The sequence below is a fragment of the Melospiza georgiana genome, chromosome Z (assembly GCF_028018845.1).
Source record: "Melospiza georgiana isolate bMelGeo1 chromosome Z, bMelGeo1.pri, whole genome shotgun sequence".
Classification (NCBI taxonomy): domain Eukaryota; kingdom Metazoa; phylum Chordata; class Aves; order Passeriformes; family Passerellidae; genus Melospiza; species Melospiza georgiana.
In genome coordinates, this window is record NC_080465.1 from 74,768,113 (window position 1) to 75,291,178 (window position 523,066).

The window sequence follows — 523,066 nt, forward strand, 5'->3', positions numbered from 1 at the left end:
CTGCGTGGCACAGAGCAGTGGTGCCTGACAGCCACCAGAGAGCTGTAAAGCAGTGGGAGATCAGCACTCTGCTAAAACCACAAATGTTTAAAACCACCAATTCCCTCCACTTCCTGAGGTCAGGGAGGGCTTTTCTGTGACTAAGGTGAGGGGAATACAGGGCAGCTGGGTAGTCCTCCTGATAGCATGAAATAGATGTGGGCACTTAGTTTCCCCAGCACGTTCTCAGCAAGCATGCAGCAAACACTGCTGTCAGGGAGCAGCTGAGGAGTTTGGCAAGTCTATTTGAAACCAAAGAAAAGGTCAGACTGTAGGATGTGTGCACAGGTCACAGGCAAATGTGATGCCCAGTCAGAAACAGTGCAAGGGAGGAAAATTTTCCCTCCACGTATTCTAACATTTGGGAAATGAGTGCTGGTTGATCACTCTTTCAGGTTTTTTAAAAGCATCTGAGCAAAGTATGTTCACTGGCATTTAGAGTGTCTTACAGAAGCTGGCTATTCCTAAGCAACACACAAGAATCATTTGCACAACCCACAGTGCCATGTCCTAACCTCAGAATCTGCAGGCACAGTTGTGACAAGACAGATGAGTGACCAAGAATTTCTGTGAGCAGAGGAGATGTGAGTTCAATCAGCTGCCAGATTGGAGCCACCTGTAAATCCCATCTGATCTATTGTGAAAAAAGCAAATCTGGCAGATCTGAGCCCCAGCAGCAGTTCCCAGAGCAGGAACTATCTGCTCCCTCGAGGAACAGCCAGGGACACTGAGAAACAACAAATAATCAAAACAACAACCACATACAATTTTCCAATGTCTGATACAATCTTTTTTTTTAATGGGTTATCCAGCCAATCCACATGACTATACCTTCTTAAATATTTTATTATATCTGTTCTCCAAATTTTATTTTCTCTACTGAAGGTGAGATTTGACCAAAATAAAATAAAGCTGGCTGTGAAAAGCAGCCCATCCTTGACAGTAACACTGCTGCACGCCCCAAAAATACCAACAATGGGTTCCTCATGTGCAACAGAAACTATCCAGCTGTTGTCAGAAATGGTAACATTTTTCTCTCTCCTTTGAGGTTTATTACCTAGTTGCTGCTTTAATTTCTTGTGTGAAAATGTGCTAAATTAACACTTTAAGTACCATCCCCTTCCTACTGTTTGATATTTCACTGACAACTGCTACAAAAGGTTTTTACTTCAACTTGAACATACATTAAAGTGTCATAAAAGCGATCTAAGAGATTTAGAGAGCTTGGCCATGTACCATCAAGTAAACACAGAACTAAAATGGATTCACTTTTGTATTTAGATGCAACAATGACTATTAATGCTTATTAGCAAAGGCTTGATACTTTATTTCAATAATTAACGGAATTTAAAATAAAATTCAGTTTGCTACAGAACTCTGGTGAAAATCATTTTAGGTAAACATCATCAAAATGTCCATTTAATTGACTGCAGAAGATTAAGTGGGGCTGGAAATCTGTACAGGAATTTTCACAGGGCTTGTTGGTGTGGAGAGTTTCAGGAGCCCTGACCCACAGCTGGACTGACCCTTCCTGGCCTGGAGAGCAGCCACAGAACGCTGTCAGCACGGGCTCTGTGCTCCAGATCCGCAGCAGGAGCCACAAGGCCGGGCAAGAAAAGCCCTGGGGCACTGGGGCAGCCCGACTGCAGGATCAGGAGCCCTCGGCTGCCATGGGGTGAAGGGTGGCCTTGCAGCACCAGAGCCATCTCCAGGCTGCTGCTGTCCAGAACCAGCAGAAGGCAGCCCAAAGATGCTCTCGTTGAAAGCACAAGCACCAGTTCAGGCACTGCCTCTACACTTCTCACCAGCCTTCCCACCCAGGCATACAGACCTCAGACAGAACCCCTGACAAAGGCACAGCAGGGACATAAATCAGTGTGACCTGACAGCCTAAGGAAAAGCTCTGAAGCCGTGAGTGTGACCGGGGATGCAGCCAATCTTCTCACCAGCCAGCAGCAGGGCAGAGCCCAGCCTTGCTCCAGGCAGCAGGACCACCCCCAGCCACGATGAACTGTGCCTGGACAGTACCAGATTAACAAGTGCTGTACAGCACCCTGAACATTGAACTCTGGTCACACAGGCTCTCTTGTTACACATTCATTCAGCAGTTCCTCTTGTCTAAGCCACCCCCTTAACCCCTCACTCTGGTATTTTCTTCTCTGAGATGCCAACATAGCAATACCCTTCATGCCTTCAGCCACCCAAGGATTTAAATCCAGAAACATCACTGCCAAAGCAAGAGTGGTGTCACCAGGGTAGACTTGGGGGGGCACAGTTCTCTGAAATAAGACCTTGCATCTTCACAGCTGACACTTCCCATCTTCACTTCCCCGAGAGCTCAAAAAGCAAAGTGATTCTTCTGTGGGGTTAAAAGCCAGTCCTTAGAGGGAAACTGCGAAAAAAAACAACCCACACACTAATACAATCAGAGATTATTTTATTTATTATTTCAGAGGTTTGAACTAAATAGCTGTTTCTTTGCTGGCAAAGACTTCTTGCCCCTTCCAGACTGTCTGGTATCAGATGGGGACTTGCTGGGGTAGCAATTCTGAGAAAACCAGAACGAGCAACACAACCGAATGCTCTCAGCAGTGATGGCAAAGCAGTCTGAATTTTGTTTTCAACATTTTCCAAATAATCAGGATCCCCATTTCCTCACTTGACTGTTGCACTTCTCACCTGGGAAGGAAGAAAAGCTGGGCACTACCTGCACTCACAGAGGCAGCAGCTGCTGTCCTGCCAGCTGCTCAATGTCCTTCTTAGACAATCTTTATTTCAGCTCCACCACTAGAAAATGGTGAAGGTCAACACTATGGGGTACGTGCAAGGCAACCTGCCCTGCTCCTCCTCATCATCCCTGTCCACAGCTCCTAGATCCTTGCCAGCAGATCCCCATTTTGCATCATTTTAAGTAAACATTTAATTCACACAGCTGGGCACCCCACAGAGAATTCCATGCGTGCCCACTGGGCCCAAATTGGATGTTTTGGTCATAGAGAGTTAACAGCATAATGGAGACAAATGCCATCCCCTTCGGAGTCCTGATGAGCTGAAACCTCCTACTGAAAAACGTACACTGGTGCAATGGGCTGAGACATTTTGCCCTCCAGCAGTCCGATGCTCCAGTTCCAGGCTCTAATGTGAGTTTGGATCCCTAGGCCAGGGTTTTGCCACAAAACAGAAATAAGCCACAGAGAAGCAAAGCACCTTCTACCACTGCAGCTGCAGCCCAGAGACCTCTGGTGTTCACCCAACAGTGCTCACACATGCCCACAGGAGCTGGCAGCACCTGGGCGGGCAGGATCCAGCAAGGTCCCCGTCTGCTGAAGCCAAAGAGCATGAGAGATGGGAACCATGACACTGGGAGTTACATTGCAGGGTTTTATTAGTTGTTCTTCTGCAAAATCAAAATATTTAGCAAATTAGAGATTCCTCAAGACTGCTGATATTTCATGTATTTAGAACTTGATCAATGTACAATGTAACACTTTGAACTACCAAAAACAACCCCAAACCTGATTTGTAGTACTAGATATTATTATGTAATTCTATAGCAGTGTGAAAAATTGAACTAATGCAGTGAGTATATTTGTTTTAAAGAAAGTGCTTGAAAGAAATCTCCTGCATCACACTGTGTATTATTTAAATCAAAAAGATTAACTGACTTTCTAGCAGGGCATTGTCTTAAAATATCCTACAAGCCTGGGGGATTTAAAATACTGAGCCCCAGCTCTCTGCCTTCAGGTTCAAGAACCAACACAAGTTGCAGGTCTGGGTCAAGTTCACAGCTTACCTGCTTCAAGGGAACCTACCACTCAGCACTGGACACTCGTGTCTGGCAAAAGTGTTGGATGCATGGGTAAAAAACAAAAACCAAGAGGACAAAAAAAACCAAGGTTCTCTCTTTATGCATAGTGACAGTTTCTGAACCAGTGTTTTACTAAGTTACAGACTAACTTTCAACCAAAAAATAAAATTCCATTGCACTAAAGGTCAAATTTAACCAGGTAATCTGGACTGTGACACAGTCAAGTAATTCAGTACAAGCAGACAAGACACCATGAAAGCAGCTTCAAAGAACCAAAGCATCCTAGTTTCAGAACCAACTTAATATTCTTCTGTCCAACTCCAGTGCAACAATGAAGGGGGAACCACTCCATCTCTACCTATGTACAATTTCCAGTCGAGGCTGGGCAGTCTCAACTTTCCGTGGCCAAGCTGGAAAAAGGAAACTTAGGAAAGGACACTTTAAAATTTAATTTAAGAATGAAAGCTGGCCCTCAGTGGAAAGAGAAATGCTGGAGTGATGCACGCAGGCAGGCTTGCTCAGACACTCTCCCTTGTATGCAAAAAGCTGGACTCCTTCAGCTGAGAGCAAGTCACACTGGATGTGAAAGTGGTGGGGCTGCTCCTGCTCCTTGCACGCCAAGAATCCAGGAATGTGTCTTCAGCTGGCTCCTGCACGGGCCATTAGATCTTCCAAAGCATTGTGTTGGTCGTTGTTGTGTAATAATAAGACCTCCTTAATGTCTTTGAGTTCAAAGCCCATTTCTTTAAATTGACTCATTAACTGGAGAAGTTCTGTGATCTGAAAGACAGACAACCTGTTATTTGCAAGAGAAAAGCAGATGGCTCAGTCCTTTGTGGAGGTTTAGCACAGACCTGTCTTCAGCACCTGAGCATGCCATGATTGTGGACTCCTCCTCCACAAGCACAGCCCATTCCAGCTTTGTTGGGATAAAGCCTGCTCGCACCAGAGCCACCAGAGCTCTGGGCACAGCAGCCTACAGGGACCTTCAGTCCCCTGTTTGCCATCCTTCACTTCCAAAACCCTCTTCAACCAGGGCGCCACAGCTCAGTCTGCCATGGTGTGTCTCTGACTCTCTTAGAAGTTAATTTATCAACCTGGCCCAGCATGGGATCCCAAAAATGCTGATTAATGGCATCCAGCTGCCCCATCCAGCAGCTCCTGCTGCACTTGATTTTTTTTTAAAGTTACTTGGACTTCAGGAACAGTGCAGTAGTCCTTGCTATCAACTGGCTTCTCAGATCTAGGGCAAACTTGGGGGATTAGCACAAACCCCACTGTGTACATACAATATTTCCAACATCAACCCTGAATTCTCCCTGAGCTTTGAAAAATAAAACAGCAAGAAGTGAGTCAGCTGATCACTTTTATGAACCCTCGCCATTTACAGTGCATCTGAGCCACTACATGAGAAGGAAAAATCCCAAACAAGCAAGCAGGTTGAAATGGGCAATCAGGAGATTAGCAATTTCCAATTCTGGGGCCGAGCCAATAGCAAATGGGTTTCTCAAACTCAGTTACTTTCCATCCTTGCACTGCTATTGCTCTGTTTATAAGATTATCACTCATCCAAAGGGGCAGGAAGGCATGTATCTATTTTTGAGGGAGCTGGGTTGCACCTCTAAAGACTTCATGTAATAACTTGTCACACAATAGGATGGCAGACTTTAAAAGATCCTCCTGTCCTCTGCCCTTGCTACTTGCTCCTGCTGTACCTGTAGTGCTGGTAAAGCAGCCAGACAATGAACCAGACCCCAACACCAACACATGCATTTTCTAGCTTCTTCCAGAGCAAGCCCTAACCCAATTTGCTGAGCAGATGCACTTGCACAAGGGAGAAAATTCATGGCCAGGGCAGGCTGGCAAGGTTTGAAAGACAATTTGCAGCTGCTGAAGTTAACTGTATCTGTACCAAGCACCTGGCCCACAAGATAACTCTGGGTATTCAAAACAATACGACCACAATAAGCAGGGTCTTAAAAAAATCCTGTCCCCATAAAAATGGATGCAAATGAGACTAATAGAATAGCACAGAGAAATTCTAATGCTTTAACATTTTTAGCTTTATCAACACAAAGATGTCCTCTGGCAGTCAGTTTTGGAAACAAGGCAGCATTACCATGAAAGCCAGAATTACACCAGCCAAAGGAATTGCTGCTGGAATTCCCTCTCACAGCATTTTTTCTATTCCTGCACACATTGCACCCTCACCTTCTCCTCTGAACACTGGTGCATTTCCAAAGCTGCTTCAACAAGAAGTGGATCAAAGCCCTTCTCACAAAGCTGTCCATGTGCAAACAGGTAATCCAAAACCTGTGGGGAATGAAGAAAAACTGTGTTTGCAGAGAGGCACTTGCAGCAGGCAGCTGAAAGTCATCTTGGTACACACAGAGGGGTTGAGCATCATTCTACCCAGCACTTCACCAAGAACAGAGACACAGTCCTTCCTAGCAGAGTTGAGACACTCCTTATAAAAGAGCTTGTGCAGAGAAAGCAGACAAACCCTTCTGTCCTGCTGAGTTCTCTGACCATCCCCTCAGTTCTAGTCAAAGCAGCCTCAGAAGTGTATCTTTAGCCCTCTGATGGCAAAGTAGAAGTTTCATTGTGCTTTTTATACAAGTTTTAAAAATGAAACTGTAGGTCCAGCAGTCAGGACATGTCTACTTTTAGCTTCCTCTCAGACAGCCACAAGAGCTGATGCAATCTGAGAGCAGTCAGCCTTTGAAGATCAGCTCAGCATATCGGCAAGTGAGCTGCAAATCCCAGCTCACGCACACAGAAACTGCTGCCAAATTTCTTATCCATCATCAGCTTTAAGGGGCAGGGTCAGGTAGGCAATGCTAGGTATGTGAAAGAACAGTGCTTGCAAGTAGAGCAGGATTTAAAATCGCCCTCCTAAAGGACCTTTTTTTCCACTTGATAGCTCAGTTCACTCCAGCGCACAGCTTAAGCCACTCTCCATGTGCAGGGAGAGAGCCAGCAGATCAGTCCCACAAGCAGGAGTCCCTGGGACATGTTCTGTGCAGCATACAGCCTGCTGAGGGCCAGCACAGGAGGTTGGGCCATCCTCTCCCACTTTGAAGTGCTTGTTTGAAGTAGATCCAAGAGCCACGCTCTGCCCAGCAGCGCTTTGTGCCCAGTGACCTGGTTTGAGCAGACACTGGAGGCAGTGCTCGAGCAGGAAGGAGCAGCACCAGGGCACACAAGTCGGTCAGTGGGGCCTTGCAGGAGTCTGTCAGAGCTGCCTTAGGCCTGCAGGGGCCAACCTCTCCACAAGGAGAGATGCCAGCATTGTAAACCCTCATGCTCAGAACAAGGGAGGTTGGCTGCATTTCTGTCACATGGCTCTTAACACAGCACAGAGCCATGCTAAGCTTCCTTTGGATGTGTTTGTGGCTCTTGGGGAGACCCAGAATCTCTCCCCCCAGTTTCACATAGAGCAAAGGGCCCATCCCAAACTCAGCATGGCTCCAACCCAGCACCACAGCTGTGGCTGACTCTAGCACTCTCACCAGAAATAAGCACAAGCTTTAGATTGAAACCTCCAATTGGAGTAACAGTATTTCCCCTACCCACTCTGCAGACCCAAGACAGCTTCCCAGGAGAACCAGCATCCAATCAAGCATTTCTTTGCACTGCACGAGCTCTTACCTGATCTATGTTCTGTCCCTTCTTCTTCATGGCTTTCAGGACGTTCTCAGGCGAGTAGCCCATGTTGACCACAGTCTCCACACAGTGCCTCTCGCTGGGGGAGAGGCTCTGCTGCAGCTCGGCCGTGAGACCGCCTGGCCACTTCATGCAGCTGCTGCTTTTGGGCACTTTAGACACTGCAAAGTTTTGGTGTGTTACCTAAGGGGGAAAACCCAGAGGCTGAGGTGATGGTCATCTCCTGCATCCCCACATCCTGTTTCTGCCTAGTGCTGGAATCAGGATACCCCATGTAATTAATTCAAAAGGTTTTCTAGAGTGCCCTTGGGAAGTTACACACTGTGAGGATGAAACCAAGTAGCCTGATTCCCACCATACTCTTTTAACCCTCAAAGCAACAATCAACAACCCACATTCTCCACAATAAACCCTCTCCTACTGGTGTGACCAAAGCCTTTGAACACCCAAGCCCTGCAAACAGTGAAGGCTGGGATACAGCCAAACCCTGCACCTCAAAGGAAGCACAGATTGCTTCCTTCACCTCAGGTTTACTCATGACCTATGGTTTTCTGTACTCAAAGGAGCACCACTTACCAAGATTACCATAAACATGATCCAATGCAAGCAAGCCCACAGGGCTATTTGGAAACTTACCATAGGGCTTTCTGTTTCCTGGTAGTCTGGGTGTACCTGCTGAACAACACACAAATAAAACAAGTATAAACATCATGTACTGGTCAGCAGAATTTGCCACAGCTGGGCAAGGAAGATTTTATAGAAGATTCTACCACAGGATGGGAGACTTTAGGGTCTGATCTGGCTTCTACATACAAGATGCTGACATTACCCATTGCCTGCAACTATAGAATCATCCTCATCATACTGATCATTCCTCCTCTCAGCACTCTACAAATGGATTATACTCCAAGAAGGATGTGTGTACCCCCACAATAATTACAAAACTGTTTATTCTGTCACTGTAACAGCTGCTTGTTCACACAGCCCCAGTTCAGCTCCTCACCAAGTCTGCACTGGCTGAATAACAGTGACAATTTTGAAGTCATTGCCTAAAACTTTCTCTGGACTTTTTGACTATGTGAAGGGGTCAGAGAAAAATACACCTCTTTACTATTCCCAAAGCACAGAACTCCACACACCACACAGAAACTATGTGTGACACTGGCTCAAAAGAACATGTGAGTTTTCTGCCCAGCACTTGTCCCACTCCCAGCACACCAGCAGGGCTGGGTCATGTTCCCTGCTGCTCACCTGCTCTGCTTCTGCAGAACCACCCCACCACTTTGTACAACCTTGGCCAAGTTAACAGCAGTGCAAAGCCATGCCTTGGCCCCACAGAAGCTGCACGTTTCAGTTCAATACATTCAGAACTCCTGCATTTTGAACAGTTAGAACAGACTGCAAGAAATCACTGTGGGCCAAGAACTGCAGTTTTTAGCATTTCTTAATGCTTATTATGCCAGCACAGATTGCTTGAAAGGTTGTCCACATCCTTCAGAAAGGCCTTCTTAATGTCCAAACTGAACAACAAAAAACCCTCTGCAGAAGACCAATTCTGAAAAGATCCACTAGGATTTTGACAATTTCCATTTGTTTATTCCCAAAGACCCCAAACCACCACCAAGGAAGTTTTGTTCTGCATTCCCAAACATCTTCCAGGGTAAGGATTTCTCTTCTAGAAAACCAACCCTGAGACATCATATTCATTGTAATGCACTAGGGTATCCAAGAACCTATTCTCATGGTTTTTCAGACACATGCTCTCTCCAGAGACTTTTTCAAGGGCAAAAAGCACTGGAATGTAGGATACACTGAAATAGGAAAAATAGCTCTGAAGTCAGCTAGTGGGTTATCAACGGAAGGATGATGCTTTGTTATTGACACTGCAGCCAGGAAAACCAAAACTGTTTCTAATACCAGAGATTCAACAGTCTGGGAAAGCCAACTCCTCCTACACAATCTACTTGAGTTTAGTTTCAATCTCCTGTCTTTCATTAGTCATTTCTACCTCTGCTAAAGCTGCAAAAATCAACATGCTGAGATTCAAGAAAAAGTGAAAGTGAGGAGAGGGGATCACCACAGAACCTATGCAGCCTCAGAGAAACTATAGATTTCTTTCCACCCAAAGATTCCTAGATCCAATTCAGTGGTAAAGCAAAAACCCCCATGGTAACTGCAAATTCAAAGTTACAATTTCTAACCTTGTGAGGGGAAAAAAAAAACACTATGGAATACATTTGGATATGAGCCTTCTGCTCCCAGCCATGGAGATGACTGTGATTTTGTTCTAGTGTTTTCATACTCTGGGGATTTTTGTTACATTTAATTAAATTCTTTTGTTGCATTTACTTAAATTTCTTGCATATAAGCCATCATTTTTCAGTGGAATTATACTATGGAAACATAAAACAAGTATAATCTGAAGTCCTGGAACTTAAACACAAAGAACTAAATTCTGTCACCATAATTATTTCTTGGTTCACTACTTCCAAAGCATAAATAGTTTCAAAATAATGAATTGATCTTAGTACTTGTCCTAATAAGTCTATTTTCTTTTCCTATTTTGCATCTTCCCTTACAACATTGTCAAGAATACACATTCCCTTTTGGTCTTGAAAAAAATTTAATTCAGAGAGATTTTAATTTTTTGAGTGTAAATTCAGGCATCTTAATGCCAATCTACCCAGCTGTAAGTGATCTTTCATCCCCGGAGATGCCATGTGCTCCATAACTGAGGCATACAGGCCCCTCTCACACCTGAGACCTCCAGCAGTCAGCAGGTGCTCAGCACATTGCTGCTCCTGCCACAATTAACAGCATTGAATTTGTTCCAGTCATCAACAATAGCTGTTCTGCTCTGCTCTGTCAGATACACTATTTCCCAGAATATTGTACTTCACAATTATGAGTGCATTTATCTAACCCCGAAAAGAGCTGTGAGGACAAAAGGGAGACGCAGCATCACTTGTTTCGCAGCACATGGTGTCGCACAAAAACCTACAGCACGACACTAAAACCACAGAATCACTGACACACTGCCTCTATTGGACAGAGAAAAAACTCAGATTATTTTGGAACAAGCAAGAGGATTTGACTACACAGCTTTCACTAGGCTTCAGGAGTTCTGGGGTCTGGATCTGCAGTTCTTCGTAAAAAAACCCCACAAACTTAATCTAATCTCTGTTCTTAGTCACAAAGAGACAAAACAACACCTGATGTGAAGTTACTGTCCTCAAAGTAATTTTAGAACTTGCAACAAGATTGACTCTTCATTTCCTCAATCTCGCATCTCAGAGCTGTATGGTGAGCAACTGTAACATTAAAAATACAAGATGATCTTCACGCTGGTTTTGGTCTCCACTGAGCAATGACTCTACCCTCCTTCACAAGAAAGGGCAAACACAAGGTTTCACATCACTATCTTTTTTTCCTCTTAAGGATTAAGTTTTTAAAGGATGTCAGGAAGAAAACTGAAGCTAAAAAAAAACAGTCTTACTTCACTGCAGGTCAACTGCAAGCACTTTTTTCTTCTCTGAATGATGCTGCACATCTGGGTGTTTTAACCTATTACTACTTCTATTCCTTGAGAAGCCTGCATTTCCCATTGTTTCCAGCAAATAAGCAAACTAAGGAAGAAAACCAGAAGAGATTTGACTCAAACCCTAACAGCACTTCAGAATCTGATACACCTCATCTGGATAGGACAGAATGCAGGACTGTACACAGAAGATGCCTTATATGCTTAGCTCAAAGGTGTGCAATTATCAACAACAAAGGAGAGCTGAATAGCTAAAAAAACAATCACTGGATTTGGTCTAAAAACGTCAAATTTGGGGCAAAATGCAGGGTAATAATCTGAGGTTTAGAACTACTGCCACAGAGACCTGTTGGACTGATCAATTTACCACATACATTAAGAGGATCTACAATTCACTCCTAGCAAAGGAAATTACAACCCAAAGCAACAGGGCAATTTAGAGGCAAAAGCTGCCTCTGCACCTCCACCTCTCACACCAGCTCCACTCCATGTTTACCGTAGTTGATGTGCTTTGAGATGATTCTTCTTCTGTACAAACAGTCGAAACAGCCAGGGAAGACAGCCTGGATGAAGAGGATAATGTCTCCCTGCCACTGTCCTCATTTAGAGCGGAAAGACCAAGCATGTGGTGTCCATTCAGTTCACTGGCTTTGCTCTGAGCACAGGTCTGCAAAGAGCTAAGCAAAGTGCCGTTGCGGAGACAGGTAGTGCTGTGGAAAGTGCTCGTGAGCTTTGATGATTTCTGATCCCCTTCATCGGAGTCAAGCTTAGGGAATGACAGGGATTTGATATTGCTCACCGAAGTGATGGGGGAAAGGGACACTTTGGAAGACAAGGACATCTTTTCACAGTTTCCCAACTGTGGTAAAGTGATAAAGCCATTGGGTTTGTGAACGGGTTTGAAGTCCAACGTGGCCTTTTCTATGGATGCCAGAACTTCCTCATCTTGCAACACAGACTCAGACCCTCCTTTAGGCAAGGTATTATCTAACAGCTGGGCAACAATCGGCCCAGTAGTACCAACATGAATTTCAAGGATATTTTTTAATTCCTCCTTATCATCAATAGTTTTTAATTCCAGTTTGTCAAATGGGTCTTCTTCACATTCAAAATCAGCTGGGTTGAAATCTGCCTTTGGACGAGGTGGACTGAGGACCTTTTGCTTCACAGAGCTGGTGTTGGCTGGAGTAGGAGTCAGAATATTATTGTGTTGCAGGCTAGCGAGGATGGGGTTAATAGGAGGAGGCATGACTTCAGGGCAAGGTCCCTCTGAGAACCCCATCTTGCTGCTGTCCTCTGGAGCTACTTTTGAGTTTGCTAGAGCTTCTTCTGCCTTGCGTTCAGCTTCTCTCTGGGCAGCCTGAATTTTTTTGATGTCTTCAGCCCACTCGATTGTTTTCTTTTCCAGTGAGAAGTCATACTGAATGGACATGGAGGGGAAAGGAGAGAAGGGGAAGTAAAAAAATAAAAAAAGAGAAGTTATAAGGATCATAGCTACTTCTAACAGCAATATAAATTAATGCAAAGAGAATAAGAGCTACATGAATTACTAGGAACAACAACATTTTTAAACAGCCTGCAGATTGACAAAGCTGGAAGACAGCAGAAGTACTTAATTTTGCCACTAACAGTAAAATTTGGCTGCAACCTGGATTAGAGAACTGTATTTTGCCTCCTTCCTACATTTAGCTTTGCTTTAGAACTACTCATCATCCCAAGATCAGTTTCACAGCCCTCCCACCTTCTTCCCCCAGGACAAGGGAGGTAGCAAGGGGAAATCTAACGAGTTATTAGATGAACAATCACACTCTGATGTGGCACCACTGAACTATCCCCAGTCCGCAAGTTCTACAAGTCATTCAGCAGAGTATTTGTGCATCCAAAGGCCAATACAGTAATACTCAGTTTCCCCCAAAAGATTCCTAAGGGACTTGATATTACAATGTTACACCCATTGGTTTAAGGCAGTATTTTCATTGCCACTCGAGTGTAGTGCCTCCCCAGCCAAAGGGGATATAGTGACTACACCAATGACAACACATACAGGCAGCAGCAGATTTTGCTGTAGTTACTGATGTGACAGGATCTCAAAAGCTCTTCCCATTTAACATCAGGTCCTTTAAGGCCAGATCAGCACAGGGAGGCATCTACTCACTACCAGTGTACTGACCACAGAGTGGCTTAGCTGTAAAGGGCATAATTCTGAGGAGCCTAACTCCATCTTAAAATATCCACATATTTTTTTAATACTAAAAATATGAGTAGGAATATGCATTTTTTTTTAAACAGTGCTCATTACAGCTATAACAAGAGTCAAATTCCACTGTGAGATGCACAGTCCACACTGTGCAGGGTGACCAGGCACACTATGCTGTATGAGCTCCAGCTTGGCAGAAAAATGGAGACACAGCACAATCAAGCCAGCAACAGGACACCAGTATCTGCTTTGGCTCTCCCACACCAGCTTAACTGGGTGGAAATAGGGGTACTAGGAAAATCAGGTAATTGTTTAATGTTATGAGGGAAAAGCCACGAAGTAGGATAACAGGGCAATATGTAGGGCAGGGAGAGAACAAAAACAGCAAGAAAAAAGCAGAACCACCTATGGCAATATGTCACAGACAAAGTAAAAACAAGCATCAGTTGGGACTGGTCAAGGAAAATCATGGATCCAAATGAGAAAACATAATTCAATTAGACCTCCTGTATCACAACCTGCATTTGGAGATTAGATTTCCAACAGCTGCACTAAAGGAATTGATTTTATGCTACTAGTAATTTATTTAAGCAGAATACTAGCAGAAACATGCTCCTCAAGACAGGGAAGCCATCCATGTACCCAGCTGTAATCTGTTTGCCCCACAGCTAGGAAAGAACTCTCATTCAGAACTACCCAGGAAATAAGAACGGAAAATTGTCATTGCCTGGGTGTATCAGTTCTTAGGATTTATCCTATTAAAAACTACATTCATATTTTGTCAAGGTAACATTCAGCACTAACTATAAGCACACAAAACTACTGTGCTTCTTTGAAACAGACTAAAACAAATGCTTAAAAATAAATGCCTAATGGTTTTAAGGCAATAAAAATTAGAAGCTTCCTGCATGACGCATCATATTTTACTTTTCTATATAGCCCAACAGATCTTCTAGAAATACAAGACTGTGTGCAAACTGTGACAACTTGGAATGTACAGCACAGCACCACAAGTTGGAGTGAGGGGAGAGAGCAGGAAGGCAAAATATCACTTACCTGGGCTTCTCTGACAAGCTGAGAAGAATCAGACAGACAGAAACCAATGGGTAATCCAACCTTTGCTGGGGTTTTGAACTTGTCTCCTATCTTAAATGGGACATCATCAAGGTAACTGAAAGGCCCTGAAATCAGAAGCAGGAATTGTATTAAGAAAAAAACCCCACAACTCACAAATTTCACACTTTCAGTTCAGGCTCACATTGCTGTGTTTGGGAGCTATTTTATCTCCACTGCAGCATCTACACCAGATATGATATATGTAGATATATGTATGATATATGTACGATATATGTAGATATGATATACAACACAAATGGACTTTGAAGCTGTTTGGACCTCAGTGTCTCTTAGTTTAGGGAGTTTGGTCAAAGTTTGTTTAATTCCTAAATTCTAGCCCATAACTGTTAAGAAAAAAAAATAAAAATAAAGGCAAACCCCTTCACAACCACAATCCACCATATTTTGACATCAATGCAACCAGTATCTTAGTTTCCTTTGTGACAACACTATTCCTACACAACTGGATGCTGAAGCTCTCCTGAACACTGTATTCTATCTCTATAAAAAGTTGTGCCGTTTTTTTTTTTTGTCATATTCAAAGCAGATTTTAAAATTACTCAGCTTTAGAACAACTAAGACAAACTACAATCCAGGTTTTGACATACAAATAGTAAGTAGCATTTGGACAGAAAGTGGTCACAAGTGCAAAGCAATGAAGCAATGTCATTCCACTTTAAACAAAACACAGTGAAATACTAAAGCTATTAACAGAGCAACTCTAATTTTTGAAACAAAGCAATCTAACTTTATCGAGCCCTACATCTGTTGTTTTTTTCTAGGATGACATTTTTCCAGCAAATGCACAAGGAAAAAGCACTTAGAGCTCAACCACCTCCAAATAGCCAGAGTATTAGTGTGCTTTCCTTGAGCAACTGTGAAGTAGTATGAGAAAGCCCAAAATACAAACAACTTTTCCATTAACTGAAAGTGGTCTCTGGGGTCACTCATCCAAGGTTTTGGAATCACAGGCAAGGTTTTTGACATGTGTAACAACCTGAGGAGTGACTCTAGGCCTCACTTGTAGCTTCTCCCTGAGTGACACAGATACAGAAAGACATTAGTGACAACATCTAAGATGGTGTTCAGTGACCAAGCCCTCCTCACTCAGTGAACTGTGACTTGCTGCTTTTATCTGACCCATTTTCATACTCAGATGGCAGTATAAATACTGTTTATGTTCCCTCACTGTTGATTCATCTACAAGGCAGCCACAGACTCCCAGAGGCTGAGCAGCTTTTATAAACAAGAACATCCTGTCAATTTGCAGTTGAAGTCTTATATGCTGTCATTACTTGAGCTCTCATACTATGCACACGCTGGGTGGTCACAGAGTCCTGGTAGGACACTTTGAAATTATCAGGATGAAAGACCTGTATCCCTCCTGCGCCTCCAGGATGAAAAAAAATGCTCCAGGTAGAACATGACAGTGTTTTCAGTGATCCTTACTGGGAATCACATATCCAAGCACTGCATAGCATGGCATCCAGACAGCACCTCACTTGGCCAACACTACCACTCTTTGCAACACAGCATCCAAGTTGTGCTTGAGCTGCCAACTTGAGAGCCTGATATGCAAAGCATTTGCTTATACAGAAATAACTGTGGCAGCCTCTGCAGCCAGAGTGGTAAATCATGGCCAGGTCACAGACAATCAGATCTGCCAGCTGCTGCTACCATGACCTGCTAGTTCCACTGGCACAAGTCCTGCTCTACACCAGATGATCCAAGTGCAGCAAGATTACTTCTCCACATGGAGAAGCTCAAATTGTTCAGCATGCAAATCCTTGTCTTATTAGATCTACTGACAATATGTAGTGGTCTACACTGAAGCACCTACCAGCCACAGAGGGTACAAGCACAAACTTTGCTGTTTACATACCAGCAATCCTGTTTTGCACAGCAAATAAAAAATACTAAGCCCACCTAGCTAGCAATATTAAGCTGCGAGCTTAACTCCAGAAGCTTGACTAAGGAATAAAAACTTCCTACTTTCTTCCCCAGTATACTGATATTTTTAATAACAACCCTTGCTAACAACCTCATCCTGAATATAAGTATGAGAAAAAGCCCATAAGCGCATATTAAAACACCTCAAATGGTTTAGGACATTCAATGGCAAAAAGTCTGAGGCAAAATACCTCAGACTTAAAATTCAGCCCAATCAGAACAGCACTAGCTTGGTGAAGCTAAACTCTTATCCAGAGAGCCAAGAATCCTTTTCTTTCTGTAAGCAGATCAAGTGCACACACTGAGGAGTAAAGGGTGCAAATTGCTTTCAATTCCACATTCTAGAGCAGTAAGAAAAACCTACATAAAAAAGGTATTATGAAAGACATTGTTACAATAGTCACAGGTTTAAGTGAAACAAGTCTTTACCAAACTGTTATTTAGTAAGTCTGTTAGCCAGTTCATCCTTGTATCAGTTAAAAACATACTGAGTAATTTCTGAGAATAGGCCTGGCAAAAGTATACTTGTCAGCCCGACCTCTGTACTACACTCCTGGCACAACAAACTACTGTAAGAGTAGGATTTCTCTCCACTTCAGTGTAACTCATAGAAGTGTCCAGTTTGGCACCAAAGTGGAAACACTTCAGAATAAAACAAACAACCAAAACAGGCATGAATGAGGAACAGTTTTGAAACCATGTGGAAGGAACTTAGTTGCTATGGTCACACATATCACTTAATTGATGGAAATAAGAGTTTAAAAGCTTTGAAATTGCATAGCGACAGCAAAAATACAACTGAAATATTGAAGCATCACACTTGGCATAATCCACGTAGGAAAAGGGATTCCTTTCCCTCCACTCATACCTTGTGTTCCCATCTTCATCTCCATTTGAACATGGTCCTGAACAACCTGCTTTAGGTGACCCTGCCAGAGGTTTGGACATGACAATCTGCAGATGTCCCTGCCAGCCTCAAACATTCTGTTCAGTGACAGCCCTCTAACCTCTAATAAGCAGTTCAACAATAATCACAAGAGCTACATCAACTATATTGACTGATTTCATCAGCCTGCCAGAGACACCGAGCTGAAGGCAGCCATGGGGATGGACGCTCCACAGTAAACCAGAACTCATTTAGTGAGATAACTCTGGAGTAGACTGAAACAACTGCCCTGCTGATCTCTTAAGACACAATTAAGACAAGGAAATTGGTCCACTGCTCCTCAGAAACAGTACTGCAACAGTGTGATTAGGAACAGAGGGTACACAAAGGAGCACACAAGTTAACCAGGCAGCTCACAGCACCATTTGTTTGGACCTTGTTATTTTCAAGCCAGCAGCAGTTCCACCACACCATACTTTTCTGGGAAATATTTAAGACATGTTGAATTCTGGCCTAAGCAGCCTTTATTAGTCTGGTTAGGTGAGGAGAAAAATAAAAACAGACATAAAAGACAAGCAGATCAGAGTGTTCATAGAAACTGTTTTCAGACACAGGAGCAACTGCTGAATAGCTGTCAAGTACCAAATGAAAAAATCAGTTGTCTTGCAGCAAAGTCACTGGGCCACAGCAAAGGAGACCACCAAAAAATGAAGTTTTGATACACTATTTCTATTTATCCTTAACCTAGTATTTAAGTGAGACATTTCTTATTTTGTACTATTCTTACTTCAACTTTACACTTGAAAGACTAAATAAAAGGCTCCAGGAAAAACTGAATTCCCCAGGACTCATTTATTGCAAAAATTATCCAGAAAGATCAAGGCTGAATTTCTAAAAGCATCAGTTTGGATAGCCTGAAAAGTTACTGATTTGAGGAATCCACATTACATACAACAAACTGAACTTTAATGTTCCACAGCAACATTAATTACATTGAAATTACACCCCATTTTCTTAAAAACAAGGACATTACAGGCAAATAACTTTCATTATACCAATCACCTGCATGACTTTATGCATCTCATATGCAGAAGACAGGAAAATAGAGTCTTTTCTTCATCAGCCTTCTGAATCAAGTTTGTCCAATTTAGGAGAGAAATTCATGGCTGAGCAAAAATGAAGCATAATTCAATGTTGTATTAAAAGCTTCCCTTTCAATTCAGCTTCTCATGTGACTTCCACAGGAAGATGCTACAGATCTAGTGCCCACTTGATCAAACACCAGAGCAGTTCAGCTTTAATTTTGAAGGGGAATTTGTTGGGGAAGAAGAATGTGTTATTCTACCCATGAAGGAACAGGGAACAGCCAGAGACTGATTTTCAGTTTAATCAGAGGACAAGCAAACACAGCATCAGCAAGCAGCTATGCATGAAGGAAGCCAAGGCACTTCGTTCCTAACAAAAAACTACTCAGAGGCTGAACAGATTAGTCTCTATGGACTGTCTAGGCTAGGACATTAGTCAGCAGCAATAGCAGGATTCATCCTATTGAAAAGACAAGGATGCTAAATCTCACTTACCATGAGAGTCGGATCCCAACTTCTTAGAAGCCATCTAGAACCTGAAAAACATTTTAAAACAGCTTGAACAATTTTGTATATGTAGCACAGAGTGCATTTATGCAGTTCCAGAGTCTTATCTCCAGGTTATGGAATACATTGCAGACACCTGATGTGCCTGCTCCTAAGACAGATAAGCAAACATTTTTTAGCCTTGAAACTAATTGAGTAGAGAAATAACTTTGAGACCAAGGTCTGCCAATTGAAACAGCAAAATAAAGCCCCAACCAAAAAACCAAAACAGCCAAGAGCCAAGACACAACCAAGGTGAACAGGAAGACGGAGTTACAGATCACAGCACACAGAGGCCACTCTGTCCCAGCCTCATGAAGTGCACCCTGCCTCCCTTGGCATTAAGAATAGCTCTTCCTACTGGAAATACCAGGCTGATCCTCTTCAGTTTAATCCCTGCTGCTCTAAAAAAGGGATACTACTGCACTGGGTATGCAGCCAGTTCGCCAGCATGGCACTCATCTAGACACACTGGGAAATGCATAAAACAGGTGTAAAATAAACAGTACCAAGAGAAAGACACCTTGGATACACACAAGAAACCAATGAGAACAGGCTCCATCCACTGCCTACAACAGTTAGCAACAACTTAAAAAATGTGGATGTGAATCATTCATAGCCAAGATGTTAAACATAGAAGTGGCTAGCCAGCTTTTAACAGAGAGCAGGCCTGGCTCAGCAAAAGAGTTGATCAAGATAGAATTAGCTGTCAGCTAAAACTCTGCTCCAGGATGCTTATGGTATACTCAATAACATGGGGTTTTTTGCTAGATTAAAAGTACATCACAAAGTACTACAGCATAATTTGTAGAGTAACTCAATTTATTTTTAAGTGCTCCTTGTAACATGACAAGGACTCAGAGTTGCCCTTTGTCTCTGAAGTTCTCCATCTCAGACTGAAATGCCAACAGCTGTTCTTCAAAACCATGGAGACCTCTGGTACATCCCCACAGGCAGCAGAGCACAACAACATGGGACAGATGTAACATTAATGCCCATCAATCCTGTTATCAAGGACTCTTTTGAACACTGTTCCCATTGCAGATTCCAACTGCCAACATTACGCATTAAAGGAAAGTGAGGATTACACAGGTTAGCTATTGCTGTTGCAGACAGGACTGGGGACAAGAAGAGCCAGTTGCAAGTACTCTAGGAAAAATCCCTTTTGCAGTGCAAAGATCCCTTTCAACATTATATTGAAATCAACAAATGAACCAGCCCTGGCTAATGGGAAACCTACACAAAGCTAAAGCCAAAGCTGTACGAAGATCACCCACGTGCAACCAGACTTTGTGAAACACAGTGGGCAGATGCTGGGCCATGGGGAAGTGAGTCATGCTGGGCAAGCCCAGGTGCACGCTGCACATAAAAACTGTGTCATCCTGCTTAATGTTTGTCAGGTTCTTTAAAGAACTCAACAACCTCTCTCACCAGTGCTATTATGTCTGAAACTATTCCACTAAGTCAGAAACTGGTTCTGGCACCTTGTTCTCAGAAACAAACAAAACATTAAGGCTTCCAAGACAGAAAGAAAAGAAGGTGAAACAGTGCCAAGCCTGCCATCCAAGGAAGGATGTCAAGGGCAAAGTCACCAGACTACCCAGAAAAGCTGCATGTCAACCAGTGAGGCTGAACAAGCCTTACCGGTCCCCGTGCCCAGACTGCAGACAACAGCACAAAAAACAGCTGCACTTTCAGACCCAGGCTTCACTGCCAGACAAGCTGTTGTGTTGGTGGTTCCTCTGTGTGAGAGTAGCAATTAGGCATTGTTTTTAGTGAAAAAGCCAGGTGACATGTAGAGTCATATAGCCTTCACATCCTCACCAGTTCCCTGTTTGTCACTGGAGACTGTGTGCAAGCACTGCCTGCTCTCCACTTAACTTGGGACAAAACCTCCACACACTTATTTTGATTTTTCAAAGTTGTTTTTTTTTTTTCTCGTTACTATCTCAGACTAAAAGGAATTCTTTTTTAGAGGATTCCAAAAACTTCTGATTAGAGAAAGTAACTTTATCACTTTGCCAGGTTCAGTTAATAAGGATGTTTGCTCAAAGCAGCACCATTTACTACAGGTTACTGCTCCAGGGACACAACTGGCAATGTGTATAAATGCCAACAACCCAAAACTGCACATCCAGATTCCAAGGAGTTTTGCAGTAGCCTATCACTCTGAAGCTGCATAAAGTTTCACTGTCACCCCACATAAGATATATGTATCTTGCTTTTGCTGATGCTGTAGTAAAATCCTAACGCTGACTTAGTGTCTCCATTACCTTCAAGATGCAGTGGAAAAATTATTCCTCTGCCATATGCAACACCTTAATTAACCACAGAACTAGCTAAGGCACATAAAAAGCAAGCTAGTCATGAAATTGATCATTTCAAGAGCCAGTCACTTTAGATTCACATAGCATTTGAGTTTATATCACACAGGTCTTGCCGATGCACTGTGAGTGTGCACTTAAGACAACATTACTTCAGAAGGCACTTGTCAGCAAACAAAACTGTTAAGGACTACACACAGTAACACAAGAACAGGCTGCCAGGCACATTTCATCACCCCCTTCCCAAAGGAGTTTTAATTAAAATAGTGTCTTATGACTGATCAGATTTGACAGGCTAGTCAGGGACCACTGTTACAAGCATATTGCTGCTGCTCTGTTGTCCAAGCTGGGAAAACACTATCTGCATCCACTTAGGCAGTTACTCATTTGTTACTATGATTCTGGGCATTATCTTAACATTAATTACACTGTGCAGTAAAGATTTGATTATTTTTGCTACCACTCATTTTGAAATTTAATTTGAAATTTGGACTGCTTCCAAAGCTTTACTCTGATCAGATGATGGACAAGTGCAACTCTACCACGGTTTCCTTTGGTCTCCAGACTCCAGAACAAGATGCTGAAGGACACTGCCACAACAGCACATGGTGGTACAGATTTGGCCTGGTACCTTACTGCACACTGTAAACTGACAGAGGACAGAAAAAACTCACACCACCTTTCCTGCTCTAGAGGAACCGGTTAGTTGCATAGAACTACAGGGTGCTCATACAGCCACCTACAAGCTCTCTTTTATAAATGTAGACCTGTTGGAGAGTTTTTGTGCAGATGTGGCTTGAGGGAAAAAGTCCATAATCATATGCAGCTGTAAGCAGTAAGTTCTCAGCCTTCTCATTACGAGAAAAACAAAAGCACTGCGTCCTTGATCAAATTATGAAAAAAACATGGTGAAAAACATGGAGTCTTTGAATGTAGTCAACAGCAAGATATAAAAAACAAGTATTAGTCTCAACAAGAAAACCACAGGTATTAGCAACAAAGGAGGGGTTGGCACGTAATCTGTAACCAATGATGAGCTCAGTTTTGCAATATGTATGAGCTTAATTAACACTACTATGAAAGTGTGTAAGCTGGATCAATAAATTTGAGACAAAGATCATCAATAGGATGTGCTCGTCTCCCTTCACTTTCCTCATAGACCTCCTTCATTCTTGGTTCTGTACAACTCTCCATGGAGAGGATCAGGGCTGCAAGAACCTAAAAGTTACAAGGAACTCCAGCAACCTGATGTGAACTCTTTCCTGCCCATCTGTATAATTTTTCCCTTAGTAACACTGAGGCAGCAGGTCAGGATTCACAAAACCAGCCAGTCAGAGTAACATAGCATAGCAAGAGCCGAGGATGAGGGCAGAGGACCTCAGAGTGATCATGACAGAAGGGGAGGGGGGACAGGGAAACAACCACAACAACAAACAACAACACAAAGATGCAGAAACAGAAGTGGCAAGGCAAAACTGATGACAGCGACAACTGGCACAGAGAGGTGATGAGCTGGAATGGCCTGAAGAGACAGAGGTGACCAAGGCAATTCACGGGGCATGTCATCACTTAAACTTGAATGGCATTTAGTTGCACTGCCAGACAAGGAGAACACAGAAATATATGACTTGCTGCAAGAGGCAATGCCAAAGGGAGAGACTCATCAACAGAAGAGAACAAAAAAATTATTACAAAGCGCAACTCATGAAGAGCTTCTGGGAAGTAGGGGTGGTTTTTTGCTATTATTTACATGTTTCTTCATTCCTTTTCCTGAAGGAGTTCTGACTAGACAAGTTGGAAGCATCCTACCACTAATAATACCTGTAGCTGCTTTACTCATGATAACTTAAACCAATTTAACTATTTGGCAATAAGAACTGGACTCTTGCTGCTGTATTCCTGAGTATAGGGGTGCAAACATGTCTACATTCCAGACCATGTGCATTCTCTGAAGTAATTTCCACCTAAAATTCAATAAATGAAAAACTAATAACTTATGGGTAATAGAGAACTTGAAAATGCTTCAAGTTATCAACCATAATCAAATCAGCACATCTATGATTTTCAGAGAAAGAGACCTGATCTCACAATTTCCATTTCACCTGCTAATACACATTGGGTAGTCTATACACTACTAAGGATGCACCATTTAGTCTGAAAACTACAAACACAAAAGACTGAAAAAGTAAAAAAAAAAAATTCCTGCCTATGTTATTTTATGAACTACTGATTTTACAGTAAAGAAAAAAGCAAAAGTCACTTTGTTTCAAGAGATTGATTTCTAATGATCATAGGTGTTCAAAATGTAGACATTGTTTTCAGTTTTCACTGCACCTACTTGTTTCAGTACAAGCGAAGGGCTATAACCAACATCAGGCTTCTGTATATATAGCGTCAAACAGCAAAACCAGAAGAAAACAGTGCATGTTGCTAAGACAAAACAAAAGTTCTCATCAAAGCTTCCTGTCTATGCAAGTGTTCAACCACTGCTACACAGCTCAGATCTCTTACGACTTCTCTCAGCATAAAGCTGATAAGTTCACTTCAGTACAAAACAGATTTATGCTTTTACTGCAGTATCCAAAGAGATGGCATCACCCCAAAACATGCAGCAACTGCTTCTGCTTTGTACCTCTAAGAGTTCTGCAAACAAGAGCACATGGAGGTACTCCTTTGCAAACACGGACAATTATGTTAAACCACTGGTAACAGCTCTCTGGATAAAGCTGTAAAACTAGATGCGATGTACTGCAACATGCCCAAAACACACCTCCCCAGCTCTCCTACCAAAAAAATAACCCAAATCAAGCAAAACAACAATAAAAAACAAACCAAAAACTAAAGCCAAAAAAACCAAGACCCCCAAACTAAAAACCCATAAAAAGAGAAAGAAAAACCATCTCTTTCACTAGACTTAACAGAAAAGTAACTTCTAACTTGATCTACAGTAATTACTCTTAAGGGCTACCAAAGGAGATGTGGTAGCACTTAATCCAGGAGATAAAGTAAATTAAATTTCTTGGTCAATTTTAAGATGGACATAAACAAACCCAAACCCTCCTTGAAGACAACACTCAAAGTTGCTATCCAACTTTCAAGGGACACCAGTGAAAACAAATCCAATGATATCTTTATCTTATGGGATACAAATACAAGTGACCATCATCCTACATTTAACCATTCAGAGCAGGGCTCACACAGACAAAAGGGGGCTTGAGGGAGGAAGTGTGAGGTGTCCCTGCTGCATACATATCCCGTGGATCAACAGTCCAAGCAGCTGTGATGAGAGACCTAAATCTGAGGAGCAGCCTACATCAAACTAATGCAGTTTGTTATTAACTAATGCAATGACTGAGGGGCAGAGGGATACGAACAAAGAAAATGTCACTTTTAAAGCATTTTTCATTTTTCAAATACATAAGTAAGAAGGAAAGGGAGAAAAGACCCTGACAAACAGGACTGTGCAGATCACAGTACTGGATTACAAGACAACACTAGTGATGGCCACAACATCCATTATGTAGTTTTTCATGGGGATGTTCAATTGCATCTTCCTAGCAGTGATAAACATCAGGAGACATTGATTCTTCAAACTGTGCCACTGCTTAACGTGACATAGTGGGCAATCAGCCTTTTGCTACAGGACCTCTCTGCTGGGAGCTCCCACACACTCTCAGAGAGGCATGGCATCTCTCTGTCATTCCATATGGATTCAGGGCACTGACATCAGACACCTGCAGTTCCAGTTACCTCATATCATGTCCCACTTTGTTCATTAAAGACACTCGACTTGTTACAAGCACATACTGGTTGGCTGGTTAAGAATTTAAAGGTTCATAACTGGTAACAGACAGCTCCATTCCTGTAAGATCCTGACTCTGTGTTTAAAACATAAGGTAATTTGCCATACACTTCACCCAGAAACCAGGGACAGCCCTACAACGGCTGTGCAAATGAAGCACACTAATATACCAATTTTTTAGTCACTTTGTGACTTATCAGCCATACAAGTTCCCCACACAGCTGAAGTTTATACACCACACAAACCTCTAGAAATACAAGTTTCACAGGCAACAGGACAAGGAAACAGAAAAGTAATTACAGGCAGCCTCGAGGTCAAAGCAGATCAAGGTAAGCTTTTCCTTTATCCAGACACTGATATGCCAAGCAACAGCATGGAAAATGCACCTATTATAAATGCACCTATCATTTTTAACTGGGGCAGCAAATGGGTAACCTTTTTAAAAAGGACTCCTTCCAGAAAACTCAATCCTGTCACAAGAGAAAACCATCTGTAACAAACATCTAAGGCTGGACTGATTTCCAGACTCCAGAAAATTGGGCAGTAGTGCAGGTTCTGTTCATCCAAGAACAGATGTGGACTTCAGAATGCAGTTTAGTGATTTTTACCCAAATTATTTAAAGATCACATAAAGAAAACAGCTGAGAGAAAAGACAGGTCTTCTTTTTTTTTGCTTCAAGGCCAGCTTCACTAATCTACAAACTACAACATCAGTGAGAAAAAGAATGGTAAACTAGAAATAGAGGATTAACTTCCCCTCCTTGAGGCACAAAAGAAGCAGGACAGAAATTCAAGAGATAAAAATATAAATATAAATTTACTATGCAATTCCTACATTCTAGGAAAAAAAATGGAAAAGATGACCCAGGACTCAAACCAGCAATGAGGGCTGCAATAATCTCAATGCAGTAATGAAACAAGCCCCAAATTTGATGAGCAGAGCAACTGTTTTTAACTGCTATTTTCCTATAGCTAAAGTTTGGATAGCAAATACCTATTTTGGGAGTTTTGGGGTTTTGAGAGTTTGAAACTGTCAGACGGTAAGCATCTGGTAACTATCAACAAATGCAGCTACTTCAGTTTAATTACCATAGGATTTCATACTACTACAAAAGAGTCAATTTTTTCTAAGCCATCTTAACACTAGCCAGAGCCAGGAATGTGCATTAACTTTCCTCATTAATCACAGCATTTTAGAAGAAAGCTAATACTTCAATATAACCCTTCTTGAGGGAAATTGCTGATTGCTAGTTTCAACAACAAAATAGCCCACTTACTGTTCTTTTGGTAACGATGCATGGAGAAGCATGGAATAACCTGAACATTTAGAATGTACGCCTGCAACCCAGAATATCATAAACGAATTAAAATGCTGCTCTATTTGTTGCAGTGGTACTTCAATATGTAACAAGCTGATTCTGAAGTACTTGAGTATTATTAATATTTCAGACTTGTCTCACTTATGAATGAGAGCTAGACAGACAGTCTCAAAATGCACAACAGAGTAAAACAGCTTTTAATCCATTAATCACAACATATACTATTTTTAATTCAAAAATAACAATCCCTGCAGTTTCAAGCTTTTTCTTCTTATACTCTTTAACCAAGGGAGTAACAGGTAGCTGATCTGGTATTACTTAGAAATAAATTCAACTCTGTTGATCAGGACCTAACAAAAAAAGTCAAATACCAATAGCAACACAAACTCAAACTATTTTGGTATATAAGGCAATTCGTATTCATTAATTTTCAACAATTATTTATTAACCATAACTTAATTCATTTAAACAATACATTACAACAATTAAATTGCTATGTAAAATGTCCATTCCAAAGAAATCCATAAGGTTGTCATCTTCTCCCTGAAAAAGCTCAGAAGAGAAAATTTAACATTTGTTGATAATTATGATTTTGGTTATAAATCTGGTGAAATATTAACACTTATGGAATTGGTTTAATGAAGCAGACAAAAATCTACCAAGAAATGCAGTTGGCCAAAGTTTTTAAATGGAAAAATAAAATCTGCCAGCAGGTCAAACATCACTTGCAGTTCCATGTATTGGATCTCAGCCAAAATATGTGCCTCTTGTACTGTACAAGAATAATGAGAACAGTGTTATACTACTATAGATGCATCAATTTTTCCTTTTATACTTGGGTCACATGCACTACCCACTCTTACCACACATTTAACATTTCCCCAGCAAAATTCAGCATGGTATTGAGGGGAAAAAATAACCTGTAACATTAACTATTCCACCTCCAAACAACCCTGCCTGTCCTGCAGCAAGCAGGCTGAAACATTGATATTCAGCATGGGAACCACTGTTTCAGACCCTGATTGCACACTCAGCCCAAGCTGTTTCAACACACATCAGGCCAACAACAGACTTTTCCCATTCCTGAAAGGATCTCTCCCATCACGTGGTTACAACTCTTAAACTATTTCTCCCATCTGATGTCCCTGTTTCACACTGACACATCTTATTTCTCTCAACTAAAAGAGGCACATTCTAAGAATATAAACTCCCTGCAAACTCACTTGACTCAATCATGGCACATTTGAGTTTGGAATGGACGTTCAAAGATCATCTAGTCCACACACTCTGTACAGGCAAGGGTATCTCTTCAATCAGACTGCTTAAAGCCCCATTCAACCTGTCCTGGAACAGCTCCAGGGATGAGTTATCCACAGCTTCCCAGGGCAACCTGTTAAGTTCCTCACCACCTTCAGTTCTTCCTTATGTTCAATCTCAATCTTCCCTCTTTTTAGTTTCATCTCTCAGTGTTGCCATTTTCCAGGAAAGATCCCAATTCACCATAAATTAATCTTTCTCCAAATACACACTTTTAGGTACATGGAAGGAAAAGTCCTAAACACTTCATACTCCTGAAGCAACTAAGAGCTGGTCATAGGACACCTGGAAAAGTGTGGTCTCCAAAACATTCATTTGTGAAGTGACAATAAAAGCTCATAGCATCTTAAATCTCACTGATTTTCAAAATATGCCTCATGAGACTTGGTTAGCCTTTGCCTTAACAGTACTGTTGTGAGAAACCTGAATTGTATCCTAGGTGCCACAGGTGTGACATTCCTCACAAGCTTATTTGACATTTTCTGGGGTTTATGCATTTCTCCAACACATCATCACTAGTACAGTCTTAGCTTTCAATGCCAGCTCATTTTGTCCTTAATTCATGTGTCACTCCCATTTAGCCAACAGGCATCTGTCTTCATCTAACCCATTTTATCAAGACTGAGGCAAGAAAACAAGCATAGACAGAAGCACGTATCACATGCCAGGTTTTGCAGCACTGAAGGATGAAACTAAAAGACCAGGAAGAAAACACACCTTATCACTGTTCATGAATACTCACTTGATCTACTGTCATGTATTTGCTGAGCTGAGGCCTCAGGGACATACTCCTTACCTAACCAACTCAACAAAACAAAGGATTCAAACTGAAATTCAAAAAATGTATCAAGCAAGTGAAAAGATGGTCCCATTGCAGTAATGCCTAAAACCAACCTTGCTTCATCTCCAGGCATAGTATCAGTCAATCCTGCTTTCAAGTCTTCCCACTCAGTCCAAACAAGACTGAATGATTGCATTAAAAAGATGAGCTAGATGGGAAATACTATCAGTAGACAGCACCAAATTAAATTTCACTACCAGAAGCCATGTTTTCAAATGAAAAAATTCACTTGTTTTAATTAACAGGGAACTGGTGCATAACAGCATTAAGAGCAGGAAACTGATTTAAAATTAAGAGTAATTTCTTCATTATTTCTTGCAATGGCTTGTAAACTTTGGATGGGCTGGCACTGGTATAAAGATGATGTTCTGCTCTTTAAAAACACACAGCAATGGAAGCATCATTACCAGCTATCAAAAAAATAAATGCTCTGTATATGAAAACAGCAGCAGACACTTGAACAGCTCAGCAAACTGGCGGTACCCACACTGAGTATACTTCTGAAACAATTAATTTGGAACACAGGAAGGTAAGTTGCCTTGAGCAAGCTTGTCTAGTGTAAAAAAATAAAAATTTGCCTCTGAATAATGAAGTGAAACTGAGACTGCCCTCAACTATAGCGGATCTATTACAAAACAAGAGCATCATAAGTAAAGGAACTGCTTGTTGTGTTTTATATCAGAAAAGTTCATGGGCCCACACTACCTGAGGGCAGCATATTCAGTCCTGAGCACAAACATCTTCCTTGCAATCTCTTCATTTTGTACTTCTCAAATAGTAAATGCCCCTCAATTAGGGGCTGTTTAAATTGAAATACGGTTCAGTCTGTAATCCAACTACAGATTGAAAAATTCAGGAATGGAAGCCAGAAGCCAGGAAAAACCAAAGAGACTACACATCTGTTAAACATGGTTTGCTCTGTGTGTGCAACTGCTACAGCTGAGGTTACTAGCAGTGAAGACACACAAACATGCAGACAACTCCCATCCTCCAAGAGGGAAAGCAGAGCAACTAGTCAATCCTTGAGATGTACTTCTCAAAGATGCTCCAGCTGTTACACTCACCTTCACATGCTGCTTCAGAAAGCCTTTCTGTACCACAGGTCTCATTCCTCCCTCCCTGCCACATTCACACAATGTACTTGGAAGATCCCCAAGCTTCATAGAATAATCTCCTTGCCCACCTACCTTAATTCCTACTGTTTCTACTTAAAGTGAGCTTTAAGATTTAAATTTCCTCACTTAAAACAAATTGAAGGGGTGTGCTTTCCCTTTGTGTGAGACAGCAAGTCTGCCCTCCCAGCACTGCAACCCTACTTGCAAACCCTGCCAATGTTTGGCCAGGTAAGTTTAAGGAGTAGTCTAATTCTGCACTTAGAGAGTGAACTGCCTATCACAAATGCACAGAGCAAAATCCACAGATGTGCAAGGTAGTAGGAGACGCAGACAGATACATGCACACAATTACAAGCCTCACAACAGTAAGGGCAAATGGATACTGAACTTCCAGTGCTCAAGTGGAATGGATAATAGAAAAGAAACCAAAGACAAGGAAAGACACTGCTTTGAGATGAAATCTGATACCTGCAGGATATTTATAATGCCAGGAATTACACACTTCTCATTCATTTTCTTTCCCCTGAGGGCAAAGTAGTTTTGCTGACATTCCCTTGTATCCTCTGCACCACATGGCTCTTACAGGAGACTCCAGAATACCTGTCAAGGTACTTAACCAGCAGACAAACTGTCCCTGCTTTGCAGGTTTGAGAATAATGCACAAAGTTGAAGCAGTTTGCCCACAGTCATCCAGCTCAGCCAGCAAAGTCAGAACACAACCTGTGTTTCCCAAATCCCAAACCCACAGCTACCCCAGGAATCTCACTGCAGTCTCACGTTTGGAACAGTATCTATTCCCTACCAAATTACTCCTATTCAGTCTTTTTCATCTCACTATAAAAGCCCAAAGGATGCACTTCAGATATGAATATGAAGTTTGGCGTAGTCCAAACTTAAAAACAAAGTTACCACTTCCAATTAATTTAAATCCATAATTTTGTTACATACTATGTAGCCTGTCTCACTTGGTAGCACAAACTTTTCCCCTGCACATCACAAAGTTCTTCAGCAGATGCATTCATTACTGTAAGCCCCAGAACACTTAAAGCAATGAATAACTAAATAGAAATGGCTCATTTTATGTGCAAAAAGAAACCTTCAGAGATGCATTAGCTTAATTTTCTCAGGACATTTTGACAGATCTGACTCAGTTTCAGCAATCTAGACTTACTTTATTTTATAACTAGACCAGACAAGGTTGCTGGATGAAGCTGCCCCATGACCACAGTTCATCCCACAGATTCTCCTCTCCAAACATTTCAGGCTGGCAAGAAAACAACTCTCTGCTGACAGCACAGAGATCTCTTTCAGTGGGCCACCATAATAACCATGACACAGCAGTAAGATGATTTTTTTTGTTTAAGAAGTGGCAATACTGTGGGCTGACCATTCCTCCTCTGAGCTATCAGATTTTCTACTGTCACCTGAGAATCAGTCCCAGCCTGCTCCTCTCATAACCCATATGTCTGGTTCAATCAAGCTTACTTTAGGAAATTAATCTAGTGCTGCCTAACAACAGAACATGAGTATCATATTCAGATTCCTGTAAGAACATCAAATTACAGAAATTTGCTTTGAATGAAGACCAGCATAAAATGGATACACAGCTTCTCTCCCAGCATGAAGGGAAAGTGAGAAATCCTTTCCATTACTTGGCAGAAGTGATTTATCCAGAGTACAGGCAGATCCCCTGCACTAAACACGGTTACATTTCAAGTGCTCATCTCCTCCAATATCGTAACACATACAGAACATCCCCAGAGACAGGGAGGCTTTCAGAACTGTACAATAACTGTGTATGCAATATGGGAGCTCAGTATGAACAGGATGACATTACTGTGTCACAAAAACAGCCATCACGGCCATTTTGCCACCAGAGTTCCCAGAGTCCACCTCCAACTTGAAAAGCAGCTCAGATCACCTCACCATTCATGCCAAAACCAACTTCTTCACCTTTGCCTTCCTTCATTTATTTTTCATCTTATAATACAACTGTGGATTCTTTGAGGTATATTTATTAAGGCTTTTCAGTTGAAGACCTTCATATAGATGAGATTACAGACCATAACAGCATTACTTTTATATTCACACTTTAATCTGATAGCTCTCCCTTTGCACACAAATTCAGAAACATTCAACAGTGTTAATTAAAAGCAACAAGCCATTTTACTGTCTTTTCTTGGGTTTTCTTTGCAAAAGAGACAGTAAATTACTAATCACTCACTTTCAGGTAAGTAAACAAAAAACATGTATTAGGTTCCCTCCCACAAGCAAGAATAAAGCCTCTGACTACAGGTACTTCCCCCCACCCCCCTTCTTAGTAAGGAATATAAAGGTACTTGCTGGAAGCAGTTCTTTTGTATATTGTTACAAACACAACAACCAAAATGAAACTCAATAATCCTTCACCTATTTTCTACCAAGAAGTCAGACTGTCAACAAACTGCTTGTGGTGACATAATACTTAATTAAAAGATTAAAAACACATTCTTTTCTCGGAGGCTATGCAGCATAAAGCTTTTCCGGCCCTTTTCATCAAACACAGTTTTATTCCAGATGATTAATAGTGACTTTATTCAAGAGTCCCTTCCCTGCTACATGTGCCTCGTATATTTCTACGTCAAATTATGACACAGTACTATGCAAGGACACCACATGAGGGTATTAGTCATTAGGGTGGAACCCAGGGTGGCTTTGCTGTATCACAGAAGGAAACACTTAAAGTTTTAGCAGGTACTTTGGCGAGTGTTAATAAACTAGGAATCTAGTTTTATTTTAGTGCTCACAATTGATGAAGTGTACCAAACTGAACACAAAAGCACTTCCCTGTGTCTGAATTAGGCACAGGACTAAAACGTGACACAGCACAACTGGTAACAGGCACACTTTTGAAACACACCTTCCTGAAATCAGGGAGTAAATCTCATCAGTCATTTCAGTCATAGCTTCCTCTGCTGCTAGCCTAGAGATGACAAATGGTGCAAGCACAAACATATGCATAAGAAAAGGGCTGAAAAATAAAATCTTTCACATAACCTAGTAGATAGCTACCAAAAATGCTGAGCTCCAGTAACAGCAACCAGACAAGAGCTCACAACTCTTTACTACTACCTTCCCCTACACCAACCAGCAACAGCTAAATCCATTAATTGTACTCATATGGAGATAGTCCTCCAGATGAAGAGCTGACTCCTTCTTGGAGAGGACTCACCTTCTTCTGATTTAAAATGTTACTCTCGTGTAAGAGTTTCTGACACAAAATGCAGCTGAGAATATACAAGCTCATCAGTTACAAGCTGTAATACTACTAATGCAGCAGGGCATTTTGAACCAATCTGCTTTCCTTCTAGAAGGGAAGATTTAAGTCTAAATTAGAGCAATGATACTGTGTTCCCCTTCTGCTATAATTCTGCATATTCTGTTTCAAGTACATTACAAGCTTAACAGATTCTGGAAAGATCTTGTAACTTTCAAAAATGAAAAAAAATACAAACCAATACAAACTGAGTCTGGGCATACAATCAGTCCTTTAAAAGTTTCCCATCCACAGGAAAGACAGCATTTCTTAACATTTAAGAAAAAAAGCCTTTGCACGAAAGGATTTTGAATAAATATAAGACTTGAGAGAGGGAAAGCCCCCAGTGCCCAGGTTCAGATGGAGACCTCAGCACAAGGCTACATTGACTGCAAGAGGTCATTAGGGACACAGAACATGAGCTTATTCAAACCAAGTCAGAGGGTCAAAGCATTAAGCAACGCACTTGCATACCAGAGAGGATTACCTACCTAAGTAGTTAACACACAACAACTGTGAGCTCAGGCTTGTATCGATCAACTGCAGAGTGGTGTGTGCTGCAAGATCAATAGCCTTGCCTTCCCACTTAGCAGCGTAAGCACACACAATGCAGGGATGAGAAACCAACCTTTGATGCATCCTAGAAGACCTACTTTTTCAAACAAGAAAACTATTTATAAATTGTAAAGAACCCTTCTTTGCCTTTCCTTCAAAGAACTGTTTTCACAAACAGCTTCAGAGCTTTCCAATTATGGCTCCACTAGATCTTCCTTACACTGACATTGATCTGAATTGCACTGATCAATTTTAAATAGAATCATGCCTTTAGGTAGAGATCGCTGTAAAATGACAGCTGAAACTCTGAAATTCATGATTGAAGAGACTGGGAGTGATTATGCTAGACAAAATACCAGAGAAGGTTGGAAAGAAGTTCTATGTAATAAGGAAAACTAAATTTTTCACAGATCATTTTATCAAAATATTCAACCCAGCATCAACTGTAAAATGCAGGAATGGGCCACTGTTAAAAACTCATGATGCAGAGACTGGATATGGACAACAATTATCAGTTAACTAAATTGGACAACGAAATTATCAATCCCTAGAGTTTCTGAAAGCAACAAGAAACCATGAGTTTACACAAATTAAAAAGGAGGATGAGTAAGGTGACACCTTCTGTGCCATTACAGCACTTCTGCCCCCAGCACCAGCCAAAACAGCTCCAGCTGTCACAGTGTGACAGATGAGGCTGGATTGGTCCAGAAACCTGACTCCATTCTGTCAGTTACAGGTTTTTGTCTCCAGGATATAACAAAACATCATAACGGAATAATGGAGATGGAGCTCTTCCACGAGTTTTTGATGATTTTTCACCCTTATGATTTTTCTATTCATCAACATAAACTATACAGTAAATCTCCCGGCTGGCCAGTATACTCATTTTTCCAATATTCTGAAAATTTAAGTTCTCTTCATTAAAGAGAAACTAACACCTATTGATTCACATATGTTAAATATGAGAGTTTTTGGTTTTCCCTTTACAGTTTCATGTCTCTTTCTTTCAGCTCACACTTGAATAGCACTTTAGTAGCAGCAACTTCTTCCCTGACTCCTTTGTGCCATAGGGCATGGACAGGAAAAAAAAAATCCAAAAAACAAAAGGAGATATCAGGCCAAGTACAGATGGTGAGGCAAGGAAAGGACCAGCACTTTCAGGTTTTTTTCTGAGACTAAACCCACAAACTTGCAAAAGCTGTTTAAAAATTACACAGTTTTTTGTTTCTCTGCCCTTAGAATTGAGGTTTTTCCCTAAAAGGTTTAAGCCACGCAGTGGAAACAGTAACCTTAAGAACCACTGGCACTTCTGAATTGCAGCTCTGTGCGCACAGGAAACTGAAGTCATTGAGCAGCAGTTCTGCGCGGTGCTGTAACCCAACACCGCCCGCACACGCCCCAAAATGCTCCTCGTACACCTCAGCCCACCCTACTGCCCATGCCTGCTGCACAGTCACACAGATCGCCCTGGGGAGAAAAGGGAAGGAGGCCAAAACAGGTGTTCCCCACTCTTGCCTGAAAAATGCCAGGAAACCAGGAGTGCCTGTACAGAGGCAGAGGGTCCCACGCTCCAAGGCTGATAAGGGAAGGCAATGAAGAGATATGGCTAACTGCAGCACTTCCTCTTTTCCCTCAACACCCTGGATCCCAGCTGGAGCAGGAATAAGATCCCTCTCACCAAGCTCCCACAAAGACCTCTTGGTCCCTTAACAGGCTGTGGGATGCAGCAAGCCTTCCATCAGCAGCACAGCAGGAAAGTTACACCATCCAGCACAACCCAGCTGCCCCTGAGTTTGGCAACACTCACTTGCCAAAGCGAGTCACGTAGGAATATCGACCTCAAAGTGCTAAAATCCAACGCAAATTCATTTTACTGGGTCTGGGATGGCAGCTATAAGAGTTCCACAGCCAAGTGCCAGAGTCCATCTGCTTATCTCCACTCTAATGAGACAACATCAGTGTCGTAACATTTCTATATGACGAGGGTTTTTTTCACTTCTTTGGATTTTGTAATGATGTGGGGAATAAAAATAAGGCAGCTATTAATTTCCACCTATTGTGATTTCTTCTACTAATTAAAAAAAAAAACAAACAGAAAACCAGAACAAATATATCCCATTAGTAGGATAAATTTTGAGCTATCAAAACACAGAAAGAGAGCCCTTGAATTATACAAAATATAAATACATAAATAAATGCACTGAATCTCTTACTTTTAGTAAGCAACAAACTAAAGGGATTACAAAGCATAATCGGGAAGTTGAAACAAAGCATAATCGGGAAGTTGAAACAAAGCATAAACTAAGTATACATCCCTGGGATGTTTGCATCTCATACTCTGAGAAAGATGTAGCCAAAAGCAGAATAGCTAACTGGAAAAGATCCAGAAATTGGTGATCAGCATAAAAAGAGAAGTGTAGGGCTACAACCCACGAAATAAAGATCTTTAGCCTACAAGGAGATGCTGCGAAAGAGTGAATGCTCCGTGATTTAGCAGAACTCTAAAGTCACAAGCAGTATAGGAAAGATGAGCACCGTGATTTGCACAGCACAAGAGGCAGAAATTAACAAGTTACCTGAAGGCAGACTCGACACACACCACACCCCCAAAGAAAATCAGATGTTTGTTTTGGTTCTTCACCGATTTAGTTACTGCGAAGAAGCACTTCCGAACATTACGGACACCAGCAGCTTACTCGGATTTCAACAGCCACCGAGCAAACTCATCAGGGGTTACGAGGCAGAAACACATTCCCTTAACTCCGGCGGTCCCGGAAACTGCTGGAAGGCAGGAGCCTGTGGGGCAGAAGCGTCACCCCGCCTTGCCCCGCGAGCCCAGCCCCGGGCCGAGTGCCGGCACCCCCGAGCGGCTCTACCGACCGGCAGCGGAGGATCCCAGTCCCCGGAGAGGAAGAAGGGGCGCGGTCCGTCCCTAGCTGCCCCCGCCCGGTACCTGCGGCCCCCGCGGTCCCCGCCCGTACCTGCGGCGCCCCAGCCTCGCTGCCCTACCCAGTACCTGCGCGCCCCCAGTCTAGCCCGGTACCTGCGGCCCTCGGCCCCGCTGCCCCGCCGTGCCGCGGTCACCGCCCGCCGTCCCTACGGGCCCCGCTCGGCGCCGCCGGACCCGGGCGACGCCATCTTGTCTGGGCCCCGCCGGCGGGATGGCGTCACGGAGTGGCGTCACCTGCGCCCGCCGGGCCAATCGGGAGCGGCGGGTGGTGACGTCACCGCAAAAGGGAGGGGCGGGGCGAAGTCAGAGCCACGCCTCTATTGGGGGCGGGACCGGGGGGCAGGGAGTGTCCGTGTGTTGTCCGTGTGCCCGTCCCCGTTCCTGTCGCTGTCGCCTGCCTTTGCCAGCCGTGACCCTGTCCCATCCCTGCCCCTGTTCCATCCCCTTACCAGCTGCTGTCCGTGTTGCATCCCTCACTCTGCCCTGTTCCATCCCTGTCCCATCCCCTGTCTCTGCACTTGTCCCAGTCCGTGCCTGTTCCGTCCCCGCCCCTGTCCTGTCCTCTCCCTGCCCCTGTTGCTGCTCCTGTCCCTATCCCTGTCCCTGTCCCTACCCTTATCCTTATCCCTATCCCTATCCCTGCCCCTATCCCTGTCCCTATCCCTGTCTTTGTCCCTATCCCTGTCCCTATCCCTGTCCTTGTCCCTATCCCTGTCCCTATCCCTTTCCCTATCCCTATCCATATCCCTGCCCCTATCCCTGTCCCTGCCCTTACCCCTGTCCCTATCCCTGTCCCTGTCCCTATCCCTGTCCCTATCCCTGTCGCTGTCCCTGCCCCTATCCCTATCCCTGTCCCTGTCCCTATCCCTACCCCCTTACCAGCCCCTGCCCCGTTCCCTGTGCCATCTCTGTCCCTGCCCTTGTCCCTGTCCCTATCCCTGTCCTTGTCCCTATCCTTGTCCCTACCCCTATCCATATCCCTATCCCTGTCCCTATCCCTTTCCCTATCCCTATACCTGTCCTAGTCCCTATTCCTATCCCTATCCCTGTCCCTGCTCCTGTCCCTACCCCTATCCATATCCCTGCCCCTATCTCTGTCCCTGTCGTTACCCCTGTCCCTATCCCTATCCCTATCCCTATCCCTATCCCTATCCCTATCCCTATCCCTGTCCCTATCCCTACCCCCTTACCAGCCCCTGCCCCATTCCCTGTGCCATCTCCGTCATGCTCTTGTCCCTATCCCTGTCCCTTTACCTGCTCCGGTCCCTGTTCTGTTCCCAGCTCCTGCCGTGCCCGGGAGCTCCCGCAGCGCTTCCTGCCCCTCTCCCTGCTGTGTCAGGGCTCCCAAGGGGCTGATGAGGCTGGTGAGTGGGACACAGAGAGGCCATTTCACCCCACACCCTTCAGCCCCTTCCCTCAGCTGCCACGGCCAGCTCACCCTCCCCAGGGGCTCAGGGGACATTCCCGCTCGGTTTTCAGGTTTTGGAGCAGTCCTTGTTCCGAAATGGAGGGGTTTTGTCCCAAATGGGTGTGGTAGTTGTGTGTGTGAGGGTGGATATGAAGAGGGGAGTTACTCATGATAAATCACGACTGAAAACGGCCAAACTTGTATTACTGCTTGTACCCTCAGAAGAAGCTGGAAAGCCTGAGGGGTTTTTTATGGCTTCTTTTTCAGTTTGGCTTCTCACAGTACCTTTGTCTTTGGCGTTGGTTGGATGAAAACACAGAATAAAGGTCATAAAACCAATGCTGTACACATCAGGAAAATATGTACTGATTCCATGTGACTTGAGGCACCATCAGATATCAGGTGACCAGAAGCTGGCTTTTCCTTAAAGCCAGCCTGCATCTCACATGTTTTCCTTGTTTCTCTACCCAGCAAAACCACTGGCAAGTAGTGGTTGCTGGGTTTGGATCATATGAAGCTTTGCCTCTGAAATCACAGAAAAAGAGTGTATGAGCCACGTAGACATCAGAAAAACCACTCGTCCTTCCACATGGATCTGAAAGGGGTACAATGAAATGCAAATATGTACAAATGTTATCTTTTTAATTCCCTAGCAGTAAGTGATTTCCCGGTGGAATGTGTGGGAAAATGTGGGAGATTCAGGCCTCCTGAACAACTAACCAATATGATCAAGCAGAAGCCGCTTATTGTTTACATTACAGACATATTTATGGATTCTACAAACTACTGAGTATACACTTCTTGATTGGTGCCTTTATCTTGTTAACTTGTTTTCTGCCTGCACTTCTCAGAGTGTGTGTAAAACACCAGCCCAGGTGTTTTACAGTCCTGGTATCTAGTCCTTGTGGTCTTGATATGCTGTTTCTCAGCCTCTTCTTTCTTAATTTATCACAGTTTATGTTTCAGTAACCTTGATGAATTCCTGAGGCTTTGATAACAAACTTAGGAGCAGGCTGGCTGGTGCACACCATGGCCTAACCCTCACAAATACATTGCAACAGGAAAATGACTGGGGGTAAAATTAGAGAAAACTGGGGAGTTACATTCATGTTCCAGCAGAATTATAAGAGCAGAATTATCACAGAAAACAGAGGGTGAGGCGCAGTTATCGCAGTGGGATGTGGTCAGCATGCCCAACTTCCCACACACAATCCATGCTAAAGGGGACTGAAGGGAGGTGGAGCAGACTGGAGACACCAGGGCCAGGCTCTGTTGAAATCCTGGCAAGAGGGGCGACTCAGTGGTGCAGATAAACTGGGTAGCAGCTGAAAAACAAGGAGGAAAAGGGGATGCTTTGCTGCTGAACCAGCTGCTGTGGGGAGGTCACAAATGCCCACCTCCACCCCTGAGGCTGCCTCAGGTGTGACGCTGACATTACCCACCTCCAAGGTACAACCCTGGACATGATGCATGACTAGAGATACTCTCCTAAAAATAGAGTAACTAGGGCAAAAATAGTATAAAAGTATGTTAAAAATGGGGAGAAGTTAGGGAAGGTTCCACTGTAACTTCTGGGATTGACTGACTGATCAGGCTGAACCTGTCAGGACTGTACTCTATGTATGGTGATTGTTCATCACAATTGCTCTGAATACGTTTTTGCAGCCAGATCCTACCACCAGCAATCTTTGCACCTTAACCTGTCACAGTTTTCTACTACAATAATAAAAGATTATTGTTCTGTAAACTGTCTCTCAAGCTGTGAGTCCTTCAAGAGCATTAACAGTGCACAGAATACTTGAGTGTGCAGCCCCGGGAGAGGGCCTCTCTAATGCTTTTGGTGTGCATTCCTGGGTCTTTCCTGAGGTGCCAAGAGACCAGATAAAGGTGTAGAAACCCTCAAAGGGGTTTTTGTGTTTCCATGTGACCCTGAAAAAGTCAGCTGAACCACCTTCTGATCCAGTAGACTATTCACTATTCAGTGAAGAGTTGGACATTAGGAAGAATTTCTTCACAGAATGGGTGATTAAACCTTGGGAATGAGCTGCTCAGGGAGGTGGAGGAGTCACCGTTCTGGACACCTTTAGGGAAAGACTGGACATGCGCTCAGTGCCATGGTCTGGTTGACAGGGTGGTCACTCATAAGTTGGGCTGGGTGAGCTTAGAGGTCTTCTCCAACCTAACTGATTCTCTGATTCTGTTCCCATAGTGGGACCCTAATAGACTGGTCGGGCACAAGTGTCTCGGTTTTCCTGGGGCGCTGACAGTGATCAAACACGAGTGGTTTGGGAAAATCTGTTTCCTGGGAGGAATTCCCGAACCCCACCTTGTACTGAGCCCTCCTGGCCGCAAGGGGGCGCCCCACCCTCACCACCCTGGCTCCGCTGCCATGGCAACGGCAGAGGAGGCGCGGCCAGCTTGACGTCCTGCTAGGCAACAGGGCACCGGGGCGGGGCGGAACCGCCGCCGCAAAGCTGCGACTTCACTGTCGTAAAAAGAGAAAAAAAACCGAAACCCCGTGGTGCTGTAAAATGCCGTGAGGCGCGGCCGGCGGGGCTTGAGGGACAGAGCCCGGGCCCGGTCCCGCTCCATATGCCCCGAACCGCCCCGTCCCACTCCATGTGGGGCCGCTCCTCGTCCACAGCCTCCTCATCCTTCTACTATGGCCCGGAAAACAGTTAGCAGGAAGCGGAAAGCGGCGGCGGCTGCCGCCGCGGGGACCGGGGGACTCCAAGGGGAGCAGGTAAGGGGTCAGACGGGGGGCAGGGGAGAAGCGCTGGTTCCCGGTGGTGGGAAGGGGGAGAAGCGCTGGTTCCCGGTGGTGGGAAGGGGGAGAAGCGCTGGTTCCCGATGGTGGGAAGGGGGAGAAGCGCTGGTTCCCGGGGCGCGGCGGACGTGGCTGTCTCCGGGAGGAAAGAGGTGACCCCGTCCGAGTGATGGGGAAGGAAGGTGTCCGGGGGGGCTGGGGCTTCTGGGCGGCGGCAGCCACGGTCCTGGTGGTAGCCAGGGATGAGGAGCCCCCGGTCTCGGTGTCACCTGGGAGGGACAGCCCCGGTCCTGGTGTCACACCAAGAGGGGCAGCCCCCAAGTGCCGGGGTCACCGGGGAGGAGGAGCCCCTGGTGCCAGGGTCAGTGCCCCGCTCTGTGCCCGCGCCCCGGGGCTCGCGGGGCCCCGTTGGGCTCGGCCGTTGTTCGGTCGCTGCCGCGGAGCGATGATGGCCGGATGGCTCTGGCCCGGCCGGAGGAGGCCGAGCGCCGCGGTCGGTACCGGGGAGTCACCGGGGTGTCACCCCTGCGCCTGCCGGGCTGCGGGGGAGGGCTGTGTGCGCTGCCCCTCTCCCGTTCCAAGCGCTCCGCTTTTCCCGTGAGCATTGGGCGTACCAACGGTGCCGAACCGCCACCGACTGTCGTTATGTTGACGCCGTGTTACTCCTTTAGCAGATGTTTATGTTTAAGTCACACTGCTAAAGGTTTGTCAGCATTCCCGAGTTAATTTCCGTGCGCGGCGTTCCAAAGGCTTCAGGGTTTTGCCGGGGATATCGTTGAATTTGAAAGAGTGGTGTCTTAAAAGTTTGTTTTAGTTGCTTTATCCAGTGTCTAACTTTATTATCCACAGTACGGGTGGGATCACTCTGTTAACAAAAGGAAAAGGCTCCCGCCGGTGAAAAGGTCTCTAGTGTACTACGTGAAAGGGAGAGAGGTCCGGATGCACAATGAGTCCAGCTACCACCGCTTGTTGCATGGATACGCGGCCCAGCAGCTCCCAAGCCTCCTGAAGGAGAGGGAATTTCACCTCGGAACACTCAATAAAGTGTTTGCCTCCCAGTGGCTAAACCACCGACAAGTGGTGTGCGGGACAAAATGCAACACGGTGAGTGCCCCCTCTCGCTGTTTTGTTTCCCTCTCCTCTATAATTATTTCACCTCCACCCTCAAACGATGCTTACCATAATCAAAGTGCGTGGATGACCAGGGGAAACCTTAGGAATTAGGAGTGGAGTCAAAATCGCGCCCCATTAACTTTCAATGAAAGCAGTGCTTAAGTATGATCTGTTCTCATCTGAATGTGTGGCACTGTAAGCCCCAGCACCTCTGGAAGCCCCAGAGGCACCTCTAGAAGCATCTGTGTGACCTTACAGAGCGATTTACACATGGTTGTCGGATGAAGAGCCAACAGTGGGATTGGATCTTTCCTTTTGTCCTGCAGATGAGAAGCTAATGGACAGATATTTGTGTCTCTAATGGTGGCTGTCAGTGCTTGGCCAGACTTGCTGTTAAGGTTCCTTTTTTCTGTTACTCTCAGTCTTACACAGTTTGGTTTTACATGTGGTTCTGTGCTGATGGCTTTTAAAAGTTGTTCTAAAACTGTGGTTCAACTCGAGGTATTTGTCAGAGCAGCCAGAAATGTTCTGAGGTTAAAAAAAAAAAAAAAATTCAGATCTTCTGTGTTGCTTGTTGACTTCATAATTATTCACTCTAAAACCGTTTCCAGTGTTTGAATAGCTTCTGTGGTTTATATATCTTTACATGCTTCCACAGAAACTGACAACTCCTCAGGTTCTTGAAGTGATGCTTTGACACATTTCAGGGGAATATTAAAATGGTGAAATGGTGTCTAATCCTGTGGGATTAGTAAATGGAGGAGACCATATTTCGTAGGTATTCACCACCAGAGTTAGCAGTCCAAGGTCATTGGCTGAGGTTGCAGTTTCACGCAAGGAGTTGTGATTGAATTGGTGCAAAATCCTAAACTGCAGGTTAGTTGGTGCCACAGATGGGAATTGAGGGTTACAAGGAATGAATGCATAGATGCAGCAGCTCTTAAATCTCAGAGCGTATCAGGTGCTGCAATTGCTTCTTTGCCTCAAGATCCTTCTGTGCCAAAGCCTTGCTCAGTGGTCTGACCAGCCCAAGGGTTAGTGGGCTGTTTTTTTCCATTTCTGATGAAACCTTCTGAGATGTTCTATTATTATTCGCAGTTGCACAGGGGGAGGCTTTTATGCAGTAGCTCTGAAGAAGCAAGGCCGAACTGTATAAACAAAGCAACCTTTTAACAGCAATAAGCTCAAAATAGAATTTCTCTGCCTACTTTCTCCACATACGTTCATCTCCTCAGCCAGTCAGCAGCCAGCACTGCTTGTGGTTGTAGAGCTGCTTACGGGAGACAAACTCCTGCTAAAACACAAGCTCCCAAAGATCTTGCTTACTCTAGCGAGATGACTGTGTGTTTTATGGAGCTGCCACGATTTTGCTGTGTTCTGTAACTTTTGTAGCTCAGGCGCATCTGCAGCGAAGATAAATGGGCAAGGGGGCTGTTAACGCAACCTTGCAGAAAATTGTTTGGAACCAAGCAATCATGAAGCTGAAGAGGGATTCAGTAGTATTGTTGTTCCCTTTGCATATGCTGCAACCAAGAGTGTTTGTCCACAGCCAGACTTAATGTTAGAGACAGACCTCCTCTGTCATTGAGCAAAATAGTGATTGCAAAAGAAGTTCCTGAAGCATTGTGAAAGATCCTATATGAATTATGACTGCTGTAATAGCTGTACCTTGCTTGCTTTGTGCTCGCATTTGAACAAGTAAAGCATTAAACTCTACACTCTAATTACGAGATTTTTCTCTCTCATCTCCTTAGTGAGTGACCTATTAAAGAAAAATGCCTTTGTGATTCTCATATGCTGAAGTTGTGGCATTCAAGTTGGGAGTAAATTAAAAACACCTTGGTTGACTTCAGTGAGGTTTGCTGCATTGGAGTTGCCTTTAATTAAAGTTATTGCAAGAGAAAAATATAAACTATAGCAGTTATTTTGATCAGGGCTTGACTGTGGCACTGAGTGCTTTTAGCATTTAATTTATAAATTACCCTTCACTGTGCAGTGCTAGGAGGATTCAGTGTTCTTAATGACAAAACAAAAATATGCTCTTGTCATAGAGAAAGAAGTTTGGGTTTAGTCACTTGGCAGTTACTATAAAAGTACTGAAGAGAATATGGAGTTTTCTGTCAATTACTCTTTTTTTTTTTATGACAATTATAATTTGTTCAGTTATATGGAGTAACTTTTTATCTTTAAAACTATTCCAGGGAGTGAAATAACTTTATTCTACTCCAGTGGACCATGGTGCTCATAGTTGAGCAGTAAATCAAATATTCCAGATATTTGTGTTCTGTAAAGGTGCATGCTTTTTCCAGTTGATTTAAAATTATGGGAACTATTGCAAGCATTCAAGCACCTAAAATTTCGAATTAAATCACCCAGACTTTTCACCTGGGCTTTGCAGAGCCGGGATTCCTGTTTGTAAGAATTTCCTAGACCTTGCACGCAGTGGGCTCCTTAATGTTTTTCCAATTCACATGAATGAGCAGGGAACTTTGTAAGGGTGCAGACATTTAGGGTGTGTTCTGATAGGTATCTAAATTACCAAAAACTGATGCTGTGAAGATACATAGAAGAAACTGTCTCAGAAGAAGATATGGTCTGTAATCTGCAGTCTTCTGAGAGAAACTTATGAGACTTAGGTAGGAGATAGGCTTATGGCAGACAAAAACATAGAACACGAAGTTCCTGTGTTTTAGTTTGTTTTTTTTTTTCCTCTTTACTCTTTCAGGAAATTATGAAGAATAAAGTAGCATCTAAAAAGTAGTTTCTGTAATAATTTTTCAGCTCCTTTTGTTCTGTTAGTTATGTGTACATGTTCAAGATATAATCCTTTCTCTAATTGCAAAATTAAAGATGAAAAGCTGTAAGAACTGCAAATCATTCCCTAAATACAAGAAGCTAATTAGTTTCCAATTGCTTGAGAATATATTTGCTTGGAATCTAGTTTGTTTTTTTTTTTTTCTTTTTCCAGATAAGTGCTATAGATGTATTTGTGTTTGAAAACTTCCTTTCTGAATGCTCTGAATTGATTTCCAAGGCAGCTTCTCCAAGGCATGCTTGGGTTGGTTTCTGAATGCTGGCTGAAACCTTTTCTGTCTTTAGCAGATTGCTGTGGTGTTTCCTTGGCTGCCCTGCTGTAGGTCAGCAGCTCTCATTTCCCATTAGAGACTTTAAACTTGTTTCAGGAGATCCTGTGTCTGTTCTGTGCATCTCATACAGTTACAGCCTGGTCTTGTAGTCCTGAGATTGTGGTGAGAGTGCAATGGGAAGTGCCTCCTCTCTCTGTGAATGTGAACTGTCTATGAGGAAAATTATTTCCACTTGCTTTGCAAGTTAATGTGTCTTCTGGCTTTGCATATATGAGGAAGCGTTGAGGTGACAGCTCATTTCTGATCACATCTAGAAAATGAGAAGTCTCCTCCAATTTGTAGCTCTACTCAAAGTCCAGTGAAGAGTGACTGAAACTTGGTGTAAATCAACTTTTGATGTCTGTAGTTGATATCTCCATTCACATGTCTTTCAGTGGCTCATGACCAGATAGCCTGGTGTTGGTTTCTTGTCTGAAGAGTATTTGCTTTTCTGTCAACTGCATGTGACAGAACTGTTTGGCAGTTTCTGTTCCAGGTATGATATGAGTTGTAGGGATGCCCTTTAGCAGACAACGTCTGTCACTTCTCCATCTTTTGCCATCTGTCAGCATGTATTAACTGTCTCCCAGCCCCCTGAAATTAAACATGGAGGGCCAAATGCAAATAAAAAATTATAAATGTGATTTTGGCACTGCACAAATGCAGTAACATCAAAGTCTGTGGCTATTATCTGGTAGTGCTTCAGAGTTTGACAGAAAGATGGAGTGCCTCATTTCAGGGTCTTGTCTCTGGAAATGTGAATTCAAAGTCAACCAACTTGCTGGCTGCTTTTACTTCTCCTCACTTCTCAGGTGGTTTCTTTATATTGTGGATTGTTTTGCTTGAGACCCTTTCAAGAAGGATGTGCAAGGCCATTATGCCCTTGAGTTGCCTCTACTGCATAACCTGTTTTGTGCTAAGATTAGTGCATGTTAACGTGGCTGGCGTAGCTGCCTTTCCCTGTGATGTTCGAAAAGTCATATCAGGAAAATGAAGTCCCAGGTACTGGAAAAGGGAAGGCATTGTATGTCTCTGGAGAAGTGGTAGAAAGAAAAGACTCCAGGAGCTACTGACCTGCCAGCCTCCCCTCTGTGCCTGGGAAGATCGTGGGATCTGCTTTCCCCCTAGAAACTCTGCTAAGGCACGTGGAGGACAGGGGGGTGAATTGAGGCAGCCAGCATGGCTTTACCAAGGGTAAATCCTGCCTGACAAACCAGAGGCCTTTTGTGATGGCAGGAATGGACAAGGAAAGGGTTACAGATGTCATTTATCTGGACTTTTGTGTACAGCCTTTGACACAGTCACCCACAACATCATTCTGTATAAATTGGAGAGAGATTGATTTGATGGATGGACTGTTGGGGGGTGAGGCAATAATCACATCCAGAGAGTTGGTTGGATAATCACATCCAGAGTTGGTTGGTTGGATGAGTGGAGTCCTTCACGGATCCGTACAGGCACCAGTGTTGTTTAATATCTTCATTAAGGGCATATATAGAGGAATCCAGTGCACTCACAGCAAGTTTGATGGCAGCACCAAGCTGAGCGGTGCTTTGACACAGGATGGGATGGGATGGGATGCCATCCAGAGACATCCAAACTCAAGGAGGGGGTCCATGGGAACATCATAAAGTTCAAGGCCAAGTGCTGGTGCTGCCCCTGGGCTGGGACAGCCCCTGGTGCCAGCCCAGGCTGGGCATGAGCAGCCCCAGAGCAGCCGTGCCCAGAAGGGCTTGGGGGTGCTGTGGGTGAGAGGCTGCACATGGCCCAGCCATGGCACTCCCAGCCCAGAGAGCCAAATGTGTCCTGGGCTGCACCCAGAGCCCCGTGGGCAGCAGGGCAGGGAGGGGATTCTGCCCCTCTGCTCTGCTCTGCTGAGACCCACCTGGAGCCCTGCATCCAGCCCTGGGCTCCCAGCACAGGAACCACAGGGACCTGCTGGAGCCAGCACAGAGGAGCCACCAAGGTGATCAGAGGGATGGAAGATCTCTTCTACAAGGAGAGGCTGAGAGAGTTTTAGTAATTCAGCCTGGAGGAGAGGAGGCTCTGAGAAGACCTTATAGTGTCCTTCCAGTACCCAAAGGGAACTTTTAAAAAAGATGGCTTGTTGTGACTGGAGAAGAGGTGATGGTTTTCAATTAAAGGAGTCACACTAGATACAAGGAAGATTCTTAAGCTTTACCATCAGCGTAGTGACACACCCGCATGGGTTGCCTACACAGCTGATGAGTGCTCTATCCATGGAAGCATTGAAGGACAGGTTGGACAGAGTTCTGAGGGACCTGGTCTAGCTGATGTCCCTGCTTGCTGCTGGGCACTTGGATGAGACAACCTTTAAGGGTTCCTTGCAACACAAACCATGCTATGCTGCTTTATTTTGATCTTCAGCAGAAAGTGGACATACCATGCCCATTTGGTAAAGTGTCCATGTTTCTTTGGGGCTTGGCATATATTAGTAAATATGTATTGCTACAGAAAAAAGAACCTGATGCCAAGTGTTTTATGAACAGAAAAGAAAGAGATTTATCATCTAAAATAAAATAATAAAACTTTGAATAAAAGTCAAGGCTGAGAACTTGGAAAAATCAATCACTGCTACTCAGGTGTGACCAGAAATACTATTGATGTAATAGCACAATAAGTATTGTCTTCTTTTGTTGTTTTGTTAGCAAAAAACATATTTGAAGGACCACAAGTAATAATTCTCCAACTTGGCTGTGGGAGAGATCTTTTTGTGACCAGCCTTAGTTAGTCTGGAGTCATGCCTCTTGCACAAGTGGATGTTCCCACCTGCTCGTTTTGGCTAGCACTGGCTATGGAGCTAGGCTAGTGCTTGTGGCTAGGGAGTCATCTGGATCAGCTTGCTGCTTTGTGTGCAGACAGGTTTTCTTGTAGGGTTAGTTTCACCAAGATAGATACAGTCGACCTTGCAGCTACTTGAGCACTAGTTATTGTCACAAGGGTGATGAGACTGTTTAGGTGGATGGTGAGGAGGAGGCAGGTAGGTTCTCAAAATAACCTTAAGCCAGTTGTGAAACTTGAATGTGATTGAGTCTCTTTTAGTGACTGCTTTTAGCAGGGCAGTGTACTTATGTTGGGTTTCTTTCAAAAGTTACTATGAATGACAAGAATGTGCCCATGATTTCTGAGAGCACTGTGTGAAGAGCTGGTGCACAGAGCATGTTGTGAGCTCTTGCACAAAGAATGAACAGTCTCTTTCATGCATGCCATTTGCGCCTTTTAGATCTCCATCCATCTTGCTTGTGTAATAAAAACAGGATGGTGCCCTTTATTTTTGTTTTGATTGATTTGTACAACCAACTAAAAGATAGGGTAGGGTTTGGAACTGTTCATCTGCTGTTTTTTGTGCAGGGGCAGCAGCTGAAGACACGAGTCTGTGCTGCCTTGAGATGGCATTCATAGACCTCTTTTTTAATCTTGCTGTTTATAGTGAATGCTTTCAGTTGAAGATACATGGGAAGGGAATTTATCTGTATTGGATTGTTAGCTTTCTGTGTGTTTCTTCCCCCTAAATTATTGTGTCCTGAAAGGCAGGCCAAAAACATGAAAAAACCTGGTAAACCATTCTGCTCTCAGTATTGCATATAAGAGTATGATGTGTTTTGCAGTTCATACTCTCATCCTTGGATACTCAGTTTCCTGCCGCAGTCTTTACTTTTGGCAAGTTGATTAATGAACTTCCCACATCAGTGAAACGAGGTAGTTCCTTGATTAACTTGATCATAAGCAGGTTGGACAGCCAAGAAAACAGCCATATAGTAATTGTAGGGAAGCCTTTTGCTAAAATGAGTTCTCACCACTTCTGCAGGCTGAAAGAAAAATAAGTGTACAGCTATCACTCTCTGCAAATGTGCAAAGATCAGGAAGTTTCATGGCTATGTCAGCTGTAGTACCTAACCATGCTTGTCTGCCTTGATCCTTGAGTGATAGCACTGTTGCAAGCTGTGCATCCAAACTGCTTTAAAAAAAGGAGGGGAAATTGATTTCTCTCTTCTGTGTCATCCAGCCTGTTTCCTTGTTAGAACACAGTTGTCTGGCATAGAGCATGGCAGCTGAGTCTGCTCTGTTTCTCACAGATGAAGTGTGGTCCTTGCACTTCTGCCAGATGGCTGAAGCAATCCAGATTTGGTAAATCCTGGATGTTAAGTTGTTTGGCATAGTAAAGACTGACATGCATGTTTTATTAGAAGGAAGAACCAAATTTTGTGCAAAGCTTAAAATCAAGAGACAAATACATGCAATTCAGTGTTTGGAGACTGGTGGAGTTTTTTGTATGTCCAGCGAAAACATTGTGGGCTGGGTTTTAGTTTTTATACAATGAGTAGCTGGGAAAAAAAATCTTATTTCTCTTTGAGATAACTGAACCATACAGTAATTTTCTCTGTTATCAGGAGTTTGTCAAGACTTTTAATGTCTACTCTGCTTAGAAGTTGTTGGCAGATGTACTTATTTAAGCAGCTGAAAATAGTTTGTATTTTATTTATTCTGGTGTCTTTAAAACTTCTGAAATGGTATTGAAATTTTCTGCTGGGTTCTTCTCTTGTTTCTTAACATTTCTCCCTTTTTGGCTTTAAAAATGTCTATCGACTGTGGCTCATCTTGGCTTCTGTGTGCTGGATTTATAGGGATGATTTCTGGGCAGCCAGAGGTGCAGCTTTCAAGTGTGAGCTTTTGCTTCCTGTTATGCCCCAGGTGGTGTAAGAATCTCTGTGTGTAGGCAGTGGTTGCTTATTTTACTCAAGGGAGGTGATGATTGTTTTTAAACTACTCTTTGGCCAAGTTCCTTACCAAGCAAGTGGAGAAGTTATTGCTCTGACCTTTACATCCAAAACAACATAGCCAATCCCTTACATGTGCAAAGTTTAAGTTCTTTATCTTTTTAGTCTGATTAGTTTAGAGTTTAGGTAAAAGTATTTTGCGTTAGAGTAAGTTTTTATAAACCAACACAGGTGTATGACGAGGGTGTCAGACTAGAGAATGCAAAGGGGTTTTAATTTCATTCGTCCTACCAGTTGACTTGCACTTCCAATCATGAATCGGTTACAGCTGAAGCACAATTCTTCTGAGTCCATGAAAGTCCTTAAGTGTGGATATGTTTTCCTAATTAGTACAACATTAGGACCTGCACCTGACACCTGCAAGCTTTAATCCTAACTCATGAACTGTTAATTTTTTTTTAGGGTTTTGGGTTTTCTTGAGTAGTTTAAGGGGGATCGGGGAGGCAATTGGGCATTTCTGCTGGAAAGAAATACTGGGGATGAAGGGAGATATGCACTCATATGGAGAGGACAAGGGAGGGTGAGAGGAGAGGAAATGACTGATCCTGATTCTTCAGTGCAGGTATTAATTTTCAGGTGGTTAAGGCAGAAGGACTGCTGTGTGCATTGCGTTCTTCCCAGCTGTCTCCAGCAGTGAAAGCTTTGTAAGGCTTGGGAAGAGTAAGGAGTGCCTCCCTCCTACTCAGCTACACCAAAGCTGTTGCCATACACCACATGTTTGTGCAAAATAAAAAAGTAAACATGAAAATGCAGTCTCTGTAGGAATCATCTGTTTGTGCAAAACTGCTACCAACAATCAATTGTAGGATGAAGTTGATGCATAATTCTAGACACAACAGACCAATAGCAACGAGTGGATTTCATCTTTTCTGTGGAATGTGTATCAAAATTTTATCAGGTTTTGATAGTATGTTAGTATTCTGCTAGTTCAGTACTAGCAGAAGTAATAGATATGCTGCTAAATTATCTTAATGTTATTTTTCCTATGATTTTATTAAAGAACAGATCTACACTGTCTATGAGTTCACCAAAAGCAGCTTGTATGTATAACTTTTCTCTAAGAACCTCTAGATTTTCTTGTGGCCTTTTAGAAATGTCTGACAAAGGATTTCAGAACAATTTCCTTAAGGTGTGTATTTTTAAAATTTGTATTGAGGGTTTTTGTTGTTACTGTTGTCATCTTTGGTTCACTTCCAGAGGTTTTGAGACAACATTCTTGGTTATAGAAGGAACAGACTAAAGATGATGTAGAATTATAAACCTGGGCTATGGATTCTAGATCACTTGCCTTAGTGCTAAGTCATCTTCAGATCCTCCATTTTGTTGCTTCACTCATGTTCCCTTACAGGGCTTTGTCTCCTCTGTTAGACCTATTTGACTGTCAGTGCAGCTGCCCTCTGAGCCCCATCTGTAAAATGACCCAGCCCATGAGCCTCCCAAATGAAAGTGCACTTTGGCAGGCAATGTAAACCTTTGTTCTGGTTTAAATTGTAATCTCGTGGTTGTATGTGTCTGAACTGACATAACGCTGGGCATAGGGTCTGTTTGAAGAGTTGTAAGGCTTTATAACAGTTTTCTGGCAAGGTGTCAGTGACATACTGCTCTAATTTCTTGTCTTTTTGTGGAGTGAGGTATATAGCTAAATATCTTTCTTTCAGATGTTCACACAGGCAGTACTGTATTTAGTTACTATTCTCTGTTTATCACCAGAAAATAAATTCCACTTGCATAAACTGTTAGTCTGTCCAAGCCAAAACTTTATGGTAACTGTGTTACTTGGGAGGCAGGAAGAATCGTGCTAAGCTCCATGGGGCTTAATGGCTTTTTTGAGGTGGGTTTCTTCCCTCACTCTGGTAGGTGGAAATTGAAAGACAATATTGTTTTGTCGTACTGAACAGGGAAAAGAGTTTTATATTCAAGGTCTTTTTATTCAAGAGGGAAACCTCCCTTGACAGATTTCTCTCCTCTTCCTTCCATTACTGTGAAAATGAAATTGGATGATTGATTTAAACCCACTGTAATTGTTACTTAACCTGTTTTGAGAAGGAATTTATGCATTTTTCAGCAATCCCTGAAGCATTTGTGGATTTCAACTCAAAAATAATGTCAGTTCAAAATAGGAAGGATATTTGACCATCTTGTTTTTCTTATCTGTTTTTTTTTTTTTTTTCCCAGTTATTTGTAGTAGATGTCCAGACTGGTCAAATTACCAAGATTCCTATCCTGAAGGATCGTGAGCCTGGCATGGTGAACCAGCAGGGATGTGGCATTCATGCCATTGAGATCAACCCCTCGAGGACCCTCCTGGCCACAGGTGGAGACAACCCCAACAGTCTTGCAATTTATCGTCTGCCTACACTTGATCCTGTCTGTGTGGGAGATGTAAGTGGGAGTATCTGGGGAAAATGTATTCTCTCACTTAAAAAGTTACCATTTTGAAGTGTGTTTGATCAGAGCAAGGTTAATATTTAGGAGTCTTGTAATGAAGTAAAGTTCTGAAAACATTTCTGATTGAGTTGTCGTTTCTGTTGTGGTATCTTAAATATAATTGAGTGTTCAAACATGTGAGTGGATTTTCAGGGCTTTGGGTCAGATTTCTTCCTCACCTTCATTCAGGTCTACTTTAGCTTACTTTTCAGCACAAAAAATGTAACAAAATCCTAAGTATTAAAGTCTAACTGTGGTGATGAGCTCTGAAACTATTTATAGTGAAAAAGCTCTTTTGAGAAATGAAAAATATGTTGCAAGTTTTTAAATTTTTCCTCTTATCCCAGTGCAGCTTCTGAAAGTATTATTCCAGAGAGGGAACTTGGTGTTGAAGATCAGTTCTAACCTTGTGGCTTGTGGCAGTTCCATACAAACTGGTACTGTTTTTAAAACATCCTGAGGCCTTTTTAAAATGGCCAGTCTTTGAAAAAACAGGCTAGAGAATATAGTGGTATCCTGTGAGTGCTTCTCTCTCATTTTTCCTTTTTATTCAGAATTTCATGTAGATGTTAACTGCAACAGCAGAGGTCAGGTCAGAGTTTCTGCAGCAACAGATAACCAGCTAAAGCAAGACTTGACTGAAGATTTGCATGACTTGCTCTTCATTTGTGTCACTTTTTAGCTTTTTAAACAAAACTAGAGTCTTATGATCCTTTTTTTCCCCCCACAGGTTTCTCACACACTAGAGAAAAGAGTCTTGAAACATTAATCTTAGGTCATGTATTGTAAACATAAGATTTTGGTTATTTTTTATAGTAGGATATGTGTTGGAAGAAAGAAATCCAAACAAATAGATACTTTACAGAAGAATGCTGCTTTCAGAATGGAAAATGTGAGAATCCTGGAAATTCTTAGAATTTAGATTAATTTTTCCTTGGTCAGAGGCCTGTTTTTCCAAGACCTGTTTTTTTTTTTTTTTTAATTAATTGCACACTTCAAAAGCAGAAAAGTTAAAATTACTGCTAAGTACTTGAGGTGTTCCAGCTTGATATTGGAATCTTATCTGTATGCTTTTAATGTAGGTCTGTCCTTCTGAGCTTGTACTAAAAATTGAAGTGAAGAATACTTGTCTGCTTTGAGACTGCTCTTGATTATAATGGCACAGAAAAATCTCTCTCTCTTCTTTTAGGATGGACACAAGGACTGGATTTTTTCAATTGCATGGATCAGTGATACTATGGCTGTTTCTGGTAAAATCATGCTTTTTCTCTTGAGTTGTTTTTTTTAGGCCCTTGTGTTTTAAACTTTCCTTCTCTCTGAATGTTATAGTGATGCCCAGTATTTGATAAGTGTTAGGAAGGCACTTATGTTGGGGGCATTTAAACAATTCCTGGACTTAGTACAGTGCTTCATTTTATTTTGTTGTTGGGCCTTAGTCTAGATCTGATTTTCCTAGTATTAGAATATTATTGTGTTTCTAGTGAAGGGGATATTTCAACACAATGAGTTACAGGAAAAGATTCCACATAAGAGGAGTAATTTCAAGAGGGATGTTTGTTATTGGTTAATAACTTCAGAACACTTGAGATCAATATTGGTTTCCTGAAGTAATGTGGAAGAGTAATGAGAACTCAGATTGTTTCATCAAGCTCTCAGTACAGTTGTTTGTGTATGTGTATATGTATATATGCACTTACACTATGGCAGTCAATACAGAAGGCTGTAATAGAGAAACTCAATTAATGACTTTTTGGTGACTAGTTGGATAATCAATGTAGCTTCATAAAGAATTGCTTAGGTAAAGGTAAAAATAGTAATGTTTTGTTGCATTAATTCAGCCTTTCTGTGCTGAAAGGGTGTACTGTTCTGTACTCAGAGTTGTCAAACTGCAGGTGAGAGAAAATCACAGTAGTCTTATATAAAAGTCACATATTTGAATTGGTTTAGTTTAGTAGGATTGGTTTAGTTTAGTAGGATTTTTCTTCCAAATCCAAAAAGCTAATCCCAGAATTTCATTTTTGAATTTAATATAAAACTTGATCCTGCAAGTCTCTACCCCAAATGTCTACAGCAGTTCCCTCACATTCAAGCTAGTAAGCTTGAAGAGAACAGCACAGGTGATTACAGATGTCCAGGGGAAAGATAAGGGCCTGATAGATTGCATAGCATGTGAGATGGAACTGATGGAAAGGTCAGGGGTGGATGTGTGAGTGGAAGTGTTCTCTACTGCCATATTCTCTGCTGTGGTGCTTATAGCAGGATGGATGTAGGTTCCAGTCCGCACATCTCAGACACCAGGGAAAACTTGTTGAAAGCAATTAGCAAGACTGGTTGCTAAACTGAATTCTTTAGAACTCACCGACAACCCTAATTAAGAAAAAAAGACAACTAACTTCTGACATGACTTTAATTGTACAGATTTCAATTACATCTCTATCTGAAAGTGTTAAGCAGAAATACTTGAACTCCACTCTAGACATTGAGGATATAGCCAGTATTTTTATGGCAAAAAGCTTCAGATTAGATGAATAATTCCCAGGATGGCATGAGTTTAGGGTAGCAAATGATACTCTGCTTGGCTTCATGACTAACCAGTTGAACAACATACATAGACTTTTTCCCCTGCCAGGGCTATTAAAAGGGACAGCTTCCTCCGAAAGTATGTCAACATGTTTAGAAATTTTACTGCTGAGTATTCAGCCTCCATAACAAACAAGATTGGGTGCAATTAAAACCAATGGCATGTAATGGAGTGGCAAGATGTTGTGCTGCTGGATGCAAGTGCATTAGGATGCTCCTTTTTGTATTTTTCTCTAGTAGGTGACAGTGGCAGATGCCTGAATCCATCTGTGAGGGGGAAAAGCCACCTCTGCTGTGCTGGACCACTCCTGTTGCAACAAGATGTTTTGCTTTACTGTCTTTGCAGCTTTTCCCCTGTGAGATAGCAAAGCTGATAAGTTTAATAGACTCATAGTTATATAGCTTTTCACTTTATGTAAAGAAATTGAGGTACCTGTCAAATCTGTCAGAGCTGACTTGGAAGTGAGTTGTCTGAACACCAGAAGAGATGTGTATAAGGTCTTGGATTAAGTCTGTATTGATCGGTGAACCAGAGGCATTCAGCTTTCTTGGTGCAATGTTCTTAACATTAGTGATTCATATCTTAGATTAATGTCTTCAAATAGAAAAATAAAATAAAATAGTAGAAAAATAAAATGAGTTATTGTCTGTTTAATCTAAGTTACATTCTTTGAGAAGTGGCATAGGTTTTAGTGAAATAATTTTTCTGATAGATTTAATCCAAAGTGGTACAACTGTGATTAGAAATAAATGCTTGTGTTCAGCTCACAAATTACTGTGTACTCAGCCATAAGCATACTGACAGAAATCAAGTAAACCCAAATTGGCATAAACCCAGCTGAGGTTATTGTGGAAATATTTTGCATTGGTTTAACAGACTGGTTTACCAAGGCTGAGAGTGACAGGCTCAGGCTGAAGCTGTAGTGTTCAGTCACTTCTGAGTTCATTCTGTATATGAGATGATGATTGTTGCACAGGGTTGTGGGTTTTGATGCATCCTAATTAGTTTGAAAATATATGAGATTGGCTGGCTGCTTGGAAACCATAGAGACAGTTGACAGTGACTTCATAATATTCTGAACTTTACAGCTCAGTAAAATCATCCTTTTGTTAATATATGGGCACTAACAGCGTGTTGTGTTAGATTAAATTAAGAGTATCCTTTTTTTCAGACCCTATTGATTAATTATTTTCTTAGAAAAGAGGAGTTCTGTATATGTGGAATGGACTATTCATATGTGGACTATTCATCAGGTTCCCGGGATGGTTCGATGGGTCTCTGGGAAGTCACAGAGGATGTGTTATCCAAAAGTGATGCCAGGCATAATCTCTCTCAAGTTCCTGTCTATGCCCACATAACACACAGTGCTCTGAAGGATATCCCCAAGGAGAACACCAATCCTGACAATTGCAAAGTCCGAGCACTGGCTTTCAACAATAAGAACAAGGTCAGTAAGACAAGCAAAACAGTTGATAAGTCCTAAAACTGTCCCTGTGTATTGGAAAAACTAAAAAGTAACTAAATAGAATATGCCAGAGAAGCAAGTTAATATGTTTTTCTTTGATTATTTTGCATCCTTGTCTTTTGAAGCAGTGGTTTTAATCTGCAACGTCTGCTTCTGCCCCAAGTGAATGGAGGAGTCCAGAAGGGAAAAAAAACCAACTCCAGACATTTTAGAAGGCACAGTTTTCCTGTGGGTTTGATTTTAGATTTGCGTCTTAAGCAGGGGAATAAAGAAATATTTACAAGAAGACAAGAAAGCACCAAAATATCTCTTGCAGCTTGAATCCCATTCTTTAGTGCTCTTTCTGCTTTCATTCATGTTCTGTGAAGACCAGCTCACATCAGCAGATGAGGTGACTGACTCACAGGGCAGGCACTAGTGCATGCTTTGGGGTTATTTTGTTGGTATTTGACAAACAGTAAATGTCAATCTCCCCCATCCTGATCTCCTGTTATTACTAATGGGTGTAGCAATTCGTCCTTCACCACTTTTTTTTTTCCCTTCTGCACTCAGAGAACAGAAGAGGTCTGAAGCAAAGGTGGGAGTGCTGTCTGAAGCACTGATCCTGTAGGCTTTATTTTTCACAATAGCTGTTAGTTACTCCTCCATGGTGGAAACTTGATCTAACTTTTTCAGTAGAGTAGTGCCTGAAACTTGCTTTAGGCTTAGAATCAGTGTGGGACCTGTTGAAGAGAATTGTCAACTCTAGATTGTACTGTCTCATAATTTGTTATGTGATTGCCTAGCAAGATTTATGGTTTTGAAAGTTATTATTTACTCTTTTGCTAATTTAGATTCTACTTGACACCTGAAGTACTGTATACCATTCTATGAAGATCAGTATAAAATAAAAATTATCTTGATAGAGCCTTTATAGGATTATGGATGAATTCAATGCAGACTCTGCAGCCTGCCTAGAATAGAGTGTGAGTTTGTAAGGATAGCTATAATGCTATCCTAACTAACTCTCTTCTTTTTATTTTCCTTCTAATAGGAGTTGGGAGCTGTGTCCCTGGATGGGTATTTTCATCTTTGGAAAGCAGAGCACACGCTATCAAAGGTGCTTTTCTGTTTGTTGGAGTTAAACTTCAAAAACTGCAAGCAGTTAAGGCTGTTGACTATTCTTGATTTCCTTCAAATACTTGAAGAGCAGCAGTGTCTGTAAAACACTTAAAAGTTCTATGTAAAATGAAATGTCCTGAAATTTGAAGCTTGAAGAGGAGAGAAGCTCCGCACTCCCCTTAATTGAGAGGACAGCAAGCATTCTTTACTTTCTGCTAGTTTCGGGTTAGCTGAAGTGAAATATTGCATGGAGTGCGGTGGATACTTGATCAGTAGAATTCATAAAGGAAGTTGCACTTATTTAAGTGTAATGGCAAATCACACCCAGTGAATGTGATATGCTTTTTTAGCTGAGAGCTGAAGTTGCTGTGCACCTGCTAAAGATATAGCAGCAGCTTAGAAGGATCTAAAACAATTTCTTGAAATGTCCATTTTTCTTGGCTTCGGCCTTTATTGTCTCAGTTTGCTTTAGATAAGACGTGCCGTTGCTTTCAGGTTTTTTCCTTCTGGGTCTTATTTTTCACCTGCATTTTGTGTTTTATTTCCCTGCAGCTTCTTAGAACATAGTTTACAAAACTGTTTTGTTAACGCCTTCGTCTTTTCTTGTAACAGGTTGATTTTTATTTTTTCTCTTTCCAGTTACTTTCCACAAAGTTGCCATACTGCAGGGAGAACGTGTGTTTGGCTTATGGTCAGGAGTGGTCAGTGTATGCAGTAGGATCACAGGCACATGTTTCTTTTCTGGATCCAAGGCAGCCTTCTCACAATGTTAAATCCGTCTGTTCCAAAGAACGAGGCAGCGGTAAGAAACCTGGGAAAGGTGCTTCAAATGGTTTGCTTGCAAAGTAGCTATTAAAACTCTAGTAAGTCAAGCTTCTAATGCACAAGAAGCGCTTTTTAGTGATTGGCTAAATAATAAGCAGTGTATGTATAGATTTGGGTTTGTGACAGTATACCTGGAGCAACCAACAAACCAAATGTGACCAGCTCTGAAATCTAATGAAGGACAACATCACTGCCATTAGGAGCAACTCAATTGTAAACCATCCAGATATTACTGAACTTTCAAAAGTGTGCATTTTTACTTCTGTGTACTTTTTACTGGGTCTTATTCTATTTTTTATCATCTCAAAGCAAATGTAGTCTTTTTACCACTATTTATACTGTTCTTGCATTCTTTTCTATGAATTAGAAAAAAGGCATGTTGCCTGCTTTGTGCTACCTAATTGGAAGTATGTGCTGTGAGGAAAAGCTTGCTTTGTAATTTTAAAGCAGTGACTGAGACTTCTGATTTTCTGTGTGATTTGATTGCTATTTCCTTTTCTCATGGATGCAGTATGTCCGGTTGAACCTTATACCAGGGCCAGGCCTGAGGGCTTGCAGATTGCATGGTCCCATAAAGCTCTCTCCATATTCTTTACTATCAGGCATGAGAAGGCACAGTGAGTGCTATATTAATCCCAGACCAGTAAGTTGCAGTCCTTACTTAGCTTGTCTCTGGGCTTCCATCTCTTCTTCAAGCAGGTTACCAGAGGAGGACATATGTTGGCAAAGATAGGAAAGTTTTATTTATGCAGCTACTGAGCGGTGTTGTCTAGATCAGTGTCAGGGTCTGCTGCTTTCACTTATAGGAGAAGTATGTATAATGTCAGGAGAAATCACCTGAACATCTTACCAGCAAGATTGCTTGTCCTCACTTGCTGTTAGTGAGGATTCTGTCCAGGTCCTCACCCAGACACTGCAGTGTGGTGGCTGCTGCCTGAAACCTGCCTCAAGTATGTGATCTTCCATATTGGGGAATAATGTGTGTAGGGAGTACTTTGAGGGGTTTCTCCAGTTCATGTCTGGAGAAAGCCTTTGTTCAGGGCTGTTTTCTCTTCTGCAGAGTAGGTGCATCTTTTTATTTGGCATGGTGGTGGAGGCTCGTAAATAACAGCAATTCCCAAGATACTGATTGTTTGCACTTTATATTGATCTCCCTGGGACTTGGAGTGGTGTAGCACCTTTAGAAAGCAGGGTCTTTATTGATCTGTGGACTAAAAGCTGATTTCAAGTGCTTTGCAGTGGTACCTGAATGTGCTTTAAGTTTCCAAATGCACCTGCTGAATGTGGTGAGTCCATGTTAACTTCAGTTCACTCGTGTAGTATACAAAAGCAGGTCACAGAAAGGTGGTGGCTCAGTAAGGCTGGAGCTGGGGCTGGCTGTAACCCTGTTTACACAGGAAAGTAATGAACGCTTTTTAGTACATCTTGTAAGTGTTGCTTTTCATAGCAGCTGTAAAGGGAAAGGTGCACCTTGGACAGTAGCTCTTGATCCACGAAAGCAATTGCTCTCTGCTTGACTGGCCTGCAGAGCCATGTTATGTGCCCTGTCCTTCATGTCCTGAAGGCAGCAGACAGTGCTTGTATGGCATAGGCTCTGTGATTTCTTGTTCATGACGTTCCACTACATCTTCATTTCTTTCCGGGATCTGTAGAACCGTTCCTGCAGCATGGGAGTGAGGCTCAATATACTTACCTAAATTACTAGGTCCACCAGTGGTAGTGGGCTGGGAGTATAGAACTTACTGTGATAGGTTCTAGGCACAGGCTGTACTTTTAGCTTGATGGGAATGATTAATCTGAGGTACTTCAGCCCCCTAGGAGACAATTTGAAATGCTGTTTTTGAAAGCCTGTTCTAAATACTTTCTTAGTAGCGGGTACATCATGGATTTCTTTGGTAAATTTCTTTGGTTAGAGAAAGATCCACAGTTGTTCTGCATTTTATAGCTTTCTATTAATACATTTAATTGAAAAGTAAATGCCATCTGCCTTGATACTCCATCATCTGTTTGTGTGAAGTAAATGTTCTCCTGGGTGGCTTGTCCAGAGCATTTCTTGGAGCAAAAATAAGAGTAGGTCCACTCTTGTGCCTTTCTCCTGTTATAGAAGTGACTGCTCTTGCTGACTGCAGAGGGCTTAAAGCTTTCTTGTGTGTCTTTGCCAGAGCCACCCAGATCTGTGTGATAGAGTTGGGGGAAGGTCTTCTGCTGTCTTAAGTGCATTTGTAGCTCTCTGAATTAAAGTGAAGATTGTTATATGAATCTCATAATTTATTTCAGTAGAGAGACAGTGGTTTCCCACCCGTTAAGCTCGCAGCCAAGACTTCACCCCATATCTGGAGCAGGACAATGTGGCCTTGCCTTGTTCTAAGTCATCTCGAATGCTGGTGGCTGTGGATGTCACATCCAGTGGCAGAGGTAGAAGGATGAGGACATGTTTCTTGTTAGAACATTTTACAGAGGGGAAGGGGAAACTCCCTGATTGCATCTGCAGCTCCAGGTTGTCTGCTGTCACATGCACTGCTGGGAATAGTCCAAGATGATACAAGTTCTGTGGCATTCAGCCCTGCTTGGTGTGGTGACAACACTTGGCATGTGAATGTAGCTGACATGACTCACATATTTCCTCTCCTGTTTGAATGCTTGTTTAGGTTGTAATTCAGTGGTACTCTAAAGAGAGCCTAAAAAGCCCTTGGGTTTATAACCTGGCATTCTGTCAAGAAGGAAGGAGAAGGAAGAGTTGTTTGGAGTAGAGTAGCTACACAGAACAGTATTTGCACAATAAATGGAGATGAGATAACAGGATGTTTTGCAGGTTGAAAATTCTTACATTCAGAATCTCCCCAAGACTAGTTCCAAGGGATCTTTGATTAGCTGAGACCTCAAATTTAGATTTTATAAGAACAAAATTTACATTCTGTTCAATGGAATGGAATAACTGAATTGTGCTAACATGTTTAGTTTGAACTGTACCTTCCCATGTACTGGTGGAACGTGGTGTTGTTTAGATGGCAAGAGTCCTGTTCTGTTTTCTTTCCTGGCTGAAGTGCTAAAAATGCCAGCTGCTAAAATTCAGGTCGGCTTTGAGAATGGAGTGGAGACAGATCAGGCTCATTAATAGTTCTGAAGGTATCTTATCAGCAAAGTGACTGGTGATTATTATGGTTACACTTGCTTACAGCTAGCCTGTTGATAAGCACAATGCTCTTGGTGTCAGCTGGGACTTTCTTTTCTCAGATGGTCATTTACTGCAGATTAGCAGGTAGTTAGGGTGTGAGCTCAGGGAGGAAACAGGATGATGTTCTTCCCTCTGTCTGCTGCTATGTACTCTCTCTTGGTGTGTTCACTTAAAGGCTTGTGCAGACAGAGCAAAGGTTCTCTGGACCCTAATTGGCTGGCAGACCTGAGGGCTGGTGAGGACGAAGCTTCTTATTATGAACCATTGGTGTAGCTGATGGTCTCAAGGAGGAGGGCAGTCACGTATGCAATCAAAGCTGCTGTTTCAATAGCATCAGTGGGATTTGTCTGCACTGCTCTGTAGCGGTGGGAAAACTTGTGTTTCCGAGAATACTAGTAGTTAATATTAGACATGAAGCAACAGCACTACAGAGCCAAAGCACCCCTGTTCCTTACTGCACTGTCCATCTCTTCTCTGTTTGACAGGTATCCGCTCAGTGAGCTTCTACGAGCACATCATCACTGTGGGGACAGGGCAAGGGTCCTTGTTGTTTTATGATATCAGAGCCCAGAGGTTCCTGGAAGAAAAGCCCCCCCGTGCCTGCTATGGGCAGAAGCAGAAATTAGGAGGAAGTGAAATTTTGAAGTTGACAACTGGGAAAGGCTGGCTGGTAAGTAGTTTGTAGCTGTGATAGAGGTGGGGGGGAAGTAGACCCATTATATGGGAGTGGCACAGAGCATGAGCAAGTTCTCTTTGGACCTGTTGTGTGAAATGTGTCTCAGTCAAACAGTATTCATGTAACCAGTAACTAAAACTGAAGAGCAAGAAGTGCTGCAGAATTGCATTCCACAAAAGCTTTATGAATACTGAAGGCTATTTGTTTGAGTGTAAGGCATAGTGATTACAGTTCTTAAGCATGGATTCATAAATGAACTAGATTTTATTTCTTTGTATTTTCAAGTGTAATCTAACTTGTAGTTTTCAGAACCTCAAACAGAAAATCAATTGTCTTTCTTTAAAGCCATGGTCATCTAATGTGGTACTTGAAGCAAGAGACTTTGAATTTAATTGTTTGAAGTTTTAGACACTGTGGCTTCCTAAGGTAATGCCTTGGCGGCAGGCACTTGAGTTTGGTTTCCTGTATGTTATCAAAAAGCAGTTAATGACTTTGTTTAACTTAGCTCTGTTACCTTTTGTTGTATCAGTGCAATGTCCCGTCACCTCCCCATTCCAATGCTTGACCAAAATGTCCTTAGAAAAAGGTTCAGGACAACTCAGGTATCTTTTAGTTGACTTCTCTAAAGCTTCAGGACTGTTAAGAGAAAATACCCTTTTAGGCTCTGTAAGCTATCAAATGCTTTTGTGAAACAGGGTTTTGGGTTTGTTTGGCAACAATAATGATCTAAACTTTGCCTTAACAGAACCATGATGAAACCTGGAGGAATTACTTTTCTGACATAAATTACTTCCCCAATGCTGTTTACACCCACTGCTACGACTCGTCTGGAACGAAACTGTTTGTGGCAGGAGGCCCTCTTCCATCAGGACTTCATGGGAATTATGCTGGTCTCTGGAGCTAATGATAACTGTTCATTCTGATGCTGATCTTTACACAGATTTCCACTTTTCATTTTTTAAACAACAAAATTGTGTGATGCCATTGATTCCTGATCTAAACACAAGTTATTTTTTTGGCAGAGTTTTCTGTTGGTCTCCAACAGTTTTGTACATCTTTTTGAACTAGTTTTTTGCTTTAACCTCCTTTATCCTTTATATGGAGGGGTTTTGAAGTCCTTTTTTATTGTATTTACTCCAAATGACTCTTCCCTCCATTTAGGCTGGCTTGGCCATGTGTCCCCTCCTCTACTTTGCTGTGAGGTAGGATTTCTTTCTTATAGAGTGGTTGCTCCTGAGCTTTCTGTGAAAGTCTTGGGGCTGCATGTGTGCAGGTACTTTGTGTCAGTTACATTACCTGGAGTGAGGACTACTTGTAATTAAAAACTATTAAAAATATTTATAAGAGATAAGCTACTACTTTATCTGGAGAGCCTGGCCCTGGCCTGGGCTGATCATATTTTTTAAAAGTACAAGTCTAATGACACTGTTTTTACATAGAGGGATTTTAATCCATCCCTGGAGCCCAGGGATGGATTCCTTAGGGGTATTGACCATCAGATCCGAAATGCAGGAGTTCTTAAAAATGCATTTGTGTTTGAATAGTAGTTTTCAGCAGTGCTAGGAGCAAAAATTGGTCTGTTTCTTCACTGCCCATCCCAGGTATCAGCTTGCACAACTGGAGTTTGTATAGGCTGTTCTGCAGGGTGACATTACATTGAGGGCTGCAGAGATGCTGAGAGGAAATGGAGGCTAGATATTCAAATTAACTAAATCTATCTGTTCTCCAGATGAGAAATGGTTTCTAAGTATGCTTGTTAGGGTAGCTTAAAATCTCTTCGTAAACTGCCTAAAACCTTGGACCTTTTTTATCCCAGGTTGTGGAAATTTTTCCCCTTTTTGCTGTTCTGGTTGGCCATCTGCTCAAAGAAGCCAATGGAATAAATAAAGTATTTTTTTCACCCAGATTAAAGAGTGCATCTCAGACTTTACTAATACAAGTGAGCAGCTTTCTGCATAGGGAGGGTATCTTGGTGTTCCCTCACTTTGCGCTAGCATATGCTTAGGAGAGGCTCAGGCTTTTCCAGAATCCCCTGCTGCCTTCTGTGTTCAGACTCCCTCCAACTTCATCTGGCACTGGGAGGGGAGAACAGATCCAGTGCCCATCAGGTCCAGCTGCGAAGTGTGTGCCTCCCAGGGTGATGGTCTTACCAATACTCAGCTAAAATATAAGACTCCAAGGTGCTCCTCCTTTTGGCAGGCACCAGACTCTCAGCTTGTTAGTGATGCCTCTGCTCTCTGCTGGAATTAATGCCTTTCCCCTGACATTGGTGGAGCAAAGTGTGCCTGTGCCTCACAGCTTTGGTGCCACATTGTTGAAAGCGAAGGGAGACGACCCATCTTTGTTGTTGATCAGCATCGACTCTGATTTATTGATCAAATCAGCCACTTTTTATAATAGTGTTAATTAACTTCATGCACATTGCAAAATCCGAGCTCACGATAGGTTACAGAGAAAACTCTAACCCCTCCTTTTGTTTACAATACCCGTAGTTGTTATTGAAACCAAAATTAGTGTTCTCACTGTGATATGAAAAGTTCTCAAAACCTTCATATCTGTTCTCAAAACCTTCATATCTGTTCCCAGAGCAGCCAAGGACTGTTATGAGAAGACTGTCTGAGAATCCTGCTGTTTATAAAAAAGGTGCCTGAGAACCTAGTTATTTACAAAATCAAGCCTGCAAACTGCTGCTTTACAGCTGCCTTTTACTTTCCCATCAGCTGTCTGCCTTCATGGCCTCTTTCTTTAAGCCATGCTTGAACCAGGCTCTCCACACCACATGAGCAGTTGATCAAACTGAGAGAAAAGACAAGGCTGGGACATGCTCTGTTCTCCCATCTCTATGAGAGATCATAGCTACCACTGCAGTTACTGGCCACAACCCAGAGCTAATCTGCATTTATCTTTACAGTCTCTCTCATCTTCAAACTAGTATCTTCATCAGTAACCCCAAGCAGTCAGCAAAAGGCTTAAGTTCCTACTGGTATGGAGACCTGGATAGAAATCCTACAAGGAGTGGGCAAGTCCCTCTCATTGGGGTGGAAATCCTGGCAAGAGAACTCTCTCCCAGGTGTGCACCTGTCCCAGAGGTACAATTAGCACTGAGCATTAATACAGGTGCTTCACAAGCAGATCTTCCAGTGTTTGATAATACCATTGTGGCCTGGTTGCATAAACTGCATCAGTTCAAGGTACTGTGTGTGTGGCTAGACAGGCTTTTTTCTGAAAAGGTAAAATTATATACCATGAGGTAGCTGCTTTGGTTATTTTAGGGGCTTAGAAAAGTGGAAATATATGAAGAAAAACAAGTCTTGGAGAAGAATGGCAGGATTTTTGTCCTTACGGCTACTGGGTAAGATAATTCTGTCACAAGAAATATGTTTTGCTTTGGTTTGTTTGTTTTTTAAATTTGGTTTGGTTTGAAGTTTTTTGCTTTGTTTTTTTAAAGAAGCTAGATACTTGAGTCTACCTGAGTGTCCTCCAGTTCTGCTGAAGCAACAGGTAATATCTGGGCATTTAGTATCAGCAGTGCTAAAGGGGGACTCCTTGTCTGGAAATTCTAGCCCTGGTGTTGATCTATTAATTGAAGCATATTTTAGGCCATGATAGGAGGAAAAATAGTACGTGTGTGGCCTTTAAACAAAAAGGCTGATTTTTCTGCAGTCTCTAGGTTACTGAAGAGGCACCACTGGAAATTGCCCCTCCCTACTGACTGATCTCCACAAGTACCTCAATATGTGTTCCTAAATCCTGGTAATGTGAGTGCACTTTTCTCCTTTTTTTTCTTCATAGAAGGCTCTGCACAATTCTCAGATTAATCTGGAAAAAGATGTAAAATGTCTCAAGTCTCACATGCTTTTGTGTATTCTGTTTTCAGGGTGCTTTCTTGCAAAAATAACTTCTCACAGTAAGGGAGCCATCCTTGTTCTGTATAGAAATCCCCACAAAAAAACTAGGAACCAAACCAGATAGTGCTGCAAGCACATAAACAATTTGGACTAGAGATAACTTAATTTTTAGCTAGTTTCAGTGGTTTTAAATGCTTACAGCAATATAGGTATTAAGTTTCAAAATATTTCTGTGGTTTGTCATACAAAACTTTTGTTCCAATCACTGTTAGAAACGGAGGCATAGAAAGATGATGATGATATGCCAATTGCCCAAACATAAGTAATAGGAGAAAAACTGAATTTTTTGTACTTTGATTTTTGTTGCCCTGTTGGGTTAGGTATCTGCTGATCATGGTTAGAAGTGAGTGGGTTTCCCATCCAAGTGCAGGAATGGCTGCAGAACAAGGAGCTTCCAGGCTCTGCAGAGAGGCAAGTTGAGTACCTTACTGTTCAAAAGCCAGATATATCCCTTCTATGGAGTCAATCTGGTGACTGCACTTCAGTAGCTTCTGGAATAGCTTGCTGTGCACTGCTGAGAGCTAATGACATGCATATAATCAGACCATCTTATCTTTTCTACTGTTTCTTCACGATTTCCCTCCCTTGGTCTTTCCTGCTGAATGCTTTGTTTGAGGTTGCCTCCTCCAACCCAAATCACACCAGTCTTTGCTGTAGCAATATTGTCCTTGCAGAGGTGACCTCTACTGAGCAGGAACAGGCTTCCTGGCATTTTGTCAGCCTGTGCTCAAGACCTTCAATTTGCTTTAGTTTAACTAGGTATAAGTTAAAGGCTGGCTCAGACTGTTGAACGGGGCAGTAGCCCTTGTACATGTTGGACTGAAATGATTACATAATAGCAGTGTGTTCCACATGGGCAACATACTCTGGTTTATCTCTCTTGAAGGAGAGAACTTTTAGCATAACATGCCTTCAGAGTGGTTGCTATTGAGTTCTCAGTCATGTGAGATCTTGTGTGCTACCAGTAAGTTTAGGAGACTACCATATTAATGTAGATATTTTTGGGTATTACATTTTCAGCATTCATGATAGGTAATCAAACTAGTGACTCAGTAGTGGATTTCTTAATACCTAGCTTGTAAATACTGATTAGCAACTCCTCAGTAACAGCTGGATGGTGTGTCATGGGACATTACTGAGGAATCAGAAGCTATTTTGCATGTTGGCTTGAGCACAGTAACAAGGGTTATGCTCACCCTCTTCACTAAACACCTTATTCCTGTAACTCCTCCAGGTTTCTCCCTGGAGTACAGTCAAGACTTCTAGGGAGAATTGCTAGTGCGCTCCTCTGGTGCTTTCTGGGATTGCAGTAAAGAAGTGAGTCCATTTGTTTGATTCCCTCATCAGTGCTGCTGGGGTTAGTTTGAGGTGAGTAAATTACCAAAGAAGAGTTGATAGTAGGTTCATGTTCCTAGTCTCAAATGTTCATTCTCCTCACAGATGCATTTTTAAGAACATTGCAAGAGTGCCCAGTGATCTTGCTGGACTTAGTCTGTTCACAAAAGTTATACTCATATTGTGGGTGACTCTTGTGACTGTCTTCATGAGAGAAACTCCTGAATTGCATTAAGGGGTTTATATTTGCTGCCTCCATTTTAGGTCTTTGGCGGCTTTTTGTATCTTAAGGATTAAGATACTTGGGGATCATTCTCTTCCAGAATTTCATCCTGTTCCTTCACCTGAGCACTTGCTTTGTCTATAGCTTGCAGCTGAAAAATTAGCAGATTAAATTTATGATCTAGCTATGTCGAGTGGTGCTTTGCTGTCTTAATTTGTGCCACTCAGCTGAGAGGCATTTACAGGCCTTTTGAACTGCTGTGCCCTCACCTGATGCAGGCATGTGAAACAAAGCAGGCTTGCCTAGACCCTTCACGAGGTCACTTGTTTGCTTAGTTTGCAAGAAAGCAAGGGCAGGTGGGCTGTCAGTTACTGCATGTGGGAAAGCAGCAGCATCTTTCAGTAACCAGGTGAGAGGTCTGTTTTTAGTGGTCTGTTACCCTTATTTTCAATAAATGCACTTTTCCAAGGTGTCTGATATGTTTTTACGTAGCTACTTTTGCAATTGCTGCTATGACTGAATTACTGGACTGGGGTATAGCTTGTTCCTAAGGAAGTCTGTTGCAGAGCTGTGTATTATGCTGGTGGAGTTGATCCTCTGGCCAGCCCATGCTGAGCCAGGAACTCTTGAGCTACCAGGCACAAATTTTTTAGCCAATTGAAAATCCCTGTATGCCCTGCTGGCCACCCACAGTCTGAGCCCAAGGTATGACCTCAACTGAAAATGCATTTCTGAGTGTTATGGTGCCCTCAGTAACTTACTTGAAATACTCAAGCAGACACCCAAGGACAAGGGAGAGTGGAAGAGAGAACACAGCCACATCTTGTGTGAGGTGCTCTCCTTTGTGCATGAGCACTTTTTGTGGTGAGGATGGGCAAGGAACACCAGAAAAACATAAAAGGCAAACAGTGTTTGGTATGGCTTTCGGGACTCCTGAAGAATTTAAAAACTAAAGGGGATATGTAAATGCCTAATCAGAAACATCTTTGAGAGATTAAGTATATATCCCTGACATTCCTGTGTTATTTTAGCATCTCTGTTTTTATTTTAATAACTCTGTTTTTATTACAATAACTGTGTGTTATTTTTCAAGGATAAAATTAGGAAGTATCTTTTTGCTTGTGATGTTGGGTTTTTTAATGAAAGCCGTGTGGTACTTGGCTAATTAAAAGAATGCTCTTGCAAAAAGGAATCTTCCCATTTTCTAACAGCCTTTCCCACTAACACCCTGCTGGGAGCAGTATGGTCTAAGAAAGTGCACACAGATTTAAAATGGAGTTGGCAGAGTTGGGAAAATGTGGACTGTCTTGACTGTTTCTATACCCAAAAACCTGCCAACACTAGATTGTATACAAATTGTGGTTGCTGTACTGAAACTGAGAGGGTGTATAAAAAACCCCTTGCAACATACTGCAATGTCTTCAGTCCAAGATTCTTTTGAATTGATTCTTTTGCCTTCAGGACAAAAGATTTAAGAGTCAATACAGTGTTTTCTTAAGAACTGTTTTTCCAGATTCCCTTACTAAAAGGGAAAATTCAGGTGCTGAATCTTACAATCACATTAAACTGATACTTTTTATTTGCCCATTCACCTGGTCTCTTTTCATTTTCAAGGCCTCCCACAGTCTCAGGGTATAAATCACTATGACTCATCCAAATAGCACCAAAACGGACCAACCAGAGGTTAATGTGCCTTCCTCTTCTGGTACCTTGATCTTTATAAAGTTATCAAACTTGTCACTGTCTTAGGGCTGGGTACATGCATTGTCTTTTTCTAAGATGTATGTGTTGAAATTGCAACAGGTTTGTACTGTTATTTGTGACTTGTTCCATTTGTGTTAGGTTGTGCTGTAGACAAATCAATGCGCTGGTTGGTCTTGGTATCAGTCTTGCCAGTGACATCTGTCAGTCCTTGCTTTTATGTTCATGTGTAGATAAATGCTGGATCTTTCCCACTGCCTATGGTGCATAAGATGCACAAAATACACAAGGTGTTTTAATATGTGCAGTGATCATAACTTGTTGCCTGAAAGTAGGATGTTCTACAGTGAACTGTTTTTAATGCTTTTTTCCCAAACATTTTTAATAAGATCCAAAGCCTTGAGGAAAAAAAAATCAGGACTTCCTGATACTTGATGGCTTCTGTTCTGAATCCAGGGTCTGATGTTTGTTAACAACTACTCCAAATCCACTCATCTAACAGAGGCTTTCTCAGCTTGTTTCTGTCATGAGCTGTATCAGAAACAGCACTGAATCCTGAACTGTCACAGAAGCTGTCAAGCAAAGTAGTAACAGCTCTCTTCAAATATTACAGTGCACATTTTTAAAGTGTAAGATAAACGTGTTCCAAGTTATTGATGCAACTTGCAAATGGAACACTGCGAAGTTGCAGATAGTATGTGAAACCAGCCTATCTGCACATGGGGCTCAGTGTTCTGTTACCTTGCAAATTGTTTCTCCTCTCTGAAAAGGTGTTTTTTGTTGTTGTTTTTTTCAACACAAAGACATTACATTTGGCTTAGTTTTCTAAAGATATATGTGTTTACAAACCTCAAACTGACATCTGGTATTTGGCCTGAGTTTCTAACTCTTATGAATTTAGAAAATACAGTACAATTGATACTTTATGTCTCATAGGAGCATGGAAAGAGGAGCATATATATCTTCACTTGCTGTGGCCTTCCATGGACATGTCTATGCATATTTAACTGAATTACAGTATTGCACTCTGTTGATCCATGAGGTTACCTTTGTATTTAGAATCAGCACAATTAGTCATCAGTGTATTGACATTAATTCATGGTCATGGAGCTCTAAGGTCTGTGTGATTTCCATGCTAACAGTATCTGTTCTCTCTGTACGACAGTGCAGACTTACTGTGGAGTTTTTTTTTCTTCATGGTAATTTCAGAGTTCCTTTAAATTCAGTGAGGTGCTGTTTTCAAGACAGTCACTTTTCTGAGTAGAGCAAATGGATTTAACTACTTTTCTACCTTTAGCATTTTCCTCTTCTCTCATTTCTTCCTAGTTCACCTGTAGTGATGAGTTCAAAGCTGTCTGCCTACTCTGAAAATTATCCAGTCATAATAAAAGAAAACCTGTAGCCCAGGGTGGCAAGATCACTCTGTGTTTTTACTGTAAACTTCTGTGGCTGGATGCCTGTCTTGCAAGTGGAGACTCCGCCCCTGCACAGTCTGCAGAAGCTGAAAACCTCTTGCACCCATATTGTTCGGAGGGTATCAGCAGATCAGGAAGTGGAGGTGCCCTGTGCCTTCATCCTTCACTTCAGTTTGTTTATCAAACTGATCTGGAGTGGTTTAGCCAGAGAACTGGCATCTTCAACTGCTACTCAATGTCTTGATGAAAGGTTTCATTCAGGGCAATACCAGGAGGGTGAGCTGCTGACTTGATCCCATATAAAGGCTTCCTCCAGAGATTTATTTTTTGGGGAGTGGAATTATAAGAGTAGGGGTATGAGCAAAACAATAACCCTGTGCTCAAAAGAGAAGAGTTATTCTGATGTACTTTGGCCAGCAAGAATGACAAAGGGGTGAGCTGGCAATGGAATGTTTGAAGGGTAGGCTTTAAGGGTTTGTGCCATCATGCCTTAGATCACTGCAAATTAGTTGCTCCCAGAGCTTTCAAAACTAGTGGTAATCCTCCTTCAGATGAGATGTGAAGATGGCATGCAGAAAAACCAGTTTCCCCAGTGGTCACTCAGTCTTCCCCTCAAACATTCAAGGTTACCAGTGCACTTGTCTCTGTTTTCATGAGTGACTATGATTAATGTGCTTCACGGCTGCCACCAACCCCCTCCACCTGCTTTGTGCAGGGATGATGGAGTGAAAGGGCCTTGTCTGCATTGTCCTCCACTTGGCTGGCTGTTGACAATGCAGGGATGTAACAGGCCAGTTATGATTTACAGCTTCAGCTGGTTGCTCTAGGCTTCTCTCACATTGCAGATGTGATAGTGGAGCTGTTACAGAAAGAGCTGGTTAAGTAACTTCCGGTGGGCTTTGCCCCTCTTGTTCAAATTGCTGTCTCCAGTCTCAGTCTCTTGTCCCAGCCTCACTCACATCATGTCACACTGCTGCTTGGGACTTGAGCAAGTTCTTTCAGGGGTACTAGTTCAGGTACCAAGTTCTGCAAAGCCTGGGGGCACCTGTTAGAGCCCTACAACACTTGTGCTGGCTTAGGCAGTGGTTTGCTGAACTAGGATCTTACTCAGAGTGTCCTTATTCTTTTTACTCAGCTCTTGGTATCTTCTTGGACTGCCATATCCCTTTCAGTCCAAAAAGGTTTGCTCCAAAGTCACTCCTGTTCCATGGAATTTATTCCTGTACTGCTGGTTATTGCAATTCTGTGGCTTTTGTTTTTCTTATTTTTGTTCTGGGGTTCACTGCAAATGTACAAAACCATATTGACTTTCTCAACTCCTAAACATAGTACAGGGGCCCGTCCTGAGGCATCAGAATTACTTGTCTACTCTCAAGGTGCACAGAAACAAGGATCTCTTAGACAAACAAGGAAGAAACAGCTGCGTATACACAAGTAGAAAGGTATCTCTGAGTAGCTTAGGTGAGGGAGCAGCTTATGAATTTTAAATATAAAAGCAGTAATTGAGGGGGATTTTTGTTTCTTTTAAAAAAATTGCTTTAACAGAAAGTTAGGTGGTATTTTGTGCCAGTTGCTGGCTTAAGAAAGTAGCACGGTAAACTGAGATTTTCTGTCCATCAGTGCAAAATGTGCCTCCCAACTATAATGCAAAGGCAGTCTCTGTTGCTCTCTTACTTGCAATGGAAGATTATCTGAAGACTGATTAAATGTGTTTCTTGCTCTTATATGTAATCACCCACACAACAGTCCTTGCTGGTCTTTCCCAAGCACTATTCAACACTATCCCTATTTAAAAACAAAACAGAGACTGCATTGAGTAGTGGAACCTAATGCATTTCCTTGGTTTCAGAGAGACCCTGGAGATAAGAGTCCAGGTTCCATGTGTTTTAAATGTAACTTCAAACCAATGCAGCTGTTCTCTCAGACCAGTGCAGCTTCCTACCTTTCCTTCCATTTACATGGGAATTTAAAAATAAACCAAGCAATACATGAGCCAGTTGATGTCCTTGCAGGTGGAACATGTTTGTTTTTTTTTTAAATTTGAAGATTGAGATTTCTCTTGTGGAAAAACTTATTCTGGATGCAAAAGTGTGGAGCTCAGATTACAGCTCTTCCCCCAGCATGATTAAATGCAATTAAGTATTCTGGACTCTTTTGAAGAAGACTATGTAAAAGCTGTGAAGGCATAGACTGGAACTGATAATTTTAAATTTTAGGTCATGTGTGTGTTGCTTGACTACATGGACAATGTAACAGTGATTTTTATAGATTGGTTTCCATGTGTCAGTCACAAATAATTTGCTGTTTGGAGGAAAACTTCTAGTAGATATATTTCCAGATCAAATTATGAGCCTATTTTCCCTCTTGCATTAACCGGGTTACTGTGTTCACATGCCAGAAAGATATTGCTCTTTGAAGAAGCATGTTAGTGTATGTGGCAATGCCCCATGCACTTTTTAAATACCTAGACCTGTACATTCTCATCTGAGTATCGTTAACCATGCTGTAGTCTGACAAATGAATCTTTTATTACTGCCCTGTTACATAGATACTTGTAATTAACTGCGGTTTGTTTTTTTCCACTACTTGAAGTTGTGTGATCTGAAAATTGGTGAACAAAAAGTATTTGTGCATCTTACTATGGGTATCTCTAAATAAAATGTATTTGTATAGTGTGTTGGTGTGGCTGATATTTTCCCTTATTTGCTAATACCCCATTGCAAGTAAATCCACAGCAGTTTAAAAGCAAGTGGGCTTGGGTTTCTTACCACAGCAGTCCAGCCTCTGTGTGGACATGACTGATTTAGTGAAAACAAAGTGAACTGTTCTTTTTCCTCCACCAGTGAGTGGATTGATAACCCGAGAGCAGAATCTCAGCTTTTTTTTGGTTGTTCATGGCCTAAACATTAGTCCTGGTTCTCTGTATAGCTGTAGCAGTACTCATTACTTCCACAGGAGATTTATCTATTGGCAGAGTTGGGACTGTTACAACTTCAAAGCATCTCCTTCCTGTTCTCATCATTTGATACCTCATTTGCTCTGAGGCAAGAGTTTTCTTTCAACCACTTTATTTTTCTAAGAAGGACCTACCTCTTAGAAGTGTTGAACAGCACAGATAAATGTAGCTGGACAGTCAGGTAAAGGACTACAGGTTTTAGGGTGATCTTGCATCCCAAAACTGCATCTGTAGCGTTTCCACATATTTTCATTGCAAAGGAGAGTGAGGCCTTTACACAGCTGTCGTATTTCACTGTCTACACCTAGTAAAGTTATCTTTTCAGAAGAAGAATGTCTGAGACGTCTAAGTTTTATGCTGGAGGTTAAAATTTTGTGCCTAAAATCCGCTTCTGCCTGCCTGTCTGCACCCTTGGCCTCATCCTGAGAGGCTAGTTTCCATGATCATGGACAAGCTCAAGCTTTGTAAGTTAAGGTTTTTAAGCTAAGTGGGAGACCGTGTCTCTGGCTGCATCATCTCTGCTCCCCATAGTAGGTATTACTGATACTTGTGAATGCTGGAAGGGCAGACTTTAAAAAGATATAGGAACACTAACATAGTCATTCTACTGAGCCTTCTAATTAAATTGTTTGAGAGATGCAAAGGAAAGCCAAAGCCCCTGGCCTTGGAGACACACAGAAAATGATGGGTTAGAGAGGGCTTTAGCAACTGGGGTTACTAACTCCCCACCAGCCTCAGATGCTCTATTGAGTACAGCAGTCAGTTGGTGTGGGGCCTGTTAGCTGACTTAGAGGACCATAGATGAGCTCACAAATTCCAAAGCTGTTCGTATTAATTGAACTCCTCTTAAATGCATGTCCAGCTTAAATCTCAGCAATAAAAAGTCTAAATTATCCCCAAGCAGCTAATTTTAGCATTAATCTGTTTTGTCCCATCACCTGTCTTGCAGGTCCCCTTGCTCTCCTATTCACAGTGCAGATGAATCAGTTTGTTTCCCTATGTAAGGCAGCTCACCATTTTTGGGGGAAGAGATTTTAATCTGTTTCACAGTCAGTCTTCACTTCTGCTAAAAGGTCTGGTTCCCTCGGTGCTTTCTCACTGGCCATGCCTGGCATGTGATGTATGGCCATTGTCATTCCTGTCTGTGGAACCAAAATGAGACCCACTGCACTCCTTGGCCTGGAGTCTGCAGCTGGTCTGTGGTGTTATCAACTGTGCCTTCACTGTATGCTACAAACATGTGGCAGTCAACATTACCCCTTTCAACACTCAATCTGCTGCCTGCCTCCAGCTTCAGCCCAGCTGCTGCAGGTTTCCTTGGCTGTCATCACTTCCCTTCTTGAGTGTATTTTGTTTCTGATCTCTGTGACTTGGGGCCTCAGCTCTTGCCAGCTAGTTGACACTGCTGTTGCTCAAGGAGGAAGCCAAACCAGGATAGGACTTAGAATAGTTTCACACTATTTTATTAGTTCTTCCTAGCCATTGCTGTACTCATCCTGTCTGTTTCTGAATGAAAAATCAGGATAGTTTTTCAATTGCATGGTGCTTTCAAGGTCCAGTAAATGGTCCAAGAAATAAAGAGATGCCAGGACATAGCGCTTGAAATGATTTTTGGTCAAGAGGTGGCCAATTTTGGAGACATTGAAAGTGAGAAAATTCATAGTGTATTAGAAAACAAGAATCTCTGTGCTTTGTCTCCCAGCTTCCTCAGTCCCTGTCAAGCCTCCTCTGAAAGAACAGATGTCAGGAGGGCTTCCACCCCCTAAAAAGGCTGAAGGGACCATGTGGCCAACATGGCTTTTGGGAGGTATGGATCAGCTGCTCTGCCCTGCACAGAGGTTCTTACTCTTTCCTCTTCACTGAGCTGTACCATGAGCTGGCAGAGGTGAGAGAGAAGCTACAGGCCACAACTGCAGAGCTGTGATCGAAGGGTCAGCTAGACCTTGCTTGTACTATATGTGCCAAAGACACAAACATAGTGAGGGTCATGTTCCACAGATGCTGAAGTGTCAGCAAAAAGATCTGTAACCCCTGTAATTAGTGTCTGTGGGTTTTCTTCCTCTGTGTTGTCAAAAGTTTTCCTGTCCTGGGGGTTTCCTCTCTTCTACAAACCCACTGCAGTGCCTGATGCATGTTGAGTGTGAAACACACAGACTCAGTTACAACAGAAGTTTTACAGATTCTAGACAACTGGAAAAAATGTGACTAAAGGTTGTCTTTGGGGAGACAGACTGACACTGTTGCTGCAAAATTCCACCCCGATAACTGCAGTGTTCTAGGCAAGTATTGACCTAGGAAGAAATTCTGGCTAATTTCTCCATGTGTCTGAGCCCCAAGAAAGGTCTTGGAGCCAAAAGTGAGAGGAAAGGTTGGTCAGTACTAAAATAGTAAGATTCACTTCCTCATGTGCTATGGTGGCAGCCTGTGTACTGCTGCTGAAGGCTGCTGGACACCACACTGCAGCCAGCCAGTGAGGATGCCAGTGGAACACTATTAAGCTATAACAATTAATGATCTTGCCACTTGGTAAAACCACTTCGTGGAGATTTTTTTCCTTCCTGGAAATAAATTCTAAGAGTCTTGGGATGCGGAGACTTGCCATGTGTATTTATAGGAGCATTTTTCCTATTAATTGCAGGAAGCCAACTTTAGCTTTTTACCAGTATAAATATGCTTTGACTCCAAAAAATCCCTGTTACCTTGTAGGCTGTTGCTGTTGGACTTGGTGTTTATTTGATTTTGCGGAAAGCTTTTAGTCCTGTGCTCTGGGCTGCTCAACTTGCTGCTTAAAGAGAAGGGAAACATCTGGAGCTTGAATGCATATTGGTCCCAGGACCTAGGTCACAACACCAGTGACTAGACTCAAGCTGGACTTTGTGCCAGTGATCACAACCCCTTGAACGCAGCAGCTCTGCAGTTCTCAGTGCAACTTCAGTGTCCACAAACCCAGTCTGTAGTCCATCAGTTTGTCCATGAGATTCTTTTAGCAAACACCACGGAAAGCTTTGCTCAAACTGAACAACATCCCTCTCCTCTCCCTTCATTTATCAAGGCAGTCATCTCATCACAGAGGGTGACCAGGTCAGCCTGACATGACTTCCCCAGTGTAAATCCATACTGAAAACTAGTGCCAGTCACCTTCTTGTCTCCTCAATGTTTGAGGCTTTCAGTATTACCATCTCTGCAGGGCTGGGTGGAGACTCACCAGCCTGCAGTTCCCTGGGGTCTCCCAAGCTCACTGCTTTGTTCTTGCCATTGCCAGTTACTGCATCTACAAACAGCCCTTTTAAAACTGAAAACAGATGGCTGACATTTAACCAGAGTTGGCAAATATCCTTGGACACACTATTCAAAACATTCTCCTAAAATCACAGGATAAAAATGCCTGTAATTTATCCTAAGATGAAGTTTGGGAAAAAAACAGCAAATAGTGCACATCCAGCTTCCACTTTACAATACTATTAGTTTGTTACCATTCATTACAGGAACCTTTGTATTACCTGGAGTAAGGGAGGGCTGGGATTCCACTAGGCTTGTTAAAATCCAACTGATAAAGACAGATGGTCTGTAAGTGCTGCAAGAGGCAGTGTGCAATACTGTACAAGGATGTTTAAAAGACCTTCAGTGATCATCTACTGCAACTCTGCCTCACCAAGTTATTTAAGAGCTGGCCAAGGAAACTTCTGTCTTCTTGGAGATAATTTAATCTTGGGGAGTTTTAAGAGGTAGGAAGCATGACATTGTTAGAGCAGTGACCAAGCATCTGTAGACTACTTTTTCTGATGTCACAGACAAAATAATGGAAAACTGATAAAGGACTAAATAGATAATTCAAGGCTAGATACACAGCTAATGTCAAACAACAGTGTTGTATGGAAAACAAGTCTGTTAACAATAGCCTGTTTAATTCTTAGAAACAGTTGCCTGGTAGAGGTAACAGTGGGTAGGCACATCAGAGAATGAAATCAAGGAACATGACAGAACAAACTCAGCACTCACCATTAGAAGGGCATGCACTAGACAGGTAACCCCACTAGCATCCTTCTTAGGTGTTTAAGTAGGGCTCTGCAGGATGAGTATCAGCCTCAGACATGTGGAACTGTCTTGATAATCTGGAAATAAATATAGATTCAGATAAAATGTTTTCTGGAAAAGGTTGAAAGAATGGAATATAACAGTAGGGTTAAGGTGATCATGCAGAACACTTTCAGATTCTGGTCACATGAAAATGTATCACCTTTTTCATACAGTCAAACTACACAGAAAACATGGACCAAGGTCTGCAGGGACCACCTGGAGAAAAGGGTCGTCTCCAGGGACACACTGTCTCTAAAGAATGATCAAGCAGCCCAACACAAATTCCAAGGATGATGGACTAACACAGGCCATGGATGTTAGGAATTGAATGGCCTGGGATTTATGAAGGCTGGACACAATGACATCATTATCCTTCCTGCCTTCACCATCATTAATGGTATCTCTAGGAGAACAGCTTGCTTCCATAATGTAAATGGCAACTATTTCAAGTACAATTGTTGTGGAAGCTCTGCTTGTGCAGGCATATCAACACAATCTAACATGTTAGATCCCATTTCTTGGCAGCATCCCCACAAGCTTCACCCCACATCTAAATGCAGCAGCAATCCCAGGTATGCCCAAAGGTAAGATCTCTTGTTATAAAATCCTTGTAACAGTGAGAGAACACTTTGCCACCAAAATTTTCAATTGTTGCATTATACCTAGGGAGAATTCCATATTGTGGCATCCCACTCTTCAGGAGAAGGGAGCACCTAAAATTTGCAAATGCTCATGGACAAAAGAAACAGCAAAAGTCAGAGGGTCTACGAAATCTTACGAAGTTCTATTGGTAGATTACACACTCTGCATGGAAACTGTTATGTTAGTCTCTGACATCCTATAAGCACAAGGCAGTGGGTTTAAAATAAAGGAGGGAGCTCAAAGGGAACAGAGAAAGAGAGCAAGCTGTATTAAAGAGGAGGAGAAAACAAGGGAAAAAGAGAGAGAGATCAGCAGTCCTGGCTCCATTGCTGATGCAGATGATGGAGTGTTCAGGGTCCTGGGGTGCACACACAGGGCTTTGTGAGGGTACCTTTTTGTAGATAAGTTTCCCTCCCTGGAGACAAGTTTCTCCCTTTCTGTGTAATTTAGTTACTGTGGAAATGGGTTGGAGGCTTCAGGGTATTTGGTGGTCTCCATATCCTCCTACATGCCTGCTTCTTGACCTCATTCCCACACCTGTGCTGTGTTGTGCTAATCTCCAGGAGCCAGGATAAGGATGTTTGTCCCAGAAAAACACTGCTCTACCTCCCTGTGGCCCCTTCTCCAGCCACATTCTGTTCATTCTCCCGGTGTGTTATTGCTAACAATCCCTGGCTGTTAGTACCAACAATCCTTGGCTGGCTCTGCAGCCACCTGTCTATCAGTGTTTGAGATTAGCCCCATTATCTTCTGGGCTTCTACACAGGTTCCCTGCAAACTTAAAGCTCAAAGTCAAGACTGGTTTCTTTATACTGAGCCTCTCCCTTGCAGAGCTTGTGTACCTGGATTATGTTGATTTTCTGAGGCTAGTGCAATGTATTTTGGAAAAGGGTAGTGCTGTTGAAGAGGTGTCATTGGGGTCAGGGCTGTGAGACCAGTTTGCAGCGAAGAGTAATATTTTATTAGACCAAGTGATGTAAAAAAAAAAAAAAAAAAACAAACAGGGCACAAAGAAAATAAAAACTTCAGAATAAATAGCAAAAAACTGCTCCGAACTTCAGTTCAGTGAAACCAATTGTCCAATGAGCCTGAGAGGGAAGGGTTGGTAGTGTGGAAAGTGGAAGACAGCATTAGCAACAGGGAAGATAGTACTGCCTGAGCTTGTCAAGAAGAGATGGCTTTATTGCAGCATAGAAGTAGAACAGACTCCTGAACTAGGAACAGGGAGATATTCTTAATACAAGCAGTTTTCCCCAGTCACAAATATGATAGGGAAGGAGAATGCCAAAGCACCAGAACAGTGGTGTCCAGCCTGTGGTATGTGAACTGCAGCCTATTTCAGAAATCTGCAGAAAATGACTGAGAAAAACAATCCTGCAGTAAGCTGAAATAGCCTATCTGGATTTGCACCTGCACCAGACTGTTATTTACTGGCTGGAAAACTGAAGAGGTTGCAAATCCTTGTAACAGCATATAAGAATCCTGGCACAGGCAGTAGGCAGAATTTGCCTGCCAGGACTGGTCAAACGTTGACAGTGTTTATTGCAGGGCCTTCTCTCCAAGTCTGATGTACTGAATCACAGGATCTTTTAGGTTGGAAATGACACCTGAAAGTGAGTCCTGTGACTGATCAGCAACTTGGCAATTAGAACAGAGCACTGAGTAACATGTCCAGTCATTTCTTGAACACTCCTACCACCTCCCTGGGCAGTCCATCCAAATGCTTCACTACCTTTCAGTGAAGAAATTCCTCCTGATCAATATTTGGACTGAAGGTCTTTGTTCCCAAGCCTCCACCACATTATTCCTTTACCTCTCCTCTGGAAGCTTTCTCAGTACAGTATCCCATTTTCTCATTTATATTTACTCCATGTACAGCAGAAAGAGTCTACAACACTTTGATCCTGGTATCCCTGCTCAGTTTTCTCCCATTCCAAATGCTCTTGGGCTGAATTCTGTGTGATTTTCAGAGACACTTTCCAGCTGGCACTACAGCATCCCAAGAGCTCTTAGCCTTTGTTGTTTTCTGCTGCACACCAAATTTCCATCTTGATTATCAAAGGATTGCCAAGCCATGATGGAAAAATGCTAACAATACTGATTAAATCCACACAGATTATGGAGCTGCAGACATGTTTGTCACAAAGCTTGTGAAACTTTGTTTACAGCTGTAATTAATTGTCCCTCTGCTATAGTAATAAAACAGAATATCAACAGCTGCATGAAAAAAATCAACAATACCTGTGCACTGTTTGGTCTGAATTTCAATTTAGTTCAACGGACCCTCTATCTTACTGAGAAAAAACAAGAACAGGAAGATCTTGCAGCTCCTCAGCAGTAGGATCTGTTGTAGCTCCTGCCCATCTATGCAGTAAGCGTCAAGGATGCAGACTCGCTAAATCTGTCTACTTCATGCGGAGAAGGCAGAAACATGAAAAACACAAATTAATTTTTAGATACTGTTTAGATACTGAAATCTGAAATCAGATTTCATGCCCTTTCTACTTTCATGGAGAATATGGGCTTAAGGGATAGCGGATGAGCAGTAAAGGATATCAGACCACAGCAAAGGTCAAGGACCATGGGACATCATCACTGGTGGCAACAAGGGCTGAACAATCTGAACATCACCTTCACCAGCCCTGCCTGCTCCGCACCAAGCAGAGACCAGCTTCCACACAGGGTAAGTAAGCCTGGCTTTAATATGTCAGGCCTTGCAATGATGCCCAAAAGGTAAGGACCCATTGCATTTTCGGCAACCAGAGGTGCTGTACACAATGGAAAAAATACACAGCAAGAAAAAGCCTAAATGGAAGAAACATTTTTGTTTGTGGTTTGGTTTTTTGCCCCTCCTGACTCACAACCCAAACCCAGGAGTCAAGTTTTATTGACTATCCTTTCTTGCCATCTGTCCTGTCATTGTTTAGACTGGCAGAAGCTGCACCAAGTTCTCTGACACAATTCTGCTGTGCCATCCCCTCCATATTCTCTATTAATCCCCACCGTACTTGACTTTCTCCTCCCGTAGTGCGGCTATCTTTTGTCCTGGAGTTCTCCATTTGTGTCCATCCTCTCAAAAGAAGGAGATGTTTAAATTGATGGAAGTGTAGAACTGGTTCCAAAATGCCCTGTTCCTAAGCGACCCTGGTCCCTCACTGGGCCCCGTCATGGTATCCCTCAGAGGGGCTTCTCAGGGGGTCCCTCACAAGGTGTCCATCACAGGGTCCCTCATGCGGTCCCTGAGAGAGTTCCTCATGGAATCCTCGCATGGGCTCTCACGGGGTCTCTTGAGGGGTTCCTCAGGAACTCGTGGGTTAATTCCCGCGGCCCCTCCCGAGGGCCCCTCTCGGTGTCCTTTACTGGGGTCCCTCAGGGGATCCCTCAGCCCGCCCCCCGGGGGTTCCCTCACGCGCCCCCGGGGAGGGGCTCCGCTGCTGCCCCGCCCCTTCCTCCAGCCCGGCGCGCGCCGAGGGAGAGGCGGGGACCCGGTCACGTGAAGGCGAAAGGAAAGGGGCGGGGTTTCCCCCGCGAGCGCTGCACACGTGGTCACCGGGAGGGGGCGGGAGGCAGAGGCGGAAGGAAGGCGCCGGTGGATGGGCGCGCGCGGGCGGTGCGTGAGGGGCGCGGGGCGGGGCTGCGCGCGAGCGCGTCGCGTTGCGTGGCGTCACGTCACGTCACGTCACGTGGGGAGTGAAAACGACCCCGCGCGCGCGTGGAGGAGGAGGAGGAAGGGGGAGGTCACGTGACGGTCGCGGGCGCCGCCGCCGCCGCTTTGTGAGCGCACCGGGCAGGTACCGCGCGCGCGGGGGGCGCGCGGGGCCCCCCTCACCCGCCCCCGTCCCGGCCAACGGTCCCCGCGCGCGGCCGCTCCCCCCCCTCAGCCGCCCCCGAGGCCCCGCGGGCCCGGCCCCGCTTTGTCCGCCCGGCGGTCCCTCGGTCCGCGGGTCGGTCGGTGTCCGCCCGGACCGCCCAGCCCCGACCCGCCCGCCAGCGGGTTGGACGGGGGGACGCGGCTTTGCCCTACTTTCCGTGGCGGCCGCCCCGGGGAAGCTTCGCCCTGGCCTAGATCGCCGACCCCCCCCCGCCCCCTCCGCCCCCCTCCTCTCCCGCTCAGCAGGGCCGCGGGTGCGGGCAGCGCCCACCTGGCTGGAGAGGGGTGCCCGCTTGGCCCGGGAGAGGGGAGTTCTGACTGCACCCCCTGACATCCGCGGGAGGGGGTCCTGCACCGCGTCCGCCTTCGAGGAGGGGTTCTCATCTCATCTGGGAGGTGCTGGTCTCCTGCAGCGAGGGTTTCCCTCTGGCGGGTTGGTGCCTCTGGCTCGGGGGCATGTGAGGAAAGCGGGACCAGCTGGAGGAGTGGGGCTGGCGGCAAGTCAGGCTGAGGGGAGGTGGCAGCTCGAGAAGTGAACGAGTGGATGATGAAGTATCGATCTATGACTTTTGCAGGGCTTTGCTTCCATGTTGTCTTGCTCATCCCCTTTCGGGGCATTCCCTCGCTGGTGGTGGGGGTCACCCCTAGAGACAATAACATCTCAGCAGCTACAGTGGGTTACTTGAGGACGTGACAATGAATGAACCGTTCCCTCTATGAACCTTCTCCAGTTTAGTCCTTCCTTGCCATCGGCTGTGTTTGGTTGCTTGGAATTGGGTGCCACGGCAGGGCTCACTTACGTTGCCTTTAAAAACAACAGAACGCTCTTCTGCGTTTTCTCCTGTTGCTGAAGAAAATTGCAGCAGGGAAGTGAACTGGGAGGCATTCCTGTGCAAGAAGCTAGATGCAGAAAGGACCTGGTGCATGTTTGGGTCTAATGACAAGGGTCTGAACTCTCTGATGTGGAATAGGTTTAAAAGCTTGTGCTGGAATGTCTGCAGTGCTGTTGGGTGCCACCTGGGAGCAGGGTGGACTGGTTTGACGCTTCTCTCTTGTGAGCGTGCTAGCACCAGGAGTGTGGATGTGCAGAGCACCCCTGTTTGTGTTCGGAGGAGCAGGATGTTTCGTGGAACAGAAACTCGGGGTTTGCTATGGGGCTGTGTGAAGGAAAGCTGTGGAAGGGGAGTGGAGGGGCTGTCCTCGCCTGAGAGCAACTGTTTTTTTCCAAGTAGAGAAATTGGAGCTGGATGTAAGGGAAGGGAGGGGGAGCAGTGCTTGCCATTGAAACAGAGCCCTTCACAAAAAATGGCAGCGACTCAGCCTCCTGGCTTTTGCTTCTTTAATATTTACCAGGCCCTTTTAGCAATTCCCTTGGTTGTATCACATTCTCCAATGGAATCTGGATTCCTACCTGGCTGACTCAGTTTTTATACCTGGACCAAATCTCTCTGCAGTGGTTTGATTTAACTTGTTTAAAGAATTTATTTTTAACCTTACAGTGGGTAAGTTGAAAGCAAGCAAGGCTAAATCACTTTGCAGAATTAATAATGTTTTGTGACTCCTGGAAATGAGCTGGCTTCTGTTTTTATGACCTCAATAATCTTGGTAATCTTGGAGGTGGGCAGTAGTGGGAATTGGACAAGCTCTGTTCTACTTTGTTCAATTTGAAGTTTTATCAGTGTGTTGATTTTGAGAACTGTCTGTACTAAAAAAAACATGGCATTTCTGAACTTGAGACTGTTTCAGTTGTTTTGGCTCATCCTCCATAAAGCTCCTGGTGCCATGACTTAGAGAAGGGTTTGATCGTTTGAGGGGACAGGGAAGCTACAGACTCACCACTAAAATCTAAGGAGGCTTGGGGGAAAACCAACAAAATAGTCTTGTCTGTGCAGTTCTAGAACCTAGAAGTAGATTGTTGATGCTTTATATTTCTTCCGTGAACTTTTATTTTAGGTGATTATTTCCTTGTAAAATGCCATTTTTGGTACACTTTGTTTGTTGCTGGTGTTGTCCTCTTGATATTGGTCATAGCAGAGTAACATACTGGTGAGCAGTGCTTAAAAGGTGTATGTGTCATGTACTGTTAATGCTCTATTAATAATCATCACTGAGAGTCTTACTATTAGTAGTAATGCTTACATGCTGTTTCAGTCACATTTAGTACCGGTACTTAGAATAGGTGCTTCATGAAAGACTAGGAGTAAAATTTCAGACCTGTTACGAATCTTTTTATTTATCTTTGTTTCTTATTTGGTTGAAGCACAGGGGCAGGACTCGGAATGCCTGAGTTCAGTGCTTTGCAACAGCCTTGTGTGAGCTTGCTGAAGGAGAAGCCAAGTGACTTGTCCCCTTTGTAAAATACAGATTAGAGAAATCGTGTTGTATTTGTAGACTTCAGAATTATTGAATGGAAGGTGCTTGAGGAAATGCAATTGATGTGCACTGCAATGTTTTCCTGCTAGAGCTTCTGGTGAATTTTAGGTTTATTTCTCAAACAGTCTGTTTACTTGTAGCCCACTGGGTCCTCTGTGCATTTCAGAGAAGACCTAGTTTGGACTTGCACTGTTTTTCATATAACTTCCCTAAACAGGTTACATTCATTAAAGTGAGAGCTGGGATGAAAGGTTGTGAAATGCCTCCTTTGCAATTACTTCAGGTTTATATTTTACAAAAACTGTACAAAGGGTTTGTCTGTTTTGCTCTAACATGAAAGTCCAAACTCTTTGATTTTGGCCATCTGCACTGGGAGTCTGTTGGAACTCCCCATCCGCCTAGGGCTCCTGCAAGACTGTTCCTTCCACAGGTGTGGTACCCTCAGCCTTTCTCTCCCCATTACTTCTCAGTCCCTCAAGGAGTAAACAGCGACTAAAGACAGGCAGTTTAAAGGTGGTATGGTCTGATGCCTAAGATCTCATGGCTTGCTCAGCCTGCTTTTACTACATCATAAATATTTTTCTGAGCATATTGTTTTACTTATGTTTTCTTTACATTGTAAAACCTGTAAAATAGGTTATGTGAACAACTTAGTGCAGCTCCCTTGGATGGAGTTGTTTCTATTCTCACTACTATTGAAATTCTATTTCTTTTTGTCCAGCTTTCTTTGTGGAACCTGCACAATATTGTGGCTTCTTTTGGAAGTAAAATTGTCAAGCTTTTTTTCCCCGCTCTCTCCCCAGGCTTCTTAAATCAGTCTTCCAACAGGTGAGCTTGGAGGACTCCTTAACCTGGCTGAGTGTAGCATTTTGCATTAAAAACAATGAAATGTTTCCCATGTTGAGAGAGCTTTGATCTTTCTTGAGACTTGAGATTTGCCTGAAGTAATACTCTGATCGTGAACTCTATGGTTTTGTTTTTCTGCTATATCATACAGGAAATACAGTTTATTGCTGTAGAAGATGCAGGTTCAATGGAATTGGTCTTGCAGAATCATTCAGTATGTGAATCTACAATTAATTGAAGAAAACACAAATACTTTGTTAACCTCCAGATTTGAATCATTGTACTTTTTAAAACTGTTTCAGTGTGGGGGGAAGAATGCTTACCTCAGTCTTTTAGGCCACCCTGTGGTTGAAGTTGTAGGATTTGAATTCACTAGTTATGACCATGTTCCTGAATATTTTTAATGGTTAGCTATAGAGAAATGAAGTCTTTGTGCAGTTTTATTGCATCTGGCATTGGTTTAATCTAGAACATTTCATTTGTGTTTCTTAATACTGAAGTAGTGTTTCTGGAAGTAGGATGATACTTTAGAGACCATATTGAGATTGCTTTTAAGGAAGGAAAACACACTATTTGTTTCTACTCCATTTGTATTGTTTAGTGGTTTGAGGTGATGGATATATAGTAATATGGAATGAAGCATATGGCTTCAGAAACATTTTTGCTTCCTGTTTTTAAATGTTAACTGAATCATGGCTATTTTGTCCTCAGTGCTTGGCTTTGTACTGTTTCATTATCTGTGTTTGTCCACTTTGAAAGCTATTGCTGATTTATTTTTTTTTCTCTGCTCTTCTTTGATTTTCAAAATCTTATGTTGTCTTACACACAGTTTCAGCAACAGGAATCTGAAAGGAATCCTGGTGCCAAACCTTGCACTGCTGTTGGGCTGTACATAGTATATTGTATTCAAGAAACTCTGGTCCATGCATTTGATGGGTTGTGCCCCAAGGGATAGATGTCTGCTTGTGTTTCAACTTTCAGTCACACATTCTGGAGATCACTGACTTGTGATCCATTTTTGAGACTGACATAAGGGAGACCTAAGTTAGTGATGTTAACTTTGGGTGACTAAGTGTGATGAGGGCGAAGAGTACTGCACTTCCTTGTCTTGTGCTTCACTTTCTTTTATTAGCCACTGAATGAATTTCTGAATGTTTTGAACATGGGTTAAGTGCCAAGGGGTAGCTGTTGGAAATTTTTTTCAGAGAAAGATTGGAATAGACTTATGAGGTTGGTGAAGTTAAGTTATTGAGTACATGCAAGTGTTTGTTTTTTCCTTAGCGTTTGAGTAAACACTTTCTGATACACATCTTCAACCTCTTGGGTTTCTTTGCTGTTTATTGATGTCCAGATTAGCACCAATGCCCAGGAACTCTTCTTTGCATCTTAGAAAAAGATGCTTATAATCTTTTTTTAATAGTTCTCTGTTAATGACGGCTAGTATAAAACTCGTTTCAACTTCATACCTGTACTCCAGGTTTTGTTGTTTACCATTTTATTTGTTGATGTAATAGTGTATCTTTCTGGATTTTATCCCAATGGCTTTTAACATAACTGATTTAATTGAAAATTCTCTTGATTTTCTCTATATTACTGTGGGAGAAGAAATGCTAGAGCTTGAGAATTGTCTCTAATGGAGTTTGTGGGGTGTTTTTGATAACAGCTTTTCTGTTAAAGGACTTTCTTGCCTTTTTCGTTCACTTCATCATGGGCTGGCTTAGGCTGACAGGGAATTCTGGAGGTGTTCTAGTCTCCCCTTGCTCAAGCAGCACCATGTACAGCAGGTTGCCCACGGCTTTGTCTGAATGTGTTTTGAATATCTCCAATGGAGACTCTGCCGCCTCACTGGGGAACCTGTGCCGTGCCAGTGTTTGGTTGCCCTCAAGGCACAAAAGTGTTCCCTGTTGTTCACAGGGAGCATCCTGTATTTCAGCCCTTTTGCTCTGGTCCTGTCACTGGGCACTGCTGAAAGTAGCCTGGCAGTGTCCCTTTCCTTCAGGTACTTAGACATATTGGTGAGGCACCGCATCCCTCCCTGGCTTTTTTCTCTGGGTTCAGCCACTTGGTGTAGTTAGAGCTGTAGTCCTTAAGGCAAACTGAATTTAAATGTCCTTACTGGCCTTTGAGAAAGACGTGGATTAAGCATTGAATTTAGTATGGGTGGTGTGGTATTCACAGTAATTAATGATTCTTGGTTGGTTGAGAAATGGGTGGGTTCAGAGAAAGTACTGTGAAAATGCAGTAAGAGGAGTATTTCAAATTTGAATAATTTCTGTGCTTGCAAATGAGGACTAATTGACTGTCCTGGTTCTAGCTGAATTGAAAACAACAATTCAGCAGTCTGTGAGGGAAGAAATAGGTTGAACACTGTTTTATCACTGTCTGACAGTGATAAAATTGCCCAGGTCCTTTGTATGTTCTGTCTAGGAATTGCACGGATTGCAAATGATGACTTGAAGTGCAATACATTGTTTAGGAGAGGTTAGACTGAGTGCTTACTGCATGTCAAACTCTATTTTGTGATGTTATGTACATCATAAGTATTTTTAAAAGTACTTTTTAATGAGACTAAAGCCCACACTTTGCAGAACTATGGGAGTCCAAAATTAGAAGCCAACTGGACCAGCCTAGTTTTTGTACTCTTGCAAGCCCAGACACTTTTCCCAAAAACTGCAAGACCTCCACAACTGTAGAGAAAGGTTGAAATAAAGTTAGATGGTTAAAATTACTTGCACAGTTAGGGTTATTGAATCTGGGAAGTGCTGGGATGAATCTTGTAGAACAGTCAATCAAAATGAAACATCACTGAGGAGTAGTTTCTGCTAGGAAACCTGCCTCAAATATTTGGATGACTTTGCTCCCTTGCTGATTCTGTGGATTACTGGGGAGTGCTTTTGAGAACTTTCGCCATGAGAGAGAGCAAAGCACGAATGTGTATAACCTATATTGTCCTCAATAAAATCCATTAAAATGGCAGATCAAGAGAAGATGTTCAAGTGTTTCATTAGTTATGAAATTACTCACTCACTATAAAATATGATAAAACATAATGCAAGAAACTGCAAAACCATCAAATTTTAGTTAATTTTACTACTTAAATAAAAATTGAACACAAAAGCATACTTACTGAAGCATCTTGCCTTTGAGGCAAAAGCAAGGTGATGTTGCACATTTGAGCCACACTGTGGTAACTAAAGGCCTTTCTACCCAGCAAAAAAACCAGCTGTTTGAAACTGGAACTGAATATAGGGAAAACAAATGAAAAAGTTGAGCAGCTGGAGTCAGCATAAGTTTTCTTCTTGGGACTTTGTTTAGGAGTGGTGAGGGGCTGGGAACTGCTTTTATGGTTGTAGGTCCCCTTTATTGACAGACCTTGATTGAAAAGCTGATATACAACTCTTTCTCCTTTTCCAGTTGCTCCACAGTACTGGAGAAAAGTTAGGATTAGTTGTTAACGTGGACTTTTTATGATCCTTTCTTTGTCTTAACAGACAGGTTCTAATGCAGTGTGCAAAGGGAGAAGGACAGAGTGAGTTGCTTGTGGAGGAGGAGGACGAGGATGTGGCTTGGGGCTAGTTACAAGACAGGTTTGCGGTGGGGGAAAAAGGGGGAAGAGTTTGGTATTCTTGATCTTGATATGATGCATTGCTACTTTGATTTGTTTGTTCAAATTATTCGGAGCCTGGTTCATATAAGTAGAATCAGTAATGCTGGGGAACCTTAGGTGTGTCTTAACAAACAAACAGAATTCCTGCTTTGATGAACTACACTGAAAGTGGGTAATGAAATAATACCAGGAATGGTTAGCCATGGTGGAGTACTTGGGGGAGAGAAAGGGGTCTCTGTTCTCAACATCCCATTTGGCTGTTAAATCTGCCTGGTGAATTCTTTGACACTGAGACTATGTTTCAGTCCTTTGAAACGGTGTTGCTCTGTTAGTGTGTAGCGACTGTCTCTCTCTCTGGTAATGCCGACTGCAAAGCTGTGAGGTTGTTTTGCATCCTACTTTTGGTAATCCTACAAATGTGTTTTTGTTCTGCATTTATGTGTAGTGTAGCATTGACAATTTCCTCTATCCCCCAGAAGCTTATATATGAACAGATATGCTGGAAAGACAGAAAATTTTTTTAAGGTAATACTTTTTTTCTTTTCTAAAATAAAAATGTTGAAGGAGATAAGCTATCTCTTCTGGCACTCAGTAATTCTGAGGAAAGTTAATTCTCCTGGTAGATTCTCTTAGTCATTCTGTTGAATAAAATGAGAACATTACCACCTCTTACATTTCCTGAAAAATCTCAGCTATATGCTTCTCAAGTAACCTACTGGGTGAAGTAACCTCATGTAAACATAGGTCAAACATTTTGCTAAACTTTGCTAGAATGTATATATGAACTTTATTTTGTTATAGTTAAAACTTAAAAGCATTAATCTGGAAACATGGCAAAGCTTGAAAATGGAGCTTCACACTAGGCTGGTTTATCTCAATGCATGTTTGGCCATTATAACTCTATTGTATTTTATACTGGTATGGTGTTTATGGCTGGAGAGGTGTGGGGCTCTGCTTTCCTGACAGCTCAAAGACCAGCTGGGAAGAAGTTATATGTTTAGTTCTTTCAGAACTAGGTGTATATTGACCTCCCAAGGATTAAGTTTTGGGGATGTATCAAAACTTGATGAAATACTGACCTATAACATGTATTCTTCATCTCTCTTTTTCAAAAGTTTTATATATATATATATATTCAAAATAACCCAAATTTCTAATTTAAATAAAAGGTGGAAATATCCCCTCTGTTTGTCTTTAAAAAAATTAAAAGATTAGGATCTCTATTAAGTTTCAGATGAGTTTAAAAGAAAAAAGCTCCTCAAAAGGTCCTCGTGAAGAAGATGATAGGAAAGCTTCCCAGTTGTGTTAAATTCAAAACATCACAGCTCCAAAAGACTTAATGTTAACCAAAAAAAATATCATGTGTGTCTGGAACTTACACTTTGAATTCTTTTACACAATTGGATATCTTGCTAAAGCTCTAGAAGTGTGCAGCTAAAGAAATACTTGTTTATAGTGTAGTTTGGCATCAGTGTACTTCTAGCGATTCAACAACTTGCGTTTCAGTCATGCTAGAATGTTTGCTGACAAGTGAGTTCCAGATAAACGTTTATTTAATTTTAGTCGCTTCTGAAGTAAAACTACAGCGTTTAGTGTGTTCACATTAGTTTGTAAGGTTGATTTTTGATTCACCACGTTTTGTCCTAGTTTTTCTTCTCACTTAATGTCATTACATTCCTTGATCTCTGTTTTATTCCTCATTTGATTTTGGTAGGAACTGATAAATCAGTCAAACAAAGGTTTGTGTTCTCAAATGTACTTGCATATTAGAATATATATGAAAGTCTAACATAATCTCAGATATGGAAGGCCTTACTCTTGGTGCTGTGTGTGCTAGGAATATTCTGGGTTTTATTTGTTCTGTATACAAGAGTTGAGATTTTAGAATGGTTTTCAGGGAAGTTATGTCTCTGGCTCTTAGCGTGAGATAATAGATTTAAACATACTTTTTCTTTCCCATTCTTCTTTTTTTGGCAAAATAAAATCTAAAACGAGCGCAAAATCTTTTACTTGAAAGTATTTACAACTCTTCAAATGAACTTTCATGAATAAGTGGAAGTAAAAATTCTACACTTTTAAGTTGCTGTTTTCAGCAGTTGTATGTGTACTCCATAATGTTTAAATGCAGTGTATTGAGAGTTGTTTTATCCCATTCTGTCAGTCTCTTGCATTTGATCCTGTGCAGGAATTCCTGTGATGTGGCTGCAAACTCACAGTATCTTCCAACAAATCTCAAAAACTCAAGCTTCAGGGCAGTGTTCTTTTGAATATCAAAACTAAGGTCATTCTAACGCCTTTTTCCTAAGAGATTTAGAGCATAGCAACAGGGTTGGTAAGTACAGTTTTTCTAATGTTAGATATCAAAAACTGAAGGAACCAAAAGGACAGTACCTACCTAGATGAGGCTTGTATACTTTCAAAAAAACTACCTTAAAGCCCAGCAGAACAGCAAATTTCAGTGTTCTGAAAGTGAGACAGGGGGTTTTTAGTAATTTATTTTCTGCTGATTGCAGTTTTGGGTGACTGCTATCTCTTGTACTTTTTTTTCCTGATCAGAGGAGGTATGTTACATTCTTCCTTTTAAATGTTTATTTTTACTTTATTCTACTGATTCAGGTTCTTACTGGTTTTCAAAAGGCCATGTTTTGGACACTGTACTCATTGAACTTGAAAAATAGTCTTGTGTTAAATTGAGAACACATTTAAGGCATCATACTGTTCTACATTTTAAACTTGTCTGCTATTGGTTTCTGAATTTATTTACAGTGTCATCTTGGCTTTTTCAGCAAGTGTGCTTAACAGCCCCCTGCTGTGCTAGAATTTTTTAACAAGGCTCTGTAAATGACTGAAAATTATTACTGTGTTTAAAAAGCTGTTACTTAAGTTTGTAATGCAATTTTTAGGACTTGTAACGTTTTATCTTGATTATTCCTTGCTCATCCTTTGCTTGCTTTCTGTGTACATACAGCTTTCTGACTTTCTTGGAGAAAACTGATGTTTGCAACACATCTTCTGAAATGGTTTTAAATATTGTCATTGTCAAACCATTTGTTTAGTGAAGTTTTTATAGAGGCAGTATGCTCTCTGTAGCTGGTACCTGTAATATTTCAGTGTTGTTGCTAGAGTTGAACACTGCGGTTAGTACAATGTGTAATTCTGGGTGCAGTCTCAGAATTCATATGTGTGCTGATGGTGAGGCGTACAGTTAGAATAAACAAGCTGTTTCAGGAGCTGTGTATAGAGTACAACTCCATTTTGTTTCAAAAAGTGAGTAACTTCATCTTGCAGGAAAGTATTACCGCGCCTGAGTGGGTCACAGCTGGTGAGAGAGAGATGGTGAATCTTGTTTCTTGAATCAGAAGGCTTGATTTATTAAGATATTATATATAATACATTATTACTATACTAATAGAATATAGAGAGAGGTTTGCAGAGCAGCTAGGCTAGCTAAGAATAGAAAAGAAAGAATCTACAACAAAATTGTGTTCAAGGACTCAGTCCCCTAGCTTGCACTGGTGATTGGCCCTTAATTATAAACATAGGAAATGAGCCAATCAAGGTGTCCCTGTTGCATTCCCCAGCAGCTGATAATAATTGTTTACCTTGTCTTCTGAAGCCTCTGGCCTCCCGAAGATGCAGAAATCCGAAAGAAAGGATTTCTATGGAGAAATGTCTGCGACAGGAAAGTGCTTGGTCTTTCAGACTTCCAGTGGTAAAATGGACAGGTCACTATGAGCTTCTTGGAATGTTTTAGAAAACACATTTTCTACTTAGGCATTTTAATATTGCCTTGCACAGTGTATAAACTTGGCACACCTGTGTGGAATCGGGGACTGTGATCCATTGCTATGCTGTACTCAACTAACTCGGACTACAAAAATATGTTAGAAGGGAATGTTAACTTGAAGATAAGGGAATACATTAATATGAAAAGGAATTTTTTAATGGCCTAACAATAGGAAGGGAGTTTTGAAGAGAAGCTTTATATGCTTGTTCAGATTTTGTGAACTTAAAAAGACAATATTACTCTTGCCCTTGTGTGAATTTTATTGTGAGCTGGTTTGCCTTGGAAAGAAGGGGTGGAAGAGAATGACAACTTCCTGCTGGAGACAGCAAACAATAAAATTTAAGTCCAACCAGATTAACAGAAGAAGATACAGATGGAGTTGGAACACTGGCCATGGGTCTTAGAAAAAGCATACAGGTCATTCTCCACCCCCTTTAAGTTTAGAGAGAAAGTAAATATTGAATTAAATGCAGTAAAACTGTAGGGAATTTGATGCTTTATGTGAGCACCTTGTCTCTTTGGTATCTTCCTCATAAAATTTAAGAAATGAAGATGTGAGGGATGAATTTAATTTTGATTTAATTTCAAGGAAGAGAACAGCCTGGATGACTGAATTCCTGCTGTTCAGTTGAGTTCTGCATAGAGGACTTTTTATTTGCCTGCTTCTTTCTAGCATGTTTTAGGTTGTAAAGATAATTAATCCTTCATCTCTTTCAAAAGTTTGGTATCATTTTTGTGCAGATGAGATAGACCTGACCTCACATGAGTTCTAGACTGATGAAATAGCTGAATTTACACATGACACCAAGTTGAGAAGATGTGGTTGTGAGGAAAATAATACTCAAAATCAGGTGGGAAAGCTTGGGGTAAACCCAAGGTTTCTGACTGAAGCAAGTCAATATGAGGATTAGCATCAGAGATAACTTGTCAAACCAGCTTGTTTAAAGCTAGACAAAATGGTTGTGACTGTAAGAAAGAGCAGTCCAGAGGTGGCAGGGAAATGGAAGTGATTTTTGATGGCTTTCAGTTCTTGGTGCTGTTTTAGTTTTTTGTTGTTTTTGAGCACCTGACAGTAAGTTTGTAAAAGGATTTCACTCACTTCTTAGAGTGTTTTTTAACTTTAAAAGGCTAAACTGAGCCAAATGGCTGATAGTTTTCATTAAGATGTGATGTACGGTGATTGTGAAGACAGGAAATGGTTAACACTACCTTACAAACTATTGTTTCTTTTCCTCCTTCTGAGACTTTAAATTCCGAGACAATGTATGTCACTGCAAAAACAAAAAAACAACCGGGAAAAAAAGCTTTTTTTGTTTTGGTGGATATTCCTGCCTAAGATTAGTCTTGAGAAATATAATCTGGGACAAAAAGTATAGAAAGATGTTCTGGAATATTTTGCTTTATTTGAAAGTGATTTTCTGCCAGAATCCTAGCTTTCTTTTGTCTCCTGAGTATAAGAACGTATCACATCCAGTGGTTTGTGCTGGTAGTCTTCCCTTGGTGTCTAGTTTGGAGGTTGGGAAGGTTCAGGAAGGATACTGAGCTGTCTGGTGTTGCTATGAAAACTGAAGCTACAGTCAGAAATCTGCTATCACATTTTATAGATACAGCATTACTGATTCCAGTGTGTATTTCCTTCTATATCACTTGTGGCTTGTAATTTCAGCATTGCTTTTTTTTGTACGTGTTGTAATGTGATCTGATGAGTGGCATAAGTCTGAATTAATCCTGCCATCCAAAACTTTTCTGTGGTGGCACTTTCTACTTTGTCCCTCACTGTCAATTCTAGTGTGAATCAAATAGGGGCCTTTTTTTGATGAAGTTGAGTGTGTTTCTGCAAGTGTGAGAATGTCTCTGCTCTTGCTCTGCTATTTTTAGTCCTCTTGCTTGTATCTGTTTCTATTCAAAGAATTCCTTTGGAAGCTGTTCCAGGAGAGAGTGGTTTGGTGACGCTGGGGGAGGCAGGGAAAGTGCAGGCAAGGAGCGTGTTTGTGATCTGGCAGCGAGATGTCTGAAGTGCAGGGCTGCTTCCTTTGTGACACCTTGTTTCTGAGCAAACTGTTCCAAGAGAATTCCCCCTGCTGAGTATTGTCCCGCCAGCTGTTATGTGGTTCTTGGTGTCATTTGGAGTGCCTGGGTTTCTACTTGGATCTTACTACTCAGTTTGTTTTTCTGCAGAAACAGCAATTCATTTTAGAGGCTGATCAGGTATAGGCTGTTATATCAGAGCAGGTAACTGAAGTATGCATTTCTAGCATTTAATAGCCAAAGTCAGCTGTTCCCAGTACTTGTTCTTCCTTGCTCTTTTTTTTCTTGTTTAATTTTCTGAAACAGTTTATTCTGGATTAGCTTTCCTAGTAAGTTGGTTTAAAAGTTTTCACTTGTTATTTAACAGCTTTTTTTTTCTTTTTTTTGTGGTTGCATGCATTAGTCATCTTGTGAGTACAAGGCAGCTGTTGATTATGATGGTAGTGGTAAGTGGGGGTGATCCAGTGAAATGTTTTTTTGGTTTTAAGTGTTATATCTTACTGTTGATAGTGTTGACAAACTGGTGGAAGCCTGAGTGGTGTGTTGCCTGACAGCGCAAGCTTTAACTGTTCGGGAAGTGTCCTGCTGACATTGTCCCAAGAAGGGCAGGAACAAGTGGTTTTGAGACAAATCAGTCACAGTTAGCACAGGAAGGTCATCAACCCTGTGCAGCTTCAGTGGGGTACTTCAATCTTATCTGAGATGTTTTGGCCACTTTAATATTTTTTTGTGTTGTAGTATTGATGGCTTAACAAGAGTGTGGCCTGAGTTCTTATATACTTTCATGTATTCTTTGAAGAGAACATCTATAACTTGTGTAGTTGGTACTTTGCAGCTGTTTTCTCACCTACATATATATGTGTGTGCCCTGAGCCCACCTGGGCTTTTTGCTGACCCCAGAGTTCATCTCAGGCTGGAAAGCTTTGCAAATTATTGCAGTCTGAAGAGGCTTTGCGTTGTGATTCTTTTAGTGGAGAGAGCCATTCAAAGAACTTCCAAGTCACCCAGCTCTGTTTTCCTCAATGATTTCCTCCTTTCCCCCTCAGAGGGGATGCTGTGAGTTTTAATGAGCTGGCAGAGTAAACAAACCTTGTCAAGGTGGGGCTTTTGAGGGTGGATGTTTAATTGTGTTATTCCTCTAAAAGTGAAATCCATAGATGACTGGCAAAAGTACTGAATATTCAGTTGTGCATACAAAATCATTGAAGATTGTTATGGGTGAATAAGTTGCTTTGGACTAGTTTGAATCTATTTTAATGTCTGAAGCTGAATGTAAACATACAGTTCCATAGCTGGGGGAAAAGACTATTTTGGGTTAACATAAGCTGTGTCAGTGTGGCTGTTCTGATGTTGCTTATACCCTCCTGTTCTTTGGATAAAAGCACCTCCAAATCTTAAATATACTCTTCGCTGCAAGTTACTAACTGGATGCTAACAGGTATCTGAGAGGTTGAACATGAAGTGTTCCTCAGTAAACATGATAGAAGCCTCTTTTCTTCCAAGATAATTATATATTCAAATGTATACTTTTCTTCAAAACACTCCTGAGAGGTTGGGGGTTTTTTTGTATTGTTTTTAAAATACCTATAGAGAATTGTTTCTAATTTTTTTGATTGCATGCATGGGCTTGACCAGGACCAAGTAGTGCTCTACTGGATCCCAGAAAAACAAAATATATTTCTACCTGTGCTGTAATGGTGCCTGTCTACTAAAAGCAAGTTCCCCCTTTCCTCATGAACTTGATCCCTGTCCCTCTTGTCAGATTCAGCAGTTGTATAGCCACATAGTTTTCCACTGGATAAGCTTGTTGAACTGACTGATTGTTTTGTTTTAGAGGCTTTAGTTCGCTCCTGGGTGAGCCTGCTGAACCGACTCCCTCTGCAGCTGCAGGATCATTAGCCCAGTTGAAGGAAAGGAGCAATTTTTTGTGGTTAAGGAGTGGGGGAGCAGGCATGCCATTTCTGGTGATTGCTCACAGTTGTGTGGTATTAGATGTGAGCTGATACTTGATTTTAATGGAACAAACTCTTTGGGTTCTGCCCAAGCTATGGATTGAACTTCAAGTGAATATAGAGCCAGGTCCCAAAGGGGAACTAAAACTCCAGTCCCACCATGAGTTTTTTTGACCTTAAGTGTGCTCAGCCATCCTTTACTTGCTTGACAGACTTCAGGAGAGCTGTGTTGGTTCTGGTTGCAGAGGATAATGATTTTCAACTCTAAAAAGCCTGCTAGTTAGTTTTTTTTTTTTCCCCTGGCTGTAATAAACCTTTTTTTTACTAAATACTAGTTAATGTTTTTTCTAATCCTCCTAGTTAATGCAGTGAATTATTCAATTGGAGTGTCTGGAATCCCCCTGATGGTTGGTTGTCAAAGAGAATTCCTGTTTCCTATATGTTTCATTTTTTCATTTTTATTTGGGCCAGTGCAGCCTTTTTTTTTTTTTTTTTCTCCCCCTGTTTTGGTCCTGGTAGGTTTGGGGTTTTTTTGGTGTGGTGTGGTGGGGGTTTTTTTGGGTTGGTTGTTTGTTTTTTCTTTTTTTGGTCTCATGGCAACAGCTGTGGTCTAATCTCTGTTACCGAGTTCTGATTGTCCCGGAGTATGGTGCTTAGAAAACAATGTGCAGTTTGTCTGTGTCTCTCTGTTCCTTGCAATTTCAGTACAGTTAATCATAACTGCTGGTAACTAGTGCATTTTGCAGGCCCTTGCAAGCATGGGTCCTATGCAAACATATTAGTTCAGGGAGCAGAACCTGATTCCTTGTGGATACTGATGTCTGAAACATAAGGTCAAGTTCTCTGAATGTTTTAGGACATTCACTGCCTTTGATTGTCCAGAGTCACTCCGGTGCATACAGACAGCAGTGGAGCTGGGTGAGTTTTGCTAATCAGTTTTTCACAAGTCTGAAGATTGACTTGGCTGATTGTGTGGAAGATAAAGTCCTAGGTGGAAGTTAGTCAGACTTCTCTGATTTTGATGTGATTGATTGTTTTACCTATTTATTTTTTTTTTGTAAATACCAGTTAAAGTTGCATTTCTTCAGAAATTTCTGTATGAACAAGGGTATAAGTTGCCTCAGAAGCTTCAATATTTTTAAAGAAATGATGAGGACAAGTCTGCAGGATGTCTGTTGAGTGTAGCTGGTAGATTTTGCTTAAAACTAGAGAATCACCGCTATATACTGAAATGTGAAGCACATCTCTCAGACACACTGGGATAATAGGAAAAAATAGAGGATTAAAAAAAAAAAGTTAATTATAATACCTAACTTCCATGGCTGAAACATGCTCTACTACTAGAAAATGTGTTGTGTTTAGTCCCTTTTCCACATGATACTTTTGGCCTCTGAATATGTGACCAGCTTTTACCTAACTCCAGTCTTTTGAGGAGGAGCACTTGCTCTTCCAAAACTTCTACCAAGTGCTGTATTTTATTTGTAAGACGTCTTTGTGTATTTGTTTGTCTTACTTTGCATAGCATATGGTTAGGAGTACTAATCCTTAAAATAAATTCTTTTTTTCTGGTATTAAGGAGAAATTTCTGATTTTTGCAGATGGGAACATGTTCTTAGCAAGTTATAGATTTGCCTAGTAGGATAATTGTTTCAAGTAACAACTTGGAGGGCTTTCAAAAGATGAGTAAGAATAGTCACTTGGTTATTGGTTATAGTTTGTTAACATGGCTTGTTTATGTATTAGTTTGTGTTTGTGCTGGTACTCAGACTGTCCCCAGCAATACTCTTTCCTTGGTAAAATATAAGAGCATACAGATGGTAAAGTTTCTCTCTCCTTTAGTGTTCTGCCAGTGATGCAGGGCAGTATTTTTCCCATTTGCCATAGAAGACTGTAGGATGAGACATGAATCCTCCCAGGATCCATAAACTCACGTTCAGTGTAGTTGCTTGGGGCAATACAGACCCTGAGCCATCAGCATGGCTCCCGAGGAACATCTGACTCCTGCAAACTCTTCCTGTTTCCATCAGCAATAAAGATGGTGAGATGCTCTGGACAACAGCACTCGGCGAAATTACATCGATGCTTTGCAGATGTAATTTTTTTCTGCTGTTTTTTTTCTTCCTGCTCATGTAGTCCTACAGTTGGAGCAGTAAAATCTGAGCTCACTGTGCATATACAGTAGTTATGCCCTCCTGAGGCAGTGTCCTGCAGCCTTTTCCCAAGCCTGTCACTGAGAAATCTTTGACTGGTAGCTTTATATTTTAAATATAAAAAAGCTATCACATTTTTAAGGTGTTCAGAGAGGTCTTTCCATGGTTTATCACAGCTCCTTGTCCAGGAATCAAGAAAGTAACTTACTTGAGACTGCCTCAGGAAAGCAATTGAAACTGCAGGTCTTTTTTCAACTGATGGAAGTGAATATTTAACTACTAGAGGAATCTTGAAAGTTAGTTGCTGTTGCTATTGCTGTGTCTGTTCCTGGAAGTTCAGTAATAGATTTCCTGTATCTTAGGGGCTTGCGACCATGTCAAATCAACTTTTGTCCTCTGTATTTCTGGGTTTTCTGATTTCTAAGTCTAAAAGGCTTAGAGTTTTTGCTGAAGGAAGATAGAACAACATATCACAGAAAACATCATAATAGCTTTAAAAACCTGCTATTTTTGTTGATATGTGTTCAATTAATCTTTGATTATTTGCCTTTCTCTTTTCCTTTTAAAATCCAAAGCAGAAACACAACTAAATGTGTTGGATAAGACAAGGGGTGAAGACTTTGGAGGTGGGGAATTTGGTAGTTTTAGGAAGGGTTAAATTATAATATTTTGTTCCTGCCTTTTTAAGCTAGAATAATCCTTGCCATTCCATGTTGCACATTTCTGGAGCTGCAGTTGTAGTATAGGTCGTTGGACTAAAACATGCTGTACAGACAGAAAACCAAAATAAAAGACAGAGTTGGGATAGCTTTCATCATAGATTCTTCTGTTGCTTTCCATTTGTAATGGAAATTTTTTAACTGCAGTCATAACTGATGATAAAGGTGTTTTTAAATGCTAGTTTTGTTTGGGTTTTGGTTTTTGTTTGTTTTTAAATTAGTAAAGACAACCTTGGTCTGTGGGTACTAGGTTACATCAGTGAAAAAAGAAAAAAAGTTTAGAGGAATCCTGTGCATATTCATTAATGGTCATGAGAATAAAGGCACTGCTTTATACAAGAATTTTGGGAAGCCCTCTCTTTCTTTAATACTTTCTCCTTTTTTTCACTAGTGCTCTGTATCAGGATATAGAAAGTGATGAAAATAGTATTAGTTTCATTTAATATTTTATATGTTTCTTCAAATACAGCTGTTTTGGTTACTTATTAGAATTGCAGCGTCTGCAAGGTCAGGTATTAACTGCTGATGGGGAACTTCTGCACTGCACCCGATGCTGACATGGAAGCTGAAGCATCTGCTTGCCTGAATATTTTTTTAATTTTATTAAATAGATTTTAATTAAGAGTTTTCTTCTTCCCAGTCTCAAATCATATTTCCTCATTTGATCTACAGTTAAAATTAAGTTCATCAGTTTGTGATATCCTGCTCATTACTGTGACAGCCGCCTGCCAAACAGACTTGATGAAAACAACAAGTTGGAGAGAATAAGAAGCTGCTTTGTGAGCAAGAAAATGTTCTTGTTCAGCCCCATTTAATTAATTAATAATATCCCACTTTGGAGGCAGTGCCTCCCTGACTCTGCAGTAGGTGTGGTTGGGTGCAAAGCCTCAGCCTCGTGTCCCTGCTCAGGGCAGTGTCTTGAGATGGAGCGTAGCCCTCCAGCTGCTGTGTCTGGACACTGCCCGTAGACAGTGGGAGCCAACTTAAGAGGAAGTAAAAAACAGTATTTTGAAAGTTCTCTTTTTATCAGGCTGCCAATTGTGCTTTTAAGAAGGCTAGATTGTGTCTGGTGGATTGTAGCATGTCCTTGTTGGCTTGTTAGGAACTGTCAAACTGAGTATGGGGCTCCACACTTGCCTGAGGCAAGTACAAGTCCATCCTGCTGCCTGTACCTTTGCTGGCTTTTTTTTTTTTTTTTGGGTTCTAACCTTCCAAATAGTGCTGCTCATGTACTGCACAATCAGGAGAATGAAGATCTCTTTTAAAAACCCTGTTAAGCTGTTCAGGTTGATTGAGCTGTTCCCACAGCAGCATGATCTTTCTGGGCTATGTTGTCTCCCAGGAGTGTTTCAGCCATTTGTGTGCCTGCCCTTTTTCTTAAAGTATCCTTTTATCTTGAAGAAAAGGTATGGCTTAAGCAAATGGTGGGAGACACATACTAGGAAAAGAAGAAGAGACACAATCTGCATGAGGAACCACAGATTGCCTGGCTGCCAAAGAGTAGGGTGTAGTTGAGCACGTGCTTTGCAAACACACAGAAAAAATTTAATATAAGTGTCCTACTGTCCTGTCTAAAATATGAATCATCCATCATACTTTCAGTGGCTTTGGTGATATTGGGGGAAATCACAGTGACAGAAATATCAAAATTCCTAGGTACGATAATAAATATGATGTTAATTCAGAAATTATGAACAAATTGAGACCCAATGGAGTTATTTTCTCAACAAATCTTAAGTTGCAATGGGCTGATTCTAGACAACCATGTATGAAACTATAAACTTGTCTTTCAGAGAAGTTATTTCTCTCTTGTGTGCTCTATTCAGAGTATTTTGCATTGCTCATTGTGCTAGTTTGAATTGTGATAAGCAGTCTGATCCTTGGAAAAAGATCCCAATGAAACAAAAAGCTAACTCAAATGTCATTATTAGTCTATATAAATTGAAGTTTTTGGATGTTGTCAGTCCAGTCAGCAAAGCTTATAAAGCAGATTTTAACATAAACAGCTGAAATAATACTGCTGCAGACTCAGCTTAAAATGTCCATATGTCTTTAATGTATCAGTGAATGGCCATGAGCAGATAGTCAGTGTTAAATGTTCAATTTGCTGCCGAGAGCATCTCCACATCTACTTTATACTTTGCTGCATTCCATAGAACATGGTGTCAGTAGCTCAGGTAACTTTTTGTTTTGGCTGTATCTGGCGTTCTTGTCAGGCACAATGCTCTGAAGGTCTGTGTGTTCTGGGCCTTAGAACACAGTGCACTTAGACTGCTTTAAGGGACTGTGACATAGATTGGCTTTGTTCAGTGCATTCAGAAAGTTGTAGAAACACAGTATTCCAATACAGTTTATAACTGCAGTCAGTTCCTGATCAAGTATGTTTCTTATGGAAATACACTTTCCTCTCAGACATTAAAGCATTATTGAATGCTTTAGCTAGTACATAAATAGATTCAATGTCAGGGTTCGATTTTGACCAACAGAAATGTATTTTTAAAGAAGAGATTTAGGTGATAATGTAGTTAATTGTCCTTTTGATTGTAGGCGAGGCTCTGGAATACCATAAATTGGTATTTAAACTGAAGCATCTCATTGCAGCTTTAATTGTTTAATGTGCATTACTTGTGACTGTCAGTGATTCTGTTGGACGTTGAAGAGGTCCCAGTCCATGATATTGCAGTGTGCTCATCTTCCTGAAGAAAGAGGAGACTGAGGGGGTCCTCATAGCAGTCTACAACTTCCTTGTAATGGGAAGAGGAGGGAGGAGAGGCAGATACTGATCTCCTCTCTGTGGTTTCCAGTGACAGGATCTGAGGGAATAGCCTGGAATTGTGTCATGGGTGCTTTTCTTTGGGTATTATAATAAAAGTTCTTCACCCAGGGGGTGGTTCGGCACTGGAACTGATTCTCCAGGGAAGTGGTCACAGCACCGAGCCTGACAGAGCACAAGAAGTGTTTGGACTATAGTCTTGGACACATGGTGTGACTTTTGGGAATGGTCCTGTGCTGGGCCAGGAATTGGGCTTGGTGATCTTGATGAGTCCCTTCCAGTTGAGCTTATGTAACTCTGTGGTTGTTGTGCACTGAGCTCAGTGCTAGGCAGCTGTTGCCCTAGCAAGTTTTGTGCTGAGGCCTGCTCATATAATGCAACTGCAGCAGAAGCACTTTGCTGTTTGTTTGTATGTCTCCTTCTGCCCAGGTACACCTCTTGCAAATTGTCCTTACTTCCAGAAATTTTCAGTTTTACTTTCTGACCTTTTGGGGACAGAAACCAGGCAGTTGAATGTGAGCATTCTAACCATTTGAAAGATCTGTTGCAGTTGCCATAGCTGCTATAAACCATGCTCATTGATTAGTCCTGTGCTAAATGCTCTACAAGCAGGGGGAATAATAATGTCTTGTTTCAAAGTAATTTTAGTACTAGAGAACAAATGAGTATGAAAGCTGAGAGCCACAGATGGGGTAACAATGATGTGGGGGGTGGATTTGGGGTTTTTTGGGGTTTCTCTGTTGCCATACAGCCACAGTATGTTTAAAGCAGGGTGATAGGTAGTTTTATAAATTGTTTCTGTAAATATGAGGAAGAATAAAGCAAAAGTACTGGCTTTAGAGGCTGGATTTAAACCTAATCCTAATAATTTCTTTTATAAATGAAAGATGAGAAGCAGAGTTGCAATTGGCCATGACCTCCATGAATGTGCAGGAAAAGCAGTTTTGTTAGTAGGGAAAGGAGGAAGTATCTAGTTCATGAATACGATTTTTATGTAGTGTTCTGAGTGGATGTGACAGCAGTTAAATTCCAGGCATCAGAACTAGACAGCAGGTATTATAGAAAATTGAGTGATGCAGCTGGAGCTAAAAATCAGAGTAGCCAACAGAAAAGTCTGTATATTAAATAACTAGAAAAAGCTGTGAGATCTAGAAGTAAAAATTGACACAGATTCCAGTCAGTGGATAAAAAGGCTTTCTATCCACTGCATTTCCCCTTTTAGTGTTAAAAACTGCAGTAAATCCAAAAATAGTGTATTAAAGCTGCTTTCTCATGAGTCTCTGTAGAGAATTGGTAGTAAAGGCAGGAGTTCAAACTATTGTACTTATGTTATTTGGTTATTGAATCAGTATCCACCTTAACTCATACTCTTTTTTTTTCTTTCAGATTTTGTATTTTGTACATACATTGTTTTGTATATACTGTATATGATGACTTCAGTGGGCAGTGAACGTACCCGGGGCACTCGGGACAAAATGCAAATTTCAGCCGCACAGCCGACACAACCACAGAAACAAGTAGTGCAGGTATGTGCTACTGTATCAACTTCTTTGACTTGAAAGTGAGAATGTAATGATACAAGTTCCTTCCCTGAGTCAGTAAAAGCTGAAAGCAGATGGGGCGAAAATACATGGTTTATTTTGGAAGATTATGCTTGATTACTTGCATTAATTGCTCAGTAATGCAGCACAGTGTTAAGTTATTCCTGTGTTGTCTTTAAATGAGTTTTGTGTTCTTCAGCAATGTCTCCTGTCAGTGAGGAATTTGATGCCTGTGTCAGGATTTCTTTCCTGTGACCTCACAGTCCTCAGATCTCAGCTCTTCTATCTGCCAGCCTCCTGATGCTAGATGATTTCTGGTCAAGGGAGAAATTTGAATGGGTAGGAGAAGCTTCGTTAGATGTGTGTTGTGATCTACAGCATGATTCAGTGTCTCTTCAAGTCACAAAATCCTAAATTTACTGTGCAATGACCCCACCGAGTGAACTGGTCATCCCCTAGCAGACTAAAATTTTCAGTATCTGTTAGATGGATATTAAGTTTCACCCTACTGATACTGATTTTTGGCAGCAGTAATTGCGTGCTTGTCTGGGTTACAAAGAGTGCAGAATGTTTCTGCTTCTGGCAACTCAGTATTCTTTTGACAGATACATCTCAGAATTAGTCTGGTCTCAAAAACTGTCTCAGTTCTTTGCTGGCGTGTGTGTATCAGTCTGGAGGTGATACACACATGAGCTCTGTAGAGAACTACTGCCTTCTGTTGTTTTTTGGACTAGTCTTTAATATGGAGACCCTCTTGCTCTGTTTTGCACAGTATTAATCATGTGACCCCAAACCCTGATCATCTCCTTGAGCTGCAGCGCTTGGCATAGTGGTGACTCATGCTAATGTGTGGATTTAGAAAGTGACTTTCAACAAGTGAGTTGAGTTTGGTTTATTTTAAAATAAGGCTGCAGGAGTATAGTGAGCAGCCTGGCAAAAGTGGTGGCTTCCCCTTTTCAACATTTTGCAAGACAGCACTGGAGTGGTTTGCTTGATTGGGTTCCCTGGCATGAGGTAGACATAGGCAAATAGGAGGAAGTCCAGTGAAAATCTGCAAAGATGGTTGTTAGACTGAAACAGGAAAAATGAGGGGTGGCTCAGGGATCTGTGTGTTTTCAGCCCACTAAGACAAGTGTGTTCTGTTCAGGTACCTTATGAAAGGGTATAGGAAAGGTAGAAACTAACTATTCTCAGAGAGCAAGTGGCACAAGCTTGAACACTGGTAATTCCTGCTCTTAAAAGTAAAAAAAAAAATTACCGAGAGTATGGTCATGGTGTATCTCTGTAGGACCTTTCCAAACTATGGGATTCATTGATTTTAGACGTTAAGACATTTTCTGCATTTTGTCCTTTTATCCTGTCTTTTGCATAATAAATACTGGTTTGATCACTTCAGTGGAGAAGGTGGTTATTTCATACATAGTAGTTATGTTTTAATGCTCCATATATTTAATTGTTGAGATACTAGATGGACCTTTCTGCTTAGTCAGTCTGCAGATCAGCAGAAGTCTGGATTTACCTGTTTAATCACCAATGATTCATTTTTCTCAATGTAGAATAGTATTTTCCCAAATGGATATTCCTGTGTCAAAATATTACATTGATCATCATGTCAATTATTTAACAAATTACATCATGTTTCTACTACATTGCTTCTGGATAATAAATGTGCCATTTTATTGTAAGATGTATGTCTATTACTGTCACTTAATCTTGAGTTTGGCACACTTCTGTTTTCTGGTAGCTTGAAGCTTTTAGTTTAAAATTTCTTCCACTCTTCTACTGAAAAGGTACTATATCTTGTAAGGTTGAGTAAAGTTCAGGCTGTTTTGATATACTACTACTTTCTTAGTCACAATTAAAGCTTAATTATATTCTTGGTTAGGATGCTAGAGCATCCATTCGAGCAATGGCGCCTTCAAAATAAAGAGCCACTACATGCTGGAGGAAAGGCCAGAATTCTTTGTGGCAGTGGTCTGATGTTTTTGTAGTCATCTGGTGGTTTTTGTTGTTGTTTTTTTTTCCTTCTGAATCTTCAGTTCCATCTGGATGAAATCCACTGGCATAAATATGAGTGGTATTGCACCTACAAGTTCCTAAGCTCTCTGCTTACACAGGAAAACTGGAGATGCTGTCACATATTCATAATTCTACTTGAATTAGTATGTTTTTGTTTTCTAACGAGGGCTTGAAGAAAACATTTGTTTATGGAAAAAATAAATCTTAGTGGATTCCTGATTTTTGGTAAGATATGCCATCATATCTCTACAGAAGTTATATTGTCTGAATGTCTTTGCTCTGGTGATTTTCAAAGAAAATCTCTTCACTTGCTTAAAAGTCTCAGTGTGTCTGTGGAGGCTGTAATCAGAGTGAGAAAATGGATCAACAAAACTTGAATTCCTGAAGCCAGTAGACATTTTGGTTCTGCTGTCTGCTGAGTTCTCAGCAGTCACCAAGAACAACCTCCTTTGCTCAGAGCACCACACTGACAGGGTTCTGTGGAAGGTGGAACTGGGGAGTTCCAGAGCAGCCCCTTTTACCCAGTGGAGTGACATATGAGGCTGTCAGCATGACAGGCTGAAAAGGTGAAGTAACCCGGAGTGTACAGCTGTTAGAAATGCTAATTCTCTTGGAGCGTTGTCTCTGAGCACAGATGTCACTTCCCTCAAGGAACTGTGGCAGCTGCAGTAACTTTTCAGCAAATAAGCAGCTGGTGGTGTTCGTTGGAGTAATTTTTAGACTCTTCTCAGCATTTGTGCATGGGGGCCTCCTCTAGAACTTGGATTTGTGGTAAACTCTGAAAGCCAAACAGTCTGACTCTGATTAGATCTAACCTTGTGAGGCACAGAATTTCACGTGTGTATCCTGTAAAGTGGGATGGCAAAAGGTGAGATCGAGCCAGCTGCTTAGGGTGAATCCTTTCCATCAAAAATTCCAGCAGTTGAACTGATCCCATTCAAGAAAGAAGAACCTCTGCAGGCTCAGCAGCCGCATAGTGAGTCCTAGCTCCCTTCAGTATCAGCTTTCTCTATATGCAAAAGTAGCCTCTTCCCTTTGAGCAGAAGTCAAATGAGGTCCAGGATCTTGTAGTGCACAGTGTTCTTTGGTATTTTCTTGGGTGTGCAGTTTATAGGCTGCAGATGCCACACTGTGAAGTGATGTGTGTGATGTGGTATCTGTGTTAGAGTCCTTTCTCTCTCAGGGGCAGCCGTAGTGTGTTTAGATTTTTTGTACTTGACTGCATCTCCTTCAGTCTCAGCTTTTGTGCAAGTTGCCAGTGTGCATTTTTGTCCAGAAATGTTGCAGAAGCACCAGGTACTTCATCAATAGCAAATTGCTTTACCAGTTTTCTGAGACCAGTATTCACTTGTAAAAAAAAACAGTGCAGCTGTTCATGGGCAATGTTTTGAGACATGACCCAAGTCTTTTTAAGTGCTCATTAAAACTACAGAGTCAGATTGTTGTTGGGAGAGCTGTGGAAGAGGATGGGAACAGGGATCATCAGAGATGCGGGTAATTTAGAGATACTATTGCCAGTTTGTTACAATAAAACTCTTAATACTGGAGTAGTAGATCTTAAATAAAAGTGAAAGCATTAATGTAGCTAAAATGTAGTCTTCCCTGGTCCTTCTGTGGTATTATATGGTAGTCTTGTCAGTACAGGGACCTTTAACTGTATTTCAAATAGATTAGAATTTGTTAAAATTGCTTCTATCCCAAATAACATTTAAAACTATAAATGGGAATGGACAAGATATTGATCCTTCCCCCACAGCATCTCTGTGCTTGTTGTGTTATGTTCTTTTTTAGAACCCATAGGAAAAAGCAAGGACACTGGGATATACTTCTAAAAAGTATAGTTACCTTTTGTGTACTTTATTGGATATTATCTTCTTTTCAGGCAACAGCAGAACAGATTCGCCTTGCTCAGATGATCTACGATAAGAATGACGCAGATTTTGAAGATAAAGTGAAACAAGTATGTTTCTTATTGGTACAAATTTTTTTGTCCCACAATAAAATGTTCTAGAACTGGCTTCCATTTTGGAGGTGGAGCATCTGTTTCTGGGTTAGATGAAACTTTTTTAAGAAAGACATAAGTTTAGCTAGGAAAAGGTGCTCTTATTGCACTGTAAAGTCTTTTTACAAAAAATTTTGTGGTAATACAGCTCTGACGGTGTGGTTTTCAGTGTAGGAAACTATGTAGACCAAACTTTGTTGACAAACCCTTAAGCCAAACCATCAGACATCAGTTTGTACTGATGTCTCTTCCTCAGTGTATCTCTCTAGTATGGTCTTGATGATTAATGATTGTCAGAATGAAGAATGCGTTCAGCTTGTCCTCAAGTACATGCGAGAAAAATGTCACCTGTGTAAGCTGAGTTTGCTAATATCTCGGAAGTTTTCAGGAAAAGTAAAAGTCTAATGATAGCTTAAAGATAAAATCAAGGTGTTATTTTAAAAAATAAATAATCTTACCTCACAGATCTGTGTATGCATTAAAATTATAGAATTCCAGTGTATAAATGAAATCTCTCATCTCTACGATGGTGAGTGTTGGGTGTTAGATAATCAAGCTTTCATTATCTACTTACACCTGAGACCATTAATTCAAGCAGTCCTGACAATATGGATGTCTCTTGTGGTTATTGTTGATTTTGTCTTGGTGAATACATCACAGCTCATGAAGAACCTAGGAATGCACCCAGGAGGGAAGAATTAGCTTGAATGCATAAATGCAGCAAAGGAGCAAATTTCTTGGTTTCTTTTCATCTCTAAAACTTCCTCTGAAGCACTTTTTGTTGTTAAATGCTTTTTGTTGTTCTTGTTACAAACTAGTTCTGTTGACCTGCCAGAAATGGTATCTTGTACTTTGTGAAGCCAAAGGACCCTCATCAATAGTGGTTGTGCCTGTGCTGGTGGGAAGGAGATGAATTAAGTTCTGCATAGAATTTGTTTTACCTTCTGCATATGTATTTCTAGCTCATGTAGGTTTTGTTCTTTAGATGAATTTCCTGAATGCCTTGTGACACATACTCTTCAGGATATACACCATGAGTTCAAGGAGCATAATTCAGAGCTAGATCTCCTTAATCGCCTTTGTGACTGTGGTGTGGCCTTATGCTGAAGTGGATCAAGGGAGCTAGTCTGTCTGAAAGATAATGTATTTCTTAGTCTGGATGGTTTTCCAGGCAGATCTGTTCTCTGCCATGTCTTGCTATTTGTCTTTTCTCACACTGGGATAAAGAGGGGCAGTTTTAGTGGAGAAAGAGATAGGATGATACTGAAACTATTGTTGTCCTTTACACTTTAACGTACTGCTGATCTGGCAGCATTTGCTGCAAGCATACAGAACAGAAAAAGTCTGAAAGAATACTTCCTTGATTACCAATTAACTTATGCTTCTTCCTCTCTTGTCTGAATCCCAAGCAGATCTGTACAATGCAGATTACTTTATTCAGGATATTAGTTTTACTCTGACATGGTAGCTATGCACTTTGTTATAATTTGTGGTTATACTAGATCTTACTTTCTTATGATGGTAATTTAGATATTTTAACATGTCTGACTTTTACTGCCAGCTTATGGAAGTGACGGGGAAAAACCAGGATGAATGCATAGTGGCACTACATGATTGTAATGGGGATGTGAACAGAGCAATCAACATACTGCTGGAAGGAAGTTCAGACACGGTAAGTTTTACTTCTATGTTAAACTACGCCTTCTGTTTGCTGTGATTTTCATCTTCTAGAAGGACATTGGGAAAGTCATGTTTCACAAATTTTCAATTTCCGTGTCTCCATTCAATTTCTTTTGGAGGAAATGGAAACTAGGGCGGCTTCTCTACTGCATGCATACCTTGGAGAAGGCTGAATCTGGAAAATGTTGTGGGTGTTCAGCTGGTCTATTGCAGACTTCCTATGCTTTCATTTATATACAGCAGTTTTAACTCTGCAGCAGAACTCAGTGCTCCCTCAGACACAGGCCTGTTTCTTGCTGCAGGTTTTGTAGTTACTGTGTAGACCCTCCTGAGGCCTGAGACCATTACAAAGGTCAATCTTTGTAAACCCAAGGGCAGGCAGGTATTTTAAGTTACGCACATTCTGTAGGTGTGGGTTGCCAGTTTTGAGGTTGGAGGAGATGTCCACATCTGCAAGTTGCACTGGTAATGCTACTTATGGCAGAAAAGGATGCAACAAGTAGTTGCTTCTTTAACTGTGTTGCTCATTTGCATGACTTAATTGAAACACAGGAGGAGGAGACTAAACTATGTGTATGCAACAACAAATAATGTAGCTTAAAAAGTTGCACAGTGGAATTTTTTTCCCAAGAGATACTAAGAAAATACGTTTTACTGCAGTTGAAGTTTTTGCTGGAGAGATTTCTTACAGTTTGTTTTTAAATTAGTTTCTATCTCCTCCAAATTGGAAAGGTAACCTGGACTTCCTTTCATGATGCTGAACACTCAGTATTTCCTGTGATTTGTCAGGATGTGTACTCTGGTTTATTGTTAATGAGGAAACTCACCCCTCACACACCCTTAATCTGGGACACACACTATTTTGACTGAGGGGACTTTCTTTTCTATGTCCTTATAATTTTTTATCAGAGTTGAGGTCTTCTAAACACAGAAGTGTGTGATATTGACAGACTGGAAATAGAGGAGAGCATTTCACTTAAATCTGTGTGGGTGATATGCTGTGTTCTCTCAGACTTACCATGTTTGCCATTTTTTAGTTGAAAGTAGTTTTCTGATTGGTAGAGAATATTAAATCCTTTTTTACTTCAGCAATTTGTTGTAACTGATCATGACATAGAAAAAGCTTTCTGAACTCATTCATCAGCTACAAGTGATACTGATATGTTCTGCACTTTTGAAAAGTCCTTCTTAACCCACTGTTCTCTGTAGACAAAATACAACTCGGAAATAAATATAGAGAACTTGAAGGAGTCAAGGAGGAAGGAGTATTAATTGATGGGTGAAAAAATTTATTTTTGAAAGTTTGTCGGCCTCCAGTTGGAAGGATTTGTTTTAAGGCTGTAATACTTGAGAACAGTTTAACCATGGATTTGACATAAAGTTGTAAGCTGAGGTACTACACATTCTGAATGAAGATTTCCAAATCTCTTTTTCTAGTCTCATTCTACTTTGATGCACTTGCAGTATTTTAAACTTAATTTGAAAGTTTTTTAAAATTTAAACTTAATTTTAAACTTAATTTGTGTCCATTCAACTGAAGGAATTTGAAGAGTAAGGAGTGATAGTTAAAATGTCTATAGTTTATTTGTTACTCAGCCAATTTTGTATTAGTCTTTTTTTGTTTGCTTTTGGGGTTTAAAGCTGTGATCTACAAGCTGTAAGTGTGTGACTTTGTAAAGACTTTCCTTTTGCAGCAGTTGTAGCAGTCTGGCTTGGGCTAGTTAGAGGCTTGTGTATGAGTAGAGAAGGACATGGTTTCTTTGCCGAAGCTTGTATTTATTTAACTTCTTAAATCCATTTTATGCTCAGCTGTGTTTTACTTACTAAACCTTTGAAGATAGAACAAAACAGAACTTTCAGGTTGTTATTCTTTCCATGTAAGAACAGGACAACAAGAATTATCTGTTACAGATTTTCTCAAAGGTCAGACCCACTGCTATCATTTGGGTTGCCTCAGGCATTGTCAGCTGAAATTTTAATAAGTTACCTCCCTCAGAAAGAGAGACAGCTCAATGTCTGACAGATCCCCATGCTCAGAGGTAGCACCATCCTCTATTTTAAACGTCATGCTGACTTTCTCAAGGCTTTCCTCAAAATTGTATTGTAGGAAAGCATGGATCTGATGCTTTCGTGATCATCTTTTTACTGATCCTTCCTAAGTTATTTTGAATCTCACTCAGGAGAAGCTGCTTCCTCTTCATCTTTGCATCCTTATCCAGTTTTGGGTGTTTCCTGAAATGGTCAAAGATATTTTGGCACCAAGCCCATCAGTGAATTAGTGCATTCTGAACTCTACAGACTTGGCTGTTCAGTTGTCAGTGCAGGTATCTTTCCTCCTGAGAGGTGTGTGAAGCACTAGGAATGTTTCAGTGCATTTATACCAGCTGTGGTAGGTGATGCCATGTGGTACTTACTCGGGGAAGCAGCTTTCTGCCTCAGGGATAAGGTGGTGGTGTTCAAATGTGTATAGTTTTGTACCTCTGATCAGCTCTGGCTAGATTTCACCAAAGTTGGTTTAATGTTCTATACTGGAGGTGGAACTGCAAAGTGATTTCACCTTTCTTTCTCACCAGTGCTATGCCAAAAAATGAGAGAGTAACAGTTCTCTTTGTTCTTATTCTCTCAAGGAAGACTTTATAACATTGTGTTTGTAAACTGCTTTGTTACCTGCTTTCTTCCTTGCACTGGCTTCCTAGGCAGCTTGAACTAGCTGGCCATGGTCTGGCTCCTCAGGGCTGCTGAGTTGCTGTTGGTGGAATTGAGAGATAAGACAGGACTTAAAATTACTGGTAGACAACCTTTTTTGTTTGATGTAGGTGCCTGTCATACATCATACTTCAGTGCTTCACAACAATTTGTATGTGCAAATATTCTGATATTTAATATATTATTTGAGCTGTAAGCTCCTGGAAATGGGGACATACATGTAAACCTCCCTGCCACCTTAATGATTTGCAAATAATACCTTTTCTTCTTCTTACTTGCTTTGCAGCTGTGGCTTAATAGACTAACCATGGAATTGCATAATATATGAGTTGCTGAGCTATTCTTGGCAAGTGTTTTAGTAATTTTATTTTCAACTCCTACAGATACTCCTGTGGAGCTTATAACATCCTTGAATTTATTTTGAAACTGAGTTTAAGATTAAAACAGAAGCCTGATATTTGGACCTTGATCCCGTGTCTTGTTTAGACATAGCTTTTCCTGTGTTTTGCTATGTTGGATGGTCTATAGCTGTTAAGAGTGGATGGTCTGACTTGCTATCAGTTCTCCCAAGCTGTTGTTTTGCCATTCTGTCTTCTGGGACTTAAATTCTAGTGTGCCTGGATGAGAAGTTTTTCTTTTCTATTTGGCACTTTTTTTTCCCTCCTCTTAGGCCAGATACTTAGTCTCATCAATCTTTTGTTCAATGATACTTACAAGGGTTTTTTGGTTTTTTTCTTTTTCATTTCCCTGGGAGAAAAAGATAGCTTTGTTCATGTTCCCATGCTAGATTTATGGATGTATTTGAGAGGAAAACTGTTGCGTGCCTTGCAGATGTTCTGTGTTACAATAGTTCCAGTCTTCCTTGAACTAGTAAAAGTCTATTATAGCCAGAAATATTTGGGGTTCTCATATTCCCTAAGACAATCAAACTTAAATTTTTTTTTATCATCTCTTTGCAAAAATACAGCCTGTCTTTCCATTTATATCAGTGTCGTTTGCATTTGTGACATTATGCAAATACCTGGTTTTTTTCCATGAACTGGAGGGGTGTGGGGTAGAAAGTGGGCATTGAGAGGTCCTCCTTTTTGACTTTTGTGTCTAATTCTATTCTACCCAAATAGACTTCTTGGGAGACTGTAGGGGGAAAGAAGAAAAGCCTTGGAAAGGAAGGTTCAGAAAACAAAGAGAACAGAGAGAAACGAGGGGACAGAGAAGTGAGTCGCGGACGGGGAAGTTCCAACAGACGGGGAAGAGGAGGCAGCCGTGGACGAGAGTGTACGTATAGGGCTTAATTTTTAAAGATTGAGACGCTTTTCTTGCAGCTGGAACTGAGTGAGCTAAGAGCGAGTGCTTAATGGAGCAAAGTCCGTCCAACTATAGCTCAGCGTTGAAGGGATCATAACTTGTTTGTGCCACAGGTATGCTTGGTCTGTCTATGTGACTTGGTTTTGGGATGGTCTGTACTTGTTGAGAGACACTCAGTGTAACATAAGTCTCTGGTCTCGTTTGATTAATTGATCTTGTACAATTTGCTCTTCTTCATGTAAGTTTTAGAATTGACTCTTTGTAAGTCTGCATGAGAACAAGTATGTCGCTGCACAGCTGATACACTTTTTTATTTCTTTTAATGAAAAAATTATCCAGCTTTGACTCCATCTCCTTTTATGAGTGGGAGAACCTGAAGATGTTCTCATCTTCTCATAAGGGGAATGAAAACACTGGGATGATTATTAATCTCTAAATATATTTCTCACATAAATCAACCAAAGGTGAGTTTCTGCAACAGAGAAAATTCTTTGTTAGTTGAAACATTGAAAGCTTTGCTACAGTTGCAATAATACATTGTACAAAAGCAAACTGATGTTTCCAAGTTAGAGAGAGTCAAAATAGATCATGATCGGATACATGTTGCTTGTTTTAGCTAAGTTTTGTCAGCATTCTCAGAGCTGTGCGCATTGTCTCTATTGGCTGTTTGCCACACTGATGGATGAGAAAAGAAATCAGAATGGATACAATATGTTTAGCTTTGCATTTATAAGCAGGAAAAACATTTACAGTATTAGCCAACTCATGTTATTCATAATTGGAAGATATTCAACTATTGTGCCAATATAGATGCTGTGAATTTTTGTAGGATAGAGTAAAGTCAAGATGAAAAAATGTTAATAAAACATGGAGCTGGACTTAGAAAAGTATAAATTAGATCAATCAAAATGAAAGCCAAGGGCAAATTTTTTTTACCAGAGACAGATGCTGCCTTTCTCTTTTTGTAAACTAGAATGAAAGAAATTTCAGGTGATTATCAAATCTTGTTTTTTTTCTTCCCAACTTTATGTCCAAGCATTTTTGTTTTTATTGTTGCTATTAGGAGAAATGCAGTACAAAGTCTCAGCAGTGAGTGTTTCAAGAGGCCAGTTTTATTGGAGTTTTTTTTCTCCTTCAAGTAGCCAGCTCTATTTCAAAGCACCTTGTCGGGAGTTTACCACAAACCACTTAGGTTGCAGACCTTTTTTAGTCCCTTACCTTAACCCAGTCATCATTGTTTTAAATAAAGAGGAGAAATCTGTTTCCATGCTTCTGCAGGGATGCAGTATGGGCAAAAAGGAGAAGAGTTGGTGTTACTGGTTATCCTTTATTTTTTCACTGTTGTCAACCAGTGCATTATCTAGGAAACACAGAATAAGGCAGCTGTCTTTACTATCTCATTAAATAGTGTAGGCTGCAAAACATGGCGCTTGTAGAGGTTTGTCTCCTGATGGACTTTTCCTTCTTATATTTTGCTTCCTAATTGTCCAGTACAAAGGAAACAAGGAAAGATAAATTGCTTCTAGAGGCCTCAAAGAAGAGGGGTAATTGAGATCTGTTGACCATCCCACCTGAAAATTTTGCCTTTTGTTTTGAAGGGTTCGGGTTAAGCAAATGGCTGTATTGTCTCATGTAGCAATCTCTAACGCTTCTCTTAAGCTGTCCTCTCTCCACAGTTAGAGCTGAAGAGAATGGAGTGGACAACAATCAAGGAGACAGGCCTTCAGACCGTGGGAAACGTGGCCGTGGGAGAGGTGAGATGGTGGCATTGTTGTGGGACTGGCTCTGCTTTCATGTCCTGAAAAGGAACTTTCCCATTTGTTTCTTTAAATGCTTCTTCTTAAGCATTTTTTGTTTATCCTTTGATTCCATATGCACTTCAGCTGCCTTGTGCTTGGGTACATCCCATTCCCTTACCCTTTATCATTTCTTGGTGTTGGAACAACTTAAAAAAAATTGACAGAGATCACTTCTATGGTAATTTCCTGTGTGGCAGGCAGCTGTGCACTGGCTATGGAGAGCTGTTTTCCCAGACTGACTCATGCCAGCCTCCTGTGAGTTGGGAGTGTGCTCACTCAGGGTTCCTCAAGATGTACTTCAGCAGCAGGAGAGCACAAGATTCCATCTGTATGGCTCTTGGGGAAGGATTTGGTGTACCTTTTCTTGTAGCATTTCCTTGCGGTGTCTCTGGTTGTCAGGCTTGCCTTCTGCTTTTGGTAGCCAATCAGAGAAAGAACAAGCCACCTTAGAGACATTTTGCTATGAAAAGGAATTCGACATGGAAGAGCTGATGAGAACTGTGGAGAAGGAGTACTGTGGAGTTGTAGGTACAGCTCCAGTCCTGTCGTATAGAAGAGGTGGGAAAATGGATTGGATGTGGAATCAGGTGATATGTATTTGAATTGGATTTTCACTGGTTGCAGTGGATAGAGGCTTGTTTATCCTTAAAGTCAGAGGAATGAAAATAAATAATCCATGTATGGTGCAGATTATGGGTGGACGAGTGTATTAAATAAGTTAAGTTGACGAAATGTATAGCAGAACTAATGTACTCTGCAAGTACTGTCTGACTCCAGAAAAATTCTGCCTTCAAAGGACTCCTTTGTCTTTGGAATGTCGGGTAACAAGGCATTCAGAGACAGGCGCATCCAGCTTCATTGTCTCCAGATCTGCATCTTGAAGGTGTACAAAGATGCAAAGAAGTAACTTCCAAAGGTTTGTGTGTGAGAGTGCCTGTGAATCAGCAAAAACCCAATGGTGTGTGCAGAAAAGTAGCTCTGCAGGACAAGGTGTGGTATAGGTCGCAGCTATGATTTTTGGTATGTTAACAGTTTACACTTTCAGTAGGTAGAATGTGAGTCTTGCAGTTACTTATTTTATAAAATAATCCTTTATTTTCAAATTATAATTATAAAAGTAGGACTTTTTAAAAATGGTTCAGTAAATCTTAGATATTAATTTCAAATGCAGTGGTTTTTGCTTTAACCTCACAAACCATACACTGCTTTTGTTGTCAAAACTGTAGCTTTCTAGATGAATATAGTATATCTCAAACTTCATAATCAGATCAAAATGACCTGTCTAACTGAAGAAATAGAAACTGAGTTTCTAATAGAAAAATAGAGTTTCTATTCACTGGTTTTGTGTACACAGTATTACTATATGTCTCTTCTAAATATTTTAGACTGTACTGTGAGCAAAGTATATTAATGAAGTGTCTGTCATAAACCTGTTGGCCAATTACAGGATCATTATATTACAAGTGTGTGTATTCCATGGTAGGAAGTACCTGATTAATTTTACAGTGCAAACCCTTGAAATCCTCAGGAAGTTTTAGAAATCTATGTAATTTGGTTCTTATAATTTCAGGGATACGGGGCCTTCTTTCTTTGGATATTAGTAGAAATAATAATAATAAAAAGCTTCCTGCCAATTTATTCTGTAGTCTTTCTTTTCTGTTACACAGAATAGTGAAATGAGAGATAACTCACTTCAGCTGAAAGTAAACAGATTGCTGGTAGTCACCACAGAACCCATTTTTAGAAATGTTTCATGCAGTGTGTGTGTAGAAATTTAGGCACTGGATATGAAATAAGGGGTCAGTTAATTATCTGAACAACACACTCTATTTTAAGCTACCTTCTCAGGCAGGAGTTATCTTACTGGCTACCTTCTAGGAGATTTGCTGGGCCATCATATGTATTACTCCTTCACAGTATAAAAACATAATTTTAAAAAATAAGCAACTGAAAATAGCTAAAATGGGATTGACCCAGAGGTGATAGTGTGCTGTTCACTGAGAAGGAAAAACCTTTATACTGAATATTTCACATTTGGTGTGTAAGGCACTAGTTTAATCTGACAATAGATCTTCCATTAATGACCATGTCATATTCCTTGTAACTTCAAAGGGTGGTAGGTAAACAGAGTGCAAACACCACTGTGTGGTGGTATGCAGGGCATCAGGGATTTGAAGCATATACAAATTATTGACTGATTAACAGAATGTAAAAATATATCACAGCATGTGTAACAGGACACGTCTCAGCTATAATTGCTCTAAGCTAAATCTTTGCTTGTTAAACTAAGAGTGTAGACTTTGTATTGAAGTCAGGGAATATCTTGTTTTAAGATGCCTTCTCATCTGTGCTTCCTTTTAGAACCAAATTTCTTGCATTAACCTAATTGAAATGTAAGAAACACTGTAATGGTAATGAGTAGTAATTGTATCCAAGTGATTATATTTGTCAGTTTAGCAAGGATTTGTGACTGTTTAGAATGGAATCTCCTGAAGAAACTAAGGAGGCAGATGGTTATGTGTTAGGATTATCAGCTATAGAAACATTTTCTTATTTGTATTTTAATCACCTGCAGTGTTGTGTAGAAGTTGACAAACTACAAGCCCAGGTTATTTTTAAGCTGCTGTTTTTAGGGTTCTTGCATCTTCAATTTTAAGTGCAGGTCTGATTCTCCCAGTTCCTCTTTTTCATATTGAAAAGGATGCAGAGAGAAAAAAAAAGGGGTGTAGAGCTAGAAGGCTTTTGAAGGTACTGGGAAGTCTGCAGTTATGGGGTGTAGGGAACAAGTAGTGTACGATTTTTCTGCCTGCAAGAGAGGACTGTGTGCATGTATGGTAGAGCTCTGTTAAACTTCTGTGGGGGCATCAGTTGATCATGCCAAGCAAGTATGCAGTAGAGAGAATATTAAATGAGATCAGCAGGTTACAGCTTCAAGATGAACTTAGAGTTGGTTCTTCATACATGAAGTGAATCTAAGGAACTCCTTTCAGTAAGATAATGTGGTGCAGGAAATGTATACATAAAAAGACTTGGAAATTGCATCCTAAAAAAGAACCACGGTCAAGAAAAAGAAAAACCACCAAAGATTTTGTTGTATGTAAATTATTTTTGACTAAGGAAGTCAAAGCCACAAATAGTTGAAGATCAGGAAAACATCCAAAGAAACTACACTGTGATTTCAGTTCATGTGCTCTTCCCTGGATATCTAATTGACCATGGCTTATAAAGGAATAACAGGTAGGTGGGCTTTCAGGCTTTTTTTTTGATTCAACATAGAAATTGTTATAGACTCAGGTATAGTAATTCTCCTGGTTTGCAAAGGCAAGATAGATTTGTTGCTTGCGCTTCTGTTTATCTCTTTATTTTGTTATTCCAGAACAACATGAGCATTCCATAAATGTGGGTTCTGCCAGGGATTTTTTCTTACAAAACAGATATAAAAATGAAAGGGAAATTGCTGTGTTTTAATTCCAGCTCTTGTTTTGTCTGCCAGCTATATAGGAAAATAAAATAACTTATCATTCTCATAGATATCTGATTATAATCCAGTTTGTATTCTTGATTGCTTTTCATTGTTTTTAACATAAAAAGTATACTATCCTTGAACAAATTGAATTTCTGTATCCAGAATTGCTTGTATAAACATTCGCTATGTTTAAAAGCTTAGCCCAGTTGGCACAGGATATGTCTTGGATTATTTTTGCCAGAACTAAGGAGAATGGTGTTTTTTTATAAAACGTGAATGTGGACCAGACCTTCTGGAACTCAGAATTTGAAGTTTGCTTAGTTTTGCTGTGCCTCATTCTGCATTAGTTAAGAAACTGTCATGTACTTTTTTTTTGAGATTATCATAGTTTAGATGTAACAAGTCACCTGTTTTCCTTTAAATGTAATTTTAGAGTTGAAGATTTTCAGCATGAATTGTAAAAATGCTTTCTAGAGTAAATGCAGTATATAAAACTGATTAATTGCTTCTTGCTTTATGGTGACTAATAAAGACAAAAGTAATTTGAATTATTAAATCCAACTTGGGTGTTTGTTCTGGTAATATGGAGTACCTAGAATATAAAGTTTCTGCACTTTACCTCCTTATCTCTGAAGGATTAATAAGCCTCTGTCAACTAGGTTCTGCTGGGAGGATGGCACTGCCAGAGCAGAGATGAGGCAGTTCACTTGCTGTGTAGTCAGAAATAAGCACAAATTTAGAGTGTTGCTTGCCCTTCCAGCCTTCATTTCCTTTTTCTTGCAGCTGTTCTTCAGGCCATTTCTTAACCTTGAAGTAACTTCCTCTAATTTAAACCCCGAAAATCTGAATTTTTAAGTAAAAAGCACCTGTGTTGCAGTGGAAGGATTTAGGTCTAGAAGCTCAGCAGATGTGATTTTCTGCAGAATAGGTTGTTAATTTAATGGGCTAGTCCCATCTGAGTTGTGCTTTTACACACCTTTCTTGTACTGCCATGAAGTGTGCATTTTCTTTGGGGGAAGAAATAGTGTGAATGTGGAGAGCAATTCTTGCCACGCATGGATGGTACCAGAGTGGAGAAGTGGTTGTGATGAGTGTTTTGAGCACCTAGTAGGTTTTAGTGAAAACAGAAAAACTTGCCACCTGCCTGGGCTATATATAAGTGCTGACCTTTCTAGAATTCATTCAGAAGAAAAATGCAAAGAGTAAGGCAGCAGTTGACAGTTGTAGGAGGTTCCTCTGAGAGATACAGGGGCACTCCTTTGGTGACATGTTGTGCTTTCTAGAGAGGTGTGCTGCTTACCAGGGGCTCTTACCAGGGATGTCACCGAGACTGCCAGGCTTCTTGCAATCCACTGACTGCTACTTCCTGCTGTTGTTTCATGGAGGCACAAGGGGTACAGCCAGGAGCAGTCTGAACAGCATCAAGGGGAATTACAGAGCCCTGGGTTTGGCGTAAGACACTCTGCAGCAGCTAGTTTTTGCAGGTAGTTTTTTTCATCCATCCTTCCAGTCAAAAACAAAGGGGGTCAAAAGGGCCAGTTGTGTTTGGAGAATCAGCAGGTGATTATAGGCCTTGTGCCACAGCAGGGGGACTTCACTTCTTAGACCGGAGGACTCTCTTTGAGAAACCTGGTCTTCTGGGGACTGATGTGTTCCATCTGTTGGAGAAGGGGATGAGTGTCTTTGGTTATCCTGGCTTCATAAAGGGCAAGTTGTGCCTGACCAATCCGGTGTCCTTCTGTGATGGAGTGATCATAACAGTCAACGAGGAAGGGCTGGCATCATCTATCTGGATTTCTGTAACGCCTTTGACATGGTCATACATGACAACCTTATCTTACATTAGAGAGAGAGGGATTTGAAAGTGAACTTTTTGGTGGATAAAGAATTGACTTCATCCAGTTAGTTGGATGCATCCAATGGTTCTGTGTCCAGATGGAACCTGGTGACAGGTCATGTCCCTCATGGCTCTATTGTGGAATGTTGCTCTTAAATTAATATTGTTATCACTGACAGAGTGAGATTGAGTGCACCCTCGGCAAATTTGCAGATGATACTAGGCTGAGAAGTGCAGTTGACACACCTGAAGGATGGGGTGTCATCTGAAGAAACCTGGACAAGCTTGAGGAGTGGGCCCATGGGAATCTCATGATGTTCAACAAGATGAAGTTCAAGATGCTGCACTCGGGTCAGAGCAATCCCAGGCAAAAATACAGACTGGGGAGAAGAACTCCTTGAGAGCAGCCCTGCAAAGAAGGACTTTGGGCTTCTTACAGATGAAAAGCTGTCAGGAGCTGCAATGTGTGTTTGCAGCCTAGGGCTTGTGGGGCTGGTGAGGAATGTGAAGGTCAAGGGCAGCCTGGGCTGCAGTGACTGTGAAATGGTGGAGGTTGAGATCTTTGGTACAGTGATGAGGACACACAACAAGCTCACTGCCGTGGCCTTCAGGAGAGCAGGCTTTGGCCTCTCCCAGGATCTGCTTGGTAGAGTGCCATGGGATAGAACCCCAGAGGGAAGTGGGGCCCAGGAAAGCATGTTAATATCTAAGGATTCCTTCTTCCAAGTTTGGGAGCAGTGCATCCCAACCAAAAGAAGGACAAAACTTCCCCAACTGCATGGATGAAAAGGAACTCCTGGACAAATTCAAACACAAAAACAAAGCCCGGAGGAGGAGGAAGCAAATAAATGTAGCGTGGGAGGAAGAGAGAGGTGAGATGGTCTGAGCAGGGTTCTGGTTGGGAATCCTAAAGTTGTATTGTTGGTGATGAAAGGAAGACAAGGGAAAATTTGGGCCCTCTCTGTAGGAAAATGGGAGTCCTGGCTAACTGGGATATGGAGAAGCTGGAGGCACTTAATGACTTTTTTTGCCTTGGTCTTTTCCCACACATGAATTTCCAACCACATGAATTACAGAAGGTAAAGGCAGGGGCTGGGAGAATAACCATCCACTTTAGGAGAGGATCAGGTTTGAGACTCTTTGAGGAATCTGAAAGTGCACATGTCCGTGGGCCCTGACAAGATACATCTGTGGGTCCCAAGGGAAGTGGAAGAGGAAGTGGCTAAGCTACCATCCATCATATTTGAGTTCCCACTGATGAAAAAAGGGAAGCATAACCTCTGTTTTAAAAAGGGAAGGAAGGCAGACCTGGGGAACTAGAGGTCAGGCAGTCTCACATCTGTGCCTGGCAAGATCCTGGAGCAGATCTTCCTGGAAGTTAAGGGACTTGGAAAGTGTGAGGTGGTAGGTGACAGGCCAACTAACTCTCCCAAAAAAGAAGAGGCAGGCAACATGGTTACTGTAGACAGCAGGGTTTTTTGGTGGCTCGATGTAAAGATTTTCTGGCATTTATCGAGGTGGCAGCTGGTTTGGAGAACTGATCCAAAAGTGAACAAATACTGTTTCCTGGTAGTTGTTCAGTGCTCAGTCACTGGAAAGTGCAAAACTGTCCGTGCACAAAAGAGCAGAGCTTATGATCACTGGTGAGGAAGACCACAATTGTAGCAGTTCTAATTTAAATGGGTTTAAATTACTGTGGGATTGCATGCTTAGTATTTGTGTTCCTGCTGAGAATTCTGAAAGCTTTATCTGCTCACTGGCTCTTTAGTCATGTTAAAAAGCATAAAAAGTTTGTAGATATCCTGTAGGCGTTCACAGTTGTTTTGTGACTAACTTCTTTGTCTTAAAAGACTGTACCTTCTGTTTTAAGGCCATTTTTAAATTTTGACAACTGAGAGAAGTAGCATGAGAATTTCTTGGCATGAAAATTTAAGGATTTTACTAGTGGCCTGGTGGTGTCAAAGAGAATATTAGCCTTTTCCATTGGCATCTTGCACTACAGACCATGATGTACGAAATCCTGTGTCTGAGTTAGATGATATTGCAGTGGTGAACATTCACTGTCCCATATTTTGAGTGAATTTTTCATGTGTTTTCTAACTTTGAATTTAGTAATTTGGTACTCCCTTTTGCCTTTATTAGAAAGGTTCTTTTGTGTTTGTTGATAAAACTTAATTCCAGTTTTGATTGAAAGTGTAGACATAGCATGAAGAAGTTAAAGGAATCCACTTGAAATTCAAATTCAGAATTATCTTTTAAAGTGATCTGGTATAAAAAAATGCTTTGCTGGCTAGTAGTCTAAGACTGCCTATGGAACATCAGGAGCAGCATTTTTTCTTTTTTGCAATTTGTAAAACTGTTGCTTATTAATGTTTTTAGTCAGTAGTTTGTTGTGCCCATTATGGGCATGTATCTTATGTATGCCTGACTTGCTAAAACATCACCTTCTCTTTAGTGTGCTAAGGTTGTTTCTTCAGGGCTTTGCACTTGAGATACTGGGGTGACTTACCTCCTCTTGTAAAATCTCTTTCTTCTTTCATGACAACTATTTCAGTTATCTCTCTGTACCGTATGTCTGTCTCTCTCAAAACTGTTTCTGGTTGACTGTTTCTGTGTTTTGCAGCTCCCAGTTGGATTTGTACCTCATGCTGTCAGAAAACTGTTGATCTTGCTTCTGCAAAATTTCTGTAAATGGTGTTTAATGCTCTATTGATAGCAATTGAAAGTAATTTTATTACATGATGGCCCCTACCATATCCCCAGGTAAACTTGTGTAGCTGGTTCTTCTCTTAAGAAACCTTACTGGACAGAAAGGTAATCCAGAGTGCTCTGATTTTGGCAGAGGATAGCAAAAGAGTAGGTAGGCTGAGCAACAAGGTTCAGTGGACAAGTTGGTGGCAGTTGGGTACAGTGGGGTGTGGGGCACTGTTGTTTGTGGCAAAAAACACACGGGCTCAGTAAAGAAGGGTGGCAAATGCCAGGTTGCAGCAGTTGTTGCTTCTTTCATAACCTCTGTCTGCCTTCTCTCCAGCCAGTTGTGAAAAGAGAGCAACGAAGGCAAGATAATGTAGACATAACAGAGCTGGTCAGTGTCAAACTTATGCTATTCTATGTTCTTATCCCAGCAAAATCCTGTGTGTTGCTAGATGGAAATCTTTTCTCTGCTTTGATGCCTCTAAGAAATCTTGAAAAAGTAGGTCCAGAAATGTATTTTGTCACTAAAACAGTGATCTTGGATAAGGGGAGTGGTGAGAGCAAGAGACAGAAAGTCATTAAAGTGGAAATTTGATAAACTGGTGTTACCATGTCCTGGAGGTACTGCTATTGCTCAGTTTGTGTGGTCTCCTGAAAGTAAGAAGTAATTCTGATCCAACTTTGAACATCCCATCATGGGTAGTTCTGATCTATGGGCATCAGTGCTTTGGTGATTTAGGATTATCATTTTTGTGTGCTCTGATAAACTTGCAGTTGCTTGGTGACTTACAATTGCGACATAATTTTGTCATTAAAATAAACATGGTTTTGTTCTCTGAGTGCAGCTCTTGACCTCCTTCTGTTCTTGTAATACAAAATAATATTCTCACTCCTCCTCAAAAAAACTTGAACAAACTGGGTAAGCCTTACATAAAACCCTGAAGAAGTGGGGAAGGTAATCTATGCAGAAATATATTGCATATAAGAAATATTTAGTAACACTTTTTGTAGACGTTTGCTTTGTATATTCTTGAATAGCACAAAAATTTTCATGCCTTGTTGACAATATACTGTGTGCAAAAATTAAGCTATTAATTGTATCAAGAAGCTCATAAGCTGGGGCTGGTAATCAAATTTGAGAAAACAAATACTTGTTTTTGTTAAAACAAATGAACATTTTTGTGGATGATAACAAGGAAGATGATTTAGGTATTTTCCTGTCAGTAACTGTAATGAAGGGTGAGGCAGAAGGAATGTGTGATCAGAGATTGGCAAAAGCACAGGAGCGTGGACAGGTGATCAGTGTCAGAGAAGGAAAAAAATGGAGTTTTTCAACTTTTTCCTCCCAGATAAGGAGTGACAGAGAATTGCTTGGGAGATCAGGATACTCAGGGAGGCTGGGATTTTAGAGCATCTTAGGCAAGAATGAAACAATCCAGACAAAATTTTGAACAATGTCTAATAAGTTGGCAGTAGCAGTGTTTGGGATGAGTCTTTAGGTAATTTCTTTTAATGACACTACGTGCTACTTCATGAGACACAGAAAAGATGGCAGATAATTGAATATCCTACTGAAATGTTGGGTCTTAGATGAACCCAGGCTTATTTGAGTGTGTTAGGGAAGCAAATTTGGTGTGGGAATTTGGGAAGTAAATTCTATTTAACTTAAACTATGGTAGTTTTGTTCAACTGTGGCATTCTTTAATGTGACAGACTAGTTACTGGTGGCTCCTCTGCTGTTGCTGTTAAATGGTGTTTTCTCTCCTAGGGTTTGGACGTGGCAGAGGGAGAGGAGCGGGGAGGTTTTCAGCCCAAGGCATGGGGTAAGAAACATGCAGAGCACAGATTTTGACAAGGATCAAACACAGTGGCAATATTTATTGACAATGTTGCCACTGTATGTATGGATATTTCTATATGTTTGATAAGCCAATATAGATGCAAAAATTGAAAAATCTCTTAGGTGATGAATAGACTATTTTGGTCTTAAACTAGTGTTTCTAACTAGGCACACCTATAGAATCCTAATGTATGTCTATTCATTGTTAGTATCTTGAACTTGCAGAGCCATACCTGCTATAAGTAGCAGCCACGTAGTGCCTTGGAGTCTGAAAGTTGTGTGCTACATATAGTCTTAGGTAAATTTTAAACCAGATTCATTTCAGTGTAATGTAGAATGTGCAGTGAACGTATTTAAAACTTGAAAGTAGCAATTCTAAACTTGGTTCTGTTTTTGAGGTCTCATGCTTTAGCTGTTTGGACTCATATGGACCTTAAAACAGATTCAGAGGAAGTTATTCAGCAGCTTAAAAATTTGCTCTCAATTTTGTTGGAATAACTTGGCTTATAGAAATGTAACCTCCACTGCTTTCACTCAGTGTTTGCCTTTAATGACACTTCATGCAACATCAGTAATATGATGAACTGGAGTAATGCTCTACTTCTCTAATAATTCTTGTTGTTCATACCTGCAGATGATGAGTTGAAAGAGGTTTTTTCTTCAATAATGCTTTTCCACATTTTAGCTGCATCTGTGTATTTTTGGCATTAGTGTGAGCAGAGCACTTTGAAATAATCTTACTGGTGCTCTGAAAGGACATGATACTGGTCACTTATCAGTCAGCTACCTGCTGGAAAACTTATCTGTTGAGAGAGTCATATTGTTGGGTGTATAAACTAATGCTTTATAACACTGGAAGAAATTGGGAAGCTGTTAAGTGGTTTTTCAGGAATTTATTTGGTTCAGTGTCCCTACAGGAATTTTGTTTACCAGTCTTTTCACTTTTTTCTCTTATTCTCTTTTCTCCCTTTTTATCTCTGTCTGCTCATAGAAGATTTTTTTTAAGTAAAAGCTGTCAAGATAACTTATGTGGAAATCAAGATGTTAAGTCTAATACAACTTCAGCTAAAAATTATGACACTTATGCTCACTGAATGACCCATGTGTTCTCTTCCATTTCTTAACTTTCAAAACTCTAGGACATTTAATCCTGCAGACTATACGGAGTCTTCTGCCACTGATGGCTTTGGGACAAAGTCAGAGATCTGGGAGACTGGTCAGAATGATGCAGATGATGGAACTGGTAAGATGCTTCAAGAAGTGGAAGGATTGGAATGAAGACCTGTAGCATATTACAGCTAAAATAACCATTCTGTTAGTGTTCACTTCTGAAAATTTGTATACATCTTTTGTGACACAGATACTAGATGATTTTTAAGTTTAGCTCTGCTGATGTGCAGAGCCTGTGTCTCTCTGGTGAGAATGAGGGGAGGCATTTTGAAATTCTTTTGTTATAGTACCAATAAACCCTTGGGGGACAAAGGAATTTGAAGAGTCACTGGAAGAACCTTGTATATAAAGAAGTGTTTAGATATCTTAATACTGCTTAAGATCTCACTGAATGCAGTTAAGGAGCATAAGTCCTCCTAGAACTGATTGGTCCACAGGCTTTAGGCCTGTGATATGAATATCTAAGAAGAAAAAGAAAAAAAGTTTACAAGTATGAATTCACTCAGTGACACTGGGATGGCTTTGGAAGCCCTATCTGCACAATGCAGAAATGTAAGGATGCGAGTCTCTGGATGGAGGAGAGTTCCAAGATCTGCAACTTCTGAAGAGGAAAATTATTAACTAAAGCACAAGTAGTCACTTGAATTGAAGCCAAAAAGCCATTGACCTGTCTGAAGATCAAGGCAGATGTGTGTTTCTGTATGAAGTTTCAAGTAAGAAGTACACACTTCCAGCTAAAGGCCAGAGACTGACATAGTTTGAAAAGGAATCATTTGGCAGTGGTCTCATTCAGAAATGAGGGTGGCCTGCTTATCTGTGATGGGAAAAATAGGATACCTTGCTGCTTCCTGTGTTCTGTGATAGAAGATGAAGGCAAAGTAAACCATGTGTTAGAATGGAGAAAGTCATATATGTTTTTGTCCTCACTTGGGAGCCATTGAATGTTTTTCTTTTAACTGCAGCAATGGGTAACTCTTCTGATCTCTTCATTGGTAAAGCCTACTCTGGTGATTTTTTTTATTGACTCCTGTGCCAACTGTGGAAGCTGATCCTGAAGGGCACAGTGTGCTCTGTTGAGCTCTACTGTGAGCCACTGAGATGCAGCTTTCTAAATGTCTTACAAGCCATTTTCCACTTAACTAGAGAAGACAACAACAGGCTCAAAGTTTAGGGAGGCTTACTAAGCAGCTGTCTTGTCACTCTGATTGCCTTCTCAACCAGTGTGGAAGAGTGGCTTTGAGTATATTAGTGGTTGTTAATGGAAGCATTATTGCCAAACAGGTATCTCTCTAAGGCATTACTTAAATGACTTGGTGCTGTAGCACAAACAGAAATACACCTTTTGTTTTCACTCACATTAGTTTTTCAAATAAGAAGATACCTAATGTTTTGAAAACTCCTTTGGAGATTCTTACGTTATTGTTTGCTACCTGTTAGCAAGGGGCAGGGGGTGTTCTCACAAGCATTTCAGAAGCTATAAGGTTAACTAAAGAAAGAAACATCTGCAAGAAAGGTGTTAGGAGATTGGAACAGAGGTAGAGCATCACTGGTTTGTTACTGCTGATGCAGGTGTAAGGATATAGCTTACTTATGACTTGTGCTCTACTTCCAAAATGAACTCAAGTGTTCTGAGACCCTCCCTGCTAACTCAGCAGAGGCAGAGCCTCCTTGTCCTTCATTCTCAGTGTTAAGTAATGGAAGAAATCTAGGAATAAGAGTAGTTTGGTGTGGGTAAACACATCCCTCTAACAGTATGAATGTGTCATCGTGAGAGGTGTGCTGCTGACAGAGTGGTGGCAATTCAGAGTTTTGATGTGTGGAATTTCTGTTTGGATGTCAAGCGCATATTTGCTGTGCACGTCACCAACAACTGCACTGGACTTCAATAACACAGCTTAATGCATGCATGGAAATTTGGGAAGCATTATAGGAAGAATGTGTGAGAAGGCATTTGAGAATTTTCACTGGCCTTGTCAGATGAATGCATCTTTGAGGTATGAATGAGGGGGTGTCATTGTGAGGTAGTTCCTGCAAAATTACTTGGTTGGCAGAAAATTAAAGTAAACTAGGTAAATGTGAATGTTCTTGTTGGGTGTTAAGTACCTTTTTGTTGCTAATCTTAATTTACTTTCAAATGAAAAAGGTACAATAAGTGACAAAACAACAATGTCTCTCTAAAGAATGCTTTCTTTTATGGTGTTGTAGGCAAGCTCTAGGAATGTCTGAAAGAAGTCTCTGGGCAAAAGGAATAACTTCAGAAAGAACAGGCTTTAAAATTGAAACATCAGTTGTCCAAGTGGGTAGCACTTTCAGCCTTTTGATGGAAAGCATCTTGAGGGTTTTTAGAGGAAGCTGCAGCTGGGGTGGTAATTTTACAGCAGAAGAGACTGCTGGGAAGGAACATGGAAGCTGTGCTGGGGAGGACAGTGTCAGACAAGGTATGGGGCTGGAAGTAGTTTGCATAAAGTTGAGCATGAATTGACTTGTTAATCCCAAATATTAATTTTCAGGTTCCTCCTCCTAAATTCACATGATGCATTGTTAATTACAAATCAATGACCCAGTTAAGTTCCCAATGGGGGGTCAGCTAAAGTTTTGAATGTGGGAACACATATATGTGTATGCAAAACTGTAAAGCTTGCAGTGGACTTTATAGACGTCAGGTAAGAGTTTATACAGGAAGGACAGGAAGAAAATTGCTCTATTTATTCCTCATTATCCAGTCCCATTTCTTATTTAATCTCAAAAGAAGGTAAAAAATATTAACTCCTGCTATCTACTTGAAAACCTAGTGTCTTTAATCTGCAGTTACATTAAAGAAGCAGTAACTGGGTAACTTAGAGAGATAAGATATCTTTACTTACCAAAATATTTTCTGGAGACATTATACCAATATAAACTCTTCGTGATATTCTGAGTTATGTACTAAGTATTTCTTTCTTTAGCCACTGCTTGGGAAATCAGTATTTTCGTAAAAATAAATATAATGTTTGTTTCCAAAATGCAATTTCTGTCATGTGTACTCTGAAAGTGCTCTAGAACCTCATGTCCTGAATTATTGCAGATGCCAGAGGCATCATGATAGCTTGAATAGCCTTTCTAAGTGCACCATTGTGTAATCCAGTAGAAAAGCCAGCTGGTTCTGTGAAGGTAAAATTTAGTGTTGGCTGAAATACAGACTGAAGGGCAAGTCTTTAATAGTTCATAACATTATATCTAATTGTATTCCAAATAATACAGCATCAATTTTCCTGCATTCTAATTTATATAGAAATAATATACAGAGGAAAGGCAAAGGGGAGGGGTAGATGAAGAGAAACAAAATTACTAGCTTCCTCCAAAAAGAAATAAACTTGACCAGTATCTTTTCTCTCACCTTTTTTGTAATGTACAGGGCAGTGGGAGAAAATGAGTGCAAATCACAGCAGTTCTTAAACATAAATTGTGTTAGAGGTGCTCACTTCTCAAAGTTTGTTGTAAAAATGGCCTTGTGTTCTGGTAGTTTACTCATGTCACTACTTTGATAGAGTTTAAGTTTCATGGAAAAACTTCCTTTGTTACCTTAGTTATAAACAGCCTTAAATTACACTGAAACTGAAGAATGACTAGAAATAAATTAAAGAGTAACTCTCAAGAGGGACAGTTGTGTTCCTTGGAACGTACAAGGAAGTTGGTGTTTGGGTTTTTGTTTTCTGGGGGTTTTGTGTTTGGTTTGTTTTTTCAATATCTGCTGTTAAAGTCTGAAGGAACATTTTAAGGAAGCCTTCAAGTCTTTCTAGAATGCAAATCCAGAAGGAAAGAACTAGTACATAAGTTTGGCATAGACCAAGTTAAATTTATTTTGGGGTTAATATCAATGATTGTTCAAAGAAATGGTAAAAATTAAAGAGTGTGACACGGAGAGAGGATAATTGGAGGAACATAGCTGAAGATTCATCAAAAGATGTATGCTGTTTTTATTGGCCTGATAACTTTCTAAACTGAACTTTTAACAAAGAAAAAGAGGAAAGGGTCACAAATAGCCACCTAGGTTGAAGCTTGTATGATAAGGATCTTAGAAAATGCAAAACATAATTTTGATGGAAAACAGAAAACTCTTGAATTGTAATGCTTTGCAAAGCTTGGGGGAAAGATTGGGAAGAGGATGAATGAGTTGCAGTAATGCCAGGGTGGATTTTGGACTAAAAAGGAATCGATGGGCCTGTGGCAAAATCTGACTTAGATCAGATCAATAGGAGAAAGACATTCAGAAACTGAATTTTGTGCAGAGAAGAGTACTGAAATAACTGAGAGTGGAATGATTGAGTTGGGAAGGGAAAGTGTTAGTAAATGACACTAATAAACTTGGCAGCTTGGATAAACTAATAAAAGGGTGAGAGGCTGTACACAGTATTTAAAAGAGTAAACCCTCAGGACTAGCTTTATAAGAGAGAACAACAGACAGTTGTTTAAGTTTAATGTGAGGAAAACATCACAAGTATTATTTCGAGTAGGTTTGGTCTTCCAAAGCTGGTGGAAAATACACAAGTGTCTGACTTGAGGTACCTGAGCTCTTCTAGTCTTTATTTTGTCAGACTTTGAGCTCTGTTTTAGTGTTCAGGTGTCAGTGCAAAACTTGTCTTCTAGAGACAGACCTTGGCACTGGCTTATGGGAGATAATTGGGCTTTTCCTCCTTTTCAAAATTTCTGTTGAAATGTGTGGATTACTCTAGAAATTTGAAGCATTGTAGTAGTTTTGCTATAGGGTATGGTTATTAGTAAAAACATCAACCCTGGGTAGGAGCCATTTGCTAAAATGTGAGCATGAGATGTTTCAGGCAAATCTATATTGCTCCACAGAGCCCACACAGAGTGGATGTTACCTTGCTCAGGACCTGCCAAATAATTTTGGATTCCAAGGTATAGTTCCCCTCTCTTCCCCCACTGTGCATTACCTCCATGGTCAGCCCTTTTGCCTGGCAGGACTGGCGCCGCTCAACCCTCCTCTGCCAAAGCCCACTGTGGTGTCGTGGAGTACAGGAGGAAGCACCAGTGCAGTTCTGGCATTAGTACCAGCTGGCTTTGATGGTGTTTTTGGGGTGCTTGTTTCTGAATTAATCAGAAACAGACCAATTCCTGGTTAAATGAAAGGAGATGATTGAAGCAGCAGTCTCTTTGCTTTGTACTTGATCCAGGGTGCTGGCAGTGCTACCTTTGGTGCTGGTGTTTTCTTTGCTCGTGGTTGCACAGTTTACACAAAGGCTCTGGTTGTTGTTGGAATAATCTTCACTGTACTGCTGCTGGTGGTCAAGGCCTTCAGTCCCTTTATTGTTCTTGCATGTGTGTACCTGCTGTTTCCTATGGAAGGGATTAAAATTTTGCATCCATAGATTTGGTTTCTGTGGTTTTCCTATTTCTGTGTGCTTCACTGTGCTCCAGAGTTTGCCAAACCCAGTCTGCCTCCAGTTACAGGAAGCATTTTTTAGCTACTGTGGAAATTTAAAGATTGTCCTGCTACCATCATAAGAATTGCTTGTGTTCTAAAATAAGTTGCTCTCTCAGGGGAAGGAATTAGAGTTGTGCTACTCTGAGTGAATTAGCAGGTTGGAAAGTAGTCTTCACAGGCATAGCTTGGGTCTTGAAATTGAATGTGTTGAAAGTAGGATTGTGGGTCTTGGAGCAGGTGTTGGTGGTTGTGTTTTGTTCTGTATTAATTTGTGTGTGAATCTGGAGGATCCTATGTGAGGGTTGAGTAACCTCTCACTGCTGTTGGACCCATAAGAGGAAGTTCTTCCAATGTTTAGGATTAATCACTGGGTGCAGATGTGCGTTCATGCAAATTGAGTCTGGTACCATAGTGGCAAAGATCAAAAATCAGGGGCAGGGGGAGGGAGTGGTGGTGTTTCCCTCCCAGAATTTTAATTCTGCAGACCAGTTTCCTAGAGCTTACAACCATGTTTCCAAATATGTTTCCAACCTCCATGTCCTTGCTTTGTGTTCCACTGATAATGAAAATGGGATTGCTTGAAAAGCAGAAGGATTGAAACACAGTGTTTTGCCTTTAACTTGTAACTTTCTTTCCTTCCCCTATTATAATAGGAGCATGGAAGAACTCAATAGAAGAATGGACAGCAGAAGACTGGAATGAAGATGTAAGTGCAACTGGCTGGATATACCAATTGATTATTTATTCTCTCCAGAGTTTGTGTTGTTTTCAAAAACTAAATATTTGAAGTAATCCATTGTTTCAAGTTTATTTTCAGTAGAGTGAAAATAAGTCATCCCTCTTGCCTCCTCCTGTGAGGTGGAATGTCAGTGTTTGTCCTGGAAATGCGTGAATGCTTTATGTAACGGATATGGAAGCTCCATCCTTACCTAATGATAGGGATGTATCTTTTGAGAGAATTGAAAGAAATTCTTAAATTCCTAGGTTTTCTGTATCAGTTAATGTCATCAAAAGCTGACATATTTTAAACCTGTCTTTAGTTTCCTGAGTGTATGCTAGAGGTGGACTAAGGGCTAAGAACAGTGGAATTCTATGAGCTGTTCTCACCCCTGTTTGATGCTGGTACAATGAAGCGTTTGTTGTAAGGGACGGGTGTTGAGCAATGCTGACTACAGATAGAATTTGTTTTAATTAGTTACTAGAGCTGAATAATTTGCAAATGAATTTTGAAATCTCTAGCCCGTTGTTAGTTTGTATTAATTTTGGATCCTGGAAAAATCCCTATAGCCTAGGAGAAAGTTATTGGTCTGCTAATATTCAGAAAGAGTCAACAAAATGTCAAGATGCAGATACATTAGCCCAAAACATGCGCCAAAAAATAAAAGGGAAAAATATGTTATACCTTTTGTTCTAAAAATAATTGCATTCTATTGCAAAACATTTTAGTGTATTGAAATCTGCCTGGAAAATTTTGGCAGATCTGTTACAGAAGGACCCTTATTGAATGTGGGCTTTTGTAGGAAGGCTATTAGTCCTCCCAATCTGAGGCCAGATACCATCTAGTGCCTCGATCAATGATTGGGAAGTAAAACTAAAGTAATTGCTTAATAAAATGGTTTCAAATACAAAATATATTGGAATAGCCTTTGGAAGTGAGCCAGTCATGTGGCAAGATTTGGACTTCTGCAATATTTGAGCTATTCCAGTGAAAAATACTTTAATATAGCCAAGTATCCATTTGCTTTATAGGAATAAAGACACACCTTCGGAACAAGGGCCTGGTGTTTGGAAAGCAGCAACTCAAAAGTTGCCAGGAATGTAGTGGATGATGAAAAAAGAACAGCTCAGCATGAGCTGATGCTGTATTAAAAAAGCTTCTATTGTAGTATTTTTGCCTGTTGGCACTCTTCCCCATCTCTTAGTATTCTTGAGTTATGTTTATGTATGTGGATTTTCCTGAACTTGATTCATAAGTACCAAACCCAATTTCTCATTACTTTTACAGATGAAAAATTGTGTATAATAGCTGAAAATATCTGATCAAAGATCCTTGAGAAGGGAGATCTTAGTTTTGGGAATCTGAAAGGGTTACTTTAGGAGCATATGATTGACTCTGGTTTTAGTGTAGCAGAGGTGTAGTATGAACCTGTGTCTGGAAAATGGATCCATGCATTTAAGTGCGTAACAAACAGTTCTAGTGGCATGACTATTGATTAAAAGAACCAAGGAAGCTGATCAATTTACTGTCTGAGGGAAAGACCAGGTGTTTTTCTAAAGAATATTTCTGTTTAAATGTTCTCTAGTCAGATACAAGTTATGAGCAAGTCAGTAAAATTTAACATTGTTTGACCCAAGAAGAATTAGGTCTTTGTGACCTAATAGTCCTGTCTGGTCCTTATCTTTTGCAGTGAGTATTAAGCAAGTATAATAGGTTGTCAAGGTGCTGTTAAATAGAATGGAAAGTGCTTGCAGTGAAAATAAGAGGTTGTGTTTTGTTAAAGAGATATTCAGGGTATTAACAATGAAGGACTAGACAAATATTGAGGTACTTTAGGTGGCTCTGGGTTTTGCTCTTAAAAGAAAGTAAAGTTTAACTACTGCAACTATTCCAAAGGAAAGAAATAGAATAAATACAAATTGCTGGAAAGTGGATAATGACGAACATTTTCTGTTATTATTTGAAACCACAACAACATTCATTTTCAAAAAAGGAAAGGGGAAAAAAAAAAGTGTTTTGCTGGAAGTGGTTTCTTTACCCGGAAGCAGCATGAGAAGTTGTTTTAATTTTTTACCCTCACTGCATCATACCAAAACAGTAATAAGCTTTTTTTTAAATTTCTGATTTGTTGATGTTGAGTTTCTGTGAGGATGCTGGAGTATATTTTCCTCTTCTCCTCACTATTCCTATACTCCTTTAGGAGCTGATAGCTAGTTGTCAAGTGCATTGTCTGTTTGGTGATTGGAGAATGATTTTATCCTAGAAACAGGAGCTGGGAAGCATGGGCATATCACTGCAGATGGAGGACATACCCCTGTGAGGCCAGCACCGACATGGCTCACAACCATTCATTCAGTTCTGGGAAAATGCCAGAGCCTCAGTGAAAGATTTGTGAGTGTAGTGTGCAGCAAGCATAATGGCTTGATTTGGAGCTGAAAATACTACTTCTGAGAAATACTAAGTACATCTGTAATAAAACTTTTCAGCTGCCACAGCACGAAATATGTGTTTTGACGAATGCCATAATCCCTGCAGAGTACTGAATTAAGTGCTTGATTGGACCTTTTGGCAGTGAGTTTGCCACAGGTTATAGTGTAAATCTCAGTGTAACTGAGCTGGTAGCTGGAGACTGCTGTTTGCATGCTGGTTCATCTATAGAGAGCATTTTTTCTCTCACACATCAAGCATGCATTTGCATTGTCACAAACATCCTCAGTCTCCTCAATCTGCTGAATTTTTGGGGTTCATCAGTGTTTGTCCCTGATTAGTCTTTTCTTGGTTATGTGAGTATAAGAAACTGTTGACATTACAAAGAATTTAATATTTAACCCAGGGATTGCAGACCATAGAGTGCTGCTTGTGCCATTAGTTGACCTCCTTGTGCCATGTAATGCAGGAATATCATAGTACCCCAGAAAGTACAGTACACATTGCTCTAAAATAAAACACATGATTCAGAAAGTGCTGGACAATAGAGGAAAGCCTTTTTAACTGAAATGTACTTAAGCGGAATGTTCTTTCTTTGTTTTGGTCAGTACACAGAGTTGTGGGCTGTCAGCATTCATCTCAGGACAAGTGATCCAGAAATGAGGGATTAAAGTACTTTGTGTTGGCAGCAAGGGAAGGGTAAGAAATGGAGGGAGGAACTGTATTAGGCTGATTTGTTCATGGTCTCATGTGCTCCTTGTGACAGAGTGCTGGGAGAGTATGTGAGATATCTCTGCTCTGCCTCTGAGTGGTGATTTGCTCCCAGTCAGCTCTTCTGTGTCCTTCTTAAATCAAGGAGACCCCTATCAGATGTGCATGTTCAGGAATCACATGCTCTCAGTAGAGCTGCCTGTGGGATGGCAAATGAAATCGGCTCATGTCTGTGGTGTCCTTTAAACTGCTAGAGATGTATGCAGCTAAAAATGTATAATTTCTAGAAGAGCTGTATCAAATGGCACATTTGAAAGGTGTTCTTTGAATAGGTCAGTTATTCTTTAGTCAAAGACAAGGCTACTAAAGGAATTAAGGATGATTTTGTGAAAAGTAAATTTAAAATACAAACATTGTACATGCCTAGCTCTGTCTTGCTAAACCTAACTTGTACTGGCTTAAGATCTATTCTGATTTGCAAATATTCCTGTCGATAGAATCAAATTAGCCTAGGAAGTTGTAGCTGTTCAACAACTACTTTTTAAACAACAAAAAGTATTTAAAAAATCCAACCACATGGCAAAAAAACAACCTCTTCCTCCAAGGTCCCAACCAGCTCCACTTCCCCAGGTGCCTGTGCGAGTATCTCTTTGTATTGTAACAGCATAGTGAAAACAGTGCAGCTGTCCTCTGTGGGTGGTCTGACTTGTTACATGAGTGTCAGCATGGCTCTCATTTTATCACAGTTTCCCAGCTCTCAGAGCACTCAGTTAAAGACGTTATTGCCTCTCCTAACAGCTGCCGAGAAGGAGCCATGAATGCTGGTTCACTGAACTTACCTGTACTTACCTGCATCTGCTGGTGGTGGCAGCTGAAATGTCAGATGCAAGGATACATAGAATGAGTGGGAGCAGTGCAATGTGTTACCTTGTGCAATAAGATTTGTCAGAGTTGCTCTGTAGTGTCATAAATTGTCTGCACGTTGATGGTAGAATGGCTGTCACATTAATTACTTTCTACTGGTGTGTTTCAGTTAAACTGTTTCCCAAGCTGATGTATTACATTGGTGTACAATTCTATGCTGGTGCGTGTTGTCAGTAGATCAAATATCCTAACCCAGCCCTCTAATTAAATAGGTACTTGATTCTGTGGTGAAGATTTTACTGAAGTTTGACTACATGTTTTTGTCTTTTTAAGCAGAGCTTCAGAGTAGCTGTTTGTAATGGTAGTTTGACTTTACTTTTATATTGAAAGTGCGTGACCAAAATGGAATTTATGCAGATGTTGCAGGAGGGAAATGTGAGCATATGAGATTCTTACTCCATCTCTTTTTCAGCTTTCTGAAACAAAAGTCTTCACTGCATCTTCTGTTCCAGCTGAAAATCATGTGACTCCTGGGCAAAGGTAAGCTCTTCTTCCATGTTTTCCCTATACTTTAAAAACCTTCTCCTTGATTAGGCAATATTAGCTTGCACACATAAAATATTGAATAAAAGCTCTCTCAGAGATTGGTCAAACTCATCTAAAAATTGAAAAAGCCCTGCTTGAAAATTGTTGTTTCTGTGAGTTCCTGAGTTACTTATTTCTGACTGTGAAAGTGGAGACAAACTTACCAAATGTGTGAGCATAACACATCCTCTGCATCAAGACTGCTTACAGACAGGAAGAAAAGTAGCTGGGAAGAAAAATTTTTTTGCTGTTGAAAGGGAAGCTCTGGCTTTAGTGTCCAGAAAGTGGGAAAGCCTATCTTTGTAGATGAAGTGTTCAGAATGTCATGCTTTGGCAGATGCTTTGGATGATTAAATGAAAGCTTGCATTGACAAAAAGGTGAATTCCCTGGTGAACATCACAGTTACAAGCCTTTACTGATGATTAGAGGGTTAAGATCAAGAACCAAAAATAGTTGCTGCCTTCCTTTGCCTGCCTTTGTCTTCAAATGCCTTTCTGGTCATGTTGTGGAATCAGCTGCTTCCATTAGCTTCATGTTCCTGAGAAGCACATTAAAGTATAGTGAACGCTTTGGTAGTTGGATAGCACGAGATCTGAAAACTAGATAGGCTAATGATTCCAAAAGTCCTGATTCTGCTGTACTGTAGCAAAATTTCCCATATAATACGGATGTGATTTGCATGAGGCATGGTGTCACATGGTGTATAATGTATATTTCTTTCTTTCTTAAAGGTAGTATATTCATGTGTTTTTTTTTCTATTCTCCAGTGGATGTCCCTCAGATTGTTAGAAAATGTTTTAGTTCATCCGCTCAAATTGGGGTGGGATTTTTTTGTTTGTTACTTAGTGGCAAAAAGATCCCTTCTCTCTCTCGTATGGTAGACAAAAAGCATCTGAAAAGACTGCTAATCAGTAATAATTCTGTTGCTGGGATGGCAGCCTTAGTATTGCTAGTGCTTTCCCCAGTGTCACTGATGTTTCATCACTGTTCACTCATTCCAGCCAAGTTTCACTTTGTCTTACAGCATTGATTTGGTGACACTGCTTCAAAAGCCGGTGACATCTACCCAAGAGACAGAAGGCAACTCATTTGAGTCTTCTCAGCAGCAGACCTTTGGCCAAGCCTTAGTATTCACAAATTCTCAGCACAGCACCCAGATGGCATCAGGAACAGGCAGCTCCAGTGCTGTAAACTCTTACTCTCCTCAAAGTCTGGTAAAACTATCTTGTGCTTTCTAAATATTTTGTTTTCTAAATGTTGTTCATGAGTAAATATTTCAAGTTAAACAACTTTTCCAGTGCTGGTCATTTCGTGAAGTGTTTTGGTATTTGGTGAAAAATTAAAATGAAGAATATAATTCTTTACTTTCAGCCCCCTTCCCCCCCCTGCCAAAAATTACTTTTTTCATTTTGCTAGTTGGTTATTTCTGCATTTGCATGAAGCAGTTATATTAATTTTTGATTAGAGAGCAGATGTGTTCATTGCTTGCTGATGTAGGATGAAATAATTTGTTTATAGTTAAGAGTTCTAGGCCAGAAAATGGATGTGTTATTTCCAAGCACATAGTCAGCTACTTCTTGTGGAAGCATGCCTATTTCTGAATCAGTTTGAGGGTGTGAGATGAGGTGTTTATTCTCTAAAAACTGGTCCAGCTATTAGTAAGTCTATGATATTTTAAGATGTGTAGGTTCAAATAAGTCAGTATTATTGTGATTACAGTAGTGGAAATTTTTACTAGTCATTTGTTAGTAATCTAGGTCTGAAAAGATTTTTGTTGCTTCCAGATAGCAGCTGTAGGTATTGACCCTATGATTGTGTTCAATTATTAGTTAAAATATTAACTCCACTCCTTCCCCTTTTCTTCTTGGTCTTTTGGTAGTCGGCAGTTCTTTGTTCTGGCTTTGGAGAGCTCAGATCTTCTAAATTGGCAAACTCTACTGGTTCCCAAATCTTGGACCAATTGAAATCACCGGGATTGGGTCAGTTTACCTCTCAACAAACCAATAGCAGTTCTGCCACCACTAGCACAGTTGCTGCATCATCCTGGGATCTAAAACCACCTAGTACTCAGTCCTCAGTCCTCAGTCAGTTTGGTAAGTGCTTGACACAGGTTCTTCTCTCTTTTTCTTTATATTAGCCAGTAGGATTTCTTAATGCCAATGATAGTTTAAAATTACTTTAATTAAAGACTTCTTTAAAAAAAATTAATCCTAGTAATACAATTACTTGCAACATTTTAAATGTTATGCTTATTTGCTAATAATAAACATCACAAGTATATAATAAACTAAGTTTTATTAAGCTTAAGCCTATCCCTAAATGTCATTACATGTTTAAAGTTATTGAGCCTTCCAGGTAGTGACATCTTTGATTTAGTGTGCTTGAATATTTACATGGAATTTTGTTGTTGATTGTTTTTCAACAGATACGGAAAATACTTATTTTCCTTGTACCTATGCTTCTTTTAGCTGAGTGTAAAGTTGTGTACTTGTATTTTGTTTTTTTCCCAAATTCTCTCTTCTAATCATTACATGAATTTTTAATGAGTACTGTGTAATTTCTTCATAATATGCATCACGCTTCAGTGTTCTTTCCATAGTGTGCTGTGAAGGATTCGGGTTACTTGTTTTGTGTTTTTATAATGGTATGAATTTTTATGTAATTGAGTAGAATTAATTGTAACAGTGAGAATGACAGAAACTTATTTTCTGTAGTGTTGTTCCTAGCAGAATCCTCACTGTGAAGAAGATAGCTATTGTGTCTGTCATGTGTGTATATGTTTATGTGTAGATAAGCAGCCATTGGTAGCAATTACTATCTTTGACATGCAGAAATTCTAAAAAAAAAAAATAAAACTACATTTTAATGCTTTCTAATGGACTTCACCAAGTGAATAAAAACCCCTTGACACTGGAAATGCTGGAGATCTCTGTGGTGGTTGACCAGTGCTTTAGGTCACCTCATGGCTTTCAGTATCCAAAAACTATGAAAGGGGAGACTTGGGAAAAAACCTGTTTATATCCAGCATCTCTTTGATTCTCAGCTATTATGAGATGGTAGAAGACTTCCTATTTTTTTTCATCTTCTTCTTTGCAGGGGAAGGGAATCCTAACTCATACTACCTCTAAATTGCAACAACTATTTACCCCTTGGAAGTAATCATGTTATATCAGCTCAGTTAATAACAGTGAAACTTGAAGTGCTTGATTAAAATAATCTGTAACAGTTTTTGAGGATTTGTGTGTGATAATACTGTGACTGTGTAGATAGGTTTGTTTCCGCATTTTTGGAAAAAACTAAATATTGCTTGGCCATTGCTGTTTATTTAAAGTAGGTGTATCAACTGTTGTCCTTATTAGTGTTAGTGTTAATGATCCATGTGAAACCCTTCTGCTGTCTGAAAAGACATGCAAATGCTATAGGATCATAACCATTAAGCATCACTCGGATTCTTGCATAAAGAGTAGAACTGTGAAGAGCAAAGTTCAATGCTTTAATTTTGATATTTCCTTTTTTCCAACACTGGCCAGACTTTAAATCCCAGCCTGAGCCATCTCCAGTTCTGAGCCAGCTGACACAGCGACAGCAACAAATGCAGGTGGTTCCTGTTCCTCCTCCTGGGCTGGAGTCGTCCTCCTCCCAGGTAAAACTCCGAGAGCCATCACCAGTAGACACCTCTACAGCTGTTAGCAAAATATTGCAGCTCCCCACTATCTCTATGGATAACCAAGCAGTGACTGTTCATCAAACCCAGCAGAAACAGATAAAACCACCAAAAAGGAGGATAACTCCTGCATCCAAGGTGGGTAATTGAGTGATAGCTTATCATTACTATACTTAAAAACCATAAAAACTTGCATCAGCAGTGGCATAACCAGCAGGACAGGGGCAGTGACTTGTCTCTCTGTACTGGGCACTGGTGAGACTGCGCCTCAAATCCTGTGTCCAGTTCTGGGTCCCTCATACAAGGAAGATATTGAGGGGCTGGAGCATGTCCAGAGAAGGGAACAGAGCTGGGGAGGGTCTGGAGCACAGGTCTGAGGGAAGCTACAGGGATTCAACCTGGAGAAAAGGAGGCTCAGGGGAACCTTGATCACTCTCTAGAAATGAGGGTGTAGCCAGGTGGAGATTGGTCTCTTCTCCCAGGTCACAAGTGGCAATACAAGAGAAAACAGCCTCAAGTTGCACTAGGGAAGGTTTAAATTGGATATTAGGAAAAATGTCATCACTGAGGGGGTTGTCAATCACTGGAGCAGGCTGCCCAGGTAAGTGAGAGAGCTACCATCCCTGGAACTGTTTGAAAGATACGAAGAGACATGGTGCTTAGAGACATGGTTTGGTACTGCTGGCTTTAATACCTAGACTTGGTCTTAATGTTTTTGTCCAACCTTAATGATTATGTGATTTGATTCGGTGAATGTTTTATAAAAATTGCTAGGGAGAAGGAGAGCAAAGATCTTGGTATGTTTATCTATGAAGCAGGATGTACTAAACTGGATAGTTATTAGGTCCAAAATATTGTGGTGATATCTTTTGCAAGCAGATAGCTGTTTGCTCTGTATGGAAAATGGCTGTTGCTGAGTGATTTTTAGATTCACTTAGTAGCCACAATATGAATATTGGTGGGGGGGGGATGTGCAAAGATGCTACTTTGTTGTTGTGGAATGGTACGGTTTACTCATTCATCTCCAGATTAGAGCAGAATCAGTGGATTAATTTCAAGTTGCAGATGCATGCAAAAGAGTTGTGGCTTTTTTTCTTCCTTTAAGATTCCTGCCTCTGCTGTGGAGATGCCTGGATCAGCAGACATGACAGGGTTAAATGTTCAGTTTGGAGCTCTTGAGTTTGGATCAGAGCCTACACTCCCAGAGTTTGGATCAACATCAAGCAGTGAGAATACCAACCAGGCGACCAACAATAGCTTATATTCAAAATCTGTAAAGTATGTGTGAGTTGCCCTCCTGCATTCTCAGGTTTTCTTGTGGGGGTCAAGTTTGTGCCAAAAACGTCATGACAGGATTACAATGTAATGAAAGGAGAAAATATGATTACTTGTTTTCTGTGGACTGTATCTTAAATGATAATTTTTCTACTCTAATGATAATCAAAATCTGCCTGGATGGGTAGATGTGAAGCTGAAGGCGATATGAATATAAATAACTTTTAAATAAGCTATCCTTTAGAATTTTTTCTCATGTGAAGTTGTCCTGATTTTCAAGTGTTTTGGGGGTTTTTTCCTCACTACCCATGTTTTTCTACAACTGACCCAGCAGAATTGACCTTTTTACCATATATTTATGTTAGTTAGTAGATTAGCAGCAGGTTACAGATCTGATTCTCCTACAGGATGAAAAAATGAGAAAAAAACCTGGGCTTTCTGTATGCAGAAGCTCTTACTGAAATGCTACAACAGCCAATGAGAAGTGCCAGTGGACCAGTAAACCAGTTTTAATTCTTTACTCATTGAAAAATCAGCATCAGTAAAAAGCTTCCTGAAGTTAATTCGGAAATATTAATAGAAATGAATTTCCACATAACTTGTAGTTTTATACATCATATTTAAACTAAGTGGACAATAAAACATTACTGCATGTTTTAAAGCATTTTTTAGTTATTTGTATTATTTATTTTGTAACATTAGAATTCTATTGTACAAAGAATCCTATTGTTATTCATTATATACCAGACTTTATCAATTCTGCTTGTTTAAAAAAGAAAGATTATGATCATTAATTTATCCTTGGAAAAGGTGGAAATAACATGTGACTGAAAAGTGCTTGTATGTAAATTCTTGTCTTGTTTGGGTTGGAATGAGGAAGGTGAATGGTGCTTAGTGCAGCTGATGTTTTGAAGCAGTGATTAGTGACAACCAAAGCATATTATAAATTTTTTTTACGTTCTTAGATTTTCTAACATAAATAGTATAGATTTTTTTGTGTGTTTAAGGTTGTTCTAGATAGCCATATAGAAGCTGATATTTTCATGAAAGTATTTGAAATACCTACCAAGATGATAAATAATTCTTTTTTTCCAGTGATCCTTTGAATACCTCTTTGCCAATATCCAATACAGTACAGGACTCCACCTACACAACCTCTGCCATCAGCTCTTCCAGTCTGACCTGCTCATCCCAGAGCACTAGCTCAGTAACAACTTCCTCCTATGAGCAGACCTCTGTGCATAGCAGGATAGCGTACCAAAGCTCCATGGCTCCGTCTGAACCAACCCCTGTTGCCGTTACGGTGAGTTCATCACAGAAACAGGACCTAGAAAAGGGGGAATAATCTTACCTGTGTTAGGTTTGTATTCCCCTCATACATTAATGCTGTAACCAAACCAAGTGGTATTTTTGATTTCCAAGCCCACCCTCTTATTTGTTTTTGCTTTTCTTGGTGTGTAGTCATTTTTGGTATTACTGTATTTGGGATATAAGAGCATCTGATTTTGTGGGTGTTGACATCTTAAATTGTCTTTTGGCCTTTTTTTTAGTAACGCTTAAAATTCTACTTGAGTTTTCCTCCTTGAACCTAAAGAATTGTCTCTGTATGTAAATATTAGTTATGGTATTTTGCCATAACTAATAACTTGATGGTTTCTCTACAAATGTATTTTATTTACTAAATTTACATGGATCCCAATTTTTTCTTGGCCCCTCCAGTATTACTTTTCTGTTGCATTTAAACCAGTGGGAATTAGTTTCATGTGTTATTTTAATAACCATAAGCAGAGGTCTAATATAGGACAAAAAATCTCTTGGGAGATTCAGACACACCTGCTGTCTTTGTATATGGAATGTAGGTTTATTTTAAAAGAACTGAGTTTATTGAATGTTTTAGGAACTTGTGAGAGTTTGTAAGTTTATTTACTTCTGGCCTTTGTTATGTGTTGGCTCAGTCACACTTGTCTTCTGCACTAGCTCGTATGTACTGGTGAGGATCAAGCATAGACTATCCACTTCTGTACTCCAGCGTTATCCAAAAAACAACTGGTGCTTCTCAAGTCTTATCTTTCAATGGAAAAAAATTGGCGTCTCTGTGTAACTTGGATAGTTAAAATTGTGAGTTACATTAGATCAAAAGCACAACCATTTCCTATATGTTAATGCAGTTCCTTCTTTCATATTGGTGTGAACCTGAAGTTTATGTTATATGCAGTACATGGGAAGGTTTGCTGCTGATGGGTGTATTATGGGCAGTGTATGGGTTTCTCTATGTTGAGGACACCTTGCACTTGAGACAACTTTATGATGTAGTTTTTTTAAAGGCAGTAAAAATTTAATTTTCTGCCTTGTTCAATTTATATGAACATAGAATTTTGCATGACGCATGTTCAATGTGTGATTCAGTCTGAGCATTTAATATACTTCTAAGATGATTTGTTAATTCATTTCTTCTTTGTTTACAGAATGGGCACAGTGGTGTTAGGACACAGGCAACACTTGACAGTAAGTTTTCAAAGCTTGGTTGAGCACAGGACTTTCTGTTCGTTCCTTGCTACTTGCTGTGCACACAAGCGTATCAGTGACATTGGGTTTAAGGCTTTATATTGTTCTCCATGACTAATTTATGGCTGACCCATTTGACTTTATTTGTGCTTGCATAAAATGCTGCTTGCTTCTTGATTACAATTGAAGTATGAAGGCAAGTCTATTAAATCTACAAACCTAAACAATCTTAGAATTAGAGAAGCTGCTTTGCTGTTGGTTTTTGTTTTTTTAATTCACCTGTCAGAAATCATTTAATAATAAAAAAATGCAAAATTAGAAATAATATGAAGTTTTTTAGCAGTTCTTCCAGTTCTGAGTGGGGAAGCTGCAAATATCATTTAGCTGTAGTGAAATGAAGTCACATTCTTTGAGTGCACCTCTCACTAGGTATCATTCTATCTCTGCCCTGTTAGAAGTCTGTGGGAATAAAGGTGAGAAACACATACCCTCTTGTGAGTTTCTTAATATCTTGCAAACAATACTTCAGTATTGACTGGGGTATAAGTGTTAGTTTCTTCATCTTGGCATGTTTTTAATGTAGTGTGGACCTGTACCAGGCCCGCAGCTCTGTACTTGGAGTTAAAGTAATTAAAGTATAGTATTCACTCTTCTGATCTTTGTGCTGCTCCATGGAAGTTTTCAAGGACAGCGGTGTGAATTGAAATCTTTTGGAATTCCAACACTTCAATTTTAGGTCTAACCTCCTCTTAAACATCTCTTCAGGTAGGCCATTAGTAGTACAATGTTTTGTTAGTACCAAGTTGAATTTAAAGGATCAGGAGTGTATACGCTCCAAGTGCACAAAGACAGCTTTTCAACACAAGAACTTTTCTAGTGTTGTGTGCAGAGTTAATAAGCAATATATGAAATTCACTACAGAACCTGTCCTTTTTTTCTACCAAAAACAAAGATCTGAGTACTCCTAACACTTTTGTTTTCTGTAATAGCTTTACTAGTCTCTTTCCCTGTGCCAGTTCTCCTTTGAGAGCATTTTTGTTTTCTTCTTCCATTGAGTCTATTTTATGCATCCAAATGATTTTGAAGTTGTCTTAACTTTTATAAGTACTTTCTTCTTTCTGTATGTGCTATAATATTCTTAGTTGTTCATCTCTCTTGTTTGCTGTTCTTCTTTAATATCCAGATCTTGAGCTTCCTAAATCCTTAATTCAAAGTACGACTGATGTGTTTTACTCCTGACCATCCTACTTGTCTCGTGGTTTTCTTTGTCTTGCACATTGCATTCAGTCATCTTGTAGGGGATCTTAAGATGGTGATTCTGTCCCTTGTGTTAAGGGAATCCTGCTCATAATATATTGGGAGTTTTAAATGTTATTTACTCCTTTTTTATATGAGTTTTACCAGGAGTTATTAGATGATATAGTTACTGCCTTCATAAGCATGTTTGTCACTTGGATTTCCTTCTCTTAGAGGCCATACTTATTACCAAGGCCAGGACCTTTTAATTCCTCTTTCCATTGCAACCCAACAACCTGACCTTGGTCATTTAGCTAAGAAATCAAATCCATAAAGTGAACAAACTCTAATATATAACTTCCAAGTGTGTATTTGATTTTTGTTTGATGACCAATCTAAAAGTGTCTTCACATACAAGTTAGTGATGATCCACTGGGTAGTGGTCCCTGGTGTGGTGTGGGAACATGGCCCAGCAGAAGGTAGGGCTCAACTCTTTTCTGAGTTTTATTGGTGAGTGACTGTCTCTAATTCTTTGTTATTTTTTGTAGGAGTAGAAATAAGTGAAACAGCTGAGAATCATGTTGGGCAATAGAATTTTAAGCCTCTTATTACAGTGTAGTGATCCTATAAACAAGTTTTTATCTGTGTAGCCTAAAAAGTGTAAGATAAAACCTAACACTTTTTATTATCTAAATAAAGTGAGTCAATATTTAACAGCTCTTTAGCCATAAAAAATACTTAATGCTGTGCTCAATTCTGGCCTTTCATTATAGCTTTTTTCATTCTACTTCAGTACACTTTTGACTGAATATACCAAAGGGATAAGTTATCTACCTGTGTACTCCAGCGATCTCAGTCTTCATCCCCAACAGTGCTGTGTAGGTGTGAATGAAGAAGCAGAGCTGTAGGTGAAACTAGATATGTACAGTGCCTTGAAAAGGCAGAAATTACTTGTGTTTGCTGTACCAGAAGTGAGGAATTTTAGAATGACTTGTAAGTATAAATTAGTAATCCAGATAGTGGCAGATGAAGTGCAGAAGACAGTTGTTTACTACATGTGTAGCAGTGATAATTTTAAATGTATTGTAAATAGAGAGCTTAAAGGGGAAAAAATTGTAGTTCAGTTGTGTTTGAATTTTCCTTCATAGACAAATTGCTTGATATGGTTACCAGTTCTTAATGGTCAGATTTTTGCAGACCAAGGGATGAATGCTACTGTGTTCCTGCCATCTGGGCTGGGATGTCAAGTATACTAGAATTTTAATTTGAATGCCTCTTTTTAACTTGTTGCAGCTATTCCATCAGTTGCAGCGCCTAAGACAGAGCCTTCTCCCTCGCTACCTTCAGCTGGTTCTCTGCCCAGTGTGGTGTCTACCACGGCCTCGCTTCTGCCTTCAGCATCGCAGCACGTGGCAGCATTGCCCAGCTTGCCTCAGTCCAGTGATCTGGCCAGCAGCTCACTCTCCCAGCTGAGCAGGTACAGTGGAGTTGTGGTAAACTGAGGGGGTCCATTCTGAGGATAGGACAGGTGTAAGGGTGGTTCCCTATGGGGCTGGCAGGCACCAGGGGTCCCTTTTCTTATGCGAACCAGAATTAGGAGAGAGATTCTGAGAACAGAAGGCAGCTCTGGGCTGCCTTCTAGTGGCAGAGCAGCTGCTGCCCTCACGCTTTCATGATACATATACAACTTTGTGTTTCAAGAGGTTTGCTTCAATCATGCTAGCTAAATCAGCTAAATTGATTCCCCCAGTTTATTTTTCCTCCTTTGTGCCTGCTGTTTTTGTTCAGTGTTATATGTTTGAAACTGTTCTTTAACAGTTTACTACATGGCCAATTTGAAATAATGTAGTCTCATTTATATTTCTTAATATTAAAACCCAGAAACTATTTCACAGGGAAACTGTGTGTGTTTTCTTTTTCTAAGCTATTTCCTTAAGATATTTCAAAATATCAGTTTGATGTTCCTGGAAATGCATCTAGCACAATTCAGCTTATTTACACTTTCTCTCTGTTTTTCTGAATGCCCGTTGCATCCTCAGTCATGTTGATGCCTTAGGATTTTAGCTTTTATATTTTTTGTTTATTTGTAATCCTGCAGTTCTTTAGTGTATAATTTTAAACTCCATATAGAGTATTAACTACTGTCTTCACATTTTGGTTAGACTAAACAACTCCTCTCTAGGTCTGGGATTCAAGGACACCTTGCTGTCTCAGGCCCCGGAAAGTATAAAGAGAAGTGAGGTGGTGGGGAGTAAACATGGGGTAAATTACTTCATTACCTGAAGCTCTAGTTGAAAGATTAACTGCCAGTATGCAAATGGACCAAACTTACAGAAGTGTGAGAACTCGTGACTGGTCATCCATATCTGGGTGTAGCCCCTGTGGAGGCTTCATCTGCTCTTTTTATTCTCTTAATTTTGTCTGACCTCTGGTTTTAAGGAAGCCCAAAAAAGGCATCAGGATGACAATCCTGAAGCCCTATTGATTGAGTTACATTTTTGATACTTACCTTTGTACTATATTTGTTAGTTCAAGAAACTGATTTGGGATATCAGGGAGTTTTTTCCCTGTTTTACAGCTAGGACATAGTTGGGGTTTTTTTAACACTCTAGTATTTTTTTGTTGAATAAATAGTAAATATGTCAAACAAGAGCAATTCCCTTTACATTGGTCACATATCCCCACAACGATTTGTTGACAAGCTGTATAAACGGATGGAAATCAGCTGGGGGTCGATGTTGTTGGATAGATACAAAGTTTCAGCCATCCTCGGGATGCCTGAAATCCAAAATGTGTCTGACTTGGTCGAGCTGATGGCTGTCGTCTGTGTCTCTGCCACAGGTCAGATGGTGAATTAAGACTTACCAAAAGAGCTGGGAAGAGTGGGTGAAGGAGTGGTATAAAACTCTTACTTTTCCCTTGCTGAAATGATGTTGTTCCAATTCCTGCAAAAGGGGTGACAGTTTTGAAAGTTAATCTATGAAACTGTGAAAGTTTATTCTGGGCCCTTGCCTTGAAGAGCTACCAGAAGTATTTGCCCTTAAATTAGGTCATGTAATGAAGGTGTCAACTTTGGTATGAAAACTGTATTTTCTTGTGGCTATTTCCATAGACAGTACTAATCTAATTTTGTTGCTTGATCTCTCCTGCTTCTTATTTAGTAATAAGGGGTTTTTTTGAGCACCAATCTATAGACGTTTTATAGCTTCATTTGGTTACCTTTGTTCTGTGTTGGTTCAGTTTATTGCATACCACATACAGTAGGTTACATTTTTGACCTCGAATATAAGGTATAACTCATCAGTTTAAATGTTCAAATGCCAGTTTCAGTCACCTTTCAGGGAGACATTTGAAGATCTCTGGATGAATTATGGGGCAAGTACCCTGCAGTTCTACTTGGTTGAGTTAATGTTATACAACTCAAAATGTGAGAAACAACACAGTGAGTCAAACCAAAGCACTACCTTACTTTAAACCTGTCCCCCATGGTAAGCAGCTGCAGAGAAAGAATGAGGAACCAGGCTTGTGCTTGTGTGAACCTTGTTTTGATTTTGGACTTCATGTGTCATGGAGTCATCGCTATTTGATTCCTGAAGCAACTGTAGTTTTTCTAAAGATACCGTAAATTGAAAAATACTAATGGTGTTTTAGATGTTTTTTGTTAATAATAATCTGTACTTGATTTTTTTCACTAAAAAAGTAGGGTACTAATTAAAGGAAAAAGTGCCTGTAGAGGCCATACAGGCACATATACATGCCTCTGTGTGTGTATATGTATACACACACTCTTGCATGTAATTTTTTTCTTTACCTTCTCTGTTACTGTAGGTATACACACACACCTAGAATTCTAATTCTTTAACTAATGCCCTACTGCATATCTGTATTTGTTAAAAGTGAAAATTAATTAATTTTATAAAATCTTTACGATTTCCTTCCAGCTCCCTTTCCAATCATCAGACCAGCCTCTCTCCTGCCTCAGTGTTGTCTTCAGGCACATCACATGTGGTAAGTCCTGTTAGTATTGAAACGAGTGCTTGGCAAATAGTCAGTTTATCTCATAATTAGGACCATCTCTTTAAGTTGGGTGTGTCTCAGAACCCCAAGACCCATAAGTGGAGCCTTCAGGGAAGAAGAACTGTCAGCCCTCTAGTGGGGGAAAAGGGATTACCACTTGTATTTGTACTAGATCAGGAATAGCTATGACAGAGCCTTGCCAGTCACACAGCTGAGGGAAATTGTCATGCCACCTAAGGGTGATGAAATTAAAAAAATTTGCTTATAGCTAGTTTATTACAAAACATAACAAAAACAAACTTTAAAGTGGCAATCTGAAATGTCTCCAAAATATGGACTATTAGCAGTCTGCACTGGAGAGGTTTGCTGACAAAATGCAGGTGATGGAATGATATATGTTATGTTTGAGTTACTGTATTATAATTTTGTGATGGTATGGCAATTTAAGTTTAGCTCTCATACAATAATTTTCTTTAAATCACTAAAGCATCATAAGCATGCAACTTAGTTGCTTGCTTGGTACATAGGTAATGCATATCTTTTGCATGAGCTGCTGTTACTTTAGAAGTTTTTGTTGTTTTTGTTTTGGTTTTTTTTCCCTTTTCCCCAGCGTCTTCCACTGTGGTTTATTTGCTCTGTGATCCTCATTCTTTTTGTCTCCTTTTCTAGCACACTAGTATTGAGAACACAACTTCGCTCCAGCCCTCAACAACCTTTTCAACTGCTTCAACCTCAGCCACTAGCACCACCTCCTCGGTTGTCAGCATGGCAAGCAGTATGAACACTACAAACAGCCTTGGCCTGAGTGTTACCAGTGTGTCTATACCAGCTGCTACCACACGAGCAGCTCCCTTAGTGTCTTCAGGTTGGCAATATTGACAGATCACGTGGATAGACTGAGGATTTCAGTCAGCAGGGCTGTCAGTTGAGCATCTCACCCGCCATAACAACGCTAAGAAGTCCACACTGTTCACTCACATTTCCAGCATGCTGTGTTTGCTGGTTTCTGAAATAAAGTTGCCTGGTTTTATGTATTTGAAATACTTGTTAGGGTGTTATGTGGCACTTATATAGCACATTCCATCCCCAAAGAGCTTTATAAATACACACCAGAGCAGTTCTGACTTAGGAAGTCTCGGGCTAGAGAATTCACCCGGTTTATATTCCAAGCTGTGATCAGCTCCTGACTATGAGTTCTCATAAGCTTTAGTTTCAGGCTGTTCTGTGACTTGAATTCATTTGGCAGTATCAAAATATACTGCAGTGTCCTCATTATCATGTGTCACATCCCTACTGCCACTTGCACAGAAAGGAAAGAAATGTCTGGGTCATTGCACAGCAAATAGCGCTTTAGAAGGAGGGTTCATGGAGAAGGAGGGCTGGGAGGCTTCTTGCACTGAAGTAGAAGTGATGCTAAATTCTCTTTCTTCTCTGATGATCCTGAACTGCTAAAAAGAAATCTTATAGAGAGAAGTGAGTGATGTATTACTAAGGATCAGGCTTAGTTACAGAAATTTTTCTCATTTCTATAGCTCGTAAATGAAGTGTCTTATGACTGGCCAAAGTGCATTGTTCTTTTACTGTTCTGCTTCCTAGCACTGCTTCATGAAGGCAGCTGAAACCATTTCAGTCTTCTCTTTGCTATTCCTAGCTGTAGTAAGTCACCCACAAAAAGCATGCTGCCAACATTTAGTGCTTTCCAGTCTGTTGCTGGTGATAAAGGGAATGCATTGACAGGGCACGAAATGAAAGAAGAGAATTTGCTCTCTCAGGTTGAGAACAGTTTCTAAATTTGCCTTCAGGAAAGAACTGAGCAAAAGAGAAGTTCGATAATCTTGTAATCCTTGTATTCTTGTAATTCTTGTAATCCTCTTGGACAAAGCAAATTACAAATTCAGGCTATTCTATGATAGGACTGTTTTCAGGCTGAAGTAGCCTGTGCTTTCCCTCCCTTGAGGCATGGTTAAACTCTTGAGGCTATTTTGAGCATATTCATCAAACAGCACAAAATCTCCTCTTTATAATGTGGGATGGTGCAACTGCCACAACATGTGAGCTGTCTTGTTTCAATGCTGAAGCCTTTTCTTTTCTAAAGGCTTGTTAAAGTGTCTGTATTTTGATTCTACAGGCAAAGCACCCCCAAACCTGCCCCAAGGTGTACCACCCTTGTTGCATAACCAGTATATTGTGGGACCTGGAGGACTTCTGCCTGCCTACCCAGTAAGCAGTTTCATTGTTTCTCTTTGATTTCTTAGCCCTTGGCGCAAGTGGGCCCTCCAGACCTGCTACTGTCTATGCCAAGTCATTTCTGGTGGCACATGTTACACCTGGAATTCTTGTTTCAAATGCTAAAGAACATCTGAAATATGTTCAGTAGAGGCTTACTGTTGATTGTAAACTGCAGAGCTTTTGCTACAGGCCTGATCTGGCTGCTGTTGAAGCTAAACATGTGTGTGGCTGTGGTTTTCAGTGTTAACAGGTTTTAGGCCCTTTGAATAAATTTAGGCTCCTTTAGGCTTGTGTTACTGGAATGGATTTGCCATAGCAGTGACTGAAATGTGCCATGGACACATGTGCCATGATTTGAAAGGCTGCACATAGCTTTTTGATGTCTGACCAGCATCAACGTATTTTTGGTTATCTGCTTTTTGAATCCAAACCTTTATATCAGTAACTTTTCTGTATCAAACTGAATGTGAGGAGATACCCAGGAGGTTGTGTTGTGGTCAAGTCATCAACTCTTAATCTTAATGCTCTTTGAAGTAATGATTATAGCAAAGAGGGCTGTTGTTCTTATTCCCAAATCTGAATGTGCGGTAGATTTTTCATAAGTTCAGGAATGATGTGTCTGTGAAAACTGTGTTGAAGATGGGACAGTCAAACTCTCCTCAGAGCACATTGTCACTAGGAAACAACATCAGAGTGACAAGCCTTTTTAACTTCAGTTCTGCTCTCCTTGAAATGCTGCAGTGCACCATGATAGCACAATGCGACATACAGCTGTAGACCTTTAACACAGACTGGGCTTAAATAAAACTCAGCTCAAAGCCCCAGACTGATCAGCATCAGAAAAAAGTGTTATAATGATGTTGTATTTTTATCTGTCTTTAAGCAGATTTATGGTTATGATGATCTCCAGATGCTTCAATCCAGACTGCCAATGGTAAGTAAATGACTTACTTAATTTTAAAGAAGTTGTCTTCACTGTTGATCATTTGTGCCACATAAATTGATTCATTGAACGGTGGTTAAGAGATTTTCCTTGTGTTCTGTATTTTTTCTTTTGAAATTTATACAAGGACTGTGTAAATTAATACAGAGCAACTGTTCCATCATGCATTTGTCCAGCTGCAAAATCTCTAAATGGACACAAGTGTGCTCTGTGCTAATGAGTGGAGAAATGTCTAATTTTTGTAGCAGCATTATGACATTTTGTCTAATCTAGTTGAAGTCCTAAGTGTTAGTTTTACTAAGAGGTAAGGTTGAACATCAAGTACACAGGTTGGTAGCCAGAAGTGTAGCTGAGATTTTGGATCTGGTCATAGGTATAGATGTTTGCATATGCATCATGGCAACAAATGGAGGTGAGCTGCAGGAGGGAGAGCGTACAAAGTTTTTTTCCTTATCTGGATCCAGAATACAAATGGCATATGAGACAGGCTGAGCTCCCAAATAAATTGAAAAAGGCCCTCAATCTAGATGGCAAAACGATAAAGAATTTTCCTATCAGAAATGTAGGATAAGGAACTTGGAGAGACAGTTTGGTAGTAGGTAGCTGAGAACAGTTACATACTAGAGTGATGCGTTGTATCTGTAGAGGCAGAAATGGAGCAGTGAGGAGGGATCTGAGAAGACTGGATGAATGCCATAATGCAAGGCCCAAATAAGTACAAGGTATTCCATGTAGAGTTTGGAGCAGCCAGAGTCAGATAGTTTAAAGGTGAGTACCAGGGATGACTCAGACAAAGCCCTGTCATACTGCAGACCCTGAATTTAAAAAACTCCAAAGATGAGCATGTGAATAAAGACTTTTACCAGAGAAAGTTGTGGTACTTGAAGAACTGTCAACTGAAATGCATGGAATTATCATTGTGGCAGCAAGAAGCAAAATATTTGAAGTAGCAGGACCAGGAGACACATATTTTATTGTGTTAACAGTAGCTAGATGCCTTGTGACCACCACAGTGCTCTATCACTCCCCACCTCATCTCGTCCAGGGAGAAAATACATCCTGAAAGGCATGTGGAGTGAGATAAGTACAGGGAGAAATTACTTGCTGGTTGCAGTAATGGGCAAAATTACTGCATTGGCTTGGGGAAATTAGTTTAACATGTTAGCAGTCAAATCAGGGCAGTTAGTAAATAGATAATGAAATAAAACCAAATCTACAGAACATCTTCCCTTCACCTCTCATATTTTCCTGGACTTAGTTTCACTCATGATTTTCTCTACCTTCATCTCCCAGGTGGCATAGAAGGATGGGGAATGGGACTGCCTTCTGTGCCTTCACACTTCTGCACCTTCCTTCTCACACTCTTCCTATTCCCATTTTGGTTCCACAGTGTTCCAAAACCTCAAAAACCTCAACACTCGTACTAAATGTTTTATGTTGAAAGAGGCAATCTAATTGCAAGCAGCTCTGACATGGGAAGAGAAACCTTCTCCTAGACCACATTGCACAAAGCCCCATTCAGTCTGGCTTAGAACACTTCCAGGGGTGTGGTAATCTAGCTAGCTCTAGAACTTGTTCATAATCCTCATAGTAAAGGATTTCTCCCTAATGCCTGATATAAGCATACTCTCTTTTAGTTTAGAGATATTCTCTATAGACCACTGCCTATCAATGCAAACGCTGTTCAAAATTAGTTTGCTCCTTTTATGTAAGGTCCATTGAAATGTTAAAAGGCTACAGTAAGATCTTCCTGTAGCCTTCTCCAGTCTAACTAACACCTGTCATATATCTTCGTAGCAGAAGTGCTCCGATGCTCTGCTAGTGTTTGTGGCCCTCTAGTGGAATTTCTCCTGTAAGACCGTGCCTTCCCTGTCATGAGGCTTTCAGATACAATAATTGGGAAGGGAGTTGCAAACTACTGAGGAAAGAAAGGCTAAGACATAATTCTGAAGATGATATCTAACACCTAGTGATGTTTCTCGAAAGATATTGCTGCAAGATGCTGCTTGGGCAGGTACGAGCAAGAAGAGAGAGTAAGGGATACTTGGGGTTGTCAGGGTCTGTCCTAGTGGACAGATGACCTGATGGTTCGTAGGAATGATCTCAGAGTGCAAAAACCAACACGGTACAAGGGGGTTTGCAGTGATAATCAAACCAAATGCAGTTTTATTGAAATAACCACAGCAAAAATGCGATAGAGGGATTAAGAGAAAGAAAAAGAGAGAGAAAGAGAAAGAGAGAGGGGGAGAGGGGATATAGCTACCAACGCAGAGACTAAGTCCTTTGGTCCCATCGTCCAGTCCAGCCGAGGGTCCGCCTGCTACGCTGGGGAGATCTCAAAGGCTCTAGCTAACTCAGAGGTTTTTATTACTGAAAATTGTGAGGGGGAGGTAAACAGATAAAATAGGGAACAGATGTAACAGGTAGTCTATGTTCTCAGCAGTAAATGAGCTTGATAGATGTAACAGGTAGTCTATATTCTCAGCAGTAAATGAGAGCCACTGTTTTCTTGTTCCAGTTCTCACAATCTGCAGGAAAACATCTTGCTTTGGTCAGCTTGCCTCCCCCACACAACTCCCCTGGGTTAGGGGTTTCAGTCCCAGTCCCTGGAAGGAGCAGAGGGGCCTTTCAGGAGTTTCATGTCTCAGTCCTTGGTGGAGAATCTTCTTACATCTCAGTGTGTCTGTCACGGTGGTTGTAAAACAGGTGAGGGTCTTCTGTGGGAGACCACCTGAGATTCAGGAGAAGTCCAGACAGGCCGAGAGGTGGGACAGCTTCCAGAGCTGCTATTGTTGCAAACAGGGCATGGTGCCCTCTTCTTAGCATACAGCAAACAAATTTGTGAAAACAATAGCTTAACACTGACCTTTCAGGTCTCAGAGGCTGTGGCGTGTGACTTTTCTGCTTCAGAGCCAGATTCCAGACTGGGGGGGGCTTCTCTTCAGTGGTCTCCCAAGGACGATCGTGAGGCAGATAAGGGAAAATTCTGACAGACTCTCACAGGGGTCTTACATGGAACACAGCTTTGAGTGGTGTTGAGAGGAGACGGCTTTGCAATGTTCCATAGAGTGGCTGCAGTACTAGAAAGAAGAGGCAATATCAAGTGTTTTGTCATAAGTCTTTATTTGCTGTGGCACAAATAAGTGAAGAGGTAGACAAATAAATATGTGAATAAATAGAAAAAAAGTAGATAATTAGGTCAATAAATACGTGGAGAAGGTCTTTTGTCCATATGAGTAGGAGCAGCTGAATGGCTGGAGATGCAGCGGTTGAAGGCTGCGGGTGCCGTGGGGTTGCTGCGGGGCTGTGTGCGGTCCCAGGTGAGAGGAGGCGTGGGGTTGGAGGTGGCTTTGGGGCGTAGGTGTGTCTGGGTGTGTGGGTGTTGGCGCTAGCGGCGCATGGTGCGTGTGAGGTTGTGGAGGTGCTGTAGAGAGGCGCGAGCTTCGAGGCGGACGTGGTCCCAGGCGCAGGCGCTGTGGTTGTGGGCGTGCAGGAAGAGGTGGATGTCCCTGAAGTACTTGTTGATGGCGAGCAGCGGGTTGCGTGGTCCTTTGAAGGGCGCGGCGTTGTCGGGGAGGCATTGCTCCAGGTGGTGGATGTGGTGCTGCAGCTTGTTGAGGAGGTGGTTGCGAGCGTGGCTGGGCCAGTGCTGGCGGGTGCTGTTGGAGCTGAGGGTGTGGAAGAGGTGCTGCAGGATGCGCAGGGCGGTGGCGGCGGCTTGGTGCGGCTGCAGGTTGTTGTGGAGCAGGCTGGCGGGGAAGAAGGGCGGCTCTGTCAGGTGGCAGGGCTGTGTGTGGCCGACAGCCATGTCCTGGAGGAGGCGGAGAGCGTCACCGGGGAAGGTGTCGTCGTGTGTCCAGAGGTGTTGGCAGGCCAGGCTGCCGGCCAGAGCGGTGAGGAGGAGCAGGAGCGCCGGGGCGGCGTGCGGCAGGCGTGGCGCTGTGGCTGTGGGCGCAGGCATGGTGAGTCTGTGGGTGCTGTTGGGTGCTGCTGGGCAGGAGGAGCCTGGTGAGGCTGGCTGGTGCTGCTGGTGGCTGTGCTTGGGGTGGCCCCGGGTGCGGGGCTTTGTAGGCGAGGCAGCTTTCCCTTCATCGCTTTCTGATTGTCCGGAGTTTCTGCCTGTAGTTTCCAGTCTGTCCCGGTGGCTGTATTGGTTTTGGGGAAGTGTTTGGTTGGGGTGTCCGTGGTTGGGGATTGTGGTGGCAGCGGTGTGCCGGGCTTATGAAAGCTGTGGCTCAGAGGCGTCGGTGTCAGGTGTGGTGGAGAGGGCTCTTGGCTGTTCCCTTTCACCTGCCGGGCCAGCTGTGCGGTGCGTGCTGCGCTGCTGAGTCTGTCTTTGTGCCCAAGCATGCTTTCCACCTGCAAAGGCCTGCTTGTGGCTGTGGTCACTTTTCCTTTCACTTGGTGGCTTGCCTTTATTTTCATCTCAGCCACTGTTTTCCTGTTGTGGTTGCAAGGGGTGTGCGGTGATGTCAGTGGGCGGGCGCTGGCGTTTCCCCTCCTGCGGTCAATGGCCTGAGGCGGTGGCAGTGTTCAAGGGGCTGTGTGTGCACGTGGGCCTTGGAGGCCTGAGTGTGTCCTTGCACGGAGGCTGGTGCTCCTGCTGCTGTGTTTGGGAGGAGCCGGCACCAAGGCAGGCAAGGAAGGCTCCGTGGAGCAGTTGGTGCCAGGGAAGGGCTTTGCTCTTGCTGTTGTTCTTGCTGCCATGGCTGTGGCCCTGGAGCAAGGGTGCGCTTTGGAGATCCATGCCTGAGTGGGTGTGGCGGCCACAGGGCCAAAGAGGACTGTCCCCCATGAAAGCAATGGTGGTGTGTTTTGGCATTGCCAGAGCCCTTGCCTGCAAGAGCGTGTCTAGTTCGGGGCTGGTTAGTCCGTGAGAGGTGTGGCATCCTTGGAGGGCATGGCTCTGAAGAGGCACAGGGGTCTAGAGGACCTCAGGTGTGAGCAAGGCTGCGGGGGCTGGGCTTCTGTGGCTGGAGTAGTGAAGGTTTGCCAGTAGTTTCAGATGCCTTTGCAAAAGCGCCCAAAAGCTGGGGAGCAGTGAAGAGGCATTTGGGGTGTGCAGAGATCTGCAATGGGATGATCAGCCTGGCCTGGTGGATTATGGTTGGATGGTTGCTAGGAGCGGATCTTGGGATTTGAAGGTTCTGTGCTTTTGGGGCAAAGAGGCTGTGGAGAGGAGTGGGTGTTTGTGGCCTTGTGTGTCAGCCATCTATCTCCAGGCAAGCTGCTGAAGTCGCAGAAGGCAAATGCTGAGAGCCCTGCCTGAAGAATGGAGATGCCCAGGCCACGGAAGGAAAAGGCCAACTTTGAGAGCCTCTTAGCAACCTGAATATGTCCAAGTGGATGGCAGATGAAGAGGTGAATGCATGAGTCCTGAGGGAACTTTGAGATGGAGTTGGTAGGCCAGTGTGGATGGTTTTTGAAACGTGGTGTCTGTCAGTGGAAGTGGGCAAGAAGTGGTAGATGAGAAATAGAACTCCCTTTCTTAGATAGGGAAAAGCAGAAGAGTGTGGGAGCTACGGAGCAGTCAGGCTGAGGTCTGTGTCAGGCAAGAAGATGAGGCTGCTTCTGCGGGAGACTGTGCTAAGGGCAGTGGAGAAGCAAGAGGCGATTGGGAGCAGGGAGCATGGCATTGCAAAGTGCAGAGTCGCCATTCCTGGCGGTTTTGGTGCTGTTCTATGGTTAGGGCTCCACAGTAGTGGTGGAGAGGGGCAAGCGGAGTGACCTGGTGTTCCTGGCTTTGTGCAAAGTGTTTGACAGTGTCCCGCATGGCATCCTTGTCTGTGCATCAGAGAGGCACGGATTGGATGGATGGAGCAAGGTGCGGATAAAGCAGCTGAGGTGCAGCGGTGCTCTTCAGCAGCCTGCGGGTGTTTTTCTGTTTGGTGCTTCCGTGGTGTTGGGCAAAGACTGGCGGTGTTTTTGCTCCGAGGCTGCTGCAGGATGCTGCTTGGGCAGGGGCCATTGAGAAGAGTGGTCGGGGGCTGTTTGGAGCAGGGCTTGGAGTCTGTGTTGGGTGGAGATGGCTTTCCCCTGTGGCAAAGAGTGGTTGGGGTGCTGGAGAGAGGAGAGGCAGTGGCAAGTGTTTTGTCATAAGTCTTTATTTGCCGTGGCATAAATAAGTGAAGAGGTAGAAAAAAAAATACATAAGTGCTTAGATAAATTATATAAATAAACAAATAAATAAACATATAAGTCAAGAAATGAATGGAGAAAGTCTTTTGTCCATATGAGTGTGAGCAGCTGAATGGCTGGAGATGCAGCGGTTGAAGGCTGCGGGTGCCGTGCGGTTGCTGCGGGGCTGTGTGCGGTCCCAGGTGAGAGGAGGCGTGGGGTTGGAGGTGGCTTTGGGGCGTAGGTGTGTCTGGGTGTGTGGGTGTTGGCGCTAGCGGCGCATGGTGCGTGTGAGGTTGTGGAGGTGCTGTAGAGAGGCGCGAGCTTCGAGGCGGACGTGGTCCCAGGCGCAGGCGCTGTGGTTGTGGGCGTGCAGGAAGAGGTGGATGTCCCTGAAGTACTTGTTGATGGCGAGCAGCGGGTTGCGTGGTCCTTTGAAGGGCGCGGCGTTGTCGGGGAGGCATTGCTCCAGGTGGTGGATGTGGTGCTGCAGCTTGTTGAGGAGGTGGTTGCGAGCGTGGCTGGGCCAGTGCTGGCGGGTGCTGTTGGAGCTGAGGGTGTGGAAGAGGTGCTGCAGGATGCGCAGGGCGGTGGCGGCGGCTTGGTGCGGCTGCAGGTTGTTGTGGAGCAGGCTGGCGGGGAAGAAGGGCGGCTCTGTCAGGTGGCAGGGCTGTGTGTGGCCGACAGCCATGTCCTGGAGGAGGCGGAGAGCGTCGCCGGGGAAGGTGTCGTCGTGTGTCCAGAGGTGTTGGCAGGCCAGGCTGCCGGCCAGAGCGGTGAGGAGGAGCAGGAGCGCCGGGGCGGCGTGCGGCAGGCGTGGCGCTGTGGCTGTGGGCGCAGGCATGGTGAGTCTGTGGGTGCTGTTGGGTGCTGCTGGGCAGGAGGAGCCTGGTGAGGCTGGCTGGTGCTGCTGGTGGCTGTGCTTGGGGTGGCCCCGGGTGCGGGGCTTTGTAGGCGAGGCAGCTTTCCCTTCATCGCTTTCTGATTGTCCGGAGTTTCTGCCTGTAGTTTCCAGTCTGTCCCGGTGGCTGTATTGGTTTTGGGGAAGTGTTTGGTTGGGGTGTCCGTGGTTGGGGATTGTGGTGGCAGCGGTGTGCCGGGCTTGTGAAAGCTGTGGCTCAGAGGCGTCGGTGTCAGGTGTGGTGGAGAGGGCTCTTGGCTGTTCCCTTTCACCTGCCGGGCCAGCTGTGCGGTGCGTGCTGCGCTGCTGAGTCTGTCTTTGTGCCCAAGCATGCTTTCCACCTGCAAAGGCCTGCTTGTGGCTGTGGTCACTTTTCCTTTCACTTGGTGGCTTGCCTTTATTTTCATCTCAGCCACTGTTTTCCTGTTGTGGTTGCAAGGGGTGTGCGGTGCGGTGATGTCAGTGGGCGGGCGCTGGCGTTTCCCCTCCTGCGGTCAATGGCCTGAGGCGGTGGCAGTGTTCAAGGGGCTGTGTGTGCACGTGGGCCTTGGAGGCCTGAGTGTGTCCTTGCACGGAGGCTGGTGCTCCTGCTGCTGTGTTTGGGAGGAGCCGGCACCAAGGCAGGCAAGGAAGGCTCCGTGGAGCAGTTGGTGCCAGGGAAGGGCTTTGCTCTTGCTGTTGTTCTTGCTGCCATGGCTGTGGCCCTGGAGCAAGGGTGCGCTTTGCAGATCCATGCCTGAGTGGGTGTGGCGGCCACAGGGCCAAAGAGGACTGTCCCCCATGAAAGCAATGGTGGTGTGTTTTGGCATTGCCAGAGCCCTTGCCTGCAAGAGCGTGTCTAGTTCGGGGCTGGTTAGTCCGTGAGAGGTGTGGCATCCTTGGAGGGCATGGCTCTGAAGAGGCACAGGGGTCTAGAGGACCTCAGGTGTGAGCAAGGCTGCGGGGGCTGGGCTTCTGTGGCTGGAGTAGTGAAGGTTTGCCAGTAGTTTCAGATGCCTTTGCAAAAGCGCCCAAAAGCTGGGGAGCAGTGAAGAGGCATTTGGGGTGTGCAGAGATCTGCAATGGGATGATCAGCCTGGCCTGGTGGATTATGGTTGGATGGTTGCTAGGAGCGGATCTTGGGATTTGAAGGTTCTGTGCTTTTGGGGCAAAGAGGCTGTGGAGAGGAGTGGGTGTTTGTGGCCTTGTGTGTCAGCCATCTATCTCCAGGCAAGCTGCTGAAGTCGCAGAAGGCAAATGCTGAGAGCCCTGCCTGAAGAATGGAGATGCCCAGGCCACGGAAGGAAAAGGCCAACTTTGAGAGCCTCTTAGCAACCTGAATGTGTCCAAGTGGATGGCAGATGAAGAGGTGAATGCATGAGTCCTGAGGGAACTTTGAGATGGAGTTGGTAGGCCAGTGTGGATGGTTTTTGAAACGTGGTGTCTGTCAGTGGAAGTGGGCAAGAAGTGGTAGATGAGAAATAGAACTCCCTTTCTTAGATAGGGAAAAGCAGAAGAGTGTGGGAGCTACGGAGCAGTCAGGCTGAGGTCTGTGTCAGGCAAGAAGATGAGGCTGCTTCTGCGGGAGACTGTGCTAAGGGCAGTGGAGAAGCAAGAGGCGATTGGGAGCAGGGAGCATGGCATTGCAAAGTGCAGAGTCCCCATTCCTGGCGGTTTTGGTGCTGTTCTATGGTTAGGGCTCCACAGTAGTGGTGGAGAGGGGCAAGCGGAGTGACCTGGTGTTCCTGGCTTTGTGCAAAGTGTTTGACAGTGTCCCGCATGGCATCCTTGTCTGTGCATCAGAGAGGCACGGATTGGATGGATGGAGCAAGGTGCGGATAAAGCAGCTGAGGTGCAGCGGTGCTCTTCAGCAGCCTGCGGGTGTTTTTCTGTTTGGTGCTTCCGTGGTGTTGGGCAAAGACTGGCGGTGTTTTTGCTCCGAGGCTGCTGCAGGATGCTGCTTGGGCAGGGGCCATTGAGAAGAGTGGTCGGGGGCTGTTTGGAGCAGGGCTTGGAGTCTGTGTTGGGTGGAGATGGCTTTCCCCTGTGGCAAAGAGTGGTTGGGGTGCTGGAGAGAGGAGAGGCAGTGGCAAGTGTTTTGTCATAAGTCTTTATTTGCCGTGGCATAAATAAGTGAAGAGGTAGAAAAATAAATACATAAGTGATTTGATAAATTATATAAATAAAGAAATAAATAAACATATAAGTCAAGAAATGAATGGAGAAAGTCTTTTGTCCATATGAGTAGGAGCAGCTGAATGGCTGGAGATGCAGCGGTTGAAGGCTGCGGGTGCCGTGCGGTTGCTGCTGGGCTGTGTGCGGTCCCGGGTGAGAGGAGGCGTGGGGTTGGAGGTGGCTTTGGGGCGTAGGTGTGTCTGGGTGTGTGGGTGTTGGCGCTAGCGGCGCATGGTGCGTGTGAGGTTGTGGAGGTGCTGTAGAGAGGCGCGAGCTTCGAGGCGGACGTGGTCCCAGGCGCAGGTGCTGTGGTTGTGGGCGTGCAGGAAGAGGTGGATGTCCCTGAAGTACTTGTTGATGGCGAGCAGCGGGTTGCGTGGTCCTTTGAAGGGCGCGGCGTTGTCGGGGAGGCATTGCTCCAGGTGGTGGATGTGGTGCTGCAGCTTGTTGAGGAGGTGGTTGCGAGCGTGGCTGGGCCAGTGCTGGCGGGTGCTGTTGGAGCTGAGGGTGTGGAAGAGGTGCTGCAGGATGCGCAGGGCGGTGGCGGCGGCTTGGTGCGGCTGCAGGTTGTTGTGGAGCAGGCTGGCGGGGAAGAAGGGCGGCTCTGTCAGGTGGCAGGGCTGTGTGTGACCGACAGCCATGTCCTGGAGGAGGCGGAGAGCGTCGCCGGGGAAGGTGTCGTCGTGTGTCCAGAGGTGTTGGCAGGCCAGGCTGCCGGCCAGGGCGGTGAGGAGGAGCAGGAGCGCCGGGGCGGCGTGCGGCAGGCGTGGCGCTGTGGCTGTGGGCGCAGGCATGGTGTGAGTCTGTGGGTGCTGTTGGGTGCTGCTGGGCAGGAGGAGCCTGGTGAGGCTGGCTGGTGCTGCTGGTGGCTGTGCTTGGGGTGGCCCCGGGTGTGGGGCTTTGTAGGCGAGGCAGCTTTCCCTTCATCGCTTTCTGATTGTCCGGAGTTTCTGCCTGTAGTTTCCAGTCTGTCCCGGTGGCTGTATTGCTTTTGGGGAAGTGTTTGGTTGGGGTGTCCGTGGTTGGGGATTGTGGTGGCAGCGGTGTGCCGGGCTTGTGAAAGCTGTGGCTCAGAGGTGTCGGTGTCAGGTGTGGTGGAGAGGGCTCTTGGCTGTTCCCTTTCACCTGCCGGGCCAGCTGTGCGGTGCGTGCTGCGCTGCTGAGTCTGTCTTTGTGCCCAAGCATGCTTTCCACCTGCAAAGGCCTGCTTGTGGCTGTGGTCACTTTTCCTTTCACTTGGTGGCTTGCCTTTATTTTCATCTCAGCCACTGTTTTCCTGTTGTGGTTGCAAGGGGTGTGCGGTGATGTCAGTGGGCGGGCGCTGGCGTTTCCCCTCCTGCGGTCAATGGCCTGAGGCGGTGGCAGTGTTCAAGGGGCTGTGTGTGCACGTGGGCCTTGGAGGCCTGAGTGTGTCCTTGCACGGAGGCTGGTGCTCCTGCTGCTGTGTTTGGGAGGAGCCGGCACCAAGGCAGGCAAGGAAGGCTCCGTGGAGCAGTTGGTGCCAGGGAAGGGCTTTGCTCTTGCTGTTGTTCTTGCTGCCATGGCTGTGGCCCTGGAGCAAGGGTGCGCTTTGGAGATCCATGCCTGAGTGGGTGTGGCGGCCACAGGGCCAAAGAGGACTGTCCCCCATGAAAGCAATGGTGGTGTGTTTTGGCATTGCCAGAGCCCTTGCCTGCAAGAGCGTGTCTAGTTCGGGGCTGGTTAGTCCGTGAGAGGTGTGGCATCCTTGGAGGGCATGGCTCTGAAGAGGCACAGGGGTCTAGAGGACCTCAGGTGTGAGCAAGGCTGCGGGGGCTGGGCTTCTGTGGCTGGAGTAGTGAAGGTTTGCCAGTAGTTTCAGATGCCTTTGCAAAAGCGCCCAAAAGCTGGGGAGCAGTGAAGAGGCATTTGGGGTGTGCGGAGATCTGCAATGGGATGATCAGCCTGGCCTGGTGGATTATGGTTGGATGGTTGCTAGGAGCGGATCTTGGGATTTGAAGGTTCTGTGCTTTTGGGGCAAAGAGGCAGTGGAGAGGAGTGGGTGTTTGTGGCCTTGTGTGTCAGCCATCTATCTCCAGGCAAGCTGCTGAAGTCGCAGAAGGCAAATGCTGAGAGCCCTGCCTGAAGAATGGAGATGCCCAGGCCACGGAAGGAAAAGGCCAACTTTGAGAGCCTCTTAGCAACCTGAATGTGTCCAAGTGGATGGCAGATGAAGAGGTGAATGCATGAGTCCTGAGGGAACTTTGAGATGGAGTTGGTAGGCCAGTGTGGATGGTTTTTGAAACGTGGTGTCTGTCAGTGGAAGTGGGCAAGAAGTGGTAGATGAGAAATAGAACTCCCTTTCTTAGATAGGGAAAAGCAGAAGAGTGTGGGAGCTACGGAGCAGTCAGGCTGAGGTCTGTGTCAGGCAAGAAGATGAGGCTGCTTCTGCGGGAGACTGTGCTAAGGGCAGTGGAGAAGCAAGAGGTGATTGGGAGCAGGGAGCATGGCATTGCAAAGTGCAGAGTCCCCATTCCTGGCGGTTTTGGTGCTGTTGTATGGTTAGGGCTCCACAGTAGTGGTGGAGAGGGGCAAGCGGAGTGACCTGGTGTTCCTGGCTTTGTGCAAAGTGTTTGACAGTGTCCCGCATGGCATCCTTGTCTGTGCGTCAGAGAGGCACGGATTGGATGGATGGAGCAAGGTGCGGATAAAGCAGCTGAGGTGCAGCGGTGCTCTTCAGCAGCCTGCGGGTGTTTTTCTGTTTGGTGCTTCCGTGGTGTTGGGCAAAGACTGGCGGTGTTTTTGCTCCGAGGCTGCTGCAGGATGCTGCTTGGGCAGGGGCCATTGAGAAGAGTGGTCGGGGGCTGTTTGGAGCAGGGCTTGGAGTCTGTGTTGGGTGGAGATGGCTTTCCCCTGTGGCAAAGAGTGGTTGGGGTGCTGGAGAGAGGAGAGGCAGTGGCAAGTGTTTTGTCATAAGTCTTTATTTGCCGTGGCATAAATAAGTGAAGAGGTAGAAAAATAAATACATAAGTGCTTAGATAAATTATATAAATAAACAAATAAATAAACATATAAGTCAAGAAATGAATGGAGAAAGTCTTTTGTCCATATGAGTGTGAGCAGCTGAATGGCTGGAGATGCAGCGGTTGAAGGCTGCGGGTGCCGTGCGGTTGCTGCGGGGCTGTGTGCGGTCCCAGGTGAGAGGAGGCGTGGGGTTGGAGGTGGCTTTGGGGCGTAGGTGTGTCTGGGTGTGTGGGTGTTGGCGCTAGCGGCGCATGGTGCGTGTGAGGTTGTGGAGGTGCTGTAGAGAGGCGCGAGCTTCGAGGCGGACGTGGTCCCAGGCGCAGGCGCTGTGGTTGTGGGCGTGCAGGAAGAGGTGGATGTCCCTGAAGTACTTGTTGATGGCGAGCAGCGGGTTGCGTGGTCCTTTGAAGGGCGCGGCGTTGTCGGGGAGGCATTGCTCCAGGTGGTGGATGTGGTGCTGCAGCTTGTTGAGGAGGTGGTTGCGAGCGTGGCTGGGCCAGTGCTGGCGGGTGCTGTTGGAGCTGAGGGTGTGGAAGAGGTGCTGCAGGATGCGCAGGGCGGTGGCGGCGGCTTGGTGCGGCTGCAGGTTGTTGTGGAGCAGGCTGGCGGGGAAGAAGGGCGGCTCTGTCAGGTGGCAGGGCTGTGTGTGGCCGACAGCCATGTCCTGGAGGAGGCGGAGAGCGTCGCCGGGGAAGGTGTCGTCGTGTGTCCAGAGGTGTTGGCAGGCCAGGCTGCCGGCCAGAGCGGTGAGGAGGAGCAGGAGCGCCGGGGCGGCGTGCGGCAGGCGCGGCGCTGTGGCTGTGGGCGCAGGCATGGTGAGTCTGTGGGTGCTGTTGGGTGCTGCTGGGCAGGAGGAGCCTGGTGAGGCTGGCTGGTGCTGCTGGTGGCTGTGCTTGGGGTGGCCCCGGGTGCGGGGCTTTGTAGGCGAGGCAGCTTTCCCTTCATCGCTTTCTGATTGTCCGGAGTTTCTGCCTGTAGTTTCCAGTCTGTCCCGGTGGCTGTATTGGTTTTGGGGAAGTGTTTGGTTGGGGTGTCCGTGGTTGGGGATTGTGGTGGCAGCGGTGTGCCGGGCTTGTGAAAGCTGTGGCTCAGAGGCGTCGGTGTCAGGTGTGGTGGAGAGGGCTCTTGGCTGTTCCCTTTCACCTGCCGGGCCAGCTGTGCGGTGCGTGCTGCGCTGCTGAGTCTGTCTTTGTGCCCAAGCATGCTTTCCACCTGCAAAGGCCTGCTTGTGGCTGTGGTCACTTTTCCTTTCACTTGGTGGCTTGCCTTTATTTTCATCTCAGCCACTGTTTTCCTGTTGTGGTTGCAAGGGGTGTGCGGTGATGTCAGTGGGCGGGCGCTGGCGTTTCCCCTCCTGCGGTCAATGGCCTGAGGCGGTGGCAGTGTTCAAGGGGCTGTGTGTGCACGTGGGCCTTGGAGGCCTGAGTGTGTCCTTGCACGGAGGCAGGTGCTCCTGCTGCTGTGTTTGGGAGGAGCCGGCACCAAGGCAGGCAAGGAAGGCTCCGTGGAGCAGTTGGTGCCAGGGAAGGGCTTTGCTCTTGCTGTTGTTCTTGCTGCCATGGCTGTGGCCCTGGAGCAAGGGTGCGCTTTGGAGATCCATGCCTGAGTGGGTGTGGCGGCCACAGGGCCAAAGAGGACTGTCCCCCATGAAAGCAATGGTGGTGTGTTTTGGCATTGCCAGAGCCCTTGCCTGCAAGAGCGTGTCTAGTTCGGGGCTGGTTAGTCCGTGAGAGGTGTGGCATCCTTGGAGGGCATGGCTCTGAAGAGGCACAGGGGTCTAGAGGACCTCAGGTGTGAGCAAGGCTGCGGGGGCTGGGCTTCTGTGGCTGGAGTAGTGAAGGTTTGCCAGTAGTTTCAGATGCCTTTGCAAAAGCGCCCAAAAGCTGGGGAGCAGTGAAGAGGCATTTGGGGTGTGCAGAGATCTGCAATGGGATGATCAGCCTGGCCTGGTGGATTATGGTTGGATGGTTGCTAGGAGCGGATCTTGGGATTTGAAGGTTCTGTGCTTTTGGGGCAAAGAGGCTGTGGAGAGGAGTGGGTGTTTGTGGCCTTGTGTGTCAGCCATCTATCTCCAGGCAAGCTGCTGAAGTCGCACAAGGCAAATGCTGAGAGCCCTGCCTGAAGAATGGAGATGCCCAGGCCACGGAAGGAAAAGGCCAACTTTGAGAGCCTCTTAGCAACCTGAATATGTCCAAGTGGATGGCAGATGAAGAGGTGAATGCATGAGTCCTGAGGGAACTTTGAGATGGAGTTGGTAGGCCAGTGTGGATGGTTTTTGAAACGTGGTGTCTGTCAGTGGAAGTGGGCAAGAAGTGGTAGATGAGAAATAGAACTCCCTTTCTTAGATAGGGAAAAGCAGAAGAGTGTGGGAGCTACGGAGCAGTCAGGCTGAGGTCTGTGTCAGGCAAGAAGATGAGGCTGCTTCTGCGGGAGACTGTGCTAAGGGCAGTGGAGAAGCAAGAGGCGATTGGGAGCAGGGAGCATGGCATTGCAAAGTGCAGAGTCGCCATTCCTGGCGGTTTTGGTGCTGTTGTATGGTTAGGGCTCCACAGTAGTGGTGGAGAGGGGCAAGCGGAGTGACCTCGTGTTCCTGGCTTTGTGCAAAGTGTTTGACAGTGTCCCGCATGGCATCCTTGTCTGTGCATCAGAGAGGCACGGATTGGATGGATGGAGCAAGGTGCGGATAAAGCAGCTGAGGTGCAGCGGTGCTCTTCAGCAGCCTGCGGGTGTTTTTCTGTTTGGTGCTTCCGTGGTGTTGGGCAAAGACTGGCGGTGTTTTTGCTCCGAGGCTGCTGCAGGATGCTGCTTGGGCAGGGGCCATTGAGAAGAGTGGTCGGGGGCTGTTTGGAGCAGGGCTTGGAGTCTGTGTTGGGTGGAGATGGCTTTCCCCTGTGGCAAAGAGTGGTTGGGGTGCTGGAGAGAGGAGAGGCAGTGGCAAGTGTTTTGTCATAAGTCTTTATTTGCCGTGGCATAAATAAGTGAAGAGGTAGAAAAAAAAATACATAAGTGCTTAGATGAATTATATAAATAAACAAATAAATAAACATATAAGTCAAGAAATGAATGGAGAAAGTCTTTTGTCCATATGAGTGTGAGCAGCTGAATGGCTGGAGATGCAGCGGTTGAAGGCTGCGGGTGCCGTGCGGTTGCTGCGGGGCTGTGTGCGGTCCCGGGTGAGAGGAGGCGTGGGGTTGGAGGTGGCTTTGGGGCGTGGGTGTGTCTGGGTGTGTGGGTGTTGGCGCTAGCGGCGCATGGTGCGTGTGAGGTTGTGGAGGTGCTGTAGAGAGGCGCGAGCTTCGAGGCGGACGTGGTCCCAGGCGCAGGCGCTGTGGTTGTGGGCGTGCAGGAAGAGGTGGATGTCCCTGAAGTACTTGTTGATGGCGAGCAGCGGGTTGCGTGGTCCTTTGAAGGGCGCGGCGTTGTCGGGGAGGCATTGCTCCAGGTGGTGGATGTGGTGCTGCAGCTTGTTGAGGAGGTGGTTGCGAGCGTGGCTGGGCCAGTGCTGGCGGGTGCTGTTGGAGCTGAGGGTGTGGAAGAGGTGCTGCAGGATGCGCAGGGCGGTGGCGGCGGCTTGGTGCGGCTGCAGGTTGTTGTGGAGCAGGCTGGCGGGGAAGAAGGGCGGCTCTGTCAGGTGGCAGGGCTGTGTGTGGCCGACAGCCATGTCCTGGAGGAGGCGGAGAGCGTCGCCGGGGAAGATGTCGTCGTGTGTCCAGAGGTGTTGGCAGGCCAGGCTGCCGGCCAGAGCGGTGAGGAGGAGCAGGAGCGCCGGGGCGGCGTGCGGCAGGCGCGGCGCTGTGGCTGTGGGCGCAGGCATGGTGAGTCTGTGGGTGCTGTTGGGTGCTGCTGGGCAGGAGGAGCCTGGTGAGGCTGGCTGGTGCTGCTGGTGGCTGTGCTTGGGGTGGCCCCGGGTGTGGGGCTTTGTAGGCGAGGCAGCTTTCCCTTCATCGCTTTCTGATTGTCCGGAGTTTCTGCCTGTAGTTTCCAGTCTGTCCCGGTGGCTGTATTGGTTTTGGGGAAGTGTTTGGTTGGGGTGTCCGTGGTTGGGGATTGTGGTGGCAGCGGTGTGCCGGGCTTGTGAAAGCTGTGGCTCAGAGGCGTCGGTGTCAGGTGTGGTGGAGAGGGCTCTTGGCTGTTCCCTTTCACCTGCCGGGCCAGCTGTGCGGTGCGTGCTGCGCTGCTGAGTCTGTCTTTGTGCCCAAGCATGCTTTCCACCTGCAAAGGCCTGCTTGTGGCTGTGGTCACTTTTCCTTTCACTTGGTGGCTTGCCTTTATTTTCATCTCAGCCACTGTTTTCCTGTTGTGGTTGCAAGGGGTGTGCGGTGATGTCAGTGGGCGGGCGCTGGCGTTTCCCCTCCTGCGGTCAATGGCCTGAGGCGGTGGCAGTGTTCAAGGGGCTGTGTGTGCACGTGGGCCTTGGAGGCCTGAGTGTGTCCTTGCACGGAGGCAGGTGCTCCTGCTGCTGTGTTTGGGAGGAGCCGGCACCAAGGCAGGCAAGGAAGGCTCCGTGGAGCAGTTGGTGCCAGGGAAGGGCTTTGCTCTTGCTGTTGTTCTTGCTGCCATGGCTGTGGCCCTGGAGCAAGGGTGCGCTTTGCAGATCCATGCCTGAGTGGGTGTGGCGGCCACAGGGCCAAAGTGGACTGTCCCCCATGAAAGCAATGGTGGTGTGTTTTGGCATTGCCAGAGCCCTTGCCTGCAAGAGCGTGTCTAGTTCAGGGCTGGTTAGTCCGTGAGAGGTGTGGCATCCTTGGAGGGCATGGCTCTGAAGAGGCACAGGGGTCTAGAGGACCTCAGGTGTGAGCAAGGCTGCGGGGGCTGGGCTTCTGTGGCTGGAGTAGTGAAGGTTTGCCAGTAGTTTCAGATGCCTTTGCAAAAGCGCCCAAAAGCTGGGGAGCAGTGAAGAGGCATTTGGGGTGTGCAGAGATCTGCAATGGGATGATCAGCCTGGCCTGGTGGATTATGGTTGGATGGTTGCTAGGAGCGGATCTTGGGATTTGAAGGTTCTGTGCTTTTGGGGCAAAGAGGCTGTGGAGAGGAGTGGGTGTTTGTGGCCTTGTGTGTCAGCCATCTATCTCCAGGCAAGCTGCTGAAGTCGCACAAGGCAAATGCTGAGAGCCCTGCCTGAAGAATGGAGATGCCCAGGCCACGGAAGGAAAAGGCCAACTTTGAGAGCCTCTTAGCAACCTGAATGTGTCCAAGTGGATGGCAGATGAAGAGGTGAATGCATGAGTCCTGAGGGAACTTTGAGATGGAGTTGGTAGGCCAATGTGGATGGTTTTTGAAACGTGGTGTCTGTCAGTGGAAGTGGGCAAGAAGTGGTAGATGAGCAATAGAACTCCCTTTCTTAGATAGGGAAAAGCAGAAGAGTGTGGGAGCTACGGAGCAGTCAGGCTGAGGTCTGTGTCAGGCAAGAAGATGAGGCTGCTTCTGCGGGAGACTGTGCTAAGGGCAGTGGAGAAGCAAGAGGCGATTGGGAGCAGGGAGCATGGCATTGCAAAGTGCAGAGTCCCCATTCCTGGCGGTTTTGGTGCTGTTCTATGGTTAGGGCTCCACAGTAGTGGTGGAGAGGGGCAAGCGGAGTGACCTCGTGTTCCTGGCTTTGTGCAAAGTGTTTGACAGTGTCCCGCATGGCATCCTTGTCTGTGCGTCAGAGAGGCACGGATTGGATGGATGGAGCAAGGTGCGGATAAAGCAGCTGAGGTGCAGCGGTGCTCTTCAGCAGCCTGCAGGTGTTTTTCTGTTTGGTGCTTCCGTGGTGTTGGGCAAAGACTGGCGGTGTTTTTGCTCCGAGGCTGCTGCAGGATGCTGCTTGGGCAGGGGCCATTGAGAAGAGTGGTCGGGGGCTGTTTGGAGCAGGGCTTGGAGTCTGTGTTGGGTGGAGATGGCTTTCCCCTGTGGCAAAGAGTGGTTGGGGTGCTGGAGAGAGGAGAGGCAGTGGCAAGTGTTTTGTCATAAGTCTTTATTTGCCGTGGCATAAATAAGTGAAGAGGATAGAAAAATAAATACATAAGTGCTTAGATAAATTATATAAATAAACAAATAAATAAACATATAAGTCAAGAAATGAATGGAGAAAGTCTTTTGTCCATATGAGTGTGAGCAGCTGAATGGCTGGAGATGCAGCGGTTGAAGGCTGCGGGTGCCGTGCGGTTGCTGCGGGGCTGTGTGCGGTCCCAGGTGAGAGGAGGCGTGGGGTTGGAGGTGGCTTTGGGGCGTAGGTGTGTCTGGGTGTGTGGGTGTTGGCGCTAGCGGCGCATGGTGCGTGTGAGGTTGTGGAGGTGCTGTAGAGAGGCGCGAGCTTCGAGGCGGACGTGGTCCCAGGCGCAGGCGCTGTGGTTGTGGGCGTGCAGGAAGAGGTGGATGTCCCTGAAGTACTTGTTGATGGCGAGCAGCGGGTTGCGTGGTCCTTTGAAGGGCGCGGCGTTGTCGGGGAGGCATTGCTCCAGGTGGTGGATGTGGTGCTGCAGCTTGTTGAGGAGGTGGTTGCGAGCGTGGCTGGGCCAGTGCTGGCGGGTGCTGTTGGAGCTGAGGGTGTGGAAGAGGTGCTGCAGGATGCGCAGGGCGGTGGCGGCGGCTTGGTGCGGCTGCAGGTTGTTGTGGAGCAGGCTGGCGGGGAAGAAGGGCGGCTCTGTCAGGTGGCAGGGCTGTGTGTGGCCGACAGCCATGTCCTGGAGGAGGCGGAGAGCGTCGCCGGGGAAGGTGTCGTCGTGTGTCCAGAGGTGTTGGCAGGCCAGGCTGCCGGCCAGAGCGGTGAGGAGGAGCAGGAGCGCCGGGGCGGCGTGCGGCAGGCGTGGCGCTGTGGCTGTGGGCGCCGGCATGGTGAGTCTGTGGGTGCTGTTGGGTGCTGCTGGGCAGGAGGAGCCTGGTGAGGCTGGCTGGTGCTGCTGGTGGCTGTGCTTGGGGTGGCCCCGGGTGCGGGGCTTTGTAGGCGAGGCAGCTTTCCCTTCATCGCTTTCTGATTGTCCGGAGTTTCTGCCTGTAGTTTCCAGTCTGTCCCGGTGGCTGTATTGGTTTTGGGGAAGTGTTTGGTTGGGGTGTCCGTGGTTGGGGATTGTGGTGGCAGCGGTGTGCCGGGCTTGTGAAAGCTGTGGCTCAGAGGCGTCGGTGTCAGGTGTGGTGGAGAGGGCTCTTGGCTGTTCCCTTTCACCTGCCGGGCCAGCTGTGCGGTGCGTGCTGCGCTGCTGAGTCTGTCTTTGTGCCCAAGCATGCTTTCCACCTGCAAAGGCCTGCTTGTGGCTGTGGTCACTTTTCCTTTCACTTGGTGGCTTGCCTTTATTTTCATCTCAGCCACTGTTTTCCTGTTGTGGTTGCAAGGGGTGTGCGGTGATGTCAGTGGGCGGGCGCTGGCGTTTCCCCTCCTGCGGTCAATGGCCTGAGGCGGTGGCAGTGTTCAAGGGGCTGTGTGTGCACGTGGGCCTTGGAGGCCTGAGTGTGTCCTTGCACGGAGGCAGGTGCTCCTGCTGCTGTGTTTGGGAGGAGCCGGCACCAAGGCAGGCAAGGAAGGCTCCGTGGAGCAGTTGGTGCCAGGGAAGGGCTTTGCTCTTGCTGTTGTTCTTGCTGCCATGGCTGTGGCCCTGGAGCAAGGGTGCGCTTTGGAGATCCATGCCTGAGTGGGTGTGGCGGCCACAGGGCCAAAGAGGACTGTCCCCCATGAAAGCAATGGTGGTGTGTTTTGGCATTGCCAGAGCCCTTGCCTGCAAGAGCGTGTCTAGTTCGGGGCTGGTTAGTCCGTGAGAGGTGTGGCATCCTTGGAGGGCATGGCTCTGAAGAGGCACAGGGGTCTAGAGGACCTCAGGTGTGAGCAAGGCTGCGGGGGCTGGGCTTCTGTGGCTGGAGTAGTGAAGGTTTGCCAGTAGTTTCAGATGCCTTTGCAAAAGCGCCCAAAAGCTGGGGAGCAGTGAAGAGGCATTTGGGGTGTGCAGAGATCTGCAATGGGATGATCAGCCTGGCCTGGTGGATTATGGTTGGATGGTTGCTAGGAGCGGATCTTGGGATTTGAAGGTTCTGTGCTTTTGGGGCAAAGAGGCTGTGGAGAGGAGTGGGTGTTTGTGGCCTTGTGTGTCAGCCATCTATCTCCAGGCAAGCTGCTGAAGTCGCACAAGGCAAATGCTGAGAGCCCTGCCTGAAGAATGGAGATGCCCAGGCCACGGAAGGAAAAGGCCAACTTTGAGAGCCTCTTAGCAACCTGAATGTGTCCAAGTGGATGGCAGATGAAGAGGTGAATGCATGAGTCCTGAGGGAACTTTGAGATGGAGTTGGTAGGCCAGTGTGGATGGTTTTTGAAACGTGGTGTCTGTCAGTGGAAGTGGGCAAGAAGTGGTAGATGAGAAATAGAACTCCCTTTCTTAGATAGGGAAAAGCAGAAGAGTGTGGGAGCTACGGAGCAGTCAGGCTGAGGTCTGTGTCAGGCAAGAAGATGAGGCTGCTTCTGCGGGAGACTGTGCTAAGGGCAGTGGAGAAGCAAGAGGTGACTGGGAGCAGGGAGCATGGCATTGCAAAGTGCAGAGTCGCCATTCCTGGCGGTTTTGGTGCTGTTCTATGGTTAGGGCTCCACAGTAGTGGTGGAGAGGGGCAAGCGGAGTGACCTCGTGTTCCTGGCTTTGTGCAAAGTGTTTGACAGTGTCCCGCATGGCATCCTTGTCTGTGCGTCAGAGAGGCACGGATTGGATGGATGGAGCAAGGTGCGGATAAAGCAGCTGAGGTGCAGCGGTGCTCTTCAGCAGCCTGCGGGTGTTTTTCTGTTTGGTGCTTCCGTGGTGTTGGGCAAAGACTGGCGGTGTTTTTGCTCCGAGGCTGCTGCAGGATGCTGCTTGGGCAGGGGCCATTGAGAAGAGTGGTCGGGGGCTGTTTGGAGCAGGGCTTGGAGTCTGTGTTGGGTGGAGATGGCTTTCCCCTGTGGCAAAGAGTGGTTGGGGTGCTGGAGAGAGGAGAGGCAGTGGCAAGTGTTTTGTCATAAGTCTTTATTTGCCGTGGCATAAATAAGTGAAGAGGATAGAAAAATAAATACATAAGTGCTTAGATAAATTATATAAATAAACAAATAAATAAACATATAAGTCAAGAAATGAACGGAGAAAGTCTTTTGTCCATATGAGTGTGAGCAGCTGAATGGCTGGAGATGCAGCGGTTGAAGGCTGCGGGTGCCGTGCGGTTGCTGCGGGGCTGTGTGCGGTCCCAGGTGAGAGGAGGCGTGGGGTTGGAGGTGGCTTTGGGGCGTAGGTGTGTCTGGGTGTGTGGGTGTTGGCGCTAGCGGCGCATGGTGCGTGTGAGGTTGTGGAGGTGCTGTAGAGAGGCGCGAGCTTCGAGGCGGACGTGGTCCCAGGCACAGGCGCTGTGGTTGTGGGCGTGCAGGAAGAGGTGGATGTCCCTGAAGTACTTGTTGATGGCGAGCAGTGGGTTGCGTGGTCCTTTGAAGGGCGCGGCGTTGTCGGGGAGGCATTGCTCCAGGTGGTGGATGTGGTGCTGCAGCTTGTTGAGGAGGTGGTTGCGAGCGTGGCTGGGCCAGTGCTGGCGGGTGCTGTTGGAGCTGAGGGTGTGGAAGAGGTGCTGCAGGATGCGCAGGGCGGTGGCGGCGGCTTGGTGCGGCTGCAGGTTGTTGTGGAGCAGGCTGGCGGGGAAGAAGGGCGGCTCTGTCAGGTGGCAGGGCTGTGTGTGGCCGACAGCCATGTCCTGGAGGAGGCGGAGAGCGTCGCCGGGGAAGGTGTCGTCGTGTGTCCAGAGGTGTTGGCAGGCCAGGCTGCCGGCCAGAGCGGTGAGGAGGAGCAGGAGCGCCGGGGCGGCGTGCGGCAGGCGTGGCGCTGTGGCTGTGGGCGCCGGCATGGTGAGTCTGTGGGTGCTGTTGGGTGCTGCTGGGCAGGAGGAGCCTGGTGAGGCTGGCTGGTGCTGCTGGTGGCTGTGCTTGGGGTGGCCCCGGGTGCGGGGCTTTGTAGGCGAGGCAGCTTTCCCTTCATCGCTTTCTGATTGTCCGGAGTTTCTGCCTGTAGTTTCCAGTCTGTCCCGGTGGCTGTATTGCTTTTGGGGAAGTGTTTGGTTGGAGTGTCCGTGGTTGGGGATTGTGGTGGCAGCGGTGTGCCGGGCTTGTGAAAGCTGTGGCTCAGAGGCGTCGGTGTCAGGTGTGGTGGAGAGGGCTCTTGGCTGTTCCCTTTCACCTGCCGGGCCAGCTGTGCGGTGCGTGCTGCGCTGCTGAGTCTGTCTTTGTGCCCAAGCATGCTTTCCACCTGCAAAGGCCTGCTTGTGGCTGTGGTCACTTTTCCTTTCACTTGGTGGCTTGCCTTTATTTTCATCTCAGCCACTGTTTTCCTGTTGTGGTTGCAAGGGGTGTGCGGTGATGTCAGTGGGCGGGCGCTGGCGTTTCCCCTCCTGCGGTCAATGGCCTGAGGCGGTGGCAGTGTTCAAGGGGCTGTGTGTGCACGTGGGCCTTGGAGGCCTGAGTGTGTCCTTGCACGGAGGCAGGTGCTCCTGCTGCTGTGTTTGGGAGGAGCCGGCACCAAGGCAGGCAAGGAAGGCTCCGTGGAGCAGTTGGTGCCAGGGAAGGGCTTTGCTCTTGCTGTTGTTCTTGCTGCCATGGCTGTGGCCCTGGAGCAAGGGTGCGCTTTGGAGATCCATGCCTGAGTGGGTGTGGCGGCCACAGGGCCAAAGAGGACTGTCCCCCATGAAAGCAATGGTGGTGTGTTTTGGCATTGCCAGAGCCCTTGCCTGCAAGAGCGTGTCTAGTTCGGGGCTGGTTAGTCCGTGAGAGGTGTGGCATCCTTGGAGGGCATGGCTCTGAAGAGGCACAGGGGTCTAGAGGACCTCAGGTGTGAGCAAGGCTGCGGGGGCTGGGCTTCTGTGGCTGGAGTAGTGAAGGTTTGCCAGTAGTTTCAGATGCCTTTGCAAAAGCGCCCAAAAGCTGGGGAGCAGTGAAGAGGCATTTGGGGTGTGCAGAGATCTGCAATGGGATGATCAGCCTGGCCTGGTGGATTATGGTTGGATGGTTACTAGGAGCGGATCTTGGGATTTGAAGGTTCTGTGCTTTTGGGGCAAAGAGGCTGTGGAGAGGAGTGGGTGTTTGTGGCCTTGTGTGTCAGCCATCTATCTCCAGGCAAGCTGCTGAAATCACACAAGGCAAATGCTGAGAGCCCTGCCTGAAGAATGGAGATGCCCAGGCCACGGAAGGAAAAGGCCAACTTAGCAACCTGAATGTGTCCAAGTGGATGGCAGATGAAGAGGTGAATGCATGAGTCCTGAGGGAACTTTGAGATGGAGTTGGTAGGCCAGTGTGGATGGTTTTTGAAACGTGGTGTCTGTCAGTGGAAGTCGGCAAGAAGTGGTAGATGAGCAATAGAACTCCCTTTCTTAGATAGGGAAAAGCAGAAGAGTGTGGGAGCTACGGAGCAGTCAGGCTGAGGTCTGTGTCAGGCAAGAAGATGAGGCTGCTTCTGCGGGAGACTGTGCTAAGGGCAGTGGAGAAGCAAGAGGCGATTGGTAGCAGGGAGCATGGCATTGCAAAGTGCAGAGTCCCCATTCCTGGCGGTTTTGGTGCTGTTCTATGGTTAGTGCTCCACAGTAGTGGTGGAGAGGGGCAAGCGGAGTGACCTGGTGTTCCTGGCTTTGTGCAAAGTGTTTGACAGTGTCCCCGCATGGCATCCTTGTCTGTGCATCAGAGAGGCACGGATTGGATGGATGGAGCAAGGTGCGGATAAAGCAGCTGAGGTGCAGCGGTGCTCTTCAGCAGCCTGCGGGTGTTTTTCTGTTTGGTGCTTCCGTGGTGTTGGGCAAAGACTGGCGGTGTTTTTGCTCCGAGGCTGCTGCAGGATGCTGCTTGGGCAGGGGCCATTGAGAAGAGTGGTCGGGGGCTGTTTGGAGCAGGGCTTGGAGTCTGTGTTGGGTGGAGATGGCTTTCCCCTGTGGCAAAGAGTGGTTGGGGTGCTGGAGAGAGGAGAGGCAGTGGCAAGTGTTTTGTCATAAGTCTTTATTTGCCGTGGCATAAATAAGTGAAGAGGTAGAAAAATAAATACATAAGTGATTCGATAAATTATATAAATAAAGAAATAAACATATATAAGTCAAGAAATGAACGGAGAAGGTCTTTTGTCCATATGAGTAGGAGCAGCTGAATGGCTGGAGATGCAGCGGTTGAAGGCTGCGGGTGCCGTGGGGTTGCTGCGGGGCTGTGTGCGGTCCCAGGTGAGAGGAGGCGTGGGGTTGGAGGTGGCTTTGGGGCGTAGGTGTGTCTGGGTGTGTGGGTGTTGGCGCTAGCGGCGCATGGTGCGTGTGAGGTTGTGGAGGTGCTGTAGAGAGGCGCGAGCTTCGAGGCGGACGTGGTCCCAGGCGCAGGCGCTGTGGTTGTGGGCGTGCAGGAAGAGGTGGATGTCCCTGAAGTACTTGTTGATGGCGAGCAGCGGGTTGCGTGGTCCTTTGAAGGGCGCGGCGTTGTCGGGGAGGCATTGCTCCAGGTGGTGGATGTGGTGCTGCAGCTTGTTGAGGAGGTGGTTGCGAGCGTGGCTGGGCCAGTGCTGGCGGGTGCTGTTGGAGCTGAGGGTGTGGAAGAGGTGCTGCAGGATGCGCAGGGCGGTGGCGGCGGCTTGGTGCGGCTGCAGGTTGTTGTGGAGCAGGCTGGCGGGGAAGAAGGGCGGCTCTGTCAGGTGGCAGGGCTGTGTGTGGCCGACAGCCATGTCCTGGAGGAGGCGGAGAGCGTCGCCGGGGAAGGTGTCGTCGTGTGTCCAGAGGTGTTGGCAGGCCAGGCTGCCGGCCAGAGCGGTGAGGAGGAGCAGGAGCGCCGGGGCGGCGTGCGGCAGGCGTGGCGCTGTGGCTGTGGGCGCAGGCATGGTGAGTCTGTGGGTGCTGTTGGGTGCTGCTGGGCAGGAGGAGCCTGGTGAGGCTGGCTGGTGCTGCTGGTGGCTGTGCTTGGGGTGGTCCCGGGTGCGGGGCTTTGTAGGCGAGGCAGCTTTCCCTTCATCGCTTTCTGATTGTCCGGAGTTTCTGCCTGTAGTTTCCAGTCTGTCCCGGTGGCTGTATTGGTTTTGGGGAAGTGTCCATGGTTGGGGTGTCCGTGGTTGGGGATTGTGGTGGCAGCGGTGTGCCGGGCTTGTGAAAGCTGTGGCTCAGAGGCGTCGGTGTCAGGTGTGGTGGAGAGGGCTCTTGGCTGTTCCCTTTCACCTGCCGGGCCAGCTGTGCGGTGCGTGCTGCGCTGCTGAGTCTGTCTTTGTGCCCAAGCATGCTTTCCACCTGCAAAGGCCTGCTTGTGGCTGTGGTCACTTTTCCTTTCACTTGGTGGCTTGCCTTTATTTTCATCTCAGCCACTGTTTTCCTGTTGTGGTTGCAAGGGGTGTGCGGTGATGTCAGTGGGCGGGCGCTGGCGTTTCCCCTCCTGCGGTCAATGGCCTGAGGCGGTGGCAGTGTTCAAGGGGCTGTGTGTGCACGTGGGCCTTGGAGGCCTGAGTGTGTCCTTGCACGGAGGCTGGTGCTCCTGCTGCTGTGTTTGGGAGGAGCCGGCACCAAGGCAGGCAAGGAAGGCTCCGTGGAGCAGTTGGTGCCAGGGAAGGGCTTTGCTCTTGCTGTTGTTCTTGCTGCCATGGCTGTGGCCCTGGAGCAAGGGTGCGCTTTGGAGATCCATGCCTGAGTGGGTGTGGCGGCCACAGGGCCAAAGTGGACTGTCCCCCATGAAAGCAATGGTGGTGTGTTTTGGCATTGCCAGAGCCCTTGCCTGCAAGAGCGTGTCTAGTTCGGGGCTGGTTAGTCCGTGAGAGGTGTGGCATCCTTGGAGGGCATGGCTCTGAAGAGGCACAGGGGTCTAGAGGACCTCAGGTGTGAGCAAGGCTGCGGGGGCTGGGCTTCTGTGGCTGGAGTAGTGAAGGTTTGCCAGTAGTTTCAGATGCCTTTGCAAAAGCGCCCAAAAGCTGGGGAGCAGTGAAGAGGCATTTGGGGTGTGCGGAGATCTGCAATGGGATGATCAGCCTGGCCTCGTGGATTATGGTTGGATGGTTGCTAGGAGCGGATCTTGGGATTTGAAGGTTCTGTGCTTTTGGGGCAGAGGCTGTGGAGAGGAGTGGGTGTTTGTGGCCTTGTGTGTCAGCCATCTATCTCCAGGCAAGCTGCTGAAGTCGCAGAAGGCAAATGCTGAGAGCCCTGCCTGAAGAATGGAGATGCCCAGGCCACGGAAGGAAAAGGCCAACTTAGCAACCTGAATGTGTCCAAGTGGATGGCAGATGAAGAGGTGAATGCATGAGTCCTGAGGGAACTTTGAGATGGAGTTGGTAGGCCAATGTGGATGGTTTTTGAAACGTGGTGTCTGTCAGTGGAAGTGGGCAAGAAGTGGTAGATGAGCAATAGAACTCCCTTTCTTAGATAGGGAAAAGCAGAAGAGTGTGGGAGCTACGGAGCAGTCAGGCTGAGGTCTGTGTCAGGCAAGAAGATGAGGCTGCTTCTGCGGGAGACTGTGCTAAGGGCAGTGGAGAAGCAAGAGGCGATTGGGAGCAGGGAGCATGGCATTGCAAAGTGCAGAGTCCCCATTCCTGGCGGTTTTGGTGCTGTTCTATGGTTAGGGCTCCACAGTAGTGGTGGAGAGGGGCAAGCGGAGTGACCTGGTGTTCCTGGCTTTGTGCAAAGTGTTTGACAGTGTCCCGCATGGCATCCTTGTCTGTGCGTCAGAGAGGCACGGATTGGATGGATGGAGCAAGGTGCGGATAAAGCAGCTGAGGTGCAGCGGTGCTCTTCAGCAGCCTGCGGGTGTTTTTCTGTTTGGTGCTTCCGTGGTGTTGGGCAAAGACTGGCGGTGTTTTTGCTCCGAGGCTGCTGCAGGATGCTGCTTGGGCAGGGGCCATTGAGAAGAGTGGTCGGGGGCTGTTTGGAGCAGGGCTTGGAGTGTGTGTTGGGTGGAGATGGCTTTCCCCTGTGGCAAAGAGTGGTTGGGGTGCTGGAGAGAGGAGAGGCAGTGGCAAGTGTTTTGTCATAAGTCTTTATTTGCCGTGGCATAAATAAGTGAAGAGGTAGAAAAATAAATACATAAGTGATTCGATAAATTATATAAATAAATAAATAAACATCTATAAGTCAAGAAATCAAGGGAGAAGGTCTTTTGTCCATATGAGTGTGAGCAGCTGAATGGCTGGAGATGCAGCGGTTGAAGGCTGCGGGTGCCGTGCGGTTGCTGCGGGGCTGTGTGCGGTCCCAGGTGAGAGGAGGCGTGGGGTTGGAGGTGGCTTTGGGGCGTAGGTGTGTCTGGGTGTGTGGGTGTTGGCGCTAGCGGCGCATGGTGCGTGTGAGGTTGTGGAGGTGCTGTAGAGAGGCGCGAGCTTCGAGGCGGACGTGGTCCCAGGCGCAGGCGCTGTGGTTGTGGGCGTGCAGGAAGAGGTGGATGTCCCTGAAGTACTTGTTGATGGCGAGCAGCGGGTTGCGTGGTCCTTTGAAGGGCGCGGCGTTGTCGGGGAGGCATTGCTCCAGGTGGTGGATGTGGTGCTGCAGCTTGTTGAGGAGGTGGTTGCGAGCGTGGCTGGGCCAGTGCTGGCGGGTGCTGTTGGAGCTGAGGGTGTGGAAGAGGTGCTGCAGGATGCGCAGGGCGGTGGCGGCGGCTTGGTGCGGCTGCAGGTTGTTGTGGAGCAGGCTGGCGGGGAAGAAGGGCGGCTCTGTCAGGTGGCAGGGCTGTGTGTGGCCGACAGCCATGTCCTGGAGGAGGCGGAGAGCGTCGCCGGGGAAGGTGTCGTCGTGTGTCCAGAGGTGTTGGCAGGCCAGGCTGCCGGCCAGAGCGGTGAGGAGGAGCAGGAGCGCCGGGGCGGCGTGCGGCAGGCGTGGCGCTGTGGCTGTGGGCGCAGGCATGGTGAGAGTCTGTGGGTGCTGTTGGGTGCTGCTGGGCAGGAGGAGCCTGGTGAGGCTGGCTGGTGCTGCTGGTGGCTGTGCTTGGGGTGGCCCCGGGTGCGGGGCTTTGTAGGCGAGGCAGCTTTCCCTTCATCGCTTTCTGATTGTCCGGAGTTTCTGCCTGTAATTTCCAGTCTGTCCCGGTGGCTGTATTGGTTTTGGGGAAGTGTTTGGTTGGGGTGTCCGTGGTTGGGGATTGTGGTGGCAGCGGTGTGCCGGGCTTGTGAAAGCTGTGGCTCAGAGGCGTCGGTGTCAGGTGTGGTGGAGAGGGCTCTTGGCTGTTCCCTTTCACCTGCCGGGCCAGCTGTGCGGTGCGTGCTGCGCTGCTGAGTCTGTCTTTGTGCCCAAGCATGCTTTCCACCTGCAAAGGCCTGCTTGTGGCTGTGGTCACTTTTCCTTTCACTTGGTGGCTTGCCTTTATTTTCATCTCAGCCACTGTTTTCCTGTTGTGGTTGCAAGGGGTGTGCGGTGATGTCAGTGGGCGGGCGCTGGCGTTTCCCCTCCTGCGGTCAATGGCCTGAGGCGGTGGCAGTGTTCAAGGGGCTGTGTGTGCACGTGGGCCTTGGAGGCCTGAGTGTGTCCTTGCACGGAGGCAGGTGCTCCTGCTGCTGTGTTTGGGAGGAGCCGGCACCAAGGCAGGCAAGGAAGGCTCCGTGGAGCACTTGGTGCCAGGGAAGGGCTTTGCTCTTGCTGTTGTTCTTGCTGCCATGGCTGTGGCCCTGGAGCAAGGGTGCGCTTTGGAGATCCATGCCTGAGTGGGTGTGGCGGCCACAGGGCCAAAGAGGACTGTCCCCCATGAAAGCAATGGTGGTGTGTTTTGGCATTGCCAGAGCCCTTGCCTGCAAGAGCGTGTCTAGTTCAGGGCTGGTTAGTCTGTGAGAGGTGTGGCATCCTTGGAGGGCATGGCTCTGAAGAGGCACAGGGGTCTAGAGGACCTCAGGTGTGAGCAAGGCTGCGGGGGCTGGGCTTCTGTGGCTGGAGTAGTGAAGGTTTGCCAGTAGTTTCAGATGCCTTTGCAAAAGCGCCCAAAAGCTGGGGAGCAGTGAAGAGGCATTTGGGGTGTGCAGAGATCTGCAATGGGATGATCAGCCTGGCCTGGTGGATTATGGTTGGATGGTTGCTAGGAGCGGATCTTGGGATTTGAAGGTTCTGTGCTTTTGGGGCAAAGAGGCAGTGGAGAGGAGTGGGTGTTTGTGGCCTTGTGTGTCAGCCATCTATCTCCAGGCAAGCTGCTGAAGTCGCAGAAGGCAAATGCTGAGAGCCCTGCCTGAAGAATGGAGATGCCCAGGCCACTGAAGGAAAAGGCCAACTTTGAGAGCCTCTTAGCAACCTGAATGTGTCCAAGTGGATGGCAGATGAAGAGGTGAATGCATGAGTCCTGAGGGAACTTTGAGATGGAGTTGGAAGGCCAATGTGGATGGTTTTTGAAACCTGGTGTCTGTCAGTGGAAGTGGGCAAGAAGTGGTAGATGAGAAATAGAACTCCCTTTCTTAGATAGGGAAAAGCAGAAGAGTGTGGGAGCTACGGAGCAGTCAGGCTGAGGTCTGTGTCAGGCAAGAAGATGAGGCTGCTTCTGCGGGAGACTGTGCTAAGGGCAGTGGAGAAGCAAGAGGTGATTGGGAGCAGGGAGCATGGCATTGCAAAGTGCAGAGTCCCCATTCCTGGCGGTTTTGGTGCTGTTGTATGGTTAGGGCTCCACAGTAGTGGTGGAGAGGGGCAAGCGGAGTGACCTGGTGTTCCTGGCTTTGTGCAAAGTGTTTGACAGTGTCCCGCATGGCATCCTTGTCTGTGCGTCAGAGAGGCACGGATTGGATGGATGGAGCAAGGTGCGGATAAAGCAGCTGAGGTGCAGCGGTGCTCTTCAGCAGCCTGCGGGTGTTTTTCTGTTTGGTGCTTCCGTGGTGTTGGGCAAAGACTGGCGGTGTTTTTGCTCTGAGGCTGCTGCAGGATGCTGCTTGGGCAGGGGCCATTGAGAAGAGTGGTCGGGGGCTGTTTGGAGCAGGGCTTGGAGTCTGTGTTGGGTGGAGATGGCTTTCCCCTGTGGCAAAGAGTGGTTGGGGTGCTGGAGAGAGGAGAGGCAGTGGCAAGTGTTTTGTCATAAGTCTTTATTTGCCGTGGCATAAATAAGTGAAGAGGTAGAAAAATAAATACATAAATGATGTGATAAATTATATAAATAAACAAATAAATAAACATATACAAGTCAAGAAATGAACGGAGAAGGTCTTTTGTCCATATGAGTGTGAGCAGCTGAATGGCTGGAGATGCAGCGGTTGAAGGCTGCGGGTGCCGTGCGGTTGCTGCGGGGCTGTGTGCGGTCCCAGGTGAGAGGAGGCGTGGGGTTGGAGGTGGCTTTGGGGCGTAGGTGTGTCTGGGTGTGTGGGTGTTGGCGCTAGCGGCGCATGGTGCGTGTGAGGTTGTGGAGGTGCTGTAGAGAGGCGCGAGCTTCGAGGCGGACGTGGTCCCAGGCGCAGGCGCTGTGGTTGTGGGCGTGCAGGAAGAGGTGGATGTCCCTGAAGTACTTGTTGATGGTGAGCAGCGGGTTGCGTGGTCCTTTGAAGGGCGCGGCGTTGTCGGGGAGGCATTGCTCCAGGTGGTGGATGTGGTGCTGCAGCTTGTTGAGGAGGTGGTTGCGAGCGTGGCTGGGCCAGTGCTGGCGGGTGCTGTTGGAGCTGAGGGTGTGGAAGAGGTGCTGCAGGATGCGCAGGGCGGTGGCGGCGGCTTGGTGCGGCTGCAGGTTGTTGTGGAGCAGGCTGGCGGGGAAGAAGGGCGGCTCTGTCAGGTGGCAGGGCTGTGTGTGGCCGACAGCCATGTCCTGGAGGAGGCGGAGAGCGTCGCCGGGGAAGGTGTCGTCGTGTGTCCAGAGGTGTTGGCAGGCCAGGCTGCCGGCCAGAGCGGTGAGGAGGAGCAGGAGCGCCGGGGCGGCGTGCGGCAGGCGTGGCGCTGTGGCTGTGGGCGCAGGCATGGTGAGTCTGTGGGTGCTGTTGGGTGCTGCTGGGCAGGAGGAGCCTGGTGAGGCTGGCTGGTGCTGCTGGTGGCTGTGCTTGGGGTGGCCCCGGGTGCGGGGCTTTGTAGGCGAGGCAGCTTTCCCTTCATCGCTTTCTGATTGTCCGGAGTTTCTGCCTGTAGTTTCCAGTCTGTCCCGGTGGCTGTATTGGTTTTGGGGAAGTGTTTGGTTGGGGTGTCCGTGGTTGGGGATTGTGGTGGCAGCGGTGTGCCGGGCTTGTGAAAGCTGTGGCTCAGAGGCGTCGGTGTCAGGTGTGGTGGAGAGGGCTCTTGGCTGTTCCCTTTCACCTGCCGGGCCAGCTGTGCGGTGCGTGCTGCGCTGCTGAGTCTGTCTTTGTGCCCAAGCATGCTTTCCACCTGCAAAGGCCTGCTTGTGGCTGTGGTCACTTTTCCTTTCACTTGGTGGCTTGCCTTTATTTTCATCTCAGCCACTGTTTTCCTGTTGTGGTTGCAAGGGGTGTGCGGTGATGTCAGTGGGCGGGCGCTGGCGTTTCCCCTCCTGCGGTCAATGGCCTGAGGCGGTGGCAGTGTTCAAGGGGCTGTGTGTGCACGTGGGCCTTGGAGGCCTGAGTGTGTCCTTGCACGGAGGCAGGTGCTCCTGCTGCTGTGTTTGGGAGGAGCCGGCACCAAGGCAGGCAAGGAAGGCTCCGTGGAGCAGTTGGTGCCAGGGAAGGGCTTTGCTCTTGCTGTTGTTCTTGCTGCCATGGCTGTGGCCCTGGAGCAAGGGTGCGCTTTGGAGATCCATGCCTGAGTGGGTGTGGCGGCCACAGGGCCAAAGAGGACTGTCCCCCATGAAAGCAATGGTGGTGTGTTTTGGCATTGCCAGAGCCCTTGCCTGCAAGAGCGTGTCTAGTTCAGGGCTGGTTAGTCTGTGAGAGGTGTGGCATCCTTGGAGGGCATGGCTCTGAAGAGGCACAGGGGTCTAGAGGACCTCAGGTGTGAGCAAGGCTGCGGGGGCTGGGCTTCTGTGGCTGGAGTAGTGAAGGTTTGCCAGTAGTTTCAGATGCCTTTGCAAAAGCGCCCAAAAGCTGGGGAGCAGTGAAGAGGCATTTGGGGTGTGCAGAGATCTGCAATGGGATGATCAGCCTGGCCTGGTGGATTATGGTTGGATGGTTGCTAGGAGCGGATCTTGGGATTTGAAGGTTCTGTGCTTTTGGGGCAAAGAGGCAGTGGAGAGGAGTGGGTGTTTGTGGCCTTGTGTGTCAGCCATCTATCTCCAGGCAAGCTGCTGAAGTCGCACAAGGCAAATGCTGAGAGCCCTGCCTGAAGAATGGAGATGCCCAGGCCACTGAAGGAAAAGGCCAACTTTGAGAGCCTCTTAGCAACCTGAATGTGTCCAAGTGGATGGCAGATGAAGAGGTGAATGCATGAGTCCTGAGGGAACTTTGAGATGGAGTTGGAAGGCCAATGTGGATGGTTTTTGAAACCTGGTGTCTGTCAGTGGAAGTGGGCAAGAAGTGGTAGATGAGAAATAGAACTCCCTTTCTTAGATAGGGAAGAGCAGAAGAGTGTGGGAGCTACGGAGCAGTCAGGCTGAGGTCTGTGTCAGGCAAGAAGATGAGGCTGCTTCTGCGGGAGACTGTGCTAAGGGCAGTGGAGAAGCAAGAGGTGATTGGGAGCAGGGAGCATGGCATTGCAAAGTGCAGAGTCCCCATTCCTGGCGGTTTTGGTGCTGTTGTATGGTTAGGGCTCCACAGTAGTGGTGGAGAGGGGCAAGCGGAGTGACCTGGTGTTCCTGGCTTTGTGCAAAGTGTTTGACAGTGTCCCGCATGGCATCCTTGTCTGTGCGTCAGAGAGGCACGGATTGGATGGATGGAGCAAGGTGCGGATAAAGCAGCTGAGGTGCAGCGGTGCTCTTCAGCAGCCTGCGGGTGTTTTTCTGTTTGGTGCTTCCGTGGTGTTGGGCAAAGACTGGCGGTGTTTTTGCTCTGAGGCTGCTGCAGGATGCTGCTTGGGCAGGGGCCATTGAGAAGAGTGGTCGGGGGCTGTTTGGAGCAGGGCTTGGAGTCTGTGTTGGGTGGAGATGGCTTTCCCCTGTGGCAAAGAGTGGTTGGGGTGCTGGAGAGAGGAGAGGCAGTGGCAAGTGTTTTGTCATAAGTCTTTATTTGCCGTGGCATAAATAAGTGAAGAGGTAGAAAAATAAATACATAAATGATGTGATAAATTATATAAATAAACAAATAAATAAACATATACAAGTCAAGAAATGAACGGAGAAGGTCTTTTGTCCATATGAGTGTGAGCAGCTGAATGGCTGGAGATGCAGCGGTTGAAGGCTGCGGGTGCCGTGCGGTTGCTGCGGGGCTGTGTGCGGTCCCAGGTGAGAGGAGGCGTGGGGTTGGAGGTGGCTTTGGGGCGTAGGTGTGTCTGGGTGTGTGGGTGTTGGCGCTAGCGGCGCATGGTGCGTGTGAGGTTGTGGAGGTGCTGTAGAGAGGCGCGAGCTTCGAGGCGGACGTGGTCCCAGGCGCAGGCGCTGTGGTTGTGGGCGTGCAGGAAGAGGTGGATGTCCCTGAAGTACTTGTTGATGGCGAGCAGCGGGTTGCGTGGTCCTTTGAAGGGCGCGGCGTTGTCGGGGAGGCATTGCTCCAGGTGGTGGATGTGGTGCTGCAGCTTGTTGAGGAGGTGGTTGCGAGCGTGGCTGGGCCAGTGCTGGCGGGTGCTGTTGGAGCTGAGGGTGTGGAAGAGGTGCTGCAGGATGCGCAGGGCGGTGGCGGCGGCTTGGTGCGGCTGCAGGTTGTTGTGGAGCAGGCTGGCGGGGAAGAAGGGCGGCTCTGTCAGGTGGCAGGGCTGTGTGTGGCCGACAGCCATGTCCTGGAGGAGGCGGAGAGCGTCGCCGGGGAAGGTGTCGTCGTGTGTCCAGAGGTGTTGGCAGGCCAGGCTGCCGGCCAGAGCGGTGAGGAGGAGCAGGAGCGCCGGGGCGGCGTGCGGCAGGCGTGGCGCTGTAGCTGTGGGCGCAGGCATGGTGAGTCTGTGGGTGCTGTTGGGTGCTGCTGGGCAGGAGGAGCCTGGTGAGGCTGGCTGGTGCTGCTGGTGGCTGTGCTTGGGGTGGCCCCGGGTGCGGGGCTTTGTAGGCGAGGCAGCTTTCCCTTCATCGCTTTCTGATTGTCCGGAGTTTCTGCCTGTAGTTTCCAGTCTGTCCCGGTGGCTGTATTGGTTTTGGGGAAGTGTTTGGTTGGGGTGTCCGTGGTTGGGGATTGTGGTGGCAGCGGTGTGCCGGGCTTGTGAAAGCTGTGGCTCAGAGGCGTCGGTGTCAGGTGTGGTGGAGAGGGCTCTTGGCTGTTCCCTTTCACCTGCCGGGCCAGCTGTGCGGTGCGTGCTGCGCTGCTGAGTCTGTCTTTGTGCCCAAGCATGCTTTCCACCTGCAAAGGCCTGCTTGTGGCTGTGGTCACTTTTCCTTTCACTTGGTGGCTTGCCTTTATTTTCATCTCAGCCACTGTTTTCCTGTTGTGGTTGCAAGGGGTGTGCGGTGATGTCAGTGGGCGGGCGCTGGCGTTTCCCCTCCTGCGGTCAATGGCCTGAGGCGGTGGCAGTGTTCAAGGGGCTGTGTGTGCACGTGGGCCTTGGAGGCCTGAGTGTGTCCTTGCACGGAGGCAGGTGCTCCTGCTGCTGTGTTTGGGAGGAGCCGGCACTAAGGCAGGCAAGGAAGGCTCCGTGGAGCAGTTGGTGCCAGGGAAGGGCTTTGCTCTTGCTGTTGTTCTTGCTGCCATGGCTGTGGCCCTGGAGCAAGGGTGCGCTTTGGAGATCCATGCCTGAGTGGGTGTGGCGGCCACAGGGCCAAAGAGGACTGTCCCCCATGAAAGCAATGGTGGTGTGTTTTGGCATTGCCAGAGCCCTTGCCTGCAAGAGCGTGTCTAGTTCGGGGCTGGTTAGTCCGTGAGAGGTGTGGCATCCTTGGAGGGCATGGCTCTGAAGAGGCACAGGGGTCTAGAGGACCTCAGGTGTGAGCAAGGCTGCGGGGGCTGGGCTTCTGTGGCTGGAGTAGTGAAGGTTTGCCAGTAGTTTCAGATGCCTTTGCAAAAGCGCCCAAAAGCTGGGGAGCAGTGAAGAGGCATTTGGGGTGTGCAGAGATCTGCAATGGGATGATCAGCCTGGCCTGGTGGATTATGGTTGGATGGTTGCTAGGAGCGGATCTTGGGATTTGAAGGTTCTGTGCTTTTGGGGCAAAGAGGCAGTGGAGAGGAGTGGGTGTTTGTGGCCTTGTGTGTCAGCCATCTATCTCCAGGCAAGCTGCTGAAGTCGCACAAGGCAAATGCTGAGAGCCCTGCCTGAAGAATGGAGATGCCCAGGCCACTGAAGGAAAAGGCCAACTTTGAGAGCCTCTTAGCAACCTGAATGTGTCCAAGTGGATGGCAGATGAAGAGGTGAATGCATGAGTCCTGAGGGAACTTTGAGATGGAGTTGGAAGGCCAATGTGGATGGTTTTTGAAACGTGGTGTCTGTCAGTGGAAGTGGGCAAGAAGTGGTAGATGAGAAATAGAACTCCCTTTCTTAGATAGGGAAAAGCAGAAGAGTGTGGGAGCTACGGAGCAGTCAGGCTGAGGTCTGTGTCAGGCAAGAAGATGAGGCTGCTTCTGCGGGAGACTGTGCTAAGGGCAGTGGAGAAGCAAGAGGTGATTGGGAGCAGGGAGCATGGCATTGCAAAGTGCAGAGTCCCCATTCCTGGCGGTTTTGGTGCTGTTGTATGGTTAGGGCTCCACAGTAGTGGTGGAGAGGGGCAAGCGGAGTGACCTGGTGTTCCTGGCTTTGTGCAAAGTGTTTGACAGTGTCCCGCATGGCATCCTTGTCTGTGCGTCAGAGAGGCACGGATTGGATGGATGGAGCAAGGTGCGGATAAAGCAGCTGAGGTGCAGCGGTGCTCTTCAGCAGCCTGCGGGTGTTTTTCTGTTTGGTGCTTCCGTGGTGTTGGGCAAAGACTGGCGGTGTTTTTGCTCCGAGGCTGCTGCAGGATGCTGCTTGGGCAGGGGCCATTGAGAAGAGTGGTCGGGGGCTGTTTGGAGCAGGGCTTGGAGTCTGTGTTGGGTGGAGATGGCTTTCCCCTGTGGCAAAGAGTGGTTGGGGTGCTGGAGAGAGGAGAGGCAGTGGCAAGTGTTTTGTCATAAGTCTTTATTTGCCGTGGCATAAATAAGTGAAGAGGTAGAAAAATAAATACATAAATGATGTGATAAATTATATAAATAAACAAATAAATAAACATATACAAGTCAAGAAATGAACGGAGAAGGTCTTTTGTCCATATGAGTGTGAGCAGCTGAATGGCTGGAGATGCAGCGGTTGAAGGCTGCGGGTGCCGTGCGGTTGCTGCGGGGCTGTGTGCGGTCCCAGGTGAGAGGAGGCGTGGGGTTGGAGGTGGCTTTGGGGCGTAGGTGTGTCTGGGTGTGTGGGTGTTGGCGCTAGCGGCGCATGGTGCGTGTGAGGTTGTGGAGGTGCTGTAGAGAGGCGCGAGCTTCGAGGCGGACGTGGTCCCAGGCGCAGGCGCTGTGGTTGTGGGCGTGCAGGAAGAGGTGGATGTCCCTGAAGTACTTGTTGATGGCGAGCAGCGGGTTGCGTGGTCCTTTGAAGGGCGCGGCGTTGTCGGGGAGGCATTGCTCCAGGTGGTGGATGTGGTGCTGCAGCTTGTTGAGGAGGTGGTTGCGAGCGTGGCTGGGCCAGTGCTGGCGGGTGCTGTTGGAGCTGAGGGTGTGGAAGAGGTGCTGCAGGATGCGCAGGGCGGTGGCGGTGGCTTGGTGCGGCTGCAGGTTGTTGTGGAGCAGGCTGGCGGGGAAGAAGGGCGGCTCTGTCAGGTGGCAGGGCTGTGTGTGGCCGACAGCCATGTCCTGGAGGAGGCGGAGAGCGTCGCCGGGGAAGGTGTCGTCGTGTGTCCAGAGGTGTTGGCAGGCCAGGCTGCCGGCCAGAGCGGTGAGGAGGAGCAGGAGCGCCGGGGCGGCGTGCGGCAGGCGTGGCGCTGTGGCTGTGGGCGCAGGCATGGTGAGTCTGTGGGTGCTGTTGGGTGCTGCTGGGCAGGAGGAGCCTGGTGAGGCTGGCTGGTGCTGCTGGTGGCTGTGCTTGGGGTGGCCCCGGGTGCGGGGCTTTGTAGGCGAGGCAGCTTTCCCTTCATCGCTTTCTGATTGTCCGGAGTTTCTGCCTGTAGTTTCCAGTCTGTCCCGGTGGCTGTATTGGTTTTGGGGAAGTGTTTGGTTGGGGTGTCCGTGGTTGGGGATTGTGGTGGCAGCGGTGTGCCGGGCTTGTGAAAGCTGTGGCTCAGAGGCGTCGGTGTCAGGTGTGGTGGAGAGGGCTCTTGGCTGTTCCCTTTCACCTGCCGGGCCAGCTGTGCGGTGCGTGCTGCGCTGCTGAGTCTGTCTTTGTGCCCAAGCATGCTTTCCACCTGCAAAGGCCTGCTTGTGGCTGTGGTCACTTTTCCTTTCACTTGGTGGCTTGCCTTTATTTTCATCTCAGCCACTGTTTTCCTGTTGTGGTTGCAAGGGGTGTGCGGTGATGTCAGTGGGCGGGCGCTGGCGTTTCCCCTCCTGCGGTCAATGGCCTGAGGCGGTGGCAGTGTTCAAGGGGCTGTGTGTGCACGTGGGCCTTGGAGGCCTGAGTGTGTCCTTGCACGGAGGCAGGTGCTCCTGCTGCTGTGTTTGGGAGGAGCCGGCACCAAGGCAGGCAAGGAAGGCTCCGTGGAGCAGTTGGTGCCAGGGAAGGGCTTTGCTCTTGCTGTTGTTCTTGCTGCCATGGCTGTGGCCCTGGAGCAAGGGTGCGCTTTGGAGATCCATGCCTGAGTGGGTGTGGCGGCCACAGGGCCAAAGAGGACTGTCCCCCATGAAAGCAATGGTGGTGTGTTTTGGCATTGCCAGAGCCCTTGCCTGCAAGAGCGTGTCTAGTTCAGGGCTGGTTAGTCTGTGAGAGGTGTGGCATCCTTGGAGGGCATGGCTCTGAAGAGGCACAGGGGTCTAGAGGACCTCAGGTGTGAGCAAGGCTGCGGGGGCTGGGCTTCTGTGGCTGGAGTAGTGAAGGTTTGCCAGTAGTTTCAGATGCCTTTCCAAAAGCGCCCAAAAGCTGGGGAGCAGTGAAGAGGCATTTGGGGTGTGCAGAGATCTGCAATGGGATGATCAGCCTGGCCTGGTGGATTATGGTTGGATGGTTGCTAGGAGCGGATCTTGGGATTTGAAGGTTCTGTGCTTTTGGGGCAAAGAGGCAGTGGAGAGGAGTGGGTGTTTGTGGCCTTGTGTGTCAGCCATCTATCTCCAGGCAAGCTGCTGAAGTCACGCAAGGCAAATGCTGAGAGCCCTGCCTGAAGAATGGAGATGCCCAGGCCACTGAAGGAAAAGGCCAACTTTGAGAGCCTCTTAGCAACCTGAATGTGTCCAAGTGGATGGCAGATGAAGAGGTGAATGCATGAGTCCTGAGGGAACTTTGAGATGGAGTTGGAAGGCCAATGTGGATGGTTTTTGAAACCTGGTGTCTGTCAGTGGAAGTGGGCAAGAAGTGGTAGATGAGAAATAGAACTCCCTTTCTTAGATAGGGAAGAGCAGAAGAGTGTGGGAGCTACGGAGCAGTCAGGCTGAGGTCTGTGTCAGGCAAGAAGATGAGGCTGCTTCTGCGGGAGACTGTGCTAAGGGCAGTGGAGAAGCAAGAGGTGACTGGGAGCAGGGAGCATGGCATTGCAAAGTGCAGAGTCGCCATTCCTGGCGGTTTTGGTGCTGTTGTATGGTTAGGGCTCCACAGTAGTGGTGGAGAGGGGCAAGCGGAGTGACCTGGTGTTCCTGGCTTTGTGCAAAGTGTTTGACAGTGTCCCGCATGGCATCCTTGTCTGTGCGTCAGAGAGGCACGGATTGGATGGATGGAGCAAGGTGCGGATAAAGCAGCTGAGGTGCAGCGGTGCTCTTCAGCAGCCTGCGGGTGTTTTTCTGTTTGGTGCTTCCGTGGTGTTGGGCAAAGACTGGCGGTGTTTTTGCTCCGAGGCTGCTGCAGGATGCTGCTTGGGCAGGGGCCATTGAGAAGAGTGGTCGGGGGCTGTTTGGAGCAGGGCTTGGAGTCTGTGTTGGGTGGAGATGGCTTTCCCCTGTGGCAAAGAGTGGTTGGGGTGCTGGAGAGAGGAGAGGCAGTGGCAAGTGTTTTGTCATAAGTCTTTATTTGCCGTGGCATAAATAAGTGAAGAGGTAGAAAAATAAATACATAAATGATGTGATAAATTATATAAATAAACAAATAAATAAACATATAAGTCAAGAAATGAACGGAGAAAGTCTTTTGTCCATATGAGTGTGAGCAGCTGAATGGCTGGAGATGCAGCGGTTGAAGGCTGCGGGTGCCGTGGGGTTGCTGCGGGGCTGTGTGCGGTCCCAGGTGAGAGGAGGCGTGGGGTTGGAGGTGGCTTTGGGGCGTAGGTGTGTCTGGGTGTGTGGGTGTTGGCGCTAGCGGCGCATGGTGCGTGTGAGGTTGTGGAGGTGCTGTAGAGAGGCGCGAGCTTCGAGGCGGACGTGGTCCCAGGCGCAGGCGCTGTGGTTGTGGGCGTGCAGGAAGAGGTGGATGTCCCTGAAGTACTTGTTGATGGCGAGCAGCGGGTTGCGTGGTCCTTTGAAGGGCGCGGCGTTGTCGGGGAGGCATTGCTCCAGGTGGTGGATGTGGTGCTGCAGCTTGTTGAGGAGGTGGTTGCGAGCGTGGCTGGGCCAGTGCTGGCGGGTGCTGTTGGAGCTGAGGGTGTGGAAGAGGTGCTGCAGGATGCGCAGGGCGGTGGCGGCGGCTTGGTGCGGCTGCAGGTTGTTGTGGAGCAGGCTGGCGGGGAAGAAGGGCGGCTCTGTCAGGTGGCAGGGCTGTGTGTGGCCGACAGCCATGTCCTGGAGGAGGCGGAGAGCGTCGCCGGGGAAGGTGTCGTCGTGTGTCCAGAGGTGTTGGCAGGCCAGGCTGCCGGCCAGAGCGGTGAGGAGGAGCAGGAGCGCCGGGGCGGCGTGCGGCAGGCGTGGCGCTGTGGCTGTGGGCGCAGGCATGGTGAGTCTGTGGGTGCTGTTGGGTGCTGCTGGGCAGGAGGAGCCTGGTGAGGCTGGCTGGTGCTGCTGGTGGCTGTGCTTGGGGTGCCCCCGGGTGCGGGGCTTTGTAGGCGAGGCAGCTTTCCCTTCATCGCTTTCTGATTGTCCGGAGTTTCTGCCTGTAGTTTCCAGTCTGTCCCGGTGGCTGTATTGGTTTTGGGGAAGTGTTTGGTTGGGGTGTCCGTGGTTGGGGATTGTGGTGGCAACGGTGTGCCGGGCTTGTGAAAGCTGTGGCTCAGAGGCGTCGGTGTCAGGTGTGGTGGAGAGGGCTCTTGGCTGTTCCCTTTCACCTGCCGGGCCAGCTGTGCGGTGCGTGCTGCGCTGCTGAGTCTGTCTTTGTGCCCAAGCATGCTTTCCACCTGCAAAGGCCTGCTTGTGGCTGTGGTCACTTTTCCTTTCACTTGGTGGCTTGCCTTTATTTTCATCTCAGCCACTGTTTTCCTGTTGTGGTTGCAAGGGGTGTGCGGTGATGTCAGTGGGCGGGCGCTGGCGTTTCCCCTCCTGCGGTCAATGGCCTGAGGCGGTGGCAGTGTTCAAGGGGCTGTGTGTGCACGTGGGCCTTGGAGGCCTGAGTGTGTCCTTGCACGGAGGCAGGTGCTCCTGCTGCTGTGTTTGGGAGGAGCCGGCACCAAGGCAGGCAAGGAAGGCTCCGTGGAGCAGTTGGTGCCAGGGAAGGGCTTTGCTCTTGCTGTTGTTCTTGCTGCCATGGCTGTGGCCCTGGAGCAAGGGTGCGCTTTGGAGATCCATGCCTGAGTGGGTGTGGCGGCCACAGGGCCAAAGAGGACTGTCCCCCATGAAAGCAATGGTGGTGTGTTTTGGCATTGCCAGAGCCCTTGCCTGCAAGAGCGTGTCTAGTTCAGGGCTGGTTAGTCTGTGAGAGGTGTGGCATCCTTGGAGGGCATGGCTCTGAAGAGGCACAGGGGTCTAGAGGACCTCAGGTGTGAGCAAGGCTGCGGGGGCTGGGCTTCTGTGGCTGGAGTAGTGAAGGTTTGCCAGTAGTTTCAGATGCCTTTGCAAAAGCGCCCAAAAGCTGGGGAGCAGTGAAGAGGCATTTGGGGTGTGCAGAGATCTGCAATGGGATGATCAGCCTGGCCTGGTGGATTATGGTTGGATGGTTGCTAGGAGCGGATCTTGGGATTTGAAGGTTCTGTGCTTTTGGGGCAAAGAGGCAGTGGAGAGGAGTGGGTGTTTGTGGCCTTGTGTGTCAGCCATCTATCTCCAGGCAAGCTGCTGAAGTCGCACAAGCCAAATGCTGAGAGCCCTGCCTGAAGAATGGAGATGCCCAGGCCACTGAAGGAAAAGGCCAACTTTGAGAGCCTCTTAGCAACCTGAATGTGTCCAAGTGGATGGCAGATGAAGAGGTGAATGCATGAGTCCTGAGGGAACTTTGAGATGGAGTTGGAAGGCCAATGTGGATGGTTTCTGAAACCTGGTGTCTATCAGTGGAAGTGGGCAAGAAGTGGTAGATGAGAAATAGAACTCCCTTTCTTAGATAGGGAAGAGCAGAAGAGTGTGGGAGCTACGGAGCAGTCAGGCTGAGGTCTGTGTCAGGCAAGAAGATGAGGCTGCTTCTGCGGGAGACTGTGCTAAGGGCAGTGGAGAAGCAAGAGGTGATTGGGAGCAGGGAGCATGGCATTGCAAAGTGCAGAGTCCCCATTCCTGGCGGTTTTGGTGCTGTTGTATGGTTAGGGCTCCACAGTAGTGGTGGAGAGGGGCAAGCGGAGTGACCTGGTGTTCCTGGCTTTGTGCAAAGTGTTTGACAGTGTCCCCGCATGGCATCCTTGTCTGTGCGTCAGAGAGGCACGGATTGGATGGATGGAGCAAGGTGCGGATAAAGCAGCTGAGGTGCAGCGGTGCTCTTCAGCAGCCTGCGGGTGTTTTTCTGTTTGGTGCTTCCGTGGTGTTGGGCAAAGACTGGCGGTGTTTTTGCTCCGAGGCTGCTGCAGGATGCTGCTTGGGCAGGGGCCATTGAGAAGAGTGGTCGGGGGCTGTTTGGAGCAGGGCTTGGAGTCTGTGTTGGGTGGAGATGGCTTTCCCCTGTGGCAAAGAGTGGTTGGGGTGCTGGAGAGAGGAGAGGCAGTGGCAAGTGTTTTGTCATAAGTCTTTATTTGCCGTGGCATAAATAAGTGAAGAGGTAGAAAAATAAATACATAAATGATGTGATAAATTATATAAATAAACAAATAAATAAACATATACAAGTCAAGAAATGAACGGAGAAGGTCTTTTGTCCATATGAGTGTGAGCAGCTGAATGGCTGGAGATGCAGCGGTTGAAGGCTGCGGGTGCCGTGCGGTTGCTGCGGGGCTGTGTGCGGTCCCAGGTGAGAGGAGGCGTGGGGTTGGAGGTGGCTTTGGGGCGTAGGTGTGTCTGGGTGTGTGGGTGTTGGCGCTAGCGGCGCATGGTGCGTGTGAGGTTGTGGAGGTGCTGTAGAGAGGCGCGAGCTTCGAGGCGGACGTGGTCCCAGGCGCAGGCGCTGTGGTTGTGGGCGTGCAGGAAGAGGTGGATGTCCCTGAAGTACTTGTTGATGGCGAGCAGCGGGTTGCGTGGTCCTTTGAAGGGCGCGGCGTTGTCGGGGAGGCATTGCTCCAGGTGGTGGATGTGGTGCTGCAGCTTGTTGAGGAGGTGGTTGCGAGCGTGGCTGGGCCAGTGCTGGCGGGTGCTGTTGGAGCTGAGGGTGTGGAAGAGGTGCTGCAGGATGCGCAGGGCGGTGGCGGCGGCTTGGTGCGGCTGCAGGTTGTTGTGGAGCAGGCTGGCGGGGAAGAAGGGCGGCTCTGTCAGGTGGCAGGGCTGTGTGTGGCCGACAGCCATGTCCTGGAGGAGGCGGAGAGCGTCGCCGGGGAAGGTGTCGTCGTGTGTCCAGAGGTGTTGGCAGGCCAGGCTGCCGGCCAGAGCGGTGAGGAGGAGCAGGAGCGCCGGGGCGGCGTGCGGCAGGCGTGGCGCTGTGGCTGTGGGCGCAGGCATGGTGAGTCTGTGGGTGCTGTTGGGTGCTGCTGGGCAGGAGGAGCCTGGTGAGGCTGGCTGGTGCTGCTGGTGGCTGTGCTTGGGGTGGCCCCGGGTGCGGGGCTTTGTAGGCGAGGCAGCTTTCCCTTCATCGCTTTCTGATTGTCCGGAGTTTCTGCCTGTAGTTTCCAGTCTGTCCCGGTGGCTGTATTGGTTTTGGGGAAGTGTTTGGTTGGGGTGTCCGTGGTTGGGGATTGTGGTGGCAGCGGTGTGCCGGGCTTGTGAAAGCTGTGGCTCAGAGGCGTCGGTGTCAGGTGTGGTGGAGAGGGCTCTTGGCTGTTCCCTTTCACCTGCCGGGCCAGCTGTGCGGTGCGTGCTGCGCTGCTGAGTCTGTCTTTGTGCCCAAGCATGCTTTCCACCTGCAAAGGCCTGCTTGTGGCTGTGGTCACTTTTCCTTTCACTTGGTGGCTTGCCTTTATTTTCATCTCAGCCACTGTTTTCCTGTTGTGGTTGCAAGGGGTGTGCGGTGATGTCAGTGGGCGGGCGCTGGCGTTTCCCCTCCTGCGGTCAATGGCCTGAGGCGGTGGCAGTGTTCAAGGGGCTGTGTGTGCACGTGGGCCTTGGAGGCCTGAGTGTGTCCTTGCACGGAGGCAGGTGCTCCTGCTGCTGTGTTTGGGAGGAGCCGGCACCAAGGCAGGCAAGGAAGGCTCCGTGGAGCAGTTGGTGCCAGGGAAGGGCTTTGCTCTTGCTGTTGTTCTTGCTGCCATGGCTGTGGCCCTGGAGCAAGGGTGCGCTTTGCAGATCCATGCCTGAGTGGGTGTGGCGGCCACAGGGCCAAAGTGGACTGTCCCCCATGAAAGCAATGGTGGTGTGTTTTGGCATTGCCAGAGCCCTTGCCTGCAAGAGCGTGTCTAGTTCAGGGCTGGTTAGTCCGTGAGAGGTGTGGCATCCTTGGAGGGCATGGCTCTGAAGAGGCACAGGGGTCTAGAGGACCTCAGGTGTGAGCAAGGCTGCGGGGGCTGGGCTTCTGTGGCTGGAGTAGTGAAGGTTTGCCAGTAGTTTCAGATGCCTTTGCAAAAGCGCCCAAAAGCTGGGGAGCAGTGAAGAGGCATTTGGGGTGTGCAGAGATCTGCAATGGGATGATCAGCCTGGCCTGGTGGATTATGGTTGGATGGTTGCTAGGAGCGGATCTTGGGATTTGAAGGTTCTGTGCTTTTGGGGCAAAGAGGCAGTGGAGAGGAGTGGGTGTTTGTGGCCTTGTGTGTCAGCCATCTATCTCCAGGCAAGCTGCTGAAGTCACGCAAGGCAAATGCTGAGAGCCCTGCCTGAAGAATGGAGATGCCCAGGCCACTGAAGGAAAAGGCCAACTTTGAGAGCCTCTTAGCAACCTGAATGTGTCCAAGTGGATGGCAGATGAAGAGGTGAATGCATGAGTCCTGAGGGAACTTTGAGATGGAGTTGGAAGGCCAATGTGGATGGTTTTTGAAACCTGGTGTCTGTCAGTGGAAGTGGGCAAGAAGTGGTAGATGAGAAATAGAACTCCCTTTCTTAGATAGGGAAGAGCAGAAGAGTGTGGGAGCTACGGAGCAGTCAGGCTGAGGTCTGTGTCAGGCAAGAAGATGAGGCTGCTTCTGCGGGAGACTGTGCTAAGGGCAGTGGAGAAGCAAGAGGTGACTGGGAGCAGGGAGCATGGCATTGCAAAGTGCAGAGTCGCCATTCCTGGCGGTTTTGGTGCTGTTGTATGGTTAGGGCTCCACAGTAGTGGTGGAGAGGGGCAAGCGGAGTGACCTGGTGTTCCTGGCTTTGTGCAAAGTGTTTGACAGTGTCCCGCATGGCATCCTTGTCTGTGCGTCAGAGAGGCACGGATTGGATGGATGGAGCAAGGTGCGGATAAAGCAGCTGAGGTGCAGCGGTGCTCTTCAGCAGCCTGCGGGTGTTTTTCTGTTTGGTGCTTCCGTGGTGTTGGGCAAAGACTGGCGGTGTTTTTGCTCCGAGGCTGCTGCAGGATGCTGCTTGGGCAGGGGCCATTGAGAAGAGTGGTCGGGGGCTGTTTGGAGCAGGGCTTGGAGTCTGTGTTGGGTGGAGATGGCTTTCCCCTGTGGCAAAGAGTGGTTGGGGTGCTGGAGAGAGGAGAGGCAGTGGCAAGTGTTTTGTCATAAGTCTTTATTTGCCGTGGCATAAATAAGTGAAGAGGTAGAAAAATAAATACATAAATGATGTGATAAATTATATAAATAAACAAATAAATAAACATATAAGTCAAGAAATGAACGGAGAAAGTCTTTTGTCCATATGAGTGTGAGCTGCTGAATGGCTGGAGATGCAGCGGTTGAAGGCTGCGGGTGCCGTGGGGTTGCTGCGGGGCTGTGTGCGGTCCCAGGTGAGAGGAGGCGTGGGGTTGGAGGTGGCTTTGGGGCGTAGGTGTGTCTGGGTGTGTGGGTGTTGGCGCTAGCGGCGCATGGTGCGTGTGAGGTTGTGGAGGTGCTGTAGAGAGGCGCGAGCTTCGAGGCGGACGTGGTCCCAGGCGCAGGCGCTGTGGTTGTGGGCGTGCAGGAAGAGGTGGATGTCCCTGAAGTACTTGTTGATGGCGAGCAGCGGGTTGCGTGGTCCTTTGAAGGGCGCGGCGTTGTCGGGGAGGCATTGCTCCAGGTGGTGGATGTGGTGCTGCAGCTTGTTGAGGAGGTGGTTGCGAGCGTGGCTGGGCCAGTGCTGGCGGGTGCTGTTGGAGCTGAGGGTGTGGAAGAGGTGCTGCAGGATGCGCAGGGCGGTGGCGGCGGCTTGGTGCGGCTGCAGGTTGTTGTGGAGCAGGCTGGCGGGGAAGAAGGGCGGCTCTGTCAGGTGGCAGGGCTGTGTGTGGCCGACAGCCATGTCCTGGAGGAGGCGGAGAGCGTCGCCGGGGAAGGTGTCGTCGTGTGTCCAGAGGTGTTGGCAGGCCAGGCTGCCGGCCAGAGCGGTGAGGAGGAGCAGGAGCGCCGGGGCGGCGTGCGGCAGGCGTGGCGCTGTGGCTGTGGGCGCAGGCATGGTGAGTCTGTGGGTGCTGTTGGGTGCTGCTGGGCAGGAGGAGCCTGGTGAGGCTGGCTGGTGCTGCTGGTGGCTGTGCTTGGGGTGCCCCCGGGTGCGGGGCTTTGTAGGCGAGGCAGCTTTCCCTTCATCGCTTTCTGATTGTCCGGAGTTTCTGCCTGTAGTTTCCAGTCTGTCCCGGTGGCTGTATTGGTTTTGGGGAAGTGTTTGGTTGGGGTGTCCGTGGTTGGGGATTGTGGTGGCAACGGTGTGCCGGGCTTGTGAAAGCTGTGGCTCAGAGGCGTCGGTGTCAGGTGTGGTGGAGAGGGCTCTTGGCTGTTCCCTTTCACCTGCCGGGCCAGCTGTGCGGTGCGTGCTGCGCTGCTGAGTCTGTCTTTGTGCCCAAGCATGCTTTCCACCTGCAAAGGCCTGCTTGTGGCTGTGGTCACTTTTCCTTTCACTTGGTGGCTTGCCTTTATTTTCATCTCAGCCACTGTTTTCCTGTTGTGGTTGCAAGGGGTGTGCGGTGATGTCAGTGGGCGGGCGCTGGCGTTTCCCCTCCTGCGGTCAATGGCCTGAGGCGGTGGCAGTGTTCAAGGGGCTGTGTGTGCACGTGGGCCTTGGAGGCCTGAGTGTGTCCTTGCACGGAGGCAGGTGCTCCTGCTGCTGTGTTTGGGAGGAGCCGGCACCAAGGCAGGCAAGGAAGGCTCCGTGGAGCACTTGGTGCCAGGGAAGGGCTTTGCTCTTGCTGTTGTTCTTGCTGCCATGGCTGTGGCCCTGGAGCAAGGGTGCGCTTTGGAGATCCATGCCTGAGTGGGTGTGGCGGCCACAGGGCCAAAGAGGACTGTCCCCCATGAAAGCAATGGTGGTGTGTTTTGGCATTGCCAGAGCCCTTGCCTGCAAGAGCGTGTCTAGTTCAGGGCTGGTTAGTCTGTGAGAGGTGTGGCATCCTTGGAGGGCATGGCTCTGAAGAGGCACAGGGGTCTAGAGGACCTCAGGTGTGAGCAAGGCTGCGGGGGCTGGGCTTCTGTGGCTGGAGTAGTGAAGGTTTGCCAGTAGTTTCAGATGCCTTTGCAAAAGCGCCCAAAAGCTGGGGAGCAGTGAAGAGGCATTTGGGGTGTGCAGAGATCTGCAATGGGATGATCAGCCTGGCCTGGTGGATTATGGTTGGATGGTTGCTAGGAGCGGATCTTGGGATTTGAAGGTTCTGTGCTTTTGGGGCAAAGAGGCAGTGGAGAGGAGTGGGTGTTTGTGGCCTTGTGTGTCAGCCATCTATCTCCAGGCAAGCTGCTGAAGTCGCACAAGCCAAATGCTGAGAGCCCTGCCTGAAGAATGGAGATGCCCAGGCCACTGAAGGAAAAGGCCAACTTTGAGAGCCTCTTAGCAACCTGAATGTGTCCAAGTGGATGGCAGATGAAGAGGTGAATGCATGAGTCCTGAGGGAACTTTGAGATGGAGTTGGAAGGCCAATGTGGATGGTTTCTGAAACCTGGTGTCTATCAGTGGAAGTGGGCAAGAAGTGGTAGATGAGCAATAGAACTCCCTTTCTTAGATAGGGAAAAGCAGAAGAGTGTGGGAGCTACGGAGCAGTCAGGCTGAGTTCTGTGTCAGGCAATAAGATGAGGCTGCTTCTGCGGGAGACTGTGCTAAGGGCAGTGGAGAAGCAAGAGGCGATTGGGAGCAGGGAGCATGGCATTGCAAAGTGCAGAGTCCCCATTCCTGGCGGTTTTGGTGCTGTTCTATGGTTAGGGCTCCACAGTAGTGGTGGAGAGGGGCAAGCGGAGTGACCTGGTGTTCCTGGCTTTGTGCAAAGTGTTTGACAGTGTCCCGCATGGCATCCTTGTCTGTGCGTCAGAGAGGCACGGATTGGATGGACGGAGCAAGGTGCGGATAAAGCAGCTGAGGTGCAGCGGTGCTCTTCAGCAGCCTGCGGGTGTTTTTCTGTTTGGTGCTTCCGTGGTGTTGGGCAAAGACTGGCGGTGTTTTTGCTCCGAGGCTGCTGCAGGATGCTGCTTGGGCAGGGGCCATTGAGAAGAGTGTTCGGGTGCCGTTTGGAGCAGGGCTTGGAGTCTGTGTTGGGTGGAGATGGCTTTCCCCTATGGCAAAGAGTGGTTGGGGTGCTGGAGAGAGGAGAGGCAGTGGCAAGTGTTTTGTCATAAGTCTTTATTTGCCGTGGCATAAATAAGTGAAGAGGTAGAAAAATAAATACATAAATGATTCGATAAATTATATAAATAAAGAAATAAATAAACATCTATAAGTCAAGAAATGAAGGGAGAAGGTCTTTTGTCCATATGAGTGTGAGCAGCTGAATGGCTGGAGATGCAGCGGTTGAAGGCTGCGGGTGCCGTGCGGTTGCTGCGGGGCTGTGTGCGGTCCCAGGTGAGAGGAGGCGTGGGGTTGGAGGTGGCTTTGGGGCGTAGGTGTGTCTGGGTGTGTGGGTGTTGGCGCTAGCGGCGCATGGTGCGTGTGAGGTTGTGGAGGTGCTGTAGAGAGGCGCGAGCTTCGAGGCGGACGTGGTCCCAGGCGCAGGCGCTGTGGTTGTGGGCGTGCAGGAAGAGGTGGATGTCCCTGAAGTACTTGTTGATGGCGAGCAGCGGGTTGCGTGGTCCTTTGAAGGGCGCGGCGTTGTCGGGGAGGCATTGCTCCAGGTGGTGGATGTGGTGCTGCAGCTTGTTGAGGAGGTGGTTGCGAGCGTGGCTGGGCCAGTGCTGGCGGGTGCTGTTGGAGCTGAGGGTGTGGAAGAGGTGCTGCAGGATGCGCAGGGCGGTGGCGGCGGCTTGGTGCGGCTGCAGGTTGTTGTGGAGCAGGCTGGCGGGGAAGAAGGGCGGCTCTGTCAGGTGGCAGGGCTGTGTGTGGCCGACAGCCATGTCCTGGAGGAGGCGGAGAGCGTCGCCGGGGAAGGTGTCGTCGTGTGTCCAGAGGTGTTGGCAGGCCAGGCTGCCGGCCAGAGCGGTGAGGAGGAGCAGGAGCGCCGGGGCGGCGTGCGGCAGGCGTGGCGCTGTGGCTGTGGGCGCAGGCATGGTGAGTCTGTGGGTGCTGTTGGGTGCTGCTGGGCAGGAGGAGCCTGGTGAGGCTGGCTGGGTCTGCTGGTGGCTGTGCTTGGGGTGGCCCCGGGTGCGGGGCTTTGTAGGCGAGGCAGCTTTCCCTTCATCGCTTTCTGATTGTCCGGAGTTTCTGCCTGTAGTTTCCAGTCCGTCCCGGTGGCTGTATTGGTTTTGGGGAAGTGTTTGGTTGGGGTGTCCGTGGTTGGGGATTGTGGTGGCAGCGGTGTGCCGGGCTTGTGAAAGCTGTGGCTCAGAGGCGTCGGTGTCAGGTGTGGTGGAGAGGGCTCTTGGCTGTTCCCTTTCACCTGCCGGGCCAGCTGTGCGGTGCGTGCTGCGCTGCTGAGTCTGTCTTTGTGCCCAAGCATGCTTTCCACCTGCAAAGGCCTGCTTGTGGCTGTGGTCACTTTTCCTTTCACTTGGTGGCTTGCCTTTATTTTCATCTCAGCCACTGTTTTCCTGTTGTGGTTGCAAGGGGTGTGCGGTGATGTCAGTGGGCGGGCGCTGGCGTTTCCCCTCCTGCGGTCAATGGCCTGAGGCGGTGGCAGTGTTCAAGGGGCTGTGTGTGCACGTGGGCCTTGGAGGCCTGAGTGTGTCCTTGCACGGAGGCAGGTGCTCCTGCTGCTGTGTTTGGGAGGAGCCGGCACCAAGGCAGGCAAGGAAGGCTCCGTGGAGCAGTTGGTGCCAGGGAAGGGCTTTGCTCTTGCTGTTGTTCTTGCTGCCATGGCTGTGGCCCTGGAGCAAGGGTGCGCTTTGGAGATCCATGCCTGAGTGGGTGTGGCGGCCACAGGGCCAAAGAGGACTGTCCCCCATGAAAGCAATGGTGGTGTGTTTTGGCATTGCCAGAGCCCTTGCCTGCAAGAGCGTGTCTAGTTCGGGGCTGGTTAGTCCGTGAGAGGTGTGGCATCCTTGGAGGGCATGGCTCTGAAGAGGCACAGGGGTCTAGAGGACCTCAGGTGTGAGCAAGGCTGCGGGGGCTGGGCTTCTGTGGCTGGAGTAGTGAAGGTTTGCCAGTAGTTTCAGATGCCTTTGCAAAAGCGCCCAAAAGCTGGGGAGCAGTGAAGAGGCATTTGGGGTGTGCGGAGATCTGCAATGGGATGATCAGCCTGGCCTGGTGGATTATGGTTGGATGGTTGCTAGGAGCGGATCTTGGGATTTGAAGGTTCTGTGCTTTTGGGGCAAAGAGGCTGTGGAGAGGAGTGGGTGTTTGTGGCCTTGTGTGTCAGCCATCTATCTCCAGGCAAGCTGCTGAAGTCGCAGAAGGCAAATGCTGAGAGCCCTGCCTGAAGAATGGAGATGCCCAGGCCACGGAAGGAAAAGGCCAACTTTGAGAGCCTCTTAGCAACCTGAATGTGTCCAAGTGGATGGCAGATGAAGAGGTGAATGCATGAGTCCTGAGGGAACTTTGAGATGGAGTTGGTAGGCCAATGTGGATGGTTTTTGAAACCTGGTGTCTGTCAGTGGAAGTGGGCAAGAAGTGGTAGATGAGCAATAGAACTCCCTTTCTTAGACAGGGAAAAGCAGAAGAGTGTGGGAGCTACGGAGCAGTCAGGCTGAGTTCTGTGTCAGGCAATAAGATGAGGCTGCTTCTGCGGGAGACTGTGCTAAGGGCAGTGGAGAAGCAAGAGGCGATTGGGAGCAGGGAGCATGGCATTGCAAAGTGCAGAGTCCCCATTCCTGGCGGTTTTGGTGCTGTTCTATGGTTAGGGCTCCACAGTAGTGGTGGAGAGGGGCAAGCGGAGTGACCTGGTGTTCCTGGCTTTGTGCAAAGTGTTTGACAGTGTCCCGCATGGCATCCTTGTCTGTGCGTCAGAGAGGCACGGATTGGATGGATGGAGCAAGGTGCGGATAAAGCAGCTGAGGTGCAGCGGTGCTCTTCAGCAGCCTGCGGGTGTTTTTCTGTTTGGTGCTTCCGTGGTGTTGGGCAAAGACTGGCAGTGTTTTTGCTCCGAGGCTGCTGCAGGATGCTGCTTGGGCAGGGGCCATTGAGAAGAGTGTTCGGGTGCCGTTTGGAGCAGGGCTTGGAGTCTGTGTTGGGTGGAGATGGCTTTCCCCTATGGCAAAGAGTGGTTGGGGTGCTGGAGAGAGGAGAGGCAGTGGCAAGTGTTTTGTCATAAGTCTTTATTTGCCGTGGCATAAATAAGTGAAGAGGTAGAAAAATAAATACATAAATGATTCGATAAATTATATAAATAAAGAAATAAATAAACATCTATAAGTCAAGAAATGAAGGGAGAAGGTCTTTTGTCCATATGAGTGTGAGCAGCTGAATGGCTGGAGATGCAGCGGTTGAAGGCTGCGGGTGCCGTGCGGTTGCTGCGGGGCTGTGTGCGGTCCCAGGTGAGAGGAGGCGTGGGGTTGGAGGTGGCTTTGGGGCGTAGGTGTGTCTGGGTGTGTGGGTGTTGGCGCTAGCGGCGCATGGTGCGTGTGAGGTTGTGGAGGTGCTGTAGAGAGGCGCGAGCTTCGAGGCGGACGTGGTCCCAGGCGCAGGCGCTGTGGTTGTGGGCGTGCAGGAAGAGGTGGATGTCCCTGAAGTACTTGTTGATGGCGAGCAGCGGGTTGCGTGGTCCTTTGAAGGGCGCGGCGTTGTCGGGGAGGCATTGCTCCAGGTGGTGGATGTGGTGCTGCAGCTTGTTGAGGAGGTGGTTGCGAGCGTGGCTGGGCCAGTGCTGGCGGGTGCTGTTGGAGCTGAGGGTGTGGAAGAGGTGCTGCAGGATGCGCAGGGCGGTGGCGGCGGCTTGGTGCGGCTGCAGGTTGTTGTGGAGCAGGCTGGCGGGGAAGAAGGGCGGCTCTGTCAGGTGGCAGGGCTGTGTGTGGCCGACAGCCATGTCCTGGAGGAGGCGGAGAGCGTCGCCGGGGAAGGTGTCGTCGTGTGTCCAGAGGTGTTGGCAGGCCAGGCTGCCGGCCAGAGCGGTGAGGAGGAGCAGGAGCGCCGGGGCGGCGTGCGGCAGGCGTGGCGCTGTGGCTGTGGGCGCAGGCATGGTGAGTCTGTGGGTGCTGTTGGGTGCTGCTGGGCAGGAGGAGCCTGGTGAGGCTGGCTGGGTCTGCTGGTGGCTGTGCTTGGGGTGGCCCCGGGTGCGGGGCTTTGTAGGCGAGGCAGCTTTCCCTTCATCGCTTTCTGATTGTCCGGAGTTTCTGCCTGTAGTTTCCAGTCCGTCCCGGTGGCTGTATTGGTTTTGGGGAAGTGTTTGGTTGGGGTGTCCGTGGTTGGGGATTGTGGTGGCAGCGGTGTGCCGGGCTTGTGAAAGCTGTGGCTCAGAGGCGTCGGTGTCAGGTGTGGTGGAGAGGGCTCTTGGCTGTTCCCTTTCACCTGCCGGGCCAGCTGTGCGGTGCGTGCTGCGCTGCTGAGTCTGTCTTTGTGCCCAAGCATGCTTTCCACCTGCAAAGGCCTGCTTGTGGCTGTGGTCACTTTTCCTTTCACTTGGTGGCTTGCCTTTATTTTCATCTCAGCCACTGTTTTCCTGTTGTGGTTGCAAGGGGTGTGCGGTGATGTCAGTGGGCGGGCGCTGGCGTTTCCCCTCCTGCGGTCAATGGCCTGAGGCGGTGGCAGTGTTCAAGGGGCTGTGTGTGCACGTGGGCCTTGGAGGCCTGAGTGTGTCCTTGCACGGAGGCAGGTGCTCCTGCTGCTGTGTTTGGGAGGAGCCGGCACCAAGGCAGGCAAGGAAGGCTCCGTGGAGCAGTTGGTGCCAGGGAAGGGCTTTGCTCTTGCTGTTGTTCTTGCTGCCATGGCTGTGGCCCTGGAGCAAGGGTGCGCTTTGGAGATCCATGCCTGAGTGGGTGTGGCGGCCACAGGGCCAAAGAGGACTGTCCCCCATGAAAGCAATGGTGGTGTGTTTTGGCATTGCCAGAGCCCTTGCCTGCAAGAGCGTGTCTAGTTCGGGGCTGGTTAGTCCGTGAGAGGTGTGGCATCCTTGGAGGGCATGGCTCTGAAGAGGCACAGGGGTCTAGAGGACCTCAGGTGTGAGCAAGGCTGCGGGGGCTGGGCTTCTGTGGCTGGAGTAGTGAAGGTTTGCCAGTAGTTTCAGATGCCTTTGCAAAAGCGCCCAAAAGCTGGGGAGCAGTGAAGAGGCATTTGGGGTGTGCAGAGATCTGCAATGGGATGATCAGCCTGGCCTGGTGGATTATGGTTGGATGGTTGCTAGGAGCGGATCTTGGGATTTGAAGGTTCTGTGCTTTTGGGGTAAAGAGGCTGTGGAGAGGAGTGGGTGTTTGTGGCCTTGTGTGTCAGCCATCTATCTCCAGGCAAGCTGCTGAAGTCGCAGAAGGCAAATGCTGAGAGCCCTGCCTGAAGAATGGAGATGCCCAGGCCACGGAAGGAAAAGGCCAACTTTGAGAGCCTCTTAGCAACCTGAATGTGTCCAAGTGGATGGCAGATGAAGAGGTGAATGCATGAGTCCTGAGGGAACTTTGAGATGGAGTTGGTAGGCCAATGTGGATGGTTTTTGAAACGTGGTGTCTGTCAGTGGAAGTGGGCAAGAAGTGGTAGATGAGCAATAGAACTCCCTTTCTTAGACAGGGAAAAGCAGAAGAGTGTGGGAGCTACGGAGCAGTCAGGCTGAGGTCTGTGTCAGGCAAGAAGATGAGGCTGCTTCTGCGGGAGACTGTGCTAAGGGCAGTGGAGAAGCAAGAGGCGATTGGGAGCAGGGAGCATGGCATTGCAAAGTGCAGAGTCCCCATTCCTGGCGGTTTTGGTGCTGTTGTATGGTTAGGGCTCCACAGTAGTGGTGGAGAGGGGCAAGCGGAGTGACCTGGTGTTCCTGGCTTTGTGCAAAGTGTTTGACAGTGTCCCGCATGGCATCCTTGTCTGTGCGTCAGAGAGGCACGGATTGGATGGATGGAGCAAGGTGCGGATAAAGCAGCTGAGGTGCAGCGGTGCTCTTCAGCAGCCTGCGGGTGTTTTTCTGTTTGGTGCTTCCGTGGTGTTGGGCAAAGACTGGCAGTGTTTTTGCTCCGAGGCTGCTGCAGGATGCTGCTTGGGCAGGGGCCATTGAGAAGAGTGTTCGGGTGCCGTTTGGAGCAGGGCTTGGAGTCTGTGTTGGGTGGAGATGGCTTTCCCCTATGGCAAAGAGTGGTTGGGGTGCTGGAGAGAGGAGAGGCAGTGGCAAGTGTTTTGTCATAAGTCTTTATTTGCCGTGGCATAAATAAGTGAAGAGGTAGAAAAATAAATACATAAATGATTCGATAAATTATATAAATAAAGAAATAAATAAACATCTATAAGTCAAGAAATGAAGGGAGAAGGTCTTTTGTCCATATGAGTGTGAGCAGCTGAATGGCTGGAGATGCAGCGGTTGAAGGCTGCGGGTGCCGTGCGGTTGCTGCGGGGCTGTGTGCGGTCCCAGGTGAGAGGAGGCGTGGGGTTGGAGGTGGCTTTGGGGCGTAGGTGTGTCTGGGTGTGTGGGTGTTGGCGCTAGCGGCGCATGGTGCGTGTGAGGTTGTGGAGGTGCTGTAGAGAGGCGCGAGCTTCGAGGCGGACGTGGTCCCAGGCGCAGGCGCTGTGGTTGTGGGCGTGCAGGAAGAGGTGGATGTCCCTGAAGTACTTGTTGATGGCGAGCAGCGGGTTGCGTGGTCCTTTGAAGGGCACGGCGTTGTCGGGGAGGCATTGCTCCAGGTGGTGGATGTGGTGCTGCAGCTTGTTGAGGAGGTGGTTGCGAGCGTGGCTGGGCCAGTGCTGGCGGGTGCTGTTGGAGCTGAGGGTGTGGAAGAGGTGCTGCAGGATGCGCAGGGCGGTGGCGGCGGCTTGGTGCGGCTGCAGGTTGTTGTGGAGCAGGCTGGCGGGGAAGAAGGGCGGCTCTGTCAGGTGGCAGGGCTGTGTGTGGCCGACAGCCATGTCCTGGAGGAGGCGGAGAGCGTCGCCGGGGAAGGTGTCGTCGTGTGTCCAGAGGTGTTGGCAGGCCAGGCTGCCGGCCAGAGCGGTGAGGAGGAGCAGGAGCGCCGGGGCGGCGTGCGGCAGGCGTGGCGCTGTGGCTGTGGGCGCAGGCATGGTGAGTCTGTGGGTGCTGTTGGGTGCTGCTGGGCAGGAGGAGCCTGGTGAGGCTGGCTGGGTCTGCTGGTGGCTGTGCTTGGGGTGGCCCCGGGTGCGGGGCTTTGTAGGCGAGGCAGCTTTCCCTTCATCGCTTTCTGATTGTCCGGAGTTTCTGCCTGTAGTTTCCAGTCTGTCCCGGTGGCTGTATTGGTTTTGGGGAAGTGTTTGGTTGGGGTGTCCGTGATTGGGGATTGTGGTGGCAGCGGTGTGCCGGGCTTGTGAAAGCTGTGGCTCAGAGGCGTCGGTGTCAGGTGTGGTGGAGAGGGCTCTTGGCTGTTCCCTTTCACCTGCCGGGCCAGCTGTGCGGTGCGTGCTGCGCTGCTGAGTCTGTCTTTGTGCCCAAGCATGCTTTCCACCTGCAAAGGCCTGCTTGTGGCTGTGGTCACTTTTCCTTTCACTTGGTGGCTTGCCTTTATTTTCATCTCAGCCACTGTTTTCCTGTTGTGGTTGCAAGGGGTGTGCGGTGATGTCAGTGGGCGGGCGCTGGCGTTTCCCCTCCTGCGGTCAATGGCCTGAGGCGGTGGCAGCGTTCAAGGGGCTGTGTGTGCACGTGGGCCTTGGAGGCCTGAGTGTGTCCTTGCACGGAGGCAGGTGCTCCTGCTGCTGTGTTTGGGAGGAGCCGGCACCAAGGCAGGCAAGGAAGGCTCCGTGGAGCAGTTGGTGCCAGGGAAGGGCTTTGCTCTTGCTGTTGTTCTTGCTGCCATGGCTGTGGCCCTGGAGCAAGGGTGCGCTTTGGAGATCCATGCCTGAGTGGGTGTGGCGGCCACAGGGCCAAAGAGGACTGTCCCCCATGAAAGCAATGGTGGTGTGTTTTGGCATTGCCAGAGCCCTTGCCTGCAAGAGCGTGTCTAGTTCGGGGCTGGTTAGTCCGTGAGAGGTGTGGCATCCTTGGAGGGCATGGCTCTGAAGAGGCACAGGGGTCTAGAGGACCTCAGGTGTGAGCAAGGCTGCGGGGGCTGGGCTTCTGTGGCTGGAGTAGTGAAGGTTTGCCAGTAGTTTCAGATGCCTTTCCAAAAGCGCCCAAAAGCTGGGGAGCGGTGAAGAGGCATTTGGGGTGTGCGGAGATCTGCAATGGGATGATCAGCCTGGCCTCGTGGATTATGGTTGGATGGTTGCTAGGAGCGGATCTTGGGATTTGAAGGTTCTGTGCTTTTGGGGCAAAGAGGCTGTGGAGAGGAGTGGGTGTTTGTGGCCTTGTGTGTCAGCCATCTATCTCCAGGCAAGCTGCTGAAGTCGCAGAAGGCAAATGCTGAGAGCCCTGCCTGAAGAATGGAGATGCCCAGGCCACGGAAGGAAAAGGCCAACTTTGAGAGCCTCTTAGCAACCTGAATGTGTCCAAGTGGATGGCAGATGAAGAGGTGAATGCATGAGTCCTGAGGGAACTTTGAGATAGAGTTGGTAGGCCAGTGTGGATGGTTTTTGAAACGTGGTGTCTGTCAGTGGAAGTGGGCAAGAAGTGGTAGATGAGCAATATAACTCCCTTTCTTAGATAGGGAAAAGCAGAAGAGTGTGGGAGCTACGGAGCAGTCAGGCTGAGGTCTGTGTCAGGCAATAAGATGAGGCTGCTTCTGCGGGAGACTGTGCTAAGGGCAGTGGAGAAGCAAGAGGTGATTGGGAGCAGGGAGCATGGCATTGCAAAGTGCAGAGTCCCCATTCCTGGCGGTTTTGGTGCTGTTGTATGGTTAGGGCTCCACAGTAGTGGTGGAGAGGGGCAAGCGGAGTGACCTGGTGTTCCTGGCTTTGTGCAAAGTGTTTGACAGTGTCCCGCATGGCATCCTTGTCTGTGCGTCAGAGAGGCACGGATTGGATGGATGGAGCAAGGTGCGGATAAAGCAGCTGAGGTGCAGCGGTGCTCTTCAGCAGCCTGCGGGTGTTTTTCTGTTTGGTGCTTCCGTGGTGTTGGGCAAAGACTGGCAGTGTTTTTGCTCCGAGGCTGCTGCAGGATGCTGCTTGGGCAGGGGCCATTGAGAAGAGTGGTCGGGGGCTGTTTGGAGCAGGGCTTGGAGTCTGTGTTGGGTGGAGATGGCTTTCCCCTATGGCAAAGAGTGGTTGGGGTGCTGGAGAGAGGAGAGGCAGTGGCAAGTGTTTTGTCATAAGTCTTTATTTGCCGTGGCATAGATAAGTGAAGAGGTAGAAAAATAAATACATAAATGATTCGATAAATTATATAAATAAAGAAATAAATAAACATCTATAAGTCAAGAAATGAAGGGAGAAGGTCTTTTGTCCATATGAGTGCGAGCAGCTGAATGGCTGGAGATGCAGCGGTTGAAGGCTGCGGGTGCCGTGCGGTTGCTGCGGGGCTGTGTGCGGTCCCAGGTGAGAGGAGGCGTGGGGTTGGAGGTGGCTTTGGGGCGTAGGTGTGTCTGGGTGTGTGGGTGTTGGCGCTAGCGGCGCATGGTGCGTCTGAGGTTGTGGAGGTGCTGTAGAGAGGCGCGAGCTTCGAGGCGGACGTGGTCCCAGGCGCAGGCGCTGTGGTTGTGGGCGTGCAGGAAGAGGTGGATGTCCCTGAAGTACTTGTTGATGGCGAGCAGCGGGTTGCGTGGTCCTTTGAAGGGCGCGGCGTTGTCGGGGAGGCATTGCTCCAGGTGGTGGATGTGGTGCTGCAGCTTGTTGAGGAGGTGGTTGCGAGCGTGGCTGGGCCAGTGCTGGCGGGTGCTGTTGGAGCTGAGGGTGTGGAAGAGGTGCTGCAGGATGTGCAGGGCGGTGGCGGCGGCTTGGTGCGGCTGCAGGTTGTTGTGGAGCAGGCTGGCGGGGAAGAAGGGCGGCTCTGTCAGGTGGCAGGGCTGTGTGTGGCCGACAGCCATGTCCTGGAGGAGGCGGAGAGCGTCGCCGGGGAAGGTGTCGTCGTGTGTCCAGAGGTGTTGGCAGGCCAGGCTGCCGGCCAGAGCGGTGAGGAGGAGCAGGAGCGCCGGGGCGGCGTGCGGCAGGCGTGGCGCTGTGGCTGTGGGCGCAGGCATGGTGAGTCTGTGGGTGCTGTTGGGTGCTGCTGGGCAGGAGGAGCCTGGTGAGGCTGGCTGGTGCTGCTGGTGGCTGTGCTTGGGGTGGCCCCGGGTGCGGGGCTTTGTAGGCAAGGCACCTTTCCCTTCATCGCTTTCTGATTGTCCGGAGTTTCTGCCTGTAGTTTCCAGTCTGTCCCGGTGGCTGTATTGATTTTGGGGAAGTGTTTGGTTGGGGTGTCCGTGGTTGGGGATTGTGGTGGCAGCGGTGTGCCGGGCTTGTGAAAGCTGTGGCTCAGAGGCGTCGGTGTCAGGTGTGGTGGAGAGGGCTCTTGGCTGTTCCCTTTCACCTGCCGGGCCAGCTGTGCGGTGCGTGCTGCGCTGCTGATTCTGTCTTTGTGCCCAAGCATGCTTTCCACCTGCAAAGGCCTGCTTGTGGCTGTGGTCACTTTTCCTTTCACTTGGTGGCTTGCCTTTATTTTCATCTCAGCCACTGTTTTCCTGTTGTGGTTGCAAGGGGTGTGCGGTGATGTCAGTGGGCGGGCGCTGGCGTTTCCCCTCCTGCGGTCAATGGCCTGAGGCGGTGGCAGTGTTCAAGGGGCTGTGTGTGCACGTGGGCCTTGGAGGCCTGAGTGTGTCCTTGCACGGAGGCAGGTGCTCCTGCTGCTGTGTTTGGGAGGAGCCGGCACCAAGGCAGGCAAGGAAGGCTCCGTGGAGCAGTTGGTGCCAGGGAAGGGCTTTGCTCTTGCTGTTGTTCTTGCTGCCATGGCTGTGGCCCTGGAGCAAGGGTGCGCTTTGGAGATCCATGCCTGAGTGGGTGTGGCGGCCACAGGGCCAAAGAGGACTGTCCCCCATGAAAGCAATGGTGGTGTGTTTTGGCATTGCCAGAGCCCTTGCCTGCAAGAGCGTGTCTAGTTCAGGGCTGGTTAGTCCGTGAGAGGTGTGGCATCCTTGGAGGGCATGGCTCTGAAGAGGCACAGGGGTCTAGAGGACCTCAGGTGTGAGCAAGGCTGCGGGGGCTGGGCTTCTGTGGCTGGAGTAGTGAAGGTTTGCCAGTAGTTTCAGATGCCTTTGCAAAAGCGCCCAAAAGCTGGGGAGCAGTGAAGAGGCATTTGGGGTGTGCGGAGATCTGCAATGGGATGATCAGCCTGGCCTGGTGGATTATGGTTGGATGGCTGCTAGGAGCGGATCTTGGGATTTGAAGGTTCTGTGCTTTTGGGGCAAAGAGGCTGTGGAGAGGAGTGGGTGTTTGTGGCCTTGTGTGTCAGCCATCTATCTCCAGGCAAGCTGCTGAAGTCGCAGAAGGCAAATGCTGAGAGCCCTGCCTGAAGAATGGAGATGCCCAGGCCACGGAAGGAAAAGGCCAACTTTGAGAGCCTCTTAGCAACCTGAATGTGTCCAAGTGGATGGCAGATGAAGAGGTGAATGCATGAGTCCTGAGGGAACTTTGAGATGGAGTTGGTAGGCCAGTGTGGATGGTTTTTGAAACCTGGTGTCTGTCAGTGGAAGTGGGCAAGAAGTGGTAGATGAGCAATAGAACTCCCTTTCTTGGATAGGGTGAAGCAGAAGAGTGTGGGAGCTACGGAGCAGTCAGGCTGAGGTCTGTGTCAGGCAATAAGATGAGGCTGCTTCTGCGGGAGACTGTGCTAAGGGCAGTGGAGAAGCAAGAGGCGATTGGGAGCAGGGAGCATGGCATTGCAAAGTGCAGAGTCCGCATTCCTGGCGATTTTGGTGCTGTTGTATGGTTAGGGCTCCACAGTAGTGGTGGAGAGGGGCAAGCGGAGTGACCTGGTGTTCCTGGCTTTGTGCAAAGTGTTTGACAGTGTCCTGCATGGCATCCTTGTCTGTGCGTCAGAGAGGCACGGATTGGATGGACGGAGCAAGGTGCGGATAAAGCAGCTGAGGTGCAGCGGTGCTCTTCAGCAGCCTGCGGGTGTTTTTCTGTTTGGTGCTTCCGTGGTGTTGGGCAAAGACTGGCAGTGTTTTTGCTCCGAGGCTGCTGCAGGATGCTGCTTGGGCAGGGGCCATTGAGAAGAGTGGTCGGGGGCTGTTTGGAGCAGGGCTTGGAGTCTGTGTTGGGTGGAGATGGCTTTCCCCTGTGGCAAAGAGTGGTTGGGGTGCTGGAGAGAGGAGAGGCAGTGGCAAGTGTTTTGTCATAAGTCTTTATTTGCCGTGGCATAAATAAGTGAAGAGGTAGAAAAATAAATACATAAATGATTCGATAAATTATATAAATAAAGAAATAAATAAACATCTATAAGTCAAGAAATGAAGGGAGAAGGTCTTTTGTCCATATGAGTGTGAGCAGCTGAATGGCTGGAGATGCAGCGGTTGAAGGCTGCGGGTGCCGTGCGGTTGCTGCGGGGCTGTGTGCGGTCCCAGGTGAGAGGAGGCGTGGGGTTGGAGGTGGCTTTGGGGCGTAGGTGTGTCTGGGTGTGTGGGTGTCGGCGCTAGCGGCGCATGGTGCGTGTGAGGTTGTGGAGGTGCTGTAGAGAGGCGCGAGCTTCGAGGCGGACGTGGTCCCAGGCGCAGGCGCTGTGGTTGTGGGCGTGCAGGAAGAGGTGGATGTCCCTGAAGTACTTGTTGATGGCGAGCAGCGGGTTGCGTGGTCCTTTGAAGGGCGCGGCGTTGTCGGGGAGGCATTGCTCCAGGTGGTGGATGTGGTGCTGCAGCTTGTTGAGGAGGTGGTTGCGAGCGTGGCTGGGCCAGTGCTGGCGGGTGCTGTTGGAGCTGAGGGTGTGGAAGAGGTGCTGCAGGATGCGCAGGGCGGTGGCGGCGGCTTGGTGCGGCTGCAGGTTGTTGTGGAGCAGGCTGGCGGGGAAGAAGGGCGGCTCTGTCAGGTGGCAGGGCTGTGTGTGGCCGACAGCCATGTCCTGGAGGAGGCGGAGAGCGTCGCCGGGGAAGGTGTCGTCGTGTGTCCAGAGGTGTTGGCAGGCCAGGCTGCCGGCCAGAGCGGTGAGGAGGAGCAGGAGCGCCGGGGCGGCGTGCGGCAGGCGTGGCGCTGTGGCTGTGGGCGCAGGCATGGTGAGTCTGTGGGTGCTGTTGGGTGCTGCTGGGCAGGAGGAGCCTGGTGAGGCTGGCTGGTGCTGCTGGTGGCTGTGCTTGGGGTGGCCCCGGGTGCGGGGCTTTGTAGGCGAGGCAGCTTTCCCTTCATCGCTTTCTGATTGTCCGGAGTTTCTGCCTGTAGTTTCCAGTCTGTCCCGGTGGCTGTATTGGTTTTGGGGAAGTGTTTGGTTGGGGTGTCCGTGGTTGGGGATTGTGGTGGCAGCGGTGTGCCGGGCTTGTGAAAGCTGTGGCTCAGAGGCGTCGGTGTCAGGTGTGGTGGAGAGGGCTCTTGGCTGTTCCCTTTCACCTGCCGGGCCAGCTGTGCGGTGCGTGCTGCGCTGCTGAGTCTGTCTTTGTGCCCAAGCATGCTTTCCACCTGCAAAGCCCTGCTTGTGGCTGTGGTCACTTTTCCTTTCACTTGGTGGCTTGCCTTTATTTTCATCTCAGCCACTGTTTTCCTGTTGTGGTTGCAAGGGGTGTGCGGTGCGGTGATGTCAGTGGGCGGGCGCTGGCGTTTCCCCTCCTGCGGTCAATGGCCTGAGGCGGTGGCAGTGTTCAAGGGGCTGTGTGTGCACGTGGGCCTTGGAGGCCTGAGTGTGTCCTTGCACGGAGGCAGGTGCTCCTGCTGCTGTGTTTGGGAGGAGCCGGCACCAAGGCAGGCAAGGAAGGCTCCGTGGAGCAGTTGGTGCCAGGGAAGGGCTTTGCTCTTGCTGTTGTTCTTGCTGCCATGGCTGTGGCCCTGGAGCAAGGGTGCACTTTGGAGATCCATGCCTGAGTGGGTGTGGCGGCCACAGGGCCAAAGAGGACTGTCCCCCATGAAAGCAATGGTGGTGTGTTTTGGCATTGCCAGAGCCCTTGCCTGCAAGAGCGTGTCTAGTTCGGGGCTGGTTAGTCCGTGAGAGGTGTGGCATCCTTGGAGGGCATGGCTCTGAAGAGGCACAGGGGTCTAGAGGACCTCAGGTGTGAGCAAGGCTGCGGGGGCTGGGCTTCTGTGGCTGGAGTAGTGAAGGTTTGCCATTAGTTTCAGATGCCTTTGCAAAAGCGCCCAAAAGTTGGGGAGCAGTGAAGAGGCATTTGGGGTGTACAGAGATCTGCAATGGGATGATCAGCCTGGCCTGGTGGATTATGGTTGGATGGTTGCTAGGAGCGGATCTTGGGATTTGAAGGTTCTGTGCTTTTGGGGCAAAGAGGCTGTGGAGAGGAGTGGGTGTTTGTGGCCTTGTGTGTCAGCCATCTATCTCCAGGCAAGCTGCTGAAGTCACAGAAGGCAAATGCTGAGAGCCCTGCCTGAAGAATGGAGATGCCCAGGCCACGGAAGGAAAAGGCCAACTTTGAGAGCCTCTTAGCAACCTGAATGTGTCCAAGTGGATGGCAGATGAAGAGGTGAATGCATGAGTCCTGAGGGAACTTTGAGATGGAGTTGGTAGGCCAATGTGGATGGTTTTTGAAACGTGGTGTCTGTCAGTGGAAGTGGGCAAGAAGTGGTAGATGAGCAATAGAACTCCCTTTCTTAGATAGGGAAAAGCAGAAGAGTGTGGGAGCTACGGAGCAGTCAGGCTGAGGTCTGTGTCAGGCAAGAAGATGAGGCTGCTTCTGCGGGAGACTGTGCTAAGGGCAGTGGAGAAGCAAGAGGCGATTGGGAGCAGGGAGCATGGCATTGCAAAGTGCAGAGTCCCCATTCCTGGCGGTTTTGGTGCTGTTCTATGGTTAGGGCTCCACAGTAGTGGTGGAGAGGGGCAAGCGGAGTGACCTGGTGTTCCTGGCTTTGTGCAAAGTGTTTGACAGTGTCCCGCATGGCATCCTTGTCTGTGCGTCAGAGAGGCACGGATTGGATGGATGGAGCAAGGTGCGGATAAAGCAGCTGAGGTGCAGCGGTGCTCTTCAGCAGCCTGCGGGTGTTTTTCTGTTTGGTGCTTCCGTGGTGTTGGGCAAAGACTGGCAGTGTTTTTGCTCCGAGGCTGCTGCAGGATGCTGCTTGGGCAGGGGCCATTGAGAAGAGTGGTCGGGGGCCGTTTGGAGCAGGGCTTGGAGTCTGTGTTGGGTGGAGATGGCTTTCCCCTGTGGCAAAGAGTGGTTGGGGTGCTGGAGAGAGGAGAGGCAGTGGCAAGTGTTTTGTCATAAGTCTTTATTTGCCGTGGCATAAATAAGTGAAGAGGTAGAAAAATAAATACATAAATGATTCGATAAATTATATAAATAAAGAAATAAATAAACATATATAAGTCAAGAAATGAAGGGAGAAGGTCTTTTGTCCATATGAGTGTGAGCAGCTGAATGGCTGGAGATGCAGCGGTTGAAGGCTGCGGGTGCCGTGCGGTTGCTGCGGGGCTGTGTGCGGTCCCAGGTGAGAGGAGGCGTGGGGTTGGAGGTGGCTTTGGGGCGTAGGTGTGTCTGGGTGTGTGGGTGTTGGCGCTAGCGGCGCATGGTGCGTGTGAGGTTGTGGAGGTGCTGTAGAGAGGCGCGAGCTTCGAGGCGGACGTGGTCCCAGGCGCAGGCGCTGTGGTTGTGGGCGTGCAGGAAGAGGTGGATGTCCCTGAAGTACTTGTTGATGGCGAGCAGCGGGTTGCGTGGTCCTTTGAAGGGCGCGGCGTTGTCGGGGAGGCATTGCTCCAGGTGGTGGATGTGGTGCTGCAGCTTGTTGAGGAGGTGGTTGCGAGCGTGGCTGGGCCAGTGCTGGCGGGTGCTGTTGGAGCTGAGGGTGTGGAAGAGGTGCTGCAGGATGCGCAGGGCGGTGGCGGCGGCTTGGTGCGGCTGCAGGTTGTTGTGGAGCAGGCTGGCGGGGAAGAAGGGCGGCTCTGTCAGGTGGCAGGGCTGTGTGTGGCCGACAGCCATGTGTTGGAGAAGGCGGAGAGCGTCGCCGGGGAAGGTGTCGTCGTGTGTCCAGAGGTGTTGGCAGGCCAGGCTGCCGGCCAGAGCGGTGAGGAGGAGCAGGAGCGCCGGGGCGGCGTGCGGCAGGCGCGGCGCTGTGGCTGTGGGCGCCGGCATGGTGAGTCTGTGGGTGCTGTTGGGTACTGCTGGGCAGGAGGAGCCTGGTGAGGCTGGCTGGTGCTGCTGGTGGCTGTGCTTGGGGTGGCCCCGGGTGCGGGGCTTTGTAGGCGAGGCAGCTTTCCCTTCATCGCTTTCTGATTGTCCGGAGTTTCTGCCTGTAGTTTCCAGTCTGTCCCGGTGGCTGTATTGGTTTTGGGGAAGTGTTTGGTTGGGGTGTCCGTGGTTGGGGATTGTGGTGGCAGCGGTGTGCCGGGCTTGTGAAAGCTGTGGCTCAGAGGCGTCGGTGTCAGGTGTGGTGGAGAGGGCTCTTGGCTGTTCCCTTTCACCTGCCGGGCCAGCTGTGCGGTGCGTGCTGCGCTGCTGAGTCTGTCTTTGTGCCCAAGCATGCTTTCCACCTGCAAAGCCCTGCTTGTGGCTGTGGTCACTTTTCCTTTCACTTGGTGGCTTGCCTTTATTTTCATCTCAGCCACTGTTTTCCTGTTGTGGTTGCAAGGGGTGTGCGGTGCGGTGATGTCAGTGGGCGGGCGCTGGCGTTTCCCCTCCTGCGGTCAATGGCCTTAAGCGGTGGCAGTGTTCAAGGGGCTGTGTGTGCACGTGGGCCTTGGAGGCCTGAGTGTGTCCTTGCACGGAGGCAGGTGCTCCTGCTGCTGTGTTTGGGAGGAGCCGGCACCAAGGCAGGCAAGGAAGGCTCCGTGGAGCAGTTGGTGCCAGGGAAGGGCTTTGCTCTTGCTGTTGTTCTTGCTGCCATGGCTGTGGCCCTGGAGCAAGGGTGCGCTTTGCAGATCCATGCCTGAGTGGGTGTGGCGGCCACAGGGCCAAAGAGGACTGTCCCCCATGAAAGCAATGGTGGTGTGTTTTGGCATTGCCAGAGCCCTTGCCTGCAAGAGCGTGTCTAGTTCGGGGCTGGTTAGTCCGTGAGAGGTGTGGCATCCTTGGAGGGCATGGCTCTGAAGAGGCACAGGGGTCTAGAGGACCTCAGGTGTGAGCAAGGCTGCGGGGGCTGGGCTTCTGTGGCTGGAGTAGTGAAGGTTTGCCAGTAGTTTCAGATGCCTTTGCAAAAGCACCCAAAAGCTGGGGAGCAGTGAAGAGGCATTTGGGGTGTGCAGAGATCTGCAATGGGATGATCAGCCTGGCCTGGTGGATTATGGTTGGATGGTTGCTAGGAGCGGATCTTGGGATTTGAAGGTTCTGTGCTTTTGGGGCAAAGAGGCTGTGGAGAGGAGTGGGTGTTTGTGGCCTTGTGTGTCAGCCATCTATCTCCAGGCAAGCTGCTGAAGTCACAGAAGGCAAATGCTGAGAGCCCTGCCTGAAGAATGGAGATGCCCAGGCCACGGAAGGAAAAGGCCAACTTTGAGAGCCTCTTAGCAACCTGAATGTGTCCAAGTGGATGGCAGATGAAGAGGTGAATGCATGAGTCCTGAGGGAACTTTGAGATGGAGTTGGTAGGCCAATGTGGATGGTTTTTGAAACGTGGTGTCTGTCAGTGGAAGTGGGCAAGAAGTGGTAGATGAGCAATAGAACTCCCTTTCTTAGATAGGGAAAAGCAGAAGAGTGTGGGAGCTACGGAGCAGTCAGGCTGAGGTCTGTGTCAGGCAAGAAGATGAGGCTGCTTCTGCGGGAGACTGTGCTAAGGGCAGTGGAGAAGCAAGAGGCGATTGGGAGCAGGGAGCATGGCATTGCAAAGTGCAGAGTCCCCATTCCTGGCGGTTTTGGTGCTGTTCTATGGTTAGGGCTCCACAGTAGTGGTGGAGAGGGGCAAGCGGAGTGACCTGGTGTTCCTGGCTTTGTGCAAAGTGTTTGACAGTGTCCCGCATGGCATCCTTGTCTGTGCGTCAGAGAGGCACGGATTGGATGGATGGAGCAAGGTGCGGATAAAGCAGCTGAGGTGCAGCGGTGCTCTTCAGCAGCCTGCGGGTGTTTTTCTGTTTGGTGCTTCCGTGGTGTTGGGCAAAGACTGGCAGTGTTTTTGCTCCGAGGCTGCTGCAGGATGCTGCTTGGGCAGGGGCCATTGAGAAGAGTGGTCGGGGGCCGTTTGGAGCAGGGCTTGGAGTCTGTGTTGGGTGGAGATGGCTTTCCCCTGTGGCAAAGAGTGGTTGGGGTGCTGGAGAGAGGAGAGGCAGTGGCAAGTGTTTTGTCATAAGTCTTTATTTGCCGTGGCATAAATAAGTGAAGAGGTAGAAAAATAAATACATAAATGATTCGATAAATTATATAAATAAAGAAATAAATAAACATATATAAGTCAAGAAATGAAGGGAGAAGGTCTTTTGTCCATATGAGTGTGAGCAGCTGAATGGCTGGAGATGCAGCGGTTGAAGGCTGCGGGTGCCGTGCGGTTGCTGCGGGGCTGTGTGCGGTCCCAGGTGAGAGGAGGCGTGGGGTTGGAGGTGGCTTTGGGGCGTAGGTGTGTCTGGGTGTGTGGGTGTTGGCGCTAGCGGCGCATGGTGCGTGTGAGGTTGTGGAGGTGCTGTAGAGAGGCGCGAGCTTCGAGGCGGACGTGGTCCCAGGCGCAGGCGCTGTGGTTGTGGGCGTGCAGGAAGAGGTGGATGTCCCTGAAGTACTTGTTGATGGCGAGCAGCGGGTTGCGTGGTCCTTTGAAGGGCGCGGCGTTGTCGGGGAGGCATTGCTCCAGGTGGTGGATGTGGTGCTGCAGCTTGTTGAGGAGGTGGTTGCGAGCGTGGCTGGGCCAGTGCTGGCGGGTGCTGTTGGAGCTGAGGGTGTGGAAGAGGTGCTGCAGGATGCGCAGGGCGGTGGCGGCGGCTTGGTGCGGCTGCAGGTTGTTGTGGAGCAGGCTGGCGGGGAAGAAGGGCGGCTCTGTCAGGTGGCAGGGCTGTGTGTGGCCGACAGCCATGTCCTGGAGGAGGCGGAGAGCGTCGCCGGGGAAGGTGTCGTCGTGTGTCCAGAGGTGTTGGCAGGCCAGGCTGCCGGCCAGAGCGGTGAGGAGGAGCAGGAGCGCCGGGGTGGCGTGCAGCAGGCGTGGCGCTGTGGCTGTGGGCGCCGGCATGGTGAGTCTGTGGGTGCTGTTGGGTGCTGCTGGGCAGGAGGAGCCTGGTGAGGCTGGCTGGTGCTGCTGGTGGCTGTGCTTGGGGTGGCCCCGGGTGCGGGGCTTTGTAGGCGAGGCAGCTTTCCCTTCATCGCTTTCTGATTGTCCGGAGTTTCTGCCTGTAGTTTCCAGTCTGTCCCGGTGGCTGTATTGGTTTTGGGGAAGTGTTTGCTTGGGGTGTCCGTGGTTGGGGATTGTGGTGGCAGCGGTGTGCCGGGCTTGTGAAAGCTGTGGCTCAGAGGCGTCGGTGTCAGGTGTGGTGGAGAGGGCTCTTGGCTGTTCCCTTTCACCTGCCGGGCCAGCTGTGCGGTGCGTGCTGCGCTGCTGAGTCTGTCTTTGTGCCCAAGCATGCTTTCCACCTGCAAAGCCCTGCTTGTGGCTGTGGTCACTTTTCCTTTCACTTGGTGGCTTGCCTTTATTTTCATCTCAGCCACTGTTTTCCTGTTGTGGTTGCAAGGGGTGTGCGGTGCGGTGATGTCAGTGGGCGGGCGCTGGCGTTTCCCCTCCTGCAGTCAATGGCCTGAGGCGGTGGCAGTGTTCAAGGGGCTGTGTGTGCACGTGGGCCTTGGAGGCCTGAGTGTGTCCTTGCACGGAGGCAGGTGCTCCTGCTGCTGTGTTTGGGAGGAGCCGGCACCAAGGCAGGCAAGGAAGGCTCCGTGGAGCAGTTGGTGCCAGGGAAGGGCTTTGCTCTTGCTGTTGTTCTTGCTGCCATGGCTGTGGCCCTGGAGCAAGGGTGCACTTTGGAGATCCATGCCTGAGTGGGTGTGGCGGCCACAGGGCCAAAGAGGACTGTCCCCCATGAAAGCAATGGTGGTGTGTTTTGGCATTGCCAGAGCCCTTGCCTGCAAGAGCGTGTCTAGTTCGGGGCTGGTTAGTCCGTGAGAGGTGTGGCATCCTTGGAGGGCATGGCTCTGAAGAGGCACAGGGGTCTAGAGGACCTCAGGTGTGAGCAAGGCTGCGGGGGCTGGGCTTCTGTGGCTGGAGTAGTGAAGGTTTGCCAGTAGTTTCAGATGCCTTTGCAAAAGCGCCCAAAAGTTGGGGAGCAGTGAAGAGGCATTTGGGGTGTACAGAGATCTGCAATGGGATGATCAGCCTGGCCTGGTGGATTATGGTTGGATGGTTGCTAGGAGCGGATCTTGGGATTTGAAGGTTCTGTGCTTTTGGGGCAAAGAGGCTGTGGAGAGGAGTGGGTGTTTGTGGCCTTGTGTGTCAGCCATCTATCTCCAGGCAAGCTGCTGAAGTCACAGAAGGCAAATGCTGAGAGCCCTGCCTGAAGAATGGAGATGCCCAGGCCACGGAAGGAAAAGGCCAACTTTGAGAGCCTCTTAGCAACCTGAATGTGTCCAAGTGGATGGCAGATGAAGAGGTGAATGCATGAGTCCTGAGGGAACTTTGAGATGGAGTTGGTAGGCCAATGTGGATGGTTTTTGAAACGTGGTGTCTGTCAGTGGAAGTGGGCAAGAAGTGGTAGATGAGCAATAGAACTCCCTTTCTTAGATAGGGAAAAGCAGAAGAGTGTGGGAGCTACGGAGCAGTCAGGCTGAGGTCTGTGTCAGGCAAGAAGATGAGGCTGCTTCTGCGGGAGACTGTGCTAAGGGCAGTGGAGAAGCAAGAGGCGATTGGGAGCAGGGAGCATGGCATTGCAAAGTGCAGAGTCCCCATTCCTGGCGGTTTTGGTGCTGTTCTATGGTTAGGGCTCCACAGTAGTGGTGGAGAGGGGCAAGCGGAGTGACCTGGTGTTCCTGGCTTTGTGCAAAGTGTTTGACAGTGTCCCGCATGGCATCCTTGTCTGTGCGTCAGAGAGGCACGGATTGGATGGATGGAGCAAGGTGCGGATAAAGCAGCTGAGGTGCAGCGGTGCTCTTCAGCAGCCTGCGGGTGTTTTTCTGTTTGGTGCTTCCGTGGTGTTGGGCAAAGACTGGCAGTGTTTTTGCTCCGAGGCTGCTGCAGGATGCTGCTTGGGCAGGGGCCATTGAGAAGAGTGGTCGGGGGCCGTTTGGAGCAGGGCTTGGAGTCTGTGTTGGGTGGAGATGGCTTTCCCCTGTGGCAAAGAGTGGTTGGGGTGCTGGAGAGAGGAGAGGCAGTGGCAAGTGTTTTGTCATAAGTCTTTATTTGCCGTGGCATAAATAAGTGAAGAGGTAGAAAAATAAATACATAAATGATTCGATAAATTATATAAATAAAGAAATAAATAAACATATATAAGTCAAGAAATGAAGGGAGAAGGTCTTTTGTCCATATGAGTGTGAGCAGCTGAATGGCTGGAGATGCAGCGGTTGAAGGCTGCGGGTGCCGTGGGGTTGCTGCGGGGCTGTGTGCGGTCCCAGGTGAGAGGAGGCGTGGGGTTGGAGGTGGCTTTGGGGCGTAGGTGTGTCTGGGTGTGTGGGTGTTGGCGCTAGCGGCGCATGGTGCGTGTGAGGTTGTGGAGGTGCTGTAGAGAGGCGCGAGCTTCGAGGCGGACGTGGTCCCAGGCGCAGGCGCTGTGGTTGTGGGCGTGCAGGAAGAGGTGGATGTCCCTGAAGTACTTGTTGATGGCGAGCAGCGGGTTGCGTGGTCCTTTGAAGGGCGCGGCGTTGTCGGGGAGGCATTGCTCCAGGTGGTGGATGTGGTGCTGCAGCTTGTTGAGGAGGTGGTTGCGAGCGTGGCTGGGCCAGTGCTGGCGGGTGCTGTTGGAGCTGAGGGTGTGGAAGAGGTGCTGCAGGATGCGCAGGGCGGTGGCGGCGGCTTGGTGCGGCTGCAGGTTGTTGTGGAGCAGGCTGGCGGGGAAGAAGGGCGGCTCTGTCAGGTGGCAGGGCTGTGTGTGGCCGACAGCCATGTCCTGGAGGAGGCGGAGAGCGTCGCCGGGGAAGGTGTCGTCGTGTGTCCAGAGGTGTTGGCAGGCCAGGCTGCCGGCCAGAGCGGTGAGGAGGAGCAGGAGCGCCGGGGCGGCGTGCGGCAGGCGCGGCGCTGTGGCTGTGGGCGCCGGCATGGTGAGTCTGTGGGTGCTGTTGGGTGCTGCTGGGCAGGAGGAGCCTGGTGAGGCTGGCTGGTGCTGCTGGTGGCTGTGCTTGGGGTGGCCCCGGGTGCGGGGCTTTGTAGGCGAGGCAGCTTTCCCTTCATCGCTTTCTGATTGTCCGGAGTTTCTGCCTGTAGTTTCCAGTCTGTCCCGGTGGCTGTATTGGTTTTGGGGAAGTGTTTGGTTGGGGTGTCCGTGGTTGGGGATTGTGGTGGCAGCGGTGTGCCGGGCTTGTGAAAGCTGTGGCTCAGAGGCGTCGGTGTCAGGTGTGGTGGAGAGGGCTCTTGGCTGTTCCCTTTCACCTGCCGGGCCAGCTGTGCGGTGCGTGCTGCGCTGCTGAGTCTGTCTTTGTGCCCAAGCATGCTTTCCACCTGCAAAGCCCTGCTTGTGGCTGTGGTCACTTTTCCTTTCACTTGGTGGCTTGCCTTTATTTTCATCTCAGCCACTGTTTTCCTGTTGTGGTTGCAAGGGGTGTGCGGTGCGGTGATGTCAGTGGGCGGGCGCTGGCGTTTCCCCTCCTGCGGTCAATGGCCTTAAGCGGTGGCAGTGTTCAAGGGGCTGTGTGTGCACGTGGGCCTTGGAGGCCTGAGTGTGTCCTTGCACGGAGGCAGGTGCTCCTGCTGCTGTGTTTGGGAGGAGCCGGCACCAAGGCAGGCAAGGAAGGCTCCGTGGAGCAGTTGGTGCCAGGGAAGGGCTTTGCTCTTGCTGTTGTTCTTGCTGCCATGGCTGTGGCCCTGGAGCAAGGGTGCGCTTTGCAGATCCATGCCTGAGTGGGTGTGGCGGCCACAGGGCCAAAGAGGACTGTCCCCCATGAAAGCAATGGTGGTGTGTTTTGGCATTGCCAGAGCCCTTGCCTGCAAGAGCGTGTCTAGTTCGGGGCTGGTTAGTCCGTGAGAGGTGTGGCATCCTTGGAGGGCATGGCTCTGAAGAGGCACAGGGGTCTAGAGGACCTCAGGTGTGAGCAAGGCTGCGGGGGCTGGGCTTCTGTGGCTGGAGTAGTGAAGGTTTGCCAGTAGTTTCAGATGCCTTTGCAAAAGCACCCAAAAGCTGGGGAGCAGTGAAGAGGCATTTGGGGTGTGCAGAGATCTGCAATGGGATGATCAGCCTGGCCTGGTGGATTATGGTTGGATGGTTGCTAGGAGCGGATCTTGGGATTTGAAGGTTCTGTGCTTTTGGGGCAAAGAGGCTGTGGAGAGGAGTGGGTGTTTGTGGCCTTGTGTGTCAGCCATCTATCTCCAGGCAAGCTGCTGAAGTCACAGAAGGCAAATGCTGAGAGCCCTGCCTGAAGAATGGAGATGCCCAGGCCACGGAAGGAAAAGGCCAACTTTGAGAGCCTCTTAGCAACCTGAATGTGTCCAAGTGGATGGCAGATGAAGAGGTGAATGCATGAGTCCTGAGGGAACTTTGAGATGGAGTTGGTAGGCCAATGTGGATGGTTTTTGAAACGTGGTGTCTGTCAGTGGAAGTGGGCAAGAAGTGGTAGATGAGCAATAGAACTCCCTTTCTTAGATAGGGAAAAGCAGAAGAGTGTGGGAGCTACGGAGCAGTCAGGCTGAGGTCTGTGTCAGGCAAGAAGATGAGGCTGCTTCTGCGGGAGACTGTGCTAAGGGCAGTGGAGAAGCAAGAGGCGATTGGGAGCAGGGAGCATGGCATTGCAAAGTGCAGAGTCCCCATTCCTGGCGGTTTTGGTGCTGTTCTATGGTTAGGGCTCCACAGTAGTGGTGGAGAGGGGCAAGCGGAGTGACCTGGTGTTCCTGGCTTTGTGCAAAGTGTTTGACAGTGTCCCGCATGGCATCCTTGTCTGTGCGTCAGAGAGGCACGGATTGGATGGATGGAGCAAGGTGCGGATAAAGCAGCTGAGGTGCAGCGGTGCTCTTCAGCAGCCTGCGGGTGTTTTTCTGTTTGGTGCTTCCGTGGTGTTGGGCAAAGACTGGCAGTGTTTTTGCTCCGAGGCTGCTGCAGGATGCTGCTTGGGCAGGGGCCATTGAGAAGAGTGGTCGGGGGCCGTTTGGAGCAGGGCTTGGAGTCTGTGTTGGGTGGAGATGGCTTTCCCCTGTGGCAAAGAGTGGTTGGGGTGCTGGAGAGAGGAGAGGCAGTGGCAAGTGTTTTGTCATAAGTCTTTATTTGCCGTGGCATAAATAAGTGAAGAGGTAGAAAAATAAATACATAAATGATTCGATAAATTATATAAATAAAGAAATAAATAAACATATATAAGTCAAGAAATGAAGGGAGAAGGTCTTTTGTCCATATGAGTGTGAGCAGCTGAATGGCTGGAGATGCAGCGGTTGAAGGCTGCGGGTGCCGTGCGGTTGCTGCGGGGCTGTGTGCGGTCCCAGGTGAGAGGAGGCGTGGGGTTGGAGGTGGCTTTGGGGCGTAGGTGTGTCTGGGTGTGTGGGTGTTGGCGCTAGCGGCGCATGGTGCGTGTGAGGTTGTGGAGGTGCTGTAGAGAGGCGCGAGCTTCGAGGCGGACGTGGTCCCAGGCGCAGGCGCTGTGGTTGTGGGCGTGCAGGAAGAGGTGGATGTCCCTGAAGTACTTGTTGATGGCGAGCAGCGGGTTGCGTGGTCCTTTGAAGGGCGCGGCGTTGTCGGGGAGGCATTGCTCCAGGTGGTGGATGTGGTGCTGCAGCTTGTTGAGGAGGTGGTTGCGAGCGTGGCTGGGCCAGTGCTGGCGGGTGCTGTTGGAGCTGAGGGTGTGGAAGAGGTGCTGCAGGATGCGCAGGGCGGTGGCGGCGGCTTGGTGCGGCTGCAGGTTGTTGTGGAGCAGGCTGGCGGGGAAGAAGGGCGGCTCTGTCAGGTGGCAGGGCTGTGTGTGGCCGACAGCCATGTCCTGGAGGAGGCGGAGAGCGTCGCCGGGGAAGGTGTCGTCGTGTGTCCAGAGGTGTTGGCAGGCCAGGCTGCCGGCCAGAGCGGTGAGGAGGAGCAGGAGCGCCGGGGTGGCGTGCAGCAGGCGTGGCGCTGTGGCTGTGGGCGCCGGCATGGTGAGTCTGTGGGTGCTGTTGGGTGCTGCTGGGCAGGAGGAGCCTGGTGAGGCTGGCTGGTGCTGCTGGTGGCTGTGCTTGGGGTGGCCCCGGGTGCGGGGCTTTGTAGGCGAGGCAGCTTTCCCTTCATCGCTTTCTGATTGTCCGGAGTTTCTGCCTGTAGTTTCCAGTCTGTCCCGGTGGCTGTATTGGTTTTGGGGAAGTGTTTGCTTGGGGTGTCCGTGGTTGGGGATTGTGGTGGCAGCGGTGTGCCGGGCTTGTGAAAGCTGTGGCTCAGAGGCGTCGGTGTCAGGTGTGGTGGAGAGGGCTCTTGGCTGTTCCCTTTCACCTGCCGGGCCAGCTGTGCGGTGCGTGCTGCGCTGCTGAGTCTGTCTTTGTGCCCAAGCATGCTTTCCACCTGCAAAGCCCTGCTTGTGGCTGTGGTCACTTTTCCTTTCACTTGGTGGCTTGCCTTTATTTTCATCTCAGCCACTGTTTTCCTGTTGTGGTTGCAAGGGGTGTGCGGTGCGGTGATGTCAGTGGGCGGGCGCTGGCGTTTCCCCTCCTGCAGTCAATGGCCTGAGGCGGTGGCAGTGTTCAAGGGGCTGTGTGTGCACGTGGGCCTTGGAGGCCTGAGTGTGTCCTTGCACGGAGGCAGGTGCTCCTGCTGCTGTGTTTGGGAGGAGCCGGCACCAAGGCAGGCAAGGAAGGCTCCGTGGAGCAGTTGGTGCCAGGGAAGGGCTTTGCTCTTGCTGTTGTTCTTGCTGCCATGGCTGTGGCCCTGGAGCAAGGGTGCACTTTGGAGATCCATGCCTGAGTGGGTGTGGCGGCCACAGGGCCAAAGAGGACTGTCCCCCATGAAAGCAATGGTGGTGTGTTTTGGCATTGCCAGAGCCCTTGCCTGCAAGAGCGTGTCTAGTTCGGGGCTGGTTAGTCCGTGAGAGGTGTGGCATCCTTGGAGGGCATGGCTCTGAAGAGGCACAGGGGTCTAGAGGACCTCAGGTGTGAGCAAGGCTGCGGGGGCTGGGCTTCTGTGGCTGGAGTAGTGAAGGTTTGCCAGTAGTTTCAGATGCCTTTGCAAAAGCGCCCAAAAGTTGGGGAGCAGTGAAGAGGCATTTGGGGTGTACAGAGATCTGCAATGGGATGATCAGCCTGGCCTGGTGGATTATGGTTGGATGGTTGCTAGGAGCGGATCTTGGGATTTGAAGGTTCTGTGCTTTTGGGGCAAAGAGGCTGTGGAGAGGAGTGGGTGTTTGTGGCCTTGTGTGTCAGCCATCTATCTCCAGGCAAGCTGCTGAAGTCACAGAAGGCAAATGCTGAGAGCCCTGCCTGAAGAATGGAGATGCCCAGGCCACGGAAGGAAAAGGCCAACTTTGAGAGCCTCTTAGCAACCTGAATGTGTCCAAGTGGATGGCAGATGAAGAGGTGAATGCATGAGTCCTGAGGGAACTTTGAGATGGAGTTGGTAGGCCAATGTGGATGGTTTTTGAAACGTGGTGTCTGTCAGTGGAAGTGGGCAAGAAGTGGTAGATGAGCAATAGAACTCCCTTTCTTAGATAGGGAAAAGCAGAAGAGTGTGGGAGCTACGGAGCAGTCAGGCTGAGGTCTGTGTCAGGCAAGAAGATGAGGCTGCTTCTGCGGGAGACTGTGCTAAGGGCAGTGGAGAAGCAAGAGGCGATTGGGAGCAGGGAGCATGGCATTGCAAAGTGCAGAGTCCCCATTCCTGGCGGTTTTGGTGCTGTTCTATGGTTAGGGCTCCACAGTAGTGGTGGAGAGGGGCAAGCGGAGTGACCTGGTGTTCCTGGCTTTGTGCAAAGTGTTTGACAGTGTCCCGCATGGCATCCTTGTCTGTGCGTCAGAGAGGCACGGATTGGATGGATGGAGCAAGGTGCGGATAAAGCAGCTGAGGTGCAGCGGTGCTCTTCAGCAGCCTGCGGGTGTTTTTCTGTTTGGTGCTTCCGTGGTGTTGGGCAAAGACTGGCAGTGTTTTTGCTCCGAGGCTGCTGCAGGATGCTGCTTGGGCAGGGGCCATTGAGAAGAGTGGTCGGGGGCCGTTTGGAGCAGGGCTTGGAGTCTGTGTTGGGTGGAGATGGCTTTCCCCTGTGGCAAAGAGTGGTTGGGGTGCTGGAGAGAGGAGAGGCAGTGGCAAGTGTTTTGTCATAAGTCTTTATTTGCCGTGGCATAAATAAGTGAAGAGGTAGAAAAATAAATACATAAATGATTCGATAAATTATATAAATAAAGAAATAAATAAACATATATAAGTCAAGAAATGAAGGGAGAAGGTCTTTTGTCCATATGAGTGTGAGCAGCTGAATGGCTGGAGATGCAGCGGTTGAAGGCTGCGGGTGCCGTGGGGTTGCTGCGGGGCTGTGTGCGGTCCCAGGTGAGAGGAGGCGTGGGGTTGGAGGTGGCTTTGGGGCGTAGGTGTGTCTGGGTGTGTGGGTGTTGGCGCTAGCGGCGCATGGTGCGTGTGAGGTTGTGGAGGTGCTGTAGAGAGGCGCGAGCTTCGAGGCGGACGTGGTCCCAGGCGCAGGCGCTGTGGTTGTGGGCGTGCAGGAAGAGGTGGATGTCCCTGAAGTACTTGTTGATGGCGAGCAGCGGGTTGCGTGGTCCTTTGAAGGGCGCGGCGTTGTCGGGGAGGCATTGCTCCAGGTGGTGGATGTGGTGCTGCAGCTTGTTGAGGAGGTGGTTGCGAGCGTGGCTGGGCCAGTGCTGGCGGGTGCTGTTGGAGCTGAGGGTGTGGAAGAGGTGCTGCAGGATGCGCAGGGCGGTGGCGGCGGCTTGGTGCGGCTGCAGGTTGTTGTGGAGCAGGCTGGCGGGGAAGAAGGGCGGCTCTGTCAGGTGGCAGGGCTGTGTGTGGCCGACAGCCATGTCCTGGAGGAGGCGGAGAGCGTCGCCGGGGAAGGTGTCGTCGTGTGTCCAGAGGTGTTGGCAGGCCAGGCTGCCGGCCAGAGCGGTGAGGAGGAGCAGGAGCGCCGGGGCGGCGTGCGGCAGGCGCGGCGCTGTGGCTGTGGGCGCCGGCATGGTGAGTCTGTGGGTGCTGTTGGGTGCTGCTGGGCAGGAGGAGCCTGGTGAGGCTGGCTGGTGCTGCTGGTGGCTGTGCTTGGGGTGGCCCCAGGTGCGGGGCTTTGTAGGCGAGGCAGCTTTCCCTTCATCGCTTTCTGATTGTCCGGAGTTTCTGCCTGTAGTTTCCAGTCTGTCCCGGTGGCTGTATTGGTTTTGGGGAAGTGTTTGCTTGGGGTGTCCGTGGTTGGGGATTGTGGTGGCAGCGGTGTGCCGGGCTTGTGAAAGCTGTGGCTCAGAGGCGTCGGTGTCAGGTGTGGTGGAGAGGGCTCTTGGCTGTTCCCTTTCACCTGCCGGGCCAGCTGTGCGGTGCGTGCTGCGCTGCTGAGTCTGTCTTTGTGCCCAAGCATGCTTTCCACCTGCAAAGGCCTGCTTGTGGCTGTGGTCACTTTTCCTTTCACTTGGTGGCTTGCCTTTATTTTCATCTCAGCCACTGTTTTCCTGTTGTGGTTGCAAGGGGTGTGCGGTGCGGTGATGTCAGTGGGCGGGCGCTGGCGTTTCCCCTCCTGCGGTCAATGGCCTGAGGCGGTGGCAGTGTTCAAGGGGCTGTGTGTGCACGTGGGCCTTGGAGGCCTGAGTGTGTCCTTGCACGGAGGCAGGTGCTCCTGCTGCTGTGTTTGGGAGGAGCCGGCACCAAGGCAGGCAAGGAAGGCTCCGTGGAGCAGTTGGTGCCAGGGAAGGGCTTTGCTCTTGCTGTTGTTCTTGCTGCCATGGCTGTGGCCCTGGAGCAAGGGTGCGCTTTGCAGATCCATGCCTGAGTGGGTGTGGCGGCCACAGGGCCAAAGAGGACTGTCCCCCATGAAAGCAATGGTGGTGTGTTTTGGCATTGCCAGAGCCCTTGCCTGCAAGAGCGTGTCTAGTTCGGGGCTGGTTAGTCCGTGAGAGGTGTGGCATCCTTGGAGGGCATGGCTCTGAAGAGGCACAGGGGTCTAGAGGACCTCAGGTGTGAGCAAGGCTGCGGGGGCTGGGCTTCTGTGGCTGGAGTAGTGAAGGTTTGCCAGTAGTTTCAGATGCCTTTGCAAAAGCGCCCAAAAGCTGGGGAGCAGTGAAGAGGCATTTGGGGTGTGCAGAGATCTGCAATGGGATGATCAGCCTGGCCTGGTGGATTATGGTTGGATGGTTGCTAGGAGCGGATCTTGGGATTTGAAGGTTCTGTGCTTTTGGGGCAAAGAGGCTGTGGAGAGGAGTGGGTGTTTGTGGCCTTGTGTGTCAGCCATCTATCTCCAGGCAAGCTGCTGAAGTCGCAGAAGGCAAATGCTGAGAGCCCTGCCTGAAGAATGGAGATGCCCAGGCCACGGAAGGAAAAGGCCAACTTTGAGAGCCTCTTAGCAACCTGAATGTGTCCAAGTGGATGGCAGATGAAGAGGTGAATGCATGAGTCCTGAGGGAACTTTGAGATGGAGTTGGTAGGCCAGTGTGGATGGTTTTTGAAACGTGGTGTCTGTCAGTGGAAGTGGGCAAGAAGTGGTAGATGAGCAATAGAACTCCCTTTCTTAGATAGGGAAAAGCAGAAGAGTGTGGGAGCTACGGAGCAGTCAGGCTGAGGTCTGTGTCAGGCAAGAAGATGAGGCTGCTTCTGCGGGAGACTGTGCTAAGGGCAGTGGAGAAGCAAGAGGCGATTGGGAGCAGGGAGCATGGCATTGCAAAGTGCAGAGTCCCCATTCCTGGCGGTTTTGGTGCTGTTCTATGGTTAGGGCTCCACAGTAGTGGTGGAGAGGGGCAAGCGGAGTGACCTGGTGTTCCTGGCTTTGTGCAAAGTGTTTGACAGTGTCCCGCATGGCATCCTTGTCTGTGCGTCAGAGAGGCGCGGATTGGATGGACGGAACAAGGTGCGGATAAAGCAGCTGAGGTGCAGCGGTGCTCTTCAGCAGCCTGCGGGTGTTTTTCTGTTTGGTGCTTCCGTGGTGTTGGGCAAAGACTGGCAGTGTTTTTGCTCCGAGGCTGCTGCAGGATGCTGCTTGGGCAGGGGCCATTGAGAAGAGTGGTCGGGGGCTGTTTGGAGCAGGGCTTGGAGTCTGTGTTGGGTGGAGATGGCTTTCCCCTGTGGCAAAGAGTGGTTGGGGTGCTGGAGAGAGGAGAGGCAGTGGCAAGTGTTTTGTCATAAGTCTTTATTTGCCGTGGCATAAATAAGTGAAGAGGTAGAAAAATAAATACATAAGTGATTCGATAAATTATATAAATAAATAAATAAATAAACATATATAAGTCAAGAAATGAAGGGAGAAGGTCTTTTGTCCATATGAGTAGGAGCAGCTGAATGGCTGGAGATGCAGCGGTTGAAGGCTGCGGGTGCCGTGGGGTTGCTGCGGGGCTGTGTGCGGTCCCAGGTGAGAGGAGGCGTGGGGTTGGAGGTGGCTTTGGGGCGTAGGTGTGTCTGGGTGTGTGGGTGTTGGCGCTAGCGGCGCATGGTGCGTGTGAGGTTGTGGAGGTGCTGTAGAGAGGCGCGAGCTTCGAGGCGGACGTGGTCCCAGGCGCAGGCGCTGTGGTTGTGGGCGTGCAGGAAGAGGTGGATGTCCCTGAAGTACTTGTTGATGGCGAGCAGCGGGTTGCGTGGTCCTTTGAAGGGCGCGGCGTTGTCGGGGAGGCATTGCTCCAGGTGGTGGATGTGGTGCTGCAGCTTGTTGAGGAGGTGGTTGCGAGCGTGGCTGGGCCAGTGCTGGCGGGTGCTGTTGGAGCTGAGGGTGTGGAAGAGGTGCTGCAGGATGCGCAGGGCGGTGGCGGCGGCTTGGTGCGGCTGCAGGTTGTTGTGGAGCAGGCTGGCGGGGAAGAAGGGCGGCTCTGTCAGGTGGCAGGGCTGTGTGTGGCCGACAGCCACGTCCTGGAGGAGGCGGAGAGCGTCGCCGGGGAAGGTGTCGTCGTGTGTCCAGAGGTGTTGGCAGGCCAGGCTGCCGGCCAGAGCGGTGAGGAGGAGCAGGAGCGCCGGGGTGGCGTGCAGCAGGCGTGGCGCTGTGGCTGTGGGCGCCGGCATGGTGAGTCTGTGGGTGCTGTTGGGTGCTGCTGGGCAGGAGGAGCCTGGTGAGGCTGGCTGGTGCTGCTGGTGGCTGTGCTTGGGGTGGCCCCGGGTGCGGGGCTTTGTAGGCGAGGCAGCTTTCCCTTCATCGCTTTCTGATTGTCCGGAGTTTCTGCCTGTAGTTTCCAGTCTGTCCCGGTGGCTGTATTGGTTTTGGGGAAGTGTTTGCTTGGGGTGTCCGTGGTTGGGGATTGTGGTGGCAGCGGTGTGCCGGGCTTGTGAAAGCTGTGGCTCAGAGGCGTCGGTGTCAGGTGTGGTGGAGAGGGCTCTTGGCTGTTCCCTTTCACCTGCCGGGCCAGCTGTGCGGTGCGTGCTGCGCTGCTGAGTCTGTCTTTGTGCCCAAGCATGCTTTCCACCTGCAAAGGCCTGCTTGTGGCTGTGGTCACTTTTCCTTTCACTTGGTGGCTTGCCTTTATTTTCATCTCAGCCACTGTTTTCCTGTTGTGGTTGCAAGGGGTGTGCGGTGCGGTGATGTCAGTGGGCGGGCGCTGGCGTTTCCCCTCCTGCGGTCAATGGCCTGAGGCGGTGGCAGTGTTCAAGGGGCTGTGTGTGCACGTGGGCCTTGGAGGCCTGAGTGTGTCCTTGCACGGAGGCAGGTGCTCCTGCTGCTGTGTTTGGGAGGAGCCGGCACCAAGGCAGGCAAGGAAGGCTCCGTGGAGCAGTTGGTGCCAGGGAAGGGCTTTGCTCTTGCTGTTGTTCTTGCTGCCATGGCTGTGGCCCTGGAGCAAGGGTGCACTTTGGAGATCCATGCCTGAGTGGGTGTGGCGGCCACAGGGCCAAAGAGGACTGTCCCCCATGAAAGCAATGGTGGTGTGTTTTGGCATTGCCAGAGCCCTTGCCTGCAAGAGCGTGTCTAGTTCGGGGCTGGTTAGTCCGTGAGAGGTGTGGCATCCTTGGAGGGCATGGCTCTGAAGAGGCACAGGGGTCTAGAGGACCTCAGGTGTGAGCAAGGCTGCGGGGGCTGGGCTTCTGTGGCTGGAGTAGTGAAGGTTTGCCAGTAGTTTCAGATGCCTTTGCAAAAGCGCCCAAAAGTTGGGGAGCAGTGAAGAGGCATTTGGGGTGTACAGAGATCTGCAATGGGATGATCAGCCTGGCCTGGTGGATTATGGTTGGATGGTTGCTAGGAGCGGATCTTGGGATTTGAAGGTTCTGTGCTTTTGGGGCAAAGAGGCTGTGGAGAGGAGTGGGTGTTTGTGGCCTTGTGTGTCAGCCATCTATCTCCAGGCAAGCTGCTGAAGTCACAGAAGGCAAATGCTGAGAGCCCTGCCTGAAGAATGGAGATGCCCAGGCCACGGAAGGAAAAGGCCAACTTTGAGAGCCTCTTAGCAACCTGAATGTGTCCAAGTGGATGGCAGATGAAGAGGTGAATGCATGAGTCCTGAGGGAACTTTGAGATGGAGTTGGTAGGCCAATGTGGATGGTTTTTGAAACGTGGTGTCTGTCAGTGGAAGTGGGCAAGAAGTGGTAGATGAGCAATAGAACTCCCTTTCTTAGATAGGGAAAAGCAGAAGAGTGTGGGAGCTACGGAGCAGTCAGGCTGAGGTCTGTGTCAGGCAAGAAGATGAGGCTGCTTCTGCGGGAGACTGTGCTAAGGGCAGTGGAGAAGCAAGAGGCGATTGGGAGCAGGGAGCATGGCATTGCAAAGTGCAGAGTCCCCATTCCTGGCGGTTTTGGTGCTGTTCTATGGTTAGGGCTCCACAGTAGTGGTGGAGAGGGGCAAGCGGAGTGACCTGGTGTTCCTGGCTTTGTGCAAAGTGTTTGACAGTGTCCCGCATGGCATCCTTGTCTGTGCGTCAGAGAGGCACGGATTGGATGGATGGAGCAAGGTGCGGATAAAGCAGCTGAGGTGCAGCGGTGCTCTTCAGCAGCCTGCGGGTGTTTTTCTGTTTGGTGCTTCCGTGGTGTTGGGCAAAGACTGGCAGTGTTTTTGCTCCGAGGCTGCTGCAGGATGCTGCTTGGGCAGGGGCCATTGAGAAGAGTGGTCGGGGGCCGTTTGGAGCAGGGCTTGGAGTCTGTGTTGGGTGGAGATGGCTTTCCCCTGTGGCAAAGAGTGGTTGGGGTGCTGGAGAGAGGAGAGGCAGTGGCAAGTGTTTTGTCATAAGTCTTTATTTGCCGTGGCATAAATAAGTGAAGAGGTAGAAAAATAAATACATAAATGATTCGATAAATTATATAAATAAAGAAATAAATAAACATATATAAGTCAAGAAATGAAGGGAGAAGGTCTTTTGTCCATATGAGTGTGAGCAGCTGAATGGCTGGAGATGCAGCGGTTGAAGGCTGCGGGTGCCGTGCGGTTGCTGCGGGGCTGTGTGCGGTCCCAGGTGAGAGGAGGCGTGGGGTTGGAGGTGGCTTTGGGGCGTAGGTGTGTCTGGGTGTGTGGGTGTTGGCGCTAGCGGCGCATGGTGCGTGTGAGGTTGTGGAGGTGCTGTAGAGAGGCGCGAGCTTCGAGGCGCACGTGGTCCCAGGCGCAGGCGCTGTGGTTGTGGGCGTGCAGGAAGAGGTGGATGTCCCTGAAGTACTTGTTGATGGCGAGCAGCGGGTTGCGTGGTCCTTTGAAGGGCGCGGCGTTGTCGGGGAGGCATTGCTCCAGGTGGTGGATGTGGTGCTGCAGCTTGTTGAGGAGGTGGTTGCGAGCGTGGCTGGGCCAGTGCTGGCGGGTGCTGTTGGAGCTGAGGGTGTGGAAGAGGTGCTGCAGGATGCGCAGGGCGGTGGCGGCGGCTTGGTGCGGCTGCAGGTTGTTGTGGAGCAGGCTGGCGGGGAAGAAGGGCGGCTCTGTCAGGTGGCAGGGCTGTGTGTGGCCGACAGCCATGTCCTGGAGGAGGCGGAGAGCGTCGCCGGGGAAGGTGTCGTCGTGTGTCCAGAGGTGTTGGCAGGCCAGGCTGCCGGCCAGAGCAGTGAGGAGGAGCAGGAGCGCCGGGGCGGCGTGCGGCAGGCGCGGCGCTGTGGCTGTGGGCGCCGGCATGGTGAGTCTGTGGGTGCTGTTGGGTGCTGCTGGGCAGGAGGAGCCTGGTGAGGCTGGCTGGTGCTGCTGGTGGCTGTGCTTGGGGTGGCCCCAGGTGCGGGGCTTTGTAGGCGAGGCAGCTTTCCCTTCATCGCTTTCTGATTGTCCGGAGTTTCTGCCTGTAGTTTCCAGTCGGTCCCGGTGGCTGTATTGGTTTTGGGGAAGTGTTTGCTTGGGGTGTCCGTGGTTGGGGATTGTGGTGGCAGCGGTGTGCCGGGCTTGTGAAAGCTGTGGCTCAGAGGCGTCGGTGTCAGGTGTGGTGGAGAGGGCTCTTGGCTGTTCCCTTTCACCTGCCGGGCCAGCTGTGCGGTGCGTGCTGCGCTGCTGAGTCTGTCTTTGTGCCCAAGCATGCTTTCCACCTGCAAAGGCCTGCTTGTGGCTGTGGTCACTTTTCCTTTCACTTGGTGGCTTGCCTTTATTTTCATCTCAGCCACTGTTTTCCTGTTGTGGTTGCAAGGGGTGTGCGGTGCGGTGATGTCAGTGGGCGGGCGCTGGCGTTTCCCCTCCTGCGGTCAATGGCCTGAGGCGGTGGCAGTGTTCAAGGGGCTGTGTGTGCACGTGGGCCTTGGAGGCCTGAGTGTGTCCTTGCACGGAGGCAGGTGCTCCTGCTGCTGTGTTTGGGAGGAGCCGGCACCAAGGCAGGCAAGGAAGGCTCCGTGGAGCAGTTGGTGCCAGGGAAGGGCTTTGCTCTTGCTGTTGTTCTTGCTGCCATGGCTGTGGCCCTGGAGCAAGGGTGCGCTTTGCAGATCCATGCCTGAGTGGGTGTGGCGGCCACAGGGCCAAAGAGGACTGTCCCCCATGAAAGCAATGGTGGTGTGTTTTGGCATTGCCAGAGCCCTTGCCTGCAAGAGCGTGTCTAGTTCGGGGCTGGTTAGTCCGTGAGAGGTGTGGCATCCTTGGAGGGCATGGCTCTGAAGAGGCACAGGGGTCTAGAGGACCTCAGGTGTGAGCAAGGCTGCGGGGGCTGGGCTTCTGTGGCTGGAGTAGTGAAGGTTTGCCAGTAGTTTCAGATGCCTTTGCAAAAGCGCCCAAAAGCTGGGGAGCAGTGAAGAGGCATTTGGGGTGTGCAGAGATCTGCAATGGGATGATCAGCCTGGCCTGGTGGATTATGGTTGGATGGTTGCTAGGAGCGGATCTTGGGATTTGAAGGTTCTGTGCTTTTGGGGCAAAGAGGCTGTGGAGAGGAGTGGGTGTTTGTGGCCTTGTGTGTCAGCCATCTATCTCCAGGCAAGCTGCTGAAGTCGCAGAAGGCAAATGCTGAGAGCCCTGCCTGAAGAATGGAGATGCCCAGGCCACGGAAGGAAAAGGCCAACTTTGAGAGCCTCTTAGCAACCTGAATGTGTCCAAGTGGATGGCAGATGAAGAGGTGAATGCATGAGTCCTGAGGGAACTTTGAGATGGAGTTGGTAGGCCAGTGTGGATGGTTTTTGAAACGTGGTGTCTGTCAGTGGAAGTGGGCAAGAAGTGGTAGATGAGCAATAGAACTCCCTTTCTTAGATAGGGAAAAGCAGAAGAGTGTGGGAGCTACGGAGCAGTCAGGCTGAGGTCTGTGTCAGGCAAGAAGATGAGGCTGCTTCTGCGGGAGACTGTGCTAAGGGCAGTGGAGAAGCAAGAGGCGATTGGGAGCAGGGAGCATGGCATTGCAAAGTGCAGAGTCCCCATTCCTGGCGGTTTTGGTGCTGTTCTATGGTTAGGGCTCCACAGTAGTGGTGGAGAGGGGCAAGCGGAGTGACCTGGTGTTCCTGGCTTTGTGCAAAGTGTTTGACAGTGTCCCCGCATGGCATCCTTGTCTGTGCGTCAGAGAGGCGCGGATTGGATGGACGGAACAAGGTGCGGATAAAGCAGCTGAGGTGCAGCGGTGCTCTTCAGCAGCCTGCGGGTGTTTTTCTGTTTGGTGCTTCCGTGGTGTTGGGCAAAGACTGGCAGTGTTTTTGCTCCGAGGCTGCTGCAGGATGCTGCTTGGGCAGGGGCCATTGAGAAGAGTGGTCGGGGGCTGTTTGGAGCAGGGCTTGGAGTCTGTGTTGGGTGGAGATGGCTTTCCCCTGTGGCAAAGAGTGGTTGGGGTGCTGGAGAGAGGAGAGGCAGTGGCAAGTGTTTTGTCATAAGTCTTTATTTGCCGTGGCATAAATAAGTGAAGAGGTAGAAAAATAAATACATAAGTGATTCGATAAATTATATAAATAAATAAATAAATAAACATATATAAGTCAAGAAATGAAGGGAGAAGGTCTTTTGTCCATATGAGTAGGAGCAGCTGAATGGCTGGAGATGCAGCGGTTGAAGGCTGCGGGTGCCGTGGGGTTGCTGCGGGGCTGTGTGCGGTCCCAGGTGAGAGGAGGCGTGGGGTTGGAGGTGGCTTTGGGGCGTAGGTGTGTCTGGGTGTGTGGGTGTTGGCGCTAGCGGCGCATGGTGCGTGTGAGGTTGTGGAGGTGCTGTAGAGAGGCGCGAGCTTCGAGGCGGACGTGGTCCCAGGCGCAGGCGCTGTGGTTGTGGGCGTGCAGGAAGAGGTGGATGTCCCTGAAGTACTTGTTGATGGCGAGCAGCGGGTTGCGTGGTCCTTTGAAGGGCGCGGCGTTGTCGGGGAGGCATTGCTCCAGGTGGTGGATGTGGTGCTGCAGCTTGTTGAGGAGGTGGTTGCGAGCGTGGCTGGGCCAGTGCTGGCGGGTGCTGTTGGAGCTGAGGGTGTGGAAGAGGTGCTGCAGGATGCGCAGGGCGGTGGCGGCGGCTTGGTGCGGCTGCAGGTTGTTGTGGAGCAGGCTGGCGGGGAAGAAGGGCGGCTCTGTCAGGTGGCAGGGCTGTGTGTGGCCGACAGCCATGTCCTGGAGGAGGCGGAGAGCGTCGCCGGGGAAGGTGTCGTCGTGTGTCCAGAGGTGTTGGCAGGCCAGGCTGCCGGCCAGAGCGGTGAGGAGGAGCAGGAGCGCCGGGGCGGCGTGCGGCAGGCGCGGCGCTGTGGCTGTGGGCGCCGGCATGGTGAGTCTGTGGGTGCTGTTGGGTGCTGCTGGGCAGGAGGAGCCTGGTGAGGCTGGCTGGTGCTGCTGGTGGCTGTGCTTGGGGTGGCCCCGGGTGCGGGGCTTTGTAGGCGAGGCAGCTTTCCCTTCATCGCTTTCTGATTGTCCGGAGTTTCTGCCTGTAGTTTCCAGTCTGTCCCGGTGGCTGTATTGGTTTTGGGGAAGTGTTTGGTTGGGGTGTCCGTGGTTGGGGATTGTGGTGGCAGCGGTGTGCCGGGCTTGTGAAAGCTGTGGCTCAGAGGCGTCGGTGTCAGGTGTGGTGGAGAGGGCTCTTGGCTGTTCCCTTTCACCTGCCGGGCCAGCTGTGCGGTGCGTGCTGCGCTGCTGAGTCTGTCTTTGTGCCCAAGCATGCTTTCCACCTGCAAAGGCCTGCTTGTGGCTGTGGTCACTTTTCCTTTCACTTGGTGGCTTGCCTTTATTTTCATCTCAGCCACTGTTTTCCTGTTGTGGTTGCAAGGGGTGTGCGGTGCGGTGATGTCAGTGGGCGGGCGCTGGCGTTTCCCCTCCTGCGGTCAATGGCCTGAGGCGGTGGCAGTGTTCAAGGGGCTGTGTGTGCACGTGGGCCTTGGAGGCCTGAGTGTGTCCTTGCACGGAGGCAGGTGCTCCTGCTGCTGTGTTTGGGAGGAGCCGGCACCAAGGCAGGCAAGGAAGGCTCCGTGGAGCAGTTGGTGCCAGGGAAGGGCTTTGCTCTTGCTGTTGTTCTTGCTGCCATGGCTGTGGCCCTGGAGCAAGGGTGCGCTTTGCAGATCCATGCCTGAGTGGGTGTGGCGGCCACAGGGCCAAAGAGGACTGTCCCCCATGAAAGCAATGGTGGTGTGTTTTGGCATTGCCAGAGCCCTTGCCTGCAAGAGCGTGTCTAGTTCAGGGCTGGTTAGTCCGTGAGAGGTGTGGCATCCTTGGAGGGCATGGCTCTGAAGAGGCACAGGGGTCTAGAGGACCTCAGGTGTGAGCAAGGCTGCGGGGGCTGGGCTTCTGTGGCTGGAGTAGTGAAGGTTTGCCAGTAGTTTCAGATGCCTTTGCAAAAGCGCCCAAAAGTTGGGGAGCAGTGAAGAGGCATTTGGGGTGTACAGAGATCTGCAATGGGATGATCAGCCTGGCCTGGTGGATTATGGTTGGATGGTTGCTAGGAGCGGATCTTGGGATTTGAAGGTTCTGTGCTTTTGGGGCAAAGAGGCTGTGGAGAGGAGTGGGTGTTTGTGGCCTTGTGTGTCAGCCATCTATCTCCAGGCAAGCTGCTGAAGTCACAGAAGGCAAATGCTGAGAGCCCTGCCTGAAGAATGGAGATGCCCAGGCCACGGAAGGAAAAGGCCAACTTTGAGAGCCTCTTAGCAACCTGAATGTGTCCAAGTGGATGGCAGATGAAGAGGTGAATGCATGAGTCCTGAGGGAACTTTGAGATGGAGTTGGTAGGCCAATGTGGATGGTTTTTGAAACGTGGTGTCTGTCAGTGGAAGTGGGCAAGAAGTGGTAGATGAGCAATAGAACTCCCTTTCTTAGATAGGGAAAAGCAGAAGAGTGTGGGAGCTACGGAGCAGTCAGGCTGAGGTCTGTGTCAGGCAAGAAGATGAGGCTGCTTCTGCGGGAGACTGTGCTAAGGGCAGTGGAGAAGCAAGAGGCGATTGGGAGCAGGGAGCATGGCATTGCAAAGTGCAGAGTCCCCATTCCTGGCGGTTTTGGTGCTGTTCTATGGTTAGGGCTCCACAGTAGTGGTGGAGAGGGGCAAGCGGAGTGACCTGGTGTTCCTGGCTTTGTGCAAAGTGTTTGACAGTGTCCCGCATGGCATCCTTGTCTGTGCGTCAGAGAGGCACGGATTGGATGGATGGAGCAAGGTGCGGATAAAGCAGCTGAGGTGCAGCGGTGCTCTTCAGCAGCCTGCGGGTGTTTTTCTGTTTGGTGCTTCCGTGGTGTTGGGCAAAGACTGGCAGTGTTTTTGCTCCGAGGCTGCTGCAGGATGCTGCTTGGGCAGGGGCCATTGAGAAGAGTGGTCGGGGGCCGTTTGGAGCAGGGCTTGGAGTCTGTGTTGGGTGGAGATGGCTTTCCCCTGTGGCAAAGAGTGGTTGGGGTGCTGGAGAGAGGAGAGGCAGTGGCAAGTGTTTTGTCATAAGTCTTTATTTGCCGTGGCATAAATAAGTGAAGAGGTAGAAAAATAAATACATAAATGATTCGATAAATTATATAAATAAAGAAATAAATAAACATATATAAGTCAAGAAATGAAGGGAGAAGGTCTTTTGTCCATATGAGTGTGAGCAGCTGAATGGCTGGAGATGCAGCGGTTGAAGGCTGCGGGTGCCGTGCGGTTGCTGCGGGGCTGTGTGCGGTCCCAGGTGAGAGGAGGCGTGGGGTTGGAGGTGGCTTTGGGGCGTAGGTGTGTCTGGGTGTGTGGGTGTTGGCGCTAGCGGCGCATGGTGCGTGTGAGGTTGTGGAGGTGCTGTAGAGAGGCGCGAGCTTCGAGGCGGACGTGGTCCCAGGCGCAGGCGCTGTGGTTGTGGGCGTGCAGGAAGAGGTGGATGTCCCTGAAGTACTTGTTGATGGCGAGCAGCGGGTTGCGTGGTCCTTTGAAGGGCGCGGCGTTGTCGGGGAGGCATTGCTCCAGGTGGTGGATGTGGTGCTGCAGCTTGTTGAGGAGGTGGTTGCGAGCGTGGCTGGGCCAGTGCTGGCGGGTGCTGTTGGAGCTGAGGGTGTGGAAGAGGTGCTGCAGGATGCGCAGGGCGGTGGCGGCGGCTTGGTGCGGCTGCAGGTTGTTGTGGAGCAGGCTGGCGGGGAAGAAGGGCGGCTCTGTCAGGTGGCAGGGCTGTGTGTGGCCGACAGCCATGTCCTGGAGGAGGCGGAGAGCGTCGCCGGGGAAGGTGTCGTCGTGTGTCCAGAGGTGTTGGCAGGCCAGGCTGCCGGCCAGAGCGGTGAGGAGGAGCAGGAGCGCCGGGGCGGCGTGCGGCAGGCGCGGCGCTGTGGCTGTGGGCGCCGGCATGGTGAGTCTGTGGGTGCTGTTGGGTGCTGCTGGGCAGGAGGAGCCTGGTGAGGCTGGCTGGTGCTGCTGGTGGCTGTGCTTGGGGTGGCCCCAGGTGCGGGGCTTTGTAGGCGAGGCAGCTTTCCCTTCATCGCTTTCTGATTGTCCGGAGTTTCTGCCTGTAGTTTCCAGTCTGTCCCGGTGGCTGTATTGGTTTTGGGGAAGTGTTTGCTTGGGGTGTCCGTGGTTGGGGATTGTGGTGGCAGCGGTGTGCCGGGCTTGTGAAAGCTGTGGCTCAGAGGCGTCGGTGTCAGGTGTGGTGGAGAGGGCTCTTGGCTGTTCCCTTTCACCTGCCGGGCCAGCTGTGCGGTGCGTGCTGCGCTGCTGAGTCTGTCTTTGTGCCCAAGCATGCTTTCCACCTGCAAAGGCCTGCTTGTGGCTGTGGTCACTTTTCCTTTCACTTGGTGGCTTGCCTTTATTTTCATCTCAGCCACTGTTTTCCTGTTGTGGTTGCAAGGGGTGTGCGGTGCGGTGATGTCAGTGGGCGGGCGCTGGCGTTTCCCCTCCTGCGGTCAATGGCCTGAGGCGGTGGCAGTGTTCAAGGGGCTGTGTGTGCACGTGGGCCTTGGAGGCCTGAGTGTGTCCTTGCACGGAGGCAGGTGCTCCGGCTGCTGTGTTTGGGAGGAGCCGGCACCAAGGCAGGCAAGGAAGGCTCCGTGGAGCAGTTGGTGCCAGGGAAGGGCTTTGCTCTTGCTGTTGTTCTTGCTGCCATGGCTGTGGCCCTGGAGCAAGGGTGCGCTTTGCAGATCCATGCCTGAGTGGGTGTGGCGGCCACAGGGCCAAAGAGGACTGTCCCCCATGAAAGCAATGGTGGTGTGTTTTGGCATTGCCAGAGCCCTTGCCTGCAAGAGCGTGTCTAGTTCGGGGCTGGTTAGTCCGTGAGAGGTGTGGCATCCTTGGAGGGCATGGCTCTGAAGAGGCACAGGGGTCTAGAGGACCTCAGGTGTGAGCAAGGCTGCGGGGGCTGGGCTTCTGTGGCTGGAGTAGTGAAGGTTTGCCAGTAGTTTCAGATGCCTTTGCAAAAGCGCCCAAAAGCTGGGGAGCAGTGAAGAGGCATTTGGGGTGTGCAGAGATCTGCAATGGGATGATCAGCCTGGCCTGGTGGATTATGGTTGGATGGTTGCTAGGAGCGGATCTTGGGATTTGAAGGTTCTGTGCTTTTGGGGCAAAGAGGCTGTGGAGAGGAGTGGGTGTTTGTGGCCTTGTGTGTCAGCCATCTATCTCCAGGCAAGCTGCTGAAGTCGCAGAAGGCAAATGCTGAGAGCCCTGCCTGAAGAATGGAGATGCCCAGGCCACGGAAGGAAAAGGCCAACTTTGAGAGCCTCTTAGCAACCTGAATGTGTCCAAGTGGATGGCAGATGAAGAGGTGAATGCATGAGTCCTGAGGGAACTTTGAGATGGAGTTGGTAGGCCAGTGTGGATGGTTTTTGAAACGTGGTGTCTGTCAGTGGAAGTGGGCAAGAAGTGGTAGATGAGCAATAGAACTCCCTTTCTTAGATAGGGAAAAGCAGAAGAGTGTGGGAGCTACGGAGCAGTCAGGCTGAGGTCTGTGTCAGGCAAGAAGATGAGGCTGCTTCTGCGGGAGACTGTGCTAAGGGCAGTGGAGAAGCAAGAGGCGATTGGGAGCAGGGAGCATGGCATTGCAAAGTGCAGAGTCCCCATTCCTGGCGGTTTTGGTGCTGTTCTATGGTTAGGGCTCCACAGTAGTGGTGGAGAGGGGCAAGCGGAGTGACCTGGTGTTCCTGGCTTTGTGCAAAGTGTTTGACAGTGTCCCCGCATGGCATCCTTGTCTGTGCGTCAGAGAGGCGCGGATTGGATGGACGGAACAAGGTGCGGATAAAGCAGCTGAGGTGCAGCGGTGCTCTTCAGCAGCCTGCGGGTGTTTTTCTGTTTGGTGCTTCCGTGGTGTTGGGCAAAGACTGGCAGTGTTTTTGCTCCGAGGCTGCTGCAGGATGCTGCTTGGGCAGGGGCCATTGAGAAGAGTGGTCGGGGGCTGTTTGGAGCAGGGCTTGGAGTCTGTGTTGGGTGGAGATGGCTTTCCCCTGTGGCAAAGAGTGGTTGGGGTGCTGGAGAGAGGAGAGGCAGTGGCAAGTGTTTTGTCATAAGTCTTTATTTGCCGTGGCATAAATAAGTGAAGAGGTAGAAAAATAAATACATAAGTGATTCGATAAATTATATAAATAAATAAATAAATAAACATATATAAGTCAAGAAATGAAGGGAGAAGGTCTTTTGTCCATATGAGTAGGAGCAGCTGAATGGCTGGAGATGCAGCGGTTGAAGGCTGCGGGTGCCGTGGGGTTGCTGCGGGGCTGTGTGCGGTCCCAGGTGAGAGGAGGCGTGGGGTTGGAGGTGGCTTTGGGGCGTAGGTGTGTCTGGGTGTGTGGGTGTTGGCGCTAGCGGCGCATGGTGCGTGTGAGGTTGTGGAGGTGCTGTAGAGAGGCGCGAGCTTCGAGGCGGACGTGGTCCCAGGCGCAGGCGCTGTGGTTGTGGGCGTGCAGGAAGAGGTGGATGTCCCTGAAGTACTTGTTGATGGCGAGCAGCGGGTTGCGTGGTCCTTTGAAGGGCGCGGCGTTGTCGGGGAGGCATTGCTCCAGGTGGTGGATGTGGTGCTGCAGCTTGTTGAGGAGGTGGTTGCGAGCGTGGCTGGGCCAGTGCTGGCGGGTGCTGTTGGAGCTGAGGGTGTGGAAGAGGTGCTGCAGGATGCGCAGGGCGGTGGCGGCGGCTTGGGGCGGCTGCAGGTTGTTGTGGAGCAGGCTGGCGGGGAAGAAGGGCGGCTCTGTCAGGTGGCAGGGCTGTGTGTGGCCGACAGCCATGTCCTGGAGGAGGCGGAGAGCGTCGCCGGGGAAGGTGTCGTCGTGTGTCCAGAGGTGTTGGCAGGCCAGGCTGCCGGCCAGAGCGGTGAGGAGGAGCAGGAGCGCCGGGGCGGCGTGCGGCAGGCGCGGCGCTGTGGCTGTGGGCGCCGGCATGGTGAGTCTGTGGGTGCTGTTGGGTGCTGCTGGGCAGGAGGAGCCTGGTGAGGCTGGCTGGTGCTGCTGGTGGCTGTGCTTGGGGTGGCCCCGGGTGCGGGGCTTTGTAGGCGAGGCAGCTTTCCCTTCATCGCTTTCTGATTGTCCGGAGTTTCTGCCTGTAGTTTCCAGTCTGTCCCGGTGGCTGTATTGGTTTTGGGGAAGTGTTTGGTTGGGGTGTCCGTGGTTGGGGATTGTGGTGGCAGCGGTGTGCCGGGCTTGTGAAAGCTGTGGCTCAGAGGCGTCGGTGTCAGGTGTGGTGGAGAGGGCTCTTGGCTGTTCCCTTTCACCTGCCGGGCCAGCTGTGCGGTGCGTGCTGCGCTGCTGAGTCTGTCTTTGTGCCCAAGCATGCTTTCCACCTGCAAAGGCCTGCTTGTGGCTGTGGTCACTTTTCCTTTCACTTGGTGGCTTGCCTTTATTTTCATCTCAGCCACTGTTTTCCTGTTGTGGTTGCAAGGGGTGTGCGGTGCGGTGATGTCAGTGGGCGGGCGCTGGCGTTTCCCCTCCTGCGGTCAATGGCCTGAGGCGGTGGCAGTGTTCAAGGGGCTGTGTGTGCACGTGGGCCTTGGAGGCCTGAGTGTGTCCTTGCACGGAGGCAGGTGCTCCTGCTGCTGTGTTTGGGAGGAGCCGGCACCAAGGCAGGCAAGGAAGGCTCCGTGGAGCAGTTGGTGCCAGGGAAGGGCTTTGCTCTTGCTGTTGTTCTTGCTGCCATGGCTGTGGCCCTGGAGCAAGGGTGCGCTTTGCAGATCCATGCCTGAGTGGGTGTGGCGGCCACAGGGCCAAAGAGGACTGTCCCCCATGAAAGCAATGGTGGTGTGTTTTGGCATTGCCAGAGCCCTTGCCTGCAAGAGCGTGTCTAGTTCAGGGCTGGTTAGTCCGTGAGAGGTGTGGCATCCTTGGAGGGCATGGCTCTGAAGAGGCACAGGGGTCTAGAGGACCTCAGGTGTGAGCAAGGCTGCGGGGGCTGGGCTTCTGTGGCTGGAGTAGTGAAGGTTTGCCAGTAGTTTCAGATGCCTTTGCAAAAGCGCCCAAAAGCTGGGGAGCAGTGAAGAGGCATTTGGGGTGTGCAGAGATCTGCAATGGGATGATCAGCCTGGCCTGGTGGATTATGGTTGGATGGTTGCTAGGAGCGGATCTTGGGATTTGAAGGTTCTGTGCTTTTGGGGCAAAGAGGCTGTGGAGAGGAGTGGGTGTTTGTGGCCTTGTGTGTCAGCCATCTATCTCCAGGCAAGCTGCTGAAGTCGCAGAAGGCAAATGCTGAGAGCCCTGCCTGAAGAATGGAGATGCCCAGGCCACGGAAGGAAAAGGCCAACTTTGAGAGCCTCTTAGCAACCTGAATGTGTCCAAGTGGATGGCAGATGAAGAGGTGAATGCATGAGTCCTGAGGGAACTTTGAGATGGAGTTGGTAGGCCAATGTGGATGGTTTTTGAAACGTGGTGTCTGTCAGTGGAAGTGGGCAAGAAGTGGTAGATGAGCAATAGAACTCCCTTTCTTAGATAGGGAAAAGCAGAAGAGTGTGGGAGCTACGGAGCAGTCAGGCTGAGGTCTGTGTCAGGCAAGAAGATGAGGCTGCTTCTGCGGGAGACTGTGCTAAGGGCAGTGGAGAAGCAAGAGGTGATTGGGAGCAGGGAGCATGGCATTGCAAAGTGCAGAGTCCCCATTCCTGGCGGTTTTGGTGCTGTTGTATGGTTAGGGCTCCACAGTAGTGGTGGAGAGGGGCAAGCGGAGTGACCTCGTGTTCCTGGCTTTGTGCAAAGTGTTTGACAGTGTCCCGCATGGCATCCTTGTCTGTGCGTCAGAGAGGCATGGATTGGATGGATGGAGCAAGGTGCGGATAAAGCAGCTGAGGTGCAGCGGTGCTCTTCAGCAGCCTGCGGGTGTTTTTCTGTTTGGTGCTTCCGTGGTGTTGGGCAAAGACTGGCGGTGTTTTTGCTCCGAGGCTGCTGCAGGATGCTGCTTGGGCAGGGGCCATTGAGAAGAGTGGTCGGGGGCTGTTTGGAGCAGGGCTTGGAGTCTGTGTTGGGTGGAGATGGCTTTCCCCTGTGGCAAAGAGTGGTTGGGGTGCTGGAGAGAGGAGAGGCAGTGGCAAGTGTTTTGTCATAAGTCTTTATTTGCCGTGGCATAAATAAGTGAAGAGGTAGAAAAATAAATACATAAGTGATTTGATAAATTATATAAATAAATAAATAAACATATATAAGTCAAGAAATGAAGGGAGAAGGTCTTTTGTCCATATGAGTGTGAGCAGCTGAATGGCTGGAGATGCAGCGGTTGAAGGCTGCGGGTGCCGTGCGGTTGCTGCGGGGCTGTGTGCGGTCCCAGGTGAGAGGAGGCGTGGGGTTGGAGGTGGCTTTGGGGCGTAGGTGTGTCTGGGTGTGTGGGTGCTGGCGCTAGCGGCGCATGGTGCGTGTGAGGTTGTGGAGGTGCTGTAGAGAGGCGCGAGCTTCGAGGCGGACGTGGTCCCAGGCGCAGGCGCTGTGGTTGTGGGCGTGCAGGAAGAGGTGGATGTCCCTGAAGTACTTGTTGATGGCGAGCAGCGGGTTGCGTGGTCCTTTGAAGGGCGCGGCGTTGTCGGGGAGGCATTGCTCCAGGTGGTGGATGTGGTGCTGCAGCTTGTTGAGGAGGTGGTTGCGAGCGTGGCTGGGCCAGTGCTGGCGGGTGCTGTTGGAGCTGAGGGTGTGGAAGAGGTGCTGCAGGATGCGCAGGGCGGTGGCGGCGGCTTGGTGCGGCTGCAGGTTGTTGTGGAGCAGGCTGGCGGGGAAGAAGGGCGGCTCTGTCAGGTGGCAGGGCTGTGTGTGGCCGACAGCCATGTCCTGGAGGAGGCGGAGAGCGTCGCCGGGGAAGGTGTCGTCGTGTGTCCAGAGGTGTTGGCAGGCCAGGCTGCCGGCCAGAGCGGTGAGGAGGAGCAGGAGCGCCGGGGCGGCGTGCGGCAGGCGTGGCGCTGTGGCTGTGGGCGCAGGCATGGTGAGTCTGTGGGTGCTGTTGGGTGCTGCTGGGCAGGAGGAGCCTGGTGAGGCTGGCTGGTGCTGCTGGTGGCTGTGCTTGGGGTGGCCCCGGGTGCGGGGCTTTGTAGGCGAGGCAGCTTTCCCTTCATCGCTTTCTGATTGTCCGGAGTTTCTGCCTGTAGTTTCCAGTCTGTCCCGGTGGCTGTATTGGTTTTGGGGAAGTGTTTGCTTGGGGTGTCCGTGGTTGGGGATTGTGGTGGCAGCGGTGTGCCGGGCTTGTGAAAGCTGTGGCTCAGAGGCGTCGGTGTCAGGTGTGGTGGAGAGGGCTCTTGGCTGTTCCCTTTCACCTGCCGGGCCAGCTGTGCGGTGCGTGCTGCGCTGCTGAGTCTGTCTTTGTGCCCAAGCATGCTTTCCACCTGCAAAGGCCTGCTTGTGGCTGTGGTCACTTTTCCTTTCACTTGGTGGCTTGCCTTTATTTTCATCTCAGCCACTGTTTTCCTGTTGTGGTTGCAAGGGGTGTGCGGTGATGTCAGTGGGCGGGCGCTGGCGTTTCCCCTCCTGCGGTCAATGGCCTGAGGCGGTGGCAGTGTTCAAGGGGCTGTGTGTGCACGTGGGCCTTGGAGGCCTGAGTGTGTCCTTGCACGGAGGCAGGTGCTCCGGCTGCTGTGTTTGGGAGGAGCCGGCACCAAGGCAGGCAAGGAAGGCTCCGTGGAGCAGTTGGTGCCAGGGAAGGGCTTTGCTCTTGCTGTTGTTCTTGCTGCCATGGCTGTGGCCCTGGAGCAAGGGTGCGCTTTGCAGATCCATGCCTGAGTGGGTGTGGCGGCCACAGGGCCAAAGAGGACTGTCCCCCATGAAAGCAATGGTGGTGTGTTTTGGCATTGCCAGAGCCCTTGCCTGCAAGAGCGTGTCTAGTTCGGGGCTGGTTAGTCCGTGAGAGGTGTGGCATCCTTGGAGGGCATGGCTCTGAAGAGGCACAGGGGTCTAGAGGACCTCAGGTGTGAGCAAGGCTGCGGGGGCTGCGCTTCTGTGGCTGGAGTAGTGAAGGTTTGCCAGTAGTTTCAGATGCCTTTGCAAAAGCGCCCAAAAGCTGGGGAGCAGTGAAGAGGCATTTGGGGTGTGCAGAGATCTGCAATGGGATGATCAGCCTGGCCTGGTGGATTATGGTTGGATGGTTGCTAGGAGCGGATCTTGGGATTTGAAGGTTCTGTGCTTTTGGGGCAAAGAGGCTGTGGAGAGGAGTGGGTGTTTGTGGCCTTGTGTGCCAGCCATCTATCTCCAGGCAAGCTGCTGAAGTCGCACAAGGCAAATGCTGAGAGCCCTGCCTGAAGAATGGAGATGCCCAGGCCACGGAAGGAAAAGGCCAACTTTGAGAGCCTCTTAGCAACCTGAATGTGTCCAAGTGGATGGCAGATGAAGAGGTGAATGCATGAGTCCTGAGGGAACTTTGAGATGGAGTTGATAGGCCAGTGTGGATGGTTTTTGAAACGTGGTGTCTGTCAGTGGAAGTGGGCAAGAAGTGGTAGATGAGCAATAGAACTCCCTTTCTTAGATAGGGAAAAGCAGAAGAGTGTGGGAGCTACGGAGCAGTCAGGCTGAGGTCTGTGTCAGGCAAGAAGATGAGGCTGCTTCTGCGGGAGACTGTGCTAAGGGCAGTGGAGAAGCAAGAGGCGATTGGGAGCAGGGAGCATGGCATTGCAAAGTGCAGAGTCCCCATTCCTGGCGGTTTTGGTGCTGTTGTATGGTTAGGGCTCCACAGTAGTGGTGGAGAGGGGCAAGCGGAGTGACCTGGTGTTCCTGGCTTTGTGCAAAGTGTTTGACAGTGTCCCGCATGGCATCCTTGTCTGTGCGTCAGAGAGGCATGGATTGGATGGATGGAGCAAGGTGCGGATAAAGCAGCTGAGGTGCAGCGGTGCTCTTCAGCAGCCTGCGGGTGTTTTTCTGTTTGGTGCTTCCGTGGTGTTGGGCAAAGACTGGCGGTGTTTTTGCTCCGAGGCTGCTGCAGGATGCTGCTTGGGCAGGGGCCATTGAGAAGAGTGGTCGGGGGCTGTTTGGAGCAGGGCTTGGAGTCTGTGTTGGGTGGAGATGGCTTTCCCCTGTGGCAAAGAGTGGTTGGGGTGCTGGAGAGAGGAGAGGCAGTGGCAAGTGTTTTGTCATAAGTCTTTATTTGCCGTGGCATAAATAAGTGAAGAGGTAGAAAAATAAATACATAAGTGATTCGATAAATTATATAAATAAATAAATAAACATATATAAGTCAAGAAATGAACGGAGAAGGTCTTTTGTCCATATGAGCAGGAGCAGCTGAATGGCTGGAGATGCAGCGGTTGAAGGCTGCGGGTGCCGTGCGGTTGCTGCGGGGCTGTGTGCGGTCCCGGGTGAGAGGAGGCGTGGGGTTGGAGGTGGCTTTGGGGCGTAGGTGTGTCTGGGTGTGTGGGTGTTGGCGCTAGCGGCGCATGGTGCGTGTGAGGTTGTGGAGGTGCTGTAGAGAGGCGCGAGCTTCGAGGCGGACGTGGTCCCAGGCGCAGGCGCTGTGGTTGTGGGCGTGCAGGAAGAGGTGGATGTCCCTGAAGTACTTGTTGATGGCGAGCAGCGGGTTGCGTGGTCCTTTGAAGGGCGCGGCGTTGTCGGGGAGGCATTGCTCCAGGTGGTGGATGTGGTGCTGCAGCTTGTTGAGGAGGTGGTTGCGAGCGTGGCTGGGCCAGTGCTGGCGGGTGCTGTTGGAGCTGAGGGTGTGGAAGAGGTGCTGCAGGATGCGCAGGGCGGTGGCGGCGGCTTGGTGCGGCTGCAGGTTGTTGTGGAGCAGGCTGGCGGGGAAGAAGGGCGGCTCTGTCAGGTGGCAGGGCTGTGTGTGGCCGACAGCCATGTCCTGGAGGAGGCGGAGAGCGTCGCCGGGGAAGGTGTCGTCGTGTGTCCAGAGGTGTTGGCAGGCCAGGCTGCCGGCCAGAGCGGTGAGGAGGAGCAGGAGCGCCGGGGCGGCGTGCGGCAGGCGCGGCGCTGTGGCTGTGGGCGCAGGCATGGTGAGTCTGTGGGTGCTGTTGGGTGCTGCTGGGCAGGAGGAGCCTGGTGAGGCTGGCTAGTGCTGCTGGTGGCTGTGCTTGGGGTGGCCCCGGGTGCGGGGCTTTGTAGGCGAGGCAGCTTTCCCTTCATCGCTTTCTGATTGTCTGGAGTTTCTGCCTGTAGTTTCCAGTCTGTCCCGGTGGCTGTATTGGTTTTGGGGAAGTGTTTGGTTGGGGTGTCCGTGGTTGGGGATTGTGGTGGCAGCGGTGTGCCGGGCTTGTGAAAGCTGTGGCTCAGAGGCGTCGGTGTCAGGTGTGGTGGAGAGGGCTCTTGGCTGTTCCCTTTCACCTGCCGGGCCAGCTGTGCGGTGCGTGCTGCGCTGCTGAGTCTGTCTTTGTGCCCAAGCATGCTTTCCACCTGCAAAGCTCTGCTTGTGGCTGTGGTCACTTTTCCTTTCACTTGGTGGCTTGCCTTTATTTTCATCTCAGCCACTGTTTTCCTGTTGTGGTTGCAAGGGGTGTGCGGTGATGTCAGTGGGCGGGCGCTGGCGTTTCCCCTCCTGCGGTCAATGGCCTGAGGCGGTGGCAGTGTTCAAGGGGCTGTGTGTGCACGTGGGCCTTGGAGGCCTGAGTGTGTCCTTGCACGGAGGCAGGTGCTCCTGCTGCTGTGTTTGGGAGGAGCCGGCACCAAGGCAGGCAAGGAAGGCTCCGTGGAGCAGTTGGTGCCAGGGAAGGGCTTTGCTCTTGCTGTTGTTCTTGCTGCCATGGCTGTGGCCCTGGAGCAAGGGTGCGCTTTGCAGATCCATGCCTGAGTGGATGTGGCGGCCACAGGGCCAAAGAGGACTGTCCCCCATGAAAGCAATGGTGGTGTGTTTTGGCATTGCCAGAGCCCTTGCCTGCAAGAGCGTGTCTAGTTCGGGGCTGGTTAGTCCGTGAGAGGTGTGGCATCCTTGGAGGGCATGGCTCTGAAGAGGCACAGGGGTCTAGAGGACCTCAGGTGTGAGCAAGGCTGCGGGGGCTGCGCTTCTGTGGCTGGAGTAGTGAAGGTTTGCCAGTAGTTTCAGATGCCTTTGCAAAAGCGCCCAAAAGCTGGGGAGCAGTGAAGAGGCATTTGGGGTGTGCAGAGATCTGCAATGGGATGATCAGCCTGGCCTGGTGGATTACGGTTGGATGGTTGCTAGGAGCGGATCTTGGGATTTGAAGGTTCTGTGCTTTTGGGGCAAAGAGGCTGTGGAGAGGAGTGGGTGTTTGTGGCCTTGTGTGTCAGCCATCTATCTCCAGGCAAGCTGCTGAAGTCGCAGAAGGCAAATGCTGAGAGCCCTGCCTGAAGAATGGAGATGCCCAGGCCACGGAAGGAAAAGGCCAACTTTGAGAGCCTCTTAGCAACCTGAATGTGTCCAAGTGGATGGCAGATGAAGAGGTGAATGCATGAGTCCTGAGGGAACTTTGAGATGGAGTTGGTAGGCCAATGTGGATGGTTTTTGAAACGTGGTGTCTGTCAGTGGAAGTGGGCAAGAAGTGGTAGATGAGCAATAGAACTCCCTTTCTTAGATAGGGAAAAGCAGAAGAGTGTGGGAGCTACGGAGCAGTCAGGCTGAGGTCTGTGTCAGGCAAGAAGATGAGGCTGCTTCTGCGGGAGACTGTGCTAAGGGCAGTGGAGAAGCAAGAGGTGATTGGGAGCAGGGAGCATGGCATTGCAAAGTGCAGAGTCCCCATTCCTGGCGGTTTTGGTGCTGTTGTATGGTTAGGGCTCCACAGTAGTGGTGGAGAGGGGCAAGCGGAGTGACCTGGTGTTCCTGGCTTTGTGCAAAGTGTTTGACAGTGTCCCGCATGGCATCCTTGTCTGTGCATCAGAGAGGCACGGATTGGATGGATGGAGCAAGGTGCGGATAAAGCAGCTGAGGTGCAGCGGTGCTCTTCAGCAGCCTGCGGGTGTTTTTCTGTTTGGTGCTTCCGTGGTGTTGGGCAAAGACTGGCGGTGTTTTTGCTCCGAGGCTGCTGCAGGATGCTGCTTGGGCAGGGGCCATTGAGAAGAGTGGTCGGGGGCTGTTTGGAGCAGGGCTTGGAGTCTGTGTTGGGTGGAGATGGCTTTCCCCTGTGGCAAAGAGTGGTTGGGGTGCTGGAGAGAGGAGAGGCAGAGGCAAGTGTTTTGTCATAAGTCTTTATTTGCCGTGGCATAAATAAGTGAAGAGGTAGAAAAATAAATACATAAATGATTCGATAAATTATATAAATAAAGAAATAAATAAACATATATAAGTCAAGAAATGAACGGAGAAGGTCTTTTGTCCATATGAGTGTGAGCAGCTGAATGGCTGGAGATGCAGCGGTTGAAGGCTGCGGGTGCCGTGGGGTTGCTGCGGGGCTGTGTGCGGTCCCAGGTGAGAGGAGGCGTGGGGTTGGAGGTGGCTTTGGGGCGTAGGTGTGTCTGGGTGTGTGGGTGTTGGCGCTAGCGGCGCATGGTGCGTGTGAGGTTGTGGAGGTGCTGTAGAGAGGCGCGAGCTTCGAGGCGGACGTGGTCCCAGGCGCAGGCGCTGTGGTTGTGGGCGTGCAGGAAGAGGTGGATGTCCCTGAAGTACTTGTTGATGGCGAGCAGCGGGTTGCGTGGTCCTTTGAAGGGCGCGGCGTTGTCGGGGAGGCATTGCTCCAGGTGGTGGATGTGGTGCTGCAGCTTGTTGAGGAGGTGGTTGCGAGCGTGGCTGGGCCAGTGCTGGCGGGTGCTGTTGGAGCTGAGGGTGTGGAAGAGGTGCTGCAGGATGCGCAGGGCGGTGGCGGCGGCTTGGTGCGGCTGCAGGTTGTTGTGGAGCAGGCTGGCGGGGAAGAAGGGCGGCTCTGTCAGGTGGCAGGGCTGTGTGTGGCCGACAGCCATGTCCTGGAGGAGGCGGAGAGCGTCGCCGGGGAAGGTGTCGTCGTGTGTCCAGAGGTGTTGGCAGGCCAGGCTGCCGGCCAGAGCGGTGAGGAGGAGCAGGAGCGCCGGGGCGGCGTGCGGCAGGCGTGGCGCTGTGGCTGTGGGCGCCGGCATGGTGAGTCTGTGGGTGCTGTTGGGTGCTGCTGGGCAGGAGGAGCCTGGTGAGGCTGGCTGGTGCTGCTGGTGGCTGTGCTTGGGGTGGCCCCAGGTGCGGGGCTTTGTAGGCGAGGCAGCTTTCCCTTCATCGCTTTCTGATTGTCCGGAGTTTCTGCCTGTAGTTTCCAGTCTGTCCCGGTGGCTGTATTGGTTTTGGGGAAGTGTTTGGTTGGGGTGTCCGTGGTTGGGGATTGTGGTGGCAGCGGTGTGCCGGGCTTGTGAAAGCTGTGGCTCAGAGGCGTCGGTGTCAGGTGTGGTGGAGAGGGCTCTTGGCTGTTCCCTTTCACCTGCCGGGCCAGCTGTGCGGTGCGTGCTGCGCTGCTGAGTCTGTCTTTGTGCCCAAGCATGCTTTCCACCTGCAAAGGCCTGCTTGTGGCTGTGGTCACTTTTCCTTTCACTTGGTGGCTTGCCTTTATTTTCATCTCAGCCACTGTTTTCCTGTTGTGGTTGCAAGGGGTGTGCGGTGCGGTGATGTCAGTGGGCGGGCGCTGGCGTTTCCCCTCCTGCGGTCAATGGCCTGAGGCGGTGGCAGTGTTCAAGGGGCTGTGTGTGCACGTGGGCCTTGGAGGCCTGAGTGTGTCCTTGCACGGAGGCAGGTGCTCCTGCTGCTGTGTTTGGGAGGAGCCGGCACCAAGGCAGGCAAGGAAGGCTCCGTGGAGCAGTTGGTGCCAGGGAAGGGCTTTGCTCTTGCTGTTGTTCTTGCTGCCATGGCTGTGGCCCTGGAGCAAGGGTGCGCTTTGCAGATCCATGCCTGAGTGGGTGTGGCGGCCACAGGGCCAAAGAGGACTGTCCCCCATGAAAGCAATGGTGGTGTGTTTTGGCATTGCCAGAGCCCTTGCCTGCAAGAGCGTGTCTAGTTCGGGGCTGGTTAGTCCGTGAGAGGTGTGGCATCCTTGGAGGGCATGGCTCTGAAGAGGCACAGGGGTCTAGAGGACCTCAGGTGTGAGCAAGGCTGCGGGGGCTGGGCTTCTGTGGCTGGAGTAGTGAAGGTTTGCCAGTAGTTTCAGATGCCTTTGCAAAAGCGCCCAAAAGCTGGGGAGCAGTGAAGAGGCATTTGGGGTGTGCAGAGATCTGCAATGGGATGATCAGCCTGGCCTGGTGGATTATGGTTGGATGGTTGCTAGGAGCGGATCTTGGGATTTGAAGGTTCTGTGCTTTTGGGGCAGAGGCTGTGGAGAGGAGTGGGTGTTTGTGGCCTTGTGTGTCAGCCATCTATCTCCAGGCAAGCTGCTGAAGTCGCAGAAGGCAAATGCTGAGAGCCCTGCCTGAAGAATGGAGATGCCCAGGCCACGGAAGGAAAAGGCCAACTTTGAGAGCCTCTTAGCAACCTGAATGTGTCCAAGTGGATGGCAGATGAAGAGGTGAATGCATGAGTCCTGAGGGAACTTTGAGATGGAGTTGGTAGGCCAATGTGGATGGTTTTTGAAACGTGGTGTCTGTCAGTGGAAGTGGGCAAGAAGTGGTAGATGAGCAATAGAACTCCCTTTCTTAGATAGGGAAAAGCAGAAGAGTGTGGGAGCTACGGAGCAGTCAGGCTGAGGTCTGTGTCAGGCAAGAAGATGAGGCTGCTTCTGCGGGAGACTGTGCTAAGGGCAGTGGAGAAGCAAGAGGTGATTGGGAGCAGGGAGCATGGCATTGCAAAGTGCAGAGTCCCCATTCCTGGCGGTTTTGGTGCTGTTGTATGGTTAGGGCTCCACAGTAGTGGTGGAGAGGGGCAAGCGGAGTGACCTGGTGTTCCTGGCTTTGTGCAAAGTGTTTGACAGTGTCCCGCATGGCATCCTTGTCTGTGCGTCAGAGAGGCATGGATTGGATGGATGGAGCAAGGTGCGGATAAAGCAGCTGAGGTGCAGCGGTGCTCTTCAGCAGCCTGCGGGTGTTTTTCTGTTTGGTGCTTCCGTGGTGTTGGGCAAAGACTGGCGGTGTTTTTGCTCCGAGGCTGCTGCAGGATGCTGCTTGGGCAGGGGCCATTGAGAAGAGTGGTTGGGGGCTGTTTGGAGCAGGGCTTGGAGTCTGTGTTGGGTGGAGATGGCTTTCCCCTGTGGCAAAGAGTGGTTGGGGTGCTGGAGAGAGGAGAGGCAGTGGCAAGTGTTTTGTCATAAGTCTTTATTTGCCGTGGCATAAATAAGTGAAGAGGTAGAAAAATAAATACATAAGTGATTCGATAAATTATATAAATAAATAAATAAACATATATAAGTCAAGAAATGAACGGAGAAGGTCTTTTGTACATATGAGTGTGAGCAGCTGAATGGCTGGAGATGCAGCGGTTGAAGGCTGCGGGTGCCGTGGGGTTGCTGCTGGGCTGTGTGCGGTCCCAGGTGAGAGGAGGCGTGGGGTTGGAGGTGGCTTTGGGGCGTAGGTGTGTCTGGGTGTGTGGGTGTTGGCGCTAGCGGCGCATGGTGCGTGTGAGGTTGTGGAGGTGCTGTAGAGAGGCGCGAGCTTCGAGGCGGACGTGGTCCCAGGCGCAGGCGCTGTGGTTGTGGGCGTGCAGGAAGAGGTGGATGTCCCTGAAGTACTTGTTGATGGCGAGCAGCGGGTTGCGTGGTCCTTTGAAGGGCGCGGCGTTGTCGGGGAGGCATTGCTCCAGGTGGTGGATGTGGTGCTGCAGCTTGTTGAGGAGGTGGTTGCGAGCGTGGCTGGGCCAGTGCTGGCGGGTGCTGTTGGAGCTGAGGGTGTGGAAGAGGTGCTGCAGGATGCGCAGGGCGGTGGCGGCGGCTTGGTGCGGCTGCAGGTTGTTGTGGAGCAGGCTGGCGGGGAAGAAGGGCGGCTCTGTCAGGTGGCAGGGCTGTGTGTGGCCGACAGCCATGTCCTGGAGGAGGCGGAGAGCGTCGCCGGGGAAGGTGTCGTCGTGTGTCCAGAGGTGTTGGCAGGCCAGGCTGCCGGCCAGAGCGGTGAGGAGGAGCAGGAGCGCCGGGGCGGCGTGCAGCAGGCGTGGCGCTGTGGCTGTGGGCACAGGCATGGTGAGTCTGTGGGTGCTGTTGGGTGCTGCTGGGCAGGAGGAGCCTGGTGAGGCTGGCTGGTGCTGCTGGTGGCTGTGCTTGGGGTGGCCCCGGGTGCGGGGCTTTGTAGGCGAGGCAGCTTTCCCTTCATCGCTTTCTGATTGTCCGGAGTTTCTGCCTGTAGTTTCCAGTCTGTCCCGGTGGCTGTATTGGTTTTGGGGAAGTGTTTGGTTGGGGTGTCCGTGGTTGGGGATTGTGGTGGCAGCGGTGTGCCGGGCTTGTGAAAGCTGTGGCTCAGAGGCGTCGGTGTCAGGTGTGGTGGAGAGGGCTCTTGGCTGTTCCCTTTCACCTGCCGGGCCAGCTGTGCGGTGCGTGCTGCGCTGCTGAGTCTGTCTTTGTGCCCAAGCATGCTTTCCACCTGCAAAGGCCTGCTTGTGGCTGTGGTCACTTTTCCTTTCACTTGGTGGCTTGCCTTTATTTTCATCTCAGCCACTGTTTTCCTGTTGTGGTTGCAAGGGGTGTGCGGTGATGTCAGTGGGTGGGCGCTGGCATTTCCCCTCCTGCGGTCAATGGCCTGAGGCGGTGGCAGTGTTCAAGGGGCTGTGTGTGCACGTGGGCCTTGGAGGCCTGAGTGTGTCCTTGCACGGAGGCAGGTGCTCCTGCTGCTGTGTTTGGGAGGAGCCGGCACCAAGGCAGGCAAGGAAGGCTCCGTGGAGCAGTTGGTGCCAGGGAAGGGCTTTGCTCTTGCTGTTGTTCTTGCTGCCATGGCTGTGGCCCTGGAGCAAGGGTGCGCTTTGCAGATCCATGCCTGAGTGGGTGTGGCAGCCACAGGGCCAAAGAGGACTGTCCCCCATGAAAGCAATGGTGGTGTGTTTTGGCATAGCCAGAGCCCTTGCCTGCAAGAGCGTGTCTAGTTCGGGGCTGGTTAGTCCGTGAGAGGTGTGGCATCCTTGGAGGGCATGGCTCTGAAGAGGCACAGGGGTCTAGAGGACCTCAGGTGTGAGCAAGGCTGCGGGGGCTGCGCTTCTGTGGCTGGAGTAGTGAAGGTTTGCCAGTAGTTTCAGATGCCTTTGCAAAAGCGCCCAAAAGCTGGGGAGCAGTGAAGAGGCATTTGGGGTGTGCAGAGATCTGCAATGGGATGATCAGCCTGGCCTGGTGGATTATGGTTGGATGGTTGCTAGGAGCGGATCTTGGGATTTGAAGGTTCTGTGCTTTTGGGGCAAAGAGGCTGTGGAGAGGAGTGGGTGTTTGTGGCCTTGTGTGTCAGCCATCTATCTCCAGGCAAGCTGCTGAAGTCGCAGAAGGCAAATGCTGAGAGCCCTGCCTGAAGAATGGAGATGCCCAGGCCACGGAAGGAAAAGGCCAACTTTGAGAGCCTCTTAGCAACCTGAATGTGTCCAAGTGGATGGCAGATGAAGAGGTGAATGCATGAGTCCTGAGGGAACTTTGAGATGGAGTTGATAGGCCAGTGTGGATGGTTTTTGAAACGTGGTGTCTGTCAGTGGAAGTGGGCAAGAAGTGGTAGATGAGCAATAGAACTCCCTTTCTTAGATAGGGAAAAGCAGAAGAGTGTGGGAGCTACGGAGCAGTCAGGCTGAGGTCTGTGTCAGGCAAGAAGATGAGGCTGCTTCTGCGGGAGACTGTGCTAAGGGCAGTGGAGAAGCAAGAGGCGATTGGGAGCAGGGAGCATGGCATTGCAAAGTGCAGAGTCCCCATTCCTGGCGGTTTTGGTGCTGTTGTATGGTTAGGGCTCCACAGTAGTGGTGGAGAGGGGCAAGCGGAGTGACCTGGTGTTCCTGGCTTTGTGCAAAGTGTTTGACAGTGTCCCGCATGGCATCCTTGTCTGTGCGTCAGAGAGGCACGGATTGGATGGATGGAGCAAGGTGCGGATAAAGCAGCTGAGGTGCAGCGGTGCTCTTCAGCAGCCTGCGGGTGTTTTTCTGTTTGGTGCTTCCGTGGTGTTGGGCAAAGACTGGCGGTGTTTTTGCTCCGAGGCTGCTGCAGGATGCTGCTTGGGCAGGGGCCATTGAGAAGAGTGGTCGGGGGCTGTTTGGAGCAGGGCTTGGAGTCTGTGTTGGGTGGAGATGGCTTTCCCCTGTGGCAAAGAGTGGTTGGGGTGCTGGAGAGAGGAGAGGCAGTGGCAAGTGTTTTGTCATAAGTCTTTATTTGCCGTGGCATAAATAAGTGAAGAGGTAGAAAAATAAATACATAAGTGATTTGATAAATTATATAAATAAATAAATAAACATATATAAGTCAAGAAATGAACGGAGAAGGTCTTTTGTCCATATGAGTGTGAGCAGCTGAATGGCTGGAGATGCAGCGGTTGAAGGCTGCGGGTGCCGTGGGGTTGCTGCGGGGCTGTGTGCGGTCCCAGGTGAGAGGAGGCGTGGGGTTGGAGGTGGCTTTGGGGCGTAGGTGTGTCTGGGTGTGTGGGTGCTGGCGCTAGCGGCGCATGGTGCGTGTGAGGTTGTGGAGGTGCTGTAGAGAGGCGCGAGCTTCGAGGCGGACGTGGTCCCAGGCGCAGGCGCTGTGGTTGTGGGCGTGCAGGAAGAGGTGGATGTCCCTGAAGTACTTGTTGATGGCGAGCAGCGGGTTGCGTGGTCCTTTGAAGGGCGCGGCGTTGTCGGGGAGGCATTGCTCCAGGTGGTGGATGTGGTGCTGCAGCTTGTTGAGGAGGTGGTTGCGAGCGTGGCTGGGCCAGTGCTGGCGGGTGCTGTTGGAGCTGAGGGTGTGGAAGAGGTGCTGCAGGATGCGCAGGGCGGTGGCGGCGGCTTGGTGCGGCTGCAGGTTGTTGTGGAGCAGGCTGGCGGGGAAGAAGGGCGGCTCTGTCAGGTGGCAGGGCTGTGTGTGGCCGACAGCCATGTCCTGGAGGAGGCGGAGAGCGTCGCCGGGGAAGGTGTCGTCGTGTGTCCAGAGGTGTTGGCAGGCCAGGCTGCCGGCCAGAGCGGTGAGGAGGAGCAGGAGCGCCGGGGCGGCGTGCAGCAGGCGTGGCGCTGTGGCTGTGGGCGCAGGCATGGTGAGTCTGTGGGTGCTGTTGGGTGCTGCTGGGCAGGAGGAGCCTGGTGAGGCTGGCTGGTGCTGCTGGTGGCTGTGCTTGGGGTGGCCCCGGGTGCGGGGCTTTGTAGGCGAGGCAGCTTTCCCTTCATCGCTTTCTGATTGTCCGGAGTTTCTGCCTGTAGTTTCCAGTCTGTCCCGGTGGCTGTATTGGTTTTGGGGAAGTGTTTGGTTGGGGTGTCCGTGGTTGGGGATTGTGGTGGCAGCGGTGTGCCGGGCTTGTGAAAGCTGTGGCTCAGAGGCGTCGGTGTCAGGTGTGGTGGAGAGGGCTCTTGGCTGTTCCCTTTCACCTGCCGGGCCAGCTGTGCGGTGTGTGCTGCGCTGCTGAGTCTGTCTTTGTGCCCAAGCATGCTTTCCACCTGCAAAGGCCTGCTTGTGGCTGTGGTCACTTTTCCTTTCACTTGGTGGCTTGCCTTTATTTTCATCTCAGCCACTGTTTTCCTGTTGTGGTTGCAAGGGGTGTGCGGTGCGGTGATGTCAGTGGGCGGGCGCTGGCGTTTCCCCTCCTGCGGTCAATGGCCTGAGGCGGTGGCAGTGTTCAAGGGGCTGTGTGTGCACGTGGGCCTTGGAGGCCTGAGTGTGTCCTTGCACGGAGGCAGGTGCTCCTGCTGCTGTGTTTGGGAGGAGCCGGCACCAAGGCAGGCAAGGAAGGCTCCGTGGAGCAGTTGGTGCCAGGGAAGGGCTTTGCTCTTGCTGTTGTTCTTGCTGCCATGGCTGTGGCCCTGGAGCAAGGGTGCGCTTTGCAGATCCATGCCTGAGTGGGTGTGGCGGCCACAGGGCCAAAGAGGACTGTCCCCCATGAAAGCAATGGTGGTGTGTTTTGGCATTGCCAGAGCCCTTGCCTGCAAGAGCGTGTCTAGTTCGGGGCTGGTTAGTCCGTGAGAGGTGTGGCATCCTTGGAGGGCATGGCTCTGAAGAGGCACAGGGGTCTAGAGGACCTCAGGTGTGAGCAAGGCTGCGGGGGCTGGGCTTCTGTGGCTGGAGTAGTGAAGGTTTGCCAGTAGTTTCAGATGCCTTTGCAAAAGCGCCCAAAAGCTGGGGAGCAGTGAAGAGGCATTTGGGGTGTGCAGAGATCTGCAATGGGATGATCAGCCTGGCCTGGTGGATTATGGTTGGATGGTTGCTAGGAGCGGATCTTGGGATTTGAAGGTTCTGTGCTTTTGGGGCAAAGAGGCTGTGGAGAGGAGTGGGTGTTTGTGGCCTTGTGTGCCAGCCATCTATCTCCAGGCAAGCTGCTGAAGTCGCAGAAGGCAAATGCTGAGAGCCCTGCCTGAAGAATGGAGATGCCCAGGCCACGGAAGGAAAAGGCCAACTTTGAGAGCCTCTTAGCAACCTGAATGTGTCCAAGTGGATGGCAGATGAAGAGGTGAATGCATGAGTCCTGAGGGAACTTTGAGATGGAGTTGGTAGGCCAATGTGGATGGTTTTTGAAACGTGGTGTCTGTCAGTGGAAGTGGGCAAGAAGTGGTAGATGAGCAATAGAACTCCCTTTCTTAGATAGGGAAAAGCAGAAGAGTGTGGGAGCTACGGAGCAGTCAGGCTGAGGTCTGTGTCAGGCAAGAAGATGAGGCTGCTTCTGCGGGAGACTGTGCTAAGGGCAGTGGAGAAGCAAGAGGTGATTGGGAGCAGGGAGCATGGCATTGCAAAGTGCAGAGTCCCCATTCCTGGCGGTTTTGGTGCTGTTGTATGGTTAGGGCTCCACAGTAGTGGTGGAGAGGGGCAAGCGGAGTGACCTGGTGTTCCTGGCTTTGTGCAAAGTGTTTGACAGTGTCCCGCATGGCATCCTTGTCTGTGCGTCAGAGAGGCACGGATTGGATGGATGGAGCAAGGTGCGGATAAAGCAGCTGAGGTGCAGCGGTGCTCTTCAGCAGCCTGCGGGTGTTTTTCTGTTTGGTGCTTCCGTGGTGTTGGGCAAAGACTGGCGGTGTTTTTGCTCCGAGGCTGCTGCAGGATGCTGCTTGGGCAGGGGCCATTGAGAAGAGTGGTCGGGGGCTGTTTGGAGCAGGGCTTGGAGTCTGTGTTGGGTGGAGATGGCTTTCCCCTGTGGCAAAGAGTGGTTGGGGTGCTGGAGAGAGGAGAGGCAGTGGCAAGTGTTTTGTCATAAGTCTTTATTTGCCGTGGCATAAATAAGTGAAGAGGTAGAAAAATAAATACATAAGTGATTTGATAAATTATATAAATAAATAAATAAACATATATAAGTCAAGAAATGAAGGGAGAAGGTCTTTTGTCCATATGAGTGTGAGCAGCTGAATGGCTGGAGATGCAGCGGTTGAAGGCTGCGGGTGCCGTGGGGTTGCTGCGGGGCTGTGTGCGGTCCCAGGTGAGAGGAGGCGTGGGGTTGGAGGTGGCTTTGGGGCGTAGGTGTGTCTGGGTGTGTGGGTGCTGGCGCTAGCGGCGCATGGTGCGTGTGAGGTTGTGGAGGTGCTGTAGAGAGGCGCGAGCTTCGAGGCGGACGTGGTCCCAGGCGCAGGCGCTGTGGTTGTGGGCGTGCAGGAAGAGGTGGATGTCCCTGAAGTACTTGTTGATGGCGAGCAGCGGGTTGCGTGGTCCTTTGAAGGGCGCGGCGTTGTCGGGGAGGCATTGCTCCAGGTGGTGGATGTGGTGCTGCAGCTTGTTGAGGAGGTGGTTGCGAGCGTGGCTGGGCCAGTGCTGGCGGGTGCTGTTGGAGCTGAGGGTGTGGAAGAGGTGCTGCAGGATGCGCAGGGCGGTGGCGGCGGCTTGGTGCGGCTGCAGGTTGTTGTGGAGCAGGCTGGCGGGGAAGAAGGGCGGCTCTGTCAGGTGGCAGGGCTGTGTGTGGCCGACAGCCATGTCCTGGAGGAGGCGGAGAGCGTCGCCGGGGAAGGTGTCGTCGTGTGTCCAGAGGTGTTGGCAGGCCAGGCTGCCGGCCAGAGCGGTGAGGAGGAGCAGGAGCGCCGGGGCGGCGTGCAGCAGGCGTGGCGCTGTGGCTGTGGGCGCAGGCATGGTGAGTCTGTGGGTGCTGTTGGGTGCTGCTGGGCAGGAGGAGCCTGGTGAGGCTGGCTGGTGCTGCTGGTGGCTGTGCTTGGGGTGGCCCCGGGTGCGGGGCTTTGTAGGCGAGGCAGCTTTCCCTTCATCGCTTTCTGATTGTCCGGAGTTTCTGCCTGTAGTTTCCAGTCTGTCCTGGTGGCTGTATTGGTTTTGGGGAAGTGTTTGGTTGGGGTGTCCGTGGTTGGGGATTGTGGTGGCAGCGGTGTGCCGGGCTTGTGAAAGCTGTGGCTCAGAGGCGTCGGTGTCAGGTGTGGTGGAGAGGGCTCTTGGCTGTTCCCTTTCACCTGCCGGGCCAGCTGTGCGGTGTGTGCTGCGCTGCTGAGTCTGTCTTTGTGCCCAAGCATGCTTTCCACCTGCAAAGGCCTGCTTGTGGCTGTGGTCACTTTTCCTTTCACTTGGTGGCTTGCCTTTATTTTCATCTCAGCCACTGTTTTCCTGTTGTGGTTGCAAGGGGTGTGCGGTGCGGTGATGTCAGTGGGCGGGCGCTGGCGTTTCCCCTCCTGCGGTCAATGGCCTGAGGCGGTGGCAGTGTTCAAGGGGCTGTGTGTGCACGTGGGCCTTGGAGGCCTGAGTGTGTCCTTGCACGGAGGCAGGTGCTCCTGCTGCTGTGTTTGGGAGGAGCCGGCACCAAGGCAGGCAAGGAAGGCTCCGTGGAGCAGTTGGTGCCAGGGAAGGGCTTTGCTCTTGCTGTTGTTCTTGCTGCCATGGCTGTGGCCCTGGAGCAAGGGTGCGCTTTGCAGATCCATGCCTGAGTGGGTGTGGCGGCCACAGGGCCAAAGAGGACTGTCCCCCATGAAAGCAATGGTGGTGTGTTTTGGCATTGCCAGAGCCCTTGCCTGCAAGAGCGTGTCTAGTTCGGGGCTGGTTAGTCCGTGAGAGGTGTGGCATCCTTGGAGGGCATGGCTCTGAAGAGGCACAGGGGTCTAGAGGACCTCAGGTGTGAGCAAGGCTGCGGGGGCTGGGCTTCTGTGGCTGGAGTAGTGAAGGTTTGCCAGTAGTTTCAGATGCCTTTGCAAAAGCGCCCAAAAGCTGGGGAGCAGTGAAGAGGCATTTGGGGTGTGCAGAGATCTGCAATGGGATGATCAGCCTGGCCTGGTGGATTATGGTTGGATGGTTGCTAGGAGCGGATCTTGGGATTTGAAGGTTCTGTGCTTTTGGGGCAAAGAGGCTGTGGAGAGGAGTGGGTGTTTGTGGCCTTGTGTGCCAGCCATCTATCTCCAGGCAAGCTGCTGAAGTCGCAGAAGGCAAATGCTGAGAGCCCTGCCTGAAGAATGGAGATGCCCAGGCCACGGAAGGAAAAGGCCAACTTTGAGAGCCTCTTAGCAACCTGAATGTGTCCAAGTGGATGGCAGATGAAGAGGTGAATGCATGAGTCCTGAGGGAACTTTGAGATGGAGTTGGTAGGCCAATGTGGATGGTTTTTGAAACGTGGTGTCTGTCAGTGGAAGTGGGCAAGAAGTGGTAGATGAGCAATAGAACTCCCTTTCTTAGATAGGGAAAAGCAGAAGAGTGTGGGAGCTACGGAGCAGTCAGGCTGAGGTCTGTGTCAGGCAAGAAGATGAGGCTGCTTCTGCGGGAGACTGTGCTAAGGGCAGTGGAGAAGCAAGAGGTGATTGGGAGCAGGGAGCATGGCATTGCAAAGTGCAGAGTCCCCATTCCTGGCGGTTTTGGTGCTGTTGTATGGTTAGGGCTCCACAGTAGTGGTGGAGAGGGGCAAGCGGAGTGACCTGGTGTTCCTGGCTTTGTGCAAAGTGTTTGACAGTGTCCCGCATGGCATCCTTGTCTGTGCGTCAGAGAGGCACGGATTGGATGGATGGAGCAAGGTGCGGATAAAGCAGCTGAGGTGCAGCGGTGCTCTTCAGCAGCCTGCGGGTGTTTTTCTGTTTGGTGCTTCCGTGGTGTTGGGCAAAGACTGGCGGTGTTTTTGCTCCGAGGCTGCTGCAGGATGCTGCTTGGGCAGGGGCCATTGAGAAGAGTGGTCGGGGGCTGTTTGGAGCAGGGCTTGGAGTCTGTGTTGGGTGGAGATGGCTTTCCCCTGTGGCAAAGAGTGGTTGGGGTGCTGGAGAGAGGAGAGGCAGTGGCAAGTGTTTTGTCATAAGTCTTTATTTGCCGTGGCATAAATAAGTGAAGAGGTAGAAAAATAAATACATAAGTGATTTGATAAATTATATAAATAAATAAATAAACATATATAAGTCAAGAAATGAAGGGAGAAGGTCTTTTGTCCATATGAGTGTGAGCAGCTGAATGGCTGGAGATGCAGCGGTTGAAGGCTGCGGGTGCCGTGGGGTTGCTGCGGGGCTGTGTGCGGTCCCAGGTGAGAGGAGGCGTGGGGTTGGAGGTGGCTTTGGGGCGTAGGTGTGTCTGGGTGTGTGGGTGCTGGCGCTAGCGGCGCATGGTGCGTGTGAGGTTGTGGAGGTGCTGTAGAGAGGCGCGAGCTTCGAGGCGGACGTGGTCCCAGGCGCAGGCGCTGTGGTTGTGGGCGTGCAGGAAGAGGTGGATGTCCCTGAAGTACTTGTTGATGGCGAGCAGCGGGTTGCGTGGTCCTTTGAAGGGCGCGGCGTTGTCGGGGAGGCATTGCTCCAGGTGGTGGATGTGGTGCTGCAGCTTGTTGAGGAGGTGGTTGCGAGCGTGGCTGGGCCAGTGCTGGCGGGTGCTGTTGGAGCTGAGGGTGTGGAAGAGGTGCTGCAGGATGCGCAGGGCGGTGGCGGCGGCTTGGTGCGGCTGCAGGTTGTTGTGGAGCAGGCTGGCGGGGAAGAAGGGCGGCTCTGTCAGGTGGCAGGGCTGTGTGTGGCCGACAGCCATGTCCTGGAGGAGGCGGAGAGCGTCGCCGGGGAAGGTGTCGTCGTGTGTCCAGAGGTGTTGGCAGGCCAGGCTGCCGGCCAGAGCGGTGAGGAGGAGCAGGAGCGCCGGGGCGGCGTGCGGCAGGTGCGGCGCTGTGGCTGTGGGCGCAGGCATGGTGAGTCTGTGGGTGCTGTTGGGTGCTGCTGGGCAGGAGGAGCCTGGTGAGGCTGGCTGGTGCTGCTGGTGGCTGTGCTTGGGGTGGCCCCGGGTGCGGGGCTTTGTAGGCGAGGCAGCTTTCCCTTCATCGCTTTCTGATTGTCCGGAGTTTCTGCCTGTAGTTTCCAGTCTGTCCCGGTGGCTGTATTGGTTTTGGGGAAGTGTTTGGTTGGGGTGTCCGTGGTTGGGGATTGTGGTGGCAGCGGTGTGCCGGGCTTGTGAAAGCTGTGGCTCAGAGGCGTCGGTGTCAGGTGTGGTGGAGAGGGCTCTTGGCTGTTCCCTTTCACCTGCCGGGCCAGCTGTGCGGTGCGTGCTGCGCTGCTGAGTCTGTCTTTGTGCCCAAGCATGCTTTCCACCTGCAAAGGCCTGCTTGTGGCTGTGGTCACTTTTCCTTTCACTTGGTGGCTTGCCTTTATTTTCATCTCAGCCACTGTTTTCCTGTTGTGGTTGCAAGGGGTGTGCGGTGATGTCAGTGGGCGGGCGCTGGCGTTTCCCCTCCTGCGGTCAATGGCCTTAAGCGGTGGCAGTGTTCAAGGGGCTGTGTGTGCACGTGGGCCTTGGAGGCCTGAGTGTGTCCTTGCACGGAGGCAGGTGCTCCGGCTGCTGTGTTTGGGAGGAGCCGGCACCAAGGCAGGCAAGGAAGGCTCCGTGGAGCAGTTGGTGCCAGGGAAGGGCTTTGCTCTTGCTGTTGTTCTTGCTGCCATGGCTGTGGCCCTGGAGCAAGGGTGCGCTTTGCAGATCCATGCCTGAGTGGGTGTGGCGGCCACAGGGCCAAAGAGGACTGTCCCCCATGAAAGCAATGGTGGTGTGTTTTGGCATTGCCAGAGCCCTTGCCTGCAAGAGCGTGTCTAGTTCGGGGCTGGTTAGTCCGTGAGAGGTGTGGCATCCTTGGAGGGCATGGCTCTGAAGAGGCACAGGGGTCTAGAGGACCTCAGGTGTGAGCAAGGCTGCGGGGGCTGGGCTTCTGTGGCTGGAGTAGTGAAGGTTTGCCAGTAGTTTCAGATGCCTTTGCAAAAGCGCCCAAAAGCTGGGGAGCAGTGAAGAGGCATTTGGGGTGTGCAGAGATCTGCAATGGGATGATCAGCCTGGCCTGGTGGATTATGGTTGGATGGTTGCTAGGAGCGGATCTTGGGATTTGAAGGTTCTGTGCTTTTGGGGCAAAGAGGCTGTGGAGAGGAGTGAGTGTTTGTGGCCTTGTGTGTCAGCCATCTATCTCCAGGCAAGCTGCTGAAGTCGCAGAAGGCAAATGCTGAGAGCCCTGCCTGAAGAATGGAGATGCCCAGGCCACGGAAGGAAAAGGCCAACTTTGAGAGCCTCTTAGCAACCTGAATGTGTCCAAGTGGATGGCAGATGAAGAGGTGAATGCATGAGTCCTGAGGGAACTTTGAGATGGAGTTGATAGGCCAGTGTGGATGGTTTTTGAAACGTGGTGTCTGTCAGTGGAAGTGGGCAAGAAGTGGTAGATGAGCAATAGAACTCCCTTTCTTAGATAGGGAAAAGCAGAAGAGTGTGGGAGCTACGGAGCAGTCAGGCTGAGGTCTGTGTCAGGCAAGAAGATGAGGCTGCTTCTGCGGGAGACTGTGCTAAGGGCAGTGGAGAAGCAAGAGGCGATTGGGAGCAGGGAGCATGGCATTGCAAAGTGCAGAGTCCCCATTCCTGGCGGTTTTGGTGCTGTTGTATGGTTAGGGCTCCACAGTAGTGGTGGAGAGGGGCAAGCGGAGTGACCTGGTGTTCCTGGCTTTGTGCAAAGTGTTTGACAGTGTCCCGCATGGCATCCTTGTCTGTGCGTCAGAGAGGCACGGATTGGATGGATGGAGCAAGGTGCGGATAAAGCAGCTGAGGTGCAGCGGTGCTCTTCAGCAGCCTGCGGGTGTTTTTCTGTTTGGTGCTTCCGTGGTGTTGGGCAAAGACTGGCGGTGTTTTTGCTCCGAGGCTGCTGCAGGATGCTGCTTGGGCAGGGGCCATTGAGAAGAGTGGTCGGGGGCTGTTTGGAGCAGGGCTTGGAGTCTGTGTTGGGTGGAGATGGCTTTCCCCTGTGGCAAAGAGTGGTTGGGGTGCTGGAGAGAGGAGAGGCAGTGGCAAGTGTTTTGTCATAAGTCTTTATTTGCCGTGGCATAAATAAGTGAAGAGGTAGAAAAATAAATACATAAGTGATTCAATAAATTATATAAATAAATAAATAAACATATATAAGTCAAGAAATGAACGGAGAAGGTCTTTTGTCCATATGAGTGTGAGCAGCTGAATGGCTGGAGATGCAGCGGTTGAAGGCTGCGGGTGCCGTGGGGTTGCTGCTGGGCTGTGTGCGGTCCCAGGTGAGAGGAGGCGTGGGGTTGGAGGTGGCTTTGGGGCGTAGGTGTGTCTGGGTGTGTGGGTGCTGGCGCTAGCGGCGCATGGTGCGTGTGAGGTTGTGGAGGTGCTGTAGAGAGGCGCGAGCTTCGAGGCGGACGTGGTCCCAGGCGCAGGCGCTGTGGTTGTGGGCGTGCAGGAAGAGGTGGATGTCCCTGAAGTACTTGTTGATGGCGAGCAGCGGGTTGCGTGGTCCTTTGAAGGGCGCGGCGTTGTCGGGGAGGCATTGCTCCAGGTGGTGGATGTGGTGCTGCAGCTTGTTGAGGAGGTGGTTGCGAGCGTGGCTGGGCCAGTGCTGGCGGGTGCTGTTGGAGCTGAGGGTGTGGAAGAGGTGCTGCAGGATGCGCAGGGCGGTGGCGGCGGCTTGGTGCGGCTGCAGGTTGTTGTGGAGCAGGCTGGCGGGGAAGAAGGGCGGCTCTGTCAGGTGGCAGGGCTGTGTGTGGCCGACAGCCATGTCCTGGAGGAGGCGGAGAGCGTCGCCGGGGAAGGTGTCGTCGTGTGTCCAGAGGTGTTGGCAGGCCAGGCTGCCGGCCAGAGCGGTGAGGAGGAGCAGGAGCGCCGGGGCGGCGTGCGGCAGGCGCGGCGCTGTGGCTGTGGGCGCAGGCATGGTGAGTCTGTGGGTGCTGTTGGGTGCTGCTGGGCAGGAGGAGCCTGGTGAGGCTGGCTGGTGCTGCTGGTGGCTGTGCTTGGGGTGGCCCCGGGTGCGGGGCTTTGTAGGCGAGGCAGCTTTCCCTTCATCGCTTTCTGATTGTCCGGAGTTTCTGCCTGTAGTTTCCAGTCTGTCCCGGTGGCTGTATTGGTTTTGGGGAAGTGTTTGGTTGGGGTGTCCGTGGTTGGGGATTGTGGTGGCAGCGGTGTGCCGGGCTTGTGAAAGCTGTGGCTCAGAGGCGTCGGTGTCAGGTGTGGTGGAGAGGGCTCTTGGCTGTTCCCTTTCACCTGCCGGGCCAGCTGTGCGGTGCGTGCTGCGCTGCTGAGTCTGTCTTTGTGCCCAAGCATGCTTTCCACCTGCAAAGGCCTGCTTGTGGCTGTGGTCACTTTTCCTTTCACTTGGTGGCTTGCCTTTATTTTCATCTCAGCCACTGTTTTCCTGTTGTGGTTGCAAGGGGTGTGCGGTGATGTCAGTGGGCGGGCGCTGGCGTTTCCCCTCCTGCGGTCAATGGCCTGAGGCGGTGGCAGTGTTCAAGGGGCTGTGTGTGCACGTGGGCCTTGGAGGCCTGAGTGTGTCCTTGCACGGAGGCAGGTGCTCCTGCTGCTGTGTTTGGGAGGAGCCGGCACCAAGGCAGGCAAGGAAGGCTCCGTGGAGCACTTGGTGCCAGGGAAGGGCTTTGCTCTTGCTGTTGTTCTTGCTGCCATGGCTGTGGCCCTGGAGCAAGGGTGCGCTTTGCAGATCCATGCCTGAGTGGGTGTGGCGGCCACAGGGCCAAAGAGGACTGTCCCCCATGAAAGCAATGGTGGTGTGTTTTGGCATTGCCAGAGCCCTTGCCTGCAAGAGCGTGTCTAGTTCGGGGCTGGTTAGTCCGTGAGAGGTGTGGCATCCTTGGAGGGCATGGCTCTGAAGAGGCACAGGGGTCTAGAGGACCTCAGGTGTGAGCAAGGCTGCGGGGGCTGGGCTTCTGTGGCTGGAGTAGTGAAGGTTTGCCAGTAGTTTCAGATGCCTTTGCAAAAGCGCCCAAAAGCTGGGGAGCAGTGAAGAGGCATTTGGGGTGTGCAGAGATCTGCAATGGGATGATCAGCCTGGCCTGGTGGATTATGGTTGGATGGTTGCTAGGAGCGGATCTTGGGATTTGAAGGTTCTGTGCTTTTGGGGCAAAGAGGCTGTGGAGAGGAGTGGGTGTTTGTGGCCTTGTGTGCCAGCCATCTATCTCCAGGCAAGCTGCTGAAGTCGCACAAGGCAAATGCTGAGAGCCCTGCCTGAAGAATGGAGATGCCCAGGCCACGGAAGGAAAAGGCCAACTTTGAGAGCCTCTTAGCAACCTGAATGTGTCCAAGTGGATGGCAGATGAAGAGGTGAATGCATGAGTCCTGAGGGAACTTTGAGATGGAGTTGGTAGGCCAGTGTGGATGGTTTTTGAAACGTGGTGTCTGTCAGTGGAAGTGGGCAAGAAGTGGTAGATGAGAAATAGAACTCCCTTTCTTAGATAGGGAAAAGCAGAAGAGTGTGGGAGCTACGGAGCAGTCAGGCTGAGGTCTGTGTCAGGCAAGAAGATGAGGCTGCTTCTGCGGGAGACTGTGCTAAGGGCAGTGGAGAAGCAAGAGGTGACTGGGAGCAGGGAGCATGGCATTGCAAAGTGCAGAGTCCCCATTCCTGGCGGTTTTGGTGCTGTTCTATGGTTAGGGCTCCACAGTAGTGGTGGAGAGGGGCAAGCGGAGTGACCTGGTGTTCCTGGCTTTGTGCAAAGTGTTTGACAGTGTCCCGCATGGCATCCTTGTCTGTGCGTCAGAGAGGCACGGATTGGATGGATGGAGCAAGGTGCGGATAAAGCAGCTGAGGTGCAGCGGTGCTCTTCAGCAGCCTGCGGGTGTTTTTCTGTTTGGTGCTTCCGTGGTGTTGGGCAAAGACTGGCGGTGTTTTTGCTCCGAGGCTGCTGCAGGATGCTGCTTGGGCAGGGGCCATTGAGAAGAGTGGTCGGGGGCTGTTTGGAGCAGGGCTTGGAGTCTGTGTTGGGTGGAGATGGCTTTCCCCTGTGGCAAAGAGTGGTTGGGGTGCTGGAGAGAGGAGAGGCAGTGGCAAGTGTTTTGTCATAAGTCTTTATTTGCCGTGGCATAAATAAGTGAAGAGGTAGAAAAATAAATACATAAATGATTCGATAAATTATATAAATAAAGAAATAAATAAACATATATAAGTCAAGAAATGAACGGAGAAGGTCTTTTGTCCATATGAGTGTGAGCAGCTGAATGGCTGGAGATGCAGCGGTTGAAGGCTGCGGGTGCCGTGTGGTTGCTGCGGGGCTGTGTGCGGTCCCAGGTGAGAGGAGGCGTGGGGTTGGAGGTGGCTTTGGGGCGTAGGTGTGTCTGGGTGTGTGGGTGTTGGCGCTAGCGGCGCATGGTGCGTGTGAGGTTGTGGAGGTGCTGTAGAGAGGCGCGAGCTTCGAGGCGGACGTGGTCCCAGGCGCAGGCGCTGTGGTTGTGGGCGTGCAGGAAGAGGTGGATGTCCCTGAAGTACTTGTTGATGGCGAGCAGCGGGTTGCGTGGTCCTTTGAAGGGCGCGGCGTTGTCGGGGAGGCATTGCTCCAGGTGGTGGATGTGGTGCTGCAGCTTGTTGAGGAGGTGGTTGCGAGCGTGGCTGGGCCAGTGCTGGCGGGTGCTGTTGGAGCTGAGGGTGTGGAAGAGGTGCTGCAGGATGCGCAGGGCGGTGGCGGCGGCTTGGTGCGGCTGCAGGTTGTTGTGGAGCAGGCTGGCGGGGAAGAAGGGCGGCTCTGTCAGGTGGCAGGGCTGTGTGTGGCCGACAGCCATGTCCTGGAGGAGGCGGAGAGCGTCGCCGGGGAAGGTGTCGTCGTGTGTCCAGAGGTGTTGGCAGGCCAGGCTGCCGGCCAGAGCGGTGAGGAGGAGCAGGAGCGCCGGGGCGGCGTGCGGCAGGCGTGGCGCTGTGGCTGTGGGCGCAGGCATGGTGAGTCTGTGGGTGCTGTTGGGTGCTGCTGGGCAGGAGGCGCCTGGTGAGGCTGGCTGGTGCTGCTGGTGGCTGTGCTTGGGGTGGCCCCGGGTGCGGGGCTTTGTAGGCGAGGCAGCTTTCCCTTCATCGCTTTCTGATTGTCCGGAGTTTCTGCCTGTAGTTTCCAGTCCGTCCCGGTGGCTGTATTGGTTTTGGGGAAGTGTTTGGTTGGGGTGTCCGTGGTTGGGGATTGTGGTGGCAGCGGTGTGCCGGGCTTGTGAAAGCTGTGGCTCAGAGGCGTCGGTGTCAGGTGTGGTGGAGAGGGCTCTTGGCTGTTCCCTTTCACCTGCCGGGCCAGCTGTGCGGTGCGTGCTGCGCTGCTGAGTCTGTCTTTGTGCCCAAGCATGCTTTCCACCTGCAAAGGCCTGCTTGTGGCTGTGGTCACTTTTCCTTTCACTTGGTGGCTTGCCTTTATTTTCATCTCAGCCACTGTTTTCCTGTTGTGGTTGCAAGGGGTGTGCGGTGATGTCAGTGGGCGGGCGCTGGCGTTTCCCCTCCTGCGGTCAATGGCCTGAGGCGGTGGCAGTGTTCAAGGGGCTGTGTGTGCACGTGGGCCTTGGAGGCCTGAGTGTGTCCTTGCACGGAGGCAGGTGCTCCTGCTGCTGTGTTTGGGAGGAGCCGGCACCAAGGCAGGCAAGGAAGGCTCCGTGGAGCAGTTGGTGCCAGGGAAGGGCTTTGCTCTTGCTGTTGTTCTTGCTGCCATGGCTGTGGCCCTGGAGCAAGGGTGCGCTTTGGAGATCCATGCCTGAGTGGGTGTGGCGGCCACAGGGCCAAAGAGGACTGTCCCCCATGAAAGCAATGGTGGTGTGTTTTGGCATTGCCAGAGCCCTTGCCTGCAAGAGCGTGTCTAGTTCAGGGCTGGTTAGTCCGTGAGAGGTGTGGCATCCTTGGAGGGCATGGCTCTGAAGAGGCACAGGGGTCTAGAGGACCTCAGGTGTGAGCAAGGCTGCGGGGGCTGGGCTTCTGTGGCTGGAGTAGTGAAGGTTTGCCAGTAGTTTCAGATGCCTTTCCAAAAGCGCCCAAAAGCTGGGGAGCGGTGAAGAGGCATTTGGGGTGTGCGGAGATCTGCAATGGGATGATCAGCCTGGCCTGGTGGATTATGGTTGGATGGTTGCTAGGAGCGGATCTTGGGATTTGAAGGTTCTGTGCTTTTGGGGCAAAGAGGCTGTGGAGAGGAGTGGGTGTTTGTGGCCTTGTGTGTCAGCCATCTATCTCCAGGCAAGCTGCTGAAGTCGCAGAAGGCAAATGCTGAGAGCCCTGCCTGAAGAATGGAGATGCCCAGGCCACGGAAGGAAAAGGCCAACTTTGAGAGCCTCTTAGCAACCTGAATGTGTCCAAGTGGATGGCAGATGAAGAGGTGAATGCATGAGTCCTGAGGGAACTTTGAGATGGAGTTGGTAGGCCAGTGTGGATGGTTTTTGAAACCTGGTGTCTGTCAGTGGAAGTGGGCAAGAAGTGGTAGATGAGCAATAGAACTCCCTTTCTTAGATAGGGAAAAGCAGAAGAGTGTGGGAGCTACGGAGCAGTCAGGCTGAGGTCTGTGTCAGGCAAGAAGATGAGGCTGCTTCTGCGGGAGACTGTGCTAAGGGCAGTGGAGAAGCAAGAGGCGATTGGGAGCAGGGAGCATGGCATTGCAAAGTGCAGAGTCCCCATTCCTGGCGGTTTTGGTGCTGTTCTATGGTTAGGGCTCCACAGTAGTGGTGGAGAGGGTCAAGAGGAGTGACCTGGTGTTCCTGGCCTTGTGCAAAGTGTTTGACAGTGTCCCGCATGGCATCCTTGTCTGTGCGTCAGAGAGGCACGGATTGGATGGATGGAGCAAGGTGCGGATAAAGCAGCTGAGGTGCAGCGGTGCTCTTCAGCAGCCTGCGGGTGATTTTCTGTTTGGTGCTTCCGTGGTGTTGGGCAAAGACTGGCGGTGTTTTTGCTCCGAGGCTGCTGCAGGATGCTGCTTGGGCAGGGGCCATTGAGAAGAGTGGTCGGGGGCTGTTTGGAGCAGGGCTTGGAGTCTGTGTTGGGTGGAGATGGCTTTCCCCTGTGGCAAAGAGTGGTTGGGGTGCTGGAGAGAGGAGAGGCAGTGGCAAGTGTTTTGTCATAAGTCTTTATTTGCCGTGGCATAAATAAGTGAAGAGGTAGAAAAATAAATACATAAATGATTCGATAAATTATATAAATAAATAAATAAATAAACATATATAAGTCAAGAAATGAACGGAGAAGGTCTTTTGTCCATATGAGTGTGAGCAGCTGAATGGCTGGAGATGCAGCGGTTGAAGGCTGCGGGTGCCGTGCAGTTGCTGCGGGGCTGTGTGCGGTCCCAGGTGAGAGGAGGCGTGGGGTTGGAGGTGGCTTTGGGGCGTAGGTGTGTCTGGGTGTGTGGGTGTTGGCGCTAGCGGCGCATGGTGCGTGTGAGGTTGTGGAGGTGCTGTAGAGAGGCGCGAGCTTCGAGGCGGACGTGGTCCCAGGCGCAGGCGCTGTGGTTGTGGGCGTGCAGGAAGAGGTGGATGTCCCTGAAGTACTTGTTGATGGCGAGCAGCGGGTTGCGTGGTCCTTTGAAGGGCGCGGCGTTGTCGGGGAGGCATTGCTCCAGGTGGTGGATGTGGTGCTGCAGCTTGTTGAGGAGGTGGTTGCGAGCGTGGCTGGGCCAGTGCTGGCGGGTGCTGTTGGAGCTGAGGGTGTGGAAGAGGTGCTGCAGGATGCGCAGGGCGGTGGCGGCGGCTTGGTGCGGCTGCAGGTTGTTGTGGAGCAGGCTGGCGGGGAAGAAGGGCGGCTCTGTCAGGTGGCAGGGCTGTGTGTGGCCGACAGCCATGTCCTGGAGGAGGCGGAGAGCGTCGCCGGGGAAGGTGTCGTCGTGTGTCCAGAGGTGTTGGCAGGCCAGGCTGCCGGCCAGAGCGGTGAGGAGGAGCAGGAGCGCCGGGGCGGCGTGCGGCAGGCGCGGCGCTGTGGCTGTGGGCGCAGGCATGGTGAGTCTGTGGGTGCTGTTGGGTGCTGCTGGGCAGGAGGAGCCTGGTGAGGCTGGCTGGTGCTGCTGGTGGCTGTGCTTGGGGTGGCCCCGGGTGCGGGGCTTTGTAGGCGAGGCAGCTTTCCCTTCATCGCTTTCTGATTGTCCGGAGTTTCTGCCTGTAGTTTCCAGTCCGTCCCGGTGGCTGTATTGGTTTTGGGGAAGTGTTTGGTTGGGGTGTCCGTGGTTGGGGATTGTGGTGGCAGCGGTGTGCCGGGCTTGTGAAAGCTGTGGCTCAGAGGCGTCGGTGTCAGGTGTGGTGGAGAGGGCTCTTGGCTGTTCCCTTTCACCTGCCGGGCCAGCTGTGCGGTGCGTGCTGCGCTGCTGAGTCTGTCTTTGTGCCCAAGCATGCTTTCCACCTGCAAAGGCCTGCTTGTGGCTGTGGTCACTTTTCCTTTCACTTGGTGGCTTGCCTTTATTTTCATCTCAGCCACTGTTTTCCTGTTGTGGTTGCAAGGGGTGTGCGGTGCGGTGATGTCAGTGGGCGGGCGCTGGCGTTTCCCCTCCTGCGGTCAATGGCCTGAGGCGGTGGCAGTGTTCAAGGGGCTGTGTGTGCACGTGGGCCTTGGAGGCCTGAGTGTGTCCTTGCACGGAGGCAGGTGCTCCGGCTGCTGTGTTTGGGAGGAGCCGGCACCAAGGCAGGCAAGGAAGGCTCCGTGGAGCAGTTGGTGCCAGGGAAGGGCTTTGCTCTTGCTGTTGTTCTTGCTGCCATGGCTGTGGCCCTGGAGCAAGGGTGCGCTTTGCAGATCCATGCCTGAGTGGATGTGGCGGCCACAGGGCCAAAGAGGACTGTCCCCCATGAAAGCAATGGTGGTGTGTTTTGGCATTGCCGGAGCCCTTGCCTGCAAGAGCGTGTCTAGTTCGGGGCTGGTTAGTCCGTGAGAGGTGTGGCATCCTTGGAGGGCATGGCTCTGAAGAGGCACAGGGGTCTAGAGGACCTCAGGTGTGAGCAAGGCTGCGGGGGCTGGGCTTCTGTGGCTGGAGTAGTGAAGGTTTGCCAGTAGTTTCAGATGCCTTTCCAAAAGCGCCCAAAAGCTGGGGAGCAGTGAAGAGGCATTTGGGGTGTGCAGAGATCTGCAATGGGATGATCAGCCTGGCCTGGTGGATTATGGTTGGATGGTTGCTAGGAGCGGATCTTGGGATTTGAAGGTTCTGTGCTTTTGGGGCAAAGAGGCTGTGGAGAGGAGTGGGTGTTTGTGGCCTTGTGTGTCAGCCATCTATCTCCAGGCAAGCTGCTGAAGTCGCACAAGGCAAATGCTGAGAGCCCTGCCTGAAGAATGGAGATGCCCAGGCCACGGAAGGAAAAGGCCAACTTTGGGAGCCTCTTAGCAACCTGAATGTGTCCAAGTGGATGGCAGATGAAGAGGTGAATGCATGAGTCCTGAGGGAACTTTGAGATGGAGTTGGTAGGCCGATGTGGATGGTTTTTGAAACGTGGTGTCTGTCAGTGGAAGTGGGCAAGAAGTGGTAGATGAGGAATATAACTCCCTTTCTTAGACAGGGAAAAGCAGAAGAGTGTGGGAGCTACGGAGCAGTCAGGCTGAGGTCTGTGTCAGGCAAGAAGATGAGGCTGCTTCTGCGGGAGACTGTGCTAAGGGCAGTGGAGAAGCAAGAGGCGATTGGGAGCAGGGAGCATGGCATTGCAAAGTGCAGAGTCCCCATTCCTGGCGGTTTTGGTGCTGTTGTATGGTTAGGGCTCCACAGTAGTGGTGAAGAGGGGCAAGCGGAGTGACCTGGTGTTCCTGGCTTTGTGCAAAGTGTTTGACAGTGTCCCGCATGGCATCCTTGTCTGTGCATCAGAGAGGCACGGATTGGATGGATGGAGCAAGGTGCGGATAAAGCAGCTGAGGTGCAGCGGTGCTCTTCAGCAGCCTGCGGGTGTTTTTCTGTTTGGTGCTTCCGTGGTGTTGGGCAAAGACTGGCGGTGTTTTTGCTCCGAGGCTGCTGCAGGATGCTGCTTGGGCAGGGGCCATTGAGAAGAGTGGTCGGGGGCTGTTTGGAGCAGGGCTTGGAGTCTGTGTTGGGTGGAGATGGCTTTCCCCTGTGGCAAAGAGTGGTTGGGGTGCTGGAGAGAGGAGAGGCAGTGGCAAGTGTTTTGTCATAAGTCTTTATTTGCCGTGGCATAAATAAGTGAAGAGGTAGAAAAATAAATACATAAATGATTTGATAAATTATATAAATAAAGAAATAAATAAACATATATAAGTCAAGAAATGAACGGAGAAGGTCTTTTGTCCATATGAGTGTGAGCAGCTGAATGGCTGGAGATGCAGCGGTTGAAGGCTGCGGGTGCCGTGGGGTTGCTGCGGGGCTGTGTGCGGTCCCAGGTGAGAGGAGGCATGGGGTTGGAGGTGGCTTTGGGGCGTAGGTGTGTCTGGGTGTGTGGGTGTTGGCGCTAGCGGCGCATGGTGCGTGTGAGGTTGTGGAGGTGCTGTAGAGAGGCGCGAGCTTCGAGGCGGACGTGGTCCCAGGCGCAGGCGCTGTGGTTGTGGGCGTGCAGGAAGAGGTGGATGTCCCTGAAGTACTTGTTGATGGCGAGCAGCGGGTTGCGTGGTCCTTTGAAGGGCGCGGCGTTGTCGGGGAGGCATTGCTCCAGGTGGTGGATGTGGTGCTGCAGCTTGTTGAGGAGGTGGTTGCGAGCGTGGCTGGGCCAGTGCTGGCGGGTGCTGTTGGAGCTGAGGGTGTGGAAGAGGTGCTGCAGGATGCGCAGGGCGGTGGCGGCGGCTTGGTGCGGCTGCAGGTTGTTGTGGAGCAGGCTGGCGGGGAAGAAGGGCGGCTCTGTCAGGTGGCAGGGCTGTGTGTGGCCGACAGCCATGTCCTGGAGGAGGCGGAGAGCGTCGCCGGGGAAGGTGTCGTCGTGTGTCCAGAGGTGTTGGCAGGCCAGGCTGCCGGCCAGAGCGGTGAGGAGGAGCAGGAGCGCCGGGGCGGCGTGCGGCAGGCGTGGCGCTGTGGCTGTGGGCGCAGGCATGGTGTGAGTCTGTGGGTGCTGTTGGGTGCTGCTGGGCAGGAGGAGCCTGGTGAGGCTGGCTGGTGCTGCTGGTGGCTGTGCTTGGGGTGGCCCCGGGTGCGGGGCTTTGTAGGCGAGGCAGCTTTCCCTTCATCGCTTTCTGATTGTCCGGAGTTTCTGCCTGTAATTTCCAGTCTGTCCCGGTGGCTGTATTGCTTTTGGGGAAGTGTTTGGTTGGGGTGTCCGTGGTTGGGGATTGTGGTGGCAGCGGTGTGCCGGGCTTGTGAAAGCTGTGGCTCAGAGGCGTCGGTGTCAGGTGTGGTGGAGAGGGCTCTTGGCTGTTCCCTTTCACCTGCCGGGCCAGCTGTGCGGTGCGTGCTGCGCTGCTGAGTCTGTCTTTGTGCCCAAGCATGCTTTCCACCTGCAAAGGCCTGCTTGTGGCTGTGGTCACTTTTCCTTTCACTTGGTGGCTTGCCTTTATTTTCATCTCAGCCACTGTTTTCCTGTTGTGGTTGCAAGGGGTGTGCGGTGATGTCAGTGGGCGGGCGCTGGCGTTTCCCCTCCTGCGGTCAATGGCCTGAGGCGGTGGCAGTGTTCAAGGGGCTGTGTGTGCACGTGGGCCTTGGAGGCCTGAGTGTGTCCTTGCACGGAGGCAGGTGCTCCGGCTGCTGTGTTTGGGAGGAGCCGGCACCAAGGCAGGCAAGGAAGGCTCCGTGGAGCAGTTGGTGCCAGGGAAGGGCTTTGCTCTTGCTGTTGTTCTTGCTGCCATGGCTGTGGCCCTGGAGCAAGGGTGCGCTTTGCAGATCCATGCCTGAGTGGGTGTGGCGGCCACAGGGCCAAAGAGGACTGTCCCCCATGAAAGCAATGGTGGTGTGTTTTGGCATTGCCAGAGCCCTTGCCTGCAAGAGCGTGTCTAGTTCAGGGCTGGTTAGTCCGTGAGAGGTGTGGCATCCTTGGAGGGCATGGCTCTGAAGAGGCACAGGGGTCTAGAGGACCTCAGGTGTGAGCAAGGCTGCGGGGGCTGGGCTTCTGTGGCTGGAGTAGTGAAGGTTTGCCAGTAGTTTCAGATGCCTTTGCAAAAGCGCCCAAAAGCTGGGGAGCAGTGAAGAGGCATTTGGGGTGTGCAGAGATCTGCAATGGGATGATCAGCCTGGCCTCGTGGATTATGGTTGGATGGTTGCTAGGAGCGGATCTTGGGATTTGAAGGTTCTGTGCTTTTGGGGCAAAGAGGCTGTGGAGAGGAGTGGGTGTTTGTGGCCTTGTGTGTCAGCCATCTATCTCCAGGCAAGCTGCTGAAGTCGCGCAAGGCAAATGCTGAGAGCCCTGCCTGAAGAATGGAGATGCCCAGGCCACGGAAGGAAAAGGCCAACTTTGAGAGCCTCTTAGCAACCTGAATGTGTCCAAGTGGATGGCAGATGAAGAGGTGAATGCATGAGTCCTGAGGGAACTTTGAGATGGAGTTGGTAGGCCAATGTGGATGGTTTTTGAAACCTGGTGTCTGTCAGTGGAAGTGGGCAAGAAGTGGTAGATGAGCAATAGAACTCCCTTTCTTGGATAGGGTGAAGCAGAAGAGTGTGGGAGCTACGGAGCAGTCAGGCTGAGGTCTGTGTCAGGCAAGAAGATGAGGCTGCTTCTGCGGGAGACTGTGCTAAGGGCAGTGGAGAAGCAAGAGGTGATTGGGAGCAGGGAGCATGGCATTGCAAAGTGCAGAGTCCCCATTCCTGGCGGTTTTGGTGCTGTTCTATGGTTAGGGCTCCACAGTAGTGGTGGAGAGGGGCAAGCGGAGTGACCTGGTGTTCCTGGCTTTGTGCAAAGTGTTTGACAGTGTCCCGCATGGCATCCTTGTCTGTGCATCAGAGAGGCACGGATTGGATGGACGGAGCAAGGTGCGGATAAAGCAGCTGAGGTGCAGCGGTGCTCTTCAGCAGCCTGCGGGTGTTTTTCTGTTTGGTGCTTCCGTGGTGTTGGGCAAAGACTGGCGGTGTTTTTGCTCCGAGGCTGCTGCAGGATGCTGCTTGGGCAGGGGCCATTGAGAAGAGTGGTCGGGGGCTGTTTGGAGCAGGGCTTGGAGTCTGTGTTGGGTGGAGATGGCTTTCCCCTGTGGCAAAGAGTGGTTGGGGTGCTGGAGAGAGGAGAGGCAGTGGCAAGTGTTTTGTCATAAGTCTTTATTTGCCGTGGCATAAATAAGTGAAGAGGATAGAAAAATAAATATATAAGTGCTTAGATAAACTATATAAATAAACAAATAAATAAACATATAAGTCAAGAAATGAATGGAGAAAGTCTTTTGTCCATATGAGTAGGAGCAGCTGAATGGCTGGAGATGCAGCGGTTGAAGGCTGCGGGTGCCGTGCGGTTGCTGCGGGGCTGTGTGCGGTCCCAGGTGAGAGGAGGCGTGGGGTTGGAGGTGGCTTTGGGGCGTAGGTGTGTCTGGGTGTGTGGGTGTTGGCGCTAGCGGCGCATGGTGCGTGTGAGGTTGTGGAGGTGCTGTAGAGAGGCGCGAGCTTCGAGGCGGACGTGGTCCCAGGCGCAGGCGCTGTGGTTGTGGGCGTGCAGGAAGAGGTGGATGTCCCTGAAGTACTTGTTGATGGCGAGCAGCGGGTTGCGTGGTCCTTTGAAGGGCGCGGCGTTGTCGGGGAGGCATTGCTCCAGGTGGTGGATGTGGTGCTGCAGCTTGTTGAGGAGGTGGTTGCGAGCGTGGCTGGGCCAGTGCTGGCGGGTGCTGTTGGAGCTGAGGGTGTGGAAGAGGTGCTGCAGGATGCGCAGGGCGGTGGCGGCGGCTTGGTGCGGCTGCAGGTTGTTGTGGAGCAGGCTGGCGGGGAAGAAGGGCAGCTCTGTCAGGTGGCAGGGCTGTGTGTGGCCGACAGCCATGTCCTGGAGGAGGCGGAGAGCGTCGCCGGGGAAGGTGTCGTCGTGTGTCCAGAGGTGTTGGCAGGCCAGGCTGCCGGCCAGAGCGGTGAGGAGGAGCAGGAGCGCCGGGGCGGCGTGCGGCAGGCGCGGCGCTGTGGCTGTTGGCGCAGGCATGGTGAGTCTGTGGGTGCTGTTGGGTGCTGCTGGGCAGGAGGAGCCTGGTGAGGCTGGCTGGTGCTGCTGGTGGCTGTGCTTGGGGTGGCCCCGGGTGCGGGGCTTTGTAGGCGAGGCAGCTTTCCCTTCATCGCTTTCTGATTGTCCGGAGTTTCTGCCTGTAGTTTCCAGTCTGTCCCGGTGGCTGTATTGGTTTTGAGGAAGTGTCCATGGTTGGGGATTGTGGTGGCAGCGGTGTGCCGGGCTTGTGAAAGCTGTGGCTCAGAGGCGTCGGTGTCAGGTGTGGTGGAGAGGGCTCTTGGCTGTTCCCTTTCACCTGCCGGGCCAGCTGTGCGGTGCGTGCTGCGCTGCTGAGTCTGTCTTTGTGCCCAAGCATGCTTTCCACCTGCAAAGCCCTGCTTGTGGCTGTGGTCACTTTTCCTTTCACTTGGTGGCTTGCCTTTATTTTCATCTCAGCCACTGTTTTCCTGTTGTGGTTGCAAGGGGTGTGCGGTGATGTCAGTGGGCGGGCGCTGGCGTTTCCCCTCCTGCGGTCAATGGCCTGAGGCGGTGGCAGTGTTCAAGGGGCTGTGTGTGCACGTGGGCCTTGGAGGCCTGAGTGTGTCCTTGCACGGAGGCAGGTGCTCCGGCTGCTGTGTTTGGGAGGAGCCGGCACCAAGGCAGGCAAGGAAGGCTCCGTGGAGCAGTTGGTGCCAGGGAAGGGCTTTGCTCTTGCTGTTGTTCTTGCTGCCATGGCTGTGGCCCTGGAGCAAGGGTGCGCTTTGGAGATCCATGCCTGAGTGGGTGTGGCGGCCACAGGGCCAAAGAGGACTGTCCCCCATGAAAGCAATGGTGGTGTGTTTTGGCATTGCCAGAGCCCTTGCCTGCAAGAGCGTGTCTAGTTCAGGGCTGGTTAGTCCGTGAGAGGTGTGGCATCCTTGGAGGGCATGGCTCTGAAGAGGCACAGGGGTCTAGAGGACCTCAGGTGTGAGCAAGGCTGCGGGGGCTGGGCTTCTGTGGCTGGAGTAGTGAAGGTTTGCCAGTAGTTTCAGATGCCTTTGCAAAAGCGCCCAAAAGCTGGGGAGCAGTGAAGAGGCATTTGGGGTGTGCAGAGATCTGCAATGGGATGATCAGCCTGGCCTGGTGGATTATGGTTGGATGGTTGCTAGGAGCGGATCTTGGGATTTGAAGGTTCTGTGCTTTTGGGGCAAAGAGGCTGTGGAGAGGAGTGGGTGTTTGTGGCCTTGTGTGTCAGCCATCTATCTCCAGGCAAGCTGCTGAAGTCGCGCAAGACAAATGCTGAGAGCCCTGCCTGAAGAATGGAGATGCCCAGGCCACGGAAGGAAAAGGCCAACTTTGAGAGCCTCTTAGCAACCTGAATGTGTCCAAGTGGATGGCAGATGAAGAGGTGAATGCATGAGTCCTGAGGGAACTTTGAGATGGAGTTGGTAGGCCAATGTGGATGGTTTTTGAAACGTGGTGTCTGTCAGTGGAAGTCGGCAAGAAGTGGTAGATGAGCAATAGAACTCCCTTTCTTAGATAGGGTAAAGCAGAAGAGTGTGGGAGCTACGGAGCAGTCAGGCTGAGGTCTGTGTCAGGCAAGAAGATGAGGCTGCTTCTGCGGGAGACTGTGCTAAGGGCAGTGGAGAAGCAAGAGGCGATTGGGAGCAGGGAGCATGGCATTGCAAAGTGCAGAGTCCCCATTCCTGGCGGTTTTGGTGCTGTTGTATGGTTAGGGCTCCACAGTAGTGGTGGAGAGGGGCAAGCGGAGTGACCTCGTGTTCCTGGCTTTGTGCAAAGTGTTTGACAGTGTCCCCGCATGGCATCCTTGTCTGTGCGTCAGAGAGGCACGGATTGGATGGACGGAGCAAGGTGCGGATAAAGCAGCTGAGGTGCAGCGGTGCTCTTCAGCAGCCTGCGGGTGTTTTTCTGTTTGGTGCTTCCGTGGTGTTGGGCAAAGACTGGCGGTGTTTTTGCTCCGAGGCTGCTGCAGGATGCTGCTTGGGCAGGGGCCATTGAGAAGAGTGGTCGGGGGCTGTTTGGAGCAGGGCTTGGAGTCTGTGTTGGGTGGAGATGGCTTTCCCCTGTGGCAAAGAGTGGTTGGGGTGCTGGAGAGAGGAGAGGCAGTGGCAAGTGTTTTGTCATAAGTCTTTATTTGCCGTGGCATAAATAAGTGAAGGGGATAGAAAAATAAATACATAAGTGCTTAGATAAATTATATAAATAAACAAATAAATAAACATATAAGTCAAGAAATGAATGGAGAAAGTCTTTTGTCCATATGAGTGTGAGCAGCTGAATGGCTGGAGATGCAGCGGTTGAACGCTGCGGGTGCCGTGGGGTTGCTGCGGGGCTGTGTGCGGTCCCAGGTGAGAGGAGGCGTGGGGTTGGAGGTGGCTTTGGGGCGTAGGTGTGTCTGGGTGTGTGGGTGTTGGCGCTAGCGGCGCATGGTGCGTGTGAGGTTGTGGAGGTGCTGTAGAGAGGCGCGAGCTTCGAGGCGGACGTGGTCCCAGGCGCAGGCGCTGTGGTTGTGGGCGTGCAGGAAGAGGTGGATGTCCCTGAAGTACTTGTTGATGGCGAGCAGCGGGTTGCGTGGTCCTTTGAAGGGCGCGGCGTTGTCGGGGAGGCATTGCTCCAGGTGGTGGATGTGGTGCTGCAGCTTGTTGAGGAGGTGGTTGCGAGCGTGGCTGGGCCAGTGCTGGCGGGTGCTGTTGGAGCTGAGGGTGTGGAAGAGGTGCTGCAGGATGCGCAGGGCGGTGGCGGCGGCTTGGGGCGGCTGCAGGTTGTTGTGGAGCAGGCTGGCGGGGAAGAAGGGCGGCTCTGTCAGGTGGCAGGGCTGTGTGTGGCCGACAGCCATGTCCTGGAGGAGGCGGAGAGCGTCGCCGGGGAAGGTGTCGTCGTGTGTCCAGAGGTGTTGGCAGGCCAGGCTGCCGGCCAGAGCGGTGAGGAGGAGCAGGAGCGCCAGGGCGGCGTGCGGCAGGCGCGGCGCTGTGGCTGTGGGCGCAGGCATGGTGAGTCTGTGGGTGCTGTTGGGTGCTGCTGGGCAGGAGGAGCCTGGTGAGGCTGGCTGGTGCTGCTGGTGGCTGTGCTTGGGGTGGCCCCGGGTGCGGGGCTTTGTAGGCGAGGCAGCTTTCCCTTCATCGCTTTCTGATTTTCTGGATTTTCCCTCCGTGATTTCCTGTCTGTGGTCGTGGCTGTGGTGGTTTTGGGCCAGGTCGTTGTTGGGTTGTCCATGGCTTGGGGTGGTCTTTTAATTCTCTTTTTGGATATGGATGTGGCCCTTCGTGTGTTCGTTTTTGGGGAGTGAAGCCGTGCATTTGTGCCACATCTTGTTGTTTGTCTGATGTTGTGGGGTTTTTGTGGTTTTCCTTTCTCTATGTGTTCATCTCTTTCCTCTTTTGTTTTGCTGAATTTCTCTACTTGCCCTGATTAGGATACTTTGCATCAGTTTCCGGATAGTAGTTTGGGCTTTACTTTTTTCAAATTGTAGTTTTGATTTTGGGCGGGGCAAGTAACATAGTTGTTTGTTTTGAATTGTGCTAAATGCAATCTTCCTCCTCTCCTCTAAAGTCAAATATTTTGAAAATTTTTAAGGTATTGTGTCCTGATATGTAATTGCCCTGCTCAGGACACGCCAAGTTAATTGTGGTTTAAAAGAAAGCATGTGGTTGGTTTGGGATTTTTCTAAGAAGTAGTTTGTAAATTTCTATTAAGGTACTGTGCTGCTTGAGCTGTCAGTGCTTTTAACGCGAGTCAATCATTTTATTCTGTAAAATTCCAGTTTCACACCTTAACTGTATAGTTTTTTAGCACTGACCTTCTACTACTGTTCATCGATATTCCTCTCTTGACTGGGGACATATCTGTAGGTTATTCCTTGAGGCTGAACAATAGTCATTGGGTTAATTGCATTGTTCTCTAGCCTATTATTAAGCTGGTGTTGAAGGATTTGTGCAGTAGAGTACTGTACAAGTAGTTGCAACTTTCTGTGTCATAGATAATTCTGATTAAAATTCTTTGATTATTGTCATGATAGATTTATTTTTACAAATTTATTAATTTGTTTTTCCCGTATAAATATTTTTTCTTTTATAAATGTTTAAAGAAATACGTCCATAATCTTACAGGTCAAATTTTTATGAAGACTCAGTTACAGTTATATAATTCTTTAGAGATGAACCATGTACCTAATATGGGATTGGGATTGTATTAAAGTGCCTCCAGACTTCTCTGAGAAGGAGTTTAGCCAGCAAGGAGATACTTTCTGAACCTCAAGGGGAAGACTTCCCTGATAAATGTTGTCCAAAACTTCCATTCTGCCTGGGACACTTACCAAGTCTTTTTGTAGTTCTCCCTTAGGTTTTTTTGGGTTTTTGTCTACCATATGGTTGCTTTCTTTGTATTCATATGAATAAATTATTTCTTTTTAGCCTTTGATAGAGTTGTAAAATAGTTTATTTCTAAGGACCTCAGGAGTTCATCAGGTCATTAAGTTGAGGAGGTGGCTCTGCATCTAAGCACCTGGGCACTTAATGTTGATGAAACTTCTGCAGTTCCTTGCTTCCCTTTTGCAGTTTGACATTCATTGTGATGGAGTTGATGATGTCTCATCTGAGCTGTCTCTTTTGAACAATAAAAGATGTTTTTAAATTAATTTTAATGGTTTTTTTCCCTGGATATCCCAAGTGCAGGGTGATGCTGAGTGGAGGTGGTGTCAGAAGAGCCTGCATCCAGTGATGCTTTTAGATATGTCCTCAGGAACAGATATCATTCAGCTTCTCTAATTCCTATTCTGGTGTTGTATCACCTGAATACAAAAAACAATACAAATGCATTTCTTCTTTCATGTTGGAATTCCCTGTATTCCAGCTTGTCATCACCACCGCACCTGTTTTCATCATAGAGTAGTTTAGTTCCTCAGCTGCTTCAGAAAATACAGAACCAATGAGGTCCTCATTCCTGACGTCATAGGGTGTTTCTGGGTATGAGCATCAGGAGGACGGTAGTACCAGTGGAGTGTTCATCTTGAAATGTCCTGGTCCTGCTGTGTACCTGAATATATAAGAGAGCTGGTGGAAAGCTAACCGAGCCACTCCCATAATTTACAGCAGTCCTGGCTAGCCAAGGAGGCCCCAGGCACCTGGAGTGTGGCTAGTGTAATGCTTGTCTTCAGGAAGGGTCAGAAGTAGAATCCGTGGAGCTTTGCGCCTGTCAGCCTGACCTCAGTGCTGGGGAAGCTCATGGAGATGTTCTTGAGTGCCCATCACATGGCACCTACAGGAGATCAGGCCCAGCCGGCATGGGTGTGTGAGAGGCATTACTGCCCAACCCAATCTTCTTTTATAACACAGTGACCCTCTTAGTGGATGAGGGAAAGTCCAGGGATGTTGACTTCCTGGACTTTAGAACTAAAGTCTTTGACACTGATTCCCATAGAATTCTCCTGGAGGTACCAGCTGCTTGTGGCTTAGATGCTCTGTTCTCTGAGTTAAAACTGGCTGCTGGCCTGGCCCAGAGGGTGGTGATGAACAGAATTACTTGCAGCAGGCAGCTGGTCACTAGTGGTGTCCCCCAGGGCTCTGTACTGTACTGTTTTTTATCTTTACTGATGATCTGAGTGAGGGAATCAAGAGCCCCCTCAGTCAGTTTGAGACAAGGCCCAGCTGGGTGTGAGTGCCGATCTGCTGGAGCGCAGGGGGGCTCTGCAGAGGGATCTGCCCAGGCTGGATCCATGGGCCAGGCCAGTTGTGTGAGGTTCAACCAGGCCAAGTGCTGGCTCCTGTCCCTGGGTCACAGCAGCCCCTGCAGCTCCAGCTGGGACAGCGTGGCTGGGAAGCTGCTGAGTGGGAAAGGCCCTGGGGGTGCTGGTTTCCAGGGGCTGGGCACGAGCTGGGGGTGCCCGGGGGCCAAGGAGGCCAAAGGCCCCGGGCCTGCGTCAGCCATGGAGGGGCAGCAGGAGCAGGGCAGGGCCCATCCCCTGTGCTGGGGCACGGCTGAGGCCACGCCTGGAATCTGTGCTCAGCTTTGTTTGCTCACAGCAAGAAGGACACTGAGGGGGCTGGAGTGTGTCCAGAGAAGGAAACAGAGCTGGGAAAGGGTCTGTAGAGTGAGTCATATGAGGAGCAGCTGAGGGAACTAGGCGAGTTTAGTGTGGGGACAAGAAGGCTCAGGCGAACCTTATCACTCCCTACAACAATCTAAAAGAAGATTATAACCATGTGGGAATCGGCTTCTTCTCCTAGCAACTAGCAATAGGAAAGGAAACTGTCTTCAAGTTGTGCCAGTGGAGGTTCGGGTTGGATATTAGGGAAAATTTCTTCACTGAAGAAGTGGTCAAACATTGGAACAGGCTTCCTAGGGAAGTGCTGGAGTCACCACCCCTACAAGTGTTCAAAAATTGAGTAGATGTGGCACTTCATGATATGGCTTAATGGTGTTTGGTCAAAGGCTGGGCTTGATGATCTTGGAGGTCTCTTCCAACCTTAGCGATTCTATGATTCTGTATTTGGTCTTCTTCTTTTCTCACTCAGCTGAACAGGAAGTGATCATTTGTGTTTGCACAGAGCAGTGATGCAGTGGTAGAGGTTGTTGAGCACAGAAAACAACCTCTTTGTCCCATGCTGACCTGGGGAGATACTTCTGGGTTGATGGCTGGAGGGTGAAGGAGCAGCTGGTGCTGGTGATGCGTGGGCAGTTTCCTTCATGAGGAATGCTGTGCTCTTTGGGATGGACCATGTTGAGTGAGGGTGTTTGAGTGATGGATCTCTTTGCAATGATGTGTTGGGGTGTAGAAGGACAAGGATAATGTGCTCTGTGTGCTGCAACAGGTCCCCATAGCCACTGGGATGTAAGCACAGCCAGGAGCATCCTGGACCAGTTGTGGTGGCCATTGCAGAGCACTGTGCAGTTCTGGACATCTCCTGTGGGTTTTGTCTCTTTTTGGTGTTTCTTGGGTGCAGTTGGTAGCACTGGAGTTCTGTTCCTTGTCCAAATCTCTGCAGACCTTTATGGATCCCCTCCTTGATTCTTTGAGGTGCACCTTGTCTATGCCACCCTGTTTCTTGCAAAGCAGTGTTGTGGCATTGCAGAATGGTTGAGGTAGGATGATGGCTTGGAGGTGGCTTTCATGTCTTGGCATTATTGGAGGGTCTAGAAGGGAGAGCGTGGTGGTGGAAGAGGAGGAAGTGTGCAGGGCAGGCATCATGCCATTTGGGGCAAATGGGTGCCCCAATGATCTGGCAGCATTAAGAAATGCCTGGGGGCTGCAGGACCAGCATTCCCTGAGAAGGGTCTGCTGTCCACAGCCTTCGACCCAGGCAAGAGGCATTGGCAAAATGGGCTGCAGGAGGGAGATTGATCCCCTCACAGCCTGAGGAGTTGGTATCTTTGCATGTCAGGTACAAGCATGAAGCATAATGACCGCAGCTTTGCTTTTTCATTCTTTTCTGCTTTTACAAGAAGTCTTTATTTCTAACAAAAGAATAAATAAATAAATAAATAAATAAATAAGCAACTAAGTTAATTAATTAAATAAGTAAGTAAACAGAGTTTTGTAACAAATAGTGATTGGAATAAGAGTCCCACCATAGTTTCCCAGTGATCCCCTTTCCGTTCATCAGGTGAGGTTACAGTCTGAGATGAATGCAGTAATTCCACAGATAATAAGTACCATCCATATCCCCAGTGCTTCGCAGCTGTCCATGGAAGTGTAGCACAGAAATTTCCTCTTCCTTCCACTCCAGTGGCTGTAGTTTGGGTGTGGGCTGTGCAACAGCCTGACCCCAGTGTCACCACGGTCACACCCCTTTCCCCATCAGCTCCCCAGTCGGAAGAGGTGTGACTGGTCCCAGGTGATCCCAGCCTGGGCTGCTGCCATCACTACTCCATCCGTGGCCACTGGTGCTGTCTGGGGATGGGTGTTTGCTATCCGTGGGCTTAGTGGGGTCCAGAGCAGCTTGGTGCTTCATTCGCCGTATGAGTCTGTCCACGTGCTGGAAGCAGACAAGAGCTTCGAGGCGGACGTGGTCCCAGGCGCAGGCGCTGTGGTTGTGGGCGTGCAGGAAGAGGTGGATGTCCCTGAAGTACTTGTTGATGGCGAGCAGCGGGTTGCGTGGTCCTTTGAAGGGCGCGGCGTTGTCGGGGAGGCATTGCTCCAGGTGGTGGATGTGGTGCTGCAGCTTGTTGAGGAGGTGGTTGCGAGCGTGGCTGGGCCAGTGCTGGCGGGTGCTGTTGGAGCTGAGGGTGTGGAAGAGGTGCTGCAGGATGCGCAGGGCGGTGGCGGCGGCTTGGTGCGGCTGCAGGTTGTTGTGGAGCAGGCTGGCGGGGAAGAAGGGCCGCTTCTGGAGGTTGCAGGACAGTGTCGTTCTTGGAGCCATGTCCTGCAGATGCTGGAGTGCATTCCCAGGATCGTGGGTCCGCAGGTGGTGGCACGGGAGGCCGGTGGCCAGAGCCAGGATGAGGACTAGCAGTGCCAGGGTGCTGTGCCACTGGCGGGGCTGTGCGCATCCAGGTGCAGCCATGGTGGAGCTTCGGGCACTGTGCAGGAGTCTGCCCTTGCTCGGTAGTCGTGGTTGCTTTGCTTGGGATGCTGCTGGTTGTGCACTTTTATATGCCCAGGTCCAGGCTTTCCTTTCATCACCATCCTCTTGATAATTTCACTTTTCCGTTTTCACTTTTGTTTTTTCTGTTTGCTTTCTTCTGAGAGCTTTGGTGCTTGTCACTGGCCAGGAGGGGACGCTGCTGTGAGAACGGGAGCTGACACTTTCTCTGGGCTGCTGCCAGGGGGAAGCCTGGCTACTGAGCTATTGCAGGAGACGAAAGTGTGGCAGAAGTTTTCCGGCTGGCTGTGCCGGGGATGTGTTTCAGGATTGTCTTTTCATCTGTTTTGTGTGTTGCCCTTTTTGGGGGTTTATTTAAAAATTTCTCTATGTACCAGCATCTATTGTTTTTCATATTGCATGCTCTAATATGATTCGTATATAATGTTTATTTTGCATGTTAATTAGTGTTTTCTTATATTTTTCATTGACAAATATTGTTGGTCTCTCAATCTTTTAAAATTCTGTTTAAATGTGTATATGTATATATGTTTTAGTACTTTTTTATTTTTTCTGTGGTACCTGCAGCTTTGCTAGTGCAAAAGTTTTTCCTCACTCTGCAAAAACTTGCATGATATTTTTGGAGCCATCTCTCATACCCCTGTATCCAGAGTTAATTAGCCTTGGTATGTTGGTAATTAGAAATAAATGCACAGATGTCACAAAGGATTTTTCATCAACTATTCATGCAATGTTTGTCCTTTCTGGATTTTGGGGCTTTTTTTAATTGTATTGTGAAGTCTTTATGGAAATGTGGCACTGTTAGATGGTCTGGGGGCAGGAAGAGGTGGGAATATTTCTCTTTCATGTGCCAGTCCACTTAATGTGAAAAGTGAAAGTGGGCAAAGGTCCAAGTGTGAGCCGTCACTGCTTCCTGTGTAACTTCCAGCAGCAGGAGATCCCCGTGGTTGCTGAAAAAGCAAGAATGGGATTTTCTCCTGAGATTTTTTTTTTTATTTAACTCAACTAACATGCTTGCTGTAAAATCTCACTGGATTTTTTTGTTGTTTGGGTTCTTTTGGTGTGCATTACATTGGGATATGCTGTCTTCTCTGTTCATCTGTTGCAAAGATCTTACAAATGCGTCAGCTGGTGTGTGTGGTAACCAGTGAGCTGCTGCGTGGAACTTAAATCTGTTTTGTCTCATCACTTTCCCTTTTTTCATCCTTTTCTGCTTGCTTTTTGAGCCTATTTCTGATATTTCACTTTTGGCTTTAGGCAGCTTCTCCTTTTGTAGGTCAGGAGATGTCTGTGATGTTTGAAGAACAGAGTGTCTTCCCTGATATTTTCCTTCGGGCAGGCATGAACTGCAGACCTAACTGCCTTGCACTTGTATTTTCTAATGAGTTTTTAGTTTGAATGTGCATATGCATAAGTAGGATATTCAGTGCTCATGTGGTTTTCCCCTGCCCGAGGTGCAGTGAGAATAACTGCTACCCTTACACCCTCTTCTCATGCAGATTTCATTATATTTGTCCAGTTTGTATAGGGGAAAAATGTTACTGTGCCAGTTCATATCAGCTGAACTGTGTTCACATCTCTTCTCTAGATCTTCTTTTTGTGGCATTTTCATCAGAAGGTTATGAGAGTGCTGCTTGTGAATAACCTGCTAAGACTTCTAATGTGAATTTAGTTGTGTTTTGTCAAGTGATTCGTGCTGGAGTTCCTAAAGGGGGAAGGAAAGGTTGGTGATAATAATGACACCATTACAAGTTACAGAAAGCACCTACAATACTAAAACTTTGCCACATTATTTTGTGTTCAGTGATGGAGGATTGGGTGTAGGAGACAGGGAAGGGATTCACAGAAGTGGAGCAAAGTGCAGATTGCTATCCACGCTGAGAAAACATTTGAGGCACTATGGCATTTGCAGAGAGGGGTATGATAAAGGAGGAGGATTTTTCAGTATTTGAAAATGTGTGGAAATTTATACATTACTACTTAAACATTATCTGTTTCTGGATTGGAGGTGGCGAGGAGTAGAACATGAAAATTAGGAGGAAAAAAAAGATTACCAGACCCACAGGTGGAGTTCACACAGAGAGAAAAGGGCAAACTTCTTGGTTTTTTTTTCCAAACTGAGGTCAAAATACTGCTTTGGTTTTGCTAGCATATCCTGTCATTTCAAAGTGCAGGCTTTCTAGTATTGCTTACCTTCTTGTAGAAGACCTAGAAGAATGATCTGAGGCAGTGGTTTCCACCTTTTTTATGCCCCCTATCGGCAAAAAAATTGTGAGCACTCACCTTCAGTATATTTTATTTCTGAATTACATACCCCTGTGCTAATATATATAAAACATACACAAAGTTAAAAATGAAAAAAGGAGAGAAAGGTTAAACAAACACTGTTTAAAAATTCTCTTTGGTAATATTTATCAAAGGTACGAAATCCATTTTCTTCCTGCAACCCAATGGGTTGGGATACACACCCCACTTTGGAGACTGTGACCTGAGATCTCCTGTAAAGTAGTTTAAATAAATTTTTCAGTTATCCAGTAGTAACTGTTTTTCTCTCTCTCTCTTGTGATGTTTTTGCTGTTTTTGTAGCTGACATATCCACTTTTAGAACACAGGGCAAGTGTTCACAACACTTTTAGTACAAGGGCAAAACCCTTAGACATACATCAATGTTGTGATTACAGTCCTGGTCTGACCCCAGGTGTTTGAGTGACAATGCTCAGTTCTCTTTCAGGCAGTCTCACTGGAAGATGACAGTTCAGAGCTGGGATCTGTGTGGGAAATCACTTAGTTATTGCCTTTAACTCGCCATTAAGAGATTAAATATTTGTGTATAACACAAAAAGTGTGTATAAAGTAGGTTTATTTTTAGCTTGAGGATCCAGTAAATTTTCAGCTCTGCTGCACAATGTAAGGTCAGCTTCCAGTCAAACCTCCTTTAGTTCTTACTTTTAGAATTTTCTTCTGTGTCTAGTAGGCAGTTCATAAGATGTGTCCAGCTGTGTTCCAGTTTCCACTATTAATAAATGGTGTTGTCTCTTCCAAGGATTACTATGGAATCACATTCCCGGCTCCTGCAACCTTGACAGGCAGAGATGGGAGCCTTGCTAACAACCCATACTCAGGTGAGTGCTAGCTACAGATGATGATGACAAGTGAGAAGTGCTGGTTTCTCAGTGCAGGTCATCCTCCTGTTGCTCAGAGAGGAGTTGCTTTTCCCTTCTGTGGTCAGAGAAGCCCTTCCTTGTTCCTGCTCTCGCTCTTTAGCTGTCATTGTGCAAAGATGATATTAATGCCATCCCAGATTTCATCCCAGTGGTTTTCACCCACTGCCAGTTGATTACAGCTTAAAACTGTAGCCATAGGCATTGCAGTTCCTAGAATGATGGTATTAAGTGCTGTCATACTTCCTAGTAACCAGCAAAAAGGAATACTGGTTGGGAGTGAGGTAGAAGGGATTGATGTATGTCACCTTCTTGGTAAACATGTGAACATGCTGCTCTCTAGGCTGCCAGAAAGTATAAGTGTTTGTGAATTTTCTGCTTCATTATTGCTTCTCTTGGGAGGCTGTTTTTTGGTTAATAACTGAATTTCCCTTCCTGCTTCTTCAATAAGGTGGCCCTCGATGCAAGCCTTGCTTTCCTGGCCTTCAGCTACTGTCTTCAGAACTTTGGTGGTGTGAGGAACTGGACATCTTAACTAGTCATGCTTGATAAATAAACAGACATTGGCAAAAATATGCCCATCACTGCCTGTAAATCCTAACCTGCTTTCAGTCCATGAGCTAAAGCTTAGCTAAACAGGTTAACCTCCAGGAGAGTCACACTTTAACCCAACAACCATTGGCTCTCTGGCTATTTACCATGCTTCTGCTTTTAGCATGTTTTATTGCAATGATCTGATAGTAATGAGTCTGCTCAGACCGTGTGAGATAGGTGAGTATTGGCATCTCTCTTTATCAGCGGAGTAGCCATGGCACAGAGTTCTGTGCCACAAACAGGCAATATCCCTGTGGCTGTCAGGAACAGACTGGGTGAGGGTTTCCCATAAACAACTGCAGGCTTTCAGGTGTAGGATGTGTCCTGCTCTGTAGTTGTCTGCTCCTGTTCAGAGGATATAAGTCCATTGAATTCTCCACTTTTGCAGTATCTTTGATAGCTTTTCTGACCAGTTCTTTCTTTCACAGGTGAGGTAACAAAATTTGGCCGTGGAGACACTGCCTCTCCTGCTCCTGCAACCACGCTGGCCCAGCCGCAGCAGAACCAGACACAGACTCACCACACGACTCAGCAGCCCTTCCTCAACCCGACCCTGCCCCCAGGGTACAGCTACACCGGGCTCCCTTACTATGCTGGGATGCCCGGTGTTCCCAGTGCATTCCAGTATGGGCCAACCATGTTTGTAAGTGTGACAGCCTCAGCTTTAGTGCTCCCTGCATGCCTCTCCAGTTTTGCTTTCTCCAGCCCAAACCCTCCACTCCTCTTGGAATTATAGGAAAGTTTGGGTTGGAAGGTATCATCCAAGACTGTCTTGTTCCAATCCCCCTGCTTTGGGCAGGGACACCTTCTACCAGACGAGGTTGCTCAGAGCCCCATCCAACCTGGCCTTGAACACTTCCAGGGCTATTGGCCATCCACATCTTCTCTGGGCAGCCTGTGCCACTGTCACACCACCCTCGTGGTGATGATTATTTTCTTTATATCTAATCTAAATCTGCCACCTTTCAGTTGAAAACACCTGCCCTTTGTCCTGTCACTACAGGGCCTGGTAAAATTTTTTTCCCACCTTTCCTATAAGCCTCCTTTAAGTGGAGAAAGGTCACAGTAAGGTCCCCCCAGAGCCTTCTTTTCTCCAGGATGAACAGCCCCAGCTCTCAGCCTGTCCTCATAGGAGAGAGGAGCTCATCACCTTGATCACCTTTGTGACCTCCTCTGGATCTGCTCCAACAGGTCCACAGCTTCCTCATACTGAGCACTCCAGAGCTGGAGTCAGTATTTAGGTGGATTCTCATTAGAGTCAGCTTCCCCAGTCTGCAGGAGATCTCCAAAAACATGCAGCGTGAGAAAATAGCTGCAATCTCACCCAGAAGAAAACAAAATATTTGACAGGCCAGAACTCATGGACCCCTGTGTGAGTTTCTGTACATACCTGACAGCTGCATTTTGTGGGCTTGCTGTTCCTGAAAGCCCTTATGAGTCCCTGGAGAGTCAAGGGGGGAGCCAAAGCTGAGTCAGTGAGCTAAGAGCCTGGATGGAGGAGACCCCATTAAGTCAGAGAGCAAGGCTGGAAGTCTCAGGAGGAGGAGGTTATTTGGGAAGAGGTGCTCCTCCAGGCAGAAGGGTAGATGAGGCTATTTAGGGCCCTGTAGGCTAGTATTTTATGAACAGCCTCAGGCAGGAATTGATGTTTACTTTGATTGTGTGGTTGTTCTCAGGTTTGTGGGTAAAAATTTGCTGTTTACATTCAGCATATGAAAGAAATACACAACCTGTTCTGAGGGAGGGCTGCGCTGCAATCACAGGGACACCTCTAGGAGAAATCCTGTGACACAAATCCACTATAGCAAGTTACTGCTGTGAGCAGTCCCATGCCATCCCAGTCCTCCCAACTCCAGACTGAATTCCCAACACGAGGTGGAAGGTGCCTTCCCCACTAGATGGCAGAGGGAGTTTGTGTTCCAGCTTGTGTTCCAGCTGACGGCACTTCTCGTCCCGTGCTTTGTCCAGGTACCTCCAGCATCTGCTAAGCAGCACGGAGTCAACCTGAGCACGGCCTCGACTCCCTTTCAGCAGGCGAGTGGCTACAGCCAGCACAGCTACGGTGCAGGTAAGGCTCAGCCCCGCTGCCCCCGAGCGCGGCGCCGCTCCGCACCCTGACGCCCTCCCTGTGCACCCCTTGTGCAGGCTACGACGACTTAACGCAGGGAACAGCAGCTGGAGATTACAGCAAAGGAGGCTACAGTGGCTCATCTCAAGCACAAAGCAAATCTGCTGGCACTGGACCTGGGAAAGGTAACACTTTGAGACAGGAGGTTCCCCTGGAGTGGGATTTAGTAGGGCAAACTCCCAGTCAACACAGCAGCCAGCGCTAAACAGGGCCGTGATCCAAGCTGTTTCTCCATCTCCCATACACAAAATGCTTTTCTAATGACTTAGTTGTTCCTTGTGAACCTCATTGTTGAACTTCACACAAAAATCTGTGTGGCTGATGCACAGCTTGGACCAATTACATGTGGGAGAAATGGTAAGCTGCCTCCTAAGCCAGAGCTTTCTTTGCTGAAGAGTATAGTGATCTTCAACAGTGCTGTGATTTTGAAACTTGAGCAGTTCAGTGCTGTTGCTGAAATGCTCCTCTGCCAAATCATAGCTAGATTTTAAGTTTCTTGATATGCACCTGAGACACCCACGTGTTAGAGAGGAGCAGGGCACTTCACACATCTCTGGGCTGTCTAGCTGCTGCCTGTGCACACTCATAACATTGTGTCGTGCTTGGAAATGTTTCCTTTGTGACCATAAAAGCTGAAGAATTTATGCAGCTCATACAAAAACTTTATTTGGCACATGCTGGTTAGATCTGAGAAGCCTGTACTGGGCTGCTTAGCACTATGTCGTTCATCCTCATTCTCAAGCAAGGACCAAGCATTTGCTGGGCATTTGAAACACCAGGTGGTCACACTCTTTTCAGTGGAGAAGTAACCCAGGAAGTGTTCAAGCAATCCAGCAGTGCCCAAGGAGGGTTACAAAAGCTTAGAGCAGTACCCTTGAGCCCAGATCTCTGATTCACCAAAAAAAGCAACCATTGGCTTTATACTGATCCAAATGGAATTATCAGACCCAGCCTCTGTGGAACTGTGAATAAGTGTCTCTGAGGTAGTGATGCTGATTCTGTCAGGGCAGAGGGGCACTGCAGACTTTCACTCTTCTGTAGGGTGTGAAAGGACAGGGGGTTCAGATGTGTAGGAGATGCTGAGTCTCATCACTCAGGGCACTACTGCAAAGCTCTTGAGTGCTGCAACAGAGCCAAATGCACCTCTGATCCAGGGGAATGCTGGCTTTTAGTGGGCTTCAGTGAGTGGTCAGTGCAGCTAACTGCTGCCTGGTGCATTGGAAGTGCATTGGAATCCTGCAGCGAAACACAACACAACAGAATCCGAGCGTTAATGGCTGGGTGTGGACCCGGGTGATTTATCCCAGTGGGCTTTTGCAGTGGGAACCAGAAGCTGAGCCCTTTCCTCTGTTCCCATGTGGGGTGCTGTGGGTCTGGAGAGTCAGCGGGGCAGTGCATCCCCTGAGGCTGCCAGAGGTGCTGGGAGCAAAGCTTGGGCTTGTGCTGGCTGGTGGGGTGACATTCTCACCCTTGGTGGTGTTTCTGTTTTCCAGGTGTTTCTGTGACCTCAAGTAACACGGGTGTGCCTGATATCAGTGGCTCAGTCTATAACAAGACTCAGGTGAGGAGTGTTGGACCCTCCTCCCTCAGGGCCCAAGGCTGATGACTCCTACTCCCAGGCTGGCCAGGCTCAGGGCCAGCAGGCCACGGCATCTCTAACGCTGGCTCTGGTTGCTGCTGGAGTGAAGCCTCATCCTCTGTCCCACTGTTTCTGCGGTGTCAGCTCCTGACAGCAGCTGCTGGCAGAGGCTCAGTGCTCCCTGTGCTGCACACTGCCCACGCTACACTACGCCAGCAGTGTCCTGGGTGCAAATGAACTTATGGGTGTTAGCATTTTTAGTCCAAATAGCCCCCAAAGCAGGTGAGTTGAGAGGCTGTTTGCTTCCCATCAGAGGGACAGGCAGTAGTGCCTGCCTCTAACCCCCAAGGGTCCCTGTCTCCTGTGGCTCTGCTCAGTGTGCAGCTGCCCTGGCAAAGCAGAAAGTGCTTTGACAAGCTGTGCAATGCAGTGGGCTTATGTCCAGCTCCTCTTTGCTCCTCCCTGCATGCTCAGCAGGGGAAATAGGTGTCTGGCCGCCATCCATGCTTACAGGTAGGAAGCCAGCTGTCAGCTCCATGCTTTGGGGTCGAGCTTTGGCCAGCAGGAGGAACATATTACTGCAGCTTCCTGTGTTTTTGTTGGGCTGCCCTGGATAGGTAGAGTAATTCTAGGCTGAACCCACTCACTGGGAGAAGGATTGATTAGGCAGCTGCTGTGATCCCATGTCCCTCTGAATGGAAAGAGGTCAGGGGAAAAAAGCCCCACAATGTCTGTGACAATAAAAATTTCAAAAGCCATTAGTGCAGAAATACGGGTGAGAACAGGAGCTGAAACTCATCCTCTGGTGTGCTTGCAGGTGTTCAGTGTGACTTGGCTTCCTCATGGGGTAGGTGAAAGGTTCAGGTGATGTGTGTTTGGGCCACTCTTGTTCTGCTCTCGCTGGGTCTGCTCACAGCAGTGTCTGACGCTGTGCCCGTTGCCCCCTGTGCAGACGTTTGACAAGCAGGGATTCCATGCTGGCACTCCGCCTCCCTTCAGCCTGCCCTCTGCTCTCGGATCCACTGGGCCCCTCAACCCTGGTGCTGCCCCGGGCTATGCTCCAGCCCCGTTTCTCCACATCCTCCCTGCACATCAGCAGCCTCATTCCCAGATGCTGCATCACCACCTGCAGCAGGATGGGCAGGTGAGTCAGCCCCTTCTGCCTCTGCAGCATCCCCAAGGGCACATTGCTCCACTTCCCAGCAGGGCTCTGGGGTGCTTGTTTCCTTCTGCTGCTTGCTTTGCTCACTGGGAAAGGGCCTTGGCAGCGCTGGCTGTTGACCAGTTTGGTGGGGGGAGCTGAAGTTCAGCAAGGGGAAATGCCACTTCTGTCCCTGGGGAGAAAGCAGGCCTGTGCACCAATGTAAGTCAGGAACCCCCTGCTGGAAAGCAGAAGAGGCCCTGGGGGCCTGGTGAGCACAAACTGACCATGATGCAGCCATGTGCCCTTCCAGCAGGAAAGGACAATGGGATCCTGAGCTGCCCCAGGCTCAGCACTGCCAGCAGGTGAGGGGAGCTGCTCCTGCCCTCTGCTCAGCCCTGTGAGGCCACAGCTGCAGCACCGTGTCCAGTGCTGGCTCCCCACTGTGGGACAGACGTGGGTGTGTGGGGGAGCTGGGACAGTTCAGCCTGGAGAGCACTGAGAGGGAATCTCATCAATGTGCAGAAAGGGAAGATGTAAAGAGGATGGAGCCAGGTTCTTTCCGGTGACAGGAACAGGGGGCACAAACTGGAGCACAAGAAGTTCCTTCTGAATATCAGAGAAAATGTTTTTGCTGGGATGGGGACCAAGCACTGCCCAGGAAGCTGTTGGAGTCTCCATCCCTGAAGTTGTCTGGGAATGATGCTGGGCAGCTGGTTCTTAGGTGATCCTGCCTGAGCAAAGGGGTTGGACGAGATACCTCGAGAGATCCCTGCCTGCCTCAGCCAGGCTGTGACTGTGTGAGGAGCCCATCCTGCTGTGGGCTGGGCAGGGATGGTTGGTGGGGTTTGAAGCCAAGGCAGGTGCTGCTGTCCCCTGTCAGGGGGGCAGGAGGGCAGGATGTGAGCACTTGTGGGGAAAAATCAAGCATCCCCTGCAGGTTGCATGTCAGCTCTGATTTGGTTTCACCTGCACATGTGTTTACTTTCCTAGCACTAAATATTCCCTGAAAAAAACAGTGCTCAGCTTTATAGTCCAGTAATGGGACATGATTTTGTGCTCCAAATGTGTCACATCCTTGTCTGGCTCACCTTGGGAAAGCTCCTTTGCTGTGCCTGGCCCTGCTCCTCATTTTCCTTGTGCTTGAGCCTGTTGTGCTTGGGGGGCAGTGGGGTGGTGCATCCCAAGCTCCTGCTTGGTGTGCCCGTGGATGCTTGCCCTGGACCGTGGGGTGCAGAGATGGTGCAGGGCAGAAGCAGATCTGTGCAGGGGGGAGCATTGCAGCACTGCTGGGTGTCAGGGCTGTCCCTGGAGATGCTGGGGTGGGCTTGTCTTCCTGGGGATGCTGGTACTGTGGCAGCTGATGCTCCTGTCTCCTTTGTTTCCCTTTTCTAGGGTGGATCTGGCCAACGCAACCAACCCAGCACCATGCAGCAAAAGTCTCAGGCTACCAAAACCGCCTATGGCACTTCTCCATACTGGACAAACTAAACCCGAAACCGGGGAGGGGGGAGAGAATGAAAGGAGAGGAGGAAAAAAAAAAAAAAAAGAGAAAACAAAAGAAAAGAGAAAAAAGAAAATAAAAGCTGAAGCCCATTCTTGGAATTATTAAGAAAAGTAACTGCTCAGCCAAACGTCTGTGCGTGGAGAACTGCAGCCAGCCAGCCATCCTCTGTGTGACTCGCCTGCTTCCTCTTTGAGTTGCTGTTATATGTAATATATTTATGTATGTATTTGTAAATGTAATAGAGCCTAAATGTGGATTTCTGCATCTTGCAGCCTCCTTTATTTTCTTTGTAGGAAAACTAATTATTCATTTTCCATCTGCACCAGGGCATCATTCTTTGTTTTGTATTTTAAATTCTATGAGTTTTTTAACTCTGTCAGACAAACTGTGCCCTTTTTTTTGGAGCTGGAGCCCATTTATTTAATGCAGTTCTAAATTCAGACAAATAAGGAGACCTGCCCTTCCAAAAACCTAAATCAAGATGTGTCCTGTTGGTTTGATTGTACCCCCCGACCCCCAATATACCTGTTATTTTAGAGGGGGAAAATAAAAGAAAGAAGCAAAAAAAGTTCTGTAGGCCTTCCCCTTTCTTTCATTTCCTCCCTCCCTCCCTCCTGCCCTCTTGCTGTGGAAGACAAGCTCAAGGGCAGTTTCATCACTGTGGCCTTGAGCTGCAGTCTCAACTTTAAATTTTTCAATTTTTTTATAATAATAATAAAAAGGACAGGGTTTTGGTTTTTGTTTGTGCAGGGGTTTTTTGTTGGTGGTGTTTTTCTCTAGCAAGAGACTTTGGATGGCTCAGTGTGTCCTGGAACCTCCTTTGCATCATTAGAGGAAAATCTATGTAGCGGTTTCTTAAATAAAAGTATAAGCTGTGTCTTGTACCTCTTCTTGCCCTGAGCCACCTTCCCAGGACAGCCAGAGCTACTGGATGGAAACTTCATCTGTCCTTTCCCACTTTTTTTAAAACAAAAACCTTGGAGGCAACTCCTGGTCCTTCTTGTCCTGCACCAGTGCGGTGAATGTTCTAGGAGTTTCATTTCTTTATAGCCCTTCCTCCACCTAATAAATATCTGATCATACCACCGGTGTTTGTCTGCATTTTCAAAGGCTCCAGGAGCAGTTTTACAGCCTGTCCCTTTCTGCCTGCTCCTGCAGCAGCAGCCAGGCCGGGCGGGCAGGAGCAGCAGGTGCGTCTGACAACTGCGAGTTCACCTGCGTGCTGAGAGCTCTCGGGCACCCCCGGCAGGGATGGGATCCGGAGCCACATCCTCCCTGCTGCCATGAGCAGCCCATTCTGCCTTTGGTTCTCCTGGGATGGTGCTCCGAGTCCATGTGAGCAGCTGGGATTGGTAAGGACAGAGCACAGCTGCGGCTCTGCCCTCGCACTTTGCTCACGAGGTCCATGGGCTCCACTGGGAGGAAGGGCTGGGGTGTGAGAGCTCCTGAGGGAAGGCTCCTGCCCAGACTTACCCTCTGATCACCCTGTCCCTGTGCAGCAGAGGAAGTGGGTAAATGTGAAACACACAACAGGCAAGGAGCTTTTATTCTTTTAGTATCCGCAAGAAAAAATAAATCTGTTTCTACCCTGAGAACCATTTTTCTTTCTCAGCTGGCCCTGTGAGGCCCAGTTGTCACCTAGGCCTCCCCCAGGCTCTGAACAGCAGCAGAATTACAATGGCATTCCTCTGCCGTGCCTTAAGTTTTGACACTGGTTGAACTCCAGCAGCTGCTCCAAGCCCTTTTCCCACTGCCAACAGCTTTGGGGCCTGAATGTCAAGGGGGGCAAAAATGTTTCTGCAGTCTGGGGCCCATCAGTTTGTACAAGACTGCACCAGCAGCTGAGCCCTCACAGCAGCAGCACCTCATTCACCCCCTTCAAAACACAGACTGCCCCAGAGCTGCCTTCACTCTCCAGGTCTTGTTTGCAGACATCCAGTGCTGCCCCGCAGGTGTAGCTCGGTTCTTGCGTGCATGTCCAGCAGCAGCTGGAGCTGGGGAAAGGCAACAGGGGAGAGATGGTGCCAGCCCCCAGCAGCCCCTGAGCCTCAGGACTCACACCTTCCCAGCTGCTCTGGGTCCTGCCCACACAGCCACAGGCAGGCTCCTCTCCTCCTTGTGAGACTCAACAAAATGTTTCTCCCTTCCCCCACATTGTCACTTCGGCAGGACTTGCCTGCAGCAGTTTCACTCTAAGCCCTGTTCTGCTGATGGCAGAGGCAAGGTTGCCCAGTTGCACTTGGCCACCAAGGAGAGAAGAGGAAAACCCCCCTTTGCTGCCCCCCAGACTTAACCAGGGCAGGGTGGGCTGGAGCCCTTGCCCTGCCTCTGGTCCCACACTGCTGCTGGAGGAAGCAGCTGCTGGCAGCTCTGGGCAGCCCAGTGCTGTAGGGTCAGGCAGGAGATACGAGCAGCCCAGGTCCCAGACAGAACCATCCCTCCTGGTCCCTTTCCAGAGATTGGAGATTGCTTTGGGAAGGCAGCTCCAAAATGCCATCACACTCCCTCCAGCTCAGCTGTGCAGCAGAAGCCTTGGGCTCCAGCCACATTTGACTCAGCAGTTGCTGTGCTGCCATCGATACAAAGTGCAGCCAGTGCAACTCCCTGACACTTGTCCCACTAATTTTAGCTCGACTGCAGCAGCCGGGCACTGCAAACACCCTGCTCCCCTCCTGAGCCTGCAGGGAACAGCGCGGGACCGGCAGGGCTGGCACCTGGCAGGGCTGACAGCCATGACCTCAATTTCTCTGCCAAAGCTGCTCCCTGGCCCCGCGGTCAAACTCCTCTCCCACCCCCTCCAACCCTTTCAGGAGCTCCGTGCTCCTGCCCTGCCAGGGCACGGGGAGCTCTGGCCCAAATCCTGCATCCCTGCTCCAGTCACATAAATCCACAGACCACCTTCTCACTGGTCTGCCCCTTCCTGCTTAGGGAGACTAAATTATAACAGCAAAGGTCTGGCCTTTTGCCAAAGTCCTCTAAATCAGTTTGTTCTTTAGTCTTAGGTGCAGGCAGCTGTCAAACTGCAGCATTATTTTGCAATAAACTTAAAGATATTGGTGTATAAATATGTCCATTGATGCCAGAGGAGCAATAAGCTCGTGAACAGCTGTTATTCAAAGCTTTGAGGAACCCATGCAATGCAACCAGTTCAAACATGAAAGTAACAGCATGGAGATATTTTCATTTCACATTTTTATTAGTAGACAGATGTGCAGAAAAGACAAAATATAACTACTGAAGGAGAAGACAACACAAAAATGCATCAGTTAATTCTTTCTGGTAAATTATACTGAAGAAAAAAAGGAAAATATCTGGGAGTTCAACTAAGAAAACTACTAAGAAACCTAGTGTACCCTGCTGGTTTCAGAATGGTTGAAAACTGCATTTGAAGGGACATGTAGCTGCAAATGTAAACGCTAATATTGACTGAAACAGGAGAAAAGGGGTTAAGAAAAACCCAGAATACACAGAGCAGGTAAACATTTTTCTGCAATCTCTTAAATAGTTTCAAAAAAATCCCCTCATACTTCAGTTGTATTTCAAAAAAAGGAAACCAGCAAGTCAACAAGCAATGACACTGCACAGGACAGTGGGGAAGAGAAATTAGTCTGGTTAATGTCGGAGCTCTCAAAAGAGGTTGCTTTTTTGTCATTAAAAAAGGATAACAGAAGAGTCATAATAATGCATCTTACAACACCAAGCTTGGAAATACAAGTCACTGGAGAGTATACAGTGAAGACGGTCAAAAGTACAAGGGAAATCCTGAAAGATGCAGTATCCTCATTTCCAACCAAGCCATCAGCAAAGACAGTGTTGCCGCACTCTGCTCCCTCACCCCCCCCACAGCCGCCTGCAAGTTGGAGCTTGGTGTCCCTGCCCTGGCGGGCCCCGAGTCCAGCCCCGCACCCGGGAGCATCGGGGCCCATTTGTCAGCCCTGGCGCGGCCCTCGCAGGGCTGCTCTGAAGCTGGGGGTGCCCCACACTGTCACTAAACGCAGGGGAGCCCCGTTGCAGGCTCCAAAAAGCAGCTGGGGCTGGGTAAGTCCTTGCTGGAAGAAGGCTGACAGCTCAGGAGGGTGCAGCTGCCTTCCCAGGTTACATGCAAGCAGGAGGGCGGGCGGCCGAGGCAGCGCCGGGCACACGGAATCAATCGCCGCTCGGGCAGAGGGATGCACCGCCGGGCAGGGACTGCCCCTGCAAACCCCAGCCCAGCAACACTTTGGGAGCAGATCTGCCTCGCTCGCTTCATGCGGAGCCCCCAGGGCCTTCCTCTCCTCCCCGACCGGGCAGCGGCCCCGGAGCTTTTGCTCAGCCTTGCCCCGGGCGCGGATCCCGAACAAGGCTGCTCCCACCGAGGCACCCCCGAGGCACCGCAGCTGGGGACGTACCATGGAAAGCCCTGAGACACACGGCGGGGAGGCGCGGGCTCTGGCCAGGGCGATGCCTCTGTACCTGTGGGGACCCAGGGTCCCGCCCAAGCAGGGCCAGCACCTCCGAGCTGCTCCCGGGGCCCCAGGCCCGCCCGCCGATGCGGGGATCCCGCGGGACGGAACTCGGGCACCGCAGCCCAACTCGAGCTCGCTGCACGGGGGAGCCGAGCGTCTGAGGAAGAGGGGTCTGGGGCAGGAGCATGCAGGATCCCCCTGCCCACGGCGGAGCGCCCTAAGCTCTGCCGAGGGCTCTCCAAAACATGCGGGAGGCTGAGCACGGAGCATCAGCTGCGGAGAGCCCGTCAGAACCCGCGGCTGGCCCGCTCTGCCCTGGGGCTGGCTGCGCAGGGAGCCCAGCGCTGCCCCGCGGCACGGACACACGGACACACGGACACACGGACAGCTCCCAGCTCCGCCGGCCCCGCGGGCTCTCCTCTGAATTCCTCTGGGAAATGCATGCTAAGTACTTCTCTTAAAGAAAAAAGAAAAAAATCTAGTCAATGTTATCATTCTTACCATTCTGCTGAAAAACCACAGTAAAGAATTTGCCTCCATAAAAATACAAGTGCTGGGGGAGGACAAACAGAATTCCCCTCTTTTAGGAGCTTTTCTGAGTGCAGTCGAAACCCCAATAACTTCAGCTCCCATGTTTAGGCAGAGAATTAGAATGGAAGTCAATGCCTATGAAATGTGGGCAGAATTCCAGACATCATCAGAGAGCTAGGATCTATCTCACACTGTATCACCTGGATTGTCTTTTTTGAAATCATAAACCTTTTTATCTCCCCTATAGTTGATTACCTTTTCAGTGCAGACAAACCTACGTCTAAGCAAGTGCATGTGAGGTGTTTTTACTGGGCTGCACGGAGCAGCCCCTGCCCGCAGGTGACCCACGCAGGGCTGGGGCTGCAGGGAGCAGGGGCTGCAGCCAGCACGGGCAGGAGGCTGCTGCTCTGTCCCGCTGCCAAAAATAAATCCAGCACGAATGGTGGCCCTCTGGGCAGCAGGATGCACATCTGCTCTCCTCCCTCCAGAGAGGGGCAGCTGGCAGCAGATCTCAGCAGAATGGCTAAACTGAACTTTTTCAACCCTATCCTAGCCTGGGGGAAAAAAAGGAAAAAAAAAATTAAAAAAAAAAAAATAGCAACCCAGGGCTCAGTTGTACAGATGTGAAGTGTTAAGTGTTTATTTTAAGTTCATATCACAAGCCTTTTCCAGAGACAAAGCTGATTGTGCCCTCTGGGGCTCCAGGGGCCAGCTATTTCCTAACTTAGCAGGGTGAAAAGGAATACTGTACCTTTCAGTGACATCCCATCAAGCTCAATACACAGTAGCTTTAACACTCTCCGCCCCACACCTTATAAAGGAAAAGCCACCACCACAAGGCTAAACGAATGTACACACGCTATTATTGTAAATGGAGCAGCTAAACCTTGGCAATTTGCTTCGTGGAGATTTTTTTTTCTTCCCAGTAAATGCAGCACTTTGAGCTCCCAAAAACCCGGCTTCCAATGGGTTTGTTCCAGCTTTAAATACATTAAACATCTCAATGCAAGACTGTATTTAATTCATGAATCTAAACACGAGCAAACCTGTTTTGCTGTGAGCATTTCGTAGAGAAGTGAAAAGGGGAGTTTCTTTTTTAAAAAGAAATTGTAATACAGTGATGAAAGGGTTAAGAATGCAAGAATTCAGACATTCTGTGGAGGGTCTCTAAGAGGTCCATAAAAAAGGAGCGAACAGATCCATACAACAGGAGACAGCAGGAGACAAAGTTTTGTGTTGGGTTTTTTTTTTTTTGTTTTGTTGTTTTTTTTTTTTTTTTTTGACACCCCTCCCCCCCACTTTTTTGCTGGACTGCTGCTAGGTTACCGCTGCTCCCTTCTGGCCTGAGTCGGCAGGGCAGTACAGGGGCATAGAGGGAGCAGGTCACGACTCCTCGTTTCCAGAATCATCATCATCGTAACAGTCGGCATCCTCCTCCTCCTCGTCTTCATCGTCAATGTCGTCGTCGTACAAGTCGTCGTAAAGCAAATCTGAACTGTTGTCATTGGAAGGCACTTTAGTTTTGATGCAGTACTCTGCCAGTGTAGTGGGGACCTTCACGCCATCCTTCTCTGCCTCAGCTTTGGTAGCCAAAACCTGTTTCCTGCGGGAGAAGGGCACACAGGAATGTGAGCAGGGCCGGGTGCCGGGGCTCAGCTCCCAGCCTGCGCTCCGGGCCCTGCCCCGCCCTCCCGGCAGCTGGGAAGGGAGCTGAGGTTGGCAGGACGCACCACAAACAGCACTGGAAACAGATTTGGTTCCTGCAGCCTCAGGCCTGGGAGCATGCCAAGGGGGTTTGCAGCACACACTCTCTCATGAAATCAGCTATTCCACAGGCTCTGCACTAGAGACCTGCCAGAGGCCAAAGCAAATTCCATTCACTACTGCAGGGATGGTCAGGGATTTCCTAGGGTGATTTATTGACTCTGCCGCTGACTGCTCTCCCACAGCATGCTCAAAACTGCAATTCCCACAAGCCTTTGGCAGCTCTCAGCTCCCACTGGAGGGGCAGAGCAGCTGGGGCTCATGGCACACCCCAGAGCACAGCCTGGGGCTCACAGGAGCCAAATGTTTTCCATGACCCCAAGCCAGGCCTGGCTGCTGCATCCCAGCAGGAGGAGCAGATGGCAGCCTGCCCCCTCGCCCACCCAGGGCCCTCAGTCTGCCATTCCCTGCGTGGAGTGCACCCAGCCCCGCTGGAGCCCAGGGAGTGGAGGATTCCCTGCACAGGCGGAGCCCCGCTGGCCCCACCCAGGGCCACATCCTGCCTGCCCAGCTGGCACAGACAATGCAGATGTGGCCTCGCGCCACCACTCCTGCTCCAGGCTGGGCTGTCCCTCCACAGCAGCCCTGGCCCACGCTCACGTCATCCCCCTGCAGCTCCTGATGAACCATGGACTTCTCCAAGGGCACTAGTTCCAGCTAATCCAACCCAGCTCTGCAAGCCATTGACAAATCCTGCTGAGGCTCCTTTGAATTGGAGGGACAAAATTATGATTCGTGCATGCATTAAGCACAGAAATTAGTAGGATGCAGTCAGTTTGCATCACATCCCAAGCAATGCAGGGCTTAAAGATAAGCACGGACTTAGACTGGGATTTACTAGTAGCCAATAGGTTTTGCAGAGCATCCTGACAGATTAGTCTGAAAAAAGAACAATTTCAAGACAAATCAGCCCAGTCCTCCTGCCCCAGAAGTTTGCACTGCTTCTGTGTGCTGAAAATTCTGGAGGGACCTGAAGCATGGACTTTGAATAAGACACTGAAATTAATTTCCAAATTACATTCTGCTGTGAGAAGCTGGTTTCAGCAAATTCTGGAAGCAGCCTGTTTGACAGGATTCAAAGCAGAATGCTGGTAGCCCAGCATCACAACTGGCAAAGCTTACCTTATGATTTCGGCATACTCCTTGTCTTTTCCTTTACTGTCCCTCCATTTCCTGAACATGACTGACGCATCCACATTGGCCGGGGAGAATGTGTTGGGCTCATTAAGCAAAGAGATTACACTCAGTAAGATAGTCCTGAAAGAGGTAACCACAACAGCAGAGTCAGAGCTAACGCATTCATGGGTTCTGGATGTCCACAACTTCTTTAGGTGCTGCATCATAAACTTGTTTGAAGTCATCTTGTCCTCTTAAGCTGAGGACAGTGTTTTTAAGTGACAACAGGTACTCACGAACCTCAGGCCCTGGACATTGGTGTAGGGAAGGTGATACAACACAAACCTCATCTGACTACAGCGCATCGTGTCTGTGCTTGGGACAGGGCAGCACAGAAAGCCACCATCAGACCAGAATTCAGCTGGTCTGCACTACCCACAGATGGGGTGGGGCTGGAAATCTGCTCTGTGAGCTGTTCCTGGTGGCTTGCAGCCTCCAGCAGGAAGCCAGGCCAGGCTGTTTGCCTGCCCTGCAAAGGGAGAAGGGCTGCAACGACCCAAGGCCAGCAGAAAAGGCTGCACTACTTTTCCCCTGCCCTGCCAGGTGGTTGGGAAGCTGAGGCAGGACTCTCCCCTCACTCAGGGTGCAGCAGCAGCTCTCAAGCACAGCAAGGGGAGGACAGTGTGGATGTTTTTCGATGCCCAGGCAAGGTGCCAGGGCCCAGTGGGATTCAACAGAGCCAACACGAGCCAGCCATGTAACCCCTGGCAGGCAGGTGGGCAGGCAGGCAGGCAGGCAGACAGTCCTCTGGGATTTTCAGTCAGGGGCCCTGCTCTGCTGGCATTTACCAGCTGCAAACACCATCCTCTTGTCCAGAGCTTTCTCCTGCAGTTCCTAGAACCCTGCACTTGGGAGTTGCAGCCTTTGCTGCTCACACTGTGCCTCAACCCGCACCAACACCCATATCCAGCCATCATGACAGCATCACCCATCCCAGCGGTCCTGCCAGCAACAGCTTCCCTTTCAAGTGGAAGGGACAAACAAGGGACAGGGAACAGCTCTTGAAACACAGCATTACCCAAGAGCCACTTTGCAGACCTTGATTAAAGGGGACTGGGAGCCACAGTCATGTTTGCACTGATTCAGGGGCATGTTCAGAGCACATCTACCAGATCATATATCTGGGTACAATTCCAGGAAATGCTTGGTCATTTGGATACTGAGTACCTTGAAAGGTTTTGAAAATAAACACTTGTATCTGAACAGACTGTTCAGCACAGCCATCAAGAGAGTCTTACACAATTCATTTTCTAAATTATATAATTTTGTACGAAAAGAGAACAGCAGCTCTGGAAGAAACTGTCTCATTGGGTCGGAATGATGGGCATAAGAGATCATTTTCTACTTCATCTCAAGAATTCATTTAAGAGCCCTTGATTCTCTGCAAACAGGACAGCATGTCAGCTCCAGCATCATGCAGCAGCTGTCTGCAAAGCAAACGAAGTCTAGGGAAGGCCAAGGACAGGAATTAATATCTGGATTTACCATCTGCTCTACGACACTTCCATCAACAGTGAGGAAAAGCCAATTTTCACTGTGGTGTCCAGACACCGAAGTTACTGTTAAGGTACTTAAATACACCAAGACACCTGTATTAGAAGTGAATACAGTAGTTTGATCAACTGTACCATTGTACAGTTGATTTTCTGAGCTCTTCCTTCCCATCCAGCACATCAGACCAGCTCCATCACTGCTGATACCTTTAAGAGCTGGACAATGTCGTCCAACTTAAATCTGCTTGCCTTGAAGAGGGGACAGTAACAGAAAGGCATCCCAGCATGGGCGATCTGACAGGACTAACACCACTAAAAAAGTTCAGCCATGGGACTGAAAACCTCAGCAGCAGATGCAAACTGCATGGGCTGAGTCTCTGGGATATTGTCAGGGATCTGTCTCCCCTCAGACAAGGCAGCTGTAGCATGGTAGAGCAGCCAGCAGAGGCTCACAGAAACAGACCTGTTCTTGTTTTTCTTCCTGTATCAACATAAGAAGGCTCAGACAGATCAATTTCTTCCCAAAGAGACATGATGTAGATTGGCTGGTGCTCCCAACCAGCACATCATATTACATTCCTTGTTAGAAAAGGAATTTTTTTTTTTTAAATTCCAGCTGCTATCCACATTGTAGGCCTCTCAGAGCCACCTCAAGAGGTAGGTATAGACTGGTCCAAGTGCATTTTTGCCTTCTGGTATAAAGTCAAAAGTTCTGGCCTAGGCTGCACTGACAGTCATGTTACTGGATCAAGTGGAATCTGCCCAGATCTCAGGCAGCAACAAAAGCCAAGACAAATGGGAATCCTCAAGAAACAAAGCAACAGGCAGACAGTACCTCACCTCTCTGCAGGAGATACAGGTGTGCCAGTACCTTGAATACTGTGCAGAGTCCTGGCCTGTGCAGCTCAAGGGCAGGGGAGGCCGGGGAGATGTGGAGAAGGACAATCAAAACGATCAGAGAGCCTCAACCCCTGACCACTCACTCAGCTCCATGGGACACAGGAAGCAGGATTCTCTGCCAAACACATCAGAGCTACATTCCTTCACATCTTGCTGGGTTTTGCTGTGTTTACTTATGCCTGCATCACCTTGTTCCCAGTGATGGGAAAGCCCATACTGATTGTGTTTAAAAAAATAAATGAGCGTGCTTGACACCCTCAGAAGCACAGGTGAACTCTCACAGCTGAAGAATGAATTTCCCCCTTAGACACTTCAACCCTGCTCATCTGGGGGGAAACAGTCAACACTTGGCAGGATTTACAGAATTCAGCAGCAGAGGAGCAGCTCCCTCCCACATCTTTGGCCCCTGTGCCTCCTGTCTCACACTTTGGAGCTTTCCCAAGCCAGATGGGACCCCAGCAGGATGCGCTTCTGCTGGCACTCTGCCCAACTGGGGATGGTGGCAGCAGGCTGCAAGTGAAGGACCAGTTTTATTTGCATTTGCTGAGGAATGTTTTGACCTGTCCCCCTTAAGCCCAAGATGATTCAAGAGCATTAGCACCAAAAACTGCAACTGTGGTGAGGGACAGCAGAAATTAGAGAACAAGCACAATGATAAGTTCCATGTCAGTCTCTAGGGTTGAATATAATGAAATACCCAAAATATTCGTGATTTATGTAATTAATGCCCAAAGCTGTTTCCTAACTTTGAGTTAAGGTTTGTAACCTAGTTGATTCTTTATTTGACAGTGTCTTGTAATGAGAATGAAATTCAACTGCTGTTTCAAAAGCATGGACAGGTTAGGCCTTGAATGTCTCTTGGCCTTAGTGATCCTTTGTATTTTTGTCAGGAAGAAAACCACCAGCTGCTCCCAACACCACTCAGGAGGACAGGAGACAAACAATGGAATGCAAACAACAGCCAGAACTCTGCAAAGTTGCTTCTACTGGTCAGAATACTCAAGAACATCCTGTATTGGGTGTGCAGGGCCAAGTTTTGGTAGTCAAGGTGCTACAAGGGTGGCTTCTGTGAGAAGCTGCCAGAAACTTCCTCTATGTCTGGCAGACCCTGGCAGCTCCAAGGACAGATGCTCCACTGGTCAAGGCTGGCCAACTGGAAAGAGTGGTAATGTCTCTATGATAACATACTTAATAAGAAAAAAGTTTTAATTGTGTCCAGAGAAGAATGGAGTGAGAACATGTGAGAGGAGCATCCCTGCAGGCCGGCAGGGCAGCGCAGCAGGAGGGGCAGGAGCTGCTCCAGGCTCGGGAGCTCAGATTGCCCTGCAGCCCCTGGAGCAGCCCAGGCTGAGGCAGCTGTGCCCCTGCAGCCCAGGGAGGGCACGGGGGAGCAGAGATCCACCTGCAGCCCTGGGGGAGCCCAGCCTGGAGCAGGGGATGCCCAAAGGAGGCTGTGATCCTGTGGGAGACCCATGGAGAGAGTAGCTCTCACTGGAGCAGCTGGTCCTTGAAGGACTGCATCCAATGGAAGTGTGACCCACGCTGCAGCATTTTGGACTCATGCTGGCAGAGTGAATGCAGAACTGGCACACTGTGGGAGGGACCCCATGGTGCAGCAGGGGAATGCTCCTCATCCTCAGCAGCAGGAGAAACAATGTGTGATGGACTGTCAGTAACCCCCATTCCACTACCCCCATACCCTGCTGTGGTACAGGGCAGAGCTGGGAAGAAGGGAGAGGTGGAGGGAGGTGTTTTTAAGGTCTTATTTTACTTCTCATTATCCTGCTCTGATTTTGTTGGTAACAAATTTAATTAATATCTCTAATTCTAGACTATTTTGTCTGTGATGGTGTTTGGTGAGCGACGCCTCCTGGTACTTATCTGCTGCAGAAGAACATCAGAACAACAAGCAGGTAGTGAAGGCTGTGAAGTTTGGAATAGCTCAGGGAGACTAAGGCTGGGAGCAAAAGGGTGAGCTATTTCTAGCCCCAGGCCACTTCAGGATATCTAGGAAGGGGTGCAACACACAGATGGGCTCATGGTTGAGGGATGGAGCTGACCACAGAGGCCATCACACAGGTTATGCACAAATGCAAAATGTGCTGCCATCAAGTGAGTGAAATATCCCTGGAATAGAGGACGGTGGCTGGTTTTCCAGCGTGGTGAGGCCTGGCAAATAGATTACACTGGGCCACACACATGCCGAGGCAAGAGTTACACACTTGCTACAACAGAGGCAACAACCAGCTGGAAATGTACCCAGTAAACCATGCCACTGCCTGGAACACAATCTCAGCTCTTGAGAGATACATTTTGCGGTGACATGGTACCCCAGAGAGAACTGAATCAGGCTATGGGACTAATTTTAAAAATAATCTCATAAACTCCAAAGCAAGGAAACATTGAGAGAATATATCACATCCCTTACCACCCACACACCTCTGGAAAGACTCAGAAATGCTGAAGACTGTTAAGAATTTTAGGTAATGGGACATGGAAGCACTGGGATGCAAAAGAAGCCACTTGGCTGGTAAATGCTAGGGGATCTGCTAACTGCACTGATCCTGCCCAAACTGAGCACACAAACACTGTGGGAGGAGATAAGGTTCCTGCACTACACACAGGAAAGTGGCTGGGGAAGTCAGTGTGGATTCTCCTCTCATGGGAAAAGGCAAAAACATTGGTGGGATTGTCTTTACCCAAGGACCTGGGTGTACTTGGCAGGTAACGTGGAAGGATGGGGAGACCCAGTGTGTACCTCAAGGAAATTTAACCTTGGGGGAAAACAAACTGTGCCAGTTTTGTGTCACAGGAAGTAAAGGAACAGGAACAACATGACCTGACAAAGAATGAATTTTGTGAGGAGCAAGGAGAATGTGATGATGATGTGAGCCAGGCTGGTGACAAATGATCAAGTGTGCTGCTTCTCCTGTCCTGACCACCCATCCTGATGGGGTAGAGCACAAGTCATGGATCTGGAGGGGTGGAGGAAGCCATGAAACAGGAGAATAATATCCATCTGTGAAAGGACAGGCGGGTGAAAATGTACATTTGGTACAGATATTGTTCAAGGATGCAGTTTGGGGTATATGTGTGGGTAAAAGGGATTCCAGTAATGGGAAAGGAATACAGTGGAACAGTTGGAAGATAAATATGTAGGATCAAACAAATGGTATGGAATTAAGAGTGGAGATTGTATTGAGTTTGCTGAGCTGTAGCTCATTTTCCCTTAGCAGTCCCCAGTGCTTTCCATTCATAGTTAGACAGGTATGATAACACACAATTGTTTTGGCTACTGCTGAGCAGTGCTGGCACAGCATCAGTGCTGTCTCCAACATTCCCCACTCGCCCATCAAGGGGCTGAGAGTGGCAAAATCCTAAGATGGGACATAACCAGGCCAGCTGGTCCAAACTGACCAAAGGGACATTCCATACCATATAACATCAGCTCAGACATGAAAGCTAAGTGAGAGAGGAGGAATGGGGGTATTTGTTATATCACAGTGTTTGCCTTCCGGAGCAACTGCTACAGGCACTGAAGCCCTGCTTCCTGGGAAGTGGCTGAATGTTGCTCACCAATGGTGAGTAGGGATTTGTTTTTCCCCCCTTTGCTTATGTGCACAAGCTTTTGTTATTGCTTTATTAAACTGCCTTATCTCAAACATGGAAGTTGTTTTCTTTTCTGTATTATTTTTGTTTCTCCTGTCCTGCAGGGAAAAGGGAGTAATAGACAGTTTGGTGTGCACCAGGAACCTATTACACACACTTTTCCACTAGTGGTACTTTGAAGAAGATAACAGTGATGAGACGGGCTTCAACATTTGAGATAACTTGCCTTTGGAGTATGAAACCCTGTGAATAGGACAGAAGGCTCTGCACTGTCAGCCCAGTATGTTCAGACAGACTGGTATGTCTGGTTCCCACTTGATTCAAGCCCTAAGCCCCACAAAACCTTAAATTCCCTCCCAAACCCCTCCCACCATAGCCCTTAGGTCTTGTGGAGATGGCAGGCCTTTGAGGTCACCACTGCACAACACATTCACAGTTACCTGACATTTTGGGTAGGGTTCCACCTCTCTGATGGTAGCTCTCCACTTTGTGGGTCATCTACAGGTGGGTGAAGAATTGAAATACATACATCTCCATTCTGCAAGACAGAAAAAAGCACTGAGAATAGCTTGGCTGGAGGCTGAGGCCTGATAACTCAAATCCACCATTCAGACTGTCTTCTGATCAGTTTAACCTTGTTGATATGAATATCCAAGTGCCAGCAAAAACCAACAAGGGCTGAAAATGGTTCTGAATTCTTCCTGGATCTACTTTATACCCAAGGGCTAGCCTGCAAACTGGCAAAAAACCCCAATACAAAAATCAAGCAGTTTAAAGAACCTACTGAAGTATGAAAAAATAGTAATAATGTAACACAAAACTAGATTGGTTTCCAGATAGCAAGTACTACTGCCACTATGACATAAGGTTTAATCACAGGAGACCCCAAGTAGGGTTAAAGAAAATTTGTGCTCCCACTGGTAGCTTGAGCTAGCTACAGGAAATTTTTGAATTGAGGGGTTTAATCACCATCTACTAGCTCAGGTATGAAAACATTACATCTCCCAGGACACAAGGACCTTGAACAGATGGTGTGGGGCAGGCTTACACAGCTCCCCTAGGACACATCTGTTCAAAGTACCAGATGAAAAAGCAGGAGATGCTTTCTGAAGGTTTCACTGAAAATCCCTTCCAGCATGCAAAAGGAAGAATACTCTGGCAGCATATGGAAGCCATACAGCCACATAATTCTCAATATGTGTTCTACTCACCACTCTTATGGCCTGAATATAGATTTAAAGCTCTATAATTCCTATTTAGGAAATCTGTCAACCCAATTCTCCATCAGCAACAGCACTCTGACACAACTGCTTTGTAGGAGGGCTGGAGCAGTATCCACCCCAGCTGATATCCTCCACTGAGGCAGACTCCAGGGACCCACCAGTGCCCTACTGCAGGATGGGGTGAAGGAGCAGACGAGGCCGGGGCTGGCCAGCAGACATTGGCCTCTCCAGGCCCCGTGGGCTTTGCAGCCAGCTGTGGGGCAGCACTCTTGCTGTTCCTTTTTCCCCCAGTCCAGGGCACAGACTGATGACGGGACCAGCTCTGGTCAGGACTCCAGGCTGGAAGCTGCCCACACACCTGGTCTCACATCCTTCCAACACAGCTCTGAGCACAGAGCAGGGCTGCTCACAGCAACAGCATCTGTGCCTTTGAGCCCAGGCCAGTGATCACAGCTACAGATAGCAGCAGCTCACCTGGGGGGCTGTGATCTCTATCCAGATTTCAGCAGTGCACTATTCATGCCAGATACGCTAATCTAGCAGGCCTTTGTCACTTTGAAGCAGGTTTTAGTCAAGAACACAGCAAGGCAGCACCTGGAGCTGCTGAATTCCAAAGCACATACTTACATTGCTGGAACAGTTTGCTTTAAGGAGGCAGTTTCCCTTTTAGTGCCCCAACAGGCTAGTGAAATCTTGAACTTTTATAGTATCACTCCAAGCTGAAGTTAACTTTATTAATATTAGATTATGCTCAGTCTACTCTGTTATCACTAATAATTTCCATTAGTTTTTCCTTTAACCTTTTACTGGAAGAATGCAATGCTAGTGGCCAGAGGAAGCATCTCAGCACTTGGGAAAAGTTCCTGAAGCAATCAGGTCAGCAGCATGGGGACAAGCAGATACTTGGCAAAATGAAGATAGAGGGAAGCAATGATGTGAGAAGTTTTTGTCTTGCCACAATCAGTGTTACATGTTTGGGAACTGCACTTTCATTAAAAATGTGGAGAGGTAAAGGTTTAATGGGGCCTGATGAGGTCAGCACAAAGTTCTAGAGATGAGGACAGTCAGGGGCCAAGCCTCTCCCTACATACATTTTTGAAAAACACAAGCAAGGAGAATGGGGTATTTATCTGCCATTGAGGTATATCCTCCATTTCTATCAGGACTGAGAATGGTTATGTCATAAAAATAAAGAGCAAGTGAATGCAGTTTTACCAAAGTTCAATTAGATGACCCAAGTAAACCAGAGATGAAAAAAAACACACATTGCTCAAGTCTCATTGCTCAGAACTGGAATGTCAGCCCCAGACTCTCCATCTGGTCCTACCAGCAGATTCTGTAAACTGCTACTTTCTTTCATCTTCCTTGCACTAAGAGGGGATTTTTGTCCCCCTCCTCCTGAAAACCCTCAAACATCAAACACTTTGCTGAGATAGTTTCAGTTTCATTTGAAGTTACCCCAGTGCCTCATCTTCGTTGCTCAAATGTTTCCAAAACAGCCTGCAAGCTGCTTCAGATTCCCTCAGCTTCAAGAAATACTCCTATAAACACAAAGCACAAAGCTGAGAGCTTGTGTATTTGAAGAGCAAACCCAAAATACACACATCAAGTTTTGGGTTAGTTCCTCCTGCTGCCATCAGTCGTTTCTAGTCAATTTTTCATCTTTCTCACCAGGACAGGGAGAGGTCCTTTCCAAGGCTTGCTTTTGTACATTTTATTTTGGTAGCCATTTGCCACTCACCTCCTGCATGAGGATTTCCAGATTCAGAATCAATACCCACAGTATGTGTCTGCAATTATCTGAAGATTTCAAAATTGTCTTTATTTATAGATCAAAATTCCCTGTAACTGAAATAGAGCCTTAAAGAAAAACATCATTCTTGGCTACAGGAAAGATCCTGTGCCAAGTACAAAACCTACATCACAAAACTGTCAGATAACTGATGTGAGAATGTCCCTGGACTTAGGGCAATTCCCTGGATCAGTTAATAATTAAAGTGGGTTAGTATTCTGTTCTGCACTGAAGTTTGGCAAGGTTTCTAGACATTTATTACTAAGCCATCACTGCACTTCTCACCATTTGAAGCACACCCATTCCAAGCTGGGCATTTGGCAGCAAGAACTTATCAGAAAAAGACTTTGCAAGCCCAAGATATCAACTGAGGGCTTTATTTGTTCATGGGATTGAAGAGAATGACATTCCAGTTTTCAGGTGGGTTCAAAGGAAGTCTGCAAAACCTCTCATAAGAAAACCTGTGATAAGGTGAGAGACCTGCAGCAAAAGGAACATTGTGAAATCCTGTAGCTCCCAAAACAAGAGAGGCAGTGCTTCTCACCAGGCTGACATTCTTCTAGGACACCCAAAAGTTCTTCAGCTAGGATTTGGCTGACCTCCACTAAAGGTCAAGTTTTGAACCAAAACAGGCTTTCAGCCTTCCAATACAGCTCTATGGAATTGGGTGATATTGAACCAATTGCCTCTATATGGAATCATTCCTCTCCTGGACCTGCTGTGTTGTTCTATTGTGATCCAACTGCTGTCAGCCCACAGCCTTGGCTACCCTCTGAAAGTAACCCATACACATACTGAGTTTAAGGAAGCACAAAGCTCTCTCACACACCCCAGAAGACAATTTTTTTTAAAAAACACCTTACCTCATAAATGTTGGGGTGCCACATTTTGGTCAGGAATCTGAAGGTAGGTGGTGAATATGGATAGTCAATAGGAAATTTAATGTGAGCCTGAAAAAAAGCAGAATTTTTTAGCTATGAAACAGAACAAAAAAGACCAACAACCAATAACTACAGTGAAAAGATTGGGGGGGGAAAAATTCATTAAGGCTACTAAATTGCTCATTCAATAAACCAGTGCCCAAGTGGCCCCACAGTGTAACACTATGCGATTTCTTATGAGCAAAACACTAACTGAACAAGAAAAATCAAAACATCTGGGCTAGTAATGCTCAGAAGACAAGCCAAAATGCATTTACCACGTCCTAATTCAAGCAGCATATTCAACAGCTGTTGTTAAACAGGGTAAAACAAACTGGAAAAGTTTTAACTCGAGAGAGCACTGCTCTCTGAGTTCAAAAGCAGACTAAAAAATGTTTACTAAGCTGAATAGACCTGTTTTATATTTGCCTGTACAAATATTTAAAATTACTCTTCCCATGATGAAAAAAAAATTGTTACATAACTTGCCTTAGTTATTTTGTCTTTCTTTGAAAGTTAAGCTGGTCCATCCACCTGTGTTTCTAATACTACATGTTTTGCCTCCACAGGCATTTCTGAAATCTCAACATCATCAGTGTCTGTTTAATAAATCAGTACACCTTGAGGAATATTGATGGGCAATGACAGCAAACAGCTTGCAGTGGTCAACAACCATCTGTGGGGCACAACTCTGAGCCAAGTCAGTTATGGGAAGGCTGCAGAGATCCTAGCACTGGAAATTAACTTCTCTCTGCTGTCCTGCTGTTCACAGCAGTCTGAATATGGACTGATCAAGTGTCCAAAATATTTCTCTCTGGAAGGTGGACTTGCATGCTGTTTGCTGCGCTGTGGAGCACAAACCCTTTCCTTGGAACTGCTCAACAAAAAGTCCTACTGCCAGCCCAGCAAGGGATCTCCAGAGAAGCATCTTCTGGTCCTTCAAACACAGCCAGCTTCTTTTGCAATAGAGAATGCAAGGGATCCCAAAAGCAAGATTCATATTTATCCCAGTTTGAGACAAATTTAGGAGGAAACCTAGTCACTCTAGGACAACATGGTAAGAGCAGAATTCCAGATCACTCTCCTCCACTGAAGTACGTAACCATGCTCCTTGCTCAACAAGAGAAACTTTGGAAAGTTTTGTTCCATAGTACACAGAAGCAGACAACCAAAACAAACAGATTACAGAACTGTTAAGTACCTGGCTAGAGTTTTACTTACCAGCACACACCTTTGCCCTACAACCCAAATTTTATGGGGTCAGAGTGTCAGATAGTCAAGAAAAGAAGGTTTTTCTATTCACCTTTATGAAAGAAATTCACCAGTTCACATGGCCTTATGGTCTGTAGAAGCCTACTCATGACTGTGTGTGGGCATGTTACAGCAGCGCTGAGTCCTCACCCCACAGCCATTTGTCACAGCACACACACAGCTAAGAGATTTACAATCCACTTAAACAATCCCATAGTTTAAGGCCAGTTGCACGAATGCCATTGCTCCAGGAGCAGTGAGTGAATGGCTCTTGTCACCACATTGCTGCAGCAAGGACACGCCTGGGTCCAGAACATGCTGCACTGTGGGCAGAGCAGAGATCTACCCAGGCAGGGCACATTCACTCCAACTCAAGTGCTTGCATCATGTAGCTGCAGACTCCTCCAGACTCCGGGGTTTTCCCAAGAAAGCCCATTCCTGTGCTTACACACAGTTTTGTGAGATTTAAGACACAAAACAAAAGCAAAAGGACAGACTAAAAATGCAAGAGACAGCGAAACTCAGGGTTGAGCTCCCTACAAGATGTCTTAGCAAAATCTGTCTTCTACACAGCCACAGCTTCCAGGTGACCAAAACAAAAAACATTGTGCCAGCAGATTACCAGCACTGCTATGCCTACAGCCCATATAGATGCTCAAGGAGTGCAGGTCTCATTCCTCCCAGTAAAACCCCTCTGCTTTCAAATTGTCTAGCCCTGAGGGGTTTGTCTCAGCAAGACTACTCCAGAAGCTGAGCCTGAGTCACCAGTATGTCCCTGTATGTGATGCAGACTCATGCAGATGCTGTAGATCCTGGAAAACTGTTCCGAATTTCTAAATCCTGTTTGACAAACACAGTTCTTTATTAGAGAAGGACTACGTGCCTACAATAACTATCACTATGGAATGCAGTGTTGTATCACATGAAGGGTTATCTCTAGGAACAGAAAACCCAACTGGAGAAATAAGAGAAATCTTTCCTTCCACGTGCAGGCAATCAAGAACATAGCTTCCCTGTAATACATCACACATTTAGAGAAAGCAGCCACATTACATGGTGATCAGCTATTTCTAACTAGTCAGTAGCTCTTTAGCACACTGAGGTTCTGTATTGGAACATAAAGCAAATAAGGCTTCTCTACAAACCTGATTTCAGAGTCAAAAGCCCCCAAAACAGAAAACCTTGGATTACAGGCAGGGATTTTTCCCAGACAAAAAGAGCACTACTGTCAAGTCCCCATGGTGAGATCATCCAGAATTTGAAAGTGAAACCAAACACTTTTCCAGGCCATTACAAACAGGTCTGAGAGAATTACCTCATCTCTTCTGCAAGAGAAACCATGGAAAGTTACGTAAGCCTACTCTGCTCTCACTGAATGCTATTTGAGTTTCTGTGTGGGTTAAGCAAGCCAAGAATTTCCAAGAGAAGCTGCAAGACTGTGTGCAAAATGCAGCAACAGCCACAATTAGAGGTCATTTTTTTCCCCACTGAAAGCCTGATTCTAAACATGATTAAAAAAAAGACCAAATTAAGCAATAAATCTAATTTTAAGTAGAGCTCACAGAATAGTTTTCCCCTACAATTTCACTGATATAAGGCAAAAAAATCTGTTAAACTCAGCCAGGCTGCTAGGTACTAGAGAGTGGCAGAGTTTTCAGGGAGCTTTTTGTTAGCTCAGTTACAGCCACACAAACTAATTTAGGAGGACTAAATATGCAGCTCAGTTCCCCCCTGCGAGTTCCAAACAGTTACTGCATTCACCATGTGCCTGACTCCTCAAACTGAGCTTGAACAGAACAGAAATAATCCTATTTTGGTGCTGATTTTAGCCAGCTGCATGCCATGGCTCCTTGACATCACTGAAGATACTCAATAGATAGAAACATGAAGACCAGTCACAATCAATCCTCCCTTCCCCAGTTTGCAACTAGTCATGCTTATAGTCTGTAGAAAAATAATAAACTCTTCTAAAAAGTCCAGCCTGACAGAAGATACAGCCCTTTAGAAACATTTACAGCTATCACAAAGACTTCAACTTCTAAATTACAGCATAGCACGTATTTTAAGAATATTGCTACCATCATAGTCACTTTGTTTCCTATTTTACTGCTTCCCTGCACCTTCAACAGAGACTGCATTTCAGGTTTGTTAATCTTCTTTAAGCTGGATAAGATAAAAGCACAGGTTCTGCTATGTATGCCAGAAAAACACAGTCTCACTAGATCTTATGTGACTGAAAATTATTCACTGATTCTGTCACTACGAATAACTATTACAGCAACTTTGTTTCTTGAGATCTTGCCACATACTTGACTCAACACTTACACTTGTGTCACAACCACTCCAAGCACTCCGGGCTTGGGGCAGAGAGGCCTGGAAAGCTGCCTGGCAGGAAAGGACCAAGGGGAGCTGGTTGACCATGGCTGAACACGAGCCAGCAAGCGCCCAGGTGGCCAAGCATCCTGGTCTGGATCTGCGATAGTGAGGCCATGGGACTAACACAGACAAGACTCCCTCCCAGCCCCTGGTCCAGCCTAGCTGGAAATGACACTTCAGGAGTCTGACACTGATTTTTTACAGCAGTTTCAAGCTGACAAAACTGAGACCCTGATTTTTAGGCAGAAAGGGAAGGAATATTGAATACATCCTGCCTACCCAGTGCAGACAGGCCATGGGGGAAGCACACACATTTCCTGGAAAGCCACCAGGATCACAACGGATCTGATTAGAGGATAATGGGGAACACCAGCAGCTTTTACAACGGCCAGCAAAAACTGCAGCTGCTTGGTGTTCCTGGAAGTGCCATTTAGAGATTACTTCCATTTCAAAACATTGCAAGCTTGATGCCAGCCCTTCTAAAACTCTGCATTAGTGAGGGCAAGGACCTTTAGCAAATTGTATTTAAGATCAGATACAAAGGAAGTGGTTTGAGTTTTGAAATTATTTTGCTGTTATGTGTAATTATCTGCTACAGCCAGCCCACAGATAAGCTCCTATTGACTCTGTGCAGGTACTACCAAGGTCTCTTACAGATCACTCATCTGCCCTGGCAGACTTGCAGACACACAAGGACTCCTCACTTTCCTTCTTAAGGGGCACAACCAGGCTCCCCAGTGTGCTCCTGCTGACTGCTCCACACACTGAACATGAACAGGAACTACAGGCCACCACCAGGTTAAGTGGTTGTATCTAATCCCACAAAATGCCCTTTCCTGCTGCTGGTGCATCACACATTATGCAATTAATTTTACAGAATCTCCTCTTCCACATTAGGCCTGGATTAGTGCATGCAGTATTAAACACTATGCGCTGGAAAGCATGTTCAGTGGAGGTCAGCAGTCAGTACAAGCAGCCAGTTTCTCACAGCAGTGAGGTTTAAAGCACCTCAGTATCATCCAGCTCACAACATGTAAAACAGCATTGTAGCCATCCCACTGCACTGTCGACTATTTGGTGAGGTAAAAATGTAGGGCCAACACAGCTCTTTCAGCTCCATTTGTGACTTATGGCTTAAGCAATTTCTTGTGGCAGAGCTGGGTGCTAGCCTGGTACTTCAAACCCAGTTATTGCTTCATTTCCCAGCAACACTGTATCAGTGCTTATTGCCATCTGTTGTGCTTCAGATAATAGGAGGAGCACATCTCTGATCCAAGAGGAGTGACCAGACCACTCAAGACTTGTGAGTCCTGAAAACTCCCTTGGTGCTGCAGTGGCCACATGAATAGTAACAGCAGAAAAGCCCTTATACCCCACATTACCTGCACTGTTTCATAAGGAATTTAAATCACAAAGATCTGAATGTGAAGAATAAACTAGATCTCATGGGAAGGACATGAAGCACCTAAACAAAAAAGAAGATAGAGCCAAAATTCAGCAGAGCACTGATGAGTCAATAAGTAAGGCTAGCTTACACAATCAGAGACTGGTTTGACAGGCACCAGCCCATTCTTGTTTCACACTAAATCATATCTCATACACATTTCCTAATTTAGTTATCTGGGGCACTACTAAATCTGTTGCTCTCAATGGAAGACTTCCTCTGGTACAAACTAGATTTCCTTTTACCAGAATGTCTTTTAACAGTAAGATGTTATTTAATATTTAACTGCAATATATTATCTGCAATGTTCATAAAGCTGAAATTGTTGGCAAGTCATCCAACCCAAACCAAAGCAGGTAAAGGGCCAGACTACACAAGCACCACCTACACTCAGGTAACATCTGCCAGGTTGATTTCCACTCCTTTGATTGTCAATTTGACTTTTCATGATGCTACAGAAAATGCTATCATTTCAACCAGTGAAGGAGATGCAGCATTTAGCAAGAGATACTGAGTTGGAAACAGTGGCATACTGAAACAACAAAGTATCAATTCCATAACTTGCCCATTTTGACTCAGCTTTGGCTCTTGTCTGCTGTGCCATCACTGAGAAGGCCATTAGCAACACCACCAAACAGAATTACCTGATCCTCTTTCACAGGCCTAGCTGTTGGTTCAACAGCTTCACTCAGCTTTGACACAGGGGCCAAACAAAGCAATTTCAGATTCCCATGACAGAAAGCTGATATCATATTGAGGTTTATGTATTTTCCCAGGAATTTCCATGCTGAAATACTACAAGATTCCACCCTCAATTTAACCTTTACTCCAGGATCAGTCCTGATTTTAGGAGACAAAAAGATGAAGATGGAATATATCAGAGACTGTGACAGGCCATATGTTAGGAGGTTTCTGCCATGGCTGAAGGCTTCATGTAGAGATTGTGCTCTTGGATCTGATTCCTTCAGGTTGCCCACAGACTGTACACAGGCTTGAGACTGAGGTCACTGTGTGTGGGCTATGCAGAGAGGCTACTCTGTGTGACTATTTTCCAGGCAGAAACAGATGACTCAGTTCTTATTTAGATCTGTACAAACATGCTGACGTCCCCATTTAGACAAAATAGGAAGAATAACTCCAAATGTGTGAAACTTAAATTTTCCCTGCGCAGCCTGGTATTTTCTGAAGGAGCCAGAGATACTTAGGGACACCGCATCTAAAGTTTAAACCAAATTACGCATCTCCCATTAGGTCTTTGCTTCAGAGTAGAAGCTGGGACTTGAAATACCCTACTGTACATATAACTCAGCATGCTGGTACCTGAACAGATAAAGCTCTCACACGAGCATAACTATTCTAGAAACAGTTTCTGTCCACCTCAGATAATGCAATTTTCCATCTTTCCCATTTGTAAAAACAATTAGTTTTGCTGGAGTAGTGGTGGGAATATTTGAGACTGTTTATACAAACTATCATGGTACATTACTGGCATCTCTGGCATCATGGGTGGAAGTCCTCCAATTACATATATAGAGGGTTGTTATTTTGGGCACCTCTCTCTCCTTGCCAGGCTTCAGGGTCAAAAAGACTGTCTCTTTTAGCAAGAATTGAATTAGACTATGACATCTTTAATATTTTGCTCGATGTCACATTTTGGAATTTAACCTTACTGGATGAGTAATTAATGTTTTCTTGAAGCAGATTTACACAGGCACATCTATGAAAAGGCTGACTGCGAGACAGCATGATATACTTCAGACTTATCCTGGTAATTTATCAGTGGGATTGACTGACAATGGGATTGAGGACACCCTCAGTAAATCCACTGATGACACCAAGCTCTGTAGTGCAATCATGCTCTGGAAGGAAGGGATGCCACCTGGAGAGACCTGGACAGGCTGGAGAGGTTGGACTCTGCAAACCTCATAATGTTCAACACAGCAAAGTGTGAGGTCCCACACCTGGATTGTGGCACACCCACAGAGAAGTGGGTGATTGAAAGCAGCCTGGCAGAGAAGCCCTGGGGGTGATGGTTGATGGTAACTCAATGCGAGCTGGCACTGAGCACTTGCAGCCCAGAAAGCCAAATGTATCCAGGGATAAATCCAAAGAATGGATTGGCCAATAGGTCAAAGGTTGTCATTTTCCCCTCCACTCTTGTGACATCCCACTTGGATTACTGCATACTGTTCTGGTGACCCCAGCACAGAGAATGACATGGAAGTGCTTGAGTAAATCCAGAGGAGGCCACAAAGTTGCTGAGAGAACTGGAGCAGCTCCCCTATGCAGACAGACTGAGAAAGTTGGGGCTGCTCAGCCTGGCAAAGAGAAGGTTCTTTGGAAACCCCACAGGAACTCTCCAGTATCGGAAGTGGTCTATATGGAAGCTGGAGAGGGACTCAATCATCAGGAACTATAGAAGGAACAACAAATAATGGGCACAAACTGAAAGAGGGGAAATTGAGGTTGGATATTAGGAGAAGATTCTTTACTGTGAGGGTGGCGAGACACTGGCACAAGTTGCCCAGAAATTTGTAGATGCCCCATCCCTGCAAGTATTCAAGGCCAGGCTGGATAAGGTTTTGAGCAACCTGGTCTAGTGAGAGGTGTCCCTGCCCACAACAGGGGGGTTGGGATTGGATTACCCTTTAAGATCCCTCCCAGACTCTCAAGGTTCTGTGATTAATCACTGTAAAAACACATCCCAATTTTCAATAATGCTGGACAGAGTGTCTGTGAACTCACCTATTCATTCCAACTTTGCATCTTTACCAAAACACAGCAGATTGTTTTTATGCTCTGTGAAGCAAGCCATAACATTTGTATCTGCTGTGTGAAGAGATGTCCAAGCTAGCTCAGTGTGAGAACACCCTTTCCTTCAGCCTGTTTTCACTATTTTTAGCCAATTCTTTAAACAAGTACCATTCATGAGTCAGTGAATGACTAATTGCCTCGATTCTCTTCCTATGCAAGCCAGGCTGGATGCAAGAGGAAAGCTCTTCTCAAGGGACAGCCCATCACATGTTCTGCTAAAAACACAGGGCAGGTCTTGATGCAGTCACCTCTTTCATAAGCAGCAAGGGGAAAGGCATATTTATAGCATTTTAAGTGTAAACCCTAGCACTGTGCTGCAGTGTTACACAACTTTGCCTTTCCCAGCATGGCAGGCAGCAGCTCTCTGATGAGACCTCTTGAGCTGGCATACCAGCAGACTTTCTTTAAATAAGGGACACAGGCATCTGGAAGGTGAATGGCAGCACTCAGGAACTGCAGCTGAGATCTCATCTATGCTGGCTGCCATGCAGAAGCCAGCTAGGCACTCCAGCAGCCTTGTCACTTGTTTTTCAGCCACTGCATTACTGATCACAAGCTCTCCTGCTCGGAGCTGGGCACAGGCAGTAAATCTAGGCACACTGAGCAGCAGCAAGCAAGCCTGCTGGACTGCACTGCTTCCAAGCAAGCAGCTAAATCAGCAGCACCATCTCCAAGTGTGGAGACCCAATCAGCAATGTGTTAGTGTAGATGTATAACCCCACAGTCACAAACTGTATTATGCATAGCCCCACCCAGTGTACCACCCACCTGAAAAGTGTCTCTGATCCTGCACAAGTGAAGTCTGATACGTGTCCACCAGCTGGCTCCTGCCCAGCATCCTCCAGCTCACTGCAGGAACCAGCATTGTGTCAGAAGGTGTTTGCTAGCACGAAGCTTATATCTGAGACACAAAGGCAAATTTTCACATTACTGCATGATGCACCTGTCAGCTTCATCATTATGGGCTGCTCCAACCAGACCAAACATAAAGTTTTAGCTTGGATAAATGCATTAGCTGATACACAGACATCCCTTGCTCCACAGGCTATTCTTTCTAAAGTAATAGGTTTTGGGTGGACTTTTTTTGCTAGTGAGGAGCCAAATTAAAGAGGCATTCAGCATTCTGTCATTCTTCACCTCTTTTCACCCCTGCCTTGTGCTTCAGAGGATTTGGAGGTCACAGCATAACAACCAGTATTACTTTACTATGGATATACAAGAGAAAAGTGCAACACTGAAGTGAACGCTAGCATTAATATTTCTACCTATGTTCAAACTAGCTGCCATGTCAATTACTAATACAACATCCAGATAAAGCCAGAAACCTCAATTTGCTGAAAAAAATTTCCTGAAAGAGCCAGCCAAAGGGAGCAAAGCAGGTTGAGTCATCTGCAGTGCAGCATAATTTAAGGTATCATTTATACTTATAAAAGCAGAACTACTGCAGTCAAACAAGCTTGGTACAAGAACACACAGCCCTGAAATTCAAGCTTGAATTTAATTGAAACGATTGGATTAATATTAATTTATTTATTTAATTAATAAAATTAATTTAATTATTGGAACTATTAAGTTTGAAGGTATACCAGGTGAGAGTAGCAGTCAGGAAGAACCACTTACGCCTACCACAGGTTAAGAGGATTAAGGTCAAGGCAAAAAATTAATGAGACAGGTGTAAGATGAGACTAGAGGAAAGGGATCTTATCACTTGGACAAAGATGCAACTTGTAGGAAAGTCAAAGGAAAGTTGTTCAACTGTGGGACTAAAAGTAACCCTTAAAGTAGCTTTCATATTATGCACTATTTCCTGCCCGTACAAAGAAAGGATCTGAAGGGGAATTAGAACTCATTTCATTTTTCTTCCTGTATTTAAGCATGTCATAGATTTTGCTCTTGATTCAAAGTGTCATTTCTGACTTAACTTTAGAAGAAATTTGTATGACAGATCATGCATGACTGGCATAAGAGCAAAGATAAGACAAGATCTATGGTAGGTCTACAGTCTGTTCATACTACGAACTGGAATGCTGCTGAAAAAAAGCCCCCAGACCCAACAATGGGGAAAAAAAGCAGGCCAGTCTAAGGTGAGCAACAAGATGAACTACAATATCAGGCTGACAGCAAAAGCTCTTGCAAGAGGTGCTGCATTTATAAATATTTGTAGGAACAGGTTATATGTCAGGGAAAAAAAAAAAAAAAAAAAAAAAGAAAGAGTACTTCCAGACCAAACAAATTTTCTGTTGTGAGACATAATTTTCTACTTAGACTCTTTGGATATCTACCTTCTTATGATTCTTGGATAACTTATTTTTCAGCTCTGCTTTTTAAGGTCTTAAATGTTTGCCTGAATGCTAGAGAAACAGACAAAATATGATCTTCCAAAACATTTGCAAGTGCATGCCAGTAGCCTCATAGCAACTTCATGTGTTGAAGCCTCCTCAGAAACAAGGCAGGTTGCCTTCCTGCAAAGACTCATCTAAAAGCTCCTCTGCTTTCTCAATAACAACATCATCATGTGTAATTATCTGTGATACAGAGACCACTTATAAGAACTCACACTGTGTCTGATAGCTCAAGTGCAGTGCTCCAGCATGCTTCCACACTCAGAAAATGCAGCATCCATACAGACAGTTTGGAAACCGGGTTCTCTTATTCCATCCAGAGAAAAACGATACCCACACATCTTCAAAAAACTAATACTGAGCAAGCACTGGACTTGATAGTGCATGGAATAAGCCAAGACTACCAAATCCTAAGACTGGCAAGAACAGACAATTCACCCATATTTATATGCTGGACAATCCCATGACTATACTCTTTCCTGTCTGATCAGATTAATTCTTGAAAACTTAAGTCGTCGTGTTGTTAGGCTGTTAGAGTGTATCAGGTACACTGTGTCTTATCTATCAAATTACAATGCAGTAAAATAAGCATTTTGCAGCAAAAGTCATCAGTGTTTTATAAGTACAGCCCTGTCACGGTAAACCTACCCCAGCTACACAATGAGGCCTGCAAACCATAAAATAACCTGTGCTGGTAATTAAAGTCTTATCTACACTAGGATAAAATATGTTCATGGTAAAACAAAATTATTTACCCTCACTGACCATTAAGTATTTTTGTGACTCTTTTTTCCACCTACCAGCAAGTAACACAAGCTTCTCGGTGCTGATGCTTTAAGGTTCATCAGTAGTTAATACTCAGTAACTATTTCAAACAGATTATTTGAATTCTGAGCCACAGTAGCAAGAGAATGGCTGTATTTTGATATTAAAAAACTATTAAAATTCACTGCTTGTAAAGAGGTGTTACAGTGACAGATTCAGACATCTGCATGCTACTTAGAGCATAAGCTGCTTCCTGCCACAGAAATGAATCCAAAGCACGACTTGGAGGAGCCTCTAGTGGTGATAAAGTAGATGTGATTATAAATTAGCAGATGCTCAAGGGTAAGAGCCCTGCTGGCATTCATGTAGCCTACAGTTACATGACTCCCAGTCAAGTCACCAGCAATGTGACCTGCAAGCAACACACACACACACACTTGGGACCAAGCAGGATGTTTTCAGTAGTGCTCTACCTACAAGTTTTACCTTGCCTTGATTCAATAAGGGAACCATACAGCTTGCTTCTTGACCTTTTCCGTTTGTAGGCAACATTTAGTGAAAAAACTGAACAGAAGGATATCCTAACAACTTGTTTAATCTCTTTCAGACTAATATTTTTTGCAGGGAAGCAGATACAACATCCTGTGGCAATTATTTCTACAGTTTTAACTACATACTGTGTAAAAAATCCACTTTCATTTTGACTTGCTTGGAAGTTCCATTTAATGCACATTCATTCTTAAATTAGGCAAGACAGTAAACCGTCATCCTCTCTTGACTTTTTTAGTGTAACACATGGCTTTATAATCCCCAATTGTACCCCTCCCAAGTCATGACTTCAAGAATTCTTAGAGTTTTCTAGAACGGGGAGCAGTGCTGCTACCAGTTTTCTCCAGTAAGTTATACTGACACAGGCAGACCACTATTTTAAAATAAACTGTGTCTATGCACATAGAAGGCAAACATGTGTAAGCCTTGCACTGCAGAAACACATCCTTTGAGCAACTTTACAATGACATTAGAGCAGTATCTTCCACAGGTAACTGCAATGGAGAATGTTTTGTTGTTGTAAAAGGACTTTTCCAGAGCATGAACTTTGATAATACCAGCTGGAAGCAGCTGTGTTTGAATTCCATTGGCAAGTCCAGCAGGTGCCATTAACTTTGGAGTTTCTCCAAACTTGTGACCTGTTGCAGCCACATTGATGTGGCACATAACTGGAAAGGTGCTTTCACTCCTTCAGAAGGCCCTGTAACATTATCCTTTTTGGTAAGCACTAATACTGATGCAACACTTCCTTTAGCCTAGCATGAAGGAAAATAAAAAAAAACACATTTGGCAATTTGGCTGCATCAACTCACATACCATTTAGATTCCAGTATGAGCCCTTAAAGAACTGGAGCATCTGGCATCAAGCACCGAATGAAACGGCCAGCTTTTGTTTGTAGTTACAAGGTTCAGATGAAAATGTTAATGCTGTTTCAGCACTTTGCAACAACAATTGCAGGCTAGACGCTGTCAAAGTACTTCAGAGGTTTGCTTTTTAGCAGCCAAAAAATTTGTCTGGCAACCACAGGTCTCTATCTTCCCTACACTCCTGATGTGCAAAGTAGACTTTCCCCGAAATGAAATAATTAATAGAACAGGTGCTGATTTTTATTTTCTCAAATACTACCAGAAGTTATACAACTGCTTGCAGAGTAACTTCAAATATATATGATCAATATATTTATAGTAACTGCCAATTGTCAGGGCTTGTCTTAGAAGGCCTGGATATAATGAAATAAAACGAGTACAGCCTTTGAGGTATCCTGTGCCTAGAAAATAATGTATTAAATAGTAAGCATTATTCAAATTATAAATATAGGAAACTATGTTGCTATGTTAGAACTCTGAATGAAAATTATACTGCAAAATGACTCGAAGACAAAGAATTTCTTTACACTCATGTTGCTTACAAAGCTGTAATTTTACATGGTTAGAGTCTTACTTCTGCATGGAACTAATTTCCTGGGGAAAAAAACAGAGTTCTGCAGATGCTACCATGGAAAAAGCATACAGTGATGTGCATTTAGGAGCTCTATGTCTTGGCATATCTGGGGGGAGATCACAGCATTGGCTAGGACGGGAGAGCACCACAAGGTGACCAACAGGAGTCAACTGTTTTCCTGTAGCTGGTTTATGCTGCTCTCAGCTGCTTTTCTCTACAAGAAAAGCTACAGAATGGAAATTTTGGCCTAAGAAAAGCTTTATGCTGTGAGTTTTTAGTGTTAGAAGTATCTAGCCATACAAGGGGCAATACCAGCACACAACAGCTCACAAAAAAAATCCCAGGTTATGCACCTCAAAGAGTTTTGAAAACACATGGGGGGAGTACCTGAAATGTAAGGGTCGTGGAGTGAGGGAAAACTGCAGGAACTCATTCCAAGCAGCCTGCCAGAAAAATCAACCACAAAGATCCTTTTGTTCCTATTCTTGGACATCCAGTATTATTTACTAGAGCTCCTGCTCAGTCCCTCCTATCCCACCTTGGCCCAGTTTCTATTGCCTCCAAGGAAAAGCATTTTCAGATGAGTAAAACTATCTCCATCAGACACTGCAACAGCAGTGACCTTCAGTGGCACTGACAACAGTCTGATGAGTAAAATATCAGATCCAAGGGTCTTCTTTGCAGTACTGAAAGGGTTATGCATTTCCAGATCCAGACAATTTGCCTCCACACCCCTCCAGTCCTTAACGGGCCCTGTGAAAAAGTTTATCCACCTTAGGAGCAGCCCCACTGATTCCTACAAAGTACACTAAAGTAGGGTGTTGGGTGACCTGTGTAACATGCACTCACAAAACCACTCTCAAGGTAGACCTCAGCATTCCATCACACATTTTATGCATCAGGCACACAAACAGCTCAGCCAAGCAGCACAACTGTCTCTGAAGATCTCTGCACATTTGACCTTTAACATTACACTTGCCCACTCAGCATTATACTGTTCTATGGCCAATATTGATGGAGTTGGTGCAACACAGAGTACTCTGCACATGTCCAAAACTACTTGGATTTTAACTTTTCCACTGGAAGTAGAGGATTACACCATACTACCAACAAGCTTACTTTTTATAAAGGCAAACATCCAAAACATAGTAACTGTTAGACTTTAAGGTACAAAGTGGTTCCCTGACACAGCAGCATTTTTTCCTATGCTCCAAACCATGGACAAGGAACATCTCCAGTATCCATTTTAAAGTTCACACAAGTACTGTCATATTGACCTTGTTAAATTTAATTAAAATAATCACACTGCTCTTATGAACGGACATATGTCTTGGAGTACAATAACAAAACCAACCCCCTTGTGGCTTTTTTTTTCTAACAAAACACTTCCATGCACCTGAAAACATCCAGAAGCAATCCTTACATATCAATACGAACATCTTACTACAAAGATGCTTTGCAGTAGCAGAGCTCTCCTCCTCTGCACAGCAATACTAAGCAATCACACAATGATGAGAGAATCCCTTTTAACTCCCACTTTGCACCCACTTATCAGAACAGTCATGAATACCTACTCTAATAGGACTACCTCCAAAGCTTTTTAGAAACTTAATTATCATTTTTGGCACCAATTAGGTCAGCAGAAGTTGGTGCTTTCTGAAACCTCCTGGAGAAGGAGACAGCACATTTATCACTGTCATGTGGATTTAGGAGAGGAAATCAAAGCCATTACTATCCCAGGAAGTAGCAGAACTCACATATAGTATTTATGGCATCAATTATTCATGTTTTCACTTCAACTCCAATTTAGAAACAGAGGAAGTGAAAAAAATTTCTCAGTGAGGATCCTAAGCAGGGTACCTTTAGCTACATATTTCTTTATGCTCAGTCTCCTCCCTTCTTAGCCACAATGCTGCTGAAGGACTTCAAAGTTGATTAACTTTAGTCCAATATCACCACCACCAACATTAAATATATGTTTTCAAACCAAACCAGGCTCATCGGTAGGGTAAGGATCTGTAACTCAAACAGCCTGCAATTCTAGATACCCAACAGAGTTTCAAATTAGCATGTTATACTTTGAAGTTCAGGGAAGTCATCCTCTCCACGCCAAGGAATTACCACCACAAATACGAAGAGATTTCTGAAAAATTCCTGTTACAGAAACTACGCAAGTTTTGTTCTAAAGGTTACCATTCAGTATTCGCTATGTCAAAAGAAAAGCTCTAAAAAAGATTGCTTTCCAAGGGACTTTTTGATATCTGAAGTGCTCAGGTCAGCTTGCCAACTTCCAGCACCAGTATAGCAAGAAGAAATAATTTAACTCATTTAGGTATTAAAAAAATATCAGAAGGCTTACCAAGTTATCTCCTATTTCATTTTAAGACAGGCATTGACATTAATACGCAGCAGTGCCAAGAATCCTTAACCTTCCTAACAGGGTACTTGAGAGCTACACAAGTAGATGCCCTGTACCTACCACAGAAATCAGAGGGAAACCTTGCAGATAAAGGCCCTTGCCTTTAACTGCATCACCAGCCTTCAGCTTCATATGTGACAAAATAAATTACATCATACTGATTTTGCTAATCCCTTCCAAATATGGTACACTTCAAACAAACCTGCAATCTAACCTGATTAGACAAGACTGACAAGCCAGTCAATGAGTCCAAGAGCAAAAGGGGAACAACATCTAATCTTCATGGCTTCTGCTCTGGTATCCCAGGAAACCAGCTGCAGCTGCTTGGTTCAAGTTGTGTACTATGGCAAAAATGTCTGCAATCCCACTCTAATAACCAGCATTTTCACAACTGCTAAGCAATGTCTGCATGGCAGAGCAGCAGTTCCTCCACAGAATCTGGAGCATGAACTGCACATGCAGAAGCACAGTATGTCTGGGGACCAGGGCACTCCCATCTCAGTAATGTTTTTACTAGGTCATCAGACCCTGCTTACCACACAGGATTTACAGAAACATCAGTATAAAACCCACTTCACTTACACACAAAGTACAGGAGTAAGCAATATCACAAGGTAAATGATCATTCAGTTCACTTCCTTGGAACCACCTTGCCACCCCTTTTGATGTAACTCAAGAAAACTTCTTTAATTTCATTAACACATTTACCCTGTCCCCCAAATGTAAAACAAAAAGCATCAGATTGAATGTTTTCTACATGGTACTTTAATTATTTTTACCTGGTAGTACTTTTAAATTTGATGTCTTGACAGCTATTAGACTTCAGCAACTGACCTATTTGATCACTAACTTGGTCTTAATCACCTAGAATAATCTAAAATCCTAATTTATTTTAAGTACTGTGTGTGCCATTTTAGTCTGTCACTTCCCAGCCTTGAAGCACTCAGCTGTCTGTACAGCAAGGATTCAGAGAAGACACCAAACCGACTACCCACACTCCAGATATCAGCATTTAAGACTCCTGGATTCCTCTCAGAGGTTGCTTTCAGAGAGACATATTTATCCCAGTGTTATTTCTTTATGTGCTACACAGTTCAGCTGGTACTTCTCAAACTGTCATAATGCTAAATAAAAAAAGGCCGTGGGAAAATTAACATACATAAGGTTAACTGAGAACTATCTTCCTGCTAACATGAAAGATCAGGAGTACTAAGCTGTACTCTTTTAGTCAAAACACTCTGCAGAGACCCCAGGTGAGCCTCTGGTGTCTTTCTCAGGCAGACAGGCTGCCACTCTGCATCTTATCTGCATTCAGCATCTTATCTGCATTTGCTACTAACTCTTTGCACAAATGCCTGTATTAATTTACAGTGGATGATCAAACCATATTTAAAGCCTTTTTTTGTTGTTCTTTTCCTCCCCATCAAAACACATATAGCAAGTTCAGCTGTCTTAAGTATTTTATTAAAAACTACCAGGCAGTATCAAGGACAAAACCAGTGGACTGAGCAGACAGAAGCAATTGTGATCTTGTACATAAATCAGTATTGGAAAGGACAATACATTAAAATATGACAGTTTGATTCAAATATCAACTGTTTGGAAGTAAACTCATATTAGTGCCAAAGTCCAATCTGGAGATTCTTTCAAGCTCATTTTCCACGCAGTAAGCTTCACTGTGCTGTAGTGCTATTGTCCCAAAATAGTTTCTTTAACCCACTGTGCAAGAGGCTGATCCCCACACAGAGTTGAGGTATTTGATTTATTTACAGTTCTGCACAGAAATGGGGGCTGGTAGTGAATCCACAAAGCCAGTACAACAACTATCAAAATCTTTCATTATTTATATATTTTACCAAACGAAGGCATTAATGCTCACTGGCTACAAGTTACAGAGCTCCCTCATTAGTTAGTATACCATCTTCTATTAGTTAAATTACTCCCTTACTTCTCAGAGCACACTGACTAATAAAAGCAACTCTTCTTTTTTTGAGTCAGTGGGTTCCTTGGGCCAGTGGTCCGTGAGTTGGTGGTCCTAATCTTCCCTTGCAGAATTACTTTATATCCAGTTGGAGCTGATTTCTCAGTTGTTGACTTTATTGGTTTCTTCCTTATCTTGAGAGTTCTGCCAAATGTCCTTGTGGCTGGTAAACTCTGTATTCTTTGTGCCCACTATCAGTGGTACATCCTGCCTCCCAAGCTTTATTAATCTCCGAGGTCTGAGAAAATGAAAGCACATCAAGCCCTAGACCTTAATCAAGGCCATTCCACCAACAAATAATGTACTTTTCTAACACCTGGATATCAGCATGAAGAGCCTGTCAACAGTGAGAAGGCACTTTGGAACAACAGAAGATGTTACAGTGAGCTCATTAAAGCACTGAGAAAGCTCAAGGGGTACTAGATGCTGAGCACAGGTGAAAATTAGTTGTAAAGGGACATTAAAGATGCAGTTTGGACTTCTCAGTTGAGCAGGGAGACTTCAATTCCAAGAAGGTATTGCAAAGAGGAAGCAGCATCCTTGTAAACTTTATTGTTACAGTTGTCCAGCATGGTAGAAAGTGTCCACTCTACTACCTCATAAACGTTTATGGAACTAACTTCAAATTACCTCTAAAATCCTGAGCTTGTGTTTGGTTTTTTTCTCACTAGTGAAGATGCCCTCCTTCCCCACCTGTGTTTGAACAACATCAGGTATCTTCTCAGTATCAATCTTGCTCACTACCTCCATGCTTTCTCTGCACCACCACACTCATTTGGAGCAGCAGTCATGAGGATGCTCATGAGCACAGTTGTGCCTTTGCACAAGCAGCTGCAGCACAGCAGCTGCTGAGGGGAACAGCAATGCACTGGGAGCTCAATGCCAAAACACTCCCAGAGCTTGTTTAGATTTACAGCATTTTTAACAAGTGAGGTCTAACAGGTTACCAGCTACACACCCAGCAGGACAGCTCAAGAGTCCCAAACAAGCACCACACTCAGTGTGTTGTCAAATCCAGACAAAAACAGCAATTGGAATTACTGCATCAAACAGGCTATTAAGAACCAGCTGAATGATGACAATGTGGGCAGGATTGTCACCGGCATTTGAACACCACAAAATCTGAAGTGTATAAACTGTTGTTTTCTATCTCTTATACTCAACTTAGTCTGATAAATCCTCAGTAGTACTGCTTAAAAACAACTTAGCACCCAAACTAGCTCTAAGCAAGAAGAAAAACCCCAAAGTGGTGCAAGTCATAACAGAGGTTCCTCCTCCCACCCCTCCTGGTACTACTGTGCAGCCAGATAACAAACTAGCCAGAACGTCCCTAATTTATAATTTAAATGGTTTATTCTGGAAGAAAACACCCTTTAGACCTTTATTTAGATAGGTATGCGTCAACAGTTCAGTCAGTACAACATAAAAACCAATCACCAAGGTTGAATCTTTTTCAGCAAGTGTGGGATTGCATGCAAAGGAAAAAAATCCCAACGAGGAGCCTTTGGCTACTGCTGAAATCCTCCACAAATGCCTGTGTTGTCTTTCCTATAGAAGACTCATGAAGGCAGTTCTGTATACCATCAGCTCTGGCTTTAGGTGTTAAATAATCTGCTGATAATCTGAATACTCCATATATGCATGCACACATATACCCTATGAGTACTTCTCTCCTTTGGGAAGACAAAATAGAGTCAGGGTTTTCCTTCCCATTCTAACACTCAATATCTTGGCATTTAGGTGTAGGGCAGGGAAATGGCAGAAGGGAAAAATAATCTAAACAAGTTAAATTAGTGACCTGCTTGCTTGTTTAGTGATAAAGACAGCCAAGCCAATAATTTTTGGCCAGACTTCATAATTACGTGATTTATAATGCACATTTTAGAATTACAGCCTCAGCAGCACATATACCTCTCTGGAGCATGTCATTAACATACCATGTTTGACTTTTTTGGAAGAGTGGAATAAGCAAGCAATCACCAGAAGCCACTCTTACAGACCCCAGTTTCAGCAAAAATCATGTGTCACCACCCTTCAAAGTATGCAGAACTTTCAAGAGGGCTCCAATTTACTTCTATTTACATACAATCAACCATACAGTAACCATCATTTCTGCAGCTCATTAGGAGTCACAAACCCCTTATTGTATTTGTAGGCTGGATTAACTTTGCAGGTTCAAGAGCGTGCAGCAAGTCACAGCCTCATCACAGTAGATGTGATACAAGCAGTAACACATTGTACCATTAAAATATGCCAACAGCACTGACTGCCTCCTGTAAAAAGAGATGAGTTTCAAAACATTCTCCTTCAGTCTCATTATACAGAAGTTAGCCTCATTTGAGTAGTACACTGTCTGCTGCTCAAGTTACTCTGCAATATTTTCAGTTAGTCTCTTCCCAAGCAGGCATCATTCAAAGCACGTACCAATGTACGAAAGCAGAAAAAGAAGACTCTGATGCTGAAACTAACACTAGACTACTACTTGCAAAGATGATATTAAAAAACAAAACAAAACAAAAATCCCCACATCACACCAAAGAAAACCAACCAAAAACCTTTGAGTCAATTTAGACTTTGTAGGACAAAATACTTTCTCCTGGTGGCAAAATGGCCCTTGTGCTAAGTGCAGGCATAATGGCAGCTTTGCAGATCCAGTATATTTTACAGCTTCAACGTGTTTTAAAACAAGTACCTGGAAGACATACATAATTAACTTTTGTTTAGTGTTGCTCAGTGAAGTCACGTCATCTTTTCAAGATAGAAAGCCTGCAAAGAAACCAAGGCTGAACTCCGTGGCTGTCTATAGTCCATATCAACAGGGCTATAGACAAGTTGGGACAGTAATTCAGGTTCAGGAGGCCTGATCTTCCTCACAGGAAAAAACTGAGGAGTTGGATACTGGGGAAGTGACCTCAGCACTATCCTAGCAATGACATATGCACAACTTCCTTCATGTTTGCTGCAGTACTGTCCACCTTTTCAGGGTACTAAGTCTATGGACATCAGATCTCATACAGACATAACTAATGCAGCCACCAGGATTAAAATGTTGTGATTCTCCTATTGGCATGAAAAAAAAAGAGAATTCTCAGCAAATCCAGTGCAGAGTAACTCACACCATGCTCTAAGCTGTGTGTGCTGCAGAGCTCACATTCCCTGTACAACCGCTTCTGCACTGAGCATTGCAGCCTGTATTGTATCAGGGTTTATGCTTCTGCTCCAATCTCCAAAATAAACATACCAGGCAGCATATCTAATTATATCTAAGGTAACACATAGCTCATTCGTTTCTTTACTGTGAGCAGTTAGCTTTAAACACAGCTATTACAATAACAGATTAATGACCATGGAAGCCTGCATCACTAGTTCATTACCCTTACAGTCCAGAAGCTTAACACAAAAAGCCACAACAGCAAGATTTTCAATTTGCAAATTAAACACTTACTGATCTGACATTCTTGTACATGTTATCATAGGACATTGAAAGTGCTTCTAGTGTGAAATGTTGTCCTTAAAATCACAGCTTCATCCATGAGACAACTGACTACAGTAAACTAAAGAGAAAATTTCACCAGAAAAAGAATTGTAAAAAAGTTAGCCAGTGACAAAGTGTTCATAAGGGTGAACAAAATTTTAAGTAATTTTCCTGTTGCACTAAGAGATTTTCTGCCACAAATAAATTACTAGGCACTGGGCATGGGACAGGAACTGTTTGAGGTTACCTTCTCAATCTCTATTGCAGATATATCTTCCAAAAATAGAAGAACAGCAGTTTAAAGCGGTAAAGAAGATCCTGCACTCTCCAGAACAGAGTAATTAATGGACACCTAAAAAGCAGCTTATATTTTGATTTTCTGGACCTTGCTAGAACAGGAGTAACACCATAAGCATTGCATGGGTGAGCATGACAAGGTGGGTGCTTGTGAAGTGCATCTCAGGAGTCAGTGCAGACTAGGGATGCACCCCTGAAAACTCCAGGTTCTAGACTCAGGATTCTCCTTACATTCCTTTTGAACAGTGCTTGCTGACCTGCCCAACAAAAGTGACAAGAAATAAAATGCCCTGAACACCGAGCTCTGGGAATTTAATACTGAACTCAAGGTTAAAAGTAGTTCTGTGTACAAGGCTGACTCAGAGCCTGTACGTGACCACGTGTACTACACATTTCATTCAGATGATTGTCCTATTTTCTTAAAAAAAAAAAAAAATCAGCTGAACTGGGACACCTTATTCAATCAGCTAGCACTGGGGCATTTAATCCAAAGGCACTTTTGCATCCTCCACCTTCTGGGTGGATGCCCTATCCTAAAGGGCAGTAAGCATAACTCTCTTCAGCCTTCCTCTTGGCATCAGGCCACTGTCCAGACAGGAATGCAAATGCCCAAGCCAGAAAACAAAAGGAGACTGACAGCTCATAGCACAGAGCTTGGAAAAAACTGTCAGGATCACTAACATTTCACTCTGGCATGTGAGCTGATAAACAGGAGCAATCCCTCCTTCCAGCTGAGCACCTTAAGCTACAGAGGAAAGTTCCTTCACTGGCTGGGTTTAGGCTTTACCCTAGTATGCAGCCAAGAGCCCAGCACACAAAATTTCAACAAGGGAAAGAAAGGATTCCTCAATATAAACTTACAGCCTGATAACTACATTATCTCAAAAAAAAAAAAAAAACCCAGAAGATATGTGTTTTGTCCCTTTAAATTGCAGTGGGAACTAAATACACCTCCAGTACTTTTGGCTGAGAGCCACATATTAAATTTCCTGCAAGAGCCAAAGTCCTGAGGAGGACATAGCTATTCCCAGACAAAAGATGGCTGAACCTCTCCAAGTCTCACTCCAAAGCTGGGCATGTAAAATAAGTGGGCTGGCCCTTAATGCCACCCCCTTCAGTACTAAAGTTGTTGACACTTCAGGCACCTCTGTACAATTTTAGTTCTTTATCCTACTTACCACAGATTGCTCTAAAATGGTGACAGTTGCAAGGCAAGAATGTATGGGATAAAAATATTGCTACAAAAGCATAGGAGGGATTATTTAAGAATCCTGCATTATTCCTTAACTTTAAGTGGAACTTTGTCCTTGAACAACCAAACTTGTCTACAACAAACATCTGAGAAAGGAAGAATATGGAATCAAAATCACAAAATGGGGGTTCTCCAGCATCTTAGCAAAGTTATAAAACATCCAGATCAGACATCTAAAATAACCTCCATATCAGACATCTAAAACATCTGAATACCAACTACTACTAGTCCTTTACCCTTTATTATAAACTGTGTGTACAAACATGTGTAATAGCACCATAGTTAAATTGCAAACAGCAGAATGACATCCAGCAATTCATCTCAAATTTCCATAAAAAGGGACACAGATGCTTTTTTTACCTAGTGAAGGTGAAGCTTCCTATAGCATACTCCATAGTTTGGGAAGGAGGCTATCCAACATTCTTAAAAAGCCTGCCATGTCAAGTGGAAACTCAACATAAGAGCTTTAAAGACAAAATCAAGAAAAGATCCAAGATAAGGGCTGGCAGTGAGGCTGATTCAAGCACCCATCTGGATGAGTTCCCATTCACCATTCAGCAGTGGAAATCTTACCAACATAAAAGCATAACAGGTCAGCACAAAAAAAATTTTTGCAGGTTTGATCTAGAGTTAATACACAATCCACCTGTGTTTTGCTAATTATTGCTAAGCAACATTAAGGCCAACAGTTTAGCAGAGTTCAAATGGAATTAGGCATTGTATGGGTAATAAGAACATCCACAAATACATTAGCTAGGATAAAACAGTTTATAAAAGGATTAAAGGAATACCACATCTCGTGGTATAAGTCAGCCAATATATCACAGATACATTTTTTCTTTCTGATTTTGCTTAGCACAAAGCAGCAGTGCCCACTGTTCTAGCAACTGACAAGTAAATTGCACTAAGGATTAGCTTACAAAATCCAAAATCAAATTAGATTTCACTAGCTCAGGTTCAGGATCCTCTAGTTAGCTTATACAACTGTATATTACATTTATCTTGGAAAAAAAGCAACTCAAGCCAAACCTTAGCTGATTTATATTCACAAGTGCTTACAACGCAAGCTAGAATTGAGACGTTTAAGGCGCAGAAGTTGATGTGACACCCTCAGAGTCAGATCATCACAGCAAAACATCCAGACTATCACCATGATCACCTAAGTAAGCAATTCTCTGCTGATTTCAGTAAACAGCTACCACCTAAAGCTAAAAAAAAAATAAAAATCCCAAAGTGTCTTAATAGTCTTGCCTTGCCTTGTCCTGTTGTAAAAGGGTTGTGAGAATCAAGATCTCTGTTCACAAGAAGCTTTGCTCCAGTGGCAGGACTATTCATTTCAGGAGAGTTTAACCACTTTGACCTCACACCTTGCACTTCAAGATGTCGTTCTAGTCCAGGTCCAATAAAATAACTAAAGATGTACAAAACCCAAACATTTTTAGCAGCCTGCTTTCCTTGCATCTACAGAAAGCTTAATTTGCCATTAGCCCCATGAAATGGCAGAGGGGCTCAGACAAAGGAGCTGTAATTACCAAGTCATCTCCACTGAAGTGCCAGGTACCATACGCTCTCTTCAGGCAACTCAGACTACTCCATATAGTAGTAGTGCCTAGTTTATGAAACCTCCTATATCAAGCTTCATTTTGACAAAAGGGTGGGTTTGATTATTACCAGGCATATTAGAAACTTTAGCTGTTAAACTAGTGAAAATAGAAGGATAAAAATAGTGGATCTTAACAGCAGAGCAGACCACTATAAGCACACAATTCAAAGTGATTACACAAGGTGATCCGGGTTTCATCTCATACTCTCTCACTTTTTAATTAAATATTCTTTGCAATGATAGGAAATATTTAAAACAGATCATGCTACTTTCAGAAATATTTGTGAACCTTTGTCTGTTGATTGGTTTCAGATGAAGTCCTGTATCAGATTAGCACTTTCAGAGTAAAAAACCTTGATGGGTCAGAGGGAGATGTAATACAGTTTAAAAACTTATACACTAGGAAGGGGGAAAAGCCTAAATAGGTATTTTTACCATTGCTCCTTCAGCAAAAGCTACCCACAAATAAAACACCTACCATTAGTATCTGCATTACACCAGGGACCACAATTTCTAACATTTCAGTGCTGCAGAAACTGGTATCACTTGCCAAGGAAAACCTCTCTCTAATTAGGCAAAGTTTTAGAAGTAAATCAGCTATTAGCTGTAGCACAGGCTTACGCTGCTATTAGAGAAAGCAGAGATTTCACCTGTGGTGAGAAATGTGGCTAAGCAGAAATAGATGGTCAAATGACTCAATGAAATAACCAGAGCACCAAACTGGATTTGTATCACAGAAACATCAAGTCCACCTAGTACCCTGATCATTATCACGAGAACCAGGTAGCTTTTAAACATGCAGGTAAAAAAAAAAAAAAATGATTGAGTGACTGTTCCTGTATCTGCAGGGTAGGATTTTTCCTAGAAAAAAACAAAGGAATAAATGTGATAGGAAATTAATCCTACCAGCAGTTTTCACTATTTGCTGGCCTTTGCAGCAAGTAGTAGCTTATAAGTTTTTCACTTCCATTTGAATGAAGTTTTCAACTGTGACTTTTCACAAGTTACTACAGAAAGAGAAGCTCAGAAACCAAGTATTAGATGAAAGGCAGAAAGAGTACACCTAGTCTTCATTAACTTCTCTGAGCACCTGGCATTCTGCTTAAGATTCAGTGCCTGTAGAAATACCTGTCATAGTTGGCAGTTACAAATATGCTTGTGGCAGCAGGAAAAAACTGGCTCAAATTCTGCTTGTTTTACTCAGTTGGGCTTTCTTTGGGCTGTGCTTTTTGTGCTGAAGTGAAGCAGAATTAAGTACTTCATGAGGGAAGCAAAAGATTAAAACTCACCAGCTTTTTCCTACAGAACCACAAATCGGTGCATGCAATCACAATTAGCAAAGCACACATAGCAAGATGGCTCAATTTCTCACTATGGAAAGCACTCCAGAAACCTAGAGCAATCCCAGACACAGCTGCAGCTCCAGCAGCTATCTCTGACAAGGAATACAATTCTCATACTAGTACCTGCTTGCCTGAGGGCTTTATTTTGCACTGGGATTCTGCTGCAATACTTGTATGACTACACTGAACAGGGGGGCTGCAAAAAGAAGCACACCAGTAGAACCTGAATTCACATCACATGCATCAGTCACCTTTTGGGGATAAATATACCCTGGAAGGTGCCTCCCCAGAGATCTGGCCTCATGCAGCAAGTAGGCAGCCAGGCACACTGTCATTACAAGTGAAGAACCATTGGGGTTACAACACTCAAAAAAACCAGCAACTTGCTGCAGCAGTCATATTCAACTCCCCGTGTAAGCCTCAAGCTGCTCATTGCTTCTAGTTCTTCTGTCAATCCATTGCCATTTCTCAATCTTAACATTTGCTTGCTATTTTCCTCAGGATATTTAAGTGACTGCAGTTGCCAAGACAACCACTTCATCAACACCAGCACCTCAACTCATCTATCTTGGGCTTCCCTTCCGCTCACCATAACTTCTAGGAAATCAGTTGCCAGAAACGGTGATTTTTGAAATCTGGCTTTTGTGGCTTTTTAACTTTTAGTGACCTTCGGGATCTCTAAGAATCTCAAGTTCCTGACATAGGAACAGCTTTGTTTTAATTATACCCTCAGCAGTGAGACCTCCTGTAAAGGTGTAAAAAGTCTGATAGTTTAAATTCCAAGCACTAAGGCAATCACAGAGGTAAACATCCAAACCAGGCTTATGCCCCTATGCTGTTACTTTCAATAACTCAAGTAATTGAAGTCTCCAATTTTGTTACCAAGAGAAACAAAGTGACAACATATTTCCTGAGCTCATCTAGGCACTGAAAAGCGCACCAATACACCTATCTTTTCTAAAAAAGGTCAAAGAACCTCCATAAAGCAATTACTAAGTGGATAATCCCCATAGCAATATGGATCTTTTAATTCAGTGAGGCTTAAACAGTTAAACTTTCTAGCCATGATAGCCATGAAACTAAGTGGCACTTTCAGCTGAGCTCTGTAGGCAGCCAAGTCTTAGGATGCTGTAATATAATTTCCTGGGATTTGTCAAAAGTAAAAGTATGGCAGTAAGGTCCTGCATAGCACTCCTCTTCCTCCAGTCCCTCTATCTTAAACACAAACAAGATTTTGCAACTTTAATCACAACGTGAGCTTTGATTAGAATTTACATTTTACAAAACATGGGATAAGCCAACAGAAGCAACTAAGCTAGGTCTGGTTAAGTTTTAACACTAACAAAGCTACCAGCATCTTTGTACCATCGGCATCTGAAGCACATCAGAGCAGCTTCCCAAGTTTCTGTCTACATGGCCCTCACTGCTGTGACTCAAGAGATTTACAGCTGCAACTGTACCAGCTTTGCATCCATTATCACGGATACAGGTGGTGGCTGAACCATGGCAACGTGGGATTAAGCATGGGCTGCAAAACCAACTCTAAGCTGGGTCAGTTCACAACTGGTGTTAAATATCATGCTGTTGCTAACAGACCCCACTGCTGTGCTTGAGACAGGTCAAATGTGCCACTGCTGCATTGCAGACATATTTAAATACTATGAAATTATCTCAATGGTTTATTAGTGTGGACCTTGGTGCTCTGCCACAGTTGCTACAGTATCATTGGTAAATGCCCTAAGTACCTATTTCCACAAGGTTAACAAAGTTAGAGAAGGTAAAGGCTTTATATTCTGCCTAAAACTCAAACTGTACATAGCAATCACATTAAGCTGTGACTTAACTTTATTTTGGTGAATAAATATTCTACAACAGTATTTATCAATGCATTTATAATTAAAGCAGTTAGAAACACCAGCTTTCCTTATAGAAGGAAAGGTACCTGCAGGTCAGTTGTGCTGTAGTTTTCTATTTAAAGTGCTTGCTAAGTGCAGAATTTGGCTTTCTGCCCATGTGTTTTAAGCTCAGTGTTGTGGCATAGCCTGGGTAATTGCACTTGGGGTGACAAGCACAACAGAACTCAGAGGCATGTCAGTAAGAGATTTCAAACCTTGTCTTAACTGACTGGAACCAAAACTTGCCCACGAAATGTGCCAACTCCATGACATGCCACACCAGGCAGTTTCCCTAGCTGTGCTGCAGAGCTGCAAGCCCTTTCACACTTCCACACTTCACATCAAATCCCACATGCTGGTTTCTCTGTGCCGAGAGGCTTTATTTTGAACCTACCCTTCAAAGCACAGGAGAGCAGATCTAGAGTGGCTGTAATGGAAGTGAACAAGAGGCTGGAGCAATTAATACAGTACAAGAAGGAAATAACAGAAGTGGAAATTAAAAAGCAGGGTTTTCACAAGTTACTACAGGCTTCGAACTCTGTGCAGGTCCCTCTGACATTTCAAATGATGAGGCAAGGCAAGGGATAACTTTGCCTTCTCCAATGAGAAGTTTACCCAGATTCTCCACAATACACTCTGAGATTTATTTGTGCAGCCTGCATAGCATACGTCTCACAAGCCTACATAGCCATCAAGTCAGGGCCTGGGTTTCTCTTCAGCACCAGGAATGTCCCCCTCCTCCCCCAGGTTAAGTTACACAACCCCAGCTTTATTTTTTGCTCTTAGAGAATTGCTGCAGCTGCCTCACGGACAAAGTCTGTGCAGAGGAGTGTGACTTGTCAGTACATCAGGTTCTGTGCTGGGGTGCTTCAAGAAACTGCTCAGGCTTTTATTTTTAAAAACCAGGAATAAGCAGAAGTTCTAATTGAAAAAAAAAAATTCTTTGCTTTTGTGCTTGAGGAGCCTGAAATCTATTGACTTAATTTCTTCAGCTATTCCAAAATTAAATACTGTACTTGTAAACATACATGTCCAATTTGTCTTGGAAGAAAGCTCTCCCATGAGTTATTTATAAAAAGCAAAACACTTTCTACCTACAGATTTAGTCAATTATGCTATTATAAGATATACATACTTTACATAAAGGCGTTAATTTATCCAGAATAATGAATATGAACCAGATAGAAGGCTTAGTCTCTATTCACTAAATTACTCTTACTCTTGTCAAAGAACATTTTATAAAATTCCCTGCGTGTCTACAGGGGTCCTTAATGCAAGCCCAGGGTCCTTCACATGAGCACCTTTTACTGTCGCTACAGGTGATGAACAAAGCATTGCAGGGGCTCTCTCATCGTGTTTGTGCAGCATCCAGAGACTATTCTGGACAAGTGCTGTGCTTCACCCACACAAAGGGCCTAACAGATAATGGATTCTGGCCTTTGCATCCCTTTCACCCAGTCTGACATCAGATTGTAGTGATCTGCATTCAGAGCAAATTTGGCACAGCAATATTTAATAGTTTTACCACATAAAGCTCAGCTAAACATGAGCCAAAGAAGGCTTATTGGCTGCTACCTAGCAGAAGATGTTTGGTTGGCCATAAAAGCATCTGGTAATAGACACAAACTTCTCTTGGAAGAAACTGATTTCTCATAACCCTCTTATGTTCCTCTTCCATAAAACACCTCCTTCATAGTATTTTTTTTTTTTACTAGAAAGAGATCCTGCATAGAGTTTAGACGACAACCATATAAAACCCACCAGTTACACAGTTTGCTCCAGTTTGTTCCCCCTGTACTTGGCACTGCTGAGGCCACACTTAAGTGCTGTCTCTAGATCTGGGCCCCTCAGTTCAGGAAGAACACTGAGGTGCTGGAGCAGGTTCACACTGTTCCTGAAGTTGTTTAAGCAAACTGGACGTGGCACTCAGTGCCATGGTCAGGTTGGAATTGATCTCAGAGGTCTTTTCCAACCTAAATGATTCTGTGAAACATTCTTTCTAGAGCGCAGAAGTCACTGTTCTGTACTTTGCAAGAAAAGGAAAGAAAAAGAAACTTCAAAACTTAATTCTAAACCCAGTTATGAACTAATGTACTCTGAACAAAAAGCTACACAATCCAAAATAAACTGGAGCACGAAAGAGTTAAAGATACAACAGAAGTGACCTCCAGCTAAAGCTTTCCTAGATTTGCTGTAGTATAACTTAGAGGCTCTATCTAGCAAAATTTTTGTTTTAAAAGCAGACACCAGTCATCTTAGTTAGTACAGGTTAGATGCAGTCAGCTCAAAAATACTTCACCATTCTCTTGGAAAAAAGCACAGATGTGGCACTTGTGGACATGGTTTAGTGGTGAACAGGGTAGTGGGTGCTAGGCTGGTGGTTGGACTTGATCTTAGAGGTTTTTTCCAACCTTAACAATTCTGTTTCTAAGGAGGTGAAAGTCATCCTCATGCTCAGCAAAGCTGGCAGCTGCAGGGGACAAGATGAAACTGAACAAGGCTGAGACACCAGGAGCACCAAACAAGTCACATGTGGTGACCTCATGTGAGCCTGCAGTCATGACTCAAGTACAGTTATTCCAGTTTAGGAAGAGTGGAAGGAAGAGGGAGATGCCTGAGGCTTGAATTCCAAGGGATTCCAAGACGAAGAGGCCTGCATGACAATGACAAGTCTTTTGTGACCAAGCACACCAGAGCCTTCCTCCATGCCTCTGTCACTGCACACACAGAGCTGATCCCACAGGATGTGGCATTAGCTGCCTGGACAGCAGGTGAGACCCCAGGCGTGGTGCACATGCTGAAGACATGCCCATGTGACATTTCACAAGGCATCCCCATGAGGCACAGGAACGGGCAATGCTGCGCTTTAGGATTGTTACTCATTATCCTTACCCCAATCTGATCCGAATGATTTTGCTATTCAGGAATACATCCACATCTGCCAGCAGGAATCTCCCTGGCAGACGAAGGTACCACACACCTAGAGCAGCCACCCCACCACAGCTTCTCAGGGCTTTTGTTGACCACCAGCAGGTTACTTAGCTGTTTTCTGCAGGCAAAATATGGTCCCTGGTTGAAGAGGCCAAGCATAAGTACATCACTTACATTAGAGACATGAAAAAAAAGTGAATAACCATTTAGTAGCTGTGGGATAAGCCTGCAAGTTGGGTGAAAATTAACAGTCATTTATCCAAACTGAACATTAAGCAGATGCCTTGAATCTGTGAAATTGGAGTATCACCTCTAACAGCAACAGAACCCAGGCTCATTTCATAACACTGAGAAGAAAGTGGCCAAGACCAGCAGAATTCTTACCCCATCTCTCTTTAGTGGCAGCTGGTACAACTCCAATCTCTTTCCAAATGGAGTACAGTTATGGATGATATGGGTACAAGACCACATACTTAGCTATTACTGTAATTTAGAACTGATCTCCAGATCTGCTTTTTAGTGTGTCCCTTGTTAGTGTGTCCATAAACCTCTGAAGGTCAAAACCATCTTCAGTATCAAAAAATATTCAATAATACAGCCAGTTTCAAAATTCAAAAGCCCAAATGTCCACAGTCTCAATCAAGTCTACCCTACCTACCTAGTTTTTCCCAGTAGTGCCACTACTGTAGTACTTCAGGCCAAAGCCAGCCAAGCTTCATCCACACAAATCAAAGACTGCAACCAGCATGAAAAAAAAGAAAATCAGTTAAACTTCACAGAAAGTATATTAGTATAATTTTGAAGGACATAAGCTTTCAGGTTTCTGGCAGAGACTGAGAAATGGAAATCATTCCATAAGTAGGTCTCAAAATTTTCATTTTTATATGCTCCAGTGGAGATGATATAACACTATAAAATGCCTAGGTTCATTTAAAAGTGCTTAAAAAAAAAAAAGTAGCAACAGGTCCATCCACTGAAATTACACAATAAGTTTTCAGTAAGAGTTGTGTCTCAACATCTTTCTTACTTAGCATTTTGAGTAACATGGACACAGAAATAAAAAATGAGGTTAGGCAGAGATCCCACTGAAGTGGCAATATCATTAAGAAAAGACTAGGCTTTTTCTTTTCACTTTAAACAACAAGTACCATGCACCTTCATCTGAAGCATCTGGGTAGGGGAATTTTGTTACCACATGAATGACAAATTAGAAGGGATTTAGATAATAGCTACAAGATACTTAAAAAGTACAGAAGAGATGTCAGCCTCTCAAGTTATACTGCTTAATGCACTGCTGAAAGGTAGTCAACTACCAGATGTGGGTCCAGTTACTCTTTTGCAGAGAAGTAGCTGGGAGCACAGAGATGAAATTCAGTTTTCTTCAACACATTATAAGCAGCCCATTCTTTTAATAAAGGTGAGTGCTTTTACAGATAGTTTCTCTAGCCAAGATAAGCAAACACTTGCACACCAGTGTGGTTTACATCCATGAATAAGGGGCTTATACAAGCAGACTTCATGCAAGAACAAATGTGTATTCAGAGAATGTATTGTAAGTCAGAGCTACTCCATTGCATGGCTTTTGTTTTGACAAGACCAAAGAGGGTACTGCAAAGAAGAATATTATTTCAGCTTTTACCTAGGTCTGACAGCAAAAGATTTCTAGTTGCAGATATGTATGAAGATTAATTTAAAACCAAAGACTTTTCACACAATGGACAAGTGTCTATCACGCAAAAATTGACCCAAGTGATACAACTGATTAAACACTGATCCTTGCACCATTTCAAACCATGGCAGATGGCTTTTGTATCTTAACCTCTTTAAATAATTTGCTACAATGAACATTAAAACATATATTTTAAATACTTAACTAGGATATGTAACTACAGGAAGTCACAAAGCTACTGCAAACATGTCCTTACTATTATCAACTAGGATTTCTCAAACAAAACATATTAACCTGAATATCAAAATTAGCTGCACAATTTTTAACACAACAAAGCAGTCCAGAAGGAACATATGTCTTGCTTTTAGTACTGAAACCTTAAGTAGTAAGGTACAGCCTGCCTGCCAGGCAGCCTTCTCTTTCTAAACCACAAACACTATGATGCCTCCAAGTGTCACACATTTAACATTCAGCCCCTTTATGTTCTTGTTGTTCTCTGGGTAGAAGCTTCAATTTAAAATGAACACCCAGGAAGTCTTGAGGTCACATTTCTTCAAGTCAAGCAAGATTCCAAAATATCCTAAACACACAGTAATTTAGTAGCTCTCATTTTTCTTCTCTTTGTAAGCCACTTGGGGCAAATGCATTTTAAATATTTCAGCAACTGTGACAACAGGCAATCAATCAATCAATTTATTTACTCTTGGCTACTAGTGCTTCAAAGGTGGGTACACAATGCCAAAGTTATTACTATCAAACCGGCCTGGTGAGATGGGACATTTTCAGCAAGTCACTACCACAAAAGCTTAGCAAGATTAACTTCAATTCCCCTGACCCATAATGGTGGATAAAAACACTAAGTCTAAAAATGAATCAGCATTCCAGAAATAGCTGACTAGTTTTGTGTACATGCATGTGTGTATGTACACATCTGATCACACGCAGCCGAAATCAAAAGAGCAGCTGTATTTATGAGTCACGTCATCTCTCGTCCATCCACACTGCAGACAATGTGTAACTGTGACATTTCCAACTTGAACTCTGCTACATTGAAGTTCAGCGTAAAACCTCCATCATTTAGCCCATACTATTAATTACCCTGAACACCTGATGAACACGCCAAAAGCCACACAACAAAACTGCACATCAAAGATCAGAGTTAAGGTTCTGCAAGCATTTTTTCCTGACATTCCCTACCCTCCAGATGCAAAACAAGCATTGTATAGCAGACCTTAGGTGCTATTAAAGATAAGGTACCCTGTGTGGATATATTAACATGTAAAATAGCAAGGCTCTCCAGCATAGGAGTGACTTCAGAAACAGCAAGGTAAAAACATGTTTGAGTTTTGAAAAGTTACAGACGTGTAAAAGCCTCAGACACTTGGACAACATCACTGCAATACTGGATCTAAAGGATTTATACACAAAAAATTTTAAAAACCCCACTCTTCTAACACTATATAGTCAAAACTTTCCATTAATTCCTATAATATGAACCACATATAAGTCTACACATTTTTAGTTACGATCTCTTGAACAGACAGAAAGAGGCACAGTTCCTTGCATTGTTACCTGAGAAAAAAACCCTAAAACTCAAGTTCTATTTTACCTTATCAAAGGACCACTGAACAAAAATTAGGCAAATGAACAGTGCTCAGTTTACTGATATGGAAACTTTTCTGTTTTATTCTAATGGGATGGAAGAGTTGGGCTGTGCTACAGCACTCCTCTTGCTGTACAACAGGACCCAGCTGCACATGATCTCCTTTGTTAAGGCAGTATCAGAACTGGAAACCACCATGTGAACTTCTCATCACACACCATAGTCCCACCTGGATCAGAGGATCCCTAGGGAAAGGACTGGGGGATAGCTGTCACCATCTCCTCCTGAGGATAAATGATGTCCAGAGCAGGTTACAGCATGGATGAGTAGCCTGCGCAGTGCAGAGGCACAGCCACCAGAAAACCCGTCTGCAACAGCAGAGTGAGGAGCAATGGGGTATTGCCCAGGCCTGAGAGTCTGGGACCGTATCTGTGCTTTTGATCCATGAACCAACACGGGAAGAAGTCTTTTGCTTCCCTGTCTGCTGACAGCTTGGAGGGTCCTTGGCTTTTGAGACTGACCAGCTTGCTCTGTAGTCCTGGAGCAAGCTGGGCCCCATTCACCTGCAATACCATGTCCATTTGCTGCACCAAACCACTGCTCATCAGCATCAATGATACCTAAGGGCAACAGAATACACAGAGAGAAACTCCGCAGGACCTTGCAATGCAGAAGCCCACAGAAGGCAGTTTTTGTATTGAGAGTACCTCACATTTTCATCCTGGCATTAAGGAGATTTTTGAGTAATTAAATGTTCTATCAGTTATATAATTCTAAGTGCTTAGAAAACTTCTATTTGCCTAATTTTCAGCGTCATGAGAAGTAGACTACAACACCAAACTTTCAAACATGGTGTTCATTTTTGCCATCAGTTATTAGTAACTGATTGGTTCTCCATCTATTTTCTGCTCTGAAATCTTAACACATTTTGCAAGTTACTTTGAAATCAAATCACCTGGAAGAAGCTGAGATACAATACAGAACTCTATACAGCACAGGGCTAATGAGTTACAAAAAGCACGGATAACAATGCCTTGACAAGTATTTAGCCCCTAAATTACTTGACAAAACTAATCATAATGCTTGGTGTTTTTCTCCCCTTCCAACTCATGTGTCAAGGCTTGTTCCTTCAAGTAGGAAAAGTACCTTATGAAATAAACTGCCTTAAGAACTATGAAACAGTAACTCTTAACAATGTAGTTAATTTTTCTTGTTTCCTTTCATGCTAGGTATATTCATTTTAATTTACCCAGCCTGAATCACCTCTGAAGGAGTTTTTAATATTGACTTTTTGTCTACATTAAACACGCTTCTTGACACAGTGTGCTTGGTCAAATCATGCTTCTGAGCAGTGCTAATGAAGTTTCTATTTGTATAATTTTTCACTTGTACCTTCCCTGAAACCCTGGCTCTCAGCGCAACTGCAATACCATGCAACTAAAGAAATCAGAAGACCGGTCTTTCTCAAAACAATTAAAACCTCTCTTGCTAAGGTGCAATTGCACCAAACATTCAGGACTTCAAGCAAGCCACCAGGAAACACTTTTTAATAGTCCAGCAAGTATCCACTCTTCAATCAAAGCACTGGGCAGAGGTTCATCAACCTCCAGGCCCTGAAGATAATGCTCAAGCATTAAAGAAAGACACTGGATTTCAAGATAGCGAAGAATGGTCACCTGAGATGGTAAAGATTTCACCATGCACAGCCCTCAGCCATTGAGATCTAGACCACCTAGTACCTATCAGCCCCAGATTACGGCATAATAACCTTTCTTGTGGCCATCCCCATTTATGTATCAGCTGCCAAAATTAAAGATGAAGAAGTTCTGCCATGTAGCAAAGCACCCTCTCGGATGAACCGAAGATGCCTATGGCAAAAGGTGGCATTAATGAACTGATCACACTTAGTTCTGCAGATTGTGGCACATTCTGGTTCTCTGCTGCTCAGGCACTGCCTGCAAAACAGACCTATTTCCATCACTTCCAGAGCAATTCAGAACTACCACACAGCCCAGTGGAATCTGATCTAAAGACCCAACTTATCACACCATGTCCTTCAAAACTGAGCTAAGAAAGAAGCAATTGTCACTATCTGTGACCTGGACACAAAGCACTTCATTCTGAGAAAAATCTTCCATTTGTCACTCAAAAAACTCAGTAAGTGAATCAGATGTAAGCAGCACTTTAGACAACAAGGTCTACCCACATTTCACCTTTACACTTTGTGAGTGAGTCTAAGAACAAAACCAATTTCACCTAGTGCAGTTCAATACCTGTGGCCCAACAAAAGTGATTCTGCTAGAACTTTAGTCAAACTGGCAATTTCTTACTGCCAGCAGCTGAGGGACAGATATTTGATCTTATCACAACCTCTTTGAAGGACTTAACATCACTGTCCCTGAACTGTTTTTCCCCTGCCAGCAAAGAAGAGAGCTAACCAGTGCATGGAATAGCTCAACTCCTTCTTTGAGGATGGTAGTCAAGAACTTTAAGGTTGCTCAATACCTTACAAAGCTATACAGCATGACTGAATAATATAATAATTCTTCATTGATGGGGCTGTGACTGGGATAACCATATTGTCAACCAGGTAAGACAAAGCTTGATGTTACTTCTCTTCAGATGTCCACCTTCAGCTGCTCACAGGAATGGGGTGGGGGGCAGCTGCATGTTCCCTTGCTGATACAAGCTGCTGTGCATATAGCTGTTGCTCCTGGAGGCTAATCTAGATGGCAGTCCTAAACCCTGAAGCATTGCAGCAGATCTGGGCATGCTACATTAGCTGATAAAATATGCTTAGACACTGCACTTGAATTTTTAAGAAGTCCCTGGCTTTATTATAGCCAGCATGTTGACAACCCACCATTTAAACAAACATTCAAGGGGACTTATTCTCTGCTTCAATTTATCAGATGTTAGAGCTAAAGGACTTGCAGCTGTAACCAGAATCTGTTTTGGTTGAAGCTGTTGAACCAGCTTTAGACAGTAGCTTCTGTCAAGGAGGTGCAGAGAGAGCATGTCTCTCATTTCAGTTTATTCTACTACTCCAACAACCCAGAGAGAAAGGCAGTACCTCTCCAAGAATAAACAAGGTGCCAAAAGTTGATGTGACCACCCCTAAGAGCTCCCAAAGCACAAATCAAGCAATAGCATTCCCCAATCAACATCCCTAACACTTTCTTTATTAAAGTCACCTTAACCACAGGTTTTCCTTGAAGTATTTGTGCTCTAGCTTAACTAGAAGCCTGTGTACTTTGCCTCAAGGTCCTGCTGTTAAACTATGCTTCTAGGGGAACACAATTCCCACTGCCACAAAGTTGAAAAAAGTTACATCCTGTAACCGTGTCTTTCTAATCCCACTTTCCTAACCTTACTAAACTGAAATCACAAAACAAGATGAAGCTAAATATTTCATCAAGTTAATAAATACAGAAAATGAAACACATGCCAGGTGAGCACTAGTTCAGACGAGCACATACAATTACTATATTGCAGGAGTCACCCATCAAATAATGTTAGGGTATTATTTTTATCTCCAAATTATTCCATAAGCAGAGTCTAACACATGTGAAGACCTAAGACAAAGAGAGACGAGAATATCACTTCTCACAGGACTCTTTCTTCTGTGTCTCAGAAGTCAAGATGCATAACCAAAGACTAGATACTACAAAAATCCTCCATGCAGGGCTCCTCAAGGAGGAAAGATGAGACAGAAACAACACACAAGAGATTTGAGCCATGGCACTGGCAGGGAATCCCACTGCTGGGGATGGGTGGAAGCATCATGAGACCTCATCTTCCCACGCTCAAAACTACCATCACAGGGCTGGTCAAAAGAATTTAGAAGAAAGGCACAGCAGTTCAAGGACATCAAGTACCCAAAAACCCAATCATAGTGCTGAGGTAAGGCAACTGGGAGCCTTGCCTAAATCTACACTTGTTCACACACATCCCAAATTACTTCTCAGGCAGCTTCAGCTTCTTTCCAGGAACAACTGCAAATATGCAGTCCAGAGAGCTCCCCAACCAAACAAAACTATTTCGATCAGTCATGATTTCTTTGACAAAAAATGGATGAGTAATCTAAGTGCAGGAAGAGGTCACCAGACCATTCGGATGTAAAGATGACACTGTTACCAACTAAAGGCTCCAGCGACTTCCTGAATAAGTAATAATGGAGGTGAGTCTAAGAATACACCTATCACACCTACGTGAGTAAGCCAGCCAACTCATTACAAAAGGCAAGTCTTTTGCCAAAGCCTTCCTTTACTTCCAAACAATGAGGCCAAACTGAACATGACTCAAATCTTTTATTCCCCAAGCTACAGGTTATTTCGGTTTTGTGGAACAAAGCTCTTAAACCTTGACCAGACCAAGAGGCACTGAAGGTGCATGTTAGTCAAGCAAAGACATCATCCAATTTTCTTTTTTCAGTCTGAAAGAAGCCAAAGGGCATGAAATGGGAGATGCAGGAGCCACAACTAAAACAGTTAACTGCTGGGAGAAGCAAGCTCATGGGGACAATGTTTTGCCAGAGATCAAGCAGACATCAAGCACATAGGAGTGTGCCTGTGCCACACATCGTCTGCAGGAACAAAGGTTTTCCAATTGCCAGTTTTAAGAAAAAAGTGCAACCCCCCCTCCTCCAGTTGTTTTGATAATTTAAGTACACTCCCTTCAGTTCTTTTCTGAGACGGCTGTGCCAGATTTCTTATTTGCTGTATTCACAAGAGTGGAAATAGCAACCACAAAAGTTTTTTTGTATTAAGAGGAAGGCTGAGAAAGGAATTGAATCTACTTTCACCCATTATGTGTTGCTGCAGCCCTTTGAAGGCTGCCCTCTTAAAGTGTGGAGAGGAAGAACACAGGAGTAGAAAAAAAATCGTGCCAAACAGCCCTGAAGCCCACGGAGTCCTGAGGAAAACACTGCCTTTACACTGAATTAGCCATCAATGAGTGAAGCTATCAACGGATGGCTTGGAAGCCTCTTACTTTGAAATAAATATCCCAGAATCAAAATGTTTGGGTTGGAAGGGACCTTGAAGATTATCTAGTTCCAACTCCTCTGCCATGGGCAAGGACAGCCTCCACTATTCCAGGTTGCTCAGAGCCCCATCCAACCTGGCCTTGAGCACTTCCAGGGATGGGGAATCCACAACTTCTGTGGACAAGCTGTGCCAGTGCCTCAACACCCTCACAATGAACAATTTCGCCATAATATCTAAGCTAAACATACTCTCTTTGAGTTTGAACCCATTTCCCCTTGTTCTGTCCCTAAACGCTCTTGTAAATAGTCTTGCCCCATCTTTCCTCTAAGTTCCCATCAGGTACTAAAAGGATGTGGAAATACGGGACTAGATGATCTCCAGAGGTCCCTCCCAACCGTAACAATTCCGTGAAATACACACACAGAGCAGAGCCCAGGGGGCAGCTCGGGGCGGAAGGGCAGAACTCTCACGCCGGGCCGAGGTTCTTTGGGAGGCTCTTTGGGGCGAGGGGAACAGATCGGCAGCGCAGCGGCGACCGTGGCGCGGCTCCCCCTCTGCCCAGGCCGTGCCCGTGCCCCCTCCCGCAGGCCCGGCCCCGGCCCAGCCCCACACCGCGGCCCGCGCCGCGGGGGAAAGGCCCGTACCTTGAAGTACCCGCCCTCGTAGAGCGTGTTGGGGGGCCCGAAGATCGCCACCTCCCAGTTGTAGAGGTCGGACTCGTCGACCAGGGTGATGCGGAAGCCCTCGACCGGCTCCTCCTGCAGCGACTTCAGCTCCAGCATCAGCGCCTTCTGCGAGCTGCTCATCTGCTGCTGGGCCATGGCGCGGCGCGGCCCCCGCCGCGGCCGCCTCCTCGCTCCCGGTGCCGCTCCCGGTGGTCCCGGTGCCGGTGGTGCCGGTGCCGCCCCCGCCCCTCCCCGCGCTGACGGCCCCGCCGCCGCCACTTCCTTTTGTGACGGCGCCGCTCGCGCTGACCTCAGCGCGCCGCGCCGGCCCCGCCCCCGCCGCTCCGTTAGCCGCGCCCCCCGCGCCCCCGGGCCACGCCCCCGCCGCACGCCCGGCCGTGCCCCGGCGCACAGCCAGGCCACGCCCCGCCTCGCCCCGGGCCACGCCCCGCCGCACGCGCTGCCGCGCGCCACGCCCCCCGCCGCGTGCCCTTAAAGGGACCGCGCTCGCCGGCGCTGTGGCCGACGGGGAGGAGGAGTCCGGGGGGTGAAGGGGGGGAGACGCAGTGTTATGGTGTAGTGGGGGGTTACAAAATCACAGCATCGAGTCCTTTGGAAAAGATCTGTGACAGCACCATAGTCCAACCTATGACCCAACACCACCACTGAGTGCCACGTCCAGTCTTTCTTTAAACAACTCCAGAGACAATGGCCCCATCACCTCCCTGGGCAGCCCATTCCAATGCATGATGACCCTTTCTGTAAAGAAATTCTTCCTAATGTCCACCTTGTGCCTTCCCTGGCACAGCTTGAGACCTTAAGCCATTAGCGAGTGTCCACAGGAGGGCCTCAAGGATGAGGAATGTTCCAGAGGGTGGCTCCTCCGTGTGAGGAGCAGCCGCGGGCACTTGGCCTGTTCAGCCTGGAGAAGACTGAGGGGAGGCCTCACTGCAGCTCCCCGGGAGAGGCAGAGGGCAGGCAGGAACTGATCTCTGTTACAGGACCTGAGGGGATGGCATCAAGCTGTGTCAGGGGAGGTTTGGTTTGGATACCAGGAAAAAGTTTTTCAGCAGAAGGTAGTTGGGCAGTGGAATAGGCTCCCCAAGGACACAGGTAAAGAAGCATTTGGACCATATTCTCAGGCACAGGGTGTAACTCTTGGGGCGCCCTGTGTATGGCCAGGAGTTGGACTCCATGATGCTGGTGGTTCCCTGCCAACTCAGCTTAAACTGTGTTTCTGTGATTCTATATGCCCTCCTCCTGTCACTGGCTGCCTGGGAAAAGAGACTGACCCGCAGCTGCACCATCCTGTCAGGGAGCTGCAGACTGTGATAAAAACCCCCTGGGTTTCCTCTTCTCCAGGCTAAACCAGCTCCCTCAGCTGCTCCTCACAGGACATGGATCCCAGATCTTTCACCGATTCCATTGCCCTTCTCTGAAATTGTTCCAGCACATCAATCTCCTTCCTGGATTGGGGGGTCCAGAACCGGACACAGCACTTGAGGTGCCTCACCAGTGCCAAGTACAGGGCAAGGATCATTTCCATAATCCTGCTGCTTTTATTACTATTGATCCAAGCCAGGATACCACTGGCCTTCTTGTTCACCTGGGCAAACTGCTGTTGTCTCATGTTTGGCTCTTATCAAGCAGCCCCAGGTCCTTTCCCACTGGGCAGCCTTCCAGCCTTTCTACCCCAAACCTGGAGCTGCAGGAGCTGTTGTGACCCAGGGACAGCACCTGGCACTTGGCCTTATTGAACCTCACAGAATTGGTCTATCCATCCAGCCTGTCTAGACAGTCACAGGTCATGAGTGGGTACAACAGCGCACGGTTCAGCCACTGATACGCACCCATGGTCACAAAACAGGTTTTTGTACAGAGCGTGGTTTTTGAAGAGTGAACTCACATGACTCAGGGCACCACAGAAATCCTGCAGCAGCTCCCAAGCTGCAGTAGGACACAAACAGACAGCTGCCATCCCTCACCCCAACATGTTGTTCTCACATTCTCCACAGATGTGTGATGTAGTCACACCAGAACATACCATTTCCAGCCTTCCTGCCATTCCCTGGCTTGGCTAAGGGTGAAAAATGCTTGCAGAAGTGTAGAGATCTATCAACCAGTAAACATGAGCCAGCACCTGTTCCTTAGTGAGTATTTAATGAATAACATAAATAATATTAATTAAAAAAATAAAGAAAGAAAAATAACAGTAATTGTCCAGGAAGAGGATGACCCATTTCTGCTTGGCATTTCTTTCATCCTTCTGCTCATGGCAGGGCTCAGGCCACCTCACAGGGGCATCTGCTCCTTGGACAAACAGGTTGGATGATGTGTCCCATCATCCCTACGTCATTACATGGCTTTAACCTTCTTTGCCCCCATCACCTCCCTGGCTTTCCCATCCCGATGACAACTCTGTAGACATGGGTGACCACTGAATCAATCTCCTGTACTTTCCAAAGTCATGGACTTTCCCAAAGGCACAGGACTGACAGCCAGGGCCCTGTGTGCTGGTGGGAGATCGTGCAGCTGGGCAGCCTGCACTGCCGGGGGACCTTGAAGCATCTCCCTGACACTTGGCAGCCTTGGCTCTGGCTCCTTCTGCAGACCTTGGCCCAGGGAGGAGAGCAGGAAGCAGACGGTTTTCCCCAAGCTCCAGCTGCTCCCAGGACAAATTTGCTGTTTTCCAGTGAAAAGCAAGGCATCCTTCCCCTTGTCCCTGAGGCTGCTCTGCTTGTCCTTCTCCTGCCTCTTGAGCTTTCCCCAGAGTCACCCCCGTTACCCTCTCCAGAGGTGCCCCAGCACTGTCAGAGGTACGTGGACCAGGGCTTCTGATTGCCTCCAAGCTATAAAATACTCCAGCCCTTGCAAAATCCCATCTCACCCTGGACAGTGTCCCTGTGGCATCAATCTTCTCATGGAGCTGGGATGCGTTCTTGCTCAGTGCCACCGGGGTAATATGGAGCAACATCTCTCGTCCATCAGGAGCTTGACTGATTGCTGATATAAAGTGTGTGCTCCCATACAGGGACAGGTCAGCCACTGGAACAGGTCAGTGGCTGTGGCTCACTCTTCACCACCTTGGACTGAGCTCAGATTTACTGAAAGCTGCTTAATTCAGCTCTCACGTCCTCAGCAGGAGGCTGGAGGGCTGGATCATGAAACACTGGTTTTCAGAGAAACTCCTTGCAGGCCAGGCAGCACCATGCTGTGTGTGTTTTCTGGTGGAAGTTCGATCCCATGTTCTTTTTATTTATGTCAGTGGAATAGAATAGAAAAGAATTGACTGTTTCTGTTGGAAGGGACTACAGCAACCATCCAATTCAACTGCCTGACCAATTCAAGGCTGACCAAAAGTTCAAGAATGTTGTTCAGGGCATTATCCAAATGTCCCTTAAACGCTGACAGGCTGGGGGCATTAGCCACCTCACTAGGATTCCTATTCTGTCCACCCATTCAGCAAAAAAGTGTTTCCTGATGCCAAGTCTAAACCTCTCCTGGTACTCTTTGAACCATTCCCACATGTCCTATCACTGGATACCAGGAAGAGCTGAGTACTTCCCTCTCCACTTCCCCTCCTCAGGAATCTGTAAGAGAGAATTACCTCAAACCCCCTTTCTCCAAACTAGACAAGCCCAAAATCCTCAGCTCCTCCTCAAAAGACATTCATCCAGCCTTTTCAGCACTGTTGTTGCAACTGTTGTTGCACTCCTCAGGACATATTAATGGATCTTCACATGCTTCTTAAGTTGTCCTTAGTTGATGGACATAACTCATTCTGTGATTTCTGTGCTCATCCAGCCAGCAAAGACCTGCTCTGTTAATAGGGCATCCCAGCTTGCTGGTAAAACACGGATTTGCTCATGTTTGGAGAAAAATGTACAGGAGCCAAGCTCATTTGGTACTGTACTGCCCTCAAAGCATCTTTTTTTGCAGCCAGCCTCCAGCACAGGCTTTGTCTCAACCTGTCTCATTCTGGAAGAGATGGAAGAAGCAAAGTTTGGAGTTATTCAGGATTTATCTCTGCCTGATGCCTGCCTTGAATGTTAATGTAAGATGTAATCATGCAAGGCAAAAAGTAAAGCAAGCCCTGGTGTATTCAAGAGAGCAGACCGCAAATTTTCCATCGTGTCTGCTTTCAGAAAAGGTATTGGTCTTTTTTCCCTCTGATTTTTTTTCTCTTTCCTGCAAAGCATTCAACACTCAAAGAAAATAGAAACTGTTGAAGCAACAGAGCATTTTGAAGCCTGTGCTGCCTGGCAGCCCCCTCCAAGGCTCCTGCCTCATTTCTGCCTGTGCTTTCAGGGACGCTCAGCTGCTCTGCCTGGTGTCCCGTTCCCCTGAACCCTGGCTGCCCTGAGGCTAGCATAACTTTTTTGATTTTTCATATGGCATTTCTCCCCTCCAATCACCTTTGATATACCATAATGAAAGGATGAAGCCTTCTTCTTCTCCTCCTCCTTCAGCTGCTCTCCCATGGGTGGTTACAGCTCACTTGCAAGCAGCGCTTTACATGGGGTATGCTCTGCCACAAACAGTGTTGTTCCTTCTTATATTTTCTTTTGTTTTCGCCTTAATGAATCAGTTTGTTCCTTGGGCTCACAGAACAAGAAATAGGGTCTGATGTGGGAACATGGGTCTCCAGGAAAGACAAGTGTCACTGGGAGAGGAGGAGGCTACACATACCATTATCCAGTCCCCAGCAGCAGAACTTGTCACTGTAAACTGGACCTCGAGGTGCCACCAGTACTATAGGTTAAATCTGACTTGAAAACTTCTAGGTCCTTTGCTTTGTTATTATCAGCTGTTTTTAATATCTCTCTTCCTCATTTATTTCTTTCTTCCTGTGAGCTGTGTTCACAGAGGATGACAAACTGAGAGTTAACTCCTCTGCTTAGCAACAGCAGAAGCTTTGAAAATGCAAACCTGTCTTGGTGTCACATTAGAGGGTTACTGCTCCATGAGCTGTCAGAGAGGACAAGAGGTGGGAAGATGTGGGAGTGCCTGTGTGACTTCATTCTCAGGACAGATTCCTCTCATGTGATACTTTTCACTGCTTTATCTAATTTCTTTCCTGAGTGGCTCAAAGGATGAGATATCTGTTCCTTCTGCAGGAGAACTGGATTCCCCTGGGATAAAATCCAATACCATCAACCCCTTTTCCTCTCCTCCTGCCTCTTCCCTACTCCTGTGCTTTGGTGAAACATCAGCAGGGATCCTGGGGACTCTGGGGGCTGGACTTTAACACCTTCTTACCCCCAGCAAGTAAGATGGTGAAGTGATGAAGAAGATTAGATAGGCAGTAGGAGTTCTACTTAGCCTACAACTACCCCACCAGGAGCCCTTTGTAGCTCAAGGAGCAAGCACAGCTATTCCTTGGGCTGTATTGAAACAGAGCTGGACACCTGCAGGTGCACTTCATCACTGTCCTGCCCCAAAGTTGGTCCTAAACAGCTAAAGATATATTTGTCCAACCAGTTCTTTTGTATTTATCCTTCAGACTGCCCAAAGTGGAAATTCACATGCTCCTAGGTCAATGGGGTTCAGCTCTGGACTCAGCTCCTCTTCCTCTTCTAGACCTCATATGTCTCCTCACCACCCAAATTTTACCCAGCTTTTTCTTACCAAGACCACTGTAGGGGTATGGAAGACAGAGAGAAGGGCCAAGATTATTTCTTCTGTCTCCTTCCTGGACTGCCATTGCCCTGGCTAGGTGCAAATCTCCAGCAGAGGCCACAGAGGTGTTGGCAGCCCATCATTCCCACAGTGGCAGCAAACATTGCCTACGGAACCAGGGGAAATAGCAGCTGGGGTTTGCAGGCTGGTTTTGCTGCCCAGGAGGGGCAGTAACAGAGGAATCTGGGGTTACTTCTTTTATTTACACTAGATACCTCAGTCCCACACCAGACAACAGACAATCACCATCATGATGGATCTCAGCCCTGACACAAAAACCCTGATGCCAAAGAAAGATTTTCCCATAAAACTCCCTGAGCATTTAGTGAGGAAAATCAAGATGTGATTATCTGGTCTGCTGCCCAAGTGAACAATGCATTATTAGTGCATGGGGTGAGTCCCACCTCAAAAACAAAAAAAAAAAAAAAACAACAAAAAAAAAAAAACCCCAAACAAAAAACTCCAAAAGAACAGTCACACAAGTGCCCTCACCTTCGCATTGACACCTACACAAGTTCCTCTGTCTGGGGAGCAGAGCATCAGAGTACTCAAGGGAAGTAATTGTCAATCTTTGAGAATAAAAGTCTGTCCACAATTCTCCTTCTGGATCCCTTTCACCTAAAAATGGGGCAAGCTCATCCTCAGGCAGAACTCATTACAGGGATGAAAAGATGCTTTTGAGCATCAGTCAGCAGCATCTGGGTTAACAGAAGCCCCCTACATCAAAGTAGCCACCAGCAGGGTAATGCAAAGTTTGGAAGATTCAGAGCAAAGGAGAAGAAAAATTAAGAGAAAACTAGATCTTTAGTGGAGCTTATTCTTTTTCCTTATTTTGATTTGGCCTTTTTTCTGTTTGTTTTACTTTGAATAAAGTTGGCTTTTTTTTTTTTTTTTTTTTTTTTTTTTTTGCCTTTCAACTCCAGTTTGCTCTTTTAAAATGGATGAAGTCCATCACAAGGGCTTGATAAAAGAGTGCTGTCACAGTGCCTGCTGCTCCCATTCAGCTGATGAATAAATTATAAGTGCATTACAATGCTACTTCAGCTGTGATTCCAGGGCCTAAGGAGTGTGATGACTGTGACCTTAGTGGTTTGAATTTCCAAGAGTTTGTGTACCTGGCTGCTCAGGTCACCTTACACCTTCCATTCTGGGCTCAGTGTGCAGAATATCTGAGCCTTTTCAAGCTGCCAGCTGCAGGGACAGTCCTCCAGCTGCTCACAGGGGTGGTGGTACGTGCTGTGGTGTTCAGAGATGCATGATCTGATAGAATCATAGAAATGCTGAGTTGGAAGGGAGGGACCCATCAGGACTCTGCTGAAACCTGAAGTGACTGTTATGCACCTCCAAAGCAGCAAGCTGTGGAACACAATTCTTTCTTGATGGGGCTGTGACTGGGGTATCCATATTGCTCAGTCCCAGGAATAGTTTCTGTGTTGGGAGCTGGAATTTTAGGTTCTTCTTGCTGGACAAGACATCGCTGTCTCCAGCATTCTGGTGTGGCTGAGATGGCGTGGATGCCAGCACCACTGGGATAAGGCAGCATGGGGTGTGCTCTGAGAGAGACATCAGCCTAAGCCAACATCCCCAGTGTTTCACCTTCACCTCACCCACAGGATCAGCTCTGTGGGGTGGGTGACCATCAAGGAGGGACTAACAGCTGTCCCCATTTCGGGGGACGAGCCATCTCTGTTAGGCAGGCATTGGCAGCAGAGTGAAGGAGCTGGAGTACACAGAGCAGCTCCCTGGTGGATTCACCAGACCCTGCTTTTACCCTCAAAGTAAAGGGTATTTTACCCTCGTGTTTCTGCAGAAGACATGGTGGGGACGGATAGCATTTTGCAGAAGGTAAGTGAGGGCGAAGAGGAAGCCCTCTGGTGTCACACCATTCCTGGCTTAGGGGCACCAACACCATGTACCATGCTGATGGTATATGGCATGATATCAGCTCTTGTCAGCTGAGCTTACAATGCTCTCACTCATTGCCATACCTTGGGTGGTCTCTGTGGGCTCATCTCCAGGATCAATGCACTCATCTTCTGCCAGTAACTCAAATGCAGGCCCAGCAAGGCGTAGATGAAGATGCATGGCTCAGATCTTGCCCGAGGCTTTGAAAACTGACCGCAAGAAGACTCTCCATTTGGAATCAGTGAATTGAATTGGAGCTTGCTTTGCTGAGGCTGAATTTGGCCTTTTTGTGACTTTTCCCACATTAAAGATGAACAGATCCACAGGAAGAAAACCAAACTACAGCATAAGCACCAAGCCCAAGGCATGGCAGCAGGCTTGGGTGACTGAATAGCAGAGGGAATCTCTTGAGTGAAAAGGTCCAGAGATGGTTAGGGGCAGGGGATCCTCCTGGATCATCTCCATCTCCAACTTCCTAACAAAGAGGTATTCCTCTGAAAAACTGCTCGTAGGGCTTGTGTGCCACATGTAATGTCTCACTCTGCTGTGTGCAGCAGTAGGTTGTGAGCTCTGGAAACTGCTTTGTGGTGAGTGTGAAGCAGAATTAGGCAGGGGAACACTCTTGCACCAATCCTGAAAACTCCTCTGGGGGCTCATATGTAGAAAGGAAGAGGCTGAACTTTCCTGCAGGAGCCTGAATCATTGGGAGGGTAATTGATGCAAATTTCCCAGACAGGTCAGCAAGTCTGGAGAAGCCTTCTTGCCTGTCCTGAGCATGCTGAGAGATGCTGTCATCTCCACCCTGGGGCTTGCTGTCCATGGAAATTTGGAAAGAACTTCTATGGGGTCTTAAAAAAACAAATAGAAAACCACTGAGTTCACAAGGCTGAAATCCTCTAGCATTGTCCATGTTGGAAAGCAGTGCTCACACACTCTCTTGGAGAAGGGAGGGATGGGAGCCTGCAGGGACTGTTCAGGGGGTTGATTGTCTTCCTCTTGGCTCCACCAGCTGCTCTGCATTCCTGTCCCCTCCAACCACCCCTTGCAGTTACCCCATTTCCATCAGCACCCTGCTGCAGACCTTGGGGCAGCCACAGTTATGTTCCTGCCTTGTTTTTGTGACTGAGGCTGGAGGGCTCAGGCCTCCAAAAGGGTCCCTGGGGCACATGGACAGGGTAGAGCATGGCTGTGCCCTGCAGGTGCTGTCCCTCAGTGCTTTGTTGTGCCAACATCTCAATCCCCATCTACAGCTGCCTGTAGGGCCAGGTATATCTCCTCCAGACTTGTTTACTTGCTGTGAGATTTCCATTAATTAACCTCATGCTTCTCCATCCTGCAGGGAACCCATTGGCTGCACCAACCTGAAGCTCTCAATCTACAGTAGCTTTGGCACATCCCATTTCCTTGTCCCATCTAGCACATCTCAGATCTTCTGCCTGGCCTCTAGGATGGGTTCTTTCCCTCTTCTAACCTGCAGCTGCCAATTCAAGGGCAGAAAGTGTGCAAAAAGAGCCAACAGCCATGTTTGTGTCTGGATGTACATCGGGGACAATTCATTCTGCAGAATTCCCATTTTAAAGATGGAGAAAGTTCTGATGCTGTCCCAAACAATAAGCTGTGGTTTTTATCTCAAATGGGTTTGTTTTTCCTATGTTTTTTCCATTTCAATGATCTAGAAGAGCAGGAGAGAGGGAGCTTAAGATCTAAGCCTTTGCATCAGGACCCTCATTTGCAGAGTGCTTTAAATTAATATGCTTTTCTTCTTGTCTTTAACACATTCAGTGGTGCTGCAGGGGAGGCTTTCAGCTGGGTGAGCTGGCTGTAGTCTGGTCCTATGAGTCTGCATCGCCTTATCTCCAAGATAATCAAAGGCCCTTACTTTGATTTTTCTCTGGGGAAGTTAAAAAAATACTGTGAACATACTTGCCAGTGGTCAGGAAGAACCAAAAAAAGGCAAATTTTAGCTATTTCTGTCTTCATGGTGCCCCTTAGGTATGAGAGTGGGGTAAAGCAGAAAAGGCCTATGGGGTGGAGGCCTCTCCCTCCTCAGGAAAAATGTGCAGAGCAGGGGTTGCAAGATGGGAACACAGGAATCAGTAAGGACTTTCAGAGGAGTGAATTCTTCTCTCTGCAAATAAGCAGCCAACATTCCACGAAGGCCACAAAACTTAGATAAAAGCCTTTCTCCACCTCAAGCATGTTTTTCTCTCAGCATCCATTTTTAATATATTTATCTCTGTTTTTTTTTTCTTTAAGTGCAGCACCGGTGAGCAGTGCCAGGACACTCAGATCCTTCCCTAAGCATCAGAACACGTGCTCAGCTTTAGAAATGCAGAGTTTTTCCCTAGAGTGAGACATACTTTCATTTACTTGAATGCTTACATGTGAAAAAAATAGAAGGGAGGGTTTGCACACAGTATGCTTATTTGTCTTATAACAGTATAAAGGTGCTTCTTCCAGAGCAATTTTCAATGCCATAGGGCATTTTACTGTGGGGTTTCTTCATACATGTGAAAATATTGTCCCATTGACCTTACTGCCCTAGTCTCATTTTTGTTTACAGTCATCTATATACTGACTTTCACATATAGATTAGATATATATACATGTATGCTTCTTTCACATCTACTTGCTGTTTAGAAACCTGCAAAAGCAATCGAAAGCTCTGATAACAGAGTACAATCAAATTACCCTGCTGTTACTCCTCATATTCCGATGATTAATAAATAATAAAAGCCATTTGAGTAATATTTTATCTGGGCCCTTGGAAAATAGCTGTTCTGGAACAGCTCCTGGCTGTTCCTATCCATGGAAGTATTTCCAAAATGTTGGTAAAGCAGGGGAAAACAAAAGGATTCTCACTTATTGAATCATGGAATCAGAATGGCTTGGACTGGGAGGGATCTGTAAAGTGCATCTAGTTCCACACCCCAGCAACGAGCAGGGACATCTTCACCTAAAGCAGGTTGCTCAGGGCCTTTTCCAACCTGGTCTTGATGTTTCCAGGGATGGGGCATCCACCATCCACCACCTCTCGGACAGGCTGTAGTGGTTTAGCCCCAGTCAGCAGCCAGGCCCCAGGCAGCCACTCTCCTTGGTGGGATTGGGCAGAGAATTGGAGCAGTAAAAGTGAGAAAACGTGTGGCTTGAGATAAAGAGAGTTTATTAGGAAAAGCAAAAGCCATGCATGCAAGCAAAGCAAAACAAGAAATTAATCCACTGCTTCCCTTGGGCAGGCAGGTGTTCAGCCATCTTCAGGAGAGCAGGGATCCATCACGCATAATGGTTACTTGGGAGGACAAACACCATCACTCCAAATCTCTCTCTACCTCCTTCTCAACACTTTATATACTGAGCATGATTTCATATGGTCTGGAATCAGTTTGATGAGTTTGGTCACCTGTCTTTGCTGTGTCTACTCCCAGCCTCCTCTGCACCCCCAGTCTTCTCACCAGTGTGGTGGTATGAGAAGCAGAAAAGGCTTTGGCTCTTTGTTACCACTCAGCAATAACAAAAACATGTCTATGTTATTAACACTGTGTTCAGCACAAACTCAAAACACAGCCACATAACTGTGAAGAAAGCCAACTGTGTAGAAAATTAACTCTACCCCAGCCACTGTACTCTAAACCAGCACACAGGTCTGTACTTTTGTAATAGCACAGACCTGAGAGCTGGATGCAGGGCTCCAGGTGGGTCTCAGCAGAGCAGAGCAGAGGGGCAGAATCCCCTCCCTGCCCTGCTGCCCACGGGGCTCTGGGTGCAGCCCAGGACACGTTTGGCTCTCTGGGCTGGCAGTGCCATGGCTGGGCCATGTGCAGCCTCTCACCCACAGCACCCCCAAGCCCTTCTGGGCACGGCTGCTCTGGGGCTGCTCATGCCCAGCCTGGGCTGGTACCAGGGGCTGCTCCAACCCAAGTGTGCATGGCCTTGTTGAACCTCATGAGATTCTCATGAGCCCACTCCTTGAGCTTGTCCAAGTCCCTCTGCATGGGCATCCTGTCCCTGCTTGTGTTTTGTGCTCATCAGTTTGGCAATGGGCCCATTTGAGTCATATTTTATTGACATTGGAGGTGGTTGCTGAACAAGACCTGAGACTTTGAGGGTGTCTGTCAGCACTGAGACCAGTTGCACCAGAGATAGTTTGCACACAGAGGGATGACAATGCTTTGAAGAGCCCTTGGTGTACAGGGTACAGTGTATAGCCATCCGATGGAAAATACTAATTACCTCCATTACCAATGGGCATTATGGAAGACTTAAAGACTGCAAGCTGTTTTGGGGGCAGTGAACTTGCCTGTTTTATAGACACAGCTGTAAAAACAGCCCAGAAGATTGAAAAGTGTTCCTATCTGTTGGGATGACATTGAATTCTGCTCCTGCCAGTCCATTCCTCATGCAGCTCACAGGGCATCTTGACGGTCAAGACCATGAAAATGTTGCACAAACTTTCAGAGCCTGATCTTGCAGCTGAGTATGGGTGAGCTGGGATGAGCTGTGCCTGCTTGAGGTATGTATTGCTTTGAATATTTTCCCTTTTTATCTCATTTTCCTATGTCACGAAATGAAAACGGAACGAAAAAGGAGATTTGGAAATTCTCACTGCCAGGTCACGGTTTCCCTCTGCTTTCACTTTATCTCATGTCCTTCAGGGTTGGTTTCTTGGCTTGAGAGCCAGCAGCTGCTGCTCTATCAAGGCACTGTACTAAGTGATTCCCCAGACACTGTCTTATCTCCAAGGACCTGCTTGCACAGGTCCTGATAGGCACTATCTTCTGTCCCCACCTGCTGGGGGCCACGTGTCCTGTCCCCCCCAAACCTGCAGGAAGTGCTTTGCCCAGCACAGCAGTGAGGTCTTGGGGCAGATTCGCACAGGTCGATGGCAAACTTGTCATGGCCAGCACGAAGGTTCAGTGCTGGATGCTTGTCTATTCTGGAATCTAGAAATAGCCCACAAGGACCCATCTACCCCAGCACTTCTCTTCATGCAAGTCCACCCCTGGTGTAAGGACAAGTGATACTTCCCCAGAATATCTCCTCAATGTCCAACCTTGTTTTTGTGACTCAGACTCCCTGAGCCAGAAGTGTACTTATACATAATAGCCTTCAAATTTTTCTCCCATTAATTTGCTTGGCTATTTTTGAAGGCAGATAAATTTTAAGCATTTGCAACATCCTGTACCTAACAGCTGCCCAATCTAATGATCTGTTTGGGTGCAGAATCATTTCCTTGGGGCTTGTTTTGATCCTGCCACCTCATAGCTTTTTTGATGCCCTCATCCTCACAGTGGAGAAAATGACAAATGGTCCTTTTCTGTCCAGCTACACTCTTGCAAGTAACCTTGCAGGCTGTATTATAACCTTTCCTTTAGTGTCTTTTTGTTCCAGAAGATTGCCAGCCTACACAGCTGCTCCTCCCATGGACACAGAGACCTTGTAGTGCTATGATAATTTGAAAATTGTTTCCTTTTTGCCTCCATTCCTTTCATAAAAAGCTCAGTGAGTCTTAGGTACAACTCTACAGATTGTTTAAAAACAAACCAAAGGAAAATTCCCCAAAATGAGATGCCCACCATCTGCCAGGTGACTTCAAATTGTCCCATGCCCAAACTTTCTTCCCTGGAAGTTGCTGCTGTCCTCACACAGACTGCAAGATCTGTTTCCTATGGGATCGGTCTCTTTGTGTTTCCTCACACACCAGGCAGAGGGGAGGCAAAGGAAACCCCAAATAACAGCAGAGACATTCGTTGCCAGTATAAAACTTGGGTACAATAACCAGCCTGTTTCAGGACAGAGGCCCATCTCCCCGGGAGCAATGAAGCCTTTTGCCCATGGCTTGGCAATGCACAGCAGGGCTGGATGAGGTACCATTCAGCTGGGAGGCATGCCTGACATCCCTGGGTTTTGGGACTTTTGGATCCACTGGAATGTTAGATAGCACAAAGCCTTCAGCTCTCTGTGCAGCTGTTAGCACCTCCAGGAGGCAGCTGGTCTCACCCTGTGTTCTCCTGACTCATCTGGGGGTGTGTCTCTCTGCTTTCTAAGCCAGGACAGGTAACTCCTTCTCTTTGAGATCAAACAAGGCTAAAGGACAGCAAAGATTTGCCAAGATTCCCCAAAGCTGATGGCCAGTTTTTATTTTGGTGGAAGAACCCATATGTAGAGCTCAAAGGTGTCTTCCCTGCTGGGGAAGAAGATGAATCTGACCTAAGCAGATGACAGCTCTGGCTCACAGAGCAGTCTTGCAAGGGCTTTAGGGGCCAGGAAAGGGGGGCTCATCCCAGCCCAAAGCCAGAGTGCTTCTCCCTTCCAGCCCAAAGGCACACCATGGGGTGAGGCCATATGATGGGGACTCATCTCAATGCAAAAGGAGGATTCAACATTCACAAAGTAAGTCTTTTGCAAGGTGTTCCTGGAGTGGCAGAGCTTTGAAGCTGATTTCTGATAGCACCATCTTTGGAGGAGGCTTGAGCGGCTAGTAATGTGGTTCAGAGTGCCTCACTATCTTCCTCCCCATGGTGGAAGGCTTGGTCTTTCTCCTCCACTCAGTTGAGCTGCCAAATTCAACAAAACGGCTCTGAAACACCTGCATCCGGAGGTGAGGCAGCCCCTGTGGGCTGAAAATCACAAACTAGGAGGGATATGGCAGAGACACAGTCAACACTGTTGCTTAATCTCTGTTTCTATGAGAAGCAAAGGCAAAATGGAGAACTATGAGGGAATTCCCTGAATGCTCTTCCTGAATTCTGGAATTTTCATTCCAGCAAAACCCTCTACTGCCTTGCCTCTGTTCCCCTCAGGTGAATGAGTATGTAACATACCTGTCTTGAAGAGTCATTGGAATGGGGGGAACTGAACCAAAGAATAAAAAGGGCCAGAGCTGTTAAATCTGAGTCAGGTGTGCTTGAAGATTTTAATTAATCACGTTGTCATCATCATCATTGTCGTCGTCATCACCACCATCACCTCTGCTGACGTTTGCTCGGCAATATGCAAGTTGGGTTTGGAAAGACAGGGAGGCCACTCACATTGCCCGGTGATTTGGCACTCAGAGGTTTAAGCCACAAATAAATAAAACTCACATTTGCATGTTCCCGGCTCTCTCCACCCCCTCTTGTCTCAGGAGCTGCCCTTAAGACTGTATTTGTTTCTGTTGTGGCTGGGAAACAGAACAGTTTTACTGCAGGGAGATTGCCCAGGGATGCCTTGGTGGGACAGGCAAGGCATACCAACTCATCACTGATAAAACATGACAAGACTGCAAGAGAAAAGAAGGCAGAGCTTTTCCTTTCCTTCAGAGTCTCCAATGTGATTTTTAGAGACTGCAAGTTTTTTACTACCAGAAAAAAAAAGAAAAGGGTTTCTTCTCCTTGTTGCTATGTGTAAATCCAACCCGGCAACAGACAGGAAATAAGGTAAATTTGCTCTCTTGCCTGTTGCATAAAGCAAACAAAGAGACCAGAGAATAAAAACAAGGTACACAAAACAATCTATGCAAGATGCAAATTGGTAATTTAAGAGGAGGCAAAACTGCTGGTACATTTCAAAGCATATCAATTTCCCATTAGTTCTCTTTGTGTAATTCAGATCACCACAGTTTTCAGATAAAGCTGCCAGAGACTGACTTCAAAATCAGTCTCTCCCTCTCTACCCCTGACGTATATGTATGATTTAGTTAAGCTTTGCTTTTTTGTTGGTTTTTTTTTTTTTTTCCTTCACACAGGGTGTCTAACACAGCATCCCAGCATTTGACCCACCCAGGAGGCCTGTAGCTGTTGTACCATTCTGTGAACCTCAGTGTTGCCCTTGTAAAGCCCTGAAGCCGCAGCTTCTGCTGGTGGAGGGAGGATGCAAAGCAAGTACTTTCTATGTCCCAGTACAGAAGGCTGAGACTTAATGAACCAGGTGAGACTTAACAATCAATCATCCATTCAAGAAAAGAGTGATGATTGAACCTCACATTACTCAGTGCAACGTTGTTTTGCCTGGGTGGTCCCTGAGCCCCAGGAGGGACTTGGGTATCCCTCTGACCCCATCCCAAAGGCAGAGCTGGCCTCCAGCTTTTCATGGATCTTACTTTTTCAGCTGCCAGGAATGTGCTGGGTGTCTGCCCAAACCCCAGGATGAAGCCCTTGAGCTTTTGTTTAAAACGTCAATGTTTGGAAGTTAAAAACTACAAACATCTACTTCACCCTACCCTTTTGCCCTGATGAAGTCCCCCACCTCTTGGCCATTGAGAAGATTGCCCAGTGGCTATGTGTTTCTGTGATATGGCCATACCTGGGATGGACAGTCAAACATTATGGAAGTGTGTCATTAGCCTATGTGCCAGGTTATTTTTGAGAGTTACAAATGGCTTTGTCATGTGTTAACACTTGAGAATTTAAAACACTTGAAAATACTAGAGAAACCAAAGGGAGGAAGTATTTAATCCTACAATGAAATGCAGAAGTGGGACAGAGCCCCCACTACACAGAAGCAGCAGAGAAACTCCATCAAATCTGGGTGAAGCTGCCAGGCAGTGAGAAGTGCCACGTCCAGGTGTTATCACTGGGATGAGGTTTTGGGGCACTTGGTAAAAAAAAAAAAAATCAGCCACAGCCATGGGGTGGCCAAAGAGGGGGGGAGCTCCTGAAGAGGAGCTGGCTTTGCCTGCAGACACCTGCAAGCCACAGGGTCTGCCAAGGTTTTTGCCGCAAGTTTAGCTCTCCACAGCTGCCAGGGGAGAGGAGCATTTCCACAGCAGTGGTGTTTTTGGGAAGACCCCAGGAGGTTAAGCAGACACAACACAAGTCGGGATCAGCTAAACTTGCTCGGCAGCCGCGCCGACCGCAGCCCCTTGCTGGCAGCATTCCTGGGGCCGGGCCGAGGCAGCAGGGATGTGTGCGTGCACACAGGTGTGCGTGCCGGGCTGCACTCGTGTGCTGCAGGGCGTCACCACTGCGGGCTGAGGGCTGGCGGTGCTCAGGTGCTGCTCCAGGAAAGACAGCACCGAGGATGTGATTCCACATGCTCCCAGTGGTCCATCTGCCAGTGTGGGATTTTCCCATGGGTGCACTGGTGCCACATTGCCATCTGTCTGTGTCTCTCAGGAAAGCTGGAGCTCCAAAAGGTCATGCTGAGGAGATGCTTGTACACAGTTTGGGGATGCTTACCATTGTTGAAAATCCACCTGGGAATGGCTTCACCTGAACCAGGAAGTCCCAGATTTCCAGGGATAGAGTGCAGGGAACATTCCTCCAATGTACTAGGTGTCTCTGAGCAGCAAGGATGAAGCATAACAAGAAGCAGGAGCTCAGCAGTAGCTCTTTGGGCTAGGCAGGATAGGAGGAGGCGCATGATGCCTGCTAGGGCGAGCACATGGTATGGAATGCAGTAAATTTTTTAAAATTACTATTACTACTATTAGCACTGTAGGACTGGGTGTAATTAATGACTCACAATGTGCTGAAATGCTTTATTAAAGAACCTGTTCTGGGGCAAGCATGAGCGGTCCTGCTCTCCACTGCAGAGCTGGCTGGGCTGCCCTGAGGTCACACATCCACAGCACACGTCCTGTGCCCCCCAGTCCCCTAAACTCCCCCCCGTGACCCCAAATCAGACGCTGAACTCATTCATACAAACCAGTTTGGCATCACACACCATCCAGGAACAGCAGGGGTGCATAGGGAATGCTGAAGGATTTGCACAATGGAACCCCAGCAACTCACCCTGGACCTGGCCCTGAGTGAGCCCCTCCTCTCCTGCTGCTCTCAGGCAATATGAAGATGTGTCTTTGGGGACAGGGATGACCAAACTGGTTTGCCCAGCCTTCCTAAGAATCCTGCACAGGGCTGTAATTACCCTCCCTGTAAAAAAGAGAGGAGCCTGGCATTGCAGGTATGGCCACAGCACCTGCAGGTGTCTGGCAGTGAATCACTGGGGGAGTGAGCAGAGCTGAGCGTGGCAGTCCTGGCCCTGTCAGGAAGGGGGAGGAACAGCAGTTCCTCCAGCCAAGAAACTGGATTTTTTTTGGTAACAGGGAGGATAAAGATAGGAGATAGGATCCAAAGATCCTATCCAAAGATAGGAGCTGATTCTTACTTGGTGGAATCACTGAGGCTGCACTCAGGAATTACTAGCAAAATTGGACAGAAGGTAAATATCCATACTAACCAGAAGTCAATTCTGGTGGCAACTTTGGAATCTTTGGCAGGAGAGTGTGTGCAGGGACGCAGATGGATGAAGGAGGTCTGTCTACTCAGCTCAAGGTTGAGGGCTAAGCCTGAGGAATCTGACCAAGGCCACTGAGATGAAGGAAAAATTGATTTGGAGGTTATAGTCAGCAAAAATCCTTTCCTGGGATCCTCTGGAGAGGGTTGGGGAAGTTGCTGCTGGTGGCTGGGATCCAGAGAGGCTGTAATGCAGCAGTCAGGCAGCAACTGCCACGAGCAGTAATAGGGACCAGAAGCCTCATGTCACACCTACAGCCATCTGCATCCCTGCCACAAGTTGCCTGTGTGAAGGATTTGCTCCCCAAACACTGCAGCCTTGGTCTCCAGACACTCTCCTTGGAAAGCAGGAACCAAATGCCCGCCTGCAGGAGTCCTTGTAGCTGAGTTGACAAAAGGCTGAGACCTTCCAGCAAATTCCCTGCATGGAGGTCATTAAATATGAGGGAGGGATGAGAGGCTTGAGGGGCTCTTGGCAACAGTGCTGATGGCCACCCCAGCCAAGCAGCAGGTCAGCTGCCAGCCTTCTTTGGGAACAGAAACAATGCCTTCAGCAGGAGCTTGGCACTTTGATGTCCCAGAGGTGCTGCAGTGTGTGGAAATGAGCTCTGCAGCTGAGCAGAACACATTACTCTGCTTTTCCTGGCAGAGGGATAGGTGAGAGCCCACCCTGCTCTGAGGCAAGTCAGACACAGGAAAGACCTGCAGGGCAGAGAGTATCAGCTGCAAACATCCTCTGAACACAGCTTGTTTCCCACCCCCTGCCTCCAACAGAGCTTAGCTTTTACCCTAAAGCTCCTCCTTTTCCCCCAACAGCCTACAAGCAGTGGGCTGATCTTGCTTAGGGATCCTCAGCTAACTTCACTGAGTTCTCTGAACTCCTTGTTTACCTTCAGGACGGATATCTGATCCCCTACCCTCTGTCTTAACATGCCTACACATCTGCCTTGAAGAGACTGTGCTTGTAGTGTTGCCACAGTGCAGGAAAAAATTGGTACTGAGTGTGGCCAAGGTTCAGGGAGAATTTGGACCTGGCATGGGGATGACAGACTCCAGGGCTGCTATCCCAGAGCAGCCTCTCTGGAGAAGAAGGACTGTCCCACTGGAGACACAGCAGGCCTGTGTCATGGCAGTGTGAAGAGAAGTGAATTAACTGACTGTAGCTATCCAAAAAGCTGGAAAGAGAATTTAAATTACCTGGTCCAACATCTGTGTCCTCCTATTCAGGGACACACATGGCATGATCTTTTAAATGGCCTGACAACCCAAATCTGATCGGAGCCGGTGTACAGAGCTGCTTTTGTAAAGGCCTATATATCTCATTTATATAAAGGGGATATTCCTCCCACTGCAGTGTTCTGCGCGTAGGATGCCACTGGCTCCTGCTGTCCTTCCCAGTCCCTGCGGAAGCTGGCCAGGAGGATGATGGCTCCCGGTGCCCGCTCCTCCAGGCCAGAAGGGTTTTCCTGGCTCCCGGCGCCCGCTCCGGCCGGCCAGGCCAGGCCGGCTCAGGCTCTCGGCAGGCCACATCCAGGATATCCACCCCGATAAAGCATCAGATACTACAACCGGGATCTGCGGCGCGCAGGCGGCCCCGCGCTCGCCCGCCTGAAGGCGAAAGTCCGTCACAGTGCCCTGAGAGCCGCAGTTTTGGGGTGAAAGGCGGCGATTTCGGCAAACCCGCGGCCCCCGGAGCCAGCCAGCGCCGCCGCCATCGCTGCGGAAGCAGCGCGGCGCTGCGGCCACGCCCCCAGCGGGCGGGCATCGGCGGCGGGGCCAATGGGAAGCCCCGCGCCGCCGTGCGCGGCCAATAGGAAGCGGCGCTCGGCGGCCGCGGGGCGCGCGGCGCCGCACGTGGTGACGGGGGTGCACGTGGGCGGCGGCCATGGCGGTGAGAGGCGGCGGGTCCGGGCCGGGGGATCGCGGGGCTGGGCTGGGCCGGGCCGGGCCGAGCCATGCTGTGCTGTGTTCTACCCGCAGGGCTCTCCGGAGGCGGCGGAGGAGGCGGAGCAGGGCCCGGAGCCCGCCGCCGGGGGCGCGGTGCGGCGGGGGAAGAGGGCTGCCCCGGCAGCCGCAGCCCCGCAGCCGGCCAAGCTGAGCCGCGCCGAGCTCTACAGGCCGCCGACCAGCGAGGAGCTGACCCAGCTGAAGGAGACGGAGGATCTGTTCCACTCCAGCCTGCTCCGCCTGCAGGTCAGCCGGGGGGGCCGCGCACTGCCCCGCGGGGGGAGCCCGGAGCCGGGGATGAGCTGGGGCTGTGTTAGGGGAAGATCAGCTGGCAGCTGGACCATAGAATCATAGAGCAGTTTGGGTTGAAAGGGCCTTTAAAGATCATCTAGTTTCAACCTCCCCAGGGTCACTTTCCACAAGACCACTGGGTTGCTCAAAGCCCCGTCCAACCTGGCCTTGAACACTTTGAGAAATGCAGCATCCACAGCTTGTCTGAACAACCTGTGCCAACACACAGGGATGAATTTCGTCCCAATTTTAAAATCTAAACCTACCCTCTTTGAGTTCAAAGCCATTGCCCCTTTTCCTATAGCTGTATGCTCTCATAAAAAGTCCCTCTCCAGCCTTCTTGTAGCCCTTTTAAGTGCTGTAAGGCCACAATAAGTTTCCTCAGAGACTTCTTTTCTCCAGGCTGAACAATCCCAATGCTTTCAGCCTTTCTTCATAGGAGAGCTGCTCCATCCCTCTGATCACCTTGGTGGCTCCTCTGTGCTGGCTCCAGCAGGTCCCTGTGGTTCCTGTGCTGGGAGCCCAGGGCTGGATGCAGGGCTCCAGGTGGGTCTCAGCAGAGCAGAGCAGAGGGGCAGAATCCCCTCCCTGCCCTGCTGCCCACGGGGCTCTGGGTGCAGCCCAGGACACGTTTGGCTCTCTGGGCTGGGAGTGCCATGGCTGGGCCATGTGCAGCCTCTCACCCACAGCACCCCCAAGCCCTTCTGGGCACGGCTGCTCATCCCCCAAGCTGGATTCAACATCTTGCACATGGTGTCTAGTTGGTTTTCATGGGCCCACTCCTTGAGCTTGCATGGGATGTATGGCATCCCATCCTTCAGGTGGTTCTAACATTGGTGATTTTTATGAGGAACATCTTTGATCTCCTAGCTACTTGCTGCTGTCAGTGGCAGGATCTCCAGGGCCTGGTTTGTGGTGGGAATCTGTGTGATTGTTTCCTGCAGCTGATTCTCGTTCATTCAAACTGCCTTCCTGAGAGCTGTGCTTGTGTGAATTACGTCAGAGTTTTTTTTGGTTAGGCTGGAGATGATTGCAGTCCAACACTCACAGAAAATGGCAGGAACCGATCAGGCAGGGTTTAAGGAGAGTTTATTGTGTCCTCCAACTCACCAGCTGTCCTCTGCAGCAGGCTTATGGTTGGTGCTGGAGGACAAGGTAAAAGCAGCATTTCCAGTGTTACAGATGCCTTTGATGGTCCCCTTTCCCCCTACAGATTGAGGAGCTTTTGAAGGAGGTGACATTGAAGGACAAAAAGAAGAAGAAGATCGATGCCTTCCTCCATGAAATTAACAGCCTGCTGAGCGCCATCCCAGAGACCCCAGAAACTGAAGTATGTTCCTGGGTTATGGGAGAGGTGGCAACACCCCTGTCCTGGATGGAGCAGAAGCAGGCTCTGCTGTTGCTCTGCAAGCACAGCTACTCATGGACTGTCTCCTTTAGGGGCTGAAAAAATAATAATTTGCTTTTTCTTCGAGGAAAAAGCAGGGACACTGTCTTTAGATTCTGTGCAGCTGTGTGGGGAGCGGGGTCTTGGTCCCTGCACGTGTGCTGCTGTTGGTGCTCAGAGTGCTTTGTGTGTCCTGTCTGTTCCCAGCTCACTGACCAGGCCTGGCTCTCCGAGGGTGTGAAGGTCCCGTTCCTGCAGGTGCCGTTCAGCGTCAAGGGAAGGTTCCGCTTCGTGCCCCCAGCCGAGCTGAAGGTGGTGGGCAGTTACCTGCTGGGCACCTGTGTCAGGCCAGAGATCAACGTGGACATTGCAGTGACCATGCCACGGGTGAGTCTGGCCGTGCCACCTCCTAAATGGCTTGGGCCCTGCCAGAGCCCTGTCCTCTCCTGTCCTCCATAACCCCTGCCCTGCCCCCTCCATTCCTCAGTGAGGTGGCAGCATCTGGATATGCAGGATGACTTCCACAAGGAGCTGGGGAGTGTGGGCTGGCCTCTTGCTCTATCAGAGCAGCTGTTTGATCATAGTTCCTCATGAGGATCTTCCTTCTCTCTGCCTGGATGGAACATTGCCAGGGAGATGCATGCTGTCTGTTTTTGTACCCAATTGCACTTCTACCACAGCTCCCAAGACTGTTAAAGGGAGGGAGATGTTTGGAGCCTGGTAACCTCCTCTTGCTGCCCAGACTTGATTGCAAGAAAAGCTTGAGACCAAGCACACCCTGTCTGGCTGCATGACTGCTCTTGTCTCCTGCAGTCCTGGAGCTCGGTGAGCCAGTATCAAGCTCCTGACCAGCTTGGAGCTCCTTGGGGCTGAGACAGGGCTGTCTGTGGGGCCAGGGGGAGCTGTGGGTGCAGGAGTGCCTTGGGCTGAACCGAACTTGGCAGGCAGGTGAGGTGACATTGTCCTGTCCCTCTTTTCCCAGGAAATCTTTCAGGACAAAGATAACCTGAATCAGCGCTACCACCGGAAGAGAGCCCTGTACCTGTCCTGCATTGCCCAGCATTTGTCCAAGGAGAAGCTCTTTGGCAGTGTGAAGTTTGCCTACATGAACAGCAACCATCTGAAGCCCATCTTGCTCCTGAGGCCTCAAGGTGGCACTTGAGCCTTGCTCTGGTGTGGGGTGTGACTGGGTACAGGTGTTGGGTGGAGGGTGCTGGTGGTGGTATGATACCATTTAATGCCCCTTTGGAGAGGGATAGGTCTTAGGGTGCCATCACAATTGGTGCTAAATTTTGGGTGCTTCTCAGCTGTTTTCTCTCTTCACACAGAGTCTAGTCCTCAGGGTCTCTCCCCTGTGCTTGGCTGGGCTCTCCAGCCTTGGCCTCACTGGCTGGCATATCCTGTGGGTACTTCAGGGGGTAAAAAAGTAAACCCTACAAAACATACCTGTATCTAGCACTTCCCTTCCTTCCTGCTCTCCCCAGCCCTGTTCCCCATTGTTCTCCTGCCTTCCCCAGGAACCTGTGTGCAGTTTGTCTCTTCCCTAATGAGATGACATGGGATGCATGGGCTGCTAAGTGCTGCTTGTTCCCACAGTCCTCAGGAGATAGTGGGTTGGGGTCTGGGACAGATGTGGCATGGCAAGGCCAGGGCAGGTGAGCCTGCCAGGCTGGGCAGTGGGGAGGAGATTGAGGCTGGGGCATGAGATGTGTGACCTCAAAGTCATCACTGGCTCTGGGTTGTGGTCACTCTCTGCTCTGACATGATTTCCACAGCTGTGGAACTTTGCTGGGAAGGAGGTTTTGCCTTTGCCCAGGCTGGGGATGCTCTTTGTTTTCCCAGTTTAATCTCTGACACTTCTTCCTCCTGTACCTCTCCCCTCGGGTGCTTACAGGCAAGGATGAGAAGGTTGTCACTGTCCGACTCCATGCTTGTCCCACCTCGGATCTCTTCAAACCCAGCCGCTTCTACCCTAGCAAGAACAACGTCCGGACCGCCTGGTTCATGGAGCAGAGCACCCCCAAAGAAGGTACAGCCTGGGGCTGGGGGAACATCAGGCTGTTTGTTTCAGGCAGAGGCTGCCCCCAGTGCCTGTGGGTGGGTTCACTGCAGCCCTTCAGGTTTTTGGTTGGTGTTTGGGTTCAGCATGCTGTCATCTCTCCACACAGGAACCACTGAGCCCCCGACCCCGCACTACAACAACTCCATCCTCTGTGACACAGTGATGCTCTCCCACCTGCATTTCTTGTCTAATGCAGCCACGGACTTCCCAGGCATGAAGGATGGCGTGGCCCTCCTCAAAGTTTGGCTGAACCAGCGGCAGCTCAGTAAGGTATGTTCTGTGCCAAGGTGGGCTCTGCTCACCTGGCTAACCTGCCTTTGACCTGCTCTCCTTCCTGTGGCACAAGGGTAGTGCTTTGGTCCTGGTGGGTGGGGTGGTGGCTTGTGGCTTTGCTTTGAGGTTTTCATGGGGGCTCCATCCTAATTTGTGTGCTGCCATGGGGATGTGGTACCTCTGTTTTCACAGGGCTTGGGGTGCTTCAGTGGCTTCTTGGTCTCCATGCTTGTTGCCTACCTGCTGATGAAGCGCAAGATTGTGAAAATGATGAGTGGTTACCAGGTTTTGAGAAGCACTCTGCAATTCCTGGGTGAGTTTGCAGGGGCCCCTCTGGACCAGGAAAGGTTGCTGTCTCTGCACATAGTGGGGGAAGAGGCAGAGAGGCCACTGTGGCTTTTCTTTTGTGCTGAGCCCCTGCAGGTGGGATGGACAGGAGGAGATGAGTCAACAGAGCAGGGCTGGATGGTGCAGCTTGCAGTGGGTAATTCTCATCATAGGGTGGAGGCCAGCATTGTATTGTAGCTCTATTGATGTTTTTAGACTTTGGTGGTATTGGCATGTAACCATGCCATTGTCACCAGGGGGAGAGGTGTGGATGCTGGTGTGACTTGTTCCTTCCTGTCTGTCCACAGCTACCACTGACCTGAGTGTGACAGGGATCAGTCTAGCCAAGGATGCTGATCCCTCCCTGGTAAGCAGCCCTCTGAGGGGTCTTGTGCCTGAGTCTGTCTGCATTGCCACTGCTCCTGGGGGTAGGATGTGCCTGTTGCAGGGACGGCAGATGGCAACAGTTTTGGGGTACGCTGTAGCACTAAGGACTGTGTTTGCTTTTCCAGCCTGTCCTGGATGATTTCCACCAAGCATTTGAAGTGGTCTTTGTGGATCCCTCTGGATTGGTCAATCTCTGTGCTGATATGACTGCCAGCAAATACCACCAGGTACTAAGCAGGTTGTGGTGGCTTCTTAAGGTGCTGTCTGAGGAGTGAGCTCACACAGAGGATGGTTAGGTATCTTTGAGGAGGATCTAGGACCAAGGGACAGCATTCATTGTGGTTTCCTAAGCTTTTAACATCTCCAATTTTGAAGCTTGGAAGTGAATTTGGAGACTTAAATGTAGTACTGCCTTGCCAGTCTTGCTCGAGTGGTGTGGGAAAGTTGTTTCCCTCTTTGTGTGCACCTTTGGGTGAAGCCAAGCAGCTCTTTAGCAGATGTAGCTGTTCTGTAGGAGAGAAAAAAAATGGATCACCTTAATTCAGGGATATCAAGAAGGGACAGACTGGCCAGCAGTGAGAGCAGTTTGTTACTTGGCTTCATGCTAAGGACAGAGACTGGGATCAGGGTGTGCTGCTGACCATGGAACTGGGCTGGCCCTCGTTGATGGGGGAGCACAAGTGCCCGCTGCTGGAGGGATTTGCTTTCCTTCTCCCTTTGCATTCATGCTCCTGCACTGCCTTCCCTCCTTGCTCAGGTCCAGTTGGAGGCCAAGCGCTCCATGGAGATTCTGGATGACCGGATGGTGGATGGCTTTCAGGTGCTGCTCATGACCCCAAAGCCCATGCTCAGGACCTTTGACCACATCTTCCAGTGAGTCTCACTGTGCTGGTGGGGTGGTGCTGAGGCAGCCTGCTCAAAGACAAGTGAGCTGCTGCTGGCTTTGGTCCAGGTTAGATTTGAACTTACCTGGTGGGAAGTGGCTCTGCTAAGCTCTGAGATAGACGCTGGTGCCTCCTTGTACTGGGCTGTTCCACTTTTACTGTCTAGATAGCTTCCCAGAGGAGGGGAGCAATGTTTAAGCCTTGGAAACAATGACCAGCATCTCCTGAGATGCCAGAGGGCATTCTTGCAGCACCCATCGTGGGCTAGGACCCTCAGTTCCCCATTTCATCCATCCTCTAACATAGCCCTCTCTCAGAATGGATTTGGTGGCAGAGGTAGGTGACCAGCTTCTCTTCTTCTCTCTAGCCTGAAGCATGTCTCCAAGCTGCAGGGTACCTGCAAGAAGATGGAGCTGCTGAATGAGCTGATGGATCGGGGTGGGAACTATGTGGCTGCAGCCCTGCCCTTCGTTGTCTCGCTGCTGGCACGGGGTCTGTCCCAGAGAGCACAGCTTGTGGCTCACTCCCTGCCCCAGATCCCCGAGGTAAGGCAGCTTGGCAATGACACTGCACCCTTTGCAGCTTGTAGGGTTTCACATGTCTCTGATGGCACTACAGAGCATAGGGAGGGCATCTGTGCTCACTGGGGAAGGAGATAGGCTTGTCTCCCTTGGTGGGAATATGGAACCTGAGGCCCTGCACTGGGCTGTGGGATGCAGCTGTGTTGCTTGGTCTGGGCACAAGCTCTGGTCCAGTAATGAGGAAGGATGAAGACAGCTTTTCTTGTAATTGGGGAGACCTATTAGATGAGACTTACCCTGTCTGTGCTTGTCTGGGCCCCTGGGAGGACATAGCAGGAAGTTCATCTAGCACCCCAATATCCCAGCAGCTGCTGCTCCAGAAACCTCATCTCTCCTTGTGCCTCATGTTCCTCATTTTCCCACAGTGGCCAATTGATGCTGACCCCCCAAAACACAAGGATATGGGACCCCTGACGTTTGGCCTCCTCTTTGTCCCAGAGTTTGCTGCCAGCACGCTGGAGAAGGGCCCTCAGGCTGATCACCCTGAGGTGAGGGGAGCCCTGCTTGTGCTGAGTAAGAGCAAAGCTGGTGCTGTACTGTGGTTGAAGACAGCTGGGAGGCTGGCTGGTAATCTTGGGAAGGTTTTGTCTGGCCTGGAAATGACCCGTGTCCCTGTGCTGGCTTGGTCAATGTTCCCCCACAGGCCTTGGAGTTCCGGACATTCTGGGGAGAGAAGTCAGAGCTGCGTCGGTTCCAGGATGGCAGCATCTGTGAGGCTGTGGTGTGGGAGGCCAGCACTGCCTGCCAGAAGCGCCTCATTCCTGAGCAGATCATCAGGCACCTGCTGAAGCTGTAAGTTGCACTGAGCAGCAGCTGTGGGTCGCTCCATGTGTCACTCCTGCCATGTGTCCTGTCCCTGGTGACCCATTGTCAGCTTCATGCTTTCTGGGGTGTTGTGGGTTGTTTCAGATTTTTGAGATCATTTGAGATCATTTTAGTTATCCTAATGTTGTGAGCTGCTTCCCAAAAGTGGGTGGGAAGGGCAGGCACCTGGTGCTGTAGCCTCTGCTGGATGTAGTGCAAAGGGCAAGGAGGCAGCATGGTCCTGCCCTTACCTTGTGGATGGGATACTGGGATACTCCTCAGAGCTGGAAGAGAAGCTGTCTGGACCTTGCAGGACATTTTTGTGAAATCCTCTGAGACCTAGTAGTGGTTCACAAGATTGTGTCTTCTCTATGGCATTGGAATGCCTCTGCAGCAGTTTATACAGCAGTTTATCTGCCAAAAGTGAGGGCCTCTTGCACAGAAAGGAGGGTTTGCCTGTGCCTCTTTGTCCTGGCTTGAGGATGGGTCTTGTGAGCAAAGGCTGCACATTGGTGCCTTTGGCTTTGCATCCTGTGAAGTTGCACAAGTGCTGGTCACTTTGGGTCGATTACTTGGGCAGGGAGGAATGCACAGAGATTTGTCTTTTCACCAGGATCTTCCTTAGAGGGGGATTGCTCATCCTTGGGCTGACCCATGCAGTGTCAATAGGATCAATAGGCTGGCATGTCGTAGCTGTGATGCTCTGTTGTCTTCTCCTACATAGCCATGCAGATATTCCTGAGTCCTCCATCTGCTACACAGGAGCCCTGCTGGAATCTGTGATCAAGACTGGGAAAGAGGTATGATTGCTTCCCCGTGGGGCTGGGGCTCTCTCCAGGAAATGCAGTGAGGGAAGGGCTGTAGGGAGGTCATTTGAGTGGCTCTGAAGCACCTGGGTGCTTCCCAAGAGAATGAAGTAGGGGTAAGGATCTGCCAAGTCTTTCATGGTAGCCAGTGCAAAACTGCTGACTCCTCTTGCTTTAGCATCCCCCAGACCTCATTTTCCCCCTGCAAGCACCCTACTGTCCTATTCTCACTGCTGTTGTCCCTCTGTCCACATGCCTGAGCACATATTACTGTCCCACAGTGCTTGTCTGGCTGCATCCTTTAGGACATGGGCCAGGCAGTTCTGTGGTGCCATCCCTTAGGTCCAGCTGGCAAACCCAGGGAAAGGATCTTTCCTGGCATATTGCAAAGGGCTAGATTGTGCTCCATTTGAATGTGCAGCCAAAACAAAAAAAACTGCACTTTCAGACAGAAAAGATGCATCTCAGAGGCTGGGAAATGTCCCTCCTTACAACTTCTGCTTTTCAGCTTGTGAAATTAAAGTCTGGAGATGAGCCATGAGCACTTTGGCACACTTTGTTGGTCTTTTTGTACTGATGCCTTAGGATTTTAGTATTAATATTTTTCATATATTTGTAATGCTGCACTTCTTTAGTGTATAACTCTAAACCCCATATAGAGTGTTAGCTACTGTCTTCACATTTTAGTAGACAAAACAATTCCTCTCTAGGCCTGGGAATCAAGGATACCTTACTATCTCAGGCCCTGAGAAATGTAAACAAAAGGGAGCAAACTTGGAGTAAATGTCTTCATTACCTGAAGCTGTAATTGGAAGATTAACCCCTAATGTGCAAATGAACCAAACTTAAGAAAGTATGAAAATCCATACTATTTTTGGGTGTAGCCCCTGAGGGGGGCTTTGTCTGCCTGAAAATGTGCCTGAAGGCCCTTTTTATTCCCTTGATTTTGTCTGGCTCTGCTTTTAGGTAGTCCCAAAAAGACATCAGTACAACCAGCTCTTTACCTGGTTGTTGGATGGAGGAAGAAATTGTTTCCTTTCCACTTTTTCAGAAGTGGTGCACATTTGGTGGAAAGGATCTCCTGTGCCAGAACCGATTGCGGTCTGGGCAGAGCTGGGTGTCAGATTTGGGATGAGATGCTGGTTTGCACAGCTGTTGTGTGGTGAGGCAGGAGGGTCTGTGTGCTGTGTCCCTTCAGACTGATCTGGGGTTAGCAGGGCTGATACACCCCAGTCTAATAGGGGATGCATTTTCCTGGAGCCTGAGTGGTGCTTAGGGGTTCCACTGTTGCCAGTCCTTGAGGAACAAAGGAGAAAGTTGCTGTTGAGTGGGTGGTGGGTGCAGGGGTACCTGCTCCTCCAGCTGTTTGTGTGCAGGCAGCTTGGGGAGCCAGCAGTGTGAGGATGTGCAGGATGAAGGCAGAGGAAGGGTGCAGCCAGAATCAAGATGGGGTTGGTGGTTCGTGGCACACCCACAGAGGGTGCTGCTGCTCTGCCAGAGAACCCAGGTTGGAAAACTCCAGGCAGGTTGGCTCCTTGTGTGACTCAGCTGCCTCTGAGCTGGGTGGTTTGGTGTCACCAATGTGACAGATCAGGCTGCTCTGCTGTTACTTGGAGAGGTGGAAGCAGTAAGGGCAGCACCAGTTGTCCTTCTGGTGCTTCTCTGCTACCCTCCACAGGGTTCCTGTGATGCCCGAATGTTTTCTGTCTTTGCTTTTGCCATTTGCCAGCGCTCTGCCTTGGCTAAGGATGTAGTCAGTGGAATTTTCTATTAACTGCTGCCTCTGTTGGAGTCATGGTAACTGCTGGGGAGACAGCAGCACTGCTCTCACCTTGCCAATGTATGATCCCTTTATTCCCAGATCATTCTTGGCTTCTCCTTTGCTATAGTGACTGCTGGCAGTACAGCTCTTGGTACTGCCTTAGTGTCTTGCAAAAGAAATTTTATTTGCCTCTGGGGCTGCTGGAGAGTTGCAGACAGCCTTGCCCTTGTCTTTGCTCTCTTTCTTACCTCCCCATTTTGCTGAGCACTCTTGCCAGAAGCTGCTCCCTGGGGTGGCAGTGCTGGAACTTGGTTGGCAGCCCATGAGGGAGGCGAGGTGAGTGCAGGAGCAGGAGAGGTGCTTGGAGAGGCTCCCTGTGTGTCCGCAGGCAGGGGGAACGGGTGAGGAGGCCATGGTGAGCGTTGTCTGCTCCTACGATGACCTGAGCCGCAAGCTGTGGAACCTGAAGGAGCTGCCACTGACGGTGACGGCGGTGCAGGGTGTGCATCCAGCCCTCCGCTACACAGACGTGAGTGTCCTGGGCCAGGGCCACAGCTGGGGGGCTGCAGGGAGCTGGGGTGAGGCAGGACCAGGAGAATGAGCCACTCTCTGCTTTTGTGGCTCCTGAGAGCCCTTAGGCAATATGGTGCCTCTTCTTTGCTGTTCCATCCTTTGGGCTGGCTGTGCACAAGCTGACCAAACCCTCTGTACTGGAGGGCTTTGCTGGTGTGGGAGGTTTGGGTGAGGGGATACACATAGCCAAGAGGTTTCTGCTCCCTGTTCTCAGTTGCTGGGTGGCTGTTCTCTTTCAGGTCTTTCCTCCCATTCCTATGAAGCCAATTTATTCCTTCCATAAGAGAAGCAAGCACTTTCTGCTTCCTTTGGAGGAGAAGCCCTGCCCAGCCTACATAACACCTTTGAAGGGTAAGTGGGGTGACATGTGAGTGGGAGATGATCTGTTGGAGGGAAGTGGAGGCAAGCATCAATCCTGGCTCTGTTATTGCTGTGTTGGTGTGCTACAGGCAGGAGCAGAACCCTGTCTCCTCCTGCCCTTATGCTGTCACCTGTAGTTCCAGACACCCCTATCCAGCATCTTGTTTCTGGGTGGGATTCCCTGACCTCCTGCTCTCCCTTTGCCCCCAGTCATCTGCCACATGGAAGGCAGTGGCCAGTGGCCACAGGACAAAGGAGCCATCAAGCGCATCAAGGCCGCTTTCCACCTCCAGCTGGCTGAGCTCCTCCGGCAGCAGCACCAGCTGGTGTGCACACCTGCAGTCACCCACACTGATGTGTACAAGGTAGGGGGGTCCCCAGAACCTTCCCCAGGCCTGATCTTACTCAGATGGGGGGCTGTGGCAGTGATCCCACTGGACAAAAACAATATTTGGATGGTAGGCCTAGGAAGGAGTGTGATGAGACTGCATTGATGTCAGGATGCTGCTGTTGTATCCCTGAGGAGCAACATAACACACATCATGCTGCTTACATCACCACCCAGCCTGACTTTGCCTTGTGTCCCATCTCAGGATGGCTACGTGTTCCGTCTCCAAGTAGCCTACCACCGGGAGCCCCTGATCCTGAAGGAAGTGGTCACTCCAGAAGGAATGCTGAAGTACCAGGACACAGAGGAATCTCGGCAGCTGGAGCTGGAAACGTTGCATCTGCCCTATCTAACCAGCTCACTGCATGGGTAAGTGAGGCAGAAAGTGCCTGAGAGGTCAGAATGTGGGACATGGCTGGAAACCAGCATGGAGGTGCTCTTGGATCCTGGAGGGTAGAGGAGCTTGGATCCCTCCTGGGTAGAGGAGCTTGCTTTGGGAAGTGGCCCTTCACCTGGCCTTGTGAGAGGCTCTTTGGAAGGATTAAGGGAGGGGTGTGGGTGTGAGTGGCACCACTTCTCACGCTGTAGTCACTGGTGTGAGGAGACAAATGCAGCATGTTTAGAGGGGAGCATGAGACAGCATTTTCCCTTCTTCCCCCAACATCTCAGCATCTGCTGAAAGTCTCTGTGCTTGTGATGCTGTGTAAGTGTTCCTTGCAGATTTTTGCCCCTTTCTTCTTTCTCACCAAATGCCAGTGTGGGTCCTGGGGTGTGTGGGCTGAGCAGTGGCATGTGTCCCTCCTCACAGGCTCCAGCAGCAGCACCCTGTGTTTGGCAGCACTTCCCGGCTGGCCAAGCGCTGGATCAGCGCCCAGCTCCTGAGCGACAGCATCTCTGAGGAGTGTGTGGACCTGCTTGTGGCATTTCTCTTCCTCCACCCAGCCCCCTTCACACCACCCAGGTGAGGATGAGGAGCTGGCCCCATGGGGATTTAGTGCCTTTCATTACATGCCATGGAGGAAGGGTGGGATGCTGCTCAGGTGGGAAGTGTTGGGAGGGTTCACAGCAGGGAGCATGAGGCCCCTGTGCTGCCACAATACTGTCCCAAGTCCTGTTGGGAATTTTCAGAGGAGATGGAGATGCTTAGCACTGAGAGCTGTGGCTTTCCCCATGCTGTGCACTGCAGAGAAAAGGGGAGAGCAGGTAAGGCTGGGAGTGAGTGTCCTTGTGGCCTCTAGGTGCTGGTGGCGCAACTGCAGGGTGTCTTGTGCCTTCTGGAGGGCTGGTGAGGCCCCTAGTTCTGGGGGTGGTGGCCAGGAGAAGCAGGGTGAGAGCTCTGTTTGTGGCTACCAGCATGCTGGGGCTCCTGGGCTCCCTAGGAAGGATGTCAGGGTGGTGATGGCAGCTCCAGCCTCCCTCCTGGCGAAGGCTTCCAAGGGAAGAATGAGGAGTTGGGCCCTGAAATCTGAATGGAGCAGTGTGTTGGTAAATGCTGGCTGCTGGCAGACAGATGTTATGGGGCCCAGAGGAAGTGAAATGAAGTTAAAGGAAATGTTTTTCTTCTGTATGGAGTCAAAAGGTTACTCTGCCCTGTACTTGGGGTGCAGTTTCCTTTCCCAAAGTAGCAGGAACAGCAGTCTGATGCCTAGAATGCTTTCCTGTCTCCTAAAATAACAGAATTCCCATCTTCCCAGCTATCTGGCTTTGTGCATGTGTCATGTTACAGGGGAAGAGGCTCTCTGGGAACTTGGCTGGTGTTCAGGCCTGCACCAGAGATGGGAGCAGCCCTCTTTCCACCTCCTCCTTGTTCCAGACCCAGGAGTCTGGGTGGGAAGAGCATCAGAAGAGTGGGCAGCTGGGAGGGGATTGGGGGGACACTGTGATTCACGTTTTGCTGGTTTCTTTTTCCTGAGGAATGAGGGAAAAGGGTGAAAAGACTTTGCCTGGAGATTTGGAGAAGGGGAAGTGTCTCAAATTTGTTCTGAACTTCCCTTTCCCATCACAGATACCCCTTGTTGGGCTGCATGTGGGTTGGGCCTTCACTAAGTCACCCCAAGTGCAGTCCTTCTTGCTGCCAGGGAAGCAAATGCTGATGTTGAGCTGTTTTGTCCTGCCTGCAGCTCTCCACAGGTGGGGTTCCTGCGCTTCCTCAACTTGCTGGCAACCTTTGACTGGAAAAACAACCCTTTGATAGTCAACCTGAACACTGGCCTCACAGGTGAGCAGGCAGTGGGTAGGAGAGCTGCACCATGAGATTCTTGGGCCCTCCTTGGTCAGTGCCTGGCTCCACATCTCTTGGATACATCACAGCTTGCACTATCAAAAGGAGGCTTTCCACTCCCTTGCTCCTGCCCTGTTATGTTTCACTTGCCTGCAGGATGGGTTTGGTTGTGCCATGTGTGGTTTCCTTTTCTTCCCTGCATGCCTCTAAAGAGATGGGTCTCAATGATGATGCTCTGCTGCTTCTGGTCTTCTTGTTGAAATCTGTGACAAGCGTGGGTGGTGTTGGATGTGGAGTTGTCTTTGAAGCAGTCTGTTCCTGCCCTCTAGTGTTTTGTCTGTTGATTGTTTTTTGGGTACAGGCTGGAGCCTCAGGAGACCATGGGATTGTATTTGCTCTGCAAAGTCATGGGATGGGGGAGATAGTTACCCCCAGCTTTAAAGCTGATTTATAAAAAAAAATAAAGGTGTCTGTGAGAGAATGGGTTTTGAAAACTAATATTTTCCAAAGTGCCCTCCAACTTATTTTAATGAACTAAGGAGCTTTTCCCCACTTGAGGGGAAATAAAAGACAAAAGGTAGAACACTCTTTGGATAACACAAACTGTCACTAGCTTATAATGTGAATTTCCAGCTTGTGTCAGTCTCAGTACCTACCCTGCCTGAGCTCACCTAAGTGGGTTCAGAGCAAAGGTCCATCTGATGGGAGAGAGGCACAAGTCCGAGGTGAAGGAGCTCTGGTTTCAAATGGAATATAGGATCAGAGGATGGGAGAGGATAAATCCTGTTGGGCTGCCTTTTCCTGGCTATGATGTGGGTGAGGAGATCAGAGGGCTGTGGATGGAGCAGAGCAAGCAGAGCATCTCACCTGTCTGCCTGCCCTCTCCAGATTCTGACTGCACGGAGATCAAGAACAAGTTTGTAGCATCACGCTCTCGCCTCCCTGTCATGTTCCTGGCCACCCCCAAGGACCAGTGGAGCTCCATGTGGACCCGGGAGCGCCCCTCGGCACAGGTGACCTGGGCCCTTTGTCCCCTTGCTTCCCTCTGGTGCTGCTGGCTTGGGGCACTTCTCTGCTCCTAGTGCTGGAGCCAGCTCTAGAGCCCCGTGAGGGAGGGATGTCTCTGTTACATGCAAGACTGCCAAGTTTTACCCTCTGACTTCCCTCCCTGCCCAGATCCTGCAGCGCCTTGTCCTGCTCGCCTCGGAGTCTCTCCGTGCCCTGGAGGAGCAGCTCATGGACCCACTCAGTGACCAGGATGTGAAGGTGACCCCTGGGGACAAGGGTTTTCAGGCTCTGGCCGAGCGGACTGGGCTTTGGTGGTGGTTGCTGGGATGTGTTAGGAGGTTTCAGGCTGTGGCCATGGGGTTGCCCTGGGATGTAAAGCTGCAGGGATGGGAGGAGGGAGGCTGGTGTCCCTCTGTGCCCCCCTGCTTCTGGGGGACCCAGCTCTGCACTGCAGCTCAGGGTGACTGTATTCTCTAGTTTTCTTGGGACATGAGCAAACCCACAATATTCCTGTGCCAAACCAGTTGTGTGTCCATGACATGATCCAATGGTTCCTCTGGGAGACTGTTCTGGAATAGTTGTGGAAATCTGGCTTGTGTGCTCAACTCTAACCAAGCTTGGGGTGTTGGAGGTTTTGGCAGGACAGGCACTTTAGGAGGATGTTATTTTGGTTTGAATGGAGGAGTAAAGCCCCTATGGAGTTTAACCCTCTTCAGTTTCTCAGCGATTTCATTCTTTAAGTAAACTAAAATATCCATTAATGCAATGGACTTTAGAGATGTATATTTATTTGCCCTTTGAAGGGAGATACATGTGTTTTGAAGGGTAGTTTGTTGATGTATGAGGTAGTGAACCAGGAGATTGAATCTCAAAAGACTAAAGAAGCCAAGCAGTGGTTAGATGTGACAGATTCACATTAGGGACAGAAAACCTCAAATGAAAACCGAAACCAGAAACAGCACATACAGTGGGATTTTTTTTTTCTGCTTAAGCAATATGAAAAGGACTTACTGATACTGCTTTCTGTTCTGCTTTATTTTGCACTGGAAGTGTTATGAGGTGAGGATGTACTTGAGGCAGCAGCAGTGTGTGTTACAGGGCTGTGAAGGAATGAGGCATGGCCAGTGTGTTGCAGTCACAGTGCTGGCCCTAGACTGAAATTCAAGAGGCACATTGTGAGCTGAGGGTGATTAGCTTCTAAAACAAACTGTCACCTGGCCAGAGCAGCCTCCCAACACCTTGACTCAGCCTCCTTGGGACTCCTCCTTCCTCCCTTCCATTGCAGTGGGAATGTTTCTCGTTGCCATGGAATTATGCCAGTGTCCTCCCTATGGGAGCCTATGATGTTCCTTAGGGATAAACATGTTTCGAGAGCAGAGCTTGGGGAAGGGACGAGGGAAAAGCCTTTCCAGTTTACTTTAAGAGTTGGCTCCTCTGCAGTTGCCTCCTGTATCTAAGAGAGTGCTGCAAGCTGGTTTTTTTGCCTTTGCATGTGGGTCCCATGGGGACATGCCTGCTGTCATGAAGATGCACACATGGGTTAGCTCCCAGGGCACACACAGGAAGCCATGGACTTGATCTCTGGGTGGGACAGGAGGTCTGTGTGGAGCAGAGCTGGGACTGACTCAGCGCTGGTCACTGATGTTCTTCATGTGTGTTCTCCCTGGCCTGGCTGTAAACCAGTTCCAGGCAGTGGGTTTTCTTCCAGTGCCAAGATGAGCAGTGTCCCACGCCTCTGTTCATGTCTCTGCATCATTTGTTCCATCTGAAAATATACATGTAGTTTTAAGTTTTTTCCATTTTAATACAGCTGTATCCAATAGCCTTTCCAAATATTTATGTGTCTGGGATTGCTCCCGTCCATTAATGGGGTTTTGCTCTCACCCTCTGTTTGATGGAAGATGCTGTTGCCCTCTGGGACAAGTCCTGGTGGACAGATGGCACCAGCCCATTATTAAACAGCTCCTTTGTCCCCTGTGTCTTGTTCAGCTCCTGTTGGCTTCTTGATTCCCCTCTTCATCCTGAGGCTGTGCCATGTGCAGTGCAGTTATCTATCTCAGCTCACCTCTTTGTCCCTCTCTCTGTTGCCCACCCCACTGACATTTACTCAGGTAGGCTTCCTGGGGTCTGTGGCAAACTTGTAGCATGAATCTCACAAAAGATTTGTCTTTGGTTTACTGCTTCCTAAGAAGAAGGAGACAAAATGCAAACAAGGACTTGGGAAACCTCTCTTACCCCTCCTGCCTGCTTGTGTCCTGTATTGACTAGCACTGTTTGTTTCTCCCTGCAGATGGTCTTCCGCCCTCCTTTGGACTTCTATGATGTCCTGATCCACCTGAATCCCAGCCAGATTCCCCGGCTCCTGGAGGGCGTGGACCGGCCGGTGAAATCGGTTTCCCGTGGCGTGGTGAAGAACAGCTCTGCCATGAACATCCTCTTTCCTGTGGTGGATTATGACCCTGTGCAGTTGTACCTCCAGGAGCTGAGGGTAAGCACGGCCTGTTGGAGAGGCAGATGGGGCGCCCAAGGGGGAGCTCCCCTCTGGCCTTTGGATTGCTGATGGTGCAGGACATGGCTGGTGACATCTTTAGGTATTTACATGGGATGGGCATTGCTTCTCCAGCAGAAGTCCTGGTGAATACACCACCTCCTGCATGGAAATGGGAGTGCTGCTGTGATGTGAGGGTGAGCTCAGATAGAAACCACCAGGAGCTTTTGCTGAAGAAGATAGTAGTCAGCACAAAAGTGTCTTTAAACCATTTGTCTTCAGTTAGTTAACTCACTTTTCATGACTTCTTCCACCATTTGGTGTGCATGATGGGCAGTAGCCACATGCAATTTCTGGAGGGAAGTACGGGTATCCATGACATGGTCCCAGTAAGCTTTCTACTGTTAGGCCAGTGGTTGTGTGAGCCAGAGGAGATTAGTATTGGTTACAGAGTGGTTTCTCTGTGTTTGGCCACATGCATAATAACAGAGGAAGTTGCTAATGTGGGAATATGGAGAACATCAGTACCCAAAGTCATAGACCATGTTCTTTTCCACCATAAGGCCAAGCCAAAGCCTTGTCAAGCTGGGGAGATGTGCAAAGTCCTGGATGACAGCAGTGATCCTCCCTGGATGTGGACAGCCTGTGCTTTGCAGTTGTGCAGCACCTGGCACTTTGGCATTTCCCACCTTCAGGAGTGGTAGCTGGGTTAAACGTTAGTGTCGGTTGTGCAGAGAGGTGGGGCTGTGGTGCCCTCTTCTCAGAGCCTGCCTTTGCCATCATCCCTTACTGATAGGAGTGCTCTGAGGAGTGTCAGAACTGTAAGCAGGGGAATCCAGGCTGGCTGTGGCAGGAAGAGGCCTGTGGGGGTCTCTGGCCCTGTTCCCCACTCAGGACAGAGCCAGCTTTCATGCTGGAGCAGGCTGCACAGAGCCCAGTCCTGCTGGATGCTGTCTGTCTCCAGAGATCGGGTTTTCCTACTTCCCTGCCTCAATGTTTGGTCACCATTGAAAAAGTGGTGCCTGAATTGAAACTCCAGTTTAGGCTGGAAGATTCTGGGCCCTCTCAGTTCAAGCTCTCCTTTCCTCTAATTAGGTACCTTAAGAGTTGGGCAAAGAAAACCTGCAAGGGTTTCTTTGAAGGTTTTCTCATCCTGGGCACAGCTCTGTTATCCCCCAGGTTGCTTTCCAGCCCCAGTGCATGATAACCTGTGCCCATGGGAATCTGCTGTGGCTTCAGCAGAGCTGCCAGGTCTGCCAAGGTGTAAGCTTAGTTCTCCTGTCACCCACAGCAGCCTGGGATAGTCTTGGGTGGTGAGAGACAGGGATGTGTGAAAGGCTTCATAAAACTGAGGAAGACCACCAAATTGTGATACAATTTCCTTGCAAAAAGCACTGCTTCCTCACCTGGAAGGACACTTGGGAGAGGAGGTGCCCAGTGCTCTCCTCCCTTTGAGAAGGAAGGTGGACCTCGAGGTCCTGCAGACATGTTCTAGAGGGCACTGGGAGATTTCTTGGGCAAGAGGGAAAGGGAGAAGCATCCTTCACAAGGGTTTTAAAAGGGAGAAGGAAGCAGATTTGGAACTGTTTGCTCTTTCACTTTCCTTTCTGGTGTCTGAGGAGTCACATCAAGACCTGTCCCTTGCTTTTCAGTGATGAATGTTTGACTTGCTGCCAGGAAACCTCAGCCAAGAGGTGCAGATGTGGGTAGAAAATGGAGTTTTTAAAGTGTGAAATACTTCTCTACCTCATGCTGGAAGTGGGTTCTATTGCTGAACTGAGTTTTTCAGCAGCTACCAAGGTGCTGCAGATGCATGGGTACAGAGCCTCTGTATCTCTGAAGGGGTCAGGGCTGAGCAACTCTCATGGAAGCCTGAAAGAAAGAAGAATGCTTGCTTGAAGAGAAACTGGAGGATGCTGGATGAGCTGATTGGGAGAGCTGTCTCTTTGGGGAAGCTTGCAGCAGGTCTGGCTGTAGATTGAGGCAGTCAATCAGGAAACTCATTGAGGTTTACAGGGTTTACTTTTATGTATCTAGACAAGCTGATGTCAGTAAGTGGCTCTGGAAGTGAAAGGTAGAGAAAAGATTTTCCTGGAAGGCAGCTTTCATTAATCTTCAGGCAGTTATGATTTACATGGTCCAGTCAATAGTGACATCCAAATTGCCTGAATCTTTACTGCTTTTTACTGCCCATTTTTATTAATACAGGTTATAATAGATTGGGAATTGGGTTTGCTCAGGTTGCAAACTACAGCTGCTCCTAAATCCAATATGCTGAGATCCCAAGGAAGAAAGATGCATATGAGCAAAGGTCACATTGCTTGTTGGAAGCAGTGTTGATTCTCTTGGTGTCCCTTGTTCTTTGACATGAGGCTTCCTAGGAGGGAACAGATCAGGAACTGGTTGCAGCTTTCTCTGAAGAGTGAGCTGTGGGGCAGAGAGCCCGAAATCTGCCTCAGCATCTCTATCTGGGAGGCTTTTCTTTGTCTTTATTGCTTTTAGATATTGTTTGTTCTCTTGTGGCTATCTTATTGGAGATATCTTGCAGTAACAGTTTGCTTGTCATTCATAGCATCCAAATCAGTAGTGGGCAGTCCTGAAGGAGCTGGTAAATATCTGCTTTTCTAGGCAAACAGGTGTTTATTTTCCTGAAAAAATCACAGAAGTGGTGCTGCGCATGGTCTCAGAGAACTCAGTTGTATCCAGTTAAGTTGGAATGCCTCAAAAGCTGATTTTGCACTGCAGGACCACTGCAAGCTGCTGATGCTGAGCTGTCAATAGAAGCTACTCCTTCCATGAGAAATCATCTGACTTCATCTCTCAGTGTATTGATGTTGTTGCTTCAAGGCAAAACCTTTTCATTGACTTTGGCTTTGCTTGGTAACCTCTCCAGCACCTTTTTATTTCTCCTTCCCTGGCTCTTGCTGCTCTAAGCAGTGTTCAGCTCTTCCTTGTCCTGTGGGCTGGAAGCTCTGGGGGTGATCCAAACCCTGCAAGAAGTTGGTGCCAGAAAGAAGTGTGGTGACAGCAGTGAATCCTTCTGAGAGAACTTGGATGAGAAGGCAGTTTGGACGCAGAACTGACTGGCTTTGATTCAGAGTAATTTGCTCTCTCTTAACAGCACAAACCACAGAACTGAGCAATGGGGCTGTGGCCATGGCTGACAGTGCAGCCATGGTGGGTTTGTAGCAACAAAGGGAGACATCTGCCTCACAGATGCTGTGGGATTTTGTGTTCTTCTGTGGGAAGAAAAGAAACATCTGCCCTTTACTGAGATTTCCACACGAAAACAGGATTTAAATGCCTTGGTGTTTTGATTGAATTGAGGGGGGCAGGGAGTGGCTTCTTCCCCTAGTTGAGGCTGGTAACCGGGAGATCCACTCTTCTGTCCGGCCTGTTTGTCCCTGTTCTTCCAAAGTCAAAGTGTTTAGCAAGGCAGTAGTGCTCTGGAGCTGAAAGATTGCTGTGTGCCTTTTCCAGGGAGCTTAATCAGAGTAGAAAATGAAAGAAGAGGTGCTGACTCCTGACTGCTTGATTTTTTTCCCGCTTCAAGGAGATGTGCTGCAGGAACTGGCCTGAGTTGCTCTGGTGCCTGGGAGGCTCTGGGTAGAGATGAAAGGCTGGCTGTGGGATTCAGGCAGCAAATTCTTCAATTCCAGAACTGATCTGATAGAGAAGGCCTGTTCTGTGATCCTGTCCACATGAGAAGGCTTTGCAGACAGACACTTCTGAGGGAAAGCAGGTGCCAGACATCCCAGAGAGAGGGCTTCCCTGGAGATTGAGCCCATCAGCAGCCTCCCTGCCACCTACAGCTCAGAGTGCCTGGTTGAGCAAACCCTGGGTTCGCTCCTGGTGGGGATTCTGCAGCAAGGCTAAATAAATTTAAGTGTCTGGGATGAGGCTCCCATTGAGTGTCCATCATGGCTGCTGATCTATGTTCTGGTGGCTGTGTGGCTGCAGAGCACTCCTGTGTTTGCTGGGGATGTGGTGTGAGAAGGCTCAGTCCGTGCAGCTTTTGCTCCAGGGTGACTTGGCTATCCTCTGGCCTTGAGACCATCCAGAGCACACAGGGCTTGTGGATTTGCTTGCCATGCCTGTCTGCCTGCATTCTGGAGCTCACAAATGCCAAAGGCTCTGGTCACTTCCCCGAGCTGTTCACTGATTGTGGGGTACATTGGGTGAAGCAGCCTGTGCCATGTCCATCTGCCTGTCTGTTATGGCTCTTAACAGATCTCAGATTTCTTAATGGGTCTTTGGTCTCACAGGTCACTGATGGGATGTGCTGTCATTCACTGAGATTTAGCTTTGTTGGGCTGTAGGAAGAGCTTGTGGCAGAGAAGTTGTCCATTTTGTGAGATCTTTTCTGTGTGGATGAGCAGGAAAATGTTTCCTGCTTTACAATAAACATCCCTCTAAAGTAGTGTTTTGCATTTCTTGCACCTTAAGGCAAGACCTATCAGGAAGACTTTGAGACTTTGAGCCCTTCCTTTCTTCTTCCCATGGTGCAAAAATGCATCTCTTGCTACTGCATTTTAGAAAGGAATTAATGATAATAAAAATTCTCTATTTCCTAAAACATGTAAGCTGTGATCCTGTGTTGTAGCTGTAATTGGTGAAATCTTTCCAGGTCAGTCTGCTCCCTTCTTGTTTTGACTGACAGGGCTGAGTCCTTCTATGGTAACACCAGGTAGACAGGGAAAAGCTGAGAAAGTTCTGTGGGCTCTCATGTTGGGCAGGAAGCTTCCTATCTGGATCTGCACCTTTGGAAGGGCAGAGGTGTCAGGAAATCCATCACCTGCTTTCAGGGCTGCAGAGCTGCCACAGACCCTTAGCACAGTGCCCTGGGCTGAGGGTGGGTACACGTGTGTGTGCCCCTTTGCTCAGTGGGGCATCAGCCCCATGTGCTCCTGGGCTGAGCTGACAGGGGACTTGTGGCTGCATCTCTTCTGTGTTGGCAATGCCCTCCCAGAGCCTCTGCAGGGTTTGTCGTGTAAAAAGTGACAGAAGACTTTTGTCTCAATGATTTGGTGGATTGACATCTGTGCTGGTGCAGGCAGGAGGACACGAGTGGCTTCTTTTCTTTCCACATTTCTTTCCTGCTGCCCCCAAGCCCCCGGACAAGGGATGGCTGTGTAGCTCTCAGGTGGAAAAGTTTGCTTAGTTTGAATGCAATTTGAAACCTTTTATCAGCTGAATCTCAAACCCAAGGATTTCCTTTGTCATTTAAAAGAAAGTCACAGAGGTAGCCCCAGCCTGGGGTTACTTGGACAGTGCTCCTTGCTCTGTTGGGGTCATGGGAGAGGCTCTCTCTGTGTCACATACCTGGGAGCATCAGGGCAGGTCACAATAGGGTGGCAGAAACCTTGAAATGTTAACCACAAATAAGTAGTTGTTTGTTGGAAGTAAGTAGCTTTAATAAGGTTTTACACTGGTGGGTTCCTTGCTAAGAGCACTTAAAATTCTCTGAAGACTGAGCAAGTGTTTATTGATGCATTTGCCTTCTGAGCTGCTGTTGAACTAGGAAATAGTACTGTAGGACACATTTTTGTGTGCAGAGACCTCCCTTAAAGGCTCTTCCAGCATCTGTGATGCAACGAGCCTAATCTCTTGGTAGAAGCAAGAAAAAAATGTGGGGATAAAGGGTCAGATGGAAAAAATCCTTTCCCTAAAAGACAATGTACATACTTAAACAGTAGCTACTTAACTAGCAGCAAGTAGATACTTAACAATGTAGATACCTAACAACTAGTAGATACTTAACTAAATTTCACTTAGCTCATTGCAAAATCCATGCTTCAGATGGAGGTGCTTAATCTGGTAATCCCATTTTAGATCCAGGCATTGTTTTACTCACTACATTTCTCCACCCTTTTCATTCCTATAACCCAGATGGTTTCTTAAAGAGGTTGTTCTAATCTTCTTCCAGGTGCCATATACACCTTCTCTCTGGACAATGAGGCCTCTCCAAAGTGTAGCCCTGAGCTTGTAGGCCCCCATGTCCCTGTGAGATTGGAACCAGCTGTAGGTTTTGTTGATGGCGGGGATTTCTGTGGGCCTTGGAAGCTGACTTGCAACCAAAGATAGAGCACCTGGAGAAGTGAACAAACTTAGTCCCTGCCTTTTCTCCCTTTTCTCTGAAACTTTTCCTGGAAGAAGGTGTTTGCAGGCTCAGACGAGTCCAGTGACACTGGGCAGAGAACGTGGGATGTGGAAGGGAGGGTGAACTGTTTGCTTTTACTCCCCAAGCCTCTGAACAAACAGGAGTGCAGTGACTAACACACCTGACCCTTTTAATGCTGCCATTTCTCAAGAACTCCACAGCTCATGGGCCAGTTTGAAACACTATCACATGTATGACACTGGGAGCAGGACAAGTGCAGAGATTTTGAATTGGATGCCATCCTTTTAACATCTGCCCTCTGCTCCCTGCTGTTTGGGGAAAAAAACCCAAACCTGCTGGGTATCAGGCCAAACAGTGGTTTTATTGGGAAATTAGCTGAGCCTGGGAGATTTTTTTTTACTGCAAATGCTGCTGGCTTCTGTCCAGCAAGATGCATCTGTAAGAAATACTGTTCTCACAAGGAGCATCGCGTGGCGCTGAGGCCTCGCCCTGCAGAATAGCTGGGCTTTTTCAGGTTCTCACATGTCTGCTCCCCTTTGCTTCAGAAAGCTGTGCCTTGGCGGTCAGCGTGCCCTGAGCTTTACTGCCATTCCTTGAGCTTTCCCTCCCTCCCTCTTTGGCTAAAAAAAGAGGAGTCTCCCCTGTTGACTGGGCTCTGAGCATAACCTGTTGCTCTCAGTACAGAAATGCCAGGGTGGATTACCTCTTTCTCAATGTATTTTTAGACAGTGGTTTTTCTAGCTAATTTGGTGAAATAATGCCTTGACCAGGCTTGCCCATGTGAAAGCCCATGGAATGGGATGAGTTGGCAGTTCTTGGGATCTTTCCATCTTGATGACCTGATTTTTGTTGCCCTCTGTGAGGGCAGCAACACTCCAAACTCAAATCTGTCTCTGAAGATTGCAGACAACTCCACCTCTCCTTGCTTGTCAGGTCTGTATTCTAAAAATGCCACCTTGCCTTTTAGGATCACTGGTAGCACCAACCCACTCTACTTTTTTTCCTACTGCAGTTCTGGTATGTCCATACAAGAGCCCATCCAAGTTTGTCTTTGATTATGATTTTCTTTTCGTACATATCCTCATGATACGATGATGCCAGCAGAGAACTCTTTTGGTAAAAGCTGGGAAACTAAGGTGAGGGAGAAGAAGGCTGAAGAGGGAGCAGAGGGTCTGTATTCTGGGCAATAGTTTGTTCAAGTCTGGTGAAGCCCTGTGCAGAAGCTTCTCCTGTACTGATGCTGGGGACTGTTTGCTCAGCCTGCTAAATACGTCTTGTTGCCTGATGTTGATCTCCACCAAGACAAACACGTATCAGGGAGCAGCTGCTTGGCTGTCTTGGTCAGCTTCTTTCAGGGTACACTTCTCTTGGTATCAGCATGTTGGGTGATGAGCTGTAGGGCCAGACTTCTGGGTTCAAGAAGTTGCTTGCACACAGCATTGTTTCCTTGTGCTGTGGTGCTCATCTCTCTCCTTGCAGCCCTGGGAATCCAGCTGGTGTGGGCTTGGGGGAGGCCAGGCTGGGCTTTAGTCATCCCTTTGTGCAACATCTCTCTTTGATCTCTGCTGCCCAGCACCACCAAAGGAGATGCTCACTGGCACCACTGCTGAAGCACAAGGGGCAAGGAGGACAGATTGCTGCAGTGCCTCCTTTGAGCTTTCCATCTTTCCACCCCACAGAACTTTGTGTTATTACTTAAAACCTCCGCTCTAATGTTTCCTTTTTTTGATAAAGTCCTGACAGCTCACATGGGGTTTATCTTGGTGGAAGAAGGAGCTTTGATATCTTGGTTGCACAGATTGCAGAGCTTGAGATGCTGGCCTCTGGTTTTGTGTTTGTCTTTGGTGCCATGAGGTGTACTGTGGCAGGACTGCCTGCTAGGCAGGGCCTGCCTCTTTCTGTCTCATGCATTGTGGAATCTTGGATATGGTTGCTGGACACTGGGAAGGTACAGCTTGGTAGTGCCAGGTCAGCTGATGGAGGACCACAGTGAGAGACACTCAGGGGTTGTCACTGAAGGATCACTGTCCTTAACCTGTGTTTGTTTTCTCTCCAGAACGCCTTTGATGATCTTGCCTTGTTCTTCTATGACAAGCATGGAGGGGAAGTTATTGCAGTTCTGTGGAAACCTTTGAGCTTCCAGCCTCAGCCTTTTAAGGTGAGTTTTTGCCTCTGTTTTAAGCGTCGTGTTACCTTTGTACCCTGAAAGCTGAAGAGCTCTTTTTATCTTTCTGTATGGTAATTGATGAGAGTCCAACTCTCATCAACCCCAAAGCCCTTTGAGAAATGGAGGTCGTGGTTTTGTCGCCTCTTGGAAGGGGAGAAATCAAGACAGAGATGTGGCCACAGTGCCTTTAGTATCAGGAGAACTGATAAGGAAAATAGACTATCCCATTCTTGTGGCTTTGGGATCTTCCCAGAAATACCCAGCCCAAGAAGCCTAGATCTGGAGTGCCCATGTCCTCGTTGATGCATGGAGCTGTTTTCCAGCTGCTCTGTGTGGGTTGGCAAACCCTGGAGGGTGGTTAAGCCAGGTGTGAGGCACACTGGAGTGATTCATGCTGCTTTCTATGAAGGAAAGACGCAAAGAAACCGGTTACTCATGGCTCTGAGCTGGCAGCCCAGGCTCTGCTGTCAGTCTCTGGTGATTTATCTCCCCTCTCTTCACGGCCAGAGGGCATTGGCCATTCTGCCTGGCTGCTGTTGTGAAACCCAGTTATTCACAGTGGTGAAACAGAGGAGGAGATGCTTGCATCGGAGCTGAGTCTGGCTGGGTTAAACACAAAGGTTCTGCTTTTGCCACTGTTGGAGCCAAGGATACCTTCCCACCTGAGGTCTTGACACCCACCAAAGAGCAGAAGTAGCTCTTACTCAACCTTGTGCTGTGATCCCTTTTGCACACTCCTTGTGCCCTGCTTACCCAGGCTCTGCCATGCATCTGCACACTTGTCATTCCACCATGCCCCTGGCCATTGCTTTGCCTTGTGACTTCCTCACGCTCTTGGGACTGTGGCTCCAGGGTAAACCCTAAAAGGGGCTGGAAGGGTAATTTTGCACTTTGTTAGCTCTAAAAATGAGCACTGATAGTGTTGAGAAGTGAAACTTGTGGAACTGGGTGTAGCAAGGTTTGTATGTGACAAGGCAGGAGAGGAACTTGGTTCACTTGCTTGGGGCTGGCAGAGGTTGCAGTGCAACTCTGAGCAGGTGCTCCCATTTGTGCAATGTTTTCTGTGTCCTGCAGGTCTCCAGCATGAGGGGAAGGAAGGTGACAACTCTGAACAACGAGCTGGTCTGTATTCCCAATGTGGAGGCAATTCTGGAGGACTTTGAGATTTTGGGAGAAGGCCTGGTCAAAAGTGTGGAAGCTCGTACAGAGAAATGGACTATCTGAAACCACTGAGAGGTGTCAGAGCGGCCTGTCCTCAAGCAGTTTGTTACCTCTGGGTCTGTTCCTTTCTATAAATCAGTCCTAGAAGATCCTTTTAGCTTTCTAAATCCCAGAACTGTATGTTTTACTCTATTTATCTTTATATGTATGGTTCAGAAAAGCAATGGGACCTGATATACAAATGCCTGTTTATTTTGAAGGAAATATAAAGATGGGATAAAGTTTTTGAAAATCTTCCTGTTTCTTGTTCATTGTAGGAATTGGAGGTGTGCTCACATGAGAATGGAAGGGTCTGAAAAATATGGCTGAAGTGTGCAATGGAAAGGCAGTTTCCTGGTTTGGTAGGGAGTTTACATGAGATGCTGCTGTTGTAGGGGTTAGCAAAGCCAAAAGAACAGTTGTTAAAAGAATGACCAGGTTATTCCCTGCTGCTCAGCCCCAGTGAGGCATATTTGGCACACTGTGTTCAGTGCTGGTTTTCCCAATAAAAAGGAGACACTGGAGCAGGTCCAGTGAAGGGCAACAAAGACAATAAAGGAATTGAAGCCTCTGTGATGAGGGGAGAGGGTGCAAGAGCCAGACTTGTTCAGCCTGGACAAGAGAAGGCTCAGGGGGTTTTGCCAATGTGGTGAGGCAGTAAAGAAGATGGATTGGGTCCAAATGATGGGTGAGAGAGGTAAATTGAAATGCAGAAAGTTCTGCTTAAAATGCTTTTTCTTTACCATGAGGGTGATCAAACATTGGCACAGGTTACCCACAGACTCCCAGGTGGAGTCTCCATACTTCATACTCAAAACCCAACTGGACGTAATCCTGGGCAACCTGCTTCACGTGACCCTGCTCAGAGCAGGGATGTTTCTCTCATGTAGAATGATTGTGAAGGCTCCTGATAAGGGAAGAGAGGAAAATAAGTTGGAGCAAATGCAACTGTCCCATCCCCTCTTCTGGTGGAGGCAGAACACACATTCCAACAGCAAAGCATGGGTGAATCAGATGCAGAGCAAAGAAAACAGACTTCATGACAGCAGACTTTGCTTGATTTTGCAGATCAAGCCTGGAAAGGCAAGTGGACATTTAGGCAGGCTGATAACTAGGCAGTTGTTACTTGGTTAGGAGCATTTCAGATAGGAAGTTAAGTGTGTTGCTTCAGGACCTGCTGGCCTTTCCAGCTGTTGGCAGTGAGCCCAGGGCTTTGTTGAGGAAATTCACAACTTGTTTTTCAGATGTTTTCTCTGAATCATTTTAAAGTGGGCTATGGCAGAGATGGGACTCTGGGCTTGTGCTGTTTGCTTAATGCCCATTGCTCAGTGTTGGAAACATTGTGTGTCCTCACACAGTGGGGTACATTTAAATTACAGGATAAATCTGGTACATTTAAATTACAGGATAATTTTTCTCTCTTCCCTGTGCTGGTGGCTGATGTGGAATCCATTGCCCATTGTTTCTGGAAAGAGCTTTCCGAATACACCTAAACTGAAATCATCAAAAGCTCTTAATGGGCATAACAGACCTCTCACCTGAGAACAAAGCAGCATGTTCTGTTGCTGCTGTGACCCCTGCAGCCTCAGAACTTGCTGACAAATCCATGAACAAATGATGCAGGCAGTGATTTCGACAGGTTTCAGAAGCAGCTAATTAGGGATTAATTCTTAATCTTCTCTTTGTTGTGCTTTATCATCCTCTAGATGTTGGAATTGCCCAACCTGCCTTCAGCGATGGCTGTAATTTTCCTCGGTAGCTGGATTGTTCCCTCTTTTTGAGTATTTGCCTTCACTCTGATGTGCAATTTGACATTAGAATCATGTAAATTTGCCAACACAGCTTTTGGACACCACTGGGGTTGGTGCAGTGGTTGCTTTAGGTAAACTGCAGTAGAGTTGGTGTAGTGATTGCTTGTGCCAGAGCTCTGCCTGTTCCCTCCATGCCCCATCCCACCTTTGCTTTTCCCCCTGCTGTATATTGCAGATGCTGGAACATCCTCCCCACTGCATATATCTGCTTTTCCCCAGGTCACAGATGTGTGCCAGAGCCTGCATTAGCTTCCAGGGCAGCAGAGCTCCTCCAGTTACCTTCTTCACCAGGCAGGCTTGAAGGTCCTGCTCGTCTTTCTCTGGGGCTGTCATGAGATGTGGCCCCTCAGTCAGTGGCTTATTCCCTGCCTGGATATATTTATGGGGTGATGGCTTCTGCCTTTTCAGCTGAACAATGCTGTAATCTCTACCCTGTCCTCCCCAGCCCAGCTCTGCTTTTATCTTCTTCTTTTACACTGTCAGGTATTGCATTTCTACTTTTTCCTTCTCCCCTTTAAAAAGGCATAAAACTGCTCCTCCACCCTCCATTGGCAGCGTGCAGCAAAGGGACAGGAAAAATCCAGGCAAACCTTCTGCAGGTCCCAATAAAATGGTGATAAATGAAACTCATAAGCAAACCCTTGTACAAGTCCTAACCTGCTCATGTTTCATAAGGTGGTGCCACTGTGCTCAGAAGCCACATGTGAGCCCAGTTTAGGTGACAAACATGGGCGCCTCAGCAAAGACCTTGTCATGAATTCACCTAAGACTCACCATATTGACCACTGCTGGCCCAGGTTACATCACCTGGAAGGGACACACCTGTGTCAGCAAAAGTTACCCAGATAACAAATTATCCCAGCTTTGCTTGCAATACTCTTGTTGCCAAAGCTGTAGGTGATGCACAGGCTCCGCTTTCAGGGGAAGGATAACTCTGCATTGCCTTAAATCTCCCAATGTCCAAGTGTTTACCATCCTCACTGGGAAGAATTTCTCCCTAATACCTAGTCTAAACCTATTCTCTTTCAGTTTGAAGCCATTTCCCCTTCTCCTGTCACTGTGTCTTGCAAAAAGTTCCTCTCCATCTTCCTTGTAGGCTCCCTTCAGGTACTGGAAGGCCATAGTTAGGTCACTCTGGAGCCTTTTTTTTCCAGGTTGACCAAATCCAATTCTCTTAGCCCTTCCTCATAGGAGAGGTGCTCCATCCCTGTAATAAATTTGGTGGACTCCTCTGCCCATCTGCTGGTTGCTCTTAGGGCCTGGTTATTGCTGTGCTGTGACTTCTTGAGCAGCACTTTACCTAAAGCAAAATCCAAAACACCTTTCTCAGGAGCAGAGGGTCCCTGCACCTCTAAGGGGGTCTGGAAAGGCAGGATCCAAAGGAAAAGGGTGTCTCAGGTACACAAGAGAGGACAAGTGAGGTCTCTGCTGTAACTGTATCTCCTGTTGTGGATTTACTGCTCCTGTTGAAGCCCTGTGACTAATTCCTATTGTGAAAGCTGGGGTAGGGCCTGGGTTATTCAGAGCACTCTTGTTTGACAACCATGCTGGGCTTCCACTTCCAGAGCAGTGAGTGGGCACTCGCTTGTTTGATTAGCTGTGGTCCCAGCCATAAACAAGAGCTGCACAAACACAGAGCTGCCCTGGGGAGCCCACGCCGTGTCGTGTTGCAAGAGCTGGGAGGAGGGCACAGGGAGAGCTGAGGCAGCAGCAATGGGCTTTGATGTGTTGGCTTTGCAAAGCTACCTCAGCAGCTCTTTACAGGGGTCTCCTGTGTGTGGGGGGTGAGTGCAAACAGGGAGGCGTTTCCAAATGCAAGACTGGGCTGGCGTGATGATATTGGTGCACTTAGTGTATGGATGGAGCCAGCCAAGACAGGGTTCAAGGGCTGCCTGCTTTATGTGTGCTTTCTGCTTTCTAGCAGGGCTTTCCAAATGCTGGTGGGTCCCCCTGGGCCTTTCCCTGAGCCACCCTTTGGGCAGATTTCTTCCAAAAGGATCAGCTCATGCTTTGCAAGGACGTGGCAGACAGCAGTTGTTGGGAGGGGGGTGGAGCCCTTTCTTGAGCCACCAGACTCCTGCTTGCCAGGTGCCCTTGACAGCTTTGAGTGACCATAACAAGATTTATGAAAGGGAGCAGGTTGATAAAGCAAGCTTGGATGATGGGATGACCACAGCACGTTGAGTGGTGTGAGGTATCCATGCTCACTGAATTGTTCAGACTTTGATGTTCATTCTTTGGGGCAGCTGAGATCTTTTGAGAGGCTGTTTGGAGTCTCTGTGAGCCTGTCTGGCTTGAGGCTGACCCTTTGAAAGCAAGAAGTACATGTGTCCTGGAAATAAAGGACTTTTAAAGAAGCTTCTTGCTCAGGCACCCACAATTTCTAGTCATTTTTGTAAACCCTTAGGTTAAATTTCCACGGCTGGCTAGGGAAGGAGCGATTGTCTGGGATTTTTTTGGCACAGAAAGGGAATAATCTCTCCTAGTTTGCTGTTCCCACAATGGCCGTTCTTCTAGCCTCGGCAATGACTTGTTGGCTGGGGTTTTTGTTATCAGACAAATGCTCTAGACCTGAAGTGATTATTCCCAGCCAAGGCAGCAGCTCCTGGGAAGTACTGGTTCGCCAGCAAAGCAGCTCTGGCAGGTGGCAGCTTTTAGTGCTTGTGGTCTCCTCAGAAAGGCAGAGTGATGCAGCTAAGGGGTAAGTGCAAGGTGCACCACAGGGAAGGGGAAATCAAGATATTGGATGGGGGAATTGCAAAATGGGAGAAATGCAGTCTGGAAGGAGGCTGGGGTTGGGACACAAGGGGTAGTGGGAGAAGCAATGCTGGTTGCTGGGCTGTGTGAGGGGGAGCAGAACGAAACTGCAAGCTGCTCAGACCATACGAGCTGTCACAAAGCTGTATTCTCTGGTGCTGTGAAGCCTCTGCACTAGACTCAAGTGCTAGAGGCTCAGCAGCCACCAGGAGAAAAATAAACATTGGCCAAAAGCACAGCGGGGAGGTGCTGGGTAGCTGGTGATGCACGGTGGGATCTGGCAGAGGAATGAACTGGGGGTGTATCAAGGATCTCCCCATTATTCCACTTTTTTGTTGAGCATCCTGAGCAGGCTCTGCAAACTCTGCCTCTTCCCACCAGAGAGCAAGGAAGGGGGAATCTGTTCCCCAGGGTTTCGTTTGCTGTCACAAACGAAGGTGCCAAGAGCTTGTGTTGGCAGTGAGCCTGCAGAGAAACACTTGTGCCTTGTGCTGGCGACTCCTGCACTGCTGAAGGTGCCAGACAGACTGTTCCTGTTAATGTTGCTCCTGGATATGCATGGGAAGTCTAAGGGAGGTGCCAGAGAAGGGCATGGCAGGAACCTGGTACTGTACTGATTTATTATCCTTGAGTCTCTCCTTTTTGGCTACATCCCATTGTTACATGCATATTAAAATACTGAGGATTAGTGTCTGGGAGGCAGACTACAGTGGTGGCCTCACCAGGCTTTAAGTTTGTCATTTTCTGTCTCTTCCCTGCCTAGTTATCAAGGGAAGCCAGTTCAGGAAGCCAGCTTCCTGGCTTTCAGTGAATCTTTCAATACTGTATCTCACTGTATCCTTCTGGAATGTCCATTCCACAGCTGGAGAAAGACATCATAGGATGGGAGATAGCTGGCTCACAGGTCATGCACAAAGGGTTGTAGTGACTGGGGTGACACCAGACTGGGGACTTGTCACTAGTGGAGTTCCTTAGGGCTCCATCCATGGCACTCTGCTCTTCAACGCCTTCATAAATTACCTGGATGCAGAACTGGAGCAAGTTCACAGGTGATACAAAACTGGGAGGAGCTGTTGATTCCCTCTAAGGCTGGGAGGCCCTGAGAGAGACCTCGACAAATTAGAGGGCTGGCAATCACCAGCCACATGGAGTTCAACAAGGAAAGTGCCGGAATCTGCACCAAGGACACCCCTGGATACAGGGCTGGGACATGGGAGAGACAGACTGGGGAATGAGGGGTGGAAAGCAGTGCCAGGGAAAGGGACCCTGGGGATCCTGGTTGATGAGAAGCTGGACATGAGTCAGCAGTGCCCTGGCAGCCAGAAGGGACATCCCTGTCCTGGGGACACCAGGCCAGCTGGGCAGGGGAGCAAATTGTCCTGCTCTGGGTGCAGCTTTGGGTGCCACAATAAAAGAAGGATATAAATTCACTAGAGAGCATCCAAAGGAGGGCAGCAAGGATGATGAAGGCCTTGAGAGGAAGCCACGTGAGGAGGGGCTGAGGTCACCGGGTCTGTCCAGCCTGGAGGAGACTGAGGGCAGACCTCATTGTAGTTACAACTTCCTCATGGGGGGAGAGGAGGGACAGGCACTGATCTCTGCTCTGTGAGCAGTGACAGGACCTGAGAGAATGGCTGAAGTTGTGCCAGGGAGGTTCAGGTTGGATATCAGCAAAAGGTTCTTCCCCCAGAGAGTGGCTGGGCACTGGCACAGGCTGCTTGGGAATGTGGTCACAGCACCAAGCCTGACAGAGTTCAAGAAGGGTTTGGACAATGCTCTTGGGCACATGGTGTGACTCTTGGGGTGACTCTTGGGGTGGTTCTGTGCAGGGCCAGGAGCTGAACTCGATGATCCTTTTGGGCCCATTCCAGCTCAGCTTGTCCTGTGATTCTGTGAATAGACATGGCAGCCAGGTTGGTTTGGTGAAATGCTGACCTGCTTTGTGTTAATGCAGGGCAAGACTGTGGCTGTGGGCTGGAGATGCTGCTGTGGGGTAACCATGTCCTTCTGCATGATGGGAGACCCTGAAGTGCTACAGGAAAGGGATGAGGGGTGTGTATTGCAGCTGGGCAGCTAGCTCTGTAAGGATACCAAGGACCAGCATGCCCTGTCCCAAAACAAGGCTGTTTCCCAAACCAAAGGAAGATCAGAGGGGATGGGAGGTGCCTCTCCTCCATCCAGTGGGATCAGGGCTCACAGGGCAGGACTGCATGGTGCAAGGGGTGTCCTACAGGGCAGGGCTGAGCCAGTCCTTTCTGTTAGATCTTGTCACAGGGGACTATCTTTGCTAAAGGCTCAGCCAGGTGGAATAATTGGCAACCAAATCCCATGCTCCCTCCCAGTACAGCCTGGGGCTGTAGATGGTTAACATTCTTCCTGCTGCCACAGCACCAGGACCTCTTGCCCAGGCGATCCCATCCCAAGGACATTTCCTTTCCTTTATGCCCTTCAAGGTATGCTTCATATCCCTCCCTTGCATGGTTACAGGGCAAGGTGTTGCCCTGCCCCATACCTTATATTTATATAGATAGGCCTTTCCTTCACTCTTTTGGGTACTTGTTGGAGGGTGGTGAGGACCTGGGGAATGACATGCCTTTCCCTGGAAAATGTAGCTGGGGACTGGTGGCCTGTGCCACGTCACCACTGGTGTGTAGCAGAGAGTGAGCAGGGCAGCTGCTGCCCCCAGCCCTTTTTGACACAGGCAAACACAATTCCCTGGGTGAGTAACGCTCCCAGCGCCTGCCCCACGACAGTGATGATTTTTGGCAGGAACTGCAGTTTGTTTAGCCCCAGCAATTTGCCACAGCCCATGGAAAGGAGGCAAGGAGATACTTTCCCTGCCCTGGAGCACCAACGGTTGGAGGCAGGTAGGATGGATGAGACATGGAGGAGGGCGTGAGCAGCACATGGGGAGGGAGTTTCGGGGTAAGCGTGGGGTCTGGGCAGGGAATGGGTGGAACATCACAGCCACGGGTCTGGGAATGGTCCTGGAAAGAGGGGAAGCCTGTCCCTGTTGTGCAAGGTGGGAGGATGGCTGGCATGCTGATATTCATGCCATGGACATGGGTCTCAGCCATCAGCCAAAGCAGCATCCAAAATTGCATTTGGCACCCCCTGCTCAACCCAGTGATGTGGTGTCCACCCCAAGGTGGGGCTGTGTCACTGGTGCAGCCACTATGGGGAGAAGCATTGGCCTTTTCCAGACCTGTGCTCCTCATTTGGCTTTCACCATTTCCCCAGTGCAGCAGCTGTTCCCTCACCTACCCAGAGCCAGGCTGGGGGGTGAACGTGTCAGTTCCCTTTAGAGGCTGCCATCTTTACCACTTATATGTATAAAGGGCTATAAAAATGCCTGATAGCCATGGTCTGGCAGTGTGGGGCTGCCTTTGTCTTCCCATCTCAGCTGGACATGGTGTGGTTTGTGAAACAATGGGACCCAAGTCCCAGGACAAGTCACCAGCAAAACGCTGGAAGCAGGAACATGAATCCAGCCACTCTTTCTCCCTCTTCCAGCAAGACATATCCTGGAGCATGAAAATATTTCCATGTGCCTGCTGCTGGGCTTGAACAGTAATGTTCAAAGCAGCCAAGAGAGTTTTCTTCCAAGGGCTGAAGGATTGCCAGCGCTCAGGAGTGGTCCAAGATAAACTACCAGCCTGAAACACACTTCTTCAAGGCCTCTCCTACACCTCTCCCGCTGCAAGGCAGCTCCATGGAAATGGGATGCTGCAAAGCTGCCATCCCTCCTGTGATGGGGACAGAAGAGCCCTGCCTGACTGGAGGGATTTCCCCCACAAACCTATCGCCCCTGGAAATAGGAGGTGGCTTGTCTGCAGTTTTGCATGGGCAAAGATCTTTTGGTGGTGGCAATTGGATAAGACAGCGTGCTCAGTAGCAAGCAGCAGCCCTGAATCCACAAGCTGCAGTTTTGGAGGTGCAGGATGGGAGATGGGGAGGCTTTGGCCTTGCAGCTCCCAGCGGCAGTGCTGCTGACAGGGATGCAGAGGTCACCCAGCATGAGGGCTGCCTGAGCTCCAGTAATCACTGCAGCAAGTCAGGCTGGGGATGGAGGTGTGTGGACTCACCAGCCAAGTCCCAGCTGCCCTGTCAGTGGCTTGTGAGCCAGGTGCCACTGATGTGAGCCTCTCCTGTGTTCCTGGGGTGAGAGCACTGGGGTAGGGCCTCCCTGTTGGGGAAGATGAAACAGGAAAGCCTTATAAATATGATTGTCTGGCAAAAGATTTTGAGAATATAGAAACTATAAGCGAGATGGAAATGAAAGCAAGCTTTGAGATCCCTTAGTTACTGAACAACTGGAAAACAATGGTGTGGCCCGGCTGAAGGCAATCCCCTTTTGATGAAACAACACCCTCTGCTTACAGACAGGTCCAAGGGTCAGAGCAGACCCTGCCAGCTTGGCAGAAGGGGTCCAAAGAGGAGTTTTCAGAGTTTAAAATGTAGCACAGTATGGTAATGTAGTGATTCTTATAGGCTGTATGGAAATGCTATAGGATTTGTATATTGTACTAGATTGGTTAGTGAGAATCAGAATATTCAACACAGAATAAGATTTATTGTATTGTAACGGGAACTTTGCTATCTTAGCTCTTAACTCTTACCTCTTACTTTTCTACGCTCTTACTCATACCTCTTGCCTTTTACGCTCTTACCCTCTTATCCTCTCTACTCCTCTCTTCTCTCCCAGCAGGGCCCTGCACCCAGGCCCTCTGCAATAAACCACAAGTTCCACGACCTGGCTGCAGAGATCTCTCGTCTCTGTCCATCCCGACCGTGCTGTCCCCCCATCAATCCTACACCTCCCTACCACATTTTGGGGATTGATATGAAATCCAGGACCTGCAGGCTGCCAGGGAACCCTGTCATTGTGGATACGGGGGAGACCAGTTCCCCTCTGCCTCCTGAACCAGGAGCACGTCCAGCCTTGGATGTGCTGGGGATCTGGCTGTGCTCCCAGCCCAGCATCCTGCAGTGTGTCCTGCAGTGGTGGCTGGCTCCTGCTGCTGAGGGTGACACTGAAACTCTGTGGTGAAACTTGGCCAGAGGACTCGCATGCCTTGAGTTTCATCTGAAACCACAGCGCTGCTGGTAGGTTTCTGCACAGAGCTCAGCAACATCCTGCTGCCTCGTGCCAACACTTCCAGCAAACCTGCATTTATTAGTGTTAGCTTTTCTGCAGGAATTTTGGCCAGCCCAGTGTGCTGGCAGGCCTTGCCCAGGCTGGGATTTATGGCTGAAACTGGTGGCCCTGGGGCAAGCGGGGCTCAGTGTGAGTCAGGGCAGACCTGGCCGTGCCAGCGCACACGCTGCTGCGCTCCAGAAGTGTTCATCTCCTAGGAAAGAGATCAACACAGCCCCCCTTGGGAGCTGCTGTAGGCAACAAAGGTGAGCTCACTACCAGAGCAGCTCTCTGGGGATCCCGAGAGCAGAAATCTGTTTTTCTGAGGGTTTGAGCATTGCTGAGGCAGAGCTCAGTGTGTACAGCAGGAATGTTGCAAGCGGTGCCAGAGAATCTGAGGTCTGTTTGGGGATCACCCACACAGAGTTCTTGAGAAGACAGGATCTGGCTGTGTGCTCTATCAACAAAAATAGCCAACCTGGGAGGTAGATAGGCATGGATGCAGCACTGAGAGGAGAGTAAGGCTTGCACTGCTTGGCCCGAGCTGCCTCCATGCTGTATTCAACAGTGTACCCATTCCCAGTGAAACCCTCGGGCGTGGGGTTACCCTTGCACTGCCCACTAGGACAGCCTGAACCTGTGTAACCCCAAAAAGGGCTGCAAAGCTCTCAGACGGAGAGTCCCTGCACAAGCTGTACTTGCTCAGCTTATGCCTTCAGCTCATGCACCTGGCAAACCAGCTGGGAGGGCTGGAGGGCAGCATCGACCTCCCCACACACCTCCAATGTGCTGGGTGACCATAATCTGCTTCTGGGGTGGGAGCAGAGGAGCTGGAGCTGGGATCCTGAATGTAGTGCATCCCACAAGCACTGTCATCCCTAGTGCTACTTCTGTGCTGTGCTACATCTCCATGGACACACAGGGAAATGTGGGAAAGGGCAGAGCAGGTGGAAGCTTCTCATTCTGCTATCTCTATGGCAGCATAAAGCACACAGGATGATCCAAGGGTGGGTTTGCTTTTAGTCTTTCCAGTGGGATTGTGGCACCTGTGTGAGAAGTTCCTGTATTCATCTTGGGATTTCAGCAGTGACACATACAAAGAGTCCTCTCCAGTGGGCAGGCAGGTACTGGCTGTGCTCTCTATACACAGGTTGGACCCTGGCTCTGCAAGGAAATTTTACTTGACCCCATTAAGCTGGGATTTCAAAAAGAATGGTTTGGTTGGAAGGACCTGAAAGATCATCTTGTTACCCAGGTGATCTACCACAGGGACAGCTTTCACAAGACTTGGAAGGCATCCTGCTGAATGTCACATAAGACAAGAAGCTGAGAGCCATGTATCATGATGTCCTCTCCTCTCAGGCCAGGCTTTGGCTTGGGCTGTGTCTGAGGGCTGTGTGTGTGTATCTCTGACCCTGTGGGAGATGTTCCCCTGGTTTATAGAGCTAGTGCCAGGCTGTCCTCTGTGTTCAAGTCGTGGGAAACTTCAGCCCTCCTGTCCTGTCTGCAAGCAGAGATGACTCACGGTGGAGCTGTGCTCACTATTACGCATTCTGAGGCTCAAGGGACTTTTTTTTTTTTCTTTCTTTCTCATGTGAGGTGGAACAGCTCAAGGAGGAGGCATGGGGAAACCATCCCTCCTACCCCATCTCTCTGTAACCCCATCTGTGGGTAATCCCCTGCTCCCAGGCCCTGTCTCCCTGAGTCTGAAATCCCAGCTGTGGTGCTGACCATGTGAGAAATGGCCATGCTGGGAAAGGCAACACTAAGGGCAGAGTTGGGATGGTCGAGATGACAGCAGCAGCAGGGAAAAGTGTGGAATGCTAGAGGAACCAAGGCAGGGAGTCAGGGTTTGTTGGGCCATCCCTCAGAGCTGTGAATATCCCCAGGCAGAGCCTGGCCAGCAAAAGCTCTTTGAGTGCCTTTCTGAGGTGGTGAGCACACAGCTGCCTGGTCAAGGAGCCCACCAAATTCCTGCCATGGGGATGGCCAGGCTTAGGCTGGGAACTGCAGGGGGAGTGGGATGATCCTGGCTGGATGCCAGGCACCCACCAGAGCTGCTCTGCCACTGCTTAGCTGGACAAGAGAATATACAACAAAATTTCACGGGCTGAGATAAGGACCCAGAGAGATCATTCATCAGATCCTGTCATGGGCAAAACAGACTCAAATGGAAAATGTTAATTGAATTTATTACTGATCAAAATCAGAGCAGAATAATGAGAAGTAAAATAAATCTTAAAACCACTTTCCCCCCACCTCACTCCTCCCTCCTTCCCAGTTCTACATCCTCCCACAGTGCCACAGGGAGATGGGAAAAGGGATTATCAGTTCATCACACACTGTCCCTGCTGCTGCTCCTGAGAGGAGCCCTTCCCCTGCTCCAGTGTGGGCACCTTCCCACAGGAGACAGTTCTCCATGCACATCTCCAATGTGAGTCCATCCCACGGTGTGGCTCAGCCTTGTGTGACTGCAATCCTTCAGGAACAGGCTGCTCCAGCTTGGGTCCCCCACAGGGGAGTTCTGCCAGCAAACCTGCTCCAGGCTGGGCTCCTCTCTCATGGAATCACAGCTCCTGCCAGGATCCTGCTCCAGCACAGCTTCCCAGGGGTCCCAGCCTCCTTTGGGCATCCCCTGCTCCAGGCTGGGCTCCCCCAGGGCTGCAGGTGGATCTCTGCTCCCCCGTGCCCTCCCTGGGCTGCAGGGACACAGCTGCCTCAGCCTGGGCTGTTCCAGGGGCTGCAGGGCAATCTGAGCTCCCGAGCCTGGAGCAGCTCCTGCCCCTCCTGCTGCGCTGCCCTGCCGGCCTGCACGGATGCTCCTCTCACATGGTCTCACCCTACACTCTTCTCTGGATGCAATTACCTCCGCACAATAACTTTTTTTTTTTTTCCTTCTTAAATATGTTATCACAAAGGCATTACTGTCATTCCTGATTGGCCCAGCCTTGGCCAGTGTGGGAATTCAGGACATCCCTCTGGCTGTCCTGGATGGCCAGGATCCCTGCCAGGGGGCTCAGAGACCCTGGCACAGAAGCCCAAGACGCCTGTGACTTTATGACCCATGGAAAAAATAACCACCCTTATATGAGGATCTGCAAGCCACAAAAGTATAAGTAGAATAACAATCAGCTTGTCGTGGGGAGAAAAATAGATTTTTTGGGGTTTTTAGAATGGGGGTTCAGGGGGCAAGATGGAGGAATCTGGGTGTGCCCAGCCTTTCTCCTTCTTCTTCTTGGCCTCCATCCTCTGCTGTGATGTTGGCACTTTTAGATCAGTTTAGAGTAGAAGCTCACTGTCTAACATAGGTGACAGGTATTGGAAAGTAATTCTGAATATTGTACATGTAGTTTTTAGTATAAAAAGATAACACCACCCTGGGGGAGGCAGAGTGCCTCTGTCTATCCTGCTGAGCGGACCTTGGCTGGACAGGAGAGAGAATTTTATAGATAAGAAACAATAAACAACTTTGAGACCGAGAACTGAAGAGTTCTGACTCCTTCTTTGCCTGGCTGGGAAAAGAGACTTTCTAATGCATCTGAGGGTCACTCTGACCAGCTGAAGCCCCTAAAGGCCAGTGCTGGGTCCATCCTGGAACTGCCTGACATTGGCTGTGCCAGACAGGGGGAGGAAGCTTCCAGAAGCTTCTCATAGATGCCACTCCTGTAGCCCCTCTCCAACCACAAGCTGGCCATGCAAACCAGACACACAGGGTGTGGAGCTCTTCAGCCTGAGTGATGCCAGTGGTCAGCTTTGATGGTTACTGTCCATCTGCCTTGCAGATCTCTGGGTGTCAGGGCTTGCTCTGAAAGGTCAGCAGCAGTAATGACAGATATGGGATAGAGAGGGGTGATCTGGCCTGGGTTGAAGCATCTGACCCAAGAGCAGGTTTTCCTGCTCGTGTCTTTTGCTGCCCAAGTTGTTGCTTCATCCTGCTGCTGTCTCGCCTCATTACCCCTCCTTGAGGGTTCCTAAGATGTCCTTTTTCTCACAATGCCTTGTGCAGTACAGGTGAGGTGTGACACCACCTGTTTTGCTGAATGTCCTCCCCATCATAGCACTTCCTATGAGAGGATTCAGGTGGCTTCCCGTGGTGCAGCCTCCCCAGGGTAAGGAAATGAGCTGGTGAGGCTTCTTGTGTTACAGTGCCTTGAGACCCAGGCTCCATAGTGAGGGATTTTTTCCACTGTTGTAGTTGTTGCCAGGCACAGAGCTGTTTTATGCTGTGGCTCCCAGGAGATCTTCCCAAGGTGATGTTTATGTGGGCTGCAGTGTGAGGTTCTGCAGCTGGGCTTGCTCTGCTAGGCAGAACTTGCCACAAGGATTCAGTTATTCCCTTCCATATGCAAGAATGTGACAAGATAAAAAGGCATGTTCCTTCCCTCACTTTCAGCCTGAAATGCTCCCTGACAGAATGGGCTAATGAGGACAACAGATCTGCCCCTGCTGATGCTTCCATTCTCTCCAATTTGAGAATTGCCCTCGGCCCAGGAGAGATCTGGGCTGTGTGTGATGCAGCAGCAGATAGCAGAGCTCACACCCAGAAATGCAGGAGGTGGTTTTGGCCAAGGGAATCCATCAGTTATGAACAAGCTCAGCCCTTGGAAGAGGATCCCTATCAGTTCCTGTTTGCATGTTACAGGATGCTTTCTGGATGACTCTGTAGCGTTTGCACTTGGCCTGATGAGCTGATCTTTCTCAATTTACTGTATTTATTTATTCCCTGCTTTAATCACTGGGAGCCAACCCCCATAAGCAGAGAGAGCAGAGTACACAGCAACAGCTGAAGGTGCAAGGTGTGCTTGGGTGACCCAAGGACAGGAAGGTGAGTGTTCCCATGTTACTTCCATGGTCTGTACTCTGTCCATGCCTCTAAGACCTCAGCTTCTCTTGCCTTGGACTGTGCCATTGCCCTTGAACAAAGACATCACAGAGAGGAAGATGAGGTGGCTGGGCAGCAAAGCTCTCCAAAGCTCCCTGGGCAGCAAAGGTGCTCCAAAGCTCTCCCAGCAGATAAACAATAGAATAAAAAGGTAAAAGGCTGAAAAGTATTTGAAAAGGATCACAAAGAAGGGGCCACTTACTGAGCTGCCTGCTCCCTCCTGCCCTCAGCATGGTGCTGCTGTTTTTCCCATGCTTTAGAGGGAAACCAGCAAGGGAAGGTGGTGCAGAAATGCCTTCTCTATCTCAAGCCATGCACACAGCATCACCATGCTGGCTCTGCAGCACTTCTCACCTGAGCTCTGGGTCAGCATTGCTGCTTCAATGGCAACACTTGGCCAAAACCTGACATGCAAAGGTTCTCCCCCAAGAAATGGATCTCTTCTACAATAGAGCTTCTGAGCCGCAGAGTGCCACAAAAATCAGAGGTCTGTTGGCGGAGTTGAGCTGGCAGACCAGCTCTTCCTTGGTGCAAGTCACTTGGGATCCCTCCTTTCACGTGGTACGGATAGTTTCTGTCACAGCTTCATGCTGTGTCTCATCTAGTGCATATTTATCAGACCCTGAAAACACCTTAAGTTTCATGGCAACTAACAAACATGAGAGAAAAGTGCTGGCAAATATTTTACTGTGGCCAAAAATATGCAATTATGCCTGTATAATTAAGCTTGTCAGTAGTAGCTATCACTCTGAATGTTTCTCCTACCTGCCTCACTCTATATACATGTATCATTTTCCATTCCTTAGCCAGGCATTAGACACCAAAAACAAGAGGAGGAAGAGCCAGGCTCCTTGTCGTTATAGAGCCTGGTGAGGGGTGGACTTTTCTGTGGGGCTTCTGGGATGCATCACATGCAGGTGGGATGCCCAGGGAAGGGAACTGCTGTGGGACAGCACCTCTAACCCCAGTGGGTTTTCCTGCCTGGAAACATGGTATTAACTGTCCCGGACTCTGTACACTGCACAGCAGGGGAATCCTCCACATTCCCAAAATACTGCAGGCTGAGAATACAGCTCTTTAAGCCAAATACCCACAATTTCTACCCCTTTTTGTTCCACGCGGGGAAGGTATGTAGTCCCAGTCTGTGCTCTCCTACAGGTGGCTTCCTTTCCTGGCTGTCTTCCTGTTTTCTACTTGTTTACCTCTCTATCCCATCCTGTGGTTTCAGGAGATCCAGGTCTGGCTCCTTTCCCACGACAGAGGCCAGAACACAAGCCTTTCATGGATGCTCAGGTGAGAGGGTGCTGAGGGGAGGGGCTCTTGCTGAGGGCCCTCTGCCATGCCCCTGGTGGAAGTGATTTGTATGTTCCCTTTCAGATTATTTCGTGCAAAGAGAGGGAGCTTTCCAAAGGGGAGACACGGATATCTCACCTGTGTCTGTCTGACACTTACAGGGGCTGTTAACCTGGGGGTTGATCATTTCTGTGTCTCATTTCTTAGGGGAGAGAGGGGGTTTGAGTATGGAATCCCCTAGTCCTTGGGTGAAGAGCACAGGCTGAAGGAGGTCAGTGCTGACTCCCCTGCACTGTATCTGAGGCCTGACAAAACTTTGAGGGTTTGCCTGATGGACCAGTGTGCTGCCAGGAACCCTACCTGTGCAGTACCGACACAGCTGTTTCTTGGCCAGGAACGTGCCATTAGTGGTTTCTGTGCCTTGGCTTTGGCACATGGTTTGATCCTGAGATTAAGCAGAGTTCTCCTCTGAGCCTCATACTTTGGTGCAGTGTACTCACCCCCACCCATTCCCTGACCTGGGAATTCCCTGGAGCTGCATGGCCCACAGAGGGCTCCTCTGCAGCCAGAGGATCTCACCTCCCTTTTGCATCTGAGCAATCTTGTGCTACAACCCACAATGACAAAAAGCCCTGTGAGCCATCAGCCTGTGCATCAAGCAGGATTCTGGATTGCCTGACTGTAACTAAAGCTTGCCAGAACCAACTAGGAGACCTTGTGGTCAGATTCTGTTTTCTTTCACTTGGCTTTGATGGGACCTTTGTGCTAAAACAAGCTGCAAAACCTAATCTTACTGAGAATTCTGTGGGCGAACATCTCCCCAGGCCACAGTGCAAAGTCTGTTTGTGCTGGGGATTATTTGGGATCCCCTGAGCACACATTTTGTGTGGGATAGAGGTGTGGGTGGCAGAGACACTTTGGAGAAAGCCTGAGTGGAGGCACCTGTTAAATGCTGTTTCACACAAAGGGAGGATTTGGTGCAGGCATCACTGGGGCCAGGTTTCCCTGGTCATCCTGCAGAACCAGTTTCCCAACTGGACAAACAGGAGGTGCAGCCAGCCTGAGCGTCCCATGGGTTGGCATCTCGTGTCTACCCAGGGAGTTTTATGTGGAGCACTAAAGCCCACATAAAGCTTTTGTCCAGGTGTGATCATTGGGAAGCCAGCGCCTTGTGCAAGAGCCCTCTCACTCTTGCATTACAGGCATCGCCTCCCTCGTGGCATGGGTTTGCTTTTCATCTAGTGACTCAGAAATCCAGCCTTGGCACAGAGAGCCTTTGTGCACTGGATAACCCCTAGATAACACCATTTTTGGAAGAAAAGGAGGACATGTGGAAGGAGTAGCTAGGAGCAACTCCCTGTCCTCTTCCTCCAACCCAACCCATCGCTATTGCAATGGCTTTTGGGCACAGGCAGGCTCCAAGTGTTTGAATTTCTCCCAATGCCACATCCAGGCTTCAGCACGTTGATCTGTCTGCAGAGTCCTTGACTCCTGAGGACCTGTGTGACCCCACCTGTGGAGATCTTGGCTGCAAGAAAGGTCTCCTGAGTAATGCTCCCCACTGCCACGACCAAAGGAGGAAAGCTGTCTCCCTGTGCACACCTGCATGCCCTGTCGTGCCTGTGGTAACTTCTCCTTGACTCATTCTTTTCTGCAGAATACATGATGGGAAATCCTTTCCTGGGAATGGCTGGTCACAGGGAATGTGCTCTGACTCCCCTCTTGCCTCTCATTATTTCCCTTTGGATTTTATTACACAGGGCAAGGCTCTGGTTTCTTTTGTTGCTTTTTCCCCCCCTAAATGTGCTGACAGCTGTGTTGGGAAGTGCCAGGGAGGTGTGACACCCCTCCATCTGTATGTCATCTAATTGGCCCCTCTCTTGTACTCCCCTGGTGACAGCTGGTGCTCCTGTGACCAAAGGGAAAGGGAACAGAACACAAAGTCCTATCTCCTCTTAGGTTCCTTTATGGCCACTCTCATGGGAAGAGCTATTAGAAACCATCCAAGGCTCCAAGGCTCAGAAATATCCCCTGAGGATTTCTCTGCACTGCCCTTGCTGTTTCCTGCATCCCCATCTCTCCTTTCTGAATTTCACCTTCCATGAAATAGCCCAGCTGCAAAATCAACCATCAAAGAGGGCATTTCTCCTCTCCTTGCAACTTTCTGCCTCTCCACTGGTACACAAAAGTTCTCTGCCTGTCTGGAACAATGGACCAAGCAGTTCCCAGCACTTCTTTGCCTCTGGGCCATTCTATGCTACTTCAAAGTGTGGCTGAAACCTCACCATTTATTTTCACCATATATCCCCTACAGATTTATTGCTTTTCCTATTTAATGGATGTTATTATCATTGAAACCTGCAGTATTAAAAAGATTTTCACTGACGTCCCTGCTGATTTGATCTGATTCTGCAAGACATGGTGGGAACTTTTGCAGATATTTCTTACCCTGAAGTGCTTGCAGGCTAAAAATCCTGTACAAGACCTGTTCAAACTGATTGAAGGAGTTGTATTAAAGCCACAGGCAGCCTCAGGGTTCTCTAAGAGCAAAGTTTTCCAAGAGAAGGAGCAGGTCCCACCTGCCAGCCCTGTGGTGGATTGATTGGAAATCCTGTGACTAATTTAATGTCATTCTTGGACCTTGAAAACTATGAAACCCATATTATTTTTTATATACAGAAAAATCTGTATATTAGGGCAGAGAAGTGGGACCTTTGGCTTCTGTTATGTACCTTAGGGCACCTCTGGCACCAGATTCAGCCCAGAATTCCCAGTTTGTTTTGATTTCCAGCCGCTGCTGTGTAACTTCCTCTATCACTGTCAATATTGAAACATTCCCCTTGGCTATTTCCCACTGATTTGAAATCAATAAGTGTCAGAAAAGAAAACCAGGCCTTTTTAAACAATGCATTCATGAGGAGTTTCTCATTTCTCTCCTCCAAGGTGCATTACAGTGCTTGATGGACACCCTGTGCCTCTGGGCAATCCCACTAGAGCCAGACAAGATTAATGGTGAGGTGGTTGTGATTATGGGACTGTTTTCTGAGGGATGCATAAATCTCCTGTCCTGTTCATGCACCCTGCAGGTGGCCTTTGAGCCAAAAACTAGAGTTTGGCTGCAAGCTGCTCCTTTTGGGCTGGTTGAGCTGGAGGTGTGCTCATTGGTCATGTGTGCCATGTGCATGCCAGACACCTCCTTAAGAGACGGAGAGCATCCTCCTCTTCCTCCTCCTTCCTTGCTGCTCCTCAGATTAATTTTTCTTGATGTAAGAGAGCTGAGTGCTGGTTGATTAAGCCGTGACCCTAGCTTTATATAATGCATTGTGCAATGCACTTTATGTAATCAGAGATTTTTTATGTAATTTATTTGCAGAGCACTCACCAAATCAAGTACCAGACCTGATTCCTGTTGTGTGGATGAGTTTGCTGTTTCTGGGAGGGTGTGTTTTTAGGAAAGCAAATGCACGCAGCTGTGGTTGGTGGCTCTTTGTCCATGTCCATCTCCAGAAAGATCTCCAAACTCCTTAAAAAGAAAGAAGGCAGGGCTTAAGATTTTCCTTCTGTGGGTCACGTTTAAAGGGGGCTTAGCTGCACCCATGTTGCAATGGGACTCCCAGGCCCAGCTCCCTCTTTGCTGTGTCTGTGGTGTTTGAAATGCCCTCACCATTTCCTTGCCAATGAGGCTGGATTGTGCTAGAAGGTGGGTCAGGAATGTGAGGTGAGGATGTGATTCAGGTTGTGAGCTGAGGATATGACCCACATTGGCATGAGATTAAAATCCAATTCCTCCTGGCAGCTCAGCACACAAATCATGCCTGCCATTCATGTTGCCTATTGAGGTGGTTAATCCATCAATGGGGCCTCATCTGTGCCCCAGGAGTGGAATCATCCACACCTAGGCACTGACAGAACAGCTAATGGGCTGGAAACAACCACTGCAGATGCCAAAATAAAGAAAAATAACTGTGGGGCCCTCTTGCTCTGGGTCAGTGTCACTACAGTCTCGTTGTGTGGCCAGTGCATGAGTTCTCCCAGGGGATGGTCAAACAGGGGTGATGCAGCATCCCAGGGCCTCACAGGTACTCTCACCCACCCTTTCCAGCCTTCCTCCCCTCCTGTTACAGGAGAGGCTGGGTTGTTCTTGCTGAGATTGCCAGGGATATGGTGCAAGCATGGCTGTGGCCTGGCACGATTTGCACAGCCTGGCGAGGTGGGGCTGCCCCATCCACCTCACTGAGCCCTGGGGCCCTTGCAATGCTCTTTCATGCTGCAGAAGCTGTGCTTGTGGAAAAACTTGGGATTTGACATTCTTTTGTGTGCCTTTCAACTACAAGTATTTCGCAATGGCAAGAGAACCTGATACCTGGCTGTGTGTGAGCTGGGAACTGACTGCACTGCTGGGTGTGTGAACAGTGTCCTGCAGGATAAACTACAGCAGGGAAGGCTCTTGGGTGCTAAAGCACTCCTCAGTCACAGACTCATGGAATGGTTTGCGTTGGAAGAGATTTTAAAGGGATACCTTTCACTAGAACACGTTGCTCAAAGGTCCACTCAGCGCTGAAATTCAAGTGATTAATATCAATTGCTGCCATCAGTGAACCAGTTAATGTCATCCCACCTATGCTGGCCTTGAACACTTCTAGGGATGGACAATTCACAGCTTATCTGGGCAACCCATGTCACTTCCCCACCACTCTGACAGACAAGAATTCAGAATATCTAATCTAAACCTGCCATCTGTCAGTTTATACCCATTCCTCCTCATCTTCTCCATGTCCATGTAAAAAAATCCCTCTCCAGCTCTCTTGAAGCCCCTCTAGATACTGGAAGGTCTCCCCAGAGTCTTCTCCACACTGAACAGCCCCAACTCTCTCATCCTGCCAGCTGAAGTCTAATTAATAAGAAAGGTTGTAGTGATTAGGAGATCCTGATACTAAGGGAGGAAGATATGCAGAAAACCTGATGGACCCTTCCTTTGCCTTTATGTGTGATCTGAACTACCTGAGGTGCTTGGTGCCTGTTCAAATTTTCTTTAGTGTGGAGAGAAATTAAAGACGACAATTTATATGAGATGGGCATTATCAGATCCTTCACGGATCTGCTTGGCTTGTCCTCACCACCCGTACCTGGGGAGCAGGGTCTGTAAGGCCACCCTGCATGAGACACCTCACACACCTCTGGCCTATGGGACATTGCAGAGTGAAGTTATGAAGTCAAAACCCTCCAGACTTTATTTATCCTTTTGATAAAAAAAGAAAAAGGATACATATTCTTGAAAATTCCTGACTTCCTTTCATCCATCCTCCTGCTTCTTGCTGCTATTTTGCTTTGAATTTCAGCTTTGGCAAAGGTGCATATGGAAGGCCAGGAGCACTCTGATGGCTTTCCTGGTCACTCAGCTGACAGGCAGCTGAGGTGTAAAGCCCCAGGTAGGTGTTAAAGCTGAGCCTTGCTGGGAGCTCACAGTTCACTTCCCTCCACAGATGAAATGCAAAGTGCAAGTGGGTTTTGCATCAGGAGGAGGCTTTGGCAGGGAGGCAGCTTGTGCTGGGCCCCTGAACTGGGGAAATCACACTTCTCACTTTTGGTTCTGGGAATCCCTGCCTGAACTTTGTTCACCCACAGTAACCAGAGCTGTGTGGTGCTAGCATTGCAGTTCCACCCTCATTTGTCCAGGCTGTTTTGAGAGATGCGCTGTTTGGGCTGCATCTTGCAGAACATCAACAAGGAATCAGAAGGAGCTGGGAGAAGTTCCCAACTGGAAGCAGAGATTTTTGATTAAAAAATCAATGAACAATGTGGCTGATCACTGGTGGAACAGATGTTGCCAGTGAGTTGACTACTGTGGTGGTCAGATCTCTCAGCAGAGAGGCTGAGCTAAGCCTCTGAATAATTATTTTGTTTTTCAGTTTGCAAGATGGAGGCTTTTTTCCCAGTATTACAGACCACATGCTGTCCCTCCTTGCTCACTGTGACAGGCCAAACCCCATCAGCTCTTTGCTCACTGTATTTGTCAGCTCTGACAATAGAGAAGGGATATATTTCAAGGAGGATGGTGCAGATTTTGGTGTGGATGCAGGAATAGTCCTTTGCACAAACAAGGGAGAGGCAGTCAGTCACCTGGGGTGGCAGAAGCTGTACAGAAAGGGCTTTGCAGGTGGCTGGAGCAGTTATCAGCTGACCATAAGTCAACAGAGTCATGGTGTTGCAAAAAAGAAAGGAAAATTTAATAATCCCTGGGATGTATAAACAACGGCATTGTTTGTAGGACACAGGAAATAGTTTAAATGATTTTTTAGTGTGGATCATGCCTACATGGCAGTAATATGACCAGTTCTGGGCACTGCCCTTCAGGAAGGTTATGTACCAGTGGGAGAGGGTTCAGAGAATGTAACAGAAATGACTGGAGGGCTAGGGAACATGATCTATGGCTGGGTACAGGGTCTAGAGCAGGGGTTTTCCAGACTGTGGCCTATTTCCTTCTGGTCTATTTGTACATGGTCTGGAAAAGGTGAATAAGAAAAGCAAGTTTCTATATGCTTTAGGGCTGTCTACAGATACAATATCTCTAAAAGTTCTGTCCCTGCAAAAGAACTTAGGGCCCAACTCTGAAATGAGAAACAATGAACCACTCCTCTTTCACAAAGAAGAGCGAAAGGGGCCCAATGCCAACATTTAAATGCATGAAATAGAAGGAAGAATTTGTTCTCTTGGTTGGGGAGGTAGAAAGTTAGGAGAGTGCATTGTAGCAGTTACAATGGAGGAAATTCTAGGCATAGTGGGATCTCTAGGGGCTGGAATGTGTGATCTGGGCAGGCTGGCAATTCCCAGCATGGGAATCTCAAAGAACAGGCTTGATAAACACCTGTAATCACAAGGTTAGGGCTGACCCCTTCTTGGCTCTCTCCAGGTCCCTCTGCATCCCAGTTCTTTATGATTGTGTAACTAACTAGTGTTAATTTATGGTCACTGCTATTTAATATATTCATAAACACAGTTGAGAAGGGTGTGAGCAATGATCGAGTTGTCACCTAACTGCTCACTTCCTTTTCTGGATTAGTAAAAGTACATTGAGCAATGCTAATCCACTAATCCAGCCCCAGGTATCTATGAATTGCTAGGCAGACATCCCCAGCTCCATTTTTCTATGATTCTGCATCACAAGCCTGGCATGTTGATTCTGGGAGGCAAATACAGTGGCCTCAGATTTGATCCTAACTTTTCACAATGCTGACAAACATCCTGAATGTCATCCACCTCTCTGCTAATCCGCACTATCATGAATTTTACCTGGTAGCAGCAAGACAAAAGGTAATTCCAGGAAGCTTGGCTGTGATGCTACTGTTGTTGTTTGACAAGGATCTTATTCCTCTAAAAATACTTGCAGTGGCTTGAAGAAAGCAAAACCCGCAGTTACTCACTACAATACTCTGTTTGCTAACGAGGAGAGATCACTGAATCACAAAATCACAGAGTGTGTTTGGGATGAACTGGATAAAGTCTTGCAGTATGTGTAGTTTTTATAGAGAGGCCGTGCTTCTGAGAGGTCTCACTGAGAGGCAGAAGAAAGAGTGGAAGAGATGATGGAGTTGGAAAGTGTTTTGAGGACAGGGTTTTAATGAGGATGATCCAGTTGAGGTGAGATACTCACACTTCACCTGGGTGGATCCAGGTTCTCTGTAATTTCAGAGCAAGGGCAGGGGCTTTCTTTGTCTTGCTATTTTGGTTCTATTCCAGTTCCATTAATTGCAGCTCATTTGCAGTTTTAAAACCTTCCTGTCTCTGAAACCCTGGGCTGATGTGCCGGCAGGCTTTGGCAATTCAGGGCACCGTTTAGAAGTGGGGCAGCCATTGTCTCTGGAATGCAGTAACTCATTGACCCACTTTAGCTTCCAGCATCCCACCCCAGCGTGGGCACCACTGCCTTGTTTTTCCTAACACACTGTATTTTAACTGTGGTTTGTGGAGATGGGCTTTCCACTCCAGAGGGTTGCCTGCATGATTTTGCCCAGGGGTTTTTGGGACAAAGGTATTTCTTAGGATGTTAAAGTAAGCAGACAATGAAGCGTGTTTCATTTTATCTCCAATCCCTTTGCAGAAAGGCCTGGCAGGGATTGCAGCTCTAAGTGGGCTCACCCTTTTTCCCAAATTAGTAGAAGAGCTGCAAGGATCAGCAGTAGATAGGAAGCTTCACCATTTCCTTGTTGGAGAATCCTTATGGGCATGTCCAGGATAAAACTCACAGGCTGAAAGGGCAAGCACAGGTGATATTAATAAACTCTATGAAATAAAAGAAGTCCTCTAAGCCTATTATTCAGAATAAGTAGTCTAAAGACTTGTCTTGAGACCTCAGTAGCTAGCTGAAACACAACCAAATCCTACTGGGTTTCTTTCTCATTGTAATTTTGTTTGTGTTTCATCTTGAGGAAAATGTCCCAATCATGAGATTAACAGGGATATGCTGAATTAATGAGAATGTTTAAAAAGTCCATTAACATCTGTGAAGGTGACAGTCTGATTTGTGAGTAGTGTTTTAAATGCTTTGCCTCACCCAGAACACAGAAGCCTCTGATATGTCATTTTGCTAAAACTTTGCTGAGTCTGGCAATTGTGCCATGTGATAAACTCTTTTATTTCAGTTATTTGTCTTGCTGGGGTTGTTTACAGAGAGGGTGTGATGAGTGCTGAGAGATGAGGATAGAGGACACATTTACATGTTCAGTTCAGAGGTATTCTATGATCATTTCTTTTCAAAGACCCAAATAAGAAAGTGCAATTATTTTATACTTGTCTGGATCTGAAGAAGGTTGTTTGTGTTGCCTCTGTGTCCTTGCAATGAGTCACTGTTCTTGTGGAGTTCATTTGTTGAAATTTTCAGCTTATAGCTTTGGGGAGTTTTCTGTTCTTAGAGAAAACTATTTTTGCTTCTCCTTTTTTTAAAGTAGAGAAATTATCTGAATAAATTTCAACAGGTAAGATGCCATTTTAGGTTATTCAGGGTCTTGCAGAAGCGAAGATTTTGTTCCAAATAAACCGTACAAACTTTGCTATGTGTATAAAAGTCCTCGAGCATAAAAGTTGTTTTTAATTATACTAATCTTTGAAATAAGTCTTGGCAATTTATTTTTAAACATCCCAGTCTCTTTTTGAATTTCCCAAGGAGCTGCCAAACAAATATTTCCTGATTCTTGCTCACAAGAAGTACTCTCTATTTTGTGAGTTGCCATGCTAACAATATGGGAGTTTAGCATATGAAACATAAACTCTCCCAGATTTATACAAAAAAAAGGAGTGAAGCAGTAATCACACAGAAGTTCGTATAAGGTGAAGAAAATCCACACTAAACTTCTTCAAAGAGTTTTGTCATCACAATTGGTTAAGGAATAACCTAGGCTGGTTAGAGTCTTGAATCAGAAAGATAACCAACATCCACAGAAACTTTTTGAGACATCTATCAGCTTGAGATGCTTGGGGGATAGAAAGTGCCTCCGTAGGAAAATACTTTTCAGACTTCACAAAATGTGCAGTGATTTGTCTGTACTTACACTGCTGCCTTTCTCCAAGCAGTGTATTTCTCAAACCAGCATCTTTCTCAAGCAGAACGTAGGCTTGTGTTTTTATGACATATCTAATATCCCTAATGGCTCTAATAACACCCTCCTACATCTTTGCTCACAGCCAGCAAGATATATAGTATTTCTTGCACAATAATTTCTCATTGAATAGCATAAATACTTCACAAAGCTTGATTTCCTCATGTACATGTTGGGTCTACCCTAAATCTGATGTCTTGTATGCGTAGGAGTTGCTTTCTCATAAGAAGACATTAATTGTTTTCTTGCCTTTTGGACCAGAGGGTCTCTGGTTTTACAACTTCCTCTGTAAAGCAGGTTTATGAGTTGCATGTAAATTCTATTTTCTGGGTTGATCGAGTTCCGGTGAATGTCTTGATCTTGTTTTACATCTAAATTACAACACAGTCCAGCACCACCTCAGACAGGAGGTGGCAATTAGCTGAGAGCTTCCTAAACCACACAGCAAACTGCCTGTGGTTCTTTGGGTTTCCTTGTACACCCTGCCTCAAAGCAGCCTGAATTCCTTGTGGTTTCCAAAATTCCCCTCCAACATCCAAGGGCTGGGGTTTTAACCCTTTCCCAGCAGCGCCCCAGCTTGTGCGTACCTCTGAGCTGGTCTCAAGAGAATCAGCCAGGACAGGTCTTAGCACCAGAGACCCAGGGGGTGTCCTGGTGAACCCAGTGCAGGGGAGGTGGGAGCTCTCAGGGATCATCACTGAGCCACTCTCTGTGGGACTGAGATCAGCAGTCTGCTGGGGACTTTGGGGCTGGCAGCACCAAGTCCTGTCTCTGTGCAGGACGTGGAGATGCTGGGCTGGTTAAGGGGAACAGGGAAAAAGTTTGGGTGTGTCTGATTAGCTCAAAACTTGGGAGAGATTCCAGCAGCCGTGCTAACTGGGTGGGTTGGGATGTCTTTTCTCTTCCAGTTTAACCAAAAAAACCCAACTACTTTTAGGCAATATGAGGAAGGAAGGTCCAAACTCAGGTGAAGGGAGCTGTGGAGCAGATGTCCCACTCTTGCTCTGCTTGCGCACTGGGGGAAGAGTGAGGAATAACGGAGATGAGTGACTGACTGCTTCCACCTCATCAGCAGGGGCAGAGCCCACTGTACAGCTCTGTGCTGAATGCCCTGTTGTGGCTGAGAGGGCTTTGCTGAAAGATGAGCCCATCTCCAAAGAACCCTGCTGTACCAGTAAGTGACGGGGAGCAGCTTGGGGGCAGGCTGTGTAAAAGAAGTGGAGAAGTGGTGGGTGGCTCACATGGGTCAAGTTGTGGATAGATGACACTAGGCTTGTCCCTAAATGTTGCTGTGAATCCATTCTTTGCCTGCACGTCCACCTGAAACCCTTCAAATTAATGTGGCAGCAGCCCAACATGACTGGTGAGCATCGCTAGTCTGGGAAAGCATCCTTCAGATTTCGGAAGATGTGATTCTTTTGTGATGCACCTCTCCAGCTGCAGAGGTGTCCCCTAGGGCAGGGAATGGAGTAAAAAAAAAAATTAATTCTCTGTGAAAGTAAACCTCAGCTTTCCTTTCTCCCATCTGCTGATGAATAATGCTTTCATGCCATGAGTCGATGGGGTCCCTTAGGTGTGGAGTGATTGAGCACAAGGTGAGGTGGCACTGTGCTGGGAATGGGGTAAATACCTGCAAAGGAGGCTGTCCCTGAGTGCCAGGTGTGCCCAGCAGGGTCTGGCAGCAGAACTAGAGGGGCAAGGAGGCCAGGGACCCTGTGGTTAGCTCGAGCAGGGGAGAGAGAGCTGCTTCCCTCCCTCCTTGCTGACTCACCTGCCTTGTGCCACCCAGGACATTAGTCAGGGAGCTGGACTGAGGAGGTTTACCTTTACCCTACTTTGCCTTGCTCCTGTGGGTTTTCCATCAGCCCCTGTTGCTCTTTCTGTTCCCAGCCAGTGCCTCCCACTCCTTGGGTTAATTTTGCCCAAGCACAGGCAGAAAGGCCCACTCTATAGATGGAAACCCTGAAGCCCAGGTCTGTGTGGGGAAAACCCAGGCAAAGGCCTTGTACACACAGTACTTTCTTCCCCTAAGCTTTCAAAGACCCCAGAGAAAGTGGGCATGAAACCTTGGGGTTGGTTTTAGGAAAGGGGATCAGTCTTACCCACACTTGCTGGAACTGGGGCTCCACAAATCCTGGGGCCAGCACCGTGGTGATTCCTGCAAGACCCTCATTCTCTTAGGCTTACATGGCTGCCGGCTCCTCCCACAGCTCCTTGCTGTGTGCACTGCTTGTGGTCTTCATGCTGGGCTCCTTCCAGCTGTGCCCCACACAGGTTGAACTCACACCAAAACTCTCCTCTGGAAGCCTCCAACCCTTCTCCTGTCCTGGCTCCCTCTGTCTCAGGATCTTTTGCTGGTCACCATGACCCTGAGAAATGTTAAAAGTCTCTTTTGCCCGCCCGGTGCTTGAAGAATGAGTCGGAGCTCTTCAGCTCTCGGGCTCAAGGTTGTTTATTGTGCCTTATCTATAAAATTCTTCCTCCTGCCCTGCTGAAGTCCATCCAGCAGGACAGTTCCAGGCACTCTGCCTGCCCCGGGGCGGTGTTATATTTTTATACTAAAAACTACATCTATAATATTTACAATTACTTTTCAATACCTATCACCTATGTTAGACAGCGAGCTTCTACTCTAAACCAATCTAAAAGTGCCAACATCACAGCAGAAGATGGAGACCAAGAAGAAGAAAAAGAAGAAGGAGAAAGGCTGGACATGCCCAGTTCCCTCCATCTTGCCTCCTGAACCCTCATTCTAGAAACCCCGAAATCTACTTTTTCACCCTGTGATAACTTCACTATTATTCTGCCTCAACTGTTGCGTCTTGCTGATCTTCATATAAGGTTGGTAATTTGCTCCACAGGTCATAATCAAACCCACAGGTGATTTGGGCTCTGTACCAGGGCTTCTGAGCCCCCTGGCAGGTGTCTTGGCCACCCTGGACAGCCAGAGGGATGTCCTGGGTTCTGACACCTCTGGTTTGTAATGGCAGTTGGGAGTTGGATTCCTGTTCCAGCTCTATCAGCAATGGAAAAAGCAAAATGATTACTTCTCATGATCTAGTTCTGGTTCTCCTGTCCTTACCAACCACATGATAGCCACCCTTTTTCCCATGGCACTACAGACTTTTAGTTTGCTTTTACAAAGTCATTTGCATTCTACCTGAGCCTGTTCTCTGGAGCCCTCCCAGACTTACTGTAAGTCTCCTTTTTTTCTGCCTTAGAATCAGTAAAAGTACAAACCAAAATGCTGCCCAAGCATGGCCCCTGTGTGCAGCCTTTTGAGATGTTCCTGTACTTGCGATCACATTTTGCAGAAGAAAGTTTCCAATAACAAATAATTTTTAACCACAACTGCAGCTGTACTCTGCTGATTTTGTATTAGGATTTCATGCTGGAGAACGACAAGAGTGGTACCTCATCCCCACCTCCTCCCAGACCACAAGATGATTTGCCAGGAAGCAGGTTTGTTTTGATATGTTTTCTCCTCAGCAAACCATCTTACCTGCACCAATCACCTCATTGTGTTCCCAGCACTTACAAATGGATCAGTCGACAGGGAAGGCAGGGGTCCTTCCCAGCACAGAAGGTGGCTGGACTGAGCTGGGGCTCCCAGTGTCCTCCTGGGCCTGCATTTTAAAGATAGATGTTGTGTTTACCCTTCACTTGTCCTATGGGAATGCCAAGAGTTCTCAATAATGTGTCTGAAGCGTCTCTGACTGTTTCCTTAAGTACCCCTGGTTTATTAAATTCTGCCCACTGGGCTTCATCCTGTGTTTATTCCATTCTAGACTCTTGTCCCAGCCCTTCTTAACATTTTCTGTTGTTGGTAATATGTCCTAGTTTAACCTTTTCCTTCATCTGGAGCATGGTCTGGGATGTACAAGCTTTCACTCAGCCACACACTCATCCCACCACTGGCCTCATCCTCTGACACCTTTAGGTGTCCTGAAGGTATTTGTAAACACGGAGAGACGTAAACATCTTCTTCAGGCTAAACAGGTCCAGCTCTCTCAGCCTTTCCTCCTAAGAAGAGAGGTGCTTCAATCCCCTCACCATGTTTGTAACCTTCCACTGGACCCTCTCCAGTACTTCCATGTCTTTCTTGAGCTGGGAAGCCCAGAGGTGAACAAAGCACTCGATGTGTGGCCTCACCACGCCACAGTAGAGGGGGAGGATCAATGCCCTTGACCACTGGCCACTCTCCTCCTCGTGCCCCCAGGATCACTTGCTGTGTGTTCCCATTTCCTGCCGAGAGTAGGTCTGCATTTCTTCATCTTCCGTTTACTTACAACGTAATTCAAGGACATTTTCTATAGACCCCCTCATATATTCCCACTAGTTTCTAACCTTTACAGGTTCTTCAGCCTGTCTGATTTTATCCTTGTCTTTCCAGGCCTTACTGTCATGATCATTGTTGCTCACAGGACAGCATTTCCCATTTGCTATAAAATTCCTTTCTGATTCCCAGGTTACCAACTGGTGTCTGATGCTGTCACTGTCATCTCTCACTGCACTTCCTCTTTCCCCTGCTCGTCAGGACAGATTGCCTTTATGTGCTTAATTAAGGGCATGCTCATGTGATTGCAAGAGAATTAAGTCAACACATCATAAGAAATTATTACCTGTCAGATGAAACATAGTAACTGACTGGCTTCTTCTGTTTGAGCCTGTCCTGATTGTGAAATTAAATGGGTGAGTTTAAACACCTTCATGGCTGGGTTAAGCAAACGTTTTTTATCGCATTTGAAATGAATTAGTCTTTTGCATATAGTCAATTACTACATTAGTTGATTGGCAGTAATGCCTTCAGATGCACTAATTTGTCTCTTGTGATGAGTAAACACATCCACAATGTCCTCTGGTAGCACATAGGCTCTCTTGCATTTGCTTTACTGATTTAGAATTTTTTTCCCAAGGTGAATTCCCCATGTTTGCTGATTATTCCTTTTATTGAAACCTATGATCCATGTTTCAAATCTTCTTTTTGGAAACCACTGCTCTTTTTCCAGTACTGGCACACAGGATCCAGCAGTACAAGTGTGGTGGGAAGGCTGCTGGGAAAAAAAACTGGGAAAAAGAACTCCACACATTATCTTTTCTGCTATCCAGCCTGCAGAACACAAGGGAGTGTTTCTACCTGGTGCCCCGGGGGCAGTTCTCAGTCCTATCCCTTCTGATGCAAAGGCATTTTCCAGCATGAAATCCTGGTCAGAGCCAGTGGGAATCTCAGAGAGAAGGAAGTTGTGGGATCTGATAGATTGTGGAAGATGAGGGCTAAGTGACTTTGCCTTCACAAGTCCTCTTGCATTTCCTTTCTCCTTTCCTCATCGTGGTATGCATCTGTCTCACAACTTTCACTGTGTCATGAAACCAGCTAGAGCACACATCCATGTTGTAAGGACTTCAGATTTTTGCAAGATTCCAGTCTTATGAAAGGACAGTTTGCAGATGTCTTTTGATAGGTCTGGTCTGCCCACATGAGCAGATCTGTGCTGGGGAACAGAGAAATGGTAAAAGCAGCTCCCGTATTAGGACTGAATCAGCAGCACTAGTGAGACCTTTACTCTGGTGGGTGCCCTTGCAAGGGCAGCTGGGCTGTTTGGTTTCTGTGAGATGAAGAGAGGTCAGTTGTTCCACACACACAGGGCCAAGGAAGGAGATACAGTGCTGCAGAAAGTGTGAGAGAGTGTAAAATTAGTGAGTGTGGGAGCCAGCACAAATAAGACAATCAATGCAGACGGGGTGGAGCTGCTCAGATGGAAATCTACCTCCCCTTAGCTAAAGATGCAAAAACAGGAAGATGCTGTGACTCATAATTTATTTATTTATGCTTCTTTTTGGACAATAAAAGACAGATTGGTTGTTTAAAATATTCTTTTTGACTCTCCATTCATCAGGGACCAGGAAAGTTCCTGCCTTTAAAGATTCCTGACATAACCTCAAGTTCAACACCCTGGAGTCAATAGTGTTTATGGCTACTGGTGTGTCTCCTCATGGGACCTCCAGGCAGAAGAGACAGCATACAATCAGACTCCAGGTCTAGAGTGAGGCAAAACACCTACCTTTTAATTAATTTGTTTTTGGTTAGCACTTTAGTCCTATTTATTCTGAAGCCATTAAATAGGTCTGATGATCAAGCTAGTGTTAATATGTGGACATAACCCACATTAATTCATGGCTATGAAACAGATCTGTTAAGAGGCTGCAGTAATAAAATCTGCTTTTCAAGGCTAAAAGTTTTAGTCCAAGCTGTTAAGTGCGCTTATCACAAAGATAAGAACCTGCTTTTTGTAAGAACACAAGCCAGTAAATGTGGTTCATTCTTGTAGATCTGGGCCCAGACATGGTTTTTAGGGGTTTAAAAGCTGGTTGTTGGAAATCTTTTGGAAATACATGGTTCCAGGAGCTTGAGGGACAGGAACAGAAAGGACTGTAAAATGATTCTTCTGAAAAACAAGTCTATATTTGACTTGTTTGTTCTCTCTGAATGGTTGAAGTCAATGGAATCCTGAGAGTGCAAGAGCCTTAGCAGAGACTCAAATGGGTGATTGAAGCACTAAGGAGGGAAATTGCTCCCAAAAGCAATGTTGCTACCAAGAGCAAGGAATGCTCCCGAGAGCACTCAGGAATCAGCAGGACATGTCGTGATGTTCAGGCTGCACAGACTGACTCCACCACAGCCAGGACTTGTTGGGAAGCAATTAATGAAGAGCAAAATGAGCATAATACACTCAGAGCTGTCAGTGTGGCTGACAAAAGGCATTTGAACTCCCAACTCTCTGAGCAGCTTTGGGCAAGCACTCGGGCTGCTCTGAACCTTCATCTGCAGTGTAAGGAGGAGGAAACTTCCCCATTAGACTTGGGCCTTCCAGACTGATCATATCTCAAAGACACCCTGAAGCTTAAGAGCATTTTCTTAGGCTAGACCTCTTTATTCCAGATGAGGATATAATCAGGAGCTAGATCATGACACCAGGATTGGAGGGAAATGGTCATTATGTCTCTGTGTCTCAGAGAAAACCACAGATTTTCTAAAGGGAGCTGCTTGCTGTACATCTCTCTGGGGGAATTTGGCAGAAGTCACAAGTCAGCAGCAAAAATGTTTGATTTCAGATTGTGGTTGCTTTCAGATTGGTTTTCTACCCTGGTGAAAGCAGTCCTGGATAAAATACAGGACTGCTGCATTACCACCTCCAGACCCCAAAATGTGGGCTCCAGGGAGTCCTCTGGCTTTGCTTAGCAGCACGTGGAGGACACTGCATCACTGCACCTAAAAAAAAGCCTAATTTTAGATAAGGCTTGTTTGATTTTGGGTTCTGGGTGGCAGAAAGAGAACAGCTTGAGGACCCCATGGACTCTGGGGTCCAGAAGCCAACTTTGTCCTGCTGGTATTTCTCCATGTAAAGGGAGCTGCTGGCTGCTGCCATTGACCTACACACATTCCTGCTCTGCCACTTGTCCCATGGCACATCAGGTGCCCCATCTTTCACCTCACTGAGCAGCATCAACTTGCATAACCTCCTTGGACTTGTGCATTATAGTCACTTATTTTAACTAAAGACCCCTGAAAGCAAATGGACTTGGATGTGCAGATCTTGCTTTTGTAGCGCATAACCATTCTTGTAGTTCTAAGGACCTATTTAGGGGAGTGTATCCAGCTCCCCTGTGTGTATTTCCATGTGAGTGGTAGGGCTGTTCTGGTTGCTGACAGTGGACACAGCTGGCTCTGAACTGGCCTGCAGAGAAAGTCACCCAGAAAGGGGCCCAGAGGCTCCCGAGCTCTGCAAGTGGCCAAGCAGGACACACAGCCAGGGGCTTTCAGGTCACTCTTTCAAGCCCTCACAGGGAAGACAATTTTGCATGTCAATGGAAATGCTAGGCTGCAATTTGAGATGTTTAAGGACACTAGAATGCCTAAGGGATTTGGTAGGTCCTCTGAGGTCAGATGGTAATTTGAAGACACCTCTAAGTGCCTGAAAAACTTTGTAATGTTAAGTTCTTCATCATCCATGGCATGGATTTCCCAAACCCAACCTCTGCTCTAATTTTCCCAAAACTTCTGTGTTCCTCCATGTTTTTCCCTCCTCTCTTCTCCACTGCTCCTTGCAAAGTACAGTTCCACTAGATCCAGAAGTGTGAACCCTTCACCCCTCCTCTGAAACCTCAGCAAGCAACTCAGTGCCCTTCACCACTCTGCAGGGTCCTTCCTAAGCCTCTCTACTGCAGGTTAGCTGGAATTGTTGCTTTTCCAATAGAATCAACCCCTTTTGATTCATCAACATGATCAGACCTGAGCTGACCAGAGGATATCACCTATGTGGCTCTTGTTTGTGAAATATCCATCCTGCCCCAGTTCTCTGACCACCAGCTCGTTCAAAGCTCAACCCAAAACTCATTTCTATCACCATGCTCAATTTCCCATCAATTTGTCTGCCAAGCTCTCCATTCCTGGATGTTGTTCTCCCTACCTCTTTCTCTTTCGCCCCTCAGGCAGGGTTTGGGATCTTTGACAATGGTGTTTTCAAGCACAGCAATTTTTTTGGTCATTCACAGTAATTCATTACAGCTTTTACTCTTCTAATTCTCCATGACACATGGTCGCTCATGAGCATCATTTTCAAACACATGAATCATTGCTAGACATCCGTTTTCCCATCTGGGTCTTTGCCAAAAGTGAGTTCTTGCTCATCTCCAAGGACTTTGAGCTTGCATGGCTTTGTCATGAGTATGGCCTGGTCCCTGCTGTGTCAGGTGCCTTTGCACGTGCACACACAAGCACACACACACACAGACACCACGTGTGTCACTGTACAGGACTAACTGGACTCTGCACCTCTATCTTGATCAGCCATCATCCTCCTTCTGAGTCATGGCTGAGGAAGATAAGCAGCTGGGTTTGCTATTTGTTTCATGATAATAAGTAAACAGTAATTAATATTTTGCAATTATGTGTGTCCTTGAATTGGATGATCTGAAAGCGCTTCATTAACATTAATTAGTCATCATTGCATAGCCCACATGAGGTAGATAAGGTTGTATTGTGCAGAAGGGAAAACTGAGGTGGAAAGAAATACCAGGATCAGGAGGTCTAACATCTATCAGCAGGGTTTGCCATGCCTTGGCACTTCTCAAAGCTGAGGCATGCTGCAGCCTCATTTTGAAGACACTGATGGCAAAACTGGGACTAAAATGCAGAGGGTAAAATCCTAAATGTTCAGGACAGAGTCCCACAAGACTAATTAAGACCTTGATTCCTCAGAGTCCAGGGTGCCTGTCCACCCCCTTGGCTCTTCCTTTGGCACTTTGCTAATCCCCAAGACTCCAGTGCAACAGGGGAGATGGGCATCTAACAGAACCAAAGCAGTGGAGTGGATTTAGACCTTGTCTGGACCTGGTCTGATATCTTAGACACGTTTTTTTGGTTGCCCAGAAAACATTTACCAAACCATTCAAATTATCTAGGTTATAAAGTCCTTGCAAAAGCACTTTTGGCCAGCTGGAGGCCAGACATAGATCAAAGCATTTGGGCAAAGGGAGATGTGTCTAGACTCTCTGTGGGGTTTCCAAACTCACACCAGTGTCTCACATCAGGAGCTTGATTCCATTGCCTAAATTACCTGGATGTTCCTCCTGATCCCCAGATGACTTTTGGAAGGACAAGGGTCTCCTGAAGGTCCCATGTCAGATCTGCTGATTGGTTTAGGTACCTCAGGGCATCTCTGAGACCTCCTTGCTTTAGATAACTGAATCATCCCCCAGATGTCCAGTTTTATACCCTGTGTTGGCAGTGCATGTCCAGCATATGTTTCACTGCATCCAGGTCTTTTTCTAGACAGGTAGCCCAATGCCCAGACACTGAATAAATTAATCTGAGCATCCTCTAAAAATCTTTACTGTTCTCTGGGTAAAGAGTCTAAGCACTGTGTTGCTTCCAGTTCCTATGTTTATCTCCTGCTTCCAGGTCCAGGTTATTTAGGACCTATAGAAAAGATCTGTGCCCACTGATGCTGCAGCTGTGCAGTAGGAGCAGGGTCACTGCAGGATCCACTGCTCCCCTCAGAGCTCTCAGACCCCTGTTATCATCCCTAAGGCTTGCTGCATAGAAGCCTCTCCTCCAGCACCCTTCTCACTCCAGTGCTGGCTCTGTAGAAATCAGCATCACCAGCAGGATTTACAACCAAGTCAGACACTGTTATCCCAACATCTTCAGTCATGGTCCAAGTTTCCTGCAATGCCAAACAATTTGATTTAATTTCTTGCTTGTGTTTATGTCTTTTCCTGTTAGAGGGTGTCTACATGACAATGGTGTGAGGAGATCAGGGTAAGCCAATTGTCCCCATACTTTGCAGCTGAGCACCCACAAGACCTGGGTAGATATGCTCTCTTTTCCAGCATCTTGGTGGTCCCAAGCAGACCAGAGGCATACACCAGGATATCTCCCTGCTGTGGTCAGGCTCTGGCTTCTTCCTCCTGGTGCCTTATGTGACCTGTGCTTTATTTGACCTCGGTGATTTCCATGACTGGCCTTCTCCAAGGGGATGAGTTAACATCTCTTTATGTTGGTCTGCACCATCAGTGGTCACTGCTGGATGTTCAGATAAGCTGGGCTTGCAGGTACAGCACTGGGTCCTCTGCTACAATGGACATGGGCACATCAAATGGGGGACTATATGTGTCTGTTCTGGCCCAGCTGAAGAGGGGGTGATGCCTCCCTCTCGTGCTCCCTTCCCAAGGAGTGAGGGGAGTTTAAGGAACTTCTCCAGCTGGAGGGGCCATGACAGACCTGGGAGAAGACAGGCGACGAGCAGCAGGAGGGAAACAGAAAATACAAGGTTTGTTCAGCAGATGAGAAGTGCCTGTTTTACATCCCAAAGGAGATGTGGGGGGGACTATGTGTTCACCTGTGAACTCAGGGGTTTTTTAAAACCAGGGGTATTTTTTAAACCCAGGAACTGTGTGGGTGAAATCCAGGCTGGCTTTTCTTGGTGGAGGGCCGGACTTAAAAGATTTAACACAATTCTTTTACTGCACAGGTCTGGAGCATTTCTCTGTGGTTGAAAAAAGCCACCCAACTGATCAAAACCTGGGTCTTAGTCAGTTCTCACTATTCATTACAGCCTTTCCAGCTGGAACAGAGGGATTTTGGGGTGACCAGTTGGTGGGAGGCCCCTGTCTCATTACAAAGTGGGATTGAAACATGTTTTGCCTGGAGGTTTTATATGGGTATTTGCTGACAGCAGAGGACAAGGGTGAGACTCACAGATCTTTTGGATCTCATGGCAGAGCTTGTCATGGTTGATACACACTCATTTCCCTTTATTCATTCTTTTTTTGAGCATCTTCTCCTGTCTACCCCAATTTTCTTGCCCTTCCCAATGTCCTTCTGCCTGGTTCAGGGCTCACAGCCCTTCAGCCCTAAGTTACTTCTCTTTTTCTTTGCCTGTCTGCAGAGACATTCCCCCTCTCCCTCTCTTACCCTGTGGCCCTTATCTGCTGTCTTAACTCCCAATTTAAGTTCTTGTTTAAGTTGCCTCTGCACACAGCTCACTGGCCCCAGTCCCTCTGCAGCTTCTCCCAAGTCCTTATCAGCTCCACACATGCCTCCTCCCTTTCCCTGTTGCAAATGCTGTGTCCCTGATATCAGGTCTCTCTGTGGCTCTCATTTGTCTCCTGTCCCTCCTCATCCCTCCACAGGCTGGCAGTCTCTGGCACCACGTTCAGTCACCTCTGGGTTCTGCCACCTTCCTGGCTGGGTTTCTCGCCGGGGAACCACGAGGTGATCTCTCCAGGAACGGCTTTCCATGGCATCACACCCTAAACACTCTCCCCAACCCTTTTCTTTCCATCTCCATGCCTTGTCTTCATCTCTAAACAGCAGAGTTTCCATCCATATGCCAAATTTTTTATGAGTAGTGTTTGTAATGTTTTACCTCCCCCCTCCACCCCAATCTGGGATTGTTACCTCTTGGATAACCCTTCTACCCAGGCACCATCTCACAGAGGAAACCATGGTCAGGGGATGTTGTCAGCCCCTGGTTCTCACTTCTGGTAGCCACTGTCTGCCATGGGGCCACCAGAAGCCATCGGTACAAAGTGGCCCTACTTGGGCAGAGAGGTTGGACCACACGACCCACTGTGGTCCCTCCCAGCCTCACCCATTCTGGGTTTCTTTGCCTCGGTGAGCATGAGGGAACCAATCAATTTCCACAGTGGGGAAGATACGGTGAGTGATCTTGTCCCCTCTATGGGAGCAGAAATTTCAGATAAGACATGGATAACTTCCAAAATTTCAGAGGTGTTTTGTCAGCAATAAGTTGTCCATGCTCTGCTGAGTCCACATGAACTGCACTTGGGCCACACTGGAAGTTTTCATTGGTGAAAGCACTTGCCTACTTGCAGGTCTGTCTCCCAACCATTTCTCCAGTCCCAGATGCAAGGCAGGGCCACCAGGGCCTTTACAATTATGATTTTTAAGATGAGTAAAAGCATAAATTGGTTACCAGCCTTTACAATTATGATTTTTAAGATGGGTAAAAGCATAAATTTGTTACCAGCCTACTTCTGGAAGTGCTTGAAATAATTGAGGTAAACAGCAGGTGAGAAAACACTGAATTCCCAGCAGTGCCAGTTTGGCAACGCTCTGGGCAAGCTTGGGAGCAGAGCAACAGGCTGTGCTGGCAGCTGTGCCAATGAGGCACAGCAGAAGAGCTTGTGCAGGCACTTTGGACATCACAGCCAAAACCACCCCTGGTCCCTGTGCCCAAACGTGCTTGATTTGAGACAGAATCCTCATCAGTGTGCGGAACGCCAGGAGAGCCCAGCGCATCCCAGTGCCAGCCTGGCAGGGCAGGCACAGCTCACTCCCGGTGGCACCCACTGCTCCCTGCCCAGCCCTGGGCTCTGCTGTGCCCTGCCCCTGCCCACTCAGGGCTTGGGGGCCGGGGCCCAGCTCAGGCAGAGGAGGAGGAGGAGGAAGGCAGAGCCTGGCATGAGGTGTGCGCTGGGTGCAGTGCGTGGGAGAGTGTTTGTATGGCTGCATCCTCCCGGTGTGGGCAGCCTGGCGGTGTCCCATGACACACACATGGTGTCAAGGGGGAAGGGAGCATGAATGGAAGATGACTGTAGGAGTCTGCAATAGAGAGGATAAAGGAGAAAATCAGCTAGACCTGCTGGGGTGGTTGAAATTCTTGTTTTGGGCTTGGACAGGGTGTTAAAGCACATTTCTCATTCCCTTGAGGGATTGGAGAAATGTCTCCCATGCCAGTGAATGGCTCTGCAAATGCATCCTGCCCTTCACACAGGGTCAGCAGGAGCTGTCCCTGCCCTGCCTTGTGCCAGCGACTCTCACCCACCCTGGGACCCTGCTCCTGCCACTGCAGCTCTGCAAACAGCAAGAGATGACTTGCCCCTGGGCACTGCCATTGTATAAAAGGACGGGGAGGCAGGTTTCCCAGTCATAAAGGTGTTGCACAATTAAGTATTCTGGCTTGGCTCCGGATCCCTGGAGCTCAGGGATGCCACACTACATGACTAGTGCAGCACAGGCTCAGCCTGTCTGAGCCTCAGGCTAGTAAATCACTTCTGCTCCTCTCTCCCCTCTTCCCCTCCAGTGTGTGCTCTTTCAAAGGGGGGCTTGATGGAGCATGCTCTGAGGCAGCAGCACCTGCAGTCAGGGGCAGCCAGAAACACGTTCTAGCTCTGTGTACTGGTGTCTCCCCTCTGCCCCAAGGGACACCCTGTGCTGAGCCCCCAGCCCAGGAGAGCCAGCACTGCCCTGGGCAAGAGCAAGCCCCCATGCCTGGGCTTCTCGTTTGTATTTGCCTGGCTCAAGGCTAGAACACATTTGTCTTGACAAGCCTTTCTCCTGGAAATTAAAGACCTTGTATTTTCTCCTCACAGTAGTATTGTACCCTATAATCAAGCTGCTTCTACATCTTCTCTCTGAAAAGCTGAACATGCTGAACTCTCAGCTTCTTCCTGCAAAGTATGATTTGCTTTAGCCCTCAGGTGAATTTCCTGGTGCTGTCTTCACCGTCTTTAACTTTTAAACATCTTTCAAAAGTGCAAAAACATCTGAAGCCCCACAGCCCTGTACTCATCAGGGCTGGGTGTGGATATTCCTGACTTGTTGATCTGCTGCCAATGTGATGTTCCTTTCTCCTCTCCTCTCCTCTCCTCTCCTCTCCTCTCCTCTCCTCTCCTCTCCTCTCCTCTCCTCTCCTCTCCTCTCCTCTCCTCTCCTCTCCTCTCCTCTCCTCTCCTCTCCTCTCCTCTCCTCTCCTCTCCTCTCCTCTCCTCTCCTCTCCTCTCCTCTCCTCTCCTCTCCTCTCCTCTCCTCTCCTCTCCTCTCCTCTCCTCTCCTCTCCTCTCCTCTCCTCTCCTCTCCTCTCCTCTCCTCTCCTCTCCTCTCCTCTCCTCTCCTCTCCTCTCCTCTCCTCTCCTCTCCTCTCCTCTCCTCTCCTCTCCTCTCCTCTTTTCCTTGCTGTGGCCTTTCAAAATCTGCCTCACATGGCCAGGCACATTGCAGGGCTGTCCAGCTCTTGCAATTAGATCCTGATGGATTTGGCAATCCCACCAGGAGATGGGAATGCAGAGCCAGAACATCACTGTTGTTGGACATCCAGCACTAAGAAACGTGTCTTGCGTTCATGCAGACTCATCAGCAGGGGTCTCTGAACATTATTGAAGCTCAGGTTTGTACACACATATCTCTGCTTTCCTTCATCTTATGTGATGTGAAAGGAGGGAATATCTCAAGTATAATCCCAGGCAGTGGCCAGGGCCTTACACAAGCTAGGGCAGAGCCCAAACATGTCTGAGCCACCTGTAGTGCTGCTCACAGGCCAGTGGTGCAGAAAGCAGGCAGGGGAGCATCCTCACCCAGGGCAATCACGTTTCAGGGGCCAAATTCTCCACTGCTGAAAGCTGAAGATGCCTCAGTTTACATGCATGGAAAATTTATCCTGGCTTTTTTTGTTACCCAAATCAGCAATAACCTTGAGGTGTCAGCTTGGAGCCCATCCATTGCAGGATGCATTGTCCCAGAAACAGGACGGAAAGTCACTTGTTTACCAAGTGGCGAAAACAATAGTGATGAGAGACAGAGCAGTGACCTGAGTTCAGCAGCTCCAGCAGAGGGAAGTAATAATAACAGATGCGATCCTTCACCGCAGAGGTCCACAAGCTAGTCTAGAGTTTCATGGCCAGAGTCACCCTAAGGGCAGTGTACATTCCAGAAACCTCTCTGAAGCACCTTACGGTAAGTGGTAACTAAAAGAAAACCATCAGGGTGGTGTGGAGGGAGCAGTGCTCCTCCCAGAGCGACGAAACTCTGTTTCAGAGAGCAAAAGTTAATTCCTTTCTCAATAAGTGGCCCTGGCAAGAGTTATTACTAGCAATTTGCCCTGCTTCCCAGGCTTGCTGTGGTCCAACTGACACAACTCAGGTTGTTTAGCCTGGGTGGATGCATCTCTCTCAGGGGACAGCACTGGTGTAAAGGATTTCTAAAGGATAGAACATGCGTCTTGGTCCCCCATTTGATATTTTTCTGATAGGTATGCCTCATCTGAGGGGTACCTTGCCTCTCCAGTGTGGGCAACATCATTTGTACATGAGTACACGCTGCTGAAGACCTCTTGTCATTTCACTGAGACGAGCAAAGGGTTTTGACCTGTTTCTGAAGGAGCAGGATTACTGCTGTGACAACTCTGGGAACAATATGAGACACTGCAGTGAAGGGCTGCAGTCCCAGAAGCAGGTCACACCATCACCAATGCAATTCCCTTTGCTACGGCTTTTCCTTCTTTCACACCCTGGACCTGGATCCTTGTGGCTGCTCAGAGCCCATGGCCTTGGCTGGAACCCCAGCAGTTATTGCTGGCTCTCCACATGAGCAGACTCTGGACAGCTCATGCTTGGAGCCTGCTGAGCTCAGCCACCAGCCTTGCACCTTGCTGCTGTTTCCCCAGGGCTTCAGGGATGCCCACTGGAAGAGATGCAGTGTGCTCTGCTTCCTGCTGTGGAGCCACCTGTTCAGTGGTGGCAGAGTGGGAGGCACAGCTCCTGCCTCTCAGGGATCTCCGAAGTGCTGGGATGTCTGAGGAAGAGGAAGACTGCTGCCTCTCCTTCCCCTCACACAGAGCTTTGCTCTCCTAGATGAGAAGCAAGGCAAGAATATATAGGTAAATAACAGCCTCGACTTCAGACTTCCTGTGATTTCTGTGGGAGCCACCAGGACCAAGTCTTCCTAGCACATCCCTTATGGAAACCTGCCACAAATGACTGGCATGCCTTATTCCTCTTCGGTGGTCCACACTGGGATATCCCACCAGCTTTTCTCTAGCTCTTTTACCCTTCCCTCCTCATTGCTGACTTGATGTGCCAGGGGGAAGGATGAATGAGCAGAACGTCAGCCATGCCAAGCCCCACTCCCTCAGCCTGTCATTTCTGCCAGCTGAGTGTGCTCATCATGGGAAGGGTGGGAGAGCACCTGTGGAGCCAGGGTTGGTGCCTCTTTGTAAGGGTTTTGCAAGGCTGAGAGGATGCCCCAGCTGGGTGCCTGCAATAGATCCTCCCCGAGCCACAAGCAGGATGAGTGTTAGAGATCTTATCTCGCTTTTCAGTAATAGTGATCCAATTTGCTGACTCCAGGTGCCCGACTCATGTCTGATTCAGGGCTCTGGGCTTCCTGCAGGATGTGGTGGGTGCAATGTCTGGGTTGCAGGCTCAGGAAACGGGGCACATCAGAGATCCATCACCTGCACCTCCCATGACAGGCTGGAGGGTTTCCCCACCCTGGAGCTGAGGAATGGGTACATCAGTGTGTAGTTAACAGGTAAAGCAGGAGAGTCTGTTCCCAGAGTATACAGAGCTCCCTCCTGTGAAGCCCCAGTCGCACACATCAGACTTTCATTGACAGCTTTATCTGGGAAATTATTTCTCAAGGGGGGTGTGTGGCAAGACATCCTGCTGCAGCATGATCATTTTGATGCCTTGCCTGTATTGCCCTGCTCCTACCACCCTGCAAACTCGGTGTGACAAAGCGCTGGTGGTGGGAAGATCTTGGGCTGCTGCAGCCTGGGGAGGGATAATCTCCTCTCCCTGTCTGACTGCTGCTCTTTCTGCCTTCCCATTACTCCTTCTCTAGTCTGGAAGTGAACAAGAGCTGTGGTGAGGATGGGATTCTACTGTTGGGATTTACTGGGACATATGGGCTGCAAGGACAATGGAATACACTGCCTCTGCATCCCAGAAGGAGATGGAGACACAGCAGCTCTCTGTGGGTGGAGGAACACCCAGTGCTTGCCTCCACCTGGTGCTCCTTTTAGGTCTCATCCTGCTCTGGATGCTGGCAGCTGACAGGGATGGGGGCTTCCTTCCCAAAGGGAAAAAGAGTGTCTGACCCAGGAGGAGGTGGCTGGGACTGGAAGCTGCTGCCAGCACTGGCTCAAAAGGCACTGGTGGCTCAAATGAAAGCACGTGTTCCTTTCTGCCAGCTTCTCTTCCCTGATTCCCCATCCTGTGCCAGGACAGGCAGATCCTGTGGCATCTGGTCTGGTTGTTCTCAACTCCCAGCCCTGCCCTTGGAAGTAAGGGGCACAGGGAGATCTTGGATTGCCTCTGCAATGTGCTGCTCTCTGCTTCCACAAACCATTTGGATTCAACTCTGGGCTTCTCAAGCTCAAAAACAACCCGCCCCAAGCCATGAAGCAAACTGGGGCTTGGACTGCCTGTGTGCTCTCACAGGACCTAAAGGATGTATTCCCAGGCACAAGATTAGCCCTGTTTCAGTGCTCCTAGTTTAGGACTGAAATTCTGAGTATCTCCTGGATCCCAGTTTGGAATCTGCTTTTGCTGACTCTTCTTGGGGTTTTCTGTGTGTAAATCCCCACATTAATCCCTTCTGGGCAGGCCAGGAAAAAGAGGTCAGGACATTTTCATAAAGAAATTTTGGCTCTTTACTCTTGGGACATTCCAGGTCAGCCACAGGTTTTGTCAACCATTGTAACTTCTTGCTTGGGGAGTGAGGAAAAGACAGTGGCTCCTACCACAGTGGCTTTCAAGTTCTTTGCTTTTCTCCTCCCATGAGAGCAAGACTTCCTTGAAGACTCCAGAACCAGATTAAAAGCTCTTGCCTCAAACCAGCTCATGTCCCATGCCTGCTGATGTCTGTCAGGTAGAGGACATTATCCCTGTCTTTGGGAGAGGGGCTCTTCTGGTGGATCAGGAGGTGGGTGCTCTGTGTCTCCTCTGACTTTGGGTGTTGCATCCAGGGCACAGCCCAGCCCTTCTGTTTACAGCCCTGTTATCTGCACAGCCGCAGGCACTCGTCTCAGGTGGCTTGTCCATGCCAAATCCCTGTTTCATTATGGAATCTCAGAAATGCCCATTACAATGCAGTTCCTTAATACTTATTTGCTAAAGGATGATGTTTAATACTTAAACTACCCAGGAGGAAAAAAAAAATAGGTCAGCATGGAAATTTCCCCAGGATTCAGGTTGATTTAAAATCAGCTGGAGGAACGAATGTCCCAAAGAGGACAGCAGACTCTGCAAGTGTAGACATGCTCACTTTGCTTTTGCAGAGGTGGATTTAGGGAGCGTCCAGGTGAACTGGTAGTTACAGTCCTCCAACAGCCCTGAAGACACAAGAGGCAGGGCATAGAGTTTGCTCCAAATTGCTTTTACAGTTCAGGAACCCAGTTCTCTTCTCTGAGGGTAAAAGTTAGAAGGAAATCTTCCTGCAAGTGAGATTTGGGGGTACAGAAATAGGTGAGGGTACAGAAACTAGGGAAAAAGAGGGACACCACACCTCCTTTCAAATTTAACCCTCTGATACTTTCTGCCTTTGCATCTCCTGGAAAGGAGAAACCTGTTACTTGAACGGGAACATACTGAATATCCATGCCCCTATGGTTTCTACGCTTTAGCCTAACATTGTCAACAGCTGGTTCATGCCTAGTTGCACTTGTGCCAACACAAACACTTCTTTTTCTTCCGAATGTACCTACTGACAGCATTATGTCCCAGCTTGGTCTTGGGATCACTGCATTACCTTATTTGAGCACTTTTGGCCCACACTGGACTGGTGAGACTCCGTTCACGCGTCTGTTGTTCTGACATTCCTTTGCACCTTTTGTACATTTAATTCACCTTTCTTGAACAAAGGTGATCTGGAATTTAAGTGGCATTGCAGAGAGAGACCCTGCTGTGAATTGTGGGACAGTTTTAAGTTTTCTCTGTTCCTTTTGCAAATACCTCACCTCACCTGTGGTAGAAGTGTCTTTGCATCTCGCAGGTCTGCAGCCCCTTAGACACTGGGTGGGTTACACCAGTTACATGTAGCTGTCTCCACCTGGGATAATTGCTTTAGTCTTCCTTTGTAGCCCAACAAAGGGACACTCCTAAAGTGATCTCATGGAATACACATCTAAAATTACATCTAGGTGGGTTCTTTTGCTCTTAAGGCGATTATTTCTGTGCTGAGGAACACCTCTAGCTGTGGTTAGGTTGGAGAGCAGGCACACTTTCCATTCTGAGACATGTCCTCACCTGGTAGGGAAAGTTCTTGTCATTGCTCCTGACTCACACTTCAGGCTGGTGGAGCTTCACACCATTTCTGTGTCTTCTGCCTTCACAGTCTTTGAACTCTCCTGCTGTGGTGCACAACAGCAGCAGTGTCTCCATGGCAGGACTGGCTCTGCAGCTCTCAGAAGAACAGCTGTCTACACTGAGCAGTTTATGAGAGAAGCCCCTGCCAAAACCCTGTTTCAGGAGGGCTGTTTGTAATTGCTTTCCCTTCAGACGTGTTATTAAAAAGCTTTCTTCTGGAGCAATTGATGCTTTCCCAGTGTGGAGTAGTTATTCTGGCAGGCCACCACTGAGAGTGAAAAATTATGTCTCTACAGGAATGATATATGATATACATTGTTTATTCCTGTAAATTAGGACAAGCTTTGGGCTGAGGAGAAAACTAGACATGACAAGGAACCTCCAGGAGCGCAGGTTGCAGGTCCATGCCCAATATAGCTCTGGGGGATCCATCCCTATGAGATACTTCTGAATTACATTAGGCATAAACTCAGGGCACCTTTCCTTCACTTGGTCCCAATCAGCGGGCTTCATGAAGAGCTATTTTAATGAAATTTAAAATATTATTCCTATTACTATATAGTAATTCAAGTCCAAATCCAGTTTGCTGGGTTCCAGGCCACTCTTTAATGTCCCAGAAACCTAAGTTAGGATTGCAGTTTCACCTTAAGTTTCTCCAAAACCAGATATCATAAGCAGTACTCAGCTGTGTGGGTTATCACTCTTTCCCGAAGGAATTTCTTCATTTTTCTAACTCAATTTGGAGGGCAAAGCAGACCCAGACATGAAACAAACACCTGCCTGTGCAAATCTGGAGAGTCAAGGCAGGATGTTGAAACCTCTGCGCTTAACCCTCCAGCTAGAATGGTTTAGAAAGCTTATAAACTTCCTACCCACCCACTTCCTACCCTGCCTTGCTAGGCAAGCTATAATTTTTATTTTTAATGAAATCTAATGAACATGTCACCATACTGCTCTGTCAAGTAGATCATGGGAAGGAGATGGCTAGAGGTGTCTTCCAAAGGGAGATTTCTCAAGGCTGAATCCTGCCATGCCTTGACACAGTGACCTCTCTTGGCATAGCGGCTTTTGCACCAGGTGACCCTGCCATCAGTGCAATGGCTGACTCATCACAGATTTGAGTGATTCACGCTTTTCTCCCCAATGCATTGCACCATCCATCCTGGGATGAGTGAATGAACTTGGCTTGGACAAGCTGTGGAACCCACCAGCCCGGGTTTATCCATTCACTTACTCAAGAAAAAGTCTTGTTGCTTTGTTAAACTTGGATTTTAATGGGAAAAATCGCTGGGGGGTGATTCAGGATTCTGCAGAAGCCAAGAAGTTTACGAGCCTGAATTTATTTTGCACCACTATAGCCAGTAGGAAAACAGCTGAATGGGAGCAGCCAGGAATTGGTTCTTCCCTCATAATTTCACCTGTATCTTTCCCCTGGCATGCAGTGATGGGGGACGGAGCCAAGCAGCAAGGCTGCAACACAAACATTGGAACCTGGGTGTTAGTTTTGGATCTTGTCTAGAAATAACAGCCAGAGCACACAGTGAGTTTATTGTGGCACATTGCAAGGTTCTGCTGGAGAGAAAGGAAGGGAATAAGAAAGTGACAAATGTCACAGAGAAGTGCTCTGTTGGACAGGATCAAAAGGCATAGGTTCAAATCCTGGATAATTCCAAGGTACAGCTGTATTTGTTGGTCCCAGAAGACACTGGAAGAAAAGTTTGAGATTTATGGCAGGACCACAATGTAACAACCTTGTCTCTGACTTCCCGCTGAGTTGAGTTTTCTCTTCTCTTGGAGTTTCCTCTGGGTAAACGAGCAGATTCCATAAACTGGAGTGTTACTGCCTTGATTTTTGACACTGTACTGATTGATGGGGTAGTCCATTCTAGGTACGTTAATACCTGATATTTTAATCACGCTGTGATGGACAAGAGAAATCCCTTGCTTGTACTTCAATAGCTCTGGCAAAACCACCAGGAAGGCAAGTCACCGCCATGAGGTTTTTGTGACAGTTTTGGAAATTTCCCTTCTTTGAGGCTTTGTGCTGTGAAAGAGGTTCTTTGGATGTCCGTGCAAGGCAATCCTAAAGGCATGGATGTCTTTCCATGTACACCAACTCTAGGAGAGCTAAGCGGCCCTGAGGTCTTGTCTCGTTATTCTTTACTGTTACATCCTACCTTGTTTATTCCTACCATCGCATTTATTCTAACCACCAGGATGGGTACAAGTACCCTGACCACCAGTTATTGTAGGAAATGGGCTTTCTTGGAAATCTATTGCTGCTCACGGACATCTTTAAATGATTTCTGTTTAGATTATGTGTCCCTAAGTCCAGCAGACTGGTGTAGCACAGCAATTCCTGTATTGGCACAGAGAAGCTCCAGCAGTGTGGTCTTTCAGGCCTTGCCCACATTTTGATTAGTTATTGCTTCTGAAAGGATGTCCCGTTTCTTCTGGCATTGCATCACAGTCCTTTCCCTAAGCTCCTTCCTAGATAATAACACCACTGCCCGTTGGGAAAGCAATTGCATAACTCCCTATTGCTCATTTTAAGTCACTGGATCTTGGGCTGCAGTGATTCACCCTCACAACGCCCCGAGAAGGGAATCTGATATCACTGTCCAATTTACTGACGGAAAAGCTGGGGTGTGGAAAGGTGAAGGATTTGCTTGGGGTCAGGCAGTGAGTCAGGCACGGAGCTGGTGTCGCAGCACCCACCCCACCCCAGCTCCTCAGGCTGGCCTGTGTCTAGACTTCTCCAAGCAACAGCTTTGATGCTGCTCTTATCACCATCTTTTACCATGTCGTGATCAAAAAACCCCAGAGACAAAGCACCATGCACTGCCCCCTGCCCACCCCCGGTGGGGAATGCAATGGCAAAAGATTGTAATACTTGTGGGCTGGGATAAGAATGGTTTAATAATTAAAACAAAATAAAATACACTGCTACTAGTTATGACAATGACAATGAAGAAGAGAAAGATAGACAATAAAACCCAAGAAAGGCATGTGATAAACACTATCATTGTTCACCACCCACTGAGAGATGCCCAGCCTGTTTTCCAGCAGTGATCAGCCAATTGCCCCCCAGTTTGTGCACTGGGCATGGTGTTCCGTGGCATGGAATATGCCTCTGGGCAGTTTGGGTCAGCTCTCCTGGCTGTGCCCCCTCCTGGTTTCTTGTGCTCCCTGGCAGAGCCTGGGAAACTGAGCAGTGCTTGAGTTAGGGTAAACAGTGCTGAGCAACAGCTGGAACATCAGTGTGCTATCAGCATTATTCTCAACTGAATCCAAGTTGCTAGTGAGAAGGAAATTAATTGTTCCAGCCAAAACCAAGACACACCATTGACTTTGGAACCTGAACATCTCCCCTCCCTCCCCTATTTGTGAGGAAATGTCTGTATCCTCAACTTGTAACAGAGGGCCACAAATGCTGGAGACAGAAGAAATGTTCCTACCTGCTTGGAAACCATCACAACCTCCCATGCTTTTTGCTCCTCACCTTTCTCTCTCTGGTCTGATGGACCTGTCCTCACCACCAGGGAAAGAATGGGAACTAGTCTAAATAAAACTACATCACAGAACACAGTGTCTACACGCTGGTGGCCATGTGTTTTAGCTTGGTGAGTGCCAAAAGGGTAAAAACCCAACACACAGCTTAATTTCTGGCTGTGATTGCTTTGGTAAAGCATCAGGGTAAAAGGACAGGGCAGAATGTAAAGGAGAAAGGAGTGCAGAAGGAATTGAGGAGCTTGCACGGCTCTGGTGATGCACTGCAAGATGATGAGGGGAGAGATATGGAGAGAAGGCTGAAAATGGGTGTCTTGAGCCCTCACTTGCAAATTCCAGCTGCAGCAAGCAAGCAAGCACAGGGCTGGTGGAGCACTCACTGTGGTTCAGAGGACCCCATTGATGCTGGCAGCCCAGACTGGGCTTGAGCACAAAATAACGAGGAAAGTTTCCTGCCCCTGTAATTATGTTTGGACTTGAGTGTTTCCCTGTATTTGATTCCTCACACATTATTGCTTTCTTAGCCACATTCCTCACTGCTTCTCGTGTTGGCTGCAGTTTCTGTACAAAATAAAGGCCTATTCACCACTGTACTAAAAAGCTCTGGTTTTTCCACAGGAAAGTTGATGGTTAAATGAGGGGAAGAGGAAAAACTGGGCATCTGTGGCTCTGCAGAGAAGGCGGGGGAACAAATCAAGGGGCTCCCATTTAGTCCTGCAAATTCAGCCCTGCAGCTCTGCATCAAGGCCTGGTGAGTCAAGGAGCCCAGGGAATTTTTACTACTCACTTAACAAAAACCAGATGCCATGAGCTGCACATGTCCTGTTAGCTGTCCTCACCTCAGATGGTACAGACCGGGACTGCTTTCATCCAGGCCATCCTGTGGAATAATCCTAGAGTGATACAGGATGTTACTGACAATGAAAAGGCAGCAAGGGCTGTTTGCTGTGTGGCTCGGTAAGTCTGTGGTTCTGTGATGGGAATTGGCTCTGCACTGGGAGCCTCGTGCCTTCTCTTTACAGCTTTCAGAGGGATTGGGCTGTGAGGGCTCTCCCAAAGCTCTGGGAGGGTGAGATAAGTTGTAATAACACAAAAGAATTTGGACCCAAACGTAGAATTCCGTGGAAAGAGGCTTGGTCTTGTTCACAGTACCAGCTTCAGCTGGGTAAGTGCTGGAGCTCAGGAGAGCCTCAGACTTAGCTGTATGGGTTAAAACCCTTCTGCTTCCCAATTTTTCTGTCAAAGCACCTGCAGCCTCTGAATCAGCACAGGAGCACACTTCACTTTACCACTCTGCAACAGCTTAAGAGGGAAGGAAACCTGAATGCAGGGTACCACGCTCACACAAATGGGTAAGGCACTGCTCAGTCTATACATTTAAGTGAAGCTGGAGAAGGGCAGATTTGGCCCTGTATTTTAGCTGGTGGTGAAAATAGCAGAGGCTTCAGCGGGACGCATTTAATTCCTTCTTCCTATGAAGCTCCTGAATATTTTGCTCACCTATGCAAGCAATAAGGAAAATGAAAAAAACCACCCACGCTGTCTCGTGCTGAAAAGCAGGAAAAAAAAGTTGGGTTTGAAGAGCGGGTGGAAGGGGTGTGGTTACCCAGGAGGTGTGTCAGGCATCGATGAACTTATTTATAAGCAAAGGCAGCTGTGCTGGAGAAGAAATTTTGCTGAGGCTTTGTCAGCTGCTGCTGTTCCCCTGACACCACCTGAGAAGCACCTCTGCTGCGATGGGGAGGCAAAAGGACATTCTTGCTACCATTGAGGAGCACCTGAGGATCAGAAACAAATTAGTGCGGCAAGCGCTGGCCGAGTGTTTGGGGACGCTGATCCTGGTGGTGAGTGCGGGCTGTGGTGTGGGATGCTCTCTGACCTGTGGGATTGGGGGAAGCTGTCCTGGTGAAGGGGCTGCGTTGCTGTCAGGGTTTGCATTGGGAATGAGCCCAGCTCTGGTGCAACCTGCTGCAAGGGGTCTGGAGGACAGTCCCTGTGCACAGGGTAAAAATTCATGCATATTGCTTAAGGGTGGGCGCTGGGGTTTCTTACAAAATGTGGGCTCTGAAGAGCTTGTTGGGTGTGTGGAAGCTTCTGTATATCTGTGAAGTGCAGGGAGCAAAACAGCTCTGTGTAAGCAGCAAGTGTTTTGCTAGAGATCATGCAAAACTTCCTTTCTGTCCGCCTTAGGATATTTTCTTGGCTCTGAAATACTGCAAGTGTTATCACCCGAGGAAGTGAAAGACATTTTTGTTTCTTTTCACTTAACTTTTCCCATGCATCCCATCATGAAGAAGTAGCCAGAACTTTAGCTGTTGCAATGTCCTTTTGCTGTCAGCCACTGATTCCCCAGGGGCTTGTCAGTGGGGCTGCACGATACCATGGCAGCTCCTGCTGGGACCTGGTGCTTGCTATCAGCCACTGTGCCTTTCAGTGGCCAATGGAGATAAAACTCTTCTGCCTGTTCTAGTGCTCAGTTTCCAAAGGGGTGGAATATCAGGGGTAAAACAGGATAAATGTGTGTCTAATGCCTGAGGTTGCAAATGTTTTGAGCAGCTGCAATTTGCTTTAGAGTTAAAGGCAGATATGGACAGCTAGGTGAGTTGTGTATGAGCTGTGTGGAGTAAATGCTGGTGTAGAAAAACGGTGGCAGGGATATCTGGCTTAGAGCACCTGCATCTGAAAATGCAGGACTGCCCAGCTGGCCGCTGGTTTGATGCATATGCATTGAGGCAGAAATGAGTTGGAGTTCGCACAGTGAATATCTGCAGGTACAGGTTCCTCTGAGGTGGTGTAAATCCAGAGCAATCCTGAAGGTTTCAGTGGAGTGACTGTGGGTTTACACCTCCTTGTAACTGGTGGCTGAACTCTCTGGAGAGAAGTCTAAGGGTTGGAAGAGTTGAAGGCAGAGGAAGGCTTGATGAAGCACCTGGGGATTAACAGAAAAAGACTGACACAATTATATGCTCTCATAAATAAGATTTTTTTTTTTTTTTTTGATGATGAAGAGAGCATTTTGGAATCTTGTATGGCAGCTTAGGGGACTCTGCTAAGACTGTGTAAAATGTTTCCACTCTTAAAAGAAAGCAGCTTTGTATGGTGCAATGGCTTTATTGTCAGAGCGACCCAGCTTTGGTGATTTGCAAACAAGTCCTGTTGATTTTTCCAGGAAGGGTTGTTTGGAATTAAGGTGGGTAGAAGGTGATAGGAAAGTGATTAACAGTTAGAAGATTGCTGTCTATTAATCACTGATGTTGCTGCTGTTAGTCTCAGGATTGAAACAAGGTAAGTCTTGTAGTGGACTAATGCCTCCTGATAGCAAAGCTAATATTGCTGAGAAACAAGACAAGCCTTTGGCCTTTTGGATCTGAGCTTTCAGAAGGGCTCAGGATCCAAACCCCACTAGTCCATCCTCTGTCTGTAACAGTTGGCACAACAGCAACTACATTTCCTTACACCTTGCCTCTCCAGGCAGAGAGGCATTGGGATCTGCTCAGAGCTCGAGTAAGGGTTTGGTCCAAAATCATAAGCAGCCTCCAAAACGGCAGTGGCAATGGGCACCCACCAGCCACGCTGGACACTGCATTGGCAGAAGTGGGCAGCACACGCCTTGTCCTCAGGAGCATCAAACCTGCTCTGTTGCAGTGTGTGTGTGCCTAAGCTTACAGGCTGAGCCTTCACCGTGTTCGGGAGTTCCTGAACTGGTTTTAGAGGCACAGTCAACCCCATAACTCCATCCTGTAGGAGTCGAACTCACTCAGGATCTCCTGCTGCAGCTCTGCAGTGGACAGAGCGCTGTGGGCTTTCTGTGACCATGTGAGAGAAAAGGGAAAGTCCCAAACTCAGTGAATGCTCTTGCATGGTCAGAAGTCCAAAACAGGCTGCACCAGAGGAAAGTGGGTTCCAAGGACTACAAGCTTGCAATATCCAAGCTAGTCAATCCCTTTCCAACTTTGTGCTGTCTCAGTCTATTTGTCTTAGCAAAGGGAAACTTGCAGTTTTTTCTTTATTTCCACCCTGATTCCTTTTAATAGTTTTATTGTATCACCTACATGAAATAGAAAGGGTCTTGAAGGTGAATTCCTTCCCCTTTACGTTGGCCTGGACAATTGTTTGAGTTGGATTTTCTCCCAAGACAGAAATTGTCATTTTGTACCTTGCAAAAGTCCCTGCTGCCCACCCTGCCACCAGGTTGAGCTGTGTGTGTGCATTTAGAGGGATTGTACCCCAGTAAATATCTGTTTTGGGCTTCACAGTAAAATGCCTGAAGAAAGACCTGAAACCATGAAAGTTTTCTTCATGGTAGATGGAGTTGACTAAACACAAATATGTTTGAATAAAATATTATCAGGGATGGATTTAAGGTTAGATGTTGTTCACACTGAAATCAACTTCCTGAGCCCCAAGGGAGGGAGATGGTTTAAACTTTGCAGCTTACTTTAAATTTTACTGTGTAATGTAAAACTTGTCCCACTGTGGATATTGGCACTGCTTCAGCTTCTTCCCTCCTCCCTTTCACTCGCATAATGACTGCAGCTCTTTTAAGCTCTTCTAGACAAAACCTAGATTGAAGATCCCTACAAAGTCTCGCTGCCTGTAAGAATGAACCTAGTGCTTGATTTTGTTTTTCTCATTTTTTTTTAAAGAGATGGTGGAGGTAGAATCATCGAGTGGTTTGAGCTGGAAAGGACTGTTTGAATAGTGCCTCTTTTTTTTAAGATAAGAAAAATAATCCAGCTAAGGCAGCCAAGCCCTGAAGAATGCCAAGGCAAGTTGCTGTCTACTTCCAAGCCACTTTTGCTGTGCGGAGCACCTTGCATAACTTTTATTTAATTTGTGGGTGGTGTCTCTATTGTTGCAAAAATAGTAATGCTGATTCTACATACATGTCCTTTGATACTTAAATTGGCATTTCCCCGCTTCAAAATTCACTCTCTGAGTAGCACTTTAAGCTTGAGCTTTATACCTGTGCTGGAAGCACCGCTTGCTGGCAATCGTTAAGCACTACAAACGCCAAAGGCATTTTCCCAGTCCCTTGCTGTTTGTGTTATTACTGTAGCAACCCACTAAAGCCAGATTTCCATGGTGGGTCTCCGTGCCTCTCTTAAGGCTCGGTCTGTTTGCCTTGCTCTGCTGGCTGTAAATACCAAAGCTGGTTCTGTTTGTCTTTTACATTTGCAGGAAAAGTAATGTGCTGATTATGACTGATTTCCGAGTGGGACTCACTGTGAATCACGACTGTAGAGGCACAAAGAAAGAACAAAACAGCTCCTAATTGCTTTTCAATTGTTGCTGCCTTGACTTTGTGGCTAGGTGGTAGCTTTTTGGGGTATGACCACAGAAACAAAAATGGCAAAGTGGTTTGGATGACTAAAGCAAGGGGATCTTCACCTCGTGACATGACCACAGCAAGGGGAGCCCCACTTCGGTGCTGGCAACTTAAAGTTGCTGCTCATCCCACAACTGTCTGGGACAGCACAGTAGTTCCCATAGTTGCTGTTTGATTTGGGGTGGTTTGCTTAAACCTAGCTTATCACATTTAGAAAATGTAATTTAAAAAAAATTAAAGTTCTTTTCTTGGTTAATGCTTTGCTAGGCTGTAAAAGTGAAGGGAAATCCTTGCTGTAAGCATGTTGAGTGCTGCCGATTCTTCCTTGCAAAGGAGGGCCTGGTGGGTCCTGTGCTGCTGGGTATGGGGACATGGGTAGTGGCAGTACTGCTGCTTTCCCTCAACCCTTCCACAGAAGGGATTGAACCTCTTCACTAACTGTCCAAAACTGTCCCTTCTTGCTGTCTCTCTCCAGAAGCAGGACATTTCTCCTTCCTACAAACAGGACAGCTTGGGCACTAAGACTTTCCCTTGGTGGGAAGGCATCTTTTCCCCAGGAGTGCCCAACCCTGTGACCAAGCCCCCACCAGACACACTGGTCTTTCTAGTGGCTGAAACCTCTTGTAGGGGACATCAGAACAAATGTTTTTCCCTCTGTGCATGGGTGAACAACCTAAACCAGTGAATTTCATCCCTAATGCCCAACTCCTCTGCTGAAGGTCGCTCAGGTTTCTTGAGCTGGGGGAGGCTCATGTCTCCAGCTTTGTGCAATGTTTTTTATAGCATGTGGTGTATGTGGGGCGCAGTTTTGCTTAGAGTCTCTCATCTCTCCAGCCCTGCAGCCCTGGCTTGGCTCTGGTTCAGTGGGTGGTGCACAAAGAGCTGTAACATAACAGGCCATCTGCTGCTGCCCTTCCTGCAGGGCTGCTTCTGTACAGGCTGCCTCCAGCTGTGCTGGACAAAAAACTGGGCTCTGGGGTCTGAGCTTTCTCCTTGCTTTGCAAATTGAGAATGATGACCAGCCTGGTTGTTTGAGAGATGCTTTGAGGAAAAGCATGAAGGATAGTGCTCCTTGCACTGTCTTTCTGTCTGGTGGAGGCTATCCTGCCGTGTGAGCTGTGGAGTTCAAGATCTCTGCATGCTGATCTTGCTCCCTGCCTTCTCCCTATGAAGAGTGGTATCCTCTGTGTGTTCAAAACTTAAAATCATCCTTCAGTATCTCTGGGTTTTCTCCTTCAAAGCATACTTACGGTCTGACTGCATCTTCTGGCATCTTCCCCATTAACCAGAGAACATCAAGGGCTGACCAGTCTTTCCCATCCACCAGGGTGATTAGGGTAGATTTACAGGAGGCTTCTTGCCTAATCCCTGCTTTATTTGCTGGCAGAAGAGTTGTAATTCAGGTAATTGCACTCCTCCTGGTCTATGCCAGCAAAGCTTTCCCACCTACATTTAGAGACCTGTCTGAAGTCGAAGAGCAAATGCTCTCAGGGCTTTTGTGTTGCACATTAAGGTGTAAAAAAGCTTGCTGGCAAAGAAAGGAGGAGACAAGAAAGGAAAGAAACCTGGCTCTTGTGCAGAGGAGTTCTGAGCACCATGTGAAGCTCACATATGAATCAGTTTTCCACAAGGTCTGCCTAAATAGGCTGCCTTCAGTAGCCCTGTTTCTTCATGAGCTATTATGACTTTTTAACCTCCATGGCTCTTTCCTACCAGCCCCTACTGGCTACGGGGCTTCCATGTGTTCAGACATTGAGATGGGGTGGTTTTTACTTGAGTGATTGAGACAGGGTGTTTTTATCTTGAGGGACAAAGCCAGCTGCTCAGTCTCCAAACATGCCCTGGACACAGGGAGCTCACGGTTTCTGAGTGTGAGGTATCCCCTGCAATGTGCTACCTTTTCCCATTATTTGCTGCTGGTGCCTCCTTTGTTCAGGGATGCTCTTTTCCCCTCTGGAGTCTGGCAGCCCTGCCACTCCTGACCCCATTCCTGCAGAACAAGGATTTAGCCCTTTTTCACAGTGCAAGAAGTTGAATCACCCCATGAGCAGTAAGAAACCTCCCTGTTAAATTTGCTAGATTCAGTAAGATGGAAGTAGGGAGCAGGCTTCCATTAACCTGGTTAATGGCTGCATTGACTCCAATTCATAGGAGAGCAGGTTTAACACATTGGAGTGATGCTTTAATGCAAGTGTTTTATGAGCACTTTAAAACCACTTTTAAACTTGGCTAGTATTGTGGGTGTGTAACAGTCAACTGCTGCCCCTACTGTCATGGGAGGTGCTAACTTGCATTTCTGTTGGCTGGACATTCTTCCAGAAGTGGTTTTTTTAACACAAAAACAGAACCAAAATACACCTCCCCCCACAAAACCAAAGCCAAATAAATGAAAAAGCAAAACAAAAATCCAACAAATGCAAATGAAAAACAAAACCACAAAACAAAATGCTGTGGGAGGCAGGTTATTAAAATTAAAAGAATGGGGTGTGATCTCCCCTTAGGTGTGCACCACTGTCCCTGAATACAGAGACAGAAGATTTGCTAAGAAGTCTTACATACATTTCATGAACTAAAAAGACTGGGAAAAATGTTGAATTGCTTTTATTTGACCTTCCTTGCCATTCAACGCAAGCTGGATGCTCCTGAAGAGCTCTCTGTGAGCAGTGGACAAACAAAACCTATAAAATGAAAGCTGAGATTCTCTGGTCTCATCTGATCTGGGAAAAGGAATTGGAAGGAAAACTAGCAAAGAGCAGAAGTGAAAGTGGTGTGATTAAAAATTGTATTAGCTACTACCACAACAAAACTCTGTAGTGTCAAGGTACTTGCCACAGAAGTCTGGGTAGGCATGACTTGAACTGATTCCTTAAAGTCAAATGCCATGGAGGGATGTCATGCATGACACTGTGTTTAGTGGACTCCACTGGTGCAGGATGGAATTGAACACATGTATATCAAAGTTCAAACCTGTTCCTGAGTATCACTGCACTCTTTTTATCTGCTGAGGGTTAAGTTTTCTACTGTTACACTGAATTAAGCCAAACAGTGCCCATGGCCCATCTGATAAACAGCTGTAAAGGTCCTGTGGAGTGGCTCCAGGGTGTTTTTGCATGGCCCATAGACTCCCTTCTGAGGAAAAGCAGGAGTGCTACTGCCAGGTGTAGGATGGAGGAGAGGAGGATGGGGAATGACCTCCTGAGATAACCTCTTGAGAAATGGCAGACCTGGCATTCCTCCAGCTCAGGGGAAGACCTTTGTGGGCGATCGGGGAGGTGGAGGTGGGAAAATTTTACTCCTTGGTTTCTGCAGCCAAAAGGTATGTGCATAACCATGCACCAACCACCTGCAGGACTGCCAGCTCTTACAGAGTGAATAACACAAATACCTTCATTGCCATGGATCACCGGTGGGTAAACTCCTCCAAACTCAGGCTTTGTGGGCTTGTCCCCTGCCTGGTCAGAATAATGTGCTGTGTGGCCTTTGAGAGGCAAACACCATGGCCACATACTCTCTGAAATCTCTCCAAAGCTTGTTGGGGCTCGTTTGGGGAAAGGCAGAAACAGGATTCACCCTGGCTTTTAGCCTGTATTTATTTGCTCAGTTGGAGCTGTGCGTCCCTTGGTGGTTTGGGCATAGCTATTTCTGTTTGCTGCCAATAACAAATATTTTCTGCTTTTGTCTTGGAGTCTCCTCTGCCATGGTTTCCCAGCTGGGTAAGGATATTGTAGGGGCTGTTCTGACTGCACCCAGTAGAGAGCAGTGCTGGCTATCCCTCCCTCACCAACGAGTTCTGCAGGTTCCTTTATTCTTTTTACACAAGGCCCTTGTGTTGGGCACCTGGTTCCTTGTCAAGGGACACTTATTTACAGAGTGTCCACCTCATGAATCAGCCTGCAGGCTACCTGGCTGCTCCTTTCCAAGCAAGCTGAGTGCACCTTTTGCTTTGTTAGCAACTCTTCAGTTGTCAAGGGTACGGGAGGGGATGAGTTATGTTTGTTTTGTCTTTGCCTCTGATTTGGATTGTGTGTTGCTCAATGGGCATGTCCAGTGTTGGCTGAAGAATAGACAACAGCCAACCTGGCCACCTTGGTGCCTGCTTGGTGGCTTATCCTGTAGGAGTTGATACCACCTCTGTGGCAGTTGAGTAATTCTGGGATGATGGAGTTACGGAAGTAGAAACTCTTTGTGGGGGCGTAGTTGTGGATATGTGGTCAGAAGAAATAAGTCAAGCCTTGATCCCTAGATTTGAGCATCTCATGAGCAGGCTGTAATCTCTGTCCTAGTTTAAGCATCCTCTCAGTACCTGCCAATGTGGTAATTCCAAGTGATAATGCACCAAGGGTCAGTTCAGGTGGAGCCAGTGGGAGATAGAAGCATACAGATGATCAGGTTTAGAGCTCTTTAAATTACATGTTGCATAGTGGAAAGACTTGCCAAGACAGAAAGCCTGCAGCTGGATGGCTGATGAACTGAATTGCTGAGGGAAACTGGTTTCAGTTGTTAAAGGTGAGCATAGGAATGAGGGCTTTTAGGTGCAGTTGGGAAGAGAAGAATTATCCAGTTGGAGTGAGCATCTTTAAGCAACACCTTCCTTAGCTACTAGGAAACAGTTTTATAATCCAAAATAAACAGTATTTTTCTACCTGAGTGTTTGGTTTGCTGCACACCTGATCTTGGACAGAAGGCAAAGACTGGCTGTGCTGGTGGACTCTCTTGAATATGGACTTTTCTTGATGGAATCTGGATAGAGAACTCCAATAATGTCAGGCTGAATGTGGTCTTCTTCAGTCACAACTGTACTTCCAGGTATTAACAGAATTGTTCCCTACCAATCTATGTGCTACTGTGTCAAGCAATTATTAGTCTTTTTAACACAATGGTACCCAGATCCCTCATCAGCATGGTTGTACTGTGAATATCTCAGACCAGGATGATGTCTGGCTCTTCCTTCTCACCTGGCATCTTAAAATTAGATGTTTGGACAAAGAGTTAAAGACTGCTGTAGATACATCTTGCTTTTAATTTTAGCCCTATTTTCAGTCCATCCTGCCAGGAGATAGATTTGTCTGTGCCCTTTTTTCTTCCCTCCCATCTCTAGAGATAATGCATAGATACTTTGACCAAAGATAGAAGCTGTGAAGGCTTTGAGTCGTGAGTGGGCTGTGATGTCCCATGAAGGTGTAAGGGGAGCGATTGCAGCCATTGGTCAGCAGCTGGCCCTGATGTGAAACAGAGAGGGTAATTTCAATCTCTTTTTCTCCTCCTAGCTCTTTGGCTGTGGCTCTGTTGCACAGATCATTCTCAGCAGAGGGACCCATGGAGGTTTCCTGACTGTCAACCTGGCCTTTGGCTTCGCTGTGACGCTCGGCATTTTGATCGCAGGACAAGTCTCAGGTACGTCTGGCTCCATGTGGGCAACTCCACAAGTTTCACCTGTGTCAGTTGTTGTTCAGGTTTTCATACTACTTTTCCTGTGTGCCACTGGCATGGAAGCTAGTGCCCCTGGCACAACTCTGGGGCCTAATTGTGCCCATTAAAGTACACTAACCGCCATCCTCTCTGCAGGGGGACACCTGAACCCGGCTGTCACCTTTGCCATGTGCCTACTGGCCCGGGAGCCCTGGATCAAGCTGCCAATTTATGCCCTTGCACAAACCCTGGGGGCTTTCCTTGGAGCTGGCATTGTCTTTGGGCTGTACTATGGTAAGTGTGGAAACCCTGTGTCTTTTTTGAGGTGAGACAACTGTGTTTGTGACTCACTGCAGGGAGGGAAGTTTTTGTATCAGACAGGAGAACTTGCAGTGCAGCATTCCAAGAGACCTCCTTACTGTGTTTGTGGAATGGCTTTCCCATTCTCATGATGATGGGGTCAAGCCTCCTCAAAGCAATCTGAAGGCCAACAAACATTGTCAAAGTGCAAGTTTTTGTCCTTGAGTAATGAACACTGGACCTCTGGAAGGGCTCTTTTGTATCTACTGATCTTCCAGAAAAGTCAGTGCAGCACTAGCAGTGGTAAAGGTTTTACATCTGTTCACTGTTCCAGAAGCATTTTCTCATTCTTGGCTTAAAAAATGAAGTCTTCACTGTGACGTTCAATGCATTGTCTGGTGTTAACTTCCAGATAATGTGACTTCTAGCAGATTTTGCTGCTTTTATAGAGTGATTCCATACCTTGGAAAGCACCTTACAAATCCAGTTCCTCATGCCTCTATTTCTCCTGTGTGCTTTTCATCATCATAGGGAGATCTTCAGTGGGCAAGAACTGAATTTTTATGCTGGGCCTTGCTGTTCCTCAATATCAAGTGTGACATTTGGAATCAGACTTTGCCTCCCAGTTGTTTCTGGCAAGAGGAGTGATGTTCCCTGTAGCTGAGTGGAGCACCTGTTATTTCCAGCATCACTGTTATTTGCAGCTGGAGGAGGAAGCTGCCACCCCAGCACTGGCTGGAACTACTTTTCACTTTAGTAAGAAGCAAGGAGACCTTCCTTCCTCTCAGTAAATATCAGGGCAACAGTTCCACACCAATTACCTTTCCAGTTCCTGGGTTGAGGCCTCCTCTTCAGAAGGGATTTAACCCCATTTTAGCTACCTAACCCATGGAGAAGCTACATTCAGAGGTGTCTGGCTTTGTTTCCACTCACCATGAAGGAAAGATAGACTGCCCTAAGTTAGTTATCCAGCTTCTACACAGTGGCAGGCAAGCCACTGGTGGTCCTAAAGACAACCTTGGGAGTTGTAACTTACAAAAGTGAAAAAAAGCCCAAATCCTGTTTGCTGATCCATATCACTATGTCATGTTTTCACACCAAGACTAATACCACAGATGTTTGGTTACCTTTGGGAGAGAGTTGGAGTCACCTTAGTGTTTGCTTCTTGACCCTTTCTTGATGCCTGGCAAATAATTGTTAGGAACAGGGACTAATGCCATCTGCCTCTGAGCCTGACTGGTTAAAATGCTGTGGTGGATGATGCCATTAGTTTTCCAAATAAAAGTGTTTGCTCTACAGCAAATGATTTATTTTTTTTTTCTCCTTCCCTACCTCTAGATGCTATCTGGGCTTTTGACAGTAACAGGCTCACTGTTACAGGACAGAATGCCACTGCTGGTATTTTTGCCACCTACCCATCTGAGCATCTGAATGTTGTGAATGGCTTCTTTGACCAGGTGAGAGGGTGCTGGGAGGATGAAAGTGCATTTGAAGAGGAATCTTTTGGGTGGGTCTGGGCCTCACCTTTAGTTAGAAAATTAATTGCAATTTAAAGATAAGGTATCCAGAAAGATTTTTTTGGAGTTGACACAGGTATCTCACTAGCCCATAGGAAGAGCAGGGCCAGAAAGGACCTTACAGCCAGAAGGCTTGTGCCAAGGCATTAACAAGTGTTACAACGCTGGTCAGGACACCAGAGAAAAGAATGCAATTTGTCAAAGTCCCTGAAGAGCCATAGTGTGAGGAATGATAGCTCTTCCTCACTCTCACTCTGGTACTGTGGTTGTGGCTCAATTCAGAGGTCAGCTGGATATGGGGTGGTGGTTGCTGTTAAATGTGACTGTCTTCTAAACTTGCCATCAACCACAAAAGGTACAGCTTCTACCCAGCCAGGGCATGTGGGAAGGAGGTTTAGGAAGTTGTTTCCAGCTTTTCTGGCTGTCTAAACAGCTATTCATAACACTTCTGGGGGTAGGGAGAAAGGTTTGATTGAGGTTCTGGGTTGCCATAATCTCAAGAGAGGAGCTCCACTCTTTTATTCCTATGGCTGCTGTGGTCTGATAGTGTCGTAGGGTGACTTGGTCCTTTTAAGAGAATTACATCCCAGAGGAGTTAAATAACTTAGTTGTAAGACTAATCTGGATTAAATTCTTGTTTTCCTTCCCAACCCCTCTCCAGTTCATTGGCACTGCCTCCCTGATTGTTTGTGTCTTGGCGATTGTTGATCCCTACAACAACCCCGTCCCCACTGGGCTGGAGGCATTCACAGTTGGTTTTGTTGTCCTTGTTATTGGAACCTCCATGGGCTTCAACTCTGGCTATGCTGTCAACCCTGCCAGGGACTTTGGGCCTCGTCTCTTCACAGCCATTGCTGGCTGGGGCATGGAAGTGTTCCGGTAAGTGCTTGGCGACAAACACCTTGAGCATCAAGGCGGAATAAATTATGAATCCAAATAGCTCTGGCACTATAAAGAGTCTTGGCAAGGTATCTTTGGCTTGTCTAAATGTTGCTAAAAGACGCTGTCTGCTTTTCGGCTTCTTAAGAAATCATGGAAGCTGGGCAGCTTCCAGTGGTGAGAGCAAATGACATTGCTGTCAAAGAGGAAAATCTCAGAGGAAATCTGAGAATTTCAGTTGCACCTTGAACATGAACACATCATGATTTTTGAATGGTAGAAAATGAGAAGTGTTTGTTATTTTTGGAGACACTTAAGAGAGCCATGTTATCAAGGGTTGCTTTCTTCCAAGCAGTGGGAGGGAATTGAAGGTGCCTAGTGTAGGCACAGCAAATGCTTCTCTCCTTTCCTGGTGGAGAGACAGTCTTGGAAGTCCTGAAAGTAGTTATTCTGAATTGCTTGTCACTGGGATTTAAAGTGTTTGTGTGTGTGTGGCAACGTTTGCCTTGGAAGCCCTGCAGGTGCTGCTGTCCTGTGCAAGTGGGTGGTGATGGCTGCAGAGGGTCAGGTCCTGCATGGCTCCTGATCCAGCAAATATCCCAATGCTTAGGCTGCACTCCTTACCTTGTGCACTTCCTTTTTGTTTTCCAGGATTGGTAAGCCGTCCCACTGGTGGTGGGTCCCAGTTGTGGCTCCTTTCCTTGGGGCAGTTGCGGGAGTGATTGTCTATCAGCTGACGATCGGATGTCACGACGAGCCTTCTCCCCCTGCCTCCGAGCAGGAAACAGTCAAGCTGGCCAACGTGAAGCACAAGGAGAGGGTCTGAGGAAGCTGCCACCCAGATCTGGCAGGTACTCATTACTCAGGACTGCAGCTGGCAAAAAGGAGAAGTTAAGAAGAGCTTCAAGAACAACAGAAGGAAGAGTTTTTTACCTGTCTAGCATTTTTTGGTTTTTTGTATATCCCTGACATATTTGCTTTTGACATTTCCCTGTGAGCCTTCCTCCAAATGCAGTATCATGTAATCTTTTCCTAATAGAAGGGGATTGAGGACTGTAGGAGTCAGGAGAGAAGTGGGCATTGTTGTCCAACACAAATTGGTTGTTCAGGAATTTGAAGCTCTTTTGAGCTGTGTTGCTGACATTGCCTGTGACCTTGGCAAACTGCTTCCCTTCAATCCTGCGTTCCAATCTGTAGAATGGGGATCATGCAAAACTTAAATTGTTTTGCTGGCATGGATTGGAACCTCCTACATCCTGGAGGAAATTTGCCTGTGATTCTGTGGATCAAATTCTGCTTGATGTTGCTCTAAAGTTAAAGTCAGTGCCTTGACACCAGGAATTAACTAGTCTAGAGGATTTTTATTAGCCAAACTTTCATATCTCTTATGAATTCCTAGATATTGATCCATAATGTCAGTGAAGAATGTAAGAATGCATTGGATTTTCATTTAATAGTAAGACAAAATGTTTACAAACAAGCACATCCTGGTGTTACAATAAAAAATTTTAGTATTGCCATCTCATAGAAGATCACATGTAGGAAATCCTTAGTCTAACTAGGGCTAATCTGGACAAAAAGCTTGGCTCCCAGAAGCAGCTTTTCTAATTAATCAGCTTTGTATATAAACTGCAAGCAGCTAATAGCTAAGATCCAGTAGAAACACAGTGTTGCTTAAGTTGCGTGTGTTCACGTAAATTTTACAGTGGTGTTGTTGGGGGTTTATTTTTGTTATTTTAGTAGATTTATATATAAATATACTCCTTGAAGCTGTTACTAAATACCAAGGTTGGGATGAGTTCATATAGAGATGTACGGGAATTGCCGATTCTCTGTCAGCTTTGAGATAATTTTGGGTTTTGCTGGGATGGTCTTGGATTATGGAATTGGGGTTTGTAGAGCACCTCCTTTTCTACCTTGCAGAATACCTGGGATATCCCTGGTACTCATGGCTGAGGGACTGAGGTCAGGCACCTCCTGTACTAGCAGTACTGGCATCTCAGGGGATCTCTGGCTCTCCCAACGCCATATTATTACAAAGTATTTGAAAAAAAGCATTATTGGTTGTGAAAGAATTTGGAAGTCCCATGCATTAGAGAAACTTGTTCAAAGCCTATTTCTTTAATGTGTGAATTCATTAAAAATGTATCATTGTACACATTTCCAGTCAGTAAAAGGATGTATTCTTTTTGTTTTCCTTTTTAAAAAAATAAAAGGTCAATACCCACACTGAAAAATGCTAGTGTTGCTTGTATTTTTAAGTAGCTGTCAGCAAACTTCACCATGGAAAGGAAGTCATCTATAGCAATAGCTTCCTCAAGCCCTTTTCCTCTTCAGCCTGAGGAAAGGGGAATTAACCCTTTTAGGCAGTACATCTACATGCTCCACTCGTGTTTTATGCCTTTCCCTTTCGGGGTGTGATTTTGAGGCATGTGGAGGAGATGGAGTAGCTGTGCTCAGTTTAGTGACCAAGGTATGGGCTGGGGTAAGATTGTCCTGCTGTCAGGCATCTTATTCTTACAGCAAAAAAAACACTGGGTAAGTATTTGTCCTTCACTCTTTGTACAGTTTAAATTCCCTTACTCTTATTCCACTTAACATAGTTCTGAATGCAGAATCCTACTCTGCCTTCATCTACTATTCAGCCCCATCTAGCATATTACACGAATCAACTTTCTTTTTCTGTAGCTGTGCCAGGCAAGGAAAGGTACAACAGACCTGGACACAATGCTCACAGAATTAGACAAGCAACTTACCTATAAATAAAATTCTAGTTGCTCTTTGGCTGGTGTGTGTACTGCTGTATTTTTCCTGTATTAATTGTGCTGCCTTAAAATAACTCCTCACTTCCCACATGATGCCATACGAAGAGTTCAGTAAGGTCTGGTTGAATGTGGTTTCCGACAATTCACCAGCTAGGAATCAAATGGCTTTTGGAAAGAAATTTCCCAGGTTTGTTTGATTTACTCTATGTGCGGACAGCAGGTTGTTTTTTTCATTTCTAACATGGAAATTTATCCCTCAAACTCCATGTAGCAGCTGTGTATATTGCTGTAATCAACTAACAGCTGCAGAATTCAATTCTCATTTCCCTTCAGGACTGTCTCTTTTTCTGCTCTTCCACCACTTTGTGTCTTAGCTATCTTGATCAATACATGAAAGTTCTGGCTGCAGATCTTAAGACTTTTGATCCAAGGTGTAGTGTAGATTCTGGTTTTTTTGGTTTTTTCCCCTTTGTTTGTGTTTTTTTTTTTTTTTTTTTTTTTTTTTTGCTGTTGTTACATTACTTACCAGATTCCTCTTGCTTTTGCCTGGCATGTAGTAATCAACTTTTACTATGTCCCTGCCTTACTCATGTGTCAATGATTCATTATTGCCTTTATTAAAATGGCAATAGAATATCAGTTTCGGGTTAAATTTTCTGTTTTAACCACTGTGTTAAGCTTTGGCTTTGCTGTTGGAGAAGCACCAAGCACTGCTGAGTAGATCTATCAACATGAGAAAAGGAGAGGCATTGCCTGCCATCAGTGGATGGGGAGCTATGGAGAACACAGCCCCCAGAAGGGTCTGGTCCACAGGAGACATGATTCTGTCTTTCCTAGCCGTGTAAGGAGGGCAGTGCACAGCACACTTCGACACACCAGATTTCAAGAGCTCCAGAAGTATTATTAAACTGTGGGGAAGGAAAGGTGTTTTCCCTGGCAGCAAACACCCCTAAATTGCTGCAAGTTGTGGTTCTGCTTGTTTTCAGTTTAGCTGCCTTGAGAGACCTGCTGGGTGTTACTCACCTGGCAGACCCATGAAAATCCAAACAATTTTCCTCTTTTTTTTTTTTTTCCCATCCATACCTAAATTTCAAAGGCAATGAATCACACTGTAGTGCCTCACTGGAGAGGCAAGACTCATCTGGCAAAATAAAGTAATCTGGGTTTTAGGTCAGATGAACTCCAGCTGCCAAGCCATTGAAATATGCTTTGCAGGAAGAAATAAATCTACAATTTAAACTATTCATGCTTGACAGGGAGAGTAATTTGTTGTTGGAACAAAACACTAAAAGGTGTTTTGGATTCTCTATTGTGTGAAGTTTTCAAATTAAGACTGGCTGTCTTGCAAAAAGCTCTTTCAGTTAAACTGCAAACTGCAAGTCTCACTGGAGGAAATTCCCAGACCTCTCCATTACAGGAGGTCAAGTTCACAGGATTCGTCCCTTCTGACCTTAAAACTTATGAAATTTAAAATGCAAGATAAAAGTGGCCATATATTCAATTCCTCTAGGTCTGGTCTAAGATTATTTCTGCAGGTGCTTTGACATTTTTGGTATATCTTGGGAAGCTCTTCCATGTCTGTTTGCTCTATTCCATCTGTAAAATGGCAGCAGCAGTGCTGATTTCTTTCAAACCCTGCTCTGTTTCACCTTGTGGGAGCATTAACCAAGGCTGCAGTGTGGATGGGAGAATAGCACAGTCTCCCTTTCTGCAGCCCTTTCCTCTCAAACTGAGTTTCAGCTCTCCATTTGGCAGTGGTGCCTGCTGGGGGTGCAGGAGCTGGTTGCATTTGCTGAGCAGCTCCAGGCAGGTCTGCTGGGGCTGTACCAGGGCAGGTTTCCACATGCACTCAAAGCAGATGAGCATTGACAGATCATCTGCTTACTGTTTTTCCTTCTTCCCATCACCTACACCTTGGTGAAGAAAATAAGTAAATGGGAGGAAGACAACAAGGAGAATGTGCTCTCATGCTAAAGATTTCTAAAACTATGAGTATTTCTGAAACTATATGAAATATGCTGCCTGAGATGGTGGTTTTGTTCGTTGCAAGATCACTGATTGCCTTAGCCCTTTTCAGGGAATTTGCCCAGTTCCCATTTACTACAGCTCCTGCTTTCCCTCCTCTCCAGGATATCCACTTGCATTCTATTAATTTCTGCTGCTGGCCAGGACCCAGCTTAATAAAACCTTTTGGGATCTGAGAAACTTTGTCTAAAATGTCCGTTCACTCCTCTACACTTTGTCTCAAATCAAAGTGTGTTTGGCTTCTTTTTCTTTCTTGCCTAAAATATTTCACTTAAAGCACGGACGCATCTGCATCTCAGTCCATGGGTCTGGCCCAGGCTAGCTGGCTCACAGGACCTGCCTGGCTCTGCAACCCCTGGCTTTGCACCTGGTGGTAGAAGAGGGAACAAACTCCTTTTGAATGAAGGCAACCAGCCTGGCCCAGGAGACCTTCCTCCTGCCTCCAGGACAGCTGAGATATCTGTCAGTAAGAATACCTTATCTGCTGCCCCTGCTTGCCCAGCAGCAAGTGCCATGTATTTCCACAACTGTTGCTTGAGTATTGGGATATGACTTGGTCCTTCTCATGTGTTACTCTGGTGAGGGATAAAAATCTGCAATATGGATATAGATGTGAGACTCAAGTATAACTCATTAGACATTAGAACTTTCAGGGTGCTGCCATTTAACCACCTTCAGGAGGGAAAACACATCCCTGAGTCCTGTGACATTCATCATTTCTTAGGCTTTACACACTCATCATATATAATGAGTGTGTAAAGCCTAAGAAAAGGGTGGGATAGAGATAGTTTGGGCTCTGGTCAGGTCTTGTCCTAAAAACCCTTTTGCTCCTTGGAAAGTACCGTGTAAAGAACAGCTATACCTCCATGAACAGGATCTACTCTCATCTAATTCGGGACATTCTGCATTTACCCACTTCTCAGTGTCTGAACACCACTAGCTCTTCAAATTCATCACTGTCCCTGGTGTAAGCATGAGATAAGAGAGTCTCCTCTATCTCTGAGCAACAGGGCCACAGAGTGGCACATTGCCAGAGCTCTCTCTGTGTCTGTTTGTTTCACAGCACTCCTAGTGCTGAGCAGACATCAGACACTGCAGCCTGCCCTGATGAACAGCTGGGTTTAAGAAACAGGCCACAGGGATGAACATTCCTGACACTGGCATGATAGTTGTCCTTCCAGACAGAGACGATGGTGTCTCCAGACTCCAGATCAGAAAGGTGGAACATTGAGAAGACTTTTGTGCTGTCTCTGGGGACCTGAGAGTGTAAGGGTGACTGTGTAAGAGTGTTCAAAAACCCGTCAGAGGCGGCAAGTGCAGAAGCTCTCTGAGCTCTGCAGCATGAGACAAGCACAGTGCAAGAGGGACAAAGAGCAGCTGAGAGAAGTCTGGAAGCCCATGACTCTGCTCTGACTGGCAAGTGACAGCAGGAACTTCCCCTGAGACTGCCTGGAAAGGAGAACTGGATTTCTTCATTGACTGTGCTGACTATGGGCTCAAACTCAGATGCCTCAGATGATGCAGGGATCAGGAGCCATTTGAGATGCCCTGGGTCATCCTGCCTGGCTCCAGCTGCCACTCCAGAGGGGCTAAGGTCTCCTGCAGGCCCCATGGCACATGTCCAAACCCCGCGCCAGTTAGCTTTAAGAGTCCTATGTGTGTGTGACTGGATCAAGTCCTGGAGATCCCTGAACTGGAGTGGAATTCCCCACTGGAAGCTATGGCCTGGGCAGAGGCAGAAACTCAACAAATCTCCACAGTTCCACAGCCTTTGTGGTAGTGCACTCATTTCCACAGAGGCATAGGAGTGGCACAGGGAGCAGACGAAAGGTCTGCCTGCCCCTGCACCCAGTCGCCAACAGTGGCCACTTACACCTCCCTACCCTCTTTAGGAATGCTTCCTCAGGGAGCAGCAAAAACCACACGGATGAGGCATCTTTGAGCTCCCAAACACTCTTTGTTTGGTTTGTGACAGCCTTCATTGAAACCTGCTCTCTTGAGGAGCTGGAGTAATGCTGCATTTACATAGTAACTGAAAGGAGTTCTGGTTTATATGGGGAAGGGCAATCTCATTCCCTATCCCAAGGAGAAACACTGATGTTGTCTCATAATTAATACTTCTTTTTTTCTCATTTTCTTGCCAGAAGACAACTTTCCTGCCTGGCAGGTTTAACTTGTCCCAGGAGATCTTCAACTGTTTTAAATTGTATTTGGGAGTACAGGAACACCTTCCTGAAGAACCTGTCAGTGAATACCTCAGATGTGAGGTTTCTGGCTGCTTTCAGTGGTAAATGGTCCCACATGGATGTTCTCTGCCAGACATAGCAGCTAAGGCTCAGCCTGAGATAGTTGAGCTAAAAGAAATGTAGTTTGAGTCAAAGAGATATACTGGTTTCCTTGTCCTATCTGAACTGAGCACACTCAGGTGTCAGTCACATAAACATGTCATTTCACATGACAGGCTCTTATTAAGACTGTATCCAGTCCCTGGCCAGGAGCCACAAACCCAGAGCACTAATGCTAAAGGCTAATACTGGAAAACACTCACCTCTCAGGTATGAGTCACAGGGACAACTTGTAATAGCTGTATTTTGTGATTTGACTGGTGCCAGCTTGGACCCTGAAACAATTACATTTTCATTTAAACATTCTGGGCTCTCTTGGAGCCTCTGAACTCCACCCAGCACAGAAGGGCAGAGTTTCTTTTGTCCTTTAACTTCACTTTTCCTTTCTTGCTGCATTGCTTTAGGTTATCTCCAGGCAAATACCTGAGTCCTTTCATTTACTTTGTGCTCACTCAGGAAATATTTGCAGCTCTATTGGCCTTCCAGGAGCAAAGACGATCATGGGAGAGGAGAAGCCATGCTGATAAGCTTCCTCTGGGCCAGTGGGACAGACATACAGGTCCACAGGAGAGTCACAATCCAATAAACACTAGCTCAGCTACTCCCTGAAATCTAAGAGCAGCAATGCTGCTGCTCAAGCATGTTAGAAGGATCACTGAGCCCAAGATGAGTCAGGTTGGAAGGGACCACTGGCTGGGTTATCTGGTCCAATGTCTCTACTCAAGCAGGGCTATCCTACAACCCATGCCACAGGATTGTCTCCAGATGGTTCTGGAATACTTGCAGTGAGGAAGACTCCACAACCAGGATCCCTGGACAGAAGAAGCTGAGTTTTGCACCAGTCCTTCTGAGATTCATAAGCTAAGTGGAGCCTGACTGCCTGCTGTACAAGGTGTGCGTAATGTGGCCTTCCACCCTCCCTGCTTTTGGGACTGGCATTACTAGCAGGAAAATCCTGATGACAGAAAGCAGCAAAACAAGACAGGCCATGACTCTGAAGGAGTGACGGCAGCAATAGTTCTGCTTGATTTCAGTTCAGTGACTTTTAAACCTTGAATTCCATGCTCAATGAGAGTGGCCAGAATGAAACCATTAACTTAAAACCGGGGCGCTTGGGTCTATCCTGAACTGTGGAACCAGGGGAAAAAAAATGTTTTGTATGTATAACCAAGGAAATAATAACAGAGGATGGAAAATCTGAAGGACTGCCCTTGGTCTCAGGAGATGGGAACAGGTTTTGGGAAGGGTGGATCTCCCTGTTTGTGCCATAGGGCACTTGTGTGCCCTGCAGTGTGCATGCCAGGTGTCTGGAAGTGAGGAGTGGCGACACAGAGCTTTCCCACGCCCGAGACCCTTTGCTGGTCTGGGCATGGGCCTCTGGGTGTCTTTAAAGCAGAGAGAGAGAGTGAGAGAGAGCAGCACCACCCTGCCCCTGGGCAGGCAGGGAGAAGGTGCACGCTGAAGAAGATAATGTCACACACCAAAGGAGACAGCCTGTGCACAGCATTTGCTATTCAATCATTTTGGTTAAGAGTCTTGGTATTTTCCCTTCCCATGACCTCTTCTCCACTCTGCCCTTTTATGTGCCTCTTCTGCATTTTGGTGTCTCTTAGATTAATTTGTCTTCCAGGTTTTGTCCTGTTCCTCTCTTTCATAAAGGCACTCTTCCTCCTCTTCGGTGGCAGAGTCCCCCCCACCCAACACCATTTATACTAGTCAGTGGTGGAGGCAGGGGGCAAGGACAAGCCTTGATAAAGCAAGCTGTGAATTTGGGGGCACAAGGAATCTGGGAGCTCTTGCTCCAGGCTAGCAGCCAGCCACATTTCTCTGAAGAGCTTTCATAAAATCTTCCCAGCATTTTATCAAAGAGGTGATGCTGTCGTGGGTTTGTTTATTATTTCCCTTTGGGGCTTGGTCTTTTCACGGCTTCTTCCTTTCATTTTTGAGGAAGAAACATTTGCAGCTCTGTCAGCCCCTGGGAGGAAAGTAACATACAAAAGGAGCAGGGGTAATGAGAGAGCCTTTTCCTGAGCCAAGGTAACACAGCTTTATGGTCACCTATGCCCTAAACATGTGGAACTGAGCTCTTTACTTGAGAAATTTAGGCCAGGAGGTGGTCCAGGGAAAAAAAGAGCCATGGCAGGAGTTTAGGGGCAGAGCCTGTGTGCTGTCCCGTGTACCCTCCCAGTTTGTTCCTCCACCTGCTCCCTTTTCCCCAAGGCCTCTGACTTTGTCCAGGCTTCCCTTCCGACTGAATCTTCGTCTGTGAGATGATCTTCAGTGATTCCTCACCTCCCAGCCAGTGCCATCACTCAGACATTTCAGCCAAACCTTGGGAAAACCTATTTAAATCTTCCTCTCCTCTTCCCCTCCTATTGAAGTCTACCTCCACATGGGTTTCACTGCTCAGATGTGACCAGGGACTTTTCCATGGTGGAGGTGGATGGAGGGACCGAGTCAGGTGAGTTTCCATCCCCTGGTGATTGTCTGCTCCAGCCTTTGCTCCTCAGGTACCATGCCACGGCCTTGCCTGGGGCACCACATGAGCCTGGGACTAGAGCTCCTTCAGGTGATGCCCAGGTTTGTGCTTCTAATGTACCTGCCTGCTGGCAGAACACTGGAAACTAAAAAAGCTCTGGGTTTAGGATAAACATTACTTAGCAACAACCAAAACATCAGTGTGTCATCAATGTTGTTCTTACACTAAAGGCAAAACCCAGTGTTGTACCAGCTACCAGGAAAATTACTAAGAAAATGAACTCTTAGGCACGGACTTATCTAGGTGAAAGTCCATAGCTGGCAGACTAAGACTTCAGCAATTCAGCTACTCATGCTAAGCGAGGGAAGGTAAGAAAACAACGTACTGAATCACAAAACACTATAGCTCTGTTGCTCATTCTATTTGAAACTTACTTATTTAACCTAAACATCTAATATATATCAACAGTCCTCCCTTGGTTTTTATTAAGAATTCCCGCTCACATGCTGAACACAGCTTATGAAACCTTTCAAACTCTGTGATTGTTCTCCAAAATTTTACGTACAAGGTGACTCTCAGTAACAAGTTGAGCTTGGATGCAGTTAAAGCCAAGTGAAACATTGCCTTGGACTATTGCAAGAGCACTGCAACAGCAAAAACAGTTTATCTACAGTCAGATCCTGGTGTTTTTTCCACTGAGGTTGTGTATCAGACCCAAGCCATTGGTTAGTCCCTAATGCTAACAGAGAGGACCACATTAGGTGTTCCAAATTCCTTGAGTCACTTGTGGTTATGCTCAATTTACACACAAGTGCATCAGCACATATACTATTTAAGAGTCTCAGTCCTGTCCCTCTAGCACCAGCTGCATCTCTTTTTGTTCATCTCAAGGGGGTAAAGGTTTGCTCCTATAGCCATGCTCACCATCCCACACAGGATATGTGTAGGAATGGTGAACAGGTCAGTTTGACTTAGAAACACCAACTTGTGCCATCAGTTCTACCTGTTTCAGTGATCATGAGGGATTAAATAATACCTATTGTCCCTAAGTGTTTATTGTCCAATTGTCCAATTTCAGGTATTTGTGGGATCAACTCCTCTCTTATTAGCTGAGTGGAAATTTGATTCATTGTGGTGGGGAGAGGGACTGCAGATGGTATGGAGTAAATTTTTTCTCAAGGTAAAGTAATTTGTTATCTGCCAAGTTCACTATTAACTTCCACGTAACACCTGGAATTAGAACAACTGGTATAACTGGAACAATAAGATCTAATTTTTTCACTACCTCTGCCACAGTAGGATCATGTGCCTTATCTGATTCACAACAAAAAAATGAGAGTCAAGAAATTGGAACTTGAATGCTGTATACTCTTTGTAAATTTTTTCTTCCCAAATTTATTACTTTTCCACAACTTTGGAAAGAGGTAGAAATTCTTTTTAGTTTGCCACTTAGCCATGCTGTGGTTGTCACCAGAATTGATAGTATCATGAGTAGAGTAAGATCTCAGTTAATTTTTTCTTTATTTTCAGGGCTCTGTCATCAATCAACTGGCTTGGTTGATGCACTACTTATTTGATGTGAGAACAGTGTATCCAATTTTCTTTTCCTAGAACTTTAACAGTAAAATAAGAATATAATAAGACAATATATAGCCCCTCCCTTTTGAGTTCAGTTTTGATTTACAGAAAAATACTTTAATTAAGACTTTGTCTCCAGGCTATTTATCATGTACCTGCATTTCAGGTGGTGTCAGTTGGCACTACTTGGGCATATTTTCTTTTATCTTTAACGCTTTTAGCATACATATGTCTCACTGGAGTGGGACTCTAGTCTCAGCAGTTAAAAGTCTCAGTCTTCTATGTGCAACTCCTTGAAAGGTGTAACAATGCTCAGGCAGAGGCTTCTCCTTTAACACATTTCATTTCATTCTTACTTCCTTACTCTACTTTACCTTGCATATTTAGGAGCATCATGAAGTATTTCCCTTTAGAAACCTCACTTCAAAGACAGGAGGAAGCATGAACAAGGAAATGACTGAAAAGTGTGTGGGAGTCTTCTTCCATGGTGTATGTCCTTGCTGGCAGTTTTGGTCTCCTATTTTTCTCCCTTCTGGCATCACAGATGTCCCACAAAGGGGACAGTGGGGTGTCTCTGGGGGACAGTTTGTGTTGTTATATTAGCTATTGGCCTTATCCTGTCTCATCAGCTGTACACCAGGTAGACAAGCAGAAAGTTTTCACTATTTTTTCCTGTGAGGTTTTGTTCAGCTCCTTCAAAGGAAACCCAGGGAAAGTCTTCCAGAGTGATCTGTGTGCAAACAATCTCTCATCTTCAAAACAAGCTTCATCTCTGCCTTGGATCCAGAGCTCACGTGGTACTCCTCTTGTTTTTAGCATCTGAGTGCTCTGCAGCCAGGGAAATCTACCCACACAAGGAGCCTTCTCTCCTGCAGGGGATAATTTTACTCATATAAAATGAGTAAAATGAGACGATTATCCCCTTCTGTCTGGTTTCCCCAGGAGACCAGGGCTATGTGATCATGCAGCAGGGGTGTGCAAGAGGGTGAGTGTGTGTCTTGCCTGCACTGCAGAGCATCTCTCTGCTCCCCTGGTACCTTTGAAGCTCTTGGCCCATTGTGTGCAAAAGTGGGAGAAGGGCTGATACAGCAGGAGTGAAGAATTCCTACAGATTCTCTAAATGTCTCTGTCTGGATGGAGAAATGAAGTAGTATTATGACCCTGTTGAGAGGACATTAGTAAGCATGACAGTCTATGACAGCCTCCAAGGACTGGAAAAAGGGAAGCAGTGACCTGTGATAACATGATCCCAAAGTTGAGATAAATATATATATAAATTATTTTCAATTTTTTTTAAACTTGGAAAACAATCTTAGCTTTGAAAACTTCTCTGGTTTACAATAAAACCAGCACAAATGTGACTGTGCTTTTTAGAAAGGCCTGTTTTGGCTAAGGAGGTTACTCTGCATAAAACTCCCTTCTGGTTAGACACAGGCCCCTCCACATTCAGCTGCTGACTGCTGAAACTCAGTTCTTGCTTATTTCCCCATGTCTGGAAATACATATATTAAAAAAAATATTAAAAAGGAAAAGGAAAAGAAAGACTAAAGGCTTCTGCCCGTTTCAGTGTGTCATTGGGCAAACTAGGCCCAAAGACCAAAACTTGAGTCATTGCTGTAAGTCAATTGATAAAATGTCTGTCATTCTGTGCTGTTACTCATTTCTAGGAAGGCAATTACATTGGTTTCTCTGGTTTTCAGGGAAAATGTGCACTGTTCCAGGGAGCAGAGTTGGCTCAGAAGCTGGGTGGTGTAAGATCCTAGCACAACATTGCACCCATTGCCCTCCAGCCAGTCCTGTTAAACACCTGGGCCTGTACCCTCGGCCGGTGGTGATCACGGAGCAGACTCCTCATCTTGCCTGTTGTCAGTCATCTTTGTTATTTTCTCTCTTGTGAGAAAACAAAAATGAGCAACAAGAGCCAGGATCAAAGCTGCAAGGCCCCTGAGGAGCTGTGGGTGAATCACATGGATACTCTCCAGGTATGAGGCAAACACAGTCAGTCATCAGGGCGGTACAGGGATCCTGCCGGGAAGGGGCCAGCACTTTGAGGAGGTTAAAGTGAACTCAAAGCCCCAGAGTGGGGAAACAGGGTGATTTTCTTCCAGGGCTGGTTCTTTGTTGCTCTGGGATGCTCATCAGAGAGGCTTGGAGCTGTGGAGTTTATGGGCTGCTCTCCCAGGTTTTTTCTCCTGCTGGTGTGAGTGCAGCTGGGGTAATGTAAACCTTTAATTTGTATCCTATTTACAGTAATGCATGGTAAGTATTACAACACTGCAGTTGCCAGGATATAAAAGCCAGGAGCATAAACTACTTCTATTTCTCAGCTACATTTATAACAGAAAAATACTTTTATTGGGGGAGTGGTGTGGTTATTTTATTCCACACTTCTTTTCCCATTCCTGCATGCAACTTCAGGGTGTTCAGTCTTTCTGCCCAAGGCGTGAAACCTGTGATTTCCTGCTTTAGGGATTTTGCAACACACTCAGGTGTGTCCCACAAGCCCACAGTTCAAAGGGTAATTTGGACACAAGGCTTTTTAAGTCTAACAAAAAGAGAAGTTCTGGAATGGGGAACACAACAATGCTTATAGTTAGTTACTATGTGGCAGTTGTAGCCACACAGTTCAGTGAGGAATTTAAAGAAAAATGTCATCAGTCACAGTCCACAGGGGTTCACCAATGGAGTATCCTTTTTAACTAATTTGATATCCTTCTATGATAAGGTCACCCACTGACTGGATGTAGTTTTTTGGGATTTTAGGAGGGCTTTTGCTACTGTCCCTCAGAAGTGTCGAGTTGTGGGATAAGCAGGTTCATGGTGTGCTGGGTAAAGAACTGGCTAAACCAGAGCTCAAAGGATGGCAATGAATGGGCCCTCATCTGGCTGGCAATCAGTGGTTTTCCTCAGGGGTCAATTTCAGGGCCAGTTCAATATATTTACCAACAATCTGTATGCAGGAGTGCACCATGAGCAAGTTGACGATTGCTGTATGTTCCTTCCAACAAAAATAGTCCATTCTGTTTTTCTGATGTAGGGTGACAGCTGTTGTTAGGGAAACTTCCCTCTCCGGCCATCCAGGAGCCACTCTGGCCATCACACTCGCACCCCCTGAGCTGAGGCCCCTTCCCACCTGCATGACTCATGCACTCAGACTGGGTTTGCTCACTGGCATGACCCCAGATTTCCCACAGAAGCAGAGTTTCAGGTATCTTGATCCTTAAAATAATTTAATCATGGTGCAATCACAGAATAACAGCTTAAGCTGTTCCCTCTGAGGAGGAACCCCAACAGAGAAATCCCTGGACTTTTATACCCGCACAGTCTAAGAGTGGGGAGAGCCTGGAGTCGTTGGCTCCTAGTGTGTCCCTGAATGCTCAGTCCCCTGCCCAGGCTGCAGGACCCTGTGCCCTTTGTTGTGCAAAAGGCCAGCAGTTCACATCCTCTTGCTTGGGGCTCAGCCTCTGGCTCCTGCTCTCCAGAGCTCAACCTGCAGCTTGCACACCAGCGTGCCTGTGTCAAATATATTCCTCAGCACTACCCTCCCCTTCACCCTCCACTTTTTTCAGTTTTTTCTTACCTGATCTCTCTTCTTATTCTTTGCCTTCCTATAAGAGCAGGTCGGGCTCTGGGTCTCTCTTATCTATCAGTTGCTATGGCTTCAGGGTCTTGTAGAAACTAAATGTGATATACAGACCCTGTATTAGAGGCAGCTATGAGATGACTCATGCTGTGTCTCCCAGCCTTGTTGGTGTTTGAGGCAGGGCTTCTCCTCTCAGCATGATTTTGTAGGGGGCTCTAAGGGTCTGTCCTGGTTTAGGACAAATTAGGGGAAATCTCCAACAGGGAGCCCCCCAAACAAAACAAACCTCCAACCACCCCTCCCCCAACACCGGGTTCGGGAAGGAATTTCTCAGAGGAGCAAAGTGGAAAACAAAACCTATTTATTTACAAGTAACAAAAGAACACTCCCCAACACAAGAAAAGGAAAGAAACAGACTGTGTGTGGTGAGGGCGCCAGGCTTCTCTTGCAAGCTCCAGGTGTCCTGGACGTCTCAGGTCAGGTCCGGAGGCGGTCCAGTATCTTCAGGGGAGGGTAAGAAAGAGGGAACAAAAGAAAAGAAAAAAACAGCGCAAAAAGCAGAAAGCAAGCAAGCAAAGCGGCTAGCCAAGCCAAGCAGCAAAAAGCCAAAAGCAAAAAAGGCCTGGTCAAACACTCCCCTCCTCTCTTCCCCGCCCCGCCGCAGCAAGACGGCCGGGGGTGGGGAAGAGAGAAAAGGCACAGCTGCCAGACACAACACACGATATTGGGATAAAGGCTGTCAACCCACGACAGGGTCTGATCTGCAAACCATCAGATTATGGTTTCCCTAAAGTGACTGTCCCTGGAGAGCATTTCCTAAGAAAAACAAAATTGGCTGAAAAGCAATTATGATTATTATTATGATTCTTCCATTAGATGTTGGCTCTACAAACAAGGAGGCTTTTGGATTCCTCCAGAGCCTGTTTTCCTAGAATAGTTTTATATTGTTTTATGCATTGCTTCCCCACCTCCTCCTCCTTGTTGCTGTAATAGAGAAAAGTGACATCATTGTGGACATGGACAGCCCTGTGCCTCACTTGAGGACACAAACTAGCTCATAGTTCTGGTTATAGTTGATACCAGACAAGAACAGTGGCTGGATGAAGAGCCAGGGGGCAGAAGAAGGAAGTGAGACTCTAAGGATCAGCCTGAAAAATGATGGTTTGAACATAGAGGGGGTGTCAGAAGAAGAGGGACAATGAAAATTCCCTCAAGAATGAGAAGCATGGGATAAAAGATAAAAGCACATATTTGAAAACCAGCAGGCAATATAGGATACCTGGATTATCTGGACTGGGACTGAAACCCTTTGTGGTTACCACTGATGGAATCCCATGCAGGATTTGACCAATTGAAGGAAGTGCTCACACATGCAGATGATAGAGCACCCCATCAACCCAGTGTCTGATGAATCCTTCCAGCTTTGTGCTGAGTCCTTGGCTTGATCCTTGTCAAGTTCCTTGAAAGTGCAGTCAGAATGGGAGCTGCCATGCAAAGGCTTTGTGAGGCACCATTTGCTCAACACTGGCTTTTGTTCCTCCCTCCTGCTTCAGACACTTGTTTCTTGGGAGTCCAGCTTGGACAAATATTTCTGGAGCCGTTATTAACACTGCATGGTGCAGCTTTGCTGTTGCTGGCTTATGCTTTTGGTCTGGTAGCAGATGTGGGACGTGATGAGAATTCAGGATTGCTGATTCTCCTTTCCCACTTGGTTCACTCTCGATGATGTGTATTGTTAACAGAAGCAACCAAGATATTACAGCTTATGAAACTGTGGGGAGTTGCAATGATTGTGTGTTCTCAGTCTGTCCCATCTGTATAGATATTTGTAACCAGTTAATTCACCATGAATGCACAGCACTTAAAAATTATCCACTACTCCTGAGTTAATCAATGCTATTATTCAAAAGAAGGGAAAAAGAAGAGAAACTGACTTAGGCTGAAGAAAGTGTGAGTCCAGAAACACACATTTTGTACCTTGCTGATATTCCAGATGGAGCCAGTGTCACTGGAGGTCACAGCCACTGTAAGATCTACAGCATAGCCTTCATAGGGGAACTCTGAGGCTCTTCCCACTATTACTGTACTGCAAAGACCTTTCCTGGAAAAGCTTTTTCCCCCTGGAAATGCCCTCTCCATTACCTGCCATTGTGATCGATGGAGGTCAGTGATGTACAGGTTCTAAGCCTGTTTCCTGAAGTACTGCACTATCATGAGCAGGAGAGAGCATTATCACACCCACTGATTCTCAAGAACTGCAATGTCAGTCAAGCTAAACAAAACTAAACAAAGAATTTGTATATGACAGCAAACGAACCAGAAGAGCTTAGTGTGTTGGCAGAAGAGACAAATAAGAGAAAAGTACATTTTGTACTAATCATCCCACAGCTGGCCTGCATCACCTCTCTTACTGTGCTCCACAGGCCAGCCCAGGACCCCTTTCTCTACCTGTCCTGTCATGCTTTTCTTAGACAAGCTATGCAGCCTTAAGTTGTTCCTCATGGAAGCAAATGCACATTTCAGTATTTATCTTTCTTTTGTACCAAAACTAACTGTGAAGTTCTGTTCAGATTCAAATCTTGCCTCCTCTCCCCACAAATGAGCTCTTTCATAACTGACTTGATTAGGAGGTCCGTTGCCTGTGAAATTACTTACACTGAATTGTTATCATAAGATGAGGCAGGACTTTTGTTCTCCTATATGCACTTGAGCATGAGGCTCATTACATTCTGAACTGGGTCTGACAACCAGTAAGTCAAGGATGGTTTGGCTGCAACTGGTCCCTGACCTGGGTTTTGTGGGCTGTAATCTTTCGTTCATGTGCAACATGGGCATGAATCCACCTCAGTCATCAAGCCAGCAGGTGTGTCAATCCCAAAATACAAATTACTATGAAGCAGAGACTATTCTAGATTACCAATGGTCCTGTACACATTTTGTTGGTAGTGGTGGCAGCTCAGAGACTCTGCTGCTGACCACTCATCACAGCTCTCAGGCTGGCATTGGAACATCTAGAATGTATCTACCTGAAACAGACCATAATTTTCTGACTTATTTTTCAACTAAAACAACTCACGGTACCTCTCTGCACCCACACAAAAAGCTGGCAAAGCTGATGGGAAGACTGAACCCCAGAAGCTTTGTCTGAAGACATCTTCAGAGGTCTGCACTTCAATCTCCTGCTCAGAATAACTGGGCTATCCCCAACACTTTACAAGGCTGGCCACTTTACATTCATTGATTTACCTGTGTTCTGAGGATGGAGATAACTCTGGTGACCAGACCCAGGGCTGGTCCTCCATCCCTGTTGGAATCTAAGATAATGAGAATTTTAAACTTTCTGTGCTTAAAGGCACAGACCCACAAGAGAACACTGCATTTGACCTAGAGGCTGTGGAACAGGCTTCCAAAATTAATTGATAGCACTGGGATTATGGGCGTGTAGTTGGTTAGAAGTGTGTAATATCACAGGGTGGAAAACTTGGAGTTTGGAGGTTTGGAATATAGAAATAAATATGAAGCAAGATGGAAGTTTTAAGATGGAGGCAAAATGTTCTTCTTTACCTTCTTTTTCCTTCTTCTTCACCTTCTTCTTTCTTCTTCTTCATGGGTTTGGGTGAGGTTTTGTAATTAAACAGAAAAGTCCACATTGCGGGCTTCGAGGGATCAGTTATTGAGTTAAAAGGGAAAATAATCTGTCTTTTCTTAATTAGATAGTTTAGTCTTAAAAGACCTTGTAACAAGAGATAGTTAGCCATTTTGTACCTTGCTAATGAAAAGCTGCAGAACTCACATTCATGAGACTGTTTTACTGATAAGAAATAATAAACACCTGAGTCTGAACATGAGCTACCATGTCAAGTGCCTTCGATTCTGACCTCGAGAAATCGATACATCCTATCTGTTGTAAGTGTAAAATAGTGTAGAAAATGCAAAGTTCAGTGTGCCATGGAACACACAGGTGGAAACATGGAAAGCAGATGGAGGCCTTTGTGTTGCTGTGGCATTGGTGCATGGGATCATGGAGTGAGGCGTACGCTGTATGGTCTCGTTCTTCTGCCCTTTACCCATAAATGTCAAGTACATCTCCTATCAAGAAATATTCTATACAACATGCCCACAAAGAATGGAAGATTTGACCACAGTCCCAACCACAGCCCTTTGCACAATAATGGTTAACAAGGTATAAAAAATACCCAGTCCTGCATCTAACCAGAGGATCAGAACTGGACATGAAATTGCAGGGATAGGTTGACAGATTTGTTCTCTTCATCCTCCCTGGAGTGGACACCTTTTGGTAAGCCTCGTGTCCTCAGCTGTGTGAGTGTTGACATGGAATATTAAGCTTGTGATTGTAACTGTACTGCAGGTGTTATGTGTAATTGCTCTGCATTATCACCAGCAGACCAAAAACCCTGACATGTTGCATTCAATAAATCACACGATTTGTGAATCCCACTTGCTCTTTTGCATGTGATTTGATATATAGGCCATTGGCTATTTTCACATCCAGTGCTGGACCTCTAGTTATGCTTTTGCAACACCAGCTAAAAAGCTTTTCCTCAAGTCCACTGTGGATCTCCCAGAGTTCATTTTGTTACTCCTTCTTATGTCAGCTGTGCCTGCGGGGAACAGCTCCACCACTGTAGTTCAAGTATTTGTTGCAGATTTTCCCTTCAGACTCTTCACCAGACTAATTCCAGCTCCCTGGATACTGTTTCCTGGTCTTGGTATGTATCTGCTCTTTCTCCAGTTTCTTGGTGGCCCTGTTGAACTGGAGACCCAGCAGTGGAGATTTTAACTCCCTTGCTCTGCATGCCACAAAAGTCCTGACATAAACCAGCATGTGGTTTGCCCAGTTTGCATTGGGAGCACATTGTTGGCTCATAATCGGTCTGGCATTAACAAATGGAGTTGGACTTGGTGATCCTTGTGGGTGCCTTCCAACTCAGAATATTCCGTGATTCTATGAATATGGTAAGATATCATAGGTCAGGGTAGGGCAGGAATATCCATCATCAGTAATCAGTATCTGCACTGATGATGGACCCTTCCCATGGACTCAGTCAGTGCTCAGTTTGCACAGCAAAACATGGCTCATGTCAAAGGACTGTTTTCCAGCCACCTGAGAATAAAAAAGCTCTAGCAGCCGATCGGCGCTCAAAGAGATCTCAAAGGAAAATTCTATTGCTTTGTGATAGAGAGGTGTGATTTAACTCCTTTCTCTGACTTGCCCAGTGTCCCGAAAACATACTAAGAAGCAGTGTGGGAAACACCATAATTTTAAATAATGACTGCATTGCTTGTGGTCTGTAAATATCTCATCAGATATTGCTGAGGATCTCAGCTCTGATACCCTGGGAAAGTTCCAACATAGATAATTGTCTCCTGTCTAATTCAATTCACATTTAATAGAGTGGCAACACTCAAGTGATTGCCCTGGGGTGAATAACTGGTGGGAATCAAGAGTGCACAAAAAGCACATTAAGAAACAGAGATGGAAATCCATTGAAAATCAATGTTTGGGGAAAAGTCCTCCTCCCTTGCCTCAGGAAGTCCTGAGCCAATTTCCCACTTTCAGCTGCACCAGCCTGAACATATGGAAAGGCACCTTGGGTTGTTCTTCTAGAAGGGTGATGTCATGAAGGATTACATTGAGGGTGGTGCCGTGAGGGGTGCCACAATTCTTTCTGCAAAACCCTTAACAAACCTCATGTTTTCCTCAAACCTTGTCAAAAGGTATTATAGGGACCATGGACTTTTGTTTCTGCGCACTTGCTGTCCCTCCTAAAAAGGGGAAGAAGGAAGGCATTCTATTTGCCACCACTGGTGGGAGGGCAGCGGTGCTGTGAGCACAGAACTCTTGCAACATGGTGGTTGGTGTTCACTGTGCATCCAGAGCTGACACCATTTACATCCTGTGTCCATCTGTGTCCAGTATTCAAACATGCCATCTCCAAAGGAAAAACAGACATATTGCTAGGATAGCTGGAGATAGGCATGTCAGAGGGACAAGAAGGCCTCTCTGGTTTATGGCTAAGCTGACACTTGCTCCTGTTGTTGTTCTTGCACAGCCTTTCCTCCCCACACATGAAACAAGCACAAATTGGTTGGTTTTGCTCAAGAAGTCCCTGCCCTGGCAGAAGCTTCTTTCTCTGTGTCCTTTGAGATTGTATCTGCCAAATTTATTGTCTCCTTAGTAGATTGACAAGTTTGCTGCCCTCCAGGTTCCTCCGTGGCAGGTGCTGCATGTGCACCTAGCAAAAAATTTGTCAGAGATCCTTCAGGATCCTGTCAGAGATCCAGATAGGTCAAGGCAGGACAAGAAACATCTGCTCCATATCAGGTGGCCATCCTTGCATGGAGGCACAGAGGGATGCAGCTTACCTCCACCCATCTTTGTTGTGAAAAATTGCACCACTACAGCTCCTCTCCTGTATAAAAATCTAGATATCTCAACTTCCTTTCGATGCTGAGATCCTTCTGTTTCCTCCCCTGGGAGGCACCTGGCTCCTGGTGGTCTTCCTCCAAGTGTCTTTTCCAAAAATTGTGCTCTGTCTTTGGGGTAATCTCAATCTTACATTTTACAGTTAAGTTTTGAGTGTCTGAACATCACCCCACTGCAAAGCAGCCCTTCAGAGAAGGTCCCAAGAAGAAGAAGAATCACAGAATCATAGAATGGTTTGGGTTGGAAGGGGTGCTAAAGATTGTCTTGGTCCAATGTCCCTACTGTGGGCAGTGGTGTCTTCCACTAGACCAGGTTGCTCGGAGCCCCATCCAACATGGCCTTAAACACTTGAGGAATGGGATATCCACAACTTCCCTGACCAACCTGTGCCAGTGTCTCACCTCCCTCACAATAAAGATTTTTCTCCAAATATCTGATCTAGAGCTGCCCTCTTTCAGTTTGAAACCAGTCCCAATTTTCCTGCACTACATGATTTTATAAAAAGTCTCTCTCCCATCATAGAATCATGGAATTTTTTTGATTGAAGAAGACTTTAAGAATCATTTAGTTCCAGCCCCCAATGTCCTTTCCCCCTGTGCAGCCCTGAGATTCCCTCTCCCAACTCTCTTTTAACAGTAAAGGAACAGCTGCTTGTGAATCCCAGGTGGTGTTCCTGAGCCGGCAGGGAAGCTAGCCCAGAGCCTTCACTTCATCTCTAATCCCTGAAAACAGACCTGCTGCACTCTGAACAAGTACAGAAGCAGAAAACCGAGAGTAGGACCCAACGAGATTTTTCCATTTCAATCTGAATGGAATCAATTACTCACCCAACTGTGCTTCTTATGCACTTAAGGGATATTCTCACTTAAGTGGGTTCTGAGCCAGAGACTTTTCTAGAGGGTGTGTTATAATTCAAATAGCAAGCTGGGGCAGCTCTCCCTGGCAAGCTGGAGGTATTGAAAGGATCTTGGCTTCAGTAGATGAAGATAATTGGGGAGATTGGACAAAGGAAAAAGAAGACAGGAGAGAGGACTCATTTCATCCAGTTATGTATACAGATTGTTAAGTAATCACATAACTTAGTAGTAATGATTCATCTTGGTGATGTCTTGTTAAAGCTCTGAGCTAGTTGTGTCTTGCATTCATGCTGCAAGCTGAAATGGGGACAAAAACCATCTCTGTCTTAGAGTGCTGATTAGATATTGCATAAGGGACTCAGCTCTTTTTCCTAGTGGTTGCAGAGGCTGACTCTGAAGGGATTAATGTGCCCCATGGGTGGGGACTTTTGAGCTGGCAGGAGCAGACCACAGGTGGAGGAGAATACCTGAAATGAGGGGAGATTTGCTTCAAGGCAGAGGAAAATATGGGGCCTTGCCAGCAGGCTGCTCTTGGCAAAGTCTGCTCTTGCTGACTATAACCTTGGCAGAGACCACATAGAAATCATGCACATGCTAATTCTGCTGATGTTAATTAGGCAGCCATTTCCTTTGTGGCCAAAGGCATTTTGGATAAGCTGGCACTGGCCTATAGTCCAGGATTACCCTGGTTTAATCCTGGTTTTGGTTTAGGCAGATTTTTTCATCCCTCTCATGGAACCTCTGTCTGCAGGCCAATAAGAGGAACATGTTTTCTTTGACCATGACACGATGGGCCCATAGTGCAGAGCAAAGTGAGAGGAAAGAACATTTTCCCTTTTGGTATGTCAGCCCAGCGCAGTAGGGGATCCCATGTTACAGGCACATGGTATTGTTGGTGGCAAGCTTAAGTGTCATGCTCTTAGCTTTGAATCTGTAGCAAGCCAGAATCTGGACAGCCTGAGGCAAAGGAAGGTCTAAGAAATCGGAGCCACCAGATCATTCCTGGAATGGGAATGTCATAGGAGACCTGTGGCATCAGTTTCCAAGCATTGAGTGATGTCAGTTCAGCCCCATGTGATGAGGAATTAATTTTTTAGCTTCTTTTGCAGGAGGTTCACTGAGTTTTTCAGTCCATGATGGAAGTGGGTTCACATCCCTGGACCTGAACATGAGATTCTGCAAAAAGTCCCAGCAAAAAAAGTCAGGGACTGTGTGACTGAAGAAGGGGGGTGTGCTTCCCTAACCCTCTGTACCAGGTCTGTGTGCTTCTGGGTCATGTTACAACACAGATTTGAATCAAATCAGGGTTTGAGTTCTGAATAAATTTAAATTCAATTAGCCAAGATTCGTAAAACAGACATTAGGCAACAGAAATGTTTTTATGTGTGCCTGACTAAGCACATGCACAAAGTTTGTGTGTGGTTCCCTGCCTATGTCAGCCAAGCTAAATGTGGACAGATACAACCTTGTTCTCTCTGTCCCTGCCAGCATGGCCTGAACACATTTCCCTTTTCATTGCTGGATGGCTGTCAGATCTGCTCCATGAACTGCCTTTCCAGGGGAGCAAAGAGCAGTAGCACAAGGGAGAAGGAGGAGGAAACAGGAGAAGGAGAAGGACACACAGAACAGACAATACCGGAGAAGGAAGATGTGATCTTGGTTTAACTGCCATGGTGAGATACTATAAGGGCTTAGTGCAGTCAAATGACACCTGATTTGACCTAGAGACAGCACAGTACACTCTGTGCTGGGTCTGATCCAAAACAAAGCCTGCCAGATCAGAGCTAATCCTTGGAATACATTTCTGTCAGCAGGGTAAACTTAAGTTGCACTACAGTTTTGCTTCACATGGCTGCATCCTCTTTTTCTGGCACTAGGAGCCCCTGGGATGCATGGGAAGAGGGCAATAGTTTTCTGCTTCCCCAGCTCCACACCAAAGAAATATTTTTCTCTTACAGGCCAGCATGGCAGGGAAAAAATCTATTCCTTGACACAGACAAAAGGCAGGTCGAGACGTGTATTCCACAGTGATTTTCTGCCTCATAAATTGCAGGTCTTGATGGCTGCAAACCCACGTGAAGCACAAAAGTTATTCCCTTAGCAACGGGGGCTATAACAAGAGATCAGAGTAGCTGGAGCTGCCCCCACAGGATGCTGTGTCTTGACTCACCTGCACGTTGCTTTCAGAGTTGGTGATATTTCTGACTGTCTACAACCACACGAGGATGTCACCATGGTGGGATTGTCATGGGGAATGAGTGATGCAAGTACAAGCAGCAGGTACTTTGCAGGGTTACTTTTGGAAGGGTATTTATGCTGTCCAAGAGACCATGAGGAGCTCACTTAGCTCATTTGTTGTTACACATGAGTGTTTGAAATCACTTAAAGAATCACCAGCATGGGTATCAGTAAAAAACAGATTTCCTGTTAGGCAACAGCATGACAAAGTTCATTGGCAAGATTCACTCTACTATTCACTGGACAGTTGAGGCACACCAAGGAAAAACAAGCAACAACAAAATCAAACAAAATCCAGCCAATCAAAACAGAAATGAGCTGAGAACTATCCATATGTATGTGTGTGAGAAAAAAGGAGAGTGACAGCAAGGATAAAAAGGAATATGGCCTAAAATCCCAACAGCCTGCAATAGTACTTTGGCTTAACTTATAACTTAACCTTAATTTAGACCTTAAACTTAACTTATAATTTAACCTTAGCAATTTAACAGAGGAATAACTCTTAACAGTGTTTAACCTAATTTATAACTTTGAAGTTAAACTTAGCGTTTTAGCAAAAGAACAAACACTAAGCAGCATTTAACTTAGCTTATAACTTATGACTTTACCTTACTTACAGGCCTAACTTAGATATCTAAGATACTTAAACATCTAAGAAAGCAGCATTTCTCTGAGATTTACCCCAACATATGCACATGTGCATGCACACTGACAAAGATTCCCCTCTAAGGTAGGGAAATACTCATACTTTGGATGTCTTTGCACCTCCCCAGTGGTCCAAGGGTTTGGCCCCAAGGAGTAGAGTAGGGGTGTTGGCCTAGGATTCGTTGTCATCCAGCGATTCTCTGAGCACAGCAAACATGAGAGTTGGCTCTGAGAGGCCCCACTCAGAGGGCGATTGCTGGTCACAGCCTGCTGGGGCTCAGGAGAGCTCCAAAGGTCTCATTTTGGATCATTTCTTACAGGGTCACAAGGTGGTGGGTTTTAGTGATAAGAATGTTTCATCCCAGCCACAGTCTGGGTCTGCACTTTCTTTGGAAGTGTGAGAAGAGGGATGCTTCTGCAGCTCAGGGAAGAAATATAATTTCCAAGGCTGTTCGTAAAGAAAACAGGAGCTTGTTAGACCGCAGCATCTCCTGGGAGCAGCCTAATAAGCACAAGAAGGGCTGAGCCCAGCTGCTGTGGCCAGTGAGGATTCCTCAGCTGCAGTGGGGCCAAGGAAGGGCAGGGGGATGCAGCACCACACCTGAGCTTAGGCATCTTCACTGAGGGGTTTAGGACCTGGTGCTGCCTCTTTCTATGCATACACACAGTGCTGGCATAACTGGGTCTGTTGCAGTTAAATTTCCCTAGGGACTGTGTCATGCAAAGCACTTTCAGAGTGTGTCATTAATCTGTGGGTTTTATAGCTTTGGATCATCTGATATGGGGAAAATTGTAGGGGTAATGCAATCCCTCACCTCCTCAGGTGGGATTGAACTTGCAGGCTAACACTGCAGTTTAGGCAACCAAATGCATTTTAAATGCTTCACAGTGTCTGAAAAATCCCTGTGTGGCTGTGAGGCCTGACACAGGAGCTGCAGCAGATCCCTAGGAGCAGCTTCACATGAGCTTTTGAAGGCAACATTCAGCAAATCTGAGCACTACATCAATGACTCTGCTTGGGGTCCCATGCTGTCTTCAACACTTTGTGCCTCAAAACTGATCTTCACCCACAAAACTGACAGGGTTTGGAAGTCCAGGTCCCAGTGGTGGGCTGTGCAGTCTATGCTTCCTTTATTTCTCTGGTCTTGGGATATGGGAGTGTGTAAGAAGAGTGTGCCTTTCCCAGCTTCACCTTAATTTTCATCTTTATTTGAAACCTTTGTTGTCCTGCAATCTAAAGTGAGGTGACCCTCATTAATGAGGTTTTCTGTGAACCAGTGAATGTAATTTTGGCATTCCTCATATTAAGATACAGACATTTTCAAGTCCTCCTTAAGACAAATAGAGAGCTGGAACCAAGCTGTACTCCTTAGCCTTTCCCTCCATGTTCATGCAAAAGTTAAAACATAAAGATGACAAAAAATTTCTTGAAAAATATTGCATTGCATATATATATATGTATATATGCACTAGTCTTTTAATAATCTTATAATCCCTGTTCTAAATACCTGCCTTTCTCCTTTCACATTTGTTTTCATTTTCATTCTGTATCCATCTGATTATCATTTCCATACATTTCATATCACTGGGGCTGGAATTTCCCATGTCTTATCTATATGGCTTTTTTTTTTTTCCTCATTACACTGCATGATTAAGTTGTTATGTTAAATTCTTTTAATCTGTTTCCATAAAACCTAATGTCTTTGGGGCAGGCTCATTAAAATCTTGTGGTTTCCCAGATGATTGCTTGGGGCCTAAAAGACACAGAAACACCAGCCCTTTGTCAGTATATCATCCCTATCAGGTACATTTGTAACATCCCAGGCTTGAAAAAACAGGGCTGACTGATTACAGATAACATTTGGGGGAGATTTTGTTTGCATATTTGTCACTGATAAGTCAAGAAGCTTTTTATTAGGGATATTCCTGTTGTAAAATTTTAATTTCATATAGCCAGGGTATCTGCAGCCTGATCTCCTGACTTGCTGAAACCAGTGACTCTTTGGTTGTTATAGGAGAGTGAGGGCCTATCTGTGAAAATATATTCATTATCATACATTATCCTGGAGACACTTCCTTGCCAGAATGTCTTTTATCCCCACAACCAAGATGTTTGTTAGTGAGTGAGAAATCCTGGTCCATATCCTTTTGGTATGAGTAGGTAAAAGCATGACACAGAACCATAGAAAGAATGGTTAAGGTTGGAAGGGACCTGCAGGATCATAATTCCAATTTTCAACCCACCACCACCACACATTCATCACCAAACCATGCCCTCAGGTGCCACATACACACGATTTTTGAACACCTGTGGTATGATGACTCCACCATTTACCTGGGCAGCCTCTTTAGGGCTTTACAATGCTTTTCAGTGAAAAAACTTTTCCCTGTGTCTAATCTAAACCCCTCCTGGGGTGGGGTGCCATGGCTCGGGCAATGACTTGAGGCAATTTCTCCTTGTCCTATCACTTGTTGCTTGAGAGAAGAGATTGACCCAGCCTGGCAACACCCTCCTGTCAGGAAGCTGAAGAGATGGAGAAGGTCCCCCTGAGCCTCCTTGTCTCCAGACTAAACAACCCCAGCTCCCTCAGCTGCTCCTCATCAAACCTGAGCTCCACATCCTGCCCTTCTCTGCTGCCTTCTCTGGACATACTCTAGCACCTCAGTGTCTTTCCTGTAATGTGAGGGCCTAAACTGATCACAGGCACAAGTCATGGAAAAGTCTGATTGTCGCTTGCAAGGCCATTCAGGTGGCTTGGTGCTTTCTACCTCCTTCTTTCCAACCCGTGCAAAACCAAGGTCATTTGTCTTGTGGCACACACAGCTCTGGACACAGGCCAACAGCATCTGACACTGGTTTCAGAGCTCTCCCATCACTGGTGAAACCAGGTGGGAGGCAGCTGTGTGAGCACCTCCGTGCCACACTGGACAGCTGCTTTAGCTCTGGATGCTGGAGGCCAGCATGGCACCCCATACCCAGCCTGCTCACAGGACCTGAACCCATGTCTCCACATGGTGCTGTGCCACGAGCTCCTCCAGCTGGTGCTGGGCTACCCTAGGCACCTCCATGCTGGGTGCTCTGGAGTTTTGCTTGGATCTCTACCCCTGTCATTCACTGTTTGCTGTTTCTGGATATTTATCTGATGTTTGCTGTAATATTTGGATGCAGAATCACAGAGTTGTTTGGGTTGAAGGGACCTTAGAGATCATCTTGTTCCAACTCCTCTGCCATGGGCAGCAATACCCTTCACTAAACCAAGTTGCTCAGAGCTTCTTCCAGTCTAGTCCTGAATTCTTGCACATGGGTTTCCATAGCTTCTCTGGACAACCTGTTCCACTGCTTCACTACCCTCACAGCAAAGATATTATTTTTTGGTAATATCTTATCTAAACCTACTCTATTTCAGTTTGGAACGTCCACAGTACTACAACTTGTCAAACAGTTGTTTTGCCTGGAGGCTTGCCTTGCCCAGAACAATGGATGCATTTCCTCATGAATGTGTGAGAAAATGAAAGAATAACTAGACAAATCCAACAATAGAATTTGCTTTATGAAAGTAACTGATGATTCAAAAGAGCCCAGACCAATGCAGGCTTTAAGCTAACATAATCTTCTTAGTGCTGTCATGCTCATTTGGGAATACCTTTATTTTTGATGAATATCAACCAATGAATAATGTTGGACTGGAAAGGGATGGGAAAGATGAGCATCACTTGGAAAGCTGGGATCATGTCTCCTTGAGTTGCAGGGCATGAGTTTCCAGGTTCTTCCTTATGCAATGTGTGATGCTTCACAAAAAAGGCCAGGCAAGAGGAGACAGAAACTGATGCTGAAAAGCACATAACACCTGGGCTCACTGGGGATGATGTGTGCATCATCCTAGTTCTCTCTGTTCTGGAGAACTAGGAATCAGCTCAGAAAAGGGGTGAATTTCAGTCTTCTTCTATAGCTGGATGACTTCACCAGACTCAGGAAAAGCCCTGCAACAGAAAAGGATGGCATCGATGGGGTAACATCACACTAGTGAAAGATGGAATGCCAGAAATTGTAAGGAGGGTTCAGCCAGATCCAGATCACTTCATCTTAAGAAAAAGTGGTAAATGAGGTTGTCTGGCTCTTCACACTTCAAAGATCTCCAGTGTAGAACAGACAGTCTGCATCTGTGTAAATGTTCAAAGAAATGCCTGCTTCCAAATATTTCCCACCATGTGCAGAATTTGGAGCCACAGCATAGCCTTTTGTCTCAAGCCTAGTGGTAACAATTTACTTTTATTTTTCTTGATTTGGCTTCATCTGTCCATTTCCAAGGCAGGTTTTACTCACTTGTGACTCCTGCTTTTCATGATAAAATCTTTTTTCCTATCGGTGGGACTTGGTTAGTAATTGACTGAAGACAAAGAGAAGGTGGAAAACTGATAGAGTGATTTTTTTTTTTCAGAAAAAATGCAGTCCAGGGCAAAAATTAATGCCTTTGCCAATTCACATCTCCTGTTTCCAATAATGTAGTCTGTTTTAAGGAGGGTTTCCATGCCAGAGGTGTGCAGATGGGTGCAGTGGATAGCCAGAGGGAAGGAGTAGATGAGTGGCTGAATGGATCTTTGTCCTCCAAAATCCCCCAGAACAGCTTAGCACCTGCAGTGTATCAATGCCTCATCACCAGGTTGTCTTTGGCTGGCTCCTTTTTCCCCCAACAAAATTAGGCTTTTAAAAGAAATGTATAGGTTCCCATTGTTCTCACTAATTCCTTCACAAATTCCAGTGGGATGTAGGAGGCTGCCACTTGTCTGTTGCCTTCCCAGGACCTGGGGCCTTCATCATCAGCTCCAGCTATATGGGAGACATTTTGTGCATAAAGCAGGAAAAAAACAAAGCCATCTAAACACCTTAAATCAAGTTGCCAGTGGCTTGGGGTCAGGCCACTTTTTCAAGGGACAAGAGCAGATCCAGGTTACTTGAGAGCCCACTTAGACATAATTCCTGAAACGCTGACTTTCCATTCCATTTTGAGATTCTGAACCAGTCCCATGAAAAAAAATAAAATGTGTGGATATTAGTATTGTATTAAAAGAGTTCATCTCATGTATTCATTGGGTTTTTGATACCAGACCATGCAGCATTAACATTGGCTTGATGTACCAGTTAGAACTGGTAAACTGGTCTGCCTCAGCTGCCAGCCTGGAACTCTCTCAGTGAATGAACTCTGCTGCTGGTAAAGTTGCACACTGGAGAAAGAGGAGGTTGAAATATGAATGTCTAATAAGAGGTGTGAATATCTAATCAGGATGTACTTTCTACATCATCCACCAATGGACTAAACAGGTGCTGTTTTCTTGAATGCTCAAAGATGACATTGCTGATGACTCATGCTGGAACAGGGAGTTCATTGAACACACTAACGTGCATGCAAGTTTATTTTCCTTCAGGATATTTGAAAACAGTTGGATTCCCTGATGATTATTCCAGCTGAAAAGGTTACTGCTGGTCAGGGTGCCAACAATTCATCAATGTTAATGGCATAAATGGCATAGTGTCAAAGGTAAAATAAAATGTCCCTTGCACTCCTTTAAATGTCTTGATCCCTTGAAAGAGGAAGTTTCATGATTTGATAGTGTTCAGCAATTTGATTCTGTGTATTTTCTCAGGAATGTTGCTGCACACAGGTGCAATAACATGTTAACTGCCATATTTTTTAGCCACAGAAGAAAGCATTTAGAAAGCAGTTTTATGTTATTACATTCATATTATTTCTAGCCTTCATCTTGTCTTCCCTGGTTCACAAATTCTTTGCCAACAGGAGCTCTCACCTTGAAGGACTGACCTGGCTGGCTGGAAAGTGAACCCTAAAGGGTATTTTTAAGAAAGGCAGATCCAGCACTGGCTGGAAGAGGGAAGGAGCCCCACTTCGGAGAGAGGTACAAGGAGAGGGCTCAGTGCAGCCACCTGGGACCTGGCACTGGCACCATGCCATGTAAGGTCCTCATGGGAAAGTAATATGTGAAAATTGGCACTCTATTACAGGAATGCTGCTCTTCCAGATACACAGTAATTTCCTTCCTGACAAACTCTTGATTCTCTGACTCCCATGGAGCCATGGGTGTGACTCTGCTCCCTTGAATCCTCTGGGTGCCACCAGCCTTCCCTCCCCAGGTCCTGGTTCAAGCACTGACCCCACATCAGCAGTATGTGGGGAGAGGCAATAAAATCCCCTTCTTTCTGGCCTAGGGTTGTCTGGTGAAGCACTGGGGGGAGCACAGCTGAGGGGATATATTGGGAAGCTCCATATCAGGAGTGGCAATTAGATTTATACCGACCTACACCTTGGCTGGTTCATTTATTTGTGCGATCGCAGCTGAGACAAATGACTGTCAAATAGATCTGGTCTAGTGGAAGGTGAGAGGGGGTTGGAACTAGATGGTCCTTAAGGCCCCTTTCAACCCAAACCACTTTGTGATTATGTGAAAACTTCCTCAGCTATAATCAGTGAGTACATGGTGAGACTCCTGCTTTGGGCCAGATGCAGTAACCCCTGCATGGAGTGGTTGGAGTTTCTGTGTTGTTTCCTTGTCTGGTTAACCAGACAGTTTTTGCCAGTCTCTGTTCTGGAGAACTAGGAATCAGCTCAGAAAATGGGTTGATTTGAGTTTTCTTCTATAGCTTTCTTTATGGGCTGGATGACTTCACCATTGCAATGTCATAACACATTGTGGTTCTGTCTTCTTGCATTATGGTTAAACGGAGGTCAGGGAACACCTTTGCTCTACTGCTCCCACAGAACCCGTGCCTGGGCTTTTGGAACACTGCTTCTTTACTGGAGGTATTACTCAGCATGTTCTTTCACTGGAGGTGTTAGAGCTGTTGGAGTCTCAGACAGCCCTGTGTTAGCATAGCTCAAATGTTAGCCCAGTGAGGCTGGGAAGTTAGCACTGTCTTCTAAAGAGAAGAAAAGGAGACACGTTATGGTTACGAATGGCTATGGTGATGGTCCCTGCAGCCTTTTCCAGGATCTATGTCCTGGTGATGTGGGTAAGGGGTGGCATCCCTGCTGTGGCTGCCAGTACTGTGGGTGACCCTTTGGGTGCAGCTGAGCACCCCAGCCTTGCGTACAGGGCTTCATCCTGAGCGCCAATTTGTCTGCCAGTGCAGAAAGGGCTTTGCAGGCTCTGGGCTGCTTGAGGGGAGCCCTTGTCACCGTGCTGCAGTGACTGTGAGGGACGAGGGCTGGCAGCCACTCTGTGCTTGCCTGGGTCCAGGGCTCTGTTGGATTCACCCTTCACCCAGGCACATCCTCTCCTCCTGGTTCCTTCTCAAGTGTTTCATCACAGGAAGAGGGTGCTCCTCTTGGCCCCAGCTGATCTCACCATCACAGGGTTTATCCTTAGCTCTGACCTCACTTCTTCTTTTTTAAAGCCAACATTGTAATTCTCCCTTAGGAATCCTCCCTTTGAACACCAATTAGGACTGTGCAAGGCTTTCATTCAGTATCTCCTACAGGAACTGTTAACCCCAGTTCTTCTAGCCTTTACTTTCTTTGTCACAATTTTGTCACTTTGATTTATTTTTCAGAGCTTTCTGACCTGGGTTCTTCAGCTGTGATATAACTCTGATATATTATTTTCATGCTTTGAAAAGATACCTTTATGTTTGGGCTGTTGGAATGAGAGAAAATGGCATTAGGTTGTGCCATGAGAGATTTTTATTGGATATTAAGAAAATTTCTTCAAAGAAAGAGTGGTCAAGCACTGGAGGCTGCCCAGGGAAGTTGTGGCATCACCATTCCTGGAGGTATTTAAAAGATATATAGATATTTCATTTAGGAACATGGTTTATTGGTAGGGTTAGCACTATTGGATTGATGGCTCGACTCAATGTTCTTAAAGGTCTTTTCCAACCTAAATAATTCCTGATTTTATGAAACCCATTGGAATTTTCTGCTACAACTCTGCAGGACAAATTCACATGGTTTTTTTTTTAGATGCTCTAGCATCTAGAGGGATGTCTTTCTTCTGCTTATCATAGAATGATCTTCCTTTTCATTTTGTCCCTTTTCATCTCCCCTTCCTACCAATGCTATTTTCAGGGTTGGATTTTTAACTTTTCTTGTGTCACAGATTTCTCTGACCTCCCCAGCCTCTGTCTCACCTTCCTGAAGATGTGAATGCTGTGTTATCATCCTTCTCTCCTTCTGGAAACATGGACACACTGCAGATGGCAGGCACTTTATGCACACCATGAAATTAAAATATAAGAACCAATTTCGAAGGAATCTTGAGAGAGAGCATCTAATCCATCTCTCAGCCCTGGAGCAGGATCCTATCAACTGATATAATCCCCTAATAAATACTGGTCTAGTCTGTTTTTCCAAGCCACCCAAGATGGAGGATCCACACCTTCCCAGGCAATCAGCTTCACTATTGCCACTGTTTGAAAATTCCCCCAATACCTAATGTAAACCCGCCATGACAGTTTTTCCTATCCAGCCCTGTAGACCTGTATGATGTGACTGGGAGTAGCCTGATCACCTTTGTTTTCACTTTCTCTAATAAGTGTTATTTTCCAGGTCTCTTATTGCTGCAGATGGTGCCTCCTCCTTGCTGGGCTTGGTTTCATCCCTAAAAAACACACAAAAAGGCTGCAGCTTCATACCCTCCCTCCCTGAGAGGTGGGAAACAGGTGAGTTCTGTATGATTCAGTGAGACTAGTATGCTCATATTGCTCAGGGAAATCCCCCAAGCACTTCACTAATCATCTTAAATGAAAGGGCATGAAATTAAAACCACCAGAGGCAGTCACATCTTCTCATCTTCCTATCTGTATCTGCAGTCCCATATTTAGTCAAATGGCAGAATCACCCCTATCTATGTACCCCTGCCTGGGGACATGATTTTATTCTTTGTGAGGTTTAAGACCAATAAGAAATTAATTTTAATCTTGAACAGGCAGCAGTCAGGACTTTGATTTGATTTTAACATATCTACTTCATCATGAGACCATTTCTGAGCTGAAAAGATTTCTGGGTGAAGATATAATTCTCCCTGGTTTCCTTGTGATATCATCTTTATGGACAATGGGGGACCAAGGCTCTTACCCAGTGTGATTCCCATTCTTAGAGCACTGTGGGCTTAGCTAGGAAAGTGGTCCCACTGGACTAAATATATTGGGAAATGTCAAAGGACAGCTGTCCTTTGAAGACGTTATTCTCAAATGGGAAAGGAGCATGAGGGCACTTCAGTTCTTCCAGTCTGTCAATGCAAAAAGTCCTGGGGGGTCTGTGTCCAATGCGGTGCAGGACAAGAGGATATCTTCAAGGTAGGGTGTGGTGTCAGTGAGGCAGCACATCCTGGTAAAACCTGCCCATGGGGCAGGAACCCTGTGGGCCAGTGCCAAGTTGGTCACTGCCACTTCTCATTAGCCCATCATGAGATGCCAGGGCATGGAAAACTGCTATAACCTTACCTGATCTGGGACCAGGCTGTCTTGCATCCGTAATTTCTCCATGCTGACTTGGTTTAATTTAAAGCCCGGAAGGACAATAGGAGACTTCCTTATCAACTGCCAAGTGTTTTATATCAAAACACAAATGCTGGAGTACTGGCTTTGCTGCTCTGATGTATTCAGCCCCCAGAACCCTCGACTGAGCCTGCTCCAAGCTGTGCTTTGTCAGTAACTTTGCAAACTGGAGCTGCACTCTAGCTTGGAGAAGAAGTTCACTGCTTTGGCACTGTTGCTTTGGCACTGTGCTTTCACTGTACTGTAAGCATGAGAGCTCCTGACTCTATGATAGGAATGACAAAATGGGAAACCAACCACCAAAAACTCAACAGGGGAATTTCCTGGCTGCTCCTTGCTGTACTTGGTTTTTTTGGGCCTGACATTGAGACCACCAAGGCTTTTCAAATGGTTTCCTCTCCATCATCCATATAGATGGTGGAGGCTGAACATCGCTCAAAGTCTTTACCAGAGACATACCTGGTATCACCAGGAATGCCAGTCTTACCCCACAGGATGCACGCTCTAAACAGGGCAAAACCAAACAGCATCACTCATGTGAAGAAAAAGGGGCAAAACCTGTGCTTTAAAAGAAAAAGCAAACACTGGTGTTAGTGCCCAGCAGTATATATATAATGTTCAGAAAACTTCCCCAACCTCTACTTCCCTAAAACACCCCTTTCCTCCCAGTTTATAAAGCCCTTGTGGCACACAGTGCTTTGTTGGGTGAGGTTTGGCAGCTCCCTGTGCTTACGTCCCATCAGCATGAGGGTATCCCTTGGACTCAGCTTCCTCCTGGCTTTCCTGGACCCAGGTGAGTTTTTCACTAGGACCTGTGGGGTTGTGAGACATGAAAGAGGTCTGGGAATGGAATGTGTGAGGCAATTGCTGCCATCTGAGCCACGAACCCTCCTCATCTTGGGGGATTTGCACTGCACAGGGGAGAGGGTGACTGGTCTTGGGGGATCTTTGGTCCCATGAGTCAATGTGCAGATGAGGGTGTTGGCATTAACAAAGTGAGTTCACAGTCTGATTTTGTGTGGTGCTCACTGGTGGTACAGCCAGGACAGGCACCAGAGTGACTCAGGTTGCCCTGAGGCAGCCAGACCTTTGGAAAGCTGAATCGATCTCCAAGCTCATTTATTTTACTCAGGGCTGCGTGACATTTTGGACATCATGTCATCTCAGCTGTCCTTCAGCTCTGCTCCAGAAAAGCACAGCTCTCTTGGAGGACTTGGGTCACAGCAGATGGCATGGCCACTGCAAGGTGCCTTAGCTGGCACCTGGGTTTAGGTGACACATGCCCTGGGCCTGTTCATCTACACGCTGGACTCTGTGGGTGTGTGTCATGGAAGAGATCCTGTTTGCTCTCTGTTGAAATACATGCTGTTCCTTTCTAAGTGTTTCCTGAAGAATATCTGATATTCTGGTCTGCTTAAAGTGTTCCAGCAGGTATCTGGTGAAGTGGTTTCCCCTAATGCCTACAAAGAAATAAACAAAGAGATAATGTTTACAGAGAAAGCCTGCAGTTTGTACAGAGCACGGCCAGTGCCTGCTGGCAGCTCTTGTTCCCCAGCCACTCAGGTGCCCTTATTCTCTACGAAGAGAGAATCTGGGGTCTGTGAATCCAGGAACACCTGAGTGCCTGCCAGGATGAAGGGTTTGCAGGGCTGCTGTTGTCAGCAACTCTGGAAAAGCCCAGCACAGATTGCACAATGAAACATGAGGGAAGAGAAATGTGAAAAGTGCTGATCAATGCTGAAATCAAACATCAGTGAAAGAGGAAGTGAGATCCCTTATGGCTGCTGCTCAGGAATGTGTCCTCCTCTCCCCAGGGACCTGCCTTCAGTGTGAGGTATGTCACAGTATGGGAAAAAGCTGCTCTGGCCCCATGAAAACCTGCACTGGTGGTGAAGACACTTGTGGCATTATTCTGCATGAAGTCCTAATAGGTGAGACATCCTCTAAGTCAGAGTGGCTTTCAGAGTGGGGCTGGCATAGGATCTTGCCTTTCTCTCCCTGGTTCTGTCACTGTACGGTCCATCCTTGGATAACCTGTTCCTTTTTCTTTTACTGACAGAAGACCCAGAGATCAGGGTAGTCTGGGACAGGAAAAGCTCTTTATTCTTCTATTTTGAGAAGCAGTTTTCTAGTGGGAGGGTTTGGTTCTTAGTTGTGGAGGAAAGGACCAAAACCTCATAGTGGGGGGACACACTGGCTTTTAATTCCGGTGAAGGTGAATAGTTGAGTCAGGAAGTTGGGAGACTCAACCTTGACTTACACTAAGGTGCTGACACCCAGTGCTGGGGATGCACTGGTGATGTGTGGAGAGAGAAGCCTGCCTGTCCTCAAGCTGGGATGGGGACACCATGCAATCCTGGAGTCCCACCAGGGCTGAGCTATCACCTTACCATAGTAATCATCATCATCATCAATCAGTTTAGGTTGGAAGAAACCTTGAAGATCATCTAGTTTCAAACCCCCTGCTCTGGGCAGGGAGATCTTCCAATAGACCAGGATGCTTAGAGCCCCATCCAACTTGGCCTTAAACACTGCCAGAGATGGGAGACACACACAGCTCCCCTGGCAACTTGTTCCAGTGCCTCACCACCCTCATTGTCTAGAATTTCTTCTTACTATCTAATCTTCTTTTAGTCTGATGCCATTCCCTCCAGCCCTATTCGTTCATGTCCTTGTCAAAAGCTCCTCTCCAGCTCTCTTGTAGCTCCTTCAGGCACTGGAAGTTGCTATGAGGTCTCTAGAGGAGCCTGCTCTTCTCCAGGCTGAACAACCCCAGCTCTTTCAGCTTGTCCTCAGAGGAAATGTTGTCAACCAGTAACCACGTCCCTGTAGCTGATAAGTCAAAGCTGATGCTGAGCCCTAACACTGCTGGACACTGAGTAGTGTTAGAGGCATGGCCCAGCCTCAGTGATCTGATTGTTACCTTTTAGACTGGAGTCTGGCTCATATCCTACCAGCTTTGGTGCTGGCAGCTTCAGTGCCTGCCTTCTTCTGCTGCTGCACCCACCTTTCATCCTCCAAGCACTTCAGCAGACTCAGTTTAACCATTCTCCTCCCCTTTACACCCTCTGGGTTTGGCTGATGGGTGGACCATGTCAGGATGCTTGTGGCTGGGATGGACTGTGCACTCTGCAGATTTTACACAGGCTAAGCAAGCCTGTGCTTTGGGTCAGAGGCACGTGTAACACCCTCATCTCTGCAGTGTCCTGCTCACAGTGGTGCTTCTCGGGGGGCTTAGGGGTCCCTCTTAGGCCCTGGGACAGCTGCCTAGAAGTTGGTACATGAACTAAAGGGAGGGGAAGCAAGTTACTTTGTGTTGAAAAACTTGGCATTGCCTTCTGCTCCGTGACAGGGGGGATGGCCATCTCTTCATCCATCAAGTCCTGCCTGCCCTCCCACGTCTGCAACCTTGGTCCTGTCACTGTGAACTATGGGAAGGTGAAAGCAAAGAGCCACTTGGTTTGCTGCATGGGTGATGACTGTCGGACCACCTCTGTGTCATGTAAATTCTTTATTTTCCTTGCAGCCCTTCCCCTTTCTGTCTGATCCATCCCATGGTGAGGCCATCACCTGTGTTATTCCTCTCATTCCCTCACTGAAAGCAGCTACAGCCCCTGCCTTTCATTCCAGTGCCACCAGATAATGATGTGCCCAATGGATACCAGTGTCCTGCCTGCTACAGTGTGGACTCCTTTCAGTGTGGCAATGAAGTTGTAAACTGCACTGGATCTGAAGACCAATGCGTTGACCTTGCTGGGTTAATGAATGCAGGTAACTGCCTATCATTTGGGGCTGTTTTTCATCTTCTTGGTAAAGTGGGTGAAATTAGTCTAAGATAAAGCTCTACTGAGATAAGAATGGGCTAAAGGTGTGAAATAAATAAAAAAAAGGGGAAGATATAAGGAACTTAAAGCTGAAAACTGAAAACTTAGACTGATCAAAGGGCAGGTGTCATTTTCCTTTCCTTCTTCCCAGTCAGGCATGGATAATTGCTGGAATTCTTCATAACATGGCATAACTGAGACCAAGAGTGGAACTGGTTTCTTGGGGCAATCGGGTACATGGGTGTGTAACAAACCTGACCAAGCCCCTGAACCTGCTGGCCCTAACTAGGATGTATGAGAGTGAGCCTGGATCTGAGCCAGTTGCAAGCTCCGTGGAGGATCATCAAATGGAGCTTTGCAAAAACATTGCTTTTCCCATGGAGTAACGCCAGTCATGTGGGAAAAGACACAGTTGCAGTGGTGCTTTTGCATGAGGAAAGCCAGGGACAGGTCCCCTGCCTTGAAGTCCAGCCTTTGAACAGCTCCATCAGAAATCTTTTTCCCACCTTAGGTCCTGTAATTAGAGAGAGGAAAGTAGACAGCAATTTTTCTGGTCACTCTCCTTTCCATCCCTGCTGCAGGTAAAAGACTTCCACCTGTCATGGCACACCTGTGCTCCTGCAGGCAGGAAAAAACCCATGGAAATAAAGGGCAGCAACCAGCTGTAGGAGCAGACTGAAAAACAATTATCTTGTATATGGTTATGGATGAAGTTCCTTTGACTTGATAATATTGCTTGGTGATGATGTGGTGCATGAAGGTCCTTCCTATAGACTTTACTAATGTGCTGTCCAAACCCTGAATTAGATCATGTTTCACAGAGACAACATGAAGGAAAATAAGAATTTTCATAGTCACAGCAATGAAAATAGAGTGGCAAAATTAATTCAGTGTATGACTGGAATAAAAAATCCTCCCAACTTGTCTTAACTTGATTGATCAGCCACTGTGAATGGGGAAGGCCTCTGCAGTGTGATAAACTGTGCAGAGAAAGCAGCAGTGTAGGGGAGCACAGGAAGGTGAGGAGCTAATGGAGTGCCTTTATCTGTATTTGAGATAAAATTGTCCAACAAAGTATTCCACACCTCTATAATCTGCACAGCAGAGACACATGAACAACACTAGCAAAAGCAAGCAGCAGGAGCAAGAATATCTGAGTGGGGAGTTGGGCATTCAGCACCTGCTTGGGTCTCCTCTTGTAAATGCTCCAGTGGTGGCAAAGGACATGTTCAGGGTTTCAGTGGGCCTGTCAGTAGGTTTCTCTCTTGGTTTGGCTAAAATACTATAAAGACTTCGAGAAATAATTCCTCTTAATAAATGGCTCAAGCTGTCTTGTCACTGAGACTTCTCAACTCCATATCAAATCTGACTGAGAGAAAGTTATCCAGTTTGAATGTCATGAGAGGGTCAGAGAGAGAAGGAGACAATGAATACCTGGTGTACTGCTACACAGCCCTTTAGGAAGCCAAAGTTTGGGCAGGAGAATCTTTAAACATGAGAAAGAGAACTACTTAAGACATTTTCACTTTTTAAATTTATATGCTTAGAATTTTAAAAAGTCATCTTTATTTAGCAGAAAGAAAGAAGACAAACCTTAAATTACTTGTATTTCAAGTAAACCAAGATGGCCTTGCTGTTTCCTCAGCTTTGTTCACGGGATGGGAACAGATAGTGCTGGTGGGTTTGGAACCAACTGGCTGTAATGAATGGGCAGTTCTTAGGTTGGAAAAGGGCACTCCACTGGCCATGGTGGGATTAATGATGGGAATTGGATCCCCTGATACATGCCATGCATTTCTTCTATTTCCCTACACAGGCGGACTGTCTCTGAAAGCTGCCATGAAGGGTTGCACCACCATTTCTGAATGCACCATGGTAGGAGATGGCAAAAACAGCCTGGGGATGATGGACATAAAGCTGAAACGGTTCCAGTGCAGACCAGCTTCTGCTATGTACAGCGTGGTGTACAGTGCTGGGGGTGCCCCTACGCACACGATCTTCCTTCCTGTCCTATCAGGATTCATCCTGGAGAAGGCACTTTTCTGACTCTCACTGGTGCTGGGTTGAGCAAAACCCACAGCAAACCCCAGCAGTGGTTTGCAACTTAGACCTTTTTGCTGTAGCTTCTTCTGCATGGGGATTTTATTTTCAGATTAGCTCTTCTTTTATATTTTCACGGAATAAAGACAGCACTTACACTTCTTTTGTTTCCTTGTTGATTTAATCTCATTTCAACCTTCATCAGTTCAATTGTGGTTGGTTTTGTGTTGCATTCTCTCACTGCTTTGTCCATACTGAGACCATATGAGACTGTGTGAAGTCTTCAAACCCTTCACAGGAATTGGGTGCTCTCAAGCCAGCCCTAGAGTCTATATCCACTATCTCAGTATAAATGGCAACTTACAAAAACCACTTTTCCAGGCTCTGAAAAGGACTGGACACGAGTTCCTGAGAGGTTCATTCCAAGTAGAAATGTCACTTGCCCCTTTTTCCAACGTTTGTATGTTGTTGGTCCAAGCAGGAGCCTGAGTCCCTCAGCCCAAAGGGCTGTTCCTGGCCCTGGGCCACAAACAGTATTTGGTTCAGAGTACAGGACACTGCAGTAAGCAATCTGCACCTGGCAAGAAGTTGCCTTACCAGACACTCACCCATTTAGTCTTAAGTTTCATGATTATCTGGAATAAATGCTTATGTTGGGAGCTTTTAATTAAGGTAGCTTTCCATGGTGACAGACTGCTGGGAGTCCAACTAATGGGAAACTTCAGCTCCATTCTTATTTCCTCTCTGTTGGCTGAACTACACCCACAGCTTGTATAGCCTTCCCACTTCTACATTTGCCACCCCCTGGCTATTCTGCCCCAGCCACCCCTTGCCTCATGGGCATCCTTGGGTTGGTGTCACACAAAAGCACAGAGGAAAACACCTTGTCAGGCAGCATTGCCATACCTGGGACTTAGTGCTGGCTGTGGGCTAAAGGATGGAGGGGTGAGAGCTCTGAGAGATGCTGAGGTATACAGAGGAGAGGTGTTAGCAAAATTCAACATCTCCCTGTGTGTCTGCTCCCAGAGGAATGGCCCAGTTTGGAGCAGACTACAGGACTATTAAGCAAAGTTCATGGTTGTATCTGCCCCTAAAAGCCTCAGTGTGCCTGTGTTCACAGTGGTTCTTGGATGAGGGAAGAGATGACAATGTTGACTCCATGTTCAGAAGGCTTGATTTATTATTTTATGATATATATACATTACATTATAACTATACTAAAAAGAAATAGAAAGGAAAGGTTTCCTCAGAAGGCTAAGCTAAGAATAGAAAAGAAAGAACGAAAACAAAAGGCAGCTCTCTCAGACTCTGTCCGAGATAGCTCTGTCTTGATTGGCTATTAATTATAAACGTCCAAGAGGGGCCAATCACGCATAGACCTGTTGCATTGCACAGCAGCAGATGATAATTGTTTACATTTGTTGCTGAAGCTTCTCAACTTCAGCAGAAAAAATCCTAAAGAAAAGATTTTTCACAAAAGATGTCCCCCACACCCCAGCTCAACAGGGCAAACACACGTTTTGGGCATGGGGTTCCAGGGATCAAGCAATGCAATTTTATCTCCTAGTTCAGTGCTAGGAAAGCCTTGGCTGCTGAAACCAGACCACAACACGTGGCAGTAGTGAGTTGACTACGCCTACATGTGTATGCATGAATGTATACGTGATCAGCTTATAACTTGCAGCATGGGGACTGAATGTTCTTGCAGTTTTTGTCTCCCCTGACTTTACCTTCTTCCCAAACAGGCTGAAACTCCTTTCGTTCTAGTATTCCCACCAAATTATTTGGGATAAAATGTCACATTATTTATTATAATAAAGGGACATGGGTCTGAGAGTGAAAATTAATTTTTGAGGTAGGGAGCGAACTAATAATACAGATTCAACGCAAGCTAAAGAGTCTGGTTAGACTCAGTTAATTATTTGCAGAGGCTGTACAATTACAGTGGATGTTAAAGAAGGAACACAGTTCCCTCTTCATGGTGTAGCCATGCACTGATACTGCAGCGACCCACTCATTCAGCATTTTTCCAGATCTGATAAAATCCTGGAATTAAAAAAATTCTCTATCTGTGTAAGTACATTATCCCTGAACACATCTCCTGCACGCTCACGTGGAACATTGCATTACTGTCCCTGGCACCCACGTGGCAGACCTCGATCCGCTCCGATGGCTCAGCCCTTCCCTTCCTGCTCATTCCACTCCAGCCTGTGATCCTATCAGGATGGAAAAGCTGAATGGATCTGTTCAGTCTGGTCAAGACTTGGGTGATACACATCCAGAGAGCCATGGTGCTGGGGTGGTATTTCGGGACGGACAAGGCGGAGAGCAGACAGCAATACTTCTGATGAGGGTTTGTGGTGCAGAAAGCAGAAGCAGCTTAATTTTGAGCTCTAACTCAATGTTGTGGCAAACAAAACTGTTGCAATCTGTGGCTGCATAAATGATGGAGTGATGAGTGGAAACAAACCTGCATCTTTATGGCTGATACCCTTGTGCTTGATCCTGTTCCAACATCCACATTTTAAACTGCTGTTACAAATGGAAAACATGAAATAAAATGCCATACAGCGAAAGTCTTCAAGAGCATAATCATGTGATTTTACTGAGAAACAAAAGGCAGGGATGTGCCTTGTTTACAGGATATTACCACACTAATATGGAATTGATAAGATCTTAAAGGGCTCTTTTATACACGGGAGTGCAGCAATAACCTGACAAAACCAAAGGAGAGAAAGCCACACCATCACTGTGCACAGAATGCAGCCATCAGACCAAAGGATCATGAGCTTTTGATGTCTGAGATCTAGAATGAAGACCTTTCAGAAATGGATGCAGACAGGTGAAACAAGGTTCAGGCAGAGCTGGGGGAAAACGTGATAGACTGGGTGAAGGTGATAGGATGGTGAGCTTTTCTGACTTCACCTTCTGGCTTCTGAGGAGGGAGATGATGTTGAAGTGTGTTCAGATAAAAGCCACACAAAAGATGGAAAAAACCCCTGGTGATGCCAATTTACTAAACCAAATCGAACAGAGGCATCTCGGTATCTTGAGCAAGGAGAGATGAATGAGCAGCACTTGCCTCTCAGTAAGTGCAGGGTGTGACAGCAGAGGGGGAGCATGTCCAGAGATCCCCTGTAAAGGCTCCGCTCTGGGAAACATGGGAAGCCCCACTGCCCACAGGGTTGAACTGAGGATATGCAGCAAGGAGCAGCCCTTGTGGCCATAGGCATGTTGGGGAAGGGCAAGGAGAGATGGGGCCAAACCCCACCACTGTAAGTGGAATGACTCCTGCTGATTTTAATGGGCTGTGAACCAGGCCTTAGACACCAAAATGGGTTGTTTCCATCTGCAGCTTCTCGTTATAATATATACAAACCCTACTCCCACACAGACGCGCGCATGCAGACATGTGAACACCAGATCCTCCCTTAGATCCTGCAGATACTTCAGCCACCAGAGACACAGACACTCACAGCTCTGCATGGCTGGAGCTGCCTTCCTCACCCTCAACACCCACCATGTCATCAACAGCCTTTTTCTCCCCTTTTGTACAGCCAAGAGGGCTCAGACCGCTGTCCTGCCTTCCCAGACAGTGGAAAATTGACCATTTCCTGCCATTCCCTCTCTCTTCTCTGAAGTTTTGGTGCTTTACTAACATGCTTAGCCAGCCAGAAAGCCTGGTGGCAAGCAGAAAACACATAGCAGATTTGAAACAGGAAGATGGACATGAGAGAATTTTGCTCAACAGGCTGGTGATTTAGTAGGGTAGAGGGAGGTGGGGACACAGCCCTGAGCTGGGTGGGTGGATTGGAAAGGAGCAGAGCAGCAGAAGTCATGGAGAAGGGGCTACATCTCTGTGCAGCCATGCACCATGCAAGGCAGCTCTTATCAGATACTAAAACCCCTCGGCTCCTTCTTCCCAGCATATCTGTCTGGAAATGATTTTTCTCTTTTTTTTTTCTCACATTTTGGGAAGCATTCCTGCCCCCAGCTGTTTCACACCTGGAGCTCAGAACACCAGGATCCAATTTATCTGACCAGAGCTTGGTCTGGGGTTGTATTTGCAGAGGAATGCAAAATTGTTTCCATTTAAAAATTTTTGTTTAATGTAATTACTATGTTTCCCATAAGGAAGATTTTCTAGTACCTTGGGCTAGCAGGTTCAGTGTGTATTCTGGAGCTCTCACTTCAAAGGCAAAGGAAAGACAAACAGGGAGTGATAAAAAGGCTTTATTGCAGACAGGAACATGTGTCCTGCTGCACACCAGACATATAATTTTTTCCAGCTCTTTCAGGAAAGGATAGGTGGGTTTTGAGCAATCTGACCAAATCTGGGCTTCAGCAAAGGGTCTGCATCTGAACATGTATTAAATTCCCAGGATGGCTGAGTCAACACTGCTCTTGGAGATCAGCTTCTAATTGAACTACACATTCCCTTTTGCACTGTGAGATCCACCACTGGAAGAGGCACCTCCACCCCAGACACAAAGTGTTGGGTGGGAAGGATCCCAGATCCAGAGTGATGTATTTTCCCTGGAGAGCATATTTTACCTTAAAGCTGTCTAGCACAGAGAGCAAATGCTCCACAGGTCAGGAGTAGGATAACCTTGTGTCAAAGCCTGCATGGTTTCACCTCCTAACTCCTTGGACACTTCTACTGGATGAACACCTGCTGTTCCCAAATTTTCACAATATTTTCCCTTCTCTGGGTTGCAAATGTGAAGAACAGCATTTAGTATCTACTTCTGTTGCTGACACATGGAAGAAGCATCTCTCCTTCCCTATACATATCTCAACTATGGCAGACTGTCTTAGGATCAGAGAATTATTCAGATTGGAAAAGACCTCCAGGATCACTGAGTTCTCTCATGTGTATGAGTGAATGAAAACAAAATTTACCCCTGCAGCTAACGTGGAATCACCAAATAAATCACCCCAAGCATACTTGTAAGGTTTACCAGTTGCTAGGGCAAGAGCTGATGTGCAGGAGGCTGGACATCTGGGTGCTGCCACTGCTGACTCAGTTGTTTGGTTTTCAGATGTCACAGATATCAGGAAGGGAACGTTTCTTTTGCATTGCATCCCATGGTCACACCTCATGTCAGGTTTCACGTCCAGGGAATAAACTCTTAAAGCATCTTAGCCACAAACTTGTGTTATGCAGTGATGGATTCAGATTTTATCCTCAGAAGAATCTGGTAGGAAAATCAGACTCTTTCCAAGCAGCATTCTGCTGCAAATGGTGTGGCCTGCTAGGGAAAAACCTGAAAACTATTGGCAGATGATTCCCAAAAGAGGAGCTGGTTGTGGGTATTGGCTCTGTGCAGGCTAAAGGAGCTGTGAGGTTACAACTTTAGGAAATCAAAAAACCTTTTGTGGGGCCCAGATGAGGACCCATCTCATAGGGCTGGTTGGATTCAGAGAGGCTGATGCAATTTGGGAAGTTGCTTGTCACAGCCTGTGCAAAAAATCTGTTTGGAAAGCTGGCCTTGCTGCAGGAGCTCTGGAGGGGTGGCAGAGAGTGCAGGATGCTGAGCCACAGAATGCTGAGCTCAGGGTATGCCTAAGAAGTCAGGCTTTTCATAACTTAACTTAGTCAGGCTTTTCATAACTTAAGTTCCCACACAATGTGTCTGTAAATGGATGGGTTCAAGATGTTTTAATTAGTCCAATTCCCTCCTCCTGTTTCTTTATTATATTGCAAAGGCCATGACTGAGTATTCACATACAGTGACAGTGGTCTGACACACAGCTTTGCTGGACAGAAGTTTTTGAAAAGTGTGATTCAGACTCGTTGGTCTGGGACTGTAGCTGTGGCTTTATTTATCTGTCTTGCACTCTCGAACGTCTACGGGTCACTCAGGAAACTTGCAGACATGAGCGTGGGAAACTGTTTTTCTCCTAAACTGGGAGATAAAATTGTCATTGTTTGCACGATGGCAAAAGGGACACTGTAAGAAATTAATTACGGTGTTATGAGGTCCTTCAGATTACAGGAAGTGATGATCATGATGCCAATTATGTGCTAGATTTGCTATGAACTGACAAAGTTGCTAACAAGTACCACAGGTCATGAATGGCCCCAGACTGAATGCACATGGTGCTTAGGACACTAAGGACCTGTGGGAAATAAAAAAGCCATAAATTTATAAATAACAGATTAATGAAGGCTGGAAAAGCCCTTCAAGACCATCAAGTTCAACTTCTGAACTGAACACCACCACACCCACTAAACCATATCATGGAGTGCTGTGCCTACTTCTGCTGTACTTGGCAAGAAGACCTGGTCACTGGCCAACACCATGAAGGTGTTATCAAGTAATTAATCAGTATCATTCCCCATTTCCAGCTTCTCTTCCTTCCAGTTTTGTGCAGAAACCCCTGCCTGTGGGCCCTGCTCCTTTGCCTGGTTGAGGGGTAAGCTGTCAGAGGCAGCTGTGGAAACTCCCTGTTTGCATCTTCATGGCTGATGTTCAGCCCCTGCAGAAAATGCAGACAGTCTGGACCAAAACCAAGCTGGACATCTGGCATATGTCTTTCCCAATCCTTTTTCATTAAGAAATTTCGGTGTTTTGAGGCTATTTAAACAACAAGAATGGTGACTCAGGCTGTGCAGAGGGAGACCTTCAAGCTCTTTAGGACAGCTCTGAGCAGGAGAAGGGGAAGGACTGGTGGGGGACCAGAATTTACTGGGCTCTGTGACGCACATTCCTGGTACACATCCATGCTCTCCCATTCCTCCATCTGTGCTGGCTGGGCAGTTCCTCTCTCTGCAGCCCATCTGCAGCACATGAGGAACTGCTCACCCACCCTTTTTGGATATTTAGAGGAAGATTGTGTCTGCCTGATGGTCTGTGGGACATGCTGGAGCCTTACAGTTATTTCTGGCACAGGCTCTTCCTTCCCCTGCATCGAGATATTCTGTTGCCCAAGCTCAGGAGCAAACCCTCCCTGGCTGAGCAGCACTGCCACAAAACCTCACACCAGCTCAGCTTTTCAGCTCTCTGATGCCTCAACACAACCCACAGAAAAGTGTCAGAGAAAGGAAGGCTGGTTTAAAATCCAGGCATTTATGCTGGCTTATGTTTTCTGATTAAAATGAGAGCTGGCTGGCAGCGCATCATGGGGAAATAATGCACAGGAAACCTCTGAGAGAGGCAACAAAGAGGAAAACAGACTTTCTTCCTGAAAAGATGCTTTTCTTCTGTTATTGTTGGCAACTCAGTGGGAAGGTTTACGTCTCAGTTTCCCAACCTTTGCAAGAAGGAGTACACCTTTCTCAAGAAGGATTCTTTAGGAAGACATAAGCTGGCACCAGAGTCACCTTTTTCCTCTGCATTACTGGCTTTTGGGTTTCAAAAATGGCTGGGTTTCTTCATCAAGACATGAGAAAATTCAAAAATACAAATTGAGCTTTGATGCTGTAAACTGGGCTCATCATCTCTCAGCTATCATGTAGACAGACTACAGTGACATAAATGAAAATGAATGAAATTACTGGAAAAAATTCACTAGCGGGAGCAAATACATGTTAAAATCAGAAAAAAAAAATCAGAATTTGAAACAAAAAGCCTGTCAGAGAAAATAATTTCTGCTGTGGACTTGGCAGTTTGCAGGTCTTGATGCCACGTGCTAAGAGCGCTAAAGGTCCCTTCCCTATTCTTATTCTGCTTTTTCTGATTGTGCCCTGGATCAGCACAGTGAAAGACATGGCAAAAACTGGTAACTGCAGCAGCTGCAGAGGGTGGAGCTTTCTAACATAATTTTGGCTATCTCCTCTTTCAGCATTTCAGAGTTGCTTTTCAAAGATCAAGGTCCAATGTTTCAGGAAAAAACATAGTATCCCAGAAAAACAGAGATGGAGAAATCTCAGAAATCACCAGATATTGCACTCTTTTGCAGTGCAGCAAGTTACAATTGTTTTTCTCTGCAGCTTCTCCAGAAAATTGTCAGGAAAACCAGATTTCCTGAGGGACAGAGTGGCCTTTTGATGGGGTCACACTACACCTCTGGTGGGGATGTAATTTCTTGGCAGGTTTTATTACTGCATTTCTTTTCTCTTTCTCCCTTTCCCTCTCTGACCTTTCTGACAATCACTCACACTTGCTTAAAATTAGCTTGAAAGTGACTTTAATGAGATCAGAAAATCTTTTAGAGGTTGCAGCAAGCGTGACCTCACACTTCCACTGTGTCCCTAATTGATACTGCAGGTTATCCTGTACTAAGTCAGTGTGTAAAGTTCATAGTATTGTCATTTGTCAGTATTTTTAAACCTAATTACCTAGGGGAACAAGGTGTTGCATTTACTTTTCCCCTGTATTTCTTTCCTCTTTCCCCACTACGTCCCCAAAAGTATGATTTCCACCACACTTTTCATCTAGTAAGAGATGTGCAAGATTTTAATTTGCTCACAGTTTTGTGAAAACTGGCAGCTGGATACAGCAGAAAGATCTGTATAATTGCTGCTCCCTGCTCCTTCCACACAAGCCAGAGGCAGAGTTTTGCACAATATACCTGCTGTGGACCAAGGAGCACTTGTGTCCTGGATAATGAAGCAATTCAGGTACTGCTCCAAGCCAGCCACAGCACAGGACCCAAATCTCCAGCCAAACTAGTAGCAGATGCTGGAAGGAGCTGCAGTATCTGGGTGGAGGAGATTGGAAAGGGAACTGTAGGAAAGGTCACCTTATTAACTCCATTGGTCACAGAGCAACTTATTTTTAACAGTGTCTTTTCCCCACAGGAGTAATTTTCTCTCCATCGTTTCCAGATACAATTCTCATGGCTTTGGCAGCTACATCAGCCCTGGATTCTTGGATGCTGCATTTGGAGCAGGGAGTGCTGTGCCAAGAGCGGTCATAGGCCACAGGGAAAAGCCATGGAAGGGGAGATGCTGCTGCTTGGCAGGACCTGTGATGGATTTACAAGAGGAGTGGAGGCAGGGGAGGAAGCTGGGTTCCACAGAAGGGCTGTAAATGCCCCTCCACGGCTGGAGGTGATCCCGCAATTCCTTTTGCTGCTGTCCCTGGCTCCCATTGGAATCACTGCTTAACCACATGTCACAGACAGATTTTATGAAAAATCCTTTCCTTAGGATTTTTTCTCCTGGGAAGCTGAGAGACCTCAGGAAGAAAATGTAAACAATGATTATCTGCTGCTGTGAAATGCAACAGGTGCATCTTTGATTGGTTGTAGTTGTTTCTAATTAATGGCCAATCACAGTCAGCTGGCTTGGACTCTTGGTCAGACACAAGCTTTTGTTGTCATTCTTCTTCTTTTCTATTCCTTGCTAGCCTTCTGATGAAATCCTTTCTTCTATTCTTCTAGTATAGTTCTAATATATAATTTTAATATAATATATATCATAAAATAATAAATCAAGCCTTCTGAAACATGGAGTCAGATCCTCATCTCTTCCCTCACCCTGGGACCCCTGTGAACACCACCACACCCACATGCACTGCAAACTGAGAGATTAGCAAGAGGACAGCAGACACCTTTTGAAAGGCCAGCTTTTTGCCCCTTCTTGGCATTGGATGCACAGCTGCATTGAATATCTGGCTGCTTCTTTTGCACCTGAATGGCAGGTGATAAGTTTGAGAAATCTGCTCCAGCTCTGGCTACTGGGCAGATGCAAAATTATTTTCCTTCATTTGCTTCATCTGTGTTTGCCCAGATGCTGCTTCAGGCCCTTGTGAGGTTCCACCTATTTGCCCCTGAGGTGCAGTGTGCCAGCAGAAGGCATGTGGCTGCATTCCCTGCACAGCAAGTGAATTTTCCATGCAATCCTTGGTCCCTGAGGATGACACTGGTGGAAGCCATGAGCAGGGTGTAAAGGCAAGAGGACAGTGCATCCAGTGGGAAGGGGACACAGAGTTCTCTCTGCTGCTGCCAGTAAAGCCAGTGAATCATCTCTTCCTACAAACAGTTTGTGTTGCTGGCTGCTTTTCACAGCCCTCAGCTTAATCAAATAACACAGGTTTGGATGCAGCTGCTGACCAAAAGAGTCTCTTCATTTGAGACTTCTTGCTAGGTTATGTGGTAAGGATGAGGAGATATTTCCAGAAGCCTGAAAATTATTTTCTCATGTTGCAATGTACTATTGTGACAGGGAACGACCTTGGAAACTGCCAAAGCCTGATTCATCTGTTGGGCCCAGGGTAGTTTTTGGCCAAATCTCACAGTTTTATTACAAGTTTGGTTTTTTTAAAGTTTATGTTTTAAATTTCATGTGTGGAAAGAGATAGAAACCTCTGAGTCTTCATATCTTTCTTGACTAATATGATTGCTCCACAGAAAATTATTCTGCAATGAGCAGGATGCCTCCATTTCTTTGCAGTCTGACTGTGGCTAGCCTCTAACAAAGAAAGATACCTCTCCTACGTTTCCTTCCCCATATTCCCATTCCCCTCCACCCATTTTAAAAAGGAGAGATGGGAATTGTTTTCTCTTTGTCCTTGGGAAATCAGGACAAACTTTAGAAACCAATACATATGGTAGATATGGCTGTAAGTCATGGGAAGAAACCCCTTCAAAAATCTTAAACAATACACTGAAACCCGGGTGACACTTTTCATTCTAGAATAATGTCTTATGAATAAACAGATGATTGGCTGCAGTGAGCCCATCTCAGTGAAGAACACTGTACTCTCCAAACAGTGAGGAGCCAGCTCATGGAAAGTGGAGAAGGCTGACATTGCTATATTTTGAAAGCCCGAGCAGTTGAAAAGCTTCATATTCCCACACTACACTTTCCTATCTCTAAGTGAAGTGCTTAATGAACACTTTTCTTGGGTAGAAATTTATTTCAGCTGAAGTTTGGCATAGGAAAATTTAAACTAAGTAACTTTGCTGGGTCAGCTTGACAATAAAATTCATATCCATTCAAGTCTCCACAGCTTCTAACAAGCATCACCTCAGGCTTTTCTTGTCTCTATTACTACTTAATCCCCTGGCTTTTTGTACAGGTGATAATGTCACTGTGATCTTTGCCTCTGACTGTATGGTTTAGTGAGTTTTGGAAGATGATTTCAGGGGCAGTTTTGGGCTTTTCAGCTGCTTTCAGTGATGCTCAGTCTGCCCCTTTCATAGACAGGGAGGCTGCAAAGTTGGAGCAGAGATTGGTCAGAAAATATTTGAGGATAACCTAACGAGGATGGGAGTGAGAAGAATGTATCTCTCTTCCTTTCCAAGCTGTGGCTCTTGTTGGAAATGTGTTTCCAGCCTCAGATGGAGTCCTTTGGTCAGAATTACCTTCTCACAGGTGACTCTAAACCTGAACCAATTGTAGATGGGCCAAAGACAGTGAGCCTGGGTGTAAGGATCCCACCCTCATTTGTAATTTCAGCTCACATCTCTTCCAGAGCTGCAGCAGTTTGTGGGAAAGGTCAGTTTGGTTAAATGAAGGGTTTAACTGACAGTCCAAGAAGGATGGGGGTCAGCTACCATGTGGGCACAAGCTGGGAGTAGGTGATACTTGATTCCTGTTTAAAAAATTTGTTTGAAAATTCCCAGCAGGAGCACCTCGAACAGCTGCAGCTCTTGTGAGAGTAACAGATCTCCTGTGCATCCTCAAAGAGTTCAACAGGCAGGAGAGGTTTGGGGAAAAGGTTTGTGCAGGGTTCTCTCCTGTCTTTGAAGCCACTTCTTGAGAGGTTTTCTCAGCTCTGCTCCACTAGGGCCTGGCAATCAGCTTGGGTTTCTGACAGCTTCTGTCATGCTATGCTTAAAATATTGCTATGTGCCAAGATGAACACATTATATTCATACAGAGCCAAAAGTTTATTAAAATCTTAACTTAAGAGATACTACATTTATTATTAGTCCAGTTGAAATGATACTGACATTTATAATCCAGATTAGTACAGAAAAATCAACTTTTCTTTGCAGCAGTTTTAAAAGCTTAAAGACTTATTAGTTGTAATGCTCTTAAAACTGCTGCAAAGAAAAGTTGCAATACCTAATCCTCGTCTCCAGTGCTGTTCTCACCTCCTGATGTCCCTGAGTCTGGTGGCACCAGTCCCCTCAAGCAGAGAGATGGTGGTGGCTTGTCTCTGTGAGTCATCAGTGTCCTCAGTTGTCATGAGAACAAGCACAAAATTTGTGATGGTGTTCTTTGCTCCTCAGGCCTGCAGTCTGTTTGAGGCTATTTTTATGTTTTTGGGGGTTTTTTAGTTTGTTTGGTTGGTTTTTTTTTGTTTTTGTTTTTGTTTTTTTTTTTTTTTTTTTTCTCTCTCATTACACTCTTTCTCCTTCCTAGTAGTTTCCAGCTGAAGTTTAAAAGTTGCACAACAGCTTTCCCCAGCCTCAATTAACCTAAAGGGCTATTTCTTGTTATGCAGTGACCACCTATGCTTGCCATTTTACCCTATATGCTAACACAGAGATAAAGCCAGAAGAGGTTATACAGAAGTTATTTGACCACTGGCAATTGTTAATGTGAGCTAACAGCAGCCCAGGTCAAGATAAGCCTGGATGCCAAAGCTTGTGTCTTTCACCAGCAATTTCAAGAATTACATTTACTGGGCTGTATCAATGCTTCGACAGAGCAAATATTTTTGCATCCTATGGCAATATAAGGAGAAAAGAAGCCACCATAAAAAGGTGACAGGACCCTGCTTAGTGACATATCCTTTTTGATGTGCTCAGGTGTAAGTCTCACCTTGCAGGTGGAATGAGAACTGGTGGGATGTTTTTATTTTGTCCCAGGATGTAAGGAGCTTTTGTCTATAGATTTTCATCCTTTTCCCTATTGTATGTTTGTTCTGTTGAGGTTGTATTGTATCTGAGAGAAGGATGATGTTTGTTTCTCTTCTCTTTCTTTTCTTACTGACAACTCTGAATTGTTTTCAGCATTTAGTCTCTGAGGTGGTTGGAGACAGTCAAAGCAGGTGACACTTCTGCAAAGGTTTTTTGTAATAGGCAATGCTGTCAACCATTCCCCTTGGGAATAATGAGAAGAGTTTCAGGGCTCTTTTCAATCCCAAAAGTAGTTTTGGGATTGAAAACCCGCTCTTTATTAACTTGAAAAAATTAGCGAGATGCAAACATTTTAAAATTTTGTTTTAATTTTTTTTGATACATTGTTCAGTGTCTGATGTTATGCATGTCTACAGTGCTAGGCCTGCTGCAGCTGGTGGTCAGCTCAGAGATGCTGAGGCTGTCTGAGTGGGTGGGTGTGCACTTGCTTTTCCCTTGGGTGTCAGTCCTTCTCCCTTTCCAAGGGCAGTCCCGCACAGGAGTGGCTTCCCAAAGGCAGGGGTGCTGCTGCCACCTCTTGGAGCTGGGAATAAGGAACTAGCCCGGCACGGGAAGCACTGTCATGGTGCACTGGAAGAGGGCAGAGTATGGAAAGCACAGGGTGGGCACCTCTTGGTTTTGGTCATGTCTTTCACATGGTAAGCTGTGCCCTGGTGAAGGCCAAAGATCTGAAGCAGGTGTGAATTTTGGTCTTGTCTAGATTCTCAAACAGCTCAAGATCATCCATACAGGTATTTCATTTCCAAAGGATGTTTTTTCAGTTTAAGATATAAATGGTGTGAGATGCGGCCCTCTGCAGTTTCCAGGGGCAGCTGTACAGCCATGTAATGAAAGCCATCTTTCTGAAGCTATTATTGCCTCTAAAATGCTATTGAAATTCTTCACTGCTATATGCATTACTTTCATTATGATAAATGGAAGGGTCTAAACCAGGTTGCTTTAAAGTCACACTAAGATCTGACCTGTTCCCTATGTAACTACAATCATTACTTTCTGTTCTTTGCTATCTTGGTTCTTAAGTGGTGCTTATCAGCATAATATCTGTGTGCTATCTAGGAATGCATTAAGCAACAGATGTTACATGCTGAGCTCCCATCCTGCTCATGGGAGAAAAATATGTGTAATTATACTGTTTTGTTTGAAATGCTCATTGCAGCAAGCCAGTCTCTCCCCTGCTTTTCCACAGAGGCACACGTGCAGACACACATGTAGAGCTCTCCTTTTAACCTCGTGGAGGTTCACAGGAGGCAGGGAGGCTTCTGATGGCTTTTAGCAGTGGGAAGGTTTTGCTCCATGGACTGTGGCTGCCCCCACACAGACTTTTCCTCCTGCAGAGGAGGGTAGAGTTCAATACTGCTCAAAGGAGAAGCACTGAGGGCAGGCAGCCTCAGCCCTGAAGCCACAGGCTCTTTTGGACAGTTTGGTCTCCTGCTACCAGCACCTTTGCAAAGAGGGAGTGGAAGTGATTTGTGCTGCTCTCTGGGAATGTGGTGGCAGCTCAATGCAGCCCAGGATTCAGAAAGAGTCTAGCATTGTCCAGATTTATCCAGGCATTGACGTGTTGTGCTGCACAAACCATACCACACTGAGTCTGGGCAGCACAGGGCCCTCCTGCTTCCCAGTTTTTCCTCACACAGTCCTTATTGTTCCCCCCCCTCTTTTCCCCCCGATTCCTCTGTTTTTACCCTGCCCTTTTGGGGTGGTTGGAATGGGGGTTAAGCCAGAAGCTGTCCTGCGGTGTAGGTCCCTGCCTGTCTGAGGCCAGCCCAGCACAGGGACCCACGGTGCAGCAGAGATCCGGACTAGGCCTCTGTGTTGAGGGTGCTGTGGGATCTCTGCTCTCTGGCTGCTGGCTCCTAGCTGGGCCTGAAGGCACCAGCTCTGATTTACAAGCCTTCTGTGACAGAGTCCTGATCTGCAGATCACCAGGCTTTGAATTTTTCAGGTGCTAAATGCTGGGGAAGTGCGATAGTGAGCAGCAGCTTCTGAAGGAATGGGGCAAATATAAACTTGCTGGATCAGTCACATTTGGTTTCCCTCCTTGGCATAAGGCTACAACACAACCACACTGACAGGTTGGTTGGAGAGCTGCTGTGGCAGGAGGATGCAAAACATTTTTTCAAAGGGCCTTTGTTTGCTCTCTAATCATCATCTGAAAAAGATACTTCATTAAAATACATTTTACTGAGAGGGAGGAGGGACTGGACTGGAGCAAGGTAGTAGGGAGGTAAGTGTAATGCAAGAGAGCAAGTCTATAGCACATTTCAGTCAATCATTTATAGAAATGATGAAAAGCAAATACAAATACAGGAGAAGGACTACAACAGCCAATTTTGTGGCATTTTCTGTAAACAGCAATTGACTGATGTTCCAGTGACTCATTCACGTGGCATTTTCCCAGATCTGATAATAGCCTGGGCTATGAGCAACTCTCCTATCTATGCAGATTTTTTTTTCCTTAAACATATTTCATGCACCTTTGTGCATAACACAACATCGTTATGTGTATAATTGCGTACTGGAGATCTCTATCCTCTGTTTCTATCCTTTGCTTACGTTTGCCTTGGCTTATGATCCTATCATGTGCTGAAAGCTGAGCAGGACAGATCTGGCAAGACGGGTCAGCGCTTGACAGGGAAACTGTGGAAACCCAGGGCATTGGAAATATTTCCCTGTCTGCTGTGCCCTGAGTCCCAGGGGAGCACTGACTTTGACCCTCATTCATGGAGAAATTTTCCTAGACTTCAAGATAGATTAGAATCCACAAAAGTGTGAAATAGATTATCGAGAGCAGTGTAGGTGCATCACTTGGTGAGAAATTTAGGTTTTGGGACTCTTAGTATGTTGTGGATGGAAGCAAGATGGAGGGCACAGGGTGGCATCCTGGGTTTCTTCTTCATGCTTCTTTCTTCTTCTTCATGGGTTTGGGTAGCATTTTGTAATTGGGCAGAAAATTCTGCACTGGGGGCTTTTTGGGATCAGTTATTGGGTTAAAAGGGAAAATAATCTAGGTGTCAGTTCTTAATTGGATGGTTTAGTCTTAAAAGACCTTGTAACTAGAGATTGTTAGCCATTTTGTGCCTTCTAATGAAAAACTGCCCAACTCACAGTAGTGAGACATTTTTACCGATAAGAAATAATAAACACTTGAGTCTGAACACAAATTACTGTCTCAAGTGCCTTCAATCCAGGCCCAGAAAAACTGATGACTGGTACCCCCACAGGAGCCCTCTGATTAAACCTCTGGGTGCTGCAGCCACTGCTGAGAGCATCTATGAGAGATAAACTCCTTCCAGACAGGCTGGGTAGGACACTGCCCATGGGAGCACCATTTTCCTTACATGTGGTCATCCACCAGCTGGTATTGTAGGACTTTTCCGCAGAATTTACAGTTTTCTTCACAGTTATGGGTTGTCATAAGGCAGGAAGAAATTTAAGGCATCAGGATTGCTTTCTTCAGGACCTTCAGGACCTTATCTTCATTTCAATACGTAGATGGGTACTGAATTAGCTGACATAAAACTCAGCATAATGTAGACTTTGACCCTGGGTTATGCATTAGGGTCAATCTGTTGAAAGCTTAAAGATGATCAGGATTCATTAATCTCAGTTGCTCTGTGCTGCTCAGTCTTGCTATCCTGTTAGCAAGTGTGAATCAACAAATGCAAATTATGAACACGTTTTTTCCTTCAGTGCTGACAACCTAGAACATAACATGTTTTTGTCATTCCTGGATCATATCTTGCTCTATGCAGATGTTGATCAGGGCATGATGTCTTCCATCAGGCTATTGCCTTTGGGTACAAGGCACTGTGATGGATTATTTTGGCAGTGCTTCCAAATAAGTCAGAGTCCAAAAAATATGGGGCAATAGTATGACAGAAATAAAATCTAATGAGAACTTATCCAAAGCTTCTGAACAAACACATGCTTTGAGAGTCCAGCTGCAGCCTGAGGACACCATGGTGAAATCAGACATCTTTGTTCCCCCATACCACTCTGTGTTTTCAACAAATGTACAGTGTCCCACACAATTACTGATTGTAAAATTTCCCCTTTGCTGCTTCTAATGTGATTGCCAATGCAGGCTTTAAAAGAGGTCCTGTGAGTCCAGAGGATGTTGTTAATGTCCTAAATTCCCAGGATGGCCCATGGCAAACCCCACAGTACTTGGAAGGGAGTGAGACCTTGCTCAGACACTCCTTTTCCCTGCTACACTACAGCTCCCACATGGATCAGGGACTGGACTGGACAGGAGGGAGGAGGGTGTGAGCTCTCACCCCAGGCATGGAGGAGGGAGTGTGGCCAGGGTCCTGCAATGCTCCCAGGGCTCTGGCAGCATTTTTCTCTCCCAGGCCATTGCTGACAGTATTGTGTGACTGCAGTGTGGTAGTGTGGCATCCGGTGGAGCTGAACAGCAGAGAAAGAACAGGAGGGGAGATGGTGCTGGCACAGAGGAGGAGGCAGGTGAGCAGAGAGCAGGCTCTGCTCTCCTAGCTTGCCTGTTCCCGTGAAGCACTGTACAAACAGGAAAGGCCATAAAATACGAGATGAACAAGACAAAGTCAGTTATTTACCGCCCTGAGCATGATCGTTCCCCCTGGTGAGTTTTCAAGTGCCTTTTGCTTCAAGTCTGCTTTTAAATGACGCAAGTGATGTGGCCTCCTCCAGCTCCTGAAGGGAAAGAGAAAGGAAGATCTACACAGCGCAATAGATATCCCACAGCTAAAGCTTTTGCTGTATCTAAAATGCCATTGAATTGCTGCATGGCTGTAGGCAGTATAGTAAGTGCTCTGGTGAGCTGAGGAGTTGCTCTGCTGGCTTGACCTGTTGCGGATATGAAGCACGCTCCCACTTGTCCCTCTGACCACTGACAACACCAGTGGTGAAGTGGATGTCCTTGACTGTCCTGGAACTGGAAGAGGTCACTATCTGCACTGCACAGTGGAGAAAAGAGTAACAAGAAGGATAACCCAGCAGCTGATGACACTTCCAGCACTCAGCTGGGGCTGATGTTTTAGCAGAGGTCGCACAACCTGCTGAGTACAGGTGCAAATGTCTCCTCTGCCTGCCACAGGCTTCATCTGAACAATGTGTTTTGGCCAGTGGATACTCAGGTCTCACACTGGTGGACAGTAGAGCCAGGAATTTATTTTTATCATTTTCATGTCATCTCAGATCTGGGCAATTGAAAACCAGCAGCTAGTAAACTCTGGTGGTCTTCTGTTCCTGTGACTTAAGTACTGAAGTGGTGGACATCCCATTCCATTGGATAGCACAGGTAGCCAGGCAGTGGGATGGGTTGGACCTGTGAAGAAGATCCATGAGAATGTGATATGAGTGTGTGAAGAAAACAAATGTACTTCCCCAAAACTATTTTACAATCTTCAATGTTCAGGGTCTGCTTGTGATACATGTGTGTCCATGTTTATAGCCATGCTCGGATTTTTACCCTCATGAATTTGTCTAGCTTTAGATATCTTTTTAGGACCTTCAGCATCCTGTGTCAAGGGCTTTTAAACCTTCATTATGTAGCCTAGTGCATGAACAGCAGTTTGAGCTTATTCTGAGCGAAGTCATTGCAGCAGTCACATATTTCCCAGCAGATCCTTCACTGGCTGCTCCTGTAGCTGTGAGGTGCAGACAGGCACCTGCTGTGCCTAATGCTGCAGTTTGGAACATGTATGAACAATTGAGGTGACAAATCACTCCCCATATCTTCACAGACCTCTTATGGTTTGTATCTCATGGCAGAGATACAAACTGGGGGCTGTGCTGTGGTCAGAGGCCCATCATATCAGGTCCTATGCAAATACACCTCAGTTAATTCCTGAGAGCTGTAACTGGTTCGTGTCAGGAGTGGGGGACTGATCCTTGGCCATTCTCATAAGATTATATACTGATAATTTGATTTGATAATGAGGTTCCTATGAAGTCAAAATTCAGAAGGTGGTGTGTAACAGTTACTTCTTCACTAGGAAATGGCTAATAGGAATGTGTACATTCGAGTGTCTGTGTAAAAACAAACTCAGGGACAAAAAAGACAGTGACAAAATTTAGTAATTGCCATGGGTTAGGGATGTCTGCACTGTCAGGGTGACTGATATGCACTGTCCTGTGCTTAGGAAAATAAATTGCATGTTAGTGTTGTGCTTACAATGGGACAATTCATGAAGCTGCCACTTGTGTCATCCAGGATTTGTGCTGGGAAACTACATGAGCTAGGAAAACTGGCTTGTTTTCAGGGCCCATCAACAGATGAATTTTCAACTTCTCTGCGTTCCTCTGGGTCAATATCTTTACATGCAGGAACTGAAAGAATGGGAATGGACAGGGAGCAATTCAGATCCACACCTGGCCCCTCTTTCCTGTGTCTCAAAACAGCACAAGAGGCTAAAGTGGCTGGGGAATCATATGTGATGCTGGAGGAAACTTCTACTTTCACTGAAATGCCTGTGGGGATCCTTGGAGCTCCAGGAGAGGCTGGGCAGTGTCTGAAGGGATTTGTGGGCATGTCCGCAAGGAATGTGTGGCATCTCCCCGCAGCTGAGATACTGGGAGCTTATCAGGGTTTCCTTTGGATGCCTTCACGTCTGCGCCAGCAGCAGCAGCAGCCC

General features: G+C 47.8%; 7 protein-coding genes across 11 annotated transcripts; 5 read left to right on the forward strand and 2 right to left on the reverse strand.

The window, feature by feature from the left end:
- Positions 1-2,479: 2,479 nt before the first annotated feature.
- UBAP1 (ubiquitin associated protein 1) lies at positions 2,480-36,492 on the reverse strand. The gene is made up of 8 exons (XM_058044294.1): positions 36,443-36,492; positions 18,781-18,821; positions 14,305-14,429; positions 11,548-12,471; positions 8,150-8,188; positions 7,499-7,696; positions 6,059-6,160; positions 2,480-4,627 (listed from the first exon to the last, which is right to left on the reverse strand). Exons 2-8 carry the CDS (start codon positions 18,812-18,814, stop codon positions 4,487-4,489), a joined length of 1,563 nt encoding a protein of 520 aa, XP_057900277.1. The 5' UTR covers positions 18,815-18,821; positions 36,443-36,492; the 3' UTR covers positions 2,480-4,486.
- A 3,861-nt stretch (positions 36,493-40,353) lies between these two features.
- Positions 40,354-329,785, forward strand: DCAF12 (DDB1 and CUL4 associated factor 12). 2 transcript variants are annotated; one of them, XR_009115877.1, is made up of 10 exons: positions 40,354-40,500; positions 41,374-41,628; positions 51,737-51,943; positions 53,178-53,238; positions 55,823-56,016; positions 57,068-57,133; positions 57,775-57,937; positions 61,621-61,805; positions 62,557-63,091; positions 329,771-329,785. XR_009115877.1 is itself a non-coding variant. In XM_058043263.1 (9 exons), exons 1-9 carry the CDS (start codon positions 40,420-40,422, stop codon positions 62,713-62,715), a joined length of 1,371 nt encoding a protein of 456 aa, XP_057899246.1. In that variant the 5' UTR covers positions 40,354-40,419; the 3' UTR covers positions 62,716-73,068. The 2 variants fall into 2 exon arrangements, 1 of the variants encoding a protein (XP_057899246.1); XM_058043263.1 differs by lacking the exon at positions 329,771-329,785 and having other exon boundaries at positions 62,557-73,068.
- UBAP2 (ubiquitin associated protein 2) lies at positions 81,772-298,614 on the forward strand. Of its 4 annotated transcripts, none has more exons than XM_058043259.1 (28): positions 81,772-81,859; positions 103,561-103,700; positions 107,617-107,694; positions 109,298-109,408; positions 113,244-113,397; positions 115,104-115,181; positions 124,992-125,046; positions 126,203-126,306; positions 132,312-132,364; positions 136,851-136,918; positions 137,989-138,178; positions 138,844-139,057; positions 140,495-140,766; positions 141,734-141,912; positions 142,999-143,206; positions 144,369-144,408; positions 146,938-147,121; positions 149,586-149,652; positions 150,331-150,526; positions 151,790-151,881; positions 152,774-152,824; positions 291,470-291,548; positions 292,610-292,824; positions 294,150-294,249; positions 294,327-294,434; positions 295,803-295,870; positions 296,841-297,032; positions 298,425-298,614. In XM_058043259.1, exons 2-28 carry the CDS (start codon positions 103,602-103,604, stop codon positions 298,518-298,520), a joined length of 3,351 nt encoding a protein of 1,116 aa, XP_057899242.1. In that variant the 5' UTR covers positions 81,772-81,859; positions 103,561-103,601; the 3' UTR covers positions 298,521-298,614. The 4 variants fall into 4 exon arrangements, with proteins under 4 accessions (XP_057899242.1, XP_057899243.1, XP_057899244.1 ...); XM_058043260.1 differs by having other exon boundaries at positions 152,777-152,824; XM_058043261.1 differs by having other exon boundaries at positions 141,734-141,906; positions 152,777-152,824.
- Positions 304,129-355,726, reverse strand: UBE2R2 (ubiquitin conjugating enzyme E2 R2). Its single transcript, XM_058043265.1, has 5 exons — positions 355,472-355,726; positions 316,333-316,419; positions 312,895-312,992; positions 306,399-306,533; positions 304,129-305,115 (listed from the first exon to the last, which is right to left on the reverse strand). The coding sequence occupies exons 1-5, from the start codon at positions 355,646-355,648 to the stop codon at positions 304,896-304,898; spliced, it is 717 nt and encodes a 238-aa protein (XP_057899248.1). The 5' UTR covers positions 355,649-355,726; the 3' UTR covers positions 304,129-304,895.
- Positions 355,727-362,986: 7,260 nt separating this feature from the next.
- Positions 362,987-401,579, forward strand: NOL6 (nucleolar protein 6). Its single transcript, XM_058044580.1, has 27 exons — positions 362,987-363,016; positions 374,950-375,192; positions 375,268-375,480; positions 376,739-376,855; positions 377,120-377,299; positions 377,895-378,063; positions 378,807-378,941; positions 379,081-379,244; positions 379,440-379,560; positions 379,883-379,941; positions 380,087-380,188; positions 380,719-380,834; positions 381,213-381,390; positions 381,792-381,914; positions 382,070-382,218; positions 382,955-383,030; positions 385,187-385,327; positions 385,611-385,722; positions 385,942-386,096; positions 386,325-386,488; positions 386,928-387,080; positions 388,240-388,337; positions 389,229-389,353; positions 389,517-389,606; positions 391,639-391,836; positions 400,014-400,115; positions 401,199-401,579. Exons 1-27 carry the CDS (start codon positions 362,987-362,989, stop codon positions 401,346-401,348), a joined length of 3,663 nt encoding a protein of 1,220 aa, XP_057900563.1. The 3' UTR covers positions 401,349-401,579.
- Positions 401,580-451,606: 50,027 nt separating this feature from the next.
- On the forward strand, positions 451,607-465,589 carry AQP3 (aquaporin 3 (Gill blood group)). The gene is made up of 6 exons (XM_058043902.1): positions 451,607-451,762; positions 460,515-460,641; positions 460,813-460,950; positions 462,295-462,413; positions 463,135-463,352; positions 464,004-465,589. Exons 1-6 carry the CDS (start codon positions 451,655-451,657, stop codon positions 464,176-464,178), a joined length of 885 nt encoding a protein of 294 aa, XP_057899885.1. The 5' UTR covers positions 451,607-451,654; the 3' UTR covers positions 464,179-465,589.
- Positions 465,590-498,529: 32,940 nt separating this feature from the next.
- LOC131095942 (phospholipase A2 inhibitor NAI-like) lies at positions 498,530-503,849 on the forward strand. Its single transcript, XM_058044110.1, has 5 exons — positions 498,530-498,616; positions 499,638-499,754; positions 501,176-501,325; positions 501,454-501,594; positions 503,464-503,849. Exons 1-5 carry the CDS (start codon positions 498,568-498,570, stop codon positions 503,691-503,693), a joined length of 687 nt encoding a protein of 228 aa, XP_057900093.1. The 5' UTR covers positions 498,530-498,567; the 3' UTR covers positions 503,694-503,849.
- The last annotated feature ends 19,217 nt before the right edge of the window (positions 503,850-523,066 follow it).

Coding starts and splice junctions, on each gene's coding strand:
- UBAP1 (XM_058044294.1), bottom strand. CDS start 18,814: ATGGCTTCTAAGAAGTTGGGATCCGACTCTCATG. Junction 14,430..18,780: donor GTTGGGATCCGACTCTCATG/GTAAGTGAGATT, acceptor TTCTGATTTCAG/GGCCTTTCAGTTACCTTGAT. Junction 6,161..7,498: donor AGGGACAGAACATAGATCAG/GTAAGAGCTCGT, acceptor CATTCCCCACAG/GTTTTGGATTACCTGTTTGC.
- DCAF12 (XM_058043263.1), top strand. CDS start 40,420: ATGGCCCGGAAAACAGTTAGCAGGAAGCGGAAAGCGGCGGCGGCTGCC. Junction 51,944..53,177: donor ATCCTGTCTGTGTGGGAGAT/GTAAGTGGGAGT, acceptor CTCTTCTTTTAG/GATGGACACAAGGACTGGAT. Junction 57,938..61,620: donor TTCCAAAGAACGAGGCAGCG/GTAAGAAACCTG, acceptor TCTGTTTGACAG/GTATCCGCTCAGTGAGCTTC.
- UBAP2 (XM_058043259.1), top strand. CDS start 103,602: ATGATGACTTCAGTGGGCAGTGAACGTACCCGGGGCACTCGGGACAAA. Junction 143,207..144,368: donor CAACCCCTGTTGCCGTTACG/GTGAGTTCATCA, acceptor CTTTGTTTACAG/AATGGGCACAGTGGTGTTAG. Junction 144,409..146,937: donor GACACAGGCAACACTTGACA/GTAAGTTTTCAA, acceptor AACTTGTTGCAG/CTATTCCATCAGTTGCAGCG.
- UBE2R2 (XM_058043265.1), bottom strand. CDS start 355,648: ATGGCCCAGCAGCAGATGAGCAGCTCGCAGAAGGCGCTGATGCTGGAG. Junction 316,420..355,471: donor ACGAGGGCGGGTACTTCAAG/GTACGGGCCTTT, acceptor GCTTTTTTTCAG/GCTCACATTAAATTTCCTAT. Junction 312,993..316,332: donor GGCACCCCAACATTTATGAG/GTAAGGTGTTTT, acceptor TCTGTCTTGCAG/AATGGAGATGTATGTATTTC.
- NOL6 (XM_058044580.1), top strand. CDS start 362,987: ATGGTGGGGACGGATAGCATTTTGCAGAAG. Junction 386,097..386,324: donor CCCACACTGATGTGTACAAG/GTAGGGGGGTCC, acceptor GTCCCATCTCAG/GATGGCTACGTGTTCCGTCT. Junction 389,354..389,516: donor GGGAGCGCCCCTCGGCACAG/GTGACCTGGGCC, acceptor CTCCCTGCCCAG/ATCCTGCAGCGCCTTGTCCT.
- AQP3 (XM_058043902.1), top strand. CDS start 451,655: ATGGGGAGGCAAAAGGACATTCTTGCTACCATTGAGGAGCACCTGAGG. Junction 462,414..463,134: donor TGAATGGCTTCTTTGACCAG/GTGAGAGGGTGC, acceptor ACCCCTCTCCAG/TTCATTGGCACTGCCTCCCT. Junction 463,353..464,003: donor TGGGGCATGGAAGTGTTCCG/GTAAGTGCTTGG, acceptor TTTGTTTTCCAG/GATTGGTAAGCCGTCCCACT.
- LOC131095942 (XM_058044110.1), top strand. CDS start 498,568: ATGAGGGTATCCCTTGGACTCAGCTTCCTCCTGGCTTTCCTGGACCCA. Junction 498,617..499,637: donor CCTGGCTTTCCTGGACCCAG/GTGAGTTTTTCA, acceptor TCCTCTCCCCAG/GGACCTGCCTTCAGTGTGAG. Junction 499,755..501,175: donor TCTGCATGAAGTCCTAATAG/GTGAGACATCCT, acceptor GCTCCGTGACAG/GGGGGATGGCCATCTCTTCA.